At 41.2% G+C, this 576,716-nt stretch overlaps 2 protein-coding genes across 6 annotated transcripts; both read left to right on the top strand.

Annotated features, from left to right (window-relative positions):
- Window positions 1-43,905: 43,905 nt before the first annotated feature.
- Window positions 43,906-95,317, top strand: DHX15 (DEAH-box helicase 15). Of its 4 annotated transcripts, none has more exons than XM_075148850.1 (14): window positions 43,906-44,140; window positions 49,905-50,253; window positions 54,896-55,089; window positions 56,245-56,404; window positions 56,816-57,034; window positions 70,790-70,957; window positions 75,022-75,108; window positions 76,704-76,853; window positions 77,027-77,135; window positions 78,256-78,447; window positions 81,498-81,620; window positions 83,951-84,141; window positions 93,380-93,549; window positions 94,751-95,317. In XM_075148850.1, exons 1-14 carry the CDS (start codon window positions 44,073-44,075, stop codon window positions 94,866-94,868), a joined length of 2,298 nt encoding a protein of 765 aa, XP_075004951.1. In that variant the 5' UTR covers window positions 43,906-44,072; the 3' UTR covers window positions 94,869-95,317. The 4 variants fall into 4 exon arrangements, with proteins under 4 accessions (XP_075004951.1, XP_075004954.1, XP_075004953.1 ...); XM_075148852.1 differs by having other exon boundaries at window positions 44,081-44,160; XM_075148851.1 differs by having other exon boundaries at window positions 44,101-44,180.
- Window positions 95,318-109,000: 13,683 nt separating this feature from the next.
- On the top strand, window positions 109,001-491,417 carry PPARGC1A (PPARG coactivator 1 alpha). Of its 2 annotated transcripts, none has more exons than XM_075148865.1 (13): window positions 109,001-109,594; window positions 429,010-429,189; window positions 458,667-458,861; window positions 459,813-459,935; window positions 460,882-461,086; window positions 465,186-465,231; window positions 465,340-465,413; window positions 473,291-474,203; window positions 474,765-474,869; window positions 475,006-475,126; window positions 483,907-484,028; window positions 484,372-484,523; window positions 487,439-491,417. In XM_075148865.1, exons 1-13 carry the CDS (start codon window positions 109,508-109,510, stop codon window positions 487,540-487,542), a joined length of 2,427 nt encoding a protein of 808 aa, XP_075004966.1. In that variant the 5' UTR covers window positions 109,001-109,507; the 3' UTR covers window positions 487,543-491,417. The 2 variants fall into 2 exon arrangements, with proteins under 2 accessions (XP_075004966.1, XP_075004967.1); XM_075148866.1 differs by lacking the exon at window positions 109,001-109,594 and adding an exon at window positions 423,789-423,957.
- The last annotated feature ends 85,299 nt before the right edge of the window (window positions 491,418-576,716 follow it).

The following is a 576,716-nucleotide window of genomic DNA, read 5'->3' as shown; positions in this document are numbered from 1 at the left end:
ACAGCACCAGCCTCGCGTGACGTCCGGCGTGTCCCCGTACCTGCCTGTGACTCTGCGGGTAAAGCCTGCAGTGCTGATTTTCAGCCGCAGAGCTGTGAGCAGTGCTGCTCGGTCAGGCAGGATTTAGAAAGCAGAAATGCTGCCAGGGTGTCCGCAAAGGTGCATCTTGGCTATTTACTGCCTGTCCCTGTTGTCCAACACAGCCTGTTAATGCCCCGTGGAGCTCCGGTGCTCACGAGAGAGGGGCTTCGTCCTGGACTGAGGGGTTTTAGCCTGCGTGGTAAGCACGGGGCTGGCGCTGGGCTGCAAGCAGCACCTCGTCCCGCAGAAATCACGGTGGAGGAACTCGTTTGCAATTGCTATAAGGAGAAAAAAAAGAAAAGAAAATGAAAAATCTTGCTGTAGCAAACAGAAAATCTGTCACTGGTCTAGGCTTACTGTTCCTGTTTATTCCTGTTCCTTGACTTGGTGTTTCTATTTAAAGAAATAAAGATATTTAGTGCCTGAGATAAGCATCCATTTATAATATTCTTGCAAAAGAGCTATATGCATTTCCAACTTTTCAGGGCATTACCCATAAAAAATCATGTTAAATAAATATACAAAAGGGAAACAACACTGTTCTCTCTGGGGAATAATTTCTCTTGAAAATAGAAACAACTATCAAACTACTGTCAAACTACTCTACAACAGCCAATTCAAAAAATTCTTGAAATTCTTCCTCTTTAATAGCTTGAGAAGAAATCATTTTATGAGACTGAGGGAGACATGAACGGTAAGTAAGCTTTTGGAAAAAGCTGCATTCAGAAACTCACTCTAGGTCTGTCAAACTAATTTAACAGAATTTCATCTTCACATGTGGATATAAAATATAAATATGTAATGTGAAAAGCAGGGATGGAACCCAGCTATTAGATAATTTAGGTTATTATTTGTGTTTGCATTAATTCCCTGATCCTTTATTAAATGTTTATCCTTTCTGCTGCATAGCATTAATCTGAGGAGGGGTTTGCTGTTTGAGAGGGGAAAAGAAATAAACACAAGACTTTCCTCAAGTTCAGTGTCCAATGGCCATAAATAGAAGTATCTTTATTTTTTTTATTTCAAAGTGCGCATTGCACACATTGTGCATATTTGCCCAACTTCAGTGCTTCAAGGCAAAGCTCAGGAGCCGCAGGGAGGTTGGGCCAGCAGGTCAGATATATGAGCAGTGGTTACGTACAAATAACTAAATTCAAAACGGCCTCTCTTTTTATGACACTTAATAGCGGGTGTCTCAGAAGTCTAATGATCATCACAGATGAACTGAGCACGATTTTCAGGTATTTCTATCTTTCTAGTGTACTAAAGAGACATGACCGTTGATAAGGGGTTAATCCCTGCCTGCTGCTTGTGTGTGCGGTGGTGCTGCTGTTGTCACCACTCGGGCGGGAGGTGGGTTTGCGGGTACCGACAGCCGCCCGGTGCTTCTTGGGAGTGGTAGACTTGGGGCCTCCTGCTCGAGCAGGGCTGTCATGGTTTAACCCGGCAGGCAACGAAACACCACGCAGCTGCTCCCTCATTCCCCCCCTCAGTGGGATGGGGAGGGAATCAGAAGGGTAAGAGTGAGAAAACTTGTGGCCTGAGATAAAGACAGTTTAATGGAACAGAAAAGGAAGGGAAAATAATAATAATAATAATAACAATAACAATAATAATAATAGAATATACAAAATGAGTGATGCACAATGCAATTGCTCACCACCCACACAGACCAATAACCAAGTAGCAATTGCTACTTCCTGGAACACCTACCGTTCATATACTGAGCATGACATCACATGGTATGGAATACCCAATTGGCCAGCTGGACCAGCTGTCCTGGCTATGCTCCCTCCCAGCCTCTTGCGCACTTGGCAGAGCATGGAAGCCGAAAGTCCTTGACCAGTAGGGTACTTAGCAACAACTAAAAACATCAGTGTGTTATCAACATTCTTATACTAAATCCAAAACACAGCACTAGGAAGAAATTTAACCCTATCCCAGCCGAAACCAGGACAAGGAGGTAGCAGGACTTCCCAGGACCAAAAAGGGGAAGCTCGGTCCTTTCCTACAGGAACAAGCCCAGTCCTTGCACAGGCTCGGCCCTGTCCTCAGGAGCACGTCAGCAAGGTGAGAGAGGGCAGATAACAGCCACTGCAAGAAGCGGAGATGGAAACAGGCAGGAAAGGAGGAATTACAGGACTTCTACAGGCAAAAAGTTTAAGAGTCCCAAAACTGGCCTGATCCTTCTTCACACATTTCAGTTTAACTTCTGTTATGTTTGTAGGTAAAGGATTGGTCTGGTTTCACTTAAGCAGCTGACAGTATTTCAAATAAGAGAATTTAAACTCTTTTGATTTACATATTGCAATACAGATACACTTTACTTTATTTCAACAAAACATAACCAAGCGTTCTCTTTAAATAACCTCTGAAATTTATTTGAAAGGCTATGGACTATCATGGACAGGAGGAGTGCAGTTAAAGAGTAGGAGGAAAGCAAAACTGTGCAAAGAAATACAAGTTGTTTTAAAGAATGCTAGGACAGTGGTGGTATGTCCAGTCATGACCCCTTGTTTTGTATCCGTGCCAAGAGACTTAGAGACACCATACCCAGCCATACCTATGTAAATCATGACTTAATCTTGACTATCCTGTTCTTAAAACTCATCATTGACGAAGAATCTACCATCACCCGTGGCTTGACTATCCTTTCTCTTACAGGTTTTTCCGCTCACTAGCCTGGTTCTTGCTGCAGGTTAGACCCCTTGTTTTGGTTGTATCCACTGCGGACATGGGGGACATGTTTGCAACAGCCTCATGCAAACTTGAGAGTTTAACTCTGTACCAATGGCCCTTCCCTCTTTCGGCTAAGCAGTCCCAATTCTTTTAAGCTTTCCTCCTAAATTTTGTAGGCTCCTACGTTGAGTAGATCATCTTTTCCTATAGACTGTGCATCTCTTTCTGGAAAAGAAGTGCACAAATATCTCAGCGTGTCAGCCGACCAGCATGGACTACTACTGCACTTGTCTTGCAGACTGTATTACTCTCTCTATCATGATGTGATCTTTGCCTGATCCTTTCCTGCAGAACTGCTGTCTGTGCAATTGTTTCCATTTTATATTCATACTTGGCTATTCCTGCCAAGTATGGGATTTTACCTTTGTCTTAATTGAGTTACCTCCTCCTTTTTTTTATTTCCCCCACCCCTTATTGTTTCTCCAGCTTGTCACGAACATTTTGAATTCTAATCCTTCCCCACAGTGTATTTACAGCCCTTCCAGCTTGGTGTCAGCTGTGAATTTAATCAGTTTACTTTTTGTTCCATCATCCAAGTCATTAACAGAAGGGCTGAATCAAACCAAATCACAGACAAACTTCTGCACCCGAGGCAGGCTGTCCTCCTCATGGGGAACTGACTGGTTTCCAGACTGGGTGCAGATTTCCCACCGTCTCTCTACCTGCTTTATAGAACTGTGATCAAGACCTTTATTTTTCTCCAGCTTGCATGTAAGAATGTCATGTGAGATAGTAATTAACATATTTAGTAAAGTAAGTAAAGTAAAGATAAACATCTACTTCTTCTCTATATGCAAGACTTGTTATTCTCACGTAGAAAGAAAATAAAAAGTTCCTGATGTCTCTTATTTGTTTCCCTTTCTGGCTTTCAGGTGAATGCAAGAAGTTTGCCTCTTTTAGTGGTTTTTCTGTGGCTGTGACGCCTGGATTGAGCCTCACCTATCCTCCCTGAATCCTCAGACTTCATAGGAACCAAAATAATTTACTGGCTCTATCTCAATGTATCTGCATTACCATTATTCCCCTGGGAAAAGCGAAGTGTCTTTGAAGTTCTGCCTGACACTAAGTGGTGTCTGAAACCTTAGGCATCAAAAAACTAATGAAAAGCCACCTTTTATGTGCACATCCCCACATTGCTCTATCTCCCTTCTGCCAAAAGAGTTGATGGGACCTGTTGTATTTTAATGTTATATCAGCTATGGAAGCAAAGATGAGGTTAATTCATGCTAATTAGATTAAATACATTTCCATAGGTTCACATTTCTGATCCTCTTACTTCTTGCAAGCAGCACTTGTTTGTAAAAGTCTCCCAGTTTGTCCCCATTCCCCACCACCTTCATGACAATTGTCAATACTGTAAGGCAAACCACACCAAAACTTGGAAAGCTACGGCCATTCCTAAGTTTGCATTTTAATGTAGAGTCATATGTGCATGCCAAGTTACTAAATAAAGTGAAAAATTACGATGTTTTATTTACAAACTGAGGAGGATCTCGGTACTCCCATGCCACAGACAAGAAGCCTCCCATTAGCACTTTTACTTAAATTCTTGCTGACACCTGCAGACACCAAAGGCTCTGCTTTGCACAAGAGCAAGCCAGAGCTCAGCAGAAGCTGAGTGCAATTGTGTTTTATGAAGACAAAAGCCCACCTGGCTTTGATGGCAGACAGCAGCTCCTGCTCTGATAAGAGCCCAACTGTTGTATGTGGAGGCAGGTACCATTGCCCAGCAGCTGTGAAAGGCAACAGCCCTGGGCTTTTGCTGAAGTCAACACTCAGCAGCAGCTGGGAGGCTCCTGAGGAGGTTCCTCGTCCTTGAACACTGCAGGGTGCAGGAGAGCAGGTTGAGTTCCTGCAGGTATTTCACCACAGATGGTGTGGTATGCTGCTATGGGGGAAAAAAAAAAAAAAAAGGTAAAAAAAAGGTACGGCTTACTATTGGATACCCATCTCCTTTGAAAATTGTGCAGAGTAGTTCAGGGCCTGAACTTCTAAATACTTTTCAAAGCAGTTTTTGGTAAAAACTATTGTATTTGTATCTTTCAGAACAGTAGAAAAAGAAAAAAAAACATGCATGTTTTTGTAGAGTAAAAATTGTTTTCATGGTAAAGTGGCTCCCCACCTTTTTAGCCATATTTATTCTAGTGGGCTGATTTTTGTAAGCATAACTGAAACCCTGGAAGACTAATGGAGTTTAACAATGTGTGTTAATTATAGCCACTTTTTCTCAGTGAAAGCACGGGATCCTAAATCCTATTTACAATCTGAAATTTCAGAGGTTCCAGCTCCTCATCTGACCTTAACATCTCTTAGTTTCACGCAGCTTTTGTAAGCCTGGGCACATATTTTAAGTTCCCCCGTGGAGAATGGTTTTGGAGATCAGATGTTCAGGGATTAGGAACACAAGAGGTTTTTACCTTGTTTAAAATCATTTTGACATTTTAGTGTAAGTCATTAAGATTGTTCTCTTGAACTGTCAAATTCACAGTTTGGTGACCACAGTATGGGTGAACCATTTTTAGGAAAATTAAATTAAAACATTTTAATTGCTAAATGACTCACCTTTAAGAATTTTAACATAAGTATTTTGCACACTCTGAAGTCTCTATCTGAGGTAAATATTTTCACCTGAATTCCTCCCCAGGAAGATTAATTTCCAACTAAGTAAATAATTAAAGTCGGGGGCCATCCTGAGGGAGAGCAAGTAGGAATGGTCACTTCTATCTGAAGATGCTCTTAGTATTGTTTATATTTGCATTTGCTTTCTCTCTCTTTTTTTTTTTTTTTCCTTTTAACTGTGCAGTGGAACAAAACTTGCCCAAATGGTGTCAGGTTTTAGGATCTCTGCAGAGATGCAGCGTGGTTCTGCAGATTCTGATTTCAGACCAGGTGAATCCCATTAGTTCCAACTCAGCAGCACAAAGGATTTGAGCATCTCTGAAGCCGGGCGTTTGGCTCTAGAAAAACAGAGGATAGATAGGAGGCAAAACACATGAAGGCACTATGTTTTTACCAGCTCTGATGCATGCATTAATAAGCAAGACTGAGAATGCCACCTGCTTACAGAAAGGTTTTCAACTCGCAGGGCATGGAGTTCTTAATAGTATTCCATTAGATATAATGAGGTATGCTGGTGCAGATTTCCCCCATGAACTTAGTACATATTTGTACAAAATAAGGCTCCCGCTGGGGTGTTTCATGAATGTGGAGTCTTTCAGTTCCAGTTAAATAGGATAACCAGCTGTTTTCCAGGGCACATGGTTGTTGTTCCTACTCTCAGCATTAGGACGTCTGCAAAAAAAGAATAAAAACACAGAAATATTTCACTGTGGCCTTCTTGAAGGGAAAGCAATCTTTCGAATGCATCAGAAATTGTTCTAATAGATGCAGGAAAAAACAAAGAGAAAACTCCATTTTCTTTGTCCTTTTATTTTGTTACAAACCTTCCTTCCATCTTCAGCCCTCAGGTTTCCCTCCCAGGAGTTGTCATCTGTTTTGTCACTTGCAAGACTTTATTCCCAAAACCTGCAGATGTTATTAAAACTGAGGATTATAAGGTTATGTAGTACGTGGTAGAAGCCAGATACAGATTGGATGTTTTTATTAGAGGATTACCAAATTTTGTTAACAGGAGTGCGCCTGAGTAATTCCACTGGAAGCTCTGCTGTGCTCGTTATGAAACATCTGACCCCGAAGCAGATACAGAGCTGCACCTTAGCAAGGTCCAGCTCTCTAACCTCGCCGAGGATAGGCCGTGTTTGTGATGCGTAAAGCTGGATCATTGCAAACGGTGTACCATGGTTTCACTGGAAAAAGTGCAGTGGTCATGGCAGAAAGTATCTCACCTAATATAAAATGCCAAATATCCCAATGCCTTGTTCACTTCAGAATCCTTTTCCACTGTTGGCACACGTTATAGGCAACAAAATAAACTCAGCATATGAGGTACGCGCTTCGATGTTAGTTTTAAATATAGTGAAAATATCTAACACTTTTTGTAGCTTTTTATAATTTGCATATCCCTAGTACCTGACACTAGGCCCTTAAGCAGACTTGTTGCTCCTAAGGCATGAGATTATGATGACATATAACTAACTCTCTTAATGTCAATACGTTGCTGTGTTTGTGAGTGAGGGGCTAACTCAAGCTAGTGAACCTAAAGCAAGAAATCAGAGGAGAGCATCAACACTAAAGAAAAAAAATCTTTTTTTGTAGAGCACCACCATTTTCTCACAGTGATGAGAAATGTTGGCCTTGTCTGACTAAGGCCACCCAAGAGCTACTGAGGAGGCAATTTCTACAGGCTCTTCATTCAAGAGGAGGGTGAGTCAAGAATTTTCCAGAAGCTTCTAGCATTATGCATAACGACTTGTACCCTGCTGTGGTGGGTTAACCCTGCTGGCCAGCTCAGACCCATCCAGCCGCTCGCTCTCCTGGAACAGGACGGGAGAGAGAATTGGAAAGGCAAAAGCAAGAAAACTCGTGGGTTGAGATAAAGAGGGTTTAATGGGGGGGGAGTGGGGAGAAGGCAAAGACAACATGTGATGAAAAAGCAATCACTCCCCACCAGGAGACCAGTGCGCAGCACTCCCTGAGTAACGGCAACTCTGGAAAAGCTTTGGCCCCTAGGTTTATTGCTGAGCATGACATCATATGGATTGCTGAGCATGACGTGATACGGTATGGAATATCCCTTTGGTCAGTTGGGGTCAGCTGGGACAGCTGACCCAACTTCTTGGCCACCCCCAGGCTACTCTCTGGTGGGGCAGGGTGAGAAGCGGAGAAGGCCTTGATGCTGTGTAAGCACTGCTCAGCAGTAGCTAAAACACCCCTGCGTTATCAACACTGTTTTGGTCACAAATCCAAACCACAGCACCATACGAGCTACTATGAAGAAAATTAACTCCATCCCAGCCGGACCCAGTACGCCTGCAAGGCTGGATGCTGGCATAGCCCTGTACTGGAAGGGAAAAGAGGAAACAGATTTGTAAGTCACAGCTGATGCGGTTTGTAATTCCAAGAGGAAAGTGAAAGGTATTCAATAAGGACTTTGTTTCGTACTTCCAGGTACACCCTTCCTTCTGCTACAGGGCTGGATTACCGCTGCTGTGATAATAAAGTTCACTTGATTTGTCTGAGCGGTCTCCTAATCGCTTAATAAATCACTTTAAAAGTTATTTGGTAGAGTGGCAAATTATTAACTGGCTGGAGATCCAGTAAGCAGCAGCTGTTTCATACTAGAAACTTGACTGGGAGAACTGGCCCAAGAATGCCCGTGTTTAGTGCCAGAACCATGATTTTTTCTACGTTTTAAAGTTATTCCCCACTTATATCCACAAGGCAAGGGAAAAATTGGGGTCCATGTATATGATTTTAAAGTGTAATTAGCGGCATAAATGAATGTTTGGTATTTATACTATATCTATGTATTTCCTAACTGTGAATTAGTCATACAGATCCTGCTCCACTCTGAATCTATTCAGCAATTTGAGTTCTCATGGTTACTCAGTTTATTAAAATCCAGTTGTATGTTTCTGCAGGAAGAATGAGTATCTTTTGCCTTGGTTATGGATATCTACTCATGTTTCTGACTAGGTCTGAGATGGCACAGTAGGATTCTTCGTTTTGTTTTTGATTTAATAGATAATTTTGAATTTTAAGATTGCTCTCACAATATCCAATGGGGTGGGGATTTTAAAATCAGCTTTGGGGGAGTTCAGCTAGAATTCCTCTACAAAATTCCAATTTTAAAAAACATCACATCAAACAGTAAGTCTCCGTCTAAAGTGGAATAGAGGATGCACACTATATGTGATCGCATAGTTATACGTTCCTCATTGTAGCCATTTAGTCTTATTTTTCAGACAATAAAAGAGAATCTCTGTGTCCTGAACACTTCTGGTGTGGTGTGACTACATAGTTTGATAATTGCTGTACATAGCTTCATCAACGAATATTGTCACATCACATCAGGAAATATGGTCCTAAGATTAAAGGCAGATTTGGATTCCGGATGCATTTTAATCAGTGTCTTTCTCTTGACATGGAATAAGCCATCTAACCTCCTCCTACCTCCAATTTGCCCTTCTTCAAAATGTTGATAACGATGACTCACTTCCTCATGGGGGTACTCTGAGGCTTAGATGAAGTCTAAGAAGTTGGTTTTGACCCTGAGAAAATTGATGTCAGAAATTGCAATATTGGAATACTAATCTTTCAAGGCTTGGCTAAATAATTGTCCACAAATGAAAAGCTATTTTCTCTGCAATTTTTTGGCCCTCTCTATAATATTCCTTGAATTAGTAGAGTCCAAACTTAATACAGACAACAGAGGAGACAGTGGACACTGCTTGCTTAAGTAAATAACAGCCAGAGCCCAAATTATTAGTAAATACCAAGGCTTCATTTAGGTTGAATAACGCTGCAATCCAACAAATAAATGAGCCATCAAGTTTGAATTTATGTAGCATACGAAACACATTAAAGCCATCTGACCATGACAAAGGCCTTTTCTGCTGTGAATAATGAGGCCAACACATTATAATATCCTTTAGATGAGACATTAAACCCAAGGTCCTTTCTGTTTGTCTCTGGTGGCTGTCCAGGTGGAAGTTAAAGACTCCATGGCATTTCGCTAGAACCATAGAAAATCTCCAGCCCCCAACGGTATTACTTTCCCTGTAAATAAATAAAATAAATTAAAAAATTAGAATAGCCAAGGCTGTGTGTGAGTTGAATATCATCAAGCAAAATACCAAGTTTTTCTATCCATGAGGACAATGGGGAAAGTTCTCTTGCTTTAGTGGGAGCAAGGTCAGTGTCCCTGCTATGAATGTAGGACTTGGAAAGTCCTTTGGGATCTTGAGAATTTAAAGCACAGAAAAATGCTTCATTCTCATCATTAACACATATTGTGGTAAAGAAGAACAAATCAAAATAATTATGTTTGCATGTGTCTGTGCGTAGATAACTAGACATGCACCTTTACACGTGTAATTTCCAAGAAGAAACGGTTTGGAGACAAACAGAAAATAATTATACCAGGAAAAATTTCTCACCTTAGCCTGTACGTGTGTGATTTGCTTCACAAGTCCATCTAAATTTTCATCTGCTTTTGTATAATCCTAGTGATTTTGTATCACTTGAGATATTTTAGCCATACTTTTAGTTTGAAATGAGCCTCAGTGAACATTTATCTACCAAGTGAAAACCAGACTCTTGCTCCCTGATCCTGCATCTTAGTTGCGTAGTTTCATATCAAAGTTTCTTAGCATTGGACTCTCATAAGGGTATGGCACAAGAGGTCGTGTGAAAGGTAAATTTCAGAGTCCTCTCATAGGTGTAAATCTATTATCTTATTGTTATCATGCTGACTCAACTCACTTATTTGAATTTAAAGGAATTAAAGAGAGGATGAGAACCCCTTAAAAGGAACAGAAGAATCATACTAGAGCTGAACCCCCTTAGCAGCAGAGATGATAAAGCCTTTCATGAAGAACTGACTGATGAATCTGGGCATCTTTCAATTTTCTGAATAATGAGCCAGTTCTTCCCTCTTGCCGAGAAACATATGGGATGTGAGGAAATCAGCTGGAAACCCAGCCACGTCTGTCCCATTCACCATCCTCTCCGCTAGAGGCGGGGAAGTGGTGCCTTATGAGAAAAGATGGTTTGAGGGAAACCTTGGTATTCAGTTAAAGCAAACTCAGTCTTCGTGGGTCTCGTGCCCCTTGATGTCTGTTCCTCTTTTATCAACAGCAATGCCACAGAAAGGTGTGGTACTTGTCCAGCAGGGATAATGCTGGCTGGGCTAAGGAATCCATTCTGCTTCCTTTTTTTAATCTGCTTGAAACTCCTGACCCAATGTCCCACAGGCCATGTCTTTCAGGTCCTTATATATGAGAAAGACACTTTCCAAGTGAGGAGAGGAGAGGATGGTATGTCTGTCTATCATCTGTCACACATCTTAATACTGATTTCATTGACTTTCATTTCATTCATCTCTGTATTAGGGATAGGAAGCTGTAGTAATGAGGACTAATAACACATCCTGGCTTTCATTTTTTTCAAAAGTAGTTAAAGACCACACTTTAAATGCATTTAATAACACTTAAAGATGTAGGTTCTTTGTGGGCTTTATTTTCAAAGTGCTAAGACCTTAGCAGCATAGACCACCTCATGCAGGGAGGATGACGGTTACTGAAACAGCAGAGAGAGGCTATGACACGGGACCGGTTTGAACGGGCTCCAGCAGTCTCATCCCCCCACTGCAGAGCAGAGATGTCTAAGCTTTCCTTGGGTGTGAGTTTCAGAGTAAGATGTGAGCTGCATCCCGGGAGTGTCCAAGGTTGATGCTGTGGATGGCAACTGCTACAGCCTCTGCCCGTGGAACAAGGATGGCTGGCTCAGCTCCGAACACCTGATGAGCTTGCTGCTTCCATACTGGTCTGACACTCCGGGGATACGTGTACCCTATGACCATACAGACTGGTGTGAGGCACATAACCTGGGTCACGGCAGAAGGAACGGCCACAGAGTTGTGCAGCCAACCCTGTCCTAATGATCATCGCATGGCTCCGTTTCACCCTGTGATATGAAAGCCTCAGAAGGTTAAAAAACAATTGTTCCAGATCTTCCTACCAACAAACATTATGTGTGCTATCCATGTTCCTTGTCTAAATGGGAAGGACTACAAAGAAGATATTTAAATATCAGATGGCTTTTTAAACCATGCCTTTTCTTTTCTGGCAATAATTAAAGATGCTATTCTAATCTAAGGGGCCAGATTCAGCCCACGCTTTGTGATAGCCACTCTGCACCAGGTAACCACAAGTCTTGAAAGTAGCCTAAGTGGTCTTCAAAGCAACAAGTGGAGATCTCTTTGTTGTGGATCTCTCCTAGATGGCCACAGAAAAGAATTTGTCCCTTCAAATTTAGCTCACTAACTTCTAAAAAAAAATTTCAGTGATCTGAAATCTAATTTTTTTCTAATTTTTCATACGATCTGGTTTGATACCATTGTGTACCCTTCCACAAATTACCTATGTAATTTTATTCTATATCTTAAAATATTTACAGCACGAGGTATTCAACTCAACAGGATTTTTTTTAAAAGTTACTGATTCCTAATCTTCCTTTTTGCCTCTTTACCTCAGGGTGCTCACAACATAGGGTCTGTGATATATGACTGGACTGTTTGGATTCCATCCAGTGGAGGGTGATGATAGACATCTGCCCAAAAAGCAATTAACTGCAATTATTTGGAGAGACAAAACAATCCAACCCCTCCAGAAAGGGGTTGTGTTAGAAACAGGGTTGTTGTTTATTGTGGCTTTTTTAAGCTGTTTTACTCTCAATTTTCAAGAATTAAGAAAAAGGAAAAGTTGCAAAATATTTTACCATATAAATAGGCATACATTACCATACACAGGCAACAATATGTAGAAGTAATTGATAGGGACGTTTGAAGGGAAAACAGGGTCGCACCATTAGCCCCTACTAAAATGCATCGGAGTTGATGAATTATTTTAATGGGACAGAATGACAAAAAAGGGACTGTTTCACCTAAGCAGGGACAGCTGGTCCCTATGACAAGGATACATTGCTGTCTTGTGGAGTCTGCCAGCCAGCAAGGCTGAAATCATAGCACTGAGAGAGGTGTGAACGCTCCTCCTTCACCTTAATTGGGAGCTAATATGAAGTCTAATTATGAACACTGCAGTATTAACTGCTTCGTGTCTGAAGGCAGACGTCTGATCAACGGTCCTCCACCATGTCCAGGGAAGGCCTGCTTTGATTTTCTGGACCGTTACACATCCTGACGCCAGCTGTGTCAAACCACATGCAGCCAGCAGCTGTGCCTACCAGCGGCTTTTGATCCTGTTTCTGTTCCTGGGCGATGGGAGCTGGGACAAAACTTCCATCTAGGGACCAAACTGCATGTTTCTCAGAAGCAGAACTTCTCCCTCGCCGCAGCCTGCGGGGCCAGGCGGCAGCTCTCCAGGACCTCTACAGGCTGCACCTGTACAGAAATCCCCCCTTGCTGCAAACCGCGCTGTGCACAGCAGCCGCGGCAGCCCGAGGAGCGGGTTCGTCCTGCTGCCCACGGCTGCCCTCACGCCGCGGCCGGGGAGAGCCGCCGGCGTCACGGGATGGAGGTGCAGGCGCAGACCGCACCGACCGCACCATCTGCCAGGATTCCAAGCATGACAGGTGGGATTAGAGGATTTAGGTGACTAATTGCAGAATTTACCTTCATACAAAGTGTCTGTGTGAGGGGGGGAGAGAGGAGGATTAACTTAACTGCCAGAGATTTCTCCAATTATTTGAAAGGTGGTTGCAAAATGACTATTTAATCTTGCATCTCACCTGCTTCTGAGAACAAAAGTGCTTAAATTCAAAAATGCTAACTAAATGGGGATGGGATGGCTGAAGGGACTGACACTAAGGCTGCTGGGGCTTCATATGCCAAGTCACATGACCGAGGCTAGTGAAGAATGCAAGGCACCGATCATTTGCCGGCTTTTGTGGACTGTGTTAAATCAGACTGGAAACCACAGTCCAGTTCCAAAAGAATTAAGGACCTGATCCTACTTCCACTTAAAACAGCGGTCCAAGATTGAGTCTTAAGTTGCAAATCCTCAGTGCTACTTTTAGCAACTGTCCTGGCAAGTGGCGCAGAGAAGGCAAAGGCGAGCGGGCTCTGAAGAGCGAGCGCTTGGCGTTGCCTGCTGAACCAGGCTGAGCAGCACCGTCACAGCAGCGCTGGGCTCCTCCTGATGCTCAGGTTTGAAAGGAAAAGGTGGAGAGTATCTGCCATCTCCCATCAGCATTAAAAAAAAAAAAAACAAAACCACGTGGGAGGGAGGGGAAGGAAAAGGAAGATGGAAAACAAGCTAAGAAAAAACACAAAAGAACAAACATAAACAGAAAACCCATGCCAAAACCAAACCCTTTGGTCCCCTGATCAAAACAACTTTGATCAATGCATCTATTCTCAGAATCGCCTTATTTTAGAAAGCAGCTAGCTTTCTAACAAATAAAGAATTGCTCTGTGGTTTCTTTCCAAAGCTTAAATTCAGCTTTCTAGAGTAAGATGAAAAGCTAATTTTCTTGAAGTTTAACATATTCGTGTAAGCATGTCAGGTGAAATAAATGACATTGATATTCAGTGTGTATATAGGTGGCACCAGCTCCCAAAACTCTATCTCTTTTTCATCTTACTGGAACATTAACTTATGCTCCTGAGGGCTATGCAGCATGCAGAGTGAGAGTGCGAACTTAAGGATAATTTATCACAGCTCTCTCCTGTGTATCACTCTCTCTCCCTAAACTTTTCCATATCAGAATACACAATAGAGGGAATTTACTTTTGCCTTAGCTGCCTCTAATGGCACCCATGCGGGGTCTTATTCAAAACAAATGTTTGCATCCTTCAGATTGACTTCTCAGCTGTGGTCTTGCATGTTCCCTTGGTGAGTAGATGAGTGAACATCCTACCATAACAACTGGGTCAAAGGAAACTTAAGAATTAATAAGGTCTTTTTAATAACTATAGTAACAGTAAAATATATCAAGAGCTGTAGTAAGAGCAGAGGAGGGGGAAGGAAGAAAGGAATTTCATGGGAAAGCCTGTTGTCCAGGCCAGTAGGAGCTGGTGACAGAGAGGACCAAGGAGCATCATTCTTTACTCCTTGCTACAACCAAGTCTAAGCAACAGCTCGGGAAAGGCTTGGACTCTCTTTATATTATGCATTTATATGCTGATCGGTGTGACAGAGGTGGTGTTCTACTAAAGGTGCTATCTGAATAAGCACAACAATTAACAAGAGAATAGAAATGTAATTTTAATAACAACGTAGATTATGTAGCACTGGCACCCAGTTTCCCTTTTTCAAATTAATATCAATAAATTACTCTGCATGAATTACTTGAACTTACAGGTGCTGATCTCTTCTCCCTGGTATCCAGTGACAGGACATGTGGGAATGGTTCAAAGCTGTGTCAGGGGAGGTTCAGACTTGACATTAGGAAGCATTTCTTTACCGAGAGGGTGGTCAAACACTGGAACTCTAGGCTTCCTAGAGAGGTCGATGCCCCAAGCCTGTCAGTGTTTAAGAGGCATTTGGACAATGCCTTTAACAACATGCTTTAACTTGGTCAGCCCTGAATTGGTCAGGCAGTTGGACTAGATGATCGTTGTAGGTCCCTTCCAACTGAAGTAGTCCTATTCTATTCTATTCTATTCTATTCTATTCTTTTCTATTCTATTCTATTCTTCTATTCTATTCTATTCTATTCTATAATTTACCTTTCAAAAAACTAAGCTTACTAAAAGCCTAGTTTTGCAATTGACATTTTGCAGAATGGGCAACGGAGGCACACATAGGTTACATGACTTTTTTTCTTCCTGATCTACTGTGAGTTTTAAAAAAAATGTGTAAAGGTAGGAGTAGGAGTAGCTGCAGAACATGTAGAAAGCAATGAGTGAGAGGATGCACGGACCTTGAAGAGATGTGATCCAGACTGCAGCAATTCCCCTGAAGTATCAAGATCCAGAGTTAATGTTTATTTGTCTTTAGCTGTGTCTATATGAGAAAGCAGCAGAGCTTGGCATAGGAGCACACCTTGCAAATTTGTTTCCAAGGCCTTTACTTCCATCCATCAGAAAGCCAAACCATAGGAAAATAGTCTTTAGAAAAAGCTAGCAAAATGTGTCATCAGATCGGCTGCAAGTTTTGAAAAGAAATCTGACTATCACAGTAGATGGTATTAGACAGTCTTAAGCCCATAGAAACACGCAACATCTGGGCAAAAATAAGCACTACAGAGAAAAGTCTGTAAAACGTAAACTCTGAATACGCAAGGAGCTGAATGATTATGTGCGGACGGGGGGCACATAAGAGTGCTAAACAGCACTCTTCCACCCATAGCCATACCCGTAAGAAAAAAGCCATTTCACAAAAGCTTGCTAGTAAGGGAAATGAAACAGTAGAAAAACAAACTCCACATAGCCTGGAGATTGTATGCTGCACAAAGATGACTGCACTGCCAGCTATGTGAGATTGTATAAGATTATGTTGTGAATATAGTTCCAACGGTGCGTGATAAAATAAAATGTGGAAAATACAAGCTCTATGTCTCAAGAAAAAGACTATTGATTGCAGAAGGCTTTGAGAGTATTCTCAGGAATGTTCGATGCTGTGTTTGTCCTGTTCTTGCAATTTCTCCTTACTCATATGCTACCGGCCATCAGCAGCAGAGGATGCTGACTAGTTTGACTTGTAGTCTGGCTGAGTACAGCCCTTCCTGTGCACCAGTGTTCAAGAGGAGGTTTTCAGCCTTTAAGAAGAGGTGGTCATTGCGGAAGTCACAATGTAATGAGAATTTCCAAAAGTAACACTAGCTTTTGATACTGGCTGTCTATGCAACATAAATATCATCCCTGTAATAATCTTGTTAGAGTTTTGTTGGAGCGGAATGGACTGATTGTTTCTAAATCCTTGAAGCAAGAATTGTTACATCTGCAATATAGGATACCTAGATATGGAAAGATCTAGACCATAGGTCAGAACTGTGCTATGCAGGGATAAATGGGCCTAAGTAGAGAAAAAATATCAATGTATGTTTAAAAAAAAAAAATTATCAGAAATAGCTGAATGAAAAATCTGGGAGGACAATTCCAGAAATTGTAAGACCATGGTCTAAGGTTGGCGTCGATTTATTTCTTTGCACTGCAGACAATTACGTATTGGGTTTGGATTATTACCATCATTGGTGTCCTAGTTTCGGCAGGGATAGGGTTAAATTTCTTCCTAGTGCTGTGTTTTGGATTTAGTCTGAGGAGAATGTTGATAACACACTGATGTTTTCAGTTGTTGCTAAGTGCCCTCCTAGTCCAAGGGCAGCTCCCGTGCCTACTGACTGAGCTAGGTACACAAGGTGGGAGGGAACATAATCAGGACAGCCAGCCCAGCTAGCCAATGGGGTATTCCATACCATGTGACGTCATGCTCAGTATATGAAGGGGAGGCGTGATCCAGGAAGTGCCGATCGCTACTTGGTTATCGGTCAGCGCGGGTGGTGAGCAATTGCATTGTGCATCACTCATTTTGTATATTCTATCACTATTTATTATCATTATTCTCCCTTTTCTGTTCTATTAAACTGTCTTTATCTCAACCCACGAGTTTTTCTCACTCTTACCCTTCCGATTCTCTCCCCGTCCCGCTGGGGGGGCGGGGGGAGTGAGTGAGCGGCTGCGTGGTATTTGGCTGCCTGCCAGGTTAAACCACGACAATTGGCCAGAGTTGCATTGTTTGTGAAGGCAGCTACAAAATGGGTAATCTCGTGCGTGTTGCCAGAAACCACTTGTAGTAAGAAATACTGAGCCATAACTTGAAAGTTATGTGTTCAAATATTTAACAGAAGAACATGATAACAAGTGCTCTCCTCTGAGATCAGTGGAGTTTGGAAGAGAAGAAGTTTCTGTCTACTTGATTACAGTGAATGAAGGCAGTGAAGTACCAGCCAATGCAAATACATTCAGCACAAAGAAATGTATCCAAGTGCATCCACTTCGGTCTGCTAACACAGGTCTAATGTGACGTAGTGTTAAAAAAAAAGAAAAAAGATTGACATTGTGTAGTGTAAAAACTGTATTTTGTAGTTGCAGCTCACATTGTAACAAGTTTATGATAACAGGAATGCACAAATATTGGTGCATTTATGTGCATGAAGCAGGCTTATGAGGCAGGAGTCTGGAGAAAGGAAGGAGTCTAAAAAATCCATCAGGGTGTGCTGGTTTTGGCTGGAGTAGTGTTAATTTTCTTCATAGTAGCTTGCATGGGGCTATGTTTTGGATTTGTGCTGAAAACAGTGTTGATAATACAGGGGTGTTTTAGTTACTGCTGAGCAGCGCTGACACAGAGTCAAGGCCTTTTCTGCTTCTCACCCCACCCCACCAGCGAGTAGGCTGGGGGTGCACAAGAAGTTGGGAGGGGACACAGCTGGGACAGCTGACCCCAACTGACCAAAGGGATATTCCACACCATATGATGTCATGCTCAGAAATAAAACTGGGGGGGGAGGTTGGCGGGGGGCCGCTGCTCGGGGGCTGGCTGGGCATCAGTCTGTTGGTGGTGAACAATTGTTTTCATTTGCATCACTTGTCTTTCTTGGGTTTTATTTTCCTCTCTCTTTGTTTTTTTTCCCCCTCTTTTCCTTACTTTTTTATTATTATTGTTATCTCTTTTTAATTATTAAACTGTTCTTATCTCAACCCACGAGTTTCTTTCTCACTTTTACCCTTCCAGTTCTCCCCCTATTCCACTGAGGAGGGAGTGAGCGAGCGGCTGTGTGGTGCTTAGTTGCTGGCCAAGCTTAAACCACAAAACAGCAACAATGGTTTTCATTATCATTTCATTTGTCATAAACAAAGGATATTTGTTTATATCCAAGGGTCCGGATGGTCTAAATCCTACATACTGAATTAATCACTTAAGTGTGCGGTAACCATCGGTACGTAAAAGTTGTTGACTTCCAAGGTAAAACTGGCATCAGCAAGCAAGGGGAGCCTAAGAAAGAAAGAAACAGCCCTCACACCGTGTTCTCACCCAAATCTTTAACTGGTTTCTTCAGCCTTGCTGTCTGGCTTATCAGGAATCATTACGTTGGCCAAACTAAGAAAGAACCAGGTGTGTAATGTCTCTCTGTCTGTCCAGAGAACAGGGGTGGCAAAGGTGGCAACAGCCACTCAGCTCCATGGTTGCTCTGAGCCAGCAGATGAGGCTATTGCCATTCTACCAAGAGTCTGAGTTGTTGGCTTGCTAGGTCAATCAGTATTACCTATTTACTTATCTATCATTAAGGTGGGAATTATATAGGAATTATAACATGCATTTTTTTTCCTTCTTTGTTCCCCACTGTACTTCCTATAGCATCAACACCGTCTTAACAAGGATGAGGTTGGGACTTTTATAGATTGCTCTCTGAGGAGCAGTATTCTTAATGCCATGAAGATTTGCCAGAATAATAACCAGCAACCTTAAAAAGTAAAATCCAAGTGTTGGAATCTGAATGTATTCATCAGTATGCTCTCTTGCGCTAATGGTAACAAGTGAGTTATATACCTATGTATATAGAGCTCGATTTGAGAACTGTCTTGGGAAAAGTTAAGTTCACATCAGCTACTGCTTAAAGTAAAACTGGCCAATATATTATCAAGATGTAACAAAGATAGCATCGCATGTGATGTATGCGTACACATTTAAAGCATCCTTGCTATAGATGCTCCTCTCTTCTAGGCATTTGCTCTCCAGGGTGACAACAATCCGCAGCACCTGAAATCTGACTTAGATTTTCTAAGTGCAGGTGGCAGTTCAAAACTCCATAGAGATCGCTGAGATGAAGATGGAGTACTGGATACTATGGCCAGCTGGTTCCAGAGGCAGTTTCTACACAAAGGAGGAGGTAAAGGGCAATCTTTCCTCCCTTCAAAGCAAAGTAGGTTTGTCTCTGAGGCTTCCAGCCTTTCAGCCTCTATGGCTATCACCCTAAAATTTACAGCATTTTACCCATGCCTGTGTATAGCATGAAATCTTGCAGGTATCAGCTAAGTCACTTCCTGACTGGAAGTTACATGTGCAAGGAGATGGCATGAAATTCAATGGTGAGCTGACCAAAGAGACAATCACTGGTTCCTTCTTATGTCTAAGGGTTCTGATCCTCCAGTCCTGCTCAGTTTTTCTGTGGTAACTGAAAGATTATCACCCCAATGTCTGCAATGCGTTCTGAAATAAGTTATCTTTTTGCACAGATATGACAGAGTAAGTAGCGCATTTGCTCCTTAGCTCCCATAGATAGAGCTCAGTATGAAACAGTAATCTACAGCATGAACTAAAGCAGTAGCTTATGGACTGCTGTATTCACGTCAGCCACCACTGCATGCATCCAAGGGAGAGAAGAGTTGTACCAGACATTTTTCACAGCCCACAGGGTGCAATTGGTACTCATTCACTCCCTTTGGTTCACTGACACCTTGAGAGAGGATAGAAGCACAGTTACCATGTCACTGGAAGAGGCCTGCAAGGTAGTCCCTCCAGAACGTCCTCCAGAGTGACACCATATTTGGGTCTTGGTAACATCCTTGGTTTTTCAGTGTTTCAGAAACTTGCTTCTGTGCCTCCCTTTTCTATCTGCAGGACTTCCACCCACAGGTCAGCCTGGATACTGCAGCTGAAGGGTGACCTGCACTGTGTGGCAAAACCAGCTGGAACAGCAGGTAGGTCCCACATTTCCAGCAGAAGGCAGGGAGAACTCTGCCTTTACTTTGGTGAGGTCCCCCAAAGTCAGGGACAGCTAGAGAGAGGGCCCATATCTGAGAGACAGTCATTTCAGCATATGAGAGAAGTGCAGCCAGCAGCTCTGAATTCGCACATGGGGATTCATCTTAGAATCCCTGGGGAACACCGCTCGTGACCGGCCGCCAACTGGATTTAACTCCGTTCACCACAACTCTCTGGGCTCGGCCGTCCAGCCAGTTTTTTACCCAGTGAAGAGTGCACCTGTCTAGGCCGTGAGCCGCCAGCTTCTCTAGGAGAATGCTGTGGGAGACAGTGTCAAAGGCTTTACTGAAGTCCAGGTAGACCACATCCACAGCCTTTCCCTCATCCACGAGGCGGGTCACCTGGTCATAGAAGGAGATCAGGTTGGTCAAGCAGGACCTGCTTTCCATGAACCCGTGCTGGCTGGGCCTGATCCCCTGGTTGTCCCGCACATGGCTTGTGAGCGCCCTCAAAATTAACCACTCCATAATCTTCCCCGGCACCAAGGTCAGGCTGACCGGCCTGTAGTTCCCCGGATCCTCCTTCTGGTCCTTCTTATAGATGGCCGGCACACTGGCTAGCCTCCAGTCGTCCAGGACCTCCCCAGTTAACCAGGACTGCTGGTAAATGATGGAGAGTGGCTTGGCAAGCTCCTCTGCCAGCTCCCTCAGTACCGTCGGGTGGATCCCACCTGGCCCCATAGACTTGTGAGCGTCCAGGTGGCGTAGCAGGTCGTTAACTGCTTCCTCTTGGATTATGGGGGGTTCATCCTGCTCACCGTCCCTGTCTTCCAGCTCAGGGGGCTGAGTACCCTGAGGATAACTGCTCTGACTATTAAAGACTGAGGCAAAGAAGGCGTTAAGTACCTCAGCCTTATCCTTGTCCTTGGTGGCAACGTTCCCCCCCGCATCCAATAAAGGATGGAGATTCTCCTTGGCTCTCCTTTTGTCATTCATATACTTGTAAAAACATTTTTTGTTGTCTCTCACGACAGTGGCCGGGCTGACTTCTAGCTGGGCTTTTGCCTTTCTAATTTCCTTTCTGCACAACCTAACGCGATCCCTGCACTCTTCTTGAGTTGCCTGCTCCTTCTTCCAAAGGTGATAAACTCTTCTTTTTTCCCTGAGTCCCAGCCAGAGCTCCCCATCCAGCCAGGCCGGTCGTCTTCCCCGCCCGTTCTTCTTGCGGCACATGGGGACAGCCCGCTCCTGCGCCTTTAAGACTTCCTTCCTGAAGAACGTCCAGCCTTCCTGGACCCCTTTGCCTTCAGGACTGTCTCCCAAGGGACCCTCTCGACCAGTGTCCTGAGCAGGCCAAAGTCTGCCCTCTGGAAGTCCATGGTAGCGGTTTTGCTGGCCCCCTTCCTTACTTCACTAAGTATCAAGAATTCTATCATTTCATGGTCGCTAAGCCCAAGCCGGCCTCCGACCACCACATCTCCCACCAGCCCTTCTCTGTTTGTAAACAGCAGGTCAAGCGAGGCACCTCCCCTGGTGGGCTCGCTTACCAGCTGCGTCAGGAAGTTATCCTCCACACACTCCAGGAACCTCCTCGATTGTTTCCTCTCTGCCGTGTGGTATTTCCAGCAGATGTCCGGAAAGTTGAAGTCCCCCACGAGAACAAGGGCTAGCGACTGGGAGACTCCTGCCAGCCTCTGGTAGAATATTTCGCCTGCCTCCTCGTCCTGGTTGGGTGGTCTATAACAGACTCCCAGCAGGATATCTGCCTTGTTGGCCTTCCCCTTCATCCTTACCCACAAGCACTCGACCTCGTCATCACTACCATCGAGCTCTAGACAGTCAAAGCACTCCCTAACATACAGGGCTACCCCACCGCCTCTCCTTCCTCGCCTGTCCCTTCTGAAGAGCTTAGAGCCATCCATTGCAGCACTTCAATCGTGAGACTCATCCCACCATGTTTCCGTGATGGCGACTAAGTCATAGCTACCCCGCTGCACAATGGCTTCCAGCTCCTCCTGTTTGCCGCCCATGCTGCGTGCATTGGTGTAGATGCACTTGAGCTGGGCTGCCGATTTCTCCCCCGACAATGGCGTGCGGTCCCTAGGCTCTTCTCTAGTGAGCCTGGTTTTATCCCCTTCCCCCTTCGAACCTAGTTTAAAGCCCTCTCGATGAGCCCGGCCAACTCATACGCGAGAATCCTTTTCCCCCTGTGAGACAGCTGAACTCCGTCCGTCGCCAGCAGGCCCGGTGCCGTGTAAACCGCCCCGTGGTCAAAGAAGCCAAAATTTTGCCGATGGCACCAGCCCCTAAGCCACATGTTGATCCGATGAGTTTTTCTGTTCCCTTCAGTATTCCTCCCTGCCACTAAAGGGATCGAGGAAAACACTACCTGTGCTCCCGATCCTCCCACCAGTCGCCCCAGTGCCCTGAAGTCCCTTTTGATCGCTTTGGGACTTCTCTCTGCAACCTCCTCACTGCCAGCCTGTATAACCAGTAGCGGGTAGTAACCGGAGGGCTGCAGCAGACTAGGGAGCTTCCCATGGACATAACGTGAAGTATTCACGGTTGTTTTAGCCAGGTGGGTTTCAGGAGACAGTGAAAAGCCTGAGAAGCTCACCATTTGCAGATGTGGAACAGTTTCTATAACTGACACTGTGCTTTGGCCATTTCTTATTAATGTCTATTGACATCAAATGAACTGGATAAGGACAGAGACTGTGCAGACAAAGAGCATCATTTGCGCTAACATTCACACTGTGCTTGCTCTTAGGCTTCAGAGAAGCTTACCTATTAATTTGAACATGGTAGGAGAGGCTCTCTTTGCTGACCTACACTGTATAAAATAAAATATAGTTGCTAAAGTGGGATGGCTGACTTTGCTATAAAGGTCCAAGTTTCTCTTCTCCCTTGTTTGATAAATGAGTGTCATCAGAATTACTTTGCTCTCCTGGAGCAATTAGTCATTATTGGATGATCAAAGGTATTTATCAAAACTTCAGGTGTGGTGCGATTGATCTTCATTTGGGTTGGAAGGGTTTTCTTGCTGGATTTTGGAGAAGGAATCCATCAGTGGCACAGCCATCAAACAGAAGGCAGCAGGTATATCCTTGTCAGAGAGATACATGACTATGCAGAAATTCAAAAAAGAGCCAAGAACTGCAGCTCAGTAGCAGAGCTGGCTTCTGTCACCTGGGAAAGCTGTTGGGGTTTGAGTAGGAGGTGGAAAGAACAGTAAACCAACCGACCTACATAAAGAACACCATAGCCTACCTTAAAATGTAGGAGGAATTTTAATTAAAGGATTTATACAGCTGTGGAATCCTGAAATCCTCTGAGTAATGTGCAATGGACTGAGACCTCCCTGGGAACGGCTCTTCAGTATTTGCAACATTGAAAACCTACAGAGGAGCTATTCCAACAAGATGTGTTTGATCCACCTTATCCAGAAATCTTCAAGATACACAACCTGGATCAAAGTTGTCTAAAACATCATTGTAGCTGTTACAACATTGTGTTCTTGAGCAATAGATATGTTTGAGAAGACATCTCGATGGCAGGTCTTGATCTTGTAAAATGCTTTTAATGCTAGGTTATCAGGTTTCAGAACACTTCTCTTCAGGTTTTCTGGTGATCTAAATGCTTTGCAACTATGGACATAGTGCAGAAACTCTCTTTGTATCCTAACCACTATTTCCACATGTGAAAGAGGTTAATGTTTACTCAGGAAAAGCAGCCTTGCTCCTTGAGACGCCAGTTTCCTCTTGCTATTCAATAATTCAAATACAAATAAATTAAATCCCCAGCTGAACTGGAAATACAGAACTACCAGTGGGAATTGTATTTGCAGTCGCCTTCCTTCCTGGGGCAAGTATTGCAGCCACAAAGCATTATACACAAACTCATTTTGATCATTCAATGAGCAGGTAAATTTTTCTTCTAATCCCTCTGTTTCTTTTCTTTCATTTTTTTCCCCCTACTCACTATTTATTTAAGCTAAAAGGGGCCAATTTTTGACTGTTTTTATAAAAACAGGTATAAATTCAGACTAATCTACTGAATACAATTGGGTTACTCTGTATTAACAGTGGTATAAATAACAGCAGAACTTGGCACAGTGTCTCCAAATTAATAAACCTAAATGTTTTTCAACTAATGAAATGGCTTGAATACGATCAAACAGACTTTGCTTTTAATCTGTGAAAGAAAAATATGTTTGCTTGACCTGTAAAGCAAGTTATGCCAAATTTGATCATGAAACAATATTTATGACTAATTTTTAGTGCACTGAAAACAACTGAAGTGGGAAATGCTGATACACTAGTGTAACTATGACTGTGGAAATGGAAGTAATGTAATAACTAAAACGAATCTGTGTAATGAAAGAATAAACCCACGGAGGCTGGTAATGCTTTAAAATGGTGTGATTTTGAGCCTAATGAGAATGGGGGGGAATGAAAAAAAAAATCATCAGCTACACAGCATGCGGCAGGAGTCTTTGCTGACATTTGCAGAGCATTGTGTTGTGCCAGCACTGTTGTAAGAAGTGTCTGAGAGCAAGAACATTGCAAAGTAATGAACTCTGGAGCACGGTGAAAAAGAATTACATGTGTGTGGACATAAATGTGGTCAAGTCCAGCATATTTCTATTGAAATTGGCATAACAGCTGATGTAAAAAATAGGCTCAGAACCTTTTCTAAGTGACATACTATCCCTTCCCTTTCGCTATACTTGAAAAAGAAAAAAATTCAGTTGAGGACATACATTTTTGACAGACAGCACAAGTGATGGAGTGCTGACTCTGCGTATCTCTGAAAATGGAAGTAATTGTACCGCAGAGTAAAACTTGATAAATGCAGAGGGAAATTACTTCCACTGAGAGTGGCGTTTTGTTCTGTTTTTAAAGTATCCTTTTAATGTTATTAATAGCTCTTAAAAATAAATTATTTAAGGAGGCTTATCTTTAAAATACTACTAGAATTATGACTAGAAAACATATGAATCATTGCTGTTCTGTAGCACAATTAATTTTCATTGCCGTGTTTGTGACCTACTTACACAGACTGCAAACACTAATCTCACTGGATAATTAAAAGAGTGTAAATATCATTTGTCCAGTCCCCGATGATTTGTTTTAGAAATCCAACAAGCTCTCTACAGTAAACTTGCAGATAAGAAATCCTCAGTTACATATAGACTTTAATTATCACATACCACTAATGATTCTTAATACTTGGTTTCATATTTTACACTTAGAATAATACAAACTGTACTTAACATGCAATTAAATATTTTCACCCATAAATTTATTTCTCTAACTGTAGCATTCTGATGCAACAGGATGTGGATATGTTGTACGAAACAGGCAAATATATTTGTCTTATATTTAGTCTTGGATAAAATATTTGTAATATGTTTGTTGATGTAAATGAGGTTTTCTTTAAAATTTACTACTGGCCTTCTAAATACAAGCATGTATTTCAGGATTGGACCAAAGAAATCAGTTTCACGATCAAGGAAATATTTGGCTAAAAGCCATCCTGATTCAGTGATAAAATAAATTTAGCAATTAGAAATCATACATATTAGTTGCATGTATAATAAATTACATTGGGAGTCATAACAAATGGGAAGTGCTAATACAAATAGACTGAATGTTACAAGCACAGCAAATTGAGAAGAGAAGCAAAAGACAAGGAAAAAATCAATGACAACTAATGATAATTTAATAAAGTGTAGTAAGAATGACAGAAATCCCAGCAATGCTATAACCTTGTAACTAGCTAAAGGTAGTAAATTTGTTAATAATGATGAGGAAGGAGAAAGCACTATTTAATTTGGGGGGGCTTCTGTTAGAAAGAAACCGGATGACGTATTTGTATAGCATGAAACGCTTTCAAATCCACTACTAAACTGTGAATAGTGTAACCATACTTACCTGGTATGTCCATGTTAAATGGATAGATAAATACATCTTCTGTCCTTAAAAATACCTTTTAAAAGTATTCCAAAGACAGACCTTGAGTCCTGCTGCATGTTGGTTATTAAATTATTTAAATACAAAATAATTCAATCTTTGTTAAATATATTATAAATAGTTCCAAAGGTCAAGGCTCCATGCTAGTAGTGCTAAAATTGTGTGAAAAACAGTAAATTACAGGTAATAATATAAAGTTAGGGGTGAAGCATGCAATGGCCTTCAATATAAGAGCCCAACAGGGGGTGTTAAGACAGTTGTTTATTTGGTACCTTACTGTGCTGTTACCAGAAGGACATATGGTGTGTTTCATCCTTAACTGTTCATTTTCTTCATCTCCTTATAATTAGAGTCCAGGTACCAAGCAATCGCCATGTGAGTAACTTACGTACTTTACCATGCATGAGTGTTTTTTCTTTGAATATCTGGAATCCAGATATGCTTTCAGTGAAATAAGACACTATTTAGCTCCACGTTTTTATCATGGGTTTCAAGACTTACCTTATCATTTAGTACAATTGCAAAACATGCAAACCTTCAGTAGAGAAACGGCTGAGAGCTGCTACTTGCATCTCCTTCTCTATCATGTATCATTTACTCCCTCAATTCATACTGGTTTTCTGGTCCCCCCTACTCTTTAATCATGGACTAACTATGAGTGTTTGGAAACAAAGCTAGCCAGCCAGATCTGGGGACACATGCTGAGGTAGGTGTGACATTTTGGACACTGAACTTTCCACCTATAGGTCACCAGCTAAAACAAGCTCAACTGAACAATGATTAAAATTTCATCTCTAAGATGTGCGAAGGGACCAGTATAGAAATCATTACACTGAACACACTGGAAGCACATTAAACTAAGAATTGGAAAAGGAGTTGCTTCAGCTCTAGCTGGTGTTTTTACACTAGGAATTATTACGGAAGAGCTGTTACTTCTTTAAGCTTTTACCTTACCTTGTTCTGGAGTAATGTTTGTGTGTACACAAGCCATTAGAGCCATCCATGGAACCCTGTATTTGAAAAATTTCTGCCCCTCAATTGTGTTATTATTATACTATGGAATAATTTGCAGGTTCATCAAACAGGCTGCAGATTGCATGAGCGTTGGAGGCCGAATCAGTTATCCCCAGGAGATATATCCTTCTCAGACTGGGGTGGGGTAATATAGGCATAGTTGTATCTGTGGAAAGCTTTTCTTGTAGATAAACATAGGATTTAATTCAAAAAAGCTATTATCTAATACTTGTAATTGATACTAATTTCTTTTTTAAACTGATGTTTGTAATTATTCTTATATATGCAAAACAGTCTATTTGCATAACGTACATACAGAGCTACACAAAACACAGCAGCCTGAGGTTCATCATCTTCTTTCCCTGACCCACTTCATCATCTTTAATGTTTCTTTTGTCTCTTTTTGCCCTTCTCCATTCTCTTTTTTTCTTTGATAGAAAAATCCATCTCCTTTATCATTCTTTCCTTAGTCTTTTGTTTTTTTTTTTTTTTTAACTTGGATTTCTTATTCCTTTTTTTGATCTACACCTACCTACTTGTTTCTTCATTTTTCCAAACTCCATCCTCTTCCATGAGGTAAAGATTTCCAGCAGTTGTCTTAGGATTCTAGCTGGCCTATCTACTAGTTGGCATTTGCTTTCATAGAGGGACTGGGTGAAATTCCTACTGCATCTGATCCCACAGAAGAGTGTTTCTCCTGCAATGGTTGTACACCAGTCGCCAGATGCTCAGTAGTATGATAAGGAATTACATTTTAGAAGTAAATGTAATAAGTCTTGCCATAGTAGGCTCTTCAGGCCCTAGTATGGTAAGTGACTGGGTTTCATCTTGTCTCCACAGTGCACCACTCTCAGGGTTCCTCATCTCCAGAATATCTGTTCCCAGCCACTCCACTCCTATAAATCTCCCTGTCATCCTTGGCTTTCTGTCCATCACTAGAGGTGATGTTTAGGCTCATTTGCACTGCCCTGTCATGTTCAGACCATCAGGAGCTATTGCTCCACATCCTCCGTCTGCCTCTTGGTCCTTCACCCCAAGTGTCAAGCTGGCCACACCTTGTGACACTGCGGAATTCAGTCTCTTCCCAGTCCCATTTTCCCTCCTCCTTTCCCTTCTTTGAAGGCAATAGTGCTCCTACTGGCTAAATGCACAAGTCCATATCAGTACAGTGCTGACACGAGCCAGTAAAATGTCATAAAAAACCCATGAACTCTTTATTTTACTTGATCAGTGATGTAAGTCACAGCATAGTTATGTGAATTACTAGTTTCTTGCATGACTGTCTTGATCTAACTTTTACAGGGGGGTTTACTAAGCACTAGAATTTTATCTCTCTCTACAGAAAAAACTTTGGCTGGCTTTCTAATAAGAACAAACAGGCAGATCCTGCAAAGATATTGACATTCTTCCACACACTAAGTTGAAGTGAATGCTATTTGGTCACCGCTGTCATAGCTCCAGCAAGAGTAAAGATGCAGACACTGAGTTGAGACAATAACAGCCAACATGTGGAGGTTACCATCAAAGACTCTTCTGAGAGCGAAAACTGACTGCAAGTGATACAGAGAAATCTGAAAAGAAGTTGCATGCAATGAGATTATTCTTCAGCTGTGACATGTGGCATGCCTAAAGCAAAAAAAAAAAAAGTCTATTTTTGTACAATTTTCTCCTGCATTCGAAGAATTATTTTAGCAATTGAAAAATACTTCTTCACCACCTAGATGACTCAAAACTTGGTAAGCAGGTTTTCTTTGAACTTCCTAATTAAATTAGTTTTGGGTAGAATGCAAGCACAATAAATTCCAGCTCTAAAGGTCACATTTTGGAAACATTATAAGCCACTTAACAACAGAAGCTTAGAAGGAGAATGCTTTCTCAGCCTTTATGATTGCCTTGCAATGCTGTAATAGCACTGGGACAGCAGTATTACTGTAATTAAATATCCTTTGCAACAGCCTGGAGAAGCGGAAACACTCTGGTCATCTAAGATGTGTAGTAGAGCAACACCCTTGGGACTGAGATGTGCATAAGGGTTAACTCTCTCTCAGGCATCGTAATATGACAGCATCAGCTCCCACGTATATAGCTCAGCCAATAAGCTTGTATTGATATAATGATTGAATTTATATATTTTATTGGTCAAAACTTTTGTACTTATGGAAGAGGGAATTCTTAAAGCTGTCCGTTATGGGATTCAGGAGATTTAGCTTTAGCCATTTAAGACTGTTGCCCTCCTCACTCTTCTGTGGTTACACTTTCAAGGGCAGAGAGAGTAGGACGGGATGTGTGTCTGTGCCATAGTCAAAACAGCAGAGAGATTTCCAGTCACAATGCACGTGGGGTGGAGGGCTGGCAGAGGCACACGGAGGCCTCCCACCGGACGTGAGCAGTCTCCTAGACAGGATGGAGAAGTTGGCAGACCAGGAACATCCAAAACCGTCCCAGCTGAATCCTCCTGAGCCTGTCTGTCAGGGTCTCACCACCACAGCTATTTCACGTTAGAGAAAACAGCCACTCAGCTACTGCTCTCTGTCTTATTAGCTACAGGGTCTTAAGCATGAATCTGAGAGCAATAGATACATATCCATATGCAATATGAGCTTCTGTGCTCTCCAAGAATTCTTCGGTGACAAAAGGTAAGCATAAACTTTGGGAACTGCTCACTCCGATAAGTGACATTTTATTCTATGGGAATAAACTTGTATACAGTCACACAATCATTATAATTAAAAATACAGAAATAACATGTTTTCTACAGTGTAAAAAAAAAAAATAGCTAAGGGATAAATTATGGGAGTAAACACTTTTCTGTCCTTCAGGTTCACCTGGACGTCATGGCTGATTCAAGACTTGTGTACCACCTATGATGTGCCTGACTGCATCCAGGGCAGTTTTTGTATACCTTTGTGAAAAAGCCACCATTTTGGCTGATAGCAAGTTTGGTTCTTAACCAAAACTGGAAAAAACTGCATAGCTTGCACACCAAACTATGAAAGTAAAAAGTATGAGAATACTATGCTCTCTGCAGGGAAAACATAGAAACACATTTAGAAAAGTGGCTTTCATATTTCCTTGAGACATGCAAGTTCATTCTACATATCTCTATCCCACAGCAGCTTGAATCTTCTAGGAATATTTGCTTCTGTGGTATCTCCCTTCTTGACCAACACTGGAGGTTTTCACTGTTGCAAGCAGAACCTGAGCTTATAAGTGAGGCGAAGAGGTTTAGCTGAGAGCTACAACAGTCATCCTCCCTGGTTGGGCATGGATGACACTGTACAATTCATACTGTCCAGTGAGTAATACTTGTATTGACTTGCTGCATTGCATTTCATGCTTGTATTATGTTCTGGTTCCAAATATAAAGTACAAAGAGTGAGATTATACTAATGTAGTAAGTTTGTTTTGTTTTAAAAATTAGCATTTGTTGGATTGTTTACAGCTTACTTGTTTATTTAATGTATTGAACAGTCACATGTGATTTAAGTTGCAAGCTCCAATACAGTATTTCCACATGTTATAGAAAAGCAGAAGACTTCCTCACGCCCTCCCCCCACTACATATTCGTACTTCTTATGTCTGCCAGATGGTGTGGAGCAAATTATTCTAGCACTAAGACCATGTGAATTTTAAGCAGATGAATATAACAGTCTGCGCAGCACTTTGCCTTCTTTTATCATTGACTGCGGTGCTGGCCTGTTTGATCACATCCCAGAACAAACCAATCTCATTAATCAGTGTTTTCCTTTTTTTTCCCTTTGGCTGCTTTTTCCTTTCCATTCACTTTTGGAGAATTTCTTTGGGAAACCTTGTTTTTAGAAGGAGATAAATTTTTCAGTCTGTTTGGTGCTTTTATTTAAAAGTGGATTTATCTTTAAGAAGAAGTGCCAGCTTGATAAAACTGAGAAAAAAGTGCAGTTCACATATAAATGAAACTTAGCCTGGACATCTATGACATAAGTTATCCACTAGTAATTCACAGCAATTTACATCTCTATAGTTGAAAGAGTAATGTGATTTAAAATCCATGTACCTTACATTACTAGGATCCTTATTGAAACTGTCATTGAAGATTCTGAATTATGCAATTCAGATATAGTTACTTCACCTCAAATGTCCGCGACATCAGCCAAGCAATAATTTGATGATGTCACTTAATACACTCTGCCATGACTGAACTGGTCTTGAAGCACTCCTGACTTTTTGTTTTACTTTCAGTTCACAGAGTTGTAAAAATATTGGTCAGAAAGGACCTTTGGAGATCACCCGGTCTAACCTCCCGTGTGACTTGGGACTCCTGCCAGTGCTGTATCAGGTCAGCCGTGGCTTTATCCATGTGAGTCTTGAAAAGCCCCAAGGATGGAGATTTCACTGTCTCCCTGGGGAAACAACAGTATGAACCTGCTCCAGTGCTACACTGTCCTCCTAGCGACGACTGAAATTTGTGCCCATTGCTCCCTGTTACATTGTCTGTTATTATGGAGAAGGGTTTTGCTCCGTCACCTTTGTGACTCCCCTCCAAGTGTTGTAAGGCTGCTAACAGATTGCTGCTTAGCTCTTCTTTGCCAGACTAAACAAGCCCAGCTCCCTCATTGCTCACTGATGGCCAATGACCAACCACTCCTCCTTGATGCCCCAACTGTCTTGGTGGCCCTCAGATGGACCCTCTCCAGTTTCTCCACATCCCCTTCAAAGTTGGACACAGAGTCCAGATATGCCCTGGCCAGTGCACCTCACTGACAGTGTCTTAATGAATCACCCTCTTCACGACTGATGTAAGAAAACAGGTACTATTTAATATTGTTGGTTTCTGAGTTCTTGCAGTAGTTTTCCTGTATTAGGACTTTGAACCATAAAGACCTGTGGTTCTTAGAGAACTATTGTGGAATACACAACTTTTGGTACAGTCTTGGCTTTGCTTCTTGACTGTACTGGTGCTGCTTACAGGTTTCAGGATGTCACAAATGCGTGGTTTAGAGGCTGCTTAAAGAACCACCATCAAAGATATTAGTAGAAAGTGATTTTAATAGAGATTTATAAAGGTGCAACCTAACAGAATTCGATGGCAAGGTTCACTCTATTACTTATTACACGGATGAAACATATAAAGGAAAATCATCTAAGGGTTTATATCTTAGGGACTATATGTGTTTAGCCGCAGTCTAGGGTTCATTCACAGTTTAGCAACACTTAATTATCAACTAATCATTAACAAACTTTAGTAGCACTTAATCATTAACTAATTTAATATTTATGAAATAAGTGTTAGTAGAGTCTACTATAATCATGACTTAATTACAGATTATGCTTACTATTAGCCCACACATACAGACAGACAGAAATATATGCATATATGTAGAGAAGGTATAGCTGTTAAAAATTCTCCTCGATTTCAGTGAAGAAATATTCACGTCGAATGTCTAGATCATTCCTGTAGGAAGTTTATCTGGTAGCATGAATACGTTGTCTCTACTTCTCCTCCAGACTAAGAAGAGAAGGTAACAAAGTCAATTTGCAGGCTAAGGCACCATCACTTGGGCACATTTCCAATAAATATCGAGCAAAACCAGAGTCTTTTGCTCTGTTGTTTTCCCTAATAAGCTCTTTGATGGGGATGGGAAAGAGCTGGAGTTTTGGGGAATTTGGCGGGGAGGGCAGGTTGTAATGCTAGTTTCAAGAGCTAAATTTAATCATGTGGCAATTTTTTGCCACATAATAATATGTACATATTTCCATCAGTGAAGACCTACCCAGAAATATAGAATCCACACTGGGAGGGAGTCTTAATGTTGAAAGTGCAAGAACACTGTAATAAGTGATACAGAAACCCTTACTTACCTCCTTTATAAAACTAGAAGCCCTTGTTAATATTCTAGCACAGACCTGGTTTATGGAGCTGCTGGCAATACCAGCAGATCTATTTGAGTTGAAATGAAAGCTGACAGAAAAAATAAAAAATACAGAGCAGCAGCCCAGTGTTGATAACCGCATATGGTACACACCACATTGAGAAATGGGCAGGAAGGAAGAGGCACTAAAAGTAGCATCAGTGCAGACTGGGACGTATTGCATCACAGGTGTCTTGAAAGAAAATACAATGAAACTCAGCAAGCTGCATTCACTGAACAACAGGAAGGTCAGAATTTAGGCTAACGCTTAGTTCTGATCTTGACTCAGTGTAGGGTAATTAGAATCATAGAATCATTAAGGTTGGAAAAGACCTCTAAGATCATCGAGTCCAACCGTCAACCCAACACCACCATACCCACTACACCATGTCCCTAAGCGCCTCATCTACACGTCTTTTAAATACTTCCAGGGATGGTGACTCAACCACTTCCCTGGGCAGCCTGTTCCAAGGCCTGACCACTCTTTCAGTAATTTCTCCTAATGTCCAATCTGTCCCTTGGCGCAACTTGAGGCCATTTCCTCTCGTCCTATCGCTGGTTACTTGGCAGAAGAGACCAACACCCACCTCGCTACAACCTCCTTTCAGGTGGTTGTAGAGCGCGATGAGGTCTCCCCTCAACCTCCTCTTCTCCAGACTAAACAACCCCAGTTCCCTCAGCCGTTCCTCATAAGACTTGTGCTCCAGGCCCTTCACCAGCTTCGTTGCCCTTCTCTGGACACGCTCCAGCACCTCCATGTCCTTCTTGTAGTGAGGGGCCCAAAACTGAACACAGTATTCGAGGTGCAGCCTCACCAGTGCCGAGTACAGGGGCACGATCACCTCCCTGCTCCTGCTGGCCACACTATTTCTGATACAGGCCAGGATGCCATTGGCCTTCTTGGCCACCTGGGCACACTGCCGGCTCATGTTCAGCCGGCTCTCAGCCAGCACCCCCAGGTCCTTTTCCTCCAGGCAGCTTTCCAGCCACTCTTCCCCAAGCCTGTAGCGTTGCCTGGGGTTGTGGTGGCTGAAGTGCAGGACCCGGCACTTGGCCTTGTTGAACCTCATACAGTTGGCCTCGGCCCATCGATCCAATTAGATTTATGCGGTATTTAACACTGGGAATTTTTCTCTTCCTGTTTATTCTTTCTTTCTTATTCTCACCTGCCTCAATGACAAAGTCACAGCTGCATTCTACATAGCATCTGCGCTCACCTCCTAGGACATCTGTGACATTGTACCTAGAACATATGGCCACTTTGCGCTTTCCCTGACCAAAGTTTCACCTGCAGCCTTCTCTCTTAATTTGTTCTACATTCTTCTTTTTCCTCCAATGAAATATTAGCTCTGCTTCTCTCTCCTTTGTGGTTTAGAGTTGATTTCTCAACGTTGGTAACTTGCAAATTATTTTTAATTGAAAGTAAGTGTTGGTGTGTGGGAGTACATACACAGCCTATGCAAGCCTGTGGAGGAAGACTGCTGAGGAAGACTGCTGGTAATAGGCAGGGCTGTGTAGCCACAAGCTGTATGTATTTTAGAACATTAGGATAAAGGGAGAAAAATGGGTAAGAAAAAGGTCTGAGGTTTGCAATTTCATACCAATGTGCTCGTGAAGAGACACAAGCTTGCACTTAAATGTTTGATGGGAGCTTTAAGCCAAAAGAAGGTGATACCGTTCCTTTTCCTTAAGGGATTTGTCTTTCAGTCTTACTTCCTGTGATTCTTCCATCTTCACTTTAAAACTTTATCCCTTTAGTAAGTCTGAGAAGAGGCACTGTTCAGAAGGATGAATTTTTCTTCATCCTTCTTCTGTTTCTGCTTCTCTTTCCCTGTCAGCTCTTACACTCTTCTGTCTCTTTACCACTACTGTTTTTTCCCTTAGCATTCTCATCTTTTATACACCCTGCTCTTTTTCCTTCCCCCCGGGGGAACACAATGTTGGGGCTGAGATAAACCTAAGGAAGTAGTATTCCTCCAGGGAACATCCAGGTGATAGGCATGAGCAGAAATGGACGATTTTGCGAATGCAAGAGTGCATAGGACAAACTGTATCTCAAAAACTTCATGCTGAAATAAATTGGCATTTTTCATACTGACCCTATGAAACAGCACAGGTCAGCAGATGTTTTTGAAAGCACTGACACCAATCTCAATCTTAACTATTGCGGAGTTAGTATAGAAAAGTGATTCATTGTTAAGATATGACAAAGCAGATTATGAACATGTCTCTTAGCTATTTCTTAGTATTAACTACTGAGGACATTTTAATTCAATAGTATTAATCATCATGGCATTAGCCAGGGGTGGCATTTACTCTCTATCAGAATAGAGATGGGAGATGCTGTGGTTACAAATAAAGCTACCATAGACCACCTGCAGAATCTGTACTAGTTATTGTTCAGTGGTATTCTTAAAGCACAAAGCAGCAAACCTCTCCTAGATCCATCCTCGGGATTACAAGACATTATTACCCTCAGCTTCCTAGCAATGTCCCTCTGCTGGACTGTTAATACTTTCCTGCTACTCTAATCTTCCAAGAAAACAATTTATGTAAGTGCTCCCTAACTCATTTCTGTCCAAAAGAGAAAGGTTAACTTAAAACCGTTCAAAAATCAGCTCTTTGTTAATGCGGCTTATTTGACAAAAGGAGCTCAGAAAGCTTATAAAAACTACACCTATGAGAGAACTTTAGAGTTAAAGGATATGTAGGGGGGATGTTAGAGCTTTCTGTTGTATGAATGTCTGTCAATAGACAGACAACAGAGCTGCTCGAGTGGTTATTTTAGATTTATTTTTATGTGTCCAACTAGATAACACTGTTCAAAAGATGAGCACATAAGAGTCTCATTTGATTTAACATCCTCCACAAGGTCCACAGTGTTTCAGCTATGTCTTGGAGGACTTGAAATGTTTTTTCCTACTTTACTGTTCCTGCAGACCATGCTTCACTGTAGGATACTGCATGCTTTTCATAGAATATGAAAGCTTTTCAGAGAATATTTGTGCTGAAGATTCAGTCCTTACCCCACGACTCTCCCACACAGGGTGCTAAGCAGCACTGCATTCTTTTAAAGGAAAGAAAATTCTCTAGGATTCTCCACTATAAAATTGCTCCAATATATTAATTAATTTCCACTGGAATCTATGGAAAAATAAAGCTCATGTCAAATATCTGAATATTTCTGCAAAAAAATGCTCAGTAAGTGTTATTCTAAGAAAAGCTAATATTATTCATGTAAATGTATCCAAATCAATCAGGATGTCACTTTAATGCAGGATCAGTCATCTGGTACGGAAAAATGCATATTAAAAAATAGCTTTTACATGAAAATACACAATTCTTTGGTCCTGATCCTCCAAAGAGATATTCAAGTACTGAACTTTATTCACTATGAGCAGTGTCATGCTGTTGTGTCATGCTGTTATGTCATGGATTTTTTTCAGGCGATCTGGCAGCTGAAACAGTGTCCTGTCTCCAGTTGCTTGTCTGTGTCCCCGTGCTACTCCGTCTGTTGCCGTTGTTGAGAAACCAAACAAGCTAAGAAACTGCTTTTATGTTGTTGTTGCTAGGCTATTTTTTTAGCCATATCGGTTTCACAGCCTGATGCACTGCATGACTACCCAAACAACCATGCCATAGCGAGGAAGAGGGTACTGCAGAGATGGTACTGAGCAGTCAGGGTTGGGAAGGTGAGGGACTGCTTAGGTACTGCTACAGCACAATCTTGAAAAACCTCATTTACTCCCGTGGAACTACTTGCTGCATGTTAAATATAAGACTGGGCTGCGTGTTACATATTTCATGTACCATTGCGTAGACAGAAGGTACTTAAAAAAATGTTAAAATTGCAGAAGAAAGCACTTCTTTACCTGTGATAAGCTTAATTCTGCCTCCCTTATTATAGTAGTATTACAGTAATTGTACAGTACTACTATACTAGTAGTATTACACACTCATATAGCACATGAAAATACTATACACAATGCTATACAATACTATACACAATATAGTTGTATTACACATTCATAGAAGACAAAAAGAAGTTTGAACCAGCATTGCTTTATTTAGGCCATGTAGGCTGCGTAACACCTAACAAGCACAGATGAGTCCCAGCCATTCTCTTTTCTGGAGGCATCTCCTACAACAAGGAAATATTCACTGACATCATGCAAGGTGGGGTCCAAAAAAATTAAGCCTGAAAGCAAGCTGCTGCCTTCAGACCAAGTTGTCTGCTTTGCAGTCCAGGTCCAAAGAGTCTGAGCAAGACTATGGCAATAGCATGCTCACCATTCTCTTTCCCAGTACTTTGCAGATCTGGGCAGAAAGCAAGCACTTATATAATAAATCCAACCTGCGCATGTATAGATCAATTACCCCATGTGCACAGGGCAGGCTCAGTTATAAGACAAGAAAGAGGCCATGCATATGGCTTATCTTTGCAAAGGCAGAATTGTGTAGAAGACAAGATCACCACTACTCTAAATACAAAAATGAGCCTCGGGGCGCATGAGACAGTTCTTTATATTAACCTAGATATGGCTGTTACAATCTAAAAAAAAAGCTGCAAGTATAGTATTCTCCTTGTCTTCAGCTGAGAGACAAGTTGCTCTATCTCTACAAAGAAGGTCACCCACCAGAGTATTGTATCGGTACTTTTGTTTTTACAAGAAGGAGCAGCTTTAGCAGCACCCTCTCCTTTCCCTTTGGGAACAGGGTATGCAATGTAATATAACGGTGCAAAAAAACCCCCAAAACTTCTTTCAGCTCCTTTAGGACTCTTATACTGGTTTTCAGGTTATACTAAGGTTGTTACTCCCAGCTATGAGCTGGGGGTAGAATGACACGCACTAACAAATAATCTCACCTCTACAAGGCTGGGGCTTTATGGTAATAAGTTGTCAAGAGGGAGGTTACACAGCTGCAGAAGTTTAAATCCGCTTCCAGTGTTTTCACTGGTTGCTGTGCGTTTTTCTGCAAGTGGTCTTTTAACACAGTTGGGAGAAAAAATTTTGATCATCTGGAGAAAGAATAAGGAAGACCATTTGTTAAAAAATTGTGCCCAGCTGGGCAAGGTATGACTGTTAATGTTCATGGTTTGTTGCAAACTATTTCTAGGATATGATGGATTTTTATTCTGTATAATTTTCTACTGCTATTATTTTGTTAAGTAGACTGGAACTTATTATGAAGATAAGGATTAGTATTTACCACTTTAGATGTTAGTAGCCCATGAAGTAGAGGTTATTAGATCACCTATTTCACTGCTCACTAGCTTTTTTGTAATCTTAGCCTGTTGAAACCGTGTATGCTCTACATAGATAGCAGAAACTAAACAAATAAATTTCCTAATACTTAAGCAGATACTCAGAGTGAAGATGTACCACTACTAGATCCAGTGTGCCTAATCTTAGGCACGAATATGAATGTTTTACAGATTGTATTAAAGAGAGGAGTTTTAAAAAAAAGTCTTAAGGAGCTAATGCAATAGTGAATAAGAGATGATTGTACTCAATAAAAAAGGAATGAAAAATATATACCAATATGTAGTACATTTTTTCCTTCTGCTTATGTGAAAATTTTTCTAAGAAAATCCAAGAAAGAATCAGACCTTCGCAAAAGAAGCGCTAACTGAAAAACTTGTATTTGCTCTTCTTCCAATATTCTAGCACAAGATCAAACAACAAGCTTGAAATTGTGGTTTTCTCTGACTTTAAACAGCTCCCCATGAAATAGATACTACTCCCTAAAAACACCTTACATTTAGGGACCTTCTCCCAAGATTTCAGACTTGGCCTAGAAAGCAGATTGTAAGGAGCTTAAAAGGTAAACAGCCTTCACATACAACATATTAGCCTATAGTTTCAGACGTTTCTGAACATGGAAGGTATTAAAACAATGCCACTTTAACCACAAAGATCTAGAAATTACCAGAACAATGTGTAAATTCACATTGTGTATAATAACTAAATTAGATGTATAACCTAATTTCCTCAGGGGTGATATTTTGTATTTATACTGTCTCTTCAACTTATATTCAAAGTGCATAATGAATACTTGCTCTTGCAAGGTTTCTCAGAGGGTTCTACAGGTGACCATAAGGCCTCAGCAGGTGACTGAGGGGCTTAGAATAGCAGCTGGTTGTCTACAACAATGTATTTCCTTCTAGAGAATGGGGTTTGTCACTCTGGTTAATGTTCTAGTAGATACAACAACTGCAATCTCTCTCTTTTTTCTTCTTTATGAAACTTTACCAAAACCATTCAGACCTTTCTGACCTCCAGACTCAGTTACAATGGTGTGTTCTGTACGGGATAATGTTTAATAACCATCCACAAAATTCAGATAGTGACTATATGGCTGATAGTTTGCTGCCATGGCAATGCTGCTGTTGCCATGCTGGCTTCCTACAGCGTACTTCCCAGAGCAATTAAAAGTGTTGATTTATATATATTTGAAGTGTTGCAAAGTTTAGTTTCTGTAATTACAGAGAAGCTGCCTCTTTTCTTCACTGCAGAAATTGAGATCCGTTCATGTATTCATCTTTATATTTTTAAATTTGAAAAATGTGGAAGTCTGACATTTTTAAACATACTCTTGATTGTGGGTTCTTGTCTCAAGTATTCTTTCTCTGATGATATCACAGAACATGAGGATAAGATCCATTTATTTACATGGGCTTGGTGGGGGAGGACAGAATGAGAGCTTGTCTGTGATGAGCATTTGCATTTAAGGCTCCTGCATAATTTTTGAAGGGTATTACCCATTTTTTTACATATATATGTATATATATATATATATACTTTCAAAACAGTGATTGCAATGATAATTATCAGAAATAGCTCCAGTTTTAATATTTTTAAATTAGTTTGCAGGAAATTATTTAGTATCATGTTTTGTAGATTTATAAAAAATAGGGGTTAGACTTGTTTTTAAAAAGCAAACTATTAAAAAAATATATATTGGCAGCGCAAATGTGGCCATAGCATTGGGAGCATATAGGCTATAGCTTAGAGTCTACCGCGAGCCAGCCAGCCAGCCATAAAAGAAATATGTACAACAGAGGTTTTAGGGCTCTAACACACAAGCTTTAGCAGATTTAACTTCCCCTAGCTGTCTGTCTTACAGCTCTGCTCATTATTATGGCTTCCATTGCAGCAGCAGTTTGTGGTTTCACTTCACCATCCCCTGTTTTAGCTTAAGCCAGTGAATAAGGTGTGTTTCAACTAAGATGCTAGATTGGATAGATCTCATTTTTCTGCCCTTTACAGACTTGGTAATCTCTAGCAAAGGGATGAAGCAATTAGCTACAGGCAATATCCTAAACTGTGACACTAGACTTCTCTGTCAGAAACTCACCTGATCCAGGGTAGGTCTTTGAGATCCATGTTTATTCTTTTGGGGAGAGGACAATGAACAATCATAAAAAAAAAAAAATTTAGAGATAATGTTATTCTTCTAAGCCATTGTTTCAGTTTTAAATGTTAATGCTCCTTTCAACCCAAATAGCATAGTAAGTAGTATGCCCATACCAAAAGCAAAGAAATATTCACTGGAAATTGGCTAAGAAGATTTTGATACCAGTGAGTATACTTTTTAAACTAGGGTGAGAAATGGAGAGTAGAAGAGTAGACAGTCAAATGGCAACTCATATAAATGTCTCCTGTTTCAGTAATCTAAGATTTTCATTTTTATAAATGGATATAAAAGACTTGGGGGGGGGGGAACATAAAACCCTCTTATTTAACAAATGCCTTTGAAAAGGCAGAAAATATGCTTAAATATGCCCTATTTTACACATTCCTTTCATCCTTTAGGCTTTTGACGTAATGCTTATCACTTTGTCATTATGTCAATTTGTGCTTACCAATCTTTTTTTCTCTTGTCTCATCTTATACTTAGGCTGTGATCCTGCGAACACTTACCTACATGCTTAGTTTTGCTACCCTTAGTAATCCCTTTGAAGTTAAAAGGATTATTTGCATTAGTAAAATAAGGCATGTGTGTGCTTGCAGGATGAAGGCCTTACATTGTAAATTCTTTGGGATGGGACCAGATCGTTTATTATGCAGTCATATAGCTCAAAGCATGGTTGGGTGGAGGCTGAGTTCAGGAGTTTGCAAAGTATTGTTAACAGAGTGGATTAGTATGTGAGATATCAGTCTGGGGCACAGCACTTAAGTAGCTGCTCACCCCAACTAACACATAATCTTCTTCCCCTCTTTTTTGCATTTGCTGCTGAGGTGTAGCCTAAGATCTCATACCTGCTGAGATACCCGCTCCTTTTTTCCTAATTCCTAAAGCAGAAACTTCCTTGGTGTTGGCCGTGTGGTAACCTGGAGCAAGACCATAAGTAGCTTTATGCTGCTGTGCATAGGGAGAAGCAATCAAGATCTGGAATGCATAGCTGCAGAGCTCTCCAGGCTCCCATTGTTGGACAGTTGCTGCCTTCTGAGAACTGCACAGCAGTAGCTGCTCATCCCAACTAATGCATGTAATGCTTTTATCTTCTTCCCCCGTTTTCCCACTTCCCAGGGAGACCTAGCCACTATTTTTTTTCTCCCTTCTCTGAGAAGCTAAATCTGTGCTATTCAAACAGTCTATTTCAATAATCATTTGCTTTTGTTTAAGACAGCCATCATTTAAAATCCACTTGAGGAGATGTGTAGAAAGCCTTACCTTAGCTGCATTCTGAGAACGCAGCTCTGTGTACACTACCACAGCATCAGAAAAAATAAGCTTCATATTTGGGATAGAGAGAGACACCCTGTAACATCCTCTGGTAACTTCTGATATAGATATTCCAGTGTTTTTGGAATCTAACTTGAAAAATTATTTCCAGTTTCACATGGAAAACTCAAAATCCAGTTTTCCAGGAATATTTATTTCAGACGATAACTCTAAGCAGACAAATGTTATTTTTATTACACTAGCATTTAGAACGCCACAGTTGAGCTGTGGGTGCCATTTTGTTGTATTATCTAAAATTAGGGAGAGGAATACTCTTCTACTAAAGAACATACTCTAAGGACTTGTCTACATGAAATATTTCAGTAGTTATACTGATGTAATCCCAGAAAATCTTTGGAACGTGAAGCTATGGACAAACACCCACTTGCTGAGCTGGCTGTACTTGTGGAACAGGTCACTGCTGCTAGATGATCTTTCCTGACCACTTTTGTATTTGTTAGCTGAGTTGTTTATGTGAATGCTCCCTTGCTCTCACAGTCAGATAGAGTTAACAAAAATTTAGTATTTAAAACATCTGAACTAACCCAATCCTTTTGACCAAAATGCTTAGGGAGCGAGTGCTCATGCAAGTAACTGAGCAAAGGTTGTGGTAATCTCTGGCAGAAGGGCTGTGAAGAGTGACGGGGAGCAAGCCTTGCAAAGTGCATGTTTTTCAACAAATGCACCTAGGTGAAGAGACATACTGATATGATGGTAATGCTTTTAATTTCTGTTTCAAAACGACTTGTCTATGGTATGAATTTAAATCACTACAGTGGTGTTGAAGGAGCATGAAGTAGACTGGGAATGGAGAGGGGAGGAATAGAGAACAGAATGTCTAATGGTTGATGTTCTCCACATAGCTGTCAGAAATATCAAGAACAGTGCGTCTTGCCTTTCCAGAAGCTCTTAGAGACTGGCTTTTACGAGCTGTGCTGAAGTATCAAGTGACCGCACTGGAAGGTGAGGCAGCTGCTGAGACTTAGTGCTGGGAGGGAGCAGAAAAGGCTGAAGGAAGTTGTTGTGTGAGAGCAGAGGCTGTTCAGTTGAGCACCGAGTGTGCTTCTGACCTGAAGACATGGTCATTAGAGACATTTCATTGTCTGACTTCACCATTTCCTGCCCAGGCTCATCTGTGCCTTCAATTTGAGAACAAGTTCTGTTTGTGTGGATGGTTAACCCAGTTCTTAAAAGGTGCTGGGGGAGGTAGGAGATGGGGACACAGCTCAGAGGCACAAGGAACAACTCTGAGGACCAACTCTTCCGGACCAGGCTTAAGCCTGGAGATTTCTGCTGGCAGTTACACTGGTTGGAAGCGTGAACAATAACTAATTACAGCTGTAACTGTTCAAGCAAAACCTAACTGTAGTGAGGAAGTGGCACTTGAACTCGTATGTTTCGGTTCACTTCAGGAGTTGTGTTACTAAATGCCATTGTAGCCGTGCTCACACTTAGAAGACTTTGATGTAGTAGAACTAAACAGGTCTACTGGCGTCTGTGTCATGAACATGGGTTTCCCTTGTACTGGTAATGTCACACAGACAAACTACAAGAGAAAGTGGCAAAAAGTAGTAACTGTGTTTCTGGGTCTTTGAAAGACAGTTAAATTTTTTCCTCAAGAAATACACTGCCATGAATACTTATTGTGACATTTGAGTAGTTAAAGGCTGTATGTGCTTTTACAGCACACAGCTTTAATGTCCCTGCTTTTCTCGTATTCCAGCTGCTACAGATGACTTGTGAAAAACTGCCCTTTTCCGCACGCAAAGCTAACACACCCAGGGAAGTCTGCGACGGCCTAAAATAGGGGTTTGCCAAGATAGTTATTCTGGTTCAAACTCCCTCTGTGCAAACTCCCGTTCCAGCGCAGGCGTGCCCGGGGGGAACAGAAAGGGCTGCGGAGAGAGGCTTTTCTTATGGGGCATCAACGGTAACGGCCAGGCTGCCAGGCCCTAACAGAGCTGCTCCCACTCGCCGCGGAGGGCCCTTGCGCAGCCCGGCCCTGCTTTCCCCAAGCGGCCCCGTCCCGCAAGCGCCGAGTGCCTCCCGGCCGCCATCATGGCGGGCCCCGCGCGACCGTTGGGCGCGCGCCGAGGGAAGGCTTTTGCAGGCGGACCCGCCCGCCCGCGCGCGCGCGCTCTCCGCCTTCTTCCCCCCCGGCCCCGCAATCTCGCCGCGCGCGCCAGCGTCTCGCGCAGTCCCGGCGCTTCCTTCCGGCCGCCATTTTAGTCGCTGTGCCTGGCCTCGCGGCGCTGCTGCTGCTGCTCGAGGAGCGGAGAGCGCGCCCCGCCGCACCCAGTCCCGGCCGGCCCGCCGACCGACCGCCGCATCCAGCGGCTGCTCGCCTCCCCGCCCGCCGCCATGTCCAAGCGCCACCGCCTAGATCTGGGGGACGATTACAGCTCCAGCAAGAAACGCACCACCGACGGGTAAGGGGCGGCTCGGCCCGGCGAGCGCGGCCTGCGGCGGGTGGGGGATCACAGTGGCTCCCGCGCAATCCGCTCCCCATCCTCGGCTCTGGTCGCTCCTCGCGGGGCTGGGCCTCCCCGAGGAGCGGGGCGGCCGCCATGTGGGGGGGAAGGAGAGGGTTGCGGCTGCCGAAGCCGCGCGGCGAACCCTCAGCGGCGCCGCCTCGGCTGGGTAGGCCCAGGAGCCTCGGCGGCTCCCTAGAGCGCTAGGCCTAGGCCCCGGGATCGGCCTTTCTGGTGGGGCCAGGCCCCTCGGTGGGGGCGAAGGAGACGGATGGCGGCAGCGCGGTGGTAGGGAGCGGGCGGGGAGAGCCTCGTGCGGCAGTGTTGAGAGGGAGAAGGGGAGGAAGCCGCCGGCCTAGCCGCTTGGGCGAGCTGGGCTGGGCTCGGCTCCCGTCGCGGCGGAGCCGGGGGCGGCGCGCTGCTCGGCCCACTCCCCCGCGCCTGGCTTTGTCTGCGGCTCTCTTCGTTCTTTATCTCTCTCTTCCCGCGGCCCCCCCCCCCCCCCCTTCCTTTTTTGTTTGTTTCCTTCTTTCCCTTTTTGGCTTGAGAGATCTGGCAATGCGGTCCTAGAGGTTGGCATGAGGTTTGTTCCGCCTGTATAATTAGTGCCTAGCCTGGTAGGAACGTTATTCCTTTGTTAACGTCTTTCATTCAGTAACCCGCAGGGATATGCTTGACTTTAAATAAGAATCGACGATGAGGTGGGTTTTGGGGTAGGGGTCGGGGAGGGATTATATTTTTTCCTTAGTTTTGCAAAGGTTAAAGTTTTAGGACTGTACTGCACAAGCTTTAGCAGATTGCAGGAACACAGACAATACACTGATGTTGTCCTTTTATACACAGTTGTTTTAAAGCTTCTCTGCATAATCTCTTACCCTCTAATGGGGGGGGGGAAGGCGGATGGCTCTTTAAAGTAAATTTCTGAAGTCTAAAGGAACACGAATAAATACTATGTTTATCTATACTGTCTTTGATGGAGCACAAAAGACTTCCGTGAATTAATCCATTTCTAAAGTCCAACAGCATTGTTTTGGACCGGAGTATTTATCTAAGAAAAATGCTTAATCTTGTTCTCAAAGCTTGCAATAACTAAAAGTCTACCATGGCAGTTAGTGTTCCCTGATAAATCGCCTTTGCAAAACTTGCCTTTTTTTTTTAAAGGTGAGCTTGTATAGTTTCAGTTTTCAGCCCCTAGAGTTTGATGCATTTTCCTCTGCTAAACATAATCTTATTGAGCTATTTATCTCCTTTAATACATTTTTGCATGATTTGCCAGAAGTTGAAATAGCTCTTCTGTGTATGCAGAAAAATTGTACATATGCAGCTTTTTTGTGTATAGAGATTTTTGTAAAATTTTCAAATGGTTATGCCAAAACTGGGCATTATTTAAATGTGGTACAACTGTTACGGTTGATTGTAAAGATAATCTCAGGTCAGTATTTCCTTGTTTGTATGTTGGTGGGTTTTATAGCTTTGGCATGGTTTTATTTGGCTTTGTTTTTGCTGATTATCTACTGTCATCCTGAACTCTTAGTCTTACCATTTTGCATATACTGTAATGAGTTCCCACCAGCAGTAAAACTTTTTAACCAGAAGTCTTTGACCTTTATGGCACCTAAAAACTATACAAGTGCTTTGTCCCTTCATCCTCTGCCAATAAAAGCATAAGACATAGGACTGAGAACAAGTCACTATAAGCATAATTATTGAGCGTGATTATTTCTAATATTACTTGAAATCTTAATTCATGTAGCAGAAGCCATACTAATGTTACACTGTCTTGGTTTATTTTAGGGTAGTTTGTTTTTACAGCTTATGGAAGGCTGTAAGGAAGATGCACAGAGAGATTCTTGTTAATAGCATGTATGTACATGTCTTCCTCTGTGCTGAGAGTGCCTTTATGCAATTTAGTTGGTTTTGAAGTTGGATTAAGCTGAATTGGCTCCTTGGATGGATACCACTTCACATGCAGAATAGTAGTTTATCTTGCATTCAAACTGGACCACCTGACTAAATATGAAAGTTGTATCAAGTTACCCCGTGTTTTTTTTAGTTCCTTTTTAATTGAGGCCTGTATTGGTATGTGTGGCTCTACATGGCAACGGTGCCAGGCCCAACAGGGTTGTTGGTGTAACCTTAAGCATCAGCATGACATATGTTTTCTTCCAGTCTTGAAGTATTACCTATGAAATAAAAAACTTTTTGGAAAATGGGAATTGTATGGAAGATTTTTTGGTTACAGTGTTCGTGTGAATTGCATACATGCTATTTAAAATCTGTTATTTTTTTTTCCAAACATACTTAACTTCAGTTGTTGTGTAACATCACAGTTAACTCTGTTAGTGAGATGTATCATTCAGACTGATTGTACTTTAGTTTTTTTAGGTATAGAACAGAAATCCTCCTTTAGCTGCATTGGCTTTTTTGCATCAACTCTTGCCATGTCTAGCAATGGAGAAATAACACCGATGTTAATGCTAGATGTGCGTAGACTTTCGCTGTGATGATCAGTGGTTTTACCCTGTGCCCTTTGTTTCCATTTTTGTTTTTATGTGCTTTTCATCCTCTGACTTAGTGATTGCTACAGTGTTTCTTTTGTATCCACGTGTGTATATATATTATATATGTGTGGACCTAAGGAAGTGAAAGCAGATAGCAGATAGCAGACTACTTCACTTGAAAAACAAAGCAAAAAAAACCCCAAGCCCCTTCTGATTATGGAGACTTACGGGATTCAGACACAAGGCAAATGTGATTAAGTTATGATTCTTTTATTGTTCATTTCTGGGTTTGAGATCAATCTTCTTTGTGCAATAATGAAAAGTAACTTACATGTGACAGTTTATAAATGAAGAATTGCAAAGTTGCATTTTTAGAAAGTTTAGTAAATTCATATGGCAGCATAACTGTCATTCCTCACTTCTCTTGTTGACCAAAGGAGTCTGGATGTGTCTGCTAAGTTTCAGTAGTAACAGGAGACTGGGAAACATTTTTAGGCAAAAAAAAAACCAACCCCAAACATTTTTAGGCAATAAAATGGTAAGTGTTAGAGAGTAAGTTTGAGGGCATGTTATGTGTTGTGTTTTTTCTGTGCTGAGATCTGGTTGCCCCCACTTCTTTTTCTTTTTTAAAACAAGAAAGAGACACAACTCTCTTGATTAGCCTGTAAGAAGTTTTTTACTTCTGAAATGTAGCTAGAACTTGATCGGTTTGTTTTCTTATTTGTATGATTAAACAGCTGTAAAAGTTCAACAAAGAAACTGAGAAATGGGGGATTAACAGGACATTACATTCTGGATTGTATTTATAGTCCATTTAATCCACTGCCTTGTTCTTAAGGTTGTATTTTTATCTATGTTTCAAGCCCACACAAATTGCTACCAACACAGAAGATGACAGTGGTGCCCTCTCCCTTGTGCTGCAAGTGAGTGTTTGGGAGACTAGATCAGAGAACTGATCTGAGTTAGAATTAACATTGCTGGAGGACTTGTTCTTCACGAGGCCATTGAAATGCTTATACCAACACAGGAAGGGTTGGCAACAGTGTGGGTCTGTTCGATTTAGCAGTAGCGCTGGTTTTATGTGAGGCTGAAGCGTACCTGAAGATACATTTGACAGTCTGTGATGTAGAAGCTTCTGACATCACACTGTTTAAGTAAATGGTTATGGAATAGTTTGTTTTGCTGGTGTTTTTTTACATTTTGACTAGATAACAATGAGGAATAAAAATCTTTCAGAAGCGCACACACACAAACCCCCAAAAACCCTTCAGTGAAGTGTGTGCTCTTACCACGTTGTTGCATTTTACCCTGGCTTTACCATTCTTGAATTGCTTTTATACCTGTATTTCCTTTTCTTATTAATGATGTCACTGTCTGACCATGCACTTGTTTATCCCAAGACCTGCAAATATTTAAAAATCTGATTGTGAATAGCTCATTAACTATAAGTCCAAAGCTTCATTCCTGTCTGATACATGCTATTAGACTCTTCCACCATTAAGTGTAGCATAATGGAGCCTAGTTCCTTCAGTTTGTAACAGGGTAACTTTTCCATGCCAGAGAATATGAACCTATTGGGTTCTGCCATATTTGCCTGCCATTTTACAGTAAGAAGAGATTTCTAGCTTGTACAGTATTTGACAGTGTTAGAAGTAATGTTGAAGCTATGATATCTCAGATTCAAGCAAATGATCTAAAAGGGCCTTAATTTTCAGACAATTCAGTGTCCAAAGCTTTAGGAAAATCTCTATAAAAGTGAGTTAGGTAAGTGACAGTAAACAGTATGTTTTGTAATCCTTTATTTTTAATGGGTCTGTGTTAAAAGAAGTCTTCTTAAAAAAAACTTACTGCAACAACCTCTGAAGCCATAATATGTTGAAGTATTGAGGGGAAAAAAATACAGCCTGCATAGATTACATTCATTTATACAAGAACAGGAGTGGTGGTTGTTTCCAATGTGCAGCACATTCTGAATTAAAATTTATAGAATCAGTACTAATATAATCCTGATTACTTCATCTTTCCTGTAGGTAGGAATTTCCTTATTACTTCACCGGTTACATTTGAATGCCAGCTGCATGTTTAAAAAAAAAAAAAAAGAAGCTGTGGAGGGGAGTGTTAGCCAGCAGTTTTCTTGAGAAATGCTCTCAAGAACTCTTTCTTTCAGGCATGCCTGAGTGCTGGTAAAGAAGAGGGGGAAGTTTTGTTTTCCCTTAATGACTATTCCTAAAAATGTTTATATGTGCATTTACAATAAAGCTGGTGTTGACTTAGCTTGTTGCTTTGCCTTTTTGATGGGATTCCAGTTAACATAATGAACAAAAGAAGCTGAAGCTGAGGATATCCTCAGTTTTGCAGGCAAAGATGCCGCTAATTTTTTGACTTACACTAATTTAAAATGTGATGGGGCGTTTTTGTAAAGTGGGGCTTATTTCAAAGTGCTGAATTAGGGTAAGCTTGGGATTTTTATTAAAAGCATGTCGCTATAGTTCTTTGTGTCAAACTGGGGATTGATTTGCAAGTGTTTCAGTGTTTGTAGGGAGAGTGAGATTATATGCAAGAACAAGTACGTGGATTTGCAAAATTAGAAACTGCCACTAAGACTGAGGCCAGAGATTGAAATTTGAGTGGATAACTATGGTGAAAATAATACTGTTTTTCTTTTGCAAGTGCAGTGAACTTTTTACTTAATATTTGGAACAAATAGGAATACATAAATGCTGGTTGTTTCAAGTGTGTAGTAGGAGGTGATACTGGAGAAGATGGTACATCTTGGTAGTGTTAGATTCCCTTGCTAGGTAGGCAAGAAGATTATTTAATGTTCTCTTATTTTTCTGCAGCATTAGCAAGTAGGGATGGGAAGAATTGTGAGAAAAATCCAGAATGTACAGATGATTCTTTATAATCATTAAATGAAGAGGGTTAAGATGATGCTCTCCATGTGATGACTTTCTTCAGTATTGCCTGTAGTGAGAGGAGCTGTGGCAGTGCTTATGTACAATGAGTGTAACTATGTATATTTAATATTCAGTATGCATCATATACTGTTACTCTTTTTGACGCTTATCCTCCCAGGTAGCAGTTTGCAAGGCTTTTTAAAAGATTTGGTTTATATCCACTTTGTACTAGATACCTTTAAAGTTGCTTTGTATTTAAATTCCTATTCTGCATTTAATTATTCAAGTATCTCATTTTCTGCTATGTCCCTTAACTCATTTTAGGAAAGATCGTGACCGGGACAGGGACCGTGATGACCGCTCTAAAGATCGTGACAGGGATCGTGACAGAGATAGAGATCGTGACAGAGAAAGGGACAAGGAAAAAGATTTGCGACCTTCATCTAACTCTACGTATTATGCAGCTGCTGGGTTACCAACTATAAAACCAGCAATGATTCCACACAGTATTAACCCTTTCACAAATCTACCACATACACCACGATATTATGACATCCTGAAAAAAAGGTTACAACTTCCTGTCTGGGAATATAAAGAAAGATTTACGGATATTTTGATTAGGCATCAGTCATTTGTGCTGGTCGGAGAGACTGGGTCTGGTAAAACAACACAGGTGAGTTCTTATCTATATGATAATGCAGTTTTTTAAAGGTTGAGACTGTTGCTAGGTGTGTGTGGAGGTGAAACTTCCTTTGGTTTCTTGAAATTCATTGTGTCAGAACACCTCACAAATTATAAGCAAAACTAATTTGATGAATGCTTTATTTGCTTAATGAATATGAAAGTGAGAAGAATTTTTCAGCATCTTCCCCTTTCACAATCCAGTCCTGTTCTCTGGCCCCTACTTCTGTTAGGCTTGGTAGTTATCTTTTTGGTAAAGGAAGTTGTTTTTTTGGTAAAGAAAGATAAGAGATTTTAATGGCTAGACGGAAGTGTGGTAATCCACAAACTGAGGTGATGATTCCAAATTTACATCTGTAATTTATTTAGCTGTTTGTGTAGGTAGCAGCTGGAAGGTAGGAAAAAAATACAGAAATAGGGACTTGTTAGTGTTTTATGGAACTTACTGCTACAAGTATGAATTTAAAGGGAATTGAAATGTCAGACACAATTCTGACATGATCTGATAGAATCATGTGTTTTGGTGATATTCAAACTTAAGAGGAAGTGACTTGTGTTTCCTTGGTACTGAAACTTCTCAGAGGTCATATAGCTTTCCAGTGCTGCAGTTAAACCCACTTTTTTTTTTGCAGATTCATGGCTTTAAAAATCTTCCTCAGCACTAAAAATAGTGATAACAGATCTGTAAAGCCTCCTTAACCCTTAAGAAGAATTTTGAGGACCAGTAAACAGGGAAAATCTAAGATATAAGGAACACCACTGTGTATTTATAGCAGGACAAACTTGCTCAAACCTTTAATCTATCCTCTGGTTTGTTGTTTAAAATCTGTGTGGAAAAGTGATGTAAAAAAGTTTTGTTCTGTAACCTGATAAATTCCTTTTATCTAGGCCGAAAATAAAAACTGAAGGATATTTTAGTCTTTATAAAATGGATTATAGCTAACTTGCAGTAAGTCTTACAGAAATAAATTTTTAGTCATAAAATAAAACTTGGATGTCTAGAAAATGTGAAGGACATAGTAGTACATTGGATACCTTTTATAATTGTACCTGAAATATTTGAAGTTATATGCCCTTCTTGCTGCAAATTTTAGAAATGAATGTCTTGTTGGGAAGGTACCTTACTGCATTATCTGTATTGCTTTTTTAATGTGTAAGCTGAGAACAGGATTTTACAGAATTCTTCAGAAAAGTTTGATTATGTAGTTACGTAGAAGAGATAGTATTCTGAACATTCATGTAAAAAAAAATTGGTACTTACCTGTATGAAAACAAGATTTCTTGTTGCATGATCTGAGAATCTGGAGATCTAAAGGGTGTGTGTTCTTAATATCTATGACTTAAATTTCAAATACATCTTACTGTCATGTTATTCCCCAGGCATAAAGCTTTTTCTGAATTGTCTTGCTACTTTACCCCTTATTTTCTGGAAGGATTTAAGAAACCTAAGGCATGTTTCCTAAAAATGGGATTTAAGCTACCAAAAGCACATAAGCTGTCTTGAAAGCTTCACTGCTTTCTCTGAATTTTGTCACTTTATGAGATTGCAGATGTTTTGAAACAATTAAGAGTGTCTCTGTAGGAACATATCACTGAAAATGATCCTGCTGCCACTTAATGAAAACCTTGTTTTGCATGTGGTAGTGTCAAATCCTTATTGTGATCAAGTGCTGTCTTAAAACCAGTTGGGGAGTGATAGTTTTTCTTCTCCTTACATTCATTGATCAGAGCAAGTTAAATAGTTATCTGTGGTTAAGAAACCCTCTAATGCTCAAATTGAAGGTGTACATAAACTACTTATGCTTGCTTTTATTGGTATAAAGTTGGCATTATTTGAAATAGATAATGAATTGTTCTTCCAAAATGATTATCTTCCCTTTCTTGGCGATAGTAGAAGGCTATATAGTCGTAGATAATCTTTTTGAGAGTGAGCTGCTGTCTGTCAAGTCCCTTCCCTGATTATTATGGATGTTTTCCCTTTAGTCTTGTAGAGCACCCGGGTTTGGGAATGCTTGGCTTTGACAATGGAGACAACAGAAGATAAAACTTTTAGACAAGTCTTGTTCCACATAAACTTTAAAAAAAAAAAAAACCCAAAGCACTGAAGAAGTATATTGGAAGCCAAGACCATTAATTTTCAAGTCTTCAGTATTTGCAGTGGCTTGATTTGTAATTTAAACTTAGCCTTCTGAGTTAACTGTTTTCTTTTAAATGCTCTCAGAATATGCTCAGTGGTGGAACAGGTGTGCTGAATTTCTTTTAGAAAGAGGTTAAGTATTGCTATAATTACAATGTGTGCTCCCTTTTAAATGTGGGATCACATGTAGTGCTGGTATAATAATTTATATTTCTCCCATAGATGGAATAGTAGAGTAGCATCTGCTTTCACTTGAGAATCTTCACTATGGAGGGTAGGATGCTTGTTGACATAACATAAGGGATGCCACTTTGTCAGCAAGTTTTCTTGGCAGCTGTAGTTCAGAAGCAAGGTGATTCTGGGTATAGCTTGATCTCCTGCTATCCTTGTAGTCCACAAGAGAATTGATATGGGTAAAAGTCTTGACACCTTTTCAACTAATGAAAATTCTGAGGATTCTACCATATAACTTCAACAGAGAAAGTTTTCAATAAATTGAAGTGGCTCAGAAAAACCAGAAGGACAGTGCTCTTTCCTCTCCTACCCTGCATCCCTTCAAAAACATGACTTTCCTTTGATTTTGGAATAGTCTTTGACTTTGGAATAGCCTTTAACAGCCCTCAGTGCATTTATCTTTGATCTTAGAGGCCACTGTATGTGTAGTTCCTACCTCCTCATGTTTATGGTGATTATATTTGAAAATCTCTCTTCATTGAGAAAGTCCTTGAGGTTAAGGGGGTGCTAACTAAAGCTATTACTCATGCTTTGATACTGATAAAAAGGCATTTTTTTAAGGAAAGTCAAGGGTTTGGTGATTTGTAGGGTTTTTTGTGTCAGTGGAGTTAACTTTATGTTAGGTTTTACAAGAACCAGATGATAAGAAGAGTTCAGTATATTCCCAGTCATGACTGAAGTAGAAAATGTAGTATGGCACTGTCCTTTTTCCTAGTGTTTGTGTTTCTTTTAAAGTTGGATGTGAAAAGTATTCTGGTGGTAGTCAAAATCAGCTTAACACATTGAAGTCAATGTAGCTGTCTTCTTTCATTTGACACCAATGCTGACGGTTTTGCTGTTTACTGGAAAACCACTTCTAAATTATTTTTATTTCATGCTACTGTGGCCCAACAGACCTGCTGTTTTAAAGTTTATTTCAGGACTTGCTCTTTTTAAAGTCAAGAAGCTTCATCTAATATGCTTAGAGTTGAGTTTTTACTAGTGACTTGGGAAGCAAATTCTTTTCTCTACACTGCACATTAGGGGAGTGTGTATGTGTTGCAGGGTAAGATTCCAGGTTCATGCTGTCAGTGTTCGAGAACTGCTATTATTTTTAGTTTTGAATAGGATTTCCAGAAATTCGAGTTCTTTTCTTCTCAGCAGTCTGTTAGTCTCCTGTCATATTTTGATAGTCTTTGCTTTCTTTTTTTTTTATAATGGAAATATGTTCTCCATTTTAAAAAAAAAAAAAAGTTTTTTCATTACAGTCTACACTTGCCTGCTTGTGGGTATGTTTTAGTGTTCAGTTATGTCCATTTTGCTGTGGAAATACCATATTCTAGAAGAAAAATTTTCCTGGTTTAAATTACACTGCTTTTCCTGTTATTCTGCATTGGTGCAATGTATAAATGTGTTTTTTCCTCTGTAAACATGAGCTTTTAAGAATATTTTGAAAAGCAGTTACTGAGGAGGAGTGGATTTTATTTGATCTGTAGACTTGGAACTAGTTGTGTCTGGAGATGTCTTCTCATAAAACATCACACTGAGAACATGTTAAGAATATTCCATCTTCATCACACTGTTACTGACCTTAGAAATTCTTCTGAATAAAGCTGCTTATTTCGGGTGATTCTTACTGTTTCCAGACTCCTAAAGGAGCAGAAAACTGCTGACTGACAAATGAAATAAGCGCTAACAGAGGAAGGAAAACATAGGGGTTTCATATCTAGTTGATAAAATTTCCAAAGAACAACAATTAACTAAGTGAACATAACTATTTATTTGTTCATTCTATTTGTTGTGATTCCTGGCTAAGATGATTTTTTTTGTATCACTAAAATATTTCTTTTTTGTTACTGTATTAATAAGCATTACTTTTAAAACCACAAACTATAATTTGCTTACTGTAAAACTTTAAACAGCAAATTGTGCTATAGATCTCAAAATTCTAAGTGTTAACTTTAATTTTGGTTGCTTTGGAGCATATTGGCTGCTGCTAAATATCTGTATAAGGTACTGATCTAACAGTGCTTAAAGGTACTGTGAACCTATGTATTTCCTTGATAACTTCATAGATAGTTATGTACGTGCTTAATGTGAGTGTGCTTTATTTAGTGGCATTGGGTCCAACTAGCTAGTCTGTCTGCTCTCATGCTTTGGATATTTTTGTGCATGCAGTTTGCATCTCAGTGGAATTATAACTAACTTTGTGATACAATAAAAAGGTTACAGATTACATCTGGCTATTTGAAGCGTGTTTAAAACTGAATTTTATTCTTGACAGATCCCTCAGTGGTGTGTTGACTACATGCGCTCTCTACCTGGACCAAAGAGGGGAGTAGCATGTACCCAGCCTAGGAGAGTAGCTGCAATGAGTGTGGCACAGCGAGTTGCTGATGAGATGGATGTCATGCTGGGCCAGGAGGTTGGTTACTCTATTCGATTTGAAGACTGCAGTAGTGCAAAAACCATTTTGAAGTAAGTATGGCAACTGTAAAGATATAACACAGCCTACTTGGAGGTGGGGGGAGTCCCAGGGTAGTAAAGGGTGTGAGCGAAGTTATGAAAGGAGTGATGAGGAGGGGAACAAATCTATGGACAGGCACCTTCTATGTCTGAGTGAAGAAGAGGCACAGGAGCCATAGCATGAGCTAAGAGAAACCTGGGGTGTGGGGCTTGAGTAGAATTGAAAATGAGTCATTCCTCCTAAAGAAATCACTGCACCCTATGGAAATTAATTTTAAGTGATCCATAAAGAAGAGGGTGATCTGAAGAAGTATTTTTATGATTAAGGTGCTATTCAGAATAAAGCCCTTCAGTATTCAGTTTCTCTTCGTGTTACGCATTCAGCTGACCTTTGTCTGTGGTATCTTCCTACTCAGGGTAATCCTGATGAAGATCAATAGCTTACTTCAGTAAGGAGAACTACCACAAGGTTTCAAAACTGGCCTATACCTGATTCTGGGACGCATAATCCATAGTATTTTAGTTGTCAACTGTTCTAGATTCCTGTGCTGTGTAAGTGGAACCAGGCCCACTTAATACATCATTTGGAGGTGACATTCAGAATGCTCAGTTAAAAAGGATTCCACATAGTGTGGTTCAAGGAATACTGCCTTTCTATCAAAAAGATGTCTTCTCTTTTGCTCAAACAAGTAGTTGAAGGCTGGGAATAAAGTTAATGTGTAAAAAGAAATTTAAGTGAGATGCCAAAGCAAAAAGTGAACAGATGATCTGCAGACAGAAAAGGGAAGAAACAATGGCAGAAATAATATTTCTAGGATTTTAGAGGTTTTCCCCCCTTTCTTTTCCCGTCTCTGATTGTAGACCTGGAGGTCTGTCAGTAATAGTCTACAAATTAGCTAAAATGTTGCTAAACCTTGTTTCCCCTTCCCTTTTTTTTTTAAGCTTCCCCCTCTACTCCCAGATTTCACTTACACTCTGCAGTAATTTCTATTTGAAAACTTAAAATGAGCTTGTTACCTTGTTGGAAATAGTTTACTGATGTTTCTATTTAAAAAAAAAGTTGTTTAAAAGCTTAGTTCAAGCAACCTAGTGAATGATATGGAAGAGGATTCTGTATCAGACTTACTAAATAAAACTTGTGTTTAAATTGCTTTTGTTTGTATTCAGGTATATGACTGATGGTATGTTACTTCGTGAAGCAATGAATGATCCTTTGCTGGAGCGCTATGGTGTTATAATTCTTGATGAGGCCCATGAGAGAACACTGGCTACTGATATTTTGATGGGTGTTTTGAAGGAAGTTGTAAGACAAAGATCTGATTTGAAGGTCAGTAATGATGAAGCCCAACAGCATCTCCTTTCTAGTTGCAGGCATACCGAATAAGGTATCTGTGTGCTTATCATTAGCTGATTTTTATAATCAGCTAAAGTAGATCAACTGTTTTTTGATCTAATCATAATCTGTATTGGAAAGATAAACCTAGGAAATTCTTAATGCAGTTTGTATTGAGGAAGATATTAGAAACAACGTAATTGTAGCTTAACCCTTCTATATTTGACTAGGAATTTTTTTGGACCTTCGTAACAAGGGTGCTGTATTCAGGTGATAAAAGCATGTTTAAATCACAGTCAACCATTGAGTTTAGTTGCTTACTATTACATATTGTATGCATAACATTTCACAAATTCTTATTAACCTTTGGAGTAACTTTCTTTTTTTTGTTTTCCAAACCTACAGGTTATAGTTATGAGTGCTACTTTAGATGCTGGCAAGTTTCAGATCTATTTTGATAACTGTCCTCTTCTAACTATCCCGGGTCGCACCCATCCTGTGGAGATATTCTATACTCCAGAACCAGAAAGGGACTACCTTGAGGCTGCCATTCGAACAGTGATCCAAATTCACATGTGTGAAGAAGAGGAAGGAGATCTCTTACTCTTTCTTACTGGACAGGAGGTACTTTCTTCCCCCCTTTTTTTTTCTTCATCCATTGTTCCATACAGAAACTGTCTTAAGTGGTTTGTGTAGACTGACATGTTTAGTTTCCGTTTCTAGTTTGTCATTTGAATGACCTGAGGTTCTCTACCTGCCATACACTTCAGGTCCTTAATTGCTGTATGTATCTGTAATATGCATATGCTACGCAAGCCCTCTCTAAAATGAAAATTCTCATTTTACTCATGTAATTCTAAAGTACAAACCTAGAGTATGAACCCTGGGTTTGTACTGATGTGAATTCAAAAGTTCTGGGTACCTAGTACCATCCATGTTTTGAGTGAAAGTGTAGTTCTGTGCACTTCTGGATGTGTATTGTACAACTTAATCTGAAGAATAACACTTTGGTTCTGCTACTTAGCTATCAGTAGTAGCTTTAATAAAAATGTCTGGGTTTTGTTTTTATGAATAGGTTTGAGTATTAGGTTGTAGTCTTTCTGTACCACAAATACTGGGAGTTATGTGTCAGAAATGGACTCAGTGGCTTGCAAAAGAGGATTGTACAAAACATGTAAGCAAAACTACATCAGGAAACAAGGATTTTCTGGAAATCTTAAATTCTTTGCTTGAAATGCTGGATTGTTTTTTTCTTTTAGTCCTATCTGTTTCTTTGAAGCTCTATTGAGTTGTCCCTATGAGATCAACCTAAAATTAATATTTTTATCAGGGGGAGAAGTGCAGTTAGCAAAAATGTTTTTCTGACTCATTCTTCTTGCAGTCACTCCTCTTGAAGAAAAACCCTTCAAAGGGTGTGGAACAATTCAGTGTCTTTGGTCTAAGCATACACAATCTTAACTATGCCAAGGGGGAAAAAATGGTAGAAATAACTTATGATGCTACAGGTACACAGGCTTCTTGAGTCAATTTGCCAGTCATAAAGTTGCATTGCCTCTAGATGAGTTTTAAAAGACATTTGATTAAAATGTCTTCTGGCAGGTCGTGTCCTCCCTTAGAAAACCAAATCAATGACTGTCCCTGTAAAAGCAGATACTCTGGCGTTTATGTTTGTCCCTCTTTGTTTGGAGTATTACTATGAGTTAAAAATACTTCAATGATTGTGGCTTTGAAACCTCCCTGTTTAGTTTTAGTTAGAAGTTCTAGTTCAGACTAGTATGGCAGGTAAATGTGAGAATTCGTGAAACAACTGTTGCAAGTGGGTGAATGAACCAGTGGCAACAGAAAAGAACACTGCTGCCCAACTGTTTTAACAGATTTTGTTTCCTTACGAGCATGCTAAATCAGGCTGGTCTTTAACCTTTCATGAAGAACAAATATTTGCCCTTCTAATTATCAATTAAAAATTATGTCCTTGCTACATCAGTTGCTATGTATTGCTCTAAATAATTTGTTATAACGATTATGGGAGTTGGGGGTGGGGGGGACTGCCTTCAAATGTTACCAACTCTGAGCACCACTCTTGTTTGGCAAATGGCTCCAGACCAAACTGGTCTAGTACCAGCCAGTGCTACAGAGATACTCTGTTCTATTGTATGAACAAGTTCTTTGATTTCCCCTGGGTTAATTTACAGGACATAATGTATTATAAATAAATTTTTAATAAAATCATGCACATAATACATGTTCATACGTACAGATATAATTATGCATAAATGTATCTAACAATATCCCTGTATTGTCTTACTGAATCACTTAAAACTTGCATTGGTAAGCCACCATCCTCTGGTTTTTGTCTGGAATTCTCCAGTCCACATATCCATGGATGATGCTGTTTGGGGGCACTGTTGTGGCTCTGCCTGGAGCTAGTCTGAATTTAGCTAGTTAGCATGAGGTTGAAGTCTGGTTTAGCTTCTATATAAGAGCTTTGAAGTGTTATATCCATTTTGATTCAGATGTTTTGGGGCCTCTCTTGAGGCCCATCGTTGAGCCTCATAATACAGTCGACATGTGTACTACGGTTGAATCTAAAGTGATAGGACCTAATATAATCTCAAGAACTGGGAAGTGTGCTCTAGGTACCACTACGACTATGTGGTTTGGGTTCAGTAGGCTTATAGCTTGGCTCTTGCCATTGATTTTTGCTAGCTCAGGGCAGAAATGCGTTGTAGTTCTTTTGCATTCTGGAAAACAATATGAGCAGGGTGCAGGATGATTTGATTTTCTTGTCAGAAAGATGCATTTACAAAGCCAAATGAAGTTATATAAGGGAAGATGTTTTAGGTGAAACCTTGCAAGCGTGAACTGTTTTGGGTTTAAGAGGCTTCAGATGAGGAGTAATAGCAGTGGTCTAAGGCAGAATGAGGGTTCTTACTAGCTGCTGCCTTCACTTCCTGCTGAACTTGAGCTAATTTTATATGGGCAGTAAGATGGATAGCAGTTAATTAGTACAGATTAGTTAAGACATAAAGTTGATGATAGAACCTGGAGATAGTAGGGAAGATTCTGTGTTATCAGGCCCAAAAATAAAAAGAAATTTAAATACATTTGGAAACCAAAGGAATCTTAATTGTATAAGCCTGTTACAGGGTGAAGATAAAATTGTTGTTAATGGTGCAGAAATAAGTGTTCGATAAAAACTTCCTTCCCGAATCCTGAAAGGAGCAAAAGTATATGATTATGTTGCATGAACTGCTTTTCAGTCTATTAGTAACAAAAGAGGATGTTTTAAAACGTTTTGCTTAACATTTATTAGGAGTAAACATTTTGAAACAGGACTTGTATTGCACAGTTCCTGTGAGGAGGAGAGCTCATCTGTTGATTTTAAAAACAAAAAACTACCCTGGTATATCAGGGAGATTCCAGAAGATGGAAATAGTGTTCATGTTTCATGCCAATATTCAAAAAAGGGATAACCTGAGAACCTGGATAACTCTAAGCCAGGTTGCCTGTCATCAGTCACAAGCAAAATTGGAAACTCTGACAGGTAATTCTGTTCACAAGGAAGTAGTATAATTACATTTCAGTCAACGTGTCTTTCTTAGACAATAGGTTTTGTCAAATTTGTTCTCAGCCATTGAGATTACAGATTTGGTCTAGTTGTGTAGATACATATTTGTTAAATTTGACTTTAAATGTCTCAAGACTGGCTCACCTACAGATCTGAGGTAGCTGGTTTATTGTCTACTGGAGTTCTGCTAAAACAGTATTAGACTTCACACTCCATTAAGATCAGTAATCTGAGAGTAGGTGTAAAATCCTTCCAGATTAAACTTGTGGGGTGGGGGAGGCAGAAATAATGACACAGAAACTCTCTAGATCTCTCTACATACCTTAGTAACCTAGGCACTTGTGAATGCAAAGTGCGTTCTATGCCACCCCAGTACCCTTTTCTCCATAAAGCCAAATGCATCATTACATATTTAGGAGAGAGAATCCAGGCTGTGTCTGGAGATTTGAAGTACAGATCAGCACTGTTGTTCTTGATTGTAGATAAATATACTGAAAAATATTGCTGTGAAGTTCCGGTGTCAGTGTTCCAGAAAGGTTTACAATGTGATGTTGGTAAAACTGATGTTGCTACAGGCCACCCGACCAGGAAGACCAAGCGGATAAGGCCCTCTATAGACAGATAGGAGCAGCCTCATGTTCACAAGCCCTGGTCCTCATGGGGGACTTCAGTCACCCTGATATCTGTTGGAGGGACAACACGGCAGGGCGTAAGCAATCTGAGAGGTTCCTGGAATGCATTGATGATAACTTCCTTCTCCAAGGGTTAGAGGAGCCAAAAAGGAGCCAACGAGGAGAGCATCCAATGATGCTGGCCAATAAGGAGGGGCTGGTGGGCAATGTGAAGCTCAAGGGCAGCCTTGGCTGCAGTGACCATGAAATGGAGTTCAAGATCCTTAGGACACCGAGGAGGGCGCACAGCAAGCTCACTACCCTAGACTTGAGGAGAGCGGACTTTGGCCTCTTCAGGGATCTGCTTGGTAGAGTACTATGGGATAAAGCCTTGGAGGGAAGAGGTACCCAAGGAAGCTGGTTAGTATTCAAGGATCACCTCCTCCAAGCTCAGGAGCGGTGCATCCCAACAAAGAGAAAGTTGGCAAAAATGCCAGGAGGCCTGCATGGATGAACAGGGAGCTCCTGGGCACACTCAAACACAAAAAGGAAGCCTACAGAGAGTGGGAGCAAGGACAGGTGGCCTGGGAAGAACACAGAGAAATTGTCCGAGCAGCCAGGGATCAGGTTAGGCAAGCTAAAGCCCTGATAGAATTAAACCTGGCCAGGGACATCAAGGGCAACAAGAAAAGCTTCTATAGGCGCGTCAGTGATAAAAGGAAGACTAAGGAAAAGGTGGACCCTCTCCGGAAGGAAATGGGAGACCTGGTTACCCGGGATATGGGGAAGACTCAATGACTTTTTTGCCTTGGTCTTCACTGGCAAGTGCTTGAGCCTCACCGCCCAAGCCGCAGAAGGCGAAGGCAGGGACTGGAAGAACGAAGAGCCGCTCACTGTAGGAGAAGATCCAAGTTCAAGACCATCTAAGGAAGCTGAAGATGCACAAGTCCATGGGACCTGATGAAATGCATCTGCGGGTCCTGAGGGAACTGGCAGATGAAGTTGCTAAGCCACTATCCATGATATTTGAGAAGTCGTGGCAGTCCAGTGAAGTTCCCGCTGACTGGAAAAGGGGAAACATAAGCCCCATTTTTAAAAAGGGAAAAAAGGAAGACCTGGGGAACTACAGGCCAGTCAGTCTCACCTCTGTGTCTGAGAAGATCACGGAACAGATCGTCCTAGCTATGCTAAGGCACATGGAAAATTAGGAGGTGATTGGTGAGAGCCAACATGGCTTCACTAAGGGCAAATCATGCCTGACAAATTTGGTGGCCTTTTACGATGGGGTTACAGCATTGGTGGCTAAGGGAAGAGCAAGTGATGTCATCTACCTGGACTTGTGCAAAGCATTTGACACTGTCCCGGACGACATCCTCATCTCTAAATAGGAGAGACGTGGATTTGATGGATGGACCACTCGCTGGATAAGGAATTGGCTGGATGGTCTCACTCAAGTTGTGGTCAACGGCTCGATGTCCAAGCGGAGACCAGTGATGAGTGGCGTTCCTCACGGGTCGGTATTGGGACTGGCACTGTTTAACATCTTTGTTGGTGACATGGATGTTGGGATTGAGTGCACCCTCAGTAAGTTTGCCGATGACACCAAGCTGTGTGGTGCAAGTTGACGTGCTGGAGGGAAGGGGTGCCATCCAGAGGGACCTGGACAGGCTTGAGAGGTGGGCCCGTGCAAACCTCATGAAGTTCAACAAGGCCAAGTGCAAGGTCCTGCACATGGGTCAGGACAATCCCAAGCGCAAATATAGGCTGGGCGGAGAATGGATTGAGAGTAGCCCTGAGGAGAAGGACCTGGGGGTGTTGGTTGATGAGAAGCTCAACATGACCTGGCAATGGGCTGCAAGTGTACGGAAAGCCAACCGTATCCTGGGCTGCATCAAAAGAAGTGTTACCAGTAGGCTGGGGGAGATGATTCTCCCCTTCTACTGCGCTCTCATGAGACCCCACCTGGAGTACTGCATTCAGCTCTAGGGCCCCCAACACGAGAAGGACATGGACCTGTTGTAGTGAGTCCAGAGGAAGGCCACGAAGATGATCAGAGGGCTGGAGCACCGCTCCTATGAAGACAGGCTGAGACAGTTGGGGTGGTTCAGCCTGGAGAAGAGAAGGATCTGGGGAGACCTTATAGTAGCAGCCTTCCAGTACCTGAAGGGGGCCTACAAGAAAGCTGGAGAGGGGCTTTTTACAAGGGCACGTAGTGATAGGAGATGGGCTAATGGCTTTAAACTGAAAGAGGGTAGATTTAGATTAGATATAAGGAAGAAATTCTTCACTATGAGGGTGGTGAGGCACTGGAGCAGGTTGCCCAGAGAAGTTGTGGATGCCCCATCCCTGGAAGTGTCCAAGGACAGGTTGGACGGGGCTTTGAGCAACCTGGTCTAGTGGGAGGTGTCCCTGCCCATGGCAGGGGGGTTGGAACTAGATGATCTTTAAGGTCCCTTCCAACCCAAACCATTTTATGATTCTATGATGCTATGAAAAGAGTTGCAAAATATTTTTGAGGTTTTGGTAGAATGTTTTGTAAATGAGGATTTATTTTAAAGGAACACTTTTTTCACCACAGGGCAGCTGGTTAAGCACTGGAACGGAGAAAGAAAGTAGCAGAGACTTTCTTATGAGAAAATTGAAGTCAAAATTGCCAACTTTTTTAGCCTCAGTGGTAGTGATTGGGTGAGGTTAAGGCAGTAAGTGTACTGGGCTGCAATGAACACATTGTGTCTCATTTAGCTGTGGATAGAAAGTATTGAGGAGTTGGGGAGCATAAACTGAAAGAAGAGTAATAATACTGTGTTCAAGTGCTAAAGGGAGGAAGCTTTTTTTGCTTTTCATTAATTTGAGATGATGTTGATACTAAATATTTCAAATAGACCAGGTCAAAAAGATCATAGAGTCTTAGAATTGTTTAGGTTGGAAAAGGCCTTTAAGATCAAGTCCAACCGTTAACCTAGCACTGCCAAGTCCACTACTAAACCATGTCCCGAAGCACCATGTCTACACGTCTTTTAAATACCTCCAGGGATGGTGACTTAACCACTTAGCTGGGCAGCCTATCCCAATGCTTGACAACCCTTTTGGTGAAGAAATTTTTTGTAATATCCAATCTAAACCTCCTGATCCTGAATACAGGAATCATGCTGAGACAAGTTCAGTTTTGACTTGTTGTCAGAGCAGTTCTCAGTTATGGTCAAGTATCGACTTGCTCTATGGATGATTTTTTTTGTCTAAGCATGTTACAAAGTTTTGTTTCTCTGAATTTGTATTCAGAGCATCTCCTGAAATGGTGTAGTTCTTAGGGCCAGTTCTTTTTACTGTTGTTTCCTCATTTTAGCTTGTAGCACTTTGCTTTCATTCGTAGAGGAAGAAAGGGAATTAGTGAAGTTCCATGCAGCTTTAAGGACAAAGACAAAATTTCTAGAAGGTTCATGTCATCAAAGCCAGGTGTGGCTGGCAGTGCCCTGTCTGTGTTAGGAACTCAAAGAGAAGGGGGAAGGTTAAGGTGTTTACCATATATTTTTGGTTTGGGAAGTCCTTTTTATTTATGCACTTAGTGTTTTTTTCCCCGGCATACTCATTTTACACAAGATAAAATTGTCTTATACTTTTTTTTGGCATTAGTTTCCTTCAGGGTTTAACAGTTATGTCTTATCCAAGGTGAAGCTAAATCTAACTGCGTATAGTGTAGCAGCTGATCTGCTGTAAAGACTGTCATCTCCTATTTAAAAGAGTTTAAATTATGTTCTAACTGGAGCCGTCTTGAAGTTTTGCTCACCTCATGAGATTCCTTAAGTGCTCCAAATACAGGGTCAACTGAAGAAAGGGTTTCTGAAATACTGTTCCCATGGACCATGTTTACAAAATCATTGAATTGTTTTGCATGCCAAGTGCGTGAATTGTTCCATTAAATGTGCTTAAAATGAGTCATCAGTCATCACTAGTCAACATTTTTTTGTAGAAACAGTTTTTCTAAAGATAATGGGATACAGCGTAGATCTTAAGATTGAGTGGAGTCTGACCAACAAGTCAAATGGATGTTTACATAAACCAGTTTGGCCTGTGAGACAGAATGAATGCCAGCACTTGAAGTACTTTGGTGGCTCAGGGTAACTTGTGGTTGGTCGTTTGGTAACTGCTGTTTAGTATCAGTGCAATTTCAAGCCTCATCCATGGCAGCAGGGGTGGGTCCTGCACTCAAACAAAAGGGAATGGAATTCAGATTATTGGATTGTTAGCTTAGCAGGAGCAATTTAACTCAGTAACTTCATTGCTGCTAGTCTTCCTAGGTTTCTTTTTATGTTTGGGTTTTTTGATTGTCATTCAATGGAACTTCTTTATGTAAGAATCCTGACAGTATTTGTTCAGCACAAACTTTCTTCTTAAAGATGTGGTGCACTCACTCAATAATATATGCAACTGCTCCTATAATTCTTTTCTGTTTCTATTCTTACTAATAGTAACCTTTCAGTATGAGCACCTCACTTTTTACTGCAGAAATACCATTGGGGAAAGAATGAAAGTGAATTTCTACTGAGCCTTCAGTTTGAATAGTGTAATGAAGACTTTATTTTCAACAGCAGATAAAGAAAAAAAAATGTGCTATGCATGATAAGAAGCAAAATTGGTCTCTTCTGTGGTTAATTTTATACAGCTCCTTTTAGATGAACTGCTAATGATATGTTCAAATCCTTAGGTTTTTTTATGCAGAACTAGGGAATATTAAGTATTGGAGTAGTGAGATGATAAACAGTGGAGATGTGGTGTTGGAGGCAGCTGGGGAGGTATTGGTTTGTGGTTCATTTATTTCTGAGTCTCTCTTTCTTTGTTGTGTGTTTTGACACAGAGCCTGAGGAACCAACATGTTTCTAAGTTAAACTGGCACAGACCATCTTTAAAAGTCATACCTGGAAGATTTTCTGTGATAAGGCTTTCAAAAGTGAGATCTCTTAGAAAAAAATGATTATTACTAAATATTACTTAGTAATACTAAGTCCTGTTCACGTTTTCAGTCTTGTTAGTATTTACTAATGCAAATCAAAGAGAATTGGGGGAGATTGGGTGGGATTTAAGCACTAGTCCCTTAAGTGGTGCTCTTGAAGTTAAGCTATAGAAAAACTATCAGTTCTGTCCCTCTGAAGTTTCAAATGCTGAGGGCTTTTCATCATATCTTCCCAGATAATTGCTGTCATTTTAAAGAAATGGGCTTCTTCAGGAGACCTTCCTTTTGTCCCCTTCCCATGCTGTCCTTTGAACAGTGTGGAAGGTTTTATATTTACTTTCTGCAGTGAGGGATAAAAAGGAAACTTTAGCACTGTTATGGTGATAGAATTAAAAAGGATTTAGTTTTACAGATAAGAGAGGTAGGAATTCAACTCTACCCTCTGTGTCTTGTTCGAGCTGAAGTAGTTTTTCTGCATGTTCTGGGATGAGGGATGCAAGCAGTACTGGGCAGTATGAGAGAGAGATGGAAGACAGAGGGGCAGACTGTGAAAAGACAATCTTGAGTGTTAAAAAAACTAACCTGCAGCTAGTGCTTTCTGTGGTTAGTTTAACTGTTGCAAAGGAGTAAGAGGCTGTTGACCAGAGAGCAGCATTCAATACTTGTTGTACAAAGAGAAACGCAGCCAGGTCTGTTTCCACAGTTACAGCCCAGCAATTTTAGCTGTGAAATATCTTCAGGTGACATTGAATATGTTTATCTTACTGAATGGTTGAAGTGCTTTGGAGTACTTAATTTTGATTACAACCTGAAGCATTAAATACACTTCCTTTATGCCTGAAAAGCACCTATAGCTCTTTAGTTTTCTTTCTTGAAACTAAGATGTGTAACCTTTTTCATAGTGTGCGCATATTTTGTGTATTGTTACTATAGTATTTAACGCTATTCATGGGTGAGTGTGTGTGACTCAGGACTGCTGTTTTGGCTTTTGAGTACTTGTATGTATAGTTATACACGCTTAGGTGAAGTCTTCTCACTGTATTTCACTGGAGCTGGAGCAAAGGTTCTGCTTTGCGTTAGCTTGAATCATTTAATATAACCAGTTATTTCACTTGTAGATGTATTGATCTGCCATGAGAAGGGAAAAATAAAGAAAGCACCGTGCTTTTAGTTTCTTGAGAGCTTGTTATGAATAGTAGGCATTGCTGTCCTCATCCAAAGGATGCTAAAATTGAATTTAAGCAGCAATCCCAGCATTCTGAGAATTCAGGACTCCTTTTGTCAACAGGCTTCAGACTCAGAGTTTCCCTCTGGTCTGGTGGATCTTTGCATTTCTAGCTGCACAGAAACACAGCTTCAGAGGAATTTATTCAGAGGAATAAAAATCACTGCATCCAAGGGTTTTTTCTAGGCACTAGTCATCAGCCTTCCTTTTCTTCGGAAAAGTGGGTTAAGATGGAGTAAAAATCCTGTCAGATTCAGAAGGCATAAGTAACCTACTTACTGTTATGTGAAAATATAGATGGCTGCACTAAAATCAGAGGGAAACTGTGCACCCTGTTCTTGCTTTGTTTTCTAAACAAGACATTGCTAAGCATTGGTTCCCATACAGACTTAGGTCTTGCTGAAACTTGTGGCACAATGGAGGTTCCCGTTGAAATCTTGAAGCTTTTTGGTGTCTCAGAATTGCTTTCTGATACTTATGCTCCTGAAATCCACCTGATTTGACAGGTATTCTAAATATTGCCTGTTGTCTACCAGTGGTTTGAAAACCAAGCAGCCTGCTCAGGGTTGTGTGTAGAACCAGCCTTAATCACACGAATTTCTTGGAAGGAACACTATTTAAATTAGCTTAAATTTGATTTAATAGTAATAATATTGCTTAAATGAAATTGTTTTCCTGGTTACTGCATTTTTTTCCTTTTGTAAACTATCTTTATTTAGCTGTAGCTACAAAATACAAATTGTTGACTTTCTCACTTGGATGTTTAGATGACTTTGTTTTTCCTGGTTGAAAAATATTCACCACCTCATTACCTCCTTGAGCACCAGTATGTCCATAAAAAGAAATATTTTCTCTTTGCTGATTCTTGTCTGTCTTTAGAGCTTTTCCAAGGAGAATCGCTTATGCTGTTGAGGGTGTAGAAGAATGCTGAGGACTCCATATTTAATATTCAAAGTATACTACTATGGAGTTCTTAACTGCTGCTTGATTCTAGTTTCCCTAATGTTGCAGCTGAACGATAGGTATTGACATATATTGTTAATTCATTTTGATTGGATCAAGCAGGAAGTTTTTGGAAACTTTAAAGTACATACTAGACTGGGACAATTCTGATGACTAGATGTTGTGAAGTATAGATACGTTGTGTGTACGCGACACTTGCAGCCTGAGATAAATGAGCATTTTAGTTGATGGAGTAATCCCTCTTGGAGGGGTTTTGTAATGGATTTGGAGTAGATGGTGTGTAAATATTTAAATGTGTGTGGTTGGTTGTGGTTTTTTGGTTTTTTTTTGGTTTTTTTTTTTAAATAAAAGCCTTTCACACTTGATTAAGGCAGGACTATTGAATTAGACTTGCTAAATCTTTAGAGGATTAAAGTTAGGATTATGCCTTCAACTGTGTCTCTTGAATCTCCAGACCTAAATGTTTTCATGTGATACAAATGAATCTTTAACACTTAAATGAATCCTTAATACTTTCAAACTATTCTTACTACACATATGCCTTCTAGATTGTGTACTTTGGGAGACCAGTTTTAGTTGTCTGCTGGAATTGGAGGATGGTTGTGGCTACAGATACACTTTTCTGCCAGTGTGGTAAATAAAAGGAAACCACCCTTTTTTCTTGTCTCTCTTTTTTTTTTTTATTATTATTAATTAAAACAATTCAGTACTAAAGAGTTCTCTTTTACTGTCTTTAGATGAGTGGCAGTGGCTCTTGGTGACTTGCATCCTTCTTTCAGCAGTTTATGATGAGAGGTTCGTAGTTACCTCTGCAAATCTGCAGAGAGTAATGGTTATATATGCACTTGTCATCTCTATGTTGAAGTATTTTAATGAATCCTGATTAGGGATACTTTGAAGCTACATTGGGAGACTGTAGGGAGAAACAACACTTCGGTGTCTTCTGAAAGATGATAGGTGGCTGTGAACACGTGTGGCCTGAAGAGTGTAGTGCTTTCATTTATCACTTCTTGCTTGTATTTTACTGTCTCTTAAGTATAAAACTGTCCTGGAGTCTCTAGTTGTTACTGTTGAAGATTAAGCATCCTCTCTAGCATCAGAGACTCCGGCAGCCCAACTACACAGTGTAATCTGCTCAAATTCCATGGAACAGTGTAGTGACCTTCAGATCAGGAGCTAAGGTCTGTGCTGTATTTTTGTTTTAACATTTGGCTTGTGTGTGAAAGATACAATCTAATTTTATATTAAATATTTAACAGGCCCAAATATCAGCTTATCAAGACTTTGAATGGGTGCAAACTTGAGAGGGAGTGTTGCTGCCTAGTTAGTCAACTATTTATTTTAACATGTTGTCTTTTAAGCACCATTATTAAAGTATTAATTTACTGAGCTACTGTGTATGATCTGTCAATTAAGTTAGGTTTTTCCTTCTCACTGGGAGGCTATTACTGAACTTAAAGGGATTTATTGACAGAACACCAGGTATTGACATCTGTGTAAAGAAATTCATTCTTTGTTAATAAACCAGTAGGGGGCATTCCAGCTCAGTTTCTTGTATGCCCCTTACATTTTATGACGGGTGTATTGGATTTGTTGGCAAAGTGCACCTTTGTTTAAAAGGTTTTTTGTAAATATCTGCAGTTCATTCAAATTGGCAAGATAATGCCAGAAAGCATTAGGCTTACTATTAAAGGGCTCTTTGACATCAAAGAGGAAGAGCTTAATTTTGCCATGCTTACATTAATTATATATGCTGATCAATACAGAACATGAGTATTGTATTGTCTGTTCTTCTTTAAAATGTACTCAATACAGTTGTGCTGAAAACTTAAAAGTCTCTTTAAGAACAAATGAAGAAGACCCAGATTTGTTCCAGGATCTGTCTGAATTTATGGTTTTGAAAAAGGAGGCTGCTTTTGCTTTTCTAATTACAGTTTAAAGCAGTAATTTTACAGAGCCTTTAGATTAACCTGTTCTGTATATTTGCTTGAGGGAATTAAGTATCACTTTGGCTTCAGGCTGGTGAATTATTTGTGTTAAGGGAGGTCTGGCCTCTTTTGTCGGTGTATGTTGTAGCCATTTTTTGTTCTTGCCTACTGCTGCTTCTTGTCATCATGACTTCATTCTCCCATCAGTGGTTCAGCTGGAATATCAATAGTTGGCAAGCGTGCCTCTTAGTTACACCAGTGGAGGCTCTGTTGTAATTTTTAAGGTGAAGTTAATGAATTGTGTGAAGTTAATGAATTCATTAACCTAAATTTCTGTGTACTTTAATTTTCATTAAGTCTTGTCATAATTATAGGTCACCTAGCTGACTTAAATGTAGTTGTTTTTAAAACGAAATGGAATTATAAATGATTGGGCTGTGGTGAACTCTTTTGTATGGTAAGCTAGTCAGAAAATAGGCTAGCAAATACTGTACAAAATACTAAGGTAAAAAAGGCATGAAAAATCTTTCTCACCTTCAGAGTATTTAACTGACTTTTCCTAAGCTTAAATGATATTTCAGTTAATTTTAAAGTAAAATCTGAAACACTGGATTGAGAGGTTTGGTTTTCAGCATCCATGTTTATACTGTAAAGATGTTTGTTCTCGTTAGGTACAATGAAGCAAATCTTCCATATAATTGCATTAGTGATACGTGACATTAAAGCTTAATTGGCTTATTTTAAATATCTTGCACATCAATGTCTTTTAGATTGTGAAAATTGAAAAGGTCATGAGTGCAGTTTAATATTCCAGGGTGAGAGATTTCAATTTTAGTACAATTTGTAGAGAATTAATTAGGAAACATGACTAAAAGAAAAAGGATGTTGAATGCAAATTAGGCTGTTCATTAGAGTATAGAAGCTGAAGCATTTTGAAGTATTGTAGAAATTCGATTGCAAATTCAGTAAGCACCTTGATTTTTCTTTTTTCTGAATTATTTTTATTTTTTAAAGTAGAAGTTATTGTAATTGTTCTTCAGGGTGTAGACTTAATATAATTATCATAAGGCATTCTAAAATAAAATGTGCTGCCTTTTTCATGGGCTTCTCTTTTAACCAATATTTTTGTTTTGCAGGAGATTGATGAAGCCTGCAAGAGGATAAAACGTGAAATTGATGATTTAGGCCCTGAAGTTGGTGACATCAAAATCATTCCATTGTATTCCACCCTTCCTCCACAGCAACAGCAAAGGATTTTTGAACCTCCCCCGCCAAAAAAACAAAACGGAGCAATAGGAAGAAAGGTAAATAATATGCTGTTTTAGTACGCTGTTCAGTAACTAGCTACTCACAGTTGTGTGGGCAATTAAATATGAGTTTCAGCTCTTAAGTGTATTTGGACAGCAACAAGCAGAAAGTTTTTTTGATGAAGCCTTAATAATCCCATATTTTATTACATTAAAATTTTTAGATAACTTGGAGTTTGTTTCTCAGTGCAATTCAAAATTCTGGCTTCCATCTATAAGGCCAGAATGTTCTAGTAACAATTTGACTGAGTGGGAGTGGCATTCATTTAAGTTTCTTATGAGAAATAAGGTAAGTCAGATTAAATACTGAATTTGACAACCACATGATTTATGTGGAGGAATGGGATTTTTTTCACTAAGTAATTATTCTAACACATTTATTTTGGAAACAAAATGGACTGTTTCTTCAAGGGACGTTATCAGGCAGGTTTTGTCTGTTTCTCAAAGTTTATGAGAAGGTGCAAATTAAAACAAGTACATTGAAGTTAGAGATTCATGTTTTCTGTAATAGTAAGCAAGGAATTGAGATTCTTTCATTGGACGAAATGGATTGAGAAACTGAAAAACTTGAAATGGCACTAGTGAATGTTCTTCATAAAATTAATAGTTTGATTCCTGAATGCTCACATAAACCACATTAGAAACTATGTGGCTATTTCTCTAAAACTGAACATTTGGAAGGAGTCTTAATAGAGCTTCCCCAAGTTAAACTAATGCTATATGAGACTGTAGTGATCACAAAGTTAAGATATTGAAGGTCAAAGCTGAATCATACTATCTGCTATAGGCAGCGTTTGTTCCTTGATTATTTGCTTCTTTTTGTGCAGTACAATGCATGTAGAATACTAGTGACAACTTTCTAATGTTCTGGAAGAATAAGTCACTTAATAAATTTAGTGAAATGATCCTCTCTTTTCTATTGAAGTTGATTGCAAAAAGAATTCAATCTGAAATCATGAAATTAATGCTGTAACAAGATTGTATTAGCAAATGACTTAAATGAATGAAATTGCTTTTCAGTGATGAACAAGTGATAGCTGTGTATTTCATTAAATTTTCACTCATGTTTAAAACTGTGCACTTCAAAATAGGCAGTTTCTGGTTTTCTTGATAAGGATAACAGATGCAGTGTGTAGCTTTCATTATGTTGAACTGACAAAGCTAGTACCAGTGTCTAAGAGGAAGATATTCTTATTCTCAGTGTAGCAACTATTTTACTACAAGAAAAATTGCCAAGCTGGAAAGATACCAACTGTAGGCAAAAGCAGGCACAAAATACATAAGGAACAGATTCAGACCTATAAATCCATTATGGGTTGTTTTGGGGTTTTTTTAAGACCACTTCCCTCTTTGGCTGAAATGTTCTGACTTCTGTGTTTTGGTTTTTTTATCTCCATAACAAATCTTGCAATGAGTGAAAGTGTGTCTGTGTGTGTTGTAAATTTGTTTAAATGTTGTTTTAGTTTCAGTTAGTCTTAGTGATCAGGATATGAAAAGTAGGACTATCTGTTGCTGGGCCTCCACTATCTTAGAAAATGTCTGCTTTCACACAGTCTCCTGTGGGAGTTGAACCTAGTTTTTAGAACTGCTGAGGAGAGAGGGCTAAAGTTCTGATGGTTATAAAACTTAAGTGAAGTGCTTGTAGTATCTGAATAAGTATCTCCTGAGCTTTAACTTTGTGAAAGAAAAGTAAGATACTGGAAGTTGTGTGGCATCTTGCAGTGGTAGTGGTGTTAACAGCTATACTGATATAGCTTGATAACTTAGCACTTTTTTGATCCTCTTAGATGTGCTAGGCAAGATCAGCTATTATTGCAAAAAAGCTTAAGATTAAAGACAAAAAAATGCTTTTATTAGTTACAGTTAATCAGAATATTTCATTTCTACTGTGGAGGAAGGTGATGATGACTTAACAATGAGCCTTTCTACTCCCCTATCTTATCCCTTCTTTCTAAACTGCTTTCTACTTTCTGTTTGAGGAGTCTTAAACGTTACTAATTAATACATATGCAAGATAGATATGTTATATATATGGATAATATGTATATTTTAATACAAAATACACAAGTTACAAAGTAACTTATTTAAATTAATCTCTAAAACTCTTTAGTATATCAAACTGGTAATCTGATATTTAAAAACATTTTTAATGTACCCATTTCAGTAATTGCAAAACTGCAGTTAAAGCTGATTAGGTACAATTTATTATTTTACATTATTTAGCGCTAATTTCATTTGTTTGATTTCCAAGTAACTTTGTACTTTGGTTTAGGCTTGAAAGATTTGGCTTAATTTCCTCAAGTTTTTCCTTAAATTTATTGTCTTTTTACATTCATCAATTGTATTTTTTAAGCAGTGTGACACTAACAAATGAGGTCTGTACAGACAACAGAATCCACTGTGTAAATAACTGTTTTTTCCTTCCATTTTTGGAAGGTTCTGTACGATTCAAGTACAAGTTAAGTAAATTCAAGTACAAGTTAAATTGCTGGACCTTTGTGGACTAAGCATACTAACAGTATTGAGCTATTGGTGTTGAAGTGTCCTCATAGAAATTGGTGATTAAAAGCAGGACCAAAACCTTTTGATGCTGCTCTGTAATTGGTATTTGAAGATTCTGGATATGGATGCTTCTATAGTTAGTAGATCCAAAAAAACCTGAGACTTTTTAGATAAAGTACACTCTGTAACAGCAAGCTGACTGTGGATTGACTAGCCTTTTAACGTGAGAGTGCTATTGCATTTGCATATTTAATGACTTGCAGATTTTTAATGAAAATATATTGTGCTTTTGTGTCAGCACTTAATTGCATTGATGTTTGTGGCTTTTATCTCTGACTAATCTGCAGGTTACCTGTGAATAAAAGGTGTACAGTGGTTTTGTTTGTTTGAGGAGTTCTAAGTAGCACATCGTTTCAGGGTGGAACACCATAATTCCAAATTATTTTCAAATTTTCTTCCATCAAAATACTGCTTTTAATATATAGTAGTATTTGGGCAAGCTTGGACCTTAAGTGTGCTTAAGAAGAGACAAGCTGAGAATAATAAGTAACTGACTGGCAAAGTGATGAGCCAGGAGGGAGCGAAATCAGCAGGATTGTCAATCTAGTCCAGCTACTGGCTTCATTGTAATTCTGGACAAATCGTTAGGGGTGTCTCAAATTCTAACTGCTAAACTGAAAAAAATGATGACGGAATGCTCTGAAATTAAGAGGTGAAAGGTAAGTAGTTTTGATAAAGTGCTGAATAGGTTTTGGGTCTCTTCTGAGGTAGCTGATTAACCTTGCTAATAATGTGATTTAATATGGTCACTGTTGGGATGAAAACTAATGATATCTATAGACTGTTACACTGCATCTCTGGACATAAAATCTGAATGATGCTGAATCAAGCCTCAGAACTCAGATGTCATCTTTGCTTTAATTTTTGCATGAGACTTAACCTTCCAAAAATTTATAGAAATTTAAGAATGTAACCTTAAAAATATGTAAAGATGTTTGAATAGCTGGTATTTTAAAAAGACAAAGTTGAAATTAAATATATGTTGTTCAGGATTTTAGCTGGAATGTATAGATAACTGTTTTATTCCAAACAAAGTAAAAGAACATACTGTGCTGGTAGTTATATAACCTTTGTTTTAATATTATTTAACCAGTTTGCCCTGTTTAGGCTTCTTAAAAGTTAAAAAGCTGGAATTAACAGGTGATGTTAAAGGGATCCAGTGTAACTTATCATTTTGTACCAGAGATATGAGAAAAATTTTGAATAGAGGTTTTGTAAATAAAATATTTGCTCTTCTATTTCTTCTTCTCAAAACTAACATTTGTTACATTGTTAATAGAGACATATGGGAGCTGAAACAGTGGACAAAAATTGCTCTGATTTCAGTAGAATTTCATCTGGTTGATTTCAGATCATCCTGTAAAAGCGTTGGAGCACAGCTCTGGTAGTTATTGATGAAGTGAAGAAAAGTTTGCTGAAAATTCTTGGTGCAGAGACAGGATCAGAGCTCTTCATCGTCACGACAAAGTAGTTACATTTACTGTTTTCTTTTTCAACAGGTGGTTGTGTCCACTAATATTGCTGAGACATCATTAACAATAGATGGTGTTGTGTTTGTGATTGATCCTGGCTTTGCAAAACAGAAGGTAAATACTACTTTTCTCTTTCTTTATAGTAGGAAAGATACTGGAATCTGGTTTGCTCAGGCAACTCTTCCCTTTGTAGAACACTGATAGATCTTTGCCCAATTGAAATCTTGACCTTCGTTGTTTTGTTTTTGTTTTGGTTTTAATTTATGGTAGGTTTTCCACTTAGTCTGCAAACTTTTAGATACCTAGAACAATCCAAAACAGTGCAGTGCAGAAGAATTTTATTTTCAAAAAATTGAAATGTGAGGATTTTGAGAGTTAGGCCTGGAATATGTATTTCCTAGATACTTTAAGAAGGGTGGTTTTGTACTGTGTGTTTATGCTTGAGAATGCTCAAGTAAAACCAAGAGATCATATGAAAGTAAATAAAAATGGTGCTAGAAGCCACCTCTTCTGTTAAGTCATCTTAGCATAGAAAACTCCAGTGCTAAAATGAGAAGAGAGAAATGATACCTAGGGTAGTATTGTTTCTTGTCAGTATTTATGATGTACTGTTGCGGCCCTGAAGATTGTCATCGAGCTTGTATTATGCTTCTTGGAACATCATAGCTTCTTCAGAGGAACGGACATAGCTTGCCTACAGTCAACCAATAACTAAAGAAAGGATAAAATACAAATCTCTTAATCTTCATTTAGTTTTTTTGCTAGCTGTAACTGTCTTTATAACTTGGTTTCTTAGACTTTTCCTTTAAGATTTATACATGTTGTCAGCCTTTTAAACTTTTTCAAAATGAGAGATGCAGCAGATGCGAGTACAGTGGATAGATCTTCATACGCAAGTTTCAATCACCATTTAGGCTGAGTTTTTTTCGCAAGTAGTTCTTACACTGGAAGAATACCTTCTGTAACAAGAAATAAACTTTTTGTACATGTTTAATACCTATTCACACCAGGAGGGTGTTAAAACGTTGGCCAAAGAACATCTTCAACTGAAACTACTATCTTGACGACTTTTTTTTTTACCGTGTATTCTTTTCCATGAGCCCTAATGAGTTGGCAAGGCTGCTGTTTATGTATGACTGCAATGGAAATTTTACAATAAATTCCAGTGTATATTTTGTACTGTGACAGTCTGCATGTACCCTTCCTTGAAATACAGTCTTGCTTTGTCATCGGTCTGATTTTTACAGTTGTGTTCAGTGTTAGATTTTTCTGACCTCTAGAACATGATTATTCAACCTTATAATTGTATCAAGACAGCTTTTTTTATGGAATTATTTGTGCGTCAAGAGTATGCTTAGCACTCTATAGAACAAATTGAACACATTCCTTCTGCCTTGAAAATCTTATCTAAAAATACACACATTTAAGGAGGACAGGGAGCCTGGCAGGAGTTGTTGTTAACAAATGAATAAAAAGTAAATGCTGTTCTCCAGACGGTTGTATTTGAAGCTTTCTGTCACTGATCCAAAGGCTTTTGTAGCCAATTTTTTTTCTACTTTCAGGTATGTACAACTTGTGATTTCCTAGTCAGAAGCTGTGTTTGAAAATAAGTTTAAAGCAGTCTTTTTTTTTTTTTTAGATATTTGTCTTATCCATGAGTGGTGTTCATTCTTTTCCTTCTTTCCTGCTCTGATTCCGCTTTCAAATAGGTATACAATCCTCGTATCAGAGTGGAGTCTCTCTTGGTGACTGCGATTAGTAAAGCTTCTGCTCAGCAGCGAGCTGGCCGTGCTGGTCGAACTAGACCAGGCAAGTGCTTCAGGCTTTATACAGAGAAGGCTTACAAAACTGAAATGCAGGTGAGATTACTTTTTTTTAGATTGAGTATGTAGGAACATCTGATCGATACAGGTAGCTGAGTGCCATGCTACCAAACAAAATCAGAATTTAAATGCTTGTGTAGTTTAAAGTGTTTGGAAGAACAAGTGCTCTGAATTTTCTTTTTTCCCCTCCCCTCCCTCCCCCCCCACAGGACAACACATACCCTGAAATTTTGAGGTCTAACTTAGGATCTGTAGTATTGCAGCTCAAGAAGCTTGGTATAGATGATTTGGTGCACTTTGACTTTATGGATCCTCCAGGTATCTATTTCTATTTTATCTTGTCTACTTAAGTGTTACGTTTTGACTTCTGAAATCTTTATTTTGGTGAATATTTTATATAGTAGCAACATGGGATAAATTCTTTATGTTTTTTTCACTGGTTTTGTTGTAATCCATAAGGAATGTCTTTTATCCTGAAATTTAGTGCTCTGCGTCTTATCAAAGCAAACTTCTTACGTTTCTGTCTGCATAACAGCTTTTAATGGAATCAAGGAATCTACTGAATGCCCCTTACCTGCAGAGGATAAGACAAAATTATGGGCATTAGAAAAATCTATTACTTGATGAATTTTTTTTACTTATCACCTTGATTACACATTCTAATTGTGCATCAGTTAATAACTGTATGTAAATAAAATTGACTAGGGCTTTTAATGCTGAATACATGTTTTTGGCTCAAACTATAAAGTTAATGCGCATCTCCCTTCTAACAGCGTTAAATGTTCATATATACTTTAAAAATAACTGGGTTATATTGCTAATTAAAAACGTAGATTGGGCATATATAAACACATCAAAGTTGGTTGGTTTTTCTGCCCTAAAATAAAAATATAGTTTATAATCTGTAAGCTTTTAAATAGCTCTACAGGACATTTGCATTCTTTGTGTTATGCAGCATGTATGATAGTTTAGCCAGGAAGGCTAAGGATTTCTTTCTGTTTTTCTTTGTGGGTGTAATATATACTCTCTGTGAGGAATGCAGGATTAAGAGAACATTCTTATAGACTCAGATTTGTGAAAGACTATAGCTATCTAAAGTTGACATGGCTGAAATTTTAGGACTGTATCAATCTATTTGGTGTGGAACAATGGAAAACGCATCAATGCATGGCAGGGGGGGGAGTGATATTACTGTGATACTGAATATTTCACAGTGCCACTGCTGCCTGAATTTTAAAAAGCAGTAATCTTCAAATATTCAAAGCTTTTGATCCAGTGAAGAGTTCTTCTAAAACTGAATTTGGTAACAATTTTGTGTTTGGAAGTCAGTTGAATGGAGAACGAGCAGTAAGATGGCTTATAATAGTCTGTGCTTCCTCATTTTTTGCTTATTCAGAGCAGTTCGATTAATGTGCCTACCTAAATATTTTTCTTTCAGCTCCTGAAACTCTGATGAGAGCCTTAGAGCTTTTGAATTATCTGGCTGCTTTAAATGATGATGGAGACTTGACTGAGTTGGGATCCATGATGGCTGAATTTCCATTGGACCCACAACTGGCTAAAATGGTTATTGCAAGTTGTGACTACAACTGTTCTAATGAGGTCCTATCTATTACTGCCATGTTGTCAGGTAATAGCAGGGAAAGAGATACTAAACAAAATGCAGATCTTCAGTTTGGGGAAAATTTGAGTTTTCGACATCAAAAATATAAACATTATAAATATATTTCTAATAAAATTAGAATTGTTTTTGAAACTTCATATAGGGTTTAATCAATCATTATGGGTTTACGTAGAGACCTTGAAGCTAATGAATAGTAAAGTTAAGAAATTAACAGCATAAAATGGTCAAACAGTTTGCTCCTAACATTAGTTAAAAGTGAATGTATTTGAGTTGATAGAAGGGAAAAAAATCAGGCTAGTGGAACAGAATTTTCCTCTTAGGCTCATAGTCAGGACCAGAAAACTCAGCTCAATCGCTCTGTTTTTAAAGCAGTGAAATCTATTTTGTATTATTCTGCACTTTGGTAAATCCCAATATTTCTAAAAGGATTACAGTGTAATTTATATTAAACCGTAAGCTTGTACATGAAATGATGATACATTTTTCAGTCATTAAGTGGTAAAGCTGAAGAACAGTCATTACTTTTAAAGGAAAGAAATAAACTTCGGGGGAGGATGTATATTTATAAGAATTAAGTTGTGTACACAGCTGTACTTTGCTGCTGTGTTATGTGAATAGCACTGCGTTAGAGCAGAGCTGCTTGTCGAGAGAGCTTGATGAGAGAAAAATGTTATGAAGCAAGCCTTGTATTTCATTTCCCAGTTATGTAGAACTGACTTTGTTTTATAGTTAGTTGTTATAGGACAAGCAGCAAGATTTAGTCTGTTACGAAAATGGGGATATTCTTACTCATAACTGCTCTTTTGTCTTTTGGGTGTGCTGTTTTACCAGGCTCTTCACAATGCAGGTGTACTGGTTACATGCTTAATTTGGTTGAATAGAGAAGAAAAGGAAAAAAGGGGGAAAAAAAATGTTTTGGCTAAGTGTAAAATCTGTTGCTTCAGTTTAGTCTTACAGTATATTTATATGAAATTTTTTAAGAACAAGCTAAAATGTTTGTTGCAGAGTTATGATTGTTCAGACTCAGAGCAGATGGGCAGGGCAGAATTGTAACAATTTTTTTAATTAAATGGTAGGCTTAATTGCGGAGGTGGTGGTAGGTTGGTGCCTGTCTTTCTCTTCCCTTCCCCCCTCTCTCCCCAATCTCTACTACAGAACAGTAAGTCTAGTATTTTTGTCTGTGGTCTTCAACTGATTTGTCTTATTCCTCTTTATATTTACCTTTTCCCAGGCCATGATACTTTTTTTGTTTTAAGGCACAATTACTGTAATGATAAATAAGTTTAAAAAAAAAAAAGGGGTTGAAGCTTGTTAATGTATGGGTTGTAACTAAAATTCTGCTCTTAAAAAAACCATAGTCCTAGTATTTGTGAGGACTGTTCCCCAAAGTAAACACTTCTTTAAGCCAGCAGCATGACTGTGTGTTATGGTGCCTTAAGTCCACATAAAGATTGTCAGGCTCTGGGTAGCAATCCATGTATTAATAGTTTGGACTGAACAGAAAACTAGATAGCAGAAAAGAGCAGAGACTAGCATTGAATAGATGAGCAGATTAAATGATTGTACTTCATTTTATAAGAGCTGTGGTGTCTTGCTGTGGGGTAGAAGGTGCTATTACTTTTTCAGAGCAGTGACTTAAGCCAGTGATAGAATAATTTGGAATTTCCTTTTATTAGGCTGAGTTTGAAATTAAAATACACTTTATATTACCTCTGTTTTCAAATGCAGGACCCAAAATACAGGATGTTTATTTTGCACCTGCATTTCCATTTTCTTTAATGCATTGGTCTTGCTGATTTGTTACCATGTGATTCGCTGTTGCAGTGTGTATTTTTTTTCTCAAGTTCCATCTAGTATTCAATTCAACATATTTTTGAAATGTAGTGTTTTGGGCCTTTTATGGGAATTTAAGAATAAAATAAAGTAAAACTACGTAACACCCCACAAAAAGGCCCTCATCTGTTAGGGACAGATGAGATGCAAAGAGGTGATCTCATGAGGTTGGTGGGCTTCAGTTATGAGGAGGCTAATGTAGTCCCAAGCAGCTGGAAAAAGATAAAGGATTTGTAGCATTTTACTTAGCATTGATTTTATTGAAATTTAACCTCTTAAAAATTACATCTACTTAAAACCAAACTGATTTTTTTTCTCCTGTAGATCTCTATAAAGTGAAGATCTCTTATAACTACTTTCAACATTTTGTGAATTAGTATTGATATTACAAACCTGTAAGAATATTGATAGACCATGAATTAAGTTGGCTGCAATACTATTTGTGGTCTTTGGTAGTCTGTATTTGGAAAGGGAATGTTAAAAGACGATTTTTGGATTCAGGTCAGACTGAGTCAGATTTACGTAAGAGAATATAATGATAGAGAAAGCTCATCACATTGCGATTTTTTTTTTTTTATTTCAAGTAGTGCCAAAGGACGGTTTAACCTTCCACCACTACCGCTACCATCACAACCTTTAGACTTAATAATACCTTCATTCACATGTTTCTGTATACCAGTGCTGATAACAATACCATCTGGGGAAGAGGACTTGACTTTACTAGTGTGTTCTGTCTAGTAGCAGACTTGTGATAAAACTCATGTTTGTTTAGACTGTGCTAGTGCAGTACAGTTTCAGAACTACCTTCTTCACTCTGTCCATAGAGGCTTTCTGAGAAAGCAAATTTGTAATTAAGTGTTTTGTTACATGGTGTATTAGCTCTTGGTAGAGCTATCAGCACTGGGTCTTGAACTAAGATCTGTTTAGCCTTTCAGTATACATAGGCAATCTTGATGGCCTTCAGACTAGAGATTTTGATGCCTACGTATAGTTCTATTAAAATAATCAGGTACTCTGTAGCTTTGAAACCCTCTTGTCTTACAGATGTGGTTAGGTGTTGATGTACCAAATCAAGGTAGTAAACAGTCCAAGATGCAGTTGGAGGCCATCCTGCCCTGCCCTATGCTCTGTGAACTGACCTAGCTAGGCCTTGTTCCTCTATCTGTGAATGCGTGACTCATCGATATGGGCGTTTGTGTTGGGCCCATACCAACCTTGTTTAGTCCCACAGTGTTTTGTTCGCCCCACGGAAGCAAAGAAAGCAGCAGATGAAGCCAAGATGAGGTTTGCCCACATAGATGGAGATCATTTGACGTTGCTGAATGTCTACCATGCTTTCAAACAAAGTAAGTGTGCACCTGTTTTAGCAAAATTATTTTTAATGCGTTGTGCTGCCAGCTTTTGTTCCTGGGTTCCAAGGACAGTTGAAAGGCTTGGGCTTGTTTTTTGAGCCATTCAATTGTAATCTTAAATCTTTTTCTTTTTTTTTTTTTTTGAAGTATGTAGAAGAGCTATTTAAGTGCTACTTTCCTTTGGGGGGGAAACAAAAGCAAAAAACTAGCCAAGAGATCATGTAATAAATTGATGAGTATGGAGACAAGCCAGGCTTTTAAATCAGTGCTTGGGTAACCTTGGACAGAAGGAAGTAAGCGTTCCTATAATTAAGAAATATTGGAAGTTTGCTATCTGACATTAATTATGGAAAAATCTGCATAATTGCTTAGTAATTTTTCAGGGAGAGCAGTGCAGAAAATACTCTGAATTTGGAGAAGGGTATGTTCCTAGAACCAAAATCTTTTTAATCCTAACTTTTTAATATAGTTAGGAATTCTCTAATAAGGCCTTGGGATGGATTGAGAGGCAAAGGGGTGATGCATCAACAAGAAGTAACTTAGAGCCATACAAGAAATTTATTTCATTTACCTCATTTCTGTGTATGGATTTTAGGGAAAATGTATGGTCCTCCTCAGCATAGCTGAAGTATCTTTTAGCAGCTTGAAAAAGATGGGAATGAACAGGTGAAGCTAGGAGTTCTCTTGAAAAATGACTACATAAGTGGCACACTTTTTTAACAGTGACTTATCCTGGTGGTAAGTAAAAAGATTACTCTCAGCTGCCGACCAGGTTAAATTAGATGCTCCAGTTGCATTTTCCTGTAAGCAAACAAAAAAGCAACAGTCTTTTACCTGAGTAAAAAAAAAAAAAAAACAAACCACAACTCAGTGCCCCTTTCTGTTGCACTTTTGATCTAGAAATTTTGCTTTGAAACATTCTAACACTGTATTGTTATGTGGCAATCCAAAATAAAGGGTATCTTCAGAGTAAATGTTCGAACAAAACTATTCAAAACTGTTTAAAACAATAGCTGAGAAACTTCTGCTACGTACTTGTGAACTGGAGATGTCTGTTGCTTGTTTTTTTCTGATAGCTTTTTTAGTTAACAGGGTCCAGTATGTCTTGGAGACATTTTGTTTGTGCATGTTTCTAGAAGCCACTGCTTTTGTACTTGGGTTACTGAGGGATGGAATTATTTGGGGGATAATCTTTTGTTCAGTTTCACTGTGAAATTGAGTAGGATTTCTGGGATTCAGGATCAGAAGACAAAATGCTGCTACTGTTTGTATCTAGAACAATATAACAGTTATGGGTCATCTAAAATGCACAAGTTCAAATGGCACAAAGTAGCATGCTATGGTACTACAGTTCTAATTCTACTGTATGGTGTACAAAAGTTTCAGCATTCACACTTCATTTTAAATATGTTCTGTAAGATAAAGTGCAGAAACAACTTAAACTTTCCTCAAATTATGTAACTTTCCTTCTTTCCAATGCAAATTAAGAATCGTGTCTCCCTGTACAAGAGATACTTTTAAGTTTTAAATTTTGGTAAGGCTTGCTTTGTTGCATTATTAAACTGACAAAGATTAGAAGAGAATCACTTGAAAAGTAACAGATTTGGTAGGGAAAACTGGGTTTCTTGATGTTAAACATGCAGGTTTTTATCCTGACAGAATGGTGTAGGCTTGCTGTCTTAACAGATTTCTTACTAGAGCTATCAGCAGTAGAAACAGTAACTTAAGACTACCGAGTTCCGTTACTGACCAGTCACCTTCATTTACTTAAACTGCTGTGAGGTGCATCACACTTAGTATTAGATTAGTATGTTTGCATAGCTCTTAACTGTTACTTGAATGCTTAATTTAAGGAGGGTTTGGCTTCTCAAATACAATATAATTACGTACAATCTTCCTGTGTGTTCATTGCACACTACAGTTAAAGATTGTGCAGTGTTCCTTTATGTTCAGTTACATTTTACACTGCAGCTTTGGAAGGTGACTTTTCTAGTTGGCAGGGCATGATTTTTGAAATATATGAAATTTATTGATGTGGTATTTCAGCAAAACATCAGTGATTGTGTGTGTGTGTTATGTTGGTGAGGGGAAAAAAAGCTAATTTTCTTTTGTCCTGACCACATGGTTCCTGAATAGAAAACAATTTGGACAAGTTATCTAATGTAGGAAATCAACTGAATAAACTAAGAGCTGTTGTCATTTATAAAAGTTCATGGATGTTTTTTCTGGTTCATGTGACTGATCAGTTGGTTAGTTGCTGTTTTATTTACTTGTTCTAATTGGATGAAATACTCATTTTTGATTCATGTTTTTTAATGTTGCAGATCATGAGTCGGTTCAGTGGTGTTATGACAACTTCATTAACTACAGGTCCCTGATGTCTGCAGACAATGTACGCCAACAGCTGTCACGAATCATGGATAGATTTAATTTGCCTCGTAGAAGCACGGACTTTACCAGCCGCGACTATTACATCAACATAAGAAAGGCGTTAGTTACTGGGTATTTCATGCAGGTATGTGTGCATTCTTGTAGGGAACATAGTTCAGTGTTTAAGTGGCTTTTAATGTTAGTATGGTTATTATAATTTATCAAAACTTTATGAATGTTGCTTAAATTATATTTGGCTAACTATATTACCACTTAGTCTTTGTCAGGTTATTACTCAAGCTTTAGTCAAATCTTATTTGGAAGAGAAGTTGTAGGCAATCTTACTAGTATCAAAATACTGTTTCTGGCACGACCAGTCAGGAATTGACCACTAACTTCTGAATAGCTGAGGAAGTAACTTCATAAAACATTTCAAAGTAACTGCAGATTATGTAGGTTTTAAATTATTTCTGTTCTGATACAAACAGGGGAAGTATAATTGTATATGAATATTAATTATATATAATCCTTATATAAGGAGATACTTTGTTTCGCATACTTTTCCATATTTATATTTCACTTTTAAATTACATGAGTCACAAGTACTGGAGTACTGGAGCACGTCTGTAATCTCAAGATGTATGCCATTTGTAACTCATTTGCCCCTTGAAAACCAGGGTGTTACAGAAGCCAGTCTCCACTGCTACCTCCGGGATGCTTTGCATTTCATGTTAAGCATGCCGCCAAGCTAGAATGCAGGCTGCACTTTTTGCTTTTGGTGCTTGGTTTTTTGGGGTGATTCTTGCATAGTCCCTTTGTGCTGTGTTTTTTCTCTACAGCATTCATCCCTGGGGCTAGAAGAGTCCCTTTGCTGGCTCTTGCAGACCCAGGGGTACAGAACCTTTAATGGGAGTGAGTCTTCATCCTCACTGACTCTGGATTTTTGTGATAATGTTTTGCCCAGCAAACATGCATTCTGACGCATCTCAGCAATGTCTCTGCTAGAGCCTAATATCTCACTTCGGGAGAACACAATCTTGTTACCCTTAAGAGGCTGACCAGTGCCCATGGCATTTCCTGATTTTTCACTTGGGTTGTGCCCTAGTGGTGGTTGAGCACAAAAGCTTACCAGCTGAAAAGGGAACCATTAGTTAGCGGCTGTGCAGATTAGAATGGCAAGCAGCTTGACAGGCACGCACTGACCACATCCTGACTGGGGCATAGACTTGGGTACCACCTATGTTTAACACCCCCTCCCTGCCCCCCCCTTTCCCGCCCCAGAGAAAACGGTGCCTTCCCCAGGGCTAAGCCAGCCAGCCAGTCTATAGGAGAAACATATTTCTGAGTTTTCTGAATACAGGAATATATCCATGTCAGCAACTGCATTTCTCTGTAATGCAAATGGGAGATTAAGGCTGCTGGCTGCTTTTAAATATTAAAACAGTTCTAAAGACTGACTTGCTGTGACTCTTCAGACAAGCAGGCTAGTCACTGTGTTCAGCCCTTGCTTTTGGGACATGTTTTCTTCATCTTTCTTGGAGGACGCTTTAGTACACATTCCCACCTACACCTTTAGCTCTGTAAATGTTTTGCAAGACAAAGAACAGTTCTGCCCAACAGTTCTTGTTGGGCCCCAGCTGCTTGAGGCAGGTCTGATTGCCATGGTTGCACTTTGTTTGGCAGAGTATCCTATGGCTTCCTTTATTTGCTTGGACCTCTAGGAGGTTATATCCTTGGAAGTTTGTGCACTGTCAGTTTGTTTTACGTTATTCAGAGTGTAACTCTTCCTCCAATAGATGTTTTCCTGCCATGGATGTGGAACTGCACTGTTGGTGTAGGTAGCTTTTTGGTCTCTACTGCTCAGGAGTTAAAGATCTGACTTTATATTTTTGCTGTGAATAGAGTAGTAGGCTCACATAGATGAAAATGAAAGCCTTTCTGGAAGCCTCCTCGGGCTTCCATCGCCAATAGGTTGTTTACCACACCCCTCACACAAAATGCCTAATGGAATTTTTGGGCCGAATCAAGAAATAGCTATGGCAGACCTGTTGAAGGCATTTGGAGTGGAAGCCATTTCAACAGTTTCTTTTCTCCTTTGATGTGTTTGACTCCATTTTATTTTGAATTTCTTTGACTCTTTAACCTCTGTGATAGTGTGATACCTGTTTGACCTTGACTTGAAACTTCCCTCATGAATTCCATGTTGCTTTGAGTAACCTTCAGTAGAAAACTTAGAAATATAAATACTTACAAATATAAATACTCAAAAGAGATGTTATTTGCCAGCAGCTGAAGTACTTAAAAATGTAGTCTTGTGTGCACATTGTACCCTCTCTAAGCAGATATTCAGGCTCAAGCATTTGGGGGCTTTTGTTCAGGAAACTTGAGTAATGAAATGCATACATCAGTCTTTGTCCTCTTAGTACAGAACATGCGTGGAATTCCAAGTCTGAACGCTTGCAAAGTATGTGCACATACAGTGGATAGTCTCTGCATGTCTAGTACTAAGGTCTATGGGCCACATGTGGGAGAAGTTTAAGTTTAAAGATGCCATGTGAAGTGGAAAAAAACAGTACCAGCCATTCTTCTGAAGTAGATCTCATTGACTGCATTGTTTTGTACTTCGGTTTGCCTACTGTCCTAAAAACAATCATAAAATTTTAATGTAGAAATTTCTGTACTAATCAAGACCTGTGGTTGATGTCAGATGGTGTTATTAACTATTGAAATAGTACTAATTGACCGGCCTGGCTGAACGGGGAGCTCTTGCTGGGACTCCGGAAAAAAAAAAAGGAGAGTTTATCACCTTTGGAAGAAGGGGCAGGCAACTCAAGAAGAGTACAGGGATCTCGTTAGGTCGTGCAGAGAGGAAACTAGAAAGGCCAAAGCCCTTCTAACCCAGCTAAAAGTCAACCTGGCCACTGTCTTAAGAGGCAACAAAAAATGCTTTTACAAGTATATTAATGACAAAAGGAGAGCCAAGGAGAATCTCCATCCTCTATTGGATGCGGGGGGGGGGAACGTTGCCACCGAGGACAAGGATAAGGCTGAGGTACTTAACGCCTTCTTTGCCTCAGTCTTTAATAGCCAGAGCAGTTATCCTCAGGGTACTCAGCCCCCTGAGCTGGAAGATAGGGACAGCGAGCAGGATAAACCCCTCATAATCCAAGAGGAAGCAGTTAACGACCTGCTACGCCACCTGGATGCTCACAAGTCTATGGGGCTGGATGGGATCCACCCGAGGGTACTGAGGGAGCTGGCGGAGGAGCTTGCCGAGCTGCTTTCCATCATTTACCAGCAGTCCTGGTTAACTGGGGATGTCCTGGACGACTGGAGGCTAGCCAGTGTGCCGGCCATCTATAAGAAGGGCTGGAAGGAGGATCCGGGGAACTACAGGCCGGTCAGCCTGACCTCGGTGCCAGGGAAGATCATGGAGCGGTTTGTTTTGAGGGTGCTCACGAGCCATGTGCGGGACAACCAGGGGATCAGGCCCAGCCAGCACGGGTTCATGGAAGGCAGGTCCTGCTTGACCAACCTGATCTCCTTCTATGAGCAGGTGACCCGCCTGGTGGATGAGGGAAAGGCTGTGGATGTGGTCTACCTGGACTTCAGTAAAGCCTTTGACACTGTGTCCCGTGGCTTTCTCCTAGAGAAGCTGGCGGCTCACGGCCTAGACAAGTACACTCTTCGCTGGGTAAAAAACTGGCTGGACGGCTGAGCCCAGAGAGTTGTGGTGAACGGAGTTAAATCCAGTTGGCGGCCGGTCACGAGCGGTGTTCCCCAGGGCTCAGTACTGGGGCCGGTCCTGTTCAATATCTTCATCAATGATCTGGACGAGGGGATCGAGTGCTCCCTCAGTAAGTTTTCAGGCGACACTAAGCTGGGCGGGAGTGTTGATCTGCTGGAGGGTAGGAAGGCTCTGCAGAGGGACCTGGACAGGCTGGATCGATGGGCTGAGGGCAACTGTGTGAGGTTCAACAAGGCCAAGTGCCGGGTCCTGCACTTCGGCCACAACAACCCCAGGCAACGCTACAGGCTTGGGGAAGAGTGGCTGGAAAGCTGCCCGGAGGAAAAGGACCTGGGTGTGCTGATTGACAGCCGGCTGAACATGAGCCAGCAGTGGTAGCCCAGGTGGCCAAGAAGGCCAATGGCATCCTGGCCTGTATCAGAAATAGTGTGGCCAGCAGGAGCAGGGAGGTGATCGTGCCCCTGTACTCGGCACTGGTGAGGCCGCACCTCGAATACTGTGTTCAGTTTTGGGCCCCTCACTCCAAGAAGGACATGGAGGTGCTGGAGCGTGTCCAGAGGAGGGCAACGAAGCTGGTGAAGGGCCTGGAGCACAAGTCTTATGAGGAGCGGCTGAGGGAACTGGGGTTGTTTAGCCTGGAGAAGAGGAGGCTGAGGGGAGACCTCATCGCGCTCTACAACTACCTGAAAGGAGGTTGTAGCGAGGTGGGTGTTGGTCTCTTCTGCCAAGTAACCAGCGTTAGGACGAGAGGAAATGGCCTCAAGTTGCGCCAAGGGACAGATTGGACATTAGGAGAAATTTCTTTACTGAAAGAGTGGTCAGGCCTTGGAACAGGCTGCCCAGGGAAGTGGTTGAGTCACCATCCCTGGAAGTATTTAAAAGACGTGTAGATGAGGCGCTTAAGGACACAGTGTAGTGGGCATGGTGGTGTTGGGTTGACGGTTGGACTCGATGATCTTAAAGGTCTTTTCCAACCTTAATGATTCTATGATTCTAATTATATAATTAGTACTAAGTCCTGTAAATTTGCCTGCCTTCAGTTGTGTGTCAGTGACTGATAAATGGGGAATTTGTGCTGGTGACAAATAATTTTTTTACCCTTCATATTTAAATACAAACTCGAATTCCAGTAAATCTGCCATAGAGAAGCAAAGGGAATAGTAAAATAGTTTAAAACTGCCAACAATTCTGTGTGTAGAAAAACTTCTGGAAGAATAGATATTGACAAGAAGTTAAATGTCTTACAAAGTTCTTGTGTTACGTCCCTAGTTTCTTTTAGTTTTTATAATGGAAAACTTTTATTGGCTTTTTCCAGTAACTATTTCTATATCACACATCAGAATATGCAAAGTATAAAATAGAGCAAGAGTGATGCTTGCAAAATCACTAAGAAACTGCTCATTGAAAATAAAATACATTGGAGAAATACTGATTTCTCAATACCTCAGTGCTAGATACATCCTGTCTTAAGAAGGGAGAGGGACTGGACAATTGTACAACTTTAACACAATCTTAATTTGGCAACAAAACTCAAGAACTAGAATAGATGATTATTTACTCAACAGAAGTAGAAAAACTAAGTTATTATTTTGAAGTGTTAATAAACATGTGACTGAAAAAACTGTGTGGTAAAGACTAAGCAAAAAAATAATTACACCGCAGGAAGTAAGCTAAGGAAACTGTTAAAATTGAGTTGGAAAAGGCAAGCAAATGCCAAAGTATCTTAAAGATGGGTCATCTTCCTCTTAGCAATTTTTTTTGAGACTGTTATTACCAGTTGTCTTAAAGAACTTAGATTTTTATCATCGTATTTCCAATCTAGTAGTGAAGGCAGAACAAGAATTGATAGTTGAAAATTTAAATCAGAATTTAAAGGTGGAACAAAGTCCTGTAGTATGTGGTAGAGCCACCACTGTCCTGTGGTGTCTTCAAATCAAGCTTGGAACCTTTTTTGGAAGATGTGGCTTAGTCAAACACAGGATATATCAGGGTCACTACAGAGGATGAAATTAAATGACCTGTGCTATACAGGAAGTTAGATGTCAGGTGATTGGACTGCTAATTAAAATCTCATTCTTGCTGCTACTCAGTCTCCGGTGCTATTTGAGTATAGAATGATGTATATTTTAAAGTCTTTACATAATCAAGCTCCTACAATAACAGAATGGTAATAAAATAAACCTATGACAGTAAGGTGGTCACCAGTGCATTTAAGGGTATTCATTTTGCTCTTTAAGAATGCAGAAGAACAGTTTAAAACTCTTTAACAGCTTCAGAAACACTGTTGCGTGCTCTGCAAGCAGAAATTGCAGAAATCCAAGCAACTGACACTGCTCCTTTTGGTGCATCCTAGCATTCTTTTTTCCAAAAGATAGACAAGAAACTATCATTTCTCTAAACCGTCTGTCAAGACTAGCGTGCCAAAATTTGTATCCTTAAATCTAAAAAAGGTTGGATCTTGAGGTACTATTCCTGCTTTTGCCCTTTTAAGTGCATTTGGATTTACAGTGTTTGACATGTTTGATTAAAGACCCCTGGCTGGGCCCTCTAGGTTTAATGACATGATAGATAATAAATAAGCACTAGCACACGTAAGATTTCAGATGAGGGTGTGTCATTCTTAATCAAATTGTGACATCCTTGAAACCTCTGTTACAAGAACTTGAACTAAAACCTTTTCCTATGGTGGCATGTGCCCTGGTGGCCGCTGTTTCCCTGTGGGTTTGTCATGTTGATAAAAGCATTATAATTGTCTCTAAATGATCAGCAGGGGGCTTTCTCAGTCTGCAGAGTAACCTGTTGCAGAGATGCATGGGCTGGCTTGGCTCTTTATGGTCCTTTTAGGGTCATGTTTGTGTAGCTCCTTATGTCGTTTAGTCAATAGCGTTAATAGCTTTTCCCTCCATTTACAGCCCCATTCTTTGTTCAGGTAGCCTAATTCACAAATGTTTTATACTAATACATGACAAATTCCTTGACAATCTCGGTGTTCCCTAGTATCTTGCTTACTACTGCTAGTCATTGAAAAATGAACCCATTTCATAGACATGCTTTGTATGATTCTGTGGTTTCTGTGGAAGCTTATGCTTTTTATACTGTGAAAACATCACAGAATCACAGAATGGTTGAGGTTGGAAGGGACCTGTGGAGGATATCTGGCCCAACCACCACTACCGTGTATCTTACAGGCACTGGAATTGGTTGCATGCCAGGGGTTCAGAGGAGCATATGTGCCTGCGCTGCCTCCCGTGTGTCCTTGTTCACTCCCTTATGTCAGCCTAGGTGCTTGCCTGAGCCCATTCTGAATTCTTTTAGCATAGTGATCTGGCAAGCCACTTACACCTTCAGAGGAGAAGCAGAATTGGCTCTGTCAGCTGTGTTGAAACAGTTCAGGCCAGGAGGGAGCAGGAAGATGTAGTAGCTGACAGTTAGATCATTGTTGCTCACTGTGGAGCCATAGCTTCACTGTGTATTTCGTTATAGGGTGTTGCCATTACTTGAACCTGAAATTCTTTACCAATCTGTGTGCTAACAAGCACACTTAATAGCAACATCTAAATAGGATAAATACTGTAGCTCTATGTTAGCTTAGGATTGTAATAAGTCACAGTAGTATCTAACTACTTAAAGGTGACTTATTCCTGATACCCATGTTCTAAGGAAACATTTTTTTCTTAATTGGGGTTATTCCCTGTCCTTCCCTGGAAATTAAGAGCTAACTGTACTTTTCTGTAGCATTTCTTTTTCTTTGAGTATGCTTAATTAATTATTTCAGAATCTTTACTTAGTTCAGAATTACGCAAAGTGAACAAGAAATACAACTCTCTACTATCATTATAAATGACATGGAAAAGGAAATTGTATGTATTTGGGAAAGCTAGGTGATAAGACTTTACTATTTTAATACATCTGAGTGAGACTGAGGTGCTAAAGGTAAATTGTATTGATTTAAATTTAACAGCACACCGTTTTCTAGAATGAAAACTAAATAAATGAATTGTTCTGTCCTTTTATAGGAAGAACAGAAACAGATAGCACCCAAGTATTTTTGTACGCATGCTTTACTTTTGATATGAAAAATGAGATTGACGTAAAAAAAAACCAAAACCAAAACAAAACAAAAAAAAAAAACCAAAACCAACAAACAAAACCCCCTTCCTTTAAAAAAAAAAAGTGTAATCCCACAGCAGCATATGTGCTGTAATTGTGCTAGATCTGTGACAGATGAGTGTCTAGTCAGGTTTGGTTTGCTATTTAATTTTGCAAACGTTGGATTGAGTTGGATGAAATTAAGCCTAATTTGTTACAGACAGTGCACTGTTAATCTCCTTTTAAAAGACCCTCTGTTGGCTCCCCAGATGTGAAATAAAGTAGCGGTGTAATCTCTAAAATCCTGGGTGAAAAGATTTGCAGACTATTGAAATACTTTGTTCCACTCCTAAAACATGTTCTTTATATTAATGTCATAAAATATAAGAGAGAAGCACACTCTACTCAGTAAGTAAAGGAGACGCTCTGACTTAAAACTTGAGGTAGCTATTGCTTTAGAAATCCTGGGATTTTAATCTAATAGATGGAATTTACCTTTGAATAGGAAAGAAAAAAAAAAAGGTGAGGTATACCTAGGAATTAAGAAAACAAGGAAGTACACAGTCTATGTTAGAGGAAAGCAGCTAATGATGATCTGATTAAAAATGTGTCTTTTGGACATCTTTCAGCCATTGTCCGTCCTGCTTAATCTTTTTACAGTGTGTTTGTGTGTGTATATGTATGTAATGAAATAAGTACTGAGGTCATCTTGAATTACCAGTATCAAAAAGTTAATTTTAGTTACCTGTTCTGTTAGATTAACTGTTCTTACAGTGGATATCCTTCCAAGGATAACTGTCTGCTTTACCAAATCTTAATGAGCTAGGTATCAGAGCATCTCAGCGAGGTAGGCATTATTCCCTTTCATAGAGCGAGAAGCTTGGTCAGAGAGAGGTTAATTGATTTTCACCAAGGTCACAGCAGAATTGTGTTGCTGAACCTACGTTTTCCAGCTCTGAAGCTCATGCTGTAACAAGACTGTTCTTATTTCTGACATACTAAACTTCCCATTCTTACTGGACTGACATATTTTTAAGCCCACTGCGTTAGAGGATTTGCAGAATAATATGTGCATCAGTAAAATTACTACTGAAACACTGCACTAATAAAAACTTGAGAGGATAACATTGCGGCTTACTGGTCCCACAGCAGCTACTGCAATGAAGTGCTTGATGCAGATGTCTGTGGTAGACCGCAGTTGACTTTGTGTGATGTTACAAACCTGTATGATATTCCCTTCCAATACTTCTGTTTGCATTGCTGTTGTTCTAATAATGATTCTTCTTTTTGGGTGATAACTATTTTTGTATGTTGCTTGAATTGTACATTATAATATACACTTACCATGGCAGTTAGCAAAAACATCTGACATCTTGATTGTGTCTATAAAAAAATCTGAATAGCTGAAGTGGTCAAGTAACGTGCCAAATTTAGATGAGGTTTGAAAGTTGGGCTAGTGTGTTTTGTATGGAACACCTAACAGTCAGCTTGAAGTCACTTCATGTAAAAATTGCCTGTGGTAATGAAAGAATGTCTTTTTACTTAGGTGGCACATTTGGAACGAACAGGGCATTACTTAACAGTAAAAGATAACCAGGTGGTGCAGTTGCATCCTTCTACTGTTCTTGATCATAAACCAGAGTGGGTGCTCTATAATGAGTTTGTCCTTACAACAAAGAATTACATCCGGACATGTACAGACATCAAGCCAGAATGGTAAGCCGAAAGAGTTAAAACAGTCATGACCTACTGTAAAGCTCTTGTTTTTCTTTTTCCTTTTTTAAATTGAGGTAATTCCTTTCACTTTTCCTGAAGCAAATATTCTTAAAATGGTTTGGGGGATGACATGGGCTTGAGATCTTGTAGATGACTAAAAGTTTTCTTTGTGGATACTTGTTTCTGTTTGTGGGAGTTGTGTGTAAAACTCGGGTGCCCAGGCATCTGTGCAGTGCGCAGAGAGATGCTTGACTTAAAACCAGTTACTTTGGTAAGCCTGTTGGGGAGGAGCTTCTTGGAGATGCTAGGTTTGGGCATATGTCCTAGCACCCACGTGTGTACCTAAGTTAAGAGGTACCGGTAGATGCCTCCGTTCTCAAGGTCTAGGACCTCTCTTAGCAGTAGGTGTCTGTAACTTTTCTGGAAGGATCTGAACAGGATTCAGTGCTTTTTTAAAATATGAAGGAAAGAGGTGGTATAACCTGCCCTGTCGTAATATTTATTAGTCAATGGAGTGCGTATCAAGGAAATTAGAGGCCTGACCCTCTGCAGACAAGCAGAGATGTACATCGTCTTGCCTGTCTTTAAGGTTGTACTTAAACTGCCAAGTTGTAAGCTTTGGGGACATGGGAGGCTCTTCAACTGTTGTTGAAATTGTGCTGTTGTGCAAAACGAGTTTAAAGATTCGTAAGCTGGAAAACATAGTCCGTAGTATTTTAATGGAAAATATGTGTTTGAATCCTTCCTTAGAAATCTTTTTCTGAACAAGTGCTGTATAGCCTGAAGCAGGATCCTATGGCCTTGGTTACATTTCTAAGCTTAAAACAGCCAAGGCTGAACTGTGCTCTTGCACACGCTGATATTTAGGTGGACTTCTGTGGACTTTTGTGGCTTTGACATGAAGCAGCAGGCCTGCCTCTATGGGCTACTGTGGCAAGTGCTGAAGCAGCAGCGTGGGTCTGCAGGGATCATATGGCGGAACAGGAGCGTCTCGCTACACTCAAGTGCTTTGGACTTGGGCACTTGCACAGGATGGGACTGAGATGTAAATGCATGTGCATGTGTGTAAACTTTCATTACTCTTCGGATCGCAGAATGAGCTGAAAATAAGGGATAACCTTTGTTTTCCTCGGTTGTAGAATTTCTGTAGGATGCATCTGAAAGTTTGAGTATTAGTAACAAACTTTTCCTTTTTTGACAGGCTGGTGAAAATTGCCCCTCAATATTATGACATGAGCAATTTTCCACAGTGTGAAGCAAAGAGACAGTTGGATCGCATCATTGCCAAACTTCAGTCCAAGGAATACTCGCAGTACTGAATTTGTGCTTTGAACTGAAGTTATTCAGAGGACAGCTTTAAGAGATGAAAGGATTCAGAGTTCAAGTTGTGCTCTTCACTTTGGTTCAATAATGGCCTTTATTTTGAAAGCTTTTTAATTTTTCTTTACAGTAAATATTCCATTCTGATTTCATAAATTAAACATTTATGCCTCCCTTTTGTGTTGACACTGTAGCTCATACTGGAAAAGCTGATCAATGTTTTGCAGTTTACTGAAAGTAGTTCTATATATAACAATGTTATAAGCATTTCTTTAGAAATGGTTGAAAATGCTTCTAAAAATGTGATTATCGACCATGGTATGCATGATCGTTGTAATTGTTGACATTCCTTTTAGAAGTTGTGAAATGTTACAACTTGTGCTTATGTAGACACAATCTTCAGCTTCAGTACAAAGGTACTGACTTCAATAAAGTCTATTTATACTAATTTTTTGCCACAGTATGTCAGTATTTCTATTGTTTTGATCAAAACGTGAGAAGCCGTTTAGTCTCCTGTTAAACTGCTGTTTTATTGACATGGCAGTAGTTTAATATTTTAATATGAAAAGTGCGGATGCTTAAGCCACAATTATGGTGACATCAATATAATACATACAATGTTGATCCCTTGCAAACTTGTTTAAATTATGTAGGAAATTGTTTTAAAAATGAAATGCATGCAGAATTTTTTTGGAGAATGCTTTCTTCAAACATACTCCTAGATATTTTTTGGACAGAACTGTAGTAATATGTCCTGTAAAGTGAAGTGTCTGTGGCCAGTTAGACATTACCCTGCTGGGCAATGTTCAGATACAGTTTAAGATCAACACAAATAATACTTAAGTGACGCTGTAGGTCAAATTACATTGCACCGTTGTAATTTTGTAGTGATTTTTAGTGAAATATGACTTGACAGCATTTTCAGTTGGGGAAAGCTAATCCCATGTGGAGTTTATAGTAAGATTTGATCAGAGGGCTGGAGCACCCTCCTGTGAGGAAAGGCTGAGAGAGTTGGGGTTGTTCAGCCTGGAGAAGAGAAGGCTCTGAGGAGACCTTACTGCGGCCTTTCAGTACTTAAAGGGGGCTTAGAAGAAAGATGGAGAGAGACTTTTTACCAGGGCATGTAGTGACAAGACAAGGGACATGGTTTTAAACTGGCAGAGGGTAGGTTTAGATTGGACATAAGGAAGAAGTTCTTCACTATGAGGGTGGTGAGGCACTGGAGCAGGTTGCCCAGAGAAGTTGTGGATGCCCCATCCCTGGAAGTGTCCAAGGCCAGGCTGGACGGGGCTTTGAGCAACCTGGTCTAGTGGGAGGTGTCCCTGCCCATGGCAGGGGGTTGGAACTAGATGATCTTTAAGGTCCCTTCCAACCCAAACCATTTTATGATTCTGTGATTTAACATATTTGGTCAGGCTTCAGTTTTTCCTCTCCCTGGAATACACTGAGATTTGGTCCTTCTGGCAAAGAGGAGCTGGAGCAGCTCTTGCTGAACGAGGTTCCCCTAGAATGGGAACCATGTGCTGTCATGCTGTAAGGCTGAACCAAAAATAGGTTATGTTTGGAGAGCTGGCAACTAACCTCAGTTATAAGACTAATCTTAAGCACTGATGTTTGGCGTATCCTATTTAAATCATAGCAGTTGGCTACAAAATTACTTGGAATCAAGTAACTTGAGGATTCTCTTCTAATTCCAACTTTTTTCCTAAAATGCCATTTATGTGAGGGGGAGTGGAGGAGTTCTGAAAACTTTTTTCTTTGTTAGCAATGAAAATAGTATTGTGAAGGGAAACAAGCCTGAAGATGAAAACTTGAGTGAATTTATAATACACAGTGGGACTTGCGAGTCTGCCCCAAGTTTGATAAGCAAGTGAGGGAGTGGGGGATCTCCCCCTCTTCAGGTGCTATGGGTTGGGTCTGGGCTTTCCTGCCCTGTGAAGTTTTCAGTAGGCAGGAGGGAGATTGGCTCTTCATAAAAGGTTGAACTGAGTTAAGTTTCCTGACTGCGGTTAGAGTTTTTATTTAAAACATGGGGATCCTGGATTTAAACAGTTTGATTTCAAATTAGTATTCCTAAACATAGAAATGTTTGTTTTACAAACTCCTGCTCCAGGATAACTTGGGTTCAATGTGTGGGGTTTCACGATGGCTTGCTTACCGTCCTTGTGGGGGGTGGGGGAGCTACTTTGTGCAACGCTGAAAAATGGCTGCTCCCCAGGTAAGAATTTCTCTAGTACTCGTGTGCAGCCTTCAGCTAAGTGGTGTAGAACCACCTTCTGTATGACTTTCCTAGGTACAGCAAGGTCCACAAACACAGCCAATTCGCAGCATGAAATCCCTTGAGGACCCCAGAACCAGCTGGCATAAACTGCAGTGGCTTTGGTACTTGCGAATGGGGGAGCAGATGGCTGTGGCTGTGAGTGGAACTTGACATGGGAGAGACTTTGGCCTGGTTTTCTTGTTTTCTTTTTTTAATTGTCATACCCACAGACTCAGCTTGGGCCTTGACAGCCAGCCTGGGATCTTTCACTCTCCTCTGTCTTTGCTACCAGGAATGCAAATACTACAGGCCAAATTAACGTCCTCTGACAGCTGTCCAACCCTGCCATCTCCCAATTAAGTCCGTGACACCTGTGCAATCCACCTAAAGGCACTGGGGTGCACTGGTGTCACTGGCTTAATTGGAAGGCTGTCGGGTGTCCCAGCTGTCGCTGGGGTCAGCGCAGGCCCAGTGCCCTCTCCCCACCTGGCAGTGGGAGCGTGAGCTATGGGAAGCAGCTTGGCTCTGGGGATCCCACTGGGATCTGGGGGCTAGCGCTTTGAGGGGGTCCTGAAGCTCAAGCATCTTGGGAACCTAGTGGATTTGATACTTGCGTGTCATTTGTATATGTCATCATGATTCCCTGGAAAACACTCCTCTTATTGAAGAACTGACAAGCAAAGCACTTGCAATACTTCAGTTCAGGACGAAAGCATTTTCTCATGCCGGACGGCGTGTGCTAAATATGCAGTCGTTCCTTCGCTGACCGTCACGTAGTGGAGAATGGCCCTAGGGCTGGAGCGGGGAAGCTCAGCGTCTCTGTGCAGGCATCGTGCAATCACTGTTCTACTGCACAATACTGATTTCTCACGACTGAGTATTTAAGGGTTTGGGGCAGTGACACATAGACTCACTTAAATCACTGTGGACACCTTAGAGTTGCTGCAAATTTCACTTTTTTTTTTAAGATGTAATTTTAGAGCCATACAGCAGAGGGAAGGGAGCAAGTTACCTAAGAAGTAACTGTCCCTCTCTGAAGGAGTCATGAAAGGGACAGCAAGGCTTCTTAGAGAAAGACATTTTCTAGGCCCTAAAAGGAAACTGTATCAGGAACCCTCTTCTTAACTACAGTTATCTCAGGGATACAACAGATGCATGCAGAGTAACTTGGTTTTGAAAATAGCCCTGTTTTTTTGTAAATTTTTTTGCAAGTGTTGAAAGGTAAAACCTCCTTCCTGTTTTTCTGGTGGAAAAACTGTCAAAAAAGGTTGCCCAGAGAAACAAAAGGACACCAAGAAGGAGGTGTAGGAACGAGGCTGCTTTATCTAAGAGCATATGAAGGTCACTGCCTCCCTCTTAGAATGGTTAAGAACACCCGCAGTCCTGCTCATCATCAGAGCTTTGGTTTTGGCTGCATATACTGCAAACTGCAGTAAATGGGGAAGAAAATGGGAAATTGCAAAATATGCAGGAGTTTGCTAATGTCAAATAGAAATTCAGCTTCCCATGCGTTTTGTTCTGTGAAATGCCATGGCTGACTAAAAGACCCCGTGGCTCGCTCTGCTGGCCTGCGGAGCGAGGGGCCCTGAATAAAGTACGTCAGCTGCCCCGACCAACTTTAGCTGTTTGCTCTTCTCCTGCGTTCCCTGCCTTACTAATGTTGCTTCAGAGCGTTCAAACGACTAGCTAGGGTGTCAGCATGTTTATCTTGGAATACTGAGGAATTGCTCCCTTAGGATTAGTTGGCTGTCTGCTTTGGAACAATCTAAACAGAAAAGCAATGCTTTGTTTACTTACAGTGATTTTTTTTTTTTTATCAGGAATTCTGGTGGGTTTTGAAGATACGTGGTTTGTATAAAATAAACTATTTATAGTGTGGGACTTTTGAAAATATAGAATGGACTAGATGATAGGAAAATAGTACTAAGTGAAAGGAGTATATTTTTTGGAGAGAGAAGAGTCTTCCATCTTAATTGTGCTTCTGTATAATACCTCAAAGCAGTAAAGGGCTAATACTGATGTGAGGTCATACCTATGTTCAGGTTTGCTAGATACTGAGGGAGTTACTGATGACTGAGTACACAAAGCTGTGTTTAGGTACCTAGCTATGAACATTATGGAGACATAAAGTAAGTGGCCAGTTATACTGTGTTTAGATTTGTAGGGATAGCATTTAGAATTTTTGTCAGAGAAAAGAATAAATGGTGACTTCATGCTTTGCTATGTCTTGATGTCATAAAACCCCCTGAACTTTTGCTTTTGGGAGATGGGTATATACACTGGTGCAAAAGACAGGCACTGAAGTTCCCTTTGGGGTGACAGGAGTATTCATCTGTGGTACCTGTATTCGTTCACTCATTGGAAGTACAGGCCAGTTTGTGTCACTGTGTTCTGTATCAGTTCGGTCAGCTTTGCCTGATAGAGCAATACCACCATTTCTGATCACCTTCTCCCTTTTTGGATCAGGGTTTGTGAAACACCGTTAGTTTGACGTGTAATTTTCAACTTGCACTGCTACACAGTGCACATTGGAAACTGCTAATTATTTGCCATAAGAAATGCAGCGTAAAGAAAAAATGCTGAAATTTGCTTTCAGTATGTCATTTAAAAAGATACCTCAAAAAAAGTCAAAGGGCAAATAGTTTTCCTTCCATCCAGTCAACCTACAATTATTAATTTGTAATCAGATTGCTATAGTTTTCTTCATTTTCTGACAATTTAGCAATAAAAAGCCATACCACACCATGATACTAGGAAGCAGTTGTATTCTAAAGTACGTGAATTTATTCACTTACTGTAATTTGTGAGGAATAGCCATTTATCTTGCTTTTAGAACAGCTGAAGGTTTTAATAATAAACATCTTTTACTATTAGAAGTATAATTTTGTATCAGTACTCTGACCTTTTAAAATTATTTAACTTCAAGACTATGTATGTGACATAAGATTTATGTGAAGCAGAGAGGGAAAAATGATCTACTTGGTCAACCTAGTTCGTTTTTCTACTGATACATCTTACACTGGTAGCTTTCTTTTGTGATGTGCTTCCCAGAACTGTTCTGATACAAAACTGGGCATTGGTCCCCAGTAATACAAACGTCAGATATTTTTGAGCTTTAAAACCTGGATGAAACCGATGTATGAGAGTGTTTGCCCCTCTTTTCACTTTTCCTTTCGCAAATGACAAGCTTGGGCTGCCTCTAATTTGCGCTGATGCGTTTGAAAGAAGTGGGTGGCATCAAGGAGATCCCAGCTTCCAGTATCAAGGGATTAAACTAAATATGGTAACAGCAGTCAAATAACATTCCTGTAGCGGCGGTAATAGACTAGTTCTGCTGATTGGAGGTGTTCTAATTTTGCAGTTTCAACTCAAATATGGTAGTTTCTCAGGAACACTGAATGTATGTTGGACAGATGATAAAGTAATTTTCATTTCTGTACATCTTGGCTCTCAGTGATTCTTTAAGCTTTTTCCAGCTATGAAAGCTATGCAGTAGTAATGTTGTATAGAAAAATAAAACATAGCACAAATTAATGTTGATAATAAATATTTCCTGTGGCTCTAAACATTTATTATTTTGGGTTGGTCTTATTCTTTTAGCTAAAGTAGGCTCTTGCCTTCCATTTGAATTCAGTGTTTATTTTGTAAGCATATCACATTAATGTTCCCAGCCTCATTGCTTCCAGCAGCATAAACAATAAACACTTAAAACATCGAGCACTTATTGGGCTTCACAATAGAGTGGAGAGCCACTGGTGGACCTATTTCCTGACTGCTTAGTATATTTAAATATTCAGCCATGTAGTGAAACTGCTTCTGCTTGTATTATCCTCAAAAATACCAACCTTTTCAGCTTTATGAGGATGCTAGTGTTTACTATCAAAATTCATGTGTGATTTTAAAGAGTTACAAACTAAACTCAACCTTTCAAACCTTAGAATGGTATCTTTGAGGTTGTTTTGCATGTTGAATAACAAGTAACTGATAACACTTTTATTGTGACAGGGATAGTATCGTTCTTTTAAAAAATCTAATGCACTGTGGACCTTTCCTAAAAGGCTTACAATTCATATAGCGGCAGACAGTTAAAAGCAGCGTGATTCACGAAATGTTTCTAAGAGCAGCTAGCTGTCCAAGAGGATATTGACAGCTTTGTTCCAATGAGTTATTGGGTTACACAATATAATGGAAGTAAACTTAAATTCCTGCTACTTGTACATACTTTAAAAAAATAATTTGATTAAGAGCAGAAATCAAAGATAAGAATTAGCAAGAATTTGAAATATCATTCCTAATGTTCAAAAAAATATGTACCCTGTCTGTTGAAAACAGTCATTTCATTTTCAGTAAATTTATGGACAATGAACAGCTTCTCCCTATAAGCAAACTGGCATTAAAGAAAAATCCATACAGGAATGGAAACAAGAACATTAGAATATTTATTTCATTTTGGATGTTAGATCGGGCTGTGCTTTAGACGTTTTTGCTCAGAAGCTCCTTGTTGGACTCACTGCTATGTAAATCCAAACACTCTATTCAAATGTCTGTTCTCCACATTCTCGAGCATTGTCAAATACGTGGTTAAATGGTAATGTGGTGGTAGAGTTACAATTTTTCTGCAGCCTAGAGAAATCCTGTTTGTGTCTGGAGGAGAACTATGGAAGGAAAAGTGAATAGGAAAATATTCAATTATATGAAATGGTAATGGCCTACTTCATGATCTCCTTTATAATCATATTTGTTCTTCACACAATAATTGCCTGCAATGAATACTATTTTTGCAAGTAAAGCTTAAGAATCCAACCGTTTATAGTCTACTGGTTTGATAAGAGACTGATGTTTAGATCTCTCATTAGGTACAGTGAGGTTTCAGAAATTAATTTGCTTTTTTTAGCAGTCTCTTGATCAAACTAGTCTGATTATAAAACAACTTTCTCAATGCTGGGCTGTCTAGACTCAGAACAGAACTTCCTAAATTAGCAACAAAGTCAGCAGCAAATCTTCGGTCTTCCAAACTTCAACATTAAAAAACTAAAAATTTGCAGAGACATTCTAATTGCCTTTCATTGCATTCATTTTAACCTGCTTTAAGAAAAATGATTATTCTTTCCCTTGATTTTGGGCTATATGTAACAGAAAGGATATGTGCTTACAAGCCGCAATACCATGTCTGGTACCAACGCCTGCCTAGGTTTTCTCCTAGTGAGGTTTGTTGTTATTAATTGGATCAAATAGGATGATGTCACTGAAGAAATCCAAAGTTAATGATCTGTCAAATCCCTTTGAAATATCTATCAATTATTTCTGAGGGTTTGCTGCCTCTTTGTGGTATTTCTTGTGTAAAAATGGAATTCTGTATCGATCAAAGCTTTTCTTGGGATTGTGCAAAAGACAGTTAAATGCAATTTCCCTGAGTTCTACAGCGTGTGACTGGGAGTCTTTCTTCCTCCCTCCTCCACGTTCCTCCCCACACGATACACCGTATAGTGCCAAAGGAGTAGCCAAATATTCTTTGCATATCTTGTAATATACTTTGTGCCAATGAGGTGCTACTGCTTTATCAATAAGCTTTGAATAATGTGCTGAACGGCGAAGCCTCTTATCTTTTTCATTATCTGAGCGGTGACAAGAGATCTCGTCGTATCTTTCAGTACATTCATTCTTAGACTACATCTTTACCATGATTGATAAAATAGTGGTGAGTGTACTCCATTTATATCGCTCAATATTTTGCTAATGATCTGAATGTACCCAGAAGCAGGCAGAATAGCTGTGGGGGTTTTCTCAGATGTAAAGATACTGACACTAGAGGCAGAGACTCATGACAGGCCAACCATCTTGATTCCTGCTAATTTGGGTTATTCTAGGATTTTTCCCCCTTTGATTAGCTACTTCATATAGTTACTTCATAACTATAATCACAGAAATCACAGAAACATAATCAGAGAAAAGTTATTTTTGGGAAATTATAATCTGATAGGGCTTTAGTAATTTATTTACATTGTTAATTGGTGGTGAGACAATAAAAGTTACGAACTACCTCATAAGTTCATGCCTGCCTACATTTGAATGGCACGTATTCACTGGTTGTTATTTATAATTTTGAGGGTATTGAACTGATGGAGATTACTCATGTTGAAAAGCTGCTGGAAGGCCTGAACTAGGAATTAAATTATCATAGTGGCTTCATTTTGTTAACAGTCTCATTGAAAATATCTTTCTTGCAGGACAATCAAACTCATCAGTGTTCTGCTCTTCCAATTCAGTAGACAAAGTTTTAATCAGCGGCACACTTGATCTTGCAGAATTCAGGGAAAATAATTTCCTGCATTTTTGGGATGAGCAAAAATTCATGTAATCTAGCTTTTAAACTCCTGGCACTTTTTTTTTCTTTCTTTTTGAATAATCAGCTTTACTTCATTCAGTTGCCTATTTCACGTAACTTCAATTATCAAGATGACCCAATGCTTAGATGGGATTAGCTCATGGATGAAAAGCAAGCAACTGCATCTGAACTCGGGCAAGGCAAATAATAGACTGATGGTGAGATCAAAACATGTTGAAAAACATACCGTTTTCTCTGAAGTTGTATATTTGCAATTGGTCTTTGCATTTAGATGGCTTTAGAGAACATTGTTACTCCTTTCTGATGGTCTCATATAGCAGCATTTACAAAAAAATACTTTTCTACTGTCCTCTTTTTCTTGGAGCTGCCATCCTATCTTAGTGGTCAGTCATCTAGCTTCAATTATCTTTTTATCGTTTGGATGAAGCACAACAGTGTATGCAATCTTCACCATCTAGCAAACTTATAAAAATGAGTTATATTCGAGGTCTTGTTTTTTTTCTTCAAGACTCTTAACAGCCTGGACTCAGCTCTGGGATGAAGACCATGAGTGCCAAAGCCAGTGCCAGTTATTTCTTCGGTGTAACTGAACTTTCTGAAACAAGGGTAAAACTTGCCTGTGCAGTAACCATAAGTACAAGATGGTATTATGAATTTCAACAGTAACTAATAATCATCCAGAATCTCGCTACCTTCTGCTTTAATTGCAAGGACCATTTCTTCTGCCACCATATACAGCAAAGACTCCAACACAATACTGCTGCCTTTTTGATGAGAGGAAGAAGGAGCAGATGTTAGTCACCTAGTTTAGTTTGCGGTTTGAAACTATTCAGATATTACAGTGATATATACAATCATAAGAAGTATATTGGACATAATAGAACTTTAGAAAAGCTGACTCTGATAAATTCCTATACCACCACCATTCAGTGGATGGAAAGTATCTGTTTCCTGTATTTTGATCAGCAACATTCAGTTTTCTGAATGCTATTTTCTTTCAGCAGAACCTTCTATTTTTTGAATGGTGGCATGTAATTGAAGTTTGGGAGTGTTATCCTGGGATACTTTAGAAAAGCTGTATTTTGATTAATCTTGATCTGTTATGCTAATACTGGAAACTGCACATGTAACTCTTGTGGTTGAGGCTGATGAATCCAATGTGCAAAAGCTGTTCTGGGAACTCCAGGTCTCTCAGGGTAGCTTGGAACTAGCCATGTGAAGGTGAAAAAAGCTATCTGGATTTTAGCTAGAATACAGTGAGAAGCCAATGAAAAAAAGCAGAACACTGAAATGATGTTTTAAAGGTGACTGCGGTTGCTCTGTTCTCATCACTGGTGGTTTCATTCTCAGTTATGCCTGATCTTACATTTTTGTATTACAGACACAAGTTATCTTTAAAGTTAAATAGAAACCTAAACACTCTGGAATCCCCACTTACTTCTCCTGTAAGTAGGTTTTTGCTCCTCTGGGGCTAATTGCTTTTATAAACATTGTCTAACAATGTTGCTTGACTTCTCCAAGGGTCTGGTACTTAAACTGTTGATCTCCTCAAATATTAAAAGGATGTAATACCTAGCTCCAGAGGTGTTCATAAAGCAAAATGAAATCATTTGATGGAAAGTGCTAAGGAAGCTTTAAAGTATTAGCCTAATAGAAAACTTATCGGTGGACTTTTAAAGCCTTTCCTCTTCAATTTTTATGGACTGTCTTAATTGACTTTAAAAGGCTTTTATGCACTTATGAACAGGCTAAGTAGAAATATTGCTTTTTTTCACCTGCAAATAAGATACAGGGACAGCTTCTAACTTTATTTTACAATATCTGATATTATAGACCTTTGTCCTGTGAGAAGGGATTTTCAACTAATGAAGTCTAGTAAATTCCAAATAAAAAAAGTTGCATGTGTCTGCTAAGGCTGAAAGCTTGGAAAAAAAATGACAATGGTGAAAGAAAGAACAGTACCCATAAAAGATTTTTAGGTATTTATGATCGCAAGCTTTAAAAATAGTGGGGACCACAGCACTCAGTTTAAATGCTGCACTGATTATTGGAGGGACACTGAACTGCCTAAACAAAACGTACAGCCATAGAGTATCACTTTGTTGTAGAATCTTAATTTAGAGGCCACAGCTAAGTTGAATCCTGATCCCCTTGGGACTGTTCTGATATAATTCTGTCTGCTTACATGGAACATACAAGTTGAAGATGAATGTCTTTTCTATCTCAAATTCTCCATATGCCTCTCAAACCGAAGACCTCTAGAAGCCTTGCTTTTCAGGGAATTTCTCAGGAGATCACTCTGCATAAAGAAAAGAAAGATGCGTTCATGATGCTCTGGCTTTTGCTTGCAGCAGTGGGGTACATTTACTCTTTGAGAGGTCTCTCCCAAAACCTGGCACTTGGTGATACCAGATCTCTTAATTGGCTCAAACAGCAGTCCCTGGCCTTAGTCTTGTCTCTGTGCACCAGCCTCAGGGGAATGAGGATGTGCTGTCTGTGACAAGACAGGAGTAGCCTCAATTTGAAAGCTTCACCTTGATTCACCTTATTCCCAGACAGGCTTTGCAGGTGAAAAAAACCTCAAACCCACCCACACACACAAAAGAAAACAGTTTCTAGTTTATTTAATAGACTTTGAAAGTCTTTAAGCTGAAAACATGGAAGCAAAGAGCAAACCAAATTAAATTATAGACTGTATTTAACAAGATGCCTTTCTAGCTGCTTGCTATCCTTTACCTAGTACTCTGGCACATCCTAACTGCACAGTATTATGCTGTGTGCATCTCTGAAGAGATTTGAGTAATTTTCTTTGTTCCACCTGCACCAGGCCCCTTTCTTTCAGCACAGATGGAGTATTAATGGTTATCCTGAGGTTACTTTTGTTATTCAAACATTTCCTGGGTTTTGCTGTTTCTTCCACCCATCATCAATCCATTTGTTCCAAGTTCCTTACAAGAGTTTATTTTATTTTATTTCCACTTTACTCCTTCCTGCCCACAGGACTGAATACACCTTAGCATCTCTTCTATGGAGCTGTTAGCACACAGGGATATTAGACAATGGTTACTTGTGGATTTTATTATGTTTGGCTACACACTTCTAGTAATAGAAACATACAACGTTTTTTGCTTCATCACCAACATCACAGTAACAATGATGTTACGAGTGCTAAATCATGCCATAGACAAATAGATTATTAGCCATTTCAGTAATGGCTAGTTGACTGAAAACATCTACAAATGGTCTGGGGGAGCAATACATAATGCTATAAGTAAGTTTTCAGATCTTGTTTTGCTGCCAGCAGAAGTGTGCTCTGCAGAGGCCTTGAATAGGTTCTGAGTAGTTCGCAGCTCTAAGATAAGGCTGCAGCTGCACCTCCATTAGTAACTGATCACTGTGCAATTAAGCTTAACCTCCTACCAGTGATGCTCCCCCAGGGGCAGCTCTCTGAACTTCAAATGAAGAGATTTTGAGCTAGAGCAAATGGTTAACAGCAGGATGAGGAACAATGTTTGAAGGAAAAAGATAAGAAAACCCGCAAACATTTAAGAACCCATAATCTGTTTTGAGATTTTTAAAGAACATTGCATTGGAGGGGCAGATAGTATGCCTGTTGCTAGAGGAGAGCAAGTAGCGTAAATGCCACCTACTGAAGTGTATAAATACAAGAGGTATTAGGAAAAAAAAAAAGGAAAAGAAAAACAAAAAATAAAAGGAGAAGAGAATGGAAAGAAGAGTCCAAACCATAGGATTTTCAGTTCAAAATGTAGGAACTTTGGTTCAAACCATAGAATTTTAGTGCAAGCTTTACCTAACAGTATAGAGGTCAGAAGTCAGGCAGATTCAGGATGGAATGCACTAATATGAAGATAAAACGTGCAATGTCAAGTTGCTTAAAATTTTAGAAGTGAGATGCTTTAAACACTGACCGCTCAGAGGGAAGAGAAGAAAACAATTCAAGAGGGATGGTGAAGTAGAAAGGAATTTTATGCCTTAATTGTTGCTGTTTGAAAAGTTGAAATAAATTCTTAAACCACACGAAGTTTTGTGGGCCACTGATGAGCAGCCTTGACAGGCTGAAGTCCCTGAAGGAAAATACTGAAGCAATTTGAGAAACAAATCATTGTGGACACCTTGTTTCTGATGTAGTTTACATATTCTGTTGCTGGGAACCTTCCTGCTGTATTTTTACCTGGTTTAGGGCAGGATGAAAGGCTCTTTGACCTCGTATGGAAGAGAGCTGCCTGTCACAAAGGTTCCTCTGGATGATGAATTCAGGTATTCTTTGGCTAGCCTTCCTTCAGACAAAGTCACCTGACATCAAAAAGCTGAGTTTCTACTATACTGAGGTATGTTTCATGGTATTCCATGTTCATGCCACATTTGGAAACTGAAGAAAATGGGATTTCCTCAACAAATAGAATGGTCAAAGGATTCCATGGGTATTACTAAATGGTGGTTTCTTCCTTAAAATATCAGGCGAGGGGGACCGAGGAGCTTCAGTGGGCTTTTGATCAGACTTGTGGCAGAAAATTATCTCTAGTCTTTTCCATTGATGCCTATGGGCTGTTATAAGTGTGCTGTGTGCTGCCCAACAAACCACTGGCCCTCCCAGTTATGATTTGGAAGCAAAAATAGTATTTTTTTAAATGAAAAACATATAATATATTCTTATATGAAATAGAACAAGTATTCTGAGAAAAATTACTACCTACATTATTTGCTTTCCATTTATAATTATCTGAGTTTTGTGATACCAATGTTAGCTGATGAGGAAAACATTTCCCTTGTCAGAGGACGGTGCTTGAGGTGCTGGGCATGCAATGAGGATACAGAATACTCAAGGAACATGGTCAACGTAATCCAATCTATTTCCGCTAATTGTTTGGCAAACACTTAAAAATCATTATACTGAGTGACTTCACTGTGTCCGATGAACAATTTGACGACGGCTTATGGGCCGTCAGTTTTACTTTTCCTTAGGACCGGGAGGGCTGCGGGCTGATCTGGGGCGCCTTTGCAGGGCCGCGTTGTCACCAAGGCTGCGACAGGAGCAGGCGACTGGATGCACCGGCACGGGCGGGAGGGAAGTCACGTTGCCGGTGCCACTTCTGTCATCACTGACACGCTTAAGAAGAAAAAAATATTCCGCTTTTCTCCCGCTCCTTGAAAATGGGGTGCTGAGGAAAACGCCCCCCAAAAAAGGAAAGAGCGGGGGAAATCGTACCTGACAGATGGGGACTCGCTGACGACTCTGAGGCGAAGTTTCCCGCGGGCGGGCGGGAGGACTGAGGCGGCGACGGCTGGTGGCGGCGCCCCGCCCCCTCCCCCTCAGGCGCCTGCCGCGGGGCGGCCCGGGCCGGGCTGCGGCGCCGGGGTCACGCCTGTGCCCCCACACCCCTCGCCGGCCTCGGGTCGTATGCTAGAAAGCGAGCTCCAACTTTTCAGGCGCGGTGAGGGGCGGCTCGGCTCGGCGCGGCGCGGGGCGGGGCGGGCCGGGGAGGCCGGGCCGCGGCCGGGAGGGCGGGCCCGCCCGCGGCGGCGCTGCCCCGGCGCGGCGGGGGAGGACGCGCGTCGCCACTTGCCCGCTCCTTCCCCGCCGCGGTGCAGTCGCAGGTCCTGCCGGCGCCCCCTTGTTTCCTTGCGCAGGCTGCGCTGCCGAGCAGGGACGGGGGTGGGTGGGGATGGAGAGGTCGCCTGGCGCTGGTGATTCAGTGCCGGGGTCTCTACCACAGCCTGTCCCCGGCGGCGGCGGAGTGAGCGCGCGCACGTGACGCCGGCTCGGGCTCCTCGGTGCCGCCACAAACAGAGGCGCACGCACGCACACACACACACGCGTGCCCCTCGCCTCCATCCAGCCTCCGCGCGCCCGCCCGCTCCCGCCCGCACGCACCGCGCAAGCCGCCGGCAGGGCGAAGCTGTCGGCACGCTCCGCGGCGGCAGCACCAGCAGCGGCGGCAGCAGCGATCGCGCAAGAGGCAAGTTTGCGAAGGCTGCTGCGTGCCTTCCCGAAGAGGTTTTGCGCCCAGAGGATGGCTGGCTGCGGGCTGTCAGAAGACGCTTGCTTCTCCTCCTTCTTTTACAACTACACCTCCTCCTGGGAGACCTCCTACAACCAGGTAAGAGGTGGCCGGTGCTGCGAGGTGCGCTGGCCGCCGCTGCGCCCGCCGGGCTCCTCGGGGGAGGCGAAGGTGGTGCCTGTGCGTGCAGGAAGGAGCTGGAAGTGCTTCTGTTCAGCGTGTGTGGGGGGAGTCAGCCGAGGAAAGAAATGAGAGAAAAGAGCCTTTTCCCGTGTGCCTTTCAGCCCCCTTCCCTCCGCCTCCGCCCCTCCCGTGAGGAAGGGGAGCGGGAGGAGGGCTGAGGCGCGGGAGCCGTAGCGCGCGGAGGGCTGCCCGTTACCCGGGAGCAACTCGGGGCACAACAAGGCAACTCGAGCGAAGCGTCCCTGCGCCTCCCCCTCGGCTGCGCTCGCCACCGTCCTCCGCGCCTTGAGGGCCGCCGCTGAGGGCAGCCAGACGAGTTTGCCGGGGCGGGGGGAGCGGGCGTGCGAGTGGCGGGCTTGGTGCGGGAGGACCCCCGCACACCCGTTCCCCTCTCCCTCAGAAATGGCTGCATACGCGTTCAACCTCGTAATTTCGGATCCTGCCTAAATGGGAATGGTTCGGCTTACTCGTCTGAGTCAGCCCCCCGCACCCCCCCGCGTACTTAACTTTGATGACTGTGCAATGCGGTGCGGAGCGCGCAGCCAGAGAACGCCGGCTCCTCCGGCCGGGTCGGTCTCTCCCGCCCGCGCCCTGGCTCGGGCCGGAGGGACGGCTGGCGAGGTGGTGAGGGAGAGTGGGGAGAAACTAGAAATCGCGCCTCAGAGGTAGAGAGCTATTCTGGGAGCCTCCAAAACGTCTTTAATTAAATAACTGTTGTAGTCTGCTGCCCCCGCTGCTTGTTTGGTGAAAGTCTGCAGGCAACTGTCATTTATAAACTACATCGGTGTGTGTGAGTGCATGCGTGTGGACGGGGGTTTCTGGTGCTGGCGTGACAGGAGAAGTTGGGCAGCGGGTGGAAGCGGGCTGCGGAGCAGGTGAAAGGCACTCCCGGGCTGTGGAGGCGGCGGTGCCCGCGCGGGGGCGGGAGAGCCGCCCGCGGCCCCTGAGGCGGCGAGGGGCTCCGGGAGGGTCGCCTCCCCGCTCCCTCCCTGCGGGGGGCAGAGCCCGCTGAGCCCGAGGAAGAGCGCGCAGCCCACAGCCCCGGCTTCCAGGAAGCTGAAGTCCCCAAACTCGCAGTTGCCAGTTTAAGGTTACCCGTCACAGCGAGGGGTCGAGAAACCGCGCGCTCCCCCCCGCCTCCAGGAGTTCATAACACCGAGTGGCGAGGAGCGGGGCCCCTCCTCCGGCAGCAGCCGGCCGGCCGGCGAGCACAGGCGCCGAGGTCGGGGGCCGGGCCGTCGCGGTGGGGCCCTGGAGCCCTGACAACCGCCTTGTCCGTTGAAGCAGCCGAATACATACTGATCTCTGGTGTCCCGGCTGCGAGCGGACACTTGCCGGGCCCATCTCGGAAGGCACCTCGTGCTGGGTAAAGCTGCCTGCCGAGTTTGCCGCCCCAGTCGGGGGAGAGCCTTCCCAGCGGGGAACGAGTCAGGCTCGCTTGCGCTGAGGAGAGGGGGGTTCCGTGTGGGGAACAGGCACACGCAGGCCCGTATCAAACCCAGAGCCACCGCTGAATGGCTGCCTCCCGAGTGCGCCGGAGCCCCTCTGGCTCCATGAAGTGTTCAGGTGTCGCCGGTGGCCTCGCGCCTGGCGGGGCGGGAGGGCGGCAGGTGCGCGGGGTGGCGGCCGTTGGCGGGTCCGTAACGGCCACCGCCGCTCGCGGCCGGCAGGGCCGGGCAGGGCGCCGCCTGAGAGCCGCCGCTCGGGGCGGTCTGTCCGAATTCACGGCCCGGGCCCTCAGCGGCACGGCGTGCCCGGCTGCCCGGGTGCCGCGGCGTGAGTTTGCTCAGTGCTTACCGCGAGCGGTGGCTTGGAGCGGCCGGTGCTGCCGAGCCCGTGCTGGTGTGTGTTCCTCTGCACATACGAGTGCGCACACGGGTGCCGGTGTGTTTATATGAGCAGAGAATGTACATTATTATCCTGCTGAATACGAGTTCTCGCAAGTAACTGAGATTTAAGAACGGCTTATGCCTGCTATAAAAGGCAGGCAGTCATACGAAGATTCCTTTGAAACCATCAGAGGAGGAAAATGGTTAGGAATGCAGACAATAAAATCAGGTTTAAACCAGTTCCTTTATCTAAAGTTAGTTTCATTCTGTAGCGAAACAGTTCCACGAAAGAATGGCATTGTGAAATCATAGGTTCCCTTACATTTCTTTTCAGGAGAGCAAGCCCGTATCACAATGGAAGCAGGAAGACTTACTGACAAATCCAGAGTTGATCTATGCTAAATACAGTCGAACTGTAAGGGAAAACGCGGGAGATAATTCAAGATGCAGAAGGTCTATTTATAGAAGGACTGTATAAACTGTAGGATATATACACAAAGTTGAATTAAATATGCATGATTAGGAAAGGCGTTTAGAAGGAGAAGGTGTAATCATTATATAGCTTTACAACGGGAACAGATGAGCTTGCGAGACTTTCCAGGGTGAAGATGAGAAGAATTTTTAAGATACATATTCTTTCTGGTGCTCAAGGCTCCTTTCTATTTTCATCTTTTGCGTATTACGTTAGCATTTACGTCAGTCAAATTCACCAGCTGAGGATTAGCAGTAGATGTTAGTCTGAATATGAAATCAAAATGAATATGGGATATTGTTGCAAATAAATTTTTCTTACAAGTTTTAACACTTAAAAAGGCAGAGTTGGCTTGAATTTGACAGTCAGCCATATTTGTGTTTGTTTGTTTTTACCTGAATTGCATCCAAAAAAAAAAAAAAGCTTGCAAACCATTTCTCCTTGCTAAATATAGCAATGTAGCTGAAATAGAATTTGTTTTGTATACTCTGTTTGAAACAAAACAGCAAACAGAAAAACTTTAAAACGAAGTGCTGAGATGAGAAGATGGGTTGACTACTGGAAGAATAGTTTTTTATTCCTGGATCAGTATGATGCACTCTTAACATCTAGTACGAGGTAAAAGGATCCCTTGTACAGTATCAATAGTGGTTCAGCCACAGCTTACTAAAAGAATCTTTTCCTGGCATCTCAAGACTTTAATGAGAATATAAGTAATCAAAATGAGACTTAATAATGGAACTGGTCAGGTTAAAGATAACCATGATTTCTTCTAGAAGCATGATATACCATCTGACAGTTTTGTAAGCAGAGATAGGACATTTGCTTTATAATTCAGGAAGGTTGAGATGCGTTTCAGCTTTTGTATTTCTGATGCATTATTGCAGTTCATTTTTAAACACAAGATTATACACATGATTTGTTGGTAATATTCTTGGAAGGAACTTTTCCATTGCATATTAAATTCCAAAGTGCATTACAGAAAAGGTTGTATCAGAAAAATTATGTCTAGAAACTTTATGAAGTCTGTTTTGAATCCATTTCTGAGACAGTCTTCCAGAAAATAAGGGTCTATAATAGTTATAAATAAGACTTTGCATTGCTAAGGAGAACTTCAAAAAGATTGAGTGTTCTCCCCAAGTTTACCATCTTTTTTTTACGGTTATTTTAGTAGAGGGACTTAACTATTATGCTAAATTCTAGACTGGACAAACTTGTAGACTTAAATCCTGAGAACTATGAATTGTGGTTGCATAAACTTACCTGCGTTGTCTTGCCAATGTGTGTAGACCTGAGGCGAAGGAATATCCAGCAGATTTCCTGTTGATTCATTTCGTGATCTGCATTTTTAGACCATCAATAAACACTCTACTTTTAGTTCTTTATTTTGTGAATATGTGTTTGCAGGAAAATTCCTCAGTGTATCTTCTGGCTTACTGAAATTCTCTTTACATCTATTTCTTAATTAGTAGTCATGAGGAAAGAACAGCTATTTCTAAGTAGTGCAAAGGGGGTATTCAGCCTTGCAAGAGCAGTAATATTCTTGGGCATAACCTGTCCATGCTGAACTGGCAGCATTATTTGTATTAATTACTTTTCACTCTCCAGTCCAGAACCGGATACGTTGTTGTGTTACTAATCTATATGGTTGGGAAGTGCTTGAAAATCATTCGAAATGTAGTTCATGAATGAAATCCTATGACTAAGGCATAAATCTGGATAGCTATTTTAATTCGACCTCAAGAAAATTCCTGCAGTATAGAAGTAAAATGAGAGTATGCTGCCTGATTACTGCCATTATTTCAGAGATTTTTCCCTGCAACACTCAAGCTGAGGGCTTGTTACCTGGCACCATCTCTTTGTCCTGTGTTTTCAAACATGGAAGTACTTTATACAACATACTTTCACAGAATGTACTCTGTGGATAGAAGTAAGTCAGTGAAAGATTAAGCTAAGAGCCAGCTTTGTGGCTTGGCTCTTTGTCTTTACCTATGCAGGGACAAAAGTACCCTAATGCAATCAGAGCTTTTTGCCAGTATTTTTGGGGTGCTGGACTGAATATAGTATATTGCTTTTATGCATTTTCTTCTTTTAACTATAGTAGGTCCAATGACCATTTCTATTTTGGTCCATAGGCAGTGAGACTTTTTGACTTATTTTTGTTCCCATGGTTTCTGAATATTTTTTTTTGGTTGTTCTTTTTTTTTTATTTGAATAGTAGAACTCAGAGTCTATGCAGGTTTGGAAATATGTTAGGTGAGTTTGTGTTAATGCACTGCACATGTATAGCATATACTAAGTATGTATGTGTATGAGGATGTTGAATGAGAGATGCTATATCAGTCTCTGCACAAGATTGGGCAGTGCACTTTATGATTTTTGTAGACCTTTTTCTTTAATGGAAAAAGACTCAGTAGATAGTTGTACGTTATTTGGCTGTGAAAACCAATGGAATAAAACCATTATTCAACTTCTGTTACATTTTAGCAAAGCCTGTAACATCTCTGCAAATTAAAAGGACACTGTCAAAACTAAATTAGTTAAGAAAAAGCAGCAATCCTGGTTTAGTACTAACAGAAAAGACTTAGTAATTAAAAAAAAAAAAGTTAATCCTGACTTTTCTATATCCAGGGGGTGTTGTATGCTGGTGCACAAAGCTGGGAAAATGGAACACTATAAAAATGAAAGTGAAACTGAAGAGAAGTGTTGTCTTGGCATCCCAGCAAAAGATAAACAATAGGATAATGAGAAGATGTAGTTTAATAAAACAGGTAATAGACTTTTAAAAAAAGTTGTTAAACGTGATTCTCTTTCTTTCAGTGATTTAATGCCTTAATTGGACATTCAACACTAACTTTGAAGAGTTTCAGTGACCAGTAATGAAGGCTACCATTTGTTTTCAAGGGTTGTCAGTGCCATTGCATAGCACTTAGAGAGTAGATTTCAAAACATATTTTCTGTTCACTTTCTGTGTTGATATTCTGGTTGTTGTTTAATAAACCTATCCACAATCTGGGTGAAAAACCAGTGTATTCTGATGGCAGTCTCATCTGGCAAAAAACCCCACAGTTTAAACTGGGTCCAAACCATTTCCTCATGCCCCAGAACAAAACAGCTAAACAGTGGTACAATAGAGCACAATAATGTGAGTTTAAAGCACATGCAGAAAATGGGCAAGATGTTATTTTTGTATCTTAGTTTAGAAGAAAAGCTATGTGCAAATTATAAGTTACAGTTATGGCTGCGATGAACTAATGCATTTTAGTGCTTTATACGTAAGACAGGATTTTTAAAAACACAGTTGTGTTTAGGAGAAAATGTCAGTAGTTCTAGCAAAGTGTTCTGTAGGAAGAGGGCAGGGAGTTCTTAGCTGGTCAAATGTTCATGTGGTCTAAGCAGAAATGTAAAAGTGCAGGGTTTGCATTGGAATGAGAATGGGGTCATCCACCCTTTGTACTCATCATCAGGGAAGCAGAACCTTCTTCCAGAGAGACCATAGGAAATCAATGAGTACACTTTGCTAGGGTAGAGATAAATGTGTACTGCAGAAGGGTATTAAATATAAAAGGGCAGCAGTAAAATGATTTACTACATGAAGCAATGGAACTTTCTTTTGGTCACCTAAAAGGCAATTTTCAATTTTTGATAACATAATTGTATTTTTTTAATACTAATAACTGAAAAAGGCTGGCAAATAAACTATTTTATAGGGATATGAGATATATAATGTAAGCTAGGAGAGACTTGTTTACAAATGGCAACTTATTTACAAATATATACATGTTTTTGAACTTACTATCTGGCATTTATAATTTAGATTATAATCATCTGATCTGATTTACCAAAAGTTAATGGGTTTTTTAATGTTTTTTCCTGAGGCAGTGTGGATGCTGGCGATCCAGTTTGTCTCGCCATGACCAGAAGGTATCACTGAGGGATACCAGTATAGCGGATGCACATAGGAGAGAACCTGACGTACATTTAGGTGTAGAGGCTTAATGAAATGTGGAAGAGCAGGTGCACAGTCCTAATGTGTTGGTGTTTTTTTAATTTGCTCTGATGTGTCTGTTTGCTGTATGAACAGATCTCCTCATACATTTGAAACCTATAGGACTGTAAAATTGCTAAAAAGGACGGAGAACCAATACTTTTACCATATTTTTTGTCTTAGACTGTTGTCTACAAGTGGCATTTGAGATTCCCCTTCTGCTAAGTAGCTGTGTGTTACTGCCTCTACTCTAAAGGTAAAATTAAGGTGAAGAGACATTAATAGCAGAGTGAGCCTTGCTCTGTCTGGTGACACTGTGGTCCTAATTTTGGAAGGAGAAATTGGGCACTCTTGGTTCCATATGAACTCACTGGGACCTGAAATGACGAGAGGAGTGTCTACACTAGCACTTTTCTTGGCAGCAGGAATGTGCTGCATTCATCTCGACTCTGCTGTGCTTTGGTTAGCGTTGTAGATTGGTCTTGTTGCAAATGAATGGAATTCCTTTTGGATGGAACTGAACTGGGAGATGTGTTCCCCAGTGCATTTGAGCTACAAATTGACTTTCAACTAATGAGATGAGACCAGAGCTAGGATGAAGTTAAATACTCAAAAAAACCACACCCTGAAGTGTGTGGTGCAAAGCGTATAGTGTAGACGTCAGATCCTTAGCACTAGCTGTCTGGCTCTTCCAGTCTTACAGTTCTGTATCACTTGTTTGCGTAGACAGCCTCTGCACATAGTTCAGTTTACCTCGCAGGGAGCGCATGAAAGCCCATAGTTGGAAGCTGGTTGGAGACTCATGGGTAGAGCGGTCACCTGACATGCATCCTTACGTCGCAATCATAAGACCATTATTCTTTCCCTCAAAAAGGGGTAGTTTGTGTTGGCATGAAGAGAAAAGGTTTGTTTGATCACTTGTAATATAACACATGAGCGAGTAAGAGGCACTGGTACTTTGGCTCACAAAAGCCCTCCACATTTTTAACCCATTTTATTATTTGCAAGGGCAATTTAGTTCCTAATGTTAACAATGAGTGATTATGATTCTGTACTTCCGTTTACAGCATAAATTAGCATTTTGTTTTCCATTACAGCTTTTGAATGAGGAATTATAATGTATAATTTGCTGCAAATAGATGTTATCATCTCTTTGGATGTGAACAACCACATAAACTTGAGCAAATGATAAAAATGGAATCAATTACTTCTCAAATGGAAGTAGTTTACAAACCTTCACATACAAAATGGCAATAGTAGCTGGTTATTGTAACAAATAATTAGTTTTTTTTTTTAAAACAACATTTATTGAATTCCATTGACAATTTAGTAATTGTTTATAGAATATTTTACCACCCCTCTCACAAAATACATGCCACATAATATATGCATTTTTTAAACTGCAGATTGCCTCTGTAGTCCTCGTGTGAAGCTTTACTCATGTATATTCACCTGTACAAATGTTCGAGAAGGGGAGCACTGAGACACAAATCACACTGATGATGATGATGATTAGAGAGCTTCACAGTATTCTGGAATTAGTAGATCAAGATTGAAATTGTAGAGGAGAGAAGAATGAGGAGTATATGTTGTAGGCTGTATCTGAAGCCTGCTGAAAGTGATGTGAATTTTTCTGCCACTTTTGAACTTATGATCTAGGTCCTGGTTGTTAGAAGGATAAATATTATAGTTGCTTGAATGAGTGAATGCTGTAAGTCTCAACTGGAGGGAAAGGTAGTATCTTGTACTTTAATGAGTTTACTAGTTTGAATTTCACAAAACAAGTTTTCACTGTCAGTTGCTACAGTATGTTTCTGTATTATACAGAGTTATTCATGCTTGGAAGAATACCAATCCACAGCCAAAATGAATGTGAGACACAGTCCAAAATCCCATTCATTCTCTTCCTCTTGCAGACACTTGCTTCATATCACTAAAGGACATACTCCAAGCATCATTTCCAACCCCTTCCTTTCAAGGAGACTGTCTAAATGCTGGTGATTTTCTATATACTGGTTTGCATGTATGTTTGTGTCTGATCCTCTAAAGCTCTGACCATAAAGCCAGTGCCTACATCACCTCCTGTCAACCTGAATTCACCAGCCTTTTTCTCACATTCTTCTCTGGTAACCCCATTGCATCCATCCATTCTGTATGCAATATAAGCCCTGGTTGAACATACTGTCTTGATTGCCCCCACCTTCTGTCTTACCTTACTTAAAAATACAAATCAAAGTCCATACTTTGCCTCATTTAGTGCTTTATATTTTAGACTTCTTGTTGTCCTTTTAAAGCCTTTGCATAATTTAGCTTTTCCATGTTTACTGTTACCACCACCTCTTTCTGTTTACGACTGATGCTGGATTTGATGCTTGCTGGGTTGCTTCTCCTAACCAGCACTTTTTTGCTATCCCTACACTTTTTCCCCTTTTACTTAGTGAAGTCATGACCCTGTTGAGGAAGATCATGTAAGCTTTCCTCTACCTGGTCTCTTGAAAGCCATTGTTGCCTAATTATTAAAAATGGATACACTTATTTTGTGCTTGGAAAACTATGGAACAAGCTGACCAAAACCCAGTCATCACCCTTACTGCTGCATTTCACTGTATTCGTCTGTTGCTTGTTTCTTTAGGTTGGTGTCTGCTGCCATACTTTGATCAGTAGATCAGATAAACAATAGCTTTTTATTCTTCTAATAATTAAAAAAACCCTAATGATGTCTTTTCTCTTTTGCTCCACTCTAACAAACATTACAAGTGAAGTAATTAAGGGGGGAAAAAAAAGAATGATAAAATGGGAATAGCATAACTTGCAATTCAGGGTGCTGTATTCAGCCTTAGAGCCTTCTTTTGAGACCATGGAGCAGATGGCTTAGGATGGAGCTTTCTCGTAATTTTATTTTTGAGGCAGCTGTTGGTTGTGAAAATTTACTTGTTTTCTCATTTTGACTAGAAGTCTGTTTATTTGGTGTTTTTGTTTGTTTTTGTTGTTTATTTTTTTAAACTTTCTAAACAAGCTGTCTTGGACTGGGGCAGGAGGTGAATGTTATGATGCTGCATATTTGCAGTGAGGCTTTCTGAAGCTTAGAATGGTCGTCTGTTGTGGTAATGATTCCTGAAGGGCTGCTGGAACTTGATTTTAGAAATGTGTGCATGGCTTCATAAAACGTATCCACAGTTGTCATGGGGTCCCTGGACTGAGCAATTTACAATGTGAGAGGTGTATTTGGATTGTAAAAACTCACTCCAACAAGATATCTCACTTCAAGCATTTGTTTTCAATTTTTTTTCTTGAGTCAAACAGCACATTGTATTAGCAGAGTTGATGTATCTGCTAATCTTTGACTTTTTATTCATGAAGCTACTTATATAATAAGCATACCTCTATATGCTCATAGTTTGCTTAGGCCTTGATCCAGCAGACCACTTAATTGCTCAACTGTAAACACTTGAGGTGAAGGGAGCTGCTTACAGGTTTAAAATGAGTGTGTGGTGTGTTGGATTGGGGCCTCGGGCAGCTATATCTTAAGGACAGGGAACTTTGCTTTCTTCTTGTTTGTCAAGTACTTGCCATACTTCCAGTATATTAGAAGTATTGATGGTAATTATGGCAATGGGAGCAAGAAAGCAATGAGGAGATCATAGAAACCTGGTAATGCTTACAGTATTGTTCATTGGCAGTTCAGTCTCTTTTTCTTTGTTAGATGGATTTGCAAATAAAAGACGATTCCTCTTCCTCTCCCAAGCAAAAAGCCTTGTGATGAAATGAATAGGTGATGCATTAAAATGCAAAATTATGTGCAGTGACAGAAAGCCATGCATGAAAGATACTTTAAGGCAGGAAACTTCTTTTGGATCGTAAGCAAGGTTTAAAAAAGGAAAAAAGGTGGCTGAAAATGTGCAATGGTAAAAAAAAAAAAGATTGTAAGTAGGCCATGCACATTTAAATATTTAAGCCATTTGAAACAATGAGTAAATGAACTAGTGACCAAATAAATTAACAAAACAAAAGTAAGTTTGCATTTCTAGCTTTTTTTATTTTCATGCAAAAGACTGCTAATTGTTGGAGGATTAAAGTATTTCATATTCAAGGATAGAAAGTGATAACAGTGTGCAGAAATTTGGATGCTCCAGCTATACAAGAAACAGTGAAAGGAATACTTTCCTCTTTGTGTGATGTCAAAGCCAAAAGAAGGGGGGGGTGGGAAGGAAGGAGGTTGTGGCTCTTTGATGTCACTTTCAGAATAAAAATAATGCTGTAAAAGAAATAGCATAATCTTTTTCTATTTATCTAAGTCCTTTTTTTCTAAAGAGTTAGGGCAGCATTGTTAATTGATTTTTCTGACACTCATAATAACAGTTGTATTAAAAATAATTTACAAAGGATTTTTTTTTCCCAGAAGCTGAGCCCTGCAGAATCTGTTGTAGAAAAGTGGGTAGAGAGTGGATTATTGTACATCACTGTTCTCACATAATTACAATCTGCTTGATTGGTAAAATGCGTGTGGTGCTTTTGCATTGTCCATTTTCAACCAGTGGTGTCTTTCCAATAAGATTTGATGGTTTAGTAGTAATAGCATCAGGATATCTCATGCCCTTTCAGTATAAATAAAGGTTGTCCTAACAGCTGCTCAGATTGTGCTGGCATAGTATCCGTCTTTGCTGGAGTGCCAGTTTTTGGCTAGAGTATTTTAACACACTGGAGCTTTTCTCTGGTTACCAATGGTTGAATCATTTCCAGCTGTGAAAACAGATGTGTGGCTTTTTTGGGAAGTAAAGTTAATTAGGGGAGGTTTATGAATTGGTTCTTTATTTTTTTTTTTTTTAATATGGAGTTAGAGGATGCCTTTAGAAAAGAAGTAGATTTTTTATGAGCATGAAGTTGGACAGATTATCAACACACAAAGCATTATAAGGAAAATTTTGGGCATACCCGTGACAAAAGGAGCCTGCCTCATTACCTCCTAAAACGATGTTAAAAATGAAAAAAAGAAATACTACTATTTAAATTGATAACGAATTAATAACTAATAAAGTTGAGACGAATTAAAGTGACTAGTTGAGGCAAATTAAAGTGACTAGTTTATCTTAGTGCATATTGTGTATTAATATTGTCATTTGGCCATTTTGTAAGGCAGCTCACAGTGTTCTCAAATCTGTATGGGCCAACACTTCATACACGTCTCATTAAATTTTTTGTTTTCTTCATCTTTGGCTTTTGTCTTTGAAAGGAATTCTCTAGGTGAAAACTCTGGAAAATATTTGCCATGTTTCAGACATTCTTTTCCTTTTTGTGTTTAGCATAGTGATTTGTACCTTTAACATTGATGTCTGTCTATTTTTAAGTCTGCTGGTAGGCACAACACAGTTGTTATGGAAAAGGGAACTTTTTGTGTGAAGAAACTCTGTTAGTTTTGTGATTTCTTTTTTACTCTTTTTTGTTCTTGATTGTTACATAAAATAAATGGTGAAGGATGGAAAAAAAAATCAGCAGCAACTTGTTTAATTTTTGTTAGTCTTGTTGCAAGTAAGTGTCATAAGAAATGGAAAGCTATTCGTTAGAGCATCCTGAAACAAGGATGTTGTTCCTTGTTGCAAGTTGTGCATATGCTAGGGTTGCACAGTGTATTGCACGCTAAAACCCCAGATGTACAGAAGTGTCTCTAGAATTATCACTAAACCTTCATGTCTAAATGAACTCTAAACTTACTGAGCAGCATTCAACTTTTCTGAGACTACTACAACTGTAAGCTAACAAGGCAAACAGAAAAAAGATTGTTTATGCATGTATTTTGCATTTTTTTTCCATGGGAAAAAATGAGTATTTGGAAAGGTCGTGGAGAGACTACTATAAAAAAAATACTTGTGGGGATCACAAACATATGTATCCATGAAACCACTGAACTTTTCTTCTCCTATGAATAGATTGAACTGTCTTGTCAACCGTAGGACATATTTGGATGCATTTCCTCTCAGAGAGTCTCGATTAAAAGCTTTGCATGTTTGGAAGAGTATGTTGCCTGTCTGGGATTTGCAGAGAATGAGGAGATGATGTACTTCGCCCATTTCAAAAGCACAGGAAGCTGTGTAGTGGGTTTGGGTGTTTTCTGTAAGGGGCATTGCCTGCTACTTAAGCAGAATAACTATCTGCCTTTGGATTAGTAGTTGCCCAGGGTGAAGAATGGATGTGGCAGTGCTACCTGCAGTACAAGTTTCTAAGGCCTTACCATGTTAGGTTCCTATTTCTGGATATAATTTTGCCAGGTACTAACTGTATGAACCGTTTTTTGCCTCAGTTGTATGTCTCAAGCTAGAGTTTTGGGTTTTTTAATGCAGATATTGGTAAATGTGATTTTACTGTCTTCAGGAATGTTATTAGATTAAAAAAAATATGCAAAGTTTCATACTATGATGTATAATTAAATCTTGACACTAGGGAAGGCAGTATAAAGTGTAGGTCTGTTTTTTTAAATAGAAGATTGTTTTTTTTTTTAGTGAAGAATTATTAAGTATAAGACAAAAAGCAAACAAGAATAAAAGGGCTGGCATATTGAGAAATATTTTATAAAAATATTAATTCTTTTGTAGTTTAGAAGATGTAAAGCAAAGTGGCAGCAAAAGTCAGAGCTGTATTTGATTAGAAATCAAAAGGTTATTAATAGTGCTGATTACTTCAGCTTAGTTATGTCTGTTCTAGTATTACTCTTATTTGTTTGCAACACTAATCAAGCTCACTGTAAGCCCTTATCTTTGACCAGCCAGAAGAAATCATAAAAGGAAATAATTGTTTAGTGAGAAAGACTTTGATAACAGCATGACTCTTGTGAGGGAGACAAGGAGATAACACTGTTTGAATGAAATGATATAACCAAGGTAGCTAAGGTGATAAATTCTTTAGTTGTCTTGTCCTCAGCAGTAAAATATACAGCAAATTAAAGATGTCTTTTCAAGAATCATCTTAAGAACTAATGGTATTTGTAATTTGCATTTTTCACATTTGCATGTGCAGAGGAAAGGGAGGAGATTTGGTGTTGGGAATAGTATGATTTTGTAAATCCACAGATTTACCACAGAGTTTGACCAGGTGATTCAGCCATTACTTATGTCGTGGTTTAACCTGGCAGGCAGCCAAATACCACGCAGCCGCTCACTCACTCCCCCCACCCCCAGCGGGACGGGGAGAGAATCGGAAGGGTAAGAGTGAGAGAAACTCGTGGGTTGAGATAAAGACAGTTTAATAGAACAGGAAAAAAAGGGAAAATAATAATGATAATGATAAAATATACAAAATGAGTGATGCACAATGCAATTGCTCACCATCCGTGCTGACCGATAACCAAGTAGCGATCGGTACTTCCTGGATCACGCCTACCCTTCATATACTGAGCATGACGTCACATGGTATGGAATACCCCATTAGCCAGCTGGGCTGGCTGTCCTGATTGTGTTCCCTCCCATCTCGTGTACCTAGCTCAGTCAGTAGGCACGGGAGCTGTCCTTGGACTAGGAGGGCACTTAGCAACAACTGAAAACATCAGTGTGTTATCAACATTCTCCTCATACTAAATCCAAAACACAGCACTAGGAAGAAATTTAACCCTATCCCAGCCGAAACCAAGACAGTATCCACCCCTTATTCCATACCATTTACGTCGTGCTTAGGTCTCACATCTTTTTCTAATACATTTCAATTAACCACCACTATCTTTCTTTATATATACATACATATATATATATGCACGCACAGATATCATTCCCTTGGTCTATGGACTATCCCTCTAAAATGTCCACTGAGTTCATTTAGTCCATGACTTTGGGCTCCATCTGTTATAACAGTCTTTCAGGGCCGAAGAGATGGTGGGCGGTGTTGGGCTATTGCATCCTGAAGCCAGTTCTCATTTCGGTACTGCTGCGCTCGTCCAGTTCTATCATCGTTGCACTTCGCTCGGTTTCATCGGGGTTAGTTCATTCTTCACTAATCTGGATGATTTTCACTGCTATACCACTGCTATATCATAGAAATAATGATATACAATATCATGTAACAGTTGACATCAAAATTCAGTTCATTGGCTATCTTCACCCAAAATCAAATCCCCTTGAGGTACACACCGGACCTCCCCATCCTATCGCATCACCCACCAAGTGTACCCAGGTCCGTGAGCAAAAGCAATCCCACGAATGGGTTTTCCCTTGCCAGAGGCAGGAGTAACCCAGACTGTCTTCCCCAGCATATTTCTTATGTGCACGACAGGGACTTTATCTCCATCTACAGTACGTAAGAGTCTTGATTGGGCAGGGCCAGCTCGATTGGCAGATCCCCTGGTATTGACTAACCAGGTGGCTTTTGCTAAATGTGTCTCCCAATGCTTGAATGTCCCACCATCCATTGCTCTCAGCGTAGTCTTTAGCAGTCCATTGTATCGTTCGATTTTCCCGGAGGCTGGTGCATGGTAGGGGATGTGATAGACCCACTCAATGCCATGCTCTTTGGCCCAGGTGTCTATGAGGGTGTTTCGGAAGTGAGTCCTGTTGTCTGACTCAATTCTTTCTGGGGTGCCATGTCGCCATAGGACTTGCTTTTCAAGGCCCAGGATGGTGTTCCGGGCAGTGGCATGAGGCACAGGGTATGTTTCTAGCCATCCGGTGGTTGCTTCCACCATGGTGAGCACATAGCACTTGCCATGGCGAGTTTGGGTGAGTGTGATATAATCAATCTGCCAAGCCTCCCCATATTTATATTTCAACCATCGTCCTCCATACCAAAGAGGCTTTACTCGCTTGGCTTGTTTGATTGCAGCGCATGTTTCACATTCATGGATAACCTGTGCAATAGCATCCATGGTTAAGTCCACCCCTTGATCACGAGCCCATCTATATGTTGCATCTCTTCCTTGATGGCCTGAGGCATCATGGGCCCACCGAGCTAAAAATAATTCACCTTATGTTGCCAGTCCAGATCCACCTGAGCCACTTCAATCTTAGCAGCCTGGTCCACCTGCTGGTTATTTTGATGTTCCTCAGTGGCCCGACTCTTGGGCACGTGAGCATCTACATGACGTACTTTTACAGTCAGGTTCTCTACCCGGGCAGCAATATCTTGCCACAATGCGGCAGCCCAGATGGGTTTACCTCTGCGCTGCCAGTTGTTCTGCTTCCACTACTGCAACCACCCCCACAGGGCATTTGCCACCATCCATGAGTCAGTATAGAGATAAAGTACTGGCCATTTTTCTCATTCAGCAATGTCCAAGGCCAGCTGGATGGCTTTCACCTCTGCAAACTGGCTCGATTCACCTTCTCCTTCAGCAGTTTCTGCAACTTGGTGTATAGGACTCCATACAGCAGCTTTCCACCTCCGATGTTTTCCCACAAGGCGACAGGACCCATCAGTGAAGAGGGCATATTGCTTCTCGTTTTCTGGTAGTTTATTATACAGTGGGGCCTCTTCAGCACGTGTCACCTCCTCCTCTGTGGATATGCTAAAATCTTTGCCTTCTGGCCAGTTCGTGATCACCTCCAAGATTCCTGGGCGACTGGGGTTTCCTATTCGGGCCCGTTGTGTGATCAGTGCGACCCACTTACTCCACGTAGCATCGGTTGCACGATGTGTAGAGGGGACCCTCCCCTTGAACATCCAGCCCAGCACCGGCAGTCGGGGTGCCAGGAGGAGCTGTGCTTCAGTACCAACCACTTCCGAAGCAGCTCGAACCCCTTCATATGCTGCCAATATCTCCTTCTCAGTTGGAGTGTAGTGGGCCTGGGATCCTGTGTATCCCCGACTCCAGAACCCTAAGGGTCGACCTCGAGTCTCCCCTGGTGCTTTCTGCCAGAGGCTCCAGGTAGGACCATTCTCCCCGGCTGCGGTGTAGAGCGCATTCTTCACATCTTGTCCTGCCCGGACTGGCCCGAGGGCTACTGCATGAACTATCTCCTGTTTAATTTGTTCAAAGGCTTGTCGTTGCTCAGGGCCCCATTTGAAGTCGTTCTTCTTCCTGGTCACTTGATAGAGAGGGCTTACGATCTGACTGTAATTTGGAATATGCATTCTCCAAAAACCCACAACGCCTAAGAAAGCTTGTGTTTCCTTTTTGCTAGTTGGTGGGGACATGGCTGTTATTTTATTGATCACATCCATTGGGATCTGACGACGTCCATCTTCCCATTTTATTCCTAAAAACTGGATCTCTTGTGCAGGTCCCTTGACCTTACTTTGTTTTATGGCAAAACCAGATTTCAGAAGGATTTGAATTATTTTCTTCCCTTTCTCAAAAACTTCTTCTGCTGTGTTGCCCCACACGATGATGTCATCAATGTACTGCAGGTGCTCTGGAGCCTCACCCTGTTCCAGTGCAGTGTGGATCAGTCCATGGCAAATGGTAGGGCTGTGTTTCCACCCCTGGGGCAGTCGGTTCCAGGTGTACTGGACGCCCCTCCAAGTGAAAGCAAACTGTGGCCTGCACTCTGCTGCCAAAGGGATGGAGAAGAAGGCATTAGCAATGTCAGTTGTGGCGTACCACTTGGCTGCCTTTGACTCCAGTTCGTATTGAAGTTCCAGCATGTCCGGCACGGCAGCACTCAGTGGCGGCGTGACTTCGTTCAGGCCACGGTAGTCTACTGTTAGTCTCCACTCTCCATTAGACTTTCGCACTGGCCGTATGGGACTGTTGAAGGGTGAGCGAGTCTTGCTGATCACTCCTTGGCTCTCCATTTGATGAATCAGCTCATGGATGGGAATCAGGGAGTCTCGCTTGGTGCGATATTGTCGCCGATGCACTGTTGTGGTAGCAATTGGTACTTGTTGTTCTTCAACCCTCAGCAACCCCACAACAGAAGGGTCCTCCGAGAGACCAGGCAAGGTGGACAGCTGTTTAATTTCCTCTGTCTCCAGAGCAGCTATACCAAAAGCCCACCGGTACCCTTTTGGGTCCTTGAAATACCCTCTCCTGAGATCGTCTATGCCAAGGATGCACGGAGCCTCTGGGCCAGTCACAATGGGGTGCTTCTGCCACTCCTTCCCGGTCAGGCTCACTTTGGCCTCCAATACAGTTAACTCTTGGGATCCCCCTGTCACTCCAGAAATACAAATGGGTTCTGCGCCTTTATAGTTTGATGGCATTAGGGTACACTGTGCACCCGTGTCTACGAGAGCCTTATACTCCTGTGGGTCTGATGTGCCAGGCCATCGAATGCACACAGTCCAGTAAACCCGGTTGTCCCTTTCCTCCACCTGGCCAGAGGCAGGGCCCCTCTAGTTCTGGTCATAGTATCCATCTCTCACGTCTTGCAAACGTGAGTCAAGAATTTCTTCATTGCAATTACAATCCAAAGTGAGATCAGCCCTTCTACTCTGTCTGGGGAACTGTTCATTGGAAACTGGACCGTCGTGAGACAGGTTTTTCCTGACAACTGGAGCAGCATTTTTCCTGGGAGAACCCCCTTGTGTGATTGTTTTTCCTTGCAACTCATGTACACGTGCCTCTAGGATGAAGGTAGGTTTTCCATCCCACTGCCTCATGTCCTCTCCGTGGTCACGCAGGTAAAACCACAGGGTGCCCCGTGGTGTGTACTTTCTATATCCTCTCTCTTGAGGAGAAAAACGCTGACTCCTAATGGCTGAGATACTGGTCCGTACAGGTGGAGAATAGGACATACCCTCTTTGAATTGCTGGACCTCCCGGGACAGTTTCTCCACAGCCGAGACAAGGGAGGAGGAGATAGTTTCTTCAAAATCCCGAAGTCTGCTAACTAAGACATCCACCGTTGGTGCTTCTTCCTCTGCCCAGGATAGTACTGCCAACGAACTGGCATACGACGCTGGTGCGCTCCGTACCAACTTCCGCCACATGGGTCAGGTGCACTGGACGTCATCTGGATCTTTGGGTGTTCGGGCGTCGTCCAGGTCACTATAAACCACCTCCCCTCCAGCACGCCTAGTTCTCTCAGGTACTGGATACCTCTCTCCATAGTGGTCCATTTGCCTAGGCGATATATAACATCTTCCTTGAAGGGATACCTTTCCTTCACGCCTGACAGCAGTCACCTCCAGAGGCTGAGGACCTGTGTCCCTTTTCCAATTGCTTTGTCAATACCCGCTTCCCTAGCAAGGGATCCCAGCTGTTTGGCCTCCTTCCCCTCTAATTCCAGGCTACTGGCCCCATTATCCCAGCATCGGAGCAGCCAGGTGACAATATGCTCGCCTGGACGACGGCCGAAATCTTTCCGCATATCTCGCAACTCACCCAGGGATTGGGATCGGGTGGTTTCCGTCTCGTTTATGAGTTTTTCCTCTTCCTCGTCCCCTCCTCGTGATGTCCCTGCTTTTCCATCATCCTTTTCTACACGACCTGACTTCCGCTTCAAAGATTTCTTCTTCTGTACAGGGGCGACGGGTACCAGCGACGGTTGGTCCTCTGGTTCAGCTGTAGTACCCATCGCGAGGGTTTGGGTAGCTGCAGTGCCTGTCGCGGGGGTTGGAGTAATTGTAGTGACTGTTGCCGGGGTCTGAGTGGCTGCAGTGCTTGTCGCACTGGTTGGAGTAACTGCAGTGACTGTTGGCGGAGTTTGAGTAGCTGCAGTGCCTGTTGCGGGGGTTGGAGTAACTGTAGTGACTGTTGCCGGGGTCTGAGTAGCCATAGTGGTTGTTGTGGGGGTTGAAGTAGCCACGGTGCCTGTCGCAGGGGTTTGAGTAGCCACAGTGGTTGTCGTGCGGGTTGAAGTAGCTACAGTGCCTGTCGTGGGGGTTTGAGTAGTCATCGTGTCTGTTGCTGGGGTTGATCTCTGGACAGTATTCCTGAATAGTTGTTTAACTCTGAACAAGGCGTGAACCACATTCAGAAGACGTAGCAATATGATCATGCTTGTTTGAACATCCCAAGGATATTCAAAATTCTCAGGGAATATTGTGGACGTCTTCATGAAGAGGATAGAAGAAAAAGGAGTTTCTGAAGATATGGAAGGGAAGGTGAACAAGTGGGAGAAAGTGTCCCATCCTGTCTCCCCACTGAATTCATCCTCTGAGGTGAAGACGTAAGAAGTGTAATTATTAATAGTTTCCAAAAGATAGCTCCCAAAGAACAGGAATGATGGCAGCGCTGAGTACAGGCTCGTGACCAATAATTTTATCATAACGTAAAGCCAGGTCACACAGTATAGCAAAGCAATGACCTTAATCCATTTCCCAGAGATGACCAACCCCACATACAAACTGATAATCAGCAGTATAGACAGCCGGTAAGGTGCTACATACCAAAACTCCAAAAACAGATCCAAAAACTCTGAGAGCAAATAAATCAACATTGTGAACATCGAGTACTAAACTGATATAATGAATGCTTATAACAAATTTGTTTTAACCTGTTCGGGTCAGATGTGTCGTTATCTCAACCCTTCAAGCCCCACGTTGGGCGCCAAAAAGGACTGTCGTGGTTTAACCTGGCAGGCAGCCAAATACCACGCAGCCGCTCACTCACTCCCCCCACCCCCAGCGGGACGGGGAGAGAATCGGAAGGGTAAGGGTGAGAGAAACTCGTGGGTTGAGATAAAGACAGTTTAATAGAACAGGAAAAAAAGGGAAAATAATAATGATAATGATAAAATATACAAAATGAGTGATGCACAATGCAATTGCTCACCACCCGCGCTGACCGATAACCAAGTAGCGATCGGTACTTCCTGGATCACGCCTACCCTTCATATACTGAGCATGACGTCACATGGTATGGAATACCCCATTAGCCAGCTGGGCTGGCTGTCCTGATTGTGTTCCCTCCCATCTTGTGTACCTAGCTCAGTCAGTAGGCACGGGAGCTGCCCTTGGACTAGGAGGGCACTTAGCAACAACTGAAAACATCAGTGTGTTATCAACATTCTCCTCATACTAAATCCAAAACACAGCACTAGGAAGAAATTTAACCCTATCCCAGCCGAAACCAGGACAACTTATTATCCACTTATCTCTCTATTGCATTGAAAACTGTGGTTAGTGTTTGACTTCTATTTGATCAAAATATTTTCCAAAATTTAAGTATTTATCTGAAGGAAGGCATCAAGTATTCAGTAAAGCTTTTGATACTTATTGTACTGGTTAATCATTCTCATTGTTTGCTTTCTTTAGAAAGCTCTGTTTTTCATTAGAGTTGTTCAGAGTTCGTTTTCTAGGCAGAGGTTCTCTTTATGACTTGACCTGGTAGGTTGGGAAGCCCTTCAGTATCTTTGTTTCTCCCTCTGAAAAATGCTTTTACTCAAGACAGCGCGGTGTCTTCTTTTTCTTAAGCTAATCAGACTCTTTAAGACTCTTACTGGAGGACATTTTTTGCAGACTTCAAGTACGTTTGCATAACTTTTCTGTTTTCCTTCCAACTTTTTGATTTTCTTTTAGGAAAGTCAGATGCCAGAAGCATGAGACGATATTTCAGTATTGGTCTCTCCAATGCTGTCGATACTACAGAGAAGAATTCACTTACCTGCTTCTCTTCTTTACATTGAAAGTTCAAATTAATGCTTTTTTGCTGCAGTATGACAGTGAGAGTTCACATTGAGTAACTTGTGCACTTCAATAGTTGCTGTCTTAACTGAGTCATGATTATCCAGAATATAGTCTACCGTTCTGTACATACGTTACATTTTCTGTTCATTGGTCTGCACCTTAGTACTTTGTTTTATCCAAACACACTTTGTTAAAAGAGCCTCTTTTCATCTTTATGCCTTTTTGCCAATATTATTTCTGTCTACTAATTTTATCATCATTTTATCTGATGAAATGTCAACTAGTGTGAAGCCTGGCAGCAATCCTTGCTGAAACCCAGGAGAAACATCTATGCTAATTCCTCATTGTATTTTGTAATATCTCTCCTAGCCCCCTTTTAATGCACTTAATATACCCTTATATAGTATCTTCTTAACTTTTGAATCTGAAAGTCATGCTGTAATAAATCAGCTGCCTTGCAGAAAGTCTTCTACAGATGCAGAATTACTGAACAAGTGGTTCAACAATATTTGAGTTAAAATCACTGGGTATTTTTAGTGATGAGATGCCAGTCCTCTATTTAAGTTATACATATATGTAGCAATATGTTACTTAATAGACGTTTCCTGGGAGGAGCAGGAACTTTCACATTCATAGTGTGTAAATGAGCATTTTTTAATAACTTTGGATCTGTAGAGACTGTACCTGAGTTTTCATGTGGTTACACTTCTAGCGCCTGCACCAAAGAGACAGTGATAAAAGCATCATGTGGGAGCAAGACTTTATGCGTGATGCATAATATTAGTGTGCCCGTGTGCCAGGATGTTGTGTGCTCCCTGGATAGCTTTAAAATACTTCCATCTTTTTCTAGATAGGATTTGAATAACTAGGAATGTACTCAGAATTGGTCTAGACAGGGGACACCCTCCCACCCCACCACAAAATAAAGCTTTAGGATATTCTTGGCTCCTTAGTTTAATGCAAAAAGAAAAAAAAAGAAATTAAATATACTAACACCTGATTTAATTTTGCAGAAGTCAGTTTGTGTCAGGGCTGAATTTGTTACTGTATATCTGAAAATGAGCTGGATGTGTTACTTCTCTGATACGCTATAGTTCATTCTCTTTAAACTCCTTCAGCCAGGACTGCTTCTGAAAGAGATGGCCCTGGTGGCCCCGTCTCCCATCTTGCCTCTTGCATTTGTGCTGGTGCAAGTGTTCCACATTCAAGTTCATTCACCTTTAGCATGTGGCTCACCTTATAGCTACACAAACATTGGCCATGGCACAAAGGAGGGGCAGCGCAGGCTCAAGAGCAAGCAAGCAAGGAAAAGGCGAATCCATGTATTTTAGCATCAGCGATGGCCCATGGTGGTTTCAGTATGGTGTAAGTCTGCAGTCAGATGTGCTAAGGAAGTTACCATGCCAGTTGTTCACCTGTACTGCCCCATTGTGTTAATGTGGCCTTCGTGACAGAAGGCCCTCCATCCAAACTGGCAAGCTTGACTGCACACGCAATTGCTCCCTAACCTGATTCTTTCAAAAGGACCTAAATTAATATAAACACTGAAAAAATTCTGCTCTTATGAATCTTAACAACCACAAGCAAACCTGCCTTTATTTTGAAAGAACTTGGGTACACTACAGTGCAGTACTGATGTGCTGTCATGCTGGGTGATCATCAGGAAGTGATGATGAGCAACTAGAGGTCTGTGGGGGTTGTAGCCTGGGTCAGCTGCAGCCTCAAGAGACTAACTTGAATTCAGCCTACGTTTGCTGTAAAAGCATTAAATAGGGAGAGGTACGAAGTAAGTAAGAATTAAGTGCCTTTTCTAGGAAAGATTCGAGGTAAAAACAGTGTGAGCTTCTCGTTTTCAGTAGGTCTGGATTTTTCCTCACTGAAGAGCTGTAGGTAAATGAATGCACTTTTCTGTAGGTGTGTATTGAGGATGTGATTTTTATTTTTTCCCCCATCCCCCCTTCAAGGAAGTAATGATTTTGAGTGTCCAGGTTTTTGAAGATGTCTCAGCTTCAGACATCTTAAATAGGGCTGACTTTCAGTGGCTAATTGTTTAGCGTTTACTGAATTTTTGGGCTTTTTGAGCAACCAAATCTTAAACAACAAGAATCAATGTCTCTTGACATGCGTGTCTCTAGTGTTTAAAGCGTGAAGACAGCTTGCAACCACATCACAGGGAAAGCTGTATGGAAACCTTGCTAGGCTGGATTATGCAGAGAATTACCAGCAGTCACAGAAATTGATTACTGTAACTGATGTCTCTCTCTTTTTAATAATGTATTCTTATGATGTTTGTTAATCACAGGCAGCACTTTGAAGGCCTGCTGTATATGTTTTTTAAAATAAGCCTAGCATGCTCAGTCTTTTATGTAGTTTCACAGTGCAGGGCTCTGAACTTCATGCAGGCTCTTGAGCCTTAAAGCCCATGTGTTCCCCTAGAAAATAAGATTTGATGATGTGTATTTTGCTTGCAGATTTTTATAAGCTGAGACTGAAGACTAGAACAGGCCTGTCCTGATATCTGTGCCAAACTTAGGTGAGATAAAACACAGCCTGAAATAATTCCCTGTAAACTGTCAGTGACCACTGAGAGTTTTGATTTGGCAGTGATGACCGTATTTGGAGCTGAGTCCAGAGGACTTAGGGTAACATTTGTCAAAGGTGCTGAGTCTTATTTTCTGAAGGCACATGGGCGTGAGAAGCAAGGTGCCTTTCAGTAAGACTTTAGGTAAGCTCTCCTAAAATACGTAGTGCTGTGTAGGAATATTTGAGATAATTTAAAATTAACTAGCTCAGATAACAAAGGCAACAGAGCTAGGTGGCACTTCAGTCTTCTAGTGGATTAGTTACTACAGGTAGGCAAGCATGTCAGTGTGTCTTCATTTTGTCTGCTATCCAGATGGAAGGCTATGCTGGGTATCTCTGTTCAGCATTGCACTCCCTATATAGTATATGTGTACTTCTAAACTGATATAAGTAGCAACTGAACATGAAATGAGGTGGATTCTGAAAATTTTATTCTTAGGAGAAAACTTAAGAAATCTCTGTCAAGACAGACTTAAAAGATGATACCTGAAGTTCAGGTTGGAAAGTTTAGGACTTATATTAGCTGAAGGAAAAAGGGTTGTTCACAGGTGTGTTTTTTTTTTTCTTTTTTTTTTTCTCCAATCTGACTTAAAACCAATATAAAAGTGCACATTGGAATGCCTAATTTTATGTTAATTAGATGTATTTGTCTGTCTGAAAACCCTAAATACTCTACTGTCAAGCAGTAAAAATTCCGTCCACATAACATTTTCTAAAATAAGTTTCATACATGTCCCTTAATTAAATTCTTAATGTAAGAGGTGTGACTATTTTTGTAGTGCAAAGTACTGGTTTCAAATGAGCCAAAAATACTTAATACTCTGAAACAGAAGAAGTATGCATCATAAAACCATCTAACTCAAAGTTAACTTTGAGTGTGGCAAAACATGTTTAAAACTGAGACATGTATAGCTAGTTGTGTGGCAGGAGAGAGAGTGCAAAAATTTCCATTTTTACAAATGAAACTCTAATGAAAGTTTTAAGCATTGTTCTGCTGTTTCTTCCTGTTAAGGGGTGGCACAATGTGTAGCACTTAGTATGTGCTTAATCTCTTTTTTGTTTTTAAACAGATCTTCTTCAACGGTAGCAACTTTAAGAATTATGTGAGTAGAATTGTAAAAATAAAAGCAAATGAGAGAAGACAATGTAATGATGCTTTATACTTATTTATCAGTTTTCTTTCATTTGGAAACTCAAGGGCTATTGCTTTTGGTTGCCAAATGTTAGGCTGATTGCTTTCAAGGTAAAGCTGTACTATGCTGTTTTGAACTGATACTGCATGATTAAGGTAATAAGTAAGTGCCACTTAATTGGAACAGGCCTGATCAGAAGACATTCCAGGTAACTGATTTAAGCCAAACAATACTTAATTGCAATGACTGTTGCTTAATGGGGATGGTAATTATGTGCATTGGGGATACCTTCAAATGATTCATTGGTGGTTGGGTCTTTTGTGTCTCCCTCACTGTTGGCTCTTTTTCCTGTTATTCAAAACAGCTTTCAGTGTCTTCATAAATCATAGCCATGATTCATTCAGAAAGAGGATGAACCATTGCTGATGGTTGGCTTTTAATAATTCTGTGCCAGAATTAAAATCAGCTTGCTTAAAATCATGATGCCTCTAATGATTTTTGAGGACCTTTTTATTTGCTTTCAGGATTTTGATCTGTTGGGTTTGCTTTTTCACTTTTCTATGCGATCAAGAATGTTAGAAATTGAAGTAAGAAAAGACATATCGCATAATTTCTTGGCTTCTGGATCAGGGCAGGCTCTAACATCATAAGACTTACTAAATCGTAGAAGTTGATAGGTTCTCTGCCCTTGGCAAATCAGTGATTTGGTTTAGTTCTGTCATATTTTCTTCGCCAGGATTACCTGTTTTCTTCTGCATGAATCCACCTGATCTGTTACAAAATACACTTTACAACTGAGGAACTCCCCTTTGTAATTAAAACTGGCCAAAGATAAAGCTGGGTCCTTTTCCCACTTTTTCCTCAAACTTTGGCCTGCAAATGCATGTTTGCACCTTCATAATTAAGCCTTGCTCTGCCTACCTTCTCTGCTGCTTTATCATATCATCCGTATGTGATGCTGATGTTTTCAGCTTCGGTTGCTTTACATCTGTCAACTTTTTCCATACATATTTTCACACTTTTACTCTGTGTCTTTTGGGGCAGACCCCCTTTTAAATAGGTGTATATATTGAGTATTGTGGAGAGATGTAGTGTTTTCTGAGTTAACCTGGCAGACAAGAGTTTACTCCTGATGCTAATGTTACAATTCTTTTTTAATTCCAGAAATCTCATGCTTCCATATTTTTCAGTTTACTATCTTGTTTACAGAGTGAACGTGTTGGATTAACATAAGTAAATGCGCCTCAGTTTAAAAGACTTAGAATCTTTCTGTTTATTATTTCTAGAATAGCTAGTGTTTTTATGTCCTTTTTTCCCCCCTCTTATTACATCTAGCACTTGACATGTGGGTAGATTTTGGCAATGGCTCTTGCAAGAAGTGATTTTCAATGGTAGGAACATGTTTAAGATATTTTCATTATTTAAAAACCAGACATGTTTCTCTGTCAGCAAATCCACTGCAAATATGAAGGCAGGACAATATTTTTATCATGAACCTCAGAACCAGACTATATTATCTTTTTCAAAAATGAAAGGACAACCCAGGGTTTGTAGGATTACACTTCCTCCTGTTCCTCCGTTTCTCATTGTCTCTTCCCTTTAGGAATGTTTAAGAAAAAAATGCCATACAAAAGATGGCATAGGAGATTTTGTTGGCAAAACCAGAACTACACAGTCTCTTGACTCCAGCCGCAAGAAATCTACATATTGCATCATATCTCTTTGTTTTAATCAGTTGAGAATATTTAACCCCATTTACTTTGTATGAAAAAATATTAGAAATATGAAGCATTATCTTTATCTGCATTTTCCATATAGATGTTTATACGGAAGTTGAGAAGCTCTCAGCCAGTGCTAATGAAGGGATAGTTAATAACTTTGTTTGATTATGGTTTTTTTTTTTTCCCCTCCTCTGCACCTTTAAAATGGTGGACAGCATTTTCAAAATGTCTGTCAATTTTGGTGCCTTTATTATGCTTCCCCCTCACCTTGAGATTCACCGAAGGGCCTGATTCGCAGTGGGTAGAGATGTGGTACTTTCAGAAAATCTAGGCTGCTTTAAGGTGCCTAAAGTTTGGTTCCATTTACCTGTAGAAATTAAAAATTAAATGAAAATTATTTAAAATACACTTGCAAGCCCACATAACTCAGTAAATTTGATGTTTTTAAAGCATATTAGTGAGATCTAGACTGTTGTTTTGCTAGGCGTTGTGCTTACTAATATAATCGCTTTTAAGTCAAGGACTTATGTTAAAAAAACACAAACAAGTAAATTAATAAATAAGAAAATCATAAATCTAACATCGCCCATGTAATAGCCAATTATTCTAGTTCTCTGATGTGTAAAGAAATACACATTTTTATCACAGCTTGACTTACACTTCAGTGCAACATAAACGCAATTCTTTCATCAGTAATTTCCACATATATACACAAATCTTGAAGTAAAAACAATCATAAAATATAGCTGAGTTAAATCTGTTGACCAGTCTATAGAACATGCACACTTTTTTGTGAGTAGATGGTTTTATAGTTTTTCCATTAAATGCTATACTAAATACTCTTTTTAAGGAGAGCAGTACTTGTAAATATTTTGAGTAAAATTAAGAATAATTACAATGTTTCTCATTCAGTAACATCTTTTAAAATAAAGGTCACAATTATTAGAGAGTTAAAAAGTAAAATAGTTTGTTTTAAGCTAGCAGAACTAGTAGATAGGTTGTAATGAGTTTCAGTTTGGTGGTTAGGCCAGAGTACAGTTGATGTAGATGGAGGTGGCTGACTTCTGCTGGGGACCTACCCCACTGCGTATACTAGGAGTTCCTTCACTTCCGGGTACGTAGTGGAGCTATTTGTATGAAATACTGCGATTTTTTTTTTTTGAGGTTTTCAGACTCTAAATCAAAGTCTGTCCTTTATTGGTTGGAATATTATTGAGATTGGAAGTTATCTGGCTTAGCCTGATGGTGTGGCTTCTTGTGTAAGGACAAAAGAGAGCCAAGACATAAGGATGCCTGCAGTCGCACAAAACTGTGTTACATAGGAAATCCTTTCTTTGCCTAGCTGTCACTAGGCAAAAGGGGGGTGCTTCTCACCCAAAAGGAGGGTGCTTCCATCCCCGACTTCCTGTCTACCTCCTACACCTTGATTTGATTTCTCAAGTGGTGACGTGGGGGAATGCTGGCAGCCATGAGGCTGGAGCAGAGGTGCCGTTTTGATCCACCATGCTCTATCTCTTGTCTTATGATGCAGACGAGGGCGCAGAGTGTTTCTCACTCGTGCTGTTGCTGATGCGGTTGTTCTGCGATCTGAAGCCTTTCATTTTTTCGTAGCCTTCATAATCTTTCTTTTTTTTATCCTCCCTTGGCATCTCACAGTTCAGAAAGGAAGAGTCAGTGCCCAGAGGACCTTGCAGTCACTGGTATGTGCATGATTTGTGTAGTATACTGCAGAGCTAGGAGGTGGAGAAAGAAAGAAAGTTACCATGACTTGCTCATTTGAGGCCCTTACTCAGAGGAGAGGTAGCTGCATATCTTCATGAGCGGGGGGAAGAACAGACAGTTTAATAGGCTTTCTATATTGGTTTAGCTTGTTTACTGTGGGAATTGTAGCTGAAGAGAGTCTTTTGAAAGCTGTGTTACGTGAGAGAAGATAACTGCCCTCATGAAACACAAGGATGTAAGAAAAGACATGGAGGGCCATGTGGAAAAAACGGACAAATGGGCCATCTGTAATGTTAGAGACGCTACTACTAGATGCTGGTAGTGCTTCTAAAGTCATAAATTGATAATGCTATTAGTGTTAGATGCCAGAACTGCTGCTGGTGTCCAGCAGCAGGAGTGATTTTCCCACTGGGAGAGTGAGTCATGCTGTCCCTGTGGAGAGAAGTGTATTAAAAACATGGAAACCGGTGAATTATGTTATTTTTTGGAAAATATTGAAATGCATCTTACACAATGCCTGCATTGTTGCATTTCGATAGCTTCAGATATGTAACCTAGAGCAAAATACGAGAATGTATGGGACTGGTTTGTGTTAGGCACCAAGATGGTATGTAGAAGGGCATAAGAAGGAAAGGAAAGGACTCAGACAAAGGATTTAAGGTGGAGATAGATAAAGGCTAAATCAGAGCTGGCTTTCCGTCAGTGATATCACCCCTCAAGTACGAGAATGCAAAAAGTGTCTTCTCCCTCAAGGAAGAAATTGGTGGCAGGAATGGAATTTAAATTGAATTGCCCTAATGATAGATGTCACATAGCAGAACAATTTGAATGTTGCACTTCTGTTTAAGAATTTTAGAGTCAGTATTGTCAGTAACAGGAGGAGCTGCAGTTTGGAGTCCCCCAAAATACTAGCATTATCAATTTTTCAATTGTGGCAGTGCTTAGGAGACCTAACAAGGCAAGGAGCTGTGGAGCTGTATGTCAGTGTGTGGCAGGGGCTGCTGCTCCCTGTGGGCCAAGGAGCCAGGAGCTGAAGGGATAGCATGGCCAGCAGGGCAAGGACCTTGCCAGCCAGGGCCTATCCTACCAGCCCCAGCAAGGGAGCAGGGCAGGCTGGAGCAGGGCAGCTGATGACAGCCCAGTGTTCCCATTGCCAGGCAGTCCATGGTGATGAGGTAAGTCCCAGGTCAAGTTGGGAGGTTGGTCTTTGGGTCAGGGTCTGGGTCAGGATCGATGAGACCCATGGCCCACAGGTACAATGATGTGGCTGGGGCTGTAGCTCAGGTGCGGATGGGACCAAGTCAGCTTAAAGCAGCTCTTGCAGGAAGAGGGTCAGTCCTGGCTGAGGCAGCCCAGCAGTGCTGTCTGGGTGCCTTTCTCTCCAGCAGGAAGGGGCCAGCCCTCAGCTGTACTGTGTCTAAGTGGGCTCTGAGCCCAGGCAGCCAAACCTCCAGGAGGGGGATGTTCTCAGGATGCTGACACTTTACTGACCACAGCTATCCTAAGTCTCTCACTTGCAGCATGTCCTCTTTCAAAATCTTAGAATCTACTGGGTGCGATGTAACTGGTAAATGAGATGAACAAGGGAGTAGAGGGAAGAGCAAAGTAACAGGGCAAAAAGTGCTTTCTGCAGGTAATAGCTGTGTACACAATTCGTAGCCAAACTGAAGCAGTCACCCTAATCACAACTTGGTGCTAGTTGTTTATCGTATTACTTACGTACTGAACTACTTACAGGAAAAAAAGTCTCAAATGTTGCATTAGAAGTAGTAAAAGGAAATGTTGCAGTCTTTGACATGAGCAATCAGGAGAGAGAATTTGGAGGAGAACTTAAAAAACTAAAGGAAAAAACGGTACTGTGGGCATGGGAAGAGTAAATGATATGATGGTATGGCAGATCCTCTCAGGAACCCTCAAGGACTGGAAGGAATTTAATAACATAGAAGTGGATGGAGTGGATGAAACATCGTATGTGGCAGAGCTGCTGTCATTTTTGCCTGACTAGGAGAACAGCTTGTGACTGGTTTAAAGTAAGGGCAATATGAGGTTCTGGATGAGTCATGGCAAGCCAAGACTGTATCTAACACAACTCTGCTTAGCGGTATTCCTTTCTTCATTGTTGCAGCAGCAGCCCCAGTCATACATGGGCACCCTGTTAAAATAGGCTATGTACAAATGCCAAATGAAAGATAGTATCTGCCTGATAGAGCTTACTCTGCAAATATAATAGAAGACCTATATGATAGATAAGTGCAGGCAGGTGGGGAGGTGCAAGGAGACATTGAAACAGTCGTCTCTAATCTCTATATGTACTAATGTACTGATCCTGCTATGAAAACAGATAGGGCAGAGACCTGTTCTCCTGAGGACCTGCTGCTTCCTACAGCAGTCGTTTTCTCTTTGACATAAATGGGGTTGCTTAGGGAATGTGTCATAGCTGTACAAGCCTCTTTTAGAAGAGACACCTGATAGAGTTGTGAGAGAGCTGTGTGACTAAGTCAGCGCCTGCTTTTACCAATAGTATGACTAAGACTTGTACCAATATAATGAATGCCTCAGTAAGGTGAGTGGAGTTGGAGATATGTCATAGGACCACAGGTGAAATAACTGCTTAAGGTCTCTGTACTCCAGAAAAGTATTACTTCAGTGACCGCAATAATTTGTTTGTGGTTATACAATATACTTTTGCTTCAGAGCAATGAGCAAGAGCATTCCACAAACAGTGTGATTTTAGTGTAGTGTATCCCTTTGCAACTTGAACTTATACTTCCATGTTCTTTTAAAACAATGTGTCTAACTTTACAGAAGGTGCCTTATATATGCAAACAATTGTGTACTGAAGAAATTCTGTCTGGTTCCTGAGAAAGCAGTCTCTATTAAATCAGACACCAGAAGGTCACCTCAGGTCATAAACTATGTTGCAAAACATAAAATCATTCTGACTTCTCCAAAAGTTTTTGTATACAAACAAGTAACAAGGTAAGGAAGTCAATGTATTTGATTCTATTTCAGACTTTTGTAAACAAACTGCAACTCCAATCTGATATATACAGAAAACCTGTCGGCATGCAGCGTGGTTGTTTTTTTTGTTTTTTTTTTGTTTTTATTTTTCTTTTTTCCTGATTAGAGACAAAGATCTTGATTTTGTTCGTGTTTGTATCAGGTGAACTCTCTGCATTACGAGTCTTACAATGTAGTGTTACACAAAGAACCAAGTTCAGTTTGGGACATTCTCATACTAAAAAAGGGTGAAAATATTGTCATGTGTTTGACAGCAGATAACTTGGTGACATTTGGGTAACTTTGTTTACCACTCAGGAGGTCAGCGCAGGCAGTTAAGCAGTTGGTTACATGTACAAATGAGTAGATCCCATGTGGCTAAATGACAGTGACAGAGTGTTGCAGATTGGACCTCATTTTTCATTTCCTGCTTTTAGAATAGTTCCATTCAAATCCCTTCTCTTTTAGGATTTGATGTATTGCAACCCATGTGTTTGTAAGTTACAAGAATGAATATCTGTGAAAATTAGGTATGAGCAAATCAAGTGGAAAATATCTCGAAAATGTAAAGTGGTTTTTAGATTCACAGAATTTATCAACCTTTTGGAAAATTTTTTACTCCCAAGAATAAGCACTGTATTATGTCCAAGAGACATCAGTTGTGGCAGGGAATGGGGGAGTCAAGGGGACAAGAGTAGTTTTATCTGAATAAATGTGCAAATGCTGAAGAAACCCAGAGATGATGTTGCATGGCAGAATTCATCTGTTCCAGCAAGTATATATGCTGTAGATGGAGTAGCAGCTGAATTGCTGTAGAAATTAATTTGCCCCACACAGAATAAGTTGAATAATTTACTAGAATAAACAGGGCCATGCTGGGAAGCCATCTATTTCAGTGTATCTATAAGGAGACAAAAAATGAAAGTAATCTTGTAACTTGCTCTTTGCAAGCAGAGAGGGAAGACATAAAAAGATTTCTTGGGCTGTACGCATGACAGGATGGAGAAGCAGGATAGAGAGAAGCCACTTTGTGCTGCTCCTTCATACATCAGAAGGAAGCAAAAAAGGTACAAATCCACTGTTTGCTTTTGCACATCCACCATTGTTTCTGACTTCTCTTGGCTTTTGTCTAGAGGAGAGAAAACTGTAGTGGTTTTCATTTGGTCTGTATCAGAAGATGCTTATGTCTTTTATACAATAGTGAATGGTTAATTTCCATTGAGACCAATTGTATTGGTACCTTGATTAGGAGACTTTCCGATTTCTTTTGCTACAGCCTCATGTCACATCAATAAGCACACATGCAGCTGTCCCTGTTTTTCCCCAAAACGTTATGGAAGTGTTATATTGGGTTTGGCTGTGCATGTAAAACATACCTGGTAAGATGAAAAGTTTTTGTATTCCTGTTGGAGAGCTTTTCAGGCAGCTGAATTTGGTGAAGTGTATATACCTGAGGTGGAATGCACCTTAGGCAGCATTAACCAGTAGTCTGTACGGAGTTGTTTGGGCTCCCTTAGTAGCCTAAGAAAAAAGGGTGATTGACCCTCAGCCAGTGGTTGAATTTTAATGCACTTGTTTAAATGCATTACTTCTAGGTGGCTGAAGGTGATATAAATTCTGTCTTTACTGGTGTGATAGCAAATCGTTTGATCATAGTGAGTAGTTGAACTGGGAACTGCTGTGGCGGGTAAGCATGTTTGCCTTAAGACACAGTATAACTGGCATATTAGAGATAAAAGCTGATTTTTACCACTAGCTGACTGCATGCTAGGAGTGTTGGCAGAAACAGTCTCTGAAGTTACAGAAAGGTCTTTGTTAATGATCACAGTCTGGTTTTCTGACTTTGTAACGTTTCCCATCTTACCAAGTCTTTTGGAATACGGGCTTGCATATGGGCAGGTGAAGTAGTTTGTTGTAAGTTGGCAAAAGGGGTACTCTGGTATCCAGGTTTTCAAATGCTTGATTTCAGTAATGTGGCTATGTACCATTCTCCTTCTGCTTGTTTTGCTATTGAAAGAGGAACAGCCAGATTTCTTCTGCTGCTGATGCCTATAAAATTTTGACTCGCAGAACTGCTTCTCTAACCACTGCTGGGAAATGAGTTCAGTGGGGTGGTTGGTGGAGCAGCTGCTCCCTATGCCTTGCCCAGCTGAGAAGATTATTCTGCTGTCAGTTGATTTGCCGTTCCTGCCTACCTGAAGTTCTTCCACTGTCCTCACATGGATCATCTGCTGGTGAATTTGCGAAGCCTTATACCTTGGTATTAGTGAAGCAGACTTTCTTGTGCACACTTAATTCGTTGTGCTCTCATGAGAAAAGTTTCATGCTATCCAAGGCTTATGATTAGTCTGGCTTTTGAAGGCTGATTCAGCAGACATATCTCCTATAGCAGTCTCAAGTGCAGCAAGTATTATGCATATCTGCTGTATCAAATTCCATGGAGCTTGTGGGTGGTTTGGAAATAATGTAAGCTAAGCAGTTTTTGAGCACAGCTTGTTTCTGTAGATGAAGGCACTATAGCTTCTAGAAAGTGCAGCTTTTAATTTTTTCTTGTCATGTACACTCAACAGGGGCTTAGAAGTGAGAAGTTTCAGTGAGAACCACTCTTCCTTTATGATCTGGGTGAAGTGGGAGAATCCAATTCGCAGTGCTCAGTAATTTCCGGAAAACAAGTAAATAGAAGTTCACAAAGTTTGAAAGGCAGTGCCCTGGCAGAGACAGAGATGTACAGCAGGTTTTGCTGATTTTACATGTGTGTGGATCTATACATGTATAGTGATGCCACTCTATATCGTTAGGAGATGCTGCACACAGGAGACTTGATTCAGATTGGACTCTTAAGGTTTGTGTCAGGTTATACTGAACCTTCTCAAAAAAGAGCTGGTAGCCCTGGGTAGTGAAGAAATACCTGCAAATGATTTTTTTATTTTAGTATGAGGAATAATGACAGATTATTTTCTTTTTGATAAGATCAGTGGCTCTACAAAAGAATGCTTGCGTTTTTATCCCAAATATGCATTCATGAAAACAATGAATGCAAACTGACTTTCTTTTTTAAGGTCAGACTTGTAGTTTTAGAAGGGGTACTGCTGCCATTTAGCTCTGTTCTCACCACTAGCATTTCCTGCTGGAGGGATGCTGTTTATCATGTCCTTTCCTGTCTTTATACTTTTGAAAAGGGAAAGCTTAATGTGCAGATAGCATGTTGTTCTCTTCTGGGGGAGCAGGAATAGATATGTAAACTAGCCCTTCATGTGGAACCTATGAACAAATAATATCAGTGGCAGGAAGGGCACAGCTCACAATAGTATGACAGAGACTTGTTCTACAGCCTCCCTGGGATCTGAATGCAATAAACAGTAGAGGGGAATGTAGCATGTGTAGTGAATCTTTGTAATTTTTCCTTATCTTTCAAGTCCATTAGCTCCATAGCTGCTGGGTCCAAGGCAACCTTTTGCTGAGGTGCTGAATGCGTGGTATAGCCTGGGTAGTGTTCCTGAAGGTGGAGGCACACTGCCAGTGCTCAGTTCTGTGCAGATCTCCCTGTTGCTGGGTTGTTAAATGCACTACTTTGCACAGACCACTTTGTGCTCCTTCAAAGAATCTGTGCTTTAAGAATTCTCCTTAACAATTCCCCGCGTTACATGTGCATCCAGCTGCAGATGCGTCAGCCTTTCTGCTGAAAAACACAGAATCTGGGGATAGTAGAGGGCAGAATCGCAAGCTGGCTTATTTTATAATCCACTTGGTTAGTAATGCTTCTCTGTAACCAGCTGATGTTTCTTCTTTGAGAAACAGCGTTTGACTGGTGTTTGACTTTTTTGCTTTTGCTGATCCTGACATCTGACACTGCCACTGTCCCTGTTTCATGATTGTATCCCTTTGATGCTCTTAGAAAAATCACTGAGTTGCTTCTAATACACACAATTTTTTGTGAATCTGACATCTCTTTTTTTCCCCAGGTATGGTGGACTTGTGAGAAGAGGCTGTTCTTTTTGCACAGGGGATGCAAGTTCAGAGAAACGCTGTTATGGCAGTATTGTAAATGTGTCAATGGGCAGTTCTTAGGAGCAGCAGGGCAGTAACTCTCCGGTAGAACAACAGGTGATAAAGCACATGTTAAAGAGGAAGAACAACATAGCCTCTTAGGCTAAGAAAAACAGAAGTTGCCCATATTTGAGGGGTCGGAATTGTAGTTTGTCAGTACCAAGTATCAGATTACAGGCATGGCCTGTGTAACATAGGAGCAGCACCATGTACTCTTAACATGTGCCTTAATCCTAAAATCAGTTGCCTCTTTGAAGGCCAAAGGAGAGTATACTGGCAGAAGAACTAGTTCAGTATATATATAACTGAGGGACCTCTGTGTGTTATGAACAGTATTACTCAATGCAGAAGATGACTGAACTAGCAGAGCAGCGGCTGGCAAGACAGTCCAGGAAAGGCTGAAACCTGTGTCTGTTTGAAGGAGTGACAAATATTATGTTGCAGTGAAAATAACTCAACCTATTCCTAGGCATTAGAGGCAAAACCATGTAGATAGAGGTCTTTATAATCTGAGCAAACAAGTGCTTGGCAGTTGCATTATATGAGCATAAATATCAAGTCTTTGTAGTGATGTTAGCAGTGTACTATCCTAGATACTTCTGAATGTGTTCTGTCTTTTGTTTACTTTCTGTTTTGTTGAAAAAAGATCTCTCCACTTAAGTTTCTTAAGGATCTTCTGCTTTGGAGGGTATTCTTTCTGAACTAAGCAAAGTGTATTGGCAGTGCCTAATTGCTGTATTAATTTGGAGGTGGTGGTTATTTTCATATTCTGATGAGTCAGACCTTAGTGATCTGAATCAATCTAGCCCAGATGCCTCAGTTATCCAAATGCCAGAGCTGATCACTAAGGTTTGATTTGAAAATATAAGTCTTCAAGTGTTGGTGTGCTGGTTATACTCTTAGCACATAAATCTTTCCGTGCTTTGGCAGATAAATGAACTTGCTGACCTGCTAGGTCTTTTCCGCCTCTCTCTTACATGATTGTCCGTGTTGAAGCCCTAGAGCATCACTGTTGTTGCCTCCTTCTGAGCCAGCTGGCCTCAGGGAAAGAATCTGTCAGTGACTAGGAGAGCTTGCCAACTGGATGTGAGTTGTGTGCTGGCTCAGGAGACCCTTCCTTCATACTTTTATAGCCTGCAGAAATGGGCCTCTGTTATCTGAACCCGTGATTGTTTGGAGATTGTTGGGCTTTGTGACGACCTGGGGATAATAGCCTTGTGCTTTATAGTGTTCTTTTGCCCTTTAAATTTGAGGTGTAGTGAGAGGAAAGTGTGGCAGTTCTTGAAATAGCATGGCAGTGGAGCCAGCCTGGGGCCTCTATGGAGATCTAAAGCAAGTGGGGTGCAGCCAGCATAGCTACCATACTGCTGGACCAGTGTATCCCTTTGCAGCCTCCGCCTCCGAGTTCTTCACAGTAACCTAAATCTGCCCTGTTCTATTGCAGCAAAAGATAACTCTGGCTTTACAGCTGGCATTCTATCCGTGAGATGGATCCCGTGTGTGGCATGAGGCTGTCAGGAGGAGGGAGCACATGTCTCCCTGTCTCATCAGTGCACTGAGATTAAGACAGTGTGTAACTCATGAGCTGGGAGCGTGAATTACCACTGTATGAGTCTTTCTCCTTCACTCCTCTAGGCCCAGCATAACAATGGCTTCTAGAACATTACTACAGTGGAGAAAGAATCCTTTGAATCCAAAATATTATCTTTTCTTTTTGGTATATACACAGGCTTCCAGGTGTTGTAGAGGAAAGGGTAAATGTGTGAAGAGATGAGTCTCCCTTAAAAGGATGAAGAAAAGAGATAATTAAGTTGGTTAAACAAGAGGATAGCAGAAGTAGGAGAACAAACAGATGAAAAATATGTGAAGACAGTGAAGAGAAAAGCTGGTATCTGGAGAAATCACCATATTCTCAGAAATGTCTAGGAGTTTTGGGACCCCCCCAGTCTCACTTTATTTCTCATGAGATTTAAGCTTCTGGGAATCTAAGCCACTATTTGAAAGGCTTTTTAAATTCCTGAATCACTTCTGATGGTTTTCAAAATTTTATCCCAAGTTTGACATACTAGGAAAAGCTTCTCTTTGTCACTTAAACTATACGATATTGGGAAATACAGGAAGCAGTTGTGAAGGTTTCGTGTATGATACCCATATAGGATGCTGAGGGAAGTGAGATGAAGGTGCACTGACATTATAGAGCCAGGTGGGATGCGATGTCCTTTACCACTTCCAGATCACAGAAGAAATAGTGTTGAGTTTTGGAGTGTCTGGTCACAAAGGCATAACAGACAAGTAGCTGTCCAGAGTCGGAATAAAGGTTTATACAGCCTTGTATAAAGATCTTGGGATCTAATTTACAAATACATATTTATTCCCCTCCCCTTCCTGTGATCAGTGTAAGATTTCTTCTGTCAACAGGTGCTCTGAGAATATGTTTCTGTGTCTCCTGAGCAACAAAAAGCTGTCTGATATGTCTTATACGCCACAATAATATCTAGACTTACAGTGATATAAAGCACCTTTGGATGTTGAGTTCATATTCAAGGAAAACCACAAAGTCAGCCTACATCAAGGTATGTGTAGTCTGTGTCTTTGAATAGCTAATTCCTATGCACCACACTCTGCACTGCCCTGATATCTGGTGATTAAATAGTGTTCTTTAAAGTGGCACTAATATTGTGCATCTTCTGGCAGAAGTTCTTAAAATCTGCACCGATTGTAGTTGTTCAGTAAAAAGGTAAGTATGCCCCTTAGGAGAGCTGCAAGGGAAAACAGCTTATCTGCCCACACCTGAAACTGGAAGAGACAATTCACTGGAACTTAATTTGCTGCATGCTGGAAAGACTAATGATGATTCTGCATTCCATTGGCAAGGAAACGAGGTAGATGGCAAAAAAAGCTCTTATTATAGGGCCTGCGTAGTAGAAATTTATGAGAAGCCTGTTCCGCTTTTGCAACCTGTGATGTCATTTCAAATCTTGCCGTAAGGATTTTGAGGGAGAAAGCTGCAATACTGTAATCTAAAGAAAAACAACACCTGCACCAAATCTGACAATACCTTAATTTCTATCACATCACATCCTAACTACTGCAAATGTACTATTGCTGTAGAAGAGTAATTTAATCTTAATTGCAATGTTTTCATAGTAAAAGGGTGTAGAGGGGGAAAAAGAAGGAAAACCCCTAGGAGAAGCAGCTATTTCATGTTATGCTGATATAATACTGACAGTGAAGAAAGAATGAAATTACTTCTGTCACGTCTCTTCTCTACTTTTTCTTCCAGCAGCTCTTCCTTTTCAGTGAAACTTAGCTACGATGTTGGTTGGAGGGTGAAGTAGCTAGAACAGGTATGGTATTGACATGTATGATGGGGTGCTAGCTGAATTGAAGGAATTTGGAAGAGACTGTCCATTTCTGTAAAACTTACCTCCTCAGTAAGGACATAGGGAGGGCCACAAAGGCTTCGACTAGAGTTTTTTGTAGCCAGTATCTTGTTTCAGGTGATAACCAATTGCAAAGGTTAGTGGTGAAAGGAGAGAAAGAACTGGGAAACCCATTCTGGTACTTCACTTGTATATTCTGATTTCCAGTTGTCTGCGACTTCCTTAGCTGTAGGTTTTTAAATTGAATAGTTCTGCATGCTTTTTTCTTTCTTCTTTTTCTTCTTATTTTCTTTATCTTTTTTTTTTCCCCTCTCCATGTATGTTGTGGCATAATGTTCTTCTATTTTTTTTTTTCCTTTCCTAAAAATTTCTAAAATTGCATTTACATGTTTGATTAGGGTTGAGCACTGAGCTTAGATTTCATAAAGGTTTCTACTATAACCCCAAAATTCGTCATGCATGGTGTCAGCTATGTCAAATCCCATTCATGTGTATGTCATCTAGAATTGTTTTAAGCAATTATTAAGAATGGATTTAATCTGTTATTTTCTCATGATATTGTTACTCATCTGTAACTCTTGTCAAATAGTTTTTGTTTTTACTTACTTGAATAACTTGGTGACATCCACAAACCTTTATGGTTCACTTCAAAATAAGGGTCATTTCACCCTTTTCCTGGATCATTTGGTATTGTGTTGGACAGCAACAGCTACAGATCTAGAATAGGTCCCTGCAGGACTTCACTGAACTCCTCCTTGGAAAAAACTAACCTCTTATTTTTCTTCTACTTTATTTCCACCCCCCATCAGATCACTTCCAGTCTTTACTCATAGCAGCATCAATGAGGTAATTTTCTTGAATTCAAGTAGACTTTATCACAATGATCTCTCATGCCTGCATGCTCAGTGATTTCTTCAGAGAACTCTAACATGTAAGAGAGGCACATTTCCTTCTATAAAAGTTGTGTTGATCTTTCTGCAAAAAGAGAGGTCATTAGATTGTTGGCAATAAGGGGCATTCAAAAGCTGCAAATTCAGTGGTAATTAAAAACTAAGGCTAATCAAAACCTAGTTGTGAAACTGAATTTTTGACTTTTTTGTTACAAAGCTGGGGCTTTAAGAAACACACCAAATATTGGGGCATTGACTGAGTTGATAACAAGGGCTCTCAGTTAAATTTAAATGCTTATTTTAAAATGGTTTGGTTTGTGATTTAATGGAAAACATGCTTCTTATGCAGACTTTATTTGAATGCCAAGTCTGAAATTCCAGCACCAAGCCGTTTTCTAGTTGCTCAGCCTTCCGGCAGAAGCAGTGGTTACATTAGTTTACACTTTCATAACTTCCATGTATCTGAGAGGATTTTTGCCAGAAGACTGCATTGCCAAAAAAGCTCTATACTAGGGGGCTGAAGAAGCATAGAACATTCTGAATCTGCTACAGATTATGGTATATCATCATCAAGATATACTTTTTTCGCCTCCCATAGTTTCGCAGCTATGAGAGCTACATGGGATTACTTATAAAGTCTGTGTCCACTCAGCTGTTAGAGAAGTAGTATTGTGGTTTGTCCATGTTGTTTTTAAGTTGTTCTTGTTCTGGGGGAACTGCTGTGAGAAATAAGAGACCTTATTCAATCCATAGATTTTATGTTTCAAAAGTCAGGAGATACCTCCCTCCATTCTCTCTCAAATGCTGAAGCCATTTTAAAAGAAGAACAGGATTGAAAGATAGGTCAGATCTACTTAAAGATGGTTTTTAGCTGCCTGGCCCTGTTTGTTGAACTACTGACCTGGAGGTCAAAGACCTCAGTAGTCCTTTGAGCTGTCTATCCCATGTGGATGGAACAACTGATACTGGTAGCAATGACTGGTGTGCAGGTAATTTTTTGATGAGAAACTACCGTACTGTGAGAAACAATGCATTCCATGGTAGCAGAGCAGAAATTAACAGTCCTGGGAGATGACTAATTTTTAGGTTATTGGCACACTTTTAATACAAAATAAAAAGCAAACTCATTCCAAGAGACTGAGGTTCAGATGAACTTTCTCATTAAATGAAACTTTTTTTTTTTATATATAGGAAGCCATTTTAATTATTTCTGTACCTGGAATCATAAGCAATGCCACGAGGCTACTGTAACATTTGGAGTGGAGATGTACTCAGCGTTTCTGGCGTTCCAATGTATTGGCATGTGACTGGCCATGCTGTGCATCAAGGCTGTGCTGGAGGATGGGTGGCTGACTAGGTGGGTTGAGGAGTCATTATGCAAGCTAACTTGCTTCTGTGTCATTTTGTCAATAGAGGTGTTATAAAAGTCAGTAGTAAGCTATTTGGGAACTGGGGCTTTGCCAGATGAAAAGAATTAACAGCTTCTTGAATATCAGCAATAGAAATTGGGTCATCTGAGGAGTCAGCCATGTGCTCAGAAATAGATGGTAACTGTAGTTTATTTAATAAGAGAGTTTAAGATGATTGTGAAGAATGCTGTGGGAGTGAATATACTTTTTGCAAATATACAGAAAGGATTAATATATGTTTTTTAGGGAACAAATTGGCTTCCTGCTCCATCTTAAGCATAGGAATGTTCTTTGCTACCTGAATCATTCTCCTTTTTAGCTTCCTTACTTTATACAACACATTTTTTTGATAACTTATCTCCTGCTCTGGCTACATCTGAAGTACCCCACTGGCTTGCTCAACTTTTGAAGAGGTATATCATCCTGGCTGGTGAAATCGCTTCCGGTTTATAAAGAGAGCAGTGTTATGTCCCAAATCATACTGAAACTTGGCATCTTGTTTCAAAAAATTACATGGGAAATTAATTGATTGTTACTTAGAGACTCATCTCATGGGAATAATCCAGAACAAGAAAAAACCCATGATTTCTCACAACAGTAGGAGAACAAAATGGTGAGGGGTATGTGAGTTGTGGTTTGAACTACTGATGCTTTATATTGGAGGGAAGCTGCAACAGAAAAGTAAGTTTCGCGTATACAGAAATTTTGGAAAAACTGTTGGGCACACTGAGTTCTGTTTGTCAGCAGTCAAAAGCCTTTTTAATGGCTACATTTTCAGAGAAGTGGGCTGTGTGGTCCAGCAGCTAGAGCAATGACTGATTTTGCTTGCATTTTTCACCACTGAGCCATTCTCCTTTTCTCTGTTGTAATTTCCTTGTTTCCTTGTTTATCTGTTATCATGCTCACTATTGTGAACTGTTTTGTGATAATTGGTGTAGACAAAAAAATGCTTTAAGCATTGCTGTACTTTGTGGAAGGCCTGAGGGATGTAAAAAGCCCCAGAAACGGGTGAGAGAAACGTTAGAGAAGTTTTAGTGCCAATGTGGATTGTATATTTGTACATGTTCTTTGTAGACTCTCTGTGCCATTCTCTTTGATTATGTTTGAATAGGTAATTCTGTAATTCTTGTAAAGACGTAGTTAGAAGTATCAGCGTGGGCTTTGGAAATGTTCATGACCTGTAATCACAGATGGTGAGAAAGGGTTTTTCCTCATAAATTCATAGGCATGCAGAAGCCAGACCTTTCCTTCTGGAAGAAAGGATGAACTTTACACAGCTTCACTGTATTTCTTCCTTTCAAGAATACATTTGGCCAGGTTTTAAAAGAGCTCAGCTCCCATTTGGGCACCTAAATTAAATGGCTGGATTTGCAAAACTGTTTAGCATCCAGCAGCTACTTTTATTCCCACATATGTACCCAAATGGGAGATGAGTTGTTTTGACAGTGTGGCCCATTATTTGTCAAGTTGGTTGTGATTAAGACTGAGCATTCCGGGAGCACTCTATTAAAATACTCATAGAGCAGACAACCTTATGGGGCCATTTATAAAGCCATACTGCGGGGCCAATAGAAATGAAATTCTGAAGTTGTGCAACCACATCTTGTAAATAAAAATGAAGAAGGTAAATGGCTGCTGGTTGTCCTTTTCCCCTGTTCAGAGAATGCAGCTAAAAATGAGGGGAAATTCAGGCAGTTGCAGCCACAAGAAAGAAAATGATTGAGCATTCACAGAGCAGTAACCGTTACGGTGTGCAGAATTATCAGTCTCTGTTAGGTAAGCAGGGAGTATAAATGCAAGGAGTATCTTTCAGGAACAGTGCACAGTTGAACAACATATATCTAAGACATTTGTCCTGTTCTTGGCATCCTGAGGGGAGAATAATCTGAGGAATCAGAGATTTCCATGGAATTCAGTAACTGATGACTCTTAAATATGGAGTAAGCATTTGTAGGGTAAACAAGGAGGGTTACTGGAGGATGGATCACTCATTAGCTATTGCACAGCAATATGGCTGGTAGTCTTTCTCATTTTGAGTTTTCATTTTTTAAAAAATCTTGACCAGTCATTTATCCCTGTCACCTTGAGACGTTATCTGTCTGAAGAACAACAAGAACATCATTTGATTCTCAGTTTATGCTCAAACTAGATATTTCCTGCTCTCCTCAGCATATACAGAAGCCCTAGAGAGGAGCATTACATTTCTCATTAGAGCCTAGCAGTGGGGAGGCAGTGGCTGGTTTCAAGACTGGGCTGCTCCTGGAACACTTACATGCTGTGGACCAGGAGAGCTATTGGTGGCACGTGGAGGTAATGCTGCTTGGCACCTGATGACAAGAGCCATCTGTTGTCTGAGGAGAAGAGTGGAGTGATAGATTGCAGCTTCAATAATCTGAGGCATTCTTCTTCATTGTTGCCTTAATGCTTGGCCTCTGTTCCTCAACATAGTATTTTAGGCTTCAGAGTGAAGAGAGAGCTGTCTCTTTACAATGTGACTGTATTGGTTTAGCAGACTCAAAAATGTACTGTTGTCTGTTCAAATTCTTAAAGATGTTGAAGATATCCTTCATTCAAGAAAATGGTAAGGACCTTTATGTCTTGGTCTTACAGCTGTAAACAAAAATGTCAGATGTATGTTGCTTCTCAGTGAACTACTTTTCTTCCTTATCACCAAAGATGTTGTTCAGATGTGATGCTTGGAGAAGGAGGACGCATACTCTAGTTGGTGGGGAATCTCCTCTGTCGTGTGTCTTCTGTTGTCTTCTTGCTCAGGGTTAAGAGATTCTGGCTGCATGCTTAACACTTGTCCCTACTTACTTAAAACCTGTTGTGGTGATTGCAAGAGATTTCTCTTTTGTGGGTGATCCACTGTCCCCTAATTTGTATCAGAAGAACTAAAGGTCATATGGGTCTGACTGATTCAGGATCTTATAGAAATTTTTTTATGTGGGTCTGAATGTGCAAAAATCTAGCTGAGTCCCTTTCCTCCTGTCTTTACATTGTTACTAAGGCACAACTGTATTGCAAGCACTAAAAGTTTAATTTTAGGAAAGTCTCTGTTTTTTAAAAACTTGCAGCGGGGTGGCTAAGGTGGCCAGCTATCAGAATAAATAATTATGCAGGTGAAACTTGTGCCTAAAGGCAAAGAAGAGAGCTTAGCCCTTTGTTTTCCTTTGCCAACTGTTATGTGGGGTTGGAGAGTTTATGGGGAAGATCTAGAAATGTGCTGAATCCCCTGCATAGGGATGTATTTTCATAAGTTGAGTGCCTATATCCTGGCTTTTAAATTGGCAAAATTGGGGTTTGCTGCTTAATTCCACACTGTGCTTACAGGTCCTGTGAATCCGTGCTCTGAACAATTTGTTTTTCTAGGAATTTGCATTTACCCTGCCTTAACTCAGATTTTGTGCCACTGAGCTTACATACGTGTTTTAAAATCACGGTAGCTGAGGTCCTCCCAGATACCAACGCATGCGTATTTATGATTGGTGTGGACAGAATAGGTTAATGTCGTGAGTTGAATATGTCTGCATGGCACAGTGAAATGCTTGCTGACATGTCTGAGGTGGTGCTCACTTGTGGAGGCAGTGTAATTACATCAACATACTGATTGCACCAGGTGGATATATAGGACTTTACAGTTTAGAATTAGCCTGATTGTCTCTGCAGAGGGTGGCATAGTGTTGTAGACCTAGCACTAAGTCTGGCAGAGCTAGGAATCCAATCTGAACCTCTTGGATTTCAGGCCAGTGTCCAAATTAGTGTTATTTTTTCATTTTTTGTTTCTTTAACTCTCTTTGGCTCCTGTGATAGCACCCAGGAGATTGGTTCATGATCAGAGTTCATCCAATTAGGGCCTTTACAGGCACTTCAGTGTTGATCTATTAACCTTTACAGTCAGTAGAAAGATTCAGTGTCTCACATTTTTTATTAGAAGTGGATCTAAGCACTTACTGAGATAAAGTGCTCTTTCTGAGAGGTTGCAGTTACGGATAGTAGTAGAGTTGGGGGAAGCCTTAGTGAGGAATTCTGCAGAGTGGCTAAACAGTGAAATATGTTAAAGAGTGTGTACAATATAAGGGGCTATTGTCTCTCTTGAGGGGATATGGGAAGTGAGTGTATCAACATCCATACAACATGTGTTGTCTTAAAATTGTTTCAGCATACTGGACTTAATATTTTCTCTTTCAGTGCAGCACTACTAGTCAAGGTATGTATTTTTTAGATCATTATAAAGCTGCCTGGTGGGATAATGTTGGAGAGGGAGAAATCCATGCGTGCAAGCTAGCTTTGTAACAGTGTGAGTGTTTATGGCAAGATTGCATTACTTACTTCCTAGCTATGGAACTGCTGTGAGCATCATACCATACCTAAGCTGTAATACATAGTTTAAAGTCACTACTGGTCATTATCTGATAGTTAATGCCTGAGGAAACTATACGTTATTGCTATTATGGATTGTTTTTTTACTATTTTTGGTTTCCCATTTTACTGAATAGCTGCTGACAACACCCTCAGAGTCTCTCCAAACTGGATTACGGTGGTTGACACAGAGGACAATTTTATGGCTTTGTTGTATATGTGTATGTTTTAGAAGAATGAATGTATATCTACTGCTTTATTTATTTGTGTATTGCAAAAAAAGTTCAAGCATAGTAGGAAATCTTGCATTATGTTACAACTTTAACTACTGATGCACTTTTTGGAAGTATCTTAAGGTAGCAAACGATTTAAACGAGTTTTTTAAAATTGTTTTTAGCAATCAGTTATTTGTGACTCTCAGTGATAGTCATATGAAATGTGTGTAGTATCAAAAGCTCAATATGAAAATAAAGCATTTTAAAGCTGTGATTTCATTTTTTGTAGTTCTATAACTCTTTTTCCTTAAGTATTGTATGTTTAGTTTATCAGATTTTCAAAATTTGTTTCTGGAAGTTACTTATCTCTGTTCTACAGTTTTAAAACTGCAAGCAATATAATGTGTTGAAATTTGGCTGTTTATTATATATTCTAATTTTCTATGTGAAAGGATTACTCATAAAATAGAGATAAGGGAAAAGTGGAAGAACATAATGATTTGCTTCCAGAGGTGAATTCTTTTTCCCCTCAAGGTATAGGCGTGAAATGACAGATACTCAGCTGAACAGTGGATGAAAAGGTCTTAATATTAAAAACAAAATGTGACAAGAAATATACCTTACAAGCATAGTCTCTTGGATACTCATACTCACTTTCATTTGCCACCCTGAATTAATATTTTAACTTAATAAGATCTGCAAGGGAGTTGTGTAGTGATTTCCATTTGTCTTCATGTACTGCAGTGCTGCTGTATAGAAAGCTATATTAACATTTATAACAGGCAATTTTGTCAAGAACTACTGTATAATATAAATCTGCATTAATTATTGCCCTTGTTAAAAGTGTAACAATAAAACATCGTAAATCTCTGTCTGTTTGTTTAGATATCTATTAGCAACTGGTAACTATGGCCAGATTGCTCTGTGTGTGTGTGAGTGAAATAAAGTCCAAACACATACTCAGCTTTATTATTAAGTAAAGGACAGTGGGAGACTTAGATGAACTACAGCATATAAAAGGCTTTGCTCCCACTACAAATGAAGAACAATTTCATGATGTTTATCGATGTGGTCCAGCTATTGCATAATAGCCCCAGCTAGCCATAGTACACATAATTATGATATATCTCTCACAATCTCTATTATCATAACACATTCTTCTTCCACAAGAGAAATTAGATGCATAGTACTCTGTGGCTCACGATTTTGCCATCTTAAAGAGATGCTTAGTATTTGAGTGATGGTTGAATCACCTATTTTATACTTAAGTACATAATCCCAAGAAGGTTTAAATCAATGTGTTAATTGGTAAGTGATACTGTAATTATATGTATAATCATGGAAATTTTGAATCCAGATTATTTACTTGCTCTCAGGAAATTAATCTACAGAGGTCATATATTAGATTGCTTGTTTATTAAGTAGAACCCCTGTAGTTACAAAGTACTGATTGGCTATAAGCTGAATGAAGCATTCTTCTAGCTGTATCCAGCAGGTGTCAACAGTTCAAATCTTTGAGTGCGTATTGATCTAGATTCAAACAGTTCATTAATCTAAGCACACATTATATAGATTTTTCAATGCAATTTTGAAAGAGTTGAAAAATTGTATTGAATGATGGGAGATGATACTCAAATTATGTTTTTATGGCAAATCTCCCTTGTGCTTGTGACATACTCAGATGGGGTTGGGTGCTAAAACTGACAGTGTGTCTTGATTTTTTATTTTCAGATGTACTTTTCTGGCTTGAGAGTAGCTTCAGTGGGTGAAGTAGTCTTTGTTTGCTGGCAATCCAAACCATCTGTTTTTCTAGCATCGGGTTTGTCACGTACACCCCCTGCTTCCTTTTCATTTGTTTGCACAGAAATAGCGTTGGTACCACTTAAGAATCCCAGAGGCATCCAGATATGCCTTGTGTTATTTCTTCTCCTTGGTCTTGGTCTTGGTCCTGGAATTCTCTGGCAAAGCCATTCAGCGCAGGTTTAAATGGGATGGCTTTAATGAAATAATCTGAACAGCTTGAATCTTTAAAGCTACAGCATGTGCTTAGGTGCTTTGTTTCATGGGGAGAAATGCCATGGAGAGCCTGCTAGGAGAAGCAGTCAAAGGGATTTGGCTGGATTTTCCCCTCATTCATGCTGGTGTACCTGAGAACAGAAATCAGATCACTTGTCAAATACTTTATTCTCACATATGAGGTTGGTAAGAGAAATAGTGTTTCTCTTCCATGATGAATTCTGACAGAGCCCTATCAGTTGGTGCATCTATAGGCTTCTAGTTTGGCAATTTTAAGATATTACTCCCTTTCTGTTCTCTGCTAATTGCTAGTATTTTTGTTGAAGTAGAGAACAAAGAAAAGAAAGAAAGAGATGTTTCTGCTGTTATTAGTGAGGCAAAAAAGAGGTGAAGATTGTTCAATTTTAAGGGAAAAAAAGGCAATATATGAAAACAGATCAAGGTTTTCTGAAGTTACTCTATTTTTCCCTTACTGTAACGATCAAGCTAAAGATATCCTTCAGTCCTGCTGACCAATTTTGATTAGATTGCGGTAATACTTAGTACCATGTATTGGGATAGCAGGAATGCCTACTTAATCATTTACAAATGATGAGAGTTTTTTTATTCTTTTATTTTTCTGACTCCTTGCAGTTCTCAGATTTTTTTTTTCCCCCAATCTTACGGAATTTATGATACCTCTCTGAGACACTTGCAATTCATATAATATGAATTGCAAAGCTGCAAAGAAGGTAACAATTGTGCAATAGATCGTTGTAGATACGATACAATAAAGATACTGTACAAAATCTGACCCAATTATCTTACAGTTTATGCTTCTTTTATACTGACAATGCTATTGTTATTTCCTAGTACTAATAAGTAACTTTACGTTATGCTTAATTTCCTAAAGTACAACTTGTACAGCTTGGTATCTAATAAAAAGATGCAAAATTGCAATAAAGCTTATAAAATAATGGATAGGAATTTTTCAGAAGAGTTGATGTGCCTGTCAAGATAATGCTGATAGAATGTCATACATCTGCGCTAGGACACAAAATTAATTACCAAAGAATCTGACATTGTTAGTCCTTTTTATTTAGTTACATGATAGCTTCAGTGCTCTGGAAAAAAAATAATCAAAGGCAGAATTTAAAGCTGTTCTCAGAATGGCAGGTTTCCACCTAGAAATGTTAATGTATGTTAAACTTTAATTAAAAAGAATGCATATAATACCTTAACCTTTTTTTAATATAGCATAATTATCTGTGGTACAGATCCTATTCAAAGGTGTATCATTTTATTGAAAGATTGTGTTTTAATGTAAGGGACTTGTAGTTTTCAGCAAATTATTGTCATCTTCTAATTTTGGAGAGCTGGGCATATATGCAGTGGTGCAATTGGCAGTCTTCCGTAGAGTCCAAGGGTGTAATTCAGTCACAAAGATTGGTGACATTTCCAACATGAAATATAGATTGAGCACTTCATACAAATACAAAATACCAAGGTCCCTTTGTAACCTTTATGTTTTTAAAGATATTTTATCCAGATACTACTACCTTGTTGGCACATAGGTGTGTGTAAATTGCCGAGTTCAAAGACCCGTTTTTGCATGCAGGCTGCCTTTACTATGCCACTCCTGATTTCTGCGGATGCTTGCATGGAGGTAACATCTCCTTTCTTCTTCCTTCATCCTGAACGTGAGCCATTCAGGATGTCAGAAGCAGAAGTTACTTAGAGCAATAGTGATGTGTTGGAGGACAGGCAGTTGGTGCCCAGATGTGTTGTGTCCCCGCGCAGCTGGCGCGCGGCGCCCGCAGAGGCACTGGGCACTAGGTGTCACTGTTCCTCCACGGTGGAACGGCCGCCGGTGCATTTTTTGGGCTGTGAGTGTCAAGCTGTAGGTAGCAAAGGTCTGTAAATTTAGTTTGTATAGTGCCACTGTAGATCATCTAGTCATGAACTTTGGGACGAACAGCAGCTGGAGTACTAGGCGTTTTCTCATGTAATTTAAACATCAAACGTACAGTTCAGAGATAGGCATCAGCAAGCCATTTTTAGCTGGATTGGCGTGAGCCAACGGTGGTCTGCTATTTTTGAACCACCGAAATCTTAACACACAGGAAAGAAAGCAGATTGCTTATCTCCATTTTATTTATCAGCAAAGGGATGCCTTGTAGCCACTGGCTGGAAGAACTGGATGAAAACTTTACTAGAACTTCATAGAGGAGGTTGGTTAGTAGTCTATGCCATAATTTCTTTCTTCAGTCACTCACTGAAGCTCTCTCTTTTTTCTTTTAAAATAACTAAATACAGGTTTGACTGTTGTTTAAGCTGAAACTAACTGCCAAAGGTAAGAAATAAAGGGGAAAACACCGGGCCAGCACTGGCATTGTGCTTTTATGCCTGCATTTAGACCAGAATTTATTTGAGAAGAAGTACCAGTGATAAAAGTGAGTACAGAAGTTGGTCATTGGTGCTGCATATATTAAATTAAAAGCTTAGGAATAGCCTCAATAACCTACAAAATTTGTCTTGGTGTGGAGACCTCTCCCTCTGTATATTTAGAAGGTATTGTCTCCTCTGTCAGGAGAGGTTTTCTACTGGGAGGGAGTTCTTCAGTCTGGAAATAAAGATGTAGCTCTTAACATCCAGTGCATAGTAGCTGAAGTCAGAAAACTGTAACTACTTCTGCCATATTTTTACATATCAATTTATCAGCAAATCTAATTACTTCATCGTGTAGCGAATCCTGTGTCAGCTGACATCTTTAAATCAAGACAAAATGTTTCTTTAAAAGATACCCTGCAAGTAACTTAGAAGGTACGGGCTTTGTGCAGGAATTACTGGGTGAGTTCTTGTGGCCTAATACATGAGACCTAAGGCTTTGAATCGGTTTCATGACTTCACCTCCAGATAATCTTAGATGGATGTGCTGGTGTGTGACCTCTGCACTTTTCCTGTGCTTCTGAGTAGAAAATCTCAGATTGTATTCTGGCAGGATGGAAAAGACTGAAAATTATTCATCTAATGTGGCTAAAATTTCAATAATTTTTATGGTGTTTGTCTTTAGAAGAGTAAAACTCTGTAAATAAAATCTGGTTTCTTGTTTATTGTCCCAATGAGTTGTGTACAACAGCTACTTCGTTTACAAGAATTTTTTTTTTAATGTTAAATTTGGGAAATGAAACTTGGGTTTGTTCTTTTTAACATTTTTTCCCAGTTAGTAGCGTTGTTGAGCAGACAGATCCATTCAACCCATTGTGGGCTTGCATAGAGGTAACTGATTTTGACCTAGCAAGCAGTTCTGGTGATGACCTAAAAGTTTAAATGAATTGAATTCACTCAGCTTTTCAGAGCTCAGAGGAGCAAAAGACAAGTGAAAACATTTTATCATTAACATTACAGACAGGACTGGATAGTCACAGGATATATAATTGTGTTAATGTTATTCGTGTGTAGAAGAATTGCATCTTCAAGCAGTAAGGAGGTAGGTGACAAAACTTAGTTAATTAAAAGTACAGGTTATGCAGCTCAGCAGGTCTCCATTTGACAGTTAATGGATTGCTACAGGGATCCTGTTATAAACTAGAAGGGGTCTCCGTTCCACGTAGACGTTTTTAGAAATAAAAGTATTTTGTTGTATCCAATTAAATCAGGCCAATAGACCCTCTCTAAGTTTAGCTTTTGTATGTAAGGTCTTGCTATGTTACAAATTGTATATATAGAGATTATCCATTGACCACTGAATTTTGGCCCACTGGGGGTTGGAGTGATCTGTCCTCCATGCTGCTAGCGCTCTGTTAGAGGAAGAACAGATTCAACATGAAAACTAAATGCTGCAGTGACAGAAGCTGGAAATTGGCCGGACCTCCTCTCAGGGGGGTGGTATAGAGAAACTTTTCCTGTCATACAGATGTAGTTTAAACTCAAAGGTGATTGTGGTGTGGCCACCCATGCCGCTATTTCACTGGTAAATCCAGCTGCTGGCCTGTGTGATAAGGGGGATGCCCTTTCTGTGAGCTGCATTCTAAAATCTTCCTATGGCTGAGGTTCGTAAGATACCTATCAGTGAAACCAGCAAAACTGGCCTCATTGGTCTTGCCCAGCCTCATTTCCTCCCATAGCCAGGGATGTTGGTTGCTCAGTGTCTCTTGCAGCAGCACAGAACTCCATCCCAAAGTCACAGGTAAAACGCTTACAATGCCTATAACTTGGAAGCCACAGAGAAGCCGTTACTGGTGCACAGTCATGCTTTATCTAGAAAGGGCATCATCTATATCCTTTTGCAAGATGTTGCAGTTTAATGACCTGATTCTCTCTCTCATCTCTGCATAGAGAACTGCAGATTTGGGGCAATATTAGATGCAAAGAATGAGTTTTTTAAGAGTATGCCTTGGACGTCAATTTTTGGCCCCAGCTTCCAAGCCTGGTGAAGAGCAGACTTCAACTTAACAGGGTCAGAGGTGTTATAATTTTCTTCCCTGTCTCTGTAAATAGACAAATTTTGTTGCAGTAATTTTAGGTAGTGTAAGTCAGAGTAGGGTTGTTCCAGGAGCATGGATCCTGCAGAATCTTCTTTTCTTTTGGGGCTGGAGTTTGAAAAAGCAGAAAGGAACATCTGTGTGGATTCCTCCAGCTGCAGTGGATCCTTTGGGACTGGCAAATTCTGGGTTCAGAATCTCTCTTCTTCCATGTGGGCAAGTCCTGCTCTATGCTTCCTGAATGACCTGAGGTTAGCTGAGCTGACACATGACATTTCCTCTCTTGCACAAAGGTTTTTTTTCCCATTTAGAGCCCTGAAGGTCAGAAGGAAAGAGGAGTGTAGCATTCCAAGTGTGGGGAATAAAGTGCTGCTACTACTTACGTGTTGCTAGAGTAGCTAGGAACCACTGAACTGCGAGATAACAATCCAGGGACCAACTTTGCTCAAACACTTGCATTTTATTTAACATTTATTTGAATAGTGAAACTCTTTGATTGTTAAATTAGCATTAAAGCATGCTGGAAACTGGTTTACAGTCTCTGGAAAGCAGCCACACATCATCAGTATCATAAATTATGTCCTTTTTTACCAAGATATTGGCTGCCAGCTGAAAGGTTAGAAATAACTTACTTTATTTTCAAATGCAATTTGCAGTTTATCCACAGAGAGAAATGAGCAAAATGGATGCAGCTGTCTTTTAGATGAACCCCATAGAGTCATCAGGCTTGGAGTTCCCAGAGAAGTGCAATTCATTCCGTATTATCCCTACACAACACCACAGGAAACCCCACCTCTTCGTGGCATCTGAGAGTTAGGGGTGGAGGTGCATGTGCCTGTACCAGTTGTCATAATGACAAACCCCCAGAAGAAAGCAATGGAATAACTCTCAGGACGTCAGTTTAGCAGTAGAGTGATGTGTTTGGGTGATGCAAACACAGTTTGATGGTGTGGGGGGGGGGGCACGATTTTTAAAGCCTTTGTTAGTGCTGATGAGCAGCATCAAATTTTATTTCCCTGGTTAAGGTCTGCTGTTTTACTTCAGTCTTTGAGGAAATTTCATCTTTTAAAGAAAAGGCACCTTGGAAACTGTTGTGCCTCATGTGAGTGCCAAGGATACGAATATCTGAAGAACTCCCATGAATTGGGGAGATTATGGCATTTTTTCGATTTATTTTGTATTTAGTTTTTTCAGTGCAGTTTGTACATTTCTGCAAGTCAGTTTGTCAGGGCAAACTGTAACATAGGAGAGTAAATCTTGAATTAATAGATCCAGTGGCTTAGCATTCGTGTCAGGTTACCTAAAGTTATTTTAAAATGATATATAAAATTATTTTTAAAAACAGTGAGCCCCCTAGGTTGTTTAATTTTCAAATCCATCACTCAAGCCAAGACGGTTTACAGTGCATGTGACATAGCAGAAGAAGGATTACTGTACGTGTGAAGCATGAGGACAAAGATTACTGAGGAAATACTAGAGTCAGATGTGGCTGGGAATCATTGTTTTGTGTATAGGAGGTGTTATTTATTTACAATATAACTCCCTTTGATTTGACAACGAGCCTGGCTCCTACATTGAGCATGCAAGTTAAGTCTGAAGTACAATCTACGTGGCATAGATGCATGGTTTTTGTTTTTGGTTTTTTTTGTCACACAGCTGCGTCATTAGTAACAGTGACATTTTATGTGTAGAACTGCAGCGGTCGTTTACTTCTTAAAATACTTTCCTGTAGCATGTGCCTTTTTAATGTTCAAAGAAAACTCATGTGATAGCTGCTATCTAGATGTCTTGTGACCTGGGAACGGAGCTTATTGTATAAAAACAGCAAGCAGAAACTGGAGCCTTGCAGTGAGAATGTGCAGTTCATTTCAAGTCCAGTTGGATGAATCATTGTTGAAATTTTTTTTTACAAGGTCACTTATTGCGGCAGGTTTTTAAAGGGAAAATACAAAATCGTACAGTCACTCCTGAAACAATTTCCCTGCATGTTAGTGGTATATTCTTTGTGCTCAGGAAATCAATGTCAGTGATGTAATGGGATTTTCTACATCATACTGGTATGTCATTCACACGAAGAGAGCATCGTGGGAGCTGGTGAGATTGATGTCCTCTCTAAGAATAGCACTGATTATAGAACAGATTTTCCCATGTACAGAGCCATTTTTAATTCACTGCCTACTGCAGCTGCCAGCCTGCGGAGATAATTCCTTCTAGCAGAATAGCTCTAGATTATTATAGGGAAATCAAATTTGCATAAAAGCATTTTATCTCTCCCCTTTTTTTCATGTCAAAGTTACCAAACATTCACTGTCAGTTACTTTTTTGTGTGTAGGAAGGACTTTGTTAGAATTACATCTTAAGTAAATTTTGTTAAGATCTTTCTGACTCTTTGTTGTTTTATGTATTTTACAATGAATACCAAACAACTACAAATAATTATTGTTAGGGAACAAGCAAGCTTTTTAAAAAAGAAAAAGAAAACTAAAACCTAAGAGCTGGTTTTGCACACCGTGAGGAGCCCAAGTAGCTCCATTCATGCTTACTTAGTTACATGGTCCCTGTGACCTGGGCAGAGCTTGCAGGATGGTTCCCTATGGCTTGAAAGTGTGATGTAGCCAACCATTGATCAAAGTGCTGTGCAAATCTGAATAGGCATTCTCATTTACTGATGAGGATCACAGCTAAGTTAAATGACTTGCTTAGCCTTACAAACAGATAGCAGAATAGACTTACAGTCTCCTGAATTGCAAGTGATTGCCCATGTGGTTGGACCGTTCTCCACATCATTATGTTCTATAGCACTCATTCAAGCAGATTTTTGAGGTTCAAGTTTGTTGTTTTTTGGGATGATATTTTTAATTCACTTTTATACTTCAACATAGCTAAGTGCAGTACCGGGTATCTTAGAAGCTGTGTATAAGCTGCTTTTTCAAAGGTCAAGGGAAATATTGTAGTGAGGTCTTAGGACAGAGAAAGAAATTTTCCTCCCATTTTGAAATCTGGTCTTGAATTTTTTCTTAATTTGTCTTTGCTTCAGCCTTGTTCTTAGGTCAATGGAGTACCATTTAAAAGTATTAATGAAATGTGTCTCCTCCTCTGTTAAGACCTCTAGTGTAACCTGCAGAATTCTGAAACTGTACTGCAGAAGCTTAAATATTTAAGGAAACACCAAGGCATCGTTCAGTTGCCTGAACTGAGGTGGCTAATGCCATTTGTTACACGCTAGGACAGCCTCTACCTGCTAGTCCAGAAGGGTGCAGGCATTACACAGATACTATGTTGGATCCAGCTTTGTGTAGGCTATCAGATGCCTTTGCTTAGGCAACTGAAATGAGATACCAGATTGGCTGCAGAGCTGAGTATTTTTTTAAAAAAGCAAACATAACAGCAAGAACGTGGTCTAACACACTGACCATGAAGGTAAGATGGTGGCTCATATCTGCGTGAAAGCAGTTAGAAGTCCATTCAGTACATTAGGCTAGTTTCAGATTCAGAATCTGCTGCCTTATTCCTTTGAAAACTGTTTGAAGAGGAGTGGTAGGTATGAGTATGCAGTTAGACCCTGGCCACAACTGGGAATTGCTTGGTACGACAGAGCAGAGGGGCTGCATGGGAATTGATTTCTATGCTTTGCCTTGCTCGAACCCAATCCTTAGGCAGATTGGAGGCATCTGGAGCTTAAGCTTGCCTGGCATCGGCTCAGCTGGGACCTTCTACCAATTAAAAGCAGCTGAAGTGGTGAACGCTCCAGGAAGGTCCTCTGTGATCTTCTAGCACATGCTCTGTAGGAGGTCTCAGTGGTTTGGGTTGGAGTGGCCAGGAGTGAAATGAATATTTATTTTGGTAGTTATAAGATCATGAACTATTACACAGAAACAATTAATTAGTGACCTCCATGCCTCTTCTGGCTTCATTGATTTCAGTAGATGGGGCTTATAGTGGTCTTGGCCACTCTGTGCACTATCGGCAGTAGAAATTATGGTTTCCCTTAACAGTGTGCAGAGTTATATTTTTCCCAGGAACTGTGGTAGCCTGCTTAAGTACTGTGCTCCCTCTGCTATCAGCTGCTAATGCAGAGTTTATGGTTGTAACAGGCAAAATGACTTTGGAGGATTGTGCTGTAACCTGATAGTTTTTCCCCTACCCTCAGCGTTATAACATGATTTGGTCTTGCCTGTGGATGGAAGTAAATCATATTTTACCCTCACTGCTAAATTGTATTATGGCCCTGACCTTTATAGGTGAGACAAAACTACATTATAATGTGGTTACAGGACTGCTGTGTTATACAGGGAAAACGTGGTTATCTGAGGGTCTCATGGGAGTGTCCTAAACCAGAAGATAATCAGGAGCTTGGATAACCAGGAATTTCAGCCTCGCAGATGCATTAAGCTAAATCAAAGTTTCACTGCTGAAGCTGGGGGACAAACGTGAGTCCAGTAAATATGCATTAAAATGCAACATAATATTCAACGTGATGAAATGGAGTGGAGCAGGCCCTCAGCTGCTGTGAGTTGTCATGACACTGAAGTGAAGCTATGATAACTAACACCATCTGGGATTTTCCTGTCTTCCCAGATTGGCCCTCCAGTGTGTTTTTCCTAGTGTGATTCCTTCTAAAAATAGAAAAATTAGAAAAGTCAAGCCAACAGGCAATACAAGGTCCCATTAGACAGGAAAGTGGAGGTAAAAAAATCCTGCTAACAACAGCTGGGCTGGGTACATGGTTACAGTATGTTAGTTGAAATGCTGTTTTTCTATGCTGTTGTTTCAAGCAGTGCAGTAGAGAACCCTACTACCCTGTTGAGAAGAAGAATACGCTAGAAAATACTACTATACTACTGCAAATTCCCTGAAGATCATAGCTGATATGTGGTACTTCCTTCTGAATGACCCGTTCTGTTGATTCTGTCCGAAAGGGTGGTCACGGATGCTTTGCAGAGACCGGAGGTGGCTGCACTGGCTGCCTCCGTGTAGGAGCACTGAGTGCAGACACTTCTCTGAGCAGCCTTAGTGACCCCTTGTCACCAGAAACACAGTCAGTGGGAGGCAGCATCAGGGCTGGGCTGGGAACACAGGTCTGTTCTATCCTATTTCTCTGATTTTCTGCAAGAGTCTGAGTGAAACCTTCAAATCTAGGTGCGCACCTCCAGACCTGGTAGTTCACAACTAAAGATTGGTTTACCTTGAGCGTTTCTTGCACCGCGTGTCTAAGGGTGAGCCTTCGCTTTATATGATAGGGACCTGTGTGAAGCTCTCTGCAGGATGTTGTGATGATTGCTTCCCTAATATATTCAAGTTACTAAATGAAGTCTAAAATTAATTGGAATGCTCACAGCATCTTCAGGGATAAGGGTTTAACAGTGTGCAGACCTTAAACTGTTTGCACAGTTGTGCCTCACAGAAAGGATGTGTAATGTTAGCAAATACCTTCACATTCCCTTTTAAAGACAGCTTCTGTCTTCCTGCAGCATAAGCCTGACAATGGGGACCATCCTTCAGTCTTCTACGGATTGCACTTCACTGGGTGTATATAAAAGTGTGTGTATATGTGTGTGAGTGTGTGTTTAGCTGTGTGTGTGTGTATGTATATATATCTAGAAAGAGAAAGAGAGAATGTTTTCTTGAGTGTATACATACAGCACTATTTATATAGTACAATTGCATTTTAGATTTCAGTTTAAAAAGAAAAAAGGAATTCTTTACGCCAAGGAATTTTTTTGCTCACGCCTCTCCGCTGGGACCATTTCTACTCTGATGGGTTTCCCGTTCATTGGGGCTGAGTATACAAGTAGATGAAAAGATGATTTCACAGGCCCACAAAGAAAGTGTACTTCATTTTTAATGTATGCTAAGGATTGGACGTTGGTATCCAGTTCTGGCTTTCTCCTTCGTAACAAAGAGGGATGGAGGCATTTCGCTAACACTGAAGTTTAGCTTCTAGGGAACCTTGGTAGTGTATAAGACGACAGAGCATCAGATTCTTGGGCAGTATTTTTTGTTGATGTGAATGAAGCTACCCCGGGTTACAGAGGATCAAGCTCTGTAAATCCTTCGAACTTACAGTTTGCTACATCAAGTGATTTCTGTTGCTTCATCTCACAAGTCATAAGAAATGCTACTATGATTTCCTTTTCCTAACATTTGAAGCCCTAAATACAAACTCATCTATCACTCCGAAACTATACCAGGCAGGTGACCATGTGATTGAAACATAAAATAATATCTTGTAATCAGAATAAATTTCTTATGGACCAGTCAGCCCCCCCCGTCATGTTGGCTAGCATAATAGAGCCTGCAGTCGTATGACTACAATTTTGATATGATTCCAGCAGACATCAAAATTTATTATGTGAAAGTTGTTAAAAGAAAAAAACGCTGTAAGGAAGCATAACTACCGCCTTTCTGCAGACTGTATTAGCTTGCATATGATCATTAGCTGTAAATAAAAAACAGATTTTGATGGATTTTATTACGAAAAGACTGAATTTCATTTGGGCTTTTACTATCTTGTGTACATGACAATCTTGACAACTGTGTACCAATCGTTAGGTTCTTGTAACAATCAGATAAGAGACTGATCAATTGAAGACATAATAAATTAAGGGTGTAATAATGTTGCTTGTCAAGGTTTTGCTAACTAAATAAGACCTGGCTTGCAATTATCTGATATATTTATATTAAGTGGGAATTACACTGAGAGATTTGTATAATTGACTTTCTTTGCAGTTTAAAAAAAAAATAGATTAACTTTTAAATTGTGTGTTATTTGCTGTAAATAACAATGATTAATTTGGTTCAGGCCTAGCATGAGGGAACCAACAAACTGGAACAAGAACCCTGTCAGATGAGCAGTACCATCATCCTGTACAGTTTACGCTGGCAGTTAAATTAAAAGTTTTTCTGTTCCCAATAGAGAGTTCCTCTTCTCTGGGTTTTCAGTAGAGAGTTGGTGTGTTCTTAGAGATGTACGTTTAAGCTTGCCATTATCAGCAGTTTACTGAGGCACCTGTGCAACACACAGTGTTCTTCTGCATAAGCATTTTTCAGGGAAGGTTACAGAAGCATCCAGAGCCACTCATGAGGAAGCTAACCTTAGGCTAAAGTAAAAGAAGGGCAAAAATGTTTTTTTTAGTGATGATGTGAGTTTAGAACTGTGCCTTCTGATTGACTGCTTGCTTGATTTGATGCCCAAAAGACGAAACTCACTGATCAAACATAACGGTAACCTAGCAGTGAGAAAGATGAATAAAATAAGCGGAGTTTTTATATCTGAGCACTTCTGTTTTCCTTGTTGGAGTTTTAGCTAGGGAGCTTTGCACAATCTGAACAAGCGTCTATATTGGAAGAAAGTATATGGAATTAGAACAGCGGATGTGTTTTTTTGGAGAGGAGTCAACTTCTGTTGCAGGTGTAAGTTTTGAAAAATATAAACAAGAAGCAGACTCCATGTAACTGTACCATCAATTAAGTTGGTTTAATAGCATTTCAACTTGTTGTTAATAAAGCAAACATTTACTAATCTTATCTCTTGTAAGCAGGAAGGAAGTTAAAGTGCACAGTAATGCACATTGCTGTCAGGAAAAGTGGTTTATAATATCATATGGTATAATTTGCAGTGAAGCAAAACCAGCAAATGGCTATGTGGGAGCACTCTTTATCCTCTTGATTTAACTTCTTCCCCTCCCTTCTCCCTTGGTAGCTTCGTCGTTGTTGTTGATATCCCTAGTTTCGTGCATCCTTAGCATTTCCTGCTGTAATCTGCTTGGATATCAACAGCCTGGCTGTGCAAAGATCATACTGCTGTAGAATGGATGAGATGAGGGATAAATGGTGTGAAATCTCCTTCCCTCAGGTTTTTTCTTTGCCTTCTCCCTGGATTGAGCTCCTTTGAGAAGCAATCAGTGTGATCGTTTAATTGTACTCCAAGGAATGCTCGGGTATTGTCAAGACTGACAAATGATGGTCTGAGGAGTGAGGGCACTTGCTGAAAAATATAATTTCTCTGTCATTTTTAAAAAGGTGAATATTACTGATTGGTAACGAGACAAACATTTATTTTCCTGTCTCACGTGGCTGATTTTTTCCGTTTTTGCCCTTGGATCTTCTTGTAGCCTTCTCAGTACTACCCAATGAGAGGAAGGCTCTTCTTTGCTTTTAAGAAAAGCCTAAATCTTGACTAAATGTAGGTTCTTAAGACCATGTTAAGCTTCCTAAATAAGCAAACTTCCTGGAGCTGTTACGTGCTCGGCACTTTACAAGTCAGCCTGCTGATATTTAAATACCTAACTTTGGGCTTCTGTTAAAAATAATAGCCATGAGTGTGCGGGAGGAGTTTGGAGTGCTGGAGTCGCAATTGCTGCAGTGTCCCGCTGCTGTTGTGTTGAAGAGAATGAATTGCTGATTAATTCTATAGTTTTGCATGCAATAGTGATTTCTGAAAACACTCCCCACCTCCTTTGTCTGGAAACGATCCCATAGTCTGCTGACATTTGAAAGAATATACAGCTTATCTGTTGTGAAGTCCACTGAAAAATAATTTACTATTCACATGTTAAATATAGGGGCAGTTGGTCTTTTTATACCACTGCAATAATTCTGTGAGGAAAATTTCAATGATGAAAATGAAAAAAAGTTAAAATAGTCATAATTTACTGCTTTAGTCTGCAGGGCAGCTGTTTTCTGCCTCTATCTGTATTCTAATAAGTCTCTTAAATGAAGAGATTTATGAGATTATTTTAATTTTGATGTCTTTTTAATGCTTCATGCATTTTAAATACAACCTTTTAATAGTTTTTGAGATTGAAGAATTTAATTTTATTTTATACTGCAGAAATAAATGTATTCTCAGGAGACTGCACCATTATTACAGCTTCTTTTTTTTTTTTTTTTTTTAAAAAAAACCCTACATATCTGGCATATACAACTACAGTACCAGCCAGCAACGCTACACTTAGCATCAAATGCAAGGCATCATTAGAGTTTGAGAGACAATCTGGCTAGTAAGGATACTTAAAAACCAGCAAAAGTCTGCTTGCTGTGGGCAATAACTTCTGTTGATAGAGTTGCACAAAAAGCTCATGCTGTAAAGGTAAGATTCAGAATATTCTGAACGTAGCAAAATAGGTGTGGTCCAGCTGTGTAAAGCACCTCTGCATCCATCCTGTCTGCTTCTGCAGCAAGTGTGTTGAGGGCAAGCCCCCCGGAGCACGCTGCGTGGGTCTGTAATGGAACAGCCCCAGCCAGCTGCCTGGTGTGATCTCTCAGGTGTGCGGCTATGCAGAAGTCTGATTCTTTCTTAACTCATACAAAACTTCTCTCTGCAAAATCTCGGTGCTTGTGCTTTTGCTTTGGTTGCAAATTGTTAATAGCAGGCACATATTTTATGTAAGAGCAGAAGAAAATGGACAAAAGGCTTTAATTAAGTAGAAGGAGTGGCAGACTCTCACCTAATTTTAGCCATCCGAAAATGAAGTATTTAGCTAGTCGTAGATCTTTTCAGAGCTTAGGTAATGGGCCTTGCTTGGAAGGACATGGTGCATGTTTTAAATGTGGTTGGGAAATGTAAAGCGGATGAAGACTGTCAGCAAGAAGAGAGTGGCAGGTAACGCAGAGGCTGGCAGGGCATGCAAACAGTGCAGTTCTCTGGCAGGTCTGTGCTGCTGACTAGCTGGCCCTACCTCTGCACTGTTAAAAGCAGTAGCAGGAGTGGCTCTCTGCAGCTGGAACTTGTTCCAGTAGTCCTGAGTATTATGGTAGTTGGCATGTCTAATTATTAAAATCATCAAAAACCAGCTTTGTAAGAGTGTTTGAGAAGATGTGGCCTGTGCTCTTCAGGCTCTGTCAGTTCTGTTGCTGCAGAGAGCATGGGACTTTGCTTAGCTCCATGCTGGTCCCATGCTTAGCTAACCTCTTTGCAGGTACCTGGGAAACATGTGAATGCAAGCACGTAGAGCCACTATTGGTGTAGTGACTCACATGAATGCCTTTAAGTCAGCCATAAGCACTGCTCTCTCATCCTAAAATACTTTGGTTGAGATTCGTCAAGGTCCAAGCTGTTAGGCACATGGGGGATCAGGGAGGAACCCTAAGTATTTTTAGAGAACATCCTCCAAATCGTACTTTCTACCTTACCTTTCAGCAAAGCTTGAAATGGTCTTAAAGAAGTGATTGGGATGTTCCCAAACAGTGTGAGAATCTCATCAGCTCTTAAAATGGTGAGGCCACACCTGGAGTACTGTGTCCAGTTCTGGCCTCTCCAGTAGAAGAGAAACATAAACTTAATGAAGAGAGTCCAACGAAGGGCCACAAAGATGTATAAGGGACTGGAGCATCTCTCCTACAAGGAAAGGCTGAGAGAGCTGGGACTGTTCAGCCTGGAGAAGAAAAGGCTCAGGTGGGACCTCATCAATGTATAGCAATACCTGAAGGGAGGGTGCGAAGAGGACGAAGCCAGGCTCTTTTCAGTGGTGCCCAGTGACAGGACAAGAGGCAGTGGGCACAAACTGAAACACGGGGGGTTCCTTCTCACCATCAGGAAACACTTTTTCACTGTGAGGGTGACCGAGCGCTGGCACAGGTTGCCCAGGGAGGTTGTGGAGTCTCCACCCTTGGAGATATTCAAAAGCTGTCTGGACATGGTCCTGGGCAACTGGCTCTAAGTGACCCTGCTTGAGCAGGGGGGGTTGGACCAGATGACCTCTGAAGGTCCCTTCCAACCTCAGCCAGTCTGTGAATTTTTACTCTAACTTTGATTTGCATAAGACAAATGTTTCATAGAGGGAGTTAAAGAGAAAATATTAATTGAATGACTTATGTGGACTTTAATGAATTAAAATATTTTGGGAGGAAATGCAAACACTAGGATTGGAATATAAAGCCAAGAAGATGGAGTGAGCAAAGCAAAGAAGATGCTGTTCAAGGAGAGAATTGGATGAGAACTTAGGAGATCCATCGGGGATCTCCTAATAAATAGGGATTTAATAAATAAAGCAACTCCATCAAGTTCAGGAAATGCTCTGAACTGCAAATGTTAGAAACTTAGAGGAAGGGAGGAAAGGCCATATATTCTTCCAAAGGGCACCCACATCTGGCCACTGTTGGAAATAAGATTAGATAGACACTTGGCCTGAAGTAATAGACTGGTCTTCTGTGCCATTCTTATGAGTAGTCTTGTCAGTGTAAGATGGCAAGATTAGGAGAATAAAGATCAGCAATGGGAACTCGTATTTGGATGAGTAAAATCTGACAGAAAGATATATTTACTCTGTGGTCACATTACAGAAATGGAAATTTCTGCATGACTAGGTGCTAACAGCACCTGGACGTCTGGCTTGGCATGCATCTGCCCTGTCACACCAGTTACCTGGATCAATTAGTGACAACAAATACACAAAATATTTATATGTTTTTATCATGAAATACAAATGCTAAGTCACTCAGTCAAGTGAATGTCCCTGTTTTGGTGCTAATTCCTCTGTTGCAGTATTGCAGGCTTCCGAGATTTCTGTAAGGTTAAAATATATATATACACACTAGAAAAAGTAATCTGGTAATTATCAGAGATGGATAAAAATAGGAAGTGAGTAAAAGCAGGCAAGAGCCAGTATCTCTCTTTCCAGCTGGTTCTACTTATTTTAAGCATTTCTGCCTTGATCTGCCTTGTGTTAGTCAGGCTAAAGCAACAATATTTGCTGTGCATGCATGTGAGATTTCAACTACCACACTTTAAGTTTGTAATTAAGAAATTAATTAAAATACTGTACAGTTTACTGCACGGTCTATCAAGAGAAGGGCAGTTTACAAGATTTTCCACGTGTGTGCTATAAATTCAGTGCTACAGATATACAGAATCATATTCACACTGACGTTAAAAGTTATCCTCCTCCTGCAGAGGAGTATCACGAAAAATTATTGTGAAGGACTGATTATAAAGTAATTGTCTCAGCAGAAACCTAACCAGTAAGAATGAAAATTTTAACACTGAAAGACTAACATGGAATCTGAAGTGAGAGGAGAAAGAGATGTAAAAAAACCAAACCAAACAAAAAAACCCCTGAACTTCTGAATTTGTCTGCAGTTTTCTCAGGTGACTGATGAGCTTCGGTCAACCTTCTGTTGATGGCTGTTTAATAGCAATATGCCAGAATTCAAAAGTAAAAGTCTGAAAGTTGTAATTCAGTTCTGCACCATTACCAGATCCAGAGCCTAGATTTCAGGTGTTCGGATTTTGGGCTACGTGATGTAAATCTAGCAATTTCACTGTCCACAGAATTGAGGTTAACTTAGCTGAAGACACTAAAAAAGATATACTTTTTTAACAGATTCTAGGCTGAGACTGATTCCACTTTCAGTAAAATTGTGGGTTTCCTACTTTTATATGTTACCAGGCAAATAAAGGAGAAATACTTGAGGTAATGCAGGAAAACACTGGCATAAAACTCTTCACTTCCCATCTTCCCAGTGGTGAAGGTAAGGAAAAAAAAAAGGAGGGAAAAGGGGATTTGTATAATAAAACTAGTGCATAATGGTATTAGCAAAACATTTATCTCAGTTACTCTATTAAAAATATTGTGTTACTTGCCTTGAGAGTTACTGCCAGAAGTGATGGAGCAAAGGCCATAGAAAAAGCAAAACAAGGTAGTACTGGTAGGAAGACTTAAAAACACAAAGTGTGGCAGACAAAAATCAAACATTTTCCTCCTGTATCTTCATGTTATCAACAGGAATTGAATTAAATTTTGCAACATAGCAAATTATTGATCTCTCTTTCAAGGAAGTTTCATCAAAGTGTTGAAGCTTTTGCAGATTTCTCTGCAAGAAATGCTAAGCAGTCGATATGAATTGGGGTAATCACTTCTTCAAATACGAGGTGGCACCTACCTTCCCACTGTATCTCAGTAGCAATGCAGCTAAGTTGGGCAATGCCAGTCAGTACGGACTGTCCTGGAGAGTGCACTGGAGGAAGCTGATGGATTGCTATAGGAAGGGCATTGGTCTTAAACTGAAATCTGCCATCTGTGTGCACACTCAATTAATGAACCAAGTTAAGACTAATTTTTGTGAATTATAGCAGTGTACCACAGGGCAGATTTTTACCTTCTGAATGACACCATGTTGCAACCAAAAGCCTTGCTGACTCCCTGAAAATGCGCTGTAGCCCGTTTGGGAATTGTGCTACTGTTGATACTGTCGCATAAAATATCCTAAACCAGTCAGGCAGATTGCAACACCCGAGTGGGGGATTCTCTACCTGCCAGCATATATAAACTAGTCTGTCTTTGTTGAAGTGACATTGATATATAACTTGTGTGGAGGGGAATTGGGAGTTCCTTCTATAAGGACGTTCCAGTGGATACTAGGGCACAGCCAGATCCCAGAGTTGGTTGTTTTATTTGATTGTTCTTTATTTCTACTTGAATATTGAACTTTTACAGTTTCAGAGCCTCTATACTCACTATTATAGCTCCCTTCCATGCATTGTGATTTCTGTTAACATTAAGGGATACATGGAAAGGAAAGAAACAATAAAATGTAAGGTAGGATACATTAGATTAGACTGCACAGAGTTAGGAGGAAATAGGAATTGTGTGGAATATCCCATTTTTGGGTCCAGAACTATTGCTCTGGCATAGAAAAAGAGGTGGCTCATGGACAGAATCTTGTTTCTTTTCCTTAGATGCTAGGAGATGCAAACTGGCTCAAGTATCTTCATTAGTCCTTAGAACCTTGGGGGGAATAAGGAGGAAGGACATTATGGCTCACACTGCTGCTGATGCATGGTTCTTACTGGGACAATGCCTTGATTGCTGAAGACTGCATATGATTTATCATTATATTCACATATGAAATGCATAATGCAGCAAATGGTAAAGTTCTGTGTGTTGTCTGCAACTTGCAAAGCCCTAAGTGGCTTAGCACCTGCTTGATTCAAGAAATTGCTTTTCCTCCTCTGTCTCGCTATCAGTTTGGATCAGTAGGACCTTTGGCTTGCTGGGAAGGGAGGAAGACTCCCTTCAAGACTCTCTTTATTTTGGAATATTTTTGCCTTCCACCAGGGCTTTTACTGGCTCAGGTGGTTGGTCATTAAGTGGCAAAAGAGATAGAAGTTGACAGGGTCTCTTCACTGTGTGTCTCCTACTATGAATATGATTCAAAGACGCCCCTTTGGGTTTGATGAACTTCTTTTTGGGGCTTTTGTAAGGCTAAAATACTCCCAAGCAAATTAAATTCCATCTTAGATGATGAAATATAAATGAACACGTTGAGCATCAGAAACTTGATAGCTATTTGTAAAATAGTTGAGGAGCCTTTGTTAAGTACTGCTCTCCCCTCTACATTACGAGATGTATTTATTTTATGTGCATTTAATAATGCAGTAAAGGTGATGCCTGAAACACTGAAGTACAGTGAGGAATTACTAGTTTTCTGCAAGCAAGGTAAAGGCACCATGTATGATTGCCCCAGAAGATATGCAAGATAGAGAAAATGAAATTAAATAAATAAAAAGTGGCAGATGACTGGTTTCTGGATATTGCTAGGTGAATTTATTAATTGCTAATAGAGCACCAAGCCATGAATTACTCAGTCATTGCCATTGTTTCAATTTTATGACTTTCCTTTTAAATACAGATTCGTTAGGAAGGAATCAAATGTCACTGGGCAGTGAATTATACAGAAACAAATTTATGCTTGTGAATGCTGATTTCCCATAATAAGTTATGACTTTAAAAGGACACCGTCAAGGTATTTCTCATAGTTTCAGCACGACTTTTCTTTGCTGTTGCCTATGATAACCCCTTGTGCTCTGGGTAAGGAAAGCTGTCATATACACTTCTTTTTCTTTGATCGTGTGTGAAAGGAATTTGTCATTGTAGGTTTTCATACCGTGAAGTTCTTATATTTCGGTAAAATAGCAATAAAATATTTTGCTTTAAAATATTTATATTAGAACAACCTACATATGTAACCAGATATAACTACCTTCTGGTCACCTGAAGCATGTGCTATCTTTGAGAAAGGCTTACCTTGGAAACCTCAGTGTATCTCTTGGTCTTAAACACTGTCCTGCTATAATCATGGAGCTGGCTAGATCATGTTTGGCCTGTGAAAATGAGTTTCACGCTCTGATTGGCTTTGTAAAGTGGTTCTTGTGCTTGTGGGTTCTTATCTTGTATTCCATGTTTGATCACTAACACATAATTTATAATGGTTTAAAACATAAACTAACGAAGAAAACCAAGAAACAGCTTGTAGCTCCAAGAACTGATACGTATTTGAAAATACCTCCAGCCCCTTTGGTTTCATGTGGAAAGTCACTCTCACTTTACTATGTTGAGAGTAAAATAAAGCTAAGAGTCTAAAATAAATTTTCTTTCTAAATTAGTCTTGGCAGCTTTTTCAAACAATGAATGGATAAGTGTGTCTTCATGGGGCTGAGCATGGTAAAACTGGGAACTAGGTACACCTTCAAAATTTTATGTTAATATTTGTTTTTTAGAACTGTGTGCAGAAAACAGTGTCACAGGTCTTGGCGTGCTGTGCTGCTGTGTATGTTTCTAATATGGGTTTTTGTTTGAGCATGATACTGTGTTGGTTGCTTAATATGCAATGTCATAAAATGCAAGATTTTCCTTTTGATTTAGTTTTTCATGCTGTGACCAGGAGCTTAAAATGTAAAGGATTTGTAAATGTGAAGAAAGGAATTTCTGCTTCATTCTTTCTGTATCTGTTTAGTTTCTTTTTGGGCAAGCTTACATTTCTCAAATATTGCTATTTACACTATTTATATGTTTGTAGATGTTTTAATACCATTCATAGTGCCTACATTAGTCCTTGAGTAGCTGAACTATATGTAACTAACTCTTTCATTTTCCCTTTATATTTCATATCGTGATGTCAATGTAAGGGCAAAGTGTGTTCTTTCCTATACTGTCCCAGTGGGGTTGGAAGAACTGTCTGCCCTGCCATCAGTCTATTCTCTTCTTGCAGCAAAAAGCGTGTTATAAATCCGTCCTCTTTTGTGCCAGGCTTTGTACCCGGGTAGCCACAGGGAGCCCCACTGAATTGATGAGCTCTGAGTTGTTGCCAAGAAGCCCAGTGCGTCTCTGGAAACAGATGGATATTAAAGGCCAAATTTGTAAAGGCGCGAGGGACCTATGAGTGCTTCTAGGCAGCTCACAGGAGTTGAGAGAAAGGGCTTATGGATAGTAAGGCACCTAAATAGATAGTGCCTGTCTGTAAGGCGCTGTCTCCACATCTTTCATGGCCCAAATCAGAGCCAAGTACGTGACAAAAGAGATGGAGTGTACCTCTTTCCCAGTGTCTGCATGAAACTGGAGTGTTGTGGGATTCACTACTTCCGTAGAACTAACATGTCATTATAAATTTGTGTATTTAAATGAATGAATACATAGCCTCAATTGGGGGATCCCGGTTGTGTGGGGAACACGAACAGCTTGGAGATTAATAGGACTGAACTTTGGGAAATATGACTAGTAAACGATTTTTTGTATGAGGGAGACATAAAACACCAGGTGGGGTCCATTACATTGGGGGTTTTGCAAATGCATAACAAGGCTGTCTGCTTTACCTTATGTCACCGTTTCCTTTCCTTGGATCTTTTCAAGTGGACTGAATTACAGTATTACTTGGATTGCCATTGTGGTCAAGGCAAGCTGCTTTTCAGCAGCTGTATATGACATTTCTCCAAGCTAATTTTTTCAGCAGTCAATTCTTTTTCCATGATCAGCTGAAAAGCTGATGAGAAAAGGAGAGCCAGTAGGTGTGGAGAGTAGGCAGTAGCACCATCTATGCAGAAGAGCACAGGAGTAACATGCAGCTCTCAGAAAAGACATGAGAATCAAGTTTTACAAGAATGACATTACAGAAGGATATGCCTTTCAAGACTAGTTAAGTGCTTATAACTTTTTAATGTAGCACTTTGGGCCTAAACATAACTTTTTTTCTTAAGAAAATTGCATCTGAAATGCCATGCAAACAGAACGTTGCAGTGCAGTAGCTCACTGTGGAAAGGTGCAGTGTAATTACTTACAGGAATGCCTTCACAGGCTGTGGTTATCTGTGTTGGAAATAATCTGCTAGTCTCTCTCCATTGCACTCCGCCTAAGTTTATACGGACAGTTGATCTGTCCCCGCGCTGTGGGAAACTGCTGTAGAAACAATCTACTGGAAGCTTTGAAAACATGTTTAATCTTGGCGTTTTTTTGATTTAAAGAAGGTGGATGTGTTCTGAAGATTTTGCTGTTTGAAGCTTTATCTTACAAAAAAATAATGTTTAGCCAAGTCAGTTTTTTAAATCACTACGTTAGCCATCCCAGTGATTACATAAGGAACCCTGTAGGAGCGTTTCACATATGATCAGCCCATGGCACTGGTATAACAATGAGGGTGAAGTATTAAAAATTGCATACTCACAAAGACAAACACGGCTGGATTGTTACATAGAGAGATCATCTCAGTATTTGCTGTTGAATATATCTTTACATTAATTCAGCTCATTTCTGAGACAACACACTGGAAGAAAACATAACTTGAATTAATTATTTGCACATATGGCATATGCCTGATGTCAGCTAATGCTGCATTAAAGATAGACATGCTGGGCCCACATTAAATAATAGAGTAAATATTTGTATTGTTTATGATAAACTAGTTCCTTCTGCAGATCTTCTTTGTTTGTGCCTCGGTAAACATTCCCATTGGGCTTATTTACTGTGATTCATATAGTGCAATATGTTAAGTGTTATAAAAAGTGTGTGTTTAAATCTAAATTCTACTGCAAGGCCTCACTGTGTTTTCAGAGCAATTGATGGTTTAGTAACACTTTAAAATAACACTGAAATCATTATGGCACCTTATTATTATGTGGAATGTTTTGTTAGCATTAATCACAAAGGTTCATTTTGTGTCAGAAATGCTTCTGTAGAAGTTCCATTGTAATCTAACTGTAATGAAACATACATTTATCTCAACGTGTTTTGAAATATTTATGTCCAGTGACTATTTTAGGAAAGAGAATCAGATGCCCTAAAGTTGTGCAGCAGTTGAAGAAAGAAGGATTGTAAAAAAAACCAAAACCCACCCAAAACACCAAAACCAACAAAAAACCCTAAAAAAAAAAGCGCTAAGATCAAGGACCCTCCATAAGAAATTTAGGCACAAGCCCTTACCTTAGTGAACACAAAAATATATAAGAACAAATTCTCTCGTTTTAGAGGATGCGAGAAAGCAAGAGTAAAAGAAATCCAGAAAGTCGGTTAAATTTGGGGAGAAATCTTATGTTGAGCTTTGTTTGCTACTGCTGTTGAGTTCTTAAGGAGGACTAGTACCAGAATGGAGAGGCTTGAACCATATAGGTTGGCACGTGGTTTTTAGACTTTTGTCTGTCCCAGCTGCAAAGGATTATTCCAAGGTGTGCTTTAGGTGGGCCTCCCAGTGTTGGCAAGCCTGACACCATTGTCAGGTGCGTCCTTGGGTGGATGTCCTACATATGTTGCGGCTGATCTGCATACACTTGCGAAGTCTGATGTGCTGGACTTAGAAAATGCTCAGGTTGACTCATTGTCCCATCTGAGATAGGTCTGATCTGTTGTGTGGTCGGTGTAGAGTTGCTCTATACAGGGGCAGTAGCCATTTGTCGAGGATTTCCCAAACTACCAGACGTCCAGAAATCTGGCGAATGACCAAAACTGAAAGGAGGTAAGTCATTACTAAAGGTAAGTGTCTTCTCATGTTGGTAAGCCAGGTAGATGTGCTGGAGTAGATTGGGAGGGATGGCATACGTTTTCTGATCTGCCTTTCCAAGTGTTCTTCCTCAGCTCGGGAAGCGCGTACAGCAGAGGGTCAGCGTACCAGCGTCTGTTGTCTTTCTTGAGAGTGGCTCACGAGGAAAGAAACAGAGGAATCCGGGAGAGACCTGCAGTTTTCAGGGAGAAGGGGTGTCAAATCTTTGACTACAAGATAAATAGGTAGATGTAGTCACACCTCTTGCCCTCCTGAAGATCACGATATCAAGCGTGTGAATGTTTATGTATGTGTAAACTCAGGTATAATCATGCCTTCATTAATCCCTCATATTTTCAGTGTGTACCTTGAAATACATTTAACAGAAAATGCCACCTGGCAGAACATGTGTCTACGTGTGTCTAGATATGGAAACAAAGTAACAAAAATGACAATTCCCAATTTCTGGATGACTATTGAAACAGAACAGAAATAAATCCAGCAGTATCATTTACATATTAAGAAAAGAACAGGCACTACAAAAAGGCTTTAAAATAGGAGCAGTGTGCAATGATAAGCCTGACTGCAGACTCTGCAGTCCAGCCTTGTAGGTAATTTTTAGAAGCAATATAACTGTTGAGGGAATGCGTGACGGAACTGAAGTCCTAAAATATATAGATGAATGCAGGCTTCCCCTTTTCCATTATTGGGTCCCTCTTTTTCCCAGGCTGATATTCTTAGTATACTAACATCAGTATCATCACATGTGCCTAAGATCTCCCGCATTCCCAAAGAGCAGTATAGCCATTAGACTTCCAGTTAATACAGATAACAAAAAAGTCCCTGATAAGTAGCTTGGTTTTAATTTTAGAGGCAGAACGAGGAGACATGTAAGTAAGTTTGCAGACGACACCAAGCTGGGCGGGAGTGTTGATCTGCTGGAGGGTAGGAAGGCTCTGCAGAGGGACCTGGACAGGCTGGATCGATGGGCCGAGGCCAACTGCATGAGGTTCAACAAGGCCAAGTGCCGGGTCCTGCACTTCGGCCACAACAACCCCAGGCAACGCTACAGGCTTGGGGAAGAGTGGCTGGAAAGCTGCCCAGAGGAAAAGGACCTGGGGGTGCTGGTTGACAGCCGGCTGAACATGAGCCGGCAGTGTGCCCAGGTGGCCAAGAAGGCCAACGGCATCCTGGCCTGTATCAGAAATAGTGTGGCCAGCAGGAGCAGGGAGGTGATCGTGCCCCTGTACTCGGCACTGGTGAGGCCGCACCTCAAATACTGTGTTCAGTTTTGGGCCCCTCACTACAAGAAGGACATGGAGGTGCTGGAGCGCGTCCAGAGGAGGGCAACGAAGCTGGTGAAGGGCCTGGAGCACAAGTCTTATGAGGAGCGGCTGAGGGAACTGGGGTTGTTTAGTCTGGAGAAGAGGAGGCTGAGGGGAGACCTCATCGCGCTCTACAACTACCTGAAAGGAGGTTGTAGCGAGGTGGGTGTTGGTCTCTTCTGCCAAGTAACTAGCAATAGGACGAGAGGAAATGGCCTCAAGTTGCGCCAAGGGAGGTTTAGATTGGACATTAGGAGAAATTTCTTTACTGAAAGAGTGGTCAGGCCTTGGAACGGGCTGCCCAGGGAAGTGGTTGAGTCACCATCCCTGGAAGTATTTAAAAGACGTGTAGGTGAGGCGCTTAGGGACATGGTTTAGTGGGCATGGTGGTGTGGGGCTGATGGTTGGACTCGATGATCTTGGAGGTCTTTTCCAACCTTAATGATTCTATGAATCTAAGGTTCTATGAGAGGTTAGTGATGTTTACTGCTATTCGGATATGCGGCGGTGAGAGAATTCTGCGTTAGACAATTCTGCAGGAGACAGTTAAACTACAAGGTGGACTGTTAATCGTTCCACCTTCCCAAGAGGTTTTGAGTTTGTGTTCAAGATCCACAGTACACATTTGGCAAGGCAGACGTAGTTCTAAACCACCTCTGCACTCTCAGTTTTGGAAGAGCGGATCACTGTTGCAGTCTGAAGCTGTCCCCAGAAGGCTGCTTGAATCTGCTGCTCAGAAGAGCAATGGCTCTTCTGAACCTGCTGATTCCAAAAGTGGAGGAATAGGAAAAAGCAACTCATATCTGGGCGTGAGAGTAGGGAGTTCTAGGTATGGAAGAGGATGATTGTCCGTGAGTGCCAGAGGCTCATCCAGATCTAGGGTGACTGAAGAACTGTGTCTGATATGCCATGTAGAAAAAGCTCTCTCTGTTACTGTACTTGATCTGTGAAGAAGTTGATTATTTTCCAATTTGTTGATCTTTAGCCATGTCTGGTATAAGCCTGGCAATTGTATTGGCTTCAAGAATTTGTCCATTATCTTGAAAATGCAATGCATTTTTTTTTCCTCAGGTTTTGTTCAGAACCTTGCTAAAAATCACCAAGGAAATATATGTCCTTACTTTAACACTGCATAAAAAAATTAGGGTAGGGTCTAATAGGAAAATGCTAATAGGCAGTTTTGGAGACATGGAGACATTAAGTGTAGAGCAGTATGTGTGACTGACCTGACAAGGCACTGATGTGGATCGCCCCTGGTTTCAGCCAGGCAGCTCCTCATGCCCATTGCTTATCTTGCTCACTAATCAGCTACAGTGTGTGGCCTGCAGAATAAGCACCTCATCAGTTTGTAAAGGAATCGGGAGTTTGTTATTTAGGGGAAAATGGGGATTAAAAAAAAAAAGATTGATTTTTTTTTTTAAAAAAGTGTCATTGGGGACTGGCTTATAATAAGATCCTGCTGCATTAGACAGTCTTTGCTTCGATTCTTGGCAGCACTAGTTGGATTACGAGTGTCTAGCATGCAACTGAAATCCGGAGATTGTATCCCAGGTATTAAAGAGTGGCGTAAACCTAGTGAAAAGTGGGAAAGCTCTTTCTAATAAATGACTTGTAATTTTCTTCAAAATGCAGGAATACATTTTGTTGATTGAGGTCTGGATGGGTTTATGCATTTTCAGTTGAGATGAAATGATTTTGTAAAATAATTCTCCTAACACATCAGAAATATAGGCAATCAATTTGTATTAAAATATCACAAGTTAAGGCTCTTGTAAATGTTATAAATTACCCATCCTTGGGATATTTTCAACTAATTCTTGAATTACAAAAAATTCCTTCTGGGTTATTCTTGATTAGTATGTCTTGATTGGTTAGTCTTGGTTGGGATGTACAACTCCCCAAAAGTCTATTTATATCTACTAGGGGCTATGATACAGTGTGTGCTGTTACTCATTTTCATCTAGATTGTCATGGATCAATAAAATCTAGTAATTTTTCTCCCTGCTGCAATTCTGAGCTCTCTTCACATGTACATCCAAAATGTTGCACCTTGGTTCATGTAATGGCTAGTATCTAAGTGCAGCAGGAGAAATGGGGATGCACAGCAGAGATTTGATGTGCCAGTTTTGTGACCCAGCTGGTGACTGATGTGGCCTCTAGAATAAATCTGGGAGATTGCAGGTTGTCTTCAATTCACTCCTGCTCTAATGGCCTCATACGGGCGCTTTCTGACAACCCACATTTACTGGAGAGCGATAGACTGTGGCTGTTCCTGCTTTTCACCCGAGATCCAGGTGAGGGGCTGCACCAGTCTTGTATCCCCTCAGTGTGCTACAGGCATCTGAACCAAGCAAGTGGGCTGCAAAATGTAATAGCACTTTCCAGGGAGTGCGGTGGTTTTTAAGACAACCAGAAGCATCTGTATCAAAACCAGCCATTATGGAAAAAAAATATTTGTAGCTATATTTAAGAACCAAGAACAAGACAGTGAATATAACACCGTAAAAAAGAATAGAAGTAGGAGGTTGTGGGCTTCTTTCTGCAGAACAAATGTATGTTTGATGACCGCGGAGCTCTTTGCATGAAGCAGTTACCCGCAGGAGCACTTCAGGATGATTTCCGAATTTTGGAAGAAAAGGAGAAATGTGATCTTGTTGAAGTTTAGCAATTACGTACCATAGTTAATTAATCATATAATCAAGTAAAATGAGACCATATTTCTTGAAATGTGTCAGATAATTATGATACATTTTGGTAATTACGTGTAATAAAATTAATTAAACATATAATTCAAAGAATCAGGAAAATTATTACTTGAAATGATTTATCCCATCCGTAGGTCAGAAAGATCTGTTTTATTTTTCTTCTGCTCAGTCATAACTTTATAATCCAGTCTTTTCTGTTTTTGAAGACATTGCAGATTTCTAATAATAGCTTTTTGCCTTAGTATTAGTTCTTGGTCAGAATTTTTCTTGGGATTCTTTAATCTTTATAATAGTATTGGTCACCCAGTATGAAAATCCTTGGATCTCTCTTGTTAGATCATTACTCAGAAAACAGATGCAACTGTTATATTGTGCTGATTCTTGCTTCATTGCTGTGAAGTCTGCAGAGTATTTGTAAAAGAAGAGGAAGGAAAAGGAAACAAGAGGGAAACAAATATTACCCAAGTGTAAGCCAGTGTGCTCAGAGCTTGGAGGTGTTTTAATATGTTTTATTGGCATTTGCCTGAAGCATCAAGCACACAAATACTCTCCCTTGGTATTGAGGGCTAAACTGACCTCCCTTTCAAGTTGCAACATTTTTTATAGTTAGTTCTCATTTTCATTACTGCTGGGAGGAAATTCTGCTGCCACTGCAGATGAGAGACTCAAAGAAGGGGAAGCATGTAAGAAAACCCTATAAAATCATGCTTGTGATATTAATTTTCTCACCTCAGGCTTAATAATAATTTTATGGTCATTTTTGAGAAGTTTTTTAGCCATAATGTTTTATCTATCTTTATGGTCTCTTATGCTGTATTTAATCAGTGTAATTATAGAAGGATAATTAAATATAATGCTACTTAGTTCTTAAGATTTTAGCACTATTACTGTTAATGTAACTAAAAAAACCCCTTGTAAATCTTGGTGTCTACACAAAGCAAAATATCGGTGCAGTACATTTGATATGCCATTAAAAAGGAAATGGGGGTGTGTTTTTGTTGGTATGGCAGCGCACATCCTAATTCATTAGTTCATTGGCGGTTGAAGAGACTTTTCAGCAGAATGAAATCAACTGAAACGAAAGAGACTCATTCTTTTTAGGATGTCTCAGATTTTTAGAAACAGCATAGGCCCCAATTTAGAAAAATACTTAGGCATGTGATTAAGTCCACCTTTAGTAAGTAGGATTCTTGGGTGCTTGTGTTTATGTTACAGGTTAACATGACCAAATAGACTGGCTCGTATATCTTGTCATATCTTTTGGAAAGCAAGCCTCTGATCTGGTGCCAGTCAGTGGAAACTTACTGGACATATTTCCTTCTGCAATTACATTGTTTGATAAAAAGGTGTTTATGTATAAAGGGCCTTGTAAAAAACCATGTTAAGCCATGTAAAAAGCTTACATCTTCTGCAGTTGAAAAAGCCCCATCTTAGAGCTTGCTGTGCAACTGGTTTGATTGTTTATTTCACGTTAAGTGAAGTCTGAACATCAGACATCTACACTGGAGCACAGAAGTTGCAGCAGGCCTTTCCCATTTTCAGGCAGACTTTTCTATAGCTGGTACGATCCATGTTCATCTTGTTTAAATCGAGGTGAAAAAATCCTATGTAGGAAGAGAAGTTGGGGTAAACAGGTGTGTGTGGGGAATGTTTTAGTGCTGCTCAAACCTCCTTGCGATGCTACTGTGAACAGGATGCAGGATGAATATACAAATTTTACTCTGAATATATTCCTTTGCCCATTAAAGTTTGTTTTTGACTGTCCTTCAGGGGGACAACTTCTAGCCTGAAAGGTTAGGTACTGCTCTACTATAATAAGCATCACAGCTTCCTCCATCTAATTTCGAATAAATGAAAGCTAGTATTAGGATATTTTAAAGTGTCCTGTAAGTATCAAGAGTATATTCAGTTTGATACCAGCACAAAAACTTTTCACTCTATATGCACACTAATTACTGCACACTAATTGTCAAGCTTGTTAGTCTGCTCAGAAGACAGCTAAGACTGAATGCGCTCAAAGCATGAACTCCACTCTCATCCTTTCTAGCTCAGAGCTGAGGCACATTGGCAAGGCTGAGTAAAGATGAAGCCTTGATTTTGTCATGCAGCACCAGTTGTCTCTACTCCTCCACAGTATCTGTCAATTAGACTCCTCCACAATCACCATCTTTGCCAGTCCTCTGGGGAATTCCGGGACCGCCATTTTAATGTAATGGTGCTAGCCCCAGTCATGCCAAAAATTACATGTGTGCTTTCTGACAGTGGATGGTCCCATGTTTCGCCCATGCAGGTGTCAACCATGCAGGTTTGGACCTTAAATTGGCACCAGACTATCTGCTTTGAGATAAAGTTTGTAAAGCCGCTCCTTATGAGGAGCGGCTGAGGGAACTGGGGTTGTTTAGCCTGGAGAAGAGGAGGCTGAGGGGAGACCTCATCGCGCTCTACAACTACCTGAAAGGAGGTTGTAGCGAGGTGGGTGTTGGTCTCTTCTCCCAAGTAACTAGCGATAGGACAAGAGGAAATGGCCTCAAGTTGCGCCAAGGGAGGTTTAGGCTGGACATTAGGAGAAATTTCTTTACTGAAAGAGTGGTCAGGCCTTGGAACAGGCTGCCCAGGGAAGTGGTGGAGTCACCATCCCTGGAAGTATTTAAAAGACGTGTAGATGAGGCCCTTAGGGACATGGTGTAGTGGGCATGGTGTGTTGAGTTGACGGTTGGACACGATGATCTTAGAGGTCTTTTCCAACCTGTATGATTCTATGATTCTATGAAAGTGGGATAATAATCTTCACTCATGGTGTCTTGTTAGCACTAAGCTGTATTTACACTTCCAGTAGCCACTGTAACAGTGATTCAGAATTGATCTGCCATGCAAACACAAAAATTAAAAAAGTAAAATCATGTTGCATATTAATAGCCTGGCAGTGATAGCAGATGATTTTGTGCCTTTGAGAAAAACTGAGGGAATATACGCTGGAAAAATCTATAAACTAGGTGGTTCTTCACTGTGAATTTCAGATACGAAATCTATCACTGGCAAGAGTATGGTGCCATATTCAGTCTCCCTCTAGAAGACTTCTAGAACCTGCCTCCCAAAGAAGGGAGCACAGGATTTGGGCCATGCCTCCGCCAGTGGAGTTGAGGGGTCTGAGCTCATTCTACGGTGGAGTAAATGAAATTTCATTGTAAATGAAATGTAAAACTTCCCTCCTGTCTTCTTGCTTGTTACAGGATTCATTTTACAAACTAAAACTATTTTCCATTGCATTTCTTAAAGGAGATGTGTCTTCTGCAAGGGAAATGCCTCTTTTGCAGGGAACCTGAACACAGTCTGTGTATCACCTGAATGCTGCCTCTGCCCTGCTTCATGTGGCAGTGAAAAGAAATACTCCTCAGGGTTTCATACTTCACTTCATACTAAGTGAAGTATCATGGTAGCACAAAGCATGAGAGTAGTAGTACATTGATTTGAAAAATATTGCAAGATGGCATGCAGGGTGGGGATGGTTAGGGTTTTGTGTAACTCATCATATTAAATGCCTTTTGTTCTGCTTATGCTTGCCAGAAGAGAAGAAACAGCACAGTTTGGAAGTGCTCAGCCATGTCCTAAGTGATTTTAAAGGAGATGAGCAGCTGCTACTCTCCTTTCACTTCCAAGACGACTCCTAGCACCCTTCCCCGTGCCTCATTACAACTGCTGCTACTTCTCTCTTGGTGCAGCTTCATGGGTTAAGTTGGGCATAGGAGCATCGCTAATCTTGGAAGAGGTGAACAAGTTCTGAAAAGTATACAGTAATACTTAAAGGTGGCTTTTAAGAATCAAAGCAGCTGCCAAAAGCATAGAAGTATCAACGCATAATACTGGTGCCATGTATTACAGTGGTTGTTTACTATTCATAGCATCGGGCACACATTCCTTTACTACCTTGGAGGCTGGAATGAGATGTAAATGTTGCATCTGCCTTATAAGAGTGCTCTGCACAAAAGTAAATTGTATTTGGTATCTCCATTTCTGTGGGATTAAGTCAAAGTTTATAGGGGTGTATATTCAGAACTCCTTGGATTTACATTCAGGGTTCCTTGGCTAATATCCCAAGCTGTTTTATTAAAAAAACCTAAACTGTTGGTTTTCCAAATGTATGAATGTCCCTGTGGTTATTGCTGTGGTACATGTGCAACTTAAGTACTGCTGCTTCTCTTCACATTTCAATGAAATACAAGATGGCAGCTTCTCATAGATCACTATTCTTGAAATAGAATACCTATGACTTCATTTGTTGCTTAGGAAGGCACTGGTGCTGAACGTTTTGTTGGTGAACTCATGAGGAAGACATTGGATATCTCTGTATGGTATTAGAACTTTAATGAGTGGAAAACATGTTAGAAACTGTATTTTACATTTAGGATATGAACAGAGGCTGTTAGGTTGCCTCCCCTCCCCCTTCAAGTAATTAGTTCCTTAGAATATAAAGGATTCTTTGGCTTAAATGAGTTTCTTTTACAGCACATAAGGGAATTTCTTAAAAAACCAACAATACCAGGCTAGCTAATGAAAGAAGTGATTTTTAAAATACTAGGTAATTCTTGGATAGTTGAGTTACTACTATGCTTAGCAAAGGTGTAGTAAGGAAGCTGCTTTAATTATAAATAAAAGGATTGGTCAGCAAGATGAATTTCTGCCAAGTAGAGAGCTCAGCCCAGCTTTGACTTTCGGCAGAACCCTGTAGCCCCTTCTCATTTTTACTAGCGTGGTTCGTTTTAATAATGTGCTTTGTTTTTCCATGAGTGGATGGAAGGAGCATTAAGAAAACTGTAACAATTCATTAATATGGGTTTGCATTTTGGAAACTATTGGGTAGTGAAGTCCATTAAAAACCAAATAAGAACCAATGAAATGCAGTAATTTCATTCTCCAGGGGCATCATGTGGAGGGGACTACCGTTACAAGTTAGTAGTGGTGTTCTTGTAATGGCACCAGAACCCATGCAGCTACAACCAGATTTGATCTCTTCATGTACCTGGCTGTCTCTGATTGAGGTAGCTTCTTACCTGAGTGGTTAAATACATTTCAGAATACATAGATTTGTGTTGTATCTCTTCTCGGAAAACCACTTAACAGAGAGCAAAGAATTGTAACTCATGATGCTGGATTCAAGAAGGGAAGGCGGCTGTCCTTGTAGACTAGAGAGACTTCTCTGGATAATCTCTGTGAGTTTAAAAACCTTGTACCTAGCATAGTTCCTCCCCACCCCATGTTCACCCCCTGCAGTGTTTAAGGCAAATCTGTTTTAAAGGTGCATATGTTCTTAGGCTATTGCCATTCTCTTCTGCAGCTTCAGGCTCAGGACTTCACTCCTTCTGCTTATGATCAGCACTGGAGAAGATGCAATGGATATTCCTATGGCTTTCTTCCATCCAGCCTACAGTTTTATCCCTGTTAAATCATCAGTATTTATTTCCATCCGTCTTTGTGGGCAAAAAGTTAGCTCCCCATTTTTTGTCCTAGAATTTCCTCCCCTTTTCTTGCCCAGTCATTCTGTAGATTTTTTTTCTCTTACTGCTTTTCAGAAGCAGCTCACCTGCCTTTCCAGTAGGAACTAATCGCCGCTCAAAATATATTGGTACAATGATTCAGACATTGCCTGTAAACATTAATTCCTTTGAGCACTACTCAGTGGCAATTGTTTTCCTTTTTTCCCACCCAGCCATCTTTTCTTACATTCTCCTGCCTGCCTCTTTGCTCATCCTGCAAGCCATTCTCAGGACTGGCTCGTTGCCACATAACGGCTATTAAAACATGGCTGCTGTTCTGTAGTTTCTCACCCCACCGCTTTACCTCCTTGGTAAATCTCCCACTTCCCTTACTTGGCTGCTTGCCTCTCCAAAATTCGCTGCATTCAGCTGAGGCACTGTCTTACGTCCAAAGGATGTTCCTTGAATGATGTGGCCTTCGTAACAGTCTTGGAAGGTGAAAGGTTGTGATAGAGGGACATAGTAAAAAAAGATACTTTTTTTTCCAAAAGCAGGAGCGTGTTTTTACTGTGCTGTCTCTACTGGTCCATTTACCACTGAGAAGAAAGAAGTGGAGATTAGAAGCTGTTCTGGTAAATTAACCCTAGCAGGTCTCAGGTGATTAGTCACTAATATATTTTTGCATGAACACCTTGGGTTGACAAATTCTGATGCCTAGCACCAGGTGGCTGAGAGCTTTCCTACAGAAATACGTGAGCATGAAGTAATATCTGCTGGTGAATTCTTTTTTTTTAGTTAATGGGAACTGGCATCTTCTGCCATCAACTGTAATTCAAGTAAATGATACTCTTTGTGATGGAAGAAATCAAGGTATATTGTACAGCACATGGTCCCAGCACAAATTCATGTTTTTCAACATCCTAAATTATATAAGCAATGTCTTTACAGTCAAGTTTTTTAAGGCAGATTAATTGTTCACGTCAATGCATATTTTTTGAGATCTTTGTGCTTTCATTATCCAGTTTTTCATACCTCACCAGCATCACATAGGGTATCTTTTCATAGAGACAGGTGGAAAGAAGTTCTGAATTTCTTGTCTGGTGTCTGATTTGGGAAACTCCTGCATACTCAGCAGTTTGGAAAGTCAGGTGTCTTAGTAAGGAATTGGAAGACTATTTTTAGATAACCATGTTTTGGAAATCTTGCCTGTAATTTTCTTTCATAAGAAAATGTGGTCAATTTAATCCGTTCTGCATAATTTCCAATCATGATACTACCCCTTGTGCATAAATAATTGACTAGAACGTCTGAGGTCATTTATATCTTTTGCTCTACGGAACAAATGACATAATGACCACTACTCGGGATTAGGGACAAGATGGCCTTAAAGTTTTAATATTGCTCTATGTTGTTAGCTGACCTAAACCAAGGTACCAAAAAGGGTTTGCTAACCTGAAGAGACAACTTCAGATGTTGAAAATAATGCCAGCCAGAGTTGTGCAGTGGTCTAAAACCTCTGCCCGGAAGGTGCTGTGTTAACCGGTCACTGGAACAGCCCGCTTTAATTAAACCCTTTGGCAGTTTAGGCCTTTATTTCTTTGTTCCTCCTTTTCTGCCAGCAGAACGGGACAACTAGTATTTATCTGCGTGACAGGGATGCTGTGGAGAGTAAGGAATGCCTGTGAAGTGCTTTGAAGTTGCAATGCACAGTGGAGTAACACTTCTATGAATAATATTTTCTGCTCCATTTTTCGTTATAGCCAATTAATGTATCAAAAAGAGTTTTAGGATCACAGTGGTTGATAGAAATGCACAGAATGTTTATCTTTAAGATGTAAGAAAGAAAAGTAACTGATGAATATGGCAAAAATCACTTGGGAAAGAAGCGTGTGAGTGAGTGTTCATCTTCCCAAATTAATCAACAGCTTCCTTAAGATGGAAGATTTTACTATTTCAGGTTCACTTGTCATAACTAAAAGATATCAGCCAGGTTTCAATATCTAGAAGTGGTTTTTAATTAATTTTCTCCTACACTTTAAACTGGAGGAAAATTTATTACTTTGTGGCATTAGCAGTATGTAAAACCACCCCTGTATCTTTCAGTTACAAGGCGTAACCAAATGCAGCATGTGGGCGTTCAGGTGGATTGTGTTTCTTCTTTTACTCTATTTGGGTAGGTAGAACTGAAAGGATTCCAGGTCTGCAGACAAAGAATTGTACAACCCTAAGCAAGTCTTTACAACTCAGCAGTATAAAAAACCCTGTAAACGCTATCATCAGCTCTGTATCTTCTAATGCCAGTTTCTGAAAGGCAGTGTGGAAACAAAAAATCTTAATTGAGCCCCATGGACAGAGGTAATTGTGATTTAAATTTCTTTTTTTCTCATCTGTAACTGGGAGAAAGGTTAGTATATTTTTATATGAGTACCACTAAGTAAAACCCACTAGATTGTTGATTAACCCTGTATGATATTTTTTGATACAACTTTTCTTCTAATCAAGAGGCTGAGTAGGTGACATAGAAAGGCTTAGCCATACCTTAGTTTTTTATTATCCATCTACTTAGCTCTTAAAAATTCCAGAAGAGTTAAAGAAATAGTTAGCTTAGAAATTTTCAAAATAAAGTATCTAAAGTTTTTCAGTGCTGGAGTGATTTTTGGTTTTGATATCTTACAAGATTTTTGGCGATCATTTAAAATGGAAGTGTACTATTTGTGGCCAGACAGACTGTTTCATTCTCAATCTGAAGATTATTTTCTCACTTTTTCATTCTCAAAATTCTTTGAATAATATTTCTGGTTTAACATGAAAAAATGTTATTACTGAATAAGATACATTTTGTTATTGATAGTTTTTGTTAACAAACTGAAAAATCTGTTATTTACCTACCTCAATAGTTTAAATTTGCCATATTTAAAAATTTGTGGGAGCTTTGTATTCTTGAACAAGGAAATAAGTAGATCTGAATTTGATCTTTCATGAACTCTAGATTTAGTAATTTCAGATCAGTTTTGCTATTGATTCAAGTGAGAGGCCCAATGCAGCTACAAGATTTTTTGTGTCATTCTCATGACTAGTATGCATAAATGTGTATGTATGTATATATCTATCATCTTTGTGTGCTTGTGCTTATAGTTTATTTATTCAGCAGCAGTTCAATTTGTACTGGGATTGTTAAGAACGTCAAACTTGGTATGTTCTGGGTTCGGTAATTTTAACGTAAATTATTCCTAGGTTGAAATTAGCTCTCGATTTCCATTGGGAAAGCAATAGTATCACCCATTTAGAAAATTAGCCTGGGGTTATACATACCAGAGGAGTCAAACAGTTGAGGAATCACTGTGTTCACTATTGCAGAGCGATGCTTTGTATTGAGGGGCAGATTCAAAAGGAGTAATAGATTGACAAATGAAGTGAAATTGAAGTGGCTTTTTTAATGCTGTCAGCTTCAAAGTCTCACTCCTTAAAATCTTTGGTGATATCAGTTTGATTATGATGGTTCCCATTTTTGTACTGGTTTTGGTCTTTCTTGCTCTCACGTTGTCAGTAGTGTTGTCATTTTACTGATTGTCAGCTGAGAATGTCTTCTCCCCTCAATATGTATTCTTACATTTAGAAGTTTAACATCATTGGTGTCAAATCTTGGTTCCCAAGCTAGATTAATCTGCAGAGTGAACTCTGTGGTCCTTGTGATATTTTTCAATATCTAATTTCATTTAACTGCCCCCCCCCCCGGACGAAAAACATGAAATTTTTAGATCTCATGCCAGTTGAGAAAATCTTCATTAAGTGAACTAATTGCAATGTAGTGGAAGTTTACCTGCTAAGATATCTGGGACATTAATTCCAGATAATTCTTTGTGTGCCAGTATTAATGACATTATTTATTGCCTATGTTTTTAGGAAATAGAAGTCAGAAAAGTATTTAAAATGAGCATTGGAAGCAAAAAGTCAAAGGGAAGAAAGAATGAGCGATGAAACATAGAGAAGAAAATAAACAAAAATGGAGAAAAAGGAAAAGGGAGTAAGTAGATAGTTCAGCCTTCCAAAAAGGAGCGTATTTTCTTAGGAAGCGGTGCAGCAGCAATGCGAGTGAGGACAGGACAGGTTGCGCAGCAGATACCAATACTCTTGAGGCAAGCACAGGCAACAGAAGCGTTCAGGGATAACAATGGAGAAGTTCTGAACTTTTTTGAAAACATGGTTTGTGCCTAGGGTCTACTTCTGTTGTGCTTAGGGGATTTGGGACGCCATCTCAAACCACTCATGCATAGGTGTCTAAGCCAAATGTTTTACTTGGTTTGTGAATTACCCTGATAGGGGAGGAAAGGTGTAGAAGGCAGTGGGTGAACAAAACCAACTTTGTGCCAATGGAGAGTTGTTTTCTAGGAAACGGAGCACTTGCACAGCTTTGTTGTTGCTGGGTCACTACTTCTGCAGGTCAGAGCAAATCGACATTTGTACACTCTATCATAGATTTTAACCGTCCAGAATTTGTTTGAGATAGGTGGAAACTTTAGAGTTTTGAATGTACCTGAATTGTAGGAATGAAGGTAAAATAGGGGCGGGATGTTTACTACTCAGAGATCTTCTGTGGAATGGTGTTTCTTTTCTAATAGTACTAGGTTTTAAAAAAAGAGAATGTGTTTAAAAAAAAAAGAAATTCTGTTTCAGTGTCATGATGTGTATGATGAAACTTGAAAACCATTAGACTAAAGTGCTAAAGAAATTAAAAATTAAAGATGACATTTCATCTTTAAGCTATTACTAATAGAAAGTAGTGCATCACAGTGGAATAAAATAAGGAAAATGTGTGAATAAAATTTTGAGTTTTCTGGATTTTGTGATTTTCCTATCCTGTGTCTTGTTATCTAGAGCATCATTTGACTATGTATCAAAATTTCCAGTGTATAAACGAGCCTGTGTTGTGAACATATACAAGGTACCAGCATTTGACAATGCAAAACTTAATGATCCACAGCAAGAAAAGTTGGGGAAAGCAAGCAATAACACATGGCAGTGAATTTACTCATTTCTTCATCGTAAAGATAATCGTGGTTCTGAAATGCAGTGAAACAGGAGATGCTCTGGTTAATGGGGGCCATATAAAACTGAAGTAGATGGAAGAGAAGAGGTGGAAACTTGAGAGGGGAAGTGGCCTGTCCAGAATTCTGCCTGCTGCTGTCGTTTCAAATCCATAGGATTTGGTGCTATATAGAAATTATATTTCCTTGGGTTTCCAGGCACTTGGATGCAATAAATGGGCTCCTTCACCATGTTGTGATTATGAAAGAAAAAAGAACTACTTATAGGATCATAGGATGATTCAGTCTGAAAGAGTTTTCAGGAGGTCTCCTATCCAACTTCGCACAGTGTGGCCAGATCAGACCAGGTTGCTCAGGGATTGATCCAGTTGGATCTTCAAAGCTTCCGAGGACAGAGACTGAACGTCTCAGTGCAGCCCATTCCACTGCTGGACTGTTCTTACGGGGAAAGGTTTTTACCATATATCCAGTCTGAACCTCTCTTATTTCACCTTAGGCCCATTGTCTTTTGTCCCATCGTGCTCTGCTGTGAAGACCCTGACTTCATCTTCTCAGTGACCCTCCCCATAGGTGCTAGGGAACTGTTGTTAGGTGCCCCCAAAGCCATCTCTTCTCCAGGCTGAATATGCCTGGTTCCTTCAGCCTCTCCTCACAGGGCAGGTGCTCCAGACCCCAACCAGTCTGGGGGCCCTCTGCTGAAATTGCCTCAGTTTGTTGATATGTTTCTTTATTTGTGGGTAGGGGTCATGGCATTCTGGATGTGGTCTGATGAGTGCTGAGCAGAGGGGGGGTCGTCCCTTCTCTCTGTCTGTTGGCTATGCTCCTGTTCAGACAACCGAAAAAGCTGTTGGCCTTCTTTGCTGCCAAGGCACGCTGCTGGCTCATGTTCAGCTTGCTATACACGAAGACTGTTTCCACTGGGCTGCTTCCCAGCCAGGCGCCAGCCTGTATTGTGTATTCCTTCCCAAGTGCAGGATGGGGCATTTGTCCTTGTTGAATTTCAGGAGATTCCTGCTGTTCTGTCTGAAGACAGGTACAAGATTTGCCTTCCTCCGCTTCTTGGGGACCTCTCCTGCTCCCCAAGACCCTTCAAAGGTGACAGAGTGGCCTTACAAGGGCAGCAGCCAGTGCTGTGAGCAGCCTTGGATGCAGCCCGTCAGGTCCCATGGACGCCAATGGGCTGAGTTCTCTTGAAATCCCCGACTCAGTCCTCACCTACTGCTGATCATCTCCTCCTCCAACTCTTGTCTCTCAGCGCTGAGGCCTGGGCGACATTGTTGGTGAAGACTGGGGCAAAGAAGGCATGGAATACCTCAGCCTTACCTGTGTCAGTGGTCACTAAATCACCTGCCTCTGTTGCTGTGTTCTCTGAAAACTAGATAATTAGTTTTAAACATTCTAATTAAAAGCATGGGCACTGTCTTGTGGACAAAGGCCAAGGTCTTCTTGGCCTGGTATCTTGTTTCTGTTGTTGGGTATTCTACGCTACTTCAGAGGACGTAGGCTGGCATAAATGGCAATGGAATAATTTGTCAGCAAAGAAACTTTCTTTTTCAACTGCTTTAGTTAGGGACCCTCTTCTCCTGTGAAGCAGGAGGATTTTTATCCTTGATGTCCTTTGGACTATTTTTTCATGTCCTTCTTGACAGAGGTAATGTATTCAAGAGGAGTATATGCCATTAATTTACAGTGATGGCAATATAAATGGCAGTATATTAATATTTTTCATATTCTGTATTCCCTTCTCAATACATTGTAACATCCTGTTCACTTTTTTTGACCCCTCATGTATTGAGCAAACGTCTTCATTGAAGTGCCCATGATGAATCTTGCATCTTTTTTCCTGAGAGGTTATAACTAATTCAGAACCCATCAGTATGTACAAGTGGCTTTAAATTTGTTCCTTCTAGTGTACCCTACTCTGCACTTTTTTCACAGTGAATTTCATCTGCTGTCAGGTCATCCAATTACCTAGTTTTTTAAAGGTCCTTCTGGAGTTCCTCACAATCCTTTGTAGTCTTGACTACCCTAAATAGTTCTCTGTAGTCAGCAAATTTCACGTTCTTATTACTTACAACATGTCAGCTTTCAGTTATTAGTAAATATGAATAACTACACCATTCATAGTATTGATCCTTTGGACATGCTTTCTTCCTGCACTAGTTATTTTTTCCTCCTTGTTCCTCTATCCAATCATTTAGTTAGTCTTTTAGTCCATGGCAGGAATGCACCTGTAAATGTGCGGGTCACACTCTGTGAATACTCACAAAGACTCACGTTAGTTACCAGGGCTGGCCTCCAAGGTGTCGTCTACTGTCACTGAAGTGAAGTGGCCTTTGAGACCAGAATGTAATCTTAGGTTCTCTGAATTCCCTTGGAGGCCTTCCCCACCCCTCAAGAATATTTGGCCTTCATGACTGTGTGTCCAAGTTTTCTGAGTAAATTCATACCAAGAAGCTTCTAGAAAGTCTGTATAATTTACTTTACTCTCTTTTCTTCACTCAGATTGTTATGGATGGGTTCTCAGGGCACTCCTGGCGGGATGAGGCCACCCTTCTTCTGAGGAATTCTGTTAACTCGATATGTGTTTTGTGACTCTTGACTTCTGTTGTAGGTAATAACCAACGCTCTTTCTGGTTGAAGTGTAAAAATTGTATGCCTCTAATTACGTGGATTGCGCACAACTTCTTACCTTTATCCTTGAGGCTGGAAATATAATAATACATTTGCGTTAGTGGCTCAGTTCTCTTGATCCTTGCTTCTTTCAGAACTCGGATCAGTGTTTCACAGCCCACCTTTGGGGTTGGAAACTGCTAAGCTTAAGATACTATTTAGGAAACACTTACCATGAAAACTTGACAGAAGAGATTTTGTATGCAAAAGGTTTACATCGGTTCAAGCAATTACTGAGCAAGTAATTGGAAGAGAGATCTATTGAGAGTAACAAAGTAGGCAAACGGCATAAAGAACATGCAATTCCACCTGGAAATAGCTAAGGTGGGAAAAGGGTTTTGGAGGGGGGAGGTATCTCATATTCGTGCCCAGCTCTGGCTTCCCTAGAGGTTAAGCACTGAGGACGCAGTGGAAGACAGGTAAGAGCTCAGCCTGGTTCTGAACCAGCCCAGCTGTTCTTCTGTTCTTAGAAATGATAAAACTATAAAACCAAACTTCATGCAGTATACACAGCATATAATACTAGAACATTCAAAATAGGATCTTTTTCTTCTGCGTGACCTTCAAATACTGTCTCTGTTTCTGCTGTGAGAGTTATATGATGACAGATATGCTATAAGTGGGGTCAAATTTGCAAAAGGTTTTGGAACTGAGGAAGGCTTTTGGTCCTGAAGAGAGTAAACAGTTGAATTTGTCAAATTTCACCCTCTTTAATCATCCTGTCTCTCACAACACCAGTATGATGGAGAGTTGCCCATCCCACGTATTATTAATTGTGATGGATAATGATTCCAAGAAAGATTTTAGCTTCCTGGCCATTTGTTTTGTTTAACTTAACTGTTGATATCCAGGTGGCCTCATAGGCATGCAGTTCCTGCTGGAAGCTGTACTTGCAGAACCTCTTATTTGTATGCTGTATTTAGTTGTTTTGGGGATTTTCTTCACCCTTATAATGTCTTTTTTTACACTTTATATGATAAAGTTTGTTTTTGCCTATTGGCTTCTCATGGCTTAGGATTTTTTTGTGCTTTATAATTTAGCCGTACTATTTTGTTCTTGACTTTTTACTTCCTTTATTTTTGTTTTGGGATATATAAGCCTTCTGTGACTCTAATAAGGTATTTTTTAGTAGATTTCCATGGATTTTAATATCCTAACTCTCCCCTTTAGGCTCTACAACTAATTGTCTCATTTAGGGAAAAAAGCTTCAAGTTTAATGTCATAGCACTGCCTCTTGATATGATGACCCCAAGAGGGGATCCAATTTAATTACACTGTGACCACTGCTACGTAATGGCTGAATTTCACTTACTTCCTGAACCAGTTCCACTGTGTTACAAGAAACACGTATTTTCTGACTTTTGAGTGCTCCATGGTGAGTTTTCATAGAAAGAAACAAGTTTATGGTATTGAGAGTGTTTTTCTTCACTCTCTAACCTAATGTGACAGCCAGCCAGTTGGCGGTCGGGTAGCTGAGGATGTCCATTCTGTCTATGGTAATTAATACTGTTCGTAGGTGCACGTGGCTGTCAAACACATTTGCATTCCAGTCTGGCTTCCCCTCCCAATGGAAGGGAGTGCAGGGGCAAGGTTTTCCCACATCAAGCCAATGGTGTCTTTGTTCTTCTTGTGGCTTACATGGGGAGGACAAGATGTGAAGTTGGTGTCACAAGTACTCTTGCTCTTTACATCAAGCTGATTTTCTTTGCCTCTTGTGCTTTAGAAAAGAGAGAGGGTCTGGTGTTCAAGACTCAGATGCCGAGTCTTTCTTCTGGTCTGCATCAGGGCAGGCTTCTGTCAAGCTGGGGCTCTTGTGCAGGTAAAACAGGATTGTTATTTCCAAAAGCTGGTATAAAAATGTACAAAGGGATCTCAAATATCTGGATGACGCTCTTAGTGATATGGTTTAGTTTTAGGTAGTCCTGTGAGGAGCAGAGAGTTGGACTTGATGATCCTTATGGGTCCCTTCCAACTTGAGATATTCTATGATACTATGAAATATAGACCTCAGTTTCAGATTTCTTCGTTTTCTGTCAGTACCCTGGTGGTCTCCTAAATGAGAAGGTACTCTTGAATCCACAAAACAAAATTCTGTATTTCTGTAGAGTGTTTCACCCAGCCTATGTGTATTTTGTCCATATCTGAGAAGACAGTGGGGCCCTTTCTTTCCAAAAAACTTCTTTACTGCTTGCTTCGATGTCTCGAAGTGTAATCACCCTGATAAAACGCATTGCTTTTTACAGTGGCTGTTACATTGTGATGGACTCTTGGTTGTTGCAGTAGTTGCTGATGCTTATTTGGATTTCTGATCTTCTGATACAATAAGAAGACTAGGAAAACCGATGGTCCGTTGGTCAGTTGGGCAGTGTGAGCCTTCAGTGGAAAAACAGTACAGTGTATCAGCAGGTGAATTTCATAATTCCACTCCTTTCCTTGCCCCTTTTTCCTAAAACTCAGTGCTATACAATGGTATTTATTAGGTTAGATGATGTACTTTGCTCCAAAACATTCATATGGAAAAAAAATGAACAATTGTGATTAAAATTGATTTTTTCCCTTTGGGAAGTTAGAATCAAAAATGGTTACCTGCTCATTTATGAAACAGATTTATTCTGTTGACATGGAGGCTTGTTTGAAATGTAATTGAATTTCTGTTACCTAATGGAAAGTGACAGTTAACAGTATTTATTTTCCATTTGTGTCTCTGTAGATAACATAACACAATTTTGATTTGTAGTTAGCTTTGGAATCTGAGATTGTTCTATCTCTGTAATTGAAAAGATGGGAGCGCGATGGCCTAATACAATCCTGTTTTTGTTTTTTTACACCAGTAAAGGCAACATTAATACAGTAAACAGCATCTATTCTGGCTTAATAGTTACACTGAGATGTTATGCTTGCATCCTGCCTTTCTCATTAGAAACTGCCACATCATGATCTGGATTGATAATTCTTCCATTTAGACACTCTCTGTGGCAGCTAATTTCTATGAGCAATGCCTCCCTTTCCTTGCTCACCTCAAAATAACTTTTTTACCTTGCAGGTAGAATACCTTTGTTAGCCACAAAATTACAATTACATTTCTCATAATTTTTTTTCACAATGTATTTTCACAACATGTATTGTGCTCACTTTGTATGGAAAGCCATTGCTTCATCATTAACGTTAAAACAATGGATAACAACTCAGTTCTTACATCATTACGTGCCTTATGCTGCAATTCCCCCACTCCTTTTTAGAATTCTTCTCCAAAATAATTATCTCTAGGCAGCCTTTTCCCGCAAAGGAAGTTATCTCTCTTTGCAGCTAAACTCTACCCGTTCCTACTTGTACCCTAAAGTCTGGTGGCACTGAAGAAGAAACACTTTTTGGAGAGGCAATTATCTGTTCTTTCCTTTGTCATGGTGAAACCTTTGCTGCACTGTCTAAAGCCTGGTTACCAGTTACTTGCCTTGAGGCTAACTGCATCTATGAAAAAATATTTAGTGCTCATATAACGCTAAGGTGAGTATTAATGCATAGAATCATAGAATCATGGAATCATTTAGGTTGGAAAAGACCTTTAAGATCATTGAGTCCAACCGTAAAGCTAACACAGCCAAGTCGACCTCTAAGTCGTGTCCCTAAGTTGCATAAACCATGTCCCTAATTGCATAAGAAGAATACTCAAACAGAATAAGAGTTTAATCTTAGATGATACGATGTGGTGCTTCTTCAGAGCAAGAAGGTGGCTGTCACAATGCAGCCTCCATTCACCCAACCTGCTTTCCAGATGGGCCAGAAACAGGCCACTAACCACCCATATTGGTTTACGAGATTCCACTGCCAGTTTTGCTACACTATTTTAAACTAGTAGTTTTTAAACCAGTAGTTGTGCACTGTCCTATTACAGCATTTGGGAGAGGGTATTATTCAGAACATATTTTTGGTATACTCAAATGTCGAGTGCTCCTGAAGTCAAACTTTTTATAGTGTATCAGATATTATAACTATTAATTATTCTACCACCAGACTTTTTCCTTCATGCTGATGAATAAATTAAGAAGTCAGATTTCCATGAGCTACCTTGACTCTTAAATTGATTCAGGAATCGAAAATAGAAACATGGTACTGTAGTTTCTAAAACGGAAGCTGAGAATAGTTTTTGTACATCAATAGCATGCTATCATGAAGATTTGCTTCACTGGGATTATTTTAAGGGATTGTGTGTGCACGAAAACCACAGAAAATGGATACAGATTTTTGAAAATCCAGAAATAGTTCCTGAAACATAGACAAGCGGTATGTTTTATAGCTTCTGCCTTTAGGTTTTTAGGTTTTAATTCACACAAAAATCCGTATATTTTCAAACTGCACTTCATTAAAACCTCAGTGATGTCTGATAAGAGCTTCGCAGAAGTTAGATTTATCTATTCAATAAATAGATGAAATCATAAATAATAACAATGCGTAAGATACCCTAAATTGACAAAAACCCAAACGAATCTGAGCAGGAGACTTGCTGCAATAAATATGAACAAAAAGTATTACTTCTTATTAGAAGCATGAAATGTGTTGTATTTTCAAAGCAGCCTTGAGCTGTTCTGCAGTATTCACAAACCACAGATTTCATCCTTGTCCCTTGGTTGGCCTAAAATATTAATCATTTCAGACTTCCCCTAATTTAAGACCTAATAATGAACAATTATTTCATGAACCGTTTTTAATCGTACTGCTGAATGTGTAAATATGCAGTTTCAAGTGATGGATATCCAAGCCTGTAATGACTAAATATTTCAATACATTTTAATCAGACTTGGAGTGGAGATTTCAATGGGTATTTCCATGCATACTTCTTTACATATGCAAAAATACATGTATGCATACAGAGGTACACGTGTGTGTGTGTGTATACATATAAACATATATCTATACATAAATGTGTCTCTGTGTGCATGCATAAATCCGGAAGTCTGTTATGATGTTAGTTATCAAATGTAGATGATAACCAATGCATGAGTACATATATTTTCTATATATGCATGAGTACATATATAGTGGCTGCTTTTTCACAAACACAAAGCTTAATGTCCTATACTGTTTTGTGCTGAAAACATTAAAGTTAATGCAAAATGTAATTTGTAAACTTTCAAGGTTTAGAGGACTCCTGCTTTTTTTTTCTCTCCAGATCCATAGATACTCAGTAGTCTCTCGCAGACAGGGCATCTATATTTGTTCTTTTTTAAGAAATTATGGCTGTGTGCTGACCTTTACTGTAATCTCCTACATGCCCTATTATGATTATTCAGTCTGGGAGAGAGTTTCTAGTAATTCATTAATAGCTGGAACATAAAACAACATAATTAACACAGCATTTTGTGGAATAAGCAATCTTTTGCTGGAAGGGTGGTATTTGAGTAGGTTTTATGTGGAAAACTTTGGGTACGAAATATTTTGGCAGCAATACTCTATGTGAGAAGGAAATAGAGGGTATAGGGATGCTGTTTCATCAGTTGTTTATGTTTACTTGGTACGTTCCTGCTGGAAGTGCGCTGATCTCTGTTGATAACTGTGTAAAACAGCAGTTTTAGTCACCAACGTGTGCTTCAAAATGAAAAGATGTTTTAGAAGTAACTAGATCTGTGGAGTGACTTCCAATAGAGAGAAATTAAAAAGCTGGAGTTACTTAATTTTGAGCAGAGGTTAATGGTAGAAGCCGTAGGAGATAATGGTACAAGAAGAGCCTGGTGAGATTCCTTATTCACCTTTCTTCATCATGTAAGAACGGCGAGAGGAAGGAAGCATCCTACTTGAATTATCTTATTTGTGTAGGTATTTATCCATCACTGTACAGTTTGACTTGTCAGTGTGTTAATGGTTTTATTTTAATATTACCAAGGAAGTATTGTCAAGGAAGGAAGTGTAATTATTCCCGTTTTAAAGGTAGAAATTGGGGCAATGACTTGTGCAGGACATCAGAAACAGGAGCCTGTTCTTGAATCCACATGCTTACTGCTGATACGGTTTTATTCTGAGACATAACCATTTCAAGTAAAATCTATTAAATATAAAATTGCTAAAGTTAGCACGTACAGTGTATGTACTTTTTACCGCAAACAATGAAGGCGTAGGCCTCAGTTTCCCTGATTATGATAATTGCTGCTTAACTGGAGAGGAGGGTATGTGGTGTACACAGACATCTTTGAGGAATTCTTGAAGCAGCACTGAAAACCTATTATGGCTCAAGATCTTCCCAAAGGGTGCTGGGCTCCTTTTCTTGCATGTGTCCGTGGTTCTCTGCTGGGTGTTCTCTTGTGTGCTGAGTTGTTTAGCCTGGAGAAGAGGAGGCTGAGGGGAGACCTCATCGCGCTCTACAACTACCTGGAAGGAGGTTGTAGTGAGGTGGGTGTTGGTCTCTTCTGCCAAGTAACTAGCGATAGGACGAGAGGAAATGGCCTCAAGTTGTGCCAGGAGAGGTTTAGATTAGATATTAGGAAAAATTTATTTACTGAAAGAGTGGTCAGGCCTTGGAACAGGCTGCCCAGGGAAGGGGTTGAGTCACCGTCCCTGGAAGTATTTAAAAGACGTGTAGATGAGGCGCTTAGGGACATGGTTTAGTGGGCATGGTGGTGTTGAGTTGATGGTTGGACTCGATGATCTTAGAGGTCTTTTCCAACCTTTATGATTCTATGATTCAGGGAGTTAACCATGGTGCAGGTTCAATCAGTGACATGGGTTGAATTGCATTAATAAAGTATTGAATTATATCGATTACTTATTAAATTGAGAATATTATCTATACTGTATCCACCATAGATAGAAAGAACCTGCATATGGATGAACTTAATTTGCGCATTGATTTATGAACGTGTTGTCCCCAGAGAGAGTTACAAATCCACGGGATGTCCCTTAGTGCAGGATTTTGTACTTAGGTCTGTGAGTAGGCTGTAAAGTCAGAGGTGGAGAGACTCCTTTTGACTAAGCAATGGATGGGGCTTGTGCGTATTATTCCTTCTAGCAGGTACATGGAATCTATTGCGTTTTGGACACATACATGTGATGTAGAGAGGCAAGAATGTGGCCCACCAGTTAAAATATCAGTTCCTTTCACTTCTGTCCTGCTTACCGTAAACAGCTTTGTCAGTGGTAACTTTTTCAAGAGTCAGATGAACTGGGCTGGGGATGAGCTCCTTTGGAGATGATGCCAAGCCCCCAGCCCAGGGATACATCCCAGTCTGGCTGGCGGGAAGCGCAGCTCTCCTCGTCCTAGGGTGCTTTCTCGTTTGTCTGCCTCCTACGCCGTTTCCCCCTCCTGACCTACCTCACAAATCACTTAGGGCAAACTGAAACGGAGGGGAATAAACTCAGAGGTTAGAAAGGATTTGCTCCCTCCTTCCCACTCTCCTCCTGTCTACAACAGAGAGGGCTGCCATCCTCCCAGCTTCCCTCATCTTCCCTGCAGAAGGTTAATACTACTTTTCAGAGCAGTGCAACTGTTATTATATCTTTTTATTTAGTCCAGAGTTCAAGAGCTTGAGCCTTTTAGCAAAACACCCCCAAAGCCAATGTATATAAACATGCAGACATCCAAACGTTGTTCTATTGTGTTGTCCTAAAAGTGCCTCAGCTTGAATGCTTGAAAAAATTGGCGATAGGGTTTCCTGTCTGAGATCTTGCCTACATCTGCTCTTCTCTTTGGAAACTACATAAGGATATGCATGAAATGAAGGAAAATTTCTCAAAAGGTTTACTAAAGACATTGTAAATAGTAAGTGCCTGTACACGTAAGTGCATTTTATTGCAGATATTTCAGTGACTACTGTGTACAGGTAGGGCTTTGAAACAGTGGTAAGCCATCTGACAGAGCCTGAAGTTTCTACATACGTTATATTTGTTCTCTGAAATTTTTATTATAAGCTCAGCAGCATAAAAGTAGTGGTAGATTCCAGCTCCAGCTTTGATGTGCTGTGCTGAGCTGCAAAGAGGTTTGTAGAGGGAGACTTCACTTGCTTGTGCTCAGACTGGAAAGCAAAACGGGTGCTCTCCAAGCATCGGATCCAGATCAGCAAAAGTTTCAGAGGAGAAATGAGGAACTAAGAAGTGGAAGACTCCTTCAGAAAAAACCACAACAGAAACCCCAAACAAACAAAAAGCCTGTTGTGGACATCTGTGAGTACTCCACCTAGACAGTTTCGAAAACTAGAGAATCTACCCGGACGAATGGAAATAAATGTGGGAAAGTATTAGGAGTAATAATATAATTGCAGGGAATTCTAAGTAGCTGCATGCAAACTTTTTCCTTGGTATCCCTCTTTTCAGTGAACTTTCTGATGGTTTTAAAACCAAATCATGTGTATTTGATCCCAAACAGCCCTATTTTACATGTCTGCAATGCTTTTGAAATATTTTCTTTACCAATTCCCGTATCAACTATATGTGCTAAAATGTCCTTAATTTTCTACTAAAATCCAAAATGATATATTTGGAGGGTATTTCCTTAATAGCTATAGACTGCTAAAAATTGCATCTGGGATTGGTATACGTTTCAGATTTTTTGTATTAAAGGTTTAGCTACTGTAAGTCTAACACTAGCTATATGAGGCACGACATTGAGTTTGGTAGGGCAAGCACAGTGGCTGAGTCTAATCATCTTTATATTTAAAAAATGATAAACTTATTTTTTAAGTTGCATGCCTGCATGTGTGGTGATTGCAGCAGGGACTGATAATTAAAATACAGGGAAGTTAGTTATATAAAAATTTTAGTTTTAACAGCATGTAATATTGTTTGTCAGACCTCACCTATAGCTACAATGATGTGTCTTGGTAGGACAAAAGCTGTGAGTATTGCCAGCAATCACTTTTCTTTCAGTTGAAAAAGCAAAGATTTGGTTGAAGGCATGTATTTTTGTTTGAGACCACTGGTGCCTCAAACCATGAAAATGGCAAAACATTTCTGATAGCTATTTTTGCTATATAATTGAATATAGTTATTTTTCAATACAGAAATAAAAGCAAAAAAAAGTATACTGGAAAAAATAAAAAACTTACGAGAATAATGTGATTTAAACTTTGACAGTGTACCATCATTTGCAGCTGATAATGCTAATGAAAATTTTGGAGACACTATTCTGCCTACAGAGTAATAGAAAATGAGAATGAATATGTGCTTCTGGCTAATTGGTGGTGCTCGTAATTCTGTCATTCCGTATAGCAGGAGAGAGTATGCTGCATGTAATTCACCAGCTGCTTTTAAAAGTGTGTAAGATCAATTTTCAATCACTTTTCTGTATGTGACAGCAGAGTTTCAAAATTACAGGAGGTAGGCCAGTTTGCCAACCTTTAATTGAAGGGTAGCTTCTATCAAAGAGTTGAGGACAGGTTCTTAGGTTATAAATGCAACTGTTATTTGAAAACACATCACGGCAAAACAAAATAGTGAAAAGGGATTTCATTCATTAGTGTACATGAGGGAGCTCTCAAATACCTGTCTCACATTTTGATTCTGGCAAACAGAACTACCTTAACATGATTCGGTAACTTTCTCTGAAAATACGTGAATTTTTCCTGAACATTGTTAATAATGAAATTTGACAGAAGTCTGCATTTGTTTGAATGAAAAAAAGCTTTGTACTGACAGGTTCAGTAGTTGTGTTTGTACTTCAAGACTCGATATTAAAGAACGGTTAAATATTCAGTCTTCAGATCCTATGTCTCTCAAATTCTTACAATTTACGGAGATTATTGTGTCAGCAAACACAGCAATGAATAATGTATATCCTGTGTGTAGATAGACTTGAACAGATGGCAAAAGAATGGTAAATGCTCTTTCCAGTAAGAGCTACCTTCAGATTAAAATGTTTCTACCTGTGAAGGGATTTATGAATCGACCAAAATACAGAGATGCATTAAAATTTATAATATTTGCCATTTAAAAGAATAAATCGAAGGTTATTAGAATTGAATTGTTCATTTGAAAGTAGTAGAGTGGACAGTAATCTCGAAGTGACCGTGCCCATCACTGCGGCTGGAGTGAAGCCTGGTAAAGCGGGACGGGTGGCGATGGCCACCAGGAAGCCCTGCATCTGCCTTGACATCCGTGTGCCACAGGTGCAGGTGTCCCCTGTCCAATATTCCCGGCTGAAGCAACGATTTTAGTTGTGGTTGTTTGAGATTAATGCAAAACGGGTACTCAGTCACGTTGTTACTGGATGGATGTCAAATAATCTGTAACAATGCTAAACCTGTAGTATTTTCTCACTGGGTAAAATTAAATTTGTATGACTATTAGAAATTAGTCTGTTGAGCGAGGGTCGGTAGGCTGGGAGTTTCAGATTTGTCTGTTGGTTTCCTCTGGCTTCCGCATGCTGACAAACGGGATGTGGCCCTGCCAGTTTCTTATTAACTACGGTACCTGAGCGTTATTTGTAATAACTGCTCTTTTTATCTAGGGAGGCAGGCAAAAAAAATGCCTGTTGATAGGCAGCCGGACTGCATTTCTACCAGCAATGTAATGTCTCTGCTCCCAGTCTGCCTTGGTCCTCTGTAGGTAGCACCTGCCAAACAGTTTTCACTGACTCCCTCATTTCATTCCTTGCTGCATCCCTCATCTTTCTGTAAGTGTGTAGGCAGCCGAAAGCCAGACCTGGGCCTGGGAGAGTCCCAGAGGAGGTCAGGCACCAGTGGTCAGATGCTGCCTGCACTCTTTGGTCCTGTCTTTGGTTACTTGTGCACTCTTCAGATATCCCACCGGTGCGTAACCAGTAAGAATAGCTTATGGGAAACTGGCGTGACTGGTCTGGTGGTTGGGAGAAGGATCACTGGCTGATGTAAAATCTCTAATTTTCAGGAACTTCTGCTGTAAACCTGGGTCTTCTCATCCTCTTGATTGTACAGATTGCTGAGGTGCAGGTAGAGAGTGGTGTTTTTAAAGCAGAAGTTACTGTTTGGCTTGTTTTTTCCAACTAAAAAGTAAAGTCAAAACCAGAAACATTTTCTGCGTTCAGAACCCATATTAAAAAAAAAAAACCAAACAAAAAACAGGTGAGATGTATCCAGGTTTGGTTGCACAAAAGAGCTTTTCAGATTACCTTTCAATTTTGACTTGCTCTTCATGTGTATGAGCATGTGTTCCTGTACATGTAGCAGCATACAATATTACAGTGTTAAGTATATGACTATGAACAACCGTGTCCCAGACTACAATATAATGCTGTTCTTTTTTTTGTGAAGTATTTGCAGCATTTAAAATAATTGGTATGTTTGTTTAGAATTTTTAATTGAAACCCAACATCACAAGGCTTTGTTAAGGCAGAAGCAGGAGTCTTCTCTGTAGCAAATCAATGGTGCAAAAATAAAAAGTTTTTCTAGAACAGGGCAGTTCAGTAACACTCAGGTGATCACATAATACAAAAGGCTGATCACGTAGTAGTTAGATGGTCATTCAAAGCTGACTTCTATTTTGGGATAGCAATATATTGTTAGCGCTCTGAAAATGGATTTCTTCCCCCTGAGAACATCAACAATTGTGAATATGCATATACCAGGATGTTTGTTTTAAATGGTATAGATACCCAAATTGAAAACATTTTAAAAAATGGACTAGGATCCTTAAACAAAATACTTCTCATTCTGAAAAGAGCCCACATTTGTCTTCCAAAGGGAAAAAAAAAAGTTACTTTCTTATTTTAAGCAAACTGGATTTGCTCATTTGTACGTTTGTTGCAAAACTCTTGACCTGAGCTGTGCTGTCCTGAGATTCAGGACAGCCTACAGTATTCATGAAGGAAAACCTTGGAAGAAGTTCAAACAATGAGAGCACATAAATTAAACTTACTGTGAAGAGTTTAAAGGACACATTTTATGTGTGTAAATGTATTGATTGCTCATATATTAGGTGTCTTTAAGGCTTCACAAGTCAGTACCATTCATTGAGCAGAACTTGTAATTTTGGTTTTATTTTGAACTTAAGTTGAGAAAGAAAGGGTAAATGATGTGGCGATTGGTTTATTTCCTAGCCAGATGGACTTGGTCTTGTGAGATACTTAGCACCTACCCATCCCATTGATCTCGTAGGTGACACACGTGCTTCATGAAATTGTTAGCAATTGAGAGGATATGCTGTATTCTTGCAGTTACTTATACTGAAGTCAATGGGATCTTCCGGATGCTCAGTACTTTTTGAAATCAGGTCACATCTTTAGATTTCTAAATCAGGATTTTCAAAAGGACCTTGGCTCCATGACTCTGTCAGGTCAGAGCCCAAATCTGTTATTCCTTTCTCAGCAGCTTTGAAGATCCTTTCATTTTTCTCATCATTTGCTTCCCTCAGTTTGTGGTGAGTTCAGCCAATGGCAGCCAAACCATCACAGGACAAAAGATGTAAGGATCCGTCCACCCCTTGTATGACAGTGCCTCTCAGTTCTGTTATTTCCTTGCTCTTTCATATCACTTTTCATATTTGGCCATGTACAGCAATCTTACTTGTCACTGCATGTTCATAAAACACTCAATGCACCGCTTAAATTGTCCTCTGTCAGGATCTAATTCTCAAATACTAAAAATAATAATTCTCGAGACTGTTTTTAGGTAGGGTGTTGTATAAATGGCAGTGCTGTTAACATAGCAGATGGATATAGATTGATTAAAATCTTCTCCTTACCATACATTGCTTCTACCTCTTTTGAAAATTGGGTCATTTTTGCTTTGGCTACCTGGTTTGAACTTCAGTTGAATACCAGTATGTAGCTGAATAATATAAATGAACATCTCTTCCTTGCAATCAGGATGTAAAATTCCACAAGTGAGAGTCGACTTTTGAAGATAAACCTGTGCCCCAGTATCATCAGAGTTGTGAAATACTAATTACCTGTGTGTGCGTGTTCAGGTCAGATATCTGTGCATGCACATCTGGTATTTGCATGCGTAAGTTAGACTTGCCCAATTGCACACGCCTGACTTGGAAAATCTGCCTTGTAGTTATTAGAAGGTGTCATATATTTTTCTGGCACGTTATGAAAAGCAGGGGAGTGAACTCTTCCCCCCCAAGACACAAGCACAGACACAACACACGCTCCAGAGGTTTGTGTCCACCAAGGAGGGGTGCTTTATTTTTGTAAGTGTTTGCCATTTGGTTGAGAGCAGGTGTGAGAAATCAGGTAGATTTTGGCTCCCTTTACCACAGACAGGAGAAACAGATGGCTTAGGTCGGTGCTTGCTGAACATATGGAGTGAACACACTAGTTACCAAGCTAGAACCTCAGCTGCACTAGCCAGTGCTTTCTGTTTGCTGTTTAGCTGTGAACACTTTGTGCATATTTAGAATATCGCATCCTTTCTTCATTTTGTGGTGTTCTTCAATGCCCTTTTCCCTTTGGTTGTCTTTCCTCCTCTATCTTACACTCTTTGTTTTGCTGCAGTCTCCTCCATTATTTTGCTCCTCATCTAAATGGATGCTTAATTTTTGACTGCAGGGATCGTGCAGCCAAGTTGCTAATAAAAAGGAGCATGCCTCAAGTCTGCTTCTAAGGTGAAAGGAGGAAAAAAGCCCTGAGAAATAAAAAGCGTAACAAGCACACCTGCTAATATTTGGAACTTAGATGCAGGTGTACCAGAGTACAATAGATAGGAGCATAAGTCTTTCTCTTAAAAATGATATGAGCTTTATCAGCCATTGGGGGAGGAGAAAAGTAGAAGGAGTGAAAACATTCATAAAGCCAGTAGAAGTAAGTGATTTGAGCTGTGAACTCAAACTCATTGACTGAATTCTTTCGTAAGTCCACATCTAAAGATGTGATAGGATTTTGAGGCAATCCGTTAGCTTCGGTGGGAGTTCCTTGGCCCTCAGCACCACTTACTGTACATCAGTCTGATTGATTGGAGTCCGAACTGTGAGTATAAGTGCTTGAGGCAGCCGTTGATGAAAAACCTGGACTCGGTTGTTACTGGCTATTTCTCTGTTGAAATAATGCTGCGATTGGTATGTCGGTGCAAGGGATCGGGCAAGATGTTCTCCTGAGGTCCCTGCCTTTCTGCAATCTTTAAATATTTGAAGGAGATGAGAGAGAGTAGGAGAGAGTGGCCTCAGGCCATAGTGTAGCACTCCATGGGATGCATTTGGCCCTTGGGCCGTATTCGCCTCTTTGTTTTTACTTAAAAGAAAAACCCTAGCAAATCTGGCTATTAATGAATGTCTTAAAAGCAAATGAGAAAAAGCTGGCAAGGAGATGGTAAAGCAGTGAAGGTTTCGAGCACTACTCTCCTCGAGCAGCTCTAAATTCAGGAGCGTTTCCCACGGGGAAGGGCTGACGAGGCCGCCGGAGCTGAGCTCGTCGAGGGCTGGCTTTGTGGGTGCAGCACCGCACACCTTCAACTCGTTTGCCACCGTTTGCTCCTCCGAGGCTGGCTCGCATGTACGGCTTTATCTTTCCGACTGTTAGAGTGGCCCTATGTACTGTGCACATATGCTGGAGACCTGATTTATAATTAAGAGCAGCTGGCCATGCTGCTGTCCAAAATAATTTCCCCTAGTGAAGGATCAGTGGAGAAAAATGCAGACAGCTTTTAGCCTTTTGTTGAAAGAAAGAAGAGGAGCCTTCATGCTGCGCACGGTCGGGGGAAGTTTATTGCTTGCCTGAAGAACCAAGAGCTGGGGATCTTCCATTTTATGAGTCCCTCCTGTGCTGTACCTGTCGTGAAAAAAAGTTAAAGTTGCCTAAAGGCAGCTTATGGGGATTCCCCATATAGCTTATTTAATGTGTGCTGGGGACTGCTTCTGCCCTGGTAGTCTTCGGAAATGCAAACAGCAGAAAGATGGTAAAGAGACCCAAAACAAACAAACAAACAAAAGGCTCCCCCCCCCTCCACCTTTACCCCCGTTTCCCCAGATGTGCTTGGCACTTCTCTAGTGTGTCTAGTAACTTAATAACGTAAGGGTTATTTTTATAGTGCTCATGGAAAAAGATTTTACATGGAGTCTGATATGGCTAACTGGACTCAAATGGAGTCCATGCATAATGTTGGTTTTTAATAAGTATAAGGAAGTTAATCTCATAATATGATATTTTCTTCTCCCCTCAAATACGTATTTTTAGAGTGAGACATTTTTGTGTAGTCCACTTGGAACGGCTTCTGTTGCAACGTTATATCCCTGAGGGATGGTGGGAGTGCAAAGCCCTACCTTATCAGTGCTCTGCTGCTTTCCTGGTTGTATTTAGACAAACTTTTCTTTTCTGCCTTGCTGTCTCTGAAGCAGTACAGAAGACAGGGGAAAAGGCTGAGGCTGGCAGAGTCCAACTCTTCCAGGGGAGGAGTCCTTCTCCGGCGTGATTAGAGGAGAAGAGCAGTGCTGGTGGCCGTTGCACTTCTTTGCAGCCTCGCCCACGCCTCTGCTGCTTGATTGCTGTGATCCTGAAGACCACTTTGTGGCTTTTTGGCCTCCTGTTTCTTTTCTTAGCTAACACAAAACCTACTGCAGGGTGTGCAAGCGCAGAAGTTGCAGAAGGGAGCTCGTACTGCCATGGGGCTGGTTACCTGGTGGCTTCAGGGAGGCAGCAGCACGGGGCCTGTGACCTTTGGGGCTGGGGGAGGATGTGAGGGAACATCATAGGAGAGCAAGTACTTGACAAGTCTTTGACCTCCTGAAGGAAGATAATGATAAGCTAGTTTTTAAGAGAAACCTTACGGACATATTCATGGGGAGTAGGAGGCAGCAACTCTCTAATCAGCGATTCTGTGGAGTGTGTGTTTCTGTATAAGGAACTGCAGGTTTTTGGAGAAAATGGAGGAGGAGTTACCTAATTGTCACTCTGTGACTTCTCTTGGACAGCAGCCTTTCCTCTTCTTTTGGGAGTTTTTACCGCGAGTAAATACTATTGCAAATGAGGTGCAATTGTTAAACTCAACCAGGCATATCCTGTGCCCTCAAACACCGTGACACCATCAAGGCTACCGCAGTTGACCAGCTTGTGCCTTTGTGGCCTGGACTTCCAAACAGGGCAGTTTCACCCACTCTGTAACTGGGTGCACCTAGGCACGCACCAAAAAAATCAGCTGAACGAGGTAATTACATTTTCATAGCAGCCTCAGGACAACTTTTCACCCAGAGTGAATTATCTGTCTAAGTGAAGGAAATTGACTACTCAACAGGATTAAAACAATATATAGATATAGTTCTGTATACATATATGTATTTTTTATTGTTGTTGCTGTGTGTGCCATTGACGCTATTTATTGACCTCTGGCAGTCGCCGGAGCATGATGGTCAGTGGCTGTCTCTGGTCTGCTGAACGCCAGGTGGAGGCTGAAAGCTTGGACTGCAGCACAACTCAAGTCAAGCAATAAGGTTATGCATTTACTGTAACGTGATTTATGCAGGCCTCCACGGTGGGTATTAAGTTGGCTAAAAACAGATGCTGTCCTTTTTCTGGGCATTTAGCTCTGCCATATAAATATGCTATTCAGGTCTACCAATTTTTTATAAAATGCTGTTTCTGCCAGACTAGCTAACAGGGCTTATCCAGCAGTGACACTTCAATAGCGAAATGTTTTGTGAATGATTTTAGCCTGTTTGTTTTCCTCTCCTGCTGTGATCCTAAATATTTTTACAAAAGTATGTTTGAGAGATGTATTCACTTGGAAGGGCTTAGAAAAGGCAAATTAAGAGGTAAATTTGATATTCACTGATGTAGTCTATTTTCATTAACATGAAAGTTATGATGCATGTGTGACCGTGTTTATATTGAAAGCACATGTTCACAAATACAGCTATAAAGCTCAATTCTTCAGTTAAAAAAAGGAGTTGTTAGAGGTGGCTGATGAGGAGGCAGCAGTTTGTCCACCAGTTACATGCTGCTGTACTGTGGAGCTAATAGCATTAATAGAAGGAGCATTTTCAGCTTGCAGATCTGATGTAAAATACTAGATTTGTCAATAATTGAATTCTGAAACAAACATTCCAATTACTAAGGCATTGTAGCTTTTGTTCATGTGATGAGCAGGCAACAGTTCTTGCTTGTACCTGTCCCTACTGATTATTATTATGCGTACTTAAAGTTCCTCTTTATTTTTCCCATTTTCATAACAACTGCATTATGATGTGACATATCTTTTCCAGATATTTTGCTTGAATAAATAAGTAGGATATTAAATTCAACTAGGGTATTAGATTATAAATTAGTTCTGTAACAGGCGTCGTAATGTTATTTAGAATTTCAGTTTACACAGACCTTGTAGCAACTCCCAAGAGCTATGCTACAGAATTAGGGGAAGATGTGAGTTGATGTAAGAAAATTGGTTTTGGTAATATGCTGATGTCAGTAGAGTTTTGCTGCCTGGAAAGATATTTAAATTAACGTTTTTACTTACTCCATTGTACAAACTAAAGATTGGTAATGATTTCAAATTACTGATGTGTTGGCATTTGGACTATGCAAACATGACCATAAATGTCTTTTCGCTAGTAGGGTGATATTTATATCGTGAGTTTGTGTACGGGTTTTATTTTTTAACAAACACAGTAACATATTCCAATCTTCCCTGTAACGTAAGCATTTCATTTCATGTCAGAAGAATGAAAAAATTTAAGAGTGTTTTTAGATGAAAAAACCCAGGCTGGTTAACAGATACAGAGCTCTGTGTGTCAGGGAAGAAAGCACAGACTTACAGGGCTGGTCTTGAATAATTGTGTCATGATTAGCAAGCACAGTGAAACCATATTGGTGAGAGAGATGTGAAAACATGCACATTTATAAGTACATTTATTAGTCAGATGGATGGTAATGGTAACCTGAAGAGAGAGCTTCTAAGTAAAAAGATTTATAGCTGCTTACATAGGTATTCTGTAAATACACGACTCCATACCCGCTGTGATGTTTTATATATTCAGCGCAAGAGTAAAGGTGAAAAATAACTGCGAAAGGAAGTAGATGTCCTCCTGAGCCATTTTCTGAGATGATGGACAGCAATATTGGTAGGGGTCTTAATTAAAATCAAACCAAACAAAACCCACCCCAGTTGCTTTTAATAATGAGGAGTAGTGGAGTAAGGGAACAGATTATCTCCTTCTCCAGAGAAAATTGGCAGATGGAGAAAATGTATGTGCAGGTATCAGCAAGATTGCCTTGAAACCCCCTCTGCTGCCTGTCACTGAGGTGCTATTTCAGGGTCTTCCATCAGGGCTGTGGTAAGGCAATTCAGTACCCGGGGCTGAAGGTGGATTTTATGCCCCTTCTCCCCTTCTCTTTTGCCTCCTCCCAACCCCTGCTGCAACAGCCCAAAGTGGACGTCCATGCCGAGTGGGACATTATTCAGGAAACCTCTCCCCTTCACCTGTTTGAACAGCAGATAATAATAGCCAAGTTTTTGTTTCTTGCAAAATATTGTGGTCTTCCCCAGGAAGAGGGGATGGTAATGGAGCTACACATCTTTTTTTGTCCCCAGCTGTAGTTGTGCATATACCTCCCATAGCCTTGGGAGCTATCGGCCCCAGATTACTGCATTCCCAAACTGGGCATGTGGTGCCAAACAACAAAATTGGTCTAAATTGGGAGTAGTTCTGGTGTGAAAGGACTTAGGGGGTTTTGAAGTAGGAATGAGAGCAGGCTCAGGCTCGACATTTTACTGTACAGGTCCTTCACATTTCATCTGACTGCTGCGCAGAAATATGGATGTCTTATGTTGTGGGCCCTTGCAGGTATCCCAGGCTGTGAGGGCCTTTTCCTGCAGCTCTTACCTTGCCCTTTGGGGTCCATCTTCCTTCACCAGGAAGCAATTCCCCTCTTGTTGGCTGACCACCATGATTTTACAGATGGATGCAAAAGCTTAGCTCCTGCTCACATATGGTACATGTGGTCTTTCTTTGCTTTGGTACCTGCTAAAATTCACTCTATACACATACACAAATAGTAAGGTTAATGGGTGCTGCCAGCTACATGACCTTTAATGACTGGGCCGCTTGTTTAAGTGTCTTAAATCTGAATTTAGGAGCCAAGAATCAGTTTTTTCTTTTTTTAAATGTCAGAGGCAAATCTTAATGCTGCACATCAGTTGATAATGCAGGCATGCTCCTCTCTAGTGTTTCTGTGCAAGTTCATGAGTCTGGGCGTGCTTTTATATGCAAAACATGTCTGGAGCCCATATTCCTCGTCGCATCATGGACATGCGATGTACATCCACTATTTGGAATGTGATTTGTCATCTAAATGTAGCTGGTGTTAGAGTCTGAATGTCTCGTTACTGTGAAACATTTTGCTGCTTTTAAAACAACTTGAACAAAGAGAGCACTTCATTCTGCACTTTGATGTGTGTCTTTATTGGAAAAGCTTCTCTCCATTGCCGAGGCACTGAAGCATTTGCATTAAGTGATACACGAGATGCCATAGCAATTTCATGAGAATTACCCTTTGCAATGAATGTTAGATTAAACATCTAAGTAAAATCCCTTGAAAGTGGCCAGAAGATAAATTAGAGCAGAGCTGTACCTAGGTACAATTAAATTATGCACCTTCTTTTAAAGATTGTTTTTAATTGATTTGGTGCATACTCTTTAGTTAGTTAATAATGAGTGTTGTACCTGTGGCTATATGATCACTCATGTGAGTTAGATTTACAGCACTAAGAAACTCCCTTTATCAAAGAAAACAATTTCATAAAGGGGCTGTCCCTTCTCACTGCTCTGTTGCTGATATGTGTCTGGACTGTTTTCTGATTAGTGCCCCAGTCTTACCCTAATATTGAAGATGTTCTTTAGCCGATAAATGTAGGGTTATCACATCATTTTAGCAACCTAATTTGTTCCTTGCTTGCACACTACAGCAACTTTCATGTCTCAAACCCCTCCTCTCCATTAGGGCTTCCACAGCACTGCAGGAATGAAGCTAGGAGGGAGATAAGCATTGGAGGAGAAGAAGAGAAAAATACAGGATACAAAAATGTGGAGGAAGGAGTTGCAAGTAGTTGGAAATTTTGCCAGGACAGACGTTCCTCCTGTTTTACTTCTGAGGAAGCTTGAATCTAAATGGTCTTTGTAACTCCCAATGTAGCTGGTAGGAATTACAGATCTTCAGTACCCATTAGTATTGGACACTAACATCATCATCTGAAGGTTGTACTAGGTGTTAATTTTTAACTTTGGCCCAACTTCTATATGTTCCCTTCCAGTTCTCACTTATTAACATTTTACCAAACCTACATCTAAACTGAAATCTAAGATAAGAATTTGCAAAGCCCTGTATCTGAAGTTAGACACCTGTATTTGGAAATGCCGTGATGATCAACAGAGAGAAAGAGGTCTTTCCTTAGCAAGGGACACATATACACAGATAAAGAGAAAAAGAGGTACAGAACCTGGGAAGAGAGGAGGGGTCTGAGGTGGACACCCGTCATTGCTTACACGAGACCTGCCACAGGAAGAGGGTAAGACGGGCCCACAAGAAGCCAGCTGCAGCCTGAGGCGAACATTGCGGAGCCCCTTCCAAGTAGTTTTCTCCACAGAAGTCCTAAGAGGTCACAGTGGCAAGAAGGTGTCTTTGAGGTTGCTCTGGTTACTAATTGTGATGACTAATTCTGGTTACAAGCTTCTGAGCTATAAGGGTAATGGCCCATCTTGCAGATTGGGCAAGGAGAGGATTCCTTTTTGTTTGGGGAAATCTTCTTAAAGGTTTTCTCCTCATAGCCCTGCTTGGATAGCCCTGTGTATGAGTATTGTCTCAAATCCCCATTTGGGCTCAATGAGGACACATTTCTTGTCTTCATCCCTTCTTGGGTTTTAAAAAAAGCCTTCGAGTTACACATTGAAAAAAATTTTGGGATAATGATCTCAATCTCTAAAAGGAGAATCTAAATGAGAAAAAAAAAAGAAAATCCACCTAACAATTAGATAGCTAACGTTTGCATAATTTTAATTATCACACATTGCAATTATTTCTAATTCATTTCAGTATACAAATCACTATTTTATATATGGCATGTTGTTAATGTTTACTACTATAATTACTAATTTGCAATATAAGGCAGCAATTTTATAGTTATTCAGTTATGTATAATTATTATGTCAAATAGGAGATGGCAATTAACACTTGAAATGTATTAGAAATGATTGTACTGAAATCAGTCTAAGAATATTTGACACGTACTTGTCACGTAGTGGAAGATGGACTGCATTTTCCTACTCTTTTCCCCTAACCATGCTTTTAGACAATGTATTTATGCGAGATTCCAAAGGATTTAATCCTGCAGAAATTCCTATTTCACCATCATGTTGACCGAAGAGTTAGAGCTAGAACTAACAAGCAAAATCCAGGGAGTCTTCTGTAGCTAAATCTCACGTGAGGTTCCAAAGTTTAGGTGCCTTGTTCTACATAGGCATTTCAGAAAGTCCCTGCTTCAGTGGCTGCTTAAAAAGGAGATGTTTAAGTCCTGCTGCTGCCCACAGCTCCAAGTCTTTTAAAAGAGATGTTCAGAGAGAGTTTTGAGCTGTAATGCTGGCGCAATGCCTTAGCAGGAAGGTGCCAAACGAGCCGTGAGCCTGCAGCTGGCATCTCGGGGTGCTGTGCGGAGCTGAGCAGCCAGGGAGTTGCCCCTGTGTGATGGCAGAAAGAATCGGGGTGAAGAAGACAGTACCAGCGCTGTTCACGGTGACCCACAACACGACTCACACTGACTCTGATTCCTCTGAGACCACCCAAAGCACAAAGTACCATGCATTGCATCTTCAAAACTGTAGTGGTACTATTGTGTGAAAACTTGACCAGAAGGTGGGAAAGCTGAGGTCTGGGTCCTCTTTTCGGAAGAAGGGAATCGGAGCGGTACCCCCTGTCCCGTGGGAATAAACCCTAGTGCAGGCTCTAGTTAGCAGTCACCTTAACTTCCTTTGCTGAAGCTGGGCCGCTGTGCTGTCAAGTGCGCGAGTTGGGAGCCAGGAGGAGGTAGGCGTCTGAGGGGTTGTGACACTTCTGGGATGGGAGAGACTTGACCTGGGGTGGGTTTGGGAGCTCCCCACTCCACAGATAGGCCCACTGCAGTGCAAAAGGTGGAACAAAGCTGCTCTTAATATATAAAAAATTGTAGCCTTAAATCATCTAGGGAATCCTTAAAGAGGAGAAAAATCCTGCTTCATAGAGAATCTAAATTGGCGCTATCACTTAAACAAACTTTCTTTGTGTCAAAATAGTTCTCTGTGACAATTCCTTTTTTTACCAGGGATTTAAAATCTGGGCAGCTCTAAGCCCTGCTAAACAAAATTCATGGCTATACATCTTAATAAAGCAAAGAAGAGTGCACAGCGTGTCAAACAAATTCACCTCCTTCCTTGGTTTAAGTATAAGGCTGCTGTAATGGCACAGGGCAGGGGGAGATCCAGATAGGGCCCTTGGTGTGTTAACAGAGCATATTGACTTATATCAGTCCTTTTGCCTGGTTTAAAATTGATCCCCTTAGAAAAGTTAAATATCACCTATGTTTGTAGATTGCTAGACAGCTATTAAGATAATGCTTTTATAAATACAGATGGTGCCCTTATCAAAATTACATGGCAGTAAATAGATGCCAGTAGAAATAATATGACACTTTGATTAGCTAATAAAATGAAGCACAAATAGAATGGGGATGCTAAGTTGCTCTGACAGTTTTCATACTGTCTTATTTATTGCTTATTTAGCTTTGATAAGTTTCTATTATAGTTTTTGCTTCTTAAGCAATTCCTTTGAACTTTTAGTTTTTAAACAGTAATCTGTATTTTATTGACTTGGGTGGAAAATCCTCATTGTCAATAAGCCTCTTCATCATGATAGTAAATGTTATCATTCCTTTTAAAATAAATTGATAGGCCAAATTGCATGCTGTAAGTCACGGAGATAAAAGTGGCGAAGGGTGCCAATTAATATGTTACATGAAAATCATTGTTTAGAGCAAATTATTGGTGGAAGTTTGGCAAGCAGTATTGGTTCACTGATGTGGCAGCTTTTTATGCCATGGGAGTTACAGTGAAAGTCTTGTATCAGTACATTGAATGACAACAGGAAAATGGTACAGGAGGACTATGACACTTTGGGGACAGACTTACACTGTAGTCTAAGTACTTAGGGCGAGAGTCTCAGTTGTTCAGAACTGGTGTAACTCCATCGGCTTCAATGGGATTGAGACATGGTCTGGTCACTTTTAAATCTGCTAACAGATTTACAGATACGAGGGAAATACTGCCTGACGTTTGAGGCGTATCGGAAAAACATGCTCATTGATGCAATTGTTCTTGGGATTGTTAATGGCAGTGATAATGAAGAAGCAGAGACAGCAGGTGAGAAGAGCATAAATAGTATGTGGGCCAGTAACATGGTCTCACCAGCATAATGCTGACCAATATTTTTGCCTTTCTGGTACCTAACAAAACTTGACTTAGTAGCTTGAAAGCAGAAAGTGATTATAACCTGCCACAGGTTTTAAAATCTTCTCAGAAACTTTTGGTTGCTCCCGCTTTCTCAGAGGGCGCAAAGTTCAGTTTTGGTCTTTTGGTGCAACCTGTTGCTAATAATAAGCCTGTGGTGTAGCAGTGCTCCCAGTAAAGGTGGTGAGCTAGATCTCCTCTTTCACTTCTACAGAGAGAGAAAGGTCTCCGTGCCCGTGTTCCTCTGCGCAGTGTTTTCCTCTGCACCTTGTGAAGCAGCAGTGCCGTGGCTAAACACGACACCCAGTTCTCCTCAGTCTTAATAATTACTGCTCTGACGTGATCGCTCTGCCTGTAGCCAGCAGTTTGGCACAACCTCCAGGGGACCGACCGCCAGCCAGATGGCATCCCAGCTGCCACGCTCTGCTAGAGCCACACTGAGCATCCCAGTTCAGATTTCTGTAGCCCAACTATGGCTCCACTGCCCGTAAGCACAATAATATTTTCTTTCTGTCTTTATAGGCCCTGCCTACCACCAGAGCTGGGCTTGGGGGACAAAAATTTATCTTCTCACATTTAGACAGTTGGTGTGAGGACGCACAACTTGTCTAAAGACTGTGGGCTGCATGGGAAGTTTCCACCTGTTGCACCCTCACTGGGAAATGTCAGTAGAAAAGGCAAAGGCATCGTTTAGATTGTTTCTCTTAGGCCCCCTGCCGTCAAGGTTCCTTGCGAAGGGGGTTGGTTTGGGGCTATGAGAACATTTTACCCCTGATTAACCCTATAAATTTAGCCCAAATGTTGCAAATAGCTCATTGTCAGAGAGCAGGTGGGACACATTTCTAGTTGCCAGATGGAAAAATCCTTTTAGGTGTCCAGGTCCTGGCTGTGTCGGCCTAATGGAATCACATTGCTGTTTGTGCTTTCACCTTTTGTTATAAAAATTTAAAAACCTATTTGCCAAATAAATAAATTTAAGAAATCCCAAACCATAACAAAAACCCCCTTCAGATTTCACATCTTTATGGCTATATTGTCAACTTGATGCATGAGGTTTTAGCTGTGCAAATCCCTTTAATGCAAGTGGGAGTTGTACAGCTGAAGATTTACACGTTGACTTCAGAATAATATTCTTTCATCTCTCTTTCTCTCTCTTTTTTTTTTTTTCCCCTTTCCCCCTATTGATTCCCTCCCCAGATTTTCCCCGTTGCTTTTTAATGAAAACCACAGGCTAATTCAGTGCTTCTCCTTCTGTAGTGAGAGGCAGGCATGATGATCTCTTCCTACTCACCAAACAGGCGTAAGTCCAAGGGAGTGATATGTGAAGGCAGTGATAATATGTGATTATTAAGGTGACAGTGAAAATCCTTTATCTCATCAGTGATTCCCACCCAAAAAAAAAGTGTGAAACAGTCAATACTGTAGAACCCCATCCCAGTGAAAAAACTCTTTTTTTTAGAACAGTTTTTTTTCAGGATGACTGTGTCAGCCTTTCTGGCTGAAATTTCCTTCACTGCTTATAAGTAATATGGTTGACACAAACAGCTGTACATAAATCTAACATTTCAAGGAAGATCATGCCATATCCTATCTATATGACAGGGCAGAATTTGAACAGTCATGTGCTAGCCTGTGGGCATAATGCAAATTCCCTGGGCTGGAAAGACTTGCTTTTGCTCCAGAATTTCCATTGGTTGTCACCTCATTTTAAAAAATGGGCTCACTCTACACAGCTGGGTTATAGAGGTTTCCTTCCTTGTATTAGGAGGGAACGATTGACCTAAACATTGAATCCTTTGGGACTGTGAACAATAAAACCCGCTTTGTCCCCAGTTTATATTAGAAAGTGCATTCTCTCCATCTTCTTTTGTCCAGAGAATTTGCATTGCTTCCTGGTATACAATTTGGGAATAGATTATTGTCCATGTAGCAGGATATGCAGTTAGGTGTTTTCTTTTTTAATCCAAGGGAAAAGACAGGAATTGTCACCCTTCTGGGTGGGGTGATAATCCTACACAGCTCCAATCCCTGTCAAAGCGAGAGCGCAGCCCAGGTGGAATTCAAAATACCGTAAGGAAGGCATTTTGCCAAAATGTTTGTCTACAGAATGGCAGAGATTAAAGCCCTTCTAGCTCTGATTGGATTACCATGGACCAGAAGCACTTTAATCTCTACCGCTGTGGCTTTGGGGGAAGCCAGTGATTGAGACGTGTGGCGGGACCATGCTGAAGAAGCGGATGACTGCACTTAGCTCTTTAATCTTCTAGTCCTGTGGCTGTAGTAGAAAAATATTTAACTGTTGCAGCAGAGAGAGAGAAATAGGTAGTGAGTAATTAGTTTATCTTTTACTGTGCAAAGAAAACACAAACTGCACTTTCTTCCCTCCAGAGTTGCGGAAGCAGCCAGTGTGTGGTAGCCCGACTCAGAGCAGCCTGAGCCCTGCTCAAAGCACAATATTGGGTAAGCTGGTGGTTGAGATTAATGCAAGCGCATGATAGCCATACTGCAAATCAAAGGTCTCTATAACCTAGTACCATGTCTCAGACCAGCAGCAGATGCCAGTGGAAGGGTATTAAGACAGAGTATATTTAAAGTGACTTTTTTTTCCCCAAGGCTGACAATAGTCAGTATTTTGTGGACACTTCTTGAATAATTAACGTTTAAATGCTATATTTGGTGCATAAGAGTGGCTGCAAACAGAGCTGTTCAAGAATGATTCCAAGTATAGGAATGCCCTTTTGGAAGGGAACACAGAAGCATGAAATACTAAAACCCAGCTTTGGATAATGTGCAGGTCAGTAAAAAGATAGGAATAACACTGGAAAATAAATGGGGATCTGAGCAATTTCTCTTGCTCAAGTCTCAGGCAAGAAAGGACACATTTAGTAAAGAAAACAAGATACGGGTGAGGTGATGAAAACTGTCATGAGAAATGTGAAATGTCCATTTAGTGCCTGACCTAGAGGACAGAGTCTGACCAGTGGGATGCAGGATGCTGTGGGAACCGAAAGGTGTCCTTCTCGCTTACGTAAGAGTCCCCAGCACAACTTCAGCTTTGTGTGCCTGCCCAAGTTATTTTGGAGTTTCTACAACAGACTACCCCCAGTCCCCCAAGAAAGAAGCTGGGGGATGCTGCGAGACTGACACAGTCTCCAAAACCGGCCGGTAAGGTTGGGTATTTATTAATCAGCAAATGGCTCCACATAAAGACAGAACCATTCTGGCTGCAGTTTCTTGAGCTTCAGCAAGAGCGAAAGCCTCACCTCTCTTGTCCAGCTTGTGCTGGGGTGGCTGGGGAAGCAGGGGGATTCACCCATATTGGTAATGGGAATGGAATTCTCTGCAAGGCTAAGACGGGCTGGGCTCAAACAGGCAGGAAAGTCACCAGAAAAACACAGCTCCCAAAAACGGAAGAAGTCTTAATTCCCATTTTCATTTAGCATTAGGAGTCTGGCCCTTCAGTGAACCAGCTGCATGTTCAGCCTTTTTAAAAATACGGACAACTTCAGTTGGAAGTGTGTCTAATGCCATGTAGACATCTTTAATTTTTAAACGATCCTTCAGACTAGGAGGGTAAAGCTGTATAATCCTTATGTTTTATATGCTATTGTGCCAGCCTTTCATGGTGAGAAGCTAAATATTTTTGTGATTTTAGTTGGTTTATATATGCTGTTCTTGGTTTGCTGGCAAAGTGAAATGTCTGATGTGTCCCACCCCTGATGTCTGCATTTGGATGCAGGATGAAGTGAAATGAACCCTATGAGCCAAACATTGAGTTCCTTTCCGTGCTTTTATTAGCTTTTACTTGGCAACTTCTAGTGGCGTTTGTATAGAGAGCATAACATTGTAAAAACCGTGGATGTTTATGGAAGGCACGGCATAACTTAATAAATACAGTATACATGTTACGAGAATGGATGCTCTTTCGCTAAGTACAGAAGCTACATATGGTGCTGATAGCAAGTGCCATATGTTTGTAGAAGAGGCTGCATTTGTACAGTGCCTTTTTCTGAGACCTACTAATCTGTGAAAAATAACAATTCTGTTTAATACTGCTGTTTGTGGCCCCTTGGTTTTGTCTTTTAACTATGAAATGTACCCAATCGGAATGGACTTGGACGCATAGGTCTGCACTCCTCTTCAAGACCAGTTAATCCTAACAGTGCCCATCTGGAAGATCCAACATGCCCCTTACCCTAATCATGGTGCTACAAAATTAGACTGTTGCTTATATTACTCTTCCTGGCACTCCAGATCCTGAGTGCCTAGCTTCCCGGTGGCACAGCTTCCAAAGGAAAGTACTCATCACCAGTGTCACCTATGGCCTGCTGGCAGTGATGTTCTCATAGGAGACATATGCTTAAATCTGGGCTCTCAGGCTGGGAAGAGGTGGGAATCCAGGTGTCCCACCCTTCTGTTGCCCTAACCACCAGGGTATGGCATAACAGGTACTGACAACATCTCCTCTGCTAGATGATGCCGTAGGGAGCTGCTGCTGCTGCTTTCAAAGAACAGAAGTAGGCGCATACGCTCAGGAGAGGGTTCTGGGCTGTGGATGGAGACAACAACCCGATGCCTTGTCTCAGGGAATTTTGGAAGGGAGTAAGACGTTGAATATACTCAGTGGTAAGCTTTCCTCTTTGGCTATGTGGCCGTGTGCTCAGTGAGTCTTCTGAGGTTTCTCATCCTCCATCGCACTCCTGAGGTTGGCTTCTGTACGCCCTTGGGGCCTGTGCGTTTACCTCTGTGTTTCAGATTCCCTTTTGGGACCAACTTTCTAAAAATGTATGCCTTGAAATGCCTAACTTCAAGGTGCCTAAGTCCTTTATGGGAGCCAACCTGCAGCCTAAAGCTGCTTAGTTAGAGACCAGTTTAGACAGCCACCGTTCCTCATATGGTCACTGCTTCCAGCAATGTCCCTGGCTTTTTAAGCTGAAGATGTTTGGATTAACTAGATCTCTCTCTGAACGTACCATGCATAAGTAATACACAGCTTCTAGCAATTCTTGGCATTTTTACATTAGTATTTTTATTTGTTCATTGAAGAAAAGCATTTGGAAACAGTTGTGTAAGTAATGTGGTTGGGCAGGCTTTTTAGCAATAGGCAATAGAGAGTTAATTCTTGGTGTTGTCAGCTGCTTTCAGTTTTGAACACGTTTCGGATTCAGAAGACAGCCATATAGAAAAGAATGTTATGTTAATGTGACAGCAATCACAGACACCGCTATTGAAAACTCACTGTTGCTCTCCCCTCCAAAATTAACATCATAACCTTATGTCAGTGACTCACTATTATCCTAATACCTGGTTTTGGATTCTGTCCAGTCCCATTAGATATCCCCGTGTTGATTGCTCTGTTACTGGTGAATGTTAATTGCCTCCAAATCTCAGTGGAGTTCAAAAGCTTGGGGAAAAAGTACTGACTGGTAAAGCTGCTAGTTTTATTAACAGGCAAGTAAATAATAAATCTGTTCAGCGATTTGAGTGAAGTGCCTGAGACATGAGATATAAACAGCTGATCTCACATCTTTCTTTGCATGTCTATCATATGTTAGTAATGAGATAGCAGAGTAAGCCATACTGACTTTGAACATTTAAATGGTATCAGTAGTGCCTGTCCATGATCAGCGTACTTTAAGAGGTAGTCAGGCTCCATGTCCTTCCCGTTTGGATTCTCATCTGCTTGACATTAAATGATGCCCTTTATTAGTCTTTAAGATGCTTTTTAGAGTTAGTGGGACTATTTAATTGAACTGATGATGTCAAAATATGGTTATAGCAAGGCTTGTCACATGTCATTTAATATTTTTCCTCCTCCTGGTAATGCATATTTATGATTTTTTTAGAGAAACTGCTCTTTTGCTTTGCTTTAAGGGAGAGCTGAGATCTTTTATTACTTGCCTGCTTTTTTCTGTTTGTTTTAATCACAGAGTTTTAAACAAAATCCCTGTGTGCTCCCCCTTTTCCACACCAGAAATCTCTAGATGGAAAATCCCCAGTGTAATCCCATTATGGGTTTGCTTCTTGTAACGTATTTTCTGGTTTAGGTACCTCTTTTAGTAGTTTTTAGTTTGTAAAAACGTTGGTAGCACTTACAGAGCTGAAATAAGTGATGTGAAGAATATACTGTAATCACATACTGCAGAATAATTACATATTTTATATCACTGGCTTTCAGTTGATAGATAATATTTAATCTCCTAGTAGAGATCTGTAATGACTCATTTTAGACACTGACCCTCTCACTTCATTTCAGGAATGAAATATTTCCTAATCCAGTAATGTCTGTCTATACCATCATGTCATGTAGATAAAGAAAAGCAACTCCAGGCACCCACTGCTAGACTGCTTGACAAAAATAAATGTCAGCAGGTGAATTGCTTGCTGAATGCTAGGCTGAAGTCAAACGTGAGCTGAACATGTGTTACGGGTGTATAAAATCTGTATTAGAGCAAGTGAAGTGAAGTTGCTATTTTTGTTATTTTAAGTGATTGTTAGGCTAATACAATGAAAAGCATACCCAATCTTAACTTGAATTACATTGATCTGATAGGCATAGCGTGTCCAGATTAACATGGGTTTTTTAAGCAGTGTAAAAGTGATTCAATAGCCGTGCCGGTGGTGAAAATGTGAACAGGAGCCAAGAATTTCATTTTGAGACTTACTCCAGAGAAACTGAACCAGAACAAAGAAGGTGAGAGAGAGAAGCAGAATAATTAAGAGCATTTCTCTTTTTGTGGAAATGAGTTTGAAAGGCAAGTAGTATTTATTATTAAAATACTTGTGAGCATTTGAACCTTGTCCATGTTTTCACCAGATGTAGTAAAAAATACATATAGAAAATGAGCACAGTGCCAAACACTGTGTGTTTGGGAGGTCTCTAAAGTAAAGATGGTGGGTGATTGAAATAAATAAGCTTCTTTAACCACACTGAAGCACATAAGTAGCTGCCAGGATTTCACATTCTGAGCATTAAGAATGTCCCATTCATTTCCATGCTGAAAATGTTGGTCATGATCTTCTCTAACTGGTCAGTGTCTCTCACTGTGAAGATATGCTTTTCCTATCAAGCCCTGCTTCACTGCATCCCTCCACTTCTGTTCACATTTATGAAGAATTCCAGCAAAAGGAAGGACTTTGCATGTTATATTTTATAAAAAATTTTACATTTCATTTTTCATTTTTAGAGTCCACAGACTGTATGCCAACGCACGAAAAAAGAGAATAGATAAAAGATTATTTACTGTTTATTTAGTTTTACCAAGTTAGTATTTTGCTTTGTATATGTATAAATGTATTCATGTGTATTATTAAATCATATCTGTAGTTGTCCTGTAGCCCCGAAGCATGTGCTTGTCCCTGAAGGCAGAGGAATTTTATTTCTCTAAGTGACATAGAGTGGGGCTGTGTATGTTTTCTGAAGGTTTTGCGTCACAGTTTTAGTTCCCGTTTTCCCTCCTGGATTCAAACAGCTCTAGCATCTCTGTCTTTTCCTGCACCCTGCTACTGAAAGGTTCCTGGCTGAAATGAATTTCCCGTTTCTGCCGTGGCTGTGCTGGCCGAAGGAGAAAGCAGTGTGTCTCTGTGTGTGCAGCAGGTAAGGTAACAAGGAGTTACTGCCCATCTCTGCCTGCGTTCCCTTGTCATCTCTGCTGGTAGGTGTTAGCTCAAGCCAGGGAGTAGAAAAGCTTGCCCCAGGCTGAAAGAGAGGAAGGTGATGTGTGCTACTTGACTGCCATTAGGGCATGGAGATGTAATACGAGTTTGTTCAGTAGGAGTACACAGTTTGTCTTTGATGCTTAGAAATTTTATACTTTCTGTCGAGTGCAAGCACTCTGCAGTGCTGTGAACACTTGACTCAGCTCTAAAAATGAAACAAAACCCTAGGTGCGGTAGTTCGGTGTGGGTCAAATTAATCTTAGATGTAAACATCACCCTGTATTTGCATAAATTATAAGAGTTTATGCTAGGGATTAATTTGGCCCAGTGACTCTGTTAAGATGAAATTCTTTGTGTGCTTGTGGATTATGGTGTCAAGAGAGGGGATCACTGCTGCGGGAGAGTGTCTACAAGAAATAGGCCAAAAATAGAATAATTTCCATAGCTCAGAAAAAAACCCCATAGAATCATAAAAAGTAATCAGCTGTTGGAAAGAATGAATTTTGTGCTCCTAATTTGCAGAAATCCGAGCAGTTGCTACTGTGCCCAACCACTCACTAATACAATAAAAAATAATTACATAATTAAATACAATATAGGATTTCCATAATAGGGAACTTTATTTCCTTGTCACAATATGTGAGTTGCTGCAGTTCAAGCTCATAGTTCAGCACTGTAACTATTATTAGATGCTAACATGTCATGTACTAGGCAAGATAGTCATTTGTGTGAAATTCTGCAGTATATGAGATTGGTTTGTAGCTAGCAGAAACAGTAGAAAAACATCTGGATCCAGTGCTGAGCAATGTTAGCAAGAAAGGTAATAATGGAGGTGCGATTCTTGAAGCTTCTAGGCTTCAATGGGTGAAGCATTTTTGATGTTTATATATTTGAGGTCAGACAGAAGGAATTACCTGGCCTTTAGGCTTTTTTTTGTGCAAGAAACACTCACAAGGGAAAAGAAAGAGACTGGGAATTAGATTTCGGAGGAATGAAATGAAGCCGTGTGAGCTGTAATACCGTGTCCAAATAATCAGGTATGTAGCATCATCGTGAAAATATGGATCTTTTTGTGTTCAACCAGATTCACATCAAGGCAAACGTGAAGTGCTAAGTGGAGATGAAAGAACTGTTTTGGTTATCTGCAGCTCAGCCATTGGTGACAGTAATGGTTGCTTCTGATTTTGCTCTCAATTTCTCTTCCAATCCCTTTGTTTCACCCAAGCTTCTGCCCTTGCCCCCTTTCCACTCTGATCTTCTTGCGTTCATTTATTGCAGTTCATCAGTGGCCTAGTCCTCATCTCGTTAAAATCAATGGCAAAGCTATTACTGACCTCAGTGAGGCAGGAAAAATCCCAGGTCTACAATTTCTTGCTTATCCTAATCAGTCAGATCATCATCATTAATGTAATGTTTCTTAAAATCCATCAAAACACAGCATTCTTTTCATTTACCTGCCAACACATGAAGTGCATAACTGTGAGCCTTCAAGCAGAAGCTTGTGTGATGAGTTTCTCCCTCACCGAGCAGTTGCCTTGCTTGTATTTTAGCTTTTCTGAACCTAAGAGTTTGAAGAACTGTAAAGACTTCAGGGTTGGCATGTTCTGTTTGTAGACCAAAAAATCTACTGACTTTTGAGTAATCTGTGTAGATGTGCGTGTAGAGTACTTTCACAGTCATAATCTTGAATAGTTCAAATTTAATTATGATGGGAGATCCTATATTTCATTTATACGTCAAATTAAAAGAAAATATGCAGAAGCTAATCCTGTTCCGAGACTGACTCCAAATATTTCTGAGCTAAAATGTTTGTAACATAGAAATCTTATTAAAATTCCTATTTCTACACATTTTAGTAGTAATTCGGTTTAAAAATTGCAAGACTGTAGTTTCATTTGACTGAGAGAAGAATTATGAGACTGTAGACAGACTAACTGCAGTTTTAACAATGCTAAAATCCATTATAAATCAGAAAAGGAGGGAAAAAGTACACATGCCATAATAATAATTTATTTGACGGTACTATTGAATATACATACAGCTCACAGATTATGTGTTTCTAGTATACTAAAAATAAGAAGGCTAAGCACAGGAACATTATTTTTAATATGAGGATGCAATGCTAAAGAGGAGAGAAGTTTTTGGAATGATAATCAGGCTGCCGGAGCACCTTGTTATATTGGCTCCTGGTTACGCAGCCTCCTGTGCCAGCTGCAATAAAAAAAGAAAAAAAGACCCAAAAAAGCAAAGAAGGCAATACAATTGTCATCTCCATATTTTTTTATTTTTTTCATATTCTTGTTAGGGAGATTCCCCCAAATTTTGGAAGTGTTTACTGAGCTATAGCTTTCCAAAGTCCAGTGTCAGAAATGCTAAGCACCAGTATGGATTAGAAATGTGTGGTGGCTTGGCTGTGTCCTGCTGGTATGCTTTGGTGCGGCTGGGGAGTGAGTGAGTGTATGATTGCTGCTTGTCAAATCTGAAGAGTGAAAATCTAGCTATTTTCCTGTCCTCTGTATTCCCCAAAGATCACTTAAATCCCAGTGGTCGCTACTGGGATTTATTTTGGGAAGCAGAGTTTGCATCAGGGCTTAGAAATACAGCTGTGATGCTCAGACAGTCTATATAGCTAAGGCTGTATGGATTTCACGTGTATGGGAACATGAGTTTGGCCTTTTTGACATCCTTATGAAGTGGATTTACAAGATTCGTTTGAGCTTTCCTTTTGGCTGTCAATGATAGTGTGTGTCTACCAATAATACGCTTCTTGTTGTAGTCCTTGTTTGAGGCAAAACTGTCATTCTGAAATACTAATCTTAGCAATATTGCAGTTATGGATAAGAGTATGATGGGGTTTTTCTCTGAATGAGGTGCTAAGGTGAGGCACAAAGTCTGGTCAAGATACAGGTTTAGCTGGCTTCTTTATCTATATTTACGAATTCCGTTTAATAGGAGCAATAATAAGTAGCAGCCAAAAGATAATTGTGCTCATAGTTCAGTTGAAATCGGTTGTCCTGAAGGACCGAGCTTTGTGATACTGGTCTGTGCTCTTAACTGCTCGGAAATGTATTGTTGTATGTTATTGCCTAATTGGTGAACTGTAATTGCCTATATTGAGAACTGATCTTAAAAGTTAATCTATGCTGGTGTCAGGAAGATTAATTGGGGCAATCACCATCCCATAGATTTCTACTAAAGTGACACCCCCTTAAAATGGTTTGCTGTGAGTGCAGTGTAGTCCGAAATGAAAGATGGACAACACATGCCTTCTGAGTGTGCTCTTTCTTGTCCGAAAGCTCGTCTGTAACTCAGCACCCCTGCACTGAGTACTCTGGACACAAGATTTTAGAGGGATTGTGGCTGAGAAAAGGCACAGAAGATTTGAATTACACTGTTTTAGGCAAAACCTGTGATTACATGGATGGGGGGCTATGGCTTGTGTCCCTTTCAGATTTGCTTTAAACATGCGTTTTGATTTGAGGGTGGTTCAGTTGGCTGGTTTATAGCGCATGGGACCGAGACCCAGCCACGCTTCCACCCAGCTGTATACTTGGGGTGTCTCGGTGGCGAACTGGTGACCACCTGGGGCCAGCTGGCCAGGCAGTGCCTGGTGTAGTTCAAATTGACAAGCACTGCCCCTAAAACGCCTCTTTCTGTGTTCGGTCAAGTACCTTTTGATGCTCTGAAGTTGGCTGAATAGGTTTCTCCAGATGCCTCGCGGCTTGCCTGCATGAGCTGCGTAGTGCAAGCGGTGTGGGCAGCAGCGCACCCTCCTCTCACACTGCGCCATGACCGGCTACTGCTAGCACCGCTAGAATAGGAAGGTCACAGTTAAAACTTGGATGTAAAACGGAGTTTCTGAAGGCGCACTGAAAATTTTACATAGACGGGAGACCGCCTTTACGTAATTTGAAATCCAACCCTACTACGTGCTTCCACTACGGCAGCTGAACCATAGAGATGGAAAGCTAAAAGATGTTGGATCATGTGGTGTCGGGAGGAGATGGACTCAGTGTACTGTAGTGAAATGTCACATTCCAGAAGGTCCTGAAGTTAATGGTCTCCGTGTCACACCACACTACAGTCTCTGTTCACATGATGCAAGTCCTATTTATGGGATCTATCCTGAAGTGAAAGCTGATTGCTTTATCTGTGAGGATTGTGCCGCCATCGCAGCGTAGAGTGGAACATCATTTGATCGCCTCAGTGTGCATTCACTACCTGCTCCACAGCAGAGTAAAAACCTTTACCTGACGTACTGAGCTGACCATGGGAAGACTTGGAGCAGCCTCTTGTGCTGGCTTGGGGGCTGCTTAACATGTAACGTGATCCAGCTGCTGAACTTTATAAGGTTTCTATTTCTAACTTCAACTGTTTTTCATTCTTTAGAAGAACTTTGGCCTCGCTCCAGAGGCGACAGGATGTAACTGAATATCAGGAAGTGAGGCGCAGTCCGGGCCTGGCTGTGGAAAGTTAGAGACGTGGGGACGGGTGGCAGGGATGCCGCTTGGCGTTGCAGGAGCGGTTAGCATTCCCGGTGCTGTATCTCAGTGTGCGAGGCCCATCGTCAGACCTGTCATCAGGCAGACATTGCACCTCCACTGCGCATCCATGGGAATTTCTGCTTGTTACAGGAATTCCGCGAAGGATAAGGGCAAAATCCATGTTTGATAAAATGCTGCAGGTTTCTGGCGCTGTCTTCTCTTCTCTTTGTTGAGAGTCTGGTTCTTGCTCTCCTTGAAGTGCATGAGCAATTGGGAGTTACGGCAGAGGAAAGTTTGCAGGTAGATCCATGATGGTAATGCCTGGAAGGACCACTGTGGCCATCTGGTTGGATCCAGAACATAAACACGCTGCTTGAGCTCACCAGAATCAGTTCATCATCGCTAGAGCCTCTCTTTTAGGGAAAACATCTGATACTGAAACTGCTCATGACAGGCAGTGTACTGCAGCCTATGGTAATCACTCCGGCAGCTAATTACCCACAAAATCTAGTCTGATTTTGTTGGGCTTCAATCTCCTGCCATTAGATCTTCCTTTTATTTTACTTGTAAAGGTAGTCTTTGCATCCCAGCTACAGATCACCGCTGGACAAAGCCACAGTGTGTGCCGTGGGCGTCGGGAGGGAGAGGGAGAGCAGTGCAGATGGCCAGGGTGTGGGTAGAAATGAGCCCAGCCTGAACCCAGGAGACAAAAACCTTTGAATTTTGTGTTGCCTCTGTGCAAACTTTGAATTTGCTGTTGCATTAGCTCTGTACAGATTTCTGGCTTAGGTCTTTAGTTGTTGAAAGAGACATCTTGGAATACAGTCCTATTGGCACGTGTGCAAATACCTTCGGCTTTAACTTAAACTCTTGGTTAAGTGTACATTTTATTATAGGGTCAGAAACAATATTTCTTGATTACCATTTATTCGTTCTTATGAAGGAAAAGTGAATTTCATTTCAGTGGAAAAAGAAGACAGTTTTCCAGGTTTACATTAGACCTAAATCAAAAATCCAATACTGTTCTTGGTGCAAAGAGTAAAAATTGCATGGGAGCAGCCTGTGTTTGGAGCTCTGCTCTTCTGCTTCGCAGGAACAGCAGAGGCTGCACACCAGAACTCCATAGCTCAGTGTCTGGCCTCTTCGTTGTCACACAGCTTGTTCCAAGCAGGGACATGTTGGCTGGGAACTGTACCTGCGGCTCTCCAAAAGCAAATGTTCAGGTTTGCCCATCCTGACTAGTCCGTGTGGGTTCCTGACCCTGTGCCGAGGCAGTGATGTTACAACCGCAGCTCACCACTGCCGGGTGCATCCTCAGGGGCTCCGCCAGCCAGTGGAGCTGTGAGAAGGGGCAGCCCAGAAAGAACAAGAGCAAACCACTGACTTCTGCAAATAAGCCAGTAAGTGAGCAAAAAGAAAGAAGAATGGTGTAGTTCCTGCAGCCTGTTGTGGTCTAAGGCATGAAGAATTAATGGAGATTCTCCTGTGCAACAGTTCTATGACTTATTAAGCAGTCACCACTGCTGCAAGTGTTGGTGCACTTCATTCAGCTCTTAAAAAAAAATAAGGACCAGTGAGCAGACTGCAACCTCCCTGCCAGATTTCAGTCTGACAGAGAAGTGCTTCTGTCCAGAGTAAAAAGGAAAATGAAATAAGTAACGGTGGAAAGGCTGAGCCGTAGGTTACAGACCAATTCAGTAAGAAAATTTCATGGTCAAGGGTCTACACTCAAGAAGCCTTCTCTGGGTCCAATTCATTTTGTTCATCCAAGAGAAAACAAAGGCACCCTGACTGCTCTCAATTGCTGTATGGAATATAGGGTGAAAGACAATCTTGAGAGTGGCTCACTGCTAGGTTATTAAGGATATTGTGTCTAATGAGACCTTGTACTTGCAAGACCTTGAAATGCACCAGTGCCTTGCTTGCTGACTGCCAAAGTGAGGTGGGGAGGTCTGCATTATCTAGATTTTCATTTTTCACTTTGATTCTTATTATAAAGGCACCGAAAGGAGAGCTCTGTGTATCTGCAGCTCATTTTTTAGGCCAAGTGAGCTTAATCAGTTCCATAGGCTTCCATAAACTCATAAGGTTGTGGTACAAGTTGTGTAATCAACCATGACAAGATTATCACTTGTCTTGAGGTATATTTAGATTGACTTTTTAGGCAACTCGGATGTTAAGTATTGAGTTTTTTCTGAGTTGTATTGTCAGGAGAAAAATTTATCTTGAACAGCTGGTTGAAATGAAACTGTATCATCCATTAAAATTAAAATGATCATTTATGAATAAGAGTGACTTTTAAGCTTGCTCCTGGCATGGTAGTAAGAGATGAGTTTATTTCTCTCATGAACAGCACTTTTCTATTAGGAGACCATGTAATGTAATGTACATTTAACCCTTTATAGACCCTTCCGGGTGTCTTACAACTCGTATAATTCCAATATTATGACTCTGGCATAAAATGTTTTGATCCAGATACATAACAGACTGCATATTTCTTGCTCCTAGTTTCCTATGCTGGCAGATTTTTTAGAATGGAAGTGTCATGCTACTGGCTTTCTATAAAAGCAAGAGAGCTTGCTGGTGTCTTAAAACTGATGGACCACTATCAGTTTGGAGTCTTTAACTGATGAGTACAAAATTGTGGTTTTTACCAGGTTTTGATGATACTAGCAAATATATGTAAATAGGGTATAAAATTAATCAGCTGCTGTTCAATAAAAAAGCATCATGTTTACCTCAGCCTTGTAGCTACTTTGCCCTCCTACAGGGGCTATTTTAATTAGCAGCATGAATTTTAGATAGTTTAATTTATTTTGTGGTTGTGTGAAAATATGCTTTTGGAAGGGTTTATTTATAAACTGCCCAGGTACTTAGCAATAACATTTCAGCAGCATCTGTAAAAGCAGGGTGTCTCATAAAACACAGCTTTTTGCTCTTATTTAGCCTTGCCAACAGGATAGTTACTGGGGTGTCTTATTTTCTTACTGCTCTTCGCTGGTGACAGCAGAGTGAAGCAAAGTGAGGATCAGATAATTAAATGAAAAAATAAACATTTACTCAGTTGTCTCCTCTGAGGGATTCTTCTGTGTAAAACGCTAATAATCATGCCATATGTTTCAATGGTGACTTCCATTCCAGCAGACCACAGTAGACTTTACAGACTTTAGGATCCATTCATCTGCTCATTGGATTCATTCGTCTGCTGATTGAAATCACAGCAGAGTTTCTGTAGGCTACAGTATTTGTAGCACCAAGTGATAAATGCCACGCGGCTGCAGTTCTGGACCTTTTTGTGTAACGCTGCTGTTCTACGGCGCCGATGACGTGTAATGTCTTACAGAGTCAAACCTAGGTAAACTCAGTCCTTACATGCTTGCGTAACCCACGTTCTTCCAGTGAGGTTCTTGCATGAGAGCAAGGGTTTGAGTATTTAGAGTGATGCAGACATTATTTTGTCTATAATTGAACAAAGTCCCTTCCTGTGTTTGAAATACCAGAAGTGCCATTCTATTAGTAAGTGGGTTTAAACTTTGTAATTAAACTAGGAAATTTATGAAAAATTTCCCTGGCATCTAGTTATACCATGCACAAATACATTTAACTCATAAAGTTTATTTAGCTTTGTTTGTACGGTGAGTAGAAAGAACATCATATATGGATGGTACTATCTTTAAAGTGTTTGCAGAGAGTCATGAATGAGAGAAGCTGATGGATTAGGTATTAGGTACTTAGGCTCATATAGTACATGTAAGACTGTATTCCAGAGATCTTGCTTATGCTAAGCTCTCACTGATCTGTATGAAACTTTGTCTGAGGAGAGACTAGATAAATGTTTTGAAAAACTTCAGGAAATGGAGCCACCTACGAAGTTCAGATCTCTGTCTAGTAAATGCCAGCATTCCCAGTGCAGAAAGACATTTCCAATAGGGAGCATTTGGTAGATGTCTGGAAAGAAAGATTTCAGGTTTGAGAATGTTCTCTGCAAGACTCCAAGTGGAAAGTTTTGCAAACTGGTACAGCCATTAAGCAATTAGACTAATCAAGTGTTCCATCACCATAGTTTCCTGACGGAATGTTCCGTACATACGGTGACCCCTTCAAGAGGACAAATCAAAAAGTTACAAAGAATAAGAAACTACCTTTGAATTTCCTAGTTTTCAAAATCACATTTAAAATTGTGTCCTACAAAGACGTAATCCCCAAATGAATGTGATGTCAGTATATAAACAACCTTTTCTGGATGGGGTCTCATAGTCAATACGCTGTAATGGACGAATTATGTCACTTATCCTCAGTTTCTATCTGCCTTGCTCTTCCTACAAGTTAGACTATGGTTTATTAATAAATGAGATATTTGGATGTTTATTTAAACATTGAAGTCTCTTTTAAGGAACAGACTATTTTTCTCGTAAAAACGACATAGCATGGACAATACTGTGGTTCCTGCTGTTAGAAAAGAGTAATTACTTACAGCCACTCTTATAATATGCTTGCTTGCTAAATGCATAAATCTAATAATGCAACAATACAATGCTACAATGAGCTTCATGAATTGGAAAAAGATAGAATTTAAATGCTTTTGGCACCTGACATACATTTCTCACAGAAGGTCTATAATTTCCTGTATTAGAGCTAGCTGTATCCTTCAATGAATACAGCTGGAAAGAAGAGTAAAGAATGTTTTGAGATTCATGTATTTAGTACTTAGTCTGCTAGGTACCATTTTGCTTGTTACTTTTGATTTTAAAGCTATCAACCTTATTTGGGCAGTTTATCCTTTTTGTGGGGAGAAAATGGAAGCAAAGGATGGCAGATTATGTTTGGAAATTAAGACTCAATAACGCAAAGTTAAAATCAGTGTCCTTGTCCATTGTCATTGGAAGTGTATTTCAAATGCCTCAGTATCACTTACATGCATTTTGAGTCTGTGTTTGTAAATGTTAATGTGTGCTTGCCTGGCTCACTCTGCATTTACAAAAAAGCAGTAGATTATATTGTAGCTCGCTGTGGTTTCTTTGACCTAAGCATCAGCCATGAAAGTTTAATGTAATCTTCTCTGGTGTACCCAGCAGTCATACAGGTGTAAGCACGAGTCGTTGTTCCCACAAGGATCCGTTCAGCACTGATGCGGGACTTTCTTATTCCAGACATAGGTTTGGTTTATCAATGATAAAATAAGGAGCACTATATCCTCTCTAACACCACTGAAACAATTTTAGAGAGCACTAGAAAAATGCAGTATTTTAAAGCTAAATCTGATGCTAAAGCTGGCCGTATGATGAAAGTCAGAGTATGTGGTTCTGAGGGCAGGGTTAAGGTACTTGGAGAACAAATTCAGCCATTTTGGAAAGGCATTTTGCTGGATTGGTCTTTTTTAAGGCTGTGCTTGTGATAAGAGGAAGCTGTCTCGTTCTCTGGTAGATAACACTGTGATCTACACACGAGAGCAAGGGTCTTGCTCCCCAGAGGATGTCCAGCACGTGGGCTGCTCCCCTCTGACCTGAGCCGAACACGCTGCTGTCTGAAATGGTGCTCTTGCTTATTCCACGTTTGCTGTTGTTGAAGGGAAGCTAACGGAGAGCAAGTAAGAGGAGCTGGCTGCTGACAGAGCTGAGGCTTGAAATGTTTAGTGCAGATGTATCAAAGCAACGCACATCATCTCTTTCTGAGAAAACTGCTGTGTTTCGTGTATCTGTATTTCACAGCCTTCTCCAATTTGAATCATCCCTAACTCATTCTGAACCTGTATTCCTGAAGTGTTGAAAACCTGAGGCCTATGGAAAAGCTTTTCAGGAAAGTCGTAATAATCTTAAGAGTAAAACCTTCTCCTTTCCTTGTGACATTGGCCATCTTTCAGGTGTGGAGGTCATGTCAGTCTTCTGGCCCGATCAAGAGAAATTACTTACATATTTCATAAGCTGAGTACCCTTTTGTGTTGACCAATTCCGTGCAAGCCATCAAATGACTCTACCTCACTTTTGCCCTTAGTCTGATTTAATTAGATACAAGTCTACATACAATTCAGTCCAACTAGTCTCTCAGTGTAAGTTGTGGTTTGTCTTTTTGGCTTACTCTCTACTTCTTCTGTGATTGAAGCTGTGGAATCTTGTAATTCATTTTGTTCCACCATTATTGATTTGGTGGCAACAGTCCAAATGTTGAAAAATATTTTCCAGGTTGTTGTTGCCCTTGATTTCCAAAGACATTGCATACAATGAAGCGTGTGGATCAGGAATTGACGTATCCATAGTGTCACCAGAGTTTGAGGCTGCATTTTCAATTGTAAAAGCAGTTTATTGTTAATTAGAGAGACTTCCAAGGGCATCATGATCTCCTGATAGTCTGTGAAGAATACCTTCAGTAGACTTTACTCTGGGAGGGGTTGCCAAGACCATCACTTGCGTAAATCCTGAATTGATTCCCTGCTGAAGAAGAGTTGTTAGAGTATCCAAGTTACAGTTATGAATAAATTAGTATTAGATTTTAAATTCTGCTCTTTTATAAGTGGATTTTGCTTTTTTATTCTTGTAACAGAAAAAATCCAAACCCAAGTGCTTCACCGAATCTTAACAGACCCATATGCCAGTCCTTTGTAGCCACTGTCTGTGCAATGAAAGTAGCTGTGTTTCAATGGCAACCCATTTAAGCATATTTCCTTAGTTAATTTGACTGTTAGAGTCGTGTTAGCCTTCCTCTGAGATATTTTTGGATGGCATGCAGTATGACTAACTAGTGAAAGGTTACGGAATTGGATCCCATTGTGTATTTTCTCCTATTTTAATACCTACTCTCTTACTAACATGTTAAAAGGTTGTGGCTAGAAAACGCAGTGACTTACCTTTACAGCCAAATACTTCATCTCTCACTCTACTGCTAGATGTCTGCAGATGTCCCAGAGAACGACTTTCTGGGGACCCTCTACTGGGTGACATGAGAATGCAATGGCGTGGAGAAGAGTCCATCTTCTTCAGTGTCTGGACTGTATTTCCACAGCGCACGCTTTGATGACCAGTTTGAATTAGTGTAAAATTACACAGTTCTCCATTTTAGATGTCTGATCTTTCTTTAAATTGTAGCACCTCCTTCCTTATTAAAAAAATGTGTTTGTATTTGCCTGTCTATGCTTGTATGTAAAAAATGATCTTTATGAAGATGAAGTCTTCTTCTTGTGTCTCTGCCAGTGCTGCTTTGTTATAATGGAATGACGAACTGTAAATAGAATTGACTTAGAGGCTGAATCAGTTGTTGGTATTTTCTTAATAATAAGATGAGCTGCCCCCCATCAGGTGGTGTGAATATAAATTCTGAGTTATGAATGCCAGATAACTTTGTGAAGATTACTATCTCAATTCATCAAATCTGTTTTGTCATACATCAGTCATTTTGACCTGCTGTATGATGAGATGTATTTTTATTAACTAACCTTGCTGTCTGTTGCACAGACATGAATGTCTTTTTAAAATCAAGACAAGCTTGTCCTGCATTGTGCCTGCAGATGCTTGTCCTGTTTATGTCGTAAACTCTATAGTTCTCTTGTGTTTTATTTTTGATGAATCTCTTAGATTAGCAGAGAATTATACAGCTAAGGTGCTAACCTGCATTAGCTTTGGTGCAGAGCATACTCCTCTGCTTCTTCTGCCCTTACATTGCCTTTTAGTTACGTGCTGGACTGAGTTTTAAATCCTGATCCTGACATTCATTGGATTATATGGATCAGCTCTTTCCTGTCTTTCTGAATTACCAAACTATTAAACTCTGAACCTCCATCATTCCTATGTCAGGTCTGTCATGAGCATCTAGGTTAGATCTGTTTGAATTCCACTCCTGGTTGTATCCCTTCAGTTTTGAAATGCTCTCCCTGTTGAGCTGTTTGACTAAACAAAAGAAAGTAAAAAAATTGGGATTATGACTCCCTTTGTTCTGGGGGGGAGTTAGGGGTTATTTGGTTTGTTTTGTTTTGCCTGGAGGGAATTGAAAAGGAAAGTTTACAGAGATGAGCAGGCGCCGAAACATTTTTTCTCTGAAGGCATTTTGTCTGTTCATCAGAGCAGGCCTTTCTCTCCGAAGTTGTGAAATAAAGTGTCATATTGTCCTTTCCACTAGTTGCGGCTGGCACACTTGCTCCCCACAGTGCTCCACACGGTCCTGGCAAGCTTGGGCAGGGGTGGTGGGACATGCTTGGGTGTGAGCAGCTCGTGACTCTTCATGCCAAGAGGATGGTACGAACAGCCTCCGCAGAGGTGTGCACCCAGTCTGGGAAGAGCTTGGTGCCGAAGGGCATGAGCCACCGCTAGCCCCCATTCAGGGCAAGAACATTGCGAGGATGTGGTCAACACTAGGAGAGGCTGAGTAAGTCATTGGATGATTGTTCTGGCTTTTCATCGTAGCTTGGTGAAGATGCTCCGAAATGGTGGATCCTTATGGTTCTGTGAATAACCTGTGCTTTGGGAAAGAGAAAACGAGTAGAGTGATGGACAGCATGAGGAGGAGAGTCTGTATGACTATACTTTTATAATCATACATATTCATTTATTCCTTTCCGTGGTGGTTTAAATGGGAACTGTCAGGTCTTAGTGGGTAACTTAGTTTTTAAGTACACAGGGAACTGACAGCTAACCTTCTCCGCGTCTCCTCAGTTTCTCTTTCCAGTTCTTATATCTTGGTGGCTCACAAGACCCCATATTACAGCTTAAAAAGGCTGATCTGTTGTCTCCCTTCTGGCTGTAAATGAAAAGGCTAAGGTTTTGTTAGGTCCCCATCCCCGCTGCGAGCATTAAGCAATAGTGTACTTAAGCTTTGTTACCGTCCACACTGAAAGGAGCAGCAGGGCTTTAAAGCAAAAGCCGGTCTTGAGACCATGCATGGACTGACTGTGGTTGGTCTTTTTCATTAAAACTAAAGTGCTGTCAGACTTAGACCGCCAACTGGTAGGAAGTGGGGGTTTTGTTTGTTTAAAAAAGATGAGACGTACTATTTTTACCCAGATTGGATCAAGATGCTAACATGAAGTAATAACACGTGACTGTCATTTTACATCTGTCTTAAGAAATAACACTTCCTTCTCTTAATTAATGAAAGTGGATTTGCTGAATGGCCTGCTTATTGATTATACCAGTTACTGAATTTTTATGTGCTGTATCTGCATGTTCTTATTTGGGTTATCAAATATTCAAAGACCATTCGATCAATTTTTTTTTTTTCAAAAGGCAAAGCATTTCTGTCTCTCATTAGACTGACTGACACTGTTTTAAGATAAGTCACTGTGGGCCTAAGGGGAACGCTAGGTATGTATTTTTAATGGGGTCATGGAATTACAGGTGTACTAGGTTACAGTACAGGAATGGGAGTAGTCTCTGCTTGGTTCAATTTTGAGATAATTTTGGCATATGGAGGAACACAGGTACTGTAATTCCAGCTGGTCAATAAACTTCTGAGCACTTGGGACCATCGTAAGCTTTTTTCTTGAGTTTTGCAGGCCAGTTAAAAGGTAGCAGCGACTATGCCAGAACTGACGGCCCTGGAAGGGTGCAGTGTTCTTCTGTAGCGTACGGTTTTGGTGTGAATTTTATTCTAAAGAGAAGAATCAGAATGGTGGAGATGGTGAAAGCTGAGCTAATGGTGGAAGGCAGGCTTTAGCTGACACTTCACAAATTTAGAAAAATCTGTTTTGCTGTATTTCAGGTACTGGCTGAAACTTCTGGCCTGTGACTCGGAGTAAGGAGTTGTTGTACATGAAATGCCTAATGGGGTGATGGAGTCTGATTGATGTCATGACACATTATTGCTCCCTTTGCAGAGTTCACAGAAGTTCTGGACTATTTTTCCAAACTATACATTCATGATTTCTTAGTTATTGCAGTCATGTGGTAGAAACAACTGTTTTTTTATTTTCAGCAGTGTTTGTCTTACTCTGCCTTTTACTGGTAAACACCGGCTGTCACAAATCTTCGTAGTACTTTACAGATATACCTACTTGGAACACTTGCTTTGCCTTTTTGTGTTGTACTGTAGAGCAGAATATGAAGCTTTTAAATAATCACTTCCCTGTTTTCAAGGTTGATTACATTGTTTTATGGCTATTATGTCTCAAAATAACCAGTAACAGCATTCCCTTTAAAAGAAATCCAAATAACTGAGTGCTGACATATCCAGGAAAAGGAGGTCATTATTTTCAGCGTTTTGGCATCATTCTTTTGTGCTTTTCAGTTTGTTTTAAGTCTGTCATGCTTCCTTTCTAATGTTATATACTAATTTAAATAATAGAACTTGTACATAAATATACAGTCATGCAAGAATGACTAAGGATGATAAAATTGCAACAGTGATGCTAAGTGCAGCATTGCAATCAATAGGACTGCAATGGTAATAACACCAATATGTCTGGTTAAAGAGATGTAAATTGCTCTTAATCTGAAAGAAGGTTAGAACCACAGTGGAGCAAGGAAATGAGTAAGCTGCAGCGCGAGAGCTAGCAAAGATGTCTGTGCCCACTCAGAATATGTCTTGCTTTGTAAAGAGCAACCTCAGGGGGCCTTCAAGGGATTGCTATAAAGTAAGCAGAAGCTCTAGAGAACAGAGGAGATGTCCTATGCAGCAGAAAAGCCCTGCTACTAGCAAAGAAATATTAGAGAAAACTAGTAGGAGGATTTTTCAGGACTGATTCAAGTTAAGCTTGGAAATGATGTGCCTCTTTCTGCCACCTGAGCTCCTCCTGCGAGCTCAGCGTGGCAAATCACAAAGCACAATGGTTCTTCTTGCAAGCAAAAGGTGCGGAAAAGGGCGCAGGATGGATCAGCCAAGGCAGACCGGACGATCTGCTGTCCTCTCAGCTCCTTCCAAGGCCTGTACCCCACGATGTTCCCACAGACCATTCCAGGCAGACTATTACATTCCTGTGCAAAATTAACCCTGCACAAGAAAGGGGTCTCAAAGAGAAATGTTCAGTCGACAAAACCCCGAGTGCTCTGAGCTCAAGCTGCCGTTGCAGCTTTAATTTGCCTTATTGCGTCCACTCAAGGTATTTCAGTTCACTTGATATGCAGAAGCACTCATTGTTCAAAGATCCCTGCAGATGACTAGGCACCGTGAAGGTGCATTAAGGTTAGAGCATTTATCTTAGCTCTGAATTCCTCTGCTGGGCTGGTGTCAGATCTCCAGTGTTGTTCTCACATTTCTTCCAATTTCTTGTGCTTGTTTATTTTTAGTGATGCTTTAGAAATAATAAGAAAATGGGGCCATCCTTTCCTTTCTCTCCATTGCCCGTTTAGGTTCAAAATTTTAATTAGAATTTGGAAAGTTGGGTTGCTTGAGAACCACATTTAGATTATGAAATAACCTGCTTCCTATGAATAAATACATCTGAAAAAGGATCATCAAGTTTGTATGAAATTTTGACTCCCTAGGGAGGTGTTTTCCTAACCGTTGTGGTACGCTGGGTAGGAGAAAGAAGGTCAAGAATTGGTCCCTGGCATGCAGTGCTGTTTAATGCCTCAGTGCAGCACTAAGTAGAGGATAAGTGAGGATGTAATAAGCAGTACAGTTCATTTAGGATGAGAGAATAGAAGATTGTGGTGCACAATAGTTGGAAAAACATATTTAATACAAGAAATGGAGATATCACTGAAGTTGCTGATTCTCACGTAGTGAGCTGAAGATTCATATGTAAGCAGGACATAAGCTGTGATTTAGACTTCTGCACAGAGGTCTTTATCTTACAAATGTTATTATCCACTAGTCTGAGCTCAAAACTTACAGCTTCAGTCTCAGCAATATGTGAAAAACAGTTCATGGGCCAGGTATTAATTGATGTCTACTGACATAAGCCCTTGAAAACAATGATGATCTAACTCGTTGCTGTTTTATCCTATAGAGTGCAATGCGGTCCCAAAAACCAGCCAAATTTTATATGCTATAATGAACACATACTCTCCCCTTTTTTGTTAAAGAAAAACAATCTTTATTGCGTGTTCTTTGCAGATGGTAATTTTTGAGCCATTTATTCACTGCTCTGGCAAAAATTTTGTTTTAGCTGACATTCACAGAAACCTGCTATCTACAGAGAGGCTACATGATTTGTTAAGAGACAATTAGCTTTCATTCTGAAAGTATTAATGATAGTATTGGAAGAACATATCCTTCTATGAAGAAAATCACATGCTTATATTTTGTAAGTATGTCTGTAAAATAATGTAAAAATTTGAATGGTTTGGATGGAGATTCACGCCAATTTTCCAGGCTATTTTATAAAGTTTAATGAAATACTAAAAGTGGAGGTGATGAATCATACACAAAGTTCCGGTTCATTATGAATGGACTGGCACAGGTAGAATACCATTTTATTACAGTTACTATGAAGTGTCTGCTGTTTGAGTTAAGTATCTGTAACCCTTAAGAAAAGGTTCATCATGCACAAAAGTAGCAGTTAGTAGTAGCTGTTCAGCCTTGATGATAGGTGACAACTCTGTTGCTCACTTGAACAGCAATGAGAAGGAAGAGAAACTATTTTAGTTGCCGAATTTTACCAGCTGAGTTGTTTGTCTGCCGCTTGGATTCTTGAGTGGGTTTCTGTTCAAGGACTTCAATTTTTTAAAGAACATAAACTCTTATTACTATGAACTGTTATTTAATAAAGTTACATCTGGGTCCTTGAATAGTGTACAGCCAAAGGAACATAAAATAGATCCATATTTCTAAAGTCAAAAAGCAGGATTTTTGCTTGAGAAGCTGGTTCTAAGCATACTGAAGCAGTACACAGAAGTTATCACTCCAAAGAAATTAATTTAATTTGTCTCCCCAAACAATGTACTTTCTTTTTGCTTTTAACCTTGATCGTTGCATTAATAGATGATAGAGGCACTGATGGGAAGAGCATAAGAAAATTGCTGAGATGCTGGAATACAGTGATCTGAGGACACTTATATCACAGAGCAGATAACCTGTTTGCTTTTATTTGTGAGCTTTCAACCATGAATGTAGAAATGGCACTCCACGATTATCGATCAGCTTACCCCACTGTCTGCCATTAGACAGTGCTTCACTTAGACATGCTGCCAAACAAAGGACATTGTAAACAGATGCCATGGAAAACATGCCTTACGTATTGCTTGCTCAGTGAGCTAGAATATTGTATTAACTTTGCAAGGCTTCTAATATTTCAAGAATTACAAGTTAAGTGATTTTAAAAATCTCTCCCTCAACAGCATTATCATGGAAGGGCTATTTATGGTATCTGCATGAGTAAACTGATAGCAGCCTGGTTGCTTGTTGTGGTCCTCCAAATTCATTTTCCTAATAGCTTATTGGAAACTTCGGTGGGGACAGTGCTTTTGTGTGGTGTCTCATCATTCCTCATACAACCAGCTTTCAAATAATTAAAGCTACTTCATTCTATCAGATGGTGCAGCTCAACCTGATATTTTACGGTCATTATGCAGCCTTCAGTTTTGCGACAAGACAAGTATGTAACTGGGGTTCGGAGGAGTAAATACTGCGCTGGCCTTGTATCATAGATCTCAGATTGGACATCACAAGATGATGTCCACTCCTGGGTTGTGTAAACTTACACTGGGGTGCCCAGGGCTAAGAATCCGTAGCTGAAGAAAGAAAGCAATGAGATAGAAGCCAGTAGTAAGGAGTACGAGCTGTGCAAAAGTGGCAAAAGCACTGTAGAAGTGAAAGAGATCAAGGACAGAGAGGCTGAAGTGGCCTGGATTAAAACAAGATGCCAAGGCAGAGAGAGCAAAGTCCTGGAAGAACTTGGATTGTGCGGATCTATGAGAAGAGGACTCATAAATGGGGGTGCATCTTAGAGTGCAAATTTTTTGCTCCTGAAGACTAGTCATCTGTCCATGTACCCGCACATTCATGGTGGATGTAGCTAGAATCAATGTTTTTAAGCTGAACGAAGACCTTTCCTTGCCCTGCTTCCCAGCTTTGGCTATGACTGATATTTCCCAACCCTTAGGAAAATAATTTGAAATAATGCTGTTGTTTTCAGACAAGCATGTCATTTGTTTTACCGGTCTGTAGTTGATTAATTTGCAAATGATATTCCCAATAAAGTGCTTAGAAGTAGATAATTACAACTATATTAACAGTTACCGGGGAAGCAGATGGTATTCTGAGGAGCTGCCATGTAGAATTAGTGCTGATGCTCTACTGTAATGTACCATATACCCCAGCAACCCACAAACAACAAACTAAAATCCTGCTGATATTCCAGATTGTAAGTAAATTGTGCTATTGCTTCGCATTCGGTTCTTCTGTGAATTTTTATGTGTGTTTTCTAGATAGCTACAGTGCTCAGTGAGCTGCTCCTTTATGTTCAGTCACATAACTCTCCACGTCTGTATTTTGTATTTTCTCGGTATTAAACACACTAAAATGAAGTTTCTAGGCTGTATGTCCGTGTTTTCTCCACCCTGCTGCTAGATACTCTGAAGCACAGGTTAACTCTGTACAAAGAGGGACTTTTAATTCACTAAATTGTTCAAACCAGAATTCCCCGTGAGGTGCTAAGTTAAGGAAGCTTGGAAGCAAACGGGCGCCATTTCACGCGCCCGCCCGCGCTCTCCCTCTCCCCTGCTTCTTTCGTGAACCTCCTGACTTCATCGCGCTGCCTGATAAAATGCGACCCTTTTTATGCTTCTAGCGATCAAGAAAAAGGCCACAATGTCACTGCAGTTCCTCCTGCACTTCTAACCTTTTGTTTTAAGCAGGCTGGAGTTATGCAAGCAATGACAAAACGCACCGGGGCTGGAGGTTGCAGCAAAGTTGAGGCTCCTGCCTGGGGCTGGCCGAGCGCTGCCAGCGTCCAAAGACAGTTCACCACAGCCAAACGGCCGGGAGCATGTTTAGAGCACGGTTTTATTTCTTGATTTAATGTATTTGTCATCTACATGTTTAAATAGGACTGGGCGCTCTGCTTTTTTTCTTTTTTTTTTTTAAAAAAAAAGCCTGTTTAAAACCACTGGAAATAGTTACTAAACAGATTTTGTTTATTTCCCTCCCCCCGAGTGCATTTCTTTGGTGTAACTGTCCCTAAAACAAGCACATAGCAGCATGTCTATGGTATAAGTGCATGCGTGTACAACATAGGCACCTTTTGGGTAGAGCATCAGATAAGAAACTTGTGACATTTTGGGTAAGTCACGGTTGCTTGTTGCCTGGTTGGAAATACCGGGGTTCTGTATGGCTGAACAGGGCCCAGACTGACGTTAGTTTATCCCGGGCTTGTGATGAAACCTGGAGGGAGCTGGTAGATGTGGTGCCTCCTTTTTTCAGCCAAGGAAAAGAAATTTTTCAGAAGCGCACTTTAAGATAGTCTGAGTCAGAACTTCCTTTGCAGGCAAGTGCAAATCCAAATGGCTGTGTGTTGTTTTGCTGGTCTAGCATGACAGAAGTGTGCTCGCTTCTGCTCACTTCGTGTTTGTGTGCTCACAAGTGCACGAGTCGACACGAGCAGAAGCAGCTCAGACATAATGAAAGACAGCGGTGGAAAAGCAGGGCAGCCGGAGCAGGTTTGAAACGTAATTCTGACGGAAAGCTTAAAAAAACCCAGCCCACAGAAACAAAACACTTTTTAGTATGATCGAAGGCCCAAAGGAAGGTCTCGGGCTACAGAAGTAGGAAAATGTTTCATTCTTGTTCATTGTTATTAGGGAGTATCTTGTACGCTATCCTTGATAAAACTGGATTGCTTTCAAGCTGTACCCGATTCCCCAAGCTATATATTTTTGAATGGAAACTGCAGCCGGATCCTGAATATTAGTTAATTGCTACAGTCAAAACAGCAAATGCTGCTGTCTGCCATCCTGTGTCTGTAGGTAAATTGAGCGGAATTAGCATTGCTGACTTTCAGGGCATCTCCAGGAAAATGGGAGACAGAGGACTTTGTCCAATAAGGTCTCCTGACCCTGGCATACTCTTTCCCCGGTATGCATCAAAGTATATCTCTGGCTTCTTTCATGGCTTTGCTTCTCTTGATTAAAATGAGAAGTTACTGGATTTATTATAAGGAGGGTGAGGGTGTGACATGATGGGTTGTTTTTAAGGCTGTGTAGCGTGTCCTTCTAAAGGATCCCCTTTTTCCCTTCTTAAAACTTCACCCATTTTACCACAAAACTTTCTGGCAGAATTTCCTTGCAAATACCATATAAAGTTAGCAACTTTCTGAAAATGAAGTGCTGAAAAACATGCTGTTCTGCTCTTTTTAAGAAACACTTCAGACTTCTTGAACAGCTTGTGCTTTGGAGCAGTGGTTTGATAACTGGCGGGGAGGTCTCCTTTGTCAAGGATGCTCCTTTTGCGCTCATGAAAACAAGCCCCATTCTTCAGCAGTTTATGAATCTTAAAGGAGAAAAAGACTGGGATGTGTCCTTTAAAGTTTTTACTAGGTTTTTTTTTTTTTATGTTACAATTGAATCTCTCTGCCTAAGCTTGAGCTTGGTAGGAGCCACAGTGTCTGCATGGGGAGTCGCAAGTGAGTAGAACTGGTGGAGGGCAAGTAAGTCTCAGATGGACCTTATCCATTTGGGCTGCACCAAGCCTGGCTGGCCCTGGGTTTCAGAGCTGAGAAGAGACAAGTTGGCTATGAAAGGTAGTGCAGAAAATAAAACTAATGGAAGTGCAGAAAGAGGGAAAAGCTAGACCTGAGTAAATGGGTGGAGGGGGAGGTGGGAAGATGGGTTAATTGCCCAGGGATTTTGGCAGATTGGGACTGGAATGAAAAAGAGGGAAACATAATAGGGAGTTGGAAGATGATGCTGGGCCTGACTTGATGAAGAGCTTGGAAAAAACTGGAGGGGTAAGACTAGTAGTTGGGGTGTTGGGTGGGAAAGGGGAATCCTGTATCCAAAGGAAGAGTTACACACGAGCCTCGAATTGGGAGCCCAGCAGGGTCGTGCAGATGAGTGGATAACTACCTTTTCTCTAAGAGGAACGTGGGGGACTGGTAACACTGGAACTGACTGGGGAAGGAAAGTGGAGAAGGGGAAGAAATCGTTTAGACAAGGGCCTGGTGCGAGGGGGGAGGTTCTCTGAACATGTTAAAAAGTGCTGGACAGGGTCGTGTGAGAGGCTGGAACAGGGAGATTCTGGGACTGGGGACAGTGTTAAAAGGGAGAGAGGAAAGAGAGCGCACAGTGGCTTGGGAGGACATTAACAGGGTCTGGTCAGGTAAAACAGATGAGTCTGGGAATGGAGAAGGGAAAAGACAGATAACCAAATGTGAAAAGATTGGGGGTTGGAGTGCGAGGGCAAAGAGTTAGTCCTAGCAAGAAGACTGGGATTGCTTTGAGAATCGTAAGGAATGTAAACTGGGAAGGTCATACTCATCTGTCTTCCGCTGTTCCCAAATACCTCTAAATTCTCCTGGTAAGAGTGTTTGTCATCCAGTTTCAAGTGTTTGTCCACATCAGTGAGGATAATATATTATTGCTGTCAGTTACTCTACAAGCTGCAAAAGTGTACGTGGTATAACTTAACGCTTAAACCTCTTGTTAAGTAAGTGGGAGGATAGCCACACGATGCTGCAGTTCTTGTGTTTTCCACTTTTTTTGGGAAAAAAAAAGGAAGGTGCATATAAAAATCTGCAATAAAACGATAAGCTTTTGAATTATTAGGAAATAGGGGAATTGAGGTTATTCATGCAATACTAATTTGCTCCGTACACATTGTAATAGTCTTGCACCCATGATGCCACATTGTTCCCCTGGGATTTAAGCCTCATCGATTGTGCAGGGCAGGTGATGGTAGGTGGACAAGCCGGGATTGTTGTCAACAGGACTCTGTTTTCCCTTGCAAGAGGTGGAAGAGGTTGGTGGTGAATGGCAGCGATGGTAGGGAGCTGGCCAGCCTTCTGGTTAGTTACCGGGCCCCTGAAATTGGGTTCTGTCTCTCGTTCTGTCACACATTTCTCTGTGACACTAAGCCCCTTAAATCAGACTTTTAAAAGACAATCACTAATTGCGTGTTTCACATTTTTCTGGAAGCCCAACCTCAGCCCCAGGGCCTGTTTTGCAGAAGAGCGTGGCTGTGACTGAAGTCAGTGAGACTCAAGAAGAGTCAAAGCACTGCATAATGTTAAAGATTCTGAAAAATCATGGCCTGGACATCTTAAGGCAGACTTTCCTAAATTAGTGGGTACTTTTGGCTTTAATTTATCTGTGCCTAAGCTCCCCATGTATAAAACAAAATAATAGTTCCCTCAACTTGCAGGGATTTGGTGAAGATTAGTGAAGTGTCTGTGAAGCTCTCGCTTATTTTAGTGATGAGTGCTATAGAAAAGCCCATAAGGGAATTAATAATTTTGTCTTTAGAGCACTATTTGAATAGCTAGCAAGAAACAAGCCGTAAGGCCGTACCCTGAACAATGATAAGACAAAATATTGAATAGTTGCTTTATTAATTCAACACCATCCATCCTGTGCTGTGAAGGAGAACTGCACTTAAAAAAATGTTAAAAAAATTAGACTGTATGATAATGTATACGTAAAGGGTAGCAAATTAAGTTTGCATCAGCAGCCGTAGTTCTTTCATTGCCTAATGTTGGAGGCTTGATTTTATAGCCTGAAAAGTGTTCTTTTCAACAGCGAGCAATTTTTGTGTGTGATGCAGTATTTTAATAGGAATGTGACTTCTAGATATTTTTAAGAATTGTTTTACTCAATGCATAATTCAATTTTTAAATATTTCTTGCCTCTTTAAGATGTGGGGAATTTCTAGCATTGACATTTAGTATCTTTTTTTCCCTCTGCTAAAGGTCCTACCTTGTAGCATTTATTCATGGCCAGTAGCATTTACTAACACAGCTGAAAGCACTGGGGATGCTTGAATGAGGGAGGATGGCAGAATCGTGCCCTTCATTTTTCATGCAATTATAAGGAGATGTGCTTACAACCCATATTGACTTTTCCGAAGATCAGAAAGCTCTTTGCGGGGGAGGGAGGGGAAAGCACAGAGGGTGAATTCAGCCACAACAAGGTTAATGTACTTGCACAAAATTATACATGAAGCCATGAGAGAGCCAAGAATAGTAGCACCCACAAATCCTGCCGAGGAGGTTGATCTTGTGAAGTGATGCCCTTCTCGCAAGGTGCCGATCCTCTGGAAGTTGTTAAGTTTAGAGGGCACTTAGCCCCCAGCAGGATCAGTCTGCTCTATCTATCTGAGTCTCGATCTTACTCGGTTTCACACTTGTAAAGTTGTCCTAGCACCGTTCTAGGAGCCAGCCTCACAATTTCCTGGAGATTTTGCCCGACCCTGTGGCTCTTTTTTAATGCTCACCAGTTCCAGACAGCAAACATGCGTGGGGGTCTTTCTGGGAGGCGAGCAGAAGCCCCGGCGCCACGGCTGCTCTGCGGCGATGCCGTTCGGACCCAGAAAGGGAGCAGCTCACTGCTGCTGGGGCAGCGTTTTTCAGGGGTTTAGCTGCTGCCTTTTGTTAGCTGCAGCATACTGCCAGGTGAAAAAATTGCTATTTTTTGTTACACAATACTTGAAATTTGCCAGGTGAAAAAATTGCTGGTCTTTGTTACACAAGAAATACTTGAAATTTGTAACTGTGGTATTAGTATCTGTGTAGGTGTTGCCGCCTTTGTTTGAAAGTTCAGTAGTTATCATTAGAAAGATTTGTAAAAATTCAAAGGGAGGTGTTAGCCTGCCCTTCTTTCCATTTCTGTCTCAAAATACTCATTTTTCTGTAGATGAACATGTCTCGCTTGCCGAGAAAAATTCTCCGTAAAGACCATAGAAGTTAAAGGACCTGGAATAAAGTATCTATTTATTTCGTTTCATAGGCGCAGGAAGCTAAATTTGCAACCTCTCTGTTCAGAAATATTTTTTTAATATCCGGATCAGGAGGTTTTGATCTAGCCTGTATTTGGAAAATCCTGATATAAGCAAGGCTGTAGTCTGTTGCTGAAGTGCTTAGCCACAAATTGTTCCAGCTGTTCCGTGATGATAGCAGACTTCTGATGGATCATACAATATGGAGATCACGGCTAATTTTATCTTCATGTTGTTCATTGCAGTTGGACTGTAGGGCTGTATGAGGCAGATGACAGGGGTAAGGCTGCATGGGAAAGGGTGTTGGACATACTGTACTTCTACCTGTCGAACGCAGCTTTTTAGATCTGTGGAGTTGCTATTAGTAAAGCTTGCAATACAGCACATACTAGAATGCATTTTTAGAAGAAGATCTCACAATATATAGGCAAATGGGAACAGCTGGCATAGCCTTTTGCCTTCTCTGCGATGGTAGATTTTACCCAGCAATGGTGAAGGCCAGCTGCTTTGTAATTCTCCGGTCTTTCTTCCTTTCAACCGCAAAACAACTCTTTGCAATTTTGATGTGCCCTCTGTGATTCTCCTCAAATCGATCTGTACTGAAACACATCAGTTCTCCATCCTACTGGTTTTTTTTTGCCTGAGCAATATCCTGCACCACCCAGTTCCACGGATGAATTAAATGTTGTACAGACACTTTTTGCTCTCTCTTTCTGTGTCAGACAATGCCTGAAATCCTGATCCATATGTCTGTGCAGCCATATGGGCTCTCTAGTATGACCTGTCTTTGCCAGAAACATCAGAAAATGGCTGGGAAGCTGGCTCCCTTGCATTACTGGGTCCCGGAGTAGGAGGAGGTGAAGCGGCAAGCCGGCTGCCCTCCGTTCAGCCCTTTTCCATGTGGAAAGCAGCCTTGGAGCTGTCTCCATTAGGAGCAGGCTGCTGATGCAGCTATACCCACCCACGGCAACAGCAGAGCAGTCCTGGGTGGACTGCTGGAAATAGCTTGTCCTGGCAAAACCACGCTTTTTGACAAGATAGCTTATTACAGCAGCCCCCGCCCTTCCCCTGCAGAAGAAGCAACACCAGCAAAAGCACAGCTCTGGCAGCGCAGCTGCCTTCGTGCTGCTGCCCTTACCTGCTCGGGGATCGTTCGCCTCGTAGACGCAGGGCAAGACCCTGTGTGCCTCAGGGGGTGCCTTGTTCCCGATTCATCCCCAGCACCGTGGGACCTTCGCTGGCAGTGAAGGCGTGTTCAGAGCACGGTTTGAGCCACCTGACTTTATTACAGATTCTCTCGGCTCCTTTCCCGTCCATTGCCTCTTAATTTCTTGATTTTCCCTTCTTTCTTTTCCAGCTTGTACAGTGTTCTTTGTACGTGCAGCTCTCCCCTTTTATTTCCAAAGGAATGAGCACTCGCCAGCAGAATCACCCTCTTACTGCAGCGGGGGTAACCCATCGGACCTCATCGCAGAGGTGTCAGCACAGCAGCAAACAAGGGCTCGGCCCTGGTCCTTGACTGGACGCTCTCCTCCCTCTTCCCGGCAGTCCTGATGCCTTTACCTAGGCGTGGTTTACTCCACTTCCTTAGTTCATCTTCTGTTTTAATGGGGCTCTATTTTTCCTTTGGCTGATATTTTATCTGAATGATTGCAGTGTAGGATCTCTCTGGCAAATGATTACATTTTGAAAATCAGGTTGCAGGCTGGAATACATGAGCACAAGGTATTTCCACAAGTGTAGTGTTTGCCTTAGAAGACCGAATGGGAGTTTCCCTTGGGAGGTTTGCACTCTACACAGGAGCACAAGAAATGCTCTGCAAGGTCAGACCTGTGGGCCGCCTAGCCCGGTAGTCTACCCCTGATGGTGGCAAAAGGAGATGCTGGAAGGATTTGGATAGGAGCCTGGCCAGTCTCTGTCATCCATTCCTCTCATCTCCATCCACCCCAGCTTCTGGGCATCCTTTGGATGAGGAGTGTTAAACGGGAGCCAGGAGCATGCCTGGGAAGGCTGCAGGATTCATTGGCAAATAAACAGAGGGCAGTTATGTGTACTTTTGGGGAAAAGTTTCCTAACGGCTGTCTAAAATGTGAAATTTTCTGACCCACCTTGCCTCCTTTGGGGTGTGAGAGGAGAGGAATTACTTCAGATCAGTGGGTGTGTAAACAGCTGTATGATACATTGCTGCAACAGCACATGGAGGAATAGGCCAACTTCTTAAAACAGTATTTACAAGATTTTTTTTCCTCCCTCCCAGAATAACTCCTCATTTCTCTGCAGTAGCGGGAAAGGATTTTTTTATGTTGTTCTTCTTCCATGGATGGCAGGTCAGACTTTTCCCTTGATATGTTTGCTTGTCACAGAACTGGTATCCAGCTTTCTCTCTTTTCCCAGATTCTGAGATTCAAAGATAATGTTTGTCAGTCCAGTGGGATAAAAGTAGCATACCTTTATCACCGTCATCATCACCAATTATAGGAATCACTAAGGCATCTGTCACCATGGTAGAGAGGTACTACAATATGCCTGTAAAGCATCTGGTTCCTTCAAGAGAAGGAACTAGTTCTAATTCCCTCTGCTTCAGTTATACATCTTTTGCTTATGGGTACTTGAATTCGTGTAGTTTAATTCAGGATTACACTCCTGGGGCCATTCCACTGTTCAGCACTTAGTAATGTAGAAGATCCACTGCCAGCTTTGAATTGCAGTCTGATAGTTTTAGTATTTGTGCTCAACCTCGTCTCCTCGCTGAGGGTGAATTCCAGAGGGGAGACCACGGGAAATGCAAGGTCTCTGATCCAATGAGTTCAGCTGTGGTCCCCATCGGGTTTTTATGGCCCTTTTGTATGTAGGTGCCCCTTCTCTGGTGCAGAGAAATAGGTGGAGCTTTGTGGAGTTTCAGCTGGGTTTCGGGAGTTTGTCATGTATCCATTCTTGTCCCCATCTTTCAGATGCATACATGGTGCCTGCTGTTTGCCTCACTGGATATCGTAAATACTGGAAGTTATAATAAAATTAGGAGCACAGATGTTCCTCTTACAAGCACTGCACCCTGTATACAATAATAATAATGAAATATATCCATTGCTGTTCTCTGCGGTACTAAATTTTCTCCAGTGAGGCATCTTGCTTTAATAATAAAACCACATTTTCTTAAACAAGGGAGTATCAGATTTACATTGGCAGTAAGTCACTATTTTCAAATAGCATCGAGAGAGATATCCAAGATAACCGTAAGACTCTCTAGGACAGCTGACTCTGCATGGAAACTGCAGCCAGGTGGAGTGGTCCACCAGGTCCACGATTAGTCTTCATTTCTTTCCTTCATCAAAGCAATTCATGGAAGAGGATTGTCGGCCTAAAGGCTCGCTCTCTGCTGCCAAAGAGGAACTGCCTTTGTTGGAAGGCTAGTCAAGGTTTAAAACGATCTATTGCAAACTGGTGAAGTTTTTAGTTTCCAGCCGTGGTTGTGGCCAAAGGTTCTGGCCAGGGACCTTTCCCCTATTAACCTGTAATGGAAAGCAGGTTGCTCTGAAGAGCTTATAGCCCGAGCCCTGATGCTGCGTGTGAGTAAAGATGGGTGTGGGCTTACGAGATTGTCGTCGGTGGACGTAGCTTTGCACACATTTTGTTTTTGTGTTTTTCCTCGAGGAATGCGGAAATAATAGTGGTGTGGTGCTATAAAGCCCTACATAAGTATCTGCTGGCTTTACCCTGGCTTACCCTCTCATGCTACATAAAAGTAGTCCTTTTGAGTCCTTTGGGTGAGTTTGCAGAATTGGGCCCCTGCTGCCCTGCACTCTTAATTATCCAGGAGAAATGTGCTTGCGGTGACCAGGGCATAGCTGCAGCAAATGTTATCCTTCCAGGTGGAAAAGGGGTCAGACCACGGTGAAAGAGGAAGAAAAATATAGGAAAAGGATGACAAAAAACTGTAAGGGAAAAACAGAATGAAAAATATAGGGGCAAAAACTTCACCACTAATAATTCTCACCAATATGACTTTTCCCTAGTAGCGTACCATTCATTTACACTGTCTGCATTAAATTTATCATCTCCAGGCTAGCTGGAAAATGGAGGTCAAATTTCATTTTGGCCTGCAACTTGATAAAAATGACCTGCAAAAGGTAGATGACAGGCTGTTATTTTATGCACTGGAAAATAGCAAAGATCAGATCCTATCTCCTGCGTGTCCTCTTTTCCCTGCATGTCTGATGCTAGCTTCTATCCGTAATGTATCACTAGTGAGTGCCCTGATTTGTTGGATGGCTGGTCAAGGTTTAAAACAAGAACGATCCGTTTGGAACTGGCAATCTCAATCAGCGTGGGTTGGCGAGGCACCTTTTGCCATCTGAAATCTCCACTGAGTCCTAACTAACAAGTCATAAAAATACCAAGTGCATTGATGTGACAGTCGAACAAACTACTTGTTATAGTTCATTTAATCTCCAAAGCTGTCTATTAATAGTAATTAATGATTCCTCAGCAGTTGCATTCACCATGTCTCAACAACTTTCAGGAGGCAGGAGAAATCCTGTTAAAAAGACAGTGTGCCAGCGGCGCCTGTGGATAGCAGGAGGGTGTAAAAGTTAAACTTTATACGGCAGGAAAAAAAACCCAAACAAGCGTTTCTGTAGCACTTGGAGTATTTTGGGATCTACACCAAATAGAGACTGTAAAGGATTAGTCTGGGATTAAGAATCCTTTAAACTTACAAAGTGCTTAACCTTCACTGTGTCTGCTTCCTACGCTGTTTGCAATATTGCTCTGCCACTTTTGCAGGGGAACTAGTAGCAGAGCGGTAGTGCTGCAATGCAGCCTTCTCCACATTGGGTCTTTTATGATTCAGTACTACTTTTGGTTTGCTTTGTAAAGATCATTGCAAGGGCTTATCTTGTGTAATTGTTTTACTGCCATCTGCATTACAGTATAATTACCTTTCAAAAATGGTAGATCTCTTTTGCTAATGTTTAACGGCAAATAATAGGCAACTAAATTGCAAGGTCTTGGGATGTAGCAGCACATAGGCGGTAATAAAACGTATGCTATATTTACAGCATATACTTCTGTCTTTCTCATTCATTCTGCTTTTCTTTCTTTTGCTTTGTTTTTTTTTCTCTCCCTCCCTGCCCCCTCCACCCCCGGAATGGTAGATGGTGATTATGGTTTTCTCTTTCTCGTATTTTTTCCCCTTGCCTGTCCTTTTTTTACATAGAGTTAATCATAACTCGTGAGGGTTTTTTTTAGAATTTGTTCTGATCCTTATCTGATAGCTGTCCTACAGTTCAGGAGGGATGGATATTCTGGTATTTTCCTCAACTATAATGACAAAGAGAAATACGGCAAATAAATCTAACACAGATTGAACTAAATAAAAGAAGTCTTTTTTTTAAAAGGAGATGTAGCTATTCCTTATAAATAATCACTACTAGCTTTTTAAAGTTTTAAGATTTATAAATACAATTGTAAATCTATCTGTCTGTCTGTTTATCTGTTTTCTGCTTGGAGCCTATAAATGCCCTTAGGTTCATATCTTGTCCGATAATATCTTTTAAGTTTCCTGTTCCCTGCAATTATGTACCGGGAATTACAGGAGATGCCTTTAGTTACATGTGAATGCCTGTTCCCTGCCTGCTGCTGTAAATCCTGTATTACCTGAAAGGCTAAAATATGGAGGTGAGGACATTAAAAACACGTCCAGAAAATGTAGATGACAGGAAAAAAAGAAACTACAGCGACAGAGGGGAAATACCATAGATAAAATGATAAGGCAGAGAAATAAAGCATGACAAGACCATGATAGTTTGCATAAGTAATGAGAATTGAATTCGTGGTTTTTAAATTGCTGTTTAAATTCCTATTTGCATGTTTATCGGAAATCTCCTTTGCTTAAGTAAAACTGGCCTATATACATTTTTAAAATCCATGTGTAGCTCTGATTTTGTTAAACGGAGGAGTCCGATCCAGTTAGACAGATGCATGTGTGTGATACTATTTTAATAGTGGCAGCGTGCATAGGTCAATGGCAGCTGTTTTAGATAGGCTCCACGAAGGGCTGGTCCCTGCTTTCCCCGAAGTCAACGGGGAAACGTTGTCATCTTTGTTAAGAGCAGGACTGAGTCCTGAGTGACTTGTAGAGAACCCCAGGAATAAGCCCACACGGCCTTCAGCCTTCTAGAGCTTTGTAGTCCTCTGGTGTTTACAAACTGGTAGGGAAAGCCCCTTCTGCAGTACTCTGAGCACCTTTTGTCAGGGCTTGGTGGCCTCAGCCCCCAAGTCATAGGTGCTTAGAGGACTCAGTCCTGTTTCTGTGTCTTTCATGCTGCTGATCCTTCCTGGTTACTTGTGATTAATTGCACTGGCCACTGGGTGCCCCTGATTCCTCAGATAAATGCAAGTACAAGACCATAATTTTGGTACTTAAAAAATTGCACTTTTAATGATGGAATATTGGACTGCTTCACCTCCGCAGTTCATGCATGCATGAATTTGGCTGCCTTTGTGTGTGTTCCCTGTATGCTTGTGGTTGCAAGGAAACCTGTGTGCTTGGGTAATTGCACCTTCCACATGTGTCCCAGCCATCTCCTGCGGACCCCAGCCTGCTCTCCTAACACCCGCCGGCTGGTGAACGAACCGTGGTGGCTTCTCTGGGAGGTGGACCTGGACACAGTGGAGTTGAGCACTGTCCCAAAAGACACTGAATGCCACAGAGGGTCCTGATCACCTGAAGGTCATCAGCAGCACTTTCAGGAGACGGAGAAACACTCCGGTGAAAAGGAGACGACAAACGTGCTTCTGAATAGACTCTCCAGCATGTAGAAACTTAGAGTAGGCAAGGGCAGCCCTTTCCTCCTCTTCTGGAGCAGTACCGGGGAATGTCTGCTGCTGGAGAGTCCTTTGAAAGCTTGTGGGGAATGGAGCCACTGCAGATCCGAGTCATGTGCCTGCTCCTTATACGCATTCTTATGGCATCTCTGAAACAGATGCAAATTGAATTTCAAACAAAAGATATCACCACAGCTGCTACAGTGGTGAATGACCTAGTCTTTGAAAACTGACACTGCCATACACATTTGCAGGTGTACACCCTGCAATGATAGGCTTTTGGTACGATGCAGAATTCCTAGCAGAAAAATAATCATTGAAGAGCTGCTGTTAAAACATAAAAATCTTCTTTTTCTCTTTCTCAAAATGAGCCTATACATTTTTGTCAATATATATTTTTGGTTATAAAATCAAATGAAACATACTTGCCTTTTTCACATGCATAACCTCTTTAATTAATCTATATACCTCTCCTGAATTTCTGTTTTCTAATATACTGGTACTGTGGTAGAGTCGTATGTCTAATTTACATGTCCAAATTAGTTTCAACTTAGTTATATTGAATGATAATAGATTCTTTTTCATATAATTAATGTTGTCTGCAAACGTAACGTGGATTAAATTTATCATTGTAAAGATCTTAAGATTTTAATATTTTTGCAGAAGCATAAATACAGTGTAGCTATAATTATTTCATTATGTATGTATAAAAATAGGATACGGGGAAAAGTGCATGCTTTCCTTCACTGATTACTCTTAATGTCTCCCAAATTTCCTGATTTACAATATTCTCCAAGGATGTAGATTTTTCTAATTGAAGTACAGTAATTTGCATATTTTTAGACCTTGTGACACAGTTAATTGATATGTCATTACTTATACAGCACTGAATATATTTTACACATTCACTGCAGAGCAGGCTTAACTTGAGATGCAGTGGCACTTTGCAAAGAACTCAAAACTATTGCATTCGGTTTAATCTTTTCCTTTCCTTCCTCACCCTTTCTTTATAAAGGCTAAGCAAAAATGGATGATGTAGTAATTGGTGTAGTTCCTGTTCAAATGTACTCGTTAAAATAATGTTACTGTGTAAATGACAGGACGAGAAAAGTAAGAGCAAGTAAACAAAGAAAGGAAGAATAATGGGAGAGACAAGGACAAAGAAGATAAGGTTAAGGCTGGGGGGGAGCTAAATGTCAATAGTATCAGTGCTGGGTGTTTGAAAACCAAATTGTTCTGTTTTCTTTTACGCTATTCAGTATAAACTTGTTAAATGTTCACTGTGTCTAGGAATATTTTAAATGGGTCTTTCAAATTTAGGAGCACTATATTTATCATGGATGCTAGCAATGTGCCTGATAGTGCTCCAGTATTCAATAAGGGGCAGAGTTTCTCTAGTGGCAACATATTTATTTCTCCTGGTGCATACCCCTGCAGAACTGAATGCTTTTGATCTTTATTTGCTAACCAGGAAGGTGGCTCGTGTAAAAAGGACTGAGGGGATCATAAGTTTATTTTTCCAGGGTTCTGGTTAGAAGTATGGCTCATTAGCAATGGCATCCTCATCTCTGGTGGATTTATTATTAATATTGACCATTACTTGCACAGCGGTAAGGGTGAATGGGGGGCCTTACTGCAGAGTAAGGAGATGGGATTCTGCTCCTTGCCGCGTAAAGAAGACGGGCTGCATTCCAGCAGGCGAAGGTGAACAGAATGGAGACATGGGAGGAATTGGGTTGTCATGGGTCGGGTCACAGGTGCGAATCAGGAGTGATGCTGACGATTCTCTAGATCCTCTCCTGAGAGTGAGGCTTGCCCACTGTGTCTTCAGACAGCGTCTGAAGGTGCAGCAAGGAGCAGGATGGTGCAAGTTCATGTAGTGGATGTGGTGCCTTCCTCCGCGCTTGCCTGTCCCTCGGGTGAATTGCTTTTCTTCCTGGCCCTGCAATGCATGTCTTGCCCAAACTGTATGACTTATGCCCATGTTTATGCCACTGGGATTTTGCCCTATGGGACTTGCACTATGAGTTGCTTAAGAGCTTTGTTATTTAAGGAATGTCTCACGTGCTCTTTTTCTCTTTTCTGTTTTGGGAGGATAAGGTTGGGTGTGAGAGCAGAAGATGTCACTGGAGTCAGAGTTACTAAGAGAAGCGATTGCATTTTCTTCAAAAGTGTGGTATCTTGGCAGGAGTTTCTTCTAAGGCAGCAATAAAAACTAAATATAAAACCACTGAGCACATCTTTTAAAACGCTTGTACACTAGAGGCTTCTCGCTTCAAGATACTTCCTGTTGAATCAAGCTCCAGGGACAAATACGAATTCTGAATCCTGGCTACAAAAGTAGAATTCACTCTCATATCAACTTGCTTCCCCCCCTCCAACAGAAGGGGTGAGGAAAGGGGAAAAATGCCAGAAGTGTGTCCTGTCTCTCCCTCAGAATTTGGGGTTCCTACTCTCATCTCAGACCAGAACACTCAAGCAGCTGCAGAAGATGAAAATGGTGGTAGAGCAGCAGCTCAGAAACATGTATGGGGCGCTCTGCTCAAGTTAGCATTTCTTTTGGGTCTCATTTTGCTGCAGCCCCAAGCCTGCCTGAACCCTCTCTCTACCCAAATAGGAAGTGGACCGTTCTCCTGTCATAAGGGCGTGTTTTCCTGCTCCATGAGAAAAACACCTTTAGGGAACTGTGGAAACCAAAGTTGTTGAAATGGAGGGAATTTTCATTTGGCGTATTGTGTGGTTTGTTTGGGTTTTTTTAATTTCAGCAGGCTATGGCGGACTTCTTCAGGTGACGAACATTAAATATTAAAAAGTCTTTATTCTTGCAGAATCACAGCATGGCAAGAGGGTTTAGTTTTTTTAGGATAGCATTAACTTCACATGCCTTTAACCATCTATGAAACAGCTGTTTATGTAAGACAACTGTTTAGGCACTATGTCATTGGGGAGGGAGAGAGAGGGGCAACTCCAGGACATATCTGCCACCAGACTTTGATGCCAGACTGAGGATATGACAAATTATATATGTGAGAAAATCAGCAAAAGAATTCTGGAGATTTTGCTGTGCTGCAAGAGTAGCTTTCTCTGAAGATGCAGTTTCAGGATGGTCTGAATATAGAAGTGATTTCTTTATTTTGTTAAAGGTAAATTTAACACCAAGAATAAAATAAAAATATGCAATATTTTCAATTTTTATTTCTGCCCCTTTCAAAATGGTCTCACTGCTTGAACTTTTTAGTTTGCTTTAATCCAGCAAAGAAGTGTAGCGTTTATGAATATTAAAATATTATCTGCTCTGTATGGTTAATAATAAAGACATTCCTTGGTGATTGTATTAAATGAGGTGATTGATTTTGCACTGGAGAGCATCTTTTCTTACAGGATACTTTTAACTACCCTGAGAAAAGATATTTAAAATGAAAATATGCAGCACTTAAAGAAATATTTTATCAGTCCAAAACAGTTCTAAGCATCAATAAATTTATAATATAAACCACTAATTCTTAAAAAGCAACGCGAAGTCTTTGGATGTTTTTACATGGCCGCGTTTCTCACTTGGCTGGTTGTGCAACTCAGGTTTTACTGCCCTTGAAAAAGAACTGTACTTACGCATCGATTGTGTACATACAGAGTGCTGTAATTTCATAGACGAGTACATAAGGTGCTGCTGTGTTACAGCTGAGCAACGCGTGTGCGAGTGGTGTTAATCTCCTGTTCTTTGAGAAGATTTCTGAAGGTTACTGTGCACATACTAACAACCTGTAGGCATTTGCTGTGTTAATGGGAAGGGAAACCTGTTAACACTTGTCTTTCCAAGGAAAGAACTTACATTTTGCTTTTCCATATTTTGTTGTAATGTTCACAGATCTCTTGTTAACTTTGTTGCAGTTTCCTTTTCAAGAGCGTCGCTGTGGGTTCCTCTTATCTCTGAGCTAACATTTCTTCCCTCTGAGACAAGAGTGCCTCGTAACCTGCCCAGGGAAAGATCCTTTGTGCATCACTGAGGTGCTGCTACTTCTGGGATAGTCCCTCATAGCTTCATGTCTTTGCAGGTCCATCAGGAAGGGATGTGGAGGTTAACTTCTCCAAGTGAAACTTTAAAGGAATTTTAAGAGTGCAGAACATAATTACCTGAGCTGAAAATTTGCCAAGACACAGGTTGAAATTTCCACTCTTGAGAGTTTTCTATTAAAACTAGTAGCCTGGATAAATCCTGTCCCTTTAGAAGTCAGTGGTAGTTGTCCCCTGGATTTTGCCCTGTGAATCACCGTCAGCCTCATATAAGTCATGTCTGGACTTGCAGTCCTTGACTGTGCAAAGCTGCTGGTGTCTTCAGGGTGAGCTGCGTATAAATTTGAGGTATGTGCACATAATTGATCTCCAAGTAAGGATGAGGAACAGCTCGTGTATAGCTGGAAAAAGGAAGCATGCACTGGAAGGTAATGCTAGCTGGAAATCAGGGGTGACAGCTTTTCGGTCTGGCTGGCAAAAGCACAAAGAAATCCAGTGGCTGCAATTTGAAGTTTGACAAATTCAGCCTTGAAATAACACACATTGATTGTGAGCGACGAGGGCGGTTAAACGCTATGTTTGCTATGAGGTGCAGGGTGGGACTTGCCATAGTTGTGCTTTTTGAGATGAAGTTGAATGTCCTTTTGGAAGAAGTTACTTTCACCTGTAGGAGAGTTTCTGTGGCCCTTTGGAGTCACGGTGAGGTATGGGTGTGTGTTTTCCTTCAGCTCTGTGCTCAGGGCACCTCTTACCCTTTTTCCTTTGCATGCTGTGGGCAGAACTGGATTGCCTTCGCTGCTTTCAGTACATCCATCACCCTTAAAGTCCCACCTCAGGAGAGTGATTATAATAAAGTTGTGTGCGTCAGGACTCCAGCAAGTCACCTGCAAGGAGCAGGATTTTTTTTTTCCCCTCTCACAACTAACTGATTTATGTATTCCACACTTGGAAGTGGGGCTCTGAAACTGGGGGGTGCCAATGCTCACTCCTGAGCCACGTTATTTGTGTTTGACTGACATGGACATAGCCTTGTTTGTCATCATGTGGAGATGGGAAGAAGTCTGTCAGGTCAGACAGACGTGAATGTGTGGTCACCTTTCCTGTTTTTTTTTCTGCTGCCAGGACCTTACCTGATTTCCTCCTATTTGCAGGGTCTTCGGTGTTTGATGGAGCTTTAGTGTCTGTTTACTGAGTGTTTAACTCTGGTCATCTGAGAGCTGAACTATTGTAATTTAACTGAAATTTTGGATTGAATATAGAGCATCTGTGTGAATGCGATAGCCTGTGGGGTAATGGAGATCGTGTGGCGTAATCTCATGTTCTGTTCTGTCTAGAAACTGCGAAAACTATCTCCCTTGACTTTTATTGTCCAGATATTTTGGTGAACGCATCTCAGTCTAATCTCTTATGGCGAATTAGAATGAAAGATAAATGTTCGTGCTCTTTGGGCATTAAGTATGTGTGTTATTAACTGGTCTATAAGCATAAATCTCGTAAAGTACTTGCAGAGACACCATGACCCCAGAAAGCTTCGTCTTGCGTATCATGCACACACACGTGCACATGAGCACACCACTTTGGCATGATCCTTGTTAACAGAGGAGTAAGTGGAAAGACCAGGAGAGCTTCTCGAGTGCAGGAGACTACAGGAGAAGAAACGGGCAGTACCTGCTGGTACTGCGCTATATTTACAAATGTGAGTGATCAGTGGAGACCCTTACCCCATGAAGGCAAACATTGCCTTTTTTTGAGCCCTCCCACTGTGTTTTTAATGTTGTCTTTCAGAAGTTAAAAAATAAAGGTCAAACCTTAAAGACTAAGAGGAGAGTGTTACTACCAGGGTGGGTCCATCACTAGGTGCTTATCTGTCTTTTGAGTTGCTAACAGATGTTGTGTCTGTCCTGCTGGATGAAATAATGAAGTCTTTGTTTAGTCTCATACATATAAAAATTCTGATATAAATTAGTTATCCTGAAAGCCAATATTCCTGGTGCTTATTTCCCTACTATTAGAATTAGAATTGCAGAAAATCTCAAAGTAATATATGTCAATTAATATAAAATGTACAAACAGGTCTTTATTGAAAACTATATTTTTCTAATCTCTTGATTGTTTTTAAAAGCATTTATTTTTATTAACTAACAAACTTGCTTTGTTGGGCAGTTCATTAGCTGTAGAGATTTTATTATTTGCACCAAAAGTCTGTAATAAAATTCTAGCGCTATCGTTTAGAGCTGATTTTTTCATAACGCATTATGCATCAGGTAAATAGTCTGAATGTAAATGTCTACTTTAGGCAGTGTTCATTAACAGGTAGAAAAGATGCAGTTTTGACTAGGAATGAAAAATAAAACAATAAACTATTTTGTGACATAAAAATAATCTAATATTTCAAACTGGCTTGTACCAAACTCTTAAGATTGTTAAATTTTAGATGCAGCTACTATTATTTTTACCCTACAGTGGACCAGTGTAAGCCAGAGTATAGTTTACAATATTCAGTATTATACAAGCATATAGTGCTGAACGGTAGATCTTACTCAGCCATAAAACTAAAATGCTTGCTGATTTTAAGATCTGCACCATGAAATGGCAGCAGATCAGGGCTCTTTCTCTAGTGAATATGTGTATAAACTGAGACTTAGTTAATTCACTATGTAGATTGGCTCGTAAGTTTTCATGGTAAAGATCAGGTACTGACGCGTACCAAGATGAGACCATTGATCCATTTCTCCTCAGTGCTCGAATAATTGTTATTAATAGTAATTATACCTTACATTTAGATGCAGCTATATGTTCCTAAGTTTCTTAAATCGTGTAGCAAGCAAAATTAAAAATCCTGTCCTTACTACTATCCAAGTAGATCCTCTGACTCAGGGGGCCTCTCACGTCTGTGACATATATGCAATAGATTTTTATGCGGGTGTTTTTTTACGAGGAGCTGATCAGCCTTTATTTTAAACTCAGAGAAATTTTTGATTCAGTATGAAATGCCTCTGTACCATCTAATATCATGGCAAATGCAGCCAAAGGCTAAAGATGACATTTATTTGAGATATCCAGCACATGACTGCCAGAGAAAAATAGCTGGGGTAAGTATAAACTGACTAAAGGGGTTTTCTTTCATTTTCTGCTGCATAGGAGTAGTTGGATATCCCAGAAGGTAGAATAATTTGTTCTGTGTTCTTAGTTTCCTTCTTTATGCAATTAAAGCTTAATCTCCTGTGTCGTATGTGGCAGACAGTTATCCTTGAAACTGGTAAGTAGTGTTACCCTCCTTTTGCAGATGGGGAGTCTGTGGCACCTAAGATGGCTTTCTGAAAGCCATCAAGTGCTAGCAGCACGTGAATCTTAGGACCAGGAGAGACGAGAGAGGAATCTGGAAGTTCTGGCCCTTAAGCCTCTGCTCATCTCTGGTGCTTCGTCCTCCATGAACTATGTGTCTCTCTCTATAAAACACGAAATGCCCCAGTAGAGGACTGAAAACCTTGCTGATACTCCCACTCAAAACCCGTTGAGACCAAGGACTTCAAAAGCTTCTTGCAAAATTTGCTTTGTGCTGCAATCTGACCATATGTTCAGCTTGCCTGTTGGGAAAGAACTTTCTCCAGAAATTCAGAAACTTTGATTACTTATTCTCTGAGTTGAAGAGGTGTCAAAGAGAGAGGTGGACCAGATTTAGGATCTGTAGTTTAAGCCTCCTCCTACACCCAGGTGGGTTTAAATCCCCATTCTCAGCATGTCACTGCTTCAGGTGAATTTGGCCTGCTGGCTATAATATATAACCAGGGAAAACAAGGAGGAGAGTAACCTTTACAGCCTCCACTGTAGAAATCCAGCAACTTTTATCACTGAGTGTGCTAACCCTTTTGTTAGGGTTGTCGTGCATGGACCAACATGGCTCCCAAGGAGATAGTTTGTTTTCTGGGTGAAAGAATACATTTCCCTTCTCTCCTCTTCTCATCATTACTTCACAGAGCAAAACAGATCCTTGGGATCCACTCTGGTCTGTTGGGTAAAGGGTATGTTTCCTAATTTCATTGCAACTCAGTAGTGAAGCTTGTGAAATAATAATGTATATACTGAAGGTTCTGTGGGGGACTGCAGTGAAGCAGTAGTTACTTCTCATTAAGTTTTTTGCTAGGACGTGAGGGAGAGAACGTTAATGTCCTTTTCAGAACGTCGTGGAAAATAAATACTGTGCAGCACCAATCTCTTGGCAGTTTCAAAGAATGTCTAAAGAGGATCATTATGAGACCACTTATGATGGGAACATGACTCCATTGCAAGTCTTTGGAGTCTCTGCTGGGATGTTATTCCTACTACTCCAGATAAGGAGAGGAAAGCAATTTCAATAGAAGTCTATGGAGACCGTGTGGCAATTACATTGCTGACAATATCAGTATGATTTTAGTGTGAGTCTCTGGAGACCCTAACTTCTCAGTGAAGTGAAATGCATCATGCCCATACAAATTATATTATTGTTTGAAATAAACCAGAATAAGTTAAAGCTAACCAAGTACTGGAATAATAGGACCATTCAAATCGATAAGCCTTGTGGCAACACAGGCAAGAAATGCTGCTGACAGCCTTGCAATGGCCCGCTGCCGCAGTCCTTCACCCCCTGCGTGCCTGGGGCAATATGTGGGTAATGATTTCTCTGGAAATCCCAAATAGAAAGACTGGCTTATTCAGGTGCTGTACGGTTGATGGCCAGTTTAGAGAGGGAATTGTACAACTGGGTTGTTTTACTGAGCTCCTGCTCTGCCAGTAGTGATTTGTGGGGTCTGGAAATTGCAGAAGGTGAAGCTGTCAGTGACAGCAGTCTGTCAGAAAGAGACTAAGGAAGGAGCTGGGGTTAAAAATGCAGTGATGAATGAGTACGGCTTTTGGCCTCAAGGCAGTGGTGAAACAGCCACTGGTTAAAACCATCTGGCTTGGACAGTGGTTGAAGTCTGCCGAGCTCAGAGAAGCAGTTTCCAGTAGCTTTGCTTTTCTGAAAGTACACCAAGACTGCCCTTGCTCTTGCTGGTGTTCTGCAAAGCCTGCTCCCGGGGAGGCTATCGCAGTGCACCGCCGGTTCCTCAAGCAGTAGAGCACTAGCAAAAAAAAGATACCCATGCGTCCGTTGCCGCTGGCTGGCAGCTGAGCAAGCCCCTCTGCTTTTCCTGCCCATCGGTCACCCAGGACCTTTCTTTCCTCTTCCCTTGAACTGCTTTATGTAGGCTGTGAAGGGAGAGCTGCAGCATTACCAGGGCTGGAGGAAGGCAGGCTGAAGCAGCCAGGGTAAAGTGCAGCGTTTGCATTTTATTGATTCTTACCTATTGATTCCAATGGGATGAAGCGTCTGCGAAAGAAAAGTGAGACGGGCAGGCAGGCAGGAGCTCTGGCATCAGAGGCAGGCCAGCCCCGCATGACAAGAGCAAAATTATATGAACAACACCCCAGATATTTCCTAGGTTGAATCTAAGAAGAACCAAAGAAAAGGAGCACTGTTGCTAGGGAGAGATGAGATTTACCGAAAGTTTAGTTTGCATTTGATCACCTCTGCAGATAAAACGGAGCCAGGCAAATACGTGAGCGTTGTGTGACGGATTGCCTTGTGCCAGCTACATTTACGGTGCCATTTTGTGTAAGCTGGAGGGTGACAAAATGTAAATGTACATCTCCTCACACAGGAGGTGATTCTTGTTGGGTGACTCAGATACGGGAATGAAGAGATATGCCATAGCCTGACCGGCCAGGTAGGGGGAAGATGTCTGAAGGGGTACTGAGTATCCAAAATATGTATTAAGTACACAGAGTCCGTGCTTTACTCAGTATGCTTTATATGAATCATTTTATTGGAAAGGCTAAGCACATACTGAGGAAAATGTGCTCAATAAGAGTATTGATCTTATTAAGGGTTTCTCTGCAGATGTATGTATATATAATCTCAAACAAAGCTGCTCTTCTGATTGTGGCCAGTTTATTACTGGCTCGTTAAAAAATGTTCCTTCTGCGCTCCATCTCTTGTATGCGGTTTGGAGAGGAACATGGCACTGCATCACCTCTTATGCCCTCTGCAACCTGGGAGTCAAAAATACCCTGATATAACTCACAACCCTGAGGGCCTCACTCGAATCCCGGCGGCCATCCCCGTGCAGCATCTGCTGCGACCGTCAGACTCGGTGGCTGGACTGATGGGCACGTTCCTCTCTGGGCAGAGGCTGGGGAGACAGCTCTTCCCAAGCCTTTGGGGAAGGAAAGGGCTGAGCTGGCACTGATGGGGAGCCCGAGTCCAGTGTCAGCAGCTTGAAGGAAACCACGTGAAAGAAGTGATGTTGGGAAGCCTGTTGTGTTCGGTGCCTGTGCTGCACCTAGCAAATAGAAACCTTGACAAAGTATCTTGCTTCATTTTGTGCCTCATAATTAATTGTTGAGCTCCCAAATAAAATCAGTCAAGCGCCAGGACTGTGTCTCAGTACAACCCTACAGAAAACACAGCCCCAGCCCGTAGGGATCCCCAGCAAGAGCTGTTAGTGGCGCTCCCACTGTCAATTTGTACCAGGCTCCAGCTCTGTCCATCGCTGCTTCTCTGGGAATAATAACCCAGCAGTGTCCCCAGTGCCTTTGTTTCCCCTTTTGCTCCTCATCTCCCAGCACAGATTTCCCCACAGCTCTTTTTCTGACTGCCAAATACGTCCTTTTATGTATGTTTTGCAGAAGCAGCAACAGAGCTGTCCCTCCTCCCTGCTCCCTGCTTCTCCTCTCTAAATCCACCTCTTCTGTCTCTTAAACGACCCGTAATTTCGGACACGGTGGGACTTTGAACATGGAAGTGGATCTGATTGTAAGTGAAAGGGTGGCTGACTTCATTGCATGGAAAAGAAATGCAAAATATTATAAAAATATAGAAGAGGGAAAAGGAAGATGGGCTTTTTTCTTCCAGTTGAAGTGGTGTTAATCAAAGGGCTATGAGTAACAGACGAAGTGAATTAATTTGAGTGGTGTGTTCCTTCCATCCTGCAAAGTCTTCTATGCTTAAAATATATTACATTTTATTAGATACTAACACAAACTCTCTGTGGGGAAACATGCTTGAACACTGGTTTTTAATTTCTTAATTTATTTCTTTAAACTCTTAAATTCCCCTTTTATACCTGCTTATGGATTTCCCTTGCTTACTGGTTTATAGGAAGAGAAACTGGAAGAGAAAATAATGTAAAATTTGCAAACCATGGCCTTGCTTCTGTTCATATCATAGAAGCAAAAAGCAGAAAGAAAAAATGAAATAATTTTATCCCGCTTCTTCCCTCTGTCCTTTCCACGAGAGGATGTTAGAGGAGACAATAATGAGACAGCATGGTGGAGTGGTGAATTGCTTGGCCAGGAGAGGTCTGTGCTGCTCCCAGCTGCTGGGGTTGCTGATCTGGTTGGCTTGGACGTCGCCTGGTAGGACACACGGTGTGACTAACAGCAGTGGTGGGCACCACCGGGCTGCAACGACCGCCAGCCTTGCTGCTGCGCGCTCCGGGGGTCCCTAACAGACAGGGCAGACTCGGGGGTCTGCCTGCCTGCTTTGATCGTCCCGGGGTGTGGGGGGGGTTAGCACGGGGCAGCTCTGCCTCCTGCTTCTCTGCCCAGCTCTGTGTCCTCCTCTCTGCCCCCGCCCAGGGGACACCCCATGGGTGTCCGCTTGCATCCAGTCTCTCTGCATCCTAGAAATGCCGGTCAGCATCCGACCCGGCCTTGCCTCCCGTCCTGAGTGGTGGTGTCACTGCGCGGTGGTGTCACTGAATGATGGCGTTGCTTCTTCCCAGCTACCACCAAGAAACAGGATGAGTTGTATCTTCGTGTTGTACTGAAAGAAGCGTGCTTAGCACGCTCCTTGGCTTTAACCAGCAGTGTGTTTCCCACAGAGTCACTGATTTGCTCAATTTTCAGCTATAAACCTAAGAGGTCCTGCTCTTTCTAAGACCATATGTGACCCAGCATCCAAGGGTGAGATCCTGCCTACACAGTAAGACGTTAGAATTAAGAATATGCAATTTGAAAACACGGTTGCCTCTAATTTTGGCTTTCTTGTTATCCTGCATTCATTTTGAATGCTCTTAAATCATTGTGGCTTTTTGCTTAACCTATTGAAAGAAAACAATAGGCCTATCGTTAGATTTAAATGCAAGATACAATTAAAAGCTCAGATCTCTGATGTGGCACTTTAAAAATCCCTCTGTAGATGGAAGGAGGTTTCTTTTCCATTGGGAACTCTGCATTATTTAGTAGATTTGCCTTGCAGGACAGATCGTTTCAAGGCTTTACGATTATATAGAGGATCAAACATTTCTGTGGCCTGAATTAAAGCAAAATAATCACCAGCTCCACGAAGCTTTGTGGTTTCCTGGACAGGCTTTTTTCTTTCCTTACCTTCTTGTCCCTGAGCAGATTCGTTTTCCTAAACCCTCTTTATTTGACATGTTCTTTCTTCCTGGAGTGCATCTTCGATTGGTTCCCTAGTGAAGCAGCTCAGTCAACTCAAAGGAAATGAGAGTTTCAGTCGGCTGTTCCGCTGCCTCCTGTCGTGAGCACCCAGGCATCTGTGTCCCAAAACCCTGGCTCCCAGAAACCAGAGAACCGCTTTCTTTTATTCAAATAAGAAAACCAGTTAATTTCACCCTGTGCAGTTTGTATTCTTCCGCTGCTCATTAACATCTCTCCTTTAGGTCAAACTCTGTAAATTTAGAACTTCCTTGCTTTTGTTGTTTATTTTTCTTTGGTTGGTTTTGTTGCTGGCCTCTGTTCCTCCAACCGAGCAGCGCTTTTCTAATACTTCTTCAGTCTTCTTGAAAGGATCAAGCACTCCTCAGTGCTTGTATTGGTCCCTGGGGTGAAGAGGTATGTCTCTCAGTATGAACTGACATTCAAAAAATAAGTTATTTCAGGGGGGAGCAAAGCATTGTGCATTTTCCATTGCCTTTAATACGCAGAACATTTTGGCATATGCTGGACTGTTTGGTTTGAAAGAGAATATTCATACTGAACAAAAAGGTTCCATTTCTGCAGCGACTGAGACTTTCCAAAAGTGGTGGTTCTTTATAAAGTACTTCTCCCCCCAGTTTTTTTCAGTGAAATTCTGATTTGTGGCTGCCAACTGCTGTTCCTGGTGGTGGGATGCTGCCTGAGCCGGGCCGGGCTTGGTGGCAGCCTCACGTCCGCATGCTGTAAATGATGTATGAAATGCAAACCCCACACTTGCCCTGCGCGTGGGGAGGAGGGAGACGATGCTTTGCTGCTGCTGGTTCTCTGTTCTCTTAGCTGAAACTCCTCAGCGGAGAATCATTAAAAAATAAATACAGCGATAAAGAAAAAGAAATGACAGCTGGAAGACATTGCAAAACTGCAGAACAAACAAACGGGAGAGCCAGTGAAGGCCACCTACCACTGCCCGTGGCTGGCTACACGAAATGACTGCCAGGCACGCTCCTTTCTTCTCTGACTTGATTCTTTTTATTTTCCTGAGGAACTGTGCTTCATATCAGCCATAGCACCTGGTTGAATCAGTCTATTTATCTTTTATTTTAATTAAGAAATAATGTCAGTGGGATGAAAATAAAACCTGACAGGATGAAGATCTCCTACTGTATTATAAAAACAACGTGAAGGTGAAACTGAGACGTTTATTTTTGAAAGCAAGAAATCATCTTCTAGTGGCAAGATCCTATTACTGGGAGCTTACTGTTGTTACATTAATGAATGAAAAATACGTATGATGAAGTGAACAATGGGAGATCTGACAAGACAACCAGAAACTAAGCTCCTCACACAGGCGATGGTGCAACTGAGACTAGTGGCTGACTGCTATTTTTGGACAGCCTGTCCCAGCCGGCTCAGGGAGGATTTTGTTCTGAGTTAACTGGCCTGAAGAATTGCCAGAGGCCCCTGGTAAGTGATGGGGGTGTCAGGTCCTTGATGCTCTTAACTCCCATTGACTGCAGTGGAGCTGACAACGGCTAAGAAGGCAGCATGGACATCTCTAAGGATGAGTTGAACCCAGAGATGTCTGTCAGGCATGCAGGCTTCCTTGGTGTTGCCTGTGGAGGGATGGTCGCTCGACAGTGGGAACCAAAACCTGCCAGCCTCCTGAGAATAAACATGCCTGCATACTCAGCTGCTTAATGCAATAGGAGATGCAGAGGAAGAGAATTTTTTCCTTAATTTTGCCTTTCAGACTATTTACTGATAGCTGCAGGGAAGGGTCTTGATCCACTCAAGTTCTACAGCCCTTTGCTTTCTCCTCAAGGCGGGCAATTGCACCTTTCCTTGGACAAATTGACCTGGACTGGCTTTTTTCCTTTAGAGGACAGCTGAAAAAAACATCTCCCCTTCTGCAGCGTAGCTGAGTGGTCAGAGGGTTTGACCACGGTGAGACATTCGAGGGTTTGGGTTGTCTTTTTTTTCCTGTGGGGATTCCCACCGGTATGCCCACCCTCAGGAGCGTGGCTGCGGCAGTGGGCTGCAGGCTGGTCTCGGGGGACAGGTGGGCAGCGAACAGGAGATCTTCCACACCCTTTGCATCCCCACCGAGCTGAAGGGCTGCCCAAAAGTTCAGCAGAGCTGGGCAGACAGCCAGTGGGGCGTAAGGACGGGCAGCGATTAGAGCAACCAGGTAGGGAACCGTGTGTTCCTGCTCCCAGGAATATGTCTGCATTTCTAATTTAAATCACTCTCGGATACAATGAAGAATAAAGCATTTTGATCAGAGTTAGCGATGACCTATTTAACATTTAAACTGGTTGGCACTTACTTCAGCTCATTTATGAGTCCTTAATGAGTTTAATGAGTTCTCTTGGATGTCAGCATTTACTACTAGTAGCTTTACGGCCTTGGATTCAGGAGATGTGAGTGGCTGTTTTTGTGACCTTGGGCAATTCCCTGCATATAGTGCTGCCTCAGTTTCCCATAAATAGAATGATGCGAGATACCTTTCATGGCTGCTTGCACTGCAAACTATATGGGACAATTATTTTATTACATTTTGTTTGCGTAATACCCAGTATAACGGGCACCTGGCTTTCTGTAGGGCCTCTAAATGATGCTATTTTAAAAATGAAAGATGGTCGTTAAGAAAGGCAGCATAGCATGACAGGGACACACATATACATGTATGGTCTTGTCTTAAAGAAGACAGAAAAATAGCAGTGTCTATTAGTCAAAGCGATGCAGTCCCAGGACACCACAGCAATTATTTCATTTGTATTACTCGCTGCCCATGTGAGAACCCATACCTGCTTTCCAGATTTTCAAACAGATAAGCAATTTTTTAATTGATGCTTAGTCTGAATATATCTAATGTCAGCCAACTGTTGTTAATAGGAGCTATTATAACATAAAAGTGCTGAGATTTTAAATGTACTTGGTCAATCCCAGCAGGACTATACATTCAGGCCTCTTCTACAAGGTTGTATTAGTCATTTGACACTGGTGTTGAATTTATGTTGTCAGATCCATGCCAGCTATTGAAACTTGACAACTAATTCTGGATAAGACTGATTGGAATTGATAAACTCTCTTTTATTTTGGGGCAAAAAATTGGAAGTGGCTGCTAGTACAAATAGAATCTCTTATCTAGTATGGCACGATGGCATTTAATGAAAAACATTCAAACAAATCTACTCTTGGATTGCCCTGAAGATAGAGAGTTGCAGAGTTGGATGCAATTCAAATCAGTAGTTCTTTATTTTGCATAACTTTGGGGCATGCCGAGACGTTTCATCAGTACCTAATGTCATTAACTCTAGCGGCCACCGCCTAAATGTCTTGCTCCTCACGTGTATGAAACATTATATTATTAGAGGAATGCTTGGAAGATAAGAAAATACGTGTTTGTTTCGTATTCTTTGCATGTGCTAAAATGACATCTTACTAGGACTGAAACGTGTTTTAAATTTGAATATCGTTTTGCCCTGTATAAAAAGCATTACCTTGGGCTTGCAGTATTACAGAGACTTTGATGTTGAAAATTTGTTTATTTTTGAACACTGGCTGTAACTCGGCTCCGTATTTTTTTCATGCAATACTCCAAAACAAGCTAAAAAGCTGCACAGGAGGTGGTGTACCCTGTCAGGCCAGCTCCTCCGGCTGCAGCTCTGCTCGTTGCCCTGGAGCTGCATTGCCATCGGGTTATGGCCACAGGTGAAAATTCGGCTGGGCCTAACTCTGTGACAAGATGTCTAGATGGCCGTGGCACTGGGTTAGGCCTGTGCCTTGCTGCCTTGTCCTACAGGCAGAGCTGGTGCCGGCACGTCTGTCCCTGCTGTGCGGACGGTTCCTGGGGAGCACGGGAGGACCAGAGCTCAGAAGCCAACTCGAGCTCTGTTGGCAGTTTTAAAAATAGGAGGGATATCAGCAAGGCTTGACAGTGTCACCTTCAGCCCCTTCATGACTGTGCGGCACTGCGGTACCTGTGACGCTGAGCGGCTGCGCTGTGTTTTCCAAGCAGCGCTCCCATTTCGAGGACTGTCTGCCCAACTTTGTAGGGGGAACGGGCTTTTGCAGGGTTGGCTTTTTTTGTTTTGGCTTTCCAGTGTAATTTCCATCATTCTTCAGTGCTGCAGCATATTCTAATATATTTGAGGCATTATTTCCTCTTGTAAATACAGGTAAGTAAGGCATTGCCTCAGATGCTGTCATGTGGTGAATGTTCAGTGGACTAACTTCCAAGCAGTTGTGAGGCTGCTCTCCTGGCCATGCCCGTGGTGTTCTGGTAGCAGCAAACTTAAACTAATGTTATTTTAATTTGCACATAGAAACTAAGCTATGGAGAGAAACTAAGCTTTTATCAGGTAATAAGGCACAGACTCAACCTCATGCCTAGTGCTTCCAAGCAGGGTGTCTCTGAAGGCATCTCAGCAGGGATGCCTTCAAGTGAGCTTCAAATGTGGGGGCAGCCAGTAGGAAACCAAAGGCATAGGAATGTAGGTGGGCTTTAGGCAGACGGAGTTTAAGCTTAGGAGAGTAACTCAGCTTCTGGGATGGCCTTCAGAGAGGAGAATAGCCTGGGGCTGAGCAGCGTCTTTCAGCCTGCCTCATCCTTCTCTCTTGGAGACCTCCCTCACTCATAGTCACAGTTTGGCCGCTGTCCCATTTCCCCAGACCTGGGCAGTGAAGGTGCGTCTCTCGGAAACTGCAGGCGAGCTATCGGCGTGTCCCTCCAGCCTAGCCCCCACCCTCTTTTTTGCCTACTAGAGTGCAAGGGAGAAAAGTTTGACAAATTGTTGTCCACCCAAAGGTTCCCAAGTTTTTTTGCCTCACTTCTATTTTTAGACTGATTCCCTTTGCTTTTTTTCATTGTGCTACATTTCGCCAGATTTCTGCCCAGAGGAAATTTTTATAGCTCAATTTTAAAGCCCTTGCAATTGAGGATTTATCCTGGGAATGACACAATCCAACTGGAGTAGCACAAATGGCACAGCACTGAAAGAAAAGGTTATCAAGACTGTAATTTATTTGTTTAGGCCACTCGGAGTACAAAAATGCCTCTCATTTCTTCAGCTCCCTGAGTGGGTTGCAGCACGGTGGATGCTTTCAGACTGTCTTGCTCGCTCTGTCAGTCATTTTCTCTACAGTAGCATTTGTCAGGAAGTGCAATTAAAAAGCTGTTCCCCGATATGCCCTCCTCCTGCCTCCACCCCTTCCCTTCCCCCTCAAAATCCCCGCTCGAACACAGGTTGTTTCCTCCTTTCTCATCCAGGTGACTCAGGGTGACAAAGGGTAATGAACTCTCTTCATGTCTTGTTACATGGCAAAAGACTGAAATAGCAAAGTGGCAGGCTTAATCTCCAGCAGTTAGGGTGAAACGGAGAGGCAGGATGTAAAACCCACTTAAAATACGTTTCCATGTTCCAATATACATTTTGAATTTATAGAGAATTGACTTGTACCATTTGTTCAAAGCCAGAAAATGCATGTGGTCTGCAGTTGAACTTATCATACTGTAATAATGTGGCAGGCAGTTTTCAGGAGTGATGGATACTGTTTTTCACGAGTCCTTTCTGCTGACCTTATTCAAGGCCAGCCACAATAAAACCGGTGATGATCATTAGCGGTGCCCCCTGCAAAGCTATTCAGTTAGGAGCTCACAGGTTGAGGTAGGCAGTATTTTTGTGATGCCTCCTTTCTGGCAACTCATTGGACTTAGCCACAGAAGAAGATGGCATGCCCCTGGGGGGTAATACGGGGCAAGGAGTGATTAGTCTCTAATTGGAAGACAACTGAAGGGCTGTAGGGAGTGACAAAGAGCAGTGATAGTTCCTTGCTAAGCATAAGGAAATCGTGGTGTGCTCCAGGTAAAGTCACACGAGGGAGGGAGATAACGCAGCTCTCAGGGCGCATGGGACGCGCCAGTGCCATCAAGGACTTCCAAGGAATACCTTATTTCCTCCTGGTAGGGAACAGCACGTGTTGATCGGGCCGCCCTTGTCAGGAGGCGTAGATGTGGGCAGCGCGCAGCGGTGCCTGGCTGGGGGCAGCCGTGCCGCGGTGCCTGGCTGGGGGCAGAGGTGCCGCGGTGCCTGGCTGGGGGCAGAGGTGCCGCGGTGCCTGGATGGGGGCAGAGGTGCTGCGGTGCCTGGCTGGGGGCAGAGGTGCCGCGGTGCCTGGATGGGGGCAGCTGTGCCTGGCTGGGGGCAGAGGTGCCGCGGTGCCTGGCTGGGGGCAGAGGTGCCGCGGTGCCTGGATGGGGGCAGAGGTGCCGCGGTGCCTGGATGGGGGCAGCTGTGCCTGGATGGGGGCAGAGGTGCTGCGGTGCCTGGCTGGGGGCAGAGGTGCCGCGGTGCCTGGATGGGGGCAGCCGTGCCTGGCTGGGGGCAGAGGTGCTGCGGTGCCTGGATGGGGGCAGAGGTGCCGCGGTGCCTGGATGGGGGCAGACGTGCCGCCTGCTCTGGGGTAGGAAAAGGAACCAGGGGAGTGGACCGGGGCTGGAGGTGTGGGGGAGAGTGGCTTTCTGAGGGGGCATGCTTCAGCAGGAAAGTTTTATCTCCCCTTGGCTCTATCTGCAGCAAATGAAAGTTTGGTAGCACCATCTGTGCCACAAACTGGAAGCTCCAACACCATAAGTGCAAGCCTGGCCTGGTGCTGCGCCTGCGCAGCGGTGCAGCGGTCAGTACAGAGCACGGGGTGCTAAGATGTGCTGAGAAGTCACCTCCCGAATGCCAGTGGGTTTGTGATGGAGAGCCTTCCCTACTTAATCACTGGGAGACCGCTCGGAGAGTGGGGATGGGAGGGGACTTTGGAGGACAAGGAAGCCAGGGTTTGCCTTGGACAAGGAGTGTGGTGATTAATGTGATGCTTTTTGACAAATGGGTGTTTGGAAGAACTGGAAACAAGTGAGTCAGGGGCCCTTCCCCTCTGCCAGTGTGGGGTGTCAGTGATCTTCATCTTCTGCTTACAGCTCTCAGCCCATGCTACAGCTGGCTGAAGGCAGAAGATCTAGATCCTCAGCGTTTCTGTTTTTACCTAAAAAATAATGAAGCGATTTTAGATGATGTGTGGCTCTCTGGACTTCTATTTTGGTCTTCTTGAATCAGGCTGGAAGAGTTGAGGGGGCTCTCGTGGACCAGGCAGCTCTGGTTGAGCCCTGTGGTCCAGGCTCCTGTGTTGAGCACCGTATGCAGACGCATGATGGATATATCTTTCTCCTGTAAGCATCCATGAAAATTCTTTCCTGCTTTCTACCAATCCTGGAATAGAGCTATTTCGTGTACTATCTAATATTTCTAAAATCTTTCCACATAGCCTCCTGGCATTTTTCTTTCCTCTGATGTAAATTTTTAACCAAAAACCTAGTCCAATGTACCAAATATAGAAATATATAAACTTTCTTTTCAGTTTGTCTGTTGTTCTGTACATGCTAACGAATAGTCTAAATCAGAACCTTCCACTGAAAAATGCTTTATCCCACAAGTAGCCCCTCCTGGCCACCCTGCCTGCTGCATGACTCGTTAGGAGGGAGGGTATCAAGAGTCTGTTTCGGCATGGTTGTAGGCAACCACCACCATGCTTGCATAGACTGCTTGTTTGCCCCGTGTCAGGTGAAGCGATGCTCCTTGCAGGCTGTCGCACCAGAGTCAGACTTTTCCCACATGAGCAGGTACCGCCACCACTGTCTGGGTAGGTTCTAACCATGTAGGATGAGTGCACAGAGGAACCAGAATATCGAGGGAGATCTGCTCTGGGGGTCGCAGCAGGAATGTCCTTCTCTCTGCAGCTCGCAAATCAGAGTTGACAGCCACTGTGCTTATACAGGCATGCCCAGTAGCCAACTGTATGAGATACTTGGCAAACACCACATATATCAGACTAGAGTTTGGCTCTTATGGCCACTGATCTTATTCCCTTAACAAGAAGCAGAGCACGAGTATGGACACGAGTAGAGACACAGCAAATAAATAATAAAAGGGCTCTTCAGCTACCATGCATTTTTAAGAAGTAATAGTGGCTGAAGTCTGTGAGAATATGATAAGTATCAAACACTTATTTTTCCAACAGAATGACAAATGCGACTGGTTAAAAAAGGGTAATTGGGTAATGTGGAGTACAGTAATATCTCAGCAGTCTCCCATTTCTTTTTAAAGAAAAGTACAAACCGTAATGCATGCAAACTAACATACAGAGGGAAAATGACTCTTTCTCAAAACATATGCTGGCTCCTAACTAGTGTCTGGTAGAAGTATTTGGGCAACTCGAAACAAATGTAAAATCTTGATTTAGTTCTTTTGATAAGCGCATCAATCATTTTATATTGCTCCAATTTTTAAAGAGTTTGGGATTTTTCACTACTTTTAAGATGCTGTGCTGATTACAGAACTGTAGCCTGTATGTACTAATATAGTCATTTGAACATAAGTACGAAAGATATAAATGCTGTTGTTGTTTCTGCCATTGGAATAGCTGGTCCATCTCCATCCCAGTGCTGGGAGACCTTCGCTTGCTGGTTCGGGGGTTTCTAAGTCTCCAAACGTGTGTATTGCATACTCCAGAAGGGTGATTTAAATGTTGCAGCAGAAAGAAGCTGGGATTCCCACGTGTAGTAAAGCAATGCTGTGTGGTGTTACAGATAGGACTATAAATGTGATGTCCTGTATCTGCCTGCTAAGGATTCCTATACTGTCCCTTCTGATCAGCAAACTGCGCATGAATTTGTCTCTTCCCCTCAAACTTAATTTTTATGTGGGTACCACACCACAAAGCTTCTGAATTTTACTGCTATGGATTTAGCTACAAATAAGCTTTCCTTTTGTATATTTGTATTCCATGGGATAAGGACAGGGAGCTGGGTTTGCCCTAGTCTTGTGTATTATTTCTTGGATAGAGATGCAGGCACAGGGGCTACACAGGTGGCCTGCACATGCTCTGAAACCATTTGCTTGGGACTTCTGACATCTGCGTCTGTGGCTGTAGAGATTTGTACATCCGAGGCATCTGGCCAAATTCCTCTGTCTTCACCAGGAAATAAACTTTCAGGTGAAGAAAGAGGTCTTGCCTGGGGAAGCTGGGACATACAGCAGCCCTAGATGAAGGTTAAATTGTATGATTTGAAAAAAAATCCTAATGCTTGCAGAAGTGCTTCTTAAATCCTCACTGCATAAAAATCTGTCCATGTGCTTTTTGGAGGCAGGGGAGTGTGTGTGTGCGCATGAAAACTGACATTTCATACCCATTCTGCACTTCATGTTTGCTATGACATTTCCCATAGCCCATACACAGAAGGCTCTCCAAAAGAAGTATACACATACTCATCCGTTCGGTCAATGTTCCTGTGTGGGTCGGGGGTCTTACACAGCACTTCGTGCGTACACTTGACAAATACTAACATTGAGATGGGATAGAGGTGCTGGTGATTACAGGTTAACAGCGTGACCCAGGCCATCCGAAGGACCCTACCCTCCCGACTTGCTTCCCTTGCCTCTCTGTTCCCCTGTATCCAATACCTGTAATGAATACAGAACAGAAAACTCAAGCTCGCTGCTCCATGTGGGCAAAAGTAACACTTCTGAGATCCTTCTGCAAAGAATACCATACAAAAGCTGGGGGTTGTACGGAATTTGACAGTCTGGCAATGTCAGAGGCAATCAGAGCTCATGGAGTTCCAATATATAAATATTGGGGACAAAAATACTCTATGATTTCTCTGCAGTCACTCACCCTGTACCAATGCATATAGACAAAAAAAAAGGGTTTCCCCTTTCTGTAAAATGCTTTTGGATACTGCGGAAATGAAGGCTGTGCAATTGCCTGAGTAATATTGTGTGTCAAGATCCATCCTCCTCTTGCTTTGCAAGTGGGAGATTTTTCCTTTTTCTGTGCAATGGCTGAAGTCTTTACTACATCTCTACATTTGCTTTCTATCACCTGAATCCAGCCCATTTTTGCTGACATTGTGGTTTTAAAATATTTTCCTAAGTTATTTTAAATGCAAAAGAGCATATTGATTTTTAAAGCATTATATTGTCATTTTTCTGTTTTATTAAAAAACAAAACCAGCACCAGCTTAACATATTTCACAGCTTGCATCCTGGGCTTGAAAGCTCTGCAGATACAAATATGATCACAAAGGAGGAAAAAAAACGTATTGAAATGCAAAGGATCGGTATTACTAGATGAGTATAAAATTAGCATGGTAACTATTTTACTGCTAGAACTACCTTGCCCGTATATTTCTTACTCTTTGATTGAAGATGAAATGAAGGTCTCTCATCTTGTTTGTGTTGCTGATTTATTGGATATTTATCGATTTACGGATCATAATGCACAATTTTTTCCCCATCTAAAGTAAGAATATTCTGTATCTGTCATGCTTTCTATGAGTAACTGATTTTCTATGATCTGTAAAACTGGTTTGTACCAATAGTCACTAGTCATCAGCATTTCCAAGGGCTTTCTTGAAAGATATTCATTCATTCTGCTAGGAATCAATGAATTACAACTGAGCACTAATATTGTGCTATCAGGTTTTCTGTAAAACATGAAGAAATAGATTTAGATGCAGGTAAGTTTCTATTGAATACATAAACATCTTTTATATCTATCGTATGACTTAACTGTACTTCCTGGAAAAATGAAAATACCAGATCTTATGGGAAGAAAATAAGGTATTCGTTGTCCTGTTTAGCCCTTGTGCTGTTGAGAGCAATAACATCCACCCTCTGTTAGGAGCTTGAACAGTTCTTGATGGTCCGACTCGGTTCAAGAGGGCCTAGGATCAAAGTAGTATCTGGCAACATAATCTGTCCAGACAAGAGTTTTGACGCAGCAGGGCTATAGGTTGTGACTGCAGCTTCACTACTTATCCATCCCTTTGTATGCAGAGAGGCAGCAACAAATGTGCCCTTAAGTTGTTTCTGATTTTCTTGTGATTTGGGTAGTTCCTGCGTTTGCCCAGAGTCTAAGCGTTTCAGATGATCTGAATTTTGCTTGAGCCCAGACCTTAGGAGCTGTTGGTAGGTAGAGCATCATCCTTACCTTCACGTATTTAATATGTTGGGGGAACAGAGGTAGTTGCAGCTATTTATTGCCTGAGAAATCTTGTTACGCAGGAAATACACCCGAGGTTGAGATCTGCTGTCTTTAAGCCTCTTTATGCTACAAGCGCAACAGAAAAGGCCCTAGGGCACCAGGGGAAATTTGATCCACTCTGTTTAGAAGAGCTGCTGTACAGCCATATTTAAAGTCTTTGCCAAAGTCTACTGTTTTATCAATGATGCTATTGAGAGCTCAATTAAGTACTGCACCGATCTCTTTCAGTTTATCTTCATGCTAAATCTGTGGAAAAGATGCTGACACTTACTGTGGCGTAATTTGTAACTAAAATTTTGATGATTTTTATGACCTGACAAGACTATGGTTTTTAATTTAGCTGAAGAAGACACCTATGGCTATGAGTGTGGGGTGTTCATCCTAAATGACTTTTCTTTAATAGATTTTCTAATCGTGAGTGCAGAAATACAGCTTTCTTGTAGATGCTTACAAGGTGCAGGAAACCAGCAAACTGAAATTAATGCCAGGTTCCAGCCTCCGCATTCGTACGACTTCAGTTCCACATGTCTCTTTAAAACTGTGCTAATAACAGCCGAATTTTTCTCTAAACGAGTGAGTAAGAAGCATTATTAGCAAATGACTTCTTATAACAGTCTTCTGTCGGAATTTTTCATTCTATACAATGGTCATTTCAGGAGAGTACTAAACTGAATCATTCATTTCTTCTTTGAAGTGTTTCAGATCTGGCTGGAGCATTTGTTTTTTTGTATATTGTTTTGGCAGATAGTGTACTGATTAATTAATAGTGAGACATTTGAATTCTTAAACCCCTCGGAGCCCTCAACTCCCTTTTCCCATCACCTGGCACATGATGAGTTTTAGTTAAGGGACCTAGTCCTGGCAGGCACTGAGCTCGACACCCCGCAGCAGGAAGTCATGCTGTATCTTTACAAGGTGTTAGCTGATTAGATAAAGATTTGGTCTAAAGGTGGTTCAGGTTTTTTTCTAGGTTTTTGTCTTTTTCTGGGATATTACATAAAAGCTTCGTACTGTGTTTTGTTGGAGGACTTTGAGGGGGAGCGTGGCACACGAGGAGGGAGGGTGTGCTGCTCATGAAGGAGAGGGAGAAGGTGCAACGGGGACACGCGAAGGGACGTTGATAGAGAATGTGGGCTATGCAAGGCAGCAGGAAGATGTACCAGCAACCAGCACATCAACGCACAGGCAGGGTCAAAACTGCACAGCTTCAAAGCAAAGATGGATTGCTTGAACTTAATGTGGAAGGGAAGCAAGAGAGGAGATCACAGTAAGAGAGGGGTGTCAGGGATATTAGAAATGGGTTTTGTTTTGTTCCCCTAGGTGACTTCACTTCTTATCCCTTTTTCATTATTTCAGGTAATTGGCTATCAAATGATCTCCTCGGTTTTGGGACAGTCTAATTTGTTATGACAGCTGTGAGGCCTGTGTGATTCACCTCTTCCATTTTAAGGCTTTGGAAATGTTCACATACTTCGGTTTTGTATTTGTTGTAACTGTCTGTGTTGAAATAGGAGCTCAGCGTTCAGATCTATCAGTCCCTCTGCTCCTCTGTCGTACCCATCTACCCATCAGGTCTTTCTCTGGTGCTTCCTGGATGGCATCCATGCAACTTATCCCTTCACAAGACTTGTATTAATTTTAAGTATTTTGAAAGGAAATGGTCACCTTTTAAAGGCGGTCTTGCTGGTGTAATGTTGATGTAGCAGCCCACAAGAACAAGGGACATATTTTCTGTCAAATTTCTCTGGTCTTCTAACGTCTTTTCCCTCTTGAACTCTCTAACAACTTCCTGGCTCGGCATCTTCTAGTGCCTGTAATGGCACATCCAAAGAAAAACCAATGGCCTATCTTGCTCTGGACAGATTATAGAAAGTAGTGTTAAGCAGCAGCAGCTTGCTTTCTTTCCAGAAGATTGCATTAGTCACCAGGTGATGCTTTCTTGTCACAGTTGTTCCAAGAATCAATGCATCAATGACCAGGGATGTGCAAATTCCATGGGTACTTTTTCATTCTTGATACTTGCATTATGTAAAATGGGTAAAATATACCATTAATCAGCCAGTTATATAGAGTGTCCTGGCTTATAATGCAGCTTTTTGCTAGAGCCTGGTCCTGGCAATTTCTTCTGGAGTTTAAGGTCCTTTTTTGGGATTGTTAAGCTTCTCTATGGATATCTTCCCGATAGTTCTCTGTCTCCTTTCCAATTCTTTTTAATTAAATAAGACGGCTCAGAACAGTAAAATTGCCAGAGTATGTACAGGTGTGGGCTATGGGAGGGAAGGAATTGAACTAAACTGTCTCAGATGAATTTTACGTGGCTCCTCTTTGCCTGGGTTTCATAAGCAAGTCCAGGTTTCTCATCCCATTTTAACTAAGAATGCTGTATTCTGCTCCCAACATTCATGGACTGTTTTTGAGATGACACAAAGTATTGTCTCAGTAGATCTAAAGTAATCCTGTTGAAGGAAATGAATTAAATAATGTAAGGGAATAAGATAGGTGAAGGCAGGAGATGGTCTAAATATTTTCATGCTTAGCCTTTTGTGTTAATAAGGCTGAAAGGTATCGGTGCCTATGAGGTTAAAATGTCATATGGGTTACCTTTGGGTTTTGCTTTTTTTTTCCACAATTTTTCCCACTTTTCCTCTGATAATCAGTGTATTGACAGAAAGACCTGGAGTACCCGCCAGCTACAGAAACCATTTTGATTCCTTTCATCATACAGAGAATTAGGATGCAATAGTTAAAGTCTCCCCACTACCATGCATTTGCTAGGTTATATTATCATTCATACAGTGTGTCTTTGGGTATTTTACATAACATAACTAATTGGTAATAAAACAGTATTGGAATGTAGCAATTCACAGAGTTCATTAGACAGTAAGACAGAGCAATAAAAAGAGAGCCTTGTAACCTACTGTAAAAAATGTACCGTTAGCCTGGTTTAACTTTTTTTTGCTGTTACCTCAGAACAGAATTCCTCCGAGGAGAAGCTGTTACTCCCTAACACGTGCCAGTGAAACTTAGGACAAGTGACAGATTTCCCTCAGCAGATTCAAGTGTACATCCAAGAACATAAAAAAAGTTAAGAGATGCTGGACAGAGGCCATGTAGTACCGTGTAGGTTAAAAGAGCAATTTTAAAATCAATACTTTTGTTTAACTGGCAACCAAGATAGTAGTTTCAGACTGGGTGAAATATGTGAAGAGCAAACCCTTTTCACAAGGAGCGTTTTCAGGTTATCTGTACTCGAGTGCTATGCAAGGTTGCGTTGGACATGCATGATGCCTGGGAATTGCAAATAAACTCATCTTGATGTGACAAAATCACGCATAATTATTTTGAAACCCAAGGGAGATTGAAATGGCCCCAACTTGGTGATGTCCCGTCAGTGATAGACAGGCAGCTGCAGAATTTATAATGGCTCATTTTCCTAGAAGATGAGAAGGAGACTTAACATAACCTCTTCTGCTGCAGCTCTCATACGTTTGCACTTCTAGTTGAGAGACTTTGAATGGGACAGAGCAATGGCAAGCCCCTGGAAGCATCAGGCAGGCGCTAACTCTGGCATAGCCAGGTGTTGCTCTTCCTTGGGTTGTGTGTACCAGCCTCCTGTCTGATAGAATCACAGCGAGCATCTCTGCAAGTATGGGAGTTACCTGTAGGTAAGGGGAAGCCTCCCATGAGGTTTGCAAGTCTTCATTGTCCTGCTATTATTTTTATTATTAAATTTCTAGAAGAAACTGCAAGTCTGTCGGAACACAGTTGTCTGGAATTGCCATCAAACAAATAGTTGACAACCAGCTCTGAAATAGTGTAATTGGTTGAGGAGGACTGTTTCCCACTCTAGCTCCCTGATCCTAGGAAAATCTCTTTCCTCCTCTCAGTAGTTCTTCTCTGAATTTTCACCATCTGGAAAAACAATCCAGTTACACCCTGATAATGATATACAACACCCAAAAAAATAAATCAATATATCGATCTCCTTAGCGTATAGCAAATTCCAAGTGATCAATCAAAACACGGAAGATAAATCAGCCAACTTGGTTGCAATTCATTGGCTTTAGACAGAACTAGATATTTTGCAGTCTTATAATGGAAGACTTTGTTTTTCTTTTTATTGCATGAGGCAACAAGTAGGAAAAATCTTCATAACAATTCTTGTGTAAGAAAGTGAGAAAGCAAGAAATGCGACATATGAGGTCAGGAAGCAGCAAAAATAAAATAAATTCAAAGCAGAATTTCTTGGTTTTAATCATATATATACCAGGAAAGATTAACCACCGAGCAAGAAGAAGAAAAAATCCTTAATTGTTATCTGATACTAAACATAAAGCAAAAGGTTGCAGATCTTCCTCTTCAGCCAAGGCAGCTTCTGCTGCCTGGTGTGTATCATCAGCCGGGTTATTGACTGGCGTGAACTGAGTTTACTTCAGAGATCACCAAGGTTTTCACAACGGAGGCTCCGTCTGCTCTGTTCGGCCGCTGAGGGTCAGGTGCCCCTGCCTTTCCCCCTCGCGCCTGGGCGCTGTGTTTGCCTTTGCGTGCAATGCACTTGTTCCATTGCACAACTGGAAATCATTTCTGTGTCAGGGGAGTTGGACATTTAATGTGAGCAGGCAGGGGAAGAAAAAACATATTTTTTCTTGTTTGAAGTGGGAAAATTGATGAGGAAGGGAGAGAGGAAGGAAGGAAGCTAGGTAGGTAGATAGTTCCTGGAAATGGTAAAAATTCCTGTTTAAAGAAGATCAGAGAAATAATAGCAAGTGTTTTAAAAGCCGTCACAGTTGTGGTGCTTGGTAGCCTAAGACAAAAAGTTCAGTTTTCTGAAAATTGGCTTGGCTCCGCTCCCCAGGTCCCCAAAATCAGAACTCCTCAAACCACTCGCTGCTTTTGAAAACCTGACCGTTTTTATTTAGGTGGCATTAAAAGAAGTGAAATAGAGGAACATAAAAAAGTACGGTAACACACAGAAAAACATAAGACTAAAAAAAAAGCTGAACAAAAAAATCTCAACGTTATCTGCCTGACATACTAAAATAGTTCTGTTTTCTTGAAAATGTTTATTGGAAAATGCATTACAAAACCTTGTAACAGCTGGAATATGGTGATCTAATTGCCATTTCAATAGCGCTGCGAACATGCAAACATATTTCCTATGCAAAATGTCAAAAAGGCAGCAATCAAAGTGAGGCTTTAAGCTTCAAAACAAAGACACAATGAGCTGATTTGTAAACATTTATTTCTAAGGTTACATTTAAAACCAAAATAGAACAGCATAGGTTTGGAGACAGTGCAACAAATCTTTTTACAAAACACAAGAACTGGAGAGAAGAGAGGTTTACTGGCTAAAAAATACTTGGGCTGCATCAAGATGTCATTCCCAGTGGTGCTGCAGCTCCCTGAAACCATGTATTTCTTCCCATTCAAATAAGGAGCAAGTCTTTGAGTAAGGGAGCGGAATTTTTGCCACCAGAAGGATGCACAGAGACCCAGAGATCCTGTGGAACACAGGTCACCGCTTACCTTCATTTGCACTACTACACCCTTTCTGTAGACGTCGTTGGCTTGCCGTGGGACTCGGATCAACGACGATGTTGACTTTTACTCCAGGTGTTGAGTGAGGCAGGTTTGGAGTCAGCGCCAAGGGACGTCGCAGGGCTTGGGGTGACCTGGTAGTCCTGTACCGTTCCTGGGACGTCCCCTGGTTCAGGGGCTGGTTTTTGCTCACTTTGGTTGTCTACTGGCAGGTCAGATGGTAACTTCAAGATACAGTGTGAATTGGTTGTAGTTGTAGCAACCAAGTACAGCGAGTGACTGCAGTATAACACAAATACTGAAGTCCAAGGATACTGTGCAGGATACTGCGTATGACGTGGGAAGCCGTATGCAATGGTCCTTCTTTCCCAAAGAGCGCTGCTGATTTTCCCGTGACTTACACTGGTGTGGTTAGCATAACACCACGGGCACTGCTTGACTTACACGAGTGTGAAATCAGAACCAGTTAAAATGAACGCACCCGCTCTGCACCAAGCTATGCCAGCAGCATACAATGAAAATCCTCTTAAATATATACTTGATAAAGAAGTAAATCAGTTTGAGGAGTAAATTTACTTTTCACCAAGGCCATCCATTTGTAAGATTCTTACTGTATTGTGCTTGCAAATAACATTTATTTCTGTAGTGTAAATATGCAAGAGTTCATTTTAATAAAAAGTAAGCCCTAAAATAAGATAAAACCCATGACTAGACTTGCATTGAAGATTTAAAGTGCATTCATCTGCTGTTTTTCTATATAAATATTCATTGGTTTAGTGCTCTCAGGTGTTGGAACTTTTAATCTGCATTCAGATGGAGGTACTTTAATCAGAGAGTTCATAAAAGTCTCTAACTTTTTTCATAAAAAATAGAGTAGTAGATATAACAGAGGGTTGCAAAAGCTTAAAAAAAGCTAAACTGCAGCTCTAGGAGGAAAAAAAAAAGTAAACACCAAATGGCATTTTGTGCCATAATATCAATATTCTATTAAAAATAAATCTCTCAGTGTTAGACCGAAGAGTCTCAAACAACCTGTCACTTTACTGCAGTCTTCAGAGATGACTGATAATGGGTAAAAAATCCCATAGCATCTGTTTACCATGTACTCACACAAACTGTTAGGAATGTTTTTAAATGTCAGCAGTAATGTATGCATGTATTAGCTATCACAGAGCAACAGCTCAACGAAGACAGCATCGCTGCTACACTGGGGGCTCACGCTCTAAATTAGGGAGGTCAAGTGGTGGAGATAGAAGCCGAGTGCGTTTGAAACCATATTGTTTGCCTTCTGAAAACTGGGAGAAATTGTGCAGTCAGCTGCAGTAACTATGCCGACGTACAGAGTTCGTATACTTTGAAAATAGCTAAGTGGGATTATGGTAAATCTTTCAATTGCAAGAGGGTTAATGATGAAAGGCACCGAATTTAAGGTGAGTAGGATGTGCGTTGGGGGTAATGTGGTTTAGGCTGTCTTTTGCATTAGCAAGGTATCACATTTCATTTGGGAACCTAAGCATTCATCAAGTGTGGGGTGTCACATAGGTGCAGTTGCTGACTAAACGGTCTGTGTGACAGCGTTGTTAGCAGCGCTGTATTACTTGACAATTCTGCACTACTTAACTATGGAAATATGCTACGGGATATGTTGTCCTGGCAAAATCATCATGCTACAAGCCACTTTTCAAGCTGAAATTCATAAATCAGTTTTTTTCCCCCCTGTTACTCCATAATTGAAATCTCTCTTTTCTTTTTAGTGTACACAGGTTTTTTCTTGTTTGCCACCAAGAGCGTATGTTGTTTAACGTTGGTTCTGCAGTCAAAATGTGCGAAGAGGGTTTTGCTAAATCATCATGTAAATATATTTTTGTGCCATAAGCTTGCGTCCTCCCAAAATGCAGTAAGCCCGGGCCTCTCTTGAAAGTTGCGTGGGGTACTGGGTATTAAGCAAAGCGACAGCCAAAGCAGATTGCAGATATAAATTAATTCATACCGCTTCCTTTTTCAGTCCCTCCCTGACAAGTAGCTGGTTCGGCCGACACCGGTGTTGACACCGCCGAATTCAGTGAGGATCCGTGGAGACCGCGGTGGGTCTGACCGCATGTCCCAGCCCCCACGCGCGGCGTGTGAAGCCCGTTAGGGTGTGTACTGTGGGTACCGCGATGCACGTGCTTCAGGTTAACCAGGGGGAGCGGGGCAGAGCGATGGGCTATTTGAATGCAGAGCGCGCTTGCTGCTTTGCTACTCCCCCGTCCCCATAGTGGGCGTTTGGAGCTGCCCATAAACATATGCCCTATACTGTATATGGCCTTTTGTGAGTGAAGGGAACTCTATTGAGCATTCGTTAGAGAGTCTCCTGTCCTGACATTTCTTTTATGTAGGTATGGCCCATATTGGCTGATAGGCAGTTTCCATAGAGTCGTAGTGGCCTTTAAATCTGGCAGTTAAAAAAAAGCCAAAAAAGAGCAGATACATCAAGGACATAATGTTCTTGATGAAACAGACTGAAATCCCTGAACAACAAAGAGAGGTTTTTTTTCTTCTTTAATTATCTAGATCATTTGGCCAGCTGTGAGCCATGAACCCAGCTGGTCAGCTGGGGGTGTGAAAGGGAGGTCCACCGGGTTGCTTTGGTAGTGTAACTCTTTAGTCTAAAAAAAACCCTAAACATAAATATTTCCTTTGTTGCAAAAATGATTGCTTAGGCCCGGAGGCAAGGTATCTGGGACGGGCAGGCAGAAGAGTCCGTTAGGAGACAGTCTCACCACACGATTCAGCAAGATCCTGGTTCACCTTAGCGAGGGAAGCGGCTCTGGGGGCTGGCCAGCTTCTCGGTCGGGTGGTTTCGTTGGATCTTAGCAGAGCTGCGATCCAATTCTCTAACTTCCGCAGTGGGTAATTGCAGTTGAATTAGAGCCTCAAGAAAGTAATTATGAGAGGCATTGTGGAACACCCTGCTAACCCAGCAGTAAATGAAACCACAGACTGGGAACAACTGGAGATAGTGAGATTAGAGCTTGCTTTTGGAAAGTTTTCTCACTCTGGTAAGTGTATGTCTTTTTTTTTCCCACTTCTAAGGCTGAATGTCGTCCCTTGGACCAGTAGGCTAGAGTCGCTCCTGTGACCAGCCAGGAAGAGACACTCCGTGGTTGGAAAAAGGTTCTGAAACTAGACAGGAGAAAGTATGTTAGTTTTAGAGCTGGAGAAAAGTCCTGTAAAGCAGGTAGGAGAGATCCAAAGTTGAACACTCAGTGAAAGACTTGGTTTGAAAAACTCTGCAAGTTTCCTTGCCTGCCTTATTTTATATTTATGTATAAAATTGTTTCATAATACAGATACTTAAGAGTAAGGACTTAAAGTTAGAATATTGCAAGACAGAAGAACCCGATTTCAGAAAAACTTCTTTAAATTAATTACTTGTGCACAAGCAAACCTTGAAGGAGAACTGTGAAACACTTAATGGCAGCAGTAAACAGCAATTTCAGAGGGCGAATGTCTGCAACTTTTGTTCATGTAGCTGTACCAGGCTTTTTCATTTTTTACTGGTTAAATGTTTAATTCACAACCAGCTCAAAGGTACTCTTTTTAGGCATCAAAGAAGATACCACTGCAAAATTACGGTTGAGTTATTTCCTCAAATTATGCATCATTTTTGAATATTGTGCAAAATATATTCTAAGGAGCAGAGAGCTGTCTTTTGACCTTTTAGAAAACTGTAATTTTTGTATGCCTTTCCGTATTAATGCCCTAATAAAATACAGAATATACTCTTATTTTTATATGAATTTTAACCCATCCCGTCCTTGGATTTTACTGATGCACTGATTTTCCCCAGCTGAGGATCTGATCCAGTTCAGAGTCAGCTTTTTTAGGCAATTGTGCCATTTGTGAAATCATTCCTAATTTGAATTCTCAGCTGTAATTTCGGAATAGAGGAGATGTCCATATTTGGCTGATAAAAAGCCCCAGATAAAGCCCAAGTAGGAACATGGTGCCTCAGTGAGCAAAGCAGAAAATGGGGCTCCTCCTTGCTTCTTGGGATTAGAATAGCATCCCTGAAACAGCAGAAGTCTGTTGGGATAATCAGAGCAATTTACATGTCCTTTCAGCTTTGCTGCAGGCTCTTCATGGCTGGCCAGTCCTTCATTGTGAGCCCCTTGAGTTTGGAAAGTCCCTCAGACCAAATCAGAAATAACTGCTGCTAATATAGATGTTCCTATATTTGGGTTTTCAACGCAGCTCTCTTCTCGGGGCATGTCTGCACAGCAGTGATAAATTGTAGACAGCCTCCTTTCCCACATCACACCCTTCTTTCTTGCTTGCATTAATGTATTTGCAGCTGAACAGAAGTCTGGAATGTGTAAGTAGTGATAACTCTTTATGTTATTTTAAAACATTTTCTTTGGCCTCTCATCTGGATATTTGAGATGGTTATAACTCTAATTCCAGAAAGAGATGAGAGCAGCCAAATGCTCAGAGGCAAAATGTATTTTGTGCTGGTTTCCCTAGCGCTTACCTGCTCCGTGAGAGTCTGCGTGGGAGGCAGCAGGGAAAGGGTGGTGTGTCCCCTGGAAATTGTCCTTGGCTCGTTTTTTGCTTAGATAAACTGAGCACAAGACCACATACGTAATTCATATGCATGCACACATATGTATGCATATGTACTATATAAGTTTATGAAGTGGGAAGAATCTGTGACACAGTCTGGGATTGCAGATACTGTTATTGGGCTGGCATTTGGGACACATGTTAATCCCCACAGTGAGTGCTAGGTTTTGCCTCCCAGTGTTTCGTAACAACTCCTGACGTGTTTGACACAACTGTTGTCCCTTAACATTAGTTTTCAGGCAGTGAAATGAATGCATAAGCAGCTCTGTTTCTTCACCTACCCCTTGCTTTATGAGGCTTCTGTGTAGTTCTCCAACGTCCTCCATCCAAGGTCCTTTTCAGGCAGGAATGAATTAAACTCCTCAACGGCAATATAGTGGTATCCTGCTTTGTACAGGGATAGGAAGACTAGGGCGGGAGAAGCTAAGTCACGCAGGTGATTGCAAAAGCTTTTCTCCATATTGTAGCCCAAAGGTAAACAAAACACTTGCTGAAAATTGGATGTATTTTAGAAGGTGGAAGTACGTTCCTCGGGTGCTCTGAAAACATTGTCTTGTATGAGTTTCCCACAGTCACTATAAATACTGAGTATTCTTTCTATGGAAAGTATAGCACCTAGCACTATTACCTAATTGCTGACGACACACTGAGGGCCTCTGTTTCATGATTCTTGGTTGCATGTTTCAACCAAAAGACTGATTTCCTTATTCCTCTCCTACAAAAGCAGACACTTCGGAAGTATCTTGGATTTTATATGCTGTTTGGATGGTTCCAAGAGGAACACTTAAATCACCCCCAATATTTGGCCAAAGCTGTGTACAGCATGGTATGATTTCACAAGAGCTGCCTATAAGTAGTATTTCTCTACAAAAATTTTTAAAAGGAAGTGAAACCTACTTTGGAAGGCAGACATTCATAGAGGCACGTAAGAAGTGTAACGAAAATAATTGCAGTCCTCTAGAATTAGGCATGGTAGGAGGCCTTCTCTGAATACGTGAGACATCATTGTCTTCAAGGTAAATGTCTCAGAGTAGTTATCTGTGGTTTACTTTCAGCCTAGTATCTGGCAAGTTGTGTAGCCCGATAGAATCCGCCAATTTATACCTCTATACCACCATTTCCTGATTGGAAACTCGGGACTCCTGTAAGAGTGCATCATAAGGATGATGCAAAATCCTGGTCTCAATTAAGCTGATACAAATCCACACTACTTTGCCTGACCTCTTGGGAGTTTGTTTGCATTTTACATTGGGTTGTTCATATACCTCTAGTTCTGCTTAGAGAAGACTATAAGAAGCAGTGTGTTTTGGCTTAGACCTTGCTTTCTTCTCCTATCCTTTTACTTCAAATGTAGGACATGAACTTGGGTTCACTGCGAGTGCCACACCCAACTTTCTGGAGGCACATTTCTTCACCTCCAGTCTATCAATGTTTCTGTCTATTGCTGTGTAACATATGGTGCTGATTCTTACTAAATAACAGTGATTTACAGTTTGCAAATGTCTAACTTAATTCTACATTATTTAGAAATCGATACTTAATTTGAATTGATTATATTTCTACACCCTTTGATTTTTTTTTTTGTTTGTTTTAAGAAAAAGGCTGACTCTGGCACTGGTAAATGACGATCAAATTTCTCCACTAAAAATCCTTGTAAGTCTTCCTCTGGTTGTCCGTGTACAATGATAGCCCCATTCTAAAATGCTCGTGTTTCCTCATTATTAGAATAAAACATTGCAGTTTTGATATTGCTGGCGGTGATTTGACTGATGCAATGCTAATGACTCCAATGGATATACTTCTGATTTGCATTGAGATTGCGGAAAAGCAGGACTGGTCCCCAGACGGAGGAAAATTTACAAGTCCGGAGCTCAGTTCTTGCCTGCTTTGCATAATATATGGTCGCTTGCAGGATGGGTGCAAAACTTAAGATTCAAGAGAGTGGGCAGTCAGATTTTTCTGGTTTTTAAAAGTGAAATGGTGGGTGGGTGAGGAGTAGCTACTCGAGCTTCATCCCTAGCTTTGCCTGTGGCGTCCTCGGAGATTATGGCATTTTCATTTCCAGTTTGCAAAATAGGGTGAATAATATAACATGCTTAAATCAAAGTGTTGTTGAAAAGATTAATTATTTCTAAGTACACTGAAGCTAAATGCAAGTACTAATAACTAGAATTTGTAAAATGTTAGCTTTAGAGCCCTGTGGATGTGTAGTTGATTGATTGGCACTGAACAGACGAGTATTTAGAGATCTGGAAGTTCTTCCCTGTTAAGGTAACAACCGTTGTCATGAAAGACTAAGGAAATTTGGTGTCATCAAGTACAAAGGAAAATTTAATGATTCAGTAAAACTGGAGGATGGATTTCTTACTTTCAGGGTAGGAACGTAAAGAATTTACATAAAGTAATGGCAGGAAGAAAGTTTTAATAAGTTTGCCATTCTCAGCACTTTTTTGTCATTGTGGTGTCTGGGACAAAGTCTCTTGGGTGTATCCCAGACTGAGGTTGCTGGTGCCCTTCTTATGCAAAAGAGCTCTTCTAATCTAGGTGCCCAGCACCCCATCTTCCTAGCTCTGCCCGCTTCAGCCACGGAGTGATGGTCCCCTTCATGGACCACATGAGCAAAAAGGAAAGGAAGATAGATTTGGCCAAGTGATTTCTTACCCAGCACGTTCAAGTGTTACAGGATCCTAGAAAGACACCAGTCAACCCTTGCCTTGGACTTGTGACTTCCTTTTCTTTCATTTTGAGATGCAGAGTTAATGTCCTCTGGTTAGAAGCCTTTCTTGTCCCCTCAGCCTGATTCTCTTCTACAATTTTTCCATCTTCTTTTGCCTTCGGTAAGAAGAATCCCAAGCATTAGCCCTGCCTGTTGGTTTCTGGATGGAGAACTGTTAAGAGGCAATGGAGCTACTTGCCAAAGCACAGGGAAAAACAGAATTCATGATTTCTCTGTTGTTATCTGTAGCAAGCAGAAATGTGCTCTTACAAAATGGGGGTTCTACTTCACAGAGCAGGCTCTGATCCAACATGATAAAATACATGTTCTCTACCGGATAACAGGCATTTCACATTCAGATAAGGGCATGTTTGCGACGTGTCGCAAGCACACCTGAGAGAAATACTAGAGATGCACTGATTTAAATTTTCTTAAAGATGTGGATACCAGCTGTGGCTCAAAAACTAGTCTGATTCTTGAAAATCCTGCTTACTTAAGTTTTTCATCTTCTCTAAAATGGTAATGCTGTGAAAGTCTTGAGAAACAACTAAAGACTGTATTGGTATCTTAGCTTTATAATGCCTTATCTGGAACCATTGGTGGAGAGGAAGAAATTGTATGAGTGAAAAAATAAGAATACTTTTATATAAGTACTTGATGCTAGGACCTTTCTAAGCTTTTTTTGCAAAGTTCTAAAATACCCGGTTTTGTTCCCTTTTTACCCCCATATCTTTATTTGTCAGGATTTCTGTTGTTGTCTTGGATTACTGAATACCTTGAAAGAGACTTATTTGTGATACTTCCAAGAAAAATGGAAGCAGAAAATGTAAGAAATATCACAAGAAGGCCCATTCTCACAAGATTTCCCCTAAGTTTGTATGGATTCAAAGGGTTTCGTTTGCTCAGATGGTGTTTGTATTCTTTGGTGACCAGTGATCAAGCCACAGTTCAGTTCTGAGCTCTGGAGCTGCTCTTCTCAGCACTTTTCGCAGTATGATTGTTTCTCCTGCAACCTCCTAAAGCGTTTTGTTTTAACTATGTAAGTAATTTTAGATCTGCATGTTTGTCTGAAATAGCAGGCGATTGAGTGCAAAAGCAGAAGAATAAACCCGTTGTTAAAATTCTAGAAGCACAGCACTCTTTGTTCTTTCTTCAGTGAATCCACAGGACTCCTCCTAAATTTACCCACAGTCTGGCACAAGAAACTTAGTATGTTATCACATTTGTCTATACATTAAGTTTGGTGTCATAGATAATGTCTTATTTGTAATGAAAATATGAGAAGATACTTCAGTGATGAGCTAAGGGGTGTGGTGAACTTCTCAGTTTCTGAAAACGTTTTGTTACAGATTTTTTCCTCCAGGAAAGGGAATATCTGGTGGCCAAAGACATGGGGAGGACAGGTTCACAAATACTGCTACAGGAATAAATCTACTGTAATCTTTCCTGAAGAAAGTATTATCTAATGATCCTGTTGTTAAACTAAAAACAACCTGAACGATTTTATGACAAACTTACAGCCACATTAAATTAAAATATGTACTGTATGCATCTATTTAAGTTAAAGTAGCAAGCAATGAAATCCTTCATAAATGAATACCTGATAAAGGCATACATTGGCTGTAGAGGGTTACACTCCTGGTAGGTCATCACTGCTGCTACACGAGATATATCTTCTAGCAAGAGTAGCATAAGGATGACTTTCTTGTTCATCTTGGATATTTTTACCCCAAGTGGCCATTTTCTATGTTAGGAGACAGTATTCATAGAATCATAGAATCATAGAATCATTAAGGTTGGAAAAGACCTCTAAGATCATCGAGTCCAACCATCAACCCAACACCACCATGCCCACTAAACCATGTCCCTAAGGGCCTCATCTACACGTCTTTTAAATACTTCCAGGGATGGTGACTCAACCACTTCCCTGGGCAGCCTGTTCCAAGGCCTGACCACTCTTTCAGTAAAGAAATTTCTCCTAATGTCCAATCTAAACCTCCCTTGGCGCAACTTGAGGCCACTTCCTCTCGTCCTATCGCTAGTTACTTGGCAGAAGAGACCAACACCCACCTCACTACAACCTCCTTCCAGGTAGTTGTAGAGCGCGATGAAGTCTCCCCTCAGCCTCCTCTTCTCCAGACTAAACAACCCCAGTTCCCTCAGCCGCTCCTCATAAGACTTGTGCTCCAGACCCTCCACCAGCTTCGTTGCCCTTCTCTGGACACGCTCCAGCACCTCCATGTCCTTCTTGTAGTGAGGGGCCCAAAACTGAACACAGTATTCGAGGTGCGGCCTCACCAGTGCCGAGTACAGGGGCACGATCACCTCCCTGCTCCTGCTGGCCACACTATTTCTGATACAGGCCAGGATGCCATTGGCCTTCTTGGCCACCTGAGCACACTGCCGGCTCATGTTCAGCCGGCTGTCAGTCAGCACCCCCAGGTCCTTTTCCTCTGGGCAGCTTTCCAGCCACTCTTCCCCAAGCCTGTAGCGTTGCCTGGGGTTGTTGTGGCCGAAGTGCAGGACCCGGCACTTGGCCTTGTTGAACCTCATGCAGTTGGCCTCGGCCCATCGATCCAGCCTGTCCAGGTCCCTCTGCAGAGCCTTCCTACCCTCCAGCAGATCAACACTCCTGCCCAGCTTGGTGTCGTCTGGAAACTTACTGAGGGAGCACTCGATCCCCTCATGTTAGGAAAGAGAACTGAGCGAAAACATACTATGTTGGCATTTAATCTGCCACATGAAAATGTGTGTGTTTGTGGGGGCAGAGTTCTGTTGATTACCTACCTCATATTTGTCGGTGGTTGCTGAAGCAGTATCAACCTCTGAATTGAAAAAGAGATTTTGTCAGTTTTTCATATAAGTGGTATGTCTAGGGATGACGTGCAATACAGGTCAAACTCCAAGGCACTTCACTTGGGAGGTGCAGGTTTACCAGAACGCCGTGGCCTAGGCAAGGTGGAAACCCTGCAGTGCTGCGGACGTTGGGTACCAGTTGTGTGCGTTGCTCTGCTGTTGGGTGTTTGACCTGGAATGCTGGAGCAGCATGGTGTGGGAGTTGGCTCGGTTTGAAGTTAGCAAGGCAGAGATGTGAGCACAACCGAAGAACAGCGTAGTCTTAAAAGCATGAAGAGGACCTTTAACTTCTGAGTGCTTTGACTATTGTAAGCATTAACCCAATGAAACTCAGCACTTACCCTGTCTTCTGGTTTTCTGTGTGATCCACATTGCCCCTTTGCTCTCTGAACCTTGTGTATTGGTACAAGATTTTCAGCTGTGTAGAGCCCCAGGCTAAGGGGATCCCTTATGGGCATTTTATACCAGTGTAGCCCTTGCTTAAGAAGAGCTGTATACGTAAAGGGAAAATAAAACCCTCTGGTTTCTGTCATTGACTTTTTGTTAAATGCATGTGTGCCGCATGGAGGCTAATTTCTTCCAGGCTGCCGGCATTATTGGGGTGCCCTGTGTCTGGCCATAGCTAAGCAGTAGCAACCCAGTTCCAGCAAAGTGAACGGTAAGACTCATTAATCTCTTTCAGCAGTTACTGGGTCTTTGAAAGACAGCAGTGATGCAAGAATAAAAAATAGCTCAAAGACAATATCTTACGGGGAAAAAAAAAGAGATGCATCATAAATAACCTCAGTGAAATATAAGGACCATTATCCTGAGTCGGATTCCAATTGGAAGTGAGTCAAAGTGAGTTTGACAAAGTGCAGCTGCATCTCTAAGCAGAGAAGTTCAGAGATGTTCCTGTCAGATTTGGGGCCCAATGTATGTCTAGGCATGCCTCTCCAAGATGATACTTTGAGAATGAGATAGTAATGCCAATTGTTGGATATGAAATGACAATATTTGACATCACTTCTGCTAATATTGCCTGCCAGAAAGGGACATTGGGGAATGATCTCTCTATCTATCTAGAGCTAGAATCAAAATCCTAATATTGATCATCCTTGCTCCCCTTGTCATTTCTGTTAGCTGCCCTTAAAGTTTACTTCTCCCTCATACTTGATTTCATAGGTTGCTATTTGATCTTATGTGTTAAATTTAGCATTTTACTATGACTTTATGATCACAGAGTCCCCCTTACTATGCTGGAAGCACCTGCAGGCACTAGGCTATGGAGTCTTGGAAGAATGTAGTTTATATCGCTTGTATAACTTTGTCTGCTGAAGGTCTATTTTTTTAAGGGGGGAAAAAGTTAATTTAAGAAAAACATTTTCTTAAATATTTTAAAATAAAGTTAATTTAAGAAAAACATTTTCTTAAATGTTTTAAAATAAACACCCACATTTATTTTCACCCACATTTTGCAATTTTGTGGGATTTTTCTAATAGCCTGACTCATGCCTATACCTGTAGAATTAAAATGCGATGTTGAGCAAGCATTCATGAGGATCTGGTTTTGTCAGGGGTCATTTTCCTTCTTCAGAAATAGCACATGGGACTTGAACACTTACCTGGCAAGGCTGTGGATTTGCAACTGTGTTATCTGAGCTTAGTCACTAGAGAAGTTTAGAAAGAAACTGAACACAAAACCCTCAGGGTTTGAGGTCTCCACATTTTGTGGTGATTTCATAAAACTTTCTGAATTTTGAGGCGACACGCAAAAAGCAAGGCTTTGTGGGTTTTTTTTGTATGCATACCCATCAGAATAGGCCACATAGGTTTGCCATAAACAGTTCAATTTTCAAATTTTTTTTTTTTTTTTTACTTTCAGTAAACTGGGAAAAATCAAAAAATGAGGCAACATTTGTGTGGAGGGTAATATTCTTTTATTAGATCAACCGATTTAGCTAGAAAAAAAACCAGAAAAAACTCTTTCAGGTATAAAGAAGACTCGCCACCCATTAAGTGTGTCTCAGTCTAACTTAGGAGAATTCTCTTACTTTGAGAAAAATGCACAATTTGTACAAAAGAGGATATAGGTGATAGAGAAGTCATTTGCCCACATGGAAATAGGAACATAGAGATGAACGTTGAATGTAATACATTGCTATTTCTAGAACTGTCTTTGTATAATTTGTTCCATAGTTCTTCCATAATGCTGATCAAAATCCATGTTAAAACCATTTACATTTTTCACCCATGTTATTTTTGTTGAAAGACCATTCTAGAGTGCTGTATTCTGAAGCTTACAAGCCTTCTTGTTTCCAGGTTAAATAATACTTGACTACTTTCTACTATAGTTATTTTCTATATGTTAACGTTGCCCTAGCAATCGTCTCCTGCACCCACTGAGGTTTGTATCCATCTCAGGAGCCAGCAGCTGGAGCCGTGCTCGAGCTTCCAGAGAAGGTCTCACCAGAGCCGTGTATGAGCCTTCTTGCCCTTCCCTTTGATCGGCTTCGTGCTTCCCTTACAGGTAGTCTCTTAAACCCATCTTCTCCTTTTTAACTAAGGATTTCCCATGTAGATAATAAATACTTTGCCAGAGTCCAGAGAGATAAGGTTGCTACGTTACCTTGAAAAATAATCATACCAAAGGAAGCTATTAGTTTGGTTTAGCCTGCTCTTGATAAATCCATGTTGATTTTCATGCCGTTTTCCATTTGTCTACACCTCTTTTAGGTATTCCCTCATGGAAGAGTTGTTCTAAAGCCTTACATGCTAGCAAGATCAGATGAATAGGCTCATATGTGCATGAATCAGTTTCCCCTTTCTGAAGTACGTAAGTCATTTTATCTGCTAATCTTCAGCCATATAGTTGCACCCTGGCTTAATCATTTATTCAGATGCCCAACCTATAATTTGGTGTGCCAGTTCTTTCAGAAGTTGGAAGCTGTGATCATCTTGTTCTCCTGACTTGAAGGAATTACGGAAATGGAGTTTTGCTTCCACTTCAGATTTGATTATTTCCATTTTTATACCCATAATTGCTTTTGCCCGTATCACCATCAGTGCCAACATCTTTATTATAATTTAATTTCTGTGGCGGAGTTTGCTACTCTTTCATCTCCCCCTGTTGTCACTGCATCGTTGCCCAGCCTAGTCCAAGATGTTTACTGAATTTTGCCATTAAAGTTGGAATCCTAAAAAAGAGCTACTAGTTAACCCATTTTCATGAAAATCAATGGTAAAACTCTCCACATGCTCCCACTGAAATTTTGCATAAGCCTTACATTGCTTTCTGAGGGAAAAAAAGTGACAGAGGTGACAGGCATAACATTTCAATTGATCTTTAAGAATAGAGAAGGCTTCAAATTTCTGCTGCCCCAAATAATAATTTAATTTTTTTGCAGCAATACATTTTGTCTTTTTTTTTTTTCCTGAGGGGAAAAAACCATAAGCTGGTATTTTTAGAGGAAAAAATTCCAGCCAGACAACGTTGGCCTGCTTGTAGAATGATGGGAGCTGCAGATTGCGTAAATATATACCGCTTGTCAACCTAAGAGATTGTTTCACTGTAAACCTCTGCTTAAATGACTGCATTTTGCAGATGATATTTAAAGTATCTGCATTCTGAGGCTGGAAATGTGCACTTAGACTGTTAGCTCTGTAAAATAAGAGTCAAATCTTACATCCCTTACCTGGGACTGCTTGCATAACACTTGCAGGACTGGTCCCTCAGCTTGCAAAGGTACGTGCTTCGAACTCTCTCGTCGTTAGCAAACACAGAATTTACCTGGCAATAAAAGGTATCTTTGTATCATGTATAGTCACAATGATGTTTATTTAAATATGATCTGATTCCCTCAGCACTTTTATTATTTACCAATAGAAAAAATTACACCATTACTTTTCTTCTGAATTTTTAAAAATGACAATAGTGCAATTAAATTACCGAATTCATTTATATTTAATTGTACTTTTGGTTTTAATGTGCTATCGGAGGACATTTCTTTCCGTGACTGTGAGTTTTCCATGCAACATAAGAAAATCTAAAGCTATATTAAGGAAATATATTACATGGGCAAGACAAAGTCTCATTAGTGTTATTTATGGCATGCTGAAACCTCATTAGGAGAAGGTATGCTGGATTCAAAAATGCATTACTGAGAATGGTTTTTTGGGGGGTTAGGAGAGAAATTGCTTTTATTGTGTTTCTTTATCACATACAGAGTGGTTAGTGGACATGTTGGTTTCCTAAAGCGTAAAATAAATTAAGATAGAAGAAAAAGAGTAATTAATCTAAGTAGTAAGTATAACCTCATTACAGATTGGGAATAATAGCCTGCACATGGTCACAAGGAGTTTCTGTTTACTGTTCACCTTAGTTTCAACTAACCATTAATTTTTAACTTCTTTCACTGGAGGTAAAAAGTGATATTTTTCAGCATAGTACTTTGCATCTTAAGCAGTAATAATGTGCTTTTAGTGCACTTCAGACCAGGGATGAGTGAAACTCGAGGTCCAGAGTCACAAATAGCCCAATTTAGGTAGTAGTATTTGCTCTAATGAGAGCTATATATCCAGTCCTGCGTAAATATTGTTTGGTAGGCATACAAGGAAACCATTATTTGCAAGTAAATGAGAACAAAAGAAGAGTCCCTGAATTGTCAGTCTTGGATGGGAAAGTCATTCTGCGTGGGCAGAATCCTTCCCTTGGCTGGCGCTGCTGCCGTTACGTCCCAGGTACTTGAGCAGCCCCAAAATGAGATCCCTGCGTTCCTGCAGCCCGCCATCCCCGCTGCCACCGGCGCGGACCAGATGCGAGCAGTTAGTTCCCCTCTTCGCCTGCTCCCTCCTGCCGCTGGTCACTGTCACTGCTGCTGCACAGCTGACAAAGTCCCTTACGCTGGCGCTTCGCTGGGCTGCCTCTTGACAGCCGTGTTACCTGCTAGCCACGCACATTGTTTTGACTTCTTATGCCAAATCCACTTAGTGCTAACACTGCACACAACTGCTCTGATGGCCGTGGGTATTCAGGCTCCCTGTATTATGCCTGTTCCTAAAACATGAGTACCTGCGGGGCTCTTCAATAATAAAACATCTTTTCTTCTACTAACGGTTCTTCTTACAGCCACTCCACGTGTGGCATCCGTGGTGGCATCTGTAACATTTATGAATGTGGTTTATGTGGTTTGTGATAGACGTTGTTGCTAGCTTACTACCAAGGCTGGATCAGCTCAGTGAACCCAAAAATGCTGCACACCTGCTCTTCTTGTAGGTTTTTTTCCCCAAGTATGCCACCTTAGGGTTCCTCAGAGCCCCTTAAATGTCAAGGGATAACATTATGATAGAGTCACATAATTATTATGAGCATAGTTATTTATCAGTTGACAGATGACTAATGCCAGGGTTTTTCCGTGGGCCAAATCCTTGCTTTCAAAGGATTTACGAAGACCTAGTAGTTGAACTAGATGCTGTTCCCTTTCCCCATCCTTTCTCCACCTAGTCACTGTAGCCTGCCTTTTTGTCTTCTCCTTATGGTTGCAGTGGACATAATACCACGTTACTGCAGCACTTACAGACTACATCTGAAATGATGACCCTATTGAATTGTTCCCTGTAGTAGTAGGAAGTCATAAGCAGTCCCTGCTTAAAAGTGATCTATTTATATAGACAAAGCAGATTGGGAGGGGGTGGAAGGAAAGCATGCAGACAAAACAAATAAAGTGATGATTTTTAGAAAGTATATGAAAGCTACCTTCTTTTTCTGTTAGTTTTCTTCTTTTAAAAGGTTTTTGGGAGAAGATGAGGGAGGGTATCTCGCTATGAGGATAAAGAGAGATGAGGCGGCTGGAAGGGACTTAGGAAGAAGTAAAAGAAACTGTGAAGAAAATGGACTTCAGGGAATGCTTCAGCAGCTAAGTGGTCGGTAGCAGAGGATGTTTGCAGTAAGGCCATAGAAAGTGGCTGACTACGTCTGATACTGTCATTGCACCAAGGGCCCAGCTACAGTTGACGTGCCCTTCCTGGAGTAGCATGAGAAAGTGCTGCCCATCAAAATGGTATCCCGTAGTCAGTATCCCCTGGCTTTTTTCAGGAATATCTTTCTGCCCAGATTTACATAGATGAAGGAGAACAGGAAGATTATGTTGTACTTGTGCCTTAGGGAGATCAAAGCTGTGGTTCTGAGGGTTGCTGGAACATGTGGAATAAACAATCTCAGTCTTTCTTCTTCCATTTCTAATGCAGCTATCTTGTGCTGTGTGAAGAGGAAGCTATGACAAGGTCTCATCCTCCCTCCTCCATCCCTACCCTGCACACTTTCTCCATATTGCAGTGGTGATGACGAATACTCGCATTTTCCTCTTTGCCAGCCTGCTCTGTGCTCTAGCTTACCATGTAGATTGATCATTGCCGCTTCTTCTGTGACAAAACAAAATGAAGAAGCCTTACTAAAGACACTGCTATCCTACATTCACACTCTTGTTCTGATGGATTCCCAGCAGTCCTGATGCCACGCTGGGTGGTGAGCATGTCCAGAAGATGCACAAACTAGTTGGAAAGAGCTGGCAATATTCCTATATAACAAATCCAGACACAGCCCTGAAAATGGTTGCAGTGTGAGGGCTTCCTATCTGTAAGCACCTTCGTAGAGCAGAGCTGTGTGTTAGGCAGGGGGTCTGAGCCACCCCTGACATCTGAACTGGAAGACAGTTTGTGTTAGTAGCATCCACTTGCAAGGTGAAAGAGGAGGCCTGATGGCTGTGGAAGAGGACAGGGTGGCAAGAACCTCTGCGTTATCTCTATCTGTGAGTAAGCCGCATGTGTGATTAGGCAAATTACTTAAGAAATCAAAGCAACCTTCCTCAAGTCCATGTGGGTTTTGGGGGTTTGACTTCATAATTTTTGAGAGTCCCATTTATCCTCTGTCATTTGGAATGATAATGGTAACTTCCTTGACATGGGGAATGTTAGTTCTTCCTTCTTCCATGTTTGTGATATGTGGAGTTACCATTGTAATCATTGTTTTAAAACATGCCTTTGATAATAGTCCTTAATAGCACTACAATATAAGGGTAGTGCATGCTAAAGATAGAAGACTCCAGACGCGTTCGTGATGAGCCTGGGAAAGCTTTGTGTGATTAAGATGAATGCTTCTGTACAGCCACTTGTTTTCACGTGTATTACTGTGAAAGGGGTAAGCAAGGAAATCACGTAGACCAGTCAGAGTGCTCTCACTGCTAGCTGGATTTCCCTTTGGGGGAAAAGGGACAAGCCAGGATTCCTTTTCCATTTGTTTTTGGAGCATTTGCATCCTCAACTAAGAAAAAAAGGGGTAATTTTCAAGTGTGGCCAAATTCCTCGCAGACCGTGACACTTCCACAGTAATCATTACATTGAAGGCTGATATCACATGGAGATTTACTGGCAGTACTTGCGCGGAGGCCTACTTCGGAAAGAAAAGCAGGCAAATTTCATTCCAGTTCCACTCTAAACAGGACATCAGAGGAAAATTACAATTAATTTGATTTTTGCTTTCTTCGCTTTTCACAAAATGAGGGTGTCTCCTACAGCAGTACACAAAGGCTGCAAGAACTTGCATCTCTCACTAGGAAACCTGCCTCAAGATTTGATGCAATATATTGCTTGAAAGATTTATACCATTTTCCCTTCATGTGTTCTGTACATTGTTAGTGTTACTAATCTTCTATTATCAGGAATAGAGCAGGCTATTTGTTGCTCAAGTGTCCGTGATGATATGTGAGAAATTAATCTGAAGACACTTGGAAGTTCTCCACCACATCGGCATTGATCGGGTGGAGAAACTGAAGATTATTAGTTTGCAGGAATGCCTGCTTTTTATCATAATGCCTAAATAAAAGCAACATAATAAATGAGAGAGAGGAAGAGAATGTGCGAAAGACAAGGCTCTGCCTTGAACACGGCACAGCCATCGTTGCCCTTCTATAAACGGGAGATGAAAAATAGCCATTGGCGACCTTCCTGAGCTCTGCAAGTTTGTTTGCTAAACAGAAAGTGGTTGTGTTGGAGCCAAACACCTTTCTTCCTTACTGTAATTTTTATTTTGAAAAGTAGTTTTCAAAGAATTTAAGAGCAGTCTAAGCTCAGCCAAGGATTTGGGGAAAAGAAGAGGGCAGTAAAGTAGCCGCGCTGTGACTCCCATGAAGCACCGTGCTCTCGGGGGAGGATGTAGGTGAAAATGGTGAACCTACCCCAGAGAATGAAGCAGGATAGGTTGATCTGATCGAAATAAAGCTTGAATACTTGGCGAGTGATGCCAAATTGATATTTGCCCCCAGGAAAATAAAACTCTTCTGGATCGAAGACCATTTTTTGGAAAACTCCTAGCCATTTTCACCATGGATCCTATGGCAGCTGCAGGGTGGTCGAGGAGGGGTTGTCCTCCTTCGGAAGGGTTGGGTTTACTTGTTGCCCTTGGAGTGTCAGAGCCAGGACAAACCAAGACGAGCAGTCTGCAGGTCCCCGTGGGCCTCCACTGAGCACCAAGCACACCAACTTGTGCTACTTTTCACCACAGCCAGTAAATCTGTCGTGGTTTAACCCCAGCCGGCCACTGAGCACCACGCAGCCACTCGCTCACCCCCCCCGCCGAGTGGGATGGGGGAGAGAATCAGAAGAGTAAAAGTGAGAAAACTCGTGGGTTGAGATAAAGACAGTTTAATAAGTAAAGCAAAAGCCGCGCACGCAAGCAAAGCAAACCAAGGAATTCATTCACCGCTTCCCATCGGCAGGCAGGTGTTCAGCCATCTCCAGGAAAGCAGGGCTCCATCACGCGTAACGGTTACTTGGGAAGACAAACACCATCACTCCGAACGCCCCCCCTCCTTCTTCTTCACCCAGCCTTATATGCTGAGCATGACGTCATATGGTATGGAATAGCCTATTGGCCAGCTGGGCCAACTGTCCTGGCCACACTCCCTCCCAGCCCCCTGCACATCTGGCAGGGCATGGGAAGATGAAAAGTCCTTGACTAGCGTAAATAATACCCAGCAACAACCAAAACATCAGTGTGTTCATCAACATTATTCTCACACTACATCCAAAACACAGCACTATACCAGTTAATAGGAAGAAAATCAACTCCATCCCAGCCAAAACCAGGACAGTATCTCATTGCTAAATCCAGGCAGCATGCTTGTTAGCTCTGCAAGGATGAGCAGTGACTTCATAACAAGGATTTAGAGAGATTTTTTTGGTAATTAATGGTTTGCCATAGCATTTTGAGCTTATGTTTTCTATTTTCAGTAGCTGTATGACCTAAAATTACATTGTGGGGGAAAAAAAAACCGAATTGTTGTCCTTTACTCTCTTCCTGTTAGCTAAGCAGATCCTTGCACTCAGGTCGTCTAATTTGTATGGAATCATACAAATTAGAAATGAGAGAGACTTTTTAGTCCTTCTAGTGAAGGATTGTTCTTTCCTTATAGACATCATTCTTTTTGTAGCCTAGTTTTATATGACCCAGTTGATAAGACTAAGAATGTTCATCAGGATATTGTTTCTGATACATAATTTTAAAGGTGAGCATATAGGTTGCAAGATCAAAGTCAGTGTCATTCATTTGTCTTCCAAAGGTCCCAGTGCCAGCACTTCTCATTTAAATCCTGAAGCGGGTCTGAGTATAATGCATTTAGTTGCCTATAATGCATTTAGAAATAATTTTGTGCTGGTTTTGAAAGGGACTTAGTTGAGGTGGACATCTCAGTTCCCTCATTACATCTACTGATGGTCCCTGAAATCTGTGGCTGTTGCAGGTTAGCGACTGCAACAGAGAACCTCCTTTTAGCACATGTTATTTAGTAATGTAATATCCTATACAAAGGCCTGTTACTCAAGCTGTAAATGGAAGAGCTGAATTGCACCATAAATTTGAGGCTTATTGATGTGAGTTGCTTCTAATATTTCTATAGGGAAAAACCCGCTTATTGATCACTCGGGACACTGTCTTACTTCTGACATTAATTTAGTTGTAGATTAGGTTGCAATGTATTACTTTCATAAAGATCCTGAGTGGTTGGAGTCACGCAGTGAAACCGAAGCACAAATACCAGCAGACTGTATAGCTTGTGACACCGTCTGAAATAGCAAGCAGCACCAGTGAACTGGCACGCTTTCAGTTTGGTTTCCACTGAGAAGGCTTATTACAATAACAAACAACAGGTAGGGCTTTAATGAAATAGATCTCTTATTCGAGCTGCTCAGGGATCATCCTCAAAAGTCTCCCTCTAGGTGCTTTAAGATGAGTAAGGAGGCTTCAGCAAAGGATTCGGGCTAGTTTATGTCCAGCACTGGAATAGATGTCACAAGGGATTAACAGAGCAAGTGCGTGAAGCCAACTATAATCTTGGTGGGAAGTATTAGCATTGCCCAGAAATGGTATCGGTGGCAGGACAAATCTCCTGAGAGAGGTCAGGAAAGGGCAGAGTGAGATTAAGGCCAGTTCGCTGCATTAGCTGGAAACTGTGGCTGTGCTAGGGTGGCAGGAGTGGGGAGTGGACTGCTCCTGCATTCGGTCAGCCTCTCCTAAATCTTTATGACAAATGTGCTTTGCTAGAGTCCCATGAGAAATATTGATGAGCGTTCTCAATGTAGCAGTGGGTGCCAGCATCCTCTTTTGTATTCCCTGTACTGGTTCTGGTTTACTGAGAAATGAGGCAGCATCTTCGGCTTGATGCATCCTGCCCACGCACAGGAAGGGCAGATCTCCCAAAGTCCACTGCAGCATGATGGACGGCACATATTCCTGTTCCCCTCTGATGATGAAGGGTCCCCCTCTTCACAGGTGGAAAGCGTTACCTTCTGCTCTCTGGAGTGGGAGAGTCGATGGCGTTAGCTCTGCTGTTCCTAACAGAAGTCCTCCAAGTCCTGCCAGAGCAGGATCATGGACTTGAAAGCAATTGCACGGGCTTGTGTTCAGCTTCTTTTGGCAGTACCTGAGATTTTGGGATCTGTCTTGCTGGCGGATCGGAAAGATGTAACTGGCAGATAATAAATGGAGATGCTGTGTAAGTGAAAAAGATACAAACAAAGAAGTAAGATTCATTTCTGATGTTTACTTTTCGGTCTGTGTGCGCTGAGGATTATAAATGCAATAAAGCTATAACTGTTGTAAACACTGAGAATCCTCTGACTCTGAGCTGACATCTTTTCTCCAATATACCTAACATCAAGAACGATAGCTGCCTGCCCAAGTAAGGCAGTAGGGTCCAGCGATGATCTGTAAGGCCATGGGAATTGCTACACTTCAGCTCTCTAATGCATCTCGACTGGACGGAGCCTGGTCACTGAAAGTGGCCGGCACCAGATGTTTCCAGCAAAGAGTAGAGAAGGGTTGGGTGAGCATCAGAGCAGTCAGACGTGCCAGTCCTGCGTTATGTCCAATGTGAATCTCTAGCTCTGCAGGCTGGCATATGCTGTGAAACACGTATCTTTGTTAGTGGTATCTGCTTTAAGCTTGAATTTCTTACTATTACAGCTGCACTAACACTTGTAGAAAGTGGATACGTTCTTTCCCTCAGGCACTTCTTTCAGCACTGAGTTGCACTCTCTAATTACATATTTCACAAAAAGCATTTGATTTTGTTGGTTTGAATCTGCTACCTTTGGCTTTCGTTGTATGTCCTTACCTTATTGTTTTGAGAGCCAGAAAGAATGGACCCGCTGCCTTTTTACCATTCCCTCCTTTAGAAAATTTTATCACGTCCTGTGCTAATCTTTTTTCTTCCTTAAATTAAAAAAAAAAAAAAAACAAACCATTTTTTTTCTGTCACTTTTCATAGGAGGGATTTTCCGTGTTCTATTTTCATTGCCCTTCTTTGACCTAATTCTGCAAAGGGGAGTGAGGAGGACTGTATACAGTCTTCAACAGGAGGCTGGAAGACATATATAAGTGTATTTCCATTATACATGATCTCAGATTTCTTCTGCATGCATCCTAGCATGTATGGACTTCTTTCATCATTAAAAGAAAAAGATCACGCATACATGGCAGGAAGTAATTGGTGTGTGGCTGCGTGTTACACAGGGGCTTTTATAAACAGGGGCCTGTTAAAAGCAGAAATACGTACCTTGATGAAGTGATACGCTGCATTAAGGGCAGCTCCACACTTTGAGTGTGAACCCAAGTCTTCTGTTTTCTGTTCTACCATTGTGACTGTACGACGGTGTTCCCGTCAGGTGCCTGGCCTATCATGCTACAGGAGGTGGGATCCAGAACATGCTACAGAAGGTGGGATCCAGAACCACAAAGGCAAAATATCTACAAACTCGTTAAACTGTTCAGGCCACTACCCCATGCTGGTTCCTAACAAGGAGGTGGAAGGACCTCTGGAATACACAGAATGCATCCTCCGTTGGTGATAAGGGATTTAGTCTACTTTTAACCATTCCTGGTTTTAGTGTTGGTATTATATTGCTATCTAGGCATCCAAATCAGAGTCAAGGCACGGTGCAAACATGTTGCAGAAAGAAGATGGCCACTGTCTCTTTGACTCAAGCCCAGAAAAAGAAGGGAATTCAGGATGAAGAGGAACATGTTTGAGTTAATATTTCATTCTCAACTTGTGTCAAAGCAATTTAGTTGTTCTCTTCCCACTCCTCCTTTCTGTCCCCCTCTTCCTCAGTGGTGGTGTTTAAGGACAGAGCTTCCAGCCTTAACCCTGAATTACCTTCCTTTGGGGTTTCAAGTAAGAGGCTGGATATTGCTTTAACGTAGGGGTTTTTGTAGTTTAATTTATTTTGGTTGGTAAAGAATATTCATCACTCATTTAATTCAGAAGGTACCTATTGATTCCTTTCTCCTCATTTGGTATTTTCTGACATTTTATAGCACTTGCTATTGATTTATACAAAATCCGAAGTCCGAACGTCCCAAGGAGTGCTTTATTCACTTGTCATTTGCTGTTTTTCTTAACTAATAAATTTAACATCCATGTACATCCAGTCTGTTAAGATCTCGTGGCTATGCTTTCAAAGAGATGACAGTCTGGCACTAACAAATGAGTAATTCTTTCAGGCAGGAGCTTAGAAGTTGCAAGATAGGCAAGACAGAAAAACAAGCTCCTCCTTGACTGGTTAGCAAGACAAAGCAAGCTCCTCTACTCAAAGGACACTTAGGTTAAGGTAGGGAAAATACAGCTCTGCTTCAGCCTGTGGAATGTCACAGGTTGCGGTGCTCTAATGGCAGCTTTATTTATAGCTTGTCCACAGGTAGTTAATTTAAGTGGCACATGCAGCAATACATACGAGAGCAGGTATGTCTAAACTGCGCTGATCTGCCATGCCATCAGCTTGCCAGGTGCTATAGTTAGTTCTGCAGGGTGCAGGGACTCTGTTAGGAGGGTTAGGTGTTCAGCAGCCGGCGTCACAAACCTCCACGGGGGGCAGTAGTCTAAACTGTACTTCCAGAAGTGATCAGGGGATTTCATGAGCCCAAGTCTCACTGAAGGTCAAAGGGATTAGTTCTTCTTCGTCACTGGTACCTTCTAAACTATCTTTTAAGTTTGGGTTTGGGAAGGAGGTATGAGCTTTTTCTGATCTCAGATATATGGGAGAAGATGCTGGAGTCCTTTGCAGCACGGGGCAGGGAGAAGCGGGATCTGCAAACTCTGAGTGCTTAGGAGGTGCCCAAACACACTCTTGCTTGCACTGTGGATGGTTCAGTCTTGGCCATGTGTACGGCACTGCACAGCGTAGGGGGGTGGTGGTTAGAGTGACAAGGTGGCTGTAAGCTCCGTCCAGAAAGATGTTGACTTTGCGTGGAGCCAGGGGAGGGGGAGTCCTCTGCACCAACCTGGCCACTTGGGCATTAGGTGTGTAAGTCTGAGAGTCACCCTCAGTTCCTCCCGCTGTCAGCAAAGGCATGTTCACGGGGTGGTGGTTTGTGTCAGCCTGGGGTGAGTACCTGGGCTAAAGTCAGATGACCTGCCCTCTGCAAGTGCCTCCCTTCTCTCTCCTTTACTAAAGGGACTTGACTCAGGTATGGACAGGTGACATTCAGGTTCCACAAAGCAGGTGAGATGAGTGTCATCACCAGAATCTGCCCTTGCCTCACTGTGTTTGGGACATACCCTGAGTACAGCAAGTTTGACAACGGTTCCCTGTGGACTGCTCTTTCCTATCATCTCTGGCCTGTTGATACAGGCTCCTAAAAGGGAGCCTCGTTGATGAATAAGAAGCGTTGTGTGAATACCTTTAATATAGGCTGTGTCGGAAATTATGTAGCTATGGCTTGGATTTAGTTCAGGGACAACTCAAATTTTACCCTCAGTAACCGCTATATAGTTAAAAGTTAAGAGGTACTTCAAAATTTTTCCCTTTCTTGTATTATCATACAGTGCTCCTTGATCTGGGTTGTACTTGAAGACATTTATAAGCTCTTCCTCTTCAGTCTCTTGGAAAGTGCTAGAGGGACCTTTTTGCTATAAATCTCATGCCTCCACGAGTTAAGGTGCCAGCCATGAGTCTGGCACTGAAAACACGCTATGTGCTGAAGACTTGCGATCCCAGAGGCAGAAATGCATAAAGATGTTCTGCACTGAGAGATCCCAAGGATCCCTTAGTAAGTTCACTAGTTCACACCATCGTCCGCTGATGAGAAAACTCGGAAATGAAGGTTATTGCGAGGCTGCGATGGGTATGTGTGGCAGGAAAACAAAACCATAGCAGGAATTTGATGCGTACCAGGTACTAGACTTCAGTGGAATTGGTCACAGAGATCAGAGTACAACGTTTGGTTAGGGAAAAGGACATGAAAGGTGGGCATATCTAGGACTGTTAGGAGAACACAAAGCTTTGAAAGAAATAGGTTGAAATGTGATGGGCCCATGCTGTGCTGTGTCCAAGCTGACCTCACCACAGCTTTTGAAGGAGATGGTGAAAATTGCTTATCTTTTCATCCTCCAACAACCATATCAGTTAGTCTACTCGTATCCAGCATGACGCTGAGTCTCCTCAGAGCGGAGTTCAGTGCTCCGCTAAAGACCCTTCGTAGCACTGAGGTCACTGGAGGCACCCGAATCCTTTCGTGCTTCATTGTCATTCCTGATCATGCCACTGGAGAGCAGATGGCTGACGAGGAGCTCCGGGCAGCCTTGCCGAGGTGGAGATGTATCCTCCTGACCGTATCCAACGTAGGTAACGCTACTGTGCTTGGGCAGATAGGCATATAAGGGCTGTGTGAGTGTGAGAAGCCAGTCCTTACCCAGGAGCGACCCACTTCACAGTTCAAGTGTTTTGAAAAATCGGGATGTGCTTGGGTAGCAGTTCCGTATTCAAACAAACCTCATGTTTTTCTCACTTTGTTTCTTCATACTGATGGCAGCTATATAGTGGTATCACAGTAATAAATTGTGGATATATTAAAAAAAAAATTAGCCTATTGTTACAGTCGAATCCGATCCTCAGGATGGACTTCTGAAGCATCCTTGTTACCTTGTGCTGATAAATCTGTTCTCACACTAGCACTTTTCTCACTATTGGAGATGGAACTGCAGTGAAAGCTTTTAGACTCAGAGCTGTAATATCCAGAGATGTTTTGTTTAGAGTAGTGTAAAATCAAGTATGTTGTATGAACTTCAAGCAAGGTACATTTGAGCTGAGTACTGGATTATGGAGAATGATGTATGGAGCTGCTTTAACTGTGTGGAGTTAGATTTGATTCTTAGCAAATAAGTGACAGATTCATATGTAGGGGAAAATTGGAGTTCTCATCTATATATTGTTTTTATTATGTTTTCTTTGCTTCAGGCTCTAACATATCAAAGACACTGTGGGTGAAAAAAGTAGTTTGATTTCCGTCAATAAATGTCTTCATATTCTTGCAGCTCATACACAATTTGGGCTATTTCATGGTGGTGAAAAAGACAAGGGAAAGTCACGAAATAATTCATTGCAATCCAGAGCAGCTTAGATTGGAAGCATGGCTAATATTTACAATTATCGCCAAGCCCTTTCCGTGCACTATCCATCTTAGATTTAGAATTATGCTCCTGGCCCAGTACGAATATGTCGGTATGTTGGTTTGTATCTGTCTTTGCCATATGCAGAGTAAGACAAGAATTCCTCCTGCTTTTTTTTTTAAATTTTTTTATTGTACCCGTCCAAAATCAGACCAGCTGTTGCCTAGATGCTGCCTTTCGCAAATGACAGCGCTCTTAAAAAGCGAGCTTATCTCATCTCAAGGATTTGTCATTGGCATCGTTACATTTTGTTAGCATCTGGGAGGTAGGATTCAGTACTGGCAGTACCGCTGGCCCTTTGTCACCCTGCTAATGCGGTTCAGGCACTCCTTTGCTGCCAGCCAGTGGGTGGGTAGCGTCAGGGACAGGGTGCGTTCCACCGAGGCCAGGTCAGTGGCTTTGGGTTGCCTTTGCCTGGTGCCTCTGTTTAATTTAAGTAAAAATTAATCTTTTTTTCGCCCAGAAAGCAGAATTCTAATAAGTAATTCCTGAACGAAAAGTCCCTTTGCATCTCTTTTGTTGCCAGCCTGATGCGCCCCTCTGTGTCTGTGCAAGCATCTGCCTTTTTCGGCGTTTGTACTGCTTTACCCTGTGCTCCCTGGGTCTAAAAATAAAATATCCATACGTGTAAGAGGAGCTGGTGTTCACGCGCGCTCCTGGTATGTAACACAAGTCCTAAAGTCACACTGAACGCAGCAGAGACCCGCATCGCCCAAGCTCCTCTGATTATTTACCTAAAAGGGGAAAGGGGAGGGAAAAAAAGCCCACGGAGGAGAAATTCGGAGCTGGAGGAGGGAGGCTCACGACGTAGCCACGATGCGGAGTGGTTTACACTGAGTACCGCTCAGCATGTTTAATTTTATGGCAAGGGCATTGTCAAGCTGTGGAAGGCCCAAAAGTTGTGACGGTAGATGTTTGGGAAACCTGAGGAAAATGGAAATGTTTTCCAGCAGTCTAGAAGAAAGGTGCAAAGGAAGGGACTTTTGTTTGTATGTCAGCAGCCCTGTGCAGAGATCTGACTCAGCCCAGGGAGGATGGCTGGGGGTCTGCAAATGAAAATCCCCAGGAGAAAAAATGAACCTAAAAATTAATCCAAGGTTTTTTTGTCTGCTTAATAAATAAGCAGTGTGAATGGCAAATAGTCAACACTTTAAAAAAAAAATCTCACCTTAATAGTCATAAACTTTATGAATTTTAAAGGTATCACAGTATAATTTTTTTACAGGAAAGAGTTGTTTCAGCTAAAAGCATGCTTAAAAATGAATCTTTTGGTTTTGTACTGAAGCAGTACTTCCAAAGTTTGTTCCTTGTCACTGCCTGAAACCTTGATTTCCTAAAATGCAGTGAGTTCAGCATTCTCAGCTGATCTGTGATAAATGCTATAATGAAGTAGCAGGATAGACTCTCTCTGGTTTGCTTTTTTTTTTAGTTTGGTAAAAAAAGCCAGATGATATTTTAAGGAGTCGATGGGGAGACTAAACTGTCTCTCAGTGGGATGAAAGATGATGGTGCTCGGTTAAGGAGTGATAAAGAACATCATAAAGAAAGCCTGGCCACGCTCAGGGTATGTTGGCAGGCATCTCTAGGTGCAATGCACAGAGGGCAAGCTCAAGCAATTTTTTTTTAAATGTCTTACATTGGGACTAATTTTTTCTGGTTTGGGGTTGAAATGCTTGTGTCCTGCTGAACCCATTTCTGCATTGCTGAACCTGAGCTCTGAAAGAGCTCAGCAGCGAGTATGGTAATGAGCCCATTTCTGTCAAAATGGCCTGTATTATTATTCATGTTTATTGGCTGCAGAGCGGTTCGGGAAGCACTTTTCAAAGAGAGACACTGAAATATTTTCTTTTAAACAGACCCAGCAGCTATTTGTATTTCCTTTGCTTGAATCCACACCCCTGATGCAGTCTTAATTATAATGACACCAAATGAGACAATTATTGCAATATGTGAAAAAAACACTTTTTGGAAAGGCGTATGAGAATACTTTGGATAGTATTAGCAGTTCTGCTATACTTTACATCTAATTGGGGCTGTTCCACAGTGTCGCCAACCCTCTGTCATTACCCTGCAAACTCACCGGCTGCAGCGATGCGTTTGCTGGACCAGCGGGAACGTGTCAGACCGTGGTCACACTTCCCCAAATCTTTTCACGTGTGGATCCTTCGTGTTGACCCTTCCCTTCCCCTCCCTTCCCCTCTCCCCCCTCGCCTCCCCCCCACCCGCGGTGTGACATTTTCTTCATGACAGTCTGTCTGCGAACTGCACTTGCTGCTGCCTCGGCAAGGGCTTACAGAGCGAGTGTAACAGCCAGTGGCCAATCGAGTTCGTGCGAGCTCCATCAGCTATGGATGAGACATCCACGAGAGAGAATAAGGACTTAGAAGAAAACTGGATAAAAGGGCTGCGACGGGAAGCTAGCTGGCAGGTTAGTGATACAAAGACGTCGCTTGCAAGCAGATTAAATCTCAGCGCTAAAAATCTCTGAACTTTTTAACCTAAACATGGGTGAAACATCTATGTTTATTTGTAGCAATGCCTGACAGCATATTCCTACGAGAGCAGTTATCATTAGCTTCTTATTTTCTTGGAAAGAATAGTTGTGAGGTTCCAAAACCATCTATTCCAAATTGTAGGACGAGTAAATAGTTTTATAAATCTGCAGACATTATTAGATGTACACTTGCTTAATAAAGGTCCTTACAATAACAAGTTGCAGGTGCATGCTGTAATATCAAAGGAAATACGTGGGTCGTGTCTGTATATATGCAAGTTTATTCTGTTAAAAATATAATACACCACCTGTCACCCTGTTACTTAATTGTGTCATAGTAACTGTAACAAGGGGTTTCTTTTAGCCTCTTTTAATGAGGCAACATCTTTTAAATGCACAGTGCTTGTTTTCTTTACTATACTGGACTCACAATAGACGTGTATGCAATTCAATCCAAAGGCAGGCAGTTTTCATTAAAGTGTGCAAAGCAATAATGTTTACATTATGCAGTACCTTTCTGGAGTTTGCAGAATGAGATACCATTTCAGACCTGCTAAGCCCCACTGAGTGGTTGTGATTGCTCTTTACATTACATCCTAAGCATCCTCTGTGCACTTTTTTCTGCTCTATTGCATTTTAATTAGTCAATCAACAATATTCAAGAGATGTGTCACCAAGTTATTTCTTTTTTTCCCCTTGCTGCTTCTTACAAGGGATTGTTAAAAAAGATTATTATTGTTGTTATTTTGGTGATGCCATTATACAAAATTCAGATAAAGTGGCAATTTGATTTGTTCCTATCAGGTGAAGCTGCACAAGAGTCCCAGCTTGGTAAGAGTTACTGCAGCAGTCTAAATGCTGAAAGGCATGCTCCCTCCCCCCAGAAGAATAGCTGGTTTAGTTTGGTTCCCTCCCCATAACTTTGCTTTAGAGAAGGAAATACGAGTCTCTTTTCAGAGAAGTGTGATACTCAGTGTAATACTGCTTGTGGCTGTTGCTGTGGTGCCTTTCTGATCATGGCTGTATCACTGATGAAAGGAAATATAAAATGGGATATCATGAATATAGAAGCCAAACGATCCCTCCTCTCTATGTCGCTGTGGAAGCAGGTGTGTGGAGGTGATGGAGAGGAGATGGTCACTGTGCAGACACAGCGTGAGAGACCACCACTGCCCCAAAGAACTGGGGTCCACAAGTGGGTGAAGGAGTGGAAGACCTGGAGGAGATGAGGGAAAGGCAGGAGGAGAGCATCTGCAGCTAGTCTGTACACCCATTTAGTGACCTGGAAATCTGTTCTTCTGCTTCCCTGGTTTGTGCTGTTTCTGCCAGGTCAGATGAGTGAAGAGTGAGTTGGGAAAAGATGGAAGCAATTTTCCTGTAGTACCTGGCTGGAAAACAAGTGTGCAGTGGCAAGAATTAATTTCCAGTCAGCAGCTTCTGCCTCCTTTTTGGGTGGGAGAGTGTTGCAAGGATAGTGGTGGCAGCACGGTGAGGGAAGAAGTCTCACGTGCTGTAGGTGCCATACCTACAGCCCTGAGATGGATAAAGGTGGGACCTTATCTCTGAGGAGACAGTGTGCCCTGGTACCCCTGCGTGTGTCCGCTACTGTTCTGCTCCTTCCCAGACAGAAATACTGTCTCGATCAAATGGAGAACAGGGATGGCGGTTATAGATGTTTTGCTCTGGGACCGTGTTACATGTGAGTGAGATTTTCAGAGAAGCCCCTGGGAAAGGGTTATCCAATTCTCACTTGGATTGTAACTCATCCCATACTTCTTCACTCTGCAAGGTCTTCAGAAGTCCCAGGGTAGGGCAGAGCATCATTCTTGAAAGGAGCTGATTTAGAGTGAGCGCTGCAGAGCCAGAGCTCCTCTTCAGTCCTGTCTGCTGGGGAGCTCCAAGGTGATGGCGTGCATCCTTTCTTCTTAAATGGGCCAAGTTTTTTTAGTGCTAGGCTCTTATATCCATATTTAGTTTCCTAAATAAGTGTCCTGATTTTCCGAAGTGCTGAGTATCCTGGGATGCCAACAGACATTTCAGTTTTCTTGGCTTCAACGTGCAAGACCTGTGCTTCAGGCTGCATGGTGGTGGGTACCTGTTGCGTGGTCCTGGGGTAGGAGGCAGGCTATGATGCTCGGCTGCAGCTGGAGGTTGTGACAGCTGTGAACTGCCTTTGAGAACTAATTAATGCAGCTCGGAGCTGCCGTGCGGTCACAGCCTCAGCTGTATGTGGTCGGCAGGCTGAGGGACCCGCCGACCCGTGGTGGCATGCACAGGGGCCCGCAGAGCAGGAGAGCGGTCCCGGTGCCGTGCGGCAAACGTGGCGGAGCGGCCAGTCACGCAAATCTCCCTCTCATAGTGAGAGACTTGGCAATTCTGACTTCGCACTTCAAAAAATCAGGCCGCTTATTTAGCAGGCTAAATATAGGTTAAGCAGCCAAGCTTGAGCATCCTGCTTTAAAAATTCTGGCGATAGTCATCTCCTATCCTACCTTTCAGCCAGCGCACTCGTCGTGCTGTGAGAGGTCTGTGCGGTAGCCCCATGCACATGAATAAACATCAGCCTGCAAGTAAAAGAAGAAAGAAGCTTACAGTATTTCTTTCAAGGGGATATACAGTTTGGAAAACGGGTTGGAGTCTGTCTCCAAAAGGAGTCAGTTTTCTATTAAGTAAAAAAAAAAAAGCAGTGCTAAAATTATAATTCTGTTTTTATCAGTTAGCTTTAACTTTTTATATTCTCTTGTTCTCATCATCTCAGACTTTGCTGTAGTGGTCTATATCTATTTTTGATTTTTCATAGAGAAAGGTGGGCTTTCTTGCTCTTCTTAGCAGACTTTCAGAACAGGTTTTCAAAACCTCCTGTAATCTCTTTTCCTGATGTTTCCTTGGGAACAGCTTCTGACATCCGACAGATCTATAGCTGTCACAAAGCTGGCACAGTTTTACCACAGGCCAGGCACATATTTGGGTGACCACAAGTGTGTGGATAGACTAAAGGTTAAGAAATCTATAAGGGCGTGGATGTCAATATTTAAAGAAAAAAGTCCTGCATATTTATAGAGACAAATGGATTTTCCTTCACATTTACACATCCAGGGAAATTTGTGCTCTCAGAGATGCCAGAGTAACTCCAGTTGATTTAAAAGGGAATTTTTCTTCTGCAAATGAGAGCAAATGGTAATCCAAAATGTCCTGAGAAAGGAGCAGTGCACCGATCCCAGCAACGTCGGAGCCGTGAATCCCTCTGCTGACATACCGAGATCTTGAAAGCCACAATTTTCTTCCTAATTGATGGCTCAGAGTACGGCCTCTGTCTCAAGCTTACTTTAAGCTTTGTCCTTGATATGCTGAGTTACTGTATAGCCTAAAATACACTGCCTGTATTGCAGAGGGAAGGGTGTAGAGCAAGAAATGTTTAAGTCATTCCAGAATCATTTGGGATCTTTCATCAAGATAGGTAAGCAGTTGATGAAAAATAGGCATTTCGTCAGAGCCGTTGGCAGTTTGATGATCGTTTCCTACAGAATAATAAAAGCAGACATATCTTGCAGTTTTCATTTAATTTTTAGGTCTCATACATTTGTGGGGAGTGGGAGTAATTTGGCTGAAATGAGATCTTATCAGGCTTCAGTAAAGCTGGGAACACAGCAACACACAGTATAAAGTGCAAGAGACACAATAACCTATCTTCTTCTTTGCAGTATGATCTCGTTGAGTTAATATTAATTGGAAAAGAACACTGGGTAGTCACTATATATATGGATTTTATGTGCAGGCATGTATCTGTCCACCTGCGTGGGCATGTGCATGCAGTGTGTTCACATCTTCAAGGTATGGTAGTGCTGAAAATTGAATGGTTTAGAAAGGGAGAGTTAGAAATCCCTGCCTGAAGTAATATGTAAAATTTTCATGTTATTTACTGTTCTGTCTAGAGTAGCCATTCTTAAACCTTGTAAAATTTCCAATTCCTAATTTAATAATTTAGTAAGTGTTTGGCTCTCTCAAATCTACTATAACAATGCAAAATTCTAAGCTGTCAAAATTTTTGGGTTTTCTTTCTGCCTCTTTTCACAAGGACATGAATGTCATTCTGCGATGATGGAAACACAACCGAAAAAACCTGCAGATTCTTTTTTTTTTTAATACTTGTTTCAACTGATCACAGTGCTGATGGTACTGTCCTTCTGTGTTGGTGATAGCCAAAACAGGGCTATTAAACATCTGGTGATCCAGGCATGGATCTACTCCTTCTTGTATTATTCCACAAGTGTTCCTTGTGGAATGTGAAAATACTGGAAAATTTGACTTTGTTTCTCAAAGCGTGCAAGATTCAGATGTAGTATAGCCGATAGCACCACTGCACTGCATTTGCTGTGAAGACTGAATTCCTTCAAATAGCAAAGTTGATAAAGTTTTATTCTTTACTCTTTCTTTCCTTTTTTTTTTTTTTTGCTTAAGGGAGGAATAGTCACAATTTAGTTCTCCTAGACTGATAACTTCTGAAACTGTTTATTTTTTATTGTTCCCCCGAGTATTGTGTTTTCAAGACAATCATCATAAAAGATCTACTGCTGGATTAATTTTTAACCTTATAAACATATTTTATTGCCAATTTCAATATTTAAGGTACATTGCGAGGTCCACGGCCGCAGGGCTTCTGCAGCCACGCAGCGAGTTCCCCAGGCGTGGGTAGGCTGGCTGGACCTCCATCCCCTGGTTACCATGGGTGCCCTCAAAGGAGATTGTGGAGGCTTCACAAAATGATCGGCAACCAAATAGAGGCGTATCGGAACGGGAAGTTCTTTATCAGTTCTGCCTACAGTTGCTGTTTTGATTGTTGTTTTATTTGATTTCTTATATTTAATACATACGCATGGTGCTTCAGAGTGTGATACTAGCATAGGAAGCTGTTACCTAGGAGTATTTGGGAGAAAATGCAGCTTATTCGTAGAGTAGAGGCTGTTAATGAATGGCAGTGCAGTCACGTCTTGGGGTTGTTAGACTCCGGCACTGGTATTCGGCCATCTGTGATGTTATCCGGGCACTTTCTGCCCTTTGCTCGACTTGGCCACGTTAGACGGTGCGCCGCTGGGCACTGGTGTTCGGGAGGGACGGACGTGTTGTTCCCTCTTCAGAGTGTGGCAATGATCAGGCCATCCTTGGGTTTGAGGGGTAGGCCCTGTACCACGAGGACAAAATGATTTGCCTCATTTTCATCACGCCTGCGGAAATGTTCTCTCCTTGATGCTCCTCATCAAGTGCAGTGGAAGGGGAATATTCCCTCGCGAGACAAGACGGTGTCAGTCCTTCAGAAAGCTGGGATCAGACACGTAGCAGTGAGAAAAGAGACGTAGATGCACCAGGATAGTACGAGGTGTCTTTTTGATAATAAAATACCTAATTAGCGTAAAGAGAAATAGGACCGACGTGTGATATTGTATGGACTGTAGTTTTAGAAATCAAACGCCTTAAGTCTAAACCGAGGGAGAGGTTCTACCAACCTCGGTTATTTAATACCCTGTGAAAGGCACTGTGCATGCTGTGCTTAGCTTGCTGCTGCTCAGTACTTTAAGCCTGTTCATAACCGTTCACAGCACTTAAGTTCTAAAGATACACTCATTCTTTGATAGGACAAGGTCAATTATTCTCAATTTATTGCTAGTACCAAAGTGTTTATGTGGTTTTATTTATAAGCCAGGTTTATGTTTTTCTAACATTAAAGACATTTGATAGTAAAAAAGGGCATTTCATTTGAAGATTACTTGTTCTGTGACATATTTATATTAAAAAATGTGCATGCGTGTATTCATATAAATGATATAAACCCTATCTTTTGGTTTCCCCAGGACACCTCTTAGCTTCTTTGTAACCTGATAAATCAATGTTGCGCTATCCTGAGTTAACGTATGTGAAGTGTACTGATGTGCAGACGTCTGGGTCTGAGAATAATGTTATTTAACTAGCCGCCTTTTTTCACTGGGTAATTGGTTTTGGTCTTACGGTCGTTCAAGCTTTGTGAACTACCAGGACGAGCACCCAAAGCTACCTTTAATGCTTCCATCCTTTAACACCAGTACTGTGCCACCACTATCTATAGAAGGTGGCTCCGTTTCTGCAAAGCCTGGGGACACACGAGTAAGTCCATCCCTGTGTAATGAACCACTTAAGCCTGTGCCTAAGAAGCCTGTGTTAACTGTCTGGCCTGATAAAAATGAGCTATTGGTTTGCTCCATGCTCCACTGGGGGTTTCGTTCTGTACCTATTCAGCTTTTCCAAAACTTTTTATTTTTGACAAAGCGTTTATTTGACAACTGACAAAAATAATCAAATAACATTTTTGACTGTGCTGTTTGAATCACTTCTCCTCTATTTATTATTCTCTCAAAATCTTTAAAGAAACACCTGGATAAAGAAGGTATTTATCAGACATAAGTGTTATACGTTTAAACCATATTTACTAATTCATATGGAAGTGCTGGTTGCCATCACATACCCACCTCCCTGGTGTTATCACAGTTTAAATGTTCCCTGAAGGCTTTGCACTATGACTGGTCTGCTTTGTGTCAGACTTGGGGCAATTATATTCCAGCTCTGGAGGCGGGTAGTTGGCGCCTTAAAAGAAATGTTCACCTCTCTCTTCCCAGGTTATTGCAGGCAGAGTTTAGCCTGTTTACATCTCTTTGCTAATTTAGCCCCTTAGTTGCATAGAAAATTACTCCTGGGCATGCTTGAAAGAGGTGGACAAATTATTTTCAAATGAAAAAAAATATTTTTAGTTGTGTGGCTGGTCTTTAAAATATGTTCCGGCATATTTTGGGTGGGGACGTGTGGCCAACATGCAGCTCGGAGTTCATGAAACTTCTGGAATTCATGCATCTTCTTACAGAAAAGTATTGTTTGGTTTTTTTTTAATAACTTCTGACTGATGAATCATACGTCTCTCTCGATCCTATCTCCCGTGACTGTATGGCACGGAATTCAGCACTCGTCTTGATATGGCTATTGGCTCATCCTTTCTGTTTTGCTGGGGGATTTTCATAAGCCCCGAATGTCACTCTGAGCTGGGAAGGAGAGCAGTTGGTCAGCAAGATACCATTGGCATCTGCTCCTCCTTCCAGCAGATCCCAGTGTGCTGCCATCGGCTGCACCCCCCAGCCCTCATCTTCCCCCGGGGCTGGGGCTGCGGGAGGGCAATGCCACCTGGCACGGCTCAGCCACCACCGAAATGACAAGTAGCTAGGGACCCCTCCAGATGCCTCCACTTCATCCTTCCTTCTCCCCACCCCCCTTTGGTCAGATACTAGAAAACTCTGAACTTGGCTTTTCTGATTCTCGGAAGAATCCTCTTTTCCAGTACTACTGGAATTAGGGATAGTCACCGACTGACACCAGAAATGACATGACTAAGCAATCATGTCCTACTCAGCCCTTGGTCTTCAATAGGAATGCTGCACAGCGGTCGTACGCAAGCTGTTGTAGACTTCCTTGATCACTTTAATTGGAGGACAGGCGGCCTTCAGCATTTTAAATAGCTGACAGAAGGATCTGTTCTCAACCCTTTCCCTCTAGCTAAACCTGTGATGTGTCAACCCCATCTCCAGGACACAGACAGTGCTGGACTTTTGACCTTTTACCATATTATCTGCTCTGCTTTGTCCTAAGCTGGTTTTCTGCAAAATGAGCTAGATTTTGCTTCTTGGCAAAGTAACTATAGAGAGCTGGAAAATCCAAATGAGCTGATAGATCTTTTGTTAGAGCTATTTTATTACTGAGCAGTTTCTTTTTTTTTTTTTTTTTTGGACGCTCATAATGTAGGCACAGTTGTATATTGTATCTGTTTGGTTTTTATGGTAAAGTCATCAAATAGTACATCTTTTTATATCTTGATTTAGAATTCACTTCAAAATGCTGTAGTGAAGGAGGTGATACTTCATACTCCACGTTTTGAGTTTTTAATAGGAAATTAAAAATATTTGGGAAATTGATTTTTCAACTAATAACATGAATTATAGGAGCTGATAAATGTGAGATTAATAGCTAAGAAAGCAGTCATTTCAGATGGATAATTTAGATTTTTATCATTTATTAATCATAAAAAGTAAACCTGCTGTATAACTAATTTTAGTTTTATCAAGAAGATGAATTGTTCCAGCTAATGAATGTATAGATATTCTATGCCAAAGGCATTCGTAGGAATCTGTTAATCATTTAACTGTGTCATGGCATATGCTTTGTCTTCATAAACCAATTAAAACACATAACTTCCTCCACTGAAATGCACGTTGGTCTTCAGTGCCTACAGCAAATTAGAACAGCATTTGTCTTAAAATACGCTTCAGTACTGCAGATAGATACAAAAATTTAATGGGGATAGTGTCTCCAGGTAGGGAACATTGCTAGGCTGCATAAACACGTGAAAATGTGGCTTAAATCCAGAACTGTCTTGATGGAGAAAGCCCTTGGCAGTGGCAGACGTCAGTGGTTATTTAGAGCAAGTCAAGCAGACCAACTTAGACCTGCTCAGCCTAGGTCGTGCCAGGTTTCAAGAGTCATATGACTTCTTAATTTGGGGGGATGGACTGTAGCAATGGGAAGAAAAGCACTTTGTTGGAAGGTGTTTGTGGTGCAGGTCTGCACACACCTGAGCAGTGCTAAGGCAGGATTGGAAAGGGCTCTCTGAAGGGTCTGTTTTTCCTAAAAATGCGGGAGGCAGTTTTCAGCATTTTGGCCTATTTCACGCCTATCCTCATGAAATACTTGGTTTATTCTTTGCCATGTTCAAGAAGAGTCATGATTTTTCTTCTGATTTCGGAGAGTCTGCGATTGCTGTTTTGCAGACTATTCCTGTTCAACGGCGCAGCGGCATCTCAGGCTTCCTAGCCCCTGGTGCAAGCATGCGCTGCTGCTCAGCGTCGTCTCATCTCCTTCCTTGCAGCCTGGGCTCCCTCAAAGAGCACATCATGGCATGCAGGACAGGCAGCAGCCTGTGGGAGAGGTGGTCTCCTGTAATGAAGGTCATGATGCACTGCTGAGAATCATAGAATGGTTTGGGTTGGAAGGGACCTTTAAAGACCATCCAGTCTGGGGCAGGGACATCTTCCAGTAGCTTACATTGCTCAAAGCCGCATCCAGCCTGACCTTGAACACTTCCAAGGATGGGGCATCCACAACTTCTCTGGGCAACCTGTTCTAGTGCCTCACCACCCTCATCATAAAAAATTTCTTCCTTATGTCCAACCTAAATCTACCCTCTTATAATTTAATTGCGGTAGTTTTGCCAGACCAGCTTCCTTCAGCTGTGCAGAGCATCCTGCTTTCACAGGGCTGCTGCTGACGCTTTCAAGAAGGGGGGATTAAGCTGTGACATCCAGCATGATTTCTGCACGGTCTAACCTGGGATTTCACTGTGCCTCAGGTCCCTCCACACCAAGTGGAACTCCCCCCTTCCCACCCCTTACTTGTCTGTCTCATATATTTAGGACAATCTCTTCCATTTAAAATCTTTGAGACAGGCACTATCTGTTACATTAGACTTGTGTAAGAAATTACCTCACTTGGACTTACTCTTGGCAGGGGTTTCGAGATGCTGCTGTAATACAAATAACAGTGCTGATTGCTGCTGGAGATTTTCCTGAGGATGGCATATGCAGTTGAACCAAAGCTAGAGGTTAGAGGGTAATAATTGCACTCATGGTTATTTTTAGTCCATCCTAGAAGAGACAGATAATTTTTTAAAATGGATTTTTGTATTTAAAGAAATTACAGCTTTCTGGAAAAACTTCAGAGCTGTGACAAAAAATGAGAAGCAAGAGGGTATTTAAATTTGGGGACTGGATTTCTATATTCTCGTCATTCAAAGCTGTTTGTTTCGTCTCCTTTCTTCCTCCCAGTGAGGTGAATAGAAGAAAAGTGTGAATGTGCTTAGGTTTTATTCACAGCATTGTCATAATGTCAAAGCAAATACAGATAGAGACAGACAGGAAGCCGAGGGAGAAATCAAAAGACAGCAGACACTCAAATAACTAGTTTTAGCTAATCCAACTCTAAACCACATTTTGTTTGGCTGGTTAACAACCTATATGTTGCTGTACCACTTATACTGTGTCATTTTATTTATATCTTTAATACATTATCTGTAGGCGACATTATGGGTGAAGCACTGCTGCTAAAAGAGAAGGAAAAATTATAGTTATTGCTATAATAAACAGCTTGAGAATATCTTTTTAAGAAGATTGCAGTAATACAAAAGGAAATAGCATTAGATTGCAACATCAATTATTTAGAACAACGTCGTTATATTCATTTTTTACCCTATTTCTTTTCTCAGAGATAAAGTTCAGTCTTTTCAGCATCAGGTTTCTGGAGCCACGAAATGCCTGCTTGGGTCAAAAGTCCATAGCTCTCTGATGAACCAGGTCTTGAGACTAAGTGTCCTTGAATGGATGGGGCGGAGGTTCTCCGAAGGTGGAGGTGAGGGGGTGCCTGAGCGTTCCCAGCATCGCTCTTGCGCAGCTCGTGCAGCTATAGCTCTGCTATAAGGGAGAGGTGCCAGTGGCCTTAGGTTTTCTGGGACTTTGAGGAAAATAGTAATTTTAGGCCATCTTGCCCTAGTTTTAGCAGGCTTCTGGGAATAAGAAAGGGAAAATGGATCTTTGTAAAGACTTAAAGAATGTTGCTGAGAGGGAGGGGGTGAAATCAGGTCCTTATGGAGCACTGAACCTGGTTTATAAATGGAGTGAGGAAATGTAAGTCATTGTGCACTTCTAAATTTGGGGCTTTTGTACGGATATTACTTACTTAACGGAAGACAGAAACCTTTCCTGAAAAAGAAAACGCAATTGTGCCAGGCAGGTAGGATCGCTTGGGTTTCATTAGAAGCGAAGGCAAGAAGTAATCAAAAGAATAAAAACATTTTCTTTTTCTTTTTTTTTCATTTCTTTTTAATTCTGTCCACATGTAAGAATAACTTCATGAAATAAAGTAAGGATGTACTAGTAAGCATGCGGGTTGAGAACTTCACACTTCTTGGTTATATTAATGTTTGGAAACAATGCTATGAACAACCCACTCAGCAATAGTTTTCTGAGTACAAGTAAAATCTTCAGTGGCACAAACCTCGTAAAAATAAACGATATTTTATATAAACGCTGAGTGAATACACATAAGCTGTGAATACAGTTAGGATAGCTGCCACTGCTTAAAGGTCAGTAAAGCATAGCATTAAACGACACATTTTGTGCTCCCAGACACGTAACCCATGATAAATTTTATGCAGTACATTTCTGAAATATCTACAGACACATTTTCTTCAATAATTCACAATCCTTTAAAAGCTTTTTTTTCCTTTTGACAATCAATAGCAGGACATAGTGTCTATAAAAGTTGCTGGTACTGGACTTTCACAGTCAGTTTAATTGGAGGACAGATGATGTTAAACTCCCATAGCAGCTGACCTGTCCCCAAGCCCTTCCTTCCAGCTAAACTCACGACATGCAAGCCCGGTCCGCAGGATGTGTGCTGACCTTTAACCTAGTGCTAGGACCATTTTGTCCAGGGGAGGTTTTTATTTTCATTTTTTGTCTCCCTTTGCAAGGTGATGTGTTTCTAAAGCAAGCGTAGGAGGACTCAGAACGCATATTAGTACCAGATATTTAGTGGGAAATGTCATCCCTACGACACGACGTTTTCCTGCTTCTGTTTGCTAGTGTAAAGTCAGCAGAAGTAAATTAGCTGGCAGATTTCAATGGAGACTGTTACCGGCGTCCTCTGCCAGATAGCATGTGGAGTGCCAAATTAGAATTGATTTCTCAATAAAATGGAGTTCAGCCTCCTCAACATAATCTAAGACAGAATGACAAAATCTCTCTCACTCACTTTTTAACTTTATTATTTTCGGTCAGTTTTGTTCTTGGATATTTTTGCTGCCCTAATTGCTTGTTATTATCTTCTTCCTCGAATGTTTTCCCTTGTCCAGGAGAGCAAAACCTCATCTGCTTTTATAAGCAATTCAGTAGTAAAGTAAAAGGGAAAGACGTCTTCGCATCGCCTCCCTCGCCCCTCCTCGCACTCTTAAGACTATTCTGGCAGCAGAACCAGGAGCGCAAGTTCCCTCTCCGTGCTGTGACTCAGAGGCTGAGAGCACAACAAGCTGTTTACAGTCCCATCCTCATTTCTCCTTCCCACTCACAGCACGTTGCTTTGGGAACCACCAACCAACCTAATTAAAACAAATTTTTCCTATTGCAGGAGCAATTCCCCAAATGCTCCGCCTCGCCAGAATCATGCTGTGTCTGCTCAGTTTGCTCCCTCCATCCAGCTCCCGAAGAGGCTCATCTTACTGTAAAGAAAATCAATGCCTTCTAATGTGGCTTTAATTCCTAAATTCAGTGCATTTATCACACGTACTTCTAGGGAACCTCGTGTAATATATGGAGGTGAAAAAAATGTCTTCTTTTTAAAAGATGTGCATGGTAAGTGACTTCTGCAACATTAGCAAAGCCTGTTACATGACCCGGTAAGAGAGCTATTCAGAACTAAATAAAGTAGGATTTTAAGTGGGGAGGCGCAGGTGGAAACACAAGATGGCAGCACTGGAAGCATTGCAAAAGGTCTGGAAGTGTAACCACCACCTGGAATTTGCTGGTTTGATTTCTGCTGCAGACAAAGCATTGCACCCAGTCGTTATGCCTAGCCCAGACATATAGGCTTGCAAGGACAGCAAGATTTCAAGGTGTCGTGATAACTGTCCTCTTTCTCCAATGACTGGGACCCATTTCTCACCCCACATGAACTCCGGCAGCCGAGGTCAGTGGGGTTGGACGGCTCTGACTCTTCATATCAGTTTTCCAGAGCACTGAAATCTTCCATCCCTCAGCTCATTGTCTGGAAATCAAAATATAACATGGCTTCTGAAAGCACCTCCAGTGCCATTGGAAATACCTGTGTTTGAAAGTGTTCATCTGGTGTCTCTTGGGTGCCTGTAGTTTCTAGGGTTAAAAGGCATATGGTTATGCCAACCCTGTTTTGGCAAAGGCAGAGTTTCTGAGGAGTGCTGAGCAACATAGTAGGTCTGTGGCATTCCTCCGAATACTTCTCTTTTTCAGCTTTTTTTCCTGGCTTCTAGTTCCACCACTTTCTAACTTTCTCCTTCCATCAGGATGCCTGGACCAGCTGCCTTTACATCCTCTCCTTTGCTTGTTTTTGGAGAGCATCATGCACATTCACCCTGGCTATAGGAGTGAGAACATGACTCCAGACCCTTTTTTTTTTTCCTTTTTCCATATGAGATTGGTAGGTTTTGGAGTATTCAGAGTGTCCTTTCTGTTCCTTTATTCTCCAAACCAATGGAGTATCTAGCTGTCTCCCATGCTAGGTTGTCCTTTCTTTTTCCCTTTCCCTCTTCACTTGCTGTGGTTCTAGGTCTCTCTGTTCCCACCTGTATTCTGCTTATTTCTCTCTCTGCATAACTGCACCTAGAGCATAAATCCTGCTTTACAGATGTTTACTATTAAATCTTTGAAAGAACTGGAAATACACAACACTTTTTGCCACAGTTTTACTTATTTGTGATACTGAGATTTTTCTAGTATGAGCCAGAAATTAACTCCATTGACATCACGTGGTGCAATGTAGGTATCAAGCCACCAAGTGGCTGCCAAAACCTATGGAGAGAGTAAGTGCTTGGGCTATGAGCTTTCAGGCATCTGAGGGTACTGGCTCTGTTCCAGCAAAACACTGGACCATATGCTTAGTTTTAAACATGTAAGCAATCCGGTGGAAATGGGTCACATGGAGTGACCACGATGGGTCATATGGACTAGTCATATACTTAATCTTCAGCGTATTCTTAACTACCCATAGGTTGGTGGAGCATCAGAGTTGCTTGCACTCCCAACCCAAAAGCTATGATGGAGTAGGAAGCAGGATAACTGAAATACTAACTAAATGAAAGACTTTTATTGGAGAGGATGACTGCCGTTTCCAGCTGTTTCCAGTTGCAGAATTAGAGTGAGAATTTTGTTCAAAGGAGTGGTTGTCTCTCCTGAGTGCATATGCAGACTGGCTGGTGGATCATGTGGGTGATGGCTGTGCTTTCTAGGGTTGGTGCTGGTCATGAATGAGAAGATCATTTCAGGTGAATGGACTGAGTCCTCATCCACCTCTGGAAGATCCTGTAGCAGACATTTTTATGCTTCCAAGCCCCTATCGGTTACCTGTTGTCCAAGATCTCCCTTAATTGCTTCAGTCAAAGGCAAGGAAGGACCAAGTGTTGGTGTATCGTATCCATTAGCAGGCTCAGAGGTCCCCTCATCCCAATGGATTTGGTCCTGAGATCTCCGGCACAGGTTTGAGACTTGCCCTGCTTTCATTCTTGCCTCTTTGGCTGGAGAGAATAAATGGGTTAACTAACACTTTTGAGAGGAGTCTTCCTGGCAGTTGTTGAGTTTCAAAATGTTGTCAAGGCTGTCTTCACAAGGGAGTTAGTCCTATCTTTTGCCAGCAGGTTGAAACTACCCTCTATATTTATTGTATCAAAAAAAGAGAAAGAAAAAAGAACAAAAAAAAATCAGGAGAACAGGGATTTGTAAAGGTGGCGTTTGGTGACTGAGAGCTTATCCCATAGAGAGTGTATAGTGGGATGTGTAGGGTACAGCAACAGAGAAAATGAAAAAGTGCTAGGTCATCCTGTCCTCTTCTCAGGCATATGCATATCCCCTTGGTAGCGCAGGTTTATTTGCAGGAATGCTTTGTCCCTGAGTCACGCTGGTTGGGGAGAGGCTGTTACATATGCAAAAAGAAAAGGAAAATACACTTGGGTGCTTTGTCTTCTAGAATTTTCACTATTTCCCCAAACCAGCTATTTCTGGTGAGTAGGTTTGAACATGTCAGGCAGTATATACACCATGTGCTAAGCATTATTATTATTTAGTGTTTTATTTACTATTAACGTATTTTTTAGTAAGCATTGGGACTTTCAACCCTTCCTTTGGGAAGCTATTGTACATTCTCATAGATTTCACTGTCAGAGTTTTTACTGATAGCTTATATTTTCCTTTCCTTAATTGCTGCCTGTTAGTTCTTCTTGTGTCCTCTTGTACCTAATTATAAATGTTACAACATCGATTTAGGAAAAATATCAGGGGAGGTTTCACAAGGGTCAGTGCTGATCACAATATTGTTTAATACTTTCCTAAACAATATATACAGAGCAATACAATCTGCAGATGATGTGAAATTAAGAGGGATCATAAACACAGTGGAAGGCAGAGAGAGAGAGATAACAAAAGGATGTTGAGAGTTTAAAGAACTGTGCAAAAATTAACAAGATGAGATTTAATTTAGATAAAATACAAGGTCATACACTACGGGAGAAAAATACCAACTACAAAATGGAAGATGCTGGTTAGAAAACAGCAATAATGGTGATATATTTTACATTTATGTAGCTTCTTTTATCTTATGGAGTCCCAAAGAGCTTTACAAATTAAATAAATTAATATAGAAACTACACATAAGGATTATTTTATTCTCCATGGAGACACCTCCTGTGTTGGTGCAGAACATGACAGCTACTCAACTGAACTCTGCAGTGGTGTGCAACAGTTCAGGACAAAATATTACAGGTCCCCTTGAAATGGCAGTAAAAGTTAACGGAAGCCAGCATTTGTGCAGCAGGGCACTGCTTAAAACTGTTCCTCTGATGAAAACTGCCAGAGCATTTTTTTTTTAAGCTGCAGATGATCAAGATCTCCGTTTTACATCTGTCTTTACCTTTACTGCAGTAATGCAGAGATGAGCCCACTGAGTCAGGGTGGACACCGACTGCATGAGAGGTCATTGTGTGAGACAGTGGGGAAAAGAGCTGTGGGTTGTTTTTTTTGCTGGAATAGACAAATATATATGACCTATTTATTAAAAAGTATATAACATTATCTGTACTGTTTGAGGGCTATTCATTTTTCCATGGACAGGGAGGTTTAACTGCAGGGTGTATAAAACCGGTGATGGGAAAGGAAGGCACGTGGTGCTGAATTGATGGTTGATGGAAAGGGCGAGATGAAGAAGATGGAAGTCATAAATGAATAGAATCATAGAATCATAGAATCATACAGGTTGGAAAAGACCTCTAAGATCATCGGGTCCAACCGTGAACCCAACAGACCATGCCCACTAAACCATGTCCCTAAGGGCCTCATCTACACGTCTTTTAAATACCTCCAGGGATGGTGACTCCACCACTTCCCTGGGCAGCCTGTTCCAAGGCCTGACCACTCTTTCAGTAAAGAAATTTCTCCTAATGTCCAGTCTAAACCTTCCTTCGCGCAACTTGAGGCCATTTCCTCTCGTCCTATCGCTAGTTACTTGGGAGAAGAGACCAACACCCACCTCGCTACAGCCTCCTTCCAGGTAGTTGTAGAGCGCGATGAGGTCTCGCCTCAGCCTCCTCTTCTCCAGACTAAACAACCCCAGTTCCCTCAGCCGCTCCTCATAAGACTTGTGCTCCAGGCCCTTCACCAGCTTCGTTGCCCTCCTCTGGACGCGCTCCAGCACCTCCATGTCCTTCTTGTAGTGAGGGGCCCAAAACTGAACACAGTATTTGAGGTGCGGCCTCACCAGTGCCGAGTACAGGGGCACGATCACCTCCCTGCTCCTGCTGGCCACACTATTTCTGATACAGGCCAGGATGCCGTTGGCCTTCTTGGCCACCTGGGCACACTGCCGGCTCATGTTCAGCCGGCTGTCAACCAGCACCCCCAGGTCCTTTTCCTCTGGGCAGCTTTCCAGCCACTCTTCCCCAAGCCTGTAGCGTTGCCTGGGGTTGTTGTGGCCGAAGTGCAGGACCCGGCACTTGGCCTTGTTGAACCTCATGCAGTTGGCCTCGGCCCATCGATCCAGCCTGTCCAGGTCCCTCTGCAGAGCCTTCCTACCCTCCAGCAGATCAACACTCCCGCCCAGCTTGGTGTCACCTGCAAACTTACTGAGGGAGCACTCGATCCCCTCGTCCAGATCGTTGATAAAGATATTGAACAGGACCGGCCCCAGTACTGAGCCCTGGGGAACACCGCTCGTGACCGGCCGCCAACTGGATTTAACTCCGTTGACCACAACTCTCTGGGCTCGGCCGTCCAGCCAGTTTTTTACCCAGCGAAGAGTGCACCTGTCTAGGCCGTGAGCCGCCAGCTTCTCTAGGAGAATGCTGTGGGAGACAGTGTCAAAGGCTTTACTGAAGTCCAGGTAGACCACATCCACAGCCTTTCCCTCATCCACGAGGCGGGTCACCTGGTCATAGAAGGAGATCAGGTTGGTCAAGCAGGACCTGCCTTCCATGAACCCATGCTGGCTGGGCCTGATCCCCTGGTTGTCCTGGACATGCCTCGTGACCACCCTCAAAACCAACCGCTCCATAATCTTCCCCGGCACCGAGGTCAGGCTGACTGGCCTGTAGTTCCCCAGATCCTCCTTCTGGCCCTTCTTATAGATCGGCGTCACATTGGCGAGCCTCCAGTCGTCCCGGACCTCCCCAGTTAACCAGGACTGCTGGTAAATGATGGAGAGTGGCTTGGCAAGCTCCTCCGCCAGCTCCCTCAGTACCCTCGGGTGGATCCCATCCGGCCCCATAGACTTGTGAGCATCCAGGTGGCGTAGCAGGTCATTAACTTCATCCTCTTGAATTATGGGGGGTTTATCCTGCTCGTCGTCCTTGTCTTCCAGCTCAGGGGGCTGAGTACCCTGAGGATAACCACTCTGACTACTAAAGACTGAGGCAAAGAAGGCGTTAAGTACCTCAGCCTTTTCCTCATCCTTGGTGGCAACGTTCCCCCCCACATCCAATAGAGGATGGAGATTCTCCTTGGCTCTCCTTTTGTCATTAACATACTTATAAAAGCATTTTTTGTTGTCTCTCACAACAGTGGCCAGGTTGAGTTCTAGCCGGGCTTTTGCCTTTCTAATTTCCTCTCTGCACGACCTAACGTGATCCCTGTACTCTTCCTGAGTTGCCTGCCCCTTCTTCCACAAGTGATAAACTCTCCTTTTTTTCCTGAGTCCCAGCCAGAGTTCATCATGGAGCAGCCGGCTGCACGGCGCACCCGGCGTGATGGAGGGGTCTGCGCTCTTGGTGCTTGCCAGCCCTGAGAGTTTGTGCTAAAGTGATCTCCAGAGGGACAGATGCTAAGGAGAGTGTGTCTTGGAGGTGGCTGGTGCGTGCAGCACGCTCATCCTGCTCTTCGGGGAACCAGAAGTTTTTGCAGTAGCCAGGTCTGATGCCTCTGATGCAAACTGCATCAACTCAGGTCATTCCCCGGGCGTCAACAGGTCGCATGTGTCTTATCAAACGGATGGGTCTCTAATTAGGAACGACTCAGAGCCATTTCAGGCATCACTTTAAAGCACCATTTGCCCTACCAGGAGGGCTTTTCTGTTCGCAATGGTCTGTGTTTGCGTGTGTGTGTCCCTCTGAATATAGGTTTAGTGCTTTTACCTGCTGGGCCAGATTGAGAGTTCATTTGTCAGATTTGCCTCTCTGCTTTATTCCTCTCTGCAATGGCACATGGTAACATGTGGCTAAAATCCAGAGGAATTAGAAACGGAAATTTTCTGAGAATTTGCAGTACCCGTTTGAACCTGTGCTTCTTGAGTCTGCTGGTTTTGATGTTTGTTCTCTGGTCGACAAATAAAAAAGCAGCAGAATTTGTTCTATTCCTCCCCTCCACCCCCCAAGTATTTTCTGTGCTCAGTTGGTGAGGGGAAGTTCCTACATTCATTTGACTATTTTGAGGTCCAGCTAAGTGCTTGGATGTGTAACTGCCTGTCCCATGTAACCATGCAAAGTGAATTGAGGTTGATGTCTCAGTTTTGGAGTTTTTTACATTTGGATTCCAGCAGTTGCTTAATGAGCATCACCAGCGTGGCCTGTGATATAGGGGCCAGCATAGGGGCCATACATAGGGGCCAGCCGCTACCACAGACTTACCTAGAGGGTGGAATTCACTGGGCCTGATTTTCCACCAGCCTGCCCCTTGTGTCACTACTCACAGCTGAGCAAAATGCCACCGTTGTTCTTCAGCAGCAGTTTTGCATCCATTTTGCGCAGGGATGAGTGACTATAGAGGATGCAAGCCGGTGGAAAATTCACCTTGTGTTCTGTGCTCCATCTTAACCGAGGCACGAACCAGCACTCTCATGGTCTGTTGACTGTAAATCTCTTACTTTTCGATGAGCTAAGAAGGAGCCTTGCCATGGCTAAGCTAGTGTGAATCACACTAAGCTTACTTCAGCTAAAATAAACTCCCTTTTCCTTCTGAATACAGCCCCCGTCCTCCCGTGTGGCTGGGTGCGTGGGTGCGTGCGGTGTCACAGCATCCCTGTGCCACCGGGCTCCACAAGTCTTGGAAAAATTGCGCTTTGTGGTTACTGCTCCCGGCCAGCACAGGGATGCCGGCTTCGGGCAAAAAGAATTCAGAATGGTGTGTTTCAAATAAGTGATCTCGGGAAGAAGGGGTTGGGTACTAGTCTGTTGCACTTTTAAAGTATGTTAGCTCTGTATTCAAAATTCTTGCAGCTGTGCCTGTGTATGAGTAGCTCAAGGTTTGTTCCATTTTGGAGAGAGCAAGCGCCGCCCCTAAAAACTAAAACCTGCTCTTAAACATCTTTTGAGGGAGCTGTCAAGCCAGCATCTTATTTGCTTTTTATTATGACTGAGCAGTAGTTAAAGCTGGAAAGGGAAGAAACCAGGCAGTTGAAGGACAGACTTTCTCTCCCCGGTGCCGTAGAAGCGCCTGCTTCAGTCTGCTTCCATTTTGCTTGAGAGAGCTGGAGCTCTTGAGTTATGGTGACATCTATTAGAATTCAATTAGTGGTAGTTCACTGACCCAAATTAACATTCTTTGTTAAACTCAAGTCAGTGTATATGTATGCTATTTCCAGGCCAAACGGACCTGCCTAGAAAAGAGACTCCGAATCTCTGAGCTTGTTGGCAGTGTCTTAGTAACTGGATTCAGAGCACAAGCTTATCTAATGCCAGCGCTTTAGGCTGGCTAATAGAATTGCACATGTCTGTGGTTTGTAATTAAACTGTGCGGAGCTCTGACTCGGGGTGAGCGGGGAGAAGAAGGATGATGGAGGACATGCCGGGGGCCTCCCTGCAGCCTCTCGGCTCCTCCCGTCCATCCTGGGGCGGAGGCGGCTGCTGGGACGTGTTGGAGGCTGGATCTCCGCTGGGAAGGGCATCCTGGCATGCGGGGTGGGTTGGAATATTTCAACCTCGCTTTGCTTCTTATTTCAAGCCTTTCACAGGCTCCTGACAGCATCAAATCTGCGAAGTCCCAGATTTGATGTCGTTGGCTTTGATTTTGGGCCTACATTACCCTTCTCATCCACTAAACCTTTCAAGTGCCCAGTCCATGCCTTGCTGGATTTGTCCGAGTGAGTTCAGCAGTGCCTAGCATAGTCAGGCATAGAAAAATACCATTAATGCCATTCAGCATCAGGAGAGGAAACCGAAGGAAATTCCCACTTTGTTCCTTTACTGTGGTCTGTCTGTTTGGTGACTTGAAATACTCTAGAGCTGTCCATGTGGTTGTGGTTTCCCTATTTTTTTGACAAAAAAACCCACTGCACGATATTTACCTATGTCTGCAACTTCTGTGGCTTTATTCCTCTAGGAATGAGTGAAACACTGGCTATGACCAGCTATGATTTCATTTGAAAAGAAAACATGACTCATTAGCAAACAGTTGTTAATGATTTTTTTTAAAAGGGAAAAAAAAAGTCTGTTTCAGATATTTTTTCACAAACTCTACTTCCATGCTGACATTTACACTAAGACAGTGGGTAGAGATGTGTTAGTCTGGATCTGTTCCCATGTGTCACTTCGACTAAACTGTCACCGAGAATCTTAGAATAGTCAGCTTCGTGTGTCTTGCGGATATCAGTCATTATATTTCATATTTTAATTTTAATGGCAACTGATGTAGATGTCAAGAAGAGTTGAGGCATTTGGGCATTGAACTTATGGATATTTTTTCTTATTTAATAGGGTTTTGTGTCAAGATACAGTTAATTGTTGTAAGAGTAAATTCACTCCTGGTGCAAGTGAATGTTTCCCATGTGTGTGGATTTGAATTTGACCCATAGAGAGCAAGTGCTTTTTGGGATGCAGTGATTTTCCTTCATTATCTGTGCCTGTTTTCTGTTTGGTAACTTAGATGTACACATTTTAAATTTAAATACACCATTCCCTATGAAAAAACAGCTAAATACATGTCAGCTTCCATAGAGAACATCTTTCTGATGCTGACTGTGCCCGGTACAAGGTAAAACTTCAGAAAATCTGTTTCCAATATACTTGAAGGCATTTACTTATCAGCAGCACAGATGGCACTTGAAATGCTGAATAATAATCGTTAAGAGCCAAGGTAAAGGATGGCGCAAATGTAAAGGCGGACACGGGAATTCGAGTCTGTATGGATTGCACCACTTGTATAGACAGGTGATAAAATTTGCATGTGCAAACTCTGCTTTACTGCTGAAACAATCAGCTAATGTGCTTATTTTCCTGCACGAGCCTTGGGAAGAGAAGGTAGGGCAGCTGGCTGCAGAGGTGAGGAATGAAGTGTCCAGGCCGTACTATAAACTCAAAGTCCTGCTGGCCCTGCTTGGAAGTGACAAGTAAAGGAATGGAGCTTTGTAGCCATGTATGCTCCAACCTTTAAGGCCCTAAAATTTAACTACTTTTTGGTGGCTTCAAGCCTTACCTGTATGGGCTGCAAAATCTCTGTCCTCCTCACAACAGTTTCTTCAACCTTCACAAGCCTTCTGCAGGTTCTGGTGGCACGTTGCAGTTTGGGGACAGCATGTCTTTGGTGGGAAAATATGCCCGACCCGAATCAGTACTGAATTCAGCATCAAGTTAAATGACACCCTGACCATCCTCCTGCTTGTGCTTTTTTTTTAATATATGTGGATACTTCAATAAAACCTCTGCATCTGATTTCTCATAAAGCCACTCCTGAAATGTGGAAATGCTGCAAGTTTTGCAACTGCTGTGGTGTAGCGATGGAGGAGACTCGCTGCAGTGGGCAGCAGGGGCTCTGTGGGATTCAGCACTGGGCAGAGGGGCTGCGGGAGGTCTGCCCACCTGCTCAGTCTCTTTGAGGTTCTCTTTGAGCTCTTGGAGATTTGGGCTGCGGTCATACCGAGGCACATCAGGGACTGGGTGCCTCTATGGTCCTTGCTGCGTGCCCATAGACCCTGCAGGCAGCCTTTGCCCCAGGCAGCAAGAGGAGACAAGAAGCGGAGAGAAGGATATGGAAGTATGAGGAAGCTGTAAACACATGGGGAAGCAATAAGCATGTTGGGAAGCATGATGGATGGCAGTATCAGTTCATTAGCAGCTTAACTCTTGCCGGTTTTTTTGTAAGCATCTTAGAAAAGGAGAGTTTTAAGTGATAATGTTGTGCTGGCACTCGTCACAGACTGAATCTCCGCCAATGCTGTACACTGCATCAACCCAGAGAGCCTTTGCTGGAACCGTAAGTCTGCAAAAACCCACAATGTTAATGATGAGCAATATTTTTTTTTCCTGGTATCAAATGGTCATATTTCTTGCCATCTTTTTAGGATTAAAGTAAGAATAGGTCTTGCTGCAAAGACAGCATCATTCAAAGACTGTAGCTGACCATTGCACTCAGCAGCACCATGCCAGCTGTCCCTTCCCACCTCCATTTCTTCTAAGTTTGGCCAGTCCACCTCAAAAGCTGTGAAAGCTTCTGTCGTGGTTTAACCTGGCAGGCAGCCAAATACCATGCAGCTGCTCACTCACTCCCCCCGCCCCCCCAGTGGGACGGGGAGAGAATCGGAAGGGTAAGAGTGAGAAAAACTCGTGGGTTGAGATAAAGACAGTTTAATAGAACAGAAAAGGGAGAATAATGATAATAAATAATGATAGAATATACAAAATGAGTGATGCACAATGCAATTGCTCACCACCCGCGCTGACCGATAACCAAGTAGCGATCGGCACTTCCTGGATCACGCCTACCGTTCATATACTGAGCATGACGTCACATGGTATGGAATACCCCATTGGCCAGCTGGGCTGGCTGTCCTGATTATGTTCCCTCCCACCTTGTGTACCTAGCTCAGTCAGTAGGCACGGGAGCTGTCCTTGGACTAGGAGGGCACTTAGCAACAACTGAAAACATCAGTGTGTTATCAACATTCTCCTCCTACTAAATCCAAAACACAGCACTAGGAAGAAATTTAACCCTATCCCAGCCAAAACTAGGACAGCTTCCTTCTCCCATTTCAGGTCTTTCCTAGCTGTTCATTTCTTTACTGCTGCCATCTGGTATGGGACCCTTTTCATCTGCGGATTCCCCATCTCTTTCCTGATCAGCGCTAGCAGCCAAAATCCAAATCTGCGTTTGGAGATTTTATTCCTTCTGCTGTCCTCCCTCCTCTTCTGAGACAAGGAGGGGTGGTACCTGGTGATGCTCTCTGCCATAGATTTCTGTTGCTTGACCTATATGTAGATCCTTGGCTAGTGGCACGGCTGTGGTGGTGTAACAGAACTTGATTGTAATATGAAGGCATTTGAAAAGTCTTGAAAATGTTTCTTTTAAAGAGTTTATTTGCAAAGATTTTGTTTTTCGTGTTATGGTTGGATTAGGAGTGAAGTTTGCTTTCTTTACTTTATAAATGAAACATCTCTAATATGCTTTTGTCTCCACTTCTCGTACCTCTGCATATCCCCATCAATAGAGAAGAAGATGGAAATTTGGATTAGTGGAATTAATGCTGTTTGCAAGACATTTCTGCTCCTAGTTTCAGGCCAGTTTGGAATGTGCAACAATAAAGCAAATGGACATTCTGTGGCAGAATATCTTTCTTTGTTGGATTTACATGTGATATTAAAAAAATCAGTGTCCATAGAATAGACGAAATAACATTTTAGTACTCTGTTGGCTACATTCTCTTCAGGGGTTGATACAGAGTGGCATTTGCTCTGTGATGCAGAAAATAATCTGTTAAAGAAAAAAAGATACGTACATCTGTAACCTGCACTTAAAAAAAAAGCCTTTAGACTAGCGAAGAGCAATAGTAGGGATGTGACATTGAGACTGGAGAAGAGTTAATAAAATGTTGAGAAAGTTTTAAATGAAAAGTAAAATAAGGGAAAAGCAGTCAGCTTCCTTCATCATCAGAAAACCCAACAATAACGAAATAGTTCGTGCATTTTGTTGCTTTACTTGGGTTCACAGTTCTCTTCAGAATTTTGTTTTTGCACCAAAATTCGACAGCCTCGAGAGCGTATTAATGGCTTGTGTTGGAGTAATTAGTCTGCATTTTAAGTTTATTAGTGGACTGACTAATGTACTCTTAAAAGGCTTTATTTGGAAAAAAGTCAATACATGAAGCCAATAGAGCTCTTGAGAGTTTGTGCCACATACACATTCACACATAGGAAATCATGTTATCAATTTTCATTTGACTTTTAATCAATTACAGTGACAAAGAGATGATTTGAAGTCAATTTTCTGTTGGTGCTAAATTAGTGTTTGATCACAGATGTTTACTCTGGTGACTGCTTTCTTTTGCAGAAATCCTTGTAGAACTAGGTTGCGGTGATTAGCAGGTTTTTCTCTATTTTGCTGCTTTTAGCAGCACGAGGGATGCACTGCTGCTGCGATATGACTGTGTGGGAACTTCTTAAGATACGCATGGAATTTAGTAATGAAGCCTGGCGTTGACTTAGAAGTGCCACTCTTTGAATGGAGATGCTCCTTCTCAGTAATTCAGCGCTAAATCAGTTCTCAGAACAACAGAATCCTCCATCCCATCTGTTTAGATTTGTAAAATATATGCTAACAATAGCTTTTGACCAAAAGAACATTTTGCTTCCTACTTATTTTTAAGGAACAGAATACAAAAGACGAAAAGAAGAAAAAGCAATAAAAATAAATGTGAAAAATAAGATGCAAGGATTCTTTGCAAGAGAGTCAGAGAATCAATTCTGAAAGCATTTCTTTTTTTTTTTTTTATTATGCTCCTTCTTTATTCATCAGCTGTTTAAAATAGATAGGCCAAGACTTTTCGTCCTCTGTTCGTAGGAGAGCGATTCCTGAGACCACGTAGTAGGCATGTGTGGAAAACTACTCTGTCTTTTTTTGGATTCCCCGGTTGGGATTTAGAATGTTGTTTTGATGTTTAAAATCACATAAACCCAAGCTTAAGACCAGATTTTGAAGTGGTCTGTGCCTTCAAATGCAGCCAGATTTTCTAACAGTGCAATTCTTATTTAAATTCTAGTATGGGTTGCCAGAGAGCAGGTGCTAAATGCTGGGATTTTTTATTTTTTGAAATCTGTGTGTAGTACTAAGAGATGCAGGACACTGAACATTGCTGAGAATCCAACCATAGAAAAATACTGCATAAAATGCAAACCATAACACACACAACCCAAACCCATCATATAAATCAGCCTAAATCATCAAAGTGATAGATCAAACAAATGCCTCAAAATTCAATTCTCTCTCTCCTGTCATTCTCCTCAAATGCTTTGCATAATACCCTGAAGATCAGCAAAGAGATTTTGCCTGGTATGCATTAAAGTGAGGAATGCATTTTATTGAGGGACCATGGAATAAAAGGACCCACCAGGAGCCTTGACTGTGCTAAACTGGGTTTGTAATACCAGTGGCATTGCAAAGAGAAAATACAGGGTTTTTTTTTCAGTTAGAATTTGGTCATTTATTGTTAATTGTACTTAAAGTTCACTGATTTAACATAACCTCTTCCACTGATAATCCCTGAATCATGACTGTATAGGTTGAAAGCCATAGGTTATATTTGGAGTCTACAGCTGCCTGGAAATTGGTAGATAGTTCTGATAAGTAAATTCGTAACGCCTCATAGCAAAATTTCTACTTCGCGAAAATATTAAAGGGTCAAGTCCCCCGAATTGCCAGCCCCAAAGAAAGTATTTCAGCTTGTATTCTTTGGGATTTGCCTTCCTTTCCCCTCTCATCACCTAAAAAGTACTGAAGAAAACAGAAAAGTAGAAAACAAAGCAGGAGAAGGGGCAGTTTGCTCATTTCTTGATGAAAAGTTAGCAAAATTCTACACAACTGGTAATTACTTGCTTTCTCTTGTTAAGGCAACAGCTTTCTTTTACCAATTTTTACTGGAAATTTTCCGTCAGTAATACTGGGATTCGATATCAGAGAAAGGCTGTGGTTTTCTGCTGAGCTATTCATATGCCAAGGTGGTGAAGCATCTGATTGGTATATCCAGATGTGTCCCGCATCCTGCACCAGCTTTTCAGAAAGGAGATGGAGTACCACAGGGAGATAAAAAAAGTGGACTCCCCTGTTCGCCTTGCTGTGTGTAAGAGGTGGGCAAACTCGGCGCTGACAGTAGTGGGAAGGTTAATCTCCATTAAACGGAGATTTCCCTCAGCTGCGCAGGAGGGACGTGACCCCGGGGCCAGCATGGTGGAGGCACTTAGTCTCGGCGGCCGAGGCTTTGCAGCCTGCAGCACCGCACGCCAGGACTTGCGGGAACCGGCTCTGCCTAATTTCAAACCCCTAATTTCAAAAAAATTGAATTTTGATCTCTGCGTGCTACATGATGAAAGGATGAAGGAGGGATTTAGCAGGGAGTCTACGGGGGCTGTAGCCCCCTCCCTCTATCGGTAGCGGTAGGTTTGGTGCTTGTGCTGGCGTGCCACGGTGTGCCCACGGCATCGACTCTCCCGCGTGGGCTGAGGCTTCATCCAGCGTGAAGCACTTTGTGCGAGTAAACTACGTTAACTCCCTTGCAAGGAGAAACGTTGTGACTCTTAATAATGATGCCACATCTGCAGCTATAGCCCAGCCGTTTGTACCCTGACCGGTGCATAGACCGTCCTTTGAAATTTTCCCCCATGACCTCTAAATTCAGTACATTAGCATATGCAAATTATCTGCTTGCGTACGGTCTGCTTTTTTTCAGTCATTCATAAAAAGTCATCTCAGTGAATGATGATAGCAAAGTCCAGTATTTAAAAGACGGTGTCTTCAGACTGCAACAGGTGGAAAAACGTTGCTTTGGCCATTCCTGTGCCTTGATTGTCTAAGAATAGAAGCTGGGGAGCTAATCAGGTCTTCGTGCAATGCCGGTTTTATTTAAGAAGCCTCCCTTTCAATGCAAGCCCAACATGCTATACTTACCTCTTCTGTTACACAGTTTTCTTACAGCATTTTACTGGGTTTTTGCATTTAATGGGGTAATCCGAGGATCTGATTCACTTCCCGCATAACATGAATACCTGTCTCTTGACTTTTAATCTCACTTTCTATTAAAGTAAATAAGAATTATTTGTATCTCAGGAGGAGAATCGGAACCTGCATTATTGGGTTTTTTTGGCTCCAGTTCTATTTTACAGGTTACTGTATCTTTTTGGAAATATCATACGTTGCGACTCTGTCTCCAATAATTGTTCAGTAGAAGACAACTCTTTTAGTACTAAATTGCAGTCTGCTTGTGGGCTGAGATTTTTCTGCAAGAGTGGATAAAATCTGCTTGCCTTGTCTTTCTTTCTTTCTTCTACTTTACTACAGGAGGGAGTGCTCCCAGTGACGTCCAGAAGGGCTCTTTTTCACCATCCTTTCTTCTGTTTTCCATTTGTCAGTTTTGGACTAGAACATGAAGAATGAATTAGGCAGTCAGGGTGAATCTGCTCTATTGGGAAGGGCCTGGTTAAGTCTAGAGATAATGCAGCGTTTTGTAAAACTTTGAAAAAAATGTCATTATGCATGAACCTATAAATCTGTAAGTATCAAGTGAGCTTTATATATATTATCACTTAGCAGGAGAAGAAAGGACATCTAAATACTTGCAGAAATTAATGATGAGGGATGCCTGGAAAGCTTCACGACAGAAAGGTATCGCATTCTTTGCTGCTTTACCTTTGTATTGGAATAAATATACAAACTAAATTTAGCCGGTGTGATTTAGAGGCAGTATGGCTTCAGCATTTCCATCAGGATTGACTCTTTCCAGTTGGCCTTGTTGCTGGAATCATTAGTCAGGTGAAGAGCCACTCGCTGTGTGCAGGAAGCCTGCGAGGGACAGAGGAGAGAAGGACACCGCATGGAAAGGGGCTGGTCCCAGGAGTGACCAGGAGTGGCCCAGAGCTCCTCCGTGGCACAGCTCTGGATGCTCGTCTTTCCTCTGCGGCTTGAATTAATTCTCACCTGCCTTTCCAGCGGGCAGTGGTGTACCCTTCATGGCAATCAGATTTGTAGTGAGGCTTCTGACTGCCTGCCTCTCTTAGCAGTCTGGCACTTAAGAAGGGGATATTTAACTTGAAAAATCGTTTATTTTATGGAAGTTCCAACCAGCATAATGTTTATTAAAACAGCCATAAAATTCCCTGCGTACCACATGAAATTCAGCTTGATAATGATAGTGCTGCTATTGTGATTATGTAGGCACACAGCAGCTGATTTAACAAAGAAATAAATTCAAATAACATGTTCCCAACTTGCGGCTGTGCAGAAATACGGGTCTTGAAAGGTGGTGTTGGAGTCGGTGTGGGGATCAGCAACGGGCTGCACGACTTTCAGCTTGAGGTTCCTCATCTGAATTCAGGCTGAATCAGTTACCATGATCTGATGGCTTTGTAGCAGTTCGGGTAAAATGAAGTGATGGTCTTAAGTCCATTCCCTCCTGTACCCGTAGCGCCAGCGAGCAGCCTTCAGGGGAAGCCTCCGAAGGGAGGTTTAGCATGGAATGGGCATGGGGCTGAACTTCCCTCCTCGCCGCAGGGACATCGTTCCCAGCCACAGGGAGAGACTTCTGATCAGTGCTGCATGGGTTCCCTGGGTGCAGCTGGGATGTGAGACCTAGGGTTGCCATTCCCACAGGGAGCCAGAAAGCTGTGAGCCCCTGTGGGAAGGGTTGTAATGGCGCTGGGGATGATTACCACTGAATTTTCAAAACGCTGGGTGGTACAGCTAGTGATTGAGATTGGAGATATTAAATGCTTTAAAAATGACCATTTCACATTTTTAGTGCCCTTTTATTGTGTTTTCATTAGAAAAATAAAAGGTCAGTATCCTGGCAGGACATTACATTGTCAGTCCTAGGCTCTTCAGGGCTCCATCTCTAGCTGTTTACTGCGTTCAGTTTTATCTCCTGCTGAAATTCATGTGAGAGAGAGCAAATAGACACATCCTGGGTAAAAGTTAGACGTAGCACATGCCAGAGTGAATGGATGCCTTTTAATTTGGGAGATTACATCAATCACATGAACGTTATTTGGACTAGCATGCGTGTTTGGAGCAAGCAGGCCATGAATATTTAAAAGAACAGCCCTCAGATGAGAAACCTTCAGGAGGCTCACAGTCTAACAGGTATTTGCACGTATCACATTTCCATAGAAATACTGCAACTGAACCAGTAGCCACCCTCATCAGTTAAATTAGTTGTGTTAGATTAGTTGTATGCGAATATTATGCAGCCCTTGGTTCTTCAGTCCAGTTTATTAACACCGCGATCTGTTAATCCTCACTCCTATTCTGCTATTAAACCTACTTGCTTTCTACCCACACAGGAAGAAGTCTGCCAGGTGCAAACGTGGGGTAAATACATGGCTGAGGCTTAGGTTCAGAGCAGAAGCTGCCCGTTTTGCCGTGCAGGGGCCAGCCACATCCCCCGAGGACCAACAAACCTCCAGCTCTACTGCCACCATTTTTCTGGGGGACATGGAAGTTGCTTTGTGGTTGGCACAGTCATATGGGAAGGAGTCTCACTGTTTCTTGGCACAAAAATCAATGAGGCGTGTTTCCACATAGCCTTGAGCAGAGGTTTGGAGCATCAAGGCACAGCAAAATAGCTACGAGCGTGCAGGTGGAGAGCTCACGCCAGAGCTGTGCTATGAAGCTCAGACCAGGTTGCTAACTACGTCAATGTATAGATGTAGCCCAGATAGCTAAGTCTAGCCAAATCTTTGCTTGGACCAACAGTGTGAGCTCTCCTCAAGCACAAGATAGTGCTTTTTTTGTCTATGTCATCTTAAGCATCCCGGTCCCAGGGCTTTCTTGCTTTCCTCCTTTTTTTTTTTTTTTACAGCATTTTTGTGACTAGTTAGTTTTGCTTTCCTTCATTTTTGCTGAACCACTGCTTCAACTGCTACTTCATCCTGTACCATCTGCACTATATTTTTCTTAGCTGCTTTCTCTGTAACTACAGGCAGGAGAAAATATCCATCTGGTAAAGGTTGAGGTATTAGACAGAGGGAGAGACAGTTTTAAATAGGTATTACAGGCACATCAAACTAAGTTAAACAGAGAAGATTAGACAAAAAATGTCCCAGGAAAATCTGGTGGCATTTTATTCTCATCAAAACATGAAAAATGATCAGAAGAGGGATAGAAGGAAAAGGCTGTTTAATCTGAGCATCTCCCATACTAGTTAGATTTCTGTTGTACTCCCAAAATATGGTGATCTAACCATGACATGAAGATGATGATGTGCAATCGACTGTATCAACAGTTTCACAGATGTTTATTTGAAGTTTAATGTTAATGAAATGCAGAGATGTGCCTTGTACATTCTTTTTTTTTCCTCTCCTCAAGTCCCAGTTTTCACATTTGCTCTTCTAATAGTGGAATTAATTTATCTCATTTAGTACCTGAAGAACAACAATCTTCAGAAAGTGATTTCATGAATGGCCGTGGTAGGAGTCCTGTGTTTAAGAGGGGCCAGGACAAAACAAGTGGAGAGGTTAGAAATGAGTGAGCCTGTGGGACAAAGGATCTCTGTTGGGGTCTGTTGGAAAATCTTATGCTGCAGCTTATAGCCTGGCAGGTTTAAACTCCCTTGTCACCGGAACTGAATTTATCATTATTAAAAGTACTAAGTAACATGTCATTGCCTTTGTAGCTGTGGGAGATAATTGCAGGCTCCATACTTTAAGGAAACAAACTGAGGAAAAGACTATCTACATACACTAGGAACATGCACAGATTAGCTTCAGCTGGCCTGTTTATACTGTCAGCCTATATTATATTGGAGATTAGATAAATGTACATAAATGTTAGACATAACAAATATTTAGCAGTGTTTCTCTGTCCTTGCATTATGCTCCATGCCTCATTACAGGACTAGCCTGAGAAGGCTGGGGACACAGAGGTGTTTAACTCCTTCGGGTCACTTGGGGTAAGAGACTGCCCAAGCAAAATGGTTTCCTAATAAGCCACAATTTTTGGTGTATTATTTCCATCTGAATATTCAGGTTGGAAACTGCTGCAGCTTAAAAACTATGACTCAGGAGGAAGCATTATCAGGATATTGTTCCATTATTGCTGTTGTTTTATTTGTAGTTACCAGTTTGCATTGCCAAGTTAAGACCGTTCGGTTACTTGTCTTTTGCAAGTAACCGATCCATTTACACAGTGAACTGGGAATAATAAAACCTTAAAGATCTTAGTGGTCAGCACTGTCTATTTAAATATTTAGCATTATATTTTGTAATTTCCTTCTCTGTATATTTGTATTTAATTGTATTGATTTTTCTTCTTTTTTAATGACATCAGAAGAAAAAAAAGTGTAGAAATACAGAGTATGTTTGTCTCAGTGGCTGAGTATGAGAGCTGGGCAGCCTGGAGACAGCAGGGACAAATTCTTCTGTCTCTCCCTGGGAGTCCGGGTGTCTCCTGCTCGGAAGGAGCACCCTCGGGGCCTTGGTGGAGTAAGGCACTGGCAAGCTAGAACAGGGCTAGGAGGTCAGGGTATCTTTTCCCTTTTTCTTGTTTTTCAAGGTTTCTTCTGTGTAAGGTGATGATGATTGCTCATCATGAAATACACAGTTTAAAATTTGGCCTGTGTCTGTTTCTCCACCCATAGATTTCAAAACAGATTACGTAAGTTTATGTATTACTAGCTCATGCAAACTAGTGCACAGAAAGTTAGACTTTGTTATTTAAAAAATGGCCTGTATTTTTGGCTGTCCAGTTGTAGACATCTGTTGCAGCTTTTTCAGAGGCCCAAACGTGCCCCAGCTGCTATTGTTTCAACAGTCAACACTTAAAATAATAAATACAATTTTATTACCCTGATACTTCATTTGGTGTCTGGCCCACCAAATGAATCCCGGGCTCTCGGAGTTAGTACTGTGAAACCCCCGTGGTCTGTGGGCAAGTCTTTGGAGTCCGGGAGCACCGGCTTCACAGGCACGGTTGCAGGGTGATGGGCTGGAGAAGGGGGGGAAATATACCTCGTGAAGAAAGAAAAGCAAGAAATTATTCAGAAAATGAGATTCCAGAGAGCTGAGAATATAACTTCAGGTGCTGTGTTTGGACAGACTTGTTTGAGTATTTGCAAGCCAAAATGAATGAGTAAACAAATTCGTGAATTTTAGACCTTGATAGTCTTCAGCCATCCTTGATATGAAGACCTGTGAAATATTTCTACCGGATGTATTAACCTCTGTATAGAAAGCTTAAGACCACAACTAGTAGTCTCGCTTTGGTAGTAATCATTCCTGAACTCCTTAGAAATGGAGATTGAGAGGGATCTGTGGACCACAGATTGGAAAGCACTGTTTCAAGCACTCTGGCTAATTACAGAGCTGGCAACTGCTGATGTCTAGAAATATTTCTAATTGGGAAACCTCAGATTGCCTAAATAAACAATAAATACATCTGAGCTGCATAAGGGTTTTCTCACGGGAGCTGTGGGACTATCCTTGTTGCCATATACTATGAAAAGCTCAGTGGCTTTTTATTCATTCACCTGGAAAGAGAGCTGATTTGAAGCTGGAGTGAAACCTCCTCCTAGGTCCTGCAGTCTGGATGTGGGCATCATCTGGCTGGTTGTTCTCCCTTGCCGGACCATGTGTTACATATCCCTCATCCATCCAGTTCTCCCTCTGCTTCCCTTTTCCATTTGTCTCCTTTCCTGACTCTCACTGTACCTAATAACTGTATAATGGAAAAAAGGTGGTATGATGTTCCACGATGTAAATCGCTGCTTTTAATATAATTTCCCTGTAGAGGCTTCTTTTGTTTGTTTACTTGCACTGTGTCTGTGTTGAGCGTGTTCTTTCTCTGGAGATCGTCCAAGTAGATTTTTTTCCTGACTATTTATTAGAGTTTTGCTGTACATTTTTATATATATTTTAAAGTGCAAGACACAAAGCGTACAGAGCTTTAACTGGGATTACCTCGTCAATAGTTGATTCTGAACCTTCAGAAATGGGGTATTTTGTCTTGTCATGTTAGCAGCTTGTCACTGTAGATAGGGAGGGTGACCCATGCTGTGATCATCCAAAAGAGATAATGGAAGGATCTGCTGAAGATGATGTCAATATCCCTGATGTTATTTTCATAGGGATTCCAAAATGGACAGCGTGATGTATTTCTCTGAATACTATTACACTTATACTATCCCAATACAAGGCAGAGAAATACATGCCGAAGCGTATGTGTGCTCACCTACTGCTTCAAAGGGAGTAGAAGGATGAGGCAACTAGTGACAGTGAAAAATTCAGTTACTGAGGCATGAAAGGAGAGTCTGAAGGTAAATGCTGTTAGTGCACAGAGCAGACTTTTGAGAATCATGACATCGCGGCCTATTTTCACTGCATCATGAACCCAGTGGAAGGACAGAGCTTGAAATGTGAGTGTCTGACATGTTTTTGTAGTATAGAGGGATATGCTAAACCTGCTAAGTGGGATTTTTGGGGACAGAGAGTGCAGAATATTAAAATATCAGGTAAATAACACTTCCATAGGTGTTTTCCATTTATACTGTACCTGTAAAATCCAGAAGCTCCTACTGACTGTAAAATTAATAATAGGCAAAGTCAATGCTAAATGGCCTCAAGAAAAAAGGCACAAAAATCTTATAAAAAGTCAGGATCGATAGGGTACCTCTTGCAGTACAATATTGAGCCTTCTTTCCCCTTCCCCCAAAATAACATTGTCAGTTATACAGGAAAGCTTTTACTTACTTCTGCTAATGGAAAACTGTGATAACGATCTTTGAATAATAGGGGTTTAGAAATAGCAGCTCCTGGGTCCTTATACCAGCTTTACCAGTCAATACTGTAGTTTTCTTTTCGAGAGGCAGCAGTCCTGGAGGCTGGGAAGCAATCGGTGCCACCCAATGTATCTTGAAGGATTTTTTTCTTTTTTTTTTGCATCTCAGATGAATTATTAAATGCAAATTCAGCAGTGCAAGGGAGGAAAAAACAGATTATTTTCCTTTTGAGTTTGCTGATTAGTCAATTGCTTAGTTCATGGAGGATGCCACTTGTGTCAAGTTTCTGTATACTTTCATAGAACTAGAGCACGATACTTACCGTATCTCAAGTGAATGATTTTTCAATTAGCTTGCAGTTCCTTGGCTGTATTCCCTTTGCAGTCCTACGTGGGTGATGTAGAGCAAAGGTTTAAGAGGTTTTGGACAATTTATGATGTTTGGAGAGGCTATTTGTCAAGAAACAATATCTGCAACAACTTTTATGTTCAATTTTAGTCCTGGGTCTTTTGTTTATTTTTGTGGCACTATTTTCTGAGGTGTTAAAGCTAACTTGAAGGTATTGTTTAAAGGGGGGGGGGGGGGCGAAGAAAGAGGAAGAAAAGCCAGTGTTAAAAGATCGAGATATCAGGGGGCACACGACTGTTTTTATGATGGAGCTGCAGATGGGAGTGCACTGCGAATTGGTTTACTCTGCCAGCCAAACCAGGAAAGAAAGGAAAGATCAGAAACATTTGAAAATGAGATCATACGGCATGTGAACTATACAGACATCTCGCCCATGTTTTTTTTATGAGAAGTCTTACTGACATTTGAAAAGTAGGGACCTGTTCCCTAGTCTTAAGGTTGACTGACATTTAAGGGCAGCGTAAGGCATGATTTCCTTCCCCTCTTTTTAAATTGAAGTTTTCATAAATCAGGGTGAGGGAGAAGCCTGGTTACATCTTGCAAAGTGTTAAGATCTGTGTAGAAATATGAAAAAAGTAACCCGTGACATTTTAAACACTTTGCTGAGTCTTGTTTTATTCTACATATATAGAGGCATGGATATGGAGCTGCACCACACTGGGGAGGGAGAGAACCTGAAAATGGTTTAGTTTCGGGTATTTATCACAGCAGCTCAAACGCAATTGCACAGAACTATCAAAATCAGGGGAATTTGGGGTGGTCTCAAGGTACTGCTGAAGTAAGACCAGGGCAGCGTGTTTTATCGTTGCCCCAAATGCAGGAGGCAGCCAGGCTCACACCAGGGGCAGGTTCAAGTGTGGCTGCCGTTTCTGGCGTGGGTGGGCAATACCAGCGCCAGCGGAGGGCCCTCGGTGGCTACCGCTGAGATCCAGAGAGCAAGAGCCTTCCTTCGATCACTGAGCCGGTACCATCACTTAGAAAACATTCACCTTCCTGTGATTTTCTTCGCTAATGTATTTCTCTGCTCTAAGAGGCTTGGGACACTTCTCCTGAAAGGGCAGTACCGCGGGGTGATTTATAAAGCTACCCCTATTTCCTAGCGTCTTTGCTGAGACTGAGCATCAGTCGCAAAAAGCTTAAGTGGCTTCTGTGTTTACCCCTCAGCTGCGTGTCTTCCTTCCAGCCAAGTCTGAGCTGCAGTTTCAGAGTACTATTAATTATAGAAACCAAACCTGCTTCCTTGTGAGGTTTTAAAGCCATTCTCTGAAGTATCTTCTTTCTTTGACCCCCAAGCCTACTGAAAGTGATCATGTAAGAACTTAACATAGGTCTTGATCTGGACATCCCGGGTAATCAAAGGCAAGGTCCCGTGGGGCCCGTTAGGCTGGAAACTGGCAAAATGTTGCATGGAGGTTTGGAATCAGTTCCTGGGAGAGCAACATCGCTCTGCAGCTGCCCCTGCTTTTGTGGGTGATGACGGCCAGATGTTGCAGCCAGGCACTGCAGCTGGTTTAAGACAATTGTTTTATAAAGGGTAATAAAGAGCATCAATGGAGGACATTAATATTTAGGTGGGCTCCTGCTAAAACTATCTAAAGAGGAGTGATATAAAGTGACATAAAAATTCCCGTATGGTAATTTGAGTAGCATAGAAGAGTGACTAATGAACTGCATTGCTTTTATAGCTAAATGGACTGAGGATAAGACTGGTTCTAATACATCCCCACTACACAATTATCATGGGAGGAATTTATATCACTTTTTGTATTTCATTTGCAGTATCGTATATTGCCCGTGTGTGTATGCGTGTGCGTGTGAATACTGGCTTCTTGTGTGCTGAGGAACAAAAGCTAAGCAGTTCAGTTTAATATTAATTGTGTATATTTATCTCTTTCTAATCAAGAAATCTTTTTACGTGTATCTTTAAAGGCACCTGTTAACAACTTAGTAAGTCTTTTTTCACCAACACAAATGGTTTGCATATTTCTGTTGCTATTACCTTTTAAAAATAAACACCAGGAATACAGGGCAAGCTTCTCTGCTGCTCCAGCATTACCCAGCACAGAGTGGGAGGACCATCAGGGAGCTATTTATGACACCTGGCTTCCCAAGTGATTACTGCTCAGGACACCAAATAAATGATAGTAGCTTCAGAGTTTCTCTTATGTAAGAGCAGCCAGCTGCGTCCTAGTGGAGACCATCAATTTGCAAAATCCAGGGAAACCCTTCCCCTGCCTCGCCCCCGTGTTTTCTCTCTCCTTACTGCTCCCAGATTTCATTCATCTTTCCATCATGTAGAAGTTTCCTCCTTTCCTTTGAAGCAGCTGAGGTCCATTCATAGACATGTGTTAGCCTAATATTGACTCTGTCCACTATACCTTTCATGTGCTGATTGGCAGGCATATTGCTTCCTCTTGTAAATAACTCCAGGGAGGATGCTCACAGCAGCACCCACAGAGCAGGAGTAAGTCCTGATGCAGCAGGACTGAGCTGCGAGGTGGGTGGCCTCGAGGTGCATCGGCTGGCCAGCTCTCCCCGGGGCGGTGATGAAGCCAGAGGATCTGGTAGCTCTGTAGTAGATCTCTCTCATCTCTATGCCATTTTTTAAGTATAGTGTAAGAGTTGGGGTTCCAGTCTGGAAGTGTTTTCCAGGTTTCTAGTGAGTATTCAATGATGTTTGACCATGCGGGACAGTATTAGTAGGAATCTTGATAGAAAGAAGCCTCCAAAGCCTTAGTGTCTGCATTCAAAACCTAGCAAGCAGAGAAAAATATTCTGGATCTCACACCTTTTTAGTGAGTGCTTTAAACCTTAAGCCCTTGACCTCATCTTCTTCTGAAAGTTTTGTGACCCTTCCGTTCCTCAGGACAATCCTTTTTTCCCCTTTTCTCGTGCCTGGGTTGAAGAACTCTAAAATAACTGCTTTGCTTGTAGAAGGCTGCTTAGAAAGAGAAGATTTTGTCCTGTGGAAATACAGCAACAGTGACAAGCAAATCTCTTAAGGCTTTTGCTAGACAAAAAGGACAGTGGGTAATCCAGTAACTGTGTGAAAGAGGTTTATTCTGGAACAAACTCACATTGCAGAAGAAAGCATCCAGCTTCCTCCATCCACCTTGAGTTGTGAAAATGTAAAACGAAGGGAGAATTGAGCCCAAGGTCTCCATTCTTGCTGCCTGAGCTGTGGCTCTGGGGCTTGCCACGGTCCCACAGGGCTGCCACAGCACTGCGAAAGCTGGAGAAGAATGCCTGTTGTGGTGGAGAGATGAATCCCACCTCCAGTATTCATCTGTCTCTTTCCCTGAGGTAGTTACTAAAATAGTTATTTTCTTGCTTTAATGTGAGCGATAACTGAGGCACAGCTCTTACCTCCAGCTTAGAGAAGATGACTTCACCAGGTTTGAAAGGGAAGTTCATCCCTGGGTTCATCCCACCATGGAGCAGCCTTTGGCTCCCTGAGCAGTCAATGGATGGAAGGTGGTACCTGTAGAGGTCTTTAGGTCTTCGATTGGAAAGAATCACACTCTTGCAGTTGGCTCTCCTTGGCTTGGTGGGAGCCTCCAGTCCTGACTCAGGTAGATCAGCCAAGTCCTTGGGTTGAGAGGATGAAGCGAGGCCTCAGAGACAGGAATGAGACACTGGGGTAAAAAAGCGAATCAGCAAAACTTTCTCGACTCCTGTGAAACTTGTGTGTGCTTACTTCCACTCCCCTTTCCTTGACTAATGTTTAGGCTGATTTCTTCCGTACTGTTACACTGGTGGTACTGAGTTATGATGAGAAAAGACTTGGTCCATCCCCAAGCACTAATTTTCAGATAATTAATACTTGGCACTAGAGTAGCACTTAACAACCATGACTGGAAGATGACTGACGAAAAGTCCAGGCATGGCATTATCTAATTATTGCTTCTTTTGTATGTGCCAAGGACTTAATCATTTGTTACTTTTTCTAGGGGAAGGGGAAGTGATTACAGGTTTCTTATGGGAAGCGGAGGTACCACTGGGCTACCATTAGCAGTGCCATGGTTATGATGGGCAAATTAAGCTTGGTGATCCTGCCAGCCTTATGTTCACCAAAGCCAGGCTCAGGATTTATAAATATTGTTCTCTGGTGACAGCTGTAAGTGGCCCTCTTAACAACAAGCCTCTCTGTATTTTCTGCCCTTCTGTCCTTGTCCTACACGTCAGTCCAGTCTCTTAATATTTTTGCCAGGACATCCTGGTAGCTCCTTCTCAGCTGAACTTACTGAGTCCGTTACTTCCTTAATTTCAGTCTCCTCCTCGGTGTTCAACTCTATTGCTCTGTTACCAAAAAGAAAAAAGACTGCTCACGAGGTGGGTCATCCCAATCTCTCACCGCTCTAAATTTAATCCAGGTTTTTAGTATAAATGAGCTATCTGTTCAGCTGGGGAAAACTGAGCGCATGTGACACCAGGGCTCAATCACGGGCATGCTCGTCCCTAGGCCAGAAGGTTGGACTTTCATTAGTCCCATACGAGGACGTGGCTCATCCCCAGTGCTGCGACTGGGTGTCATGCTGCTTGAGGAGCTGCACTCTGGATGAAATGCGGCATTGAAGCACCTTACGCTGGTGGCCGGTGGCCAGGTGGAAGTGGAAATATCCCAGAGAATGGTTTTCTTTTTTCTTTTTTTTTTTTTTTTTTAAATGAAGAAGGTATAATCCTGGTAGTCCTGGTAGTATTTCCTCTTCCAGCAGCGCAAGTACAAATGTCAAGGTCTGTGTGTAAGAGCCATGGGTAAGAACGTAGTGGCTTCTCTGTTCAAGGAAATGGTCACTACTCTGACAGTTTAGTAAAAGGTATTCAGGGCGCCACATATCAGAGAGGCAAATTATAAAACCAAACTGTATTCTTGAATATGAGAAAGCATAGAAACAAAAAGCCAAGTGCTGGGTTTCATACTGGATAGCTCATTAACTTAAAAACAGAGTACGAATGTAAATTATAACCCTTGTTATTACTCATAACTACAGTTCAGACGATAACTTGGCAGTTTGCCCATGACTCTTTTATAAACCAGTAACCTCCGGAATAAATTATACATCATACATAATACATAATTGTCCTTAAAAAGGCAATAATTGTTCTAAAAGGTACAGTTTGCAGCGTGTTTCACATGAAGTGTATGCCGCAAAGCCAGCCTGGTTGCTTGGGCTCCAGGTTGCTGGATAACCTGTGTGCTTGGCAGTACTGCAGTTCCAAGTTGTTGCCCCAAACCTGGAGTGTCCCAGTGCGAGACTATTTCACAAACCCAGGATGTGTTTTTGTCTTGCGTTCTGCTCTGCCAGGGGTTTCTGTGCTTCGTCCAGCTTGGGCTATGGCAGATATCCTCACCTTTCTTTGATTTATCCTTGATGAATCCTGATGTATAGAGCATGCATCATCCTGGAAGGGCTGATGTCCTGGGGTAATCACAATCACTGGATTTAAAACGGTCTCTCATTTCTGTGCAGTCAACCTAAATCCTTCGTTCTCCCACTTGTACTCAGCTGTGCTCTGAATGGGACATCAGGACAAAGCCAACAGCAGAAACACACACCACGAGAAGCATCCTCTCCCCAGTCTCAACCCCTCTTCATGTACACAAGATTCTGTGCACATGTAGGCTCTTTCTACTCTAATTATGATATTCAGCTGAAGAAGTAATACACCGAGAGTACCATACTAGGAGGAGTTTTGGTGTTTGTCCTGCTAATGGCCTGATTATCTACTCAGAGCTACTTGTTATTTTTGTGGAGAATCGTATTATCTTTGTTCCAGTCAAATGTTTTTAACAATGCGCATTTAGCAAAAAACTCCTTTATAGCGTTTTGTGGCCCCCACACCCTACCCCAAATCCTTTTTGAAAAACATGCTTCATCATGGGTTTTGCTTCAAATTTTTTCGATTTGCAGTTTTATAATGTTAATGTTGGGTTGCCAGCACAAGGCTTTCTTTCTATGATCAAACTTCCAATTAATTCTCTTTGCTTGTAGGTATTTTTGTAAGATAGACAGCAAGAAGGTTATGTGTACTTTGTTGTGTTTTTTTTTCCCTGTGTTTATTTGTCTGCACAAGACATTACAGGAAACCTTTCACACGGGAGTTGCCATGTTGCTGTAATAATTGATACCGGAAAGTTATGTGAAGGTCTTATTGTGCTAAATAAACTAGCTTTTTCTCAGAATGAAAAGACAAATGGTGGGATCTAAAAAAGGAAACCCTTTAAAAATGATCTACGGTGTAAGATATATAAACTACAGGAAAAATATCCACATATTTTTATCATTGGAAAGAAAGGTCGCTATTTTTCTACCACAATAACAGAATAATAATACATTCAGTTAGCAAAAACTCGTACAAGTGAATGTTAAGATGCTAATAGATGTTGCAAGCCAGAACTTGAACGGAGAATTCTGCTTTCCTAATGTGGGTTTGCTGCCCTTCAAATTACTAGATTCTGTCAATCAAAGCCTGTTTTCACATATAAAGCTATTATAGCCTGATCTTCTTCATTTCTGAAGGGCAACCAAACTTAATGCTCTCGGTGATAAAATACTGGTCGCTTTATGCCCTGATTTTATAGATGGGTGTTAAAACAAATTTAGTCTTAAACTTTCTGTGGAAATAATTTGAAATGTAATTTGCTATGCATGTATTCATCTTCTCTCCTCTTGCTCTTCAGATTTTTCCACTGACATTGATCATAGTGGATAAAAAAGGTTATCTCACACCATTTTCCACCATGGCCCATCTCACCATCCCGTCTTCCAGCTGAGCTTACTCTAAGCTATCTCAATGAAGAGTCTACAAGAAAACACATCTTTGCTCTGAGCTGTCAGCCTAAGTTTAGTGTAGGTAAGAGTGGTCTTGGAATCGTGTTACTCTGGCGGTGTAGGGCTTGTAGGCTGCCTGCGTCTATACTGTCCTGCTAGCCCAGGTCTCAAAGTTGGAAGTCCAAACTCTTTGATGGTCAACACTACCTCCCCCATTCTGGCTCTGAGGTGACTTTAAGTCATCTGGCTTTGCATTCATGGCAATTTCCCTGCAGTAAGGGGAGACAGAGTGGGAGGGGACCCCGGGGACCGAATACCATGGCAGCCCTGCCTCACAGACAGTCCATCTCCCCACAGCTGCCTGGGTTGGGCCCTTCACCGGGGCTCATGGGAGGTGGCAGCAGAGGGGTAGTCAATGGAGAGACCTGAAGAACCGCAATCGAAACACACACAAAACCCCCCGAGACTGAATAATTTTAAGCAAACATTAGTTAAAATCTTAGTATTTTCTGGTACACTGTTGTGTTTTTTCCGGGTGAAACACTGGATGATAATAAGGTTCTTGTGTCAACCTGTGGTAGTGCCTGTTGAGATTTCTTAATGATGTTTATTAATTTAATTAAACAAAGAGAATTTACTTAAAGGCGTAAGCACAGGGACAAAAGTAAGGTTGAAGTATCTATTCAAGCTCTGTGTTTCCTGCCTTTCTGAGCACTTGATTCCAACATTCGTGTTACAGTAACACGAATGGTATTTTGGGGAGTTGCGTGTGTTTTTGACAGATAATTACAGATACATCAGGCATTGCTCTTGCTCCCTCAGGTCCAAAACTCTTCTTGGCTTTGGTGGTGCAACGCTAAGCGTCTCATCTTTTGGGGGTAGGCTGCTATTTTAGGGTAGAATTAACAGTTACCCGATGAGGTTATTGTGCGGTTTAGATCCATAGTGATACAAATGGGATAGACTACTGCACTCTAGTCACCAAAAACTTGCTCTTTCTAAACAAGTCTGTCAAACTCGCCTGCTAAAAGGTAAGAGAAAAAGTTACAGACACGGGTAGGCAAAGTCCCCTTTTTCCTCAAAGTAATAATCATGGCTTTTAGGTACAGTACTTAGTCTAAACAGCCTGCTTTTGTCAATAGTGGGTGTCTGGTACCACATACCGTACCGGGTTGTTGACTGGGAGGCTAGATTTGTCTTCTGGCAGGCTGGATGCCCGGCAGCCTTACAGCGCACCCAGTACCTGACTCTGAATTTACCCAAGTGCTAGAAAATTGGGCAAAACTTTCCTGCTGGACGCATCCTCCTCCTGCCCAGCCTAAGCCGATGTTGGATGGCTGGTGTGCTCCCGGCAGAGGCATCTCTCCCCTCCAGTTCCGCACTGGTTGCTTTGCCTTGCTGTCTCATTTATCTTAGCCCCCATATCCCCCCTATGATATGTGGCTCCAGACAACTGCCTTTTTGATTTGCTCCCCAAAGTTTTATCTTCTGTCTTCCCTCCCTCCTTCATGTCTCTTTTGCAGAAAACTCTGCATATCGGGGCTTCTTAACATACAGTGTGGCGGGATGCTTAACTGCCTGTTCTGACGCCGTCCCCTTCCCAGAGGTACACCGGCAAGTGCCAGTTATCATGTCCTTGTCAGCCAGAGGATGTCAAATAATAACTAGCTTTCAGCCGTGCAGCACGGTGCTTCACAAACAGCGTGGGACAAGTAATTAGAAACAACTTGGCTTTTCCTTGCTTCAGCTGTGAGGAAACCCCCCGGTTAGCCCGTGATTTTAAGCTCGCTCTGTGCTGTGGCAGCGCCCGGCTTTACCGGCAGTATCACTCCCGCCAGGTCGTAATAGAGTTATGACGTCGCCTTCCCTTGTGTGGAGAGCCCCATGTTTGTGCGCCGCACGCTTGTTAAAGGCTGATACCCAGCCGAAGTAGTTTACATTTCTTTAACAGCTTTTTATGATGGTGTCGCATGGAGTTAAGTCTGCCTGAAGACAGCCAGAGTTTAGAGCAGTTAAGGCTTTTGAAGGAGATTACCATAATCACTAGTGATCAACAGCCAGTGCTTTCTCCCTTCCGCCCTCCCTCCCCGCTCAGCCGTTCCCCAGCACAGCTTATCGCCGGGCAGGCTGCAGAGAGGCAGCTCGGAGAAAGTGGCTTTATGGTGACAGTCATGTATGGACACTGTGCCCAAAGGGTGATGTCACTGCCTACTTGCGAGACCATCAGGTTTAGGTTGTTGCTATATTTCTACCAAAGGCAACTGAGTTGGCATTGCATGTAGTAGTGCTGTTATTGATACTCCTTACCTTCATCTGTTCGTTTGCATTTTAATCATGACCTCATTACTTACGTAATTGTGATTCTTGTTCTGTTTAAGTGGCATTTCCCATGGTATTGCTTAAGGACATACCTAGAATCGTAGAATATCTCAAGTTGGAAGGGACCCATAAGGATCATCGAGTCCAACTCCCTGCTCCTCGCAGGACTACCTAAAACTAAACCGTATGACTAAAGTGTTGTCCAGATGCTCCTTGAACTCTGACAGGCAGAAATCTTACTTAGCAATCTTCCCTCAATTACATTTCTTCCTTGCTAATGTTTTGAGGTAGCAGCCAAAAGTCATGGTAGTGAAAAAAGGGTTAAAAACAAGAAATACAAGTACATCCTGGATAGATGAATCCATTTTTCCACTAATTAATAGCATACTTCTAACAATGGAAAGCTATTAAAACATGAAGGTATGTTTTGTGAATCACATTTATCAACCACTATACATGCTGAAGTTCCATTATTTATTCTGTATTTTTAACGTAGCATATGGATTTTTTCATTCAAATGCAGAAAGTAGCAACAAAAAACATTTTTGCCTCCTTTTAAGTATATGTTCATGCAAAAACGAAAACGTAATAAGAACAGTACATTTTTATGTCAACAGTAACCTTTATATGGTGTTCTTTAGATAAAACTGTGAATATTGGAAAAGAAAGAAGAAAGATAAGTGGTTCCCGTATTCATCTTAGTCGAAAATCTGTTTTACCTGCTGCTGGTTGCTGGCATTGTTTGATGATATGACACAGTAAAGGAGTATCAGATTTATCAGAAAAGGAGATTCCCAATTTAATAGTTACTTGCAGAAATCAAAGTATTTTTTCCTTTGTCTTAACATCTCAAAAATAAGTAGCTGTTAAATTTCAAATCGTGTAGTCTTCCTGATTTGTCATCATATCATGGATGCACTTGGCTGTCTAACATCAGGGAATCCAGTAACTCCTGTCACATAAGAAGAAAAAAGAAAATCCTATTGGATAATGGTTTGCATTCTCCCATACAGTGATTTATTTCTGTCACAAGACTTAATTTTATCACGAGGCAGATGCTCCATCTATATCAATGCAATACATTCCTGCATTCATTTGTTTTACACCAAAATTGTACCTGATCTATTTTCCAATGCATTTTGGCTTATTTAGTACACGGACTGATTAGATGGTGTTTAATCACATGTGTAATTTACAGTTTTCATAATTCTCAAGCATAATAAAGCAAGGCCCATGTGAAGAAGCATAATATTAAATTAAATTGCAGAGAGTAGCAGTTAGAGATGCAGCTGGTGTTAACGTTTCGATCTCCAGCGTGTCGCGGCAGAGCATGTCAAGTGGAATAAGCCGAGCTTACTCAGGTGATCAGGTGATCAGCCTGAGGAGAGCGTGCCAAACTTAGCCTTGCATTAATTTCACCCAGGCTATAATGAAAAAAATAGTCATCGCACCTTCTCCTTTGAAATCTGCAGCTCCTCCAAGTGCAGAAAACCTGTCCAGCATGTTTTAACGAGAAGTGCGTGTCCTAACAACACTTCCCCCCACCCCCCCATCTGGCACTTAATACAGATTATACTCTCCTGAATAATCATCTTTATTCAGCAGGGCAGCTGAGGTCCACAGGTTGGGATCCTCTGCCAAGTGTCATTACATCGTGGGAGTGGGCTGCAGCTTCTTAGCTGCCCTTATCCATGCCGCCGCTGCCCGGGAGAGCCGAGCCACCTCCCTGGGACGCCCAGCAGTCCCGGGGAAAGGCTGTCAGACCGCTGAACTTCTGAATCAGTGGAGGATATATGTGATTCCTGTTTCGACATTCTTCCTGGAGGACCATCTATTGTCAGCTGCCACTGACAAGTGACAGCAGAGCTGTGTCTTCCAGGAAGTTTATTTTCTTCTTCTCCCTCCTTCCTACGCTTCCCTTCTCTTTTTATAAATAAGCCTTGACCAGCCACCCCTTCCTTTGGTATGGAGCTTGGACGAGTGAAGGTAGGAGCAATGGAAAGTTTCCCAAATTTACAGTTTAGTGGTAGCACTACAAGGGAATGAAAAGATGGGGAAAGAGACCGAGTTAATGACAATTCTCTAAACAGCTGTTGCACGATTCAGCTTCACTACTTCAGTTAATTAATCAGCACCTTGCTGGCAACTCTAGGGGAGATACTCGTTAGATACTGGTAGCAAACAGACAATGCTTTCATATCAAATATGTTCAACAACATCTAATACAGCGATAACTTCCACAAAAGAGGGCAGGGAATACGGAGGCTCGTAAAGGCGCTCACGAAGCAGTATTTAATATCCTGGTAGATGTGGATGTGCTACATATGCTGCTTACTTTGTTCTTGCTCTCTGGCTTAGAACACTGTGGACTAACAACTGCAAACTTTCACGTGTTCGTTAGAGGTATTTCTTTAAGATAATATTCCTACTTATTTGTTTATATAAGTACCATGTATGAGTGTGCACCATATATTGCTGCATTTGTGTATGATTTCAGAACAGACAATGCATTCTAAATGAAACTACTCTGTATTTTCCCACAGGATGAAAAATGGGCAAACTTAAATCCTTCATGCAAATATATCTTGTAGAAAGTCAAAATGTGATTAAGATCAAAAAACACAGTCAGGAGAGTGCTGAGTCTACACATTAGGTTGGAAAATGGCTGTTGTCTCAGAGATTTCCCTCTCTCCTCTTCGACTTTAAAAAGGAGATACTTTGCATCCTACCTACTAAGTCGATAACAGTATTCATATTTTATGAGGAATAATGCACAGAAACCTTAAGCCAATGAAATTACATCTCTACATTTGTAGTATATTTTATATTTTAGTACAGTTCTAAAATTACCATTAATGAATGTTAGCTTCAAGTTCAAGACAAAACTGGCTTTAAAAAAATGTTACAGCCCTATTATGACAAAAATTTCCTTCTGCCATGCTGATTTACTGGTAAATCGCAATTCAATGCACTGTAGTTCCTTTTCTGAGACCTCTTCTCTTGCTTTATTCACTTTTCTGATTCAACCCTCTTGTAGGGTAGGCAGTAAATTGCAATGAAAATGACAGCGCTTAAGAGACCGAAATATATTTGCTGTCAAATGTTCCATACATGCTCAGTTTAATTTTTCAGTTGACTTTATTGATTTATTAAGAATGATAATAGCCTGGATATCGCTTCATATACATAATTGTCACATAAATCTTCAATATTACTGGCACGTAATCGTGTCCGCCGTGGAACGTAGTGAACGGGTTTAAATGTTTAATGCAGTGGTGTTTGTGGAGTTTAGCGCCAGGTGGTTTTATCGGGTTTGGGGTTGTTCTGTGTCTGTCCTGCGGAGCTGCAAGTAGCGGCATAACCTCAGGTAGGACTCAGTGATGTAGTTGTAGGAGTCACCGGTGCTCTGGAACAGGGCTTGGAGTTGTATTAAGCAATTTATGTGGACAATTTATCCAGTCTGCTGCTACGTACTGATGTAGACAATTATGGCTCCAGCTCTTTAATGAAACGTACATTATGGTAGAAAGAATATCATAGCTTCTATTATACTCAGGGGAACTATAAAGAGAAATGTCCTTTTTTAAATTAGCTTTACGGCACTGAAGCTTTTATGTATTTACATGCAAGTACACTATTAACCCAAACTACTTGTTTTGAACTCTCTGTTGTCAGCTCTCAGGAAGTGACACAGGCTGGTAGAAAAACTTCTTTTGTGCCTACCTTTAGACATTGCTGGCCTTTCATGTTAATGGGGAGCCTGCTAAAACTTCCACTTTGCCGCAGTCGTTCACATGACAGTGAGAGCAGGATGCTTTCTTAATCCTCCTTAATCTGTAGCAAAAACCTGAGATAAAAAAGGACTTTTGTCTAATCCAGCTTCTCAGGTATGGTTTACTTTAGATTTGAGCTATAAATATCTTTATTCACTTTGTTCTTCTGAGAAGCAAACTGTTGAAAATGGGGCACGGATTCATTCTTCAGCAGCCCGTTTGAGAAGGAGAGAAAGACCATTTCTAGTTTGGAAAAGAGAAAAATAGAGACAAGGCTTTTGGTGTGTGTCTTCCATTTGGTGAATGCACTTGGGAGCAAACCGTGTTGCAGAGCTGCCTTGTTGCCCTACTATCCCCCGGGCAGCCATGGGCACGGGGCGCCCGTGCTGAGTGCTGTCAAGCGTCAGGAAGGCTCAACCTCTGTTTTCAAGGGTTGAAGACAGGTCCATCTGTACCTGAAGGAATGGCCTCCATAAACCTTGGTTTTAACGTTTTAAAAATATATCATTGCATTCACACTTACTCATTCTTATATGCTAAAAATAAAAATTACACTATGAAATGGAGAGATGAGGTGGGGGAGAGACTGTATGCTTGGAATGAAATAAAATTAACAGTTTTGGAATCGACTTCTGTCAACTCAATATTTCATCTGCATTTTCTCTATTTATATACTCCACGTGTCTCAGATATCCTTAAATTACAGTTGTTCTTCACCGGCAGGCCAGTCCAAACAGAAGTGAACTCACCAGATTGTTTTCCTTCTTTGCCTGTAATGAAGCTAGATGAAATATCCGCTTCACTGCAGTCCAGTTTCTTGAGTACTGTTTCTTGTCTGAGGATGAAATTTGGAAAGGAAGAATGGTTAAAAAGTGAAGTAAATGCCTGAGAAATGAATTGGAATGACTTGATACAAGGGGGTATAAAATTAATGGACTGTCTGAAGGCTTTCAATTATTCCTGTTTTCTTTTGCAAACTTTTGAGTGGGTTATAAATGGATACAAGACAATTGCTGCTCAGAATTTACTTGATATCCAAAACCAGGCTTCAACAAGTCAACAAGACTTTTCATAAATCATTATTCCCTGCTAACAGTGTTACGATCATCTCCAGATCTGGATAGGGGCATGTGTTTAACGTTGTCACTGAACTAAAAAGAAAGTACATTTATGCCATCTACCTGGGTATGGCTTTTGCACATCATTTTCCACACAGCCCCAAATCTTCATCATAGCAATCCCTGGACATCTTTGTCCAGTCTGAATCAATTTTCCTTTCCTTCACTTTGAAAATCTACTGAAAAAAAACCTCCTTTTGAGAGGAAAAAAAAAGTGTCAGTGCCCTGCAAATAGGATAATTCTGAAATCTGTAATGTTTTCCATGTACTTAATGCAGGGGAAGGGTAAAGGGTGGATTTTATAATCCCTTGAAACCATGTGTGTATATCATAGATACAAAATGTATATAAAATTAGAGAGAAAAGGTTGAATTTGGATCTATAGCCATTCGGAGTCAAAGATTAACGATGACAATGTCATCTGGTAATGAGGGGCTAATGGGGCTAAACTTCATCAATTAAATCCTTTCTCTTTTATAGATTCATAGATTATAATGCCAGAAGGGAATACTGTGATAATCTAGTCTGACCTCGTCTTATAACATATACTATCAAACATCCCTGAAATAATTCTTTTAACAAGAGCATTTCTTTCAGAAATAAAGCATCCAAACTTGATTTAAAATTGCCGTGATTGGAAATGCCTGAGAAACCTTGATATATTGTTCGAATGGTTAATTATATCTCTCTGTTAAAGGGGCACACCTTCTCTCTCCTCTGATTTTTTCTGTCTTCGGGGGGACCTGGAGAAGTGGGGTCTTTGTGTGCTGTGGATGTGGTGTAGCATAGGTCGCCTGGGGGTTTCCCATCTTCAAAGAGCACTTACACACGATTGAGAGAAGAGAGGGTGAGCCTGCTAAATGGGGTACGGGCGTGTGCCTCACCCTGCGTCCTGGGGGCAGAGGCAGCAGGCGCAGGCTTGGTCAGCACAGGGGCACTCCCCGTGGGCACCCTTGCAGCGCTCGGGATACGGGCACTCCCCGTGGGCATCCTTGCAGCGCTCTGCAGCGCTCGGGATGCGGACACTCCCCGTGGGCATCCTTGTAGGGCTCTGCAGCGCTCGGGATGCGGACACTCCCCGTGGGCACCCTTGCAGCGCTCTGCAGCACTCGGGATGCGGACACTCCCCGTGGGCACCCTTGTAGGGCTCTGCAACGCTCGGGATGCGGACACTCCCCATGGGCATCCTTGCAGCGCTCTGCAGCGCTCGGGATGCAGACAGTCCCCGTGGGCACCCTTGCAGCGCTCTGCAGCGCTCGGGATGCGGACACTCCCCGTGGGCACCCTTGCAGCGCTCTGCAGCGCTCGGGATGCGGACAGTCCCCGTGGGCATCCTTGTAGGGCTCTGCAGCGCTCGGGATGCGGACACTCCCCGTGGGCATCCTTGTAGGGCTCTGCAGCGCTCGGGATGCGGACACTCCCCGTGGGCATCCTTGCAGCGCTCTGCAGTGCTCGGCATGTGGGCACTCCCCGTGGGCACCGTTGCAGCGCTCTGCAGCGCTCGGGATGCAGACACTCCCTGTCGGCTGCCTGGAGCAGGGAGCGATATGTGTCCTGTACAGTTTTTAGCGTCCTGAGCCTTCCTGTGCCTTGGTAGGGAGCTACTCTAGTTCAAGCACACCTTTTATTTGGGGACATCGGCTGTCCCTCAATATCAGGATGTATTGCTATCAACTAGGTACTATCATCAGAGGTGTTGCTTGGTGTAAAGGACGCAGTTTGCATCCTGGGACTTACCTATGCTTTATGGGCTTGCCAGCGTTAGTTATAAGGGCAGAACTCTCTTGGAGCAGATGCTGTTCAGAGTTGCTTTACTTGACCGTCTTTCTCTCTCCTGCCATACTGTCTGTCTCTGCTACTCTCCTCTTTGCTTTGAGAACCAGTTTTACAGCGGGAGGTGGAGCAGGGATGGAGCGGAGAGGTGCTGCCCGAGTCCAGAGGGACTTGCCTGTGCTGCTTCATTCCTAACCCAGTCAACTTCCTCGCTGTCGCCTCCTCGCTCTTTCTCCCAGGAGTTTCCTTGCCAGACGGCAACCTTAGGATGTGGCTGGGATGCAGTGAGCACTCAACAGGAGTTAGCAGGGAGCACTGAGAGCAGAAGGAAAGGGCAAACCAGCTTCACGACATGCTCAGCCCTGTCCTCAACTTAGCTGCTTTTGCCAGCCGCCTCTTTGGAGGAGGAAGGAGTGAGATGTGTTTCAGAATCCTGCTGGAAGTGAAGAAAGGCATGCCAGTGCAAGGAGTAAATCATGGATGTAGCAAAGCTTTGTCCTCCATTGTAAGCCTTTCTCCTCAGCCCAGCCCGTGCCTGAGCTGGCCCCAGCCCTAGCCCCTGCATGTTCCTGCCGGGGGGATGCAGTGCCCATTTAAGAAGTGCTCATCTAGAAAATGGAAGTAGAAGGATTTTCTGAGAGACCCAGAAGAAAAATTACTTTAGTTATTAATTAATGGTATTTGTACATGTCTAGCGTTTTAATATCATGCAAGGTTTTGCATGCACTGGAAAGTCCTGCGCTACTGATGTGGATGTCTTGCAAATGAGGGACATAAGAATAACAGGAATCACATGTGGGAATGTGAGATGCTGGGATGGAGAACCTGGCTCTCCAGGTCAAGAAGCACATTTCTTACCAGTATTACCTTCCTAGATTTTTGTGTGGCTCATCCCAGTGTCTCTCCACATTCTGCACATTTTCTGCAAGGAGAAAATCTTTTGTATTGAGCAAAATATTTTTCCTGTAAAATTTCACAAAAAATAGTTGCTACTTTTCCAATCGGGGAAACTTCAGAAATACATTTTATTAGCAGGCCAATAGCATTGTGAATGTACTCTCTGTAGGATAGAGATTCTCCATTTCATGCAGTGAGAAACGAAGACCCTCCATTTGGCGGCTGAAGACTCTCAGTTCAGTCCTGCAAGGGCTGGCCCGTCAGACAACAGTCTGCCATTGCATTTTTCCTGAGAACAGGAATTCTGAGGGACTAAGGATTTCTTCTGGTCAGGAGTTAGGGCAGCCCTTAAAACTGGTCAAACAAGGATTTTCAGTTTACATTACAAGCCAAATGAATATTTATGTTTTTTTCTGCAAGCTGAAATGCCCTGAGTATCTCAGGAGGAGTTTATGGCCTTTCATCACCTTCATTGATCAGGATCAACATTAATCAGGTAAATTAATCAGAAAATGCCTTTGCCTCTCACCGTCACAAAGCAAAGCTCCTCCTGTCCTGAACCCCAGCACTTTTATTAGATTTTTTTTAGCTGAGAACAAAAGCTAGAGAACCCAGAAGCGCCAGGCATCCACAGCTCCCAGGTGAGACTGCTTCTGCAGCAAACGTTTCCCGAAGAGCTTCCCATGTCGGTGGTACCTCCGCATCTCCGAAGAGTCAACATCACCAGAACACTGGCCCGTGAACCTCTGCTGTTCCTGAAATGCCTAGTGCTGCTCCTCAGCAGGAGCTCTGTCTCCAGAGAGGCCAGCTGTGCTCCTGCTGCTCTGAAATGGCAGATAAATGGGGTTCTTGAAGGCAGACGGCAGTTTCTTACGGATAATGTGGTATTCCAGTAATTACTGTCGGAAAATTATGTAACCTAATGTGTATTAGTTCTGCTTACTATAATCTAAAATGTACTAATATTGTGGCAGTATTATTCTGTTTAATGGTTGCGTTAATACATACACTGTGGATATTACGGTACACTTGCATTTATATCGCATACTTTACTGCAGTATTTACAATAGTATTACTTTCAAAATTATGGACAAAGTTGCCTGATTTCATGGGTGGGTCCTACCACAAATAGTAGATTGCGTGGCTTGTTATAGATTATTAGGAAAGTCATATGAGGGAATCATTTATATAGTTTAACTAGTTATCAATACAAATTTTGTGAACAATGAAAACAGTCACCAGTCTTTCAACAGTAAAGCTATTAGGATACCTATTATAGTATCTGTAGAGTGGCTTCTGACCACTTACTTGTTCCTAGGTATCAAGTTCAGTCGGTTGTGAGAGCATTCAGGTGCTCGAAGCTGGACTGGGCACCATACGTTTCACGAGGACCCGGGCAGGATTGCACAAGTACCTTCTTGCCAACAAGAATAGACCAAAACATGAAAGAAAATAGCCCTTTTAAGTTATGTACAAAAATACCGTTACAAATACAACCCATAGTTAGTGCGTTGTGCTTCCATATACTATAGGTGTAGTATGTTGTTACAGCTTTCTGCCCAACTCTCGGGCAAATAAAGCAGTCCCAGGCCTCTCAAATATTAGGATCTTTGGCTTGATTTGTCACGTGCCTGTAAATCCTTGATTTCCAGTTCTTCAGCCGTGAAGGTACTCATTACACAGACTCCTGCAAGTCCTTCCCTGCTAGCAGCCACTCCAGGTGTGAGTGGTACTAAAGTAATGGTCCAGCCTGCGATACGGGGAGGCCTCCATTTTGCTTACTCACAATTTCAGAGGCATAAAATGAACTACACTGGGAGGAAACAAATCCATCCATAATTGTTATTGCTGTTTTCTGATCTCTCAGTTTATTTTTCTGTTATCTAGAACTATATTGCATATTTCAGGCTATAACATTGGCAGGATCTGTTTAAAGACAATTAAAATGCAAAATTTAAGGCTGCATGGGAGTATAATTTTACATGATTTACTGTCTGGCTTTTGCCAAGCACTCCACTGTCACCAGCATAACATTTGGTAAATAACTGAATTTAAGGAGTGTGCTAGCCACAAGGTATTATCCACACCAGTCTTTTTTTCTTTGTCTGCATTGAACAAGCTGTTTTATATGTTGGAAATTTGTTAATGAACAGAATAAGGCTTACACAAAAGGACTTAGCATTTAACATTTTCACATGCTACTGAAACGTTAAACTTCAAAGATTTTTTTATTCTGATTGCTAAGCCTTAATTAAAGCAGTTTGCAAAATATTAAGTGTAGAGTGAGAGATTTGCAGGAGATATTTGGAATCATAACATCTCAGAGATGGTTTAGTTATATTTTCTTCTGACCTCTGAGCACAGAAGTTACCCCAGCTGAGGCTCTGAGAGTAAATCCTGGCGGCATTAAAGCCAGTAGCAAATTCACCCAATCTCTGGAAAATAGGCCTTACAATTACAGACTTAAGAAGCTCAATCTACTTACTTTGTCCAAGAGGAGGATGTGAGATGATGAGATGATGGTCTACAAGGTATTACCTGGAGACGATACCTTCGATAGCAGATAGCTCTTTAATCTAGGAGAAAAAGGTGAGCTGAGATGCCAGGGTTAAAAGATGATCCCAGCATATTCAGAGGAGAAATTGGCCGTGCTTCCTCAGGAGTCGGATCACTAGCTTCTGCAGCGAGTTGCTTGGGAGCGGGATGCATTCCCTGCTGGGAGCTTTTAAGTCGGATTACAACCTCAGCGCCCTGTTTCCCCTGGGGGGTGGAGGACCCTGCAGGGACCCCTGGTGCCAGGACCTGTGGAAAGTCTCCCTGCACTAAGTGCAATTAGAAGTTTGCTTCCAAAGAGTTTTATCAGTTTTGGCCTTGCAGCTTACACCCCCATCAAGCCTCACCCGGGCAGTGCCGTTCCCATCAGCTGCGCCGTGGATGTGTGGGTACGTGTTGCACATGCTAGTGACAAGAGAAGTGACAGGGAGTAGCCAGAAAATCAAACTTAAAAAGCATGTGGGTAATACCAACCTATCCTAGGCTGCCAAAAGATAGATGGTCCCAACAACTGCCTGTTGCAGAGTTATCAGGGGCCAGCAAACAGCAGCTATTGCACTTTGCTGAGTGACACAGCGCTTCTGCAAGAAAGAAACTGGAATTTCCTCCAAAATTAGAATTTCCTCCCCAAAGCTTGCTTGGAGGTTGTGGGGGTTAGTGCTTTCCATCCAGTCCCTCACCATCCTTCCCTGCTGAGAAGCACGCTGTCCGCCCCGTGCCCACCGCGGACGTGAGGGCCGGGCTCCCCACACTGTTTCTCCTGTGTCACCTGGGACTTGACGTGGCTCGCCGGAACTGCAGTGGGAATGGGATGAGGAGAAGTTATCCTGGCATACAACCTCATTTGCGTAAAAAATGGTTTTCTGGAATGACACAGGTTATTATTCAGAAGATACAGTGGAAGGAGGGTTAAGATTCAGTCATAATTGCGTGTTTGGTGTTGTGTGCGCAGTACACAGAAAGATGATGTACCTAAGTTACGTATCCCCAAAGTCTCCCTGACAAATACTCCATGGGAGCCTTCAAGAGGAAAAAAAAAAACCAAACCCAGTGTCTTCTAAACCTGCCATCAAAAGACCAATTCTGTAAGTGTTATTTTGTTAAAAGTAGTTCTGGGGTATTTCATTGAGCCGTGTTTTCTCAGACCTTGGGATTCTTTGCAACGGGCTTTAATTCTGAGAACTTAAGTCAAAAAGTCATTGTATTTAAAGACTAATTGATGTGGATAGCTATAAGGAAAACTCTTGTGAATACCCTTTTTTTTTCCTTATCCAAGTTCTATTCATGTCATGTAAATGTTTCAGAAGCGTTTTTACTGTGCCTTAAGGCATTTCAATTAATGCTCAGATACATGCTGGTAAAAGCTTTACCTTATGGTTGTTTACTCTGAATTCCCTAGTATTCAGCAGCAGGTTTAGGACATCAATAGGTAGCAACCACTAACATGAAAAAGTGAATTAAATCTTTTTCTCTTGAGAGACCTCACGTTTTCCACGTTGTTTTAGGAAGGCTGTGCTCCTCCTTACTGGCAGAGAGAGGTCTCTCTTACGGGGGCTCAACAGGGTTTCCCACAGGAGTATTACCGTGCATGTAGCTTGACAGTGGTCATGGCCAAAATGAAATCTACATTTTAATGACATCATGATTATCATTAAATCTGGGGACAAGACTGTTCTTAACTCATCCTGATGCACCAAGGCATTGCAGTAATATTTATCATATGCAGGGGTATTTAGAAAGTGGCTGTGACAGACAGACATAAAGCTCCGGGTTAAGATAGTTTAAATAGACTTTTACTTATTGCAATTATTCAGTGCTGAAACTGTACAATTAATTGTAAATCCCTTGGATTACTCCCTTCCTTCTCTAAAAGGGAACAAAAAAACTTTTCTTTTTTTTTTTTGCTGTTTATTTTAACACTTAACAGATCACTTCAAAATGGCATGGCATGCATTGATGGCTTTCATGTGATATGAAAAGTTGGTTTTATCGTTGATTCCTTTTAATATGTTACGAGTAATATTTATCCAGTTTGCATTTGTGGAGCCAAGTCTGTTCTAGCCGATTGGAGAAGAGGCTTTGGATGTGCAGCACTGTGGAGTTTAAATGATGTGTTTACAGGCAGAGGGAGAATTTTCTGTAATACTTCTGTAATATTGCAGTAGTACTGTAACAGTACTACTGCATATTTCTGAAATACTGATACTTTCACATAGATTCTTCCAATAATACCTGGGTCAGTCTTCCCCACAAGCAATCCAGTAGATTGACTAACACTTCTAAGCATGGGACAATCTCAAAAGGTTGGTGGCATTTAAAAGTAGATAAAAGAGTGTAAGAAAACCTGAAGCCCAAGCAAACATAGTTTAATGATTTTCTGCAATGGTTTCACAGTCTCTCGATGTTCTCTCGTTGTCTTTTTTCTGCTTTCTAGTCTAATGTGCTACTTCTAGGCTGAAGTAGATGATACTGATTTGCGTGTAGAATCAGTAGTATATTAGTAGAATAATAATACACACGTATATATTATATTGCTGAGCAGGACCCTGATCTGGAAAGAGAGGAAGAAAAATTCATGAAACCTATGATGGAGTATGTTACATGAACCTAAAAAAACCCCCTAGATTATATCTCACCCTCCTGATTTAGGCACATCGTGAACCAGTCCTCCTGAAGTAAATACCTACATTGTGAATAGAGAGAGGTCCACATAATTAAGATTCCTAATCCCTAATTAATTAGATTCCTAATCCAGATCTCCCTCTCTGCAGGCTTTCAAAGGCAGCTACTTCTCTTTGTTGATTACAGAGGAAATTTCCACCCTCATCTCCATAAACATGACGGAGTAGGTTGAGCAATAGTGGTGAGGAAAGCCTGGAAACTGGAGTGATGGGGAGCAATAGGATGAAATGTGGTTTAAAATATAGAGCAGATGTTATGGATATTGTGCAGAAGTGTGTGTGTGTATGGATTTATGCTGGAAAGGGGATTCTTTCTGGAAGCATTTCCACACTCAGTTTGCACAAGGCTGTTCGTAACCATTCGGCACTCACTTGAGTGGAGCTACTGCTTGGTAATTTTATTGTGATGCCTATTTTCAGTGGAACTTCTAAGACGTAATCAGTGTTCCTGGACCATTGAAAGTTTAAAGGCAGAAACCTTTCTTAAAAAATGTTTGTACTAGAGCTAACTGAGTTCTGCAGAATAGCAGTGGCTTCAAAACTTAACTCCAAAAGTCTGGTTCCTGCCTGGATTCCCAGTTTGCTGGGAATCCGGTTAGCTAATAAAAAACGTGCAACATTTTCTCTTGCCTAAGTTGCAGCAGCTATGTAAATATCAAACTGTTACTCTGTGTAATCAAACAATGGGAAAGTTGTTTGTGTGTACTGCATTATTGTTAATTAATTTACATCCAGAAGTACTTTAAATGTATATGCAAACATACATTAATCATGTTTTAAAGGCGAATGTGGGAAGAGCAAAGCTTGTAAGAGTAGCCATGTAGATGTAGAAACCATTAATGTTTCCAATGCCCTGTGGTAGGAAGAAATATATTAAAAATTGATTTTTGGTTTCTGCCTTTTTCTTGGTAACATTTACAATAAAGGATATAGCAGAAAGTAGCCTTTAAATTGATATTTCAAAGCTTTTTATGTTTGGGATATGTTTTTCCATATTGTTAATGGGTTTATATAGCAGGGTAAAAAAGGTCAGCTTCTGAATATGATGGTTTTATTCTTCTATTAAAAAAAAAGAGATGAGTTTAGCATTCATGAATTATTTAAATATCAACCAAAATATTTGGCACACTGCTACAGTAAGTGGTATTCTTAAAACAAGGCTCAGAAAAGCGTGCCGTCCTTTGAATGTAACGTGAATGCAGCGCAAGAGAGTGTATAGCATTAACTCTCAGCTTGTAGCAAGGTGTTGCTTGCTGCTGTATCTGCACACTGCGTGTAGTGAGTGATGAGACGTGTATTTATGATACTTTCACTGCCGGGATTCAATCTTCACCCGTTTACACTTTTATAACTGAAGAGCCTCTCTTCATCCAAGAAAAGCGAACTATAATGCGTTTCATAGCTTCTCCCTGGTTCACAGCCACACTGTATTGAGCAAGCAGCCCTGTCAGATTGTTTTCTTTTAATAAGATGCTTTGGAAAATAGCAGTCCTTCCCAGGCTTTAAAGTGCGTCTGAAACGCGACTCTGAGGAACCGCAGCAGTATGGAGTTGCTCTAGACACAATCTCATTAATCAAATGCTGGCTCTAATACTTAGAGGTTTTTTAACTTTTGCAAATAACATGCATTTTTGAATAATTTCATAAAAGTAGTGTTGTCAAGTGGTAAGATTTACAGCGTTTTGTTCTAATTCAGCAGAATTCTTCAGGGATATGGTTCTGTATTTTTTTTACAAGTATTTTTTAAACCTTCAGTACAGTCATAATGTTTTGAAGTGCTAATTGCCAAACCTCCTAAAGTGTATAAAGAATGACATTTCATGCAGCATCATTGATCATATTTTTAGGGAGTCCGTTGATGGATTAATAAACCGTCGTAACCTTCTGTGCAAAAAAAATGTTGATAATAAATGGACTGTAATCTAAAAAGCCCACTGCTAAATGAATTGAAGTTGCAGCAGTAACTGAAAAACTGAGTAATTATAATATCACGGTGACGAAACCCTAATGTGGAAGTTTACTTTCCCAGTTAAGTCTTCGCAAAGAGCTGCTCATGGAGGTCGGGAGCACGTTGTCCTCCGGCCGTCCCCACCACTTGACTTGCTAGTGGCGCAGTCAGGGCAGGTGGCAGTGGGTCTGGGCTGCGCATCCGACCTGGAAAGAGCCTTTCTACAAATATTTACTGAAAATGTGGTAACTCTGATGCCATTCAGTGCACTGTTGTAAAATGTTTAGTGCCTTTTTAATGTTGGCGTAGCAGCTGTAATACATGAAAAGTGAAAATTTACACGGTAGGTGAAATAATATATAAAGAGTAATAAGTAATTTAAAATCAGGCATCGAACATAAAGGTGTCATTCAGCACTAGTTTATATTTTTACAAAGTTAGAGTCTTGTTCCTTGAAGTTTGATTACCACAAAAACAGATGGATTCATTTTAACATATTTAATCGTGATGAAAATAACTCATTCTTATTTGCATTTATATTTAATTAATATGTCAGATAGCAGGTTGAAGACAGAGAGGATTATGATACAGGCTTTTCATGCACGCAGGCTAGGGTCGGATCAACTTTCTCCTCAAGCCGTAACCCGCTAGGATATTTCCCCCCCTTTTACGTCCCAGCTCGTGTCTCATCAGCCGTGCAAGGGGTATTTTTGGAAGGGGTTTCGAGCCACTGTTCTCACACAGGACATACATGACCTGGTGGGTTGTCTGTGAGATGTTGTATCCCCATATTTAATGCCTCAAACACCCAGCCTTCCCACGACAGTTCTGCATCTGCCTTATTTTTCACACTTATTTTTCATGTTTTTAAAAAATAACGTTACGCTGTAGAGTGCTATTGCTAATGTAATTCAGTGTCAGCACATGACGTAGAATCGCCAAAATAACTGTCTGGACCCTTTATATGTATACATAGAGGCGTATACATGTACATACACATATTCATGTACATAAACGTGTATATAAAGGTTTTGCATTCTGCTCCCACCCTGTAGTACCGTCAGACGAGGGTACCCACCATACCCACGTCCGTCCTTTTTTACCATGTTGAGCTGTGAGAAAGGGCCAGATCCTGCCAATGCCACTCTCCTACTATACTGGTCTCCATAGCACTGCTCTCCTCCTACCTGCCACGGAGGATTTTGGACTGGCTGGGATGAGCGCGGGTCGGCAGGATACAGCCTGCAGGTGACCCTGTCACAGGCGATGTACTGACCTGATCATGAATGTACGTGGCGACTGCAGATCAGAGCAGCTGTTTTTGAACTGCAGCTTCCCTGTGAAAGGAAGGACACAGGGGAAACCGTGATTTTTACACCCTTTCTTTTATCCTAATTGACGTTTCCATCTTATTCTTCTGTTCCTCTAAGTTATGACATTGTGTCCAAAACGACATTATGATATTCCCTCAAAATGTCATGGCACGAATGAGTAATTTCTGGTGAGTGAATCCCCAAAGGGACAATTTGAACTCTCTCTGCTCCTGCTATTGAATCCCATTCAATTAAACGTGGAAATCCACAGTCAGTTAAATGTGGAAGAGGAAGGCTTCACGGGATCTTCCCTGAAAGGCAGCTGTTAACAGTAGGAAAACATTGAAGTCAGCACTCTTTAGTGGTGTTTCTTTTGTGACGCATACATTAAAAGAGCTGAAATCTCTTGAGATGTTTCTGATAAGCACTGATATTAAATGCCACAGCCCTATCATGCTTCTTTAAAGGTGAACATTATTAATAGAGCACTGTGTCTTTCCATTGTGCTTCAGGTGTCTTAATTCTTTGGTTTCTTTAAGTTACTTTGCCGACTGCTGTGTCCAATGTATCTATTTTCTGAAATCAGAGTAGCTATCTCTTGATGCAGAAGTAGCTCTCCCCTTCGTCACTTAAAAAGAAAACAACTCTCCCACTTACACGTTAGATGGCTTTGGTTATTTTAGTATCTATTCTGTATTAAAGAATTAATCCGGTGGTGGGGGTGCTGTTATTATTATTATCATTATCATTATTATCATCATCACCATCATCACCATCATCACCATCATCATCGTCCTGGGACCTGGTGGTGGCTAGCTGTACTACAAGCCCTTTACTTCAGAACTTTTCTGGAAGGCGTCTGTGTTTTGCTCTTCTGTGGCTGAAGCCTGTACATCTTTTCTAAGCCCTGCTTCATCTTTATCAAAGCTGGCATAATCCCAGCCAGCCTCCACACAGAGCTTTCATACGCACCATATTGCATATTGTTTGAAACAATCCTCATTTTCAGACCCTCAGCACACTAAATAGGGAATTTTTTGGTAGCTTCTTCTGCGCTGCTTCCTCTAGATCTCTGCAGTTCTCTGCGCTGTGCTCCAATCGCTTCAGCCTTGCAAAGAGCCCGTAAAGGCTTGGTTGAGCACCTTACTCAAGAGATTAAAATGGAAATTATTGCTTCGTTGTTCAGCATTTCCACATGCAATCAATAATAGTTCTTGTTCTCAAACAAAACTGCAAAGTAACACTGCCATTGTCTCGTTTATAGTGGGCTGTGGAAAATCTGTAGTGAATTACACTTCAGCTGGAAAACAGAGATTATTGAAAGAATAGTATGCTTGGTGGCCTACCAGCGCTAGTTGCCAGCTTGTGTTTAGCCATAAACACTTCAAACTTCCATGTATTCGGCTCCCGTAAAGCATTCCCTGAAGTCTCTGTATCAAGTAGATAAGTGCCAGTATTATAATTTTGATAAATTATAATTTATCAGAAACTTTGGCTGAGAGAAACCTTCTTCAACCTTAAATTTCAGTTTTCCAAGAGTAGACCAAAGTGAGGGCCAGTGTTTCAGTTATTCGACTAAACCATCCTTACTTCCCATGGTAGCAAATTAAGTGACGGTGCTTTACATCGATGGAGCACGCACTTTCTTTTGCCTGAGAGAATGTGTGTTGGGGAAGGTTGCATTTATATTCAATTAAGGCAGAAATGTTTCATGCTTACAGGTGGATATTTTCACCTGGGTGGAGTTTACTGAGTTATTGAAATGTATGTGAAATTTTACTGTGTAGTGAGAATGCACTTCTGTTCAACCAAAGAAAAGGGTGCATGAAATTTTAGTATAGGCGGTTGGCTTTATCTTTAAGGAACATTAAAATGGACATCAAAAAATATAGTAATGTAGCGGGCTTAAAAAAAAAAACAGCAAGGAGAAGCACGCGAATTTGTGTGACAACCAATTTCATAGCAAAAACTTTGCAAGAAAAAATTATGTATGTCCAATACTGATAAGACGACGTGAGTATACATTTTCAGATGTGGTTCTCTTAGTATTCTACCCATCCACGACAGCACTCCAAGAATAGTAAGCACAGTCCCCAGCCTTCTCTCCATGAAAGGGGAATATATATAGGGCATGAAACAAAATTTCGGTGTACAGAACTGCCACTGCAAAGTTAAGGACCTGACATTGAAAGGAATTTGTAAAATTCCCTTCCCTGGCTTATCCCTCCACGGACAAGCTCTGTCCTGCTGTGTGCTGTTTCAGTTTCCAATGGGGTATGTATTCGCTGTCTCTTCTTTTTCAATGCAGCTAGACCTCAATGCACGAGCTGGTCAGCGGAGAGTAAAAACGTATCTATCTAAAGCAGCCACTAACGCCTACTCATCTTAAATTCATTTGTTGGGCACAGTGTATTTAAATTTTAGCAAAGGTGCTTTTTGTCACAGAGCTTTGAGTTCCCTGCCTGAGATGCGGCTATTGGCAAGGGGCAGCAGACGTACAAGTCAGGCAATAGTCGGTGGCATGAAAGAGAGAAGGGCCTCGGACTTGTTTCTGATGGCAGCACGTCCTGAGCAGCTGCAGTGTGTTTCAGCCGAGCTGTGGCCTGCCGTTATTCAGGGCTCCTTCCAACAGCACCAGTCTGAGAGAAATCACGGCAAAATATTAGCTCTCTGCATAGTTGCTGTTTTTTCTCCCGAAGTAACAATCCAGCCTTGTTCTAGCACAAGTTATTTCTCCAGTCTTTTAAAGAACAGCCCTTAATAACATGCATTTGCATGTAGGTAGACAGAGTGATTTTGAGAAGGGGTTTCCTGAGTGTTCATTTTAGACATAGGCTTAGTTATGACATTCTCGTGTGACATTCCTGGAGGCTTGATATTTGTGATCCTCACATAGTAATAACATTCACTGTGGTAGGTAAAACGTAGCTATGATAATTACGCCTTACTGATGTTTGATGACAGGATGTTGTTTCTTTCTGTTTCCAAATAAAATCATGAGGAAAGAAAAGAAGAGCGGTACCCTGCTGCCAGAGAGGGAAGGAGCGCCTGGCATGACCCGGACTGGCTGTGGTGAAGAGGCCAGCCCATGGCTGCTGCTTCTTTGCTGAGAATGGATTTTTGTGCTGAATGTGCTGTCAAGAGCCTGCCGAAAAAAACCTGGGAGTCCCCATTTCTGTGGCGGCAGGCCCTATATCTATAAAGCATGCAATACGCAGACAGATGTGGGGATCGGTGACAGCATCATTCTTTTTACGATCTTCATATGCGTAGAAAAAGGCAGGGCAGAAAACTAATTACTTTTCATTTAATGGCTTCTTGATGTCGGGGGCTTATAGGATCATAGAACCAAGAAGTGTTAAAATCCCACAAACTGAAACCATCACTTCTTTATCACCTGCCCTTTCATACCAACCCCATTCAGAGATGTTATTACATACAAGTGTATATATTCAGAGCCACCTCTCCCTTCCCCTCACACAAATGGCATTTCATTTTATTGAGATGTAGATAAATGTGCAGGGGGAGAGTATTCTGTTTTTTCCTTAATACTATTAAATAATAGTGTAATTAAAGGCTCCAGCAATTTGCCGTCTCTTTTCACATAGAATTACTTCAGATGTCTGGCATACACACTCACCCTGTTGTTCAAAGCCATTACAGTCCATACAGTCAATAATCTGCAAATTAAAAATTCAATAAGTAGACGCATTAAAAATTGCATGGTTCCAATTCAGTCCATACTCCCGATTCAGGCTGCTTAGTGCTGGAAGGCGGTTTCTGAGAAGCAGGAGATGGTGCCACGGTTGCAGGATGCCTCAGCCCATCCTCAGCGCATGCTTAACCACGTCGTAGCTGCAGAACAAGGGCTTGCTTGCAGGCTGTGGTGAATCTACAGCTATTATATGAATGGAGAACATAATAAATGGGTGTATGAGGTGATACCAAGTAGCTTGCCATACTGGTAAGGTTGGTGCTGGTCCATGCGTAAGCTTAAGGGGAAGCGCACGTCTTACTGAGTTATCAACAGCCCAGCCTGAGTGTTCCTGAAGCATGCTTCCCTGCTAAGGCTGCTCCAGCCCAGCCTCCCTCGATCTCGGTTGGGAAGCGATGTGGCTGAAAGCTATCCATTCTGAGAATCACTCAATGGGGATTATTGAAGGATTTTCTTCTGTTTGTTTGTTTATTTGTTTTAATTCAGCCTGTTGTTATGGGTTGGGGGGAGAGAGGTAGGAAGGTTGCAAACCATCATGCTTGATGTTTTTGCTTCCAATTGTTTTGCTGGTGTTTCAAGACCTGGTTTCTAGTGGGGGATTTTTGTATGAAAGCCCAAACCATCAGTCTTGCAAACGTTGCTTTTCAATAAGTAGTCCCCACTAGTGAGAGACCACTGTCATTCAAAATGTTTTGTTTTCAAAACATCTCCGAGCTTACCCCTGGTGGGAGAAGCTTGTTAGCTTTGCAGCGGCGGGATTGTTAACGCTGAGCACCGTGAAGGTAGTTTTCCTTTCAAACAAAATACATGACTAGGAACTAGCTAATACGCCTTAGCTACACTCTGGGGGCTCCGCATCGTGCGCAGTCTTTGGGAGCAGTTCTGTAGGCGTGGGTTGCTTGCTCCCTTTCAAAGGTCTTTTAAAGCTGGCAAAATGATCGCTCCCCCAAACCAGAAGACCCTCTTTGTGAAGGGTCTTCTGTCTTTACTAGGGTTCCTGTTCTACCCACCAGAAATGCTATTTTCCACAGCTTTATCCATCCCCACCTTTTCCCCTGATGTGAAAGGAGCTTCTTCACTGCAGCAATTGTGTCTCCGTTGAATCCCTGTCAGTCTATGCCTTTTACGCAAGAGATGCCATCAGACTGCACAGCATGCTTGGGAAGATGTAAAGCCCCAGATGGCTGTGCCCAGCACAGGCTTGACTTGACAGCAAAGGTAAAAAAAAAAAACAGCAAAGCTACCAGATGACATTAGTTTTAATCATGAATGATCAATGCAAAAATATTTTAGACCTTTACTCACACATGATAGGGCAGTTTTATCTCTAATTCTGATTGATAAGCATACTGTTACACAAATGCTTTATATGTCTTTTTCTTTTATCACTGGTGAAACGTTTATAGGGCGATTTATTTTTTTTTTCTCTCTCCGTTGTGGCAAAAGGCAGAAAGACCACGAAACAGGAATTTCCTTCTGGTGCTGAGATGTAGGGGGCAAGGCAGCCACAAGCCCAGTGACAGAGGGGAATGTGCGCCCATGCTTGGAGGGGCAGGGACCCTTGCCGGGCACGGGAGCAGAGGCTCTCTGGCTGTACCTGCGTGCTGTGTTTCTGTCCCAGCTGCTCAGGATGATGAGCAGGTTTGGGGATGCCTGGAAAACAAATTGCATCAGTCTACTATGCAGAATACGTGCTAGAGTGGGTGTAAGATTTTTATTCAAGGTTGGGGAAGGGGTAGGGATGATGAATTTTAGCTCTGGTAGGTTTGAACCTGAGCAAACCTGATCTTTCGGAGGCTAAGAGGTGTCAGATCTGATAAGGATGTGCAACGCTACAGCATGCCGGTGGTCCTGGGTTCCTCTCCCAAGTGCATTTAGCCAAGCAGAACTTAGCCTGTTTATCCTGATAATTTGAATCTAGTTTTCTATTTAGTATTTACTAATAATACCATGCACTTACAGGGCCTTCCATCCAAGCACTTGACAAACCTTAATGGAATCAGCCTCATAGCACTCTGGGGAGGGAAGTGAATACCATTTTGTTTATCATGCTGAAATAGTAAGATGATGTAATTGTACCTCCTTGAGTTTATTTATTTCTTTTCTCCCATTATCTGTCTGATAAAAACCACTAACTAGCAAAAAAATCTATTGTATTAGAAATCCTTCTGGTAGTTTAACTATAATATAAGATTAGTAACCAATTTAGACAGGAGCATAATTAGCATAAATGTTTCCAGTAACTCCCTCTGATGAATGCCACTGCATTTGGATATTCAGTTGTAGGACATGAAGCTGAATAATAAAGAGGTTTTCTCTACACAGAGTGTGTGAGCACTGTCTGTGAATGAAAAAAGGCTTAATTGGGACTTTCTGAACTTTCCTGAGACCAACTGTTGGTGAGCAGAGGCAGAGCCACATCAAGCATAGGTTGAGTGGGGCACCAAGAGCGCACAAGGCGATGCCGTAGGGCCCGGTGAGAGGTGCTGCAGAAGATGGGAGCAGCCCAGAGAGATCAAGTGTTGGGTGGAAGATGCCGACAGCACCAAAACGTCACGCTGTGGTTCTGATTGGGAGGATAAGGAGAGAGACATGAGTAGGTTGTACGTGCAGTGGCAATGGGGAGATCTCTGTCAGTCACTCCTCGTGTAGTCAGCTTTAGGAATAAGCCAGAGAATTGCTAAAAAAAGGCAGGAAGCAACTTGTATGGGTGATGCATACTTTTGATGTGAGTTGGGGCAGACAAAGAAAAACTGCAAGCTTTTCTCCAATACTGATGCATGCTGAAAGGCTTTAGTTAGAGGTTGGAAGTGCTTACCACAGCCACAAAGTCTGTCATCTGCCCATGGCACTGACCGTGCAATTGCCGGAATTAACAATGTGCTTTATGCAATTCAAAAAAATACTTGTTATTTTATATCAGGCTGGGACAGGACTTTATTAGTCCTAATTTGAAGGTAAGGCACTAATGGCAGTATTTGTCAGATGGGCTTTTGCAGTGTGAAAGCTGGTAGGAACTGTGGGAAAACAATCCAGGACGATGATTTGGGCTTGTTTTCACGTTCCAGCCCGGAGTGCCTTCTGAAACAGCACAACAGCTGAAATGTATAAGGGGAACACATTTTACTTCTTCTGGCTCAGAACAGCAGCAGCAATTTGGCGAACAGGCCCACCATTCAAATCCTGGTGCATTTTAAACGACCAGGTGTCCACTCACTTGCCTGCCTCGTTCGTTGTCAAAAAAAGGAGCTTCTCGCTTGCTGTGGAGTTCATTCTGAGTGACCGCATGGTGTGTGACACCTCCCCTTCAATCAATGCGATGGCATTTACATTTTCTCTCTGATCAGACGGTGAAGAAAGACTTCTTCATACTGCAAAGGATCCTGTTTTTTTCTTTCCGTCGCTCTGCCCAACAGATACTGCCAATATTGGGCCATGTGGTACAGCAGTTTTGGGTTTTGGACAAATCCCTGCAACAGACTGGTTAGGTATCTTCTCATTAGAGCTCCTGAGATTTCTGCACAACCCCTGTGCTTGAGATAAAAATATCTTTAGGTTTGCATTTCAGCTGAAATATCGGCTATCTTTTAAAACATATGTTTAAATATCCACGTATGAATGGAAGTGTTGCAGTAAAAAATTACATCAGATAGAAAAATGTATTTTCTCTCTCCTTCTCTTTTTCTCTTTCTTATAAATGACTTTATCTGCTTCAGAGGTGAAAGCCTAGCCAGCATGCTGGACTATCTATTAGTTATAGGGATTATGTTTAGACTGCTGCATTCAAGATTTAACTCTGAACTAGAAATACATGTATATTTTCATATGATAGAAATATATCAGTACTCTTAAAAATACCATTATAGAATTTAAACTAAATCACCTTGATCTTTTGATTCATTCTTCATAGTGTATCTGCAATGTTTGTGGTGACACCTTTAACTTTAGTAGGCAGTGGTTCAGACCCTAAACGAGACAACTTTAAGGATTTCTGCTTTTTTTGCACCACTTTTTATATTATAATAATAATAGTAGTAACAATAATTATAAGAACAGTAGTAATAACAACTGTTTATCTAGGATATGTTTTAAAATACCTCCCCTGGACATTAAAAAATACCAAGTAAAATTTACTTTATATTTTTATGCCATCATAAGTAGTTTTTATTCATTGTAAACACATTTCTATTTATATAAATGTTTTGTTTAGTATTCACTGCAGATAAGAAAATGTATTTCCAAGGGTTTTCAGGTGTAAAAAAACCAGCAATTTGTAATAGAAACATAAATGTTATCTACTGTTTTCGATACAGTGAGAAAGTATCAGCAAAAAATCCTAGCCTTGGATTTGTTTCCCATTTCAGATAATATATTACAAGCACTCGCTAATAAATTTAGCAGTTGGAAATTGATTTATGCTGAACCTTTGTGGTATTAACATTCTTGTTTTATAATTACGAGCAAAAGGAGCATAACCTTTTCCTAATATATGGAAAAGAGAGATGTGATGTTTCAGGAAAAATCATATGTCACCGTTTTTACTTTTCTCTCTCTCTCTCTCTCGTTAGCCATGCTCTTGGTTCTTTAGCTAACGCTGATGCACAGTGACACATAGTGAAAGTACCAAGACTGCAGCAAAACTATATGCTTCTGTCTCGTTGTTGAGAATATAATGCATGGTCTCTTGGCACACTCCCTAAATATTGAAGTAGCGTGCGGATCCTTGCAGGCTTCTGGGTTCTTTAGTAGTACAAAAATAACAAAACCTTCGTACCCTCTGCTTTAAAATGTTGACACAGACAAATAAGGCCTGATTTTAAACTACCTTGAGTAGCATTGGTGTCAGTTGTTCTTTGTTTTTCAGGACCATTTTCAACATGGTAATTCTCATGATGAAAAATTAAGTGTATTACGATAAAGGGTTTTTACATTGCATTATATCTGTGAAAACTACAAAGTACATGCTGCTGTTTTACAATGGTTCTGGTGCTGAAGAAACGTCAGATCAAGAATGTTTTTTTCTCTGTATCAGTGGTATCTCTTTACACCTTAAATTCCCATTAATATAGTTAGAGGGGTTGACAAATCCCTGAACAACCTACATGCAGCTGTGCTGTCTATTTAAAGGGCAGCTCCTCTCCCCGGCTCGATCCAGCCTGCCTGGGCTGCCGAGGTCTGCACAAGTGAAGCTGCGTAACAGAGCTGCTGTGTGGGATCAGGAAACAAAAGCTGGTCAGGAAATAGTTCCGAGTTGTTATTCTGTCTTAAGAAAGAAAAAAAAAAAAAAAAAAAAAAAGCTTTTTTTTTTTTTTAAGTACTCCCAAGTCCTGAAAATCAGCGCGTGGGCAAGGTTTTCCTCTTAACAGCAGATGGGCTTTTTTTGCTTTTCCTTGGCAAAATACCACCTCCCCATCCCCAAATTATTGAAAAGTATCAGGAACCAAACAATGAAATGAGGAGCTTTTGGAGAAGAATGGTTTTTGTCTGGAGAAAATGTGAGCTGAAAAGAGATTTCTGATCAATAAGTCTATTTCTAAAAAGGGATGACTTTCTATCAATACATTTTTTAAAAGGCTTTAAACACTCCCCATCCTGGTTCTCTAAGAGGCACCCATCCCAGCATTGGAAAGCAGCTGCAGTTTCCAACTGATGTTAAAACAGATCTTTTCTTTATCTCACCTGAGTGCTGATGAGGTCCTGGAAACACCTACAGGTGCCTCACCCTCCTCTCCCACATCCCCTCTGCAATTCGGGAGCCCCTGCAGGGATAGACTGTGTGCCGTGCATAAGGGCTCAAATCCAGAAGAGCATTTATTTCAAGTGTGTGAATAATCCTATTGAAGTAATTTAAAGTAATCATACGCTTAAACTTAAGTGTGTGCTTAAAAGCTTTGCTAGGCTGGGGCGTGGCCTGACCCCCTCCCCAAACACCACAACAAAATCAGATCTGTGACCAAGAGATCCACTGCATCAAGCAGGATTGCCTCCCATGTCTTCTGAACTTGAATTTCATCAGCTAATTTATATTGTAGCTACTGGTATTTCCTGCTACACAAAATACACCAAAATATTGAAAAGAAGGTTCTCAAGAGGTTAAAAAATATAAAATGTGAAAGACATAGTAAGTGAAAATTGCAAATATGACACAATTGCTAAAAAAGTAATTAAAGAAATTATTAATGCTAAAACCAAATATGTTTTATGTCCCAGGCATATGCCTGGGACTTGCCTATTAACAAAACTGCAATACACAGAAACAGTGAAAATCCCTGTACATTACTAAACTGCTAGAGTGGAAAAATTAAACATGCTTTTTTTTTTTTCCTGTCCACATTCAGTGTAGTCAGTTTGTTCTAAAGACCATCCTTTTTTTTTTCTAGTGTCTTATGTTCCTTGGTTTTGTTTTTGATTGTGATTTTTGAGAAAGTAAATGTCCTGGATACAGTTTAACAGAAGATGTTATCACATAGATAATATGTCGCGTCATATTTAGAAGCTGATAAAATGGATTTGGATTTCCCTTGCTCTGCTGCAGTGTTGATGATGCTTCAGAAAATGTAATATAAAGGGACTTTCTATCTTTTTATAATTTCAGGTATTTAAGACTGCTATCAAAACCTGGTTTTTAATGAATGTATAGGTATTAGGAACATGCATGATAGTAACTCCTTCTCTCTCTTCCCTGTACTGCAAGAGAAGTAGGCTGTGTTATACCACAGTTTGTGAACTACAGTTTATATTTTTGAAATGCTATTATTTGACTAGTTAATTCAGTTTTAACTGTCCATTCAATTTCAAAATACAAGTGAGTTCTGTTTACCCAATTTCTTAGTGGGTGGATGTTGTGGTATATGCCGAGTATATTTATGGTTTAAAAGAATGATGATTCAGCAAACTTACTGCATAATAATCTTTACTTCATTGTTATACTGTAAGTGGTTAAAGCCAAGTGTACATGAATATATAATGTGTTCCTCCAGTTTTGTAGCATAGTAATACATTATACTGGTGAGCTACTGAGACATTTATTCCAAAGGAAATGCAGAGAGTGATTTAGAAATGCCAATAACAATAATGCAATTACAGTTGCAAAACATCTTAGTTGACCAAACAAATCTTTTCTAAATGCACCTAGAATATTTCTTTAGCACATTTAATTAAGTATATATTCAGCATATTTAGTTTAGGACCCAATTAAGCACCAAAAGCATAGAGGTATAAAATACGGTGCTTGCCTTTCAGGAACTCCGGCTTAAATTCAGCAACAATTGCATTTGGAGCTATAATACTGCTGCAAAGATGGGAAAGACAATACAAGCACAAGAGACCATATTGCAAACTGGCAGTGGTATCTACAGTAATTATAGCAATCATTCAGATGTTCTAGCAGTCAATACAGCTGAACTTTAGACAGGTTGCAGCTCTTAATTTATTAATGCAATGGTTTTTTTTGTTTATGAATTTCTCAAGTCAATCTCTTCTTGTATGTATGCAATTAGTTGTGTTAGATTCTCTTCGACTTTGTAGGAATGGATCCTAGTGCAGTATTTACAACCATCTTTGAGTCTCTGGTTTGTATATCAAGGTGTCAAGATGTCTCAGAGGCAAAGAGCAGAACACATGCAGCGAAAGTGACAGTGACATGAAGTTACATTGCTCCGAACAGTAAGTCATGATGCTGAGGAAGCGGAAGACGTTGACAATAAGGTCTAAACAGAAGGACATTTTGACCTACAGCATAATACCAGATTAATGACTAGCTGGTACTAACTGGCCCTATTTCCAGTGGCCGATAAAAACCTGTTATTGATGTTAGTCCAGCTCCTACCCTGTGCAATCTGGGCAGGACAAGGCGAGGAGCAGTGCTCAGCGTGCCTGCCAGGCGGCAGTGGCTCTCACTTGGGTGGACAAGGGGCACCATCCATCTTCCCTTCCAGTGGGGGTTCCACGCTCATGCTTTGCCAGCTACCAGGCAATGTTCATATGTTCCTACTGGTACTTTCCCAGGCGTTTGCACATATGCCAGGAAATCACTTGTCTCCTCCTATAAAGAAAAGTAGTGCTCCATGTGCCTGGCTGTGTGTTTCTGTCTGGCTGCCCTCGCTCACGGTCCAGTAGAGCAGCTCCTCGAGCGTGGGGATTTTCACAGCTTCATCTTCCCCTTGCATAGTTGTGGCTAGTAAAGCTATCAGTTTCCTCCTGCTGTCCTTGATCTGGTGGGAAGCTTTCTATCAGGGTTAGAGAAGCAAGGTGCCTTTGTGGCGGGTGGTGCCCGTGGAAGTAAGTATCTTCTAGTGATGATGGGAGGGCTATCCCTCGAGTTCACGAGCGGGTATGAACACCGGGCGCGGTGTAACTAACAACAGTGGCTCTGCCATAGAAACAGATCCTGTGATGATACCTTGTATGAGGACCGTAATTTGTGTGTGTTTTCAGGATGGGCTTATGGTACATCTCTGAGATTTTTTTTCATTGCTGACTGATGGTTCCTGTTACAACAGCCTGTCCTTAAACGTCAGTGTATGCTTGATGTTTGGGTTAGGCAAACAATGGAAAAATGCTAAAAGGAAAAACCTCTGAATGTCTCGTAAAGGATTTCTTGCCCTTGAAAAATTGATAGGCTGTCATTTAACCTTGTGGCACCTCTTCAAGCTGTCAATCAGATGGTGAACATTTAAGACTTGTGAAGTATGATACGGAGTAACAAAATGGTATCTGCTCGTTCAAAATAGTGAGTATTATTTTGGATTAATCTCTTGAAGTATGTTGATAACAGATGGAATAAAAGATCACATGGCACAGCTCACATAAGCTAAGGTTAACTCCAATGTCCTGGTCAATGTCCCTTTTCTCGTTGAATGCCACTGCTAATTAACTGGCACGAGTGTTTGCAGCCGTATGTGGGATGTTGCTGAAAGCCTGCTGACTGTTGGCATACCTCGATACAATCGCTACCTGCTTGGTTTAGTTTAGTTTAGTCTTGTGCTGGGGGCCCTTAGCAATGGGTTCTTACATTTAGCCATTTCCTATGGGTCAGTGCGTCTGCTTGCAAGTGGGGAAGATCAGTTGCCTCATCAGAAAATTAGTGAGCTGCTCTGCTTTTGGTCCCTGTGTCTGCTTCTCCAGCAGCAGTAGAACCAGGCAGATCAAGCCGAAAAAGATACAGCAGCTGACATAGAGATGCTGGTCTTCTCCCCAAGTTTGCCTTTACATTTTGCACTTTGTGCAGGTATTTATCATGGCTTGAAAGAGGAACTGTGGCACAAGGCCCTTCCTTTGTTATAAACAGGAGGATGGTATTTCATAGAAGCACAGCTGTGGTTTAAGTTCAGTAGGTTGCATAGTAAACTTTTTTCTGTGAAATTACATTTAGGTTCAGGGTAAAATGATTTTTTTTGCCTTGCAAAGGGAAGGAAAAGCTTCCTGTCTTTGTCTAAATACTTACATTTTAATATATTTATGTCTTTATTTTGAGTCAGTAAGTGCCAAGTTCACTTATGATTCTATGTATCCAAGAATAACAGGAGCATCCTATAGATTACGTGCCATGTCTCTTCTGCTTATGTTATTTCCATGGCGTATTTAGTGATGTGACCCCATCAAAAATACTATATACAATTCAGGTCATCTGTGTGCACAAATGATAAATTCAGTTTAGAATGAGTACCAAGAAGATCAGAGGAATGGAGAGCCTGTCTTGTGAGAGGAGACTTAAAGAGCTTGGCTTGGGTAGCCTAGCAAAACAAAGGCAGAGAGAGGATCTGATGGCTTACCATAAATACTTGAGAGGGATAAACACCAGGGAGGGAAAGGACTCTTCAAGCTACAAGACAATGTTGCCACAAGAATAAATGGGTATAAACTAGCCACGTGTAAAACTAGGCTGAAAATTAGAGGAAGAAGTTCAGACTATGAACAGGGTGAGGTTCTGGGAGAGCCTGCTGCTGAGGGTAGCGGGGGAGATCTCTTACAGGGGCTGGTGATTGTTTTCCAAGAGGAACTGCACCACATTGTAGCCTGTGACACCAGGGGCCTGGATTTGATGACTGAGAAGATCATTTGCATTCCTGAGTCCCTGTAACCCTATTTAGTGCAAGGTTTGTCTTGTACAGATATGCTGGCAAGGCTCCTTTCCCCCTCTTCCCTGTAGGAGGGCTAGGTACCAGGCTGTGACTTGATACCAGGCTTGACTCTCTGAGCATCATGCTGCTGAGATTAGAATCAGGACTTAAAAGAAGATACAAGAAAAAGTAACGCTATGATCTTTCAGAGGATGTTTTGTTTTCATCTCTATTTCCTTCCTCACATGTGTATGATGCAGGGAGATTTTGCTCCTCTCTACACCAATGTTATTTTTCTGTCAGCTTTTTGGCATGCAAAATTAGGAAAGAAATTGTCCTAGCGTTAAACTAGAGACCCAGAGACTCGGAAATACTCTTGCTCTCTACGTGTAGCAGTACAGGGCTATTCTTCAACCTGAAGAGGCTATAGAAGGCAACACATTATGTTGGCAATTGTTGCAGTGAACGCTGCATCGTCTGGCAAGAGGCTTAGCTTGATGTGGACAAAAAGTGAATTTCTCCTTTGTGCCTACATCCTTAACTCCCTCGTGATGAAAATAGAACCTGCTTTAATCTTCCCGAGGCTGACGGAAAGATATCTTGCAGACTGCAAGTCAGCAGTTGCCCACACAATTGTTTGGCAAAATCTATTTTTAAAAGTCCATAAATTCCCCAACTAGACAAACTGGGTTCTAACAAAAAAATATCGTCACTGATGTACTATCCTTTTAAAGAAAGACAATACTCTCCCCTTTCCTCCTTCTCTCTTGTGGAAAACCTGCCTATTTTAAAATGTGAATGCAAAGTGCCTCTGAAGAGTCGAAGCAGGCCAGATTCTGCCCCTCCACTCTTGCTTCAGTAATGCTTTGCAGACCCCGTTGATGGCCATGGGATTGAGATGCTCCCTCCCACCGGGAAGGGTGCGGGAGCGTGGTGGCGGGGGACTGCCGGCGCCGAGGTCCCTGCAGCGACATCTCGGCAGATCGCATGCGAGCGACCTTCTTGGGCGTGCGTCAGCAGGGCTGGAAATACAAACTAGGAAATCAGGTTAAGCCTCTTCTCGGTTGTTGTTCCCCTGCGCATACCCTTCTTTCCTGCTCACTGGAGTGTGCTGCGGGGGAAGCTTTTGCTGACTGTGGAGTCCGCCTCATAATTTTTTCCCATTTATTAAAGTTACAGACTCAGAATGAGTTAAACTTGCCTGTCCCTACCACTGTTCAAAAAACCTGGAAGATGTAAGAACACACTGTGCACATGAGTCACCTACACTAAGTACCCTTTGAAAATATAGCCCTGGGCTTTGATGTACAGGCTTGTATTATTTTTCCTATATTTTAAATCATTCATAAGTGGTTTTCAGGCTGACCTGCTGGTCTTTTATGCAGAAAATTGTACAGATTACCTGAAGTGAATCGTAGTACAGAAGTTTATTTAACTTCCTAGCTTTACATGTAAGAATTTCATATATGAAAGGGTTATTTGTGCATGAATGAGCTTGCACTCGAAACATAAATTGTTTATGTAAATACCCAAATCTTACTGTAAATCTTCCGTGAGGAAGCCTCCTTTTTTAATTAACATCTTCCCCCCCAAAAAAAAACCCTAAAACTAACAACCCAAAATGAGAAGTGATTATGATAGAATTATGGTTTCCAACGTGTATTATTATATGTGCCTACATTTAGATTCCCAAAGGGACCAATTTACTAATACTAAGTATTCTTGCAATAAATGGGATGTGGTAAAGAGAGAGCTGCATATCCTTTTTTCTTTTTTTTTTTTTTTAAAAAACTTAAGAGTTGAATTTCAAATGAATAATAGTAGCACTGGAGTTCCAAACGAGTGGGACTTTTTCCTAAATTTCTTATTAATTAGGAATTATCATAAGGAAAAATATCTGCATTAATTTGCCAAAGGGAGAATAAAGATTGGTGTATTGCAGTACTCACAAACTTATTCTGGTGGTGCTGCAATGCACAAAACTTCTAATAAATTGGGGAAAATGATGAATTTGACAACAGGCAATTAATGCTAATCTTTCCCTTTGCAGGGGTACATTTTATGCTGGTGTTGTAAGAGCAGAATTATTAGCTCTTCTACCTCACTTTCAGCCATACTGCATGCAGCATTCTGCAGTATGTTGTAGTAGTCTGTAAAATGCCTCCTCAAAACAGTGCTTGTGGCTCACAAACGGCAAGAAGCTGAATTTGGGGATGATCCTGTAGACAGCAGACAAGTAAGACTGCTTGGCTACTTCTGCCATCCCCTTTGTAAACTCCTTGTCTTCAGCAATGAGAAGACGCTTTCCGAATAGGTTGTATTGTATTCTTGAGCAGCTCATTGTTGTGAGCCTGAAATTTGGATGGATGTGATTCATTTACTGAGGAAAAGAGCTAAACACTTACTGAAGCAAATGGCAGTATTTTATAAAGCTTATTATTCAAATTTTTCTTCATATATAATTAAAATCATGTTAAACTATTGCAGAAAAAAAAAGCCCTATAATTTCTTGTGGTTATAATGGGGTCTGGTTAGCAAACTCTTGTTCTTCTGAATACCCAGTGCATGTAATAGAGCATGGGACACATTCAGAGTATTTGTGAAAGTCTCTCGATGCAGAGCTGACACATATCATAAAAATAAATAGCTTAATGTGTCTGTATGCATTGTGAGTGAGGATTTCATTTTTTAAAGTCCCTATTGTTCCTATTTTTAATTTCTGAGCTGTTTCATATTGGAATAGACCCAGGCACATGGGACACTATAATAATATTTAGGCATTGAATATTTGCAACTTTGGTTTAATTTCTATTGCCAGTTCATTTCAGTTGGCAGAAGAAAAGATACGCATACATAAGTATCAGTTTTTCTTTTTTCTTTTTCTTTTTTTCATTTTCTTTGCCTGCCTGCCTTGCCTTATCTTTCTCTATCTCATCCTTGCCTGCCTGCCTGCCTTCCTTCCTTCCTCTCTATCTCTCCGTCTCCCTTTCTCTCCATATCTCTCTCCTTCCTTCCTTCCTCCCTTCCTCCCTCCCTCTCTCCCTCCCTTCTTCCCTCCCTTCCTTCCTTCCTTCCTCCCTCCCTTCCTTCCCTCCCTCCATCCCTCTCTCTCCCTCTGTCCCCCGTCACATCCCCCCTCCTTGGGTTTGAAGTGTTTGAGGTACATAGTATTTTTTTTTTCTTTGTGTGTATGTAGATATGAGGTGTAAAGATAATAACTCCGTGTGAGTTAACACATCAGTGCTGAGTGACAAAACCCACTGCTTCCTGACCTGTGAGACGCAGGATTACCAGAAGAGAATAGCCACATTGTTAGGAGTGGAGGTTAAGGAGCTGGTTTAGCATTATTGTCATGCTCTATCTCGAAATTAATTTCAAAACTAATTATAGTGCTTGCTTCTACTATTCCTTTTCTTACTTATGAATCTAGCTGCATCTCTTGAGTGTGTTTATAGATATGTATAAGTTTATATATGCATTTTTTCTTCTCCTGTCCCATCAAACACCTCCACCAAAAGCCAAGTCCCTCTGCACTAGATGGAAGTGTCAGTATGCCAAAGGCCAATACTTGTGTATTACTTTCATCTCTGGTTTCAGTAGCAGAAACAATAGCTATGCACATTTGTTTGTGTACCTTTATAGGCCACTGTAAAGCAGTTGCTTGTGTTGTCTTGTATGTCTGACATGAAATGATCCAAGTATTGCTCTACTCCCATCACCCAGTGGTCTCTGGACCATCCAGTGGGCAGGGCAAATCGTGCTCCTGGTCTAGCCCAAAAGCTGTGCTGGGCCCAGGGGATCTTGGCGTGGACAGTGAGAAGAAGAAATTGCCTGTAGCAGGGTGGAGAGAAGGAAAAAGTCTAGATGAGATTTCAGATGATGTTGCTTGGTTTCTGGAGTGCTTGCAGGTTTCTGAGTATATACAAGAAAATATAGAAGTTCTCGTGTTCCTACACATGCACACAAATGCCCCATGGCATGTGAAGATAATTTCCGCCATGTTCAAGACACCGGGGTATATCCACAGGTCTCAGCCATCATCCTGTTGGATTCTGATGTGCAAAGTCCGGTGGCGAACTCCATACAGGACCATGCAGGTTTCTACTGGGACAATGGGAAGCCAGAAGTGGTCCCTAGGAAGGAACCTTCTGTAAGCCCAAGTAGTCCCTTAGACCACAAGCCTCTCGGAGGAATATTCTGGGCATGAGCTTTTCAGTGAGGGAATAGGAAGATTTTAAAGGTGTAAGAGGCAGACAGCCCATTAGGTCTCCCTAGATGAGTAGCTCTCCTCGCAGTACATGAAGTGACTGAGGGAGGAGAGTGGAGATTTCTGTAGCAAATCAGAGAGTTTCTCTGCCAGCAGTTAAATCCCATATGGGAGCATCAGCTGCACTTCCAGACAGCAGTGGAGTCCTGTGGCTGCTGGAGAGATAGTGTTAGTTCCAGCCTTAAGATTGCTGAAACTCCCCACAGGGCTTTCCAACCAAAAATAAATCTGTTATTCCCTGACACAAACTGCTGAAGCTGGGTCTTCCCCATCTGCACAGTGCCCCTTTTTCCCCTGAACAGAAATAAGGCATCTCTTGCCTTCCAGAGCTCCTATGGTTCAAGCAGGAACTGGTATTTTCCACTGGGTTAGGTTCTGTGAGCTTCGCATATTCTTTTTACCGTATTTTGCTCTGCAGAGCTGCTCAGGAGATGGGGAACATTCCTTCCACCTGGACTTTGCATACGTATAGTAGGGTCCAGGACTGCTTGTTGAGTTTTCACCCGCAATGTTACTTTGCATTTGTTAGCACTCTATCATTTCTGCTGCATCTTAAAAATCACTGCAGTGCTCGCTGTGAAGGTGCCCCATAGACGTTGATACTGCAATTTTTAAGGAGCAAAGATCATTACATTTTTAAGTGTTCATTTAGGATTCTGATTTAAAGCCAGAAGAAAAACCTAAAAGAATCTAAGTTAAAGTAGGGATAGTTCCATGCTAGAATAGCTGCAAATGGTAAATCATACACTCAGTTACGTTTGATTGAGAGAGTTTATTGCTCAAGTGAGCAAAATGTCTAGCCCCAGGCACTGTGCGGGTAGTTACTGCACAAGCATATCACCTGCAGCCATGCCAGAATATCCAAACCCCCTGATACCACAGCGTTCGCTGTCCTGAATAGGAATTGGAGGTCATGCCAGATTGCGTTGCAGTGCAGTGAAGTGGACTAGAAAGAGGCCACCCTCCTCATTTGCACTTGTGCCTTACAGTAATCGGTGCTTGAATGTCAGTGGGTGGTGATAAAAGGCTAATTTACTAACCCCCAGTGCTGCGCGCACCCCCTTTCTGCATGTGTGGTGGCAGTCATAAAGTCTGTAAGATTGCCCACTGTACTGAGGCCTCCATGTTATTTTTACATCTTTTCTTTTTTAATTTAATCTTGTATGCTCCAGTTGAGCTACATTAATGGATTAGAATACAGCGTGATCTTAGGAGAATTCCGCCACAATAGATAGATAGTTGGATGGATGGACAGACAGATGCAAGTTTAAAGCACAAGAGGATTTGCATATTTAGTTCTGCTTTACAGCCTCCTTTAGAGAGTGGGATTAATGATCTGCTAAATTATCACAGTTGAGAGTCTTCAGCATTAGTGTGAATGCGTATCCTGCTAGAGCTAGTTTTACAACTTTTCCAGAGACATTTACAAATCTTACTGGGGGCGAGGCGGGGAGGGGAGGGGAGGAGAGGGGAGGGGAGGGGGGATATCTGGTTTTGATAAAGCAACTGGTGACTAAAGGAGAAAGGAGAAAAATGCGAAAATTGCCCCTTTTCTGGCAGGTCTAAGAGCCTTTCCATCACCCACTGCATGCATTTATAGCAAGAGAAGGAAGAGTGTTCTCCAAGGACTGTTTGCTTTTTGAGTACCTGAGATGCTATGTTAAGCACTTACTGCAAGCTGGCTTAGAGAAAAACATTTATTTGGAAAGGGGAAAAAAAGCTCATGAAGGCAAGTGAACTTAAGATGCCTAGCACACCTTCTGCGTGTGTCCCTGATTTTAATCACTCCCCGATTTTAAAGATTTTAAAACAGCATGCTTGAGTGAGGTGTGCTGCAGAGCATCTGGGGCAAATGCCACTACTGACTGAGCCAGCACCAGCCTCATAAACTTCCCTTTGATCTAGCCATTAAAGGAAAGAACATTACTTGGCATATTTCTTAGTTACACATATTGCATTCTTTGGTCCCATTAAATAATAATGAATAATAAATGGCGTAGTTTGGAACAAAATTCTGCACAGCTCAGTAAGAGAAGAGGGCTAACATACCTTCAGCCTCTCATGGAGGGAGATGTGAGCGCATCCCAAAGCCCTGCCTAGGGTTAGAGGTCTTAAAAAAGCAGGGAGCCGTTTCCAGCCATTTCACTGTTGTGTAACACTGGTTTTGACATGTGTCAGTAGAAGAGAAAACACACCCAGGCTGCAGTTAGGTAGGAAAAAAGGGTGCTGGCTCCTGAGGTGACACCAGGTTGTCTCCCCACAGTATCTGGACTATATCCTAGAGGTGATTCTTCACAAGAACAATGCAGGAACTGGGGCCACCTAATTTTAGGAAACAAATTTATGCTCCTAGATTTATCCCACTTAATTTAAGGACTTAAGAGCATGGTTGTTTCTGGTTCCCTGTGCAGTGAAGAGAACGAGACAGGTATGTCCATAAAGTGATTCAGATTTTAACTGAGCCAAGAAGTGCCTGTTTATGTCCACTGACTGTAGGCAACCCAGCCTCTGCACACAAGTCTTAATGTGAGCGCCCCATTCCTCTATTCCTTCAATACCCAAGAGAGCAGGTATTAACGTAGTACCCAAGAGACCCGCAAGTGCCAGGGAAGGAATGTCTTTCTGTTGTGCAGTTTTTCTCTCTTTGCTGAGGGTGTCTTGCTGAGTGAGTGAGAGACAGATCATCATTCTTGGCAAGCCAGGGCCTGATCCAGCCACCCCTTTCCGTTGTCTTCAGGCCAAGGTCTGGGTGAGCAGCCTCTGCAGCCAGCCCGAGCCGACTGCTGGCAGATGGTACCAAACACTTGCCCTTTTCTCCCTTTCGTTTTGAATGCGCTGGTTTCAAGAGCTTGTTTGACACCATCCTTTTTGGCTTAATGGGGGGCTAATACGGGGATACGTTAGGTGCCCAGTGGCAGTTTAATGTTACAGAGATTAATGTTTGCCAGACACTTAGCAGTGAGATTCAAAATCCAGTTCTCCTGCTCAGGGGGCAAAACTTGCTGGTTTAGGAGGTACAAATGGAGGGTGCTGCAGTTTATAAGAACAGAGATAATTCAGGAAAATAAAGCAAAATAAATTTTGTCACTATTTTTCCATTTTCTTTTAACTTCTCTCTAATGCTATGTTTTCCTTTCATGTTTTTTTGCCTTTGTTTCACTCATTTTCCTTTTTTTCCCTTGAACTCCTTTCCTTCACACAGCAGTTCCTTTCTACATTTCCTTTTCCTCCCCTTGCCCTCTCCCCAAGCTGATACTCTGCGCTAGCCTCGCACAGCTCTTCTCATTTCTTGGCAGTCCAGCTGTCCCCCTTGCCTTCTCCGGAGAGCTGCTCCGCACCGCGCAGCCAGGCTGGTAGCTGCCGGAGCTTTGCCATATTGCTGAGGCGCATCCTAGTAGAGCCCGAGAGCGGAGCCATAAGACATGAGCAGTCTTGTACCGCTGGAGCTCTGGCAGGATAACATGATACTTCTCAAGAAGGATGTCTTCACATCTCTTGTAGCTCTGCAACAGATTTTCCTTCACCTCTTGTTTAAACAGGGTATTTGTACCATTTGTACCAGCTCATAGCCTGCTGCTGGATTGGGCCTGGTGTTATTAATTATTTGTATTTATTTAGCATCCTGGAACACCAAGGCACCATTGTGCAGGAAACTTTACACCCACAAACAAAAAAGGCAGCTCCCTCGCCTAAAAAAAAAAAGAAGTATAAAACAGTAGACAGCTGTATGGGGAGATCACATTAATTCCTCCTGAGCTGACCTGGCCTCTAAGTGCTGGGTATGAGCTGTGGTTCATAGGGTACAGATCAGGTTGTTCCCTGTCTCTGGGGCTGGCCATGGGCACCTTGTGAATGGGTTCAGAATGGCCTAGGCATTTGTAGCTGGAGCTCTTGACTTTTCTCATATTTTCATCATTTTTGGTGTCTCTCAAGGCCTGCAACAACCAGTTCTGTCCCTTTTTTTTAAGCTCGATTTCTCGCACCGATTTCTCTGTTTCTAATATTTCTTTTCCTTCTCCTGACCACTGCAATTTGCCCCTTTTTGCCCTCGCTGCCGCAGATGCTCCCAGCCTTGCTGCCTTTCCTCATGGCACCTGCTGCCCCCCGCCTACCTCTCCCCTGCCCTTGCCCCCCCCTGCTCCCCAGCTAGGCTCCCACCTCCTGCCTTGCCTCTCCCCTGCCTCTCTGCTCCTCCGTTTGGCCCAGGGTAGCTCACGCCTCCCTGCAGCGCCGGCGGCGGGGGAGAGGCAGGAAGCACTGGTCGAAAAAGGAAAAGTCACCCCGCGTGCCCCCTGCCAGAAGTGTTTCCCTCACCCTGGCGCCAGCTTATAAAAAATGGAGGGGGGTGTCCAGAGGGTGCCCCCGGCAGCCGAACCTCCCCTCGGGCCGCGGGGTGCTTTGGGGGGCAGGAGGTTTTCCACCGCAGGTGCGGGGAAGTGGCCTGTAACGCCAGCACACCTTGTGCTGGTGTAAAACTATCTAAGCCAAAGTTCAGGTGAAGGACAGCCATGTAGCCAGAAAGTCATGTGGCTCTCATGTTGGTTAGTATGTCACTTTGAACAGCTCTTATCTGATATTATTATGACTAACCCAGTGCTGACAGCATGGAACAGATTACAGGAGCCATGTGATGATTATTTAAGGCATCGCTGAGTGTAACACGTGGCTAATATTAACCCATTCCTTCCAGGGCAGCTCTGTCTCTCTGGGAGCGACACCCGCAGCAGGCGCCCTGCCCTGCCCTGCCCTGCGCTGCCCGGGAGCGCTCTGTCACCGGGCTTACCTTGGGTGCTGCGTTTCAGACAAGACTATTTTTTAATCATTCCTCTGTTTTAATGTGGCCGCACGGTTTGGAGCAGTTCTGCAGGCTATGATTGCTTTTTTATTTTGTTTGATTTTTTCCTGCTTTTTTTTTTTTAAAAATAAAGGATCGGTTGTGACAGCTGCCTGTATTTCGTATTTCTTGTGGCAGCACGTGCCAATAAAATTCAGAAGCCTTTTTGTTTTGTTATGGTTGATCTTTAAAGTTATTGAGAACGGCGCTGAAGTCATAGCTGGCAAAATAGACCTCACTGTTCTACATAAATGTCAGCAGCGCCAAGGCAATACTTTCCGAGAGGTAACGATTCGCGCGCTGACGGGGAAGGCGAGGCGAGCACACATATTGTACCCTTTAAACCGGCTGACACCTGCGCGGGGCATTTCGAAAACAATGCCAAAAATGCGGCGTTATATAAAGCGTGGCCCTGACTGTTAAACCACTCCGACAGGTGTGTTAAATGCCGTGTGTGGGGATACCGGCTGAAAAAGCTTGGGCTCCGGGTGAAGTGCGGTGTGCCGGCCCCGGGCTTGCGGCCTGGGGCAGGCTGAGGGGGCCGGGGCCATGGCATCTCTCCCTCATGAGGTAACGTCAAAGGTGTGAAGAATTTAAATTCCACGCCTGGAAACTGGGCACGAGTAGCATTACTCGTGTGGTAACCCGGCAGGTAATGTTACACCAGCGACCTCTGGAGCGAAAACTGAAACGCTGGTGGGATGGGGGCCCACCCGCCGGCTGGGCGGCAGGCCCTCGCTGGCTCCCCTCAGGGGCTGCCTGCAGCCCACCCTGTGCCCGCCCCGGCAGCGTCCGTGGGCAGGGAGCAGGGCCACAGAAAGTTTAGGCACTGGGATCGGCTTCCCTTTGCTCGAAGGGAAGATCTTGCAGGAGTAAAATCGGCATTATCAGGGGTGTGAAAGCCTTTCCCGGCGCTGTGAAGCCAGAGGAGGTTTGGCCGCTGTCTTGGTCAGGATCCGGGAGGAATCCCAACAGAAAGGTGTTGTGTGAAGGAGAAATCGTGCCCCTCCCCTGGCCCTATACACGCGATCATATTTCTCTTCCTCTCATGTCTGCAAAACCTCAGCCTCAGGAAAAAAAAGATGAGGCAGAACAGTTGAGAAAGTCTGGAGCAGGAACACGCAGTTGGTACCAACCTTCCCTCCATTTCAAACCATTGACCAAACCCAACTGCGATCACAAGGATTAAGGACTACAAAACATGGTTGAGACTAATTACAAGTGAGACCCGAAAGGTCAAGAAGCTTTTGGAAAGGGGCTCAAAATTCCCTCACATGGGGCCCTGAGCACTCTTTGTTTAAATTAAAAAAAAAAAAAAAAAAGAGGGAAACAAAAGAGAAACAAAAACCCCCTTGGTTCTACCGACAACACATGCGCAAGTACGTTGGCAGAGAGCATCCATGTGGGATTTGTATTGCTTTGGGGGGGGGAACTGCAAAAGCACAAGGATGTCCGTGCTGGTGTGGGGCTTTGCTTCCTCCTCCGGCAAAACTGTGAAAGGCAGAGTGACCGGGGTAGGAAACAAGAGAAAACTGATTGAATGGTGTAATAGTAATAGTCATAGTAACAGCGTAGTAATAGGTAGTACTAATTCCCTGTGAGCTTTGGTCGGTACTTGAGCCCAGCTCTCAACATGCTCAGGCATGCTGGTCAGTTCACCCTGCCTACGTGTATCGTAGCTGCTCCGTCTGTAAAACATGATAAATTGCTAATGCGCATATTTGTGATGAGCTCAGATCATTAATATTTTGCATTGCTTGGAGATCCTTGATTAGAAAGTGCACGGAAGGCTAAAACCATTACTTTCTTCTTTTCTTGAGCTGAACTACGCACGTTTGGAAAAACCTGTTTTCTGCAGAGGCTCTATGAAATGATTGTCCTAGTGCTCATTTATCGTGAGTGGCACTGATGGGACGGGTGCTGGTGTGAAGCAGGTGTATCTGTGTAATAGTTTACTTTGATGGCTCCTTTAAGAGACTTCATAATCTTTATATTTTACCATTGGGTTTGGAATTTTATGCTCCTTTAACAGGTGTATTACCTTGATCAGATGTTTTCATTTTAAACTATTGACTTACAAGCACATGGCCCGCAGGGATTGATGTGCAGCAAATTGATTCCTTTTAAAAGATTTATTCTTACATTCTCTTTTTATTTAGTGTGGGAGTTCACTAGAAAACATAAATGATTGATAATGACAGTTCATGAGTAAAAAGGAAAGTGTCCCGCAATTAAAACCTTTGTTTCCCTTGGTTTAAAAGCACATCTGTAGAAAGAAATCAGTAAGGATGGGAATACACGTAGAAAAATTCAATCTAAAATCAGACAGTTTCGTTTTCTGGGTTAACATTTAACAAAACCAGCTTTTAAAACATTTCGGCTCCACTCACAGCCACCATTGTTTTTATGCTCTTTTATCGCTCAAAGAGTTCAAGCTATTTGAAAAGGATGTGTACAAAGATTACCTTAAAATGACTCATTGTAAAAGCTCCCTACCGGATGAATTTGTCCTATCAGAACCAACATCCATTTGAACAGAATCCACTAAAAAAGCTCAATCTGTTCAGCCTGTGAGATGGAATGCAGCAGCAGAGTCCTGCCATGAAAATAGCTTGTGTAATCAGTGGAATATAAATGGCAACAGCAACTTGTACTCCCTTTTATGATGGTGGAAAGAGAAGGAATTCAGTGGGCAGCCATATGACCAGGTCCTGCATGACTGAGAAGCTCACATTTTTGCAGTGCGCTGTGGCACAGGATCTCATGTGTCCAAGAGGAGGTAAATTGTGCCTTGTGACCAGAATCTGTGTCTGGAGAAAGAAGCAGAATTAAGGACCATTATTTTAGCAAAGGCATTAGAAATCTGTGTGACTGCTGGAAGCATTAATTAACAAAATATTTTCTCATAATGGTTAGCATCCTTCTGAAAATAAGAGTGGGGAAGCTGCTTGAAATAAAAAACTGCATATATGTCTGGGCAGTTATAGTTTTAGAGCACTGCCTGTGCTGACAGAAGAGGCAAGGACATGGCAATTACTGAAGGTTTAATACAAGGATAAATTTAAAGCAACTTTATTCTACGTGCAAGCCTCCTACATGAATGCATGATTTGTGTTGGTGCCAATGTGGGTGGCGTTCGTTAGACTCTGGTTGCAGTCCAGTCTGTGTTGCTGCATGAAAGAGTGTGATGGGGTCAGGTCAGTCCTCGCTGAATGATAATCCACATCATAAAGCTACTGTACATGATTCAGCATGGTTTAGTATTATTTTCAGCCAGTGCCCAGGAGAGGCCAGGACTGAGCTAGCATTAAGAATGAATTGTCCATGCTTCCCTCTCTTACATAACTGTGGGTTCAGGTCACAGAGAAGTACGTCAGGAAAATGAGCGGAGCCTCCTTCCGCAATGTAGATTACTTCTCTTCCTTAAGCAAAGATTGTGACCAGGGTGGAGGGATTGGACATGGGCTACACATGCGTTTGGTTTTCAGCACCTCAGAGCTTCTCAGAGAAATGGAGTTATGATTCTGCAAGTTGCCAGGACTTTCAGGAAAGGTGCTGAATACTCTCTACTTCCACAGTGACCAGGGACATTTCCCCCATTTTTGTAAGCAGTTGGCATGTTGAGTTTGCACCTTTAATTTCTAAGGGGATATAATGTGTTAACTTAAAGCCAGCAGTTCAGTTGCAGACAGATTATTGCTGCAACTGGTGGTCGTGATTTTTTTACTGCTTGGTTCTGCTTTGATCTAAGGCACCTTTGCAACATTGATTTCATTAAATTGTTGTTTGAGGTCATACCAAATTGCCATTTTCTTCTATTGTCATCCTCAAAAGGGTCTGAGTAAGTTACTGATGTAGATACCTAGGTAGTTTTTTAAGTGATTGTAGAAGGCTACAAAAAGACAGACTGGGATGCAGGACTTCAGAAGGGGACAGATCAAAAGGAAAGAGAGAAAATTCACAAAAAGCAGAAACTGTAATTCCTAACTGTCTAAACTTCATTTTGTAGCAGCTACATTTAGGCTGGACTGATGGTTGTATGATTGCTCCATTTCTTTGAGTGAAAAAGGTGAATATTGTGGAGTTTTACTTAGGTACCAGGAAAAAAAAACAAAGCAGAGCTCTGTGTGCTTCAGACTTGGCTAGCGAGTCCAGCCGAGAACAGATGGAAAGTCTGCCAAGCCCTTTTTCATTGAAGAGTTTTCTTGAAGCTTTAAGAGGGGAAGGTGAGAGCACTGCAGACAAAATTGCTGATTTCTGCTCAGGGCACTGCTCTCTTCCTTGCGCTTAGGACCATCCTGCAAACATGGGCTGGGCATCTGGCAAACGTAGGCTGAGTTCAGTGGCTGTGTTTGTGAGTGCTGCCCAGGCACAAAGACCACTTGACTTGGGACTGAGATTAAGCAAAATCTGCTGGATTTTGTTCATGTATTTTTAGGAGTTTTGAAACCTTGATGTTTTACATTGCTGCAAATGGACAGTTTCAGCCTGTCCCTGGGCGGTAGGAGATCCCACATAGAAGGCTCAGTGGTGTTCATGTTACTATCTCATGATGGAGTTTACGCTATCAGCTATAATGTCGTACTAGTGCAGGCTTCACACTTGGGCTCTTCTTGCCTTGTAGAAATGTCAGTATCTTTTTTTTCCTAGTTCTGAAGCAGTTACATTGTCCTTCCAAGTACAAATGTGCTCCTTTATTTACAGACTTTTCTCTCCTTTAGGACTGTACAATCCCATTATTTCAGAGGGGACTGTGTCCTAAAAGAGTAGAAAAAATGTTTGTTTCAGGTTTGGGTCTTTTTTCGCTCTTATATATAAAGAAATGCCATGAAAAACCCATGGAGATGGAGTTCATTATGTTAATCCCATCTCTAAAAATGCTGCCGTGCTGCGGGCCTTTGTTGTCAATAAAATGTCAAGCAATGGCATGTACAGCATGTTGTGCAGACTTCAAAATGCCGCAGCTGTAGGACTGTGCTGTGTTTTCTACACAAGAGCTGAGAAATGTGGGAGGGATTAATATCAGGTGCAAACCCAAGTGTTAATACTGAAAACCAAAGCAAAAAAAAACCTTCCAAAGAGTTTTCTTCAGCGTATTTGTAAAAATTGGTTGTCATTCTTCATACTTTGAAAGACAACTGTTCACATTTCATAGTTTACCCCTAGTTTACCCAGGAAAGCTGGTATACTAGTTTGCTTTCTCAAAGGGGCAATATCTTTCCAAGTGTTAACGCCAGTGTACAGCCTAGTAGTTTCAAAGAACGGCAAAATCTAAAAAATTGGGACCTTTTGGTGCTATAACGTAGTTACAGCGATTAATTTATCACGCTTGTGATAATATGGGGCCAGGTAAAATACCAGATAGCAAAGTGCCTTTTTAATACCAAGAAAAGGGATTTTTCCTCAGCCCTGACCTGTTTTACGAAATTGTGGATTTTGGGTTGTAAAGGACCTGATACACAACTGTGACCAGTTTGGAGGGCTCCCCTCCTGTTGTGGGCATGCCCGGCTCCAGGAACGTGAGCCAAATACGTTGATAATATGACCCTCACCAGCAGAAAGCAACGGGGAAAGTATTACTTTCCTGGAGTTGTGTTTTTATAGGTAGTACAGAGACTAAAGGACAGTGCCATTTTTCATTCTCCTAAGCCCTAAAACAGGCAACTTTGCCAGAGTCTGGGCATGGGGTAAGGAGGGTGATGACTATGAGCAGGTAAACTACTCTTACCCTAAGTATCACACCTTGTTTCTCAGACGTAGTCTCCTGAAAATTTTCCTATTTTATTGCAGGAGTATCACCATGTCTTCTTTTCACACAGTACTGACACAGTGCTAGCCACTGGTGTGCATTAATACCAGGTCTACGTTATGGAGGGAGACAGTTTCTACTGATCTTCAAGAAAAACTAAATACATTGGAATGAGGACTAGCCGTACTATGCTCGTGAATCAAGACCAGTGATTTAGTTTAGGACGTAAGAGGGATGAGGGTTGTTGTGTGGAAGTAAGAGAGATGAGGGACGATGGCTGTCATTTCAGGTCATGTAGGAAGCTGTAGCCTAATCCATGACCATAGCATTTTCATCTCCATGCCACTGTCACACTGATTTCGGTGACCGGATGGCAGAAGAAAGAGACCTATTACTGTTATTATTTGATATGTGTGAGCCCCTGTGGCCTTCCCACTGTACTTGCCTGGATCAAGCTTTGCCTTCTTCACAGGGGGCCAGGCACTCCGCAGTGCAACTCCATCCACCTCTCCCTGGAGCAGCTTTGTTAGGTTTTGTATAATTATGGTTGATGTCTCTCAAAAAATATTGCATGTTATGTTTTATGTTCCTTTTTGACACCTCGTGATAGGGTTTCTTTCAGCAAATCACCATGTGCAAAATGTGGAAAGATTGCAGCTGTAAAATTAATTTCATTTGTATTTAGCCAGGTGTGGGTATTAAGAGACAACCAAAATCTGGCATCATAAATCCTCTTCCAGAAAAAAAAAAGTGTTAGTATTTGCATTCTGGGTTTCTCTTGTCTTCCAGGCTCTTTTTTGTTGTTTCACTGAACATGCTGGTGCTGCCAGGTTCCTTACAGCCGTTCTCATTTTGTCTGCTGCTGGGTTGTGTGCTGATTCAGTAGCCACAATAGTGTACCCTCCCTCCCTTCTTCCCTCCCTCCCTCCTTCTTTCTCTTCCTTCTCTCCTTCCTTCTTCTCCTTCTCCAATATGGGGGCAGACAACCTGAAAAATACTTTCATCAGCACATGAAAGGTTACACTTGCAACCAGCTCTGCATCTAGTGATTCTGTGACGAACTGTTTTATCAAACCTCATTTTTTTCAGGTGGGGGGCATCTCTTTTTATGTGTAATATCAACAGAGATGCTCTATTTATGTATGGTTTTGGGTGTTACAGGTAGCTCCAAAACAACCTGCACCTCCGGAAAAGTAATTTTCTATTCGGAGGAGGATCTGGGTTTAGCATGGGGAGCAGGGCCTGTTGTCAGGGCTTTGGTGGGTGGTGTGGTCTGCTGGGCTAAGGTAGGCAGCAGCGCGGGACTTTCTAAGAGTAGGTATGAGGATGAAGAGGTGCTACTTTTGCACAGAGCCCTTGTGACTCTACTGACATTTCTACTTGGAAGAATCCCCTTTTTAAGGGTGAGAAATAGTTTAGTTTGTCTGTTTGGCCCTCTGTGATATGTTCTTACCTCACACTAATGCCAGTCGTATCAGATAGTTCTAATTATAAATGTGACAGCTCTGAGAATTTGGATTTTAAAATCCAGGTTTTTTTCACGTGATATGTTGCAACTCCAAACCAGAAAAAGTTATTAGTAGACTTAACCAAGTTAGAAGGCAGTGCTTTAGCCACAAAAGCACCTAGTCCGCACCTGGATTTGATCCAGGGAGTACATCTGCTATATATCTCAGAGAGAAAAACGAAAGTATCCTATGCTGTGAGATTGGTATCAGCAGAGTCCCCTGTTTCCAACCATACACTTTTGCTCTAAGTCATGAAATTAATTAATGGAGAAAATTTCGTGTAAAATAGAGGAGCAGTTCTGATTTACATGACTTCTGTGCATTTGCAAGTATTTTTCCCCCTATGGCTAGAGCTGTATTAACAGGTTTTGTTCCAATAAATGAAGTTACACGCGTGTATTAGGCTAAGATCTCAGGGATCCAGTCTCTGCAACAACTTTGGCATTCCCTCCCGTTTATTTATTTGCACTGATCCAGATGCCTCCCCGCCCCGTGCCAGTCTCTCTCCCCTCAGCTTAGCTACTAAGCAACCTCTTTGGTCGCTGCAGTGAATCAGCACTTCTGGCAGGCTCGTCTCTCCTGCGTGCGGCTTCCAAGCACGACGCCGATGTGGTGCACAGACCCCTCTTGGTCTCGTTTGCTGTCGAAGGAGCAGGGCTCGGCCCTCGAGGCAGAAGTTTTCTTGCAGTTTTACAAAATAGCAAATAGTAGATCAAGAAGTCGCACTGGCTTTTACTTCCTTTTAGGAGGAGAAGATTTTTGCTGATGGCGATCCAGGGGATATTTGCAGCCTCGTTTAAAGCACTGTGTGGGCATTCTCATAGTTTGTAATAAGTGAAATATACTAAGAAATAAAAGAAATTTAAACTAGACACATTGCTCTTGAAAAAGATGGACCTTGTAAGATTCACAGATCTTTGAAAATTTTGAGAAACTCTCTGAAATAACTGCAGAAAATAAACAAAAATCCAATAAACACATGAGCTGTCTCCGCTCTCCAAGCTTGTTTGCAAATCCTTTTTTAGGTCATGCTACCTACAAAAGAAAGGAAGAGAAAGGAGTTCTTGTATTTATTTCGTTACAAGGAAGATTTTCAAACCCAGGAAGGTCTCTCACTCCAGGTAACGCCCCCCCCAGAAGATACTCAGTTTCTCTCTGGGCCTTTGGAAATGTTCCCCAAATTATTCATACCTTCTTTGGTCTGGCAATACAGCACAAGAAGGCGTTTGTAGACCCTTTGCTTGGAATGAATAGTACTTGAAACCACAGCTAATCTCACCGAGCTAGTTGGTGAATAAGGTGTTATTGAATTAAAGGCTCAGAGCACGGCCTGCAGGAAAGGACAAATCCTGCTTCGCTGGAATCTGTGGCAAGGCTGTTGTTGATGGGGTTGCAGAAGGGCAGGATCAGGCTCTGCGCTTTGCTTTGAATGCATTTCTCTTAAATGGTAAGAGAAATGAAAATAATTTGCTTCCAAAAAAAGTTTTCTCATAATCACTACAGTAGCAATATGCAACAGTATTCAGAGGTCCTGAGCTGTATTGTTGTTGTTTTAAATCCTTCGTGTGTGTTTTCACGTGTGGTTCTGTAGGCATTGTTTTCCTTAACTTCCATTGATGTAAATAGTTAAATAACTGAGGGAACTGGAACCATCTAGTATTACTCCTCTTCATCAGATAATTGGCGCTTTGCAGGCCTAATATGCAATATGTTGATCAGTGCCTTTGTTATATTAAGGAGTTTATTTTTACCATATGCCAAATCTACTGTAGATCAGTCTCCTGTATGCAGTTCATTAGGTGTTTTGGATGAGGTTTTCAAAGTGATGTCAACCTTGCCTCTACTTGGGAACTCAGTCCTGCAGAAGATCATGGTACAATATATGCATGCAATGCCTGTCATCTCAAGTGAGACATGGAGGACCTCCAGAGTTCAAAACATGAGCTCCTGGTGTTGGCTCTGAAGTGCAAAGCCCCCTGCATGGTCTTGAACAGACTTGCCTTCTTCTGTAGGTCATGCGTAGAGAGTGCCCTACAACATATGTTGTTCAGTGGATCACTGCATATCTCAGATGGCATTCATATGTGTCCGTTTCGTTCCTTGTATGCTGAAGTGTTCTTGCCTCTGCTGTGCAGTGAATTGTATGAAAAAATGCATGCGGGTGTTGGCCCACGGAGGGACGTGTGAATATAAATGGAGTCTGTATTTTCAAGAGTGGTCCATTGTCTTGGGGATTAATGGGAAACTTGATCATCCGGTTATTGCCTGCAACTGCATACCCTGTGAATACACCAAGTATTCCACGTCTAGTGGTATGGGTTTGTGTTTTTTAAGGTGATAGTTATGGAGAGGATTATCTTTTTTTCTGTTTACTTTATTAAGCCAATTAGAAATGTTCAAGACTAGGAGGTGTTTTTCCAGGTCTTATGATCCCATTAGTTAAACAACGGAGGGGTAAGTGAAGAAAGAAAACAGACTACAGAATAAGCTGTGTAAATAAAATACAATAACTAACTTCTGGTCTGGTAGCATCTTGCTGAGCAGCCTGATTATTGACTACCCAGCCATTTCTGCTGATACGACCAACATAAATTCATCTTTGCTGCTTTTTTACTGATGCTAATGCCAAAGAACCAGAGGAGCTCTAAGAAAGGAGAGCTGGATTCAATTCTGGTTCATGAATCACATATTGAATTGTCAGAAAAGGAACAAATTCTGCCCCAATTGCCACTATAACTATGATAGGTTGTACTCGTGTGTCTCAGGGCAGAATATGGTCTGAAATGAAATAGATGAGGTCAAAATCTGTTTTCATTGATCACAGAGAAGGCAGTGAAGCTGTAGAGGCAAATGTGACAGCAAAATATTGTCAGCAAGGCCATTCCTCATGCCAGTGATGCATCACGGCAGAAAGAAGGCTGTTTGATTTTCAACCTCCACAATGTGTTGGTCGGGATGATAAAAAAAAAATAATCTTTCTGTAAGCAAGCAAATTGAACTGAAAGTAAGACACAGTGATTGACACTGAGTTGCAAGACGCCATTTATATACAGTCTTTTTGTATGGGGGGGAAAAAAGCATTCAAGGGGCATTTTGTTTTTGTTAGAGAAAGTATTAATTTAATTTTTTTTTACTTACATTTTTAGAATATTACAAAAGGGAGACCAGGAATGTGGTTCCAGGAATAGTCGTCTTTCATTCTATCGTATATTCTGCAGCCCATTCCATAAAGATGACCATAATAAAAAAGCAAGGGACGCAATATGAGAAACAACTTTCTGTTAGGGGGGGTGGCTTTGTAGAATAGATACTGAAGCAGCAAAGAACTGCAAGTGGTTTCTGAGAAGTGTTGACCTCCTTTCGTGCCACTTACTGTGAATTAAAGCTGTGAGTGAGAACTAGTTTGGGCATGTGGTACAGCACTTACAGCAACTGCTGCCAAGGAACAAGATTTGTGTTTCTAAGGAAATGCAACAAAAGAAAATGGTTTAAGAGGCAGTGGCTGTCACTGTGTAAAAAAAGTATCTGTGTACAGATAGGAAAGAAAGGCCGAATTGGGTTATTCTATAATTCTAACTGAATGGGGTTAGTGTACGCGTGAATTCTTGTAATGTGAGATTCAAAATCAAACGACTGTGGATTGTGCAGGGTTTAGCATATCTCACACTCTTGGAGTTTACAAAGTTGAGCGAGCTAAAAGTAGTTGTGACCTGCTCTGTGCCTGTGATTGACTGTTGTTTGTCATTCTTACAGGCATTATTAGTAACAGTGACCTCCTGTAGGAAAGGGATACATTTAGAGCAAGGAAACTGGGTTTTGTGGCTACTTGGAACTCCTTTCTTAGCAACCCAAAAGGCAAAAATCTTCAGCACTTCTAAACCAAGGCTGCCAAACAGTATCACTTAGCACTACCTTTAGGGTTATAAATATCTTAGGACGTGACATCCACTCACTGATTTGTAGCAAAGATGTTATGAGAATTGTTCATGCACTGAAGTTTCATTAAGGGATGAAAACCGTAGCAAAACACCAAGGGAAAAATATTGCTATATTTACACAGTGTCTTAACTGCTTTTTTTTCCCCTCCTGGGTTGGAAAGGGAACCACCTGTCTCCTTTGCTGATGTCAGACTGCTCCCTGGAGACACGGTGCTATTAGAAACACATGACACTGTACATATTTACACCAAGCCCGTATCTGATTGAGATTGGGCTACGAGACCCATGAGTTCACAAGTTTCTTCATCATACTCTCATGCATTAAACATGTGTTTGAACTCTGGCTTGAAAGCCGTGTGATCTTATGATAGACGTATTTATGTAACAGTTAAATGAATGATCATGCGCTCTCCAGCTCCTTTTCCATGCAAATGCAGAGGAAATTGAATATTATAATATTTCAGTGAGATGTCCTCAATAACAAATTACTGTTTAAAATAACCAATATTTGTATGTATATCAATTGCCTAGCAGTTATTTTTGTCTGCTATTTGCATGATATGGAAAAGACTTTTTCTAGCAAACGTTTTAAGCTACTTGGTGCTGCTTTCCTTTTGGAATGATCACAAGGGTGCACATTTAGGGATGTATTTTCCATCTGTTTTTTTGAAGCTGGCAAAGCATATAATTTGGAATAGAAAAGAAGTCGTCTGAAAGTACCCAGATTTCAACTAGTATGTGTTTGAGCCGTTCTAGGAATTCTTATTCTGTAGCAGTTGGTAAAAGTGAAGGACTGTATTGTGCCCTTGGATGCAGTATACAGGCAGTGCTCAAGGCCAGTGGGAGCCTTATGTGAATGCCCAGGGCCCCGAGAGCTTTACTGCTCTGTTATCGAGGCAGAACCTGAAATGATCAGGAGGGCTCTGTGAATCCCAGCTGTTTGATGCGGTCCTGGGGTGTGCAGGCTTGTTTGAGATGGGTCAGGGTCCTTTTGCAAAGACCTGGGCTTGTGCATGTCTTCATACAGCCTTGAGCGATGTGCCTGCCAGAGGGACCCGCTGAGTCTTCTGTGTCCTGCAGTGTTGGGCATGGGGCTCCCAGTGCAACCAGGCTGGGGGCTTGCTCAAACGTTCTGTGACTTTTGCCACAACACGGGATCTTTGTAAGCCAAAGTCAAGCTTTGCTACAGCTGTATGACCCATGTATGGCTTGAGGCCTGAGCTTCCATGCAGAGCAGTGCTGGCATAACAGTGCTTCTTTTCGGAGCGAGGATCTTCACCCAGTGAGCCACAGCTCACCCCTACTCCCTCTGTTTGTCCAGAAGTATCGCCTTAACTCCTCACACCAGCTTACCCTTTTGACGGGACTGCTTGTTGCACGTGGTGAATAAGGATGACAGAATTTGGCCCTATCACTCTGGCAGTGATTGGATCAAGCTGTTTCAGTGCAATAATTTCTCATAGGTGGGCATTTTGAAAGCACCAAAATATTTGGGGACGCTAGTGCTCCTGGGGATCAATGGGACTGCATGCAGCTGGGAAAAAAAGGCTCCAAGAAAAGTGAACTGCCCCTGAACCTTGCTGCAAAACCTAACTATGGGGAGTAGAGCAGATTTTGAGACTTTGGGTTAGTAGTGTGCCTGGGGTCTCAGGTTGCCCAACTTAAGGCCTGAGAAGAGAATTGCATCTTTTTGCCGTGGTCTAGAGTAGGATGGCCACACCACAGCTGTTGAGCTGCTTATGTCTGCTGAGCAGCTTAAGCATAGTTCCTGGGCTGTGGAGATGCCTTTTCAGTAACAACTGGATTTTTTTTGGCTGGGGGCTGGTAGGTCCCAGTGGAAAAACCATACCACTGGGTGTTGCTGAAGACAGCACCGCTGGGTCACCGTGGGATCTAGCTTATTGCCAGTGCACCCCCAACTCACGGTGGTACAGAGGGAGTCATCAGTATCTCATGCTCCAGGATCTCCTTCCTCTCATTTTTTTAGGATATGTGATATATTTGGTGTAGTTCTTGGTCGTATGTTATGGATTTTTTTTAAATGGAGATTGAAGGGTAAGGAAAAACTGGCCATCCCTATCCTAGAGACAAAAAAGTTACAGCTAGAAATGAATTCTTGGGTCGTCTGTTTCATCCTCATGTGCTAGCACCATTTTTTTGTATACTAAACCATACAGTGTTGTAATGTATGATTGATATTAATTAGGTTTCTGCAAAGTACTGCACTCCTCAACTTGAACTGAACCAGAAATAAATATATTGCCATATATTAACATTTTATTAGTTGAGAAGAAGAATAGGATGAAGGCACCTATGTGAAATCCAAAGTATGAGCTTCAGATTGAATTAATGCCAGCAGCGCCTTGAGATTAATTTGGTTACTATGGGTACAGAAGAAGAAATAGTATACCATAATGTAACTATGTTTACTGATTCATTTCTGGCATTAAAAACTAAAACCACATTATATATGCAACAACAGTCTTTTCTTCCTTGGAAGAAGAAGGTGGCTACATTTTAGTAATTAAAGTGAATGTTGCCCTCTGAAAAGTGCCAGTACTCTACTGGAAGAAGAGTTGCTGTTCTTTTACAGGATCTGCCCCATCACAAGCAGCAGAGCTGTGATATTCCAAAAGAGACCTAAAAAACAGAGAAAATACTACAGCCCCAGGAAGCTTCCAGTCTTCTACAGCTTCTCATTAAATATCTCTTGTAACACGATAACATCTGTTTCATGTACCATTCAACTCTCTTGGTCAAATGTCAGTTTTCTATTCTCGTGCCACTTTGTATCTCATCAGTATGTAGGAGAGGGAGCAAGTTTTGCATCTTAAGATGTTGAAAGCTGGGTAATAATAAAATAATGCAATGGAAATACCGTATATTCAGAAAGCAATTATTTTAAGGGGTTTCAGTTTTGACATGTCTAGATTAAGTATGAAGCTTTTTGTTTTTTCTACTTGCTGTCAAGAATATTGTTAAATACTGATACCACCTCCTAAGAGAACAACTTTTAAATACCAAAATGAAAAGGATAAGCATTAAATATTTTGGTAGATATATTGTGCCATAATGTCTACTGCCTTGTTCTTAATACAAAGCACAGTAGGGCTTAATTAAAAAGTGATTGTACGATCTATCACAAACCTGCATTAGGGATATGGATGCCAAGAAAATTAAGTTGAATAGGTGGTGATAATGAAATCGATATTTTATTGAATAGTTTTTATTCCTATGCCTTTGTTTGCTATTCTTGCCTCTCTGTCAGCAGGTAAGACATTTTCCATCCAAAATTCTTTGAAAGAACTAATTTAGTCTGTTGCTGCTTTGTTTCATTGTTTGATCAGTGTAAGTTATTTTTTTCATTTTTTGACAGAGTAAAATGCCTTGATAAACTTTTGACTCTGTCGGAGCAGAGCATGACAGTAAACAAAGAAAAGCAAGTCCCTTCAAGCTCGTTCCTGCTGGGAGTAGCTAGCTAACAACTAGTACAAAGGTGATTTTCTATTTCGTGTAAGCAAAAGTCACAGTCACTCAAAGCCTCCAGGGCAGCCCCACAACCTGGTTTAGTACAGTTTTCTCCTGTTCCAGCTCCTGATGTGGCTTCAGGAGCTGCTAGGCAGAGTGTTTAGGAGTAGAGAACATGGAAATACATTCACTGAAGCACAATACCCAGTGAAGAATATATACAATAAAAGTGTTTGTATAGCCTGGGCCAAAATCACCCTTGTTATAACTCCATCAACTTAAATACTATTGATTTTTCAGGTACCACTGACCTGAAGTTGCTGGGATTGTGCTTGGGATGAATTTGACCTGTACTGTTAAGGCCAAGCAGAATCACAATTTAGAAAGTGCAATGCAAAGAAATAGTTACCACATATTCTGCCGTTTTGTAATTCTGCACCAGTCACTGAGAGTTCAGTGCACTGTTGGAAAGTCTCATCTTTAAACGGGTAGAAGTGTGTCTGCAAGCGGTGTAGCAAACAATAAGACAAAAGAGCTTATTGTTCCCGTTCATATTTTTAAAAGTGGTATGTTGCAAAAAAGCAAGACAGCTTGCTTTTTCTGAGGAGAGCTGCTGGGTCAGCCAGCACAGCTTAATTTTCACATCCTCACTTACTAGGTTGCAGATGTCCTTTTTGTGGCAAACTCAAACAGCCAAAAGGGAAGGCTGGTTTTGATGATCTTGCTGCATGTCCTGAGTGAACATATCACATATTGCAACCCGCTGCACATTGCAACTTGCAGCTCGTCTCGTGCCTGGCTGTGACATGCAACATGGGATAATGTGCTAGAGGAGAAGACAGGCACAGCACAAGGCTCTGAAAGCCATGAGAGGCACTGAAAGCTTGCATTTCTGATATGCAGCAGTATAGATATTTGAAAGGTTAGGTTTGGTCTATTTTTAGGTAGCCTTCACATTGGGACTGATCTAAAAATGAAGGTGATACAAAAATTGCACGTGTCTCTCCTAATTTGTCAGATTTTTGACAAAATGCATAAGGAAGGCTGTTCTCTGAATCAGAGAGATTTTTTTCTGAAGTAAAGCTGGGCCTCTTATTTAGAAGAGGAGTCCTTATATTCTTGATTAAAATGCCAGTGCCGTCTATTTCACTCCAAGATCAGCATTTTCAGATTTTAGCAAAGTTAAAGAAATATGACTTTCCCACTTACTGTTTCAGAAGATTTATTCACTTGTGTAAATGAATTTTAAAAAATTGGCAAGGCCTTTTATCTCGTATAAAATAAATCTGAAGATAAATGATCTTTTCCGCTAACATCACCTATCATTAAAGTGGCTAAATGAAAATCAAAATGTGTTGCTATTTAGTGCCTGCTCGCCTTTTTACGGGAGATGAAATTGAGCATGTTTACTGGGCAGGAATTGTCAGCGATGCCTCGATTTATAGCATTGTCCAGGATACAAATTAACAACCACCGTGTGTTTCCCCCACTCTCCCTGGAAGATGGTAGCCCTGTCTCTCCAAAGTGTATGTCTCCAGCTTGCTGTGCACGCTCCTACCCTGCCTTAAAGAAAACCTGCAAACAATGTGAAATTGTGTTGCATTGAATTGAAGCGCAAACATTTTTCCGTCTCTTTGTAAACAGGAGTGCATGTGAGAATGAAACAGCTGGAGGTCTACCTCCAGAAAACCCCTGGGGATGTGTCACACTCATTTCTCCAGTCTATGCAATCTCGGTTTAATAAATCGGTAATAATATTATGATGAAGTGCTCTTTGGTGTCGGTTTGCTGTTTTTTCAGAGGTTTTTTTTGCATAGCAACTTGCAACATAAATTAAAATAATCTTCCGTTCACACAGTTTCCTATTTTTACTTGGTTCTTTGTTCCTCAGAGAGGAAGGGGGAGCCTGCAATGGGCAAAAGGGAAAGGTGCACTCCAGTGAAGTCTCTATTTCGGTGCGAATCCTACACGGTCCTTTCAATGCTTTTGGTTAAATGCATTGCCCTGGCTTGCTGTTCTGCATGTGGAGTTCAACAGAGCAGAGACTGCAAATAATGTTTAATTATGTCAGATTGTTGGGGACTTTTACAACAGCAGAGATCCATTAGGGACAAAAATGAAAGTAGCAAACTTGTCTTATCTGTTGATTGGCATGAAGTAATGAAAGTACAGTCATAGCTCTTTTTGGGAGGAGGTATGAATCTTCGCTGGTACCCACTTATAAAATAATTATGAGACTAACCAGTGCCCCAGGGGAAAGGATGTTCAGCAAATACTAAATTTCTTGGGAACAAAGTTATCCAAAATGGTGAAAGCTGATGCAATCTCAGCGCTTTATCCCTGTTCCATTCACAGGGGAAAGCTGGGGAAGCCTGAGTAATATGAAAATAAAAAAAAGGTGGAAATGTGTGGAGGAGTTTCTGCTTTGAACTGTCTTGGTCCCATCTTCTGTGATAAGGTCTGATTCAAAGCCTGCCTCAATCCATTTAAAAATTCCCATTCCTTTCCAAAGGATTTAGAGCAGTCACCCCTTCCAGCCACTTTAACCCCCCTTTTACTTTACTGCATTTTCATGTACAGGTATGCAGGCAAGTGATTTGGATAGAATAAAACAAAATAAAAATAAAATAGCATCTCAGCCCAAACCTTTCTATGGCTAGCAGTTCTCCCATTCCATCTCTGTACTAGTTTGTTTGGCCCTCAGTCAAAGGTGGAAGTACTGACAAATTTCTCGTCAAAAGCATCGTTGGAGGAGGGTCAGCCTCCAAAGATTTACAGCTGCACTTGGTACAACTAATAACCCCTGGGCTAAATGCTTATCTTCCTTTATTTCAGTTACCTGAATTGGGGATGGAGAGAGGATGACATCTCCTGCCATTTGTGCAACTTTTTTAGATTAATATTGCAGCTCCAAGAAAAATGAATAATTGGACTTTTGAGCAGGGAGTGGAACCATGAAACCCATAGGGATTCCTCTAGCACTAGTCACTAGTTTGCATATTGCAAGTTAACTGCAATTCATGAAGGGTTCTGGCTAAAAACTTCAGGGCTCAATTTTGGCTGGCAGGAACTACTAGTTAAGAGGTCAGGGGAAGCTGATCCTTCAGGAGCCTTGTCTGTGTGAGACTGAGTTGGCTGTTGTGATGAGGTGACCCTGTCTCCTCTTGGCCCATCCTTGGCTGTCTCGGGAAAACGGGGTGCAGGAGCTGTGGGCAGCTGGGGAAGGGGACATTTGCTGTGGTCCGGGACCATCGGAGGCCAAGCAGTGAGTGCTGGCTGCTGCACGCATGAAGCTCTGCTGCCCTCCGACAGCAGTCTCCGCAGGAGCTCACCCTCCTCCGCAGCCAGGCATAACCCTATAGATGGTGACTTGGTGCATAAGCAGATTTTTTTTAAAAAAAAGAACAACAACTCCAGTTCTTCTGTGTGGTTTCTTCCTTTTATTTTGTTTGCCTAAAATTGTAGCAGAGCAAATCTGTGGCCTGTGTTACTAAAATCCAATCAGATGACTATAGTTCAGAATTATTTCCACATTATAGTTTGTTTTAATATGAAAAATGCCAAGAGCTAGGCCCAAGAAAAAAGGCTGACTCAGTTCCACTGAGCTCTGTATGAAGAAAGTCTTATTTGAAGATGAGAGATGTGTTGGTAAGGCTGTCTGTCATCTCTAGTTTATTAAAAAAATTGCTAGGAGGCACTAAAGCTGTCCACTGCCTTTCCCTCTGTTCCTTCACTCAAAGGTGCTTCATTCACATCGACTTTACCATAGCGGTTTTGTGTAAAACAAGATTTGATTTTAGAGTATTTAAAGGTTACTGTTCTCTCCAGTGCTGCGCTGCAGACTTGTGAGTGCTCCACTGCAATCGCCTTCCCAGCCATTTTAGAGAGGAGATAGGCTATCTTATGGAAATACGGGATTTTTTTCTTCCATTAGCTGCCGCGAGCCTTGGCGTGGATCTGGCAGGGAGTGTGCTCTCCTGCGCTGCTGTGGCAGCCCGGGCACCACAGCTTCCCTCCGAGCTGGGAGGTCCTGGCTCGGTGGCTGAATGGTCAGGTGGCAAAGCAGCCTCAAACGCAGCGTGACAGTCGGGTGTCAGCCTCAGCAAGGGATGGTAGCTTTGGAACAGCCTCAGCTCCCACCAAATTGCTTACGGTTGCATCAGGGAATCTTTTCTGTACCCTAAGATATCAAATCCATGGTGGTTGTTCCTGCGATTATCCTCCTCAGATCCCTCTCAGAAAAAGTCGGTAAAAACTAGATTGGTATTAATGATGAACGAGTCGGGAAACAAGGGCTCCAGGGTAATACTCTAGGTGCCCCAGAGAAGATGGTGCAAGGTGGATGGTAATGGGGGTAATGAGAAGGATCCGGGTGGGGTTTTCCAGGGCCCCGCAGAGAGTTACAAATACAAGGTATATCCCTGAAGCTTCCCCAGGTTCTACCCTTTGTGGCTGAAGCTGGAGACAAGTGCCCATCCCCAGAACGGGTGTGAGAATCCCAGCAAGGCTGGGAGGGGGAGAGGAAGGGTACAGCTGCTGAGTGCGGGGGGATGCCCCCAGCTGCTGAACAGGAATGCTAGAAGCTTGTTCCCTGGGTCTGATAATACCAGACGTGAGCAGGTTTTGGTCTCTTCCCAGGGACTTGAACGAGTGGAAGGATAAGGGGGAAAAAAAGAACTTTATGATTTCTTTTGTTCCAAGGAAATATCAGCAGTGAGGTGAGTAAAGGAGAGATGATGAAGATCTGCAACGGTCTGCGATTTTGATGTGGTCCTGCCTGCTCTGCCAATGTGCAAGAAGTTGCAGAACAGGAATCTGTCTCCGTGGCTTGCCTGGGTGTCTGCACTCAAACAGGACCAAAGCCTCCCCAGGAAACTGATGTGTTTACATGGCCCTGTTTCTCAAACATATAGGGGCAATAAATTTAAATGTAGATGCTCTTTTACAGATTAGTCTCTCTGCGAAACAGTAACACCCGAGTGAAAGACATTGTTCATGCTCCTTTAACAGGCCTGACAAGCTGGATTTTCCTGCAAATCATAGCAAATGTGGGTCCTGGAGAACATATGCTACAAATGTTGGGGGGAAACAAGTGACGAATGTATTTTTTATGTAATCAGCTGGAGTGGCTTTGCTTTTCTTGTTTTAATAATGAGTAAGTGAAATATGCCTGTGAAGAGGGAGATGTTCAGGGAGGTATGAGGAAAACTGAGGAAGATTTTTTGTAGCGGGTGCCTGTGCTCCGGCTCCACTTAGGCACCCCTGGAAGGTTTTACTACAAGAACCGAGTTACAAAGAGTTGCATGTCTGCAAGCCTGGTTAACACTGATAATCAGCTAATTTGCACTAATAGTGAATATTCACAGTTAGGTTCATTTGCATGTGAACAAGCAAGTGATTTCCCCTGGCATTCAGTGCTGTGGAGGCAGATGTGGCAAAATTCAGCCTGGTGTCAGTAATGTCAGTAACGCATCACTGTTTGGAGAAAGTTATTTTGGACTCACTAATATACAGCTCCTCAAACAGCAGCCTGTGGCCCAGAGCTGGGCAAGGAATTAATTTGGCCCAGATCTCTTGAGTTTTTCAGAGAGCTGGTACAGAGTACCATCGTGGTTTTCCTCTGTTAAAAAACCCAAAATCTCAGTTCATAACTGCCCTAGCAAAATTGGAGAGGGCACACTGGTTTATTCCATTGTAGAATTACTGCACCAATGAACCCAGAAGTTCAAGGAGTTTGGCTCACTGGCTTATGTTATTGAGGGCGTATTCTGGGTAGGATGAACAGGATAAATAAGGAAAAGAAGCAGAGAAGGAAAAACAAATCAGCAAACAAATAGGAGAGAAGTGGAACAGAGAGGATGGACTGGAAAACAAATACAGGACTATGCAAAAACTAAGAGTAAAGATGCACAGAAGGAAGATTTCTAATAAAAAATTAATAGGGTACATATACTTTATATAGAACACCATTCACGCTAACATACCTTTGGAGTGCAGTTTGCTTTTTTATATACAGCATTGGCTGATTTTCTGCTGTAGGGCCTGGAGGGTTGAGGGGAAGGGGCTGAACTGGTGTGAGAACTGGTTTGCAAACCTCAGCTTGCTGAAACTCCAGCACTATTTTTATATACAAGTTTGGTTGTCCTTACTCCATTGAAAAAGTAGCAAACTTTGCTGAAAATCAGCAAGTACCATAGTCTCAGGGGCAAGGAAAGAAATTCTTTCCTCCTTAGTGCAATGATGAAAGGACTAAGTTTTGGATTTCAAAATCAAGAGGGCTCCAAAATCAGTAGCTTCTTTGAGAAATCTGAATTACAGGGAATAAAAACATGATCATAGTTAGAAAATGTGGGTGAAAGAAGAGGAGGAAGAGACAAAATGAATTCTGAATCCAGGAAAAAATCAAGGACAGAGGGCTTGAAGGCTTCCGTCTTTGAATTCTGTTCCCTGTTGTTGCAGGCACCCATACCTTCCAGTCCTGTTAAAAAAAGTATCAGGATTTGGGAATTTGTGCCCAAATGCTGTTGGAAGGCTTGCCAGAACTTTGTTGAATTATGGCCCTTGAAGAAGAAAAGGCAAAATTTGGGTATCACTGAGATTAGGTACAGAGTAACTTGAAAACAGGGGAAGTGCAGTGATTGAGGAGGTGGTCTGATGACAGACATTTCAACAGGGCAGATTGGGTCAAACGGACCTGCAGACTTTACCAGCTGAAAGAGGGTTTTCTTTGTATGTGTTTGTTATGGAACCAAATAACATGTGCGTGCTCAGATATTGCCCCAGGAAAGATGTTTGTGCAATTATTTTGTGTTGTCAAAACACGAAGGGAGAGCATTGCTAAAGCTACTAGGGAACGTTCAGCAGACAAGGTTTCCTTTGAGGAGAGCAGCTTAGGTGCTGGCTGGGTTTCACAGGCTTCATTTACATATGCTGAGGCTGCGCCGTTTCCAAACTACACCACCAACTGCAACTGCCTGCCTTGTTTTTCTCCTTTTATGGGCACTATGCTCAAAAAACCACATTAAAACGTGGAAAAAAGGTCCTAGTGAGTAAATTCATACTATGGCTGGGGATAGACACTTTGATTTTTAAAAATAAAATTCTTCCCAAGCAATGGGGAACCCTTGTTGAAACCTCGCAGTCTTTGTAGTTGGAGTCGTGCTTGGCCTCCCTTCCAGGTAACGCTGGAACTGCCAGCAAAGTTCAAGCCGTAATGTGGCCAGGGCCATAGAAAAGCTCTGGGGGACTCTGTTATTATTACCTATTGTTTGCACTGTCTATAGTGCACTAAGAAAGTTCTCCAATCTCTAAAGCTTATATGGTGAGAGCACCACTAAGGTCACAGTTTATATTTATCAGTTAACTTGCTAATTTGAAGGAAAAGCAGTGAAGTGGAAATGTAGAAAATAGAAACAACATGAGCAGGTCAAAATATCTAAAACAGCAATATGAAATGTTCCAGTGTAAATACATTTCTATAAAAGGTGTGAATGAAACTTCAAAAAAACCAGATGATGGATTCGGCACAGTCAATGAACACAATTATAAGTAGGTACTGAAGGAGAATATTCCACCAACCATGGATCCACAGATAATAATTAATAAGAACTGACTCCACTCCAGGCAAGCTGGTGCCCGGCATTATTTCACAGTTGACTGTTCGGGGGGTAGAGGTACTCACCTTTGCCCCAGATCTTAACAATTTACTGCAGTTTTATCATTAAATCAGCATATAATTGGGAAGGAAATTAGGTTTTTTTCATCGTGAGAGCAAAGCAATACCGTTAATTTAATCATTCGTAGGAAAGGCTTTCTGTAGTCATTCGGTATTTTGCTGTGGGTTTTTTTAATTAAGTAAAGTAAAAACAATGCCATTTTTGTCATCTGTGCTTGGTGAAAATATGACAGTGTGATGTGATTTGCAACTTAAGCACAAGCCGGGAAAACTGTACATTTTATCAGGACTGGCAATAATGAATTACAAGGGAACACAAATAAGCTAAGAATATATCTGAGACCTCCTACCATTTCTGAAGTCACCAATGTCTGCGGGAAAAAGGCTGTTTCAAGAATTGTACTTCTTTTTATTTATTTTTTCTCTCAGCAAAATTGCCATGGCCTTGTATAATAATTGAATTCATTTAGCCTTTAGAAAACTCAAGTTTGCAAATAACAATGAAAATGAATATTTCATGACAAGGAGGATGATCAATTATAGTTTTGTGACTTTGACTGGTAGCCCAGCGCGACGGAGCCAGCGCTTACATTTCACGAGACTTTTTGCACCCAGCTAATTAAAAAAACTGCAACTTAAGACAGGTGGGGGTAGCTAAACAAGACCTTTATTTGTTTTTTTTCCCCGTTGTGAGCAATGTTTTGCGGTTCAGTCTGGTACCTGGAGTTTGTTGTGTATGCAGTGCAAAGGGGCATCATAAACCAGTTGCACCTGCAGCAGTCCCTATTGTCTGGGAAAGACTTTGGCGAGGAGATACTTCTGATGTCTGGGTTTTCACAGGACACGAGGTTTGTTTTTGGTTTTCAATGAGAGAATGCTGGGTCCAGGTCAGAAGGGTTGGTGCAGGGTGTTTGTACAGAAATGCACCCTGAGGCAGCGGTGCTTATAGGAAAAAGCAGACGGGGGTCTGAGCAGTCATCGGCAGGACTGTGGCGGTTGCTTGTAACAACCCTGGTTTCTAGGGTGAGTACACTGAGACAGAGAAATGATTAAAGAGCAGCTGAGAAATATTGTAATCTAGCTGGGAACAGGATCAGGCTCCCTCCTTGTAGCAGGTGAGATAACTGTATAAATGTTTTTTATAGATGCTTACTCCATTCCTGGGAAATGCTGGGGTGGGGGGGTGCTGATGCATTTGGTGTGGAAAAACTAACCCGAGTTGCAATTATCGACGAGGAACCGCTAGCCTAACCAAAATACTTGGTGAGGTGCAAAATCCCCAAGTTAAAAACAAAATGTTGGAAGGTGGTGTAACTTTTGCCAAACTCTGGGATAGCCTCCTCCAAAGGAAGCAGCTCCAGGGAGGCGGTGCGGGTGCTGCAAAGGTTAGGCTCGGGCTATTCAGAGCACGCAGGCTGTAGCTCGCCTTGGAGTTACTTCACTTTTTCTTTATAATAAGCACAGCTCTGCCTGTTGTTTGCTTGCGGGGGGAGAAAGCAAGCCGAGAAATTAAAAACGATGGGGAGGGATGGGAGCTATTCTACGGCAGGAGCAGAGTTGCAGGGGTGTGGCGTGGAAATCTGCTTTGAATCACAGCGTGGTGCCGCGGCCGCCGAGGTCTGAGTGGGCTTTGCAAAGATTTACTTCACTTCAGGCTGGGTCTGCCCCTGGGTGACGTCACGGGCTGGAGCAGCGGCACCAGAAGGCTGGATGAGTGACAGCCCAGCCTACTTTTTAATAGCTTTGTCATGTGACGGGGAACAGTAGTAAGACAGGTGCCTTCGGTTCACTCTCAGAGAGGGTCTCGTTGCCTGCATGAGTGTCTGCTGCCTGCCTGCCTGACTCTGGACCGTAGTTTGCCAGCTTTCCTGCCGTCGCTCCGCAGCTGGATGGCGTGGGACATGTGCAACCACGACTCTGTATGGAGTGATCTCGAGGTGAGGGGCGCGCGGCGTGGGCGGCGTGTGGGGTGCAGGCGTTCGGCGGGGACGGTGGGCTTGTCGGGGAACCGGCAGGACAGCTGAGGCGGCATACTTTGCAAACAAGTCCGAATCTTATCTTAACTCCAGTAAGTTTGCTATTTTAAGGTTACTCTGCGATGCCTTGAGCAAATCAAAGCTGAGCTCCTGTCATCAGTATCTCCTGCAGTTGGAAACTATTTTCATGTGCCTCTGGCTCGCTTTCCTGTCATATGCAATATTTATGCTCTAAGATATTGATATGAATCTGTGTCTGAAGGCTTTCCAGTGGCGTTTAGTGGCCTGGTTGGAAAAATGCCATGTTTATTTAGAATAAGATTAACATTTCTTTTTCCAAAAAAAAAAAAAAAAGAAAAAGTTAAAATTAACCAACGGCTTCATATTTTAATTGCTTGTTTCACTGTGCTCTGTCAAAGGTTTTTTTCCCTGTTTATCAGCTGCAGAATTCAAACACGCACACAAGAATGAATACCCTGTTGTTTGGCTTTAGATGCTTTTAAAAGAGATTTCTGGAAGGAGACGTTTCCCTGCTTCTTGTGGTATTGGAATAATGATGCTGTAGCTAATGACCCATAGAGCAGGGTTCTCAGTCAATCCGAGTAGTCCAACAAATGGTTAAATCCCACTGTACAGCAGAGACAACAGGATGAACTGTGAGAATAGAGTTTATGCAGGACTGTGTGAACTGCTGCTGCTGCCGCTGCCGCCGCCGCTGCTGCTTGTGTAAAAATAGACGGCAATACATCAAATCCACAGCTTCTGCTGGCTACAATTCATAAAGGGGAAAAAAAAAAAAGGCAAGCAGCTCCGTGGTAATCTCTGGAGTATAAAGTGAGGTTTGAGGATTTCTGCATGTTTGCATTCGGCAAAATGGAGCGTTACCTGAAAGTTCGGGCAACTTGCGAAGCGAGGCAAACTTTCTTTGGACCCCATGGAGAGGAATCCCAAATACAGACCCGCTCAAAGGAACTAACCCTCTGGCTGCGAGCTTGGAATAAGTGCTTAAAATGCTCCCATCGGGGAAAGAAAACCAGGTTACAGGCGATGCTTTTTAAATAAGATGTTCGTGCCGTAGAGAGCTACCCATCTACAGTAAAAATGTACTGTGTTCTCCAGTATATTTTTTCTATCTGGTGGAGCATGCATGCGGATTCTCAAGTCTTTTTGTCGTGTTTTAAATATTTGCAGCGTGCCATTGTATCCGCTGATTTCTGTTTGCATATTGTAATTGCTCTTATCTTGTTTTGATTTCTTGGTAAAGTGGAATAGATATCGATAATTCATATGTCCTGTAGCTATTATGAGTCAAGGCTGTAAGTGGATGACTTTCTGGCTCCAAAGTCCTAATTGTTTCTGAGTAGCTGGAGTATCCTGTGGGTCGTTGTCTGGCTTGTAGCATGAGTCTCAGCTGCCGTAGCTTCATTTTTCCATCATGTATTATTCCTAATGCTGCTAGGAGCTGATTGAGGAACCAGCTTATATGGAAATACTGAAGATTTATTTTAATCACTAGAGTTCCTGCAGTAATTTCAAGCTAGTAACAGAATAGATAATTTATGTCAATGACTTTTTCATAGTGCAGAGGGAAAAAAAAAAGAAAAAAAAAGGGTTTGATCTTAATATTAATTGTGTGGTGGATGGATTAACTGTGGGTAGGATTTTGCCAACGTGCTCCTGCATTGCACTTCCTGTAGCAATACAGGCGTCTGCATGCTGCTTTGGCTCGGGGGATCACCTTTACTGATCTAAAATATCGCAGGCGGCAGGTACTGGAGGCAGCTTTCATTTCTGAATTATTTATGTTTGCTGTCAACGTAAAATGTATTATATTGTCGCTCACATAATGACAGGACGGCGTGTTGCTTAATAAAGGCCTGCATCACTGTAGCTGATCAGTGTCCCCAGTGCTTCACAGTTTAATGAAGGTGGTGTACAGTAAGGTTGCGAAGATTGATAGAGAGAATCCACATGACACACAGTCTGTCAAGTCTCTCTTTCTTTCCTGAGTTCATCCCCTTGGCTGTTTGAAAAACTTGTTAAAAATAAAACGCAGATTATTTTTTCATTAATATAATTAATATGGCACAAGTCCAGTCATCTTTTTTTTTTTTTTTTTTGATTTACCTTCAAAGGCACAAAAACGTCCAAAAGGTTAATGGAGAATTATACTTAATTATAATGATTCATTATCGTCAGTGCAGTTAAGCTAATTTATTGTTTGCGCCTGAACTAAGAGAAAAAAAGTCTGTTGGCGTGAAATAACGCACAGTAATTAGCCTTTTGTGTTTAGTGACTGCTTTATCCTCCTAAATGTTACTATAAAATTAAGACTATAGTTATGGAATAACTATCATATCAAATAACGGTGGGAAGACAGTAAAATGTATGCTAGCAATGCAGTTGCACCTGTTACAGATGTATAGGCAAACAGTAAATATCAGCGTGTCAGATGAGGACAGTTTTAGGACTTCAGAGTGTTAAATCTGGCATCATCCAAAGGCCAAATATAAATTAATAACAGGAACACTTGCTACTAATGTGTCTCAGATTAGAAGCATAATGTCATATTCAGAAACATTGATTTTATTATCATGTCAACATTGGCGAGAGCATATATACTTCATTTCAGCAATTACCTTTTTTTAGGTGACATTGCAGTCACTATAGGCAAATGAAAGCTGCGATGAGCAGGATTTTTTTTTTTTTAATACAACTGTTTATGTTGCTTCAAAAGCCCATTGTAGGAACTTAAAAATGCAGATTACCAAGAGTAAACATGTTTAAGTAGGTGGTTCACAGAGTGAAGCTATTTTTACAAACGAAAGCAGTAACAGATCAGCAGGATACTTTAGAAGTCTACGGCATCAGTTACAAGCTGCTGACCTCCACAACACAAACCTGAGAATGACGCTGAGAATCTACCTTTTCAGTCAAAAACTAGATTATCCTTTAATGAGATCAGAGATTTCAGCCAAGCATCAAAAAAGGTCATCTCTGCATTATAAGATTGCTGCCAGAAGGTTGTGTCTCGCACTAAAGAAGAGGGAACTCTCTAGTTTTTTTCTTTGGTTTTTTTTTTTTCCTATGGCCAAAATAATGATAAAAAATTGTGTGCAGTGAAAATTACTTAAGTGAGGTTTTGACTTCTTAAAGTTCTGCAGCCCCTTAAATAATAGGAAGGAAAGCAACTGCTATTTCAGAGCCTCATTTTGCAGCCTCTCAGCTCCCTTGCCCCTTGGCCTATTCCGTGATTATCTCGTAGTGTCCTGGTAGACATAGAAGTTGTCTGGTAAATTATAGCTCGCACCAGCTGCACCGAGTCTTTGTGCCAACAGACAAAATCTTCGCTCGTGGCTGTGCTGCTGCATCCAGCACTGCAGACACTCCGAGATTCCCAGGGACAAAAACCTCAATGAAATGCACCTTCAGCAGCTCTCGCTTGCATTATTGTAAAGGCGGTCTTTACGAGAGTGACATAACCGGTATTGAGCAATTCACATCAATGGACACTGTGTTAGTGCCCTACAGATCTCTCTTCAGAAAGTGGCACTTTCTGGGTTGACTTCAGTCCAAATAGAAGTTGGGAAATCATTCAAACCACCCAGTCAACTGACAGGAGTCAAGGAGGACCTGCTGTTGGCCATCCATAACACAATACTGGAAATACTTAGGGTGGAAGCCCTTAGACTCAGTTGACTTTAAATGGCTTTTAACCATTCAGCGCCTGGTGCCTTTGCAGCTTTCTGTGTGTTTTGCAGTACACCCATATCAATGTCGATGTTCGGAGATGAGTTACAAGGGTATGTGGTACAGTGCAAGAGGAATTGCTTCATCGAGCAGCATTGACGTACGGGGACTCCGCTATTTGCCAAGCTGTTACTATGTGTTTTCCATAATTAGGAAATGGTTTTGGTGGATATTCTAACATTTCAATTGCCATGCTAAAGTGGATGTGTGTTAATAATTTTTTCTTGTTTAGTAGGTCAGTCAATACCCTATCTAGCTTCATACTAGCATATAAAAGGACACTTATTCCTGGTTTATTTGTATTTATCACTACTCTCATCCTATGTCATGGAGACAAAAACATCTTGCACTACTTAAGAGGATCCATGCAGACTAGACTTTGTTTACTACCTCAACGAAAATGTTTCACAGACCCTCTGCATTAGGATTACTGAATCAGCGGCTGCCAGAGGAGGAAAACCCATTTGGTTCCCTCACTGCAGCCACTGTCTGGGGACACTTAGAAAGCTGACTGGGACAATATACGTGTTCACTCCAAGCAGGTGAAAGACTGCGTGAACTAACTATGCCTGTCACCCAAAGGTGAATATAGGGGTATTTCAGAACGCACTTTGGTTGCCCGGACCCTGACATGTAACTGGGTGGCTGTGGCTGTGCATCAAGTGCATTGGGGAAAGAGCACAGCAGCATCACTGACCCATGCTTTTTTATGCCCATATGGTAGCCACCATCATGACTGACCTCCAGAATTACGGTGAGGATCTGTAGAAGTGAAAGTGTGACTGTCTCCAGCTTGAGCTAGCCTCCAGGGCTCAAGGCTGTAACAGGCTGTGCCTCTTTAACCTGAATGCATCAGGAAATGCGTGACAGACCTTGCCCAGAGGTATTCATATGTAACTTCTACCTGTACTGGTTCTCTCTGAAGCAGGAGAATAAGGCCATGCTTTGGCCTCTGCTGTTGGATTTAATAGAGCTTTGAACACAATTGTTATCAAAGAGTATAAGGAGAAGGAGAGTCATTGCCCCTGGACAGAGATGAGATAGAGAAGGCAGCTTATGCCCTTCTGTTTCCCCCTCCCCTTTGCATACGTGTGTAGAGCTTACAATGATGTAATGCTTAGTGGTTTTTTTTCCAGAAAACAAAGTCAATTCTAGTGACCCTGTGCCATAGCTTAATTGAGGCTTAATCCTTATCACATGATATTAAAGTTAATAGATTCCTGGTAATTAATGAAACTCTTTCTGTGTTGCTGTTTCCTGCAGTGTGCTGCTCTGGTTGGCGAAGACCAGCCTCTTTGCCCAGATCTCCCAGAACTTGACCTCTCCGAACTCGATGTGAACGACCTAGACGCGGACAGCTTTCTGGGGGGACTCAAGTGGTACAGTGACCAGTCAGAGATCATCTCCAATCAGTACAGCAATGAACCCACCAATATATTTGAGGTAAGGCAAGGCGATACTAGTGCACGTTGCAAACTCCTTGCTTGCTTTTTCATTTTTTTTTTTTAGCCTGGTGGAAAATGGTTTTACTATTTCCCTCCCCCCCGTTAAGAGACCGCAAAAGTGGTGATGTGTGTAACGGGTTCTGACTGGTGCCTTTAATCCTCGTGATCAAAATCAGGCTTGCAATCTGGAGAAAGGGGGGCGAAAGTCTTGAAAGAAATTAAATTGAATTTTTTACTTTTTAAAGGAAACGACTAAAGAGAGCCTAGAGCCCAGAGCTGCTGTCATGGCGAGGAGTTGCACAGTTGTCAGCTACAAAGAAAAACAAAAGTCAAAACGTGTTTGTCGTCTTCCACTTGCATTCCCTGGCAAGAAGCAAGAGTGCAGCACAGCAGCTAGTGGATGGGTAGCTGGAGCTGGGGCATTTCTAGTAAAGGTTTTTACCACTCAGATCACTACTGTGCAAGGCACTCTGCACACAAAAGGGTGGATGTGGCAGGGAAGGCAGTGAGGGCTGTCGGTAGCTCAGGAGCCAGTGCATCGTTTGGGATGTTTCATATATCTTTCGACGGAGAGCAGTCTTAAAGTAAAAGTTGAAGGGTGGTAGGAGAGATTTAAATGTTTTCTGTAAAATACTGCCTTGAGGATCAGGGTGTATGAGAGGAGGGTTATGGTCTCTTTATCTCTGTCTTTGGTCTTCTTTCTTTTGTGGTGTAAAGCCTTCATGATTCTCTGCCCCATGGTTATGGGGCAGCCGTGTCGCTCCTGAACCCTAACCTCCTTCCCTCCTTGATGATAGGAGATGCCATAGATTGTCCACTGACTGGGAAATTGGACAATAAATTGACTAGTTGGCAGGAAGACCTTGTGCAACAGCAGGCTACGGGTGCTGCCTCTCACACAGCAGGTACCGCAGCTCCAGGAAGTACGGCTGGCCCGCTGGCTCGGGGAAGCCCCAAATTATCACGGTGGAGTTTAAAGGCTGGAAAAGATTAACTGAAACAGTATAGTAAAATGCTTACCTAAGATGTCCTGAATGAAATTCTTCTTTTTTGTATACAGCTCTCAACCCACGGTGATCTCCCTGATGCAGATGAAGTTACTCTGGATTTATACCAGTGTAATTGATAGCAGAAACCGGTCCTCTCTAGTCAATTTCTATCATTTACACCCACGTAACTTGGAATTAGTTTTATTCAAATCAAAATGAAATTAGCCCTGCAAAGCCCTGTGCTTAGGCCCTATTTTTTCATTAGTTGTATAATGTTCCTCACCTTGTTTTACAAAGTTTCCAAACCCCGTCTTGTTCTTGAATTGCAGTTGTACTGCCTCGGGCAGGGTACGGCATGTTGGTGTGCAGGTTTGGATGGTCAGTGGTAGGGGGGCAGGGGACACATTTGCAGCTGCGTGGTAGAGAGTGGCTTTGCCTTTTTTATAACGGAGGAGACGTATTTTTCCTCATTCATCAAAAGCCAAATGTGGAGGCATTTTCCTTTCGGAAAAATCAGTTGAAGATGCATACTTTCAAAGTGTAAGTTCCAGATAAGTAATATAATTAAGCATCTACCAGCTCTAAGCACACAAATCATTCCAGTAAAACCAGTGGAACTTGACCACAGGCTCGTTGCCTGGCTGCACTGGCGGCCACAGCTGCCGAGTACAAAATTGTCTCGGATAGGTAGTGACAATTCCCCTACACGCCTTGTGTAGGAATTGTCACTTCCTATATGAGACAATTCCCGTTCTGAAAATCAAAACATGTTGCAAACAGCAAGACAACCAGATAGGCTTGTACTTAACCTCATTGGGAGATGGTGACACGAGGTACTGGTCATTATGTATAACCTTTCACGGGCATGTTTGGGTGCGTCTGAGGATGAGCAGCCTCAGTGTGAAGAAATAGGTGGTATGCAGCTAGGGAAATGCATCTAGGCAGCAACTAATAGGTCAGAAATAATAGTTTGGAAATGAAATATGCTGCTTCTTTCCTAACGGGCAAATTCTGTTGTCCTCTTTGCAAATGCCTGGATTTCCTCGCACTCACTGGCTTCAGTTGCAGGCTGCATCGCTGTCTCTGACAGCACAGCTTAGCCCATACTTACCTGTAGGGACAAATTGTGTCTAATAGCATTTTGCAATACTGCAGTGCAAAATTAGACAGCTTTCAGCTAATTTTCAGCTTCATAGCGTTATATTTACATTTCTTGGTTCCTTGGCCTAGGAAGATGGGAATGAAACAGTTATTTTCTCCTCCCATACATTAACCCTGTCCCCATTCTCCATCGTGCAGCTGGATACCTTGCACTACTTCTCGCCTCTGCTGCTCTGTAATGTGACAACTGGGGGTGCTCAAGAACAGAAGAAGATGTCTTCTTCCTCCGGAGACTATCTCACATACTCTGCAAGGAACTATTTGTTTTAGCTGAGAGAATGGAAGTTTTGTGCAGTTTCCCATTTGGTAATCTCTAGATATTTCCATATTGATCTGCACTGGCTTTTCTTTTTAAAGAAAATAACTTTTTTTTTACTTTTTTTTTTCTTTTTTCCTCTCATATCATCGTGGGAGTAGTATGTTTTATCTAACTTAAGCTTCCAGATGAGGCCTTGTCATACCAAAATAGAAATACAGTCTGTTTGAGGTGGAAGGGAAAGAACCAGAATGGCAAACAAACGTTGGGAAGTACAAGAGCAGCATTAATTGCACAAGCTGTACAGTGTTAATTGCCAAACCTAACCTTGAGTGAAGCACACTCTCCTTTAAGGTATTAATGCAGTACATGTGGCGATGTCGAGATGAGGGCTGGTGTTCAAAACCCCTTTACAAAATTCCTGGATGTCTCGAGCTGGTGCACTTTTTTTTAAGAAAGGCTTGTGTTTCAGAAAGTGAATTTTCAGATTTTCTGCAAATGGTGTTCCTGGAAGCTCGCTTGAACCGAGCAGTGGCTCTGGGAGTCTCACGGTCTAGAACTTATGAATAGTTATGGTCGCAACCAGGAGCCAAGTGAGACAAAAGTCCAATTAGTCTAGATAGTATGTAACTGTTGAGTATAAATCCCTGCTCTCATCTGCTTAGGTGTGATGAGATACGGGCCTTCACCCTAGTGTTAAAACACACCAGTATCTTGTGGACGCACCTGCTTCATCACTGCGTTATTCTACTCGGCTGCCAGTGTAACTGATACCAGTCCTGAATCAAGCCTGTACCGTCTGCCCCAGCGTGGAGGCTCTTCTTATCAATGTGTGTACATATGCATATTATGAATTAGTTGATTTCTTTCTATTCACAGCTTAATCACTTCTGGTTTTCACCTGTTTTTCTTTGCCCGTTGTCCTGACTACTGGAAAGAAAAAATGAAGAAGTTCTTGCCCCGCAGGGCACTGTCTATTGACACAAGTTCATGCAAGTAAATAGTTAACAAGTCATCCAAGACCAGTTATTTAGATGGTTCACTGCATCATTCACTTTCATTATTTGCTTTTGTGAAGAACTAGACTTTAAAAAAAAGTATTTGTACTTTTAGAAAATCAGAATGATAAGTTTTTTGTTCTCAAAGCCAATGCTATATGGAAATGTGAACAACCATACAACTTAATGTGGCACGAGTGAGAAGGCTTTTTGTTCGTGAAAACTGTTGTCCCCTGAGGCTTCTTCAAATATACCGTACCCTATCATGTAAGGTTAGTCATATTTAAAATTATTTATGACCCATGCCTAGCATTATGGAGAGAGAAGATATCTACGGTGAATATATCTCTTTGTTGGCATTGCTTACAAATACCTCAACTGATGTTAAGAGAAAATGTAGCCCATAGATAGGCAATAACCCTTTAAAGTATAATGAAATTGTGTAAAATCATAAAGATTTGTAAGTGTGGTATTCTCATACTTGGCAAAACACTTCTTTTAGCCTTTAAAAAGACTTCAGAAAACCCACATTGCTTGCCCTTTTGTGGATTTCATTTATTTACATAATGCAGTATTCCAGAGAGATGCTCAATGTATTTGATGACTTTATTTTTAATTGTTTTGCATAGGTGTAGCCCAGGTTACTTTTCAAGACTGTGCTATGTGCCATGTATTTGGAAAGCCTAAATAGGCTACTATGTTTTATTGTAGGCTGCCAAAAAATGCTGTATTACAAGCAATGAGAATGTGGGGAGAGAAAGAGATGCACAATGAAATGCATACTGTCTTGCCCCTGGCAGCAGGGAAATTCATGGAGATAAATGATTTCTTATTTATTTGGAAGGGTTTGCATCAGGAAGATGATGGGGGTAGAGGGGAGCCTTAAACATCACCAGGGTAATTTGCATTGGTTCAGATTATAAACTCCCTCATGTTCTGTGGTGCTGCCAGTCTCTTTCACTATTTCAGGTTATTCATTCAAGGTTTGCAGCCAGATTGATTAATGAATTACCAGATCTTGCGTAAAATGACTTGGCCTGACTTTTAAACAACCACCAATGTTTTCTTTGCCAGTCTTGTGACTGGTGTTAATGGGTTTCCAGAGAGCTGAGCCTATATAGACTTTCCGTACTGGCCTACCCTAGCATTTTTTCCACTTTTTAATTTTCTCCAAAACTAGTAGCCCAGGGCAGGCAGTTCAAGGAGATATAATCTCAGGGAAAAAAAGACATAGTAGTCAAATCCTTGATGGCTGATGCCCTTCAGTGCCAAATCAGCATGATTTATCATAGCCATCTATTCAGCACAACAGAGGCTGGAGGTGAGCTGCATGGTGTACCTCACACAATATGCATAACTAGAGCTCTGAACTTTGAAGGAAAGCCTCAGAGCTATTTGCAAAGTGCTAGTGCTTAGTGAATACTAAATTACATTTAGGAAATAGTCTACTGCTACCAGTTATACTTCATTTTTATTCTTGACACAGACACCTAAATCAGAGAACAGTAACATTTCAGAGATTATGGTAGCAGTTTGGGTATGTTCCAACACTATAATAGGATCAGAATTTTAAGGCCTTTTTTATTATTACCAATAGTCACTTAGTTTCTACTGCAGCGTACTTTGTAGGGAATTACAGCTTTTACTAAAAAGATTAAAATGCTATTATGCAAATGATTGCAGTATGTTATTATGTTTACAAATTAACATCCATGGCTCAACACACAAATTAACTAACTATTCCATCTATATTATTAAGGATTTAATAAAGTAACTGTTGATAAAAATGAGGAGCTTGGAACAGTTAATAGGAACTGATTGTGATTTAACATAGAACTTAAACATTGTGTTTAATGTTCTAGATGGTATAATGGCAGAATAAAGCTCACCAAAGTGCTTAGAAGAACTGAGGTTGTGTGAACGGCATAGCAGCATCTCTGAGTCCTCAGAAAGCACAAACTAAATAGCTCTGGACAGTAACGTAGAGCGGGCAGCATATCGGTGAATCTGAAGGTAGCACAGGACCATCTCATATCGATATGTAGTTTCCTGCTCTAGTAAGTAGGTTTTTTGAAATTCAGATTCATACACATTGAATGTTTTACATGATAAGCACACGTAGGGTACTTGGGAACTTGTGCGCCTCTAAAATGCATCCTGTAATGAAATGCTTCTATAGCAAATGGGATTTCATTGCAGAGAGTATCGCTGTATGACAGAAAAGGGGAAGGCTGAGTTCAGGCTGAGATGACTGAAAAACAGTGCTGCAAATTGCTATTCCTAGCAGTTCATAAGAGATCATAAAAACCAACAGATAAGAACTACTGAGGTCCTAGAGAAATGAATGTATAGGATAGATTTAGTAGGGAAACAGACAACATTGTAGGTTTAATACAACAATAAACATAAAAGGCAAAAGATGCAGATTTGGGATAGAAAACTTTGTAAGAACAATAGAAGGTAACAATGTATCATGAAAACCGCTTGTGAGACTAGGAGAAAGACCCTCCGTTCCAGGGAAAGAAAATAGTGGAGGCTGCGCAAAAGTGCCAGAATTTTTATATTCCTAACGGAGCAATGTTACATTTCCTGTGTGTTCGAATGCATTACCTTTTCCAGTGTCTTTGGCCTGACTCAGGTTTCTGCATCTACTAAATCAGAGACCAGCACAATAATATCACATCTATGGGGATGATGTATGTAAACTATAATCCATAACTAGCTATGCTGACATTTAAAAAGGCTCAAGCAGTAAGTGGAATTTATTTTACTCAAACCAGCTGCTATGTAATTGGGAAGAGTTTATGCAAATGCTCTGTATATTCTGTTAGCAAGGTGTGCTGCTGCTCCCTTTTCTTTCCTGCTTGGACAAACTACAAACTGTCTAAACGCGTCTCTGTTTTAATGCAAGAACCTTGCATGTTGGTTGAAACCTTCAGGCAGGAAAGAAGTCCCAAATGAGCAAACACAATTGCTTTGAGAGCTTATTGTTTGATGTATGAGACCACCAAGACCATTCCTCAGGCGCACGATCAAGAAAATGCAACCGATCCCCTTCGCAGTCCCATTAAGGAGATATTTCACCTGGAGCAGCCATGGCTTGAGATACTCGCCATGTCTTTGCTCCTTTGCTCTGCTGAGCACCTGTCCTTTTTGCAAGAGGGAAGACTAACACTCACCAGAACAGTAGTAAGCTAATTAGGTCATTAGACGAATGTCTTGGCCTGTGTTAAAACCAGCCCTTGAGGACACCGTGTTACACTGTGTTCCCACTGGCTACATATCTAAATACAAACTGGTGTCAGCTGCTGTACAGACAAAAATGTAATAGCCTCCTTTCACAGAGGTCAACTTAAATCCACTTTGGTCACAGTCACACTCCACATCTGTTTTAGCGAGATGCAGCTTCTTAAGGTGGCATTTGGACTTCATAAGCACACAAACAACTGAGCTATAAATTGCTACTGCTGGAGTTATTTTGAATAAGTGTATACTGTTTCATATTTATAATGGTGAGGCTTCATAATACTCGCAGTGAATATATAACACAGATCAGTTCAACAAGCATGAAATTGTATGTTGTCAACTTGTCACATAAATAGAGCCATATTCTAGCTTACGATAATGTTGAACTAAATATTTTCTCCCTAGAACTGCAGAGAGGGTCACAAAAAAGTGGGACAGCGGCTCTGTCTTTTGTTAGAAAAACACTCACGGAGACATTGCTAGTGTGAAGTAAATATTTCTGATAAGATTTTTTTGGTTTTTTCTTCTTTTTGTTTGTTTAACAACAGCAACAGAAAGTTTGCCTTTCTTAGACAAATGCTAATTGGCTAAACTTTTAAATTTATTTCCCTTAATGGTTTTATTTCTAGTGTAACCTCTTTTCTTTTTTTTTTTATTGTTGCTATTTTTGCACTGTGCATCATTGCTAATTGCTACTAAATGCTCCATCTTAACCCTGGTATGCTCTTTCCCTGCTGCCCCATCCCACTTAACATTAACTCAGGCCCATGCCATTAAAGAAGGATAAAATCATAGTGAGGCTTAATTTAGGAATTTTTTTTTCTTCTTGTCGCTAACCTATTGTGCATGTGTAGGTCAGGAGCAGGAAATTGCACGGAGCAAATTTGTTGCAGGGAGAAATTTTGGTATTGAATCATGCCGAACATTTTTTTTCCCCATGAGCAGAAAAAATGCAAGGAAGAGTGTGTGTGTGTATGTTTGTCTGTGAAAACTTATCCACTTGTAAGTCTTGTTCTACTGCAGTCGTCAATACTCAGATGCACCAGAAACTTGCAGCCTTTCTGGAGGAGTGCCCCCTGCCAGCTTTTTGGGCCTTTTTTTCTCCAGTGTCTGGTTTTTATTTCGGTAGCTTTGTGGAGGTGCATATGGCATCCTAATGCCTGTGTTTGCAAGTGACGGACTGCGGCATGGGCACGCACAGGGATCTGACTGTGTCTGCACGCACGCTCAGCCATGGAGGCTGGTTTCAGGTCTCGGTGGAAATCAGCCCCTTTGCAACGCGTAGTTGGTGGCTTTGGCTGAGTTTTCCGTTCGAACACAACAGAGCAACAGCCTTGCTTCGTAATGATTGAGAAATTAATTAGCACTTTGTGGTGGTGATGAGTCTGAAGGGCCATGATTGGAGTTTGCTTTTTACCACATGCAGCAATCACTGGGTTTGTTTATGAAAGCACAAAACCAAAACCTGTTGAGATTTTGGTGTTATCATGAAGCCTGAGCTGTGTGATGCACTGGCATCATTCTTCCATTTCCTCACATACGTCTGTGCTTTTGGGCTTTACTGTGAGTAACACAATGGGGTGCTGGTCCATAATGGGTACTTCTAATCACTAAGATGATAATCAGAAGGACAGAGTATTTTCTGTGAGGAGCCACAGTGGCAGCCTTGGGCAAGTGTTGTTGGCTTTTTGATTTATGACAGCTTTGAGTTGCCTGAGCTGCTCACAGCCATCTAGCTCATCACATGAAGTTCAGGAGATTATCCCTTCCAAGCACGTTACAGGGTTAGAGCTGTCAAACGGGCAGAGGGAACTTCCTACACCTCTACACTTCTGTCTGCTGCCACATCTGCTCCTTGAGGCCTCAGCGATATTAAATCTTCATGGGGATTTGGAGGGGCAGTCCGTCAAGTGGTCTGATGAACTGCAAATCTCTTCTTCAGGAGATATGCTTGCCTGAAAATAGAGAGATTGGGTGGAAGACTTGTTTCTCACCCAAGAGACTACTTGCAAGGAGGTGGTGATAATGGTTATCTGGAGGATTGGTTTGGTCGGAGGAACGTTCTGCTTCCCCATGAGCTGCTGGAAGAAACAATGGGAGTTTTCTCCTAGAATGGTAGTTTCTCCTGGAGGGAACTCAAATTTGTTTCTGAAAGTACTCCTAAACCTTTGTGAAAAAAACAATTGTTGTTCTACCAAGTTGCTGTTTAAACAGTGACATAATGATTCAGGAACTGCATCAGAGAGCACAGGTAATAAATGTTATGGAAGTGAGACTTCTCACTGGGATTTTGACTTTGGTGAGAATGCTGCACGTTTCCACAGAGCAGTCAGTGACCCTAAGTGAAAAGCAGGTATGATGACAGTTTTAAGTGTCTTCTAGTATTCAGGATTTTTTTTTTTTAAATATTCATTAGTTGACTAGCTGCATCTAGTTATAATGTGCTCCACTCTACCAGGCCCTGTGGGTTGAGACTGAGTGAAGAGGACCTTGGGTCTGTTGTCTCCACTTCAGGAGGGCTTGTTGGTGAGGTGTGGGCAGCCAGGTAGTGCAGGTGACAGAGTGGCTGCTAAAGGATGAAGAACGGACTTGGAGCAGTGGAGGGCTTTGCAGAATCACAGAACGGTTGAAGTGGGAAGGGACCTCGGAAGGTCATTTGGTCCAACCCCACCTGCTCAGGCAGGGCCACCTAGAGCAGGAAGCTGAGGAATCATTTCTGTGTTCCTCTGCTCCTGCTTCTCCCCCCTTAAAATGACACTTTATTAGGACTGGTAATGAGTTCCTGATCCCATTTGGAAAACCTTACATTATATCTTCAGCAGCTGTGTATTCTTCAGGAGACATGTCTGTACATAGCAAGAAGCCCATCATGGCCAAATCCTAGTTTTCAGAGGAAGATGGGTGGTAGGCAAGAGTGTTCTCAGTCTGGCCTCAGTTTTCATGTCAAATTTTCATGTAAGGAAACCTACCTCTTGGGCTAGTCTTAGCTTCCACAGGTCCTTAGCTTGTCCATTTTCACAGGCTTGTTGTCGGACTAGTGAAATCTTAAAGTTGTCAGGTAAAAAAGGATGCCTATGCAATTATTTTAATATTATTTTAATAAACAAAATCCTAAGTGCATGCTTACTGACATCTGGTTGGATGTGTCCTGTAAGGCATTTGACCCTCCAGCCATGCACAAAAGGCTTTTATTTCTACCTGTCTAGGGGAAACTTATGCATTTTTGAAATTCTTTTTCTGATTTTGTGTTTGCTTTACTTTTTTCCCCCCACCAGGACTGGTGTGGATTTTCTTGGCTCTATTGACTGTCCTTAGAAGCCTAACAAGCACTCTTCACGCTACTATGAAGATATCAGACAAAACGTTACCAATTGTCACCTCAATTGCATCTGGAGAAAAGCCAGAAAAACTTGTGGGTATTTTTTCTAAGGCATAAGAAAATATCGCACAGTCCTTAACACTACAGAGACATTCATCCATTTCCAGTGAGAGGGTGTCAAACTGCTTCTGCTTGTATGTGATGGGAGTGTTGCCATCTCTTGTCATTTTCTTTGCTGTTGATCCCACTCTCGTATAGGAAGGGTCAGGTCAAATGCCTCTCTGGAGACCGTCTCCCATTTGCAGCAGGAAATCTCTCGGGTGGAGAGGATAACATTACAAAACAGAGGCTAACATTACAAAACAGCTCTGCTGCCTCTGGCACAGTCTAGAGCATCACAGACCAATAACTCCTATCATGTCACTCTTGCAGCACCTTATTATCTATGTTTTTCTGTAAATCCGATCCGAGACTGTCATTACCAGTTTCAGGTAGGTGAACACCATCTGGGTGAAATAACCATGTGCCAGTGATGGGCTGGAGGGGGCTCTTGTTAGTTAATCATCCCTACCTTCCCTTTGATGAGTTAATTTGTCTGTTGAGCCATGGAAGAGCCCCCAAGAGCTCCCAGGAGCCCCTTGTTAAAATTCTGCCGACAAATGGGAAGATAGGGATGATTTCACTCTTTTTGCTGGAGCCTGCGCTATCTATGATACTGCTAAATCATCCATAAGGCATAACTTTCTCTGCAATCTTTTTGTTACAGTTCTGGTGGCACATTACTTCTCCGTGCATTTACTTTTTAAACATTGTCACTGGATACCTAACCCTCCTGAAAACCTCATCCCATGAATTAAGGTTAGTTGTAGTACTTACATGTGGCCTTTTAGTAGCTGGCATACCAGGTTCCTTGGCTGTGATGCTGGGCCATATACTCTTTTTTTTTTTTCTTTCTCTTTTTTCCCCAGGTACTAAACACAGTCTTTATTTACTTGTCTCATGGTAATCCCTAAAAACCCTGTAGCAGGGGGATAGTCTGTTTGTATGTGCTAGTGACCAGCCCATCCCTGGTTTATGGTGTGCACTTTGAAGTCCTTGGAAGGAGCAAAGGTAGTGAAAGAAGAAAAGAGCTGGTCCTTGGGGCTTGTGAGTGAAGATAAACTCAAGTTATTCTTCCTGTAGAGGCCCGGGAGCACTGCTGTCTAACCGGGCTCCTCTTCCTCCCGGCCAGCTGGAGGAGGTTACAGCCTGCTGATCTTGCCCCACTCAGGGAATGGAGTTCTAACCTACAACACAGCTAGGAGATGCTAGCTTGAAGTTGCAGTTGTGTCAACATGATTTGAGACTACCAAACCTGGGGAGAAGCTGCCTTAAGTAGTACGTCCCAACATGGAGACTTGTTTATCTCCAGACCTAAGAAGAAGAAGAATTAAATTTAAAAAATTAAAAAACCAGACAAACAAAACCCCCAAAAGACTAGGAAGCTAAGAAATACTGTGATTTGGAAGATGCTCTGCTGCCTTTTTAACTAGTCAGACAGGACTGGTTAGCTCTTACGGCCAGATCAGGACTACCTCTTGCAAGGCCATAAGTGTGTCCCTGCATAGTGCTGACAGGTGCTGTGAGTGGGTTTATTAGCTTTTGCTCAATATCAATCTTTCTCCTAGGCTCTGTTCTGAGAGAGGGCAAACCCCTCCTGCAGGAACACAGGGAAAATGATAGAGGGACGCTGGCGTAAATCTGGAAGAGTCAGTTGGGATCCTACTGGGTTATGAGCTCTGGCTAGAGCTGACCATGATATACCAAGCAGATTCCTGCAGAATTAGTTGGTGTCTCTGTATTGTGTTTTCAGATCTGGGTTGGGAAGGGTTGGGTGTACAGGCTGTGTCCTGTACCGATCTAAATGGTGTCCAAGAAGCTGCGCTCTGCTGCGATTGTCCGGGGAGCTTCCCCAGAATGCCAGGGAGCAGGAATTATGTTAGGGTCTCCACACTGAGTCAGTTCAAGTCCAGTATGGTCAGACGTATAATAGCCATGGCGGGCTAATTCTCTGCTGGACCATCAGCATCGCCTTACACCCCACTCCCACTGGCAGCTCTGTGAACACAATCCAGATGCACTTGAACTGCCTCTCTGTGGACCCCATCTGGACCCAAGAAGGCTTGTTAGGGGCAGCCCCATGCTGTATGTAGGTGGTGGTTCTCTTTCTGGATCTCTCACAAGATTAGACTTGGGAAACTTCAATTTTTAGACCCAAAGCTAAAATAGGAAAAAGACCTATCCCTAAACTTCAACCTATAATAGTTCCTATTTCCTAAACCGTGTTTTTGAAAATTGTGTATATATATTCTTAAAGATGTGCCTTGGCCCAGCAGCCGTGTCAGAAACTTTTTAGAAAATGGCTTTTGTGGGTACTGGGCTTTTCTGTCAGTCCAGCTTGAAACATCCAGGAATGCTGCCTTCTCCAGCCTGTTACTCCAAGTTGCACCACGCGTTTAGCAGGAACCTCAACCTGGACCCTTCCACTTGATCTCCCATTATTCCCTCCTACACCATCATTGCAGCTTGCCCTCTATCACTATAACGTGAGCTATTTGCCACAGCTTCTGTCAGTTTGCTTTTTTCCCTCACCAGAATTCATAGGGATGAACAAAAATGCACTCATGTCTCTTGTCCTTCCCTACACCTGCTTCTGGGAGTGCAATGACAGATACCAGTTTTATTGTGTGCCAGTGCTACCGCTCTGTTTACAGCAGATTTAAGAGTTTACATTAGGCCACAGTGTTATCTTCCAGTTTTCCTAATTCTATCTGCTGGCAATCCCACCTATGCGGTTGGGGTGGCTGCCCCTGTCCTAAAGGAATTTGTGTCAATTTCTGCGGGGACAAATCCTCCCTGTGCTAAACCGCTTTGCAGTATTTGCTCAAACTGAAATTTTGACAAAGACGTTCTGTCCACATCCACCAAAAGAGATTGCCTTTTTTTTCAGATGCACTTGGAGGTAGATGCATTGGAAGCTGCCTGTACCTGGCTGATAACTGAGACTGAACATCTATGTAGCACGATCCATGCCCTTTTCTAATTTGTCTTTGAATGACAAATGTGCTTCACTGAGTCAGCAGAAGCAGAACTCATTGCCCTTCTATCCCTTTTAACAGAGCGGCTAGGTTTTCCCAATTCCTCCCCAAAATCAGTCTTTAAAAGAGCTCTTATAAAGACATCCCTCAAATGTATTGTCCAGAACTGCATTACATTCTCTAGTCATTTCCGATCAAGACTCATCATGTGCTGTTATTTCTTTAGAATCCCTCCCTAACCATACTGGTATATTCCCAATTAAAAAAAGAATTCAAATCTTTGTGAAAATCAAAGTTGCCAGGATTTGGAGGTAGTCCACATTAGTCCTCACCACTGTTGCCCCTAGAGAGTCATATCTAAGAGTTGAGTGTGGATGATCTCAAAAAAGAAAAGCAGATTTCATTGCAAACTTCTGCATTTCACGTAGGAACCATGCACAAGTTAGCCGAGGTTCTCTTGAGAGGCTTTAAGATGAGAAATTGGTCAAATTTTGCATGGCTTCAGTTTTCATTGCGAGAGCTCTGTTCAGTTCTAAAATGGTATCTTTTTTTTAACTTTGAAACTGCTAACTGGTAAGCCAGCCCTTTCTCATGGGAGAGGCCTTAGCAAAATCACTGTGTGTGTGAGGAAGATGGCAGAACAATAGTGTGGCGTAATAACATGCTTGTTTTCAAAGGCAAAGGAGTCAAAATGCTCATAGACTTGGAATGAAAACCTACAAAATACTGCTGACTGCTATTTAAATGTTTGGATCCATCTGAATTGTTTCTGTGCAAAGAAGATGTGTCTCCCAGTGCCAAATTTGTACACTCCAAAATTCCTAGAGATGTCTACCTCCTGCTTCTTGAATACTTGTACCTTTGGATATGTGCAGCTGTCCTTTCTGGTCCTAAATGCTACTCAACTAATGAAGGATCAGGGCTACTTCACCTGATGTTCTCCCTCTCTGGAATCCAATAATTGTTTTGCATTACAGGATGTAATTGTACCTGTAGGTATTAGACAAACCTGCTAATTCAGACTCTGTAACTCTTGAGTATCTTCCCAAATTGCATTCCATGATTTGGTTAGATTATATCTTACCTCTAACCTTCTTGCTTCAATAAACACACAATATTTAGCCTGTCTTCTCCCACCTTATATAAGGAAAATCATCAGGACTTAATCTGTTGCTGGCGTTAATGGCACAATTCCTCATCCTAATTCCAATTCACTCTGCCTGATATCCCACAAATGCCTTTGAGAAAGTATTTTGTGCCTGATCCTGTGCCAAAGACACTTTCTTCTTCCATGACTGCTGCCTGACTTCCTACAGACTTTGTGACGACCTTTGCAGGCTGTGGTGGATGACAGTCTTACAAAAGTCCACAAACGAGTGCCACGTCTCAGGCTGTCACTTCGGCTCAGAAGGTCCCTAACAGCAGATCCCTGATCTTGAGCTATTACTATAGCCAGAAAGTGTAGTCTCTTCACTAGCAAAGAAAAGAATGGAAAAGTATACAGCAAAAAGGGGGGCAGCAACACAACAGCTTTTTTTCTCTCTTTTTCTGTCTGGAAGGTGGTCAGATATTGCAGACACCCCATGCACTGCCCTCTCGTGGGCTCTGCTCCTTGGGGCCCACGTGCAATAAAGCTGCTGTCACGGCAGCCTGGTGGGGATGAACAGGGGTTGCTTTTGTGAATATTTTTGTTTCCAAGTACCATCCAAATTCTAAAGTAAAATATTTTCCTACTTTTCTTATAGTAATTTGGGAATCTTTGAGATGAAGCTCTGCTGAACCCTTAGTTCACTTTCTCCTGCTTATCTTTCCTTGGGGCAAAGCTATCTATGTGACTATCTGTACAGGTAATGACTTAGCCAACCGGCTTTGGATGTTTTCTGGCTTTTAACTTCCCGAAGTAAGTTATGCAAAGAGAAGGCCCCACTCAAACAATACGTTTTGTGGACCATTTGTTTCTCCAAGATGCCTGCTGAATTGCTGTTATATTATAGCCTCTTCCTCCTGTGTTTTGGGGGGTTGCCCCAGCTTTTTGTGTTAATCTAGATGGTCTCCGTGCTCACTTTTGAACTCAGTCATGACTGCACTCCTTCCCACTGGTCCAAACTTGTCTCTTTTGCTGTAGCGCACTGATATTCTCCCTAACATCTGCTACGTCATCCTGGGGCTTTCCGGTGTGGAGGTACATCTGACACGCTACCCTCGTTCTGTTGTGGCCATTCACTGCTGTCTCCGTGTTAACTTTCTCTGGAGAACTCCATTCTGGAATGCCAGTAATAAGTGAGCAAATATGGGGACTTTTTCTGTACAAAAAATGGCAAAATCACCAAGTTCCATGAATGCACAAAATGACCCTCCCCTAAATTATGTTGCTCTTGACAACCATTTTCGAGTCCTCTTCTGTCAACTGGAATCTCGGCTGCAAGTGCTTTGGGTCAGCAACTGTGTGCACTGTTGGCATCTATGAAATGTTGTCCCCTTCTTGGAAGGGGAGATTGGTGTTGCTGGTTGGAGCCCTGCCCTCCACCGTGCCCATGGGCGCTCTCTGGCCTGGAGAAGTTGATTAATCTCTGCGTATCAAATCCCTGCTATAAAGTGAGGATTAGAATCCTCCTTTCTTGGTCTTGTCTGTTTGAACTGTGAATACTTTCTGCAGATACTTTCCCTTACGATGTGACTGGAGGTCTTTCGGTGCAATAGCGCTGTTGTCTTGGTAGTGCTAGAGTAACACTAAACCAGGAGAAATTTAAATTGCGGGAGATGGATAGTAATGTTAATCATCTTAATGAAGACAGAGCATTATTTTTGCTGCGTGACTGCGGAGGGAAGGGCTGAGAAATAGATGGCTAAAATCACTGAGTGCGTATTTTCAAAGACAGGGCTTGCTCAGCAGCCAGGTGACAATAGACATGTTGTTTATTTGACAGAGAGACTGTGAACTTAACTCCTGACTCAAAAAGAAAACTTGCTTCCCAAATGAAGACGTATGGAGGTTTTTAATGGCAGTTGCAAGACATGTGGCTAGGTTATGCCTCTATGTGTGAGCTTATAAAGGCACTGGGTATATATCTGGTGAGGGAATCTGTGAATTCCACCACTATTTAAGAGTGAAAACATTTCTCACCTTGAAAAAAGAGTCAAAGAAAAATTGTGTCTGAGAGAACAGGCTCTGCCAGCTCCCCGGCAGTCGGATGCAATGCCTGCCCAATAAGGGAAGGAACTTCTGTTCAGCTGCATGGTTGGGTTTTAGCTTGACCTTGCCCAGAATTTGTCTCTAGAAGTTGGCCTTACTCAAGGTGGGGGTTTTAAATTATATTAAAAGTGACTCATACTAAAAAGTTGCAGTAAAATCAGGGAAGGAAAAAATACTGGAAAACATGCTAAAATACGTGCCTGAATCAGTTTCCATCTGGTACTCTTGTTACGGCAATCATCCAGGTGCCAAGACTGGTGTAGTACCTGGGACGTCGTGTGGAAGGCAGTGGGCAGGAATCGGTGTGCGGAGGCACTTGCTACTTGAATCCTGTGATGTTCCCGATCTGAGCTCGTACAGCGAGTACCCATAACGGTGTTATCTGCAGAAGTGCGGAGAGTTGAGGCAACAACAGCAGCAGGGATGTTACACTGAATGACTGATTTCTGTGGTGATGTCTTTCAGACTGGCTGCAGCAAGAGTAAAATGTATGTAAGGACTGAGAACATTTGTGCTTTGCTTTGGAATTTCTTTGTTTTGATATCTTGTCATGGTTTTCAATGAGGAGCAGATGAACAGGTATCCTGCTTAAGACCACTTAAAGAGAACTGCTTGTAGCCTTGAAAAAAAAGAAGCTCATTTTTTATGTTTTAAAGATGAGGTAGCTTCATTAAAGACTGTAGGGTTTTGCAGTTTTACCCCAAAGAAAACACTGATAGCTCCACAGTTCAGCTGGCAGTGAACCGTGTCAGACCATGGAGCCTTGCCCATATGTGCGAGTCCTCTTACGGTACCAAAACTCATTTAGTTTTCTTCTAAAGTCCTGGGCAGTGAGCTAAAAATGTCTCGCTCAGATACGCATTTTGGAACTTCAGAATTAAATGTAATAAAGCAGATTTTTATTTTTACTGTCTTTTGATGATCCATGCAATGAGAGAATGAGGATGCGGCGTTTAGAGTATCTTTTGATTTGCTATTTGCTATGTGTTAAACATTTATATTTCAAAGAAGCGTTTGTACCTATACCGAGTGTTTGGCAAATCCAACAGCTCATTAGATGTTAACAATAGCAACGCTGCTAAATACAAATGATTCATAGGCAAAGTACCCCTCAGGCTATATCTCTGAGAGAAAAAGTGGCAAATAGAATCAGAAACTAATTAAATAGTCAGCTAAAGTGAGCATAACTTAAAAAAGCTCTAAAACTACCAAAAATGGAAACATATTACAGTTATCTGCATTCACAGTGCAGAACAAGTTTGGTAGTATTTAAGATAATTCTCTAGTGCCTGCTATTTTTAGTCCAAGGGTAAGCTTCTGTAAGAGCCTTTCAGCATTGCATCCCTTTAACCTGGCCTAGCAAGCTAAGCCAGTAAGCTGTCTGATTTCCGTCTTACAGGAGGCAGAGAGATAGCTAAAACAAACCATTTGTGGTGAAAACACTCAGCCTATCTTGTCTTAAGAGCTTTCTTCGTATAGATTTTTTTTTCAAACATCCCAATATAAAGCGTTGCTTGTCAGAGACCAAAATGTCAGGCTTTGCTGTTTGGAAATCGTAGAAGCGCAGGAATGAAAGGAGGATTTTATAGACCCAGCCTAATGGAAATAAACATCCTTGCATTGCCACCAGTGAAACCCAATCAGGGCAGTTTAGGCTATTGGTACCGATGCGTCTGAGGAAAACGGAACGTATTTAGTATTTTCTGGGGAAGGAAGGGCAGACATAAAGGGCCTGATTTGCTTCTCACTTACACTTAATCTGTCCTGGTTTAACACTATTGACTTTGCCGGGTGACGCTTGGTTTGTGCTGCTCTAATCCAAGGGAGAGTCAAGCTGGGGTCGGCGTTATGCTCCCTGTGCCGCCGGCACTCGGGCTCGGGGCACCCTTTGCTGTCGAAACAGGGGGCAAGGCTGTATGCAGCTGTAAAACACTGTGGTGCTCATTGCACACTGGTGGTTTGGAGTGCTTCAGGTGGATAAAACTTGGCAATATTATTCACTTACACATAGCTCTTTTTTATTGGAAATACTAGGATTCCCCCCCTCCCCCGAGTTTATAGGATGAAGTGCAACCGTTTTTACTTTCTTCTCTCTTTCCCCTTTCTCTCTCTCTTTTCTTTTCTCCCCCTCTTTCTCTGACGGTGTGTGATCCTTACATACGTTTACACAAAACAGGATTTTATTGCTACCTAAACATGAGTGGTCCGAGCCGCTCCTCTCAGCCAGCTGAGCAAGACTTAAGCACAGTATCCTGTCCTCTGTCTGAAATAGTTAGAAACAGAGGTCGTGCTGCCTGGATTAACAATAGTAGCTCCAGCCTTCTGCCCCCAGAAATGTCCCTTAAACAGGATTTCCCTTCCCAGGACGCTGGATCAAGAATGTGGCTCTTTCGTCTTGGGCTGTTTCCAGTCTGTGGCTCCCTTCCCCTCTTTCTTCCCCCTCGTTTTGGGTGCTGACAGAGCAGGACAAAATGTCTCAATACAAAGGGAGGCCATCTGAGCCAAGAAAACCTAGGCTGTGTTGAAGCCGGTGACCTGCAGGGTCCCACCTCTGGTTTAGTAGTCAAATAGCTGCAATTTACTTATTATTCCTGAGGCTAGGCACATCCTGTGGGGTTTTGGCTGTGCATCTAGCAGCTGCATAGGCTTGAGTTATAACTTGTGTTGACTTCGGTGGGGATAACTTTTAAACTGAAGATGCACTTGGCATGAGCAAATAAGTCAGTGCATTTCCAGTAGGAAATGACATCTATGAGCACAGCGTCTACCACATTGTAGGCGAGATGCACCCAAGCCACTTATAAACTCATCTGCTTAGTCATAGCAATGTGGTGCTCAGCTGCAAAACTCACTTGATAAGTAGGAAGAATTAGCCTTTACTGGCCTTGAGCTGGACTGCTATTAGTCCTGGGCCAGGTTGGTACAGATAAAGTACGCAGGAGCTGCTGCTTTCAGCTTCAGAATCAACATACCCGAAGAGCGGAGGACCAGGTCCCCAGCTAGTGTAAATCTGCATAGCTCCGTTAAAACCTGTGGAGAGGCCCTGATTTACAGTGGCTGAACATCTGGGCCCAAGTTCTTTTTCTTTTTGTTACTAGCAGGATTAAATGGAAGTACCCAAAATTATTTATTATAGGTGCTGTGGCAGTATCTCAAGGCCCAGTTGTAAATCAGGACACCATTGTGAATGGGGTATGTGTGAACACATAACAAAAAGACGGTCCCTGCCTAAAGGAACTTACGGCCTAATTAATAATGGTACTTAGTGCATTAATAGGTATAGCTGGACTTGACTGCCTGTTACAGGTCATTTTTAAAGATGCAGGGAAAAAAAGATGCCCAGGTTCATTTTCACCATTTCTGATGAAAAAGGGACTGGATAACATCAGTGTCTCACAAAGAAAAATACAATCTTTTACATCGTACAGATGGAGGGCTGGTGATCAAGAACATGCACTTTTAAAAGACTAGCAAAGAATGAGCAATATATTCAGTTTTGACTAAGAAATAAATAGAAGAGAGGCAACTGGGGTGGGAACTATAGTGTGCACCAGAGCATGCATGCGCTGCATAACTCTGCTAGGCTGGTTGAGGGTAAATGAACAAGGTAGTGTAAACTGGCAAATTAGTTTTACATTTTGGTGTCGACCCCATTTTATCAACATTATCTGTGAAGACTAGTGAAGTCCAGGAAACTTAGAAACGAGCCAACAGTGGACGTGCTCTAGAGGAGGCTTTGCAACAGATAGCTTGTGTGATCTTTATTTTTCTTTAATGTTTTCTGTTTTAAAATCACCATCTCTAGTTTGCATACACAAAATTGCATTGAAAGAACATTGAAGTCTTAGCACCTAGTGACAAATCAAGGAAATACATAGTTGAGGATATTATGAGACATCTAAATGAATCCAAATGCCTAACTGGCGGAAAATTCCGACACATCTCCTCATCCTGAAGAGTGTCCTCGGTGATTTTAGGGGTTTACCAGGATGCACTGTTCAATCGCTGCTTTTTGAGGCGAGGGCTTATTTGCCTGCTGGGACAAGCTTACATTTTGTTTTCATGGAACTGTAAAAGCGAACTGAAAAGCCTGGCAAAATGCACCTGCGATCTGTGCTGTGTTAAACCCTATACCTGTTAGCACCTTCCTTACTGTGGCATCTCCACATTCTCACTTGGTGCTTCATTATAAAGGAGCCTTTTATTGGTTTCAGCCTAGGATGCTCACAGTATGGGTACCGGGAGAGTTCTCTCAGCTGAGCATCTCCTTAGATACGGGAACGCAACTGAGGTTTTTTGGAACTTTTTTAGCCTGGTAAGAGTAGAGCGCACATATCTAAAGATATATTTTTTCCTCTTTGTGGTAATTTCCTCAGATTTTTTAGGGCTAATGTCTGCTATCTTTGTTTATTTTATCTAGCTAAACCACCTCTCTAAATGCTATGTGTGTCACTCAACACGTCTGCTGGTCCATACTAGGAGGATGTTGGAGCCGTTGCTGTGACACTTAAAGATAGGAGTATGGCTATATAGGTAAAACATATAAAGTAAATGCATCTTTAGCCTTGTAAACAAGTTTTTGTGTTATGTCTGAATAAACTCTTTTAGCCAGCTGAGACCAGATGGCAGGCTTCCAGTTAGATCACAATAAAAATTGATGGGAAGCCCAGATGTATTAATGATATACTGATCCATTCATGCTGCAGGTCTAAGGAAAACCGGTGTTTTTCTTCCTGTGAGACATGACTTGTGTTTGTCGTACCTGTTCAACAGGCATGGTGGTAGGTTTGATGAAGCTGAACACGCTGAAAAATTAAAACATCATAAAAAGCATTTAATGAAGTTGATACTTTGCAAATGCTAATTTCCTGGTCAAATTAAATTCCAATTTTCTAACAGTAGAAGCACCAGACAGAAGTGTCTTATTTTGCTGTTTAAAAAGGAATTTTAGAGTGTGTGTTCTGTTCGCACAAAAAGCAGTCTCCACATAATTGAACAAAATTAAAATATATATATAAACTCTTCTCTGCTATATTGTATATAATTTTACCCTGAAATTTATATTTTTGTAGAATCATAAATCTCTAGAAAGAAGTAGGGATTATGATAGACATCCTGAGACATCCAATATAATTTAAAGCAAATGCAACGCTGAAATAGAGAATGAACAAAAGCGACAAGATGATGCTTCATAGTTTGCAAAGGAAGGGTCTATACTACCACTCAAGCGCATTTTTTAGAGGTGTCTGTCATTATTAAGAGGAAAAAGAAGTTTTTCCATCAATTACATATGTGAAATAATCACTGCAAAATATCTGTAGCTCTTTTTTCCCCAGAACATGCCATGCTGCCTAACAAAGGTATATGAATGTTGAAAAATTTCGTCAGTGCATAGAGAGATTAGTGTGGGCATGTACTATAAATCAAGTAAATAAATAAATCTGAGCAAGCAGTGTTTGAATATCTGGACTGAAATACTGCTGACACTATCACTGAAAGCTCTGCCACGGAGAGAGTCCCAAACATCTTCCCTACCTGATGCTGTAGCCTGTAGCCTTCCTCCCCCTGCCTCCCTCTTTTTGCAGTACTCATTCCCAGTTAGAGCTTGTCTGGATTGGGACCCTTGGTGAGGAACTGTGACTCCCTACCCTCCTGTATATTTTAGGTGCGTAATAATAATAATTAAAAATCTCTGTCTGGGTTGTTTCTCAGGACCTTATCACATGCATAAGCGATTGCCTGTAAAAGGGGAAGGGAGGATGGGTAAGAGGCGCCATGTGCTGCTCCAGGGGGGAAGGTGCTGGGTGGTGGGCTCAGAGGGCAGCCTGCGTACCCTCTCGCACCCCAGGCAGTGAGCTACTCATGGGGGTCGGGCTGCCCATCCTGCGTCCCCCATCCCCAGCAGCAGCCAGCTCCCCCCTGCTTCCCCACCACTGCTGGCAGCAAGCAAACTTCACCTCCCCCTTTGCTTCTCTGGCCATCTTGCACAGTGAAGGAAAACGCCCAGCCTTTCTTTTTTCTGTGGCTCTTCATCAGGCTCTTCCTCCCCTTTGCACTTCTGCCCTGTCCCTGCTCTTGTTTTTCCCCACCGGAGACGTAGGTGGAGTTTTGTGCTTCAGTGTGGAGCTCTGCCCAAACCTAGCCCACCGCGGGCTGGACAAGACATGCCAGGTCTTTTTCTGCTGCAGTTCCCCACCCAGGAAGACCAGGTGGTCTTCCCTGGCACTGGGCAACACAGCACGATAGTACGTCCACGGTGTGCCTCAGCATTACGGACATGCGGTTCCTGGTAAGAGGTTTGGTAATGGTTTTACAGTGTCAAGTCCTATACAAGTTAAAAAGCCCCACTGGTGAGCTAACCCGGTCCAAAACATAGGTAATGCATTTATTTAGTCATCAGCAAATTAGCCTATGTAGTTAGCAACTGTTGAGGCCCAAACTGCTGATAAGATGATTTGCTCTCAGGTGTTTTCTCAATATTGTGCTCAACATCAAGTATAAATTGAATAGAGTGGCCTTTTGATACTGAGTCAAATTGACTGCATTTCCAAAGATTCTGTGGTTTCAATTACCATAAATTTTTGATACTGGGTCTACCACCAGTGCACCGATTCCAGTGCAGCAATATCTTATCATTGGTTCCCTTAACACAGTCAATGGCACAATAGCTTGCTCTCAGATGATTTTTTGTTTTGTCTTTTCCCCAGAATCAAAGATTACTATCATAGAGGGGAAGGATGCAGTTTACACAAATGAAATTGGAATGGCTTGAAAAACGTGAATGAATTTTGATCAGAAGATGTAAAACAGGTTGCAGGTTGCTAGCTGGATCCTCAGTTTGTGAGATGAATAAGTCAATTAGTAGCTCTTCAGTTTATTAGAAACTTAATTGCCAGGCTGTAATGGAAACTTCTGAACTGCAACAACTCGTTAGAAGCAATAAAAAAAGTGACTTTGTGGCAGAAGAATATTTAGTAGGCTCTTTTAAACTGACATGTTTAGCTTAGAGCAGAAAGGTTAGATTTTTCACCCGAAAAGATAGTCCATCTCACAGGAGCTATGGCAGCATTACTTTGGGTGATCAAGGGCACGATCTTAAAGAAAACCCTATTTGCAAATGGCCTGTGTCGTGGTTTTGCGTTGTGATGCTTTAATCCCAGATACTTGACAGAAGTTTTACAATGTCAGGTGAGCGTGTCTCTTTTTCAGAGAGAAAGTAACCTGAGTTCAGTTACCAAGATTGAACATGAGAACTTTTTGAGACTAGAAATACTTCTATACACCATGTTGAGTATATGAATAATAATAAATATTGTTACTTTTATGTTGTTATGCCCTGGAGAAGAGAGGGGGGAAATGGATGCTGCAGGTGCTTCCGTCTCCTTCAGCTTGCGGACCTTGCACAGGTCCTTCTTGCGGTGCCATAATGTCCCTGGGAGCGATGCTGGGAGTTCGTTCCACTCCAGGGACCTAGCTCTGGAAGTTAAGCATTGCAGTACCTGCACTGAGTATAATTACAGTATTTATTTAACATTGTTTTGGGGGAGAGTGGGATGGCAGAGCATATTGCTTCAGGTCTGCACAATATCTCCAGAAATCCAGCTGGAGTGAAGCTTTTACATAAATACGGGGATGTGGTCGATCCTACAGATGAGATATATACGCGGTCCATACGTTGGGCAATGGGACTGCCGAAAGCGGAAGGCAAGCTCTGGATTCAAGTGGTCTTTGCCTACAGGTGCACGTGAGGAGTATGAGTATAGCTGTCTCCTTCAAGAAGAGAAGATCTCTTGTTTCCTTCCCATACCCTAAAGGCATTTGCACAGGGGTGCTGATAATTAATCCCCACATTTCTACTACATATAAAGAAACCTGGCTGTAATTTTCTCCTAGTGGGACTCCCATTTTGTTTTTAAAGATAATTGATAGCTCTGGACTTAAGCATTTCAATTATGGGAGTGTCTCTTGGGGACCAGACTAACGGACCTTGGAAAAACGTTCTAATGCAAATGCATCATGTGGATTTTTACTGTAAGACAGCGCAGGACGCCTAAGGATTTGCAAAGCAGTTGAACAGTAAAATAAAATCTGAAATACTTCTCAAAATATATAACGGCATGGGACTGGTTGTGAGCAGGTAGGGTCGAACAAGTGGTTCTTCACTTGGACCACTGATTCCTCTTTGGCCGTGGGAGAAGATACTGCCAGGTACAGGCCAGTTCTAAGTCGAGGAGAAGGAGGCACTTGCCTTGGACAGCACATTGAGAAGGCAGCAAGATCACCGTGACAGCACTGTCTGTGCCAGTGGCGTGGCAGGTTGGCTCCTTCTGCTCCAGAAGAGGGAAAACTTGGGCTGTAATTCTTCTCTTTCACCGTCCGTAGCCTCAGCTTTCATTTTTTGCTGGCAGGAGCAGGAAGACCAGCCTGCATCCTAGTCCCTTCCCTCCTCCTACCTTCCCTGTGCTTCGGCCCAGTCTGCAGCTCCTTATCCTCGGGTAGCAAAGCTCGGTGGGTGGGTCCAGGGCTGAGATACCATCTGCCCCCGCTCCTGCACGTTTGTTGGCAGGAAGTGCTGAGGACTGGGGTGGTGGTGCTTAAGGAGCTTTTCGGTGCCTCTGCATCCCTATGTGCAAAAAGGGGCGAATCTGTACCCCTCATTTCTCCTAGTGGTGTGAATATTAAGGACGTTCTTATTCCAAAATGTGTCATTAAGGAATTAAATCCTGTTGGAAGTCCCAGATGTGCTCACAAGTAATTTTTGTGCTTTTGAAAGTAGTGCCATAATGTATTAGTATTTTTAGATCACTCGGATATTTTCAGCTGGAGGAAAATCTTTTCTTTTCTTTGTTAATTATGCTATGAATAGATCTTAGGCTACTGAGGAGAAATGAGTTGATATGTTGAAATGGTGATCCCTTGTGAGTTCAGGTGTACACCTGGCTGCTCTGAATTGCTTACCGAGCTGGGCTGCTGGAGCTGTGACAGCTTCCACCAGCTGCGGATCTGTCCCAAAGTTTCCTGGGGTTTTTACGAAGACATGGCAAGCTGCCACTGCTCCCAGCTCCTCAGGGCTGTGGAGTAATACCACAGTTTAGACCCTGATCTTTCAGTATGAATCAAGATGGGCCTCTGCACTGTTTAAATTATCAGTAAAGAAACTTTAGAGCATCATTATCATTCATTAGCTGATCTCACTCCTTGAGATACAGTAAGCAAACGCTGTGCATGTAATAATCAGAAATGAAAGGTGGAGGGAATCAACCAGAGGGAAAATGTTGGAAGATACTATTAACATTTGGAAAAGATTTTCTAAATGATGGGCTTGACCCTTTTCTGGAGTGAATCAGCATACCCAAGCTGACTGCAAGAGAGCTACAGCAGAGTCCTGTGTCTGGACCTCGGCACACTGGCTTCAAGGTTTTCAAGAAGGGATTGGTACATGGGAAAGACAAGGTGGCCGAGTCTCCATTACAGCTCAGTCATAGGCATCTGCAATTGCTGACAAGTAACATATATTAGAGACGTAAAATGCTACCCACGAGGTGAACCTGGCTCCATCAATAGGCAGAATAAGCAAAGGAGAAAGAATTGTCAGGGGTAGAGGATTTAAATACCTTTGTGTGGGTAAATTATCAACTCATTTCTTATAGCTTTTCACTGGCCAAAGAGAGAATGTCTCTGGAGACATTTTACTGAAGGCAGAAACCCAATTAGAATAAGATTGTTACAAAACTAATAAAGTGTTTTCAGACAGAGAATTATTTTTAGTGCCATAGAAATATTAAAGCATAAGAGCAAAACATGTAAAAGCAGAGAAGAGCACAGTTAGACACTTCTCATGGTCTTTAGGTTCCTAGATCACTCATTTTTGAGGTGTTCTGGAAGTTTACAGCACTAGCCAGCTTTCCCCATTGCGTTCACCCATGCACAGTGGCACCAATGCCAAATCTTACTTCTTTTCAGAGCTAATGCCATTCTGGATACGCTAGAAACTTTTGCTGTCAGAAACGTGGAAGCATATGCGTTCAGTGACATACTGGTTCCTTGCCTGCTTCAGCTGGGTGAAAATTTACAGGGGTCAAAAAACCTCTGGCCCCGATGTCTTTATGTTAAACTAACAACCAAGGACGCTAAGAAGTTCATGCGGTGTGGCTGGGAAGTTATGCATAACTGCTTCTGCGTTAAAAAGACCCGTTAGTTAGCAAGATGCAGTCACCATGAATTGTTTTCATAAGTGTTTAATAATTGCATGTATTTGCCGTGCGGCTTTACATTCGAGATTATCCTCCACCCCTTTTTCTTACGCACCGTAGTTCATTTAGGTGGTCTAAATACTTCAGATCTCCTCCTTTAGACAGAAGCAAACCCTTTCAGTATGACCCTGCTTGGAAGTTAGGGACATGGCAGAGTGAGTTCCTGAGAGCACTCAGCACTTCCTCTGACCTGGCACCAAAGGTGCTCAGCTCCTCCTGATTCACTGAGCCTGTGTGATGCGCAGGTTGGATGCCAGTCTGAAACATGAACTTCTCCGATGACAGTGCTGAAACCATGAAAGAGCCTGCATTTGGCCATGGCGTTGCTTCTCCCCAGTGCTGTCAACACTAAGACTCAGGTTGCGATAGCAAAGCAGAAGGCTGCTGCTTCAGTGATTGTTGCTCAGACATTGATGTACCTGACCATCTCTCCCTCCGCATCTCCCCTCAGCACCATTTCTGCTGTATCTAATAATTGTGTTTCTTTATAAACAGTAATTTAGGACAATTAGGAGCAATAGCATAGTTAAACCTTTAAAAGGTTATCTTGCAATGTCATTTTCTTGACTAATGTGTTCCTGGTACCATGTCGTTTGTGAATAGACATGTGTTAGCCAGCTAGTGTGCTTCATCTGTGGTGACTTTGATTTATTTGCTCTGTAAATTGGGACTGAAGCAATAATGGAAAGCGACATTAATTGTTTAACAGAGTCCTCTTTGTCACATCCTGTGCTTTCTCTGGGGTGTTTGAATGTTGAAACTTGTACAAAACTAATTGAAATTGCTGTGATGAGGACCGGTGTCCACTCAACTTTCTGTTCTTGAATGTCAGCGCACTTGAATGTCTGTTAAAGCACGAGAGCTGAGCAGCTAACAGCAAATAGCAGGGTTTCTTCTGGCATGCTATTATTAAAGAAGGCATTCCCCGTTAGACATAGTAACACTTCCAGCTTTGTTGCCAGCTTTATAAGCTGCAAGGCTCAGTAAGGGGGGGCAGTGGTGCGCCCCACCAGCTAGACGTGCTGGCGAAGTTCCTGGTGCGGGGCTTTGGGGCAGGCAGCCAGACCCCCCACGGCCACCCCGGGGCTGAGGGCTGGCTCTCGCACCATTCATCCCACCGCCTGCAAGGGGTTTGAAATGCCGTTGGAAAAAAAGTCAGCGCTTCATTACATCGCAAAGCGCTTTTTCGCCTGATAACACCTTTTCGAACTTTTCTAGAAGAGACACGGTGATTTTCCTCTTTGCCTCTCAAAAAGTGGCTGTGAAAAGCTGCATTTGGAGCGCCGTTTTACGCGCAAGGTGGCTTCCCTCTGCTTATTTCCATCCTCTGCACACTGAATTATCACGGCACTGTGCGTGTGTCTGCCTGGTATGGTGGAAATCACCAGATACCGGGACTTAGATTCTTTTTCTCAGTGGCCAAGCCCCTTTTGGCCTTTTAAGTAAATGCTTCTCCTTAGCATTAGTTTTGCCTGAGCGTTTATTTGTTTCTTGGGGATGATGCTGTAAGCACCAGAACAGTCTGTGCTCTGCCGTAGCTTTCTAGCTCGAAGACAGAGCTTTTCTGTAAGAAGCTGTGAGGTGTGATTTGGCAGAGAAGCCTGGCAGGAGCAATTATCTGTGTGGTTTATGAGCATCTCTGTTCAGAGTCTGGTAGATACAGTATCACTGAAAAAAGTCATGCTAAGGGATACCCAGATTCACTTGATTTTTTTTTTTCTGTTCTGGGGTGTTACTGGCAATGTTTTGTTGTTGACTGTTTTAACTTTCTATTTTTTTTCAAAGGGAGAGCTTTTGTTTGTCTTACTGGTGTATTCCTTGCTAGTTCACTTTTAAACTATGAGATTTGAACTCAGCTGAAATCTCTTCAAAGTGTGAACCCTGGAGCGTGATGAACCACTCTGAAGCTGGAAAAACTCCCAATTTGATATCCCTGGAATCAGTGAAAGGCTTTTGATTTATTTCAATAGCACTAGGATCAGCCTAGGAATCCTAGATAATTGATCTGTCAAGATCAATTTCCAATCTCTCTGAAAAATAAATATAATGATTTTTACACAATTCTATTCTTCAGAGCTCTCAGTACTCCAAAAATCTGTACCTTAATATACAGTAGAGACTATATTTCATTAAAAAATCAGAAGGCATTTAAATTTACTCAATTTGACAAAAAGAAGTCTTGTTGCTGAAATAAGATACCTAATATAAATTAACACCACAGCCACATCTGATTAGGAATTAATCTACTCTCTATAATTGCAGTCTGAATTAGATAAATGCATACAATCGTCGCACTGAGCACTTAGACGACGTAACTCAAAAGGACAACTTCAAAGGCAACCTGCTTAATACATTTCTTTAAAAGAAACCCAAAGAGCCTGCCATTTACAATATGAGTCCTGATGGCTAGTCTTATGCCAAAATGCCCAGGAATGAGAAGATTTTTGCTTGGGTTTGGAGCAAGGATTTCCAGAAGTATGGAGGGGGAAACCTTTCTTTCTTACAGCAGGCTGCGTATGTGAACACGGTTTTCCAAATTTCACTGGTGATTCATTTTGGTCTTCTGATTAGCTGTCGTCTTCTCTGATTCTTGTAATTTTGTCAGGTCAATTAGCTGATGTTCAGTGTTGAAAAGAAAAAGAGACAGCCTGGGCTGACACCATCATCAGGTGTCAGCAGCTTAGGCACATCCTGTAATACAATCCCTGGGTGATTACTTCTCATTGTTAACATGGATAAAAAAAAAGAATTGTGGAAGAAAAGTAAACTGGAGCAATACAATGTGAATGCAAAGAGATTTCTCTTGAACGCAGAGATGGATAATTTTATTGCACTTAATTACATCTTCCGAGATGCTGTTGCAGGTTATTGTTTCAAGGGCTGGTTTAACTGTGTTTTGACTGCTTTTTCACGTACAGAGGCATCGTTTTGTTCCTTTTCTCTTCTCACCTGGTTCTGGTTTTTGTTTTGTCCCCTCCCACAGAAGATAGATGAAGAGAGCGAGGCAAACTTGCTAGCCGTTCTCACTGAAACACTGGACAGCATCCCTGTGGATGAGGATGGATTGCCTTCATTTGATGCACTGACAGATGGAGATGTGACCAACGAAAATGCCACTAGCCCTTCCCCAATGCCCGACGGCACCCCTCCAACTCAGGAGGCAGAAGAGCCGTCTCTAGTAAGAACCCTTCCTACTGTTTAACAGGAATTGGATGTGCCTCTGGCTACCCGCTGCATGGGTATGATGTAGTCACAGTAAGGTCTGGACTTTTCATTTAGACTGGGAAGGAAAATCAAGTAAAGAACTGAAAATTAAGCAGGGAAAAAACCCCACCAAATAACCATAGGATGACTAATAAGGCAGTCTATTAAAAAGTGTGTTAAAGATACTGGTTTTGAGATTCTTGTGCTAATGGCTGACACTTTTGCTTATCATTCTGTTCAAATAAGTCAGGGTAATCGTTTTTAATTAATATTTCATTTCTCGGGGCTCTTTTTGTTTGTATGTTTAGACGTCAGTTTTGGTGATCTGTAAAGAAAGGCCCATTGAGTCTGGCGGGACATAGGGCTAATTTTATGCCTTTAACATTGATTTCACCAGCTTAGCGCTAATCAGGGCAAAACTGAACCTTGGGTGAGGATGTGGGTGAAACCTTATATGCATTTTACTCAGTAAAACCAGTTTCAGATGTTATTCTGTTTCTACTGAAAGCCCCTTACCACTGGCTTCTATGGAAGCAGAGCCAGATACCTGCATCTTGATGCTGTATCCGTTAGTCTGTTAAAGTTAACGTCTCTGTTTAGATCAGAGGCCTCTTCTGTCAAATAGATTGCCGAGAATTTCATTTTGCCATGGATTCAGAAATCCAAGACCCCTGTCATTTCTGCTTGCCCCTCAGTGTACTGCAGTAAAGGGAGCAGAAATACGCTGCCAAGCCAGAAGAAAATGAAATCTGTTTGCTCTGGGGAATATCAAGCCTTTCTTTCTGTTTTATTGTACTTTGCTTGCTGAAATTGATATAGCTAACTTTAAGTAACTATGCAAAAATGTAGATAAGTCATTTCAATCCATAAAGATGCATAACTTTACTCTTTTCCTTCCACCTCCCTTTCCCTGATGTGTTTGTAGCTTAAGAAGCTCTTGCTGGCTCCAGCCAACACTCAGCTAAATTACAATGAATGCAGTGGTCTCAGCACACAAAACCATGCAAACACTAATCACAGGATCAGAACAAGCCCTGTGGTTGTTAAGGTACAAACTTAATCTTTGTAATAAGGAAAAAAGAAAAAAAAAAGAAAGAAATAGTGTAACGAGGTCTTTTATGCTTTCAGCAACCAAGCAAGCAGTAGATCTATATGTATTGTATTAATCTCCCTACTGTCTTGCAAGTGCTTTTAAAAAAAAAAGTCAACAGATTATAGACTGGGTTCCAGAAAATCACCTGAGCTCCTTTATGCTCTAAATATTTCATTTATGCTTTTTCTCTTGGCAGAGTTCAGTTGTAGTCCCACCTTCTGTTACTCTTGCCTACTTTATTGATACACGAGTAGTAGGGGGTATGATAAAATTTGCTGATGGGCTGGTGTTGTTTATGAGTGACTCCAGGATGTGGGACTGCCATTTTACCAGCTGTCTGAGCTGAGAAAAATGACACTGGATTCTTGGCAAAAGATGTATATCAGCCATTAATTGGATAGAATGGGGGCTCTGATATAATTCTGTTAGCAGGCAGTATTAAACAATGTTTGTCTTGCCGTTCACTGTAACTGAAAACAGAGCGTTTAGGGGTACTTAAGAGAGTTGTGAATACTGGGCTCAAGCAATCAGCAGCAAATTAAGGTTTAAACCAGCTTATTTTTTTGCTCACAGTAAAGGCGCTGTAGGGTCTTGTTAGTTACATGTTGCTGAGTAGGAACATTGAAATGTAGGAGAAATGAAATAAAAAGCTGCATAAATGTCATTTAGGAATTTTAAATGTAATTTTCTTTCCTTGTTCTGCAAACAATTATTCACAGCTCATAGATCTAGTACACTTAGACTGAATACTTCATTGAAAATCTCATCTCTTCAGAAAACTTATATTCATTCTGATAAGGTTCAGCTCACTAATTTTATTTTATTTTATTTTATTTTATTTTATTTTATTTTATTTTATTTTATTTTATTTTATTTCATTTTATTATGCCCTGTTTTTAAGACTGAGAATTCATGGAGCAATAAAGCAAAGAGCATTTGTCAACAGCAGAAGCCTCAAAGACGTCCCTGCTCTGAACTTCTCAAATATCTGACTACGAACGATGACCCTCCTCAGACCAAACCAGCAGAGAACAGGAACAGCAGCAAAGAGAAATGCACCTCCAAAAGGAAGCCCCATCTGCAGTCTCAGACAAATCATCTGCAAGGTAGGTGTGGGACTGCAGAACACAGTAGTACCAGCAGTACCAGCAGTAACGCAGGGAAGCTGAAATACCGTGGTTGTGAATACTCTCGATACCTCTTCTGTTCTTTGGATTGGTATTGTAAATCCGGCATCTCTTCTGTGCAGGGAGAATTTTAAAACAGTATAATGAAGTTAGAATTAGTTAGCTAGATTTAGCTTTTAAACAGTTTTAATCCTGTCTCTATTGCCCCCAGCCTCAGAAAAAGAATCTCAGGAAAAAAAAGCTTAACAAATACCACATGTTAATATACCAAGCTAGCTGGAGACATATTCATACAGTACTGTTCCACTAAGAAATCATTATACCCCTAAACAAGCTGGGTAGGCCAGTTCATTAGTGAGCTTCTTTCTTTTTTGCTAGTGTAAAACTAAAGGCATTGTTAACCTGCCACATAGTCCTTAAGAGACAATAAATAGTGCTCTCATTGCTACAGAGAAAGCAATAAATGTGTCATTCCTGTTAAAGCTGGAATGCCGGTTTGTAATTTTATTTTGTAAATAGTTGAAAGTTTAGCTGCCATCCTGATCTCTCTCTCTCTTTTCAGATTCTTTATGGCCAAAACTAAACACTTGTGTTGGCTTTTAGTATCCCCCGATGCATAAAGAACTGGTCTATATTACAAGCAGCTTCTATGACAGAGATGCAAGAACTTAAAGCCCCCTCTCTCCCTTTCTCTCCCTCTCTTCCCCTGCCTGTTTTCCCAAGGTAAAGGAAAGCTCTAAAAACTTATGAGCCCAAAGGGAGGTTATTTTAAAGTTACTGTTACTTTAAAATACATCTATGTGTATATATTGGCCTGGCATCTATAAGGCCAGGTGCCTATCTCAGTCACATCATCCAAATCCTGGATGACTCCACTAAAATCAATGGAAGTTGTCTGGCTGCAACAGAGATCGGGATATGACCCTAAATGTGTTGTTCTGGTATTTTTAAAGCAACAATTGTAAACTGTATATGTTTTTTCTTCTTTTCCCCTCCCCCCTCCCTGCGTTTTCAGCCCCCATCAAATCTAATTTTTCACTCTTCACTAGGAAGTATAAGCAAACGTAATAAAAACAATCTTCCCTTCCTGCCACGAAATACCCTTCTCGCAGCTGTACATTCTGACATCCTAAGTGTCGTTTTCCCCATTATGGTCTCAAATTCTCTGAACAACGTTTCTTGTAAGAAAGAAATCCAACTGCCCCAAGAGCTTCTTGGATGCCAACTGCCATTCCTTCTGGATGGCTTCAGCAGTCTGCTTCACAGCAAAATGCAGACTGAACTGTAGGTGTAAAACCTGGGTCTCTTACTGAAATGATACTGAAACACAGACCTGCCAGAAGTTACAGAGGGCTTTATTAACACTGTTGGGTGTTAAGGTGATATGTGATAAGGTATATCATGTGTAACATGCTATATGCACATGTATATTAAACGCATACATAGATGTATGCACACACACACATAAATACAGATTATAGAATCTTCCTATTTAGATCAGACCTGCATTTTTTCCCCAGCTGAGGCAATTGTGTAGATTCGGTGCAAAGAAGCAGGGCACGTTGGGTTGTGGAAACAGTGCGGGAGGAGAGGTTAGGAAAGTCCAAAGGGACATATAGCTAACTTACCAGTGTTTAACAGAGGACTGTGACTTTGGTGGTGTTGCAGGTGAAATTGCAGGCAGAGAGAAATTACTCTCCTCTTAAGTCCTGCAGTTTAATTTACAGACTTCTGAAATGTTGTTTTTTCATCAAATTTGCCTCATACACCAATATATGACTTCAATATCAATGGATTTGCGTATAATACGAATACAAGAATATAATCCTTTCAGCTTGGACAGTCAATTCATGCGGAATCAACCTTGCAAATTTAACTGATATTTGCAGACCTGCAGTCATTTGTTCATACATTTAATCAAAAGTACAAGAAAATTGGCTCCTTCTGTTTCAAAAAATAATCAGGGTCTGATATTTTCTTACAAAGTTAGGGAAAGCTTACAAAGGATAAGTCAAACGGTATTTTCCTTTAGGGTTATTGTTGCAAACATATTGCAAACCCACGGGAACGTCCACAAACCCATTCATGCCAAAGATCATCTGTGGTTTTGCACTGAAATTTGCCCATGAGGAAACTTAGTTCTTTTGAACCTGAATGTTTTCAATTTACAGGGACAAGCAACTTCATATGAACCCTTTTTAATAAGAAAAAAACACACCACAGTAGACCTTGGAACTCTAATAAACAGGCACCATGGAAAATGATAGTGTCTTGGCTAAATATTTACACTATCAATAGCTGTATGTGAGGACGAATCCTTTGCAGGAATACTGTTTGATCAAGCCCTTGCCTAGCAATAAGAAAACTGATGTGTGTTTTGGTATGCGGATTTCTCAGTGGGAGAGCCCAGTGATATCTGCCTAAAATGAATACATACGAGTGTGCGATAACACTTTGATTCTGTGCCCATCTCTGGCAGATTTGCACTGTGCCTCAGAGCTTCAGAATTTTATATATGTATTCTGATGTGGGACTATTCTGTGGGACTAATGAGAGCTAGAATGAGACTTTTTAGAGGCTTAAATAGCTCTTACACATTCAACTTCCTTAGAAAGCCTAAATTGGGTAAGATTATGTAGATTTTTATCCTCTAAAAAAAAGTGGAAGCCTTTGTATGAAACTTTATTCCAGAGCCTTACTGTAAGGTCTGGATTTTTTAAGCCAGTTTTACCTCCAGGTAGCCACTGGCTATCCCTAGATATATATAAAATACACACAAAGATGTGTCAGGTTACATTCAGTCTTACCGCACCTGGTTTTATGCACAAATCAGCAGCAGTGCTAGATCAGACAAATAACTCGTTGAGGTGCGTCTCCTCACTCCAGCAGTGACTTCTGAGGAAGGTGAATCCGAGGTGAGCACCTGAGCTTCCATTTCTAACTTTTATATGAGGAGGAGGAGAAACAATATGCAGCTCTTGAGAATTGAGTTAATTTAAAAAAAAAAAGTAATATTACTTCAGGAATGCTCTAGAGCTTATAAAAGTAATCAATTTGCATATAAAATCTTTAATGATGATGGGAGCTCCAAGCTTGGAATGAATACGAAATATGTAGTAGTGACACTCTGGACAAAAGATCTGCAGTGCAGGAGTGTTCAAGGGGAACATTTTGTCTTAAGTAATTAATTTGCAGAAGAGATCCCCTGCTGTTGTTCTTGGTACAATGCTCTCTGCATTTAAACATCAATCTAACTTCTTAAAAGTAAAATTTGCAAGTAATATTATTTTTAATTTTTAAACATTTTACTGGCAACTAAAGGAATCTTAGTTGTATTACAATATCCTAGTTCTTGGGTTGCTTTGGGAAAATACAAGTTTGCATGAATAAAAGCTACTAAGGCTTGTATTTTTATAGCTAGGGCTTTGGTTTTTGTGTTTGTTGGGATTGTAGCGCTGAGAGCTTCAACCCCATTTTTAACCATCTGTGACTATGTCCGTGGCTTGTCATAGTTTGCAGGATAATTTGCAGAGATTTGGACTATAACTGGTTGGACTCTGGCCTCATAGAAACAACCTATTCTCAGTGCTATATATAAAATTGTATATTGTAGAAGTAAAATTAACTGAATATTCATAACGTTCTGTTACTTTGTAGTTATTCTGCTGCTCCTGTTTCCAAATAAAACGTGAACTGTAGTCTAAATTAACTCTAAGAGAAATAACATTTTCACAGTGTATCCTGTAGAGTTCTTCATTGATTTTTAACATGTACCATTCTTCTTCTGAAAGGTTCTTGGCATTTGGGTTGTGTACTGTATTTCAGAGTTACAGTAATTGACGTAAATCATTGTTGAAATTTAGGTGCTCTTTTGGTACCAATAGTAAGGAATCAGGACGAGTCTCCTTATTTATCTACCTAAGATACACTGAAATGGCTATTGAACTATCAGAACTCAGCCCTAGCTGACTAACATGGGATTCCAGCACCAAAAGAAAAATAAATCTTTTTAGTATACGTTATGGAGTTTAAATATTAAATATTTAATATTCCATAATCGTTTTCTTTTTCCCCTTAGCCAAACCAACAAGTTTATCACTTCCATTGACGCCCGAGTCACCAAAGTAAGTACTAAAAAGTGCAAACATTTATAAAAGGGAGGGGGGTTCAATAGATTTTGGCTACAGCAACTCCATTTCAGCTTGTTTTTATAAATGTGCCCTGTCTTCCAGTGATCCCAAGGGTTCCCCATTTGAGAACAAGACTATTGAACAAACCTTAAGTGTGGAACTCTCTGGAACTGCAGGTGAGAAATGGGGAGTGCTGGCTCTTCCTTTAAGCATGGCTCGTGTGTGTGTTTGTTCATTTTAATATACCACATGTACACCGAGATCTCACGGAGGTCTCCAGCAGAGGAACTTCAGTGCAGTTTAGCATTGACTTTTTGTCCAGTTACCTGAGAAGGAACGTGTTTGAAAGTATGGCTCAAAACCTACACAAGAGAGCATAATTTCTGGGAAAATATGAATGAAACCATTTATCTGTTATACTTCCCCATTTCCCCATAGATTTGTGTACTGCTAAGCACCATCTTTCAAAGACAAACCCCACAGCACAGTGTAATAGATGTTACAGATGGAAAAGTTATGTCATCCAGTCTGTCTCCAGGCCGGTCTACGGTTGTACGTGACTGCATGTTTCAGTGCTTTGTCAATTCTGGATTAATATGTCACAAATAACAGCCTTCTCCTCTACCACTGAAAAACTATTCCATAGCTTAGAGGTAATTTTTAAAATTGGTATTCATTTTATATTCTTCCTTTCTCTTTATTTCTTCTGTTAACACACTTCATACAACCTCCCTTTATCCTCCTCCTCCTTTCAGATCCCTGGTGTTTGTACCTTTTGAAGATTTGTAGATTTTTTATCATGTGCTGGTTTAGTTCATGCATCACCCATTGCACTCATTTAATTCATCTGCTCTTCTTTCCGCTAAAGTCAATTCCTTCAGAGTCAGATCTGTTTTATTGCTTTCCTCTGAACTCTCTTGTGCCTCCATTTTCCTAAGTGTCCAGAACTGAGCACAAGAGCACACCCTGAGCTTCACCTGAGCTATTGCCAAGACTGTTTTCTTTCTCAGTTGTGTAATACTGAAAAATAAGAGAGGTACTTGGCATGTGCTTCTTTCAGGGTAACAGTGGATTGTAAATTATGTGATCTCTAGCATTTTGGGGGGCATTGCAAAATATGTCTTCAGGTACCATAAATCAGCTTGGTGCCCCTAAATTCAGTGGCAGCTTTACACAAGAGCAGGCCCAAGCACTAGATTTGTGTATGTACTTTGGGCTTTCACCTCCCTACAACCATCATTTTACTTTTTCAGAAACTTCTTCATTAGTTCAGCATTCAAACATGCACACTTTCCTCTGCCATGACCTGAAAACTTGCAGTCTTAATCATTCCTCGCATGACAAAAGGAAGCATCCTTACAATGCACCTTCTTTTTGCAAACCGAACACAAACATGGCAAATTCACTGTATGCAGCAGGATAATCCTGTTCAGTGCCAGTCGGCCTGAAGCATGGAGAAGCCTCTTTTATCATTACTGGAGAGCAAATCTGCACGAGGGTGCCCATTTGTAAGCACACTGGTAAGTCAGTGCTTAGTGCTGCCAACTGAAAGGGGCAGATGAGGTGACTACAGCAGAGTGGTACAAGTTGAAATCACTGAAGGGAGCAGTGTTTTCTCCCAGCCAGAAAGTCAGCAGCCTGCTCTTCCCATCAGCTGACCAGACAGAAACTGGGAGTCGGTCTGACCCCTGGATAGTCCTCTAATATTGCCTCCATAAGGGCCATGGGAATGGTCTTGGTATTGCCAAATTCATTGCGTTCCATCAGCTGTGCACAAAGGAGGAAACAAACAGCCCTGTAGTTATCTTAGACAATATAACCAGGAGAACTAGCATATTAAAAAATACATCAGAAGCTGTGAAACAGCACAACTGGACAAATAGGTGAACAGGAATGTTGTACTACGACAACATGATTTTCTTTTCCTCTGGAAGTAAATAGAGTCTAGCTAGAAAATAAACTGATGATAATCAGGAAGAATAAGAGTTGGTGGAGCGTGTGTGTCCAGGGAGTTGAGGCAGTGTTACCAAGCAGCGTACATGATGGTGGCTCTTGGACTTCATCTTGCACTTGCTTTGGTCTTCACAATGCCTGTGAGGAGGTTTCAGGAGATTGTATTTCATCACTTGGTAGCGGTATTAATCTCTGTCTTCACATACACGTAGATTTTATTTTTATATTTGTTTAGGTATATAAATCTATAAAAAGATGAGTGGTTGTGCATGTCTTACTTTTTAACTCATTTGTATTGCAGTAGTGTCTTGTGTCATGAGTCTGCTTGTGCTGGAAGCAGACAAGTACATAACAGAAACAACCTTGGGTACTGAAGAACTTACAGCGTATGTGAGTAGATCGTGGCAGAATTGGGACCCACTTCGGTAAAAAAAAAAAAGAACAAAAAAAAAAAAAGGAAAAAAATAGTGGCAGCAGTGATTAATAATACCTTGGAGTTCTTAAGTGAGACCCTGGCAACTCCAAATTATATCCAGATAACCGCATTGCTCATTGTCCTTATATAGGGCAGCTTGCACTGTACAAGCACTATTTATTATAATTTAAATAGGAGTTGCCTTGATCTCACTGCCGAATTGAAAAGACCATTAGCAGTGCTGCTCGCACTATCGAAGCACAAAGTATTTTAATATAAATAGCAGCTCTCTTGATCTCTCTGCTGAAAACAACATTGGTTCCCTCACTGATGAATTAACTATAGAGTAGAAAAATAAATAAATAAAAGCATTTCCCACATGAGCCATCAATCTTCGTCACACGCACATTTTGGATTCATGTATCTAAAGGCAAACTGAAACCGTTCTCTTACCGATGCTATATCTTGCTTTACAACGGATTTGTTAGTAGTCATGAATGTAACTTTGTCCTCCCTAAAACTGTCAAAACATTGATTTGTCAAATTACAAGGAAAAAATATTTTTTTAAAGTGTTTTCAAGCCACACATAAGAATTCCTTGAATGCACTTTAAATAAATGGCCTATGATAGAGAAATAGGCCCATTGCTATCTAAAATTCCAACTCCTGCAGCTGATTTCTAGTGCTATTCTAAGGAAGATGGACCAGAACGTCATGATATGGAGGGAGTCCTAGGTGATGATAATGTAGTGGATGAAATTTCTGCGTAAGGTGAGTTTCATTCTGAGTAAGAGGCTCGCAAGAGGCCCTTCTCCCTTTGTTTCCACAGCTAGCTGCATTGCCAACCCCTTGCTAAGAGGCCGTGGGCTTGAACCTCTGTAATGTCTTCCAGGAACATGGGACGTTTCTGTGTCACTGCAAGACCTCTTTCCTCTTTGTTACCAGTCAGGTTGAGGGGGCACCTGCAGGCAGAGGGACCAGGAGGATGACTTGCCCTCTGGAGGTGGCTGTGTTTCTCTTGGTGATAGAGGGCTCCTCAACGATTGTCTTAGACTTCCTGCTGAACTTCTAAATGCCAGAAGTTAGATGGTGTGGCGTGTTTGAAATTCAGCTCTCTCTGTTCTCTCAGTGTCTTTTTAAACCTACACTCCTAAATACTCAAAGCCATTATGTAAGTGCATGAAGTGAGTTTACACACTTAAGGCTCAATCAGTAACTGGAAGGCTATTTCCGCCCTCTTATCTACAACAGGTGACTTGGTGAAAAGTCTCTCATTTGCACACAGATCCCTGTAATTTACCTGAGCATAAAACTCCTCACCATCTTTCTTGGGTTCAAAATTTGATTTCTCCAAAAAGATGACAGAAAAGGCTGTATGAACACAATCAGCTTGAATAGTGATTTGGAATTCATGAGCATCCTTGAGGATACTTACACCCTGCTATTTGCCCACCTCTAGATCTATGTTACCTCTTAGTTGTCAGAACAAATACTTAAAATCCATCAAATAAGAACTTGTTTGACCTCAGAATGATTTCTCATAAAATGAGGTGTTAGATGCAGAGAGTTGTCCGGAGGGAATAAAATCTAGTAAATTATTTGATATTTTCAGGCGTCTGTGTTTATTCTCTGCAGCACTGACAACAGGATTAAACTGAATACTCAACAAGCGTGCAGTTTTTTATTATATGATGGCTATTTAATTTTGTTATATTTTCCTGGCTTCTGCAATCTTGTGCCACACAAAAGCTCTTCTGACTCTTTACTGAATTGAGCTGTTATCTTGTGTTCAGTATTTTAAGTGGCCTTAAATAATGTTTCCCTTGACAATCCATTTTAAAACTTAAAAGGTATAAAAGAATTCATTTTCAATGCCTCTCAAAAGCCCAGTGCACATGTAAAAAGGTTCCAGGGCTGTGTTCCCCAAAAGACACTAATTCTCAGCCCTCTCAAAGCACAACAAACGTCATCAAACATTTAAATGCTAACAGTTACAGTAGAGTTTTAGAAAGATCGGTGTCTGTGTAAAACAGCATTGCAAATCGGTCCTAAAATCTCAAGATGTCACATTTTATGCAAAGGCACTCCCCTAATTTCTGCTTATCAACCTAGCTGAGCTAAATGAATTACTAAGGGGTTTTTTTAGTGGAGTTTTGGAGTGTATCAAAAGTAGTTTCATTCTCCCAGAGACTTTCTTGAAAGAAGTCACTCGGCCAAGGTGGCAGAGTCGGCACACATGCAGACACCTTTTGTTGCACAGGCACGGGGAAGTCGGTGCTGCTTCGGCAGCAGTGCTGGCAAATCGATGTACGCTATTTTCAAGCACAAGATCACCGAGTGAGTTCATGGTATATAGACAGAGCAAGGCAAAGTGCAAACGTACCATTTACCGAAGCCATTCAATTAAAGAAAAGTCCCTACAAAGAAAATGGTTTTATAGCATGTCATGAAAAAATACTTGCCTTTTACTTTAAAAAGAAAAAGACTGTTTAAGGGAGTTGATTGTAGAGTATGTACCACTTCTAGCAGATTTGCTGTGCAGAAGTACATAAGTGTGAGTGATGTAGAGGTACTTGTTTATTATAGAGCACATTTCAATGCAGTAATCATAAATATTGCTAAGGTTGTGCTCTGTTGAAATATGACCTACATACTCTTGATTGTTTGTGTTACGTGATTTGTCTGACACCCATTACATTCTGGGTAATGGCAGCCATTTGTTGCTGTGCACAGCAGGCTCTTTTGACAAAAGAAAATAGGCAGCAATAAAAAAGCTATAGTCTGAATTACATTCTGCACAGCGCTGCACTGCTGAGAGTTTGTGCAAGTGTGTTAACAATGCTCTGAACTGCCTCTTGTCAGCCTTCAGCCCGTAATGGCCATCTGTCCTTCCATAAATCTGTCAAAACCTGCTAAGTTCAAGAGAGAGCACAGAATATACCTTGTACTGTCAACGCTAAAATGTACACACTGGTGGAGAAATCGGCGCGTATGAAATAACCCAACGGTTATAGAATATTGTAACGCCATTGATGTGGGATCATGGCCCTCGGTGAAGATTACCAGGGATTAGTGTGAAGATGAGCAAGTGTGCAGCCAGCTGGTTTTCTCAAAGTTCACGGTTTGGAGATTGGTCATGGGACACGCCGAAGGTGGACTCCATAGCAGTGACATGAGTTCGAAACTTCATTCCCTCCTCCATCCCCTGATGGAGGTTTGTTCAAAAGTTAAAAGAACATTTTCCAACTTCTATCTGTTTCTACTTGCCTGTGCACTTCCTGCTTCTGCTGAAAACCAGGAAAAAAGCCAAAATGCCACGAGGAAGCCCTTTCTTAGGCTGTCCCCAGCACAGTTCTGCCAGCAAGAGAAGTGCCAGTAAATTTAGCTCAGTCTGTACTTTTGCAAGGGTTTTTTTTGCTAGGGTTTTTTTTTCCCCTCCTCTAAAGATTGTTGGACTCCTTGTCAGGCTTCTGGAAATCGTTGTGCTCTGTGTTGAGCTTGCTTCCTGCCAGGGCTAGCTTTAAAGAAGTGGAAATGGAAACAATATTTTACTTTGAATATTGGATTATCTCTGGGGTTTCTTTGCCTGAAATTCTTAAATATGCATGATCATTGTGGAGTGGTTGTATTTCTGCTTCATTCTTTCTTCCAAACTACATCCAAAAAATCAGTAACTAACCCCAGAGCTTCTCATGGGCTGTATAATTTCATGAGTAGAAGTGACAGTTCTAAATTTTTTATCTAGAAAACAGTCTTTGCTTACTCAAATCTTTGTTGAATCTGAGCTTGAAGTTTTAAACCAGAAATTATTACTGCAGAATTTTGAAGAGGACTGTTCTCTTCATTTTACCAAAAAATCATTTGGTAGTCAAAAATATTTGTTAGTGAGGAGGTGGATGAGGTGTGAAATACATACTGCTGACTCAAGTGAATTTTCAGGAAGGAAGAAAAAATTGAGGACTCAAATTAAAGGAAGTAGTTTAACAGTGATGACTTTGCACAAAACTTTTTCACTTTTAAATTCAAATTTGAGGTAACTAGAGTTTTAGGTGTCATTATCCTTGCCTCAGTTTCCCTGACTTTTGTGGCATTAGGCAAAGTCTTCACATAGCCACGGGTGGCTCATAACCATTTTTTCCAAACATTCAGACAAAATCAAGCTTCTCTCTCTCATCAAGTATTCATGCCTTGGTACTCCTATCTTCTTTTTTTCTGGAACAAATTCATGGCAGCTAATGCAATGGGACTCCCAGTCTCCATTTATGCTCCTTAGGGAGCACTATGCATTGATGGACACTTCTCCTTCTTTACAGCAAAACACTATAAAAAATGTTCTGTTTGCATTGATCTGCTGAGCTCTGTTGCATGGTTAAAAATACAAAACAAAACTCTATAGCCATGTTTGAAATACACATTTCCTTTAAGTGTGTCTGCCCTCTCTTTTCATTCTTGCTAAGGAAGTAGTGGAAAGCTCATTGCTTGGGCTAGAAGAAGAAATCTTGGGCAGCATCAGCCTCTGGAGTGCTTAAGGATGGTCTGGATTATCTAGGAGAACTCCCTAATCTCGATCTAATTTGTTTAATTTTAAGCATATATACTTCTGAATTACATTAGGGTCAATTGGACAGAAGCAAAATTTTCAAACATAACATACTAAGTACCTTCCTGAAGAGTAATTATTTCCTGAACAGTGGCTGCAGTTTGCTGTTACTCTGCCCTGGTGTCCTGGGTTATCCTTTTGTACAGTCTGAAGAAATTCTATGATTTCTGTAGAAAATATTGAGAGTTATATTCTACCCTTATAAAAATAATTGGAAGATGCTACTTCGGTTCCCAGGTTTTACTGGAATGGGCTGTAGTCCTTCCTGCAATTTTGTCTCACCATAGTGATATAATCTATTACAGTTATGTGAACAGTCCTGGTAGTTAGTGGTATCTTTAGTCTTTGAATACTTACCTGTTTCATTTCGACTCCTTACTTCATGACTCTCACTAATATTTCGTTCTAAATGCAGTGGTTCATTGCAGTTGCAGTTGTCCTATTGTTCACTTGGGTTTCAGTTGCAGAACCACATTTCAGGCAAAATGTATTAGTTATGCTTACAAGAATGTATTATACATACATTAGCAATGGTTTACTAAGTTAATGAACTGTGGAGACAAAGAGTCATTGCAGTCGAGTTGTAGATTTGCTGTACTTCCTTGCATTCAAGTTCTGCGTCCTACCGAGGTTCCTTTGGTAGCACTCATTTATTTTTCTCGGGCTTGCTTTTATTCAGGTTTTTGTCTGCTAATTTCTTTAGGTTTTTGACAGTGCTAGTCTTTTGACTTTTGATTTTTATATCAAAATCTTTTTGATTTTTAACAAAAAAGTCTTTTGGTTTTTATCTCTTGATCTTTTCTATCAAAATCTGCAGAGAGAGAGGCGGATGTCATGGAGGAAGGGAAGGGGCAGAAATGATGCTGAAGATTAATGGCAATGCATTAGTACTGTTGCTATTGTTGTCACTAGACCTTTGGTGTCTCACACTCTAAACACTCTGATTCCCAGTATTAGTAGTGTTAAATTAAAGTGACATAGAATGGGTCTTGCTTTGTATCTGTTTTAAAGAAGCACACGATCTGCCTTTATAAACATTGTATGTGTGCTAAAAAATATTCTGTTCCTCCTTTTTTTCCCCTTAGGCCTAACTCCACCTACGACCCCTCCTCATAAAGCCAACCAGGATAATCCTTTTAGGACTTCACCTAAGCCGAAGTCATCATGCAAGACTGTTGTACCACCTTCAAAAAAGCCCCGCTATAGTGAGTCTTCCGGTTCTCAAGGAAATAACCCAATCAAGAAGGGTCCAGAACAGTCTGAACTGTATGCACAGCTCAGCAAGACTACAGTACTGTCCAGTGGACATGAGGAGAGAAAGACAAAACGGCCCAGTTTGCGGCTGTTTGGTGACCATGACTACTGTCAATCTGTGAATTCAAAATCGGAAATACACATTAAAATATCCCAGGAACTTCAGGACTCCAGACAACTAGAATTTAAGGATTCTTCACCTGGGTGGCAGTGTCAGATTTGTTCTTCTTTAGAACAAGACCAGTATTTCAAGAAAGAGACTTTACAGACAAGTAAGCAGGGATCCCACGGTAATAACAGAAAACAGCTCCAAGACCAGGAAATTCGGGCTGAACTGAATAAGCATTTTGGTCACCCCAGCCAAGCTGTTTTTGATGAAGAAGCAGATAAGACCAGAGAACTAAGGGACAGTGATTACAGTAACGAACAATTCTCCAAACTACCTATGTTTATAAATTCAGGACTAGCAATGGATGGTCTCTTTGATGACAGTGAAGATGAAAGTGATAAACTATGCTACCCTTGGGATGGGACACAAGCCTATTCATTATTTGATGTATCGCCTTCTTGCTCTTCTTTTAACTCTCCATGCAGAGATTCAGTGTCTCCACCCAAATCCTTATTTTCTCAAAGATCCCAAAGGACACGCTCTAGATCAAGGTCCTTTCCTCGACGCAGGTCTTGTTCCCGTTCTCCATATTCCCGATCGAGATCAAGGTCGCCCTGTAGTAGATCCTCTTCAAGGTACGGTACAGCAAATTCATGTATCATCATCATAGTTAACAAGAAGGAAACCAGCAAAAACATAAAGCAACTTAAAGGAAAGAAAGAAAAAAACACAAAATAACTTAATCCAGTGCAACTTGTTCTATTGCTCCTGAGCTGATTAACTCTGAAGGTTACGGGGTTGCTACAGAAACACTTGTTGCCATTATCCTTTAAATTTGCTAAGTTTACACTTTCTGAGTGGAGCCAGTCAGGTCAGCGGCAGAGCAATTGGTGAGAGATGTACACAGCTAACCTTTCCCATTATCTGTGAGCTGCCCGGTGCCAATCTAGCTGCAGTCCCTATCAGATGAAGTTGACAGTGGCTGACTCTCTGCTCTGTGTTAGCCTCAATAAGGAACATTACAGAAGAGCAGGGGGGGAAATCGCTTGAGGCCCCTTAGTTGAGTAGGAGATCGCAAACTGTCACTGGAAAATCTCACTGGTAGCTTAGAAGAAATTGTAAGTTCGGCGAAGAGGTAGAAAATGGCGCCCATAGATTCAAACTGAATGACAGGGGTGAATGTGTTTCTTCTGCAGATCTTGTTGCTATTATGAGTCCAGCCACTGTAGACACCGAGCATACAGAAGTTCTCCCTTACGTGCAAGATCGCGATCCAGATCACCGTACAGTCGCAGACCCAGGTAGTGCATTTTGCCAGTGTTTGGTTTGCTTTGCAGCTGGTTCTCAAAAGATAATGAAGCATTACAGAAATTGTATTACTAACTTTACATTCACAAATGCAGGTGCTTGATTTAATGACTAAGTTATGTTTCCTAGATATGACAGCTATGAGGAGTATCAGCATGAAAGGCTGAAGAGGGAAGAATACCGCAAAGAGTATGAAAAACGGGAATCTGAAAGGGCCAAACAAAGGGAGAGACAGAGGCAGAAAGCAATTGTAAGCACTGTGAAGATAACTTTCCTTTTGAAATAGATTTCTGTTTCTTTTCATAGATTTCTAAAGCTAGAACTCAGACTTTATTTTCTTTCTTTTTTATAAAAGAAAAACCGATACAAAAATCTGCTTACATGTATTTCTTAGTATTTCGAATTTTAGGCAAATATGTGTTTTCATAACAATTTCTGTTTTGATGTTACAGTACTAATTTTTTCAGGTTCTATAAATTGCAACTCCTCAAGTTTTTCACAGTCAACAGATACAAAGGGCTTACTAGAAAAAGGTTTCATCCCAGACAACAGACAGTTAAAAGTGAACCAGTCTATTTCTTATATAGATCTATCAGTGAACCTGCATTTTATACTATATATCACCTACCAGAGTGCCAGTAATCAGTGTCTATTTTCTATATTTCTGTTTTTTTACATAAGCAATATAAGGAGTCAGCTTACATACTGATGGCTAGACTTTCATAGTAGCTGTAATTGTCTATACAGAGCGTGCAGATAACAGAATTCAAAACTGTGTTCCAAAGGTTTAGGTTTTTTTTTTCCTGTCTATGACTCGGTTAATTTTTAAGTTATTTTTAGCAAAATAAATAGTCTGAAGACATGATGCAATTTAAAAATGTCACTTAACACTGGCCCTTTCATAATGAATATGTATTATTTAATTATTTTGTTCATCAATGTTCTGTGCGAAACAACTGAAATACCTGAGGCGAAGGAAATACCCATGTGGGGATGAGCAACTCTCTTGGCTGTTGTAGCAGTAGGACAGAAGAATGGCTATTAAACGGACAGGTGGCTTTTGCCCCTTTTTAGTTCCCCATTGGCAACTGCGTGATGGTTTTGATAATTTAAATTGGGAGCTGCTGTAAATCTGGACTCCTCTTGTAGTTGTTAAGCCCATTTGGTGGCCCACCTTAACATTTTCCACTTGGTTTTCTGTGTCCTCCTCTTTCCATTCAGTTGTACCTTCACTGCTGTTCTGGCTGTGCTCTGGCTCTTGCACGAACTGGTGCAGACTGGGACACTTCATCTTCGTTTCCAGATTTTCCCTTAGTGCTCTGTCCAGGGCTCACCAAAATGAATACGTCTTTTTTCCAGTGCCTTTAGTGGACTTTGTAGTAAAAGGTGATTTGTCACACACTCAACAGCATTTCTCCTAATACTTACACCTAGACAACTGGGAGTGTGTAGAGATTGACAGACTGGTGTAGTCTTCAGCAACGAGAAGTTCTGGGAGAGAATAGACACCTTTATTTTCTGATTTTTGTCTCTGCTACTGTTGTTCTTAGTGAGCTTCATCAAATCATTTCACTTTTCTCTGCTTCAGGTGCCCTATCTACAAAATGTGGGTGATAGGTGTATTTTGTAAAGCATGAGATTTAGAGCTATAACATGCTCTGCTGTGCTGATCAGTGAAGGCAATGGAACGATTTTGCTTGGCTTCAGACAGGGCTATATTTAAGTCAATTGTTGCAGTTAGTTTTAAAATATCTGGCTTCCATCTGCTTAAAGATGAACACTACCTTCCAGCAATTGTAACTTACGCCGGCTGTTCTCTCTTAGATCTAACACAAATTGGAGATTCAGGCAGACCTCTGTCATGGGTGTATCTTGCTACTTCTCAATTACTGTACCTTACTGGTATAAATAAACATGAATCCTGCTGAAGAGGTAGAAAATTTGATTTAGTTTAAAACAAATAAGTATTTGGCAAGTAGCTAATCAAAAGAAAAGGGAAAAAGGAAAGAAAAGAAACTTTAAAAGCTCCAGATATGCTGCATCATAACTTCCTATGTTAAAAACTTTAGACATTTCAAAAACAAGGTTGAATTTATTTTCTTTCTAAAGTAAGCATTGTCATGATAATTAACTTTATTAATGAAATTATTTATTAATAAACATAAATAAGTCGAACTAAAAAATAAATATCAATAAACAGAACATGGCAAAAACTTAAAATCCAGTCACCTGTGTAAGAGCTGTAGGAGACGTAGATGAAATCCTATTAACTTCTTTATCCAAAGTCTATTAGTGCTTTTACTTTAAAAATCTGTATTGAATCATGCCAGTTTATTCCTTGTGCAAATAAGTAGGGGTTAGGGGACAGCAGAGAAAGGGAAGCCCTGATCTCATGAAGTCAGTGATAAAATTGTTACTATTTCTAGCATTCTCTGCTCCTTTTCTTACTCCTTTTGGCTTATGAGTCTCTTTTGTGTTACTCTCTTCTTTCTTGAGGGATTCAGCTCAACTCATTTATTGTTCAGCCACAAGAATCTCCTCTCTCTTTCCTTGAACTCTTTCTACAGTCCCATAAATTTAGATTTCTTTGCTCTCTGCATTGGGGAAATTTTTATTTTCTTTCTAGCCCATTCTCATGCTGCCAGAACTGATTCATGGCCACATACCCCCAGATACTGTTAAAAGAGCGGCCCAAAGATTGGGCAGTACTAATGCCTCAGGTGTTACACAGGGCAGGTGGCTTTTCTTCATGAGAAGCACCGTGCTGTGATCTCAGGAGTTAGTTGTAGAAAGGATGCACAGTGGAGAGGGAACAGAAGTTATAACTGAGCTAACAGCCATCAGGTATTATTGGTTCAAATGTCTAGCATTAGTCTCCATGTGACAAGAAGAGCAGGAGACCTAGGAAAAAGAAATGAGAAAAAATGTCACATATTTTAATCTGTCAAAACCGTATGTGCAGCAATGCCCTCTGATTGTGCAGGCAGCTTGTATTTTGGCAGACGTGAAGGCATATTGGCAGAATGCTGAGGAGGCTTGTTTTAGAAGCCTGTGCTCATGCTATGTGGCGGAGGCATGTTTAAATGGCTGCCCCTTCAGTCTTGCACACAACACCTTCGCTGCAGTAGCTTCAGACCAGCTAGAAGCCTGGGCTCGCATTTCCCTGTATGGATTCCTGAACTCCTATCTAGACTTAACAGCTATATACAGGTGGCTTGACTTCAAAAGGTACTGTGATATTCTTCTCCTCTTCCTTTTTTTCTTTTCCCCTCTCCAGTTACTTGAGATTCAGTGCCTTTTTTGTGGATTGTGGTCTTAATTTTGAGCAGTCATGCTTGAAAAATATGGGCTGAGCCCACAAGATATTTTCCAGTTAGAGAGTCGGAAAAATATTTTTATCATTCATTGACTCATTTATTTATACTTTTCGTTGTGATGCCTTTGCTAACTGAGCAAATGTTAGCATAGTTTAGTTTGATCTTGACTTGATTTATTTCACTGGGTCCCCATTTTGTTTTAGAATGGATCCTCATTGAATGTAAGGATGGTCTGCCACCAAGACTTACTTAACTTTATAACATTAACCAGATCAAAGTGGAGACATATTCATCGTGAAACTTGAGGAGCAACTGCAGGGCAGGACAGTCTACTTAGGGCTTTGTAGAAACTGGGGTCCAATCCCCAACCAAGGCAGGTCACAATGATTTGCCAAAAAGACTGAGGGCCTTTTTTCTTCTGATACATCCCAGGAAATTTCTGAGTTATGTGGCCTTTTACTCCAGCAGCTCATTAGACCATGCGGCAAATACTTTCCAAGGCATGGCGTCAGAAATACAGTTAGCACATTTCAGTTCTGGAGTCACCAGTTCGTGGTTCCCCGTTGACATGGTGCACCAGGGCTGGGAGGTTAAACTGTCTGATGAGCAGCCTGGTGTTCTGGATCTCCGCTGCTCTGCCACTCTGACCACTACACTGACTTACGGTCACATCCTCCCTGCAGCTCATTTACTGCGTGCGCTGGCTGCTGCCAGGAGGTATAACAAAATCAGCTTTTATACCTGCGTAGAAAATTACTATTAACATTACTACTTTTCATTTCTAAGTGGTGACAGCCTCCATGAGACAAGTATCAAGAGTCCCTGTCCCAGAGAGCTTACGGACGTAAGAAGATAAATGCGCTGTGAGGCCACTGCAGCGGAAAGAAACACATGGTTTCAAAGAAAATAAATTGCTCTACAACAGGAAGGCAGGAGAAAGGTGGTTTCATAAATGATGCTTGGCTTCTCTAAAGTCTAAAACCAGAGTCAGCCTATAATGGAATGCATTTCCACTAATGAAGGATCCAATGTACGTTGTATATTTAGTTTGGATTTTTTTGTCGTTGCTCATCTTGATGGCGTTGATCCCAGGCACTCTAACTTTGCTGTATGAGTTGCTGAAAATGTATCAAACGGATTACCTAAATCTTGAGGTTTACTGGTCCATCATTATTTTTCTAGCAATCACCATGGAGTGTGGCTGAACTGTTTCAGTCCTCAGTTAGCCACACAGCAGCAGTGGACAACTTTGTGCAATGTTCTTTCTTTTTTTTCCAGTTTTCGTGATTCTTCCTTTTGCCATTCATACTTGCCCACAGGTCATACTTATTCTTCTTTAATACAGAATCTAATCTGTATTATTACGTCAGACTCTTAAGCTTTAATGGCTTTTTCCATCCATAGCATTTCTATTTTTTAAACTCTGTCTAACCATTCCCATTGCATTTTCAAAATGGTATTTGGCCTCCAGCTCTAAGGATAAAAGTCTTCATGGCTTTCTACTGGAAGAGGAGAGAAGTCACTTGGCATGGAAGGCAACACAGGCACGGGGCTGGCACCCAGCCAGCTGCCCATGCTGGAGGTAGCAGCAGAGCCTTTGACAAGCCCATGGCACACCCCAGCTTTAAAATGCCCCTGGATTTCTTCTCTCAGCTTCACGTAAAGCGTTATCTGGCTCTTGGAGAGCTAGATGTGCACCACGGATGTGCAGACAAATAGCGGTAGGGAAAACGGGGACAGCAGCACTATGCGGTGTTACCTCTGGAGTGGCTGCCTTCAGTTCCCACAGATGCTGCTTAGCAGCACCACGGGCAGGCAAAGCAAACAAGTGTAGGGTGAAGAAGCCTAGTACAAAAAAACATGCAAAAACTAATACATCTAATGGTCTGTGCTTTAGTTCCTTGCGAAATAAAAGATTAAGAATGAGGAAGGGGAAACAAAGTTTTGGAGGAAGCCTTTGCAAGACAAAAAGATCTTTAGCATCAGTGAATGTTTTGCAGGATGAGTGGTCCCTTTATTGGCCCTTAGATATGTAAGGTATATCCTGGTCCTGTTTTCTCAAGTTTTGGCTTTCTAATGCTTTAGTATTTTCATTTGAGACTTGAAATACTGCTTTTCAGTCTGAGATTTTCTGCCACATCTGCCTATTCAAATGTTTTTTACTGCAAGGAAGAAAGCAAGATTATGAAGAAGGAGCTTTAGATAAACGGAAAGAAGACAGACATGTTGGGCCTGAGGGAGTTGGCTGGACTCTTCTTTCTTCCTTTTTTTACCTGGCAAAGCAATGAACTACACTTACAGCTTATGATGCAAAATAAATCATCTGCACTTTTGGGAGGGAAATATGAACAGTATCTTCTGGAGTTTCCTACAGGTTCCCTCTGCCCACATTAAGTTGAAAACAAAAGCTTTTCTCTGCCATTCTCTAGGTTTCCAAGTCATACATCATCTCCTCTAACAAGTGCAGTAAAAAGCATACTTAATATGCACGTATGAATTTACGCATGTAACTTATTATAATATAAAGGTCTTTCACATTTAGAGGTATATTGTAATCTTGTTAGGCTTGTATAGCTCTTATTATTAATGGGAATAAGAGGCGGTGTCTCTGTGAATACAAATACATTCTTTATAATTGCTTTAAGTAAACCAAAGTTAACCAAGACAAAGACAACGTTGTATGAATCCTGTGTTCTCCAGTATCTTACACCAACATGGCACTCTGCTTAAAAAAAAATACTTGAACACATCTCCTCATGTGTGCACACCGGAGGACATACGGTGCATTTCAGCTTTAAACTTGAATTTCCTTATTTTTGCAGGTTTAACTTATTCCCTTAATGATAGTTTAACAGGCTTTTTTTTAATTGTTCAGTTTTGTTTTATTACGGTTGTCTTAAAGGCATTTTAGAGATATAAAGGTTATTAGAGGAATAGAAGAAGGAAAGATTGCGCAGGCATGCACACAGACTTATGGAAGAGCGTGCAATAGTTATTTCCATCACACTGTAATATAACAATCTCCATGTCAGTGAGTGAAACATTATGTTTTTTCAGTTGAGATGTATTATCTCAGCTAAAGTATATTAGACAGTCTGCTATGTTATGTTCTGCTCCATCTGGTCAGTCATTTAGGTTCAATAGCAAGTATCGATGGAATTGTTTCTTATCAAGTGTTTCAGTGCGGTTAAATCCTTGATTTGGTAAAACAGTCTGAAAAAGTAATTACTGTGCATATGCAGATTTTCCTGTTTTTGAAGTTTATGGCACCCAACCGTACTGAAAGTAAGCAGAATTAGAATGGGGAAAATTGAAGAAATGCAGATTTCTATTGCTTGCACTCTACAGTCCCTAGTTCGCAGCAGCCCTACCCGAACTCCTCTGTCAGGAGGGTCAGGGCTCTGGACTGGGACACAGTAGAGACAGAGATAAAAAGCAGCAGCTGTCTGAAAAGTACCCTTCTTCCCTAAATTTATGGCCACCAATGAGCATACTTGTCCTCCTTTTAGCCGTGCTAGCTTTTCCAAACTGCACTGCTATGGCAGAGAACAAGGGCAGCTTTTGGACCATGCACTTTGGAAGGCATAGCATTTAAAAATGAAAGTGTCTGTCCCAGCAGGGTTATAGAGGACTACCAAAGCAGTCACCTTGGTTCCTTATATGATCAAAAGAGGCAGTAGTTTCAAGCATCTAAATGAGATACTTACCTGATCCCATTGGTGAAGGAGAGCATATACATACTTTGGTAGAGCAATGAGGGACTCCGCTGGGCTGACCAGGGAGCTATAAAGGACCCAGGTGATTCCAGTGGTCACTTCTTGTGCCATAACTTAGTGGGTAGGGCTTTTGGGTAGGAGCGTTTGATTCTTGGATCTCTGTTTTCTGGAGCTTTAAACTCACTTTCATTTCTCAGGAGCTTAGATTAACTGGATCTGAGCCCCTGAGACTTGTGAGGCCAGGAAAAGTCAGCAAAAATAGTTGACTGAGTGTGCTAGTGAGAAGGAGTTTCTGTTAGGAGGCAGATATATTCGTTTCAGCTTCTTGCTGCAGGAGTTGTTTATTTATTTTGCATTAAACAGTTCCTGGGAGCAGAGTGCTCCCCTGGGAACAGGGTGCCAAGATTTTGGGCCCCCATAGCTAAGAGTTCTGATGGTCCCTTTACCCCAAATGAGTGCTCAAACAAATAAAGAAGAGGCATCAGGATCATTTCTGTTTCTACGTGTGTTTTGGTCTGATCTCAATCCTGTTGTCCGTGGTTCAAGAACGACTAGTGCCTTATGCCTCTGTGGGGACTCATAGAAAAGATACATTTCGTGCTATATCTGAATTGTAACACTATAAGCTACCTGTCTCTTCAGGCTAGGATGTTTCTGAGCAGGAATTCAAGTCTATATTTAGATCCCTGGAGCCTTTTGCATCGCACAGTTGAGGTGCTATTAGCCTTTAGGCACCTTCAGGTTACAGTAGTCATGAATTCTCAGCAGTCAGTATAGCTCCTTCGGCATTCAGCACCTAAATTCCGCGCAAGTCTCAGGTGCAAAAGCTGATGGTTTAAACTGACGTTGCTCCTCTGAGTGACAGATTTACGCCAGCTGAGAATGTGGTGGTGGTGGTTCGATTTATGGGACAAATGTGCGGGCATGTGAGGGATGAGCAGTAGGGCCGGGAGTGCCAGGGCTCTTCAGGACAGAGGCAATCTGAGACAGGAAGGCTGAGCACCCAAGCCATGTGTAGCTGGTGCTTCTTTGCCCTGATTACCTTAAGGTCAGTGTTTTGAAGATCTCTTTTTGCCCTTTGCTTTGCTTGGAGCTCACTAAACGGCTCCACCCTCAGTAAAGCGTGCATCTAAAAATTCATAAAGTGGCTCTGACAGGGTTTCCCAGTCCTGCTGAGCATTTCCACTCAGGAAGGAAGGATATGACCATGACTTGATTGTTCTAAAAGTATCTTTGATGTTTTGCTCCAAGTGTTGAAGGAACATGCAAATGATACCCTAGCTTGTAAAAATCAGGGACTTCAGACAGGTTCTTTTTCCAAAGAAACCAAAAGGTAATGGTGACCACAGGATATATTTTATTGTCCTGCCTTTCCCCCAGAAATACTTATTTTAATAAAAGTCATCCTCTGGACCCCTAACAGTTTTCCTCTGTTTTAAGGTATGGATTATGGTGGAACAGCTGAATGCAGGATGAATCATGTATTGAGTCATCTGAGTATATAATGTTATGTTTGTAATACATTTTGTTATGTCTATGGTACATTTATGCAATTATTGTGTTACTTTGTACTACTCCACAACTAAGATGGGTTTTGCCTGGTATTGTATAGATGGCAAGAGAAAGGGAGCTCCTGGTTTGGAAGAATATACAGTCTGGGAGGGGAAGTGGTGGAAAGGGTGGAAGGGAGGAAGGTGCAGTAGGATGCAAAGGGAGCTGTCTGTCAGTGTATAGCAGAACAGTGACAGCAAGCAGTGAAACCTTCCAGGAGCACACCACCTGACAAATGTAGTGTCATTTCAATACCTTAGATGCTTTCCAGGAGAGAACTATTTCACTTACTAGCAAGATGCAGTAGGTCTTCCACAAGAGACTGTAACTATAATTATGCATCCTCTGCACATCCATGTGTGTGTATTTGCATGCATATATGTATAGGTTCATCTCTATTACACATTTGTTAAAAATATGCCTTCCCTGTTGCTGTTTCTCAACAGGAAGAACGTCGTGTGATTTATCTGGGTAAAATCAGACCTGACACAACCCGAACAGAACTGAGGGACCGGTTTGAAGTTTTTGGTGAAATTGAGGAGTGCACAGTAAATTTGCGGGATGATGGGTAGGAACTTTTGAGATTACTTCCTGTTTGGGAGCTGCCATATGTAAAAAATTATGGCAGTAAGATTACTGGTATGGGAGTTACCAATGTAAGTGCTGTGACAGATGACATGCTGAGTTCAAAACCTTATTTATTTTCTTTCATCCTTATTTATTAATCTTGCTAGTTGAGATTTCCTGTCCCAGAAATAAGTATTTAGCTGCATGACAGGACAATCATGCTGATAAATGGATGCAGTACTTCTGGCATTTCCACTGCTGGATCTCCTGCAAGTTCTTGCTTTCAGGAAGGGGTTACACTAATGTGTTCAGCTTTTGTTCACAACGGTGTTTTTCAATTGCAGAGACAGCTATGGTTTCATCACCTACCGCTATACTTGTGACGCCTTTGCTGCTCTTGAAAATGGATACACTTTACGCAGGTCAAATGAACCTGACTTTGAGCTGTACTTCTGTGGACGCAAGCAATTTTGCAAGTCTAACTATGCAGACCTAGGTAGGTATTTTGCTCTATGTGAATTAAAGTACATAACTGGACATAACATAACATAACTGTAACTTGGGAGAATTTAGGGTTTGCCTCTTTTGTGTTCGCTGCGTACATTATTTAAATGATTGGAGGGGTTTAAAGGAAGTGGTTTTCACTTGCTGCAAGAAGTTTAAAAGTACTAATCTGAGCTCTAATCTGAGCTGGCTTCTTTGAGATATTTCAGACTGTGAAAATTCTTTTAAAGCCCATTTCCATCGTTATCAAAAATAAGTGCCCGATATTCAATAATAGATTTCCATATTTAAATGATAGCACCACAGAAACCTCCTGCATGCTTTACGATTCATTGCTATGCTATGACTGCTTGGTTCTAATACCTGATTTATTTATATGAGCGATAACCAGGGAACAAAGCAGATGCCTCACCCCCAAAAATTAATTCTGATTCTTACTTTACCATGAGTTGTGCTTAGATATGTAGAACTTGCCAGAGACGCTCCTTAAACACAATTCATAGTTTCTCATGTTTGAAAGCTAGAAGGGCCTGTGACCAAATCTGACCCTTAGTATAGGAAAGGCCACGGATCTCAACTAGTGGTTCTCAAATCGTGCTTAAGCATCTATGTATGAAGGTGTCTCCTTGCAGGGACTTCCAGTCATGATGTAAGAGGCTCCAGCCTGTGGAGAGCTTAGCAAATCTCTTGGTGTTTGCTGTCCCACTGATGTGGGGCAGTATGCATACAGTCTCCAGACCCCAGTATGCTATGATAACTCCAGTCCCAAGTGTGCATACTGGCTGCCATAACACATCTGGGGCTGTCCTAGTCCTGTCTGGGCGAAAATATATGGTTCTGTCCTATGCTCTGGGTCAGGGTGTGATGCTTCCCCTTGCAAGGATGTTTGGAGATGTTCAAAGTCTTACAGCAGGAATACTGATGTTAAGTATATGCATAAAGAGACCATGCAGACTACGAAAACATCCTCTGTAATATTATAATATATTAAAAACTCACTTCTTATTTAATTACCTTTTAAAATGTAACGTATTCATTAGGTGTTAAAACTTTCCTAATACCTGTATAAATAGACTAAAGTTATGGGAGATACTCTTTTCTGCATGACATAGCAAGGGACATTTTGCTATTGAATCTATATTAATCAGATACTGTGTTTTTTTATGAATAAATGACCACAGTCATTAAAATCTCTCATAACCCTGTAACACAGTGCTAATGAAATCTTGTATGTGCTGCCCTCGGCTTTGTACAGTGCAGGAAGTGAATACAGGTATATTTTTTCTAACCAATTGATGTCTTTTCAGAATAAATGATAAAGATGATACGCATTGTTCACAATGAATATGCTATAATTCACTTCAGTGGCTAAACAGATAATGTAAAGCTAAGAAAAGGCAATTGACTGCTGAAGAGATATAGGGTTGATGTTGAAAACATAAAAGGTAGCAAGGCATTTGTTGAAATGGAGGCTGATAAAAACAGTAAAACCAGATTGAAGTCTTGACTTGATTTGACTTATCTTCAGCAGTGGAAGCCAGGGTCGTGTCTGTATCTCAGAAAATCTGGGGTTTAAAATAAGTTGTCTGAAGGGAACCCTCTTGAACATTATTCATCACTGGGAGTATTCCCTGGCAGGTCTCTCCATACTGAGTGGGATTCCCAGAGTATCTGTGAGCAGAGTATTTTCACTTTGTCCTGCTGACAGCTTGAGCTTCTGTACTGCATTCCCTGTATTTTGCAGAGTATCTGATAGAGCTACATAAGGAAATGGCAGGATGAACTTTAAAATTCATGAGCTAGTACAAGGACAGAGAGAATTAATCAGCCTTGGGTTGAGTACAGAAGAAAGAAAACACTTGAAAATAGTAGTCAGAAGTTTAACACCTCTCCTCTGTGAGAAGGTATTGTCTTAACAGAACTTGTAATGAACATTTAATGCACAGTGTGTCTTATAGTGGTAGATGGGGAGTTCTGATTAATTCAACACAAGAAATGGCAAGAAAAGGGCACTCTCATAAAGGAGCTGTGACACAGGAACTGGGGAAAGCCAGTGTGAAGCAGGGATGACTCCAAAAGAAAATTCAGTGTTTGCAGCCGTGTCAATAATTGGACCTGTATGGCCATAAATGCACAATCCCTCCTCTGCGCTAGGAACAGACTGACGTCTGTGTCTGAGCAGCTAGCAAAGCTGGAGGACGTATCACAGGTCACAGGAGCTGGACCATTATTGCTGCTATGACTTATCACGTATTCTGCAAAAAGCTGAGGAGCCCACCTGAGATTGCTTGTACGGTGGTGCAGAGGCCCTGCCCTTAATTGCTCACACTCTAAACCAGCAAACCCCGAAAAAATCAGAGTGGAAGCAAAACCAGAGATTCAGGGAGGTGTAGTGACTTGTACGAGACTCTGAGGCAGGGCAGGCAGAAGCAGCAGTGTCCCCGGCACGTTGCCCGCAGGCTGCCCTGGCTTTCTGCAGAACAATCCCCCTATTACCTTTCTCAGGAGAAGTAAGTCTTGGATATTGCATGGTGGAGTTTTGGGTAAAGCATTTGTGAAGATTCTCTGGACTACTTTAAGACCTATACATAGCAGTGTGTCGGTGCTCAAGTCCTTGGAGAAACTGTTTTGAGTTTACCTGCTCTATATGCACATGGAATTTACGGTTCTCCCCCACTGCTGATGACGTGTTCTGCTTTTGTTAAGTCCTGCTTCTTACCAGAAAGCTCTGTCCATACCTAAAGCTTCTCTGATGACCGTTTCTGGACTTTTGTCATCCCATAAAGTTGTGGTTGTAAGTGGATTGTTTCTGCGGTGCCTTGTTCATACCGTTGTACAGAGAAAATAATATAAGTACTCGCTAACGGTTCTTGCCTCTTACCTAAACTTGCATCCTTTGGGTTTCAGATTCAAACTCAGATGATTTTGATCCTGCTTCCACTAAAAGCAAGTATGACTCCATGGATTTTGATAGTTTACTTAAAGAGGCACAGCGGAGCCTGCGTAGGTAACATGCATCACACCTGCGGAAAACGGAGGGATGGCGAATACCTCACGGACATCACGTCCTTCAATAATGGACAATTAAAAAGTCATACTTAGGAATTTCTCCTACTTTACACTCTCTGTTCAAAACCATGGTTTACATGAACACAGCTGCTCGACGAGTGGAGAGGCGGGATGGCTGTCCAGTAAGCACATGCGTGTCCATGGGTGTCAGCTTTGCTTTCGCGGGTGGTCGGTGGCGGGGGAGCCGGGCGTTCCTTGCGAGTTCGATGCAAACCACGAGACACGGCAGCAGTTCCACAGAGATACACGTACAACGATGAACTGCAAAATCTGTACATACTGCATTTTAACAAAAAAAAGAACAAAAACAAACAAAAAAAACAAATTTGAGAACAACGGCTGCTGATGTCTGGGAATCAGACATTGCATTTTTTTTTTTTTTAAATGAAGCTGCTTCTCACAACACAGTGATAATATGACAATCCAGAAGAAACCACAGGTCCCAGAAGCCTACAATCTGTTTTAGCTTTGTTTTAAGATTTTTCTTTTCTTTGGGTTTTTTTTTTTTGGGGGGGTTTTTTTAGTCCTTGCAGAAGACAAAATGAAAGGCTCAAGCTTCCCTAACATTTTGAAGTTTCATCTTTTAATTCTGACACCCATGTAAATGTCTACAACGTTGATCTTCCACAGCAAAATTTTCAAAGCCTTGTTAATGGTCAAATGTGCAGCTTGTTCAGCGATTTATTCTAATGAGCGGACGTGGTGTTACATTATTAATGAGAGTTGTATATAACTATCTGGGTGTGTGCACAGATAGTTTATTTGCTACATTCTCTAAAGTAGTTGAGTATTTACAAATGTTAAATGGAGTATTTTTATTTATGTACATACTGTATGACGATGTTCTTTTTTGTTACAGCTATGCACTGTAAATGCAGCCTTCTTTTCAAAAACTGCTGAATTTTTCTTAATCAAGAATACTCAAATGTAATTATATGAGGTGAAACAATTACTGTACACTAACATATGTAGAAAGCTGAACTTACGCTTATATATATTTGATTGTAAAAAAAAGAGAGAAAAGCGTGTGGGTGAGGGTGTGCGTGTCTGTAAGTGTGCGTGCGTGTGTCTGAGTGCAAAAATGCTTTACACACATTCATCCCTTCTTTGGTGAGCTTATAAGAATTTTGTCAAGAATTATCCTAGCCCAAAAGGTATTAACCACTTCTGCAGTATTTTTCCACATTTTTCTCATTGCTTGATTTTCTTTTGCAGTTTTATACACTGAATTTGTTAGGGGAATGAAATTTTCTCATCTAAATTTTTCTAGGAGATACCATAATTTTATGTAAAGTCTCTCAAATGGGTAATCATTAAGAAATGTTTTTATTTTATGTATCAACAGTAGTTTTGGAACTAGAGGTCAAAAATCTTTTTAAAATGCTATTTTGTTTTAATTTTTGTGATTTTAATTTGATAAAAATATGCTGAGGTACTAAGTACAGTATGATTTTTACAGTAATTCTGTGTCTAAACACTGTTCTTGAAGCCAGTAATCTTTTCATTGGCAGAGTTTAATGATGGTATTTATCTATATTTTTTACAGTTATGCATCCTGTATAAATACCAATCCTTCATTCCTTTGTTTACTAAAGAGACATATTTATCAGTTACAATTATCCTATTTATTATAAATTATGAGATGACTAAAATAATGAAAAGGCCAGTGGAAATTTTATACCTAGGATGCATGACGGTTGTCAGTTTGGAGTAAGTGCTTCGTTTGGAAATTCAGCTTTTGCAGAAGCAGTGGGTTGTTCCTTTTTTTTTCTTTTTTTACTATGCACTAGCATGGCCTCAGATGTGCCCATGACATTGTTGCTGATGACATTGCTTCTGCTAAATTAAATAGAAACTTCAGGAACGAAAAAAACCACAAGAGTAAACTACTGCTATTCTGAGCATCAGAATTTCATCTGAACTCGGAGTCTCTAGACTGAATCAGCAAAGTTTGGAATTTGCTTGCGAATGTATAGATTTGGTATTCTATTACTGTTTGGCATTCATGACTCCTCTTAAAGGTATGGCACACCTAACTATTTAATCTCCTTTCCCACTCCCAATCTTAGAAAACCGATTCCACCCCCATGCCAGTGCAGTTGATTTTAATGGCTGCATTCATTTTATCACCAGCATATTGTGTTCTGAGAGATTCCACTGTCTGTCCTGTCGGATGCTTGCTTGATTTTTTGGCTTCTTATTTCTCAGTAGATAGATAGCAATAAAAAAAAAAGAAAAGAACTTTTTCAGAGGTTCCGTGTTACGACTGTAACATTCTTTAATCTGCATAATTCTTGTTGTTGCTCTGTAGGTTAAAAATGCAGGTATTTTAACTTTGTGTGAATGCCAAACTAAAAGTTTACAATTTTCCTTTCTGGATTTTGAGTATCTTCTGTTGTAAAGAAAAATATTAAAAGCAATAAATTATTTTTAAGAAATCAATATTTAGTATATCATATTATGTGTTCAAGGACCAGATGCATTACCTATTTTGCCTTTAAATTTCTGTGATTAAATTTTAAATACATTCTCTTTTGCCCTAGATTGCTGACATGAATTGGTGTGGGGTTTGGGCAGGGATTATTTATTTTTCACCAAGCAGGCATAATGACATGAGTCAATTTTTTTTTTTCACTGGCCTGGCAGACATTCTGGTCTTGAAGATGGCTTTCCTCTGTGGATTTACAAATTACATGTGAAATTAATAGAGTTAGGATTGCTGAATAAAGCTACTTGTATCCTTTGTAGACACTGTAGTAGGTAACCCATCAAAATATAATCTCGGTGTTTCCTTTTCTTTTTTTCTCCCCCAAGAACATTTCAAATTAGCACATGTACCACATTGTCACCAGAGGCAAATTGCAGCATAGCTCTGTGTGTCTTTTAGATGAAGATTGTACTGTTGCTTTCATGCTGTGGTAAGTACCACATCTGCAATAGAGGTAACAGAACTGGTACTTAGAAACTATGGTCTTTCCTAGAGCTGTAACAAAGTAATTCCTACAGAAGGTAAAATGATCCAAATCCAAACAGAGGGAGCCTAAAATTGAAGAAAAATATCTGTGCTAAACTACTCTGAAAAGCAGTTGGGCTGCCATCACCAAGAGCAGCACTGAGAGGAAAGTTTGTGCCTCCGGGTATAATACTTGGGTCAGTTGAAAAAAAAAACCAACCACACCTTCTTCTTATCCCTTTAGATGTAAGCTTACAGTAGGTAATGATTATGTGTCCTTTTTGATGGCTGTAACGAGAACTTCAATCACTGTAGTATAAGATCTGATCTATAAATGACCTAGAATAGCCATGTAATATAATGTGATGATTCTAAATTTGTACCTATGTGACAGACATTTTCAATAATGTGAACCACTGACCTGATGGAGCTACTGTAAAATTTGCACAGTAGGTGAACATGTAAAGCTATTGGTTGGACTATGCTGAACAGGGAAAGCGAGATACTAGTTAAGCCCAAGCTGGGCTATTTTCCACCTGCCAATTCTACATGTACTTTTGTGGTTTAATTCATTGTATGAAAATTCCTGTGATTTTTTTTTTTTTAATGTGCAGTACACATCAGCCTCACTGAGCAAATAAAGGGAAACGAATGTTTCAAATCCATTTCTGTTTCTCTTTTTTATCACAAGTGACAGGTTTTCCCCCCCCGCAACTGGTCGTGTACTGGGTTTTCTATTACTCTTTCTAATGGTCGTAATTGATCTCAGATAGTAGTCCAGATCACGCCTGCGTTACTGCACTTTGGGCAGGGGACAGAACCACTAGTTTTAATGTATTTAATGGTAGAAAGGTGCTATCTGCCTTTCTGCCATGAGTACCCAAGGCTGTTGAATGGCCAACATAAACCTTGTCGGAAAACTTTTGAAAAATGCTCAGTGGAGTTTTAAGAGTTGCTGGCTCGAGTTAGGAGGGGGGGGAATGTAAGGGCTTTTGTATGTGGCCGTGCTTGGATCCAAGTTATGCTGGTAGTAGGGACTGACAGGTCCAAAATGGTTGGTGTCTTCCATCCTGAGATGATACCTGTACTAGGAAAATGCACCATCAGGAGAGTCCTTCACCAGCCTCTCTGTCTCAGCAGGCAGGCTGGGAGGATCGGACAGGTAGGTGGCTGCACAAGCATGGGTTTTCTGAATCCTTCCTGGACGGTACAAGGTGCAGCACGGTGGGCTTCCACACCGGCATTGCCACTGGGCAGGCAACAGCTAGGCGAGGGGCTGGCAAAGGCCATTCACAGCCCTCTCCTTTACACGCACATAAAAAGGGGAAGGAATTGCTTTTCTTTGGTTTGCCCAGGGTTCCTTCACAGGTCGCCGACGTACCGCTGTAGGCCTCTCCTGTTCTGTCAACAGCTTTCTTGGGGGATTAACTGCACAGCACTGAGTCTTCTTGTCTTAATGTGTGCCTCAGAAGGTACCCGAGGCAGGATGCGAGGAGCAGTGCAGGGCAGCCTACGCAGCTGGTGGGCAGCCTGGCTGTGGTCTTTAGATAGGACTACTGAATTCACTTGAAAAAATGGCCTTTCTCAAGACGGCTAGCCTCCACTCATCTCTGTTCCTAACATTGCTGTTTATTTTATACCCTATAATGATATTTTTTTTTACTTGCAAAAATGTTTAGCTTTTGCATTTTTACCATTTTGTAATCCAAACTGTTGTGCTTGGTGCTCGCAACGGTGGTAGAGAGAAGTTCTTCGCTGCGTGGGATTTGCATTGTTGACTAGCTGCTCCTGATCAAATTAATGCTCAAAGCGTAGTGGGCCAAATCCGTCCCTGATGTACTTCATCAGTGTTGCTGCTGTTCCACAAGGCATGAATTTAGCCCAGTATTTCTCCAGTTACTAGGCTTGTTAATTTGATTTGTTTATTCGTTTCGTATTTTTGCATAGCACTTTGATGCTTGCAAAAAAGCACTCTATTAGATTTCCAGGAAAGTATTGCTTTTTGCCTCCCATCCCCCCGTTTTATGTTATTAAGGCTTATTGCATAAAATCAGGGTCTTGTTTATTAAGAAATCATCCCTTCCATTGCCTCTTTTCCCGGGTTACCATTTTCTCCCACGGTGAATGCTGCAAGCTGAGCACCTGAAATCAGATTCAGGCGCCTCAATGAGTGGCCTGATTTTCAGAAACGCTGAGCATCTCGCAGCTCCCATTGACTTCAATTAGACCTGCCGGCTCTCAGCAATTTTAAAATCAAGCCACATATTTAGAGCCCCAATTCAGCACAGCATTTACATTTGTGCTTAAGTCTGTCCTGATTCAGCAAAGCACTTAAGTGCGAGTGTTTTTAGATCCATTGAAGTCAAGTGCTCTGCTGCTTTGAATAAAAATAGACTCCTGGATTGGGGCCTAAGAATCCAAATACAGACACCAATGCCTAATTTTAGGCTCCATTTGGAAAACTTTGGCCCTGCCTACCACCTTTAACCTTTAATGTTTACAGAAAACACAAAACCACCCCTCAGGTCATAAGGGAAAGAGGGGGAGGTGTAGGGAAGACAAGTGGAAGTGATGGACAAAATTCTTCCTTATGGAAAATGTTTTGAAACCTTTAAATCCAGCTCTTGCAAGATGCCTTAGTTCACCGGTATTATTTCACGTTACACTTCATTCAAGATTAACGTGCAGTTATTCTATTGTCCTTCACCATTAATTAATAAACTGCTGTATTAAACTTTAACCAATGCCAACTTCCCCTGCTTTTCCGCGAATCACACTCTCACCATTGATATTCCATGTTCACAAGCAAACTAAACTATAAATCAATTTTCTCTACTTTATCAAACAGCAGAAAGTAATAAAGAAGGTCACAAATAGTACAGTAGTTCCTTGGAGGTTTGTAACATCATAATTTAAAGCTCAGAAAGATTGAATCAAAAGTTGAATTAATCCCTAAGGGAAAAGATTCTATATAGATTCTATTGATAGACATAGGGCAGCCTGTCTTCATTGGGAGCTGGTATATTTGTTAATACTTCGGGACAAAGGAGACCAGTCTTCTCAGCAAAGAAGAAAATGAAATCCTCCATGAGAGGAGGTGAATATATCCTCTGCGCCTCTCGTCGCTGTGCTCTCCTTACACCACTCTGATGAAAAAAAGAGAAAGCCAACTCATCTTGTGCTACACGATGTGCTCTGCTGAATGGCCGGTGTCTGTGCAGCGCAACTATGGAAACTGCAGCTTGGATGGAATACATATATAAATCGTAGATGTTGCACTTGATCGGTGTTCATTCCTCGACTGATGCTTTTTTAGTCAAGCAGCCTCAACCCAAAATCTTAGCCATCTATGAACCCAAAGCAAAATGAAAGGTGGGGTTTTTTCAGTGACAAATTTTGGTGAAGTTACAAATATTTATTCTGCAAAACATTTATTATTTATTCCTCAAAACATGTTTAACTTTTGAGATTCCTTTGAATTATTGCAGCTTCCTTTCAATATGCTACTGAAATCATAGTTTTACAAAGGCATTTCTGATTGTTTTTTATGAAAAAAATCTATAACCTTAATGATGTGACTGGACCTGATGAATTAGGTTCTTCCAAATTCAAATGGAATTAATGGGGAAAAAATGACACCCATATAAAGGAAAACAATTAAAAGTAAAATTCACTAATGGCCTGCCTTGGAAAAGTTATACACACAGGTGTGGTAAATGGTGAGACCTGAGATGAAATGTACCTTTTTGGAACGCATGCATGGCGAAGCACAAGATGATAGACGGGTTTGCGCTCGCATACTGACTATTTTCTTATGGTATTTGCTAGTAGAGAGGAACTGAGCTGCTCTGTGACAAAGGCAGCTGAACAGAAAACGGGTACAATTCCAGCCTCTCCAAAATCAGTGACTAAACTCCAACCCTCGTCAGCCGTTTGCATTAACCCTGGCTTGTGTAAATAGTGGACAGTGAACAAAGGTAAATAATCTCATGTGCCTTATTTGCGTCATGATAGGTTGTCAGCCAGATGTAGTGTAAATGAAAGCCAAAGCTAAGTATGAAGAAAACCATGTTCTAAAGAGCACAATATGTAAATTACTATTAGGACTCTTAATCGAATAAAATATTTGCTACAATTTGTTTTTGACTATGTGCATTCCATTCTCTATTAAATTAGTGCTTGATAAAGTAATAAAATTATTACAGCCATAAAGTTACTGCGCTATACCTTCAAGGCAAGGCATTCGAGACATCTTCTCGTTGTCCTCGGATTATTGACTTTGGCATTATGAAAAACGCACATTGGTGCCTTATACTAATTCTTTCCTACTGCATTTGCAACTCGGGCCTATGCTTATTCATGCAATGTGTTGGCAGTAAATTTATTAAAAAAAAAAAAATCAGCCGCACACTTGAAAACTAGCCGAGTGCTTTCTTTTTTTAACCATTTATTGGAATGATACCACAGCTAACTGTAGTTTTCTACTGCATGAATAATGTATTGTCATAGCTAGGCATGCCCTCGGTTATACACCCCTGCCAGCAAGTAGTGGAGTGGTGAGTGCTGTTGCTGAATAATGATTAATTACTCGCCCTTCTGAAGGAGCCTGGTTTTGTAAACTGGTCACACAGCGTGTTACGTGGATTGTGTCTGCTACACAAAAGGTTACTTGCAATGACATAATGAGACATAATGATGCACATCACAACAATTCTTTGGTACAAATCTGCACACAATGGAATTTAGATAGAAACCCATTTATTTACGTATCCTGTTTGCCAGAGGGTACAAAACTTCACTGCATTGCTGCAGTGCTGCCATTGCTCCTTCTGCAATGCTGACATTTTGGGTGAAAACAGTGTGATGGCTTCTTCAGGAACCTCCAGCCACGGCTTCGCAGAATTGCTGGCAAACTCTGGGAGGGACTCGGCTCCCACCGCATGACAGCTACGTGGGCTTTGCTGATGCCTGTCTGAGCTCTTGGTGGGAAGCTGGGATGCAGTTCCTCACTGCAAGGTGAGGAGTTCACTTGTAGTATGGGGGGAGCATACCTGCACGTGCTCATACCTGTCTGACCGGGGAAGGGTGAGAGGGAATCCAGTTTTGCAATATATTGTACTTCGTTGTGTGGTCAAAGGAAGAAGGGCATTCAGAAGTACCGTTCTAAAACCTAGAGCCACAGCTTTTCTGAACCCTAGGGGGAAAAAGATCTAGTTGTTCTTGGCGCCTGCTCGAGAGTGCTTGACCAGGGCTGTCCCAGGGTTGCTGGGACCACCGCTGGCAGCACCGATGGCAGAGCGGTGACATCTAGTCCTGCCTGGTCTCAGCAGGAGGCATTTGACTGTCCAGGCGGGATCATGCGTGCTACTCTGAAGTCGCTTGTGTGCCACTACGGCCCTGTTGGTCAAGCTCATCAACCAAGCTGCAGAAGTTTGAGTTGCTAGAGATGTGTCGTGGGGCTTGGTAGGCAATGGGCCTTCTCTTGCTCTGGAGAGGACGGGAAGGCCTGGACATGCATCTCTGTCACATGCAGCAGCCCATGCCATTTTCTTTCCTTGTGCAGTGACCTGGATTGCCCAGCAGCCCCACAAAGCACCATCCTGATCTGGTCAGGTAGGATGGTTTGGACACAGGAGCCGCATTTGAACAGGCGAGGACATGTGTGGTTTGACAACCACACTTTGGACATTCCTATGCTACTGTTGCGTGTCTCAGTGTTCAGGAACTCCTTAGCAGCTTTTAGTCAAACTGCTCGTGTTGTCCATTGTTGTCTCAAGAAGGACAAAATGTTACGGTATTGTTTATACATCAACATGACTGTGGTAGAAGATTAGGTACCCTATAAAACTTCTTGTTTGCCTATAAATGAGGTGGACTTTGCTTATGTGGTATGAGTTTCTACTCCATATATGTGGCAATGAATAAACTGCATCCGATGACCAGATCATCAGCAGTCTCTAATGCAATTATGTACTTACATGGAGCTAGAGAAGATTGTTGGGGGTAAAACCAGCAAATGGCACCACACTACGACCAATGTGGCAGATATTTCTCCTGACATTTCTCACAACCCTCAGTTTTGCCCGCTAGCAATGTCACGGCCTCAGCCACCACTTTGCCCTCCAATACATGACAATTATGCAAACCACGACGGAGTGCTATGCGCCCTTTCAGTGAGCACAAGGCAACCATGAGACACTTTGTGGGGTGCCAGGGGCCCAGCAGAGCGTGCTGGCACCCCGGCGGAAGGGTGACCATAGCATCGTGGGGGGACGCCATTCGTGTAACGGCTTCGTACACTGAGCCAACAGCTGGCATAATTCTGCAGCTAACAAATATAATTTTTCTTCCACAAATAGTTCCTTGAGCAGTAGATCATGCGCAGGCTGATTTACTGCAGCACTCTCCCATGCGGATTCTCTGATTTGTAATAATCTCGCCGAGGCAGCTCTGCAGCCTTTCCCTCCGCAGCGGTGATAATGGAGAGCGTCTCTGTTTCCGCCTCTCCCCCTGGTTTCATGAAATAAAATGTGGTATGCTAGATCGCAGTATGCTGAAGGCTTCTACCCCCCTACCAAATTTTGCTGAAGTGGACCAACATGGTCAGAAGTTACTGGGGAATGGAAGCCACGAGGAAACAACACAGGCAGGAGGAGCACAGGGGCAATGGGAGCATGGTGGAAACAACACCATGTTGCGCCAAGGGAGGTTTAGATTGGACATTAGGAGAAATTTCTTTACTGAAAGAGTGGTCAGGCCTTGGAACAGGCTGCCCAGGGAAGCGGTTGAGTCACCATCCCTGGAAGTATTTAAAAGACGTGTAGATGAGGTGCTTAGGGACATGGTTTAGTGGGCATGGTGGTGTTGAGTTGATGGTTGGACTCGATGATCTTAGAGGTCTTTTCCAACCTTAATGATTCTATGATTCTAACACGGGCAGGAGGCAGAAGCGCCTGAGTCTCATCCCCTCAGGAAATGAGGGGAAAAAAAACCTGGTGGAATCCTCCACTTTGATGGCTCAATAGTACAAGTGTGATTTCCTAACCACCCAGACGTTGTCCATGTAACTACCAAGGTGTCAGTAGTTTCAGATTTGGACCTTTGCATATTTACAGCTGAGCAACTGTAGTGAGATTTTTGTGGAAATCTTAATGAGAGAGGACAGGGAATGGACATGAAGCATCAAGCATGAAGCCTCATAGCTCTGAAGCTGCACGGAGAGGCTTATCAGTCATATATCACAATCCCACCAGCTCTTGCTTGTGCTGTTACTAAGCTGTTGACATTGTATGAAAGCTGATATATAATTGAAGAATCTACGTATTCATTTAGCAATGGAAAAGGCATAGCAATAATAAGACCGCTCTGTAGTGAGCCTCATAGGATGCCTCTTCCTAGCAGAAGCAACTTTGCAGGCAGCTATTTATGCCTTTACTCCAAATCTCATGGCACTGGTCTTGCTCTGCGATGTTGGGTCTGATGAGATCGGATGAGGTTAAGCTGCCACGAATAGCTGCTGACTGGCAGTTTATTCCCTCGCTTGCTCAACAATGCCAGACTTACTATATGTCTGGGAGGCAAAGAATACAGTTAGGCTAGACAAACGGAATAGGAACCAACAACAAAGTGAATCCTGCTCTGTCATATACATTTTTTATTCACATTGCACATAAATCTCATCCAAGCTCATGGGAGAACTTTAGCATCCCCTTAAACTCCCATTTATTCTCCATCCTTCTCATTCTTTGCACTATTAAGAAACAGATTTATTTTCTGAAAACTGCTCTTAATCATTGTGCAAATAGCAATGGAACATTTATACTCAAAGTAATAAATAGATGATTCGCATCTTAATACGAGACTGGAGATTATTCTGACTTATTTGTGTTTATTGCATCTAACACACAGATGCTATTCTCACTCTCTAATAGAAATGTTAATTATGGGAGTTCATTATTCTTATTTAGATTTAGGGTGGTTTGTTTCTGTGCCACAATGTGCATGGGACAGTTCTACAAGACATGAAATGAAGATGTTCAGCACTCCAAAATGCTAAAGATAGAGAAAAAGAAAATTAGGTTTAACTGGACCAGGCAATAATCTGAAGATCTGTGCAAAATCCAGAATAATAGAGAGCATAGGAATCTGTCTGTTGTCATGCTGGTTAGCGGTGAATCTCTAGAAGAATCGGTCATAGCTGTCGATGATAATGAGAACATGGTAAAGCAGGGGTATGGTCAGCTCCAGAGTTTATGTCCTTTGCTACGGAACTAATATTGTCAATTCAAGTACCTCTGAGTATGGGAAAGTGCATTGTCAGGTCCTGTTAGAGTGGCTCTTCTTGGATGAATAGGAAATGTTTTCTCTTTCTCCTGGTTATGTCTGCCTTTATTACTTTATACTGCCAAGGGCAGTATCCGGCCCTTGGAACTATTTATTTCTTGTGTGCAGAGAGAAACGTTACACAGTATTTTCATTGCTCCATTTTGCTCACACAGGTTCAGGTAATGCCAAGGAAACTCTTTGTTTGGTCAAACTGAAAGTCATACGGATCTTTGGTTCCTTTACCAGGGCTCTAAGACTTGTTTAACCTTTTAAGGTATGTTTAAATTTCAGTAACCTGCTGGCGTGCCTGTTCTTTAGCCAACATATGCACACACCTGCATATATACCAGATAAACATGTTTCTATGTGTGTATATATGCATATATACATATCAACACCCTGATATATAAAATATGTATGTGCATGTAGACTCCTCATCTGGGATTTGTCACTGAGACACTTATCTGTTACAATAAAACATTAATTCCAATAATAGTTTTCTCTCCAAATAAGGCTGTAGGCTATATCTACATTCTTACGTTGTGGAAGCATTACGTCCCGCAGGCCAGCAAGAAACTCTGATTCCACTTGCACCCTGGCTGACATGATGGCAAAGAGCCTTCCCGCCCGGGTCACCGTCACGAGTGGAGTCAAAGGGAATGCCTTCTTCTCTGTGGCCATGACAGCTCGCCGGCATTCACGGCGTTGTCTGTAAACTGGTCAGGAGATATGCAGTACCTGCTTAACTCGTGGTAATTGGAGCATTTCTAATCATTCGTCTCAAACTGTTTTCTATATTTTTGCAGTCATAGTAACTGAATTCAGGGCTGCCTAAAAAAGAAATAATTGCTCCTTAAGCTGTTATTTAGAAACAGATTTGTGTGCTCTATAATCTGTTGGTAATGGGCAGACTGAGATCCTCTGAGTTTAACCCAATAAGCCCACGAACAGTTAAAAGACGGAAAGCAGCAGTACCTGTTTTTCACTCACACTGAACTAGCATCTGTTGAAATTGCTCTGCAGGTACCCTGTGTCCAGACTGTAGGATCCAAAGTGCTTCCACACCACCTTGGCTCCTTCCCGGGAGTGGAAACCAGCCTGGGGATCCAAGCAGTCCCAGGCTTGGCACTGTGCAGGTACAAACAGGGACCACTTCAACTTGAAGGAAATTGTCATTTCCTTAAGTCTGGGATGGTGTATCAGCCAGTCCAAGATATGTGAACTGGTAATAGGCACCAGTAATAAACTCCTACGAACGCCTTCCTCCATTTACATCTGGCAACTGAACAGGGGTTTGATTTTTTTTCCCCCGTTTCCATATGTTCGTTCTATGATTAAATTCATAGCTGGCTGCAGTATTTTAAATGTCATTTCCAATCCCTGGTCACAAACCAGGAAACAGTCTCCTTGAACATACTCAGTTCACAGTGATGACACTGTAAGGATTTGTTGCAACTCCTATATTTAAGAATGTATTTATTTGTTTGTTTGTTTATTTATTACAGCACACTTTGGTACTTTTCAATAGCATCTCCAAACTGAAATAGTTAATGTTAGATGCAACAACACCAGGTGGCTTCTCAGCACAGCCTTCCCAGATCACCTCAAATTGCTACAGCTTTCCAGGAAATGAGGGGAGCAGGCTGGCTTCCGCAGGAGCGCCCAGGACACCCGCACCAACAGTTACTCTAAAGGCTGTTTTGCTGTGTCGCATACAGGCTCAGCATTCAAAAATCCCACTCTATTTTTGCGTGTTACTACCATGGCTCTTCAGGGGTAAGTAGCAAATGTAATTTCTTTTGATTATATCTGACCTTGTATTTACAACATGTGGCACTATCCTATTTATTTAATAAGATCTATCTACTCCCATTCAAGAAATCTTTCTATTCAGGTCTGTAAAGGGAAATAATTGCTCAGTTCTACTGAATGTCTATTATTAAGGGAAAAAGTATTTAAAGATTTGAAGATACCCCTGCTGCACCCTTCAATGGCTTTACAATCTCATCCTTGTGTTTTTATCACTTCAGCATTGCACTAGCTTTCCTTTAGCTTTTGATGAAATCACCGCCTTGATGAAATCACTGGAAAACGAGGCTCTGGGAAAGTGCTTTATCAGATCCCAAAGACAAGTTTGTTCCAAAGATGTTCTTGCTTTACAGTCTTCATATTTAGTCCTCTCTGGTGATACTACAAAGTCTTTGCAAATGCTCATATTGTTTTTCCAGGCTTTGGGTTACTTTGCTAGAGAGATGTTCCTTTGCAAATTAAGTGCTCTTTGAGGATAAAATGTTCATCAGAAGTCTTCAGAGTTACAATATCATCATTTTCATCATATTACTTTGAAAAGATATAACCTTTTTTTTTTTTTTTTTTTAACCTATTTTCCTAGGGCGTACGTAACAAAGGGCTTTTCCTGCCTCCTTGTTGAACTTCGTAGCAATCATGTAGCAGGGCAGAGCAGACCCTCCAGCCAGCCCATTTGGCTGGATATTGGAAATTAAAAACCTCTTGTGGATTCATTTTTGGCATCCTTTTGCAGTCATACGTTGTTTTGCTTTCCCTCTCTTTGTACTTCTCCTTATTATGCGGTGCTCCCTTCCGACAATACGTAGATAAAATGCAGATATACAAAGGGAGGCAATTGACAAAGTAATTAAAAATAAAACTACTGGTGTCCAGTGGTATGTACTAGCGGTATATATATATACACACAAACATATGTATATATAAACACATGCATACGCATGCATGTGTGTATACATCTGTACACTGAAAATATTCCCAGCTTGAGTAGGGAGAACAAATTCTGGAAGGAGCTGCATCATACCTTTCACAGGAACAACCCCAGCTGACCCTCGAGGATGGTCTGATAGATATGAATTGCTACTGGCATTATGCTATTGGAGAAACAGGGCTACTTTGCCAAAAAATGAATCCATTTAGTCATAAACACTACAGCTAAGTTGATTCAGGGTTTATCTAAAAAAGGCCAGCAGGTTTGGTGTAAAATGAAAGGCAGAGTGTTAATTTGGATGGCAATTGTTTTTCAATAATGCTAATTTGCACTAAACATCCTGATTTACATAAGCAAACAAAGGCCAAATATTAGGCCAAGGAGCACAATCGAAACTTGGGTTCAGCTACAGGGGAAAACAGGCTGGAAACAGAACTCGCTAAAACCAGCTTTTTCAGCTTTTGCCAACTTTCAGTCCCTGCATTTTCCATGGTGGAGGTGTGGACACCTCTGTCATTAAACGCAACCCAGTACATGTATACTTACTTGCCCTAACTGTCCTTCATAGATCCGTCGAAAGTAACCTGAGGGGTTCCTGGACCACAGGCTGAAAAATGCTGCAGTGCTCCTTCTGCTCGTTTCTCCCTCACTTTCTCCTTGGTTCTGCTGTTCCCCATATGACAACCATCTCCATCTTTGGGGTCATAAGAGCTTCTTATTCGTGCTGGTATTGGCCTAGATCTGCCTACAGGCAATTCACTGCTCTCATCTAATGCTCCTCTTTTGACCCGACTTGTAACACAGCCCCTGATGGAAGTGGGGCTATTTCTCCTGAAGAACAGGCAAATTGCACAATCTGGTCCAATTTAGGTCACTGCTCCTGGATCAGACTCCTGGATTCCTTTTGTGTCTTAAGGCAGGAACTGAACTGATACCACCAATGGATAAAAATTTCCACTGTGAGCTTGTGTATTTGGGTATATCTGTGTTGACCGTTACGCAAAGGTCTCCCCAAGAGAAGCCCCCACCATCGCTGATGGACCCGTAAGGGCTCTGCTCCTCCCCAGCCCTGCAGCTCCAGTTACCACCAGCCCCACTTCTCTCAGTCTCATGGTCAAAATGGACGCCTAAAGGCATCCATCAACTGATTTTTTGAATCTGCCTCTTCCCAGAAAAAAAAATGGAAACTCTCATTTAAACAAACAGCTTTTTTTCTTCTGTTTTTGAGTGCTTGGTGTGGTAAAACTGGAAATCTGGAGGAGGCAAATTGAAAATCAGCTATTATCTCAATGAAACATTTTTCTTTAATGAATGAAAAGTGAAATAATCTTTAAAGCAATATTTTAAATTATGTTACTGCTATTTCAGTTAAGTTCATCAAAATGCAACCTACAGCTAATACCTACTCACAATGAAGTTGCTTAATTCAATTTCTTGAATTAAGCAACTGTAATTCCCATATATCAAATTTATTGGTCTTGGCAGTGAATTAAGGATATATACCATATAATCCTGATTTTTGAAGCTTATTTTCTAGAGATCTGAGTTTACTCTGCATCATTGATTATTATATATTACATCTTTACAACTTTACATCATTGTCATCTATTAACATACTATCTGAAAGCCTATGGTATACAGAACTTTCGATTATGGTAACAATATTGGTTCCTTTTTTATCAAAATATACTTTCTCATTTGGAGGAATGAATAGCTATACACTTCCAGAGTGTATAGCCTGTACACTGGTTGTATTTCACCTGGCCTTAGCTGTACAAAATTAGTCTAGTTGGGTACCTAGACTTGCCCCCAGTCAGTGGACTTCTCGTGCCATTTCCCGACCCTTGTAGCCCATGCAGCTAGTGCAGTGGTTAGGAGGCAATGGTTGCCACTTCAGGTGCTGATTTCTCTTCATTAACTGTGTAGGAAACACAGAGGCTGATTTAGAGACCTAAAATTTGGATGGATGAAATCGGACGTAATGAGACCTGCTCTGGGGGTGTACCACGCCTCAGCCCCTAGCAGTAGGTGTGTTTGTCATTACCTGAAGTGAAGAACACACGCTCATTTATTTCATAAATGTATGTATGGGTCCTCTATGTGCTGAATGCATTGAACTCAATAGCTTGCCCATTCTTAAAGAAGCAAAGGAAGTTTAGTTTTGGTAAGCAGAGACCCAGTGAAGGCATTACTCTTTCTCCTCAAATTTCCTTCCCAGTATCTCAGAGAGGAATGACATTGCTTCTTCCTTGTACCTTCAGCATTCTGCCATGGGCACAGAGTCAGTACTCTGAGCAAACTGCAGCTGGATTACTGCAGCAAAAGATCTTGTGGCTGAAAGAGTTCGAAATGCATAAATGCAGTCCCAAGTCCTCTCTTCAGCCCAGAATCCAGCATAGGCTTTAGTTTTTTTCATTGCACTGGGCTATGATGCAGATTTGTGAGAGAAATCTAAATAAAATTTAAAAATCTCACCAAAATCCTTTGCAGTCATATAGAGGTACAAAAATCCATGCAATTTTTTTCCGTATTCATCTGTGACAGAATAGAATTAATGTACATGATGATTTACTATCTCTGAAGAGACATGTCCTTTTTATTTTTAAACCTAAGCAAAAAAGCTTGAAAGTGCAAATCCTTTAAAAAAAGTAGATTTCTGGCTCTAGCAAAATAAAAGTCAGACTTTCAAAAGAAAAGCAGATGTTTCCTTAAATTAATTAGACAAACAGTTCTTACCATCGGCACATGTTAACATCCTATAAATCACACTCCTATATTATTTTACCTTATCTTTGTGCTTACCACTCAGATCAGGGTTTAAATATATATATTATATAATGAAGCATTAAGATTTCCTAACCTTGTTGCGCTCTACCGTTCTTGCTTATTGAACAGTAATAAAATTAGCCAAAGGGAACTGGAGGTTATACTCGTAACTATGTCAGAGAAAAGCAGTTGCTGCGCAGTCCATTTCTTGCTCAGGCTACACGTCCTTTTCCCACTGGCAATCATACGCTACGCTGTGACCCCAGAGACTGTTTGCTATTTCTTTTTCACACATGCCTATGCAGGAGCATGGATTCTCTAGAGTGGGCTTTAGTTTGCCCCTGGCCTTTTAGGCATTCTTTCAAAACCTGTTCTTGCAATAGTAACCAATTAAACTAGTTACTAAGAAAGAAGCATGTTTCAGCACTTAAGTTAATTGAACTGTTACAAACCAAATATGATTCCAAATTGTTTCTGTATTCCAAATCACTTCATGCATGCAGATAAAATGAAAAAATTACTAAATCGTTTTGAAATGTGCAAATCAGGCATACAATACTGACATTTAGATCTGTGACCTGATCACAATGTAGTAAGTACCTTTGAAAACTTTGCAGATTTTAAAGCTGTCATATGAAACCCTTGAACCACTGCTTGATGTGATATTCAATAAGTGGAAGTCAGGCTGCAATCAAATCATGGAACTGTCTGCATCAGGGTTTTACTACCAATTTACCCAGAAAATAATCTTTCCTTATTCATTTCACGGGCCACGTAAGGAAGGAGAAATGACTTAATGTATAAAACACTGCGCTTTATTCTTTGGGACCTTGGTTGGAGTTCAATTTGTGGTCCTAACTAAAATGAGCAGCTCAATCCCCAATGAACAGTAGTCCATGTCGTTGAACTACCACACACAATTAGGCACAATTGGCTGTCTCTGCTTAGGCGAAGTTGAAGACTGATTTAGATGGAGACTAAATCACTTCTTTCAGCATTAAAGTGGGGTGGCCCTCTCTGGGACTCTGTGACAAAAAAAACCCAAACCATATTGTTTCTTTATTTCAGCATTTCTTTAGTACACGAAAAATAAGGGATAGGAAAAGCCTCATTCTCTTATAATAAAAGCCAGATGGCAGCCCTAATTTGCAGCTATTCTCTTTTATTAAGAAGCTAGTAACTACCATAACTGGCAGAGTGATGGTGAAAATACTGGTACAGGGAACAAATGGACGCTGCTAAAAAGAGAAGGGGAAAAAAGATGATGAAGAAGAAAAGCAATGATGCTGCAAGCTGGCAAAAGCTTTCCTCTCTGAATCCTGGAGCGGGAGAAACGCTTGCTGGGTAATACATCTATCTAGTTACATGTCATACATGGCCACAGTATTGAAGGCTTTAGCTGTCCTGGGATTTAAACTACTGAGATAAGCTGCACTTGTACAAAACAGAGTAGTGTAAACTATTTTGCCAGTGGTATGAGTGGTGAAGCTCCAGCAGAGAGGTGATCTGAGAATATCAAGGCTTGCGCTGTAGCACAGGGAGGAGGGGGCGATAGCTGGACGGGTTGCGTGAGCAGCAGGGAGCTCAGCGAGGGGTGAAGGGAGCTGCAGAACTGCTAAGCAGGGGATTATAGGGAAGCTGAAGGGGAAAAAGAGCCTACATCAGTGTGGTGTAAAGAGAGAATTAAATTAAGTCATGGGATCTATTTCACAATACACCACCAGAGGATATTGGCTAGTACTATGGAAAAGAGGGATTTAGCATCAGTACCTAGAACCTTCCTAAAAGGATCAGAATAAGTCTCTACTATATTATTACGTATAAACAGGTTCTAGGAAGTACTGGAAGTCTGTTAGTGTGGTGCTCCACTTTGAGAAACAGGTCACGGTAGCTTGGCAGCGGGATGCACAGGCATGGCTGCTCTGCTTTTGGTACCTGAGCTGGTGCAATCAGGGTTACCTCCCGAGCTCCAGCTGGTCGGGGCATCCCCATGTAGCACTTCACCGTGACATACAGACGGGAGGCATAGCGGGTAGTGGAGAAAGCTATGAGCCCTTGCATTGCAAACTTCTGTTCAACTCTGTGTACTAACGTTAGACCTCAGAGGAAATTCACAAGCTTTTATTTTTAACAGTGGTTTTTTTAGCTGTTCTCAGGGATTCCATTAATTTTCATTATGAACTATACTTGCCTCTTTCATCTCAGGAAGAAAAGACTGCGACTGGAGGTATACGGCAGCTCTCCCTTTTTAGCTGCTGGAAAAAAGTTAATAAATGCAGTCGCAATATAGGGTACCATTCTCATTCCTTATTGATACCAACTATATTCTAACAATGAATTTCAAAGCACTGCTGATGTAAACTCTACCTGAAGCCTGTTTGATCTCAGATAAGCATCTTCATCCCATTCTTCATTTCAAGAAAAGAAAATCTTACCACACAGCAACATATTCATCTGCTTTGAGTTCAGTTCAAGATAAGCCGTGCTTTGCAGAAAACCTAATTAATATCAATCACAAGGAAAACAGAAATTGGAAGGAAATGTTCTTTCATTTCTTGATAAACAGATCACCCATGATACATACGCAAATGGACCTACCAATGTGCTTTATTATGGAAGTATCAGAAAGGAAATGGTCCCTGTAGGGAGGATTTTTTAAAGAATAAAGGGGTAAGTAAGTGTAACTTCATTCTGTTAAACAGGAGTTGAATGGTGTAAGTCAGACCAGAATTACATCCTGCAATGGTGGGTTTAGTGGCATTTAAAAGAGTGTTTACTCCCAACACTCAGAATAATAATTATTAATGATAGCTCATAAATACATTTTTAAAAGTTCCTATAATGTATTTCATGCATTTCTTTTCTCCTTTCTCCTCCCTCCTGCCAAAAGGAAAGCCATGGCTTATGACCTAAGAGACCTTATGGGCTTAGAACAGAACCTTTAGGGATAAATATTCATATTTGGAAAAAATATTGCAAAACCAGAACAGCTAGCTTCTGTCACATAATAGCAGTGGTCCGCTTCACATAATAGCATTTCAACTGACCTTTGAGGAATTTTGCTGTTGACCAGCACACTTTCGCATCTATGGATTTTAGTCTTGAGGCTGTCCAAATAGCACTGGCTATATAGCTACTTCCAAATGGTGTAGGACCTGCTTTAGATCTGATTCACAAATTTTTCTCACACAAAGCAGAGTTCTGCCCTTATCAATGCTTTAGGTCATTTTGGGAAAGGGACATTTTGGAGGAAAGGTCACTGATCTTTAGAGAAGTCCCTGCGTTGGCCATCAATCCACCTTTAAAGCCCTTGATGTTAGCTTTTCAAGTGACATATGGTGTATGCCAAGCTTGGGAAGAAATACAAGCATCAGATGGTTTAGTTTTATTAAGGCATTGACTCAACAAAGAACTTGTGTGTAAAATATCATTCCATTTGGCCCCAAGTGAATATAAAAAAAGAAATATTCCATTTTATTATTTCCTTTGAGCTTCCCAGTACTTCCAGCTTTGTTCTAGCTTGCCCTCAGCTGTCTTCATACGATGCAACTTTTTTAGCTGCAACATTACTGGGGTTTGCCCACACAAAAACAACTAAAGGACTGAGCTGTTAGTATACTAAATGTTTAAAGGAAAGGTCCAAACACTGGATCGTTGGAATGGCTGGTACACGGTAGCTGAGGAAGCCCCTCTTTCTCCCCTTAACACTCATTGATATGTGCGCACATTCTTTAATGTATTTCAGATGATGCCCCTTCACAACCTCTCCTTTCCTCCATGTATTGATATGTTGTGTTTGCCTTTGAGAATTATTTCTTTTTGGCATCTTGTGGCATTTCTGAGGAAGTTTCTGATGCGATGAGTCACTTTAAGGACACAGAAATCTGCTGCTCACGCTGAAAGGACCGTTCCTTTCATTGCAAGAGGAAAAAGTAAGAGGAAATAAAGGAGCTGGAAAAGCTGCCTTTAAGAGCTTTGAAGGAGACAGAAACATGAAGAACGAAAAGCATTGGCTGAAGATGAAGCTCCAGACCTTGGACTAATTCCTCATTCAGCAAGTAAGCCATTAGCGCACTGTTATTTAGCCACGGGTCCATAGGCTGTTGGTGGTCCGTACAAGTAATTCTTGTCGTTGCTTGTTGGCAGACATCATTAGCGGACTGCAAGCCAGTCCTTAGGTGTTTCTGAAAATCAATGCATCTCTAACAGGGGGGAAAAGAAAGAGATTAAGAGGCACCATGCTAGTTAATCTTGCTTTCTCCTCATTTTTTTTCATTTCTTAGTGTTTATCTGCACTGACACTAAGATATGACCTACCTTTAACTGCAGAGTCTGTCTAGCAGTCTAGCTGCATCGATGCCATCTTACTGCCAACATACATCCTCAGATTCTCTGTTTTCTTGAACCCCTGCACACATATGTTCTGCTGGAGCTTCCCTAGCTGAAAGATAGCTAGGATATGTCTGTGTAGTATGTCTGTAGTAATAAACTTTAGCTACAGCATGGACCTACTTCACAGAATGCATTTGGGTATTGTATTAAGCTGTAAATAATGTGGGAAGGATGCAGATAGATGGATTTATGTTGCTATTTTTCAAGTAACAGTGGCTTTAATGCATAGTGCATGTATCTGTCAAAATAATACACACAGCTCTGCTGTTAACTATTTACAAAGGATTAAAGTTTAGCTCCTAATAAGATCTTCTCTCTGATGCTTTTGCATTTGCTACCTAATACCATGAGAAAAGTCTGTACGAATGATGAAGAGAATGTAGGAATTCATGCAGATCTGAAATATTCTGTTCAAAGGTGGATATCTGGGGTAGAAAAAACAGTCAAGAAAAAAGCATTTCTTGCACATTGTAAGAAGCAAAATAGTAACTTACTGAAGTTCAGGAGTGATTTAGACACATTTCCTTTTTTTGGTTGGGTTTCTGTAAGGCAAGAGAACCATAAAGCTGTAGTAGTCCAGCTCACGTTTCTCCCAGCACTTCAGATAAAACACTCTTGCCCTGCCAAAAAACCCATGAGCTATCTAAGGAGAAAAGTCTATTTGGAGGTTTTGACTATATAAAAGCTACAAGGAATTTGTATGAAGTTTACAGGTAAATATTGCCTATTTGCTATTTTTTTTATTTGTCTCTCCACCATTTGTCTCCCCAGCCTCATTTTTGGCAGCATATGATTCTTTGAATGAGGGAAAGTAGAGACTACACGGCTACTCCTCTGCAGCTGTGTTTCTAAGCTAGACGCTGTTTGTTTTCTAATTGGGAACGACGTTAGCGTAGGGGCTCACCTTTGGTAAGCAATATTGTCATTCTGCACATTTCCATCGAATAACTGGGATTTTGGAAGCAATAATGACTTCATTAGAAACAAACTGTAAACAGACAAATGGCATTTAAAATTAGAAAGATTACAGGGGACTTTTTAAAATAAAGACTAAAATATGCTAAAAGCTGTAGAAGATCATAAGTTTCTGGATGACATGTCCTTTCAGCTGAAATCATAGAGATACTGTATCCTCAAAGACAGAATATATTAGAAGCTGACAAAACTTAAAACAGCTAATAATAAGGGCAGGGTGATCAAATTAGTTCCTATTTAAAAAGAACCCAGAAAAGTAGCAGTTGGACTAAGGATTGGTACTGCTTTATAAATTTTAGAAGTCTAAAAAAAATAGGAGAACCGGAGTGTGTGGTTTTAAACAAGGATTTGGCATATCATAAATTTGGTGAAAGAATGATAATCAGTTAGAATTATAGAATCATAGAATCACTGAGGTTGGAAAAGACCCTTAAGATCATCGAGTCCAACTGCAAACCTAACACTGTCAAGTCCACCATTAAACCATGTCCCTACATCTTTTAAAAACCTCCAGGGGTGGTGACTCAACCACTTCCCTGGGCAGCCTGTTCCAGTGCTTGATAACCCTTTCGGTGAAGAAATTTTTCCTAATATCCAACCTAAACCTTGCCTGGCGCAGCTTGAGGCTGTTTCTTCTCGTCCCATCACTTGTCACTTCGGAGAAGAGACCGACACCCACCTCGCTACAACCTCCTTTCAGGTAGTTGTAGAGACCGATGAGGTCTCCCCTCAGCTTCCTCTCCTCCAGACCCCAGTTCCCTCAGCTGCTCTTCATAAGACTTGTTCTCTAGACTATATAATACCAGCGGGCAAAGTCTGCAGGAAAGATAAAATATTTCTGGGAGGGGAAGTAGTGGTGCAACATGTGACAGCATTCAGAGAGTTAAATTTTATGAATAATTTAAGCATATCAACAGAAAAGATGGACTCTGTACAGATGGTAATTCTGTACCTACACGGAGAAATGACAGCACTGCCTGTTGACATCAGCCACCCGTTCAGGTTGGTTATAATACCTCATTGTGATAAACGGCATGATCAAAGAGGTTATTATGATAGGATACTTCAATTGTAAATTAGGATGTAAATTAAGATGTCACAGACACAATATGATGCCAAGGTTAAGTTTTTTGATGTAATGAATGATTGTTTAATGGAGAGACAGGCAGAGGTCCCAGAGGAGAAAAGCAGCTCTTTACTACCAGAAGATCTGGTTCAAAATTTTGCTATCAATAAGCTAGCATAAGAGTACCTATGATGTACCTATATTCAAAAACCTCGCTTGAACAACAAAATCCAACAGAAAGTGAAAATTAAAAGTGAATATTTAAAAAATGGAAACTTAACATTTTTTTTTTATTTAGCCTTTTACTATTTTAACTGTGAATGCAGCAGTAGGAACTCTTCTTGTTGCCCTTAATGTCCCTTGTAAGCATCAACTCCAGATGAGTTTTGACTTTCCTGACACCATCCTTACGTGCACAGGCCTTTCATATGTCCTTCCATAGACTGAGAAACAAAGACAAATAAGAAACAAGGGGAGTTCAAAAGTGAAGCTGTGGCAAAATGGGAAAATTGCTAGGGCCTATGATTCACAACATATGCATAAAAGGTCTAGAAATCATCTTGGATTTGCTGAGGATGTTAAGTTATTCAGCTTGAGGAAGACCAAAGCAATGGCAGACTGTTGCCAAGGGATTCTACAAAGCCAAGCTACAGAGCAATAAAATGTCAGATATATTTGAAGTTTATAAATGCAATTTGACATGTGTTTGGAAAAAAGATATAGACATTATATTCATAATGTTAGCTCAATGCTCTGTACTGGTCAAGCAAATAAAATGAATGGCAGGAGGCACTAAGAAGAAGAAAACAGCAGCAAAATTAATTATATCATTGTTTAAACTATTGTGAACACAACTTCAATATTACATACAGTTCTCTCTCTTCAGTCTTGAAAAGTATATCATAGCATTAAAAAGGTTGGAAAGGAGAAGGATGACGAAAGAACCAGCTTCTGTATGAAAAATGACTAAAATGGACAAGAACACTTCAGCCTGGAAAAGACATAACAGAGGGGCAGATGTGATGGACATGAAGGAAACATAAATGGAAAGAGGACGCAGATAGAAAATTATTACTCACTGACTATTGTAATACCAGAAGTAAAGGACATCAAATCTAACTGTCTAAGATGTCTCAAACACAAAAAGAGGAGGAATTTCAGTATGCTGTGAACAGTTAAACTGTGGACTTCATTGTCACAGGAGGTCAATGTGGTAGATGCTAAATTTTGCATGTGTTCAGAAAGCGACCTGACAAACTCATGGAAAGAAATCATCTAGAATTATTAACACAAGGATACTCACGACAAGTCCAAGCTGCAGATCACTAGAAGGTGGAAGACTTTACCGAAGGAAATAGCTAGGGACTTTACCGAGGGCAATTTCCATCTAGCTCATCCTGTCCTGACCTTCCTCACTAGACTTTATATTAGACATTAAACACAGGACACACACACACACAGAGGGTACAATCAGCTCTGTGTTTGTGTGTGATGCCCTTATTCCATAGAACAGGAGCAATGCTCAGTTTTTTCAGTTGTCCCAACTGGCCCATGGCAGCATAAAAGTAACCTCCACTGATTTGATAACCTGGAAGAGGCTAAATCAGGCACTAGGATAAAGAAAGATGTGTTCCTAATGACCATTGGTCTGTCCGTCTTGAAATCAGCCCAGGAGTGCCGAACATGTGGCTGGGGAGAAACAGAAATAAAAAATAGAGGGAAATTAGTTTTCAATTGTTCATTTAGAATTGCTAGTTTCAATCAATGACAATTGTAAGGCATTAAACACATTCTAGAGTAACTTGTCAAAAAAAAAACACCCTGCAGTTGCTGACATTCTCAGAGGTTTTTTAATAAGATCAGGGTCAGTGATGGGAAATAAGCAGGAAGATGAATAGGATGTCAAAATTAAATTGAGTTCCAGAAGAGTTATCTTAAGTTCCCAGAAAAATAGAAACTCATGAAACTTTGTCTCAAACTGAACGGGAAATGCATGTTTTAGCTTAGAAGGTAGTGGGAAGGCTGATGACTGTCTTTAGAGGTATTAACAACCCATGTTATTTTAGCAGCTTGAAAAACACCTTTGTCCTTTGAATTCTGGAACAGAGAAGGTTCTACTTATTTTAAATCCTAATGATTTCTGCTGCACTGAGCTCTTTCATTTTTATAGAGGAAACCAGATTAATTGTTTCAACCATCTGACTATCCATTAAAATCAGAGGATGTACTTCTTGTTAAAGTTTCAGAATTGTTGAATAAAATACCATTTTAACAACCCATATGTCCGTGTTTTTGTTTTGTTCTCTTTTGCTAAATGTTGTAGCACTTCATCTTCTGGAGTGTAAATACACTATTGGCCAGGCTGTCATTAATCATCATTGCTGTCAATGAACAAAAATCCAGTGAGAGAAACAATTGAATGCCGAGGACTGCAGAACAGTTCAGGTTTCTGAATGACCACGCTGATTAATAATGTTACTTTCATTTGGGAATTGGTCTATGCACCATTTATGAATTCTGCTCAGGTCTGTGGTCTCGCTATGTATTTGTGCCATTGTTTAAGATACTCTGTCTACCTACTCCTTGGGCTCAAGGAGGCAGAATACTGGGTCTGAATAAAAGCATTAAAACTGTTATTAAAAACAGTTAGCTCTTCTCCAACCAAAATTGTTCAATGACTTCACCACAGGAAAACAACTTTTCTCTAGTTGTCTGTGGATGAAAACCTAGAGTTTTAAGGACCAGAAAACCCTTGAAACAAACAAAACCACCAAAGAATGTATAAAGGCAGGGCTAAGTAAAGAAAAGCTTGACAAGCAGGGAGTCACACAGGAATAGATTTTGCACTGAAGTTAAGGACTGCCAAGCTAACAGGACCACTGGAGAAAGTGAAGTAACGAAAACAGTATTTCAAGGACTCACTCTGAGCTGGGTAATGCAGTCCAGCAGGAGGGACTTGGAACTCAAAAGGTCAGTAAGATCTTTGGGACTCTGAGGCAGAGGGTGGAGATGGAGTTTTGTTGCATGTTCTACATAAAACTGTACATCTCCTGGTCTGTGTGGAATAAACAAAGATCATGTAGCAAGTCCTGTCTGTTTGCTTCTGTGCTGGTTTTGGCTGGGATAGAGTTAATTTTCTTCATAGTAGCTAGTATGGGGCTATGTTTTGGATTTGTGCTGGAAACAGTGTTGATAACACAGGGATGTTTTCGTTATTGCTGAGCAGTGCTTACACAGAGTCAAGGCCTTTTCTGCTTCTCACCCCACCCCACCAGCAGGTAGGCTAGGGGTGCACAAGAAGTTGGGAGGGGACACAGCTGGGACAGCTGACCCCAACTGACCAAAGGGATATTCCATACCATATGATGTCATGCTCAGCTTATAAAGGGGTGGAAGAAGAAGGAAGGGGGGACATTCGGAGTGATGGTGTTTGTCTTCCCAAGTAACCGTTATGCGTGATGGAGCCCTGCTGTCCTGGAGGTGGCTAAACACCTGCCTGCTGATGGGAAGTAGTGAATGAATTCCTTGGTTTGCTTTGCTTGCGTGCGCGGCTTTTGCTTTACCTATTAAACTGTCTTTATCTCAACCCACGAGTTTTCTCACTTTTACTCTTCTGATTCTCTCCCCCATCCCACTGTGGGGGAGTGAGCGAGCGGCTGAGTGGGGCTTAGTTGCCAGCTGGGGTTAAACCATGACAGCTTCGAGTAGCTTGAAGATGTTAGACTAACAGTGAAATTGCCCTCAAGAACGAAGGCATGGGAAAGGATATTTTTAAGTTTTTTGGGAACTCTCTTTTGGAAGGGACAGTCTCCTATTTACAGGTAAAGCAAGAAACACATAATGTTGTATTTAATAAGAGTACTGAATGAGTTAGACCCAGAAATGATGGCTGGAGGCAACCCAGGAACAAAGGAGAGCTTCCAAGTCCAGAGACCCAACCTGTAGGTACATCACAGCAGCTTGGTGGAATCCAATGAAGTGACTGGATAAGCTTCACAAAAAACATTTGAGCTCATTTCTTAACGAAGTTCACAATATAAATGTTAGGTCTTTTGTGTCTTTTGCCATATTCCAACTACTGACCTAACTGCACTGTTGCTATAAGTACCTAGTAGATTGATTTTATAGTTACACTTATCTATAACAAATTAGTGCTGTTTTCTCCCCCAAAACTTGGGATTTTCATTTAGGTTCTGCTCTTAGCTGAAAACCAGCATTTTATGTCTCTTTAATCTACAATACAGTCTTTTAACTAAATGTCATTTCACACCTTCTTGGTTCTCCAATAAGGTGTTCTTGCCTTACTACTCTCTAAAAAGCACTGTTGTAGGGGCTTAGAGCATCATTAGTTTCTATGCTTAAACATGGAAAATGATATATAAGAACTAAGCTTTATTATTCTTAATGTTTTCGTATGCTTGCAGGGAACTGAAAGTCCACAGGGGATAGAAATAAAAATGGAAATATAGTAACATTTTACTAATATAGGAGTGGCTGCAAGAGAATGAATGTTATGCTCCTGAGCTCAGGGAATGCTCATGCAGAAAAAGACTGACTCACCTGAAATCAGAAACCAGAGGGCACCTGCATGTGATAGCTGAACACATAGGAAAATGCTGGACTCCCTCACTATGTCTATACCTCTGAACTTGAATCCCAGGACATGAGACTGCCTATTGATAATGCAAAACATGAACTCGGATGTGTCGGCTATATGACATGTGTGTGTGGGTAGTCGTGCATTGGGTGTGGGTCCTTCTGCATCATGTCACACAATGAGGGACTGGCGGTGGGGTAGGACTGTCGGTGCAAAATGCACGACTGCAAGGGTGCACATTCATCCACGATCATGCTGGTCAGTGACTGCTGCTTCACTGGACTCAGAGGCAACCTGCTATTTCTCCTTTTTCCCCTGGAATGGGCTGCTAGTCTTCTCCTCCAGACTGAATGCAATGACATGGTGATAGCTATGCAGATTTATATATATACATATAAAAATATATAAATCTGTGTGTATATATACACGAGTCTCTGAATCAGAGCTGTAGGCATCAGGCTATTGTACTTTGTATTTACTCTTGGCCTCATGGAAGAAAGTATTAAAATGACTGGTAAGTTTTCTGTGTTAACTGTTTTTAAAGAAAAGTTAGAGATTCTGGGTTACTGTGCGGAAAGTTTACTTACTTCAGTAATTTAAAATCTAATGACTTTCATGGTTAATCCTGTTTCCTTCGCTGCTGCTTTATCTCTTTTGATAATGATGTAAGCTTGAATGTAAGTGTGAAGGGCATAAGTTTATACCTGGAAAATCACGTATGTCCTCTATTTGATCATGCAGACCTGTCTCACAAAGACCTGAAACCTTGTGAGTGACTATGTGCTACATTTATTCCAGTGACAACATACATTTCTTTCGTGATGCTCTCATTGAAAATGAAAATCGCCTGCTTCCTAGTGCTAGAAATACATAATTTCCTGTATATTTCTTCCCCCTACTTATTTCAATCCCTCCTCCTAATCTAGCTCAGCATTATATGTATCAGCACTGGTGGCAATTCAAGGAAGTGAATTTATAGTGGTTCGCTTCACTGAAGGCCTGACTCCTTTGCTGTTGACATCAGAGGCAAAATTCAATGATTTCATTATTACACAGAATCTGCTATAAATAGCTAAAGTCAGAATACAGAGAATGGGAATGGTCAAACTATCAGAAGAAATGGTTCAAGATACCTCAACACAAATTTAAAAGGAAGTCCCCCGAGGAATAGAAAACTCTGGAGAAAAACAGAAGTTCTTCAGTGTAGGTATATACTGATTTCTCAGGAAGTGTCCTCAGTGAAACGTTAGTGGGATGAAGGGTTTCTCCGTATTTCACTATTCTCTTTGGCTCATGAATGTCAAGGGCGGTTTGTGTTTCTTTCTGGGAATAAGATGTCCTCAGAAGTAGCTGAGCCGTATGACACAGCCATGACTCATTTCTTGACTCAACTGAGTTCAGAAAGAATAATGGAGGAGGATAGATAAAGCTAGGGCACAAAATAGATCACCATTTCAGTCGGTTTGTTTGCTCTCTAAATGAAGTGGACAAAATTCTGAACCTCAGAGAAAAAGTAGGTTATGGTAGCAACTTGCATAAACACTACAAAATCAAAATTTCTCTGTAAAGCTGTAAATTAAAGGAAAAGAGAATCATTTTTCACCCACTTAATAGCTTGCGTGTAAATGAATAGAATTCCATTTTTTTGTATTGTATTGCTTTTCTATTGAATTAAGTCTTTGTCCCATTTAACAACTCCATCTTGTTCTGTCAATCTCTGAAGCAGCTATTCAGCAGCCAACCAACACAACAGAATTTCTCTATGCTGAATGTTCTTTTTCATTTTTGTATTGTATCCTAGTCTTTTATTATAATGGTGCTGCTAGCAGAACTATAGACAAGCATGTGTCAATATTTCTATGCCAAACCCTGTTTTATTAGTAGATGTTTGTAACAAGACCATTCTAATTTGTACAATCAAGATGAAGCTAAGTACAATTATTGTCCATCCTGAAACTAATTTCCCCTAAAAATATTCTTGATTTTCTCAATCACTTTTAAAAGATGGACAATAAAAAGCTAAAAAAGTGCTGAGGTTGCAAAACTCCATGTTGCTTGCTACCACTCCTCAGGTAGAAGGGGACAAGAAAGAGCATAAAAGACCATGTAGACATTTAACTCCAGTATTTTGATACAAAACACTGGAGACCAGGGAACTCCTTGTCATGGCTGAAGGAATTTTTGTCTTCAGAACGTTTATTTTGACCTTGGTCTACAAAGTAAGAGATTATCTGTAGCTGCAGATGTATTTTATCTTCCATTTAAATAATTTTGTATGCAATTTGTATTTTCCATTGTACACTGTTTTGGGTTTTGTTCTTTTTTTTTCTTTTTCCTCCTCATGAGTGCAGAGAACATAAATGACAGTTGTGTCTACGCCATGTCTATTTTCAAGAAAAGTGTTTGCTACTGACCATGGCTATGAGTGTGAAGGGAAAAGATAAGCTTGTAGAAAGTATGGCCTCATTTGCATGCTATTTTTAGTAAAGACCAATTCTTTCATCTTTGTAATGACTTCACTTCTTGCACAAGGTGAATTAAAAATAGAATTTGTTTCTCCCTTGGTAGTATACGGCAATGAACTGTGCTGCAGCTGCCCAGCTTTCAGCTCTGCCGAGTTTTGAAGTCCAGAGCTCTTGACATTTGCAGACCTCACAGGCGCTCTTAAAATAATCCTGAAAGTTCAACCAATGACCAAAAGATTGCTTGAATTCCACCTAATACCATGGTAGATTTTCATAGAACCAGGCATTTCTTTCAAATGCTGAAATTAACAGTCCAAGGTAAATCACTAGTATGGTTTTAGCTCACAGTGATGCCTACAGACGTGAGCCTAAGTGAGTCTTTGGTGCTACAGAAGAGCTCTCCCCTGTCCTCTCTTCTGTCTCCTTTTCCCTCTTCTGTACCCATCTGCATTCGTCCTGCCCTCTTCCTTGCACTAGTTCAGATGGGTTTTGGCCTTTCCTGTGGGCTGATTTATCCACTAACTAAACAGGCAGATAACTACATTTCTGCTGACTTAGTTTTTTCTTGAGCCAGTGAGCTGAGTCAGTTCAGACAAGCTCTGACGGTAAATGGTGGGCACACACAGCCAGGAGCGTTGAGGCAGAAGAAGGGTGGTGTGTGTGTGTTGAGGGAGGATGTCTCCTTTCTGCTGGTAGTGAGGTTGTCTCAGCCTATTTCAATGAGCTGCACCCTGTGTAATCTGCAGTATAGCAAAAGTGTAACTACTGCCATTTCCCCTACATTCTGAGCCAGAATTGAGGTTCAGTGATCTTTCTGTAACAAGTAATTGAAATACTTTCTTGTTCAACATCATTGTTCAAGTTCATAGCCTGCTTGTGAAAGTGGCTTGTTGGAACTGCCTCTCAGGGGAGCGCTGGGGCAGTCAGACTATCACCATGCCATGCAACCTGGATGATAGAGCTGGTGCCGCTCCTGGACCCCCACAGCTTAGCATCACATGCTATGATCACTTGTAGGCAGCTTGTTATAAAAAACTCAAATGGCTGCTCAAATCCTTGAGCTGGAGGAGCACATTAGACCTGCAGACTAAAGCTTCACCGTTTTTTTTTTCCAGTGGGCAGAAGAGGAGGGGGCTTACACATGAAATTTCACCCCTGGATAAACGCACACCAGGTGAAATTTGCATTTATTAATATTTTTTATCTGAATTTTGTACTAAAAATCCCCAAATGAATATGAATATCGGCCTCTGTTCACAGGCTTGCTCTTTATGCTTTCCCATGGTAGTAAATTTGACTCCTACTAACGGCATGTGAAACTGCTTTTCATGGAATAAGAGACTGCTTAAAACCTTTAAGTCTTTTCTTGATGGATTGGTGCAGCCATGTGTAAATGCGTATGTGTGAATGTGTATGTCTGAAGTTTCATTTACATTTTTAATTAATAACTCCATGTGATTTTTTACTATATGTTGTTGCTTTACCACAAACAAATAAAGCCCTCACTTTGGTAGGCTGATGAGGATGAACCCTGCCAGTCTTATCCCATTCCCCTGATGATGCCAGTGACCCTTTTCTGCACCTGTTGTTATATGACTTCATTTTCTTGGCCGTGGATGTCTAGAAATGTACCTAACTTTCTGGATGACAATTTCCCAGAATTACAGTTCGAATAAAATTAGGAAACAACTTTAAAGCATGAAAGCTTTTGTATTTCTGACTCTATTTCTTTGGTTATGTCATAGGAACCCAGTTTTAGACATTAGTTCTGAAATACATCTCAGTGTTAGCTCATGAAGATATATGTTCAGCAATATGAACACAACCTTTTCTTCCCTTTTTTGTTCCTTTTATTTCCAAGGGACAAACTCAGAGTTTATGCATAGGTTCATGCAGTAAAACTTTGCTCTGTAGTAGTTTGTGATTTCTGCTGATTTTTTTTTTTTTTCTGATTTTTTGTTTATTCCACCCAGAGCCCACTGTACTGTCTCTGAGTTCATATTGTTCAGTGAGGGTATCATGTTCTGTCCCTTCCTAGGAAGACTGATTAAAAGTGCAGAGGGAAGTACACTTAGTGTGACTGAAGGTCCTGGGTGTTCATTATGTGGTTGACAGTGCAAAATGTTACCAAAATATCAAATGGAATTGGTAGCGTATTTAAAGCCCTACCTTTTACACTGAATTGTTTGTTTATTTTGTGTTTATCAATATTTCCAGTTGTGTCACACAATCTTTTTTAACGCTTGATGTCTCAGTAAATATGATTTTCTTTCAAGGAGTTATGGTCCTCTCTTTTAAGTTAACATTCAGTGTTATATTGTATTAAATGTTCATTGCCGCTTGGCAATTCCAATTAATCAAGCACCATCTCTCTATTCTGGCGTTGTACTTTCTACCAGTGGAAAAGTTTAAGTACCTGTTATTTTGGGTTGAAAAATTGAGAATATAAACTCTGCAGAAACAGCTAATTGATTGACACGGTACAATGATCTGGAATAGAAGAGTTTTTTCCAGGAAAAAAATTGTTAATCCTAAAATCACAAAATACATACATTTAAAAAAAAAAAAAGGAGAAGTGAAGGAATTAAGTTAATTATCACACAATTACAGTAAGGGAAAGAAAAAACCTAATCAGACATGAACAGCTTGTATAACCATTAACCAGGCTATGGTAAACCATTACTTAACTCTGACTTAAGAGATCCATCATGGGATTCATGGCAGCCAGTTAACTAATGCTTAAACAATTCCACAGTAATTTAAAGCTGTGGTAAATGGCATCACTCAACCAAGCAGTCACTCTCAGTCTCAACAGTTATTTTTAACTGGTATGAAGTTATGCTAACTCCCTCCTCCCTTTCCCTGCCTAAACTGCAAATGCTAACAAGTCTTTACTAGCTGTGTGACACAGTATGAAGTCCTTTACTGAAGCCCAGGCAGATGACATTCGTTGTTTGGTTTTTTTTCTGGGGAAAAAAAAAGAAAGAAAAGTATTTCTCCACTGAAGAGTAGTGTCAAATGAATCTGGCACAATCTCCCTTGGCTGAGGCTGCATTTAATCTCTTTACAAAGATATAAATCTTTATATTTATTTCCTCATCTTTAATTACTTTTTACTTTAAAAGTTGTTAAAAAAATTGTACATTATTAAGATCAATCTAACAGCTGGTAGCTATCCAACTCATTTTTTTCTCCGTTCTCACTGACTAATAATCAGTCAAACTAGGGGAGGGAGGTGGGTTGCGTAAGGGGGGTAAAAAGCTGACTAAAGTGAACGTGGTCCTGGTGAGTGTTGAAGACGTAGTGGCAGACAGGGGTGAGGCTACTGCCGGAGTGTTACAGTGGCTGAAAAAAGGCTCTGTATTTGTTTAGTATTTTTACTTCTAACCTGAGGATCAAAAGTGGGAGTGAACTGATAAATTATGCTAGTGACACAAAGCTGGGTGGCATTGCCTTTGCAGAGGAGGATCAAAATATCATGCAGGAACAGCTGGATCACTGAGGACAGAAGTAAAAAGAAACGGATGAAATTTAATAGTACAAAGTTCAAGGTCGTGCGGTCACAGCCCAACAAGAATTACTGCCAAGAGCTGGTAGCCTATATTTTGGAAACAACTGAAGAGAAGGAAAAGACTTGAGGCTACTGTCTGGTTATAGGTGAGTAGGAAAATGAAATTCCTTCTGAGTTTTGTTTGGCAGTAAAGTCACTTTCTGTGCCTCTCTTCCCACGTCTCACAAGGCACGCATTCCTGTCCCTGCGCCACAGATTACCGCCTTCTTGCTGGTGCCAATGCAACAGGATCACTCTGTAAGTTGACGATGGGAAAAAAAGAAGTTGGAAGCTGTTTCAGGTGAAGTAATTGCAAGATGTCCAGTGCATATATGGAGGGCATGTCATGGAGCATGCTGCACGCAGCCCTGGCCAAACATGCGCAAGAAAGATTAACCCAAAGTGAAAGAGGCACACGGGAAGACTACGAGGCACATTTTGGGGCACAGAGCTCTTGTCTTACTAGAAGACACGAAAACTTCCTAGTTTTGCTTGGCAAAATGGAGTCCCAGAAAGCCTCAATTGCCATAAAGGTATGGGGGCAGAGGAGAAAGGATAGATAAAAGGGAGAGAAAAACTATTTAAACTGTTGGAAAATGTTACTGTGACAACAAATAGCTCCAAAGCAGAATTTATTTAATACAGGTATATTTTGCCCTGTGAATCAAAATCGGGTTCCTAACCACCAGGTCAGTAAACGGGGAAGCTCTGATCCAGAACTGTCTGCATGGTGGAACATAAATCTATTATTGTTGGACTGGAGTTTGATTTGTTATGAAAAATTATTTGATATGGAGCCCGTGATAGCAGGGGCATGAACTGTGTCTCAGGAAGCTTCCAGTCCTATATTCCTGGGCAGTAGAAAGCGTTTGATGTAGGCAATATGCAGAGGACTGATCTGTAACAAGTACCTGACAAGAACTTTTGTGCTTTAAAATTTAAAAGTTCAGAACCAGTTTTTGCTTTCAAATACACATATTTTTCTGCAGACATTGTTTTATGAGGCCCAGGGAACAAGAACTGATTCTGTGAGAACCAGCTGAAATGTTTAATATATGGCTGATTATAGGTGACATCAGTAAATAATGACACAATAATTTCTGTATTCTATTATCTTTTTTTTTCCCCCTAGAACATCAGGAATTTAGAGAATCTGGAAAAGCAGTCAATTTAAGCAAACTCTCTCCTACAACCGGCAAGGCAGCACAAAAGAGCTTACAAGGAGAAAATGAGACCTCTTGTGCCGATTCTGACACCCCGCTGGTGCCCAGGGTCAGCGGTAATGGGGAGGAGAGGCAGCGCGCCTCTCCCGCAGCTGCTCTTTCTTCTTGTAGCACCGCTGACGACCTCCCCAGAGCGCATCTCGGAATGAGCAAGCTATTGGCGCGGAAGAACCCACCTCCTGTAGCACTTCTGGGGGTTGCATCGTGCCTTCCCTTGGACACCGGTGCTCCTGCTAACGAGGAAGAAAGTAGGAGGCTTGGCCACGCTGCCACAAGGAAAAGGGGAGGGCTGGGAAGAGAGAGATGGAGAGGAAGATGACAGTCTGGTGTTATTCCAGGAGGTGCGGTGTGTTAAGGGTCAGCATGTATAATTGTCTCGTTACATCTCAAGATTAAAGTGTTTGAAAATTAGTTTAAGATCCGTTATTGAATAGAAAGGGAAAGAGCGTCATTCTTCATTACATAGGCTTGAGATGAAATCCAAATCAGACCTGCCACATACATTCTCTCAGCTGCACATGCCTGTAGCCAGAAGAATGACAGCTTGATACCTACCTACATGTCAGTCAGTCTCTTTACCCCAAATAAACTTTTGCTTCTATGGTATCCTTTGCTTCAAAGCAATGCTGACAAGGATTTATTGAATTAACCTAAATGGCTTTAAGCCCCAATTCATGCTGGTGCAGCATGTCTCTATCAGGGGTTTGCACTGGTATAACTAATTGATTTAGTTACAGATGGGAAAATTTTCTTAACAAGGGAAGGCCTAAACTGCTGGCCAGGCTGCCTTTGTTGTTTGCAAGTAATCTCCTTCACCCCGTTGTTAGCATAAATCTGTTCTATTTTGGATTCCCATAGAGCTAATTTGCACAGGAGTCACACAATAGCATGGTTTACATTTCTTGGTCCTTTTCAAAACAGGACTGCAGGATTTAAAAAAAAAGGACTTTTCACGAGTTGTCTGCATTTCTGTGAATATTTCATTGCCTCCATCTCAGTCCTCATGTATAGTGTGGAAGAACAATTAATTTGATAAATGAGCTTTCTCTAATTGGGCACAGAGGACAGAGTGTGCGGTTCTGCTTCCGGAGTGGCTGGACTGGACGCACAGCACCCTTTGAATCACATTTCTGATACAAAGTGTTATATTAACAAATCTGACAGCTTCTGCCTTTGGCTATCCTGTAAAACTTGATACGAATTTTCTCTTGTTGATCTCAGTGCTGCGCTTATCTGCTACCATGTCCATGTGAGCTCAGCTGAAAACCCGTGCACATGTGTGAAACCAACATGATGAAATCCAAGTTGATGTTCACAGAAAATGTACATGTTCTCACCTGAATGAAATTAAATTGAAAATTAAAACAACCTTTTTTGGGCGAATTAGATATGAGATCCAAGTGGAGGTAAATCAGGTCTGGAGGCTTGTTATACATGTGTGTAGAACCTGGGACAACTGGATCTTGGTCCTATTTATTTTATACACACATTTGTAATCACAATTTGTTACTGAAAGCTTTCCTATCTATTTTAAAAGACGTTGGCACTTGGGTTCATTTTTTTTTAGTCAATTTATGCACTCACATCTAGTACTCTTTTCAGGGGAACAGTGCTGAAATCTGGAGACAGTGACAGTGACCTCCAGCAATCGCTATCACTCCTCAGAATGAACAGTGTTTTAGGAAACTTTTTACATAGGATAGTATGGAGCATTAACAGCTCATTTGGCTCTGTTTGTTACCTCTCCAAAAGCTGTTTTTTTTTTATTATCAGCTTGATTCCTCTTCAGTTCTAGTCTGTTTTATTATTCCACTAATTATGAAGTAGAGGTGGCACAACTGAATGGGTCCAGGTGATTCATGTTAATTTAGGGAGTAGATAAGCATTGCAGTCTTTGCCACAGCAAGAACTATATTTTCCTTGAGATCATTTATGCTCTTCATATATTTGAACAGTATCCATTTTGCAGTCTAATCCCACAAAGAAATGGTCAGAAAGTGGGGCATTACAGAAGCTGATAAAGAGAGATTTGTAGGTGAGTACATTGTAGTAATATTTTATTTGCCTAAATCATTAACTTATGTGTCTAAAATAGTTTTAAACTGTTCATAGAATTGAAAAATAAAGGGTTTTCAAAAGAAAATAAACATGGGTAGGAGATTTTTTACTATGCTAAGTAGTCTTGTTGCTGCCTTTTTGCTCAAACTAATTCAAAAGAAAACAGTGTTTCCATATCAGGAACAAATAATTCCATTTTCTAAAGTATATTGTTATGGCCATATACTTTTTTCCTTATTTATTGCAAAAAGATAGAGGTGAATAAGTAATGTGATTTTGAAGGAGAAGATGTTGCTGCAGCCCAGAAATGTGAACTTTTATCATACAATTTTGTATACTGCAAAGACTTTGAAAATTAGCTAAAGAAATGGTTGATAGTTGGAGAAGAAATTGTGATGTATCTTGGCTCACTTACCAGATTGTGACTAAAAGCCCACATGTACTCTTTCCAGACATAGATTTCACACTATTGTTCAATTCTTATACTGCTTTTCCAAATTAAACGTTAAAATTTTTTTTCTGAGTAGACTATGAAACAACTTCAAAATTTATTAATTTGCCAATGAAAAACTTTTTATAAATATAGCTCAGAATTAAATTCCCTCTGCAAAGTCAGTCAAAAATGGCAGAAACTACTCACTTATATGATCTGGATATAAATATAGATTTTATTTTTCATTACAGGGAATGTCCTACCATTTCTAACAATGCTGATCATTTTTTAAATGTTTGTGTGGTTTGCACCACAGTTTTTTCTCTGTATTAGGAGGGTCTCTGGCTACTTGGCAAAGTGCAAGGCTTAGTTGTGCAACAGCCAGAAGTCAGGCATGGGCTGAAGGAACAGAATTCATGGTAATAGGCATCAGTGTTCCTTATACACTAAATGATGCTGTTAGTTAGGCTCCAAGGATGGGATTTGTAACAACCACCATGGTGTGGGGGGAAGATTTAAGCCAGGCGACAGCATAAGCTGTTTCTCCATCCATATTTTATGATACCAGGCCTTTTGCAGTTCTTCTGTGCCTCAGCTATTTTAGTTTGCTCTCACTTTCTTCATTTTTCCTGATTTCCACACTCTTTGTTTTCCCTAACTAACTCCTCTGTTTTATATACTCAGTGCTGAATAACACCATGAGGAGTCTTTGTTCCTATACATCTCCCAGTCTTTCCCTAAGCACCCCACATTATATGACACAGCAGTGAAGTCTCATGTGAGTAAAGGTCAACAATCCCATGGACTTCATGAGAAGTGCTGCTTTCTGGATGCCCACATTTGTCTCTCACCCATCTTTTCTGCTTTTTCTGCAAGAGAAACTGCTGGTATTTCCTTACCTAAAGGAACACTAAGGTTAATTGTGCAGGCACCAGAAAGCACTTCAGGAGTGAGTTGGTGCTGGGGTGCTTGCCTTGATGACCTACAGCCCCTCTGCCTTTGAAATAAATTCTAACCTCTGAGGATGTGCCCAAAGAAGAAAATGGGGCTCAATGGGGAGAAGGCTGAAAGAAGCAGGAGCTAGAAGAGATCTTCCCTTTCTCTGGTGGAACACCCAAGAATGAGTTTCACACTTTCCTTGGGCCAGGGTAGCAGAAAGGACAGACTCATTTGTCAAGTCACTGAGGACATCTGTGCCAGGATCTTAATTCAGGTTTTCCAAAGCCCACTGTAATGTCTGCTCCAATTCATCATGCTTTCACATCCTTTCGGTGCAAAATAGATCCTCACTCCTAACCTATGGGCTATAGATCTCCTAACCTATAAATCTCTGGGCACCCATAGAATTGCTAAATAAATGAGGAGTAGAGTCATCATCACAATAACAATAACACATGTTGGCTACAGGACTCAGACATACACTATGGAGGTGGGTTTACCAAGGAGGCTATTGGTAGCTCCCGTTCTGACATGCAGGCCTCGCATCTAAATTGCACTGGCTCTAGCCACTATATCAATACATCCCATATATTTTAATACACATTATATCTTCAACAATAACATATTGATGTGAAATATATTATATATTGTGTATGTTCTATAAAACATAATGTGACACATTCTTTTTCAATAAACAAGGTAAAATGACACTAAAAGAAAAATAAAGGATTTATACTTGTTTAAACTTCACATAATGACTGTGTCCTTGAGAAGCCAATACTGATTATATTGAAAAAGATTAATCCATAAATAAAATTAAAAGAATCCAGATGCATAAAGCACAGAGGATAGAGAGTGGCTCACTGGAGTCTAAACTCACCTGCCCCTTTCTTACTTCTGATCTCAGTTAACATGAGTAAATTAGGTTGCCACTTTTTCATAATCTGTTTTCAGGTCAATGTCAAGGACTATTAATAATCTCTCAGAACACATTTAATAGTAGAAATATCTGACCAATGTGGAAATGAAAAAGGACCCTCGGCACCTCGGGCATGTGTGGAGGGAGAGCACAAGAGTTTATAGAGTGATCCAAGCAGACCAGCTGGAGGGTAAGAGGCTGAACAGCTGATGTGAGAAGAAGCCATCACAGAAGCATGTGGGGATCCTGAATGCCTGTGGGATGAGATGAGGAAGTAATTTTCTTCATATACATACTGTCATCCTATAAAGACTTGTTTATGTATTAATTTCACGTCAATGAGTAACCCTACTGACTTCATTAGGACTGCTTATGTGTTTAAGATTAATCACATGCTTACGTTTTCCCCTGCTGAAGATAGATTTTCAGGAAAATTGTTCTTAGAACATTTTTCACTTTACATTAATGTACTGCCTCAGATCTGAGACCTGTGGTATTGCTTACCAGTGTAAGCACTGGTCACCCACAAATCACACCACAAATCACCCAGCATTGGACCTGCTTCATGGGAACCGGGTCAACACCTGGGCCTGCAGCCCTCGGCTGAAGATGGAGCAGGACACACTGGAGCCAGGGAATGGCAGAGGGCAAAGGTGAAAATAGCAGGAAACTGAAAAAAGAGCAAAGGGAAGTTGCTTAGAAGAGCTCCTGGGGCCAAGGAGCTTTGAAAGAGTGGAGAAATATAGCAAGGCAGAGGTATATGTTATATTTAACATCAGCCTTTTTGATAGGCAAAAATTAGCACTGGTTGAATATTGGAGCCATGCTGTATTTGTTTCTACTGCCTTAAAACACCAAGCATCTAATATGCAGTGTGGTAACACAGAATCCTCTGTTACAGAAAAAAATACTCTGTTGCTTGAATTAGTAGAGTTTTGTTTATTTTCAATAACATAAGTATCCATAGATGCCAGTAGTCTAATTTCTAAGTGCCTGACTTCCAAGTAGAACCTAACCCCTCTTTGTAAGGATCTAAATTCCTTGTTGTTCTTGAACACGTCAAGCCTGCAGTGTGGCACCTGGGAGTGTGACCCCTTCCCTCCTCTGGTACCCACTGCTTCACTCCAAGTGATGGGAAGTGCCTTCCTCCACCGGGGATCATAAACCTGGAATCCTCTCCTGACAGCAGTCTTCTGTAATGATTTCTTCAAAGAATTGATTGCAGCTCTCTCTTCTCTTTTAACGTTCAGGCAGGGAGAGGTGGTTTCTTCAATTCCTATTAGAGATCAGAGCACTCGCTGAGGCACGCTCAATACCTTCCACAGTATGAAATGGTTCAAACACACCATCTCTAATTAGTGGGGAATGTGCAAGGAAGCCTCTTGAAACTCTTTGAGAACTTCAGGGTTTGGCTGAAAGAGCACTTGCCGGCAGCGTGGACTGCGTCCCCCGCAGGCGCTGTGCGCAGGAACCTGGCTGGATGCTCTAACCAGCAGTCTGTTTCGCAAATAGGATTTTCTAAGAAGAGGTGGTGTGTAGCTGGTGCTTTGGATTGTGGTGGAGGGTTTGGTGGGAGATAAGCATACATTGCCCCAGGGCAGACAGTTACAAGCCTATCTGGGAAAATAAATGCCTGGAGAACTTGCAGATGAAGTAGGGATATGCCTGATAATTCTGGGTCCTTCAATAGACCTTTGGTGGGTTTAGAGCCCCTAAGATAGAGATAAGATGTTGCTGGACTGGATCTTCCCAACATAAAGCTCAGATGGTCAGAAAAACTGACAAAATGCATTTAAATGAAAAACTTAAATGAAAATGTTTTAAATTCATTCCCTTCTCTTCTCCTTCTTTCCTTTTTATGTCCTCTTATGAATTTGAACTCTTTCTCAGAATTTGTCTCTGGAGGGCTCCTCTATCTCACTCCTTAGGTTCCTCAGATTTAGCGAGAAATATAAAGACTATTTTTACTTCTACATTGGGATTAATAGAATCCAGCCTGTCTAGCTGCAGGGTAAATCAGCACAATTTCCCTCTATGTCAAATGCCAGTGGTTTGTCATAGACGTGCTTAAACCCCATCATTAAATGTGGCTTGCAGTACATGCTGTGTACTAGTAGTGGTTAGCTAAGGGGAGAAAGATACAAATGATGACCAAAAGGCTAAGTAAGACCCACTTTCACATATCCTGTGACCATATCCCCAAACTGAGAGCAGATCTGCTTTGCTGATCATAAATGTTATATTATTTGGATGGACTCTTTAAACCCTGCCATTTTTGGCATTTAAAAATAAAAGGATAAACAAAACCACATCTGGTCTGCAAATGTGCATGCCATGTTTGAGCTTGATGCAATTTCGAATTAGTTGTTAAACATTGAAAATCAGGGTTCATAAGGGAAATGCCTACTCAGCTGATTGTAGTGCAACTGGTGCAGCTATAATAGACACCAGACACTCCTGGAATAGCAGAAAACTGTGTATGGCTACACAGGCATAGATGGAAAGAAAAGCCAGATGGTGTACTTAACTGCACTTAAAATCTGATTGTGTGTGTCAATAATGAATGCCCAAATCGGATTCCGTCACAAAAAACAGCTATATGTGCATACTAGTAGAACAAATGCAGCCCTATAGAAAAAAAACTATGTGGATTCCATCACTGTAATGATGGTTATTATGATGATCAGCTATTTTGTATTTGCTGTAGGTTTTTAAAGTCTTAAACATTAAATACGTTACAACACCGTAACAAAAATAAGTAAATCATAGGGGTAATTCTGACAAATAGAAACCTATTATTTATAGCCAGTTTTCTTAAAAATACAAATGGTGTCTGTTGCTCAGATTGCTGCCAAACGTTGCTGGATGCTACAGTCTTAAAATATGTGCCTTCCTTGAACATCAGAATGAAATCCTGGCGGGGTCAGCTGAGCCCTTCATCATTTCAAGGTAGATTAAGTTGTTTATTATGGGTGAAAGTTAGGCCTGGTGGTAATCGATGGAAGCTTTACTGTCAACCATAGCATCATACCTATAAATAGACATTTAATGTAAGACTTTAAAATAAAGAATTTTTACGTTTCTGTATGGAAATTAGAGTTCCCACAGTTATTCAGTCTTAGAAAAAGAATTTGCTTGGCTCAAATAAATAAGAACAATTAAAGAATATAATTCCCTGTAATTCCTCCATATGCTCATCCCCTCTTTCTCTCCCTCTGTCTGTAATGGAGAGATTCTGAACCCCTTACATTAAGTGTGTTTACTGTTAGCAGCCCCACTGATTTCAGCAGGAAAGCTTTTGGAGTAGGATGCTAATCAGTTTGAGTAAAGTTAACAAAAGCTGGTCATAAATAAGCACCAAATTCTGTCAAACTCAATCATATTAATCAGATTTGTCTCAATACCTTACCTGTATATGTTCAGATGGCACAGCATGCAACGATACTAGCCCAGATACATTGGCTAAGGCCAATTTAGTAAGTGTTTCCTCTCATGGTGTTTTCTCTCTGCATGGAGTGCCATGCAGACATATCGTCCTAATGCTTCCACTTCTGGAACTAGCAGGGTTTCCTCTAGCTGGAGTAATAGCAGCTTAGGTTGCGATGACACTCATAGAGTTTAGGCTCTCAAATCTCTAAAGTACTTTTGAAAATTGCATGCAATATTTATTACCCCTTCAAATTGCAATTCAGTGGAGTAGCAGAAGAGAATCAGACTGCCTTTCATTACAGTTTTCTGACCTTTTATCTAATGTAAAAACCTATTTTTAATTGCTGATATCTTTGCCAAACCTTAAGAATTGCCCTGTATGGCCTCAAATGAGCCCCAATGGGTGTGAGTATTATGACATTGTCTAATTACATGATCACATTTGAATTTTGTTCTAAACTATTTGTGCTTCAGTCTGTGCACAGGACAGAAGGAGCTTAGCTCAAAAGCAAATATTCAATTTTAGTTCTCTTCCCATTGCTCAATATGTCCCCCATGCCTTATTTACTGCACAGTATCCAAACCCTGCTATGAAGATAATTACTATGTCCCTTCCAGGTTTTTCTACAGTGCCTGTTGCTATAGTACCTGAACATTTTACAAATGAACATTTTTACCTGAACATTTTACATTTGAATGAATTTATATGCACAAAATCCCTCTGAGGTGAGTAGTAGTATTATTCCATTTTGCAGATGCTGAACTGAGATGCAGAGAGTTGAAAATAAAACACCCCAGCCTTCTAATATGTCAGATTTGAGGTGACGAGGTCTGAATTTTTGGTATGCTACTTTATATATCCAAAATTGCACAGCACTGCTTGTATACCAGAGGTATCAAATCAGTAACTCAGAAAATCAGGAGTGAACAAATAGTACAAACAGAAGACTTAAATAAATCACTTGCCCAGTACATATGGCAGTGACATAAATCCAGTTTTCCAGGCCACTGTTCCATTGTCTTAACTTGAGACCGTCTTTCTCTTCCTGAAATCCTTGACCAAGCAACCACTTTTTATAGCAAAGAGGCATGGGTCCTATAGGCAACATGCTTCACTATACAGCACGGCAGGTCTAAATCCTTCTCCCAGCAGAGCAGAAGGAAACACTGCCAGCTCTGCAGGTCAGCTGATGACGGGGTTATTTAAGGAGAGCTCAGCGAGGGCAAGGCTGTGGCGGAAATGCTCTGATGCTCACTGAGGGAAGACTGGGGGGAGCCCCAAACCCTTTGAGAAGACTCAGCAAGAGATCTGAAACAGAAGAAACTGTGGAAGAAGTAGTCAAATAAAGATATAGAATAAACACTAAGAAATCACTGAGACTGTATATTCACCCAAGAGTCTTAAGAGAATTAAAGGATGAAATAGTTGAATTATTGATGGTGGTGCGTAACCTTTCTCTTAAGGTTTCACTCATTCCTGAGGAGGGGAGAGTGGTGAATGCGGCTTATTTTAATTTTTAAAGGGGTTTCTGGGGAAGATCTCCAAGCCTGTGAGCCTGATGTCTGCACTTGGTAAATTAAGCCATGATAAAAGATAGAATTAGTGGAAATCTGGATAAATCTGATTTACTTACTGGAAGGATAAAACATAGTTTCTATAAAGGCTAGTCCTTCAAACAAAATAGAAGTCTCTTGAGCAAGTCATTAGGGATGACCCTGTTGCTATAATCTGCCTGGATTTCCAGAAGACTTTTGACGAAGTCCCTCACCATAGGATTTTAAGGAAATGAAGCTGCCACGGCATAAGAGAGAAGGTCCTAGCTTGGATAAATAATAGGCTCAGAAACATAAACAGAAGGTTTACGGACTAAATGTTTGGTTTTCAAAATGAAAGGAGGGCTCCAGGGCTCTTCTAGGACCTCTGCTATACAACATAAGTGACCTGGAAAGCACAGCAAAGAGCAAGGTGACAAAACTGGCTGAGCTGAGGCAGTCAGGCCCTAGGCTGGCTATAAAAAATTGCTGAATGGGACTATGGGACTAGGAAGTAAAATGACAGGTAAAATTCAATACAGATAAAGTGGTGCAGATGGGAAATAATAATCTTAAATTACGTACTAAATAATTTCCTCTGACCTGCCTATTATAACTCAAGAGTGAGACCTTGGGTCTTATGACAGAGAGCTCCAGAAAAACATCAGCTCAATGCTCAGCAACTATCAGAAAAGCAAATTGGATTTTAGGGGGAAATTAGGAAAGGAATGGAAAGCAAAACAGGAAAATAGCATTACAGCTCTGTAGCTATGGTCCAACTGCACCCTGAATACTGTGTATCGTTCTTGTCCCCTTGTTCCAGAAGTGTATGGTAGGATAGAGAAAGATCTGAAGAAGGGAATCGGGAATGATCAGAGTCACATGGCAGTGTCTGTACCAGGAAAGGTGAAACGGAGTGGGTTTTTTATGACTGGAAAAGAGAGGACCTGAGTGTGGGGGAAGAGACGTCTTTGAAGTCATGAATGCTGTAGGAAAGGTGCGACTGGGAATTGACTGCTCACTGCCTCTTCCAGTACAGGAATCAAGGGGCCATGACATGTTTTCACATGTAGGTAACAGACCTGCAAAGCTCCTCACTGAAGGATGTTGTGTGCCTAAGAAGCTTCAAGAGGAGATTGGGGCAGCACTTGGAAGAGGGATGTGTTGTCGTGACAAAACAGAGAAACCACAGCAGGTGCAGGACCTCCCCGGCAGAAAAGTGTCAGAGGTGAGAGGCTGCTGGGGGAGAGCTGGCTGCGCTCGCCCGCGTGACACCCTGCCCGGGGTGTCTCCATCTTCAGCACCGCTGGAGGCAGAGTACCAGGCTGGCAGGACTCTGCCCCGGAGCTGAACGACTGCTCTGATGCCTTATCTTGCTGCGAAGAAGGCAACAATCTCAGGTATGTGGTCAGGTATCACAATGCATAATGCAAAGAAGCTGAATTAGGTCATATCCTCTCCTCTGATTATAGGATAGAAGAACGTCTGATTACAGCCTCTTGGGACTGCTACAAAACAGGCTTGCAAAATCAATGCCTTGTTATATTTTGAAAATGAACTGAAACTGAGAAATGAAACCCACACATTTAGAGATGGTGAGGCTGATGAGAACATTTTCAATTTCTGCTTTTGAAACAAATACAATGAAAGCTGGGGATCTGTTTAGGGATACTACTGCATTTGAGAAACGCTCACATCCACTCTGCACACAGGGCGTTGTGGGAACAGACACGGAGTAATCCAGAGCTGAGTTTTAAGTCAAGAGAGAAAGTAGGCATCAATCAGTAACTGTAAGTAAATTGGACCTGGCACCTTAAGTGCCTTAAACGTTAGAAGTTAAACCTGAAATGGTACCCTGATTCTTAAAGGAAGGTAATAAATTACTTGCTGAACAAATGGGTGACATAATCAAAATGAGTAACGTTGCCGAATCCTGAAGAAAGCGTGGAGTCTGGGAGTAAGGAGTTAGGAGACAGGGCAGGAATGGATTGCCAGTTTCCAAGTAAACATCACACAAAACACAAGCTGTGGAAGAGGCACAGTTGTGAAGAAGACAGTTTTTATTTTGGGACAGTCTTAGTTGAACGTAGTAAGTGAAATCACAATTCTCAGGCAACTCACCTTACATAAATTTTGCTGTTATCACCAGTGTATGCAACAAAAAACTTGAACCCAAATGACTAATAAAATAGAACAATCCTCCCTCCTAAAATTGAGATGAAATTAAACTAGATATATTTTCCTTTAAAAGAATCTCTCATTATTATCTTCAGAGTGTTTTTGTGATAGTGAAATGAGTGATAAGATGGTTCTAGATGAAAAGGAAAGCCTTTTAATTTACTAAGGAAAAACCCCAGAAGGCTGCTGTGACTGGCAATATTAAAACTTGCTCTTCTGTAATTGACTTGTGTCTAATCTAACTTATTTTCTCAGCATTAGTGTTGGTCATGACAGTGAAACAATATTACTCACTCCAAGAAATATCAAAGATCTGATTTTTTCAGAAAATAAACTGGATGGCTGGGAGGTAGAAATCCCACCACTGGCCACAAAGAAGAATTTTGCTTGTACAAAGAGTAAGCCAGTATGGATATTTTAAAGTCACTTTTGAGACTGACCTCAGGTTGCCCCACAGGAGGGCAATTGACCTCAATTTGGAGGTTGACCTCAGGCTGCTCTCCTGTTGTATGTAGCAGTGCAAGGCTGCACCAAAATAACTTGCAATGCGGAGGTCTAACAAGAACTGGTCTGCAGATAACTCATCTCTCCTTCTGGGCTTGTCCCTCCTTCTTGCACTTAAAAAGAGAGGAGGAAAAGAGCAGAATGGTCTGCTGTTGGGAGCAGGGAATTTTGGCACAGGTGCTGGCAGATATCATAGGATATCTGCCTGCAAACTTGCACGGATTTGAGGTACAGCAAGTTGAAGCAGAGCTGACCTTGCACCTGGGGGTTAATCCCTTGCTGGTCACCGGGAACTGGACAAGTTGTTGCGGATAACTGGCTTTTGTAGACTTTAAAGAAGTTCCAAGACCGAGAGTCATTAGACATGGAGTAATGATATCTTGTAGCCGAGATCATGATCCATCGGATATATTGACTATAAAGACTGCTTTTTCTCACACCCATCATTGTGGTATTCAGTCAGGCCTGTTGGAATTACATTTCCTATCATATTGATTTATTTTGCATTCATCAAAGGAGACTAAGATTTTTAAATGACTAAAACTGGAAATATATTTTAATTTCACACTCAAGCATGAGAGTTACATCTTTTGTGAAGCTGAAATTTTTTCCAGCTTCCTACTGGTAGTATCATTAGCTTATATTAATACTCTTTCTCCACTCAGTGAGGAGAATGTACACCAAGGATGGTGGTTCACATCACTTTACAATGTAGATAAACAAAAGCAGAACTGTAAACAGAGCATCAATTCTCATTGCAGTGGCTTTTGATTCAGGGCTGTGTGAAAGTTCTCCAAGCACTTCTGTTTTTCATATCTGTGACATTTATGAAGCCAATATCCACTTGCAGCAGTTTTTAGATAGTTTTTGTTATTTCTTCTTGCCACTGTTATTCCATGTCAAGATTATGATAAGTAGGGCTTTTGCTGAATGTTGTAAAATCAGGTATAAAACTTATGCATTATATATTTATGCAAAGTGAAAGCTAATTTGGTCTAACACACTGCAAAGTACTATCCTCAAACTTTACTTTTATTTCTTTAGTTCATTTCTACTGTTTTTAAGAAAGATTTAGAGAACCCAGGTTTTTTAGATAAGTTCTGTATGTCTTTATTACAGTAATAACTTACCTATTTTTCTTCCTTGATAGAATTTTTTGTTCTTTTTTTTCTGACCTGAAGTAATATATCTCTGAGATCAAAAGTTCTTACATATTAATGAGGATTAGGCTGTTTCAGAGCTTGCATGGAAACCTTCAAATACCATTAAGGTGTTGTAGGAAGAATGTGGCTTTTTTTAATCAATGAGTGGTTCTTATTCAACTTCTACACAATGCTTTCGCAAGATATAATCGTTCTTGTAGAGGACAGACCTTAAAAACAAGGTCTTAATAGACTTGGTCAAAACTCACAGTTTCCACTGCATAGAAAAATCAACAATTTGAACAGTATTTTAGTTTCCAGTTTAGACTGAAAATCTGAGTTTGACAAAATTCCTTTTTCTGATGTGAGGCTCTCTTGAAAACACTTTTCATGTTATTCATCTCTGCCTGGCTAGACTATCCTAACATTCTTCGTTTCTGTTTGTAATTGTCATAATTACACTTTCATTCACCTGCAATGTGCTAATTGAGTGAGAGGAAGAAAGTAAGGAAACCGTGAGGTTGCCTCTTTGCACTAGTGGTGGAGTTATGAAATGGTTGCTTTAAATTTGCAGAGAGGGATGAGATACTTAATTCAAAGAAAGGGCCTGGATCTGAAGCAGAGATCATCACCTCCCATCGTCCCTGAATTAAACACCAAAGTACTCTTGCAGCTAGACCTTAACTTTTACTTTCTCCTTGACAAAAACTATGGCTTGGACAGCTTGTTGGCACTGAGAAGCCCAGTGTAACATTTATTCCTTTACGTTTTACAGGGAGCCTAGAGGTTACAGCTGAAAACTAAAGGTTACAACACCTGTTATAGAAAAAGCCCTACATAATTTGGGAGCTTGTTACAACTTCTGAAGTGACTTGGGGAACATAAGTCAGATCTTTAAAGGGATTTAAATGTTGAAAATGTCAAGGGCTTTTGATACCAAGGTATTTTAAAAATTCTTCTAAGTACCCCTCTGTATCTTTAGCAATGGAAACACCTTTAAAACTAGCATGAAGACCCTTAAAGATATAATTAGCTCGCACAGCAGGTAGGTGGTCTGTGTCCAAGAGCTTAATTCACTTCTGAAAGTGGGCCCAAGTTTCCTAATTCACTCACTTTTGAAATGTGATATTTTTTCTTTCCTTCCAACAGTTCCTTGTACTTACGCTCTATGTATAAACTTAAAAATGAAAGAATTTATAGCACAGTTATAGCACAAGTCCAACTTGTTTGATTTCTAGCCTGCATGTAAAAGCTGAGTAACGTTTATAACATTTTGAGATTGGGATATGGGGATCACATTTTATTTATCTACCTGTGCTTTTTGAAGACCAGCTATTCCGTTTTATTGAAATACATAATCTTAGTATGCCAGACATCAGTGCTATGAAATGTCATCTGTGCCCATTTCTTTATATTTTAAATCCTTGCACATTGCAAATCCAGTTAGATTAAAGAGTAGAAGCAGTTAAAAGACAATGAAGAAATTGTAAATTATATATCTATATGTGTGGGCCTGATTCTCATTCATACCCTGATCTGTTTATACTAACAGAAAAATGTGGCTTTCAACTAGGTGCAAGTGCATTTTGCAAGAAGTTCTACTTCACTCTGAACTTGTACGAGCCTGGCTCCATGCTGCTACCAGCCGTGAGATCATGGTCTTAGGCTCTTTGTGTCAGTGCAATTATTTATATCACTGTAACAATTAACATCAGTCGTTTACACAAATATAAAGGAGATTTAGATCTGTAAAGCCCCCATAAAATATATAAAGGGACCATATACTTACTTATATCTTACGTATAAAAATTTGTCTACATGGTATTTTGTAGGCAGGTAAGAACTCTTTCATACTTTGTTCACCTTGTTCTTCCTCCAGACTATCTGGGAGCAGTGCAGATATGAAGAATCAGCTACCTGCCTGTAGCCAGGAGCAGGTTGTATAAGCTTCGGCTTGGTGATTTCCTAATGATAGCTACTGGACAGACCAGCTGAAACCACTAACAGTTCCAGGCAAAATACCGCATGCACACACTAGGAGTAAATAAAAGTCATGCCTTATCTGCACAGAAGCCTTCTCTATTCATTTTTTATAGATCTGTCTTTGATATGAATTGCTGAGGTTAATTGCATTACACAATTACAAGGTTTGTGTGAATGGGCCCTACATGTTCAAAGTAGCATACTTAGTTAACTCATTTGTTAATTGAACACAAACCAAATGCTATTACAATGGGAGGAGGAGGAGTTGTTTATATTGTAACTTCATCTGGCCCTGTACCTGTTTAATTGGGAGGCTCCGACAAGCTCTTTTAAGGCATATTCTTCTCATATTGACATCCTCCCTTTCCATATGTTTTTAGACACTGCAATATGAATTATGCTTATTATGGAAATGACAGCCAAATCTATTTTGCTCCTACAAGTGATGTGCCAAGACAGCCTCTGTTCTGTCAGCAAGCATTGCCAAAGTACAAATGCATATGGCAGCAAACCTTTTTCAAGTTAAAACAGAAATGCTGAAAACTGACTTCACTAATTTATCAAAACTGCTTCCTGGCTCTCCTGGGATTTCTTCTGGCGGCTATAAGACATCCTTCTCCAATGCAACTGGAAACTTTTTGGAGCTAAGTCAATATTTTCATTCACAATTCATGTTAACACTGGACCTGAACATTGCAAGGTGCTGAATCTGTTGACGGGGAGGCAACCAGCGCTTTCCAACAAAGAAATCATCGTCCTACTCTAGTGGTTTGCTGCCATTGCATTGGACTTTGTAAAATTACTTCTAGTTGTAAAAAATTGGCTTGAAGTACTACTAACTGGATATAGGGATTTTATCCTCATTCTTCGCTCTCATTGCATATAAATACACCTGTGAGGTCAGGATAGAGAAAAATAAGTCCCAACTCCTTTTCCTTCCACAGAATTTGAAATCTTAATACTGGGAACAGTAACAATAGAGCCTTCCTCTCTGCCTGTCCCGTAGAAGCTCAAGTGCTTGGTAGTTCTCCAGTAGTTTCAGTAGGCTTGGGGCATGGTTCACCATGCAGGACAGCTGCTTTGCTGCTTTTCTTTTCCACACTCACATCTATTCTTGTTTTGCTTCTGAGGACTGGAGGGTCCCATGCTGTTGTCCTTTAACCAGTGGAGAAATATCACTCAGCAGTTCCATGTTTTATGAGCCTGACTTGGAAAGAGAGCTGCATGCTTTACATGTTCAGGAGTTATTTACTATGTCGTTTGTTAACTGAATTCACTGATAAAGCTCTTCAGTGCCTTTAGACATTTATGAATGCTGCTGTCATGTTTCTTACCTTCACTAGCTCTGCTCAGTATACAAAAGACCCCTTTTTATAATCATTGCATTGGTTTCTTGTGTATAGCGAATCAATCAGTTAAACACACTTTCATTTTGCGTAGTGTAAGCACCCTGCTGGGTAAGGGCTGTTTTTGAAGGTGAATGGATCATGAATTTCTTCAGTGGAGTAGCAGTGACACCTCTGATAGTCAATGACACTGTAATCTCATCTAAGGCATATTGTAGTGGAGATTTCAGTTACTCTGTCCCTATTCTAAAGTTTCTCGCGCCAGAATGGAAAAGCCACTTCAGTCACTCAAAATACTAAATCTTTCTTTGGCATTTTTAAAATGAATTACTTTTAGGTACTACTGATCATAACCCAAATCCTTAGCTAGTATAAATCATTATAGACCTTATTGGCTTCAAAGATGATACTGATTCACACTAGTTAAGCGTACAGACAGGGCCTGTAGGCATAACCGTTAGGAAAGAGCAAATTTCCATGGGTTTTATTCATTTGGGTCATGAACCAGCAGTGTTTTTTGTAAGTAAAAGTCACCTGAAAAATATTTCTCTGAGATCTAGGCGCTAGCAAAATTAGTCATATTGGATCCTGGCACAGGAATTCCTTCAGAGAATGGCCAATCCCACCTATTTTTCATCTCCTTAGGAATTTGAGGTTACATACCTAATGACTTCAATTGTTTTGTGTGTAATTTTGTCGCTTGGGACTTCTAATATATGACAAGATCATGGATCTGGTGGAGAGTAGAATATTCTTTGTTGTTTCTCAGAAAATCCATCCTTGAATTTTTTTTCCTCATATGTTAAAATTCAAGCATGTCCCCTCTGAAATCAGTGTCAAAACTCTCCTTGGCCTCAAGCAAGAGCAGGGCTGAGTCAGCTGACGGCTGTTTTGAGCTGCTCCTGCAGGAATGCGAAGGATGAATACACACAGAGTTGTACCACTAGATTGGCAAGTCCCTAAATTGGATAGGTCTGCCCCTGCGTCTGGCCATCACTTGGCAGACATAACCGTGCTAAGTTTAGCTTTTTATCGATCGTAATTTGCTGTGGGATGCTGGGCAGGGAGGAAGATCTAGAAGTGGAAATTTATAATGTATTATTGCATTTACAGTATTGATATTATTGCAAATCGTTCCCTAATTTCTACGGGAATATTTTGGGCACAGCCACATGAAAATACTAAAAATAACAGTCTTGTTCCATCATTTGGAGAGGCAGAAAAGTGTTAAATTGCATACTGTGTAATAGAGTTAATTCCTTTCATAAGTTGGGAATTGTTTAAGATCTGTCAGAACTGAACATTTTTCTAACTGCATTTTAGATTAACCAAAGTCTATAAATTTGCAATAACAGATTTGGAAAGTAACTGTTGATAAGAAATGAAGGGTTACAAAGCATCCACTTGAATGAAAATCTGAAAATGCCAAAGTGCTTAACTTTCATTAAATAAAGAAAAAGTTTCCAGAGACTAGTGGAAAATAACCATGTGCTTCCAGGCTTTTCAGCAACTCTACTGCTGTAGATCTGCACAGAGCATTTAATCACGACAGTAGGCCTGGAGGGGCACGGGTATACCAACAGGGTGTGAATGAGGAACTAGAGGTACCTGCTAAGGCGTATAAATCAGCTGAAGTCACCCAGGCTGAAAAGACCTACAAAGGAAGTCTTCGCAGGGGTAGGAACAACCAGCTCAGCATTTCCCTTTTATTTTGCTTAAAAGTGTAAAATCCCTTCTTTTGTTTGGGGACCACCACCAGATGGCAAGGCTGGGGTTAACCACTTCAACTTCATTGTAGAACTATTAATCCAGATGTGGATATGAAGCCTACTGCACACATTTGAAAATGTATGGGTATGACAACTGGAAACCATACTGAGTGTAGAGGGATATGTGAAGTGCTTAGGTGTTGCTTCTTTGCCTGGACACATCACATCACAAAAACTGGAATAAATTTACCAAAGATGCAGAACCACTTCACAATTCCTTTTGAAACAAAATATAAGAAGCTAAACTAAGCACAACCAAGTACCAGCTCCATTTTAAACCATGTTTTATGGAGTTTGCCAGACAAGTAGCCATAGATACCAATCAGAATCATTGTCCTTCACAGTCCCAGTTGACTACAAGGCAAGGCACTTTCTGCTTTATAGACAGTGTACCCTGGAGCACTGTCCATTTACCTGAAACGGTTTCAACTGCTCCAACCCTCAGGACAAAACAGTATGACCAAATCTGCACAATACTGCATCCAGGGCATTTAGTCCTTTTGGGATTGGTCAGGCATGAGCTGCCCTTAGTAAATCCATGCCGGCTATTCCCACTCACCTTCTGGTCCTCTGTGTGTTTGGACATAACTTGCAGGAGATTTTGCTTCCACTGCTTTCCTGGAAACCGAGATTAGGATGACTACTCTGTTGTTCCTCAGATCCTCCTTCTTGCCCTTGAGAAAGAGACATGTCGTGTTTGCTTTATTCCAGACGTCAGGAACTTCCTCTGAGTGCCACAACCTTTTGAAGATGGTAGACAGTGACTTTGCGATGACATTGGCCAGCTCCCACAGCACCATTGGCACCCACAGCATCCCATCCCATAAATGTCCGATTTGCTAAAGCGGTTGCTAAGTCTATCTTTCTCTACTTCATGTAATGCCTCACTCCTGCGGTCTCTCACAAGACTTAAAAAGCCAAGAGGTGTATGTGCAGACTTTACCAGTAAAAGCTGAGGCAGAGAAAGCATTGAGTGTCTCACCCTTTTTGCTCTCACTAGGGCCTCAGCCCCACAGTGTGCTCATGTTTTCCTTTGCTTTACTTTTTCTGATAATATGCTCTAGAAGCTTTTCTTCTTGTCTTTCAGTTTCTTCTTGTCTTACTAGTTTCAAATTCAGCTGAGCTTTGGCCTTCCTAATTGCATCCCTGCAGGCTTGGGCAATGCCTTGACACTCCACCTGGCTTGCTCACTCCCGCTTCCACGTGACATAGATCCTAGGACTTGAATAGCTAATAAAATTTAATGCTGTGCACTGCAAAACTCCTTTTCCTCCTAATACCATTTGCTAGGATCAACTCCAGTCATCTCCGGTCACCCTGTAAATCAGTTTGGTTGCTGCTATCTTGTGATCACTGCCACCTTGTGACCAGCCTCTACAGAATGCCCAATTTTAACCTCTTCTGGTAGCCTAGAAACCAGGAGGTGGAGCCAAATTGTTGTTTTCCTTATGGTAAACAGAAAATGGCTAATTAGAAAATAATTGATTACTAGGACAACTGTACTGAATGAATGTTTTCTCTACATGAGTTGTGGATCTTTTATCTGAACAGCTCTTCACAGATGCTTGGGCCAAATGATGCTTAGTTCTTCAGTTGTAAGAAGGGTAAGATGGCACTCCCAAGAAAAGAAATATAAAGGTGTACATCTAGGACGTTTACAACTAGGATCATACAGAATGAGACTGGCAGATCATACAGCATTCACCCTCCAGATGTTAATCATAGTAATGCATTATACATAATAAGGCTTTCTTTCCTCTAATGGTGTTCAAGAATAAATAAGGAATCTTAAGTGCTTACAAGCTACAATAATGGAAGCCCACTGTGTTATTTCAGAAGGGATAAATAGACCGAGATGCCCACATATGAGGGTGAGAGAGAAGAAAACTTCAGAGATACAAAATAACTGAGCTTTGTGAAACATGGTTTTGAAATAAAACATTTCCACACTCCCCCATTTTTTACAGGGTTTTTCCACTCAGATAATGCAGATGCTTAACGTACAATTATAACATCTTTAGAAGATTGTTAGATTATATGAAAGAGGAAATAGTAATATACGTACAGAGAGATACTGAGAAAGAGGGTATGTGGTTTGAGTCAGAAATCCTCTGATCTCAAAAGAAGCAGATGATGCAGATAAAACACAGGCTTCACTGGCACAGCTAGCAGGGAACTTTTATGTGTACATAAAGCAATTATAAAAGGTGTTTGATTTTGCATTAAAGCAGCCAATTAGTTCCTTTTTTGACTAAAAATATATATTTCTACTTTTTGTATTTTCAGCAGACAACAAACCAAAATGAAGCTTGGTAGAAGTCATTGACTACAAAAAACTTTTAATGTATTTTAATGCAGGAATTCTGATGGGAAAAGTCCCCCCACATTGAGACCCCTTTCCCACTGTCTCACAAGCTACATGCAGAGGCTTTCCAACAAAACTGGCAAAGATGGTGGTTTCAGAAAGATACCTTTGCTTCTGGGATAAAGTTGGACATTCAAAGGCAGAGCCGAGGCACTGTTTGCTGGGCAGCCCACATGAATGACATCTTGGCTATAGCTGTGGTGAACCCTTGCTGCGGGGTTATCCCACATAGGGTTGTTTGTTGGTTTTGCAAGCGTATTTCTCTCGAAAACAGGAAGGGGTCAAGAACTGCCAGCAACAAGTAACTGACCATGACACAGAACAGAACGCCCGGGCTCCAATACACGGGAGAGCGCTGGAGTCTCTGTTTGTTTTTCGCTGTTGTAATTGCACTGTTGTATTACACAACATACTCCTCTCATGTGGGAGCAGCTTTCAGGAAGGTTTCTGCAGCATAATAGCTTCCCATGAGGAACGATTTCAAAGGGCAACTCTGAGATATAGATGTAAGAGAGCTGCTGAGTTTAACACGTTTTCATAGCAATTGTTTCAGAATAGCCATGATTTAGAGCATTGACATTCATTCATTAAAGGATGTTTACTTAGAGGTAAACACTACAACCTGTCTAATATTCCTCCATTTCTTGTAGCCTCACAAAAATCATTACTGCTATTTCCAGACATTATTTAAATATTTTTAAATAAAAATTATTAGTATTGATAAAACACGGTGGTTGAGACAAGATTAAATTGACTCATGGGGATGAGGAAAACTTGCATATAAAAAGTCTTGGAGGCTGAACATGAGCCGGCAGTGTGCCCAGGTGGCCAAGAAGGCCAACGGCATCCTGGCCTGTATCAGGAATGGTGTGGCCAGCAGGAGTAGGGAGGTGATCGTGCCCCTGTACTTGGCACTGGTGAGGCCGCACCTCGAATACTGTGTTCAGTTTTGGGCCCCTCACTACAAGAAGGACATGGAGGTGCTGGAGCGTGTCCAGAGGAGGGCAACGAAGCTGGTGAAGGGCCTGGAGCACAAGTCTTATGAGGAGCGGCTGAGGGAACTGGGGTTGTTTAGCCTGGAGAAAAGGAGGCTGAGGGGAGACCTCATCGCGCTCTACAACTACCTGAAAGGAGGTTGTAGCGAGGTAGGGGTTGGTCTCTTCTGCCAAGTAACTAGCGATAGGACAAGAGGAAATGGCCTCAAGTTGCGCCAAGGGAGGTTTAGATTGGACATTAGGAAAAATTTCTTTACTGAAAGAGTGGTCAGGCCTTGGAACAGGCTGCCCAGGGAAGTGGTGGAGTCACCATCCCTGGAGGTATTTAAAAGACGTGTAGATGAGGCCCTTAGGGACATGGTGTAGTGGGCATGGTGGTGTTGGGTTGACGGTTGGACACGATGATCTTAGAGGTCTTTTCCAACCTGTATGATTCTATGATTCTATGATTCTATGATTCTATGATTCTATTTTATGAGACCTGAGGATCAAGGTTGCTATCCTGGCACAGAATGAAAGGGATGTGCCCTGTCACAGATATGTTTGGCAGCATTTTAAGGAGTGGAGAATGCTTCATTCATATTCACAGGAGCACTGAAGTAGGTCAATCACCACTATGTGTCCTGCTCGTGGAATACACCAGTAACACTGATTTTTCAGCCTTCCAGCTATTGTGAATCTGTCCACATTCACCGAGTAAGGGAGATGCCCCAAAACTCACTTCAATTTCCAGTATGAAGCTATGTCAACTCTGTGTAAGATTTTGAATGAATGAGACTAGCACTAAGATTTTAAGCCTCATGTGAACATCTTCAATTGGTTTTGATAAGATTTCCCTGAATCTTGTGTAATGCATTAGGAACCATAATATGTGATTATTTTGTTGGGCAAGTTCTAGAAAGCAAAGGACAATAGGACATATTCTTCTGATCAGCCTTGATTATTACCAAGGGAAGAACTAATTTATTCTGAGCATAAGGTATGCCTTTCTTACACTTTCATGGTGTATTCTTCTGAAGGTAGCAGATGAGGGGAGAGGACACAAGCAATGCTCTGGTTTGTAACTTGCCTTTTACAGAGCTGAATATAAGCTGCTAAATTGAATACATCTCTTGCAAGTATCCATTCAAGAATTTTTATGTATGCTGTTAACATGAAGAACCTTGATAGCTTGTTACTCAACTGTTTTTAAGAATTTCAGGTAGATACAGCTCTGTAAAAAAAAATTTGGGGTGATAAATTCAGAAGGCTTTCACTGCAGGCCATGCTGTAAAAAGATATTTCAAAAAACACTTTCTTTTAGAACTCTTAAGTAACATATACCTTTATTGTTGTCGATGAGTGCTGCAGTTTGATGTTTACTAGCATTTGGCATCTCTCTTTTCTGACTCTTTCCTTTTCTTTTCTTTTTTTGCCAAGGATTACTCTCTAATTCCAAAAAAAGAAATTATATCTTGTAAAAGCAGAAAAGATCAACTTTTTTAGATAGACAACAAGGAAAACCTATGCAAAGAAACAGTGTCTGTTGAAAAACACATTGAGAAACTGAACTCTTTAAAAAGCAGGAAACTCTCCAAACTCAGGATAAAGGTTTAAGGCGTGTTCCTTTGTATGGGAACAAGAAGGTCAGCTCTGAGCCATCCAGCTCCTGTATCACTCTGAACTTATGGACTTTTCTTCCTACTAAAAGTAAGTGGAAGAAAGCTGTATAAAGGCCAATGTGGACTTCGGGAGGTTATTGGGTGGATGCTTGAGCTAAGGAGGGTTTTTGCTCATGCAAATCATGCCTCTCCGTGATACAGAACAAATAACACTGTAATCAGAAGCATTTTTTTACCACCAGTCTACTAGTCAAAAGGAAGGGGAACCTTATCTGCTGCTGCGAAATCATGACTTTTTGTTGCAGAGATTGCGATCTGTGGGATGTACCTAGTGGGGTGTTTGTTTTTCCTATAAAATGATCTCTGATCCTTTCATCCCTCAGCATAGCTTTACTTGTTTAGTCTACCGAGGCATCTTAGGACTAACATGTAATGAAGTACAATCGCATAAGGGTGTTCGTAGCCACAGCAGTGCTGTTAGCTGTGCTCTTTAATGGATTTGGATAAAACCTCGCTCAGCAAATAGCATGCTGAAAACAAATATTGTCTTTGTCGTCTTAGGATATACTGTCCCCATTACTGTACTGCATCTGTTCTCAAAACAGACCCCCACACAGTCGCATTTTGATCTTTGAACTTTGAGCTGACCGGTTGTCAGATACTGATGCCTCAGTGTGAACCTTAGCACAGAAACTGATCATTGGATTTGAAATAGCAGGAGAACGTGTGCTGTCCTGGTGGGCAAGCCATGTGGTAGCTTTCTAATTTATTCATAATTTTACTAACATCAGAGGTTGTAGGAAAAAGTAAATTAAATAAATACCCAGCTGAATGCAGTCTGTTTGAGCTGCTCCACGCTGTGCAGCCAACCGTGAGAGGGAAAAATGCAGCCTTAGGACAGCAAAGGCTGTGAGTCCAAAAGCACCCAGCACGTTCTTGGGCAGTTTATAAAGATGGCAAAAATCATTAAATCCATTCCACTGCTGCTCACCAGACGCCACTGCAGAAATGAATTCATTGCACACAGTGAGCCAAATGGTGTTCCCCTTTCTGACACAGGGCTACACCTTGGTTTGGACTGTGCAAGAAGACAGTGCAGCTCTTCACCTCTTGTGATCCCATCTTTGAGCATTAGGACTTTGACACCAGGGGCTATAACCAAAAAGGTGACTAATTTCTCATTGAAATCAATGACAAATATGGAATTTGACATTTCCCTGCCATGCGTTTCGGGAAAAGCCAAATTCACCCTTCTTTCCTGTCTGGAACAGGGGAAAGGACAGGACTTTGGTTTCATCCTTCTGTTTGCTGGCTGGAGCAGTGTGGCCAGTGCTGGGGTTTAGAAATTACTCTCTCCTAAAAGCCGGGAGTCACACTGCTCCCCGGGCTGCTGGCGGGATGGCCCAGGCCAGGCAGCGCCGTTAGCCGTGCCCGAAGCCACAGCCTCACCACCAGCCGCCTCCTGGCCATTCCTGCCTGGTGTGTTTGCTCCCCTGGTCGGCAAACAGATTTGGGAAGGGGTAGCAGGAGGGCACGTTCATTCAGCAGGTGTGCCTTTGGCGTACCAGGTCGCAGACTGAAAAGGCGTGACGGTGTAAATAGGAGGTTTAATATTTCACCAAAATGTCAAAGCTTAAAACGCCTGCTGGAGCAACAGAAATGCCTACGTGAGGCTGGAGCGAAAGCACAAACCACTGTAAAATTCTTATAGCGTTAATACTGATGTGATTGTTGGAGTAGTTACTCACTGTAGATATGGTTAGTGGTATGCAGGCAGCAGGTTTTTAGTTCTGTGGCATTTTGCTGACTTTACAGTAAAATGGTCTTCCTTTCTCAGATTTTAATGTGCTATCTCAGGAGTAAATTATATAATGGATGCCTGGGACTTTCTGTCTTGTGGTCTATTCTATAACAAATTTCACCCTTCTTTTCCTGAGAGAGGGTAATTAATGGAGTGTGCTATAGATAATCTTCAGAGAACTTTTTTAGTTGTGTATGTATAGCCTTGTGGATCACTTGGCTTTAAAAGAAACTGCATTGTGCAAAGTTTAAGCAGTACTGATGATCCATTTTTCTGCAGAGGACCTCTTTAATGTATTCAGGTTTCTGTTTCTTACTGAGGTAAAGATTATTTATTTTTTTAGCATTTACCTAGATGTATAGAGCTTTGTAGTAAAAAATGGTTTAATATTTATGTAGGTTTAATGAACTAAGAACCTCTGCCATCGGTAGGAGTTGTAGGATCAGGTTATTTAACTCTTTAGTTAATTTACTGTTAAGTAAGTGGTGCATGCTTCAGTTTCAGAGTGCAGATCAGTAGAGGAAAGGCAGGTGTCCATAAAGCAACCACCTTATTGTTACACTGAAGAAAATCTAATGATGCTGATCTTAGCAAACTGAATTGACTCACATTAGTCCTGAAGCTTTTTTTTTTTTTTTGACCTGAAAGACAGAATGGAGAATAAATCCAAGAAAGGGGGAAACACAAAAAAGAGGAATGAGAATTCTCTGCGGCTTTTTTGTCTTTGTTCATCTGCAGTAGTAAAAGTTGCCTATCTGAGTATGTGGTAAAATAATCATTTGTCAAAGAGTTAAACTTACTGTACACCAATGTTCTGCATTTAAAAGATCCCTAGTGTACTATGAACTATATAGTGTTCATAAAAAGTCATACTCAAGAGTCAAATATTCTTCCTTCTTCAATTACTGTAGTTTTCCACTGTCTCTAAGGATGGGCTATTAAACACTCAGTGTCAAGGCACACGAAACTGTACTTGTATGATGTATGATACATTCATTAGGTCACTTTTTTTTTTTTAAATTTCTGATTATATGTATGTATGGTTATCATGGACTCCAAGAAAAAAAGAAAAAAGAAAAAAAGAAAAAAGGAAAAAAAAGGAGGAGTCCCCTAAAAGCCAGGCAGTCAGTAGGCAGAGTGATTCTGAGGATACTGTGCTTTAGTCCATGAAAGCCTGAGGTCATTTTTGCTTGGACATTGCATAAAGTGTGCCTGCCAGATTCAATATATATAATCCAGTGCCAAGTGACTGAAATTAGGGTTTTACTGTTTGATCTTTCAGGCAAGTAAGCAAATTGTCACTTTCGTTTCTCAGTAATTGCTGGGATAACACATCTGGCTGTTATTTTTTCCAATCTACACTATTAACCAAGGTATGGAGAAAGGAGTCTGATCAAAGGTAATTAACGATTCTGAACAAGATTTCATTGGGGTATTGGATCACATTTCCTTTACACATGTCAAGGGGAGTATATCTGAAAAAAGGACAAGGCTGGTTAAATGGAAATGAAGCTTCCAGAGGAAGTTAAGTTCTTTTAGAGGTAATATGCTAAAAGGTTGAGATTACAGAACTATTGCTGAAGGAGCAGCATGCTCTTACACGTTGCTAAGTGCCCCCAAGCTGACATCATCATTAGTTATTTATAGCACTCTAACATCTGAAGGTCCTAGTCAGAAGTAAGGCCTCCTGATATCATCCTCTGTCCAAACTGGAAGAATGTCCTCGGTCCCAAAAAGCTCACAATGTCATTTAATCTCATTGGTGTTGAAGGCAATCAGAACATCTAATGGAGGGCTTCAAACTCATACAAAGAAAAGGTTTCCGCAGGAACAGCATCTCGGAGAAACCTTTCTTGATGGGTAGATTAATAATTCCTTAATGAAATATTTTAATTAATTTGGCTGACACAGGCAAGTACTATGAATGGAATGGAATATAAGTCAAAATGATCATATACCACCCTTCGTCAAACTAGCATAAATTTAAACATAATAAGGGCAAAATTTCTTTAAAGGATTTTTTAAAAATAGTATCTTTCATGATCTAACAGTACACCTAGTCAAGAAGAGAAGTAAGAAAGATACAGGAACATATATATTTCTGTGTTGCAGTTTCTATCAAGTGACTGATGGTCACTGATGGAGTGAGCTCTCACTACTCTTGAGAATTCAGAGTAGTGGCTGTACTCAGAATTGGAGGTTGTGATAAAACATTTTTGAAGGTTGCCAATTTTACACAGCATTTAAGTCAATACAGCTGCTGTGCCTGCCTTACAAGAAATCTATCCTTTCTTACCAGAGAGTGAAGAAGTTCTGTTTTTCTATTTTTTAGAAAGCATTTTTTCAAATCTTACTAATCTGTATTCTGCAAACCCACCACTAACGGCAGGTTTGTTGGAGTGTAAACCACTCTCTACTTTGCCTTGGGCTGTCTGGTTTGCTCAAGTTACCCTGGAACAGAAATAGCTGTAGTTTTGGCAGGATCAGTCCTGCTTTACTATAGGGAATACATCACTGTTTATCAGTGAGCATTTCCAAATGCAAATGACCCTCCAAATTAGGGATGTCCTGCCTCTTATAACCACTACTAAACGACCACCTGCATGTGTTCATATTCAAAGCTGGTCTACTCGCCCCATATGCATCTCCTCCAGTGTTTTATTCGACAATCTGTTTCAGCTTCGCAAGGGAGCTAGCAAATTATGTATTGCTCATTTTGTCAAAGTCATCACTGATGACAATTCCGGCATCAAGAGGCTCATTTTGTTCTGCAGATGTTTTTTTCAAATAGAAGATGAATCGTGGTTTTCAGTCTTTTTCTTTCTTTTTCATTCTTTCTTTCTTTCTTTCTGAGAGTGAGTATACATGCTGTGCTGCTAGGAATAGGAGTGGGAACACATAAAAAATAAATTAACACAAAAAATATTGAACCTCAAGAGGAAATCCACTGCAAGCCTACAGAGCCCATTAGTAAGTTATATTTAGCACCAGCATAATGGACAGGAAAAAAATACCAAGTTGTTTATATAAAGGGAATGGTCTCATTCATATTGGATAACATCCCAAATTCCAAACCATGATTTACAGTCTCTGGCCAACCCACAGCTATTTTGTGACACAGGATTTCCCAAGCTTGTAGGGTTGCATCTTCAGATGTAAAGAACAAGTGATCTCAGAGGTAAGATGTTGTAAGCAGCTCTTTTTACATTCTTTAAAAGTGCAGCTTGTCCAAGGGCTATACTTTACACTGTGAAAGGAACACACTTTGCTGCCAGTCTCTTGAAGTTGGCAGTTAGTGTTCTTAATTTCAGGCATCGCATTCACAATAAATCCAGTTTTTCAAGAGCCCTCAGTTTTCATTGGCAAATGAGTTGATCACATTTTCCAAGAAAATACACCTCTCCATGCTCTCACTATTTTTAATAGAAACTGTGAAATTCCCTGAAACTTATTGGAAGACACATTGTCCTCCACAGAATGTCTTAACTTTTTTGGTGGCCAGCTCCCCCCAAAAATTTAGAGATACTTTTTCATCCTTTTGAAAAGAAATCATGATATTCTTCCTCTGTAATTGGAAGTGACATGTCATGGGAGTCTCAAGGGTTGAGTGTATCAAGAAAACCGGACTTAAAATGACTGGTTAAGTCTCACGGAGAACGATAGATATGTAGCCCGTGTACTGCAGCTCCCTTGAGGGAGTTGACTGGAGAGCATATAGACACACTGTTCAAGTGTGGAGGGATGGGGCAAGAAAAACGAAAGCCCACTCAGAGTTGAATCTGGCAAGGGTTACGAAGGGCAACAAGAAAGGTTTCTACAGGTCTATCAGCTGCAAAAGGAGCATGAAGGAATATGTGGGTTCACTGCTGAGTAGGGCAGGGGACCTGGTGACAGGGGAGAGGGAGAAGCCTGAGGTACTCTGTGCCTTCCTTCCCTCTGTCTTTACTGGGAAGACTAGTCTTCATCAATCTCAGCTCCCTGAGACCAGAGACAATGTGTGGACCAAGGAAGACTTACCCTTAGTGGAGAAGGACCAGTTTAGGGAACATTTAAACAAACTGTACATACACACATCCATGGGCCCTGATGGGTCCAGAGAAACATAAGAAAAAATCTTTTTACTGTAAGGGTGGTCAAACACTGGCAGAAGTTGCCCAGAGAGGTTGTGGAGTCTACACTCCTGGAGATATTCAAAACTCAGCTGGGCACAGCCCTGATAAGCCTGCCCCACCTGACCCTAGTCTGAGCAGGGAGTTGGACTAGACGATCTCCAGAAGTGCCTTCCCACCTCAACCATTCTGTGTGATTCTGTGCGATTCTGTATGAGAATATGAGACAGAAACAGCTGTGATTTAAGCAGCACTTAAATTCCTTCATTACTGTAGGGATTGTATTAATTTTTAGCAATACAGCATTTCAAATACTAGTGACACTACCACAGAAAAGTACGTTTAGCTGAAAGCACAGTTTACCAATAAAACCCACATGTCAATCAGTCGTTTTTTTTTAAACCACGTTCAATATTGAATATTTCTGGAAAATGTAACAATTTCTTTTAAGAAGATCTTTATTTTCACTTTTTTGAAAATCTGTCCTAAAAAAGCCCTAAGAAACAATATCATCTGGTAATTTAAGTGCACACAGGATATTTCAAAAATCAAAGCATTCTGGTAAAAATTGTCATCACCTAAACTTGTGACAGTTACACCAAATGGCAGACCCATGCAAATGTATCTGATGTGAAAAGGAATTACTTCCAATAGCTTTTAAATGGGGAAAATTTTAATCTATTTTTCAAAGCTAGGAAACTCCTTGTGTGGAAAATGCCCACCACACAGCATTCTACACAATTCTGCTAGCAGCTTTTAGACATCTCTGGTGCTTGCTGTTGAAGATTCAGTGTTATATTTTAGATGAATACTACGAGAAAATGATCAATACGTAGTTAGTAGGTTTTCTGTCCAGAACAGCCTTACAGGACAGAGAACACGAGAATCTTGACCTCGTAGCAATTTAGAAGTGACAGCCGGCATCAAGCAAGCTACCTCTCTGCCAGTTTAAGAGCAGGGGCTAAAAAGAACCTGTGATGAAATATTAGACAACTTGTAAGAAATTCACAAAACCAGATGCTCATGTATATCCTTTTGGAAGGACTGTCCATTTGCCTCTGAAGAACTGTGTAACTAATTTGTTGAAGACACCAGATAATGTCACACATAAAGGTAGCTGTGTCATATTTTCAGACTGTCCAGAGCTGAAATGCTATGAAGCTATTACAGAACAAGGAAAGGCTGTTTGATATAGTGGCCAAACATGACAAAAAGTAATTTTGAAACCTGTTAGAATAGCAGCCATGAACCATGAATCTTGTTAATGCTGAAAACCCTTTAGACTCTTGGAAATCAGACAAGCTGCTGGAAGTTGCTGCAGTGACCCCCCCAAATAATTGGCATATCACCTAATTTACCATCCCAACTGATTGGCTTTAGATAATGGAACTTGGATGACTTTTCATGAGTTGGTAGAATATGCCAAGGAATATGAATTTTTCCGTATCGTAACACCATTACATTGCTAGACAAATGGCAAGGTCTGAGTGAGTCACTCTTCACATTGCTAAGATTTTAGTAAAGAAAGTTGAAGAAACAAAGAAATTATTCTTTAATGGAGAAACAGTTCCTTGGAATCTTAATCTTAATCTCAATAACACCCAAGTATTTTGGCACATTCAGCAAGTGAAGTACTAAATCAGGCAGTGGTTGAAAAGAAACTGGACAAAAAAATGAGACACCTTTGCTCAAGCCAACCTCATTACTGCAAACAAGCCAGATTTCCTCAAACAATTCCTCATTACAAACTGTGTACATGAAAACAAGTCACTTGTGCTGAACTGATGTATCTCATTCAGATAATATGGAGTGGATAGACTGATATTTCACCAAACGCACTAATGCATTTACTCACTATGAGTGCAACACAACAAATACGGATATACAGGATGATGAAATATCTGTTCCATTGAGATTTGATGAAGAAGATTTGAAAAGAACAAAGTTTGACAAGCAGCTGAGTTATACGAGAATAGTTAATTAAAGCAACTTATCTCCAAAAGAACCCAAGTGCAAAGCAGACTTCTCAGGCTGGAGTGTCAGTAGAGTCCTGTTTCTTCCACAGAAGCCATGAAATATACTCACTTCATCTAAATATTCAAGTGAGAAATAGCACTTTATTTCCCAATCATTCTTTTAGCAAGGCTTGATAAATTCAAAATACATTGCTAAAACTTGGGTGACTACTCTAGCTTTTATATATGGATTTTAAAAAATTACTTTATTTTTATGTGAGTCACTGTAAATGTTTAGGCAGAAAGAGATACAAAAATTCAAATAAGGGTTTAATAAGCTTTCACCGGATTGATGTAAAGAGATGGAAACCCGAAAGTGTGAAAATAACAAGAAAATAACAAGCTACAGACTTGTCAGCATATACAACCTTCCAACAGATCTGAAATATGAAAATTTTTAAAAAACTACTCTCAGTTAAGTTTTATTGTAATAATTTTATTTCTTTCTATTTGGAAACCGGTTAAGTTTTATATCTCCTGCGGCCTTTTGTAATTTTTTTGTGTGGCCTTCTTTTATTCCCTTCCCTTACAATGTATTTTACATACTGATTTTCGGGCACAGTTTACTGTTTCCTGCAAAGAGCAGAACTCATGGAACTAGCAGTTAGAGTTATTGTTAGCACACAAATAGACTAAGACAGAGCGCAAAGTCCCTGGTGATCCAGGAACTATATAATGCTGACTAGCTCCAGCAGAAATTTCATAAGCTAGTGCTTAGATTTCAGAAAGATCATTCCGTCCAGTTCTTTCCAGCTGAGAACTGGCTAAACCTGACCTTATCATAGCCATAAGCACCACATTCTTCTCAACCTGGAAGGAGTGTTTGGGTGGTTAGTGTCGTTTCTCTGCAAACACCCCCCAAATTCCTGGCTGGGATGGTGGTGGGCTGAGCACCTCCAAACACTTCAGACTGCGTCCGAGGCATTTGCTCCCGGGGCGCTCAGCACTTGGGTGGCTCAGGCTTCAGATGGGTAAAAGAGGCAGACACTGCAGCGCTGCTGAGAAATAGCTTCGGAGGTCGTTTAATCTGCAGTGGAAAAGTGTTACTGAGTAAGAGGGGTTACATGAGGAGCTATTTCAGATGCTTCACATTCCTCTTCAACTTTACCCTGGCATAACTTACAAGCGGAGACAAGCCCTTATACACAAGGCATAAAAAGTAACAGAGGGACTACTGCTATGAGGTGTTGAGTATTTCCAAGAGTTAAACATGCTCAGCACCAGAAATACGGGGAACAAAGTCACCTTACTTTTCTGAATAGCCGCAAATAGGAATTAAGTGTAAAAGTGATTTGGCTCTGTCTTGGTGCTCATCTGCTCGGCTAAGATCAGGGCTGAACGTATGCTTTTTCCATTGTGCTGTAGTGTATCTGGCTTCTCTTTCATCTCTGTGGAGTGAGCCTGGAAATTCTGCAACAGCTTCTTTTACATTTAAGAAAGGTATATCCTGAATTAAGTATGAGCATGAATAATAACATCAGGACAGAGGCCCCTGTTTTATCTATTTTACTATAAAATTTAATTTATTATGTGTTTTTCCCACATTTTTGGTATTGGTCTTCAGTATGCTATAGATTCCTGTCCTGGTAGCAAACTATTGCATTATAGATGCTGTACATAAGAGGGAACTGATGGGTCTGGGATACTCAGTCATTTGGGAGAAGCTAGGTTTGGGGCTTAATTGCATTAGTGAGCTTTTTCATTCAAAGTGATCAGCAGTGAAATAGTTAATGAGACTGAAGTGTAAGCTATCTCTAAGGCTTCAGAGTTAACATCGATTGGGATGAACAGAACAGTTCACACCTCTCAGAACTAATCTCTCAGCCTGAAAGTTTTGTTCACTGTTCTGGAAGGTCACTTAATTACCATGTGAAGTACAGACATAATCATATGATGAAGGTTAAACTCCAGTATACTATTCTGAGGCAAGGAATGGAAAATCAAAGCAGATTCAGCAGCTATGCAGACATGAAATACGTGGTCTATGTTTGTAGCTGCTTTGACCAAATCTCGTTCTTCAAAATAGACAGTAGGAATCTCAACACCAAATATTCTTTGAGGTGCAAGGAGAGGTTTTTTGTATTAAATAAGTTCCATTCACAGTCTGGTTTTATATGAGATGAGTTACTGAGGACTATTATCTATCATAAATACTAGTAGGAAAGTAGCCTTTTCTAGAGAATGGCGTTGTGTTAAAAGATGAGTGAAGTTACACTGACATTAAGCATGGTTATAACAGCCTGAGTAGACAAAAAGTCTTTGGCATAAACAAAAACCCTTTGATTTTGTGTCAGTTAGTTACCGTCAGTGGGAATAGGAGTAGAAAAGCACTGAAAAAGATATCCCGTGTCACTGCATCTATTCTCTGTTAGGCAACCAGACAACATGAAACCTTTTTCAGATGCCTAAGATGGACTGGAGACTGTGGACATAATACAGCAGTCCTTCAGCTGTATTGGCAGTTAGGTTGTACATGCTCTAATGGTGGCACTTGTCTCTTCTACATCATTAGCAGCTGTGTATGATCACTAAGATGTTAACTTGTCCAAGCAGTCCACAACCCCCTCATGTAGATAAACCTGGAAAGTGCACTGAAATGGAGAGGACAATATTTAAACCATACTCCTGGGAGTCCTGGAACTAAAGAAACCTGTTTTCCCATGAGTTTTTATCTTGCCTTAATTATATATAGTAAAAAAGTCTTTATATTTTCTAAACTGTATCTCATGTAGATTTGTCAGTGTCTAAGGCATGTAAAGGATATGCATGCTCACATGGCAATTTTTCTTTCTCATGTGGGGAACACTTGCATGGGTTTTTTCTTTGTGTGGTTATAGAATTTCATAAAACTTAAGGATTTATTATTTCATTAATTATCACCTAATTATGTTAATTAATTATTAATAAAATGCAGATTTAATTATTTTAGAGAATGAAGGGTAAAGGTACCCTTCAGTCAAATTTGGCTGAAATCAGCTAATGAGGTCAGAAGTTATTAGCAGAGAGATACAAACTGATAGACACAAATATGCACACACTGTGACCTCCTTGGGAGTGTGACTAAAATAAGTGTCTTTTCATCTCAATTTGTAGAAGCTAAAGTAGTAAAAGGGATTTCTATTCTCTCCACTCTAGTACTTGCGTTTTGAGACTACCGGATCTTTTTGGCCAAATAGCTGTGTTACTCATCTCCTGACTAAGATAACTATATTTGGAGTGGGATTACAGACAAATCTACTTGTCAGCATCTGCTTGTGGTAAATGTGATGGTCCTGGGAGGAAAGACTTAAAGCAGTTGGTGCGAGGAATTGTGGGGGTGTCACAGGGAAGCCCGGCCTGAAGCGCTGGTTGTGTTTGCAGCATCTCTGTGCACATGACTGACCACTGCGAGGCAGGAACGCTTTAAAACATGGAGGCCTCTCATGTTTCGACTCAGCAGGCAGTACGTGAGACATGTTGGCAACAGTCAGGCCACTGAGTCTCACAGCGAGAAACTGTCTGGTTTGCAGGCAAACATCAGCTAAAAAGCAAACCAAAGAGGCAGCATGAAAGTAGCACTAGAAATGTTCTCCCATAAAATCACTGCATTCTACAAAAAACCTTGCATGAGAATGAAAATATTAGAAATGAGAATTGAGCCTCTATCCAGAGGTCGACATGTTGGAATAGTACTGTCTCACTGGAAAAATACATTAAAAGCGAATCAGTGGTAAATTTTGGTAGGTAATATATTTCCTATATGGAGTGACATTGTAGAGGAAGCTCTTTTTTCACCTGAATCCGAGAAACCTCAAGGAAGCCAAACATTTATATAGCAGAGCTGGGAACTCCAGTTCTGCAGCTGAGAGCTACTCATGTCTCTGAAGGAAAAACAGATCCTCCTGCTGCAGGCTGAGTCCTTGGGAGACAGTGGTGGGAGAATAAGATCTGAATCCTAGGGAACTTTCTCCAAAGAGCACGGACTAGTGAAATGCCCAGCATCAAAACAGCGACAGCTGGTTGCACAGAACAAGCATATAGGTTCAAATAACCTCAAAAGAAAAAAGAGAAAGGATATAGTATGCAAGGGTCTACAAGCAGCATAAATTGTCTGTAAAGCAACTCAAAATACACAAATAAAAATGCTCAGCCTTATGAGCAGTCATTCAAGAGAAGTGGAAAAAAACAGGTTATGTCCTAATCTCACCGTTACCAGAGAAAACGAAAATGGCAGCACGCTCAGTGACTGAGAACAATGATTTCCAATACAGAGAAGGCTGTCTGCAAAGTGAGTTTGGCAAATTCAAAGATATGTGCTGATTCAAATATATAAATACACTGCAGAAGGCGGCTGCCAACTGAAAGCTGCCATATTGGTCGGGTTACTAAATAATCACCAGCCTATTGCTGTTCAATAGTCCAGCTGCATTGTGGAGCCAACTGCAGCACAGCTCCAGCACCACACGTAAGTGCTAATATCAGACTTCAGAAAGGTGACAAAGGACTGATGATATTTAGCAAAAGCTTCCTAAGGCAACTGGACACGTGCAGGCTGTCGACAAGAAAACTCCTGAAACAGGAAATGTTATTGCTTGGAGCACATAGCTGTTGACACAAAGGGATACCAGTGGCTGCTGAGCAACGAGGCACAGCAAGTCACGGAGCTCATCACAGGGCAGACTTACAACATCCAGAGAAAACCACAGCATTTGTCTTGAGGTCTGTGAAGAATTTAAACCTAAGGACATATTTCAGTGACTGGACACCCTGAGGGCAAAGTCAAAGTAGAAATGCATCCCTGTTCGCAGCTGGGGGAACTACTGAAATGCAAAGTACCATTAGCTGTGATGAGGCCACTGAGGGAAGAACTGACAAGGCTGCAAACAAGAGGTATTATTATGCTCACTGAAACTAGCACAGAGTGAATCAGCAGCCGAAAAGTAGTTAGAAAGTCTTCAGGTAAACCAAGGATCTGCTCTGAGCCAAAACCACTGAGCAGAGCGCTTGGAGGAAGTCAGTATCCATTGCCACTTCCTGGAGACATGCTACTGTGATTTATTCGTGGTTAAACTGCTTGCGACGTCAAGAACGGATTCCGGCATGTTAAGCTAGTGAGCCATCTAGCTTCTTGACAATCTTTGCCATAGCTATTGGCAGGTGTTTTGGGCATGCGGGCATCAAGCCAGGCCTGACATGGACGGAGAATGGACTTTTAGATGTAAAGAGTATAGCTTATGACACGATTGTCATAGAAGAAGGGGTTGCTGAGGCAATCTGGGTCCATGAAGTCAAACTGAAGCAACTTCTGAGCAAATGCTGACAACAGAATATTAAACTACGAACAGACAAACTAAGGTGAGAAGAGCTGAGTTTGTCTTCTACCACGTTTTCTGATGTTCTTTTTCAGCACTGTGAGAACTGTGAAACTGTAAGAAAATGCCCAGGCTGGCAGGCACGAAAAAGAAATTGTATAATTTCCAGTAAGAAAGATTTCACATTCTGCACATGCCCTTCAGATACCTCTGAACCCTTAAGACAGACCACAGCGATGCAGCATGGGACTTGCAGGAGAACCTGAAGTGGGTATTTGAAAGAATAAATAAAATTATAAGCAAGCACCAGCTTTAAGGTGCTAAGGTATTTATGCAACAGCTGGAACTACAACGTGATACCTCAGGAGGAGGCAAAGTGGCCTTTTGCAAAGCCCACTGTAACAGAGCCCTGTCAGACACAGGGAAGTGATACATCAGATTTAAAAGGAAGTGCTGGCTCTACTTCCTGTAGTGAAAGATTTCCTCTGAGCGCAGGGTAGACTTCTCCCTAGACATAACAGAACACCATAGAAAGGCAGTGCTGAAGGCAGCCAAATGCCTGGCGCATGTCCCTGAGACTCCACAGGCAAAAGTTGAAGAAGGGGTGATGCCTAGAAAAGCAACTCTAGGAGGCAGGTAAATTGACCCAAGCACACATTTAAACCAACTTAACAGAAAGATTTTCCAGATAATCTTAAAGTCAAGGTTATTGTCTTGGTCTTTTTTTTTATTATTATTATTTTTTCCCTAAAAGTGATCCAGGGAAGTTCTATGTTGTACAGGGTATTGGATAAAACAGTCTCACTCGTTTTCTAATCAATTTCTTATAAGCCCATGATCAGTCTTAACAACTACTTATCCTTATTGGTAAGAATTTTCTTCTTATGTTTCTTCAATCATTATAAACAAGACAATTTTTAGAACAGCTGAAAAAATTACACTGTGCAAGATCTAAACTCAATTTATAGATTTATAAATATTACAATTTCATAAATATTTTTAGGCATTTCCCAGACTGAAAGGTTCTTAAGAAGATTAGACCTCCAGCCAGAGACCTAGGAGAGATGCTTTCAGTCCGCTGCTCCATCACAAACTTCCTGTGTGAACTTCAGTTCCTTACACTGTGCATCATGCCCAATTTTTAAAGTGTGTGTATGTGTGTGTGCGATCGCGCTTACCTATCACAGTGCTGTCTGATGCACTTTAATGACTGAAGAATGCTCTGAAATGTGATAAGGTTGGACATATATACACCATACCTATACATGCCTGCAGATGCTTACGGTTTTTTTGTGAATACGTCTAGATGTTAATGATTAAATAGCATCCAATTAACTACGCAAGACTATTTACATGAACAAAGTTTAATCACATTCTCATTAGCAGCTTATTATAATCATTACTCATTTTTTTATATACAAACCAGATGAATTAGCATTTTATGTGTCTTGAGGATATGACCATATATGTATCTACTACCTACCTAGCCTTTTACATTACAAACAGCTAAGAATTTTACTAATTCATTAGTCCTTTTCTGCAAATTTCTGTATAATGTCCAATAATAACACATCCGTTCACATTAAATGTATTTTGGATAATTTTGGTAGTATTCCATTGGCTGAAACCAAGTTACATCTTCTTGCAATGCTTTCGTAAGATGTCCCAATTAAAGATCTTTCTGTTTCGTACAACAGAAACATATACTTCTCACATATCATTCATTAGAAGCAATAATAGCACTGAATTGCTAACTTCTTTACAATACTTATTTAAAAATTAAATAAATTGTTAATATTGCTGCACTAGAAAAACATGCTGCTTATTACACTTCAGGTTTCATTCCTCCTAGTGAAGCTAATGTGAGACTAGAATGAATTGCAAGCAAGAGATTTCAACTATAATCTCAAGAAAGATGATTAATTATTTGAGAAGAGTTGGACATAAAGATGGGCAAATAAAAAAAATCAATTCTCAATTCTAATCTAACAGCACCATACAAATCTGCAGGTGCTTTTACTGAAGTAACTAAGCCATGTCAAGGCAAAAGGGTCAAGATGAAGCAGGACACTTGTTCTGGCTTCATCCTATGCATTTAATGCACCAACCCCAAATGACTGCAGCCCTCATTCATTACTTGCAACTTTGCCTCTCCTGTCAGAAGCTGTTTCCTTGGAGAATAAAGAAGACAAGAGAACAGTACTGCTGCCAGCCAGACTTTCTTTTCAAGACCGTGGCAGAAAAAACTAGGCCACATGAAGGAAAGGGAAAGGGAAGGACCATCATTTTTGTACAGCGCTCTCCCAGAGTCCCAGGAGAGTCACACATGCCAGGCTTTTTTTGTGTGTCTGAGAACGCGGGGTTGTTTTCCAGATGTACCCATTGCTTCTCCATTCTTCTCCAAGGTGACAGTGGAGGCAGGCAGACAAAGCATTTGACACCAGTTTCCTATTCATTTTTGACAGGAAAGTCTCAGGACCCATACAACTCCAATACATTTTCTCTTAAGACGTTGCCTCTCTATAGTGGATTAGATTGCAGTTGAAAACTTTTAACCTGACAAATGTCAACATGCAATCACAGAAAGAGGAATTTGCTGGTGACCTAGGGAGCGGGGTTGGCAAGAAGTTCAGCTTTTCCTCAATTAAAAAGCAAACAAGAACTACCATTTTTCTTGAGAGAAGGTAGTTTTGCTCTGATCAGATAATATCAAATCAAGCCTTCTCCTTTCAGCATGGGGTGGGGAAGCATAATGCTTCCTTTCAGTTTCATGATATTTTGTGTTAAACCCATTGCAAATTGAGTTGATTGCCTAGAGACTATAGCTACTGCTTATAGCTCGCAAGAGAGACAAGGCAGTGTAATGATCTGTGACTGCATACCGTACGTGTAGACTACAGCCATCAGTCAACTACATAATTTTCAGCATCAAGATTCATTAAAGTCAGTGGGAGTCATGTTGTTAAAATGCTGTGTGCAATTTGGGAAACATAGGGGTTAATACTATAGGATCAAGAAACTGGGTAAAAAAAAAAGGTGAAAAAGAAGCTGCTAGAGTGGAAGTGGATGCAGCCAAAGTGTAGTGCTTGTGGCTATAGATTACTTTTAGATTTTCGCCACATGAACATTTTGAAAAAAAACCAAATGACAATCTATCATGTCTTAGGAGGTGGCATTCTTTTCCTTTTTTGTTATACACATCAAAATTACTGTTTCCATTTATTAAGAAATAGTATTTTTTTCAAAATTATTGCATACTTTGAGCATGTGTCACTGCACCCTCTTTCTTCTCAAACAATCAACCTTATTATACAAACAACTCACTTTATTATGTGGGTCTTTGGGATCTGAAAGCGTTAAAAAGAATGTTAAACCTTAATTATGGGCTGTAAGCTGCTAAAGGGAGAATACTAGAGTGTAGCAATGACATCTGGACTAGTACTAGTGCACATAATGCATATCTGTCACTGACAACTCACTGGGTTACATTTAATTCACAATCATCACTCATGTCTTCTTTTCTAAGCAAAAAAAGAAACTACACCAGCATCAGTAGTAGAAAGCATGCCTTCAGAGGACAGGTTCTTCCATGTGCCATGATTCAACTGGATGACCTCACAGATGTAAATGGAATGGACAAATAAATGTCAATAAATATAAAGTGACTGAGAGTTTCATATGCTGTGTTAACATTTAATCTACCATACCTAATGAAGTTTTGTAATTCTCTTGCCATACACTCTCAGTTTCTGAATTTGACTCTCCTTTCTCTTTGGTTTTGGGGGAATGCCTCTATGCTCTCTCTATGTAAATCAGGGCACAGCTTGGATTTAGCAAAGCAAAACGCAAGCAGCATCCATCAGCCAAGAGGAAATAAGTGTTCTCCTTCTTAAAAATCTAAGAACCTGAAATGGTTACAAGATCAGTCCAGAGGCTGCTTGAGCCTTTGCTCTGCATGGTTGCATATTTGTCCGTGGAATACGGAGTGCTGGAATAAACAGTGTTGAACAGAAATCAGTTTGAGTAAGAGCAGGAAATACTAGCTTCATAAACTTTGGGCACAAAACCACTATCTTAAAGTGTTGCATTATAGCCTCCTTTCTTTTTGAAATGTGTACGCAGCAACCCTCAGGTGCTTAGAAATGTTTCTCTTAAAACATGAAACTGTTGCTTCCATGGCTCCACAACAAGAAGACATATGGACACAGCTGATTTTCACTTAACAACTCAGTTGAGGCAAACAAAACAGCAGAAGCTATGGTAAATGCAGACCTCTTTGATCCCAAACTAAATGACAATTTTAGCACTAACACTTGTCCAGATGCTTTTGTTACAGATCAGAAAACCTGTTTGGCAAGCTCTCACTCATTTGGCTATAAGTATTTCAGTTGCCCTCCCACTAGATGCAGTCTCACCACATAAGTCATGTTTCAAGACAGAGTGAACAGATGAGCTTGTCTTACTCAATCACTAATATTGATTCACACATTCACACAGAAGAAAATGCAACTTTGAATTGTCTTGGCAGAGCATACACCTTACACGTGCACAATTAAAGATTAAAGAATTATCAGGTGCCCTAATCGAAGCCCTGCAGGGTGGGTTCTATGATTTGACCACACTTCATTATCTTTGTCCTCTTTGTGCTACAAAGTGACCTCTGACTAGGTGCACATTTTGCTATGGTTTATGGCAATTACGATTCTTGTTCATGGTAGATTGACTAGAATCTCTTTGGACTATCTAGTGTATAATCTTTCTTTATGTATTTCTACTATACTACCATATGCATTAGCACTGGCCCACTGGGTATCATTTTATTTCAGCTTTCATGTATACATTCTAATTATTTTACTACTGTACTGCCATTGGAGCTTAATGTTGAAAATCGAATCTACTTTTCACTGGGTCCACCACAAAATTACAACTTGTGACATCTTAGGTTAGCTTTCACTAATAAATATGAAATAATAGGGCACTTTGTAGTTTGCTGAATACTAAATTAACAAGTTAAAATCGCATAAAATGATCAAATAAATGTATACTGTTCTGAAATAATTATGTATTAGAAGAAACCGCAGTCATAATGGCACCACGTGTTTAAAACCAACATTTTATGGTATGATGAGTTCTATGGTAAGCTGTTATTCCTACTTATTGTTTGCATTATGGTAGCGCCTAAAATTTTGTGCCTAGTTGCGCTAGACACCGAATAACAGTTTTATCTGTATTTACATTCCTCCTGCCCTGCCTAAGCAGCAGTCTTTCTCTGCTTGGTCAATTTCCAAAATCCTTCTTCTAAACACCCTTAAAACTCTGCCACTTCCAAATGTTCCACTGCCCACCTGTCCCAGGAAAAACCCTTGAAATCTTTTTTTTAACCTATTCTTCATCTTACCTTCCCATAATGTCAAAAGAAGTGGCCGAGTCCTGCACTCCCCTGTCTTTCCTCCACTAAATCAGTCCCAACAGCCAACGTCCTTGGTGCGAAACTTTTCCACCACCGCTCTCACCAGGCTTGTAGGAAAATGACTGTTGAAGCTACTAAGTTACTCTCTTCCCTTTGTCCCCATTGCAATCTTGGCTGATCAACACCCTGCCAGATGCCTTGGCTGCTCAATCAACAGTTCCAGAGTTGGTTCCCTTGCACAATGTGTTATCATTTGTTGCTGCTATAAAATGGCAACTAATGCTCTCCTTCCCACCACATCGTTCACAGAAATTGATAGGGGATTATATTTTAAGGGGACCTTTTAAAAGCATACATCTAGCATTACATTTTGAGGCAACAGTTGCCTTCAAACTGGGCAGTAGGGTCTTCCCTGTTCTTGCTCATACATTCCTCCCTCACTCCTTGTTTCATACAGCACACCTGTGGATGGCTTTTAATAATAAAGCAGTGTAATAATGTCACCAATGCATAGTGACTCCTTTATTTGCATATTTGGAAAGAGAGCATTATCTCTCAATAAAGAGATAAATAATGGAGACCAAATACAACTAATTGCAAAAGAACATCATCCACAACATGTTGCTTTTTAGAGTGGCAGAATGTTCTTGTATTCAGTATACTCCCAGATGAATTACAGGGGTGCATTTTATACCAAGATTTGTGGCAGATCTCTTTTAGTATTCATAGGTGTGCCGGCATAATACAATTCATTTAGGAATATGACACATCTGTGTAATTTGTAGGTGTTGACTGTCTAACCTTCAGACAACTTGATGGAAAAAAATAATTCATCCATAACAGAGACCTTTATTTTTCAATCCATAACATTCTATTTAATGTATTAGAAGTACATGAAAAGAATGGAAAAACAGAAAAAGTAAAACAACAGGAAGAGAAAGAAATTCCTACTGTACTGCATCTCAACAAATAACGTAGAGATGGATTATTCCATATTTTCAAATCCCTAGTGAAAGATCTATCAGTCTGTACATCACAATCATTTTTATCAAAATAAAACAGAAGTTACAGATATTCAAGGAAGAACAACAAAAAAGATAGATAGCCTGCTCTTCCATTTAAAATAAACTATTTAATTTCAAGAGAGTAAGTTTTGATTGCTCTGAATAATAAGACCTTTCACTTAAAAAGGCATGGTGCATTCTAGGGCATTTTGCCACCCATGAGCATCAGAGTACCAAGATGCTATTATCTGCAGCATATGAACTAGTTCACAACTATCCCAGGGCTAGTAATTTTGCATTTCAAGAAATGTAATTTATGGTCATATTACAGTTTTCATCTTTGCACTAAGAGTATCTTGCAGGCATCCTTTGCAGATTATGGTCCTACCTGGATCAGGAATAGGTGGTCATGAGCCTGGGTTTTCCTAGTGAACCTATCTTTTTTTTTTTTTCTTTTTTTTTTGATTTCCTGAAGTGTACACAGTATACAATTTGCCTTCTTTTTTTTCCATGAAGTAAAATTTTTTGAAAGAGCTTTAGGTTAAAAACTGTCCTGTGAAAGCAGCCCCTAGGCTGAGCTCCCAGCTTTTTTTTCAGGAGCCTGCTTGCTTCTGTCTCCCGCAGCAAACCCACAGCCATAACTTCACCCAGAGCTTTGTTCCAGTCTCCAGCCCCACTGCCCCCCACTTCTTTGGCCGTGTGGCCTTCCTCACGGCCTCAAGCTTCCTTCCTTTCTGCTGTGTGCTGGCATTTTTCCTTACAGGAGGGCTCAGATGAACCTGTTGGGTACAAAAGTGCTTTTAGTGATCAGTAATTTGGAGTCAATAAACCTCTTTAGTAGCAGGGGTTATTACTGAGCAAAACTGCGCCTAGCTCCATTTCTAGCCTACTTCCCAACCCCACGCTTCTCTTTGCAGGAGGGGACAGCAGAGCCTATGCATTTGCCAGTCATGCAGTTAACAACAGCAATTGCTCCAGATAAAAAGAGCTACATCATCATTACCAGGAGGGAGGAGTGAGTCTAACAAAACACATTGCATGAACAATCGGGTAATTGGATCCCTACTGGAAATGCAGCCTAAGTAATAATTTCAGATGGCACCGATGGTGTTATAACAGAAATTAAACCTCTATTATCATATTCCAATGGATCTAGTTCTAACCGCAGGCAAATGGTTTAACAGCACTGCTGCATCCATGCATACCTGAACTTCTCAGGAAAGGCTAATCCACTTTGAAATTGATGCCAAATTGGCAAAATACTCCATTCCTTCTGAACTCAAACTCTTTAGTTTAGGCACACAGGGAATGTGAGAAAGCAACCTTTTTCTAAAATGCACACAAGAAGGAAAAACCTCCTACAATATACCATCCAGTATATTGTAATCTCTTGGCTGGATGAGTGTGAAACATATTCTGGAGCGTGATAGCGTGCACGGATGTGGTGTGCTGCTTTTTTTTTCCATAATGAATTTTATGCCTGCCTGTTTCTGTTCTTTTGTCTATTTTTAATTCCAATATGTAAAAGCTTTTCTTAATACAGACTCCCAGGTGTCAGTTGCTGCCTGGAGTCCCTTTTCTTTCCTCTATTGTTCTCTTAATTGTTACTTCAAAACAATTAGCTGGGCATTCATATGCAAATGAATGCAAATGTACAGGGGATTGGGTGTGAGAGAATACCACCACTCGTTAATTTCCACTTCAAGGTCTGCTGGTAGGAACAACAAAATTGCTTAACAATGTATTTTTCCTGGGCCATAAAGGGTGAACTCCCGACGATTCCAGCCGTCCTGCTGGCTCGGCAATTGTTAAGATTCTGCTGTTTCTTGGTAAGATTTTTGTTTATTTATTTATTTGGGTCTAGAGATTGTGCTAGCCTTGTCACCCTAAACTGCCCTTGCCCTTGCTCATTTACGCTCAAGGACATGCCTAATAGTTTGGATACAATCCTGATTAGGGTATAAGGTAAATTATTAATATTACTGCTATTAACGTGATTCATTAAGGGATAAAACCTCTCACTTGAAGGAATTCCTCATATCTCTGACAAAATACAACTTTTATAATTTATAAAAGAGTATGCTTTATTGGATTTAAGTCTTAGAAGAAAGATATGCTGACTGATAGGCTGGGACTGGGGATGAATTCTAGACAGACTTTGCCAGTTGCTAAGGTAAATCTGATCTCTTTTGGAGCAGTTGTATTTATTGTATAAATCTGCATTCCCTTTCAGGCTGTATAGTAAAACTCCTTATGAAAAATAGTTGGTTATTCAGCATTCAGAACTGCTTTACAAAGATAAATACCTTAGCTTTGCAGATCCAATTAATATACAGAAACCAATTAAAAGACCAAATCCTGTAATCATTAGGTGGGAAAAATTCAGAACCGCAGACTATCCTGAGCAGGAAAACCCACAGCACAGCAGGAAAACTCCATCACTCATGTGTGACTCTCCTACCAGGATCCCTACCAGGGGAACTATTGCCTCTAGGAGGCGTAACTTTAGAAAGACATTTCTGAGGCTGTGGAAAGAAGTGATTAACTTTTAACTCCACAATTACTTCTTTTTTTACATTACCTTAGTATTCTTCCACTTTTTTCTCTGAAAATCATCTACACAGCAATAAGGGACCACAATATTTACCCCTCAGGGCAGATAGCATTTTTGTTATGCAGTGTGATTCCCGTGTTTCACCAGATACATTCCTCATGGAAAAGAAAGACATCTGCTGGGTGGTGAAGGCTGGCTTGGATTCCCTTGCTCCATCACTTACCAAGGGGTGGTGGGCTGACTGTTTAGGCCTGGACATGCAGTTCTGTTTAGATGTCTAAATGCTCCTGGAATCAGTGGAAGTCAGATGTTTGCATGCCTTTATCCAGACCTTAATTGTCCTGTGTCCTGGCTTCCTACCTCCAAGATGGGGTAATAGCACTGCCCTCGCAGTGCTGTTGTGAGAATAAACACGTTTAAGACTGGGAGGAACTCCAGCACAGTAATGATAGGGACCATATAAATACCTCAGGCAAACAAGACTTACTATTTATACTACAGTATAAATAAACATCAACAAAGCAGCTATGACCGATCTGGGGAACTTGATCTGGGGACTCTGGCCCTGTGAATAACATAGGACCATATTCAAATTGCTGCTAGCAATGCACGCCAGAGGAGGAGACCTTGTACACCTGCAGAGGTGGCAACGAGAAAGGGGGAGACTCCTCTGTCACCCCCCAGTTACTCTGTACAGAGGGGTGGATACTATCAGCCGTAATTTGCGTGGCCACTCTGAAGGCTTCACAACGTGTTGTGCTTCAGGGGAAAGAGGGATGATAAGTCTTCTTACCTTCATCCCTGTCCTTCCTCCCTGTGTCCTCTGTGGCCAGTGTTCTATTTAAATAGGCACTTTTTTTTCCCCCCCTCTCCACAGGCATATCCATTTATGATGATTTAGCCCTAAGCAAAGATTTAAGGGTTTTGTCCAAAACTAATACACAAATGACGGAAAGGTTCTTTAACCATAATACTTCTATTTTTCCCTCCTTAAAACTTGGAGAAATTGAAATATCTGTCTTCATTACAACATAAGCACCTGTGGAGACTTGGAAGGTACTGGATATATCTCCTTATGGGAAGAATAAATGTCTCATCCCAGCAGACTGTGCCCCCACTGCAACCTGTTCATACCTCACCAACCAATATATTTTATCTTCATATGTGGTTGAAATAGGGCAGATTTCTGGGACTTAAACAGGCAAATAAAACACATCCATCTTCCAATAAGCATGCAGGAAGTTATTATTAGCCCATGGGCTAATAGTAAAACACACTGAAATACAAGAAAAGGATGATTTGAACAGGTGAGGCTTTAAAACACGATTTACCCTGAAGTTTTCACTAAAGTTTTGTTCTTAACAAGTTGTCTGAGACCTTTTGCTTTATGAGGCTGACAGTAGCGACTTGAAAGTCCAAAGAAGATTTTTAGTGAAACAAAAGATAGATGCTGGCAGGGTGTTCTAACAATGGCCTGTTTGTTTTGGTAACAAGATTCAAAGAATGCATTATTTATAATGCCCTGATATGCACATATGGCTCTGGTTGTATGCAACAATATAATAACAGAAGTGGTTTCTTATAACCTGTCTGCACGGCACTCCCAGATGCCTGCTGCTGCTGGGGCCAGAATTTCACATGCAGTTTGAACTAGCAAAGCCGGTAGAAGTTCCTCCCTAGACTGCTCATTCCCAGCCCATGCCCTCTGTCCCCTCTGCTGTCAGCATAGGAGCTTACGCTAAGTTTTGAACCAGATCAAGGAATCAATCCAGGTTAAAACTCACCTGGCAAAAAAACCCCAACAAGTTTAACTGCTTATATTGTTATGCTCATGATGCTATGGCCTGAGTGTCCCTCATACTGTGTGTTTCTTTAGGGCACTTTATAGTTGTCCTTCCTTTGCATAGTCCTTTAGTCTAAAACCAAAAAAAAAGACCACCCCTACTTACTCTAATAATACTACTACCATTCTTGGTCTTTACACACACCAACATTATTTTATATATCTATTTTAATATATACATACATGTCAGTAGTATTATTACATGGTATACATTACATGTTTACTACATACATTATAGAAAATGTATATAATATATTAGATACATACATATAGAAGTGTATAAACACAGATGTAAGTACTATATACTAAGATCAGAAGCACCCTTTGTGACAAATGGAAATATGATGGAGTGGTCCTTTGGCCCTTTTGATCCTTTTGCTCTCTGATCTCACTACCTGAGCAATGGCTGATGGAATTTGGACAAAGAAAACGTCCACTGTTTTATCTCTTTCCTTCTGTACTCTTTCTGCACTTTGGGGATTGATCAGATAGGGCCATATTCAGATGCTATAAATTCCAGTAAACTCCAATTACCTAGTGTTTTCCACTAACTGGCGGAATCCATAGGTCTTTAGAAATTTCTAGGCAGTAGGAAATACTAACTCTAGGTTTCCTGAAAAGAGCCCAGAAACTGACTGAGCTCGTGATCTGCTTTAGAGATGGCTGATCTATCAAAAATTGCTGCAGTAGCCCAGGGCTTTCATTACTAGCCAGCAATACAGCCCTGGCTGCCTGCTCAGTGTGTTTCACAGCTGAGAAAGGAAGCCTGGACCAGTCTCTTCCCACTCCTGTACTTGGCTCTTCTGATGAGGTCTAGAACAACGTTTCTTTATGTTCTTTGCTCTTTTCAGCAAACTATCACCAGGTGCTCACAGGCAGATGTCCCACTTTAGCCCTTTTGAATTGCCTGGGACATCAATACAAAGCATAAAGGTGTTTTGCATAAATCTGGTCTCTTAGAGTCAGGTAGCTGTGATGAGCCTCCTGATGAGTAAAAAGGAATGGTTATAATTTGAAAGAGGAAGTATTCCTGGGTATCAAAGCCTTGGCTGTAACATAATATATATCTAACACGGTTTTATGCAGTATAGATAAATAGACAGAACGCAAATAGTATAATCCTGTTGCCAACATCAAAGCATGCAGACTTCAGAAAGGGAAAGTACGATTAGAATGTGATTCAAAGTATAAAGCTTTTCATATCTCTGCAAAATGCATATATGTGTATATATATTTATACTTAAATATATATTAATTTCTTTCGCATAGTACAGTTTGTAAAGCTCAGATCTCTTGTCTTTAGTGTGCTCTAGTATCCTTTCTTTTATGTCTGATTCTCCCCATTAAGAACATAATTCTTTTTTTTTAGCAGACAAAATCCCCTACTAGCTTTTCTCCTTGATAATCTTTTTACATTTTTCCTTATCTCTTCCTTTGCGTCTATTGTCTGATTGTACCTCTTACACAGGCCTTCACTCAAGGTTAGTGAAATTAAACATTAGCTGGCTTAATAGGTAGCTAGTAACAGTAGTTTATCTACCAAGATAAGCTTCCAGATTTTGGATGTCTCAAATTTCTTCTTTTCCACTTTCATTATTTTAAGACATTGTTATCTGAGGAGTTAGTGACCCATCTCCTTTAATGTTGCTTACAAGCAGTTTCCCTGTATAAGACCCTGTGATAATTTCTTCTCTGGCAGGTTGCAGCTAAGGTAGTTTTAATACATCTCTTTCTGGAGCAAAAGGCTATGCTTGTTTCAGAATGTTTCATATGCTTTAACTTCTAATAGCTTAAACAACATGGAGATCCCATGTTCATTTCATGTGTGCAAGATATTTACATGCTAAAATGTACCCTGAGGGATCAAAGTAGCAAATTGGGGCCAATACTGTAGGCTTCACTCTTTTATCAAGGCAGGGGAGACAAAAGTGGATTTACCATGTATCTTTATGAAGATAGCAAAAGCAGGAGGTTGCCAGGACATTTGGAGCTAAGCATTATAAATGGAGGAACGGGTGTGAAGGCTGGTCAGAAGCCTCATGGATTCGTATAATAAACCTATACAGATATCTCTGTTATTCCACTAGTCTGTGTGCTGTATGAAAGGGAGGATCAGACCGTGGTTGCTTCCCTTCCATGTGGCAGTCTGAAGGGTAAGACATGGGAGTTTTGTAGGCCATAGCCTTCTGGGTTATTTATTACAAAGCAAATTTACATTCCAGGCAAATCTAGAAATTTGTGATTTTTCCACAAAGGACAGGGTCTCAAAGAGCCAGTGGCTGGACTCGTGCCTCGTGCTTTGAAACCCTCCTTTTGCAGGATTAGCTCAACCAGAGATTCACCAAGTCGAAAAGCCCAATTAGGAGCTGCTGCTATGATCCAGGGCTTCCAGCTCCTGGCAGTCAAAGACAAGACATAGACGTGACACCCAAGCACCTGGATAAACACAGCCTTCTTCAAAACAACAATCTTCTGCTACAATTAGCTTGAGTTTGTTTAAACTCTGTTTAAGCAGGCTCAGTCCAGAGCTAGGGCTTGGGACAAAGTCTCCTTGTCTGAAACAGTCTTTTCACTTGTGCACAGTCAATAAGATCTGCAGACATCATTAGGACATTAGACATCTCTGATGAGATGTGACTGGTTACATTGTGTGAGGCAGACAGTCATGACTGCTTTTTTCAGAAAGACTTTTCACGGCTCTGAGTGACCGACCTGCGGTGCCAGCAGCTCACTGCCAGCCTTCTGCAGCACAGCAATCGAATAAACAAATCTGCCTCCCATCCTCCAGCTCCTATGGCTCGTAGCCCAACAAAAGGGTGGCTGGGGACTACTAGAACTGTCATGTCATGGGACATTGGCCTCTGCTACTGACTAATGATCTTTTTCCATACAGAAGTCAGTGCTCTGCTTTGATATAGTCTGTAATTATTCTCTGTAAACCTGTCCTATCTGTTGCCACTTAGCCAGTGCAGATGAATGTATCAAAAGCTTAGCAATGCTTTTTGGATACTTCTTCACCTTTGGGTATTTCCTAGGTTCTGGTAGCTAGTCCAGGTGATGCTAAATGCTTGTTTGAATGCAGTGGGCTGGGGGCTTTCCGTACTACAGCCTGTGGGTTTTAACAACTGAAGCTGCCACCCTTTTTTCCCCACTGACACAGCTGGAACAGTCTCAGGTGATGCTAGCTTCTCATTCAATGGTTTCCCCTGGTTTAATTCAGGCAAAACCAGAATTCAGCAGCTGAACTATTCCCCCATTTCAGGTAACCTTTTCCAATATTATTTAACAGGCTGTTGTCAATCAATTCTAATTTAGTAATTTTTTCAGTACTTTTCTCCTCATCTAGGTCTAATTTTCACAATTCATCTCCTTTCTCTTCAGTTGCTCTATAATTTACCTCATCAGCTCTAACGTTCTTCAATATCTCACCAATTTTGGGGCCTTCTCCAATCATTGTTTCTTATTCTACTCTGTTCCTGTTAGAATCCATTTTATGAATCTTTTCTTCCTACCAACTAATACCTCAGCCCCGAACCACTAACCTTTTTACAGTGACGTCTGACATATTTTTCTGTTTGATGCGTATTGTTTCTTAAAATCGAACTCTTTCTGCAGCCTGTAAACCCTCTTAGAAAGTAGCTACCTTTATGCTGCCTCATGACACAATATACCCAACTGAAGCTTCAAAGAGCAGGGGAAAGAAGACTGGGCAAAGATAAAGCGGGGCCTTTGTTAAACAGAGTGTTTCTGCATCCATCTTATTGCAGGCAAAAACTCTGATAATCCACAGTACTATAGCTTTCATGTGCTGGGGCACAGTGCCAGTGTTGCAACTGCTGCAGAAGGTAAGAACAAAGAGGGAAGATAAGGAGTTGTGCTGTCGGGGGGAAGGGAGGAGTGGGGAAAAAAAATCTTTTGCATTCCTGGAATGATTGTGACACAATCATAATAATTGGGAAATAATTATATTTGTTATCAGTCAACATAATTTCCTGCAGTTCTACACACAACGTCATTTTCCTTTTCCAGCAGTCAGGCTGAACAAACGGTTCTGTTCTTGTTATTATTTTAGTACAAAGCAGAGTAATGTTGGTTGAACTAATAGTATAAACACAAGGATATCACTTAGAAATGCTTGAAGATTGGCATTTAGCCTATTGTTTCCCAACATGATGCAACCATATTTGTTCATTATCACTTTTTTCCTCATGTTTTGCTGTAAAATGGCATGGTGCTGCGGTATTGTAAGGACAAACACTGCAATATGGTTAAAGACTAACTCTTTCAGTTTAAGTTATTATCCAGAGCCCATTACTGTAGTATTGGAGTGCGTAAGAGAGACTATTTAGTAGATGAAAGAAAAATATACAAAACCAGTATCATGCTGTTTATTCAAATGCTGTAGGCTAGAGCTCTGTGTATGACACATTTAAAATGACTGATGGATTTTAACTTACAGTTTATAAGAGAGGATGCAGACCCCCCTGCTGGGGTATGACTTCTTCCACCAGACAGATCCCTGGCTCCCCAGAGGGACTGGTACGTCCTTGGAGAGGCAGGTCATGTCACCTTCAGTTTTCCTTAGAGAATCTGTTGGAGAAGCAAGGCAGCTTTAGCCTGGGCCATTCAATTCCCAGGAGTTTTGCCATAGGAGATGGAGCCCGTTCCCTGCCTTCAGCAGGCACTCTTCAAATGAGACTTTTGAGGTGCTGCCAGTTCTCTTTGGCATTATTCTCTATTGCTAGGTGTCCTGCACTTATACTCGTAGAAGCTCACGAACCAAGAGGAAACTTCACACCATTTATTCTTTTGCTAAAGTCTCTAGGCAGTATACTGAGCTAAAAGGGAGTCCTGGTGGACAGGAGTACACAGCTTGTTAATATAACTGGATTAGAATTTGGTCCTTTATGCTTACTATAGTTGCTTTACAATCTGCTTTTATTGTTGCTCAGATATTTCCCATTGTCATATAAAATTATTAATATATAAACATGAGAGAAACAAAGACAGACTCTAAAGGATCTCCAGTGAGTTTACTGGAAACTCAGCACAGGAAAATGAGGACTGAAAAATACACATAAACAAGAACAGGCTTATTTATAACAGCCAGAAAAAGAGGGAAACCAGTTCCAGCTCTTTTGTTCCTTCCCTCGCTAATATAGGTCAGTTAAGGTATTTACTCACATGCGTCTCCAGTTCGGTTTTCCATACGCAGTAGAGAGAAGCATGCAGCCTTTTTCTGAGACATTATGAAAGATAACAGTGTAGGAGGTTACAAGAACCGTGCTACAAGGATCTTTGTTTGATATAGACTCATACAACATTTTTATTAGACATGTGGGAGCAGAAAAGTAGCCTGCTGATTGAATTCGCAGGTTTTATTAAATTAGGAGACACGATGAATATCAGTGCAGATGATTATATAATAGAATCTCGAGAGGCTAGAAAGTAGCAAAATAAGGTTCAACTTGGCAAAAGTCATATGGAATAAGTTTTATAAAAAGGCTACTTTAAGGTAAAATCCATCACATAGTTTTAATGGATTTGGGGACTTAAATGTTTTTAAGGTATGATCTTTCCATTTATGGTATTTTGGACACCTGGCATCTATATGAAACCATTCAACTACACTGTTGACTCCTAAGTCTGCAGTCTTCTTTAAAAATTCTGCTATGAAGACTTGGAGCAGTGTGTAAGAGAAGTTTCTGTGCCAGCCAGCTTCTTTCCCTTTAGTCTCATTTCAAAGTCACATTGATGAGAACAAAGGAAGTTTCTCAAGCAAGAAGAACTGAAAACAAGCTAATGAGAGAGTTTTCTATTAGCCAAATTGGCTGCTTCTTTACAGGGACGTAGCTGCTTCCATGAAATAGACTCAATAGTATCCACTGCTAGATATTATTTCTTTCATAATTGTCATTACACAAACATAGATACATAAATAGAAAGGGCAAGAAACATCTAAGGATGTCTAGGTATGCACAGTTATGGATAAATTCTAAAAGTTTATGTTGTTTGACTGGAGGAACTGTAGCACTTCTTACAATTTATGCACTAATTACAGGCTTTTAATATTTTATCGAGCAATGGACATTCCACTTAGAGGCTGATTTACAGATAGGCTCAGCACCCCATAGCTCCAATTGAACACAGTAGGACCTGGAGATCTCCACAAATCAGAGACCTTCCTCTTCTGATTTGTAAATTGGCGAGCACCAAGTGAGCACAAACGTCAGCAAACTCAGGCAGAAGAGGAAGCACTTTTATGCAGTGTGTAACCAACCAGTGGTGAAATCACTGCCATGGAAACTGCTGAAGTAAACCCTTTGGGAGGATTAAAAAGGGATTAGGTGTCCCTACGAACAGGAACAACATTTTAAGTTTTGTAGCCTTACTACCAAAATGTTACAAGGGTAATGAAGCCTCATGCTTCAGAGCTTAAGTTGTTGATCTGTGGGGGTCAGTATAGATTGTTGTCTCTATTATAATACACTCAACAGTTGAACTAGGTCATCACTGTTTTTGTGTTAACAGCCTTGCATTTATAAGAAGCAGATCACTGAAGAGCATCAAGCAATGCTCTCCCCTAGTGTGGCAAGATGTGTTTCTGTGAATGCAGATTTTTCCTCCTTTCTATGATGCTCTTGGAATATATCTTTACTGAGAGGACAGAAAGTGGGGTGGTCATACGCAGAGGAGGAAGAGCTGTGATGAACATGAATTTGCTCCTGATCGTTAGTTTGCTCAGTATTACTCTAAATAAAACTGTTCCTGAGTAGTTAAGATTTACATAGCCTAATAAACATCAGACAATGCACCCCTATAGTCACCCCTATATCTTTCTTTGCA

Source organism: Calonectris borealis, chromosome 4 (assembly GCF_964195595.1).
Source record: "Calonectris borealis chromosome 4, bCalBor7.hap1.2, whole genome shotgun sequence".
NCBI classification, from domain to species: Eukaryota; Metazoa; Chordata; class Aves; order Procellariiformes; family Procellariidae; genus Calonectris; species Calonectris borealis.
Note: the sequence above shows the minus strand (reverse complement) of the source record. Positions and strands in the feature narration are given on the sequence as shown.

What these genes read in the sequence shown, in the direction of transcription:
- DHX15 (XM_075148850.1), top strand. Translation starts at nt 44,073, where the DNA reads ATGTCCAAGCGCCACCGCCTAGATCTGGGGGACGATTACAGCTCCAGC. An exon ending in ACGGAGCAATAGGAAGAAAG is followed by an intron (nt 70,958 to 75,021) that starts GTAAATAATATG and finishes CTTTTTCAACAG; the next exon opens with GTGGTTGTGTCCACTAATAT. An exon ending in ACAGACATCAAGCCAGAATG is followed by an intron (nt 93,550 to 94,750) that starts GTAAGCCGAAAG and finishes CTTTTTTGACAG; the next exon opens with GCTGGTGAAAATTGCCCCTC.
- PPARGC1A (XM_075148865.1), top strand. Translation starts at nt 109,508, where the DNA reads ATGGCTGGCTGCGGGCTGTCAGAAGACGCTTGCTTCTCCTCCTTCTTT. An exon ending in GGAACTCTCTGGAACTGCAG is followed by an intron (nt 465,414 to 473,290) that starts GTGAGAAATGGG and finishes TTTTCCCCTTAG; the next exon opens with GCCTAACTCCACCTACGACC. An exon ending in GTAAATTTGCGGGATGATGG is followed by an intron (nt 484,029 to 484,371) that starts GTAGGAACTTTT and finishes TTTCAATTGCAG; the next exon opens with AGACAGCTATGGTTTCATCA.